The sequence below is a fragment of the Neovison vison genome, chromosome 12 (assembly GCF_020171115.1).
Source record: "Neovison vison isolate M4711 chromosome 12, ASM_NN_V1, whole genome shotgun sequence".
NCBI lineage: Eukaryota > Metazoa > Chordata > Mammalia > Carnivora > Mustelidae > Neogale > Neogale vison.
In genome coordinates, this window is record NC_058102.1 from 63,079,025 (window position 1) to 63,596,404 (window position 517,380).

Here is a 517,380-nt window from a genome sequence, read left to right on the forward strand (position 1 = left end):
TCTGAATGTAGTTTTACATAAACACTTTGCTCCCTTTGTTTCAGACTGTCACAGGTTATGATGAACTGCAATGATAAAACATAGAAAGTTTTATGCGTTTGAAGTCTAATCAATATCCAAAAGTGGCAGGTTAGTTTGCTAAAAATAATCTCTAATTAAACACACAATATTATTATAAATTCTTTTCAGTGATGCTGTAACTGTGAAAGGAAAAGAAAGATAGTTCAATTTGCTTTGCCTTGTTTCTAAAACTTTGTATTCTGTTATTAGATGCAGGCAGTAATATATCAGATGTTTTCTGGAAAGTATGTTTTAAAAAAATAAATGTCTTAAATTAGAGTCGATGAACAGTAACTTATTCAGTAAGAGTAGCTTAGTTAAAAGCTTTGTGAACTTCAGAAGGAAAGCACAGGCTATACTTGGACACACTTACTGAGAAAAAATAATTCTTCTCATAGGAAGCAGCTTACCATGACTCACAGTTTTGCGTCCATGAGAAAGGAGGAAGAGGCTGATGGTGAAATCAGTACTAAATAAATTTATATTATAGACGCGTGGGAGATTTCCTTCAGTGTGATGAATAATTAGTCGTTTCTAGATTCAGTGAGCAGCAAGTTCACCTTTAACCCCTCTCACTGTGCTGTTTTTTAATATAGGCATTTGGCCAAGTAAGATCAAGCTGCTGTGTTAAAATCACGAAGTATGAAGTACTGCTTTTAGAACTTACAAGTAGAATACTTCTATTTAAGTAAACTGTATAGATGGTGTTTATTTGTACTACTATAAAACAAACCCTTGAGAGGCTCTCACTTTTGAAAGTGACCTAGTATGATGCAGAATATGTTTATAAATAAGCCCAAGGAACAAATAAAGTAAATAAGCATATTCCAAAAAATCAGTGGCAACTTTCTGGAAAGTTTTTGTTTGTTTGTTTGTTTTGTTTTGTTTTCCCTGAGTATCTAAGGCTGTGGTAAGATAGACTTGACATATAAATATTATACCTTTCCAGCATCATTTTCCAATGCCTGTGAACATTGCCTTTAAGGGCAGCTCCCTCTTGGCCACATCGAGCTGTACTTTGAATTTCTTGCTTTGATGCATTCCTGATTTTATTGGTGCTTAAAGGCAAAGTTTGGGTTTTATTTATTTTAAATGCATTAGAGAAATATTTTCAGAATGACTGGATTTATAATAAATGCCTCTAACAAACAGATCCGTTAATAAACCAAGAAAACTGTACCCTTACAGATTCACTTAGAAAATGGATACACTTGCTCAGTTGATGATTCTTAAACATGGAATATTTTTTTGAAGCTGTTATAAAGTATAGTGGTTTTTTACACAAGGACAATCAAGTTTAAAATACGTGCCACTGTTCTGTTAGATTTCAACAAACGTAACCTTAGAAACATGTTTAAATAGACAGCACCAAATGAAAGCCGGAAAGATATAGGCTGTCGCTTTGCGGGGCCAAAATAAGCAATTACAAGGGGGAAGAATTCAGTGTATATACCTGTGGCCTACATTATGACGGGCAATTGTTGGACCTCGGTTTTCAACTAAATTGATATGAGGATTCAACTTAGAATCTTTCCTTTGGCTACCCCCAACTTTCTGAGTGTCCCCTTGCCCCCAAAGCCATGCTCAAAGTCAGCTTTCTCCATGAGGTCTTTGCAACTAATTAAAATGACCTCGATTCTTCTCCCCAATTAAAAAAAAAAATCAGCATCATGAATTTTTCACTCATCTACATACTATGCTGTATTCGTTTCAAGGTGTGCACATGTGTGCATGCCCGCACGTGTGTGTGTATGTGTGTGTGTGTGTGTGTGTTTCTGTGCATGTATAAATCTTGTCTCCCATGCAGGAGTTTGCACTTCACCATGTGAGAAGCATGGCCTCGTGCCTTTTTCCTTCCCACAATGCCTAGTGTAGGACATGTTATTCAGCATGAAATGGTTCCACTGTAAAACTCCAGGCTGCCGCAGCCAGAGGGGTTTTTAATGGGGTGCACAGGAATTATACCAGAATCCATATTTTTGCCTGGCGGGGGATTCATTTTCATCTTGGACCCACGCTGGAATTTATTCTCCTGGCCAAAAGCAGTCGAATATACACCCAGTCCTTGTAAGTGCTCAGCGCTGGCAGGACACAGACGTGGCAGACAAAGAGCACTCAGAGAAGACAGAACGTTGCCCAACTGCTCAAAGAGAGACAGAAGCCAGTCCCTGTATGATAAATATGAGCAGTGGCCAGTTAGCTGACAGCAAGGAGTGAAACAGCCTGCAGATTAAAACTACATATTGTTTGCAGAGACGCTGGATTGAAATATGAAAAGCAAGCAGAGATAGAAACTAGGAGATCGCTACTGTTCCTAATAAGGGATTTGATACAATGAGGTGATAAACCAGTATCCAAGAGCAAGGAGTATAAAGAAAATATGAATGATAAATTGACAACAGATAAAAGAAAATTCGTATGTGTTCTACCTGAATAGAGAGAGAGAGAGAGAGAGACTTGGCTAATCCCACTGAGCTAATAATACAGAATTGGAAAAAGAATTTGCAAAGGCTACTCAATATTTCTAGTTTGTTATGTATACATATCCTTAATGGAGGATCTATCACTATTCTTATTTAATGCTTTTCTTCCCAGAGCCTTGCAATAAAGCAACCCTCTAGGTATCATTAATGGTAGAAATCTGAACCTAGCTTCTCAGACACGAGATTCTGGCCCCTCCGTGGAACATACCAGGGCAGCACCCTTCCCAGAAGATCACTGTAGGAAAACTCATTCTTACCGGGATACAATACATGAACACCTGGCTGGGCAAGGGTATTTGTTCACTAATTATTTGTGAATTTGCTTAAAAATCTCAAATATTGTGAATATAGAAATTTCTTCTTGTGAGCTCTTCTCTAAAGTGAAACAACAGAATAAAGCTACCCAATAATCTTTACACATTTAAAAGAAAAAGACAGGGCAGCGTTGGGTGCTTAATAACCTTGGAATTAAGAGAGAAAAACAGCTGACTGTTAATGAGCCTCAGAAGTGGTATTTACCTTGCTCAGTTTACCTAGGCTCAGAGTTGGACACCCCAGCCAAATAAGCTTGTCAGTCACCCAGAGACTGTGAGTGTCAGGATGGCTAACTGGCCCTTTCTAAACTCTCAAGAGTCTGAAAAATGCCAACTTTGTTAATGTATGAGGTTACAACTTAGAACTCTTGGTTACAAGTGTTATGTGATTCAAACATTATGTGTGGCAACCTGTTGTGTTATCTTCACATGGATTGCATGTTGTTAGCGGATCTAGACGTTAGTGGGCCTAGGTGCCACCCCTGTTAACCAGCTAGAATGAAATTCTAGCTGGTTAAGCAAACTCAATTTTACATCCAAGGCAGCCAGTTTCCAGCAGAGATTCATTTTAGAACACTAACACAAAACTCTACTGTTGCTCTGTTAAACTTCAGTGGGTTCTACCCACTGGCACATTGCCTAGAACATGGTACTCAATTATTATTATTCCTCTTTCATTTTCTTGAAAATGATGACTATTTACTAAGTGTGTGACCTTAGGCAAATCCTTTACTCTTTCTGGATCTCAAATTTATCAGTGGCAAATGAGACTATCCTTTCCATATGAGACTATCTTTTCCATAGTCTCTCTGACATTTTCTCACTAAAAGAGGTCATTAAATGGTCTCGTTTATTTTACATATCGTATATATTCATGTTCTACTTTGCCAGGTTAGTGCATTGTAACAAATCAACTCCAAATCTCTGTGCCTTGGAGAAAGAGAGGTTTATTTCTTACACCTGCTACATGCCAGCTGGCTCTCTCCTCCAAGGATCATTCTCATTCAAGAACAGGCTAGAGGGGGGTGCCTGGATGACTCAGGGGGGTGCCTGGATGACTCAGGGTTAAGGCCTCTGCTTTTGGCTCAAGTCATGGTCCCACGGTCCTGGGATGGAGCCCCACATCGGGCTCTCCGCTCATCAGGGAGCCTGCTTCCCCCTTTCTCTCTCTGCCTGCCTCTCTCTGCCTACTTGTGATCTCTCTCTCTCTGTCAAATAAATAAATAAATAAAAAGAACAGGCTGGAGGGAGCAGTGACTCTCCAGGAAATGTCAGTTGGATGGCAAAGGAAAGGTACTGGTAGAACCCATGCCCTGTATAGGTCACTTCTGCTCACATTCTGTTGACCAAAGCAAGTCAACATGTGACCAGGGAAGTGTTAATGTGGTAGGAAATGAGCCAGTCTCAGAAGAGAAAGTAGATGACTGAGGGGCTGAGATACATAATTCTGTCATAAGAAAGGATGACTCGGAGGAAACAATAAAATCTAGAGGGGTACTCACTGCCCAGGTACTTTAAAACTTAAATGATGTTGCCTAATAGTACATTATGTTGTCTGATTTTTCTTTGGTAAAATAATAAGACCCTTAAAAAATATACTGCAGCATTTTATAGCTACATTTACAGCAAACTCAGTAGAGAAGCTGAGAATATGGGTCTGTTCCGAGAAAAAAGAATGTCAATAAGAACCAAATTTTTTCGATGCAAACTCATTATCAGCTGTGGTTCTTTGCAATTTAGGACATGTTGGGGTGGTAACTAAACCCATGGCAAGGGAAAAATAAAAAGGAGTCTTAGGTTTGTGACTTGATCTTTACTCTGACTTATTTCAAAATCTGAGCTTGGGTGACACAAGTGATTATTCCTCAACAAAGTACTTTCTGCAAGATTTTCGAGGACTTAGCACATGTAAACATTATATGAAATTGCAGTATTGATGTGGACGTGAGTTCTCTTTCCCCCCAAGTGTTCCTGTGACAGCAAAGTCAGTGTAATGCAACCGTTCTCAAAGTGTGGTCCGGGAGAGGGCAGAATCAGCAGTATCTGGGAATTTGTGAGAAATTTGGGAGTGCCTGGGTAGCTCAGATGGTTAAGCGTCTGCCTTCAGCTCAGGTCGCGATCTGAGGGTCCTGGGATGGAGCCCCACATCAGGCTCCCTGCTCAGCGGGGAACTTCCCTCTCCCTCTACTACTTCCCTTGCTTGTGCTCTGTCCCTCTCTGTCAAATAAATAAATAAAATCTTTAAAAAATACAAATATGGGGGCCTGTCTTTGTACCCAGTGAATTAGAAGTCGGGAGCTGAGATCCTGCCAAGTTGTCCAGTTGGTCCTGAAGTTGACTAGTTTGGAAGCCATTAGTCAAGGATATGCTGAAGCCTCTGGGACTTCAAAACTGCGGAGGTGGTAGCCTTGTTCTTGAGAGGCTAATGCCCATCAGCCCCTTTCCTTGCATCTAACAGAGTCCAGTGCCATTTACAGTCTCCCCCTGAAACAACACCTACACAGCCTGGTGTTCTGAAACTTCAGCTAGATCGCTGACATGGATTAGTGTGAGAAATATTTCTATATCACCGCATATTTGCTTTAAAAATATGTTTTAGCTGTTTGCCTCAGTATGCCACTTTGACCAATGTTATGTGATCTTGAAATAAAAAACCTTGTCTTATTTTAGGGTCTGCTTTGCCAAAAATATTTATGGCTTTCCCAGCTTTGCCAGGGTAGGAAACTGCGGGGGTTTGGTTTATTGCAAACCGGCTTGTGTAGGTCAAGGAGGCCTGTGGAAAAATCTGAACTGTGCCTCTTTCCCAAACCAAATTCAGGCCATGGTCCAAGAAAAAAGAAGTAAACACTCAGGTGAAGAATTGTTCATTTCTTCTGGAATATCTAAAAGATCTTTCCTAAGAAGGCTTGATTTAGGATCAGAGAAATAGGATTAAAAATAAAACGTTAGTGGCAATTAGTGAGTTTAATATTTCGGATTGATAGAGAATGCTTTGTTTCTAGCATGTTTGAAATCTTCAGATCATTTTGGGGTAATTCCTCTCTGGCAAAGTAGAGTCCTTTACTTACTTTAGCACAGTTATGTACGGACTAAACCTACCATTGTTATTCTGATGAATATTTCTTCAAGTAATTTGAGTAATTCTGTAAATTTCTTTTTAAAAAAACTTCTATTTTGGAAGTCATGTTACTTTAAAAAAAGTTTGACTTCTATAACTGAAAATTTTCTGCTAAGTCTTATGCATTCTACCTTGCAATGTTTACAATTTATGCATTTAGGTGCTTGCCTGACATTTCTACATAGTCATTGTTAGTATTTTATTCAATTTCTTCCTTTGGAGGCAGGTACTAACTGGGGGCTGGGTGGACAGGACATAAAGATTTGGCAATATGCTGATAGTTAAAATGGAAGTGAAATAAAGGTAAAGGAAACCTTTTAAAGTTCATTATTTATAATCTGGCTTTCCCAGGATACATGGGCCTGGAAGCCTCAATGAATACAGGGCAAAATAATTACCATAAAAATGTACTTCCTAGCAACTGTGGTAGCAACTGCCTCATCTCATTTCTGTCTGTCTTGCTCGGTGCGTCACAACTCCCATGTGGACAGTCCCCTGTTGACATCACTCATGCCATGACACAGCCTCACCTTGATTTCAGTTTCCATGGTACTTGGAGTAAGAGAAAGAGAAGCACCTTCTCACGATTCAACTGTACAGACGTGTTCCTTCTTCTTTCACAGTAGCATTTCCCCCCCTCTATTTGATTTACTGATTTAGTCTCTTACAGCCTCCTTTCCCTCAAGAGTCTGGCACTGGTTTCCTAAGCACTGTTCCAGAAGACAATTTGTGTGACATATTATTTTGCTTCTCTCTTCCCCTCTCGTTCCCAGTGTATTCCAACTGAAATTCAAAAACAGTCCTACCAGGCGTGAGCTTGCTTTCTTTTTCAAATTTACATAGTCCCTGAGAGGTAAAGAGTGCACCATTTTTGCCTAAATGCTGTTAAAAAATGAAATTTAGGAACCCAGTGCATTCTGCCATTGCCAGTCTTATAAGGTAGATTACGCCTTTCAAAAGTACAATCCTAGCCAGTCCTCCTCCAGGGTAGCTGGAGATGACGAAATCTGTGGTAAACTTAGGCCCTTCCACTGTAACTCTGAGAACATATAGAAATAAAGTTTTTTTGGTTTCAAAAATATCATTTATATAATTTCAACAGTCATTATCTAGGTCAGCCTTTCTGGGGCCCAGAGAAGAGTGTTGCTGAGTTAGCATGGGAGTAAAAGAGTCACAAGGCTGTGTTGGCAACCTCTCATTTGATTATTGGTGCCTTTTATGGACTAAATATGTGTGTTTCCCCAAAATTCATATGTGGAATCCTGACTCCCGATGTGATAGCATTAGGAGGCAGGACCTTCAGGAGGGTGGAGTGCTCATAAATGGGACCCCAGAGAGACTGTAGGGAGCTGCCTTCACTCTGTGCGTGAGGACACGGGGAGAAGGCAGTTATCCGCCACCAGGAAGTAGGTTCTCGCCGGATACCAAATCATCTGGTATTTTGATTTTGGACTTCCAGCCTCCAGAGCTGTGAGAAATAGATGCTTGTCATCTCAACCATCCAGTCTGTGGTATTTTTGCTGCTGAAACCCAAGTGAAGATAGTACCCAGCAATGGGGGGAGTCAGGTGACCAAATGGCCAAATGTTATAAGAAGATCAAGATCCAAAATAGCAGGTAAAATATTTTATTGACTGAAGCACCGCAGTGGGGAAGGAGCAAAGATGGAAGCGTTGATTGAAGAATGGAACCAGCAGACGTAAAGGAGTCCGACGGGGTCCAAGAGAGATTCAGAAGCACAGAGGTCTACAAGCACGCAAGGATTGTCTATGACCGTGGGCTTCTTATGACAAGATGTCTTTAGCAGCTCTAATAACTGTCTTTAACAGCTATTCCAGACCTACACAAACTATATAAGCAGTATTTTACTATCCTTTCCACTATTTAGAGATTAGGCGCTTCCTTAGACTTGACTTTGGGTGTAAACTGCTCTGTCCATTGAATTCAGCTTGGATCAACACTGAATCAACCCTTCATTCCTTTATTTTAACCTTTCTTTCATCTGCCGGATGCTTCTCTCTGTGTTGCATTTATGTGCGAACTTCAGCCCCACTTTCTACCTCTTGCATTTCCTGGTTCACTGGTAGATCTAAGTGATTGTCCTCCTCTGAAACACCTCTAGTGAAGGAACATTACTAATTCCCAAAAGTGGTTAATCATTTCATTTTCTAATGGTTTTAATTGTTAGAAATTTCTCCCCTCTGTAGCCAGATCACAAAAGCATGTACTTCACAGTATGGTTCTGAAATAATATGTAGTGTTTTGTCTTTGTCTTTTTAAGATTTTTATTTATTTGACAGAGAGAGTGAGAGAGGGAACACAGCATCGGGAGCAAGAGAGGGAGAAGCAGGCTCCAGACACTGAGCAGGGAGCCTGACGCAGGACTCGATCCCAGGATCCTGGGATCATGACCTGAGCTGAAGGCAGATGCTTAATGACTGAGCCACCAGGTGCCCCAATAATATGTAGTTTATTTACTATACCAACAGCTGCATTGGAGTCAGTAATACCTGCCCACTACACGCATGTGTGCACGTGCACACATACACACATTCCAGAAAGTGTGGACACTGTAGACTTACCAATGGATGATAGTTCTGTCTCTTTCCATTCAAAGCAGAATATTGATTATTTCCGAATTTCACCTCCCTTTCATGGGTGGTTTTAACAAAACATTTTTTTTTCCCTAGGTCACTTTAGTCTTTCAGGTTTTGCTCCTGCTGCTTTGTTCTCCCAACATGGTATCTGAGGATATGAAGCCAGCTTACTACATTTTCCTGTCATCAGGGAAGAAGGTGCCTCCTATTTGCATGGTATCCTCCAGATTACCTGGTCTCTAATGTGGAAGTGCCACCTGGTCTACCTGTTGGCCTTGAGAATTTTGAGGGATAAACGGTCCCATATAGTATTTCAGGCAAATATGAAAGCACTCAACACGCAGCCCACAGGCCTGGCCATTTTCTCCCCATTGTGGAACAACCCACCATGGCAACCTCTTTAATTTAATGTCAGGTCTCTGGTCATCTAGCGATGCTGTTAGCACAGCTGCAGCCTCTCACTGGGGCACATGGGAACCCGTGGGGGCTCTAAACACAAAATACAGGCCAAGGGAAACCAGGAAAATGGCCTCCACTTGGCAGATATCCCCAATATCCACAAGGGCCTCTAGAATATCTTTTCTAAGCAATGTTTGGTATGACTCTAAGGTGAAGCTTGTCACCTTCTTTGGGACCTGAAGCTCCCCGTTGCTACATGGGGGAGCCTGAAGCTTCCCTATCACTGACATTCATGTTCATTCTCAGTCCATTTTAAAGCTCAGCCAGAGGGGCGTCTGGGTGGCTCAGTGAGTTAAGCCGCTGCCTTCGGCTCAGGTCATGATCTCAGGGTCCTGGGATCGAGTCCCGCATTGGGCTCTCTGCTCAGCAGGGAGCCTGCTTCCCTCTCTCTCTCTGCCTGCCTCTCTGTCTACTTGTGATCTCTCTCTGTCAAATAAATAAATAAAATCTAAAAAAAAAATAAAAATAAAAAAAATAAAGCTCAGGCAGAAATTGAGAAGAAGAATAGAACCCTGTGTCTGACCGTCTTGCTCTACTTTGTCTCCTTTCTCCCACAATCCCTGGAATGAGACTTTTTCTTTACCTAGTTTCTGTCCAAGTTAGCAAGCCTGACGGCCAGTGGTGTGCTGACAAATGTTTAACAGCTGGCAGTTTGCAGGAAGAAAACGGATTTGTAGTGTTTGCAGATTTTCATGGGGTAAGTCCTCCTACACAGCCAATTTCTAGCTATCGACACGATGTCTCTAAATGAGCTAGGAGTGCTGCACATCACCGGCTCCTGGAAGCCGGTACCAGCCTGCTCCAGCGCACAGCTGCTTGAGGCCTGGCCATCAGGCCCAAGCAGCAGATTTGCTATGCTGTTGTCTACAACCTGAACCCTTTAGTTGTCCTTGGTTGGTAGACTAATAAAATTTTTTCTCCCTTTTTAGTCCAGTTTAACTGCAACGAAAGTGCATAGTCAGGGAACATTATGGTCCGTTTCATGTATTTATCAAATTTTCCATCATTTCAAGAAACTGCTTCATGCTCTTTGAGCAGCCAATAAATCACCCCTTGTCAGACTGTTGATTCATGACCCTGGGAATTCCTGGGTAGTGTTTGAGACTGACCCTTACAAACAGGGGGCAAGGAGGAACGGAAGAAAGAGGCAGACCACTCCAGACTGGTAGGTGGGTTCAGTAAGCAGGAGGGGACTTATGTACAAGGCTTGTGGGGAGTCACCGCAGAACACATAGAGGACGGCACCTGCCCACTCAGAATCTTGAGTTTATATGTAGGACCTAACTGGGTTCAGTCCTGTGTCCCGTCCAGATGGTCTCCGTAACATAGTACTCTCTCAAGGCTTCATTCTTTAAGTGGCTCGTAGTGTGGGAACTGTGGGCAGAACGTACATTCTGAGGACAGAGGAGAGATGGGGAACCTCTACGTACCTGGGCCCAGCTCACAGGCCCACTGTGAGAACATTTACATTGTACTCTCTTGACACATTTTAATTATACAACTTAGTATTATATCATCCTGAGTTATCATATTATACATGAGATCCTCAAAACATATTCATCTTGTAACTGCAAGTTTATACCCTTGACCAGGCTACCCCTATTTTCCACGTACTCCCGCCCCTTGGCAAGATTCATTCTCCCCTCTGTTTCTGAGTTCAGCATTTCTTTTTTGTAGATACCCCATACAAGTGATACCACAATGTATTTGTTTTTCTCTTATTTCACTTCATATTCATCCATGTTGTTGCAAATGACAAAATTTTCATCTTAAGACTGAAAAAGTCTCCTCTGCGTGTGTCTGGGTGTGACATTTCCCTTATTTATTCTTCTTGACAATAGACATTTTGGTTGTTCCCATACCTTGGCTATTATGAATGAGAGCCACAAATAAGCTGCAGAATTCTTTTTCCAAAAAGACAAATGTTACAATAAACATGAGTACATATCTCTTTGAGATAATGGTTTCATTTCCTTTGGATAGATCATCAGAAATGGAATTCCTGAATCATAAGGTAGTTCTATTTTTAATTTCTTGAGAAGACTTCATTCCATTTTCTGTAATGTCTGTACCAGCTTACAGTCCCATCAACAGTGCACAGGCGTTCCCTTTTCGCCATGGTCTTGCCAGCGATTTGTTATCTTGTCTTCTTAATAGTAGCCACCATAACAGGTTTGAGATATCTCCTTTTTATTAAAACTGGGAGATTATAAATTATCTAGGTGGGTAGGTGATATTATTTTTTAAAAAATATTTTATTTTTTTATTTGACGAGAGAGAGAGATCACAAGTAGGCAGACAGGAAGGTAGAGCGGGGGAAGCAGGCTCCCCGCTGAGCAGAGATCCTGATGTGGGCTTTTTCCCAGGACCCTGAGATCATGACCTGAGCTAAAAGCAGAGCCTTAACCCATCGAGACACCCACGTGCCCCGGGTAGGTGACATTATTAATGAATTTTATTTTAGTACAGTAAAAGTGACTGTTTTAGGTTAGGATCCGTAAGAAGCGGACCGTGAGCAAGGATTTGAATGCACACAGTTTATTTGAGAAGCCATCCCCAGGATGCACTGGTGAGAGAGTATGGAAGTGAAACAAAAGAGGAGGGGGAGGAGAGCAGGTGGATTTAAAAGCAGGTTAGCCTCAGTGAGCCCCCAGTGTAAGGTCTCTTTGGAAGCTTCTGTGAGCAGGTGCAGAGCACCATCTCTCAACTATGCCACCTGAGGTAGAGGAAGCTAGAGTGGTAATTGATCCATTTCCATTTGTCATTGACTGGGGGCTACTCGCTGGGACTCTGGCTGCCTAGCACTTCTGGCCTGTTTCAAGTGTGGATCAAGCATGTATCTGGGGCTAAAGAAAGACCCCAGGCAGAGGGACACAACGTGAATACAAAGAGGTGTTTGTAGGCAATTTTAGGGCAAGTGCTGATAAGTGGGACACTAACAATGTCTGCTCCAGGCCACCCCTAACACATCCCACATCCACTCATGCCCTGCTTGGAATTAATCTATTTTGTTAGTGATTCTCCAAAGTGCTGGCAATTCTCTCTCTCTATCTCACACACACACAATTTCTGAAGCAAACTACTTCTATTACCCATTTTAGAATCTCCTCATTTCAGGCTAGCCCTTGTACTGGCGTAAGCCTCCCGCTTGGTAAGGGAATGCGGACCTAGACCTGTGAGGGTTCTGAGCCATGTGCCTCATCTTGATCATGTCAGATTGTCCCCTGAGATGGAAAGCACCAAGAGGAGCCTCGGTGAATTTCACGAGTTTCATCCATGTTCCTCCATGCTCCCATTACAAGGCACAACCCTGTCAGCTCATGAAAATCAGTATTGTAGCTTCCCTGCCTGCTCAGCTGTTGGCATGGGATGCCCATGTTGGGTCCCCCAATAATGGGTCCATGATTAAAGGAGCGAGACTGATACAAAGTGAAGGTCAAACAAAGCTTTATTTTGCGCCAAGCATCAAGAATCAAACCGACCGTCAAACAGACCGGTCAGGGCCGCCCCTTACAGAGAGGGCGACCTCTCTCTGTTTCACAGACTAACTTTTATAGAGCAAAGGCCGTGTGGTTGGGCCTGGCCACACACAGGTGGCCAATGAAATTGTAACACACAGAGAAAGCTGCACAGTCATGCTAGGTGACCAAATGAATTACAGTTTACCCTAGTAGACATTTCAACCAGCCTATCACCTTGGTCAGAATTGGTGCCCAAAATGTGCCCAAAGGGCGGGACCCATACTTCTTGATAGCTAGGAGAGAGTACGCGCCCCCACTGATTGAATGTCTCCACCTGGCCTGACCCACCCTTTTTACTTGGACTTTGTTACTTGGGACTGGTTTCTGGGACGTGTTTTTAAGTAAGTTCCCCTGGGGCTGGGGCGGGGGTGGGGGTCATTTTAAGTTTTACAACAAAATGGCAGTTCAACCGGGATGGGGTGGCTCTGGCTGAATAGGCCCTTACACCCTATATGTCTGGGCAGCAGTCAAAGATCCAAGTGTCTGAAATCCTGTCTGTGTCCCCTCCCACCCCTGCCCCTTCCCCTGTTGTCTACATCCTTGTGAAGTCATTCTCCATTCTTTTCAACTAGTATCTCCTGGCCTACCGCAGCGGGTGAGATAGGCCCTCTTCTGCAACCAGTAAGAATCAGCATCTGCTACGCTGATGCTAGGAAGTATTTGTTAGAAAAGGGGACTGCAATCTGAGATTTCTTATCTTATAATAGAAAGATGCATTTGTTCTCAAACAGAACTCCTGAAACTCCTGGAACTTTCAAAATGAAGAGGACTATAAATGTGTCTTTTTTTATGTTAATGAGGTGACTTGTGGAAAGCCCCTCAGAGTGGGGCTGGTGGCTGCGAGAGAACCTACCAGGTGCTTAGTGGGTTGGAGCTTTCAGACCCATCCCTCACCTCTGGGGAGCAGAGAGGGTCTGGGGGTTGAATTAATCACCAAAGGTCAATGATTTAATGAATCATGCCTTTGTAAAAAAGATGCCACAGAAACTCAAAAGGAGAGGGTTTGGAGAGCTTCCAGGTTGGTGAACACATGGAGGTTCAGGGAGAGTGGCGAGCTCAGAGAGAACTTGGGAGCTCTGCCCCCTTTCCCCATACCTTGCCCTAGGCATCTCTGCCATCCGGCTGTTCCTGTGTTATGTTCTTTTACAGCGAACTGGTGACCTAATAAGTAGTGCTTTCCTGAGTTCTGTGGGCTGCTCCAGCAAACTAATTGAACTCGAGGAGGGGATCATTGGAACCTCTAATCTATATCTGATGGGCTAGAAGCGCAGGTGACAAGCTGGGCTTCCAACTGTTGTCTGAAGGCTGGGGGAAGAGGGAACTTACAAGACTCAGCCCTTAGCCTGTGGGATCTGATGCTATCTCTGGCTGGAGAGTCTCAGAATTGAGTTGAACTGTAGACACCCATCTGGAGTCTGAGAACAGCCTCCTTGGTTGTATGGGGAAAAAAAAACTCACACTGGAGGGGCATTAGATAGGAGGGGAAAACTGCTGGCTATGCTAGGAAGATACATTTAGGTACATAATTGCATCTTGATAGCTGGACAATAGATCTTTTATCACTCAAAGTATCCCTTATTTTATTTTATCCTTTATTTTATATTAGCATTTGGGCATCAAAGATCTTTACATAAGGAAGGCCTGGGGACAGAGAAAAGGGAATAAAGCAAAACAAACATAACCCATGTCCTCTAATTTTCAGGACCTCATCCATAAGGACAGAGAATGACGACTGTACAAGAGAGCTGGACTTGAAGTACTCAGTCACTGAGTACAACGTGTGAGTTTTCCGCAGTCAAGTGGTAACAGAGAGTAGTCTGTTCAGACCCCACTTAGTTCTGCTGCTTGGGTGCAAGAGGGAACTTATTTTAGCCGTCGGCCCAAATATACTGGTTAAATTATTACCATTTTAATTTAGAGGCAGCTGAGAAAATACATGGCCATTACTCCCAGTGACCGCTAGATTCAAGATGTCTTTTCATTCATTAATTATTAAGGATTGGGCTTTTGTAAGAGGAGGTGATGGTGACCTCTCCTCTCCCTCTCCCTCACCCTCCTCTCTCCCATTTAACACCTCCTTCATAGAGGTGCCCTGAGGATTTCTGCCTGTGTGGTAATGAAGTTCAGTAGCCTGCTTTGAATTTGTCAGTGGAAAAGGTGTTATAAAATTTTAAAGTAAAAAATATACTACTCCTAATAAGGATGTTGATCTTGAAATGCAATATGAAAACCAGAGACTGGAAATTTAAAATTTGTAATGAATTGCTCTAAAGCTCTGATCTCTTCAGACCTCAGGAGCTCAGCAGGGGTGGGCCCAGGGAAGACTTGGATGGAAGACGCTGCAGGATGTGGTGGCCGTGATTCAGTAGGTGGCCCTCTTCCATCCCAAGGTGGTCGGCAGCCAGCTCCCAGCCCTGGGTTACGGAGCCCTGTGCTGCAGAAGAATCATCCGTTGGATGGGTTGGAAGACCGAGGTTCTGACCACTTCTGCTCATTAAAAATTCCAGGGCACTTTTATAAGGTTAAGGATGTATCCTTGTGTTCGACAATCTTAGGAAAGTCTAGAAAAAAGAAGATGCGGAAATTTTGGGAGATTGATTAACATTCCTAAAGGAGAAAATCCAGACAGATTGACTCCAAATTTTACCCTGAACTCTCATTTTACAGAGTAGCAATACAGAACACCTGTTTGAATCACTTTCTCATTGAGGTGTCAATGCGTTTGTAGATAAGAGATAGATCCCCTTTCTTGATACGTTTATATGAGAAGGGCTAATTTAAGGAACCACTCCAGTATTTGTATAAGGTGATGAAATGACTTGTATTTTGAGGTATTTTCTGGGCTTTTTTTCAGTCCCTTGAATAACTGTTATTTGGAATAGTGAGTGGAAAAAGATATGTCATGAATGGTAACTGTTTTGATTTAGAATAATCTGAAAGCTTTTCCTGACCTTGTTTAGCTCTGTGTCATCTTTAACTCCCAGAACTCTTAACTATGTGTCACCTATAACTTTATATGTAATACATTAATTATGATTACAAAAATCAGAGCAAGAATGTCAAATTTATTCTTAATAAGAAATGGACTAAGGTAAAAAGAAAAAAAGAAAGAAATCGATACAAAGATTAGGTCAAAAGGAGAGTGATTATCAGAGGGAATTTATACATTCCTAGATTTATTTAGTGTCTCCCGTTTTTGGAATGGGATGAGAACCACATTGCTTTCTTCCATGCATCACTTACTATTCCTTTGAGCTCAAAATACCCTGTTTCTAGATTTTGGTTAAAGAAAATCATTGAGCCTAAGCTCCGTATGTAATTTGCCATTTCTGTGGAAAGTTACCATAGCGTTGTGGTTCCAGTAGAATGAAAAACATGCCTCACCGTTTCAGGCAGACATCAACTCAGATTAACTAATACGGCACTTCCCTCGTGGCCTCTGAATGTGAGATATTGATTATGTTGAGAAGCCCAGATGTTTTATTTTCTGAACTCCATATTAAGGGAAGAAATAGTAGAAGAGCATATTGCTTTCTTTCCTTAAGTCTCTTTGTGAGTAAATAATAGTCATCTCTGCACGCTGATTACTCCTTTCCTATAGTTTCTACAGGTAGTTCTTTTTAAATGCTGTATTTTTACACTTTTTTCTGCTACACTTCTTGTGTGAGAGCCAACCAGACATGCTGTCATCATAAATGGGATTGCCCATTGGGGCTAATGCTTTGAGGGGTACAAAAATATAAGAGATAGTGTAATACAATAATAAATAGCCCTAGATTCTGTAGGATCCAGTGCAGCTACAAACACAAATAACACGTAAATGTGAAGAGTGTAGGAGAACCGGTCAAGTGCCAGTGCTCTTCCGCTACATTTACTTGGAGTTGCCAAATATACAAATTGCTGGATCATGGCATCAACAGACCAGGAATCCAGACCGAATTGTGGGGCACCTTAATCAAAGCACCTGAAATATCTGTGTCTCTCTTTATGTTTACTCGGTTAGGATGCTATTATCCTCTCCACCCATTTCAGATATTTCGTGTGAGCAATGTTAATCAATCATCTTCGGAAGCAAAGACTGAAACTATATTTAAATACAAGTGTCCCCTGAAGTTCGTGATACACCACTTTGTTTCTCCAAAAGACCCACACAAGTCCCTGTTTTCACTAATTGAATGACACCCGCAGAGGATTTTCATCTTTATGAAAAAGAAAGAAGTGCAAATAACGTTCAGTGTCTGTGTCTGTGAGCCAAGCTGTTAACAGAGGTAGTGAGTGCCCAGAGCAGGGAGCAGCACTGCTGAGCTCCTTCCTGCCGACTCTGTTTAGTGTCTCAGCATTAAGCCACCACAACCTTGACCTGTGTCTGGGAGCATATGTACTTTATCTCAATGTATTCGTCCATCCGTTAGTGAAATGTTTCTGAAGGTATTAGAAAAGCATAAGAGATGTGATTTTGAAGATCTGGGAGTATTCAGAATTTTTCCAGTAGATCAATGATAAGTGCTTCGTTGCTTTACTCCATTTTGGCTTACAAAATTTTTGATAGATATACTCTCCCTTCAGATTGCAGTAGAAACCTGAGCTTTCTTTTTAGGATAAACTGCTTTATAATGGCCAAAGATGAAATCTTTGTATTTTTAATTTTTTAAATTTCGCTTACATATTATTGAGCAATTATTTCATAACAAATTAGCCAAATATCCAAAGAATTTCAGTGTGTGAACAGTACAGAGAAAACCAGCACATTTGTAAAAACAGCATGCCATGGGGTGCCTGGGTGGCTCAGTCCATTAAGCATCTGACATGACTCTAGACTTCAGGTTAGGTCGTGATTTCAGGGGTGCTGTATGGAGTCTAACATTGGGCTCTCTGCTGGGTGTGGAAGCTGCTTAAGATTCTCTTCCTCTGCCTCTGTCTGCTCATGTTCTCTCTCTCTCTCTCTCAAATGAATGAATCTTTAAAAAGAAAAAAAGACACACCTAAGTATAGGCAGAAGTAACAATGATTCTTTTTTTTAGTAGTATCAGAGACCATGCAAAATATAATTTTTTCTTTTTCTTTTTTTAAATTTTTAGAAGATTTTATTTATTCATTTGACAGAGAGAGGGACCACAAGCAGGGGGAAGAGCAGAGGGAGAGGGAGAAGTGGGCTCCTCATTGAGCAAGGAGCCCCATGTGGAGACTGGATCCCAGGCCACTGGGATCATGACCCGAACCAAAGACAGATGCTTAACCAACTGAGCCACGAAGGCACTCCTAATTTTTTTCTTCTTATATCATAGATTCAAATGTAGTTGTGAGAAATAATTTAGAAATTCACATACCCTTTACCCAGTTTCCCCCAATGATAACATCTTGAAAAACTATAGTACAATCTCACAAGCAGGATATAAGCATTGATATAATCAAGATACAAAACAGATTCAGCAACACCATGATTGGGCCAGCTGAACGTTTATAGCGTACATATTTCCTAACCATTCAACCCCCACCTGACATCTGCCAATCATTAAGGGCATACTTTTTTTTTTTTTTTTAATTTTAAGAATGTTATATAAGTGGGATCATACAATATGTAACATTTGGCTGTTGGCTTTTTTGGCTCAGCACAAGTTCCTGGAGATTAATCTAAGTTTTTGTATGTATCAATAGTTTGTTGTTTTTAATTACTGAGTAGTATTCTGAGAAATATCCTTTTTAAGCTCTAAACACACCTCACTGGGAATGCTGCTTTACCTACGGAACTCTTGTTTTTGAGTAAAGTGCACAGTGGAAGAATTAATAACACATAATGAGAGGGCTATTTCTTGCTGCAATTTACTTTTGAAATTCTGGTAGTTTAAATGAACTATAAGCAATAACAAGATGAATATAGCTGGAAAACACAGTTGACATATTTTTAAGTTATAGTCATATAAACACATGTATCTCTGATCATGAGAAGTAATACAAATGTTTTGTTCTCTTCTTTATCAGCAAAATCTGGCCTAGAGCATTCCAGAATGCTGCTGATAAGCAGGTATGAAGACTATGGAAATAGGGCACCTGGGTGGCTCAGTGGGTTAAGCCACTGCCTTCGGCTCAGGTCATGATCTCAGGGTCCTGGGATCGAGTCCCATATCGGGCTCTCTGCTCAGCAGGGAGCCTGCTTCCCTCTCTCTCTCTCTGCCTGCCTCTCCATCTACTTGTGGTTTCTCTCTGTCAAATAAATAAATAAAATCTTAAAAAAAAAAAAAAAAAAAAGAAGACTATGGAAATATTGGAGGGCCAAAATCCATGTTGTCCAATAAATAGTTCTACAAATGGGGAATTTCTTTCTTGAGGGAAATAAGGCTTCATAAAGATTTCAAATATTTTGAATGCTGCTATGTATGGAAACTAACAAAGTCTTATTTTATATTTCTTCTAAAGCAGAACTGGGAAATACATTTGAGAAGAGGCAGATTTTACATCAATGAAAGGGGAAGCTTCCCTCCACCCCAGTTTTATTGAGATATAATATGTATAGACATTTGGCTGATTATGATTTCCTCCAAAATGATAAGGAAGTGCAAAAACACTTTACTAACCTTTCAACACACTAATAGGTTTCATACAAAAGGGGATTAAATTTATAGACCAAAGCTGTTTCTGGGCTATGCACAATTTTTCCCTGGCATCTTGCTAGGACATGCACAAAAAAGTTTGGGTGCTGTTGTAACTTAGTAAAAAAATAACTTTAAAATTCAGTGGTGTTGGAATATCAAAAGAAATAGTCTATACCTATATATATATATTTTCTATCAAGTAACCAATGAATTTTTCCCTGTAAGTATGCTCTAATTGAAAACACAAATGATCCTAAAAATTCCAACATTTTAAAATGCTCTGTACATCAGTAGCAGCGGTAGAATGGTGGTATTTGTTCAGGAGGCAGTGTTTGTCTCAGTCTCAGACAATTTATTGATAATTTATTTGGTGGGCACTGTACTTTCTTCTGCTTCTTCCACCACAGTAGATTTTTTTTTCATGCTATCATGTATTCCTTTTAAATTTTGGTGAAATTCATTTCTCTTTATAAAAGTACTTGAGGTGTCCCTTTAATAGAGAAGCCCGTTATCGCAGACTTTAGTAAATATGGATTGCAATTTGTTCATTAAGTTGATGTTACTGAAAATCCCTGCAATTCTTCCCCTCTTACGTGCCCTCTACCCACCTTTGTCCCAACAACAAAATATTTAGTTTCTTTGATTGCCTTATATCTTATATTTTGTGGCTTTATCCGGATTCCCCTGGAAGAGAATTTTCGCTTTGTTTTGAAATTAAAGTGAATGGTCTTGAAGAATAAGGCACAAGAGTAAATCCTTACTACTTCCAGACTTTAGCCAACGTACTGCATGTATTTTGAGATCAGGGTTATTTCTAAAGTAATTATTACCGAACAGAAATTAGTTCACTCTCAGTCCAACCCCCGTTTTTCTACTACCATTTACTTCTCCAGACACAACTGAAAATTACTATTCATAATGATGGGTCTGAGAAACTACAAGATTTTGAATCATCCCAGAAAGATTCAGTTAAGACTGTCACGTGGATGGTGTGAAAGCAGAGAAGTGGAACAATTTATTAAAACAAAAACAAAAACTTCTTTAAAATAGTAATATAAGCAGTTTTAAAGCTCTTACTACTCATACTCTTTATAGTATTTTTCTTTTTCTTTTTTTTTTTTTTAAAGATTTTATTTGTTTATTTGACAGACAGAGATCACAAGTAGGCAGAGAGGCAGGCAGAGAAAGGAGGAAGCAGGCTCCCTGCTGAGCAGAGAGCCCAATGTGGGGCTCGATCCCAGAACCCTGGGATCATGATCTGAGCCGAAGGCAGAGGCTTTAACCCACTGAGCCACCCAGGTGCCCCATCTTTATAGTATTTTTCTATTTGTATAGAAATAGATGTACAATAGACGCATTCACAGCTCTTCTATTTGACTCAGTTACTCTGCCCTGCTCTCATGACTTGTGATTTTCTTCCTCCTTAATACCCTTGTCCCCTGAGGTTGAGACATGGATGGTATCAAGAATTCAAGAAAGGAAAGTGATTAGTCTTCACTTCTATACAGAGCATCACCTTTAGATGTTTATGTATATGAGACTCTTAAGTGAAAAGCAGGCTGATTTCACATACACAAAACAATTTGTCATTATTTGGGAGACTAACAAAATATATATTTGTATCCTTACATAATCACTTTTTGAAGAATTACAGGTCTAGAGGAGTTACTGAACTTACTGGTCTTACTGATGTGTTACTAATGTTATCAATGAGAAGAACTGATGTGATGGGGGGCACATCACTGTATGGGAGGAAAGATTTGGATTCTAGGCCTGGCCAGGATCATATCTATTCTTTTTTTTTTTTTTAATATTTTATTTATTTATTTGACAGACAGAGATCACAAGTAGGCAGAGAGGCAGGCAGAGAGGGAGAAGGGGAAGGAGGCTCCCTGCTGAACAGAGAACCTAACGAGGGGCTTGATCCCAGGACCCGAGATCATGACCTGAGCTGAAGGCAGAGGTTTAACCCATTGAGCCACCCAGGCGCCCCAGGATCATATCTATTCTACAAATCATACCTAATATGTCTCATTTCCAAATTTTAGAACTAGATAAAAAAATCATGCATTATGTCCACAATAGCCAAACTACGGAAAGAACCTAAACGTCCATCAACAGATGAATGGATAAAGAAGAGGTGGTATATATACAATGGAATACTATGCAGCCATCAAAAGAAATGAAATCTTGCCATTTGCAATGACATGGATGGAACTAGAGGGTATTATGCTTAGTGAAATAAGTCAATTAGAGAAAGACAACTATCATATAATCTCCCTGATATGAGGAAGTGGAGAGGCAATGTGGGGGGTTTGGGGGGTAGGAAAAGAATAAATGAAACAAGATGGGATCGGGAGGGAGAAAATCATAAGAGACTCTTAATCTCACAAAACAAACTGAGAATTGCTGGGGGGAGGGGGGTCAAGAGAGAGTGGTGGGGTTATGGACATGGGGAGGGTATGTGCTATGGTGAGTGTTATGAAGTGTGTAAACCTGGCGATTCATAGACCTGTACCCCTGGGGATAAAAATACATTATATGTTTATAAAAAATTTTTTAAAAAAATTAAAAAAAAATCATGCATTTGTGTTGGAGACCAACTGAGGGAAATTATGGGGAAATGAGTGGAAGGAAGGGCTAAGAAAGATGAGTATGGTAGTCAGCAAGCTACTGAGACCTTGAGATTCATCCAGTGTTTACTGTAACAGCCTTCAGAAGAATGAGTTATATTTTATTAGTGAATCAGGTACTAGCTGTTTCAAAAATTCCCGGATAAAGTGCCACTGGCTGGAGCTGTGCTGTGTCTGAGATTATGATCTCCTCAGGCCCTGTGCCTGAAGCCTTTGTCTACAAAAGGCTTTGTCCCTTAAATCCATTGTGACAAATATTATCATTTTCTGCATGTGCCACAAAGTGAACAAGGTTGGGCAGCACTTTGATTTCCTTGGCAATTTGTTTAGAAAAGGTGGGGCCAGGAATTAACAGCACCCAAAGCGTGTTGTAGGAAACACCGACTCTGTGTCAGACCACGTGGATCTAGAGGGCATGGAAAGTAAAGGCAGCTGTCCTGGTGATTTGTACAGTGGACAGTCTGATGTTCTGTTAGTAACAGTTGTGTCGGGGCTATCTGTTCTCACCCCTTGCTTTTTTTCTTATAAAGTTTCTTTCCTTTCCTTTTTTTTTTTTTTTTAAAGATTTTATTTATGTGTTGGAGAGAGAGAGAAAGCAGGAGCTGCAGGGAGGGACAGGGGGAGAAGGAGAAGCAGGCTCCCTGCTCAGCAGGGAGCCCAGTGCAGGACTGGATCCTAGGACGCTGGAATCAGGACCTGAGCTGAAGGCAGACCCTTAACTGACTGAGCCACCCAGGCCCCATCTTATCTTTCTATGCAAGTTCGCAATTGTATTTCCAAAGCTGTTACTTAAATTCTTTGGAAATTAAACAGGGGCAACACTCCATAGAAGGAGGGGGATGTTACATTAACAGATATAAGCTTTCTATGCTTTTTTTTTTCCCCCTGACTAGGTGTGGGATAATGAGGTTTAGTAAGGTCTATCTTGGCAAAATGTTTAATTTTTTAGATTGATTTCAACTCCTAAAGTAGTGTTAATTGGAAGAGTGGGAGATATGCCATAAATCATGATGTAAGATATGACTCTTTAGTAATTTTTAGATATCCCCTAATCCTCCTTTCTCAGCTGAAATTTGCTACCCAAATGCATATGGTTAAATTTTTTTTTTTTTTTTTTACACTCTGTTCCTACCAGAAAAACTGCTGTGGATTATGGATATTTCCTCTGAGAATCCATACAAAGTTTTCAAAACCTTGATTATTACCTATTTCTCTTATAAATGAGTAACTTATGTAATTTTTTTTTTTTTAGAGCAACATTCCATAAAAAGTGTTGTTGCATGATTCTGCCTATCAGTCCAGTCTAGGCTGCAGAATCTTCAGTGAAGATTTTGAGGTATCTGTTTACTTGTGTAATTAGTTGTATAAACATACGAAGTTTGTCTTTAACTTAGGACTTCATAAGATGATAAGATCTCTGTTCCTTTTATTCTCTCATCCTTTATTCATTGACTTTGTCATTCATCAAGACTGTATTCAGCAAGTATGCATGGAGCTCCTGCCACGTGCTGGGCACACTCCTGGTCATTGGTGGTACACAGCAAAGAAGACAAAGACATTTGTGGCCTTTGTTCACATAACACTTACACCCTAGTGAAGAGAGATGCTTGATAAACAAGAAAACAAATAACTGAGCAAGACCATTTTGTATAGTGGTAAGTGCTATAAATAGAATGCAACAGGGTTGTGTGGTGGTGAATGACAAAATGTGTGTATGCACATAGAGATCCAAGACTTTTTGATAAGATGTTTAGGAGAAAAGCCTTCCTAAAATGATAATGTTTAAGATGAGAACTGATGGAGCAGAAAGAGGCAGCTAAGTGAAGTTTGTCAATATTATGACTTATGGTCCTAAGTAGGATTTTCAATTTGACATGATAAAGAACAGAACGATGGCTTGAGGGGCAAGAGATGGACCCCCCATGAGAAGTCACTAGCCACGCAAGGCTATTAAATTTTAAATTAATTAAAAAGGTATGGACATTGGGGAGGGTATGTGCTATGGTGAGTGCTGTGAAGTGTGTAAACCTAGTGATTCACAGACCTGTACCCCTGGGGATAAAAATATATTATATTTTTATAAAAAATAGAAAAAAATAAAAAATTAAAAAAATTTTAAAAAATGCATTAACAAAAAAAAGGTATAAAAACTCAGTTCTTCTGTGGAACTGTGTTTCAAGCACTCAAAAGCCTCCTGTGACTAGTGGCTACCATATTGGACAGAGTATATTCTCTGCACTGAAGAACGTTCTGATGGACAGGGTTGCACTAGTGAAGCAGGTGAATTAGAACAGGAGAGGGCACAGAAGCGTGGTTTGCAAAGATCATGAAGGTCCCTATAGGTGGCTATGAGAACTGCAAGTTCAATGAGAAGTCTCTGGATGGTTTTAAACAGGGAGTGGCATCATTTGACTTAACATTTTAAAATTCCTACTCTGGCTGCTATGTCCTGGCCAGAGATGTCTAGATTAAAAAAAAAAAAAATGCATTTAATCAAATGTCTTTGGTTGGTTATTATGAGATGGTGAAAAGCAGATAATAGATTCAAGATATATTTTAGAGGCAGAATCAAAAAGACTTGCTAATAGATTGGGAGTAAAGTAAGGTAAATAAAAGAAGGAATTGAGGGCAGTGCCCTCTTGGGGCCCAAGCAACTAGATAGGTGGTTATGCTTTTTCCTGTGGGTGGGAGGACTGAGGAGTAATAGTTCGGGTACTTGGGGCTTGGTAGAAGGGCAGGGATGGAGTAGGATGGTAAGAATTTTGTTCTGGATATACTATATTCCAGATACCCATTTGATGTATATGCAGAGAGGTCAGGTAGGTAGTAGGGAATGGGTAAACCCCTGCTACAGAGGATAAACTTTCAAAATTTAACAGAATTCCCTTGAGCATAACTATATTTGGCAAATGATATACAATGGGGTTGACTTCTAGATCCTCTTCAAAAAGTAGTAATGGAAACACTGTTGCTAGATTCGGCTAAGTAGAGAGCTTTACCAAGTCAAACTTGAATTTTTCTTTCCATTTTCTGGGAAGTGAAATTATTATATAAGGATACAAATACATATGTGTGTATATGTATATTTCATTAGTCTCCCAAATAATGATAAATTGTTTTGCATATGTGGAATCCGCATGCTTTTCACTTAGGAGTCTTCATATACATAGAGTTACTGATATTATCAATAAGAAAAACTGATGTGATAAAGAACACACCAACATATGGTCAGAAAGACTTGGATGCTAATTTCCTGTGTGTGCTTTTTTTTTTTTTTGAATGTGTGTGCTTTTTTTTTTTTTTTTTCATCCTTTGGCTGCATTGTCACTTTCTTGAATTAGGATTCATTGCTGGGTATAGAAAATGGGCAGTTTTATTTCTTGGTGAGTACTCAATGTCCACGTTATATATTGGGTCTTCATTTAATATAATCTGCATGATCTTTGTCACTTCTTTCACTATGGTGCTGTAGCTTTCTGCATCTCTCTTTTAATAAGAGTATTTGTTATTTTCGATCATCTGCTTCCAGGGTCTGGATAGCAGTGATGGTGAAGGGAGTGATTGCATCTACCTTCTTTCCTTTGTGTGGGAAAAATAGCATTCTGGTTGTGGTTTTTGTTGAGAATGGGGAGAAAGCCAGATGCCAGGACATCACCTCTGTGACACCACTGAACACCTCAAGAGTGTCCGTTTAACAGCAGACCTAGTATTCTTGCTTTACTGCGTGAACAAATGCTATTATTTTTTCCTGTTGACAATTTTGTAAAAAATCTACATTCCATCTTTTACATATTCAGTTTTTATGATGATTTATTATTTTTCTTTCTGAAGAACTGAGATTATTGTGGGGGTAAGGGATAAAGTAGAAATATTCTAATATTCCCCTCACTATGCCTTTCTTTCCAACCTTGATACATGCCATAGTTTTTATTTTAAGATGCTATTTTTTGATGCTGACAGATAGTAGCGTGATTTTCCAATCCGGGTTTTTCACTCTGAACTGTTCCAGGTAGGCTCTGGCATATGAATCATATATCTAAAAAGGAAACTCAGAAAAGTATGTGTGCATGCTAGGGGGCTCATTTGTCTTTGGCAAAGACACTGCTGCTTCTCCTTCCTTAATTATTAAACAGATGGTGCCCAGCGCCATTGACTGCCTGCCCAACTTGTGCTCCCTGTGATAGTACAGTTTGGACATCTGATGGAGAGTTGTATCATCATGGCTCCTCATATCCATTTGTATCATAAATTAATATTAATACCTGCCTCTAAGGAGAGCAGGCTGTTTCCCATGAAGCTAAGTTTAAGGCTTCAGCCATCTTCCCCCATGCCCCCACAAATTAATTTTATCTCAAATATCTCCTTTGGCTTTTCTTTATATTACTTCATCTCTACACACAAAATACCATGGCATACTGAACCAATTATCCAAATACTCCAGGCTAGAAACACACTTTAACCTGGAATGTCAAGATAATTAAGACAAAATTGGATTATTAATAATATTATTAGTGAAAGTAAATGACTTCTACAGTACCCGTATTAAACATGTGTGAGAGTGGACTGTCATACTCTTATGTTCTAAGTGAAAAAAGGAACTAGCTCGCAACATTGATGGATTTTTAAAAGCCCATTGAACAGATATGGAATTATTTTTCGTCTGCCAAAAAAAAAAAAGTTTTAAAATTTTTTCTTTAGTTTCTCAGATACTACATTACTACAGTGCATGGATGGTGCATCTTGTAAACATTCCTAACTATGGTCCTGATTTTTTTCTCACAAGCTTTTTTTTAGAGTAGACGCACTATTTCACAACGGGACAGGGCTTCTCAGTGCTTTCCTCGTGTTAACCCACCGGGCCTCACTTCCCCCTTGATATTTAATTCCTTTCTGACTGGCTATTTAGGCTTAATCTGGTAAACCTTCTTGAGGTAGGGTCACTTAATCTCCGTGTATTTACCATCCACTCCCAACAGCTGTTACCTAATAACTCTCAGACCCTAGACTTTTAAAGTAACTATTTGTAAACGAGGAATGCTCCCCCAGCCTTATTTTATAATGCTATTAGGGTTTTGGTAACTTGTTGAGATTTTTTCCAGCATTTCGAACAATGGGAAAGTCTTGTGTTCTCTGTTTCAAACAGACCTTCCAGTAGGAGCGGCCAAAGCATTACAGTGGCACCTAAAATTGGTTTGCTTTTCTAACTGACTTGGGAGCTAAGAAGCATCTTTGAATTGTGGCTGTCATTTTTAATGACAGGAGGAAGTATGTCGGTTTCCACCACCTGCCATGTAGCCAAGGACAGTGTTTTTTCCTAGCGTCCTAGGAGCTCAGCCTGAGGTTCAGCCACAGGCCCCCGCGACCCCAGGCTTCGGGAAGCTGGGCAGAGGACCGGCCTCCCCAAACCTTTCTCCCGCGAGCTGGAAGCGCGGGACCCGATCTCGGGAATGGAGCAAGGAGCTGAGAGCAGCGCCTCCTCCGGGGCGGGAGCTGGGCTGGGAAAGCTTTCCTAGGGAGTTGCCTTAAAGAAAGCAAGCAAGCGGAATTGCGGATCACTCCAGTTGCCTGCTTCTTTAGAGTTTTAAGCTGTCCTCTCCACTCGTTTCCCTGTTGCAAAACTGCAAATCACCACCTACGTCGCACCAAAAAGAAGGGGGAAAAAGTAATTCCCATTCTCCCTTCTCACCCTCCTCTCCTCTCACCCTCCCCTCCTCTCCAGCTCGCTCGCCCTCCCTCCCTCCTAGCGGCTGCCGCTAGCCTCTCCGACCGTGCCTCTTTCCGACGGGACTTAGCAACTTCTCGGTGATTTCTCAGCCCAATTCCCATTTTGTTTCCACCCTTTGCCATGAGCTGGACTGACAGACGCAGGGGAGGCTTTGCTGTCTGCCCCGGGGAATGGCGGCTGGCTTCCTGGGCCCGTGCCGGGGAGGATCGGCTGAGGAGAGAGAAAGAGTGATAGAGAAAGCGCCGCAGGAAGGAAGAGAAGGGGCACCGCCGTCGGCCGCGGCCCGGCGCGCGGCAGCGCAGCGCCAGCGGCGCCCGACATGGCCCCGAGCTCGCCCTGCGCCCCCGGCTCCTCCGGCGTCAGCAGCCCCCGGGCGCCCGGCGCGCGGGGCAAGCTTTAACATCCTGAAGTAGGCAGAGACCCCGGAGGATAGAAATCGGGGGTGGGGGTGGAGCACAATTTTTAAGAGTTTTACCAAGAGCGAAAAGGAGGAAGTCTGATCGTTTCTGCTTGTGCTAGCTTTTAACTTGAAGGCGTCTCTTTGGAGCATCCAGCATTCTCCAGGAGTTACTGGAAAGCTGACACTCGCGGTGGCTCGGTGGCCAGAGGAGAAGGAGGGGGTCCGACGGGGGATTAGGCCGAGGGTGCGCGCGGGCACGTGTCGGGGTGGGGGCGTCCAGAGAACCCGGGGGATTCCGCGAGGAGGGCTCACAATGGCAGCGCTCCGCGACGCCGCGCGGGTCGGGGACCAGCCCGGCCGCGGTGGGGAGCCCCGAGTCCCCGCGGTGGGCCCGGACAGTCCCGCTGGTGGCACCGGCCCCGCACGGTCGCGGGACTCCGGCCGCCGCTGGGGAGACCTGGTGCTGCGGCCGCTCGGGCGCTCCCGGAAACTTTCCTCGGCGCTGTGCGCGGGCTCCCTGTCCTTTCTGCTGGCCCTGCTGGTGAGGCTGGCGCGCGGAGAGATCAGCCGCGAGCCGGCGCGCAGGGAGGCGGCGGAGGAAGCGGCCCCGGGCGCAGAAGGGGGCGTCGTCCCGGGGCTGCGGGGAGGTGCTCCTGGGGGCGGCGCGCCGCTCAGCCCCTGGCTGCAGCCCTCGGCGCTGCTCTTCAGTCTCGTGTGTGCCTTCTTCTGGATGGGCTTGTGCCTCCTGCGCGCCGGGGTGCGCCTGCCTCTGGCCGTCGCCCTGCTGGCCGCCTGCTGCGGGGGGGAAGCGCTCGTCCAGATTGGGCTGGGCGTCGGGGAGGATCACTTACTGTCGCTGCCGGCCGCGGGGGTGGTGCTCAGCTGCTTGGCCGCCGCGACATGGCTGGTGCTGAGGCTGAGGCTGGGCGTCCTCATGATCGCCTGGACTAGCGCGGTCAGGACCGTGTCCCTCATTTCCTTAGAGAGGTTCAAGGTCGCCTGGAGACCTTACCTGGCATACTTGGCCGGCGTGCTGGGGCTGCTCCTGGCCAGGTACGTGGAGCAAATCTTGCCGCAGTCCGCGGGGGCGGCTCCGAGGGAGCATTTCGGGTCCCAGCTCATTGCTGGGACCAGGGAAGATACCCCAGTGTTTAAGAGGAGGAGACGGTCCAGCTCCGTGGTGTCCGCGGAGATGTCCGGCTGCAGCAGCAAGTCGCATCGTAGGACCTCCCTGCCCTGCATACCGAGGGAACAGGTAAGCCCCGCTGGCAAGCTTCTCGAACTCGCCTCTCGGGAGGATTTGAACCGCTGGGTGTTCGCCACAAAGTGGAGGGAATCCGAATGCTGGGAACTGAAGGGAAGATAGTCTAAAAAAAGTGGTGTAACTTCAGACTTAGTAGTAAATGAGAGACTTAATCTCCCCGTCTCGCACAGTATTTTCTAATCTGAACAACAGGAACAATAATAAGGAACAAAACTAGAGGGCATTTGCAGGGTCTTCCACACCTGGGCCCACTTTTTAGATCTGCTACACCTGGCGTAGGACCTTCCCTACGCTTGGGTCCCCTCCTAGTCTTCTTAAGCAGAAATCCTCCAGTTTAGATTTTTTATTTATTTATTTTTAAGCAGTGGGTGATGTTTCAACACGTGGATTTTACTCCATTTCTTTAATACTTTTGATAAACTTTCTTCTAAAGTGACAGGTCAGCGTTTATGGAAGTCATTAAAAAGATTCGGAAGTAAAAGGAAGGAATGCTTGCAGGTGAGGGCTTGATACACACTTTCTGGAAGAGGCTGCATTTGGTGGTGCCCAGTTTGTTTTGGGGGACATAGGTTATTACATGCTAATGTGTCCTGTATCCTGATAATCAGCTTCTATTTGGGGAACAATATGTCTGAACTGCAGAATTTGTCAAAGTCTTGAACTGCGCTGTTGGTGTCAGCTAAAAAAAAAAAAAAATTCTTTTGAGTGCATAAGTGAATGTTGAGAAATTTAGTGGATTTCTACAGATTACACAGGAAATATTAATTCAGGAGAATAATTCCAACATTGCTGGTGCTGTGAATCTCTCAGGAAGGAGAGGAGGAATCTAGAATTATGAGTGAAGTTGTCCTAGAAAAAAGTTTAATGAATTTTGGGGATGAATCTCCTTATTATAAGTAAGCGTTTTAATGCCATGGAATATAGTTGCTATAAAGGGCATAAAAGAACAAATCCCAATTTTAAATACAAATTGTTTCTGAAAAGGTGTACTTAAGTGTCTGCTCTCTACTCCAAACAGATGTGACACTTGCGGGTGGGGGTTGTAGAGAGCTGATTATGTTCAGCAAGTGGAAATTTACACTTTTCCCACTTAAATTTATGCCTACCTGTGGCCCTATTATGACAACTTTAATGAGTGGGAGAATGTCCTAAGATGTAGTAAGCTTTTTTTTTTTTTAATAGGTTATTCTGTGGAGAATCCTTTAGATAGCAGTCACCATATGGTGTGGTGGTTAGTTTGTTTTTGAAATGGAGTTGATTACACAGAATGTAGTTGTTTGACATTATTTAGCAGAATGACAGCATCGTGGTCTCTATGTTTGTTTTAAAACTAATGTACTTATTTAGCTTTTTGTTTAGATAAAGCAAATATTTCTTGGGTATAAGCTTACTTACTCTAAGTGAAGTTAAAAACAGGACACTGAGTTTTGTTAGAAGTTTGGAAATCACTATAATAAAGATATCTATTGAAGGGTAAACTGATAAGGGGGAAAACACAGTTTAACTTCTTTTCAAAGTGTCAGGAGAGGATGTCTTTTTAAATGAAAACATTGCTAGTTTAATTATGTTTAGACAACTTTTCTTTAACTTAAAAGAGGAATGTCATGTGATCACTACAGAATTGAACCATAATTTGTAAGGCAAATCTGTGATTTAATCATAAATAACTTCAAATTCATGTCATTTAGCCTCTTAAATTTCTGAAATACCATGTAACATTTAGAAGAAGTTAAAGGTGGATTTAAGATAAGGTGATTTAGGTGAGTTAACCAGCAGTGTTAATTAATCTGCAGATTTTTATTGGTTTTCTCCGGTTTGGATTGATAAATGGAGAATTAAGATAATCTGCAGATTTATAAGAAAATAACTGAGCATTGCATTTTTAAATGTTTTGCTGATTAATGCTTTTGGAACTGGACATTTGTAATCTATTTTGGTCATTTTCTTTGGTCACTTTTTTTTAAAGGCTGTGTTTATAAAGAATGTTCTAAAGTGAGAGACTGTATCTCTTATGGTTGATGGAAAAACAAGGTTGCATTTAGCAGAAATTTAGATCCTTGAAGTTTTAATGAGGGCCCCGGTTAGTGTGTGTGTGTGTGTGTGTGTGTGTTACTCAAGACTGGTTTTTTATATGTGGCCCATTAAAATTGTTGCTGAGTGTAATTGCGTGGGGGGTGGGTGGGAAGTAACTTGGAATAGTCTCTTGTAAGATAGGGCAATGTCTCATACGTTAGCCTAACTGTGTGAACAGTTCAGGAGCTATATAGTAAATGTCTTATCTGTTTTATCATAAGGAAGCAAACTTCTGGTTAAGAGTGCAAAGTATACACTGTCATCTGCAGACTTTATGAAGTCAAGAATCAAAATACTTATAAAACACATCTATAACCCTGCCCTGAATGCTACCTGATTAGAAATTCTTTTATGAAAGAATGACTACTTTTTTTTTTTTTTTAAGATTTTATTTATTTATTTGTCAGAGAGAGAGGGAGAGAGAGCGAGCACAAGCAGACAGAGAGGCAGGCAGAGGCAGAGGGAGAAGCAGGCTCCCCGCCCAGCAAGGAGCCCGATGTGGGACCCGATCCCAGGACGCTGGGATCATGACCTGAGCCAAAGGCAGCTGCTCAACCAACTGAGCCACCCACTTTCAATTCAAGACAATACTCAGGCAACAAGTGAATTTTAAATAGAGGTATAAAGACATAGAGCACAGAAAGTCTGGGAAAGGCCCCTTGAGAACTTATTTGGATCTTGCTCATTGTGAGGTTTAAAGGTGACAGAATTTCAGCGTTTTCTTCTCTGTGTGAACGGTAGTGGCCACTTATGAACTACCTCTCCTCAATGACTCCATTCTAAAAGGTTAAAGGAGAATGGGTGATAAAATTCTCATGAGAGAAAGCAACTGACAGAGATATTTGCCTCCCTTTTTGCCTTCCTTCCTAAACCACAGTTAAGTCTCTGGATTGGATATTGCATATGAAATGAATTTTGTAGTGTGGATGGCAAGGATGGCTTTCAGCAAAGAAACGAGAAATAGGTCTAGTCTTCAGTCACAGAATTCATCTGATGCTGGGTCTGTCTGTGAATATAAGTGAACGTATCTTCGCTCTCAGGAAAGAAAAGTTTGTAGCATTTGTAGGCTTTTAGTTGAGTAGTACCGGTCCAATATTCTCAAGACTCAGGCTGATTTTGTAGATCAGTGTGTCAAACTGTACTTTTTTGGTTGACAGACTTGTCCATTACTGTACCATCTTAACAGTGCACTATACAGAGCTACTTAAAGTTTCTTGAATTATTAGATATTTTGTATGACTAATAGATACATTATTTTTTAACTCAATATTTTAATTATGCAGTTTTTACCATTTGGATATCGTATTTGAAGGGATATCTCTATTCTCTTTGTACATTGAGGAGTGCGATTGGCTCATTATTCCTCACTAATTACTGTGAACCACCTTGCACATTCATCTTTGAAACATTCCAGACCAATGCCATTTTACTTTAATTACATGCTAAGAATGTAATAGTTTTGTCTATGGTTTCACATGAAGTAAACACAAGGTATAGGTCTCTCTCCATTAATGTGTTTGTCGCATTTCATGACAAAATTCTTTCTGACGGACACAATATCTGTCAGAACTATATAGCTATATGCTTTTTCTTGTGTAATTAAAAATCAAAATGTTTTCCATGAGTATTTCCCTAACGCTTTTAATTAAACATCTTTAGCAACAATAGATTTTTGTAGGAATGTAAAGGAGTCTGATGGTTGGTTATCAAAAATAGAATCAAATTTTTCATCATTGATGTAAGAAAGATACTTTCAAATGAGAAAACAAATAACACTAAAACAAAAATATGAAAAATAGAAATGCCTTTTGATGGTAGACACATGACAGGGCTTGTTATGTCTTCTATCTGAATAACTATAACTTATATTTATACCATGAATATAAAATACAGAAGTATTTCTTTTGCAAATAATCTGTTGTCCTTTAAGTTCCTAAATACATTTCAGTATAACCTACTGTATTTCTCAAATTGAATGCATTTCAAAAACAATTACAGATTTTTAATTCTATCACATTTTAGTAGTATAACTCCGTTTAGGGTGATACAAAGGATAATATTGATTATATATGACTGGCTAACAGAATTAAAATGAATTAATATCAACTTCTGAAAACATTAAGAAGAAAAATTTTTCTTATCCCTTGGGAATGGTAAGAGAAAATAATTTTTTTGTGTGTGGGGGGACAAAATTGTGATTTTTTTACTTTGTATATATAGATTTTTAAAGCATACTGAAAAACTGTTTTAACTGACAGAAATAGTCAGTGAATCTATATAAATTTACAGAGGTTGGAAAGAGTCAAACAGTAATTTTACTCTTTCTGTATTGAGTCTAAAGTGTAAAAAGTTAAAACTGTAGAACTGAAAGAAATGCTGTGTATGCTGGGCTGTCATGTTAATTAAATAAACAACCAGAACAGTGACTCTGTGTATGAAATACATTTTGAAAATCCTGGGCAGGGGGTGCGGGCAGGCTAGGGTGAGTGACACTGGCATGAAAAAGCATTCATTGTATCTGTGGTGACATTTGTGTGAATTTGTTGTATTCTATTAGGAAATAAAACTCTTGAGAAGAATAATCTTTGCAGGACTCTGGTTGAATAAAGGCTTTGCCAAATTTAATTTCACTTCTCACTTAAATAGGATGGAAGCGGGTTGTTTATGAACCTCTGAGTTAGAAATACTTATGTATATTATAAGATTTCAGTTAATAGGGTTGGTGCCAATAACATCCCCACAGAGTCTGCATAGACTTCATCGAAAGCTTGTATTACACAATCTATTGAAAGAATGAGTTTATCTTGGATTTAGGGCAGGGGTTATATTAGGGCAGGGGAAATATTGCTGTTGTGAGGTGTAATCTCATGGATGTATGAGGGTGATCAATGCAACTGTTGTAACATGTGGTCTCCTAAGAGATTTTGACATGTGGACGCAGGGCCTTTGCATAGCACACGTTTCTTTGGCTTCTTGAAATGACGCATAACCCTACCTGTTTGCGGTGAATTGTTTCTTTAGCTGGCCTTCTGTCTTTATCCCAACAGAGTCTTCTTCCTCCTCTTTCTCTTCTGTGTGATAGTTTTAGTTGCACCCTCTAAATAGCCCTCAAGGTACATGAGATTGACAACTCAATTTATATTTGCTTTTTACATTCGTGTTTTTAATGAAGCTCTATTAAGGAGTTCAGAATGAACTCAGACGGTTCAGACATGTCCATATTCTTATACCTAAAGATGTGCTCTGTTAATATTCAAATGAACGTTATCTCCTTGATGTGGGAATTTAAATTCTTTTAGTAATTACTTATATATACTTTTACTCTTGGTAGTATTTTTTTTCCAATTTATTTATTTTCAGAAAAACAGTATTCATTATTTTTTCACCACACCCAGTGCTCCATGCAAGCCATGCCCTCTATAATACCCACCACCTGGCACCCCAACCTCCCACCCCCCCGCCACTTCAAACCCCTCAGATTGTTTTTCAGAGTCCATAGTCTCTCATGGTTCACCTCCCTTGGTAGTATTTTTTTAAAGGAGCCCCTTCTCCCCCCTCTACCCAAAGGTTCCTGGGGAGTTGTCTTTAACTTGAATCTCGGAATATGTTTGTGCTGTTGTCAACATTAAATACATAGCTTTGCTCTTTGGAAGAAAAATATCTTGAGGACGTGTATAAGTTGTAGTTCAGAGAAAGATCTATTGGATAATAATTGTCAAAAATATTAGTTGGCCATATGTGTTCATCATTAAAGTATACTACTGTCTTCTTAAAACGATGCTACACTTAACTAATGTTATCCATAAAGGTCTTTGGTCAGTGAAACTATTAAATGTCATATGGACACATTTTATCTATGTATTAGGCCTCATGCTAAAAATGATGCAGATAGAAGATAGCTTTCATCTTTCCAGAGCTTGAAGCTAGTTAGGGTGTTGAGAGGTCAGCATGAAGAAAGGGGAAATCAGTAAAATAGCTTAAATGGCCTCTTAGATAATAGTTGAGAGCTTAGAGTAGGTTTTAAATCTAGATCCAGAACATTCATTTCTTCATCTGTTCATTTTTCTGGGGTAAAAGTCTTTAGTTTCATAGATTTTAATAACTTCCTCAACACATACTAGTTAAAATAAATGTTTTTAGATTTTGAGCCGCTTTACATTTTGGTGACAGAATTTCTTATTTGAAATGGAAATAAAGGTTAATATACCTATATAGTACTTCTGAAATACAGGTAAAAAATTGCAGGATTGAGGAAGTTATATACTTCAATATAATAGTACAATGATTGTTTTCACATCCTGAGGTAGTTTCTGGCTTCAAGTAACTGGTAACAGAGAGATCTCAGAATGTTCAATTCTGTGCAGGCTGTAGTTAAGAGACTAAAATTAGTCTGATTTTAGAGAGAAGGAAACTGAGGGAGACTCACCAAAATGTATGTAGCCGGCCTGAGGCAAAATGTTGGCTTTTATCCATTTTTCTCTTGGACCTGAATATGCTGCTGGGGAAGGAGAGTAGGAAAGGAGTCAGGTTGGTGGTTTTAAGCCTGAGAATCTTTTGTGGTTTTACACATGAAACTGACTCTAAATTCTCGTTCAGAATTAGAAAACTGAGTAAAACCTGTTGAATGGACAGATAACGCAAAACTCTTCTGAGCCCTTACAATGAATTTTCTGGTTATCAAATAGTAGTACCAGGCAGCCTCTGGAATGTATCATTTAGGACTTTGCCCCGTGAATGAATATCAATTGCATTGCAAAGTCTAACTTTGTGGAGTCTTTATCTCATTAAAGAAGTGTGCTTTGGTGGCTTGACTATTGATTTTTGTTTTCGTTTTAGTTTTTAATCTTTTTCAAAATGTTCAGGCTTTCAAAATTCAAGGCAAAAAGTAATCTGCACATCAGTAAAGCATTTCTTTGTTAGCAAAAACAGCTGGTGGTTTTTGTTCACCTAAGTTATTTTGCATGGTTTCCTCAGGAATCCATTAAAATGTAAGTAAATAGGATGTAATATTAGAGGAGGTCATGAAGAACATTACCATTTATAAGGTGGGAAGCTAGCTGGGAAAACTCACAAACTAAACAACTTCTCCCTGTTTAATTTGATTAGAGCTGTCCTTTGTTATCAAGGAATCAGAATGACCATTAAAGATTTTTAAGTATAGCTGACCTGCTTAGATAGTAATAAAATTAGTTAAATGCATTCATGTTCTTCCAACCTGAGATAGTAATAAAGTTACTTGAATGTACTTGTTTTTTATCTTAAGAAAGTTTCATCCTGTGAATAGTTTTAAAGAGTACATTATGTCTATTGGTGTGTGTGTGTGTACACACGTGTGCACATGTGTGAGAGCCTGTGTATGTGAGATTTTTTTCCTCTGCCAGGAAATTGCTTTGGTTGTATCAGTTTAGTGGAGAAACAGTGTCACCCAGTGGCTTTGATGAAAACAGGCCTGTAAACATTATAGATAAGCACTGCCCAATAGAAACCTAACATGAGCCCCGTACTTAATTTTCCATTTTCTAATAGCCACATTAGAATAAATGAAGAATAAAAAGAAACAGGTGAAATCCACGATAGTTATATTTAAAGTAATCCATGATGGCATAAGAGCATAAAGTCAATATAAAAAGAAAGCAAGGTATTTTGCCTGCTGTTTTTTTGTTATAATTTGAAATATTTGGTGTATGTTTTACACTCACAGCCCTTCTCAATTTGATGTAGCCACATTTCAAGTACTCAGTTCAAACCTGTGACTAACGGGCACCTCTTTGGACAGCACAGCTATTATTTTTAAAGAGATGAAACACTTGAATATTAATGTCAGCTCTTTAATTATAATGGCAAACCCATGTAGATTTAAGGATGGCACTTGATATACAATTGTTCAAATTTATATGTGACCATTGGTAACTCTTTTGTGTACCCCTGACTACTACGCTTATAGTTGGCAAGTCTGTTTTACCCCTTTTCTTCATTTCACGTTATTGCACATATTTAAAAATATTATTTTAATTGGAAGGGTGGTTTCACAGACTTCATGAGTAATGAACCTTTACGTTAACCTGATTTATAACATAGTATCAAGATAGCCACTTAGTTTTGATTTTGCTGTTCAGAGTTTAATTGGTAATAGGGATTGTGTATGTGTATGGTGTGAACACGTGATTAGTCACGTTCCTGGTGATTAGTGTATAATTGGGTTATCTAATGTTTCTTTAGAAATGAGAGTGTTTATGTTTATAGTGCCGGTTGTTATCTTGGTAACTTAGGAAACTCAAGTGACAGACCTGTCTGGAGTTTTAATGGATGAAAAGTGTAACAGTGTCTGGAAAGGGCTGATGACTTCTCACCAGGGCGAATGTAAGCACCACTTTCATGGAGTATACAAAATGAGATGAAAACAGTTCCATTAATGTGTATAGAAAGGGTTGGGGATTTTGGTAGTATGGAATTTCGAGACTAGGAATTGAGAGGAGTTGGCTTTGGAGTTCTGTGTGATGTCAAGCTGCAGGGTGAACTCCGAAGATACAGATTTTGAGAAAGACTGATTTTTGAATGTCACCTTTCTTCTTTTTCCTCTCCCCTAACGCCGGAAGTTCATTAACTCTAGGCATTGTTCCACTATTACATTGAGAATTAATGAGAAAATTATCTTTTCTATAAGGCACGTACGTTCCTTTATATATACTTAGATACATATAAGGGTTTTTTTTTTAAGAGAATGCATTTATTTAATGTATAATGGTTCATATCTGTGTTTGATGTTTGTAGTGACCTTTGCTTTATAAATTCCCCCATCTTTTAAAAAAAATTTTTTTAAAGATTTTATTTATTTATTTGACAGACAGAGATCACAAGTAGGCAGAGAGGCAGGCAGAGAGAGAGAGAGAGAGAGAGAAGCAGGCTCCCTGCTGAGCAAAGAGCCTGATGCAGGGCTTGATCCTAGGACTCTGGGATCATGACCTGAGCCAAAGGCAGAGGCTTTAACCCACTGAGTCAACCAGGTGCCCCAAATTTCCCCATCTTTAAATGCCCATTATTTATCTTTGCATTCCAGAATAAAATAATGAGATACATAGATTTTTCACATATTGCTTAGGAAATCTAAAAAAGAACAGAAGACAGTAGAATCATGATAAACAAAGAAGCACATTTAGCTACAATAAAATAATGTGGACTCGGGCTTACTCCTGGTGAAGTTGGCTAAATTTAGCCTTCTTGAAGTAGCTAGCAGGAGAATAAATGCCATAATAATCATAACTGTTACTTGAAAGAGTTTGTATTTGAATGTAACTAGTCATTTGCCCAGGCTAATTTTGAAATTGCTTTAAACTAATGTAGAAGTTGGTCTTGTCAATTTTTTTTTTTTTTTGGCCAGTCCTCTTTTCTGTCAGTGTGTGTGTATATATGTGTGTTTGTATGTATATATATAGTTTTTCAAAGAAATACCTTTTATTTCATGTGTTTTTAACCTAGCAGATTCTTCTCCCTCAAAGTGTGTTGAAAATTTACAGAATGCCTTTCTATCCCATACCCCACTGTACCTTGCCAGAATTTTGAAATAATTTTGTGCAAGAAGTTTGTGGTTTTGATTTAATAGGATTTTAATAAAAAATTTCCATCTTCTGAAGTAAGTTTAAATAACTGAATGTTTATGCTATGTCTGTGGCAAGTGTTTCCCCCTCTCCAGGTATAATCCACTTAAATCAACCTAATGGAAGTTTGAAGTCATTAGAAATATTATTTGCAGGGGGTGGGGAAGTGATGCTTCATTTTGTGGCTGCTCATGTGGAGTCAGCATTGTTAGGACATTGTTCAACTAGCCTGAATGCAAATACAAGAAATAGGTCTTTTTAAACTAAGTGTTCCATATGATCAAGTTAACAGGTCCACATAGGGCATGCTTCTCAAGGAGGCAGTGGGATTTAAAGCATCCTCTTGTTGGGAGGTTTGTATTTTGCGGTCCTGACCCCGCAGCAGTCTCTTGGGAAGTTTGGAAATCAAGAATCTGTTGAGTTGCCGAGGCTGCCTTCAAAATGTGCTTTCTAGGCTGAGGAACTAAAGTCAAATCCTGATCACAACAGTTTTCATTATAAAAGAATCACACTTGTAAGCCTGCTCTTCTCAGCCATAAAAGACTCCCTTTAGAAAATTCTGGCCCAGTGCCTTGCTCATTGTGGGTGCTGGCTGGCAGAGAAATAAATGACTTTAAATCTGAAATACTTATCTCCCTAATCTGCTGAGATGGAGCTGGTGATTGAACTGGTTTAAGTGAATTTTTATGGCGAGAAGAAAAGAAAGATTTCATCAGCTAGTCTGCGATCTTAGATTTTTTTTTTAATGTATTCGTATTTTTATTCTTCTAAAAAATATTCTCTTGCATGTGTCAGATAAGGGGCTGAATTCGCCTGTGCACTTACTGGGAGGAAATCCCACTTTCAGCCTGAGTCCTAGATATTTATTTTTAGCTCATTCCTAACTGAAAATAACCAAAGCTGCCACCAAGATCATTGCAGTGTAAAGTTTAAAATGAGCTTTGAAATTAGGTGCATTTTTTAGAAAAATAACAATTGAAGTCTCTTTCATGTTCACCCTACAAAGTAATTGAGAAAAAATCAACGTTGACTTTATTTGTTCCCATCACTTTCTGCCCAGGTGTTCTTCCGCCTCCCTTTTACACTAGTAGTCTGTATTTTGTTAGTGTCCTATCAAATAGCCGTATATACTGAAATGGCTAATGTAAAGTAAATCTATCTCTATTTTATCTTTTAATTGTGCTCCATTACAGAATCTGTTTCGAGCCCGTTGCTTCCAGACATGGCTTTATGAAATAAGCTTATTTAAAATATCACCCAACTGCAGTGCTCATCCAATTGTGCTAAAGAATCTAGAAGTTTGGTAGCGTAATTTTGGAGTCCAGATGAACTGAAAAATCTGCACAAGGGTCTTACGGAAACAAGTTTTCGATTATTCATTCAAGTGTTTGATAGAACTTGACTTGCTAAAATAGAAAGTTTTAAGACAAATAAGAATATTTCGTTGCTGTAGTTTTAATGCTTAATATAGAGATATTGTCAAAGCCTTTCACTAAAAAAAAAGAAGCCTCTCTTTTGACTAAGGTAGGCAGGTTATCATGCCTTTAGATAAACTAGAAGTACAAGGTTTAGGGGGAAAAAAGTTATTACCAACTATATTTTATAGAGGCAAGTTTCTTTACTTTGTGGATGTCCAATGGTCTCACAGTAGGTTTTTTTTTTTTAAGCTGCTGTTACTGAAAACTATCAGAGTTTGAGATTTCTTTGAGTATGTTATTTCTTAAAAATCTAAACATTTCCATTTGAAAAACATGACAAACTAAGAATTTAGTTATAAATTAATTCATATTTTGAAATAAATATTTTTGTAAACAAGCCATTTTAAATTTGACATATTAATAAAAAATTTGGAAACAGGTCTTTTAACTATATTTTCATTTTGGAACAGGAAGCTAGCTGTGTGTGTCTGTACCATCTTGAAGAGTGTCTGTTTATACTCTTCATGATTTGTTTTTGCTGTAATTGGAATTGCTTTTGTCAGATAAACAGGGCCTAAATTATAGCACAGTTTTGAAGGCAGTAGCCTCATTTTGTCTGTTTCTCTTTATTTATTTATTTTTTACTTTAATAATTGGATCAGTTCTTCTTAACCCCTTTGGAGAATGACAACTAGAGCTATTAAATGTTTTCAGTGGAACTTCTGTAAGGAATTAAGTAGTCCTAAATGAAAAGTGTGAGAATTTGGTTGGAAATGTTGGGTACGGATATAAATGAACACCGATTAAGTAAGTTATCTAAAAAATAAAGTGCCACTCAGAAGTGGCACTGAATGAGTACGGTGACTGAGTGGAAGAAATTAAGGCTAGCATTTGAGCAGAAAGAAGTTTGGATCAAAATCAAAACAATAATTCTTCAGCTAAAAAAGATATTATTGTCTTCTGGGGACATAACACTGGTGTACTGAAAATCTAGAACTTCTCGTGCATTGGAAAGAGGAGAAGACCCCGAGAAAGTCACTCCTGGACACTGGGCAGGTAGTCCAGCCATGCATTGGCTTGGAATCTGTCTCTAGACCAGAAACACTTAGATTATTTTTCAGAAGCCCTAATGCTGTTCATGAACTTTCCTGACATTATTACCTTTTGAAACATCTCTTTTCTTCTTCAGTGCATTTATCTCTGTGACTTACAAATGTACCCTTATGGCAATCTTGTGTGAATTTTTACCTCTTACGTGACCAGATTGATTAAAAAGGTCAGCAAACAAGTGTATTTTATTGAACATCCAGGCCTCTCTTTATTTCACATTGATTATTTGTTACATTCTAGGTATCTCAAGAAGCCTAGATTCTTAGCTTCTCTTTCTCTGGTGTTAATTACTTTCATAGAATTATAATGCCATGTTAATGACTACTTTATGAATTCCAACCTTCCATGTTTCTGATTCATAGATTTTTAGGGTTCCTTCAGATGCCTTAAAAATCTGTGAGGAGATGGCCTAACCTCCCCATCATCTGGTACTTTCTAAATCTAGCTGCATGTTATAGTTCTCAAATTTCGTGTGAATAAAAATTAGCTGAGAAGCCTACTAAAATGATAAGTCCTAGGTCCCATGGTCAGATACTCTGATTTAGTTATGTATAGAGCAGGGTCCAGAAACCTAAGGTTTTAAGGTGCACTCTAGTTACCTCAGTGGAGAGACATGGGACTATAAATTTATGTCTCCTAAAACTAGACAGAAAGTCCTGACTTTTGCAGTCTGACTAAACAGATAGTTAAAAAGTGATTGATTTAGCATTGTGGGAAAACCTTTGTCTATACATAACATGCAGATTATAGTTCATGAACCCATGACATTCGTAAAACTTTCATTTTGATTTCCCATTGAGGATACCTCAGGAATTATTTGACCACTCTACATATCAATTTCTTCTTCTATAAGATAGGAATAACAAATTTTCTATCTGTTTCATGTGACTGTTATAAAGCTGAAATAAAAATCAGTTTCTGTAAAAATGTTTGGTAGAAAGAGTATATGCACCAAGACAAGCCAAGGCTTTGTAGTGTGTACAAGTTTCTTCAACTTTCTGAACTTTAATAATCCTATCATACGATGGGAATAATACAGCCTATTTTTTAAGGTATGAAGATAAAATTAGTGGAAATAATGGACATTGGTTCTTGTCTGATAGCCCTCCCAACTGAACAAGATCGGTGTCTGTTCCTACCTACCTATTAGGACTGTGTCATTGAAGGTTGTGGGCTTATATCAGGAAATATAAGTTTACATTTGATTAAAAAAACAGATTTGTAAGTCTTATGAAACATGGAGGTTTTTTGGAAGTTAATTAAAATATGAGACTTGCTTATATCATGATCACAGCCATCAACAAATGAAGAGCCTGCGGAGCCAGACATATTAACAGCGGAAAGAGGAAAATCTGACAAAGATGGTGACAGGTGCTTCCGAAGAACATGATTTGAATGAAAAAGATGAAGGGAGATATTTAGGAAAATTGGTCTTTTTGGTCATGTTGGCAAAAATGGCTGATGATTCTGTTGAGTATCAAACTTGGGATCACGTGTCTTATAATTGCATCAGAAACTTGTCCACTAGCTGCTGTCTTAACCTGTATTTTGTTATGAAAAACAGATTTCTCAGAATTTATTGCTTCATTTTTTCATGGTAGAATTCCAGTCATACTTTTCCTTTCTCCCATAACTTACCAAGGGTACTATTATTCTCAACAGGGACTTCCTGCCTATAATCTCTGCAAAGTAGCTAGGACAGTGCAGGCTCAGCAATGGCCCTTGGTGGAAGGTACCAGTTGTTTACTTTATCACTTGAAAATAATCCTCTAGATGCTGTCTCTTTTTACCAGCTCCTGCAGGACTCAACTCTGGGCCTTAATACTCAGACCACTTTTCTTCCAGATTTTCTCACATATTGAATGATCTTTCAATCTAGTCTGAGATGTTTATTTTTGTTTGACCTTGGTAAGAGCAAGGGTCCCACATCATCTTACTGTACCATCATTGGCTTCAATTCAGAAATTCTTTGTGTTGGTAGTCATTTCTTCCCCCCAACTTGGTCACTGAACATTCTCTGGTTTTCTCTTCCGTGGTGGAGGAGGAGATGTCAGAGAGGAGATGGGAGAGGGCCAGTGGATCAGTAGGCCATGGGGAGTCCTTACAAAGCTGTTGGTCCAAGCAGAGTGGGAAGTCAATGAAAGGCCTTCAGTAGAGAAAGGATGTAATCAGATCTATGGATGAATAGGATCTCTCAGGCTTTCTGTGTTGAGTGTGAATAGGTTTTAGGATAGAAGAAGGGAGAAGGCTATTGCAATAATCCAGGTAGGACTGGGAATTAGACCAACAGGTAGTGTTAGTGGGAAATGTATATTGAAGGCAATACCACCAAGATTGGTATTGACTGGCTGAACTTCTCTTTGAGGGTAGGAAGAGAGTTCCTTTAATGTTTTTCTTTTGTATTCAACAGCCTAATATTAAGGGAATATTTATCTATCTAGCTATCTAGCTATCTATTTATCTTCATTTCTCTTTAAAAAATCTGATTGGTTCGATTTTTTTCCTTCCCCAGTTTACGTTCTGTCCTTGCTTTTCAGAGGATGTACAAATCATAAATCCAACATTAAGGAAAACTGTCAGATTTCTTTACATTGAACAAATTCCAATCAAGTATCTTGATCTCTTCAAAAGTTATTAGTTGGTTAGGGTGTTATAACATTCAGTATGATAAAGTTTGGTTTTGAAATTTTACTCTTCTATAAATGTCTTTTTATTGTAAAATAAATTTTTAATAACGCATCCTTCTCATGCTCTCTCTCCTAAACAGCTGTGTTTGTGGATGCCTTAACATCTTAACCTCTAATAGAACAAAAACATTGGACTGTTTAAAGAAAATTCAAGTCTTTCTCTTCTTATTAGTCTTTGGATACTGTGGCAGATCCCATCTTATCTAAAGGCATGTTGCCAATTCATCCCACACCTTCCTATAGAGGAAATACTTCTATTTTGTTTTCATATTAACTCAGACTATTTGTCAACCTCCAGAGCACTTCAGTGATAGGTGCTATATAAATATTTAAGTTATGATAGCCTGATTGCCCTGCAACTTTTCAGAGTTTGCTAACTCTACACTGTGATTAATATCTGATTATGAAATATTTTACATACTGCTTGGGAGCAATAAAAGATGGGAATTGTAAAATAACATGCGAAATGGAGCGTTTTAATCACATGGAAACATATTTTGATGAGTAGAGAGGGAAACTGGGAAACAAAACTGAGGTGTGGCATGCTATCCCTTGTACTTTCTGCATAACAGAAAGGATGGGTGTCAAAGTAGTTATTGTTGTTTGCATGAGGGTATCCTGGGTGATTTTTATTTATTTTTCTGTTTTCTGTATTTTTTTAAGTCTTTAACCCTGAACACTATTTTACAATCAGAAAAACAAAACTCTGTAAAGAAATGTAGTCATTTGACATCGTTCCTCTCCATGTGATCACAGACCATTTTAGGGGCCACTTGCCTATTAGTTGTTGGACTTGCAGGAAAATAAGAACTCCAAATGCTTTACTGAGTGGTCATGTGGCCTTTAATAAAACTGCGAAGTGCAACTTTACATTCCTGATTCTTGACCCAGATGGCTGAAGAAACTGAAGTTTTCTTAGAAGACTGGATGTTCAGGGGGTCTGTGGTCCCCCACAGTGGGTCCCTGAAGCTCTAGATTGACATATACATAATTTTTGTAACTTGGCCTGGAAGTATAGTTTTCTGGAAAAATATACATGTGCACTGAAATATGCGTATATATTTGGAAATGGGCTTCATTTTTTACAAAGGCCTATTTTAGGGTAAAAGGTGGCAAGAAAACTAATTCTGTATATGTTGAGATGAACATGAGAACAAATCGTGTTCTACTAAGGAGGAAAAATTCTTTGTAAAACATACATAAGGACAGTACTGAGCCTACTTCGTTATCAGGCCAATACAGTTGCAAATAAAAATCAACTTCATATGATTGTTTTTCAAAGTAATGAACCTTAAAAAAAAAGTTTGCCTGAAAGAATTCCATGTACCAAAGTGTTTATTAAATACACAGTATAATTTTACTGGTAGTTTATGTATAGTCTATAAATATAAGCCTTTTTATTTTATAATACTTAAAACTTGTATTCATCACTTGTATGCAGAAATGTTTTTTTTTTTTTTTAAAGATTTTATTTATTTATTTGACAGAGAGAGATTACAAGTAGGCAGAGAGGCAGGCAGAGAGAGAGAGGAGGAAGCAGACTCCCTGCTGAGCAGAGAGCCCGATGCGGGACTCGATCCCAGGACCCTGAGATCATGACCTGAGCCGAAGGCAGCGGCTTAACCCACTGAGCCACCCAGGCACCCCTGCAGAAATGTTTTTATACTTTGCTTTTTCTGCCTCTGAGTTACACTGTGTATAATATTGATTAATTTCAATTTTGCTTATCGGGATTTTGTTGACTATTCTTTGCAGTTCCTGCATACGACAAGGGAACTTTATATATTTTCATTTGTTATTATTTGCTTAAATAAATGAAGAAAGGGGGAAAAGCAGTGTGTATGTAATATTTTAAAAATTACTTCCACCACTTGGATTATTACCAGGCTTTCTCATTTGAAGAACTGTAAATTTATGTGAAACTAAGCTTAGGAATATTAAACCAGTTTTATAACTACCTTAAAAAACACAGTGTGGTCTCAGACCGCTGTCCACCTCCAAAAAAAATCTGCAGAAGTAAATATGATAGAGTCAGAGATGGTGTTTACACAGAAAAAGAAAAAAAAAAGAAAAAGAAAAGAAAAAGGGCAAAAAACCTGACTCAAGCATTCCATCTTCTTTTTAATGTTCTATCCAAAGAGAGTAAGGAGATTAGCATGAGCTGACTATATTTGAGATGGCTGAGTTAAGGTGACAGAGACTGGTCCTGTGTGTGTGTGTGTGTGTGTGTGTGTTAAGGGTGGGGGAAGGGGTGTTGGTTTTGGCACTGAGGTTAGCATTTGGCTAGAATCCAGATATCAGCCTTGTGGGGCAGAGATGCCCTTTTTCTATAGAACCAGAGGTTATTCACTGCTAAGGCACACTAATAAAATTATAGCTCATGAATCAGGATGTCAGGTTATTAATTTATATGGGAGAATTTAATTGTAAGGGAGATCAGAATACTAGTACTTACTGGTGAAGTAAGGAAGCTTCATGTTCCTTCTGGGAAAGTCACCTTTAGCCTAGTTAGTTCCTAGACTGTAACTATGGATCCCTGGCTGGTGCAGATTTTCCTTGGAAAACTTAACCCTGGTCATGGTATTTTTTTTAATTTTTAAAAAAATTTTTAAAAATTAAAAAATTTTTAAAAAGATTTTGGAATGTTTGAGGAGTGCCCAGAACATGCCAGAGAGGGTGGAAGTTTCAGAGAGGACCACCCTTGCCACCCCTGCCACATATAGTGAGGATACAACAGTAAGAAAGGATTGCAGTGCAAAGTGATGCATACTTTGAAATACACAAAGTCATGAGAACGTTGCACTGCCGAAAGGTCAGAGCTAAATTTAATGCTCAAATACCATCACCTTCTTAACATGGATTTCTGGTAAAATTCTGTCTTCCCTTCCTCTCTTGATTACTCTTCTGGATTTATTTTCCACCTTTTCTAGTGTTCATAGGAATAAAAAGCTGATTGGCGTCAACTCTTGTATAATGTAAAGAAGGTATCTAAAAAAGAAGGGAAAAGCCCAGCGTATCATTACAGGAATGTCACTGCAGGGCTGTTTCACTGTATCTCCCCTGTGGACATGAAATCCAGAGTGAAGGAGGGCGAGAAAAGGCAGCACTTGTGAGACTGGAGGCCAGGTGTGGAGTGAGGTTGCTTTCTGGAAATGATAGAACAGATAGCCTGCAACAACCCTCAGTTTGTTTCCTGAGATTAAGAGTCTCTTAAGATTTGTCTCTCTCTGGTTTCATTTTTCCCTCTTTTCCCCTTCGATCCTCTGCCTTGGTTGCTGGAGCCGGGGGTGGGTGGGTGGGGGAAGTACGGGAGGGACGGACTGGCTGGGTGATGGACACTGGGGAGGGTATATGCTATGGTGCATGCTGTGGATTGTTTAAGACTGAGGAATCACAGACCTGTACCCCTGAAACAAATAATATATTTTATGTTCATAAAAAAAAAATAGAAAAAAGAAAAAAATTAAATTAAAAAAAAAACCAAACAAACAGATAGCCTAGCCTTTGCTGATGGAGGAGTGGTCGGATGGTGGGAAATTTCTAAGAGATAAGATAGAGAGGGATGGAGATAGGGGAATGAATAATGGAGTGTTTCGAGATTAGGCCAACGAATAGGAACATTATTTTGTCTGCCCTGAAAGTTATTAAGTTTTTTTTTAACCAGAGAGTGTTGCCAATGGATGAAACACAGTTTCGATGGCAGTGGATCAGATGACAGATAAACTGACGTTTTTGGGGAGACATGTGAGAGGCTATTGTACGAGTTATGGTTAGGGACAGTGGGGCTTATTAGAAGAGCTGTGATTGGGAAGGAGAGGTGGCTTAAGAAAAAAACAAAGGATTGGCAGGATTAGTCAGTGATTGTTGGTGGAAATTGTAACAGGGTACATGAAAGATCCTTTAGTTTGTGGATCTGGGAAACTGGAAATACTGTGATGCCCTTTTTGGGGAGAAGAAGCATCGGAAGGTTGACGTGTGTTTGTTTTTACATTCAGAGCGAGGAAGGGAAAATGAGTGTGTGTGTGTGTGTGTGTGTGTGAGAGAGAGAGAGAGAGAGAGAGAGAGGAGAGATTTAGACATAATGGATGTAGGTTACTTTTGCAACCTCATGTGCCCTTGTTTGTTTGAAGGGGCCCCATTTCATTTGTTCACAAAAGCTATTTTAATATCTGAGTTACATTTGCTCACTGTGTTCCCTTGCCCAGTATGTACACACTTTTTAAAAGAACCAGAAGCCTCTTGTGTCCAGTCTATAACTGCAAACACAGAAAGGTTATAGGCTTTGGTCATTGTAAGAAGTACAATGACGATCACTGTGTTTAAGATTAGTTTTTAAATTGGTCCTAAATCTTGCAGGGCAGACAACATTGTACTCTTGGTGTTGATTTTACCGATGAGTCAATACAGACTGTAGCTCTAGTGCAATTCTCTGAGATTCTTGGGTGATTTACGCGCTAACCCCCGATTGCACTCTAAAAGTACATGGTCAAGCTTCTTATCCTCAAATGCCCGGTGGTGTAATTAGTTAAAAATTATCTTGCCAATTGAGATAATCTAGGTAGTCTAGAGCTGTTAACCTTGGAAAATTAGGTTGAGTTCCACTTTGGTATTTTTCTTGTATTTTTTGGTATTTCTAAATGCTTACAGTGATTTGTCTTTAGATAAATGCTTTGTCTTTGTAAATATATATTACATGTATGTAGAACATATTAGGCGATGCACTGTAGGTCAAGTTTCTTAAGTGCAGGGTGACTTCTATTCGTTGTCCACTTAGTAAACTTCCTCACCTGGTAAAACACTTCATTGCTCTCGGTGTTTCTTCTGAACTGGTTTTTATGTATCATAGTGGATTTTTGGAGATCTTTTTTCCTGTTCGTGTATGTGTTCCTTTTCCTAGAAAGCGTCACTACTGTTATATCCTTGAGTTGGAGGGAAATTAAAAGGAGAGCCAAATTTCTAAAATTCCTAACAAATTATCCTCTTGAAGCTTTTGCTTGATCGCTACCATGGTGGGGAACCAAGTTCCCTTCCGTAGCATTTCTGCTCTTCCTCTCCCTGCCCTCTGTTTGTCTTTTTGAAAATCGTGGTCGTTTGAAATTGAGAAGTCTGGAACTTGGTACAATAGTTTAAATGTGGTCTAATTGGAACAAAGCACTGTGTGGCTGTCTCCTTTTTCATATCAAAATAATCTAGACCTTTGTTTAACACATATTTGCCCAAGCACCAATCCTAGACCTCAACTGTATCAAAATATGGGTGGATAGCTAAGAAGATGTGTGATCTGTAACATGCCCAAAACAAACCACTCATCTCAAGAGAAAGATCTTTAATATATACCAAGACTAAATTTGCCTTTTTTTTTTTTTAAAGACTTTATTTATTTATTTATTTGTCAGAGAGAGAGAGAGAACGAGAACACAAGCAGGCAGAGCGACAGGCAGAGGCAGAGAGAGAAGCAGGCTCCCCGATGAGCAAGGAGCCCCATGTGGGACTCCATCCCAGGACCCTGGGATCATGACCTGAGCTGAAGGCAGCAGCCCAACCAACTGAGCCACCCAGGCATCCCTATATTTGATTTTTTTTTTTTGGTTAGCAAAATAATCTACAGATGTGTGTCTAATTTTTAGTCAGCTAAAACTTCAAAGACCTTCACCTGGGTTAACACTAAACTCCGTATTGTGTCTTTGGTACTTTGGACTTTCTGCTCTTGTTTGATTCAGATGAAAAGAGGAAGATGGTCAAGGTTTCTGCCATATTGAGTATTTTCTGGTGATTTATGTGTGGTTAGAATAATGAAAAGTGAGAGGAAGTAACACTGTGTATGTGAAACTTGGCCAAGTTTTAGGGATTTAAAATAATTGCATTTACCTGCTTTCTCTTCATTCAGAGCAGACCTTTAACATGATAGAGATCTGAAGCAAGTTTAATAATGCCCTAGGTTCTCATTGGTTCGGAGCCAGTATGGAAATACGACATTTTGTCCACGATTTTTTACATTGTACTTAATATAGTTGTTTAAAAAAGCTTGACAAATTTATCATGCTATATAGATCTAAAATGTAGCATGAGCTTTGATGCACCAAATTATGGGTGCCCTTGGAAATATTATCAGCATAAGATGGCACTTTGAATGGCAAAATGGACTTTTTATCCTAGGTGGAGCTCTTTGAGATGGCAATAACAATGCCTCTTGGTCTCCTGTGAAGGTGATGATCACATAGTAGGCTTTTCAAACTCTGACCTGCCCTTGACTATGTATGACATGTTCTCTCTAGGGAGACACCACCCCCTGCCATGTCATAGACATCAGGTATGTGGAAATGAGGGGGGGGCAAGCTTGCAAATCATAGCTCTATAAATTTGATCCAGGAAGCGCATGAACCTAATTTGTGGACCAAGTTAGCATTTACTTTCCTGTACAAAGTTCCTGTAAGGAGGTATTTACATAAATAGAGTTTAGAGGAAGGGCCTTTTCAGGAGTTTCATTTGACATCAGTGAAATAGTCTTGCAAGAGTCTATATTTGTCTCCATTTTTATAGGTTATTTAGATTTTACTTTTGATTTTAATTACTGATTTTCTAAACTTGGATGGCAAACTGTTTCATGTTTTTTTTTTTTTCCCATAAGGTTATGCTTCATCATTTATTTTCTATAGCTTATGAGTTCATGCTTGTAACTTACAGGGAAATCATAGAAAATGAGGCATAGCTTGGGCATTGCAAGTTTTCTTTTCTTTTTTTTTTTTTTTTAATAAAGATGAGCTATTTTGGGCGCCTGTGTGGCTCAGTGGGTTAAGCTGCTGCCTTCGGCTCAGGTCATGATCCCAGGATCCTGGGATCGAGTCCCGCATCGGGCTCTCTGCTCAGCAGGGAGCCTGCTTCCTCCTCTCTCTCTCTGCCTGCCTCTCTGCCTGCTTGTGATCTCTCTCTGTCAAATAAATCAATAAAACAATTAAAAAAAAAAGATGAGCTATTTTTAAAAAAATATTTTTAAAATTTATTTGAGAGAGACAGAGAATAGGAGCAGGGAGAGTGGTATGCAGAGGGAGAGGGAGAAGCAGACTCCCCCCTGATCACAAAGCCCGACATGGGACTGGATCCCAGGACCTGGAGAGCATAACCTGAGCCAAAGGCTGATGCCTAATGACTAGGTCACTTAGGTGTACTCTGAGTACTAGAAGTTCTAAAAAGGCATCTCTTCTTTAAAGGTCGTATGAATTACTTTTTCCGGAGTTGAGATAAATAAAAACCTCTTTGTAGCACCTTGGACAGTTAGTGGTTTACTTTATTTAATGTTGAGTGACGCAGACTGCTAAACTAAAGGATTGTATCTGAAATGTTTTTATCTAATTTAAATGTTTATTTGTATAACACATTAGGTATCAGAAAAACATTGTAATTGTGTAGAACTCCACATATTCTTCTAGAAGTGCCGAATTCTATAATTGTAATCTTCATAGAACATTCGACATTAAAATGTAAATGTATCAGAACTTGAGTTAGTTATTCTTATTCTTTGTTTCTAAAGTTGTAGAGTATTGCATTGCTTATCAACTGCAGTCCCAGTTTTTACCCCCAGGGTACGTTTGGCAAAAATCAAAAATACTTTCAGTTATAGGGTTTGAGGGGTGACACCAACATGCATCTCGTAGGTAGAAGCCAGGAATGCTGTTAAACATGCTGTAACTGCATAGGGCATCCCCCTAAAGAACGATCTGCCAAAAAAGGTCAGTAGTGTACTAAGACTGAGAAACATTTTAGAATATTGTGAGTTTATTTTTATTACTCTCTATGGACAGGAAGGTGAAGTAAATGGAAATTGAATTATTTTTTATTCTAAGTGTGAAAATAGCAGGAGCAGGATCTATTGACAGAGGAATTCAAGTAGTGCAGTAATTAAGATATAGTTTTTGTTATCAGCTTGGGTTCTGATCTTTATGCCAGTCGTTCATTAGCTGTCTGGCCTTGGGTAAAGTGATTAATCCCTCTGGGACTGAATATATCCATTTACATAGGTGGCGAGTAAATACTACCTTATAGGCTTGTTTTCATAAGTTAAATGATGTTTGCAACCTAGAAAGTCTTACACGTTCAATAAATGGTAGCTACTGTTATTTTAGAATGCAATTTGGGATTGGTAGTGTAGGATGTATATGGTTATATAGGGAATGAGATGGTAGAAATGTTATCAGTAGAGGTGAATTTCTTGAATGAATCATAAGGATTTTTCTGTAATTTAAGGAAGCATGTTATTCTTAAGGAAGCAATGAGGTTTGTTAAAAAGGTATTTTTTTAAATTTTTTTTTGCTAATTTTCTGGTCTTCTCTATTATTTAAATGTTTTTCAAAAAATATATTCCTTTTGCAATAGAAAAAAAACAGATTGTACAACAACAGACCCTCATAGTTTCTCAGTGTGTTGAGGATTATAACACATGTTAAACCATCCATTTTCTAATTTATAGTTAGCCTTTTGCTAACTCCATTAGTTGGAGTTGGTTTATCTCCATTAGTTGGTTTCCCTCTTTAGTCACCTTTCTGGAAGTGGTTAAGCTGTGGACCCATTAAAATTTTACTGGCATGATAAAGCTGGTCATATGGATGCCTTTATCTTCCAGTTGGCATGTGGTGCTGTCACTGAAGCCACCGAAATTGGGTTTGGGTAGGGAGTGAAGAAGAACACAGGAGAATTTATAACTTGAATCTCCAAAGTCAGGACACTTTGCTTGCTTAGCTTCTCTTCAGGAGCTTACTAAATACTTGAATAAAAGCATAGGGAGCCTAATTATTAAATGTCCACATGCCAACGGGCACCTGGATGGCTTACTCGGTCCTTTGGCTCAGGTCATGATTACAGGGGCCAGGAATTGAGCCTCACATGGGGTCTCCCTGCTCAGTGGGGAGTCTGCTTTTCCCTCTGCCCCTCCCCTGCTGTCCTGCTCCTTCTTCCTCCCTCTCTCAATAAATAAAATCTTTCAAAAAAAAAGTCTGCCTGTCAAAAACTGGAAGGCATAGATAATTGGATGATTAGAATAAAAATTTCATTGTGTATAGACTTGAACAGTGGGCAAAGACTAAGGATGTTAAGTTTAATGGGAGAAAATGTAAATTCTGTAAGTTTTGTTTTAGAAATGATTGTATAATTTCATGATTTGAGAATTTGGAGACTTAATCTACTTGCTGTTTAAGCAAAGAATAAATACTGAGGATTGGATGGATACGAGTTCAGTGAGTTGATTCCCTCCTATTAGCTGTGTTATTAGAGTTGGTTTGGGCAGCATAATTTCCAGAATTCTACTCCTGGGTTTGTAGCTTTGTGACCAGTTCTGCTTGCCATATATATATATTTAAAGATTTTATTTATTTATTTGACAGACAGAGATCACAAGTAGGCAGAGAGGCAGGCAGAGAGAGAGGAAGGGAAACAGGCTCCCTGCTGAGCAGAGAGCCCGATGTGGGTGGGACTCGATCCCAGGACCCTGAGATCATGACCTGAGCCCAAGGCAGCGGCTTAACCCACTGAGGCACCCAGGCACCCCTGCTTGCTGTATTTTAAAGGGAATATTGACCACTATAAAATGGTCAGAAAGCCTAGAATTAGTCAAATCCCCGCTTTGTCGTGTGTTAACTCTGTGTGGCCTTAAGTAAATTATAATGTGATTAGGCCTTAGAAATTAATCTAAAATTTAGGTTTTGTTATGTAATTTTTTTTAAGTATCCCATAGAGATGTTTTAGGGGCTGACTAAAATGATGATGATGATGCTAATAACTATTATTGAACCTATGTATTGCTTACTCTAAGCCAGGCTAAATTCTAAGAACTTTCAAGAACTTGAAATCTATGAATGCTTTTTAAATTTTTACACCTTTTGCACCCCCTTCTCTTCTGACTCCCCATCTTTTTCCTGCCTCTGAGAAGCACCAGTCTGTTCTGTGTCTCTAGGAGGTTTTTCTCTTTGTTTCTTTTTTTTCTCTTTCCCCATTTTTTCTTTTCTCTTTTTTCTCTTCTCTCTCCTCTGTTTTCTCTTTTCTTTTCCTTTTTCTTTCCTATTCTATTTCACATATAAGTGATATTGTAGGATAGTTGTCTTTTTAATTTTTTTAAAGATTTTTTTTATTTATTTGACAGAGATCACAAGCAGGCAGAGAGGCGGGCAGAGAGAGAGGGGGTAGCAGGCTCCCCGCTAAGCAGAGAGCCCAATATGGGGCCTGATCCCAGGACTCTGAGATCATGACCTGAGCCACCCAGGCGCCCCAAGATTTCATTCTTTTTTATAGCTCAGTGTGTGTATTCTGTGTGTGTATTTGTGTGTAAATAGATGCCACATTTTCTTTCTTTTATTTTATTTTATTTTATTTTATTCATTTATTTGTCAGAGAGAGAGGGAGAGAGAGTGAGCACAGGCAGACAGAGAGGCAGTCAGAGGCAGAGGGAGAAGCAGGCTCCCTGCCGAGCAAGGAGCCCGATGTGGGACTCGATCCCAGGACGCTGAGATCATGACCTGAGCCGAAGGCAGCTGCTTAACCAACTGAGCCACCCAGGCGTCCCGATGCCACATTTTCTTTATCCACTTAGCTATTGATGAAGAGTTAGGTTGTTTCCATATGTTGGCTATTGTAAGCAGTGCTGCAATGGACATGGGGTGCATATGTATCTTTTATTATGTTTTTGTTTTCTTCAGATAAATACCCAGAAGTAGAATCTATAGTTCCATTTTTAATTTTTGGAGGATCTTCTGTATTGTTTTCCATAGTGGCTGTACCAAGTTACAGATCCACCAGCAGTTCACAATGTTCCCCCTTCTCAGCTTCCTTCCCAACGCTTGCAATTTTTTGACTTTTTGTATTGGCCACTGGGTGTGAGGTGATACCTCACTGTGGTTTTGATTTGCAGTCCCTTGATGATTACTGACATTGGGCATCTTTTCTTGTACCTGTTGGCTGTTTGTGTGTCTTCTTTGGAAAAATGTCTATTCAAAGCTGCTGGCCATTTTTAAATGGGATGTTTTGAATTTTTTTGTTTGTTTTGTTATTGAGTCGTAGGAGTACTTTGTATATTTTAGATATGAACCCTTATCAGATATGTAATTTGCAAACATTTTCTTCCATTCAGTAAATTTCCTTTATATTTTGTTGATGGTTTCCTTGGCTGTGCAAAAGCCTTTTAGTTTGATTTAGTTCCACTTGTTTGGTTTCACTTTTGTTGCTTTAACTTTGGTGTCAGATTAAAAAAATCATTGCCAAGACCTATGCTTTCTTCTAGGAATTCTGTGGTTTCAGGTCTTATATCTTTTAATGCTCAGCAGTACTCTTTGAGGTTGGTATCATTATTCACATTTTAAAGCTGTGGAAACTGAGGCACAGCAAAATTAATGTCCCTGTGTATTCTGCCAGCTTCAGATTTTACACATCTACAGTGCCAAGCATGTGACACACGTCATGACAGTGTCATGTGTTTTATATTCCTTTGTGGCCTTTCTTCACTTAGCATCTGGTCTTCAAGGTTCATCTGTGCTGTAGCGTCAGAATTCCTTCTTTAAGGCTACACAGTATTTCACTGTGTACCTCACATTTTGTTTATCTATTGAAGGATACTTGGGTGGCTTTCACTTTTTGCCCGTTATGAAAAATGCTGCTGTGAAGACACATGCACAAATAAGATTTTTGTATTACTTAACAATGGAAGTAATAGAAACTTTTTATATAAAACCATGAAGTCAAAAAGGAGCTGTTGCAAATGTGGGTAAATTGGCTGCATTTATTAACAAGGTGACTTTTCCCCAAACTGATTCTAAACAACTATATCCTCATAGAAAGGTGAAGGATTATAGGAAGAGATTAAACGGCCCGTGTGAGACAGTTTGGGCAAACATTAATTAGGACCTGTTGTAAATTTCGGGTTAAAATGGAAATTTGATTGCTTGGCTGGTCATTACATTTAGAATTCAGATTATTGAATGGATTAGAAAAGCTGAAAAATACTATGATTTTAGTTATTTTCTTGTGGAGTCGTCTAGCAGAGATACCTCTCAACAAATAACCAAACTAGGGACAGAAATAAATTGAAGAGCATTCAATTTTTTTTTTTAAGATTTTATTTATATATTTATTTGACAGACAGAGATCACAAGTAGGCAGAGAGGCAGACAGAGAGAGAGGAGGAAGCAGGCTCCCCGCTGAGCAGAGAGCCCGATGCGGGGCTCGATCCCAGGACCCTGGGATCATGACCTGAGCCGAAGGCAGAGGCTTTAACCCACTGAGCCACCCAGGCACCCCGCATTCAATGTTTTGATTTTCACTTTTTTTTTTTCAACAAGGAAAATGTTATTTTTTTCACCAGTAGAACAAGTATACCAGTATTCTGAGTTCATAATTATTGTAAGGATAATTGAAGCATATTCAGTAAATCTTTTACAGATTTTTTTGAAGATTTTATTTATTTGATAGAGAGTGCACTTAAGCAAAAGAGGGAGAGGGTGAAGCAGATGCCCCTGCTGAGCAGGGAGCCTGACATGGGGCTCAATCCCAGGATGCTGAGATCATGACCTGAGCTGAAGACAGACACTTAATGGTCTGAGCCACCTGGGCGCCCCTTTTACAAATTTTTCTGAATATCATTTTAAACACTCCGTTGTATATTCATATTAATTTTCAACTTAGTCATTCCAAATGGAGCAAAATTTTGTTTAGGAATGACTGAATTGGACAGAGGGAAGGGCACATTCATCTTTCCAGCTTAGCAGCTTTGTCAGGTCCTCTGCTTACAATGTCTGTACAGCCCTCCCTCAGTCCTGTCGTGTCCACTGCTGCTTTGAGCTATTCCTGACTAGATGCTTTTCCCAAGCCCGTATGAGGTCGGAGCCAGGGCTCCAGGTGTCTTTCACCTTCTGGTGGTCTGTTCCTGTGTTCGGGTGCACATCCGACTGAGCTCTATTTTTAAAATAAGGAGTTGCTACCTGAAGCCAGAGAGCTGCTGGAGAGTGAACAGCCTTGAGACTCCTGTTGTCTGAAGGGGCGACACAGCCCGACGCTGCTGAATGTGGAGTATCATAGCTGAGTTCTTTGTTATAAAAGCCCATTTGACTCCTTCACATTGTTAATATTTTTATTCCTCTTGCTAGTTGGCTCTTTTCCCCATTACTAATTTTTCCTCAATATGTTGAGCATTTTCCATCCCAGCTAATTCTCCTGACGACCTGAACTGTACGTGTCATTGGTGTCTGAAGCTCGGGGAGGATCAGTTACCCAAGATCTCCTTGTTTATCCGAGGTAGAGCCTGGATTTGAGTCCAGGTGTACCTGGCTCTGAAGGCTTCCCGTCCCCATTGCACTGGACGGCAAAAGCATTGCTGGAATTCACAGGATGTAACTTTCTTCAAAGTGATAATCATTAAGTCAGGTTCTTCCCTTCCTTTTCTGCTCTTACTGTCCCAGTTTATGGCCTAGTCACATGATGCTTGAGTGGACTATAAGCATACCTCAGAGTATTTCGGGTTTGGTTCCAGGCACTGCCATAAAGCGAGTGTCTCAATAAAATGAGTCAAGTAAATGTTTTGGTTTCCTAGTGCATATAAAAGTTACGTGTACACTATACTGGTCTGTTAAGTGCATAGTAGCATTATGTTTAAAAAAATACAATGTACATACCTTCATTAAAAATTACTGCTAAAAAATGCTAGGCATTATCTGAACTTTTAGCAGGTCATAATCTCTTTTTTGCTGGTAGAGGGTCTTGCCTCCAGGTGGATGGCCACTGACTAATCAGGGTGATGGTTGCTGAAGGTCATCTGTGGCCATTACTTAGAATAAGACAGTAGTGAAGTTTGCCACATCAATTGACGTGTCCTCTTATGAGTAATTTCTCTGTAGCATGCAAATGCTGCTTGATGTATTGTGCCCAAAGAAGAACTTCTTTCAAAATTGGTGTCAATCCTCTCAAGGTCTGTGGCTGCTTTATCAACGAAGTTGATGTAATATTCTAAATCCTTTTCCCACAGTCTTCATAGCAGCTTCACCAGGAATTGATTCTATCCCAAGAAGCCACTTTCTTTGCTCATCCATAAGAAGCAGCTTCTCATTTATTGAAGTTCTAACAAGAGATGGCAGCAATTCAGTCCCATCTTCAGGCTCCACTTCTAATTCTGGTTTTCTTGCCGTTTCCACATCTGTAGTTACTTCCTCCACTCAAGTCTTGAACCTTCAAAGTGATCCCTGAGGGTTGGAATCAACTTCTTCCAAACTCCTGTTCATGTTGATATTTTGATCTTTGCCCATGTATCACTAATGTTCTTAAATGGCATCTGGAATGGTGAATCCTTTCCAAAAATCCTTTATTTGCCCATATCCACCTATGGCAGCCTTACAAAATGTGTTTTTTAAGTAATACGACTTGAAAGTTGAATTACTCCTTGATCTTTTGAATTCCTTCAAGAATGTTTGCTTTGCTTTCACAACTTAGCTGTTTGGTACAAAATGGCCTACTTTTGGCCTGTCTCAGCTTTTGACATGCCTTACTTACTAAGTTTAATTATTTCTAGCTTTCGGTTTAAAGGGAGAGATGTGTGACTCTTCCTTTTACTTGAACACTTAAGAGGCCATTGTAGGGTTATTAATTGGCCTAAGTTCAATATTGTTGTGTCTCAGGGAATAGGGAGGCCTTACGAGAGGGGGAGACATGGGGCAATGGCTAGTTGGAGGAACACTCAGGATACACACAACATTTATCTGTTAAGTTCAGTATTTTATTTGGGCAAGGTTCATGGTACCCCAAAATGATGACAAAAATAACAACATTAAGAATCACTGATCACAGATGACTGTAACAAATACAATAATGAAAAAAATTAGAAATGTGATGATCACCAAAATGGGACACAGAGCTATGAAGTAAGCAAAGGCTGTTGGAAAAATGGTGCCCATAGACTTGCTTGACATGGGGTTGCTATGAACCTTCACTTAAAAACAACAACAACACAGTATCTGTGCAGTAAAGTTAAGCACAGTACAGCAATGTGTGTCTGTATTGTGTGGTGGTTTCCCAGCTGATCTTCCTGTGCTCATGGTTTCTGAATATTAACTCACCCCTTGAACTACTACATTATACCTTCCTGAACAAGTATAATCATGACCGTTTTGTTGAACCCTAATAGAACATCTTGTCAATGCCTTGATAAAAAGTACTTTGTAGTTCTCAGTTGCCTTTCAAATAAATGAATACCTCTTAATTTGGGATTCTTGACCCTCTCATTTGCACTTCCTACCCTCCAGCCTCTTCAAACTTCTTCCCTTGTTCGTTAATTTTCTAGCTAGTTTGAATGGCTTATAGTGCGCTTGCTCTCTTGCTTGGACTTGTCTAAGCAAGAGAGCAAAGACGCGTTTGTGCTCCCTGCTGTCTCTGTCCCTCCACGTACCCTCTCCCCCCATTAGGTAGCTAGGTCTGTATATAAACCTTGCTTCCTGTGTCTGTTGCATGTATTGTCTCCTGCCTCTAATGCTCATCTCTATATCCTGATATCTAACAAATGTAAATGAAATCCTTTACCCATCTTCCACCTGCTTTATGATGCACTTTCTGATCATCCAAACTGGCATCCTTCCTCTGAATCTCCATAGTGCTCTATTATTTCCTTATGGCACTTATATTTCTCACTGTAGTTGGTGAATTATTATTTTTTTAAAAGATTTTATTTATTTGACAGAGATCACAAGTAGGCAGAGAGGCAAGCAGAGAGAGAGGGGGAAGCAGGCTCCCCACGGAGCAGAGAGCCCAATGTGGGGCTCGATCCTAGGACCCCAGGATCATGACCTGAGCGGAAGGCAGAGGCTTTAACCCACTGAGCCACCCAGGCACCCTGTGAATTATTTTTAATAGAAGTAAGAGAGAGGTCTTTGATGGGGAGGGGCGTCTGTGTATATTTGGCCTACATTTCCCATATACCATATTGTCTTTTTTTAGTGCTATGGAGATGGTCAACAAATGTTTTTGAGTAAATGAGGTATTATAGTAATTTACATATAGACAGTGCTTGGAAATTCAGAGAATATCTTTTTTTTTTTAAGATTATTTATTTATTTATTTGTCAGAGAGAGAGGGAGAGAGAGCGAGCACAGGCAGACAGAGAGGCAGTCAGAGGCAGAGGGAGAAGCAGGCTCCCTGCCGAGCAAGGAGCCCGATGTGGGACTCGATCCCAGGACGCTGAGATCATGACCTGAGCCGAAGGCAGCTGCTTAACCAACTGAGCCACCCAGGCGTCCCAAGAATATCTTAAGTGTACATTTCCTCGTGAAATTGGGACAACAATAGGATTGCATACTTTTCTCTATTTTGTGGATAGCATTTTCAGGTTTATGGAGATGGGGTCAGGAAATGGCTGGAGTTTTGCAGGCAGTTCTGCTCTTGGGAGAATGGCCAGATGGGACTCCAAATTAAGCAGTATGGAGCTTAAAGGACCTCCAGGGCATTTAAGGGTTTTGAACCCTGTTTGTACCTTGGACTCGTCTTCTGGTAAGTGATTTTGCATTTGGACTCATCTTCGGGGATATTAAAAGCAAAATCACTTACCAAACCTCCCTCCCTCCCCACCCCACCTCACCAAAGATTCTGATCCACTGGTCTGAAGTGGGACCCAGATATTGGTATTTTTTAATAAAGATTTTTATTTGAGAGATATAGTGAGAGCAAGAGTGCAGGTAGGGGGAAGTACAGAGGTAGAGGGAGAGTGAGAATCCCAAGTAGACTCCCTGCTGAACATGAGCCCCACATGGGGCTTGATCCCACAACCCTGAGATCTTGAGCTGAGCTGAAACCAAAAATCAGCCATTTGACCAACTGAGCCACCCAGGCACCTCCATACATTGGTATTTTTTTTTTTAATATTTTTTATTTATTTATTTGACAGAGAGAGATCACAAATAGGCAGAGAGGCAGGCAGAGAGAGAGAGGAGGAAGCAGGCTCCCTGCTCAGCAGGGAGCCCGATGTGGGACTTGATCCCAGGACCCTGAGATCATGACCTGAGCCGAAGGCAGCGGCTTAACCCACTGAGCCACCCAGGCGCCCCATACATTGGTATTTTTAAGTGTAGTGATTTTGAAAAATATTTTATTGTTCCAAATGTATAGAAGAAATTTATTAAGAGATTTATGATTTCTATTATAAACACATTAAAATATTTTGAGCCGATCATTCACAGACTTTTTTTTAATAAAATGGAAATTCGATTTTTTCCTTTATTTCTGTAGTCTAAATGACTTTCTGATTCTGGTTTGAAAAGTCGGTCTCTGTCCTAATTGTAAGAGAATAACTTTTCAGAGGCACAGGTTTATGTTCATATGGTCTAAATGACTAAATGTCTAAATGACTTTCTGATTCTGGTTTGAAAAGTTGGTCTCTGTCGTAATTGTAAGAGAATAACTTTTCAGAGGCACAGGTTTATGTTCATATGGTCCTCACTGGGCTGTCAGAGTTAAATGCTTTCTGATGTGGCACTCTGGGTCAGCAGCAGGTTTCCAGTGACGCAACTTTGGATGCCAGTAAAGATTATATTTTAAAAAAAAGTCTTAATGAGAATTATTTGTTGAAAGAATGTTGTAACAGAATAAAAATGTGTATAACTCCTCCTTGTCTTCTTTTTCTCTCTTCTTAAGGAATGCCATCACATGGATTTTTATTGTTGCTGTTCAATTGGTAACTGAATTTCTTTCTCCTTTTTTTTTTTTAAGTGTGTGGGTGTATTCATAGTGCACACTGATTTTAATTAATTTTTTTTTTACTAGTTCAAGGTCTTCATTATCAACTTGAATTATTTTAAAATACAACAGTACAATAACATCTTCAGAGACCGTTAAAATGTTTAGAGATATTTTCCTGATGCTGAATGGCTCATCAGTCCATGCTTCTGCATTATAATGTGTGCCTCTTTAAACTTCTTTTCCCTCCTTTATAGTTAGCTGTCCAAAGTGTCTAGCAGATACCTTTGATTCTGCATGTAAGGAAGAATTGTAAGCTTGCATAGTTAGTAGTCCTATTTATTCACAGATTTTTTTTTGTTTTTGTTTTTGTTTTTTAAAGATTTTATTTATTTACTTGACAGAGAGAGATCACAAGTAGGCAGAGAGGCAGGCAGAGAGAGAGAGGAGGAAGCTGGCTCCCCACCAAGGAGAGAGCCTGATGCGGGGCTCGATCCCAGGACCCTCGGATCATGACCTGAGCCGAAGGCAGAGGCTTTAACCCTCTGAGCCACCCAGGCACCCCTTATTCACAGTTTTTGTCTGTGAGCTGTAGGGGGAGGCTTGAGGGTGACCGCACATCTTTTCTTTGTGGCACAGAATTTAGGATTTGTGACCACAATTATATTTATCATTTAGGGTCTAGATTTACAACTGTGTTCTGAATGGAAGAGTTGGAATTTGCTTCTTAAAGGAAGTGACACTTAACATCAGAATGCTCACAATGGTAGTCTGTGATGGAGAGGGAGATTTAGAAGTATGATATCCTAAACTTTTGTCTTTTTTATAAGACAAAAAGTATCACTTGTCAATTTTTTTTTTAAGTTTTTATTTATTTGAGAGAGAGCAGACAAGCAGGGAGGAGGTGCAGAGGGAGAAGCAGGCTTCCTGCTGAGCAGCGGGTCCGCTGAGGGGCTCTATCCCAGGACCCTGAGATCATGTCCTGAGCTGAAGAGAGCTGCTTAAGGGACTGAGACGCCCAGGCGTCCCATCAGTTTTATTTTAAAGCTATTTCAAATCTGAGTGTTAAATAACAAAATATGAGGACTATCTTTTTTAATATTTCAGAGCAATTAAGTTTAGTTTCACTTATGTATACATATATGTGACTATATGTAGTTCTATCTAGATATCTAGATACAACTATTTCAAGGGAGAATGTATGCATGATAAGCATTCTTATTTTTATTTTAATTTTCTAACTCTGAAACTTAACAATTTGGTTAAAGTTCAGTCTTTAGCTTTCTACTTGAACTTCCTAATGAATTATATCCTTTCAAAGGCTTTTCCTGGAATTTCTCTTTTTGGCAGGTAAGTTTGCATATCTAAAGTGACATCATTTGGCCAGATTCCTGAAAAAGAATAATTCAAAAGACAGAAGAATGTAGGTTGGGTTTGAACATTCTAATGTTAGAATTTGGAAGAAACTGAAATACAGAAATCATATACTGTGTTAATAGTAATGTGTTATTTTTTTAAACTTCATCAATATTTTAATATGATTCTTTTGTTTAATAAGTTCATTAGGTTTATAACCTTATTTCAGGGGAAATATTACTTTTCCATCTTTTTACTGAGTTAAGTTTTGGCAAAAGTTACTTAGTTATAATTTTGGAGCTATATCCTGCTAGAAACTAATTGGGTCTTGGACTTAATAAAATCACACTTATATAGAAAGCCATATAATTGTAGGTATGGAAAAGGAACAAGATAACTTTGGTAATTTCGAAGTTAGAAATATAATACTGTAAGTTCTTTGAGGTAGGAACCATGTCTCTTAATTTTTTCCTTACCCTGAATTGAACCTAACAAAATGTTATGTACATGATGGACACTTACCAAAAAATTTGTAACTGATTTATTGGTTACCAGATAAAGATATTGAATAGTACTAGCCATTCTAACTCAGTTTGGTTTTATCTAATATTTTTCTTATGGAAATAGCCATTCCTAGAAGCTTTTACTAGTTTTGCTCTTATAATTAGGCTTTATCTAATATTTCTATTATGGAAGTAGCCATTCCTTAATGGTTTAACTCTTCAACCTGTCAACCTCAGATCACCTTATTTGTGTATATTCAAATTATTTTCTTGATGAGCCATGATTTTTATTTCTCGAGCTGTTGGTTCCTTGCTAAACATCATTGCTCATCTGCATTGGAAGTGGGGTAGGAACTAGCCCAGATCCTTTTTTCAAATACACGTTTATCTACTGACATTAGCTAAGAAGCGCTAATGGTTCCCTACTGCTTGGTGATTCAAATACGGAGTTTTCTGTTGGCTTCCTTTTTCTCCTCCCCAGTTTTTATTCTGACAAACAGTTTTATTCAGAGAATGAATCTGCTTTTCTGTGTCAAGCTTTGAATTTGGTGTGAAAGAAAGAGAAGTGACAGAGCAAAAGGGGGAAGTGGGAAGTGTGACCCATGGTATTTAACCACTACTCAATTCTTTAGGCTCCCCTCAGCAATTTTCTCTCCATCTGTGTTAATATGTATTTTGTTGATTCTGTTATGTGAGGGTCTACTTCTAGGATTGTCCAGCTCTCTTACGGTTTCTTTGTGCACACCCCTTTGTACTCTGATGAGTACAACTCCATTTCCTGTCAGTCCCCAGGTTCCTTGCCACCTTCTCTTCCAGTCCTGCGTGACCGCATTTCTCTTCTGCAATTTACTAGAATTCTATTTCATGCACTGTTTCCAGACCCATTCTTTGACAAAACCTTTGAAACTTGTGCAGCTCTTTCTCATTTATTTGAAATCCCCTACATAGCTCCTCACAGTTTGGCATCTCCTTACTCTTTGTATGGTCTTACTTCCATGACCACATTATAGACCTTCTATCTTGAATGGCTTCTCAGCCATTCATTCATTCATTCGAGGGAGACAGTGAGAGAGAGCAGGCACACGCGTGGTGGGAGGGACAGAGGGAGAGAGAGAGAATCTTAAGTAGGCTTCATAACTAGTCTGGAATTCAGTTTCACAACCCTGGGATCATGACTTGAGCCAAAATCAGAGTCAGATGAACTCCACATCACCGCCCCCAACCCCCTACCCCCGGTGCTCTGCTTCTTCTCAGCCTCATTGAATCAGGATTTGTAGTGGTATAACACACAGTTTGGGATCAATGCAGATGTTGACTGCCAGCTGTGTGACTTACAGGAAGTTAGCATCTCTGAGACTTTTTCTTCATCTGTTTAATGGGGATAACATTTGCTACCTCTTAAGGTTATTGCTTAATTTACAGATAATTTGTTCACGGCATTACCGAAGTGCCAGGTACATACCAGCTCCTCAGTATTATGTCCTTTGCCTCATACTTACACAGTTGGGTTAAGGATAGGTATTCGCTAAAAACTTTTTTCAAATAAGCAGTTATACTATATTTGAATGGCTGAATTTTTAGAAAGGCAGGAGATAGAATTAGTTTATCATGTCTTTCATGTACCTATTCTTTCTCCCAAAAGGTGGTAGCTCTAAATCTAGGAGCATGAGATCTGTTGTTACAATGTCACTGGTTACCAAGGTTCCCAAATAAGGAAAGGGATTGGTGGTGGTAGTGAGCCTAATTTGTTAGATGGAACAGATGGAGGAAGATAGAGTAGTATGCCCCAATTCCTTACAATTCAAAGATTCTGTTGCTTGGAATTAAAATTTTGATTGATTTTAGAGTACTTAGGTTTAGAGTTTCAAGTTAGTTTTTGTAAACTTATAATTGTTTAAAAATTACTTTCAGTGGCCTTCCCATGTGTTCAGCATTATATCCATATTCTTAAAATAATTGTATGATGAAAAGCAAGTACTGTATGTGAAAATTATTTTTATTTTTTGTGGAATTTCATTGCTTTAGATGACTTGTACTGAGTTATGGTAAAAAATATTTTCTTATAAGTAAAACTATCTTATAAATGTCACATATATAACTTAATATTTTAGAAATCTTAGAGTATGAATGAAGTTAAAAATTTAAACCTGTATCTATCCCCCTTCATAAAATTGGTATAGGACCTACTTATCTTAAATGAAAACTGATGTGATAGTTAACAGATTTATATTCTTAATGATGTTGTATTATTCTGGCCTTCTGTTGGCTCTACAGATGTGAGAAAACACTCATTATTAAAGGCAACATTTTTCTTTGTAGAAAATTGGCTCATACTGACATTAATTTGCAGATAGCTTTCATTAAGAGTTTCTTTTCATAAGGGTCATTCTTCTTATTTCAAAGATTAAATGAAGTTATAAATATTTTAATGTAACATCTGTTCTTATTTTTCCCTATTCATATTTTTCTTCTGAAATATTCCATGTTTGTGTTCTGTAAGCTATACAAATGGAGTTTCAAAGAAAAATATAATTCTGAATTATTATGTAATTTATTGCCATTCTCTTATAGTTTTCTTTTTATTAAACACATTTCTCAAGTTTTTCAAAAGACTTTTCTAAATGCCATGAAAAATTTAAATCTATAGGACATTAATTATGTATGTATGTGTATTCTTTCTGCTGCATAGTTTCTCAGAGTGTAATGGTGGAATCCATTGAGCATGAAGGGTCTGGAAAGCTCCAGAAGAGTGAGATGTATTTTCCTTCCTCTCCCTTCCATTCCTCCCTCCTGTTTCTCCTTCTTCCTCAGATGGAACATTTGTTTCTTGTGTGAAATTCTGTGCAAATCCCATGAATGGACGGATGAAAACAAACCAGCTTAATCCAAGCCCTTGAAGGCAGTGGAAGTGGGCCCAGAGCACCAGCCTTTCCCCATCATCTCCACCTCAATTCCTCCTCCCCTCCCTGCCTAGGTTCTCAGGCTAGTGTGCCTGAAATCTGGAGCTTAAAAGTAATATTTACTATATCATCTGAAGTCCTAATGGTTGTTACGTTTTATAAGTTAGTGACCCAGTTTGAAGCCACAAGCAACATTCTGCTTTGAATAGTTTGTACTTCTATTTTTAAAAAGAAAAATTTATTTATTTATTTGAGAGAGAGAGAGAAGATGTGTGAGCAGGTGGTGGGGGAGTCAAGAGACTCCTTGCTGAGTGTGGAGACCCACTGCCAGGCTCCATCCTAGGACCCTGAGATCATGACCTAAGCCGAAATCAAGAGTCTGGCACTCAATTGACTGAGCCACTCAGGCGCCCCTAGTTTGTACTTTTAAAAACTCTTTCAGGGCGCCTGGGTGGCTCAGTGGGTTGGGCCGCTGCCTTCGGCTCAGGTCATGATCTCGGGGTCCTGGGATCGAGTCCCGCATCGGGCTCTCTGCTCAGCAGGGAGCCTGCTTCCCTCTCTCTCTCTCTCTCTCTCTCTGCCTGCCTCTCCATCTGCTTGTGATTTCTCTCTGTCAAATAAATAAATAAAATTAAAAAAAAAAAAACAAAAAAAAACCTCTTTCAGCTATTTCACTAACTGTGGTCACTGCTACAACTTTCCCTAGAAAACAGTGTTTCTTAGATTTTAATATATTTACTATTGTTAGCTTTCTTCTTTAAAGATGAACCAGATCTCTTTTCCTTAAAAAACAACAATAAGTTTAATGCAACAGATGGAGAGCATTTTCTTTTTTAGAAGTTACCAGGATTGGGATTGGGATGTCCAGGTGGCTCAGTCCATTAAGTGTCCGGTCAGCAGGGAGTCTGTTTGAAGTTCTCTCCCTCTCCCTCTGCCCCTCCCACTGCTCTTACATGCACACATTCTCTCTCTCTCTCAAGTACGTAAATCGTAAAAAAGTTATCAGGATGGCAAAACCTTTAGTAGTTGGGAAAAATATTCATTTTTGCTTCTAATGAATGCTTTCAAAAGTTACGAAGTATTACAATTTAGACATCAGAGAGGTGAGATAAGGTTCCCACCCAAACAGTAATTATTCCTACAGTATTTCTGTAACAAATATTTCTTTAGCCACTACTTGAATACCTCAAATGAAATCTAGCACACCACATTACAAAACCAATACAAAGCAGTGGTGTATTTGAAACAGAAGGGAGGGGTGCCAGGGGGGCTCAGTCTGTTGAGCTTCTGACTCCAAGCTTCCAAGCTTCTGCTGGAGTCATGATCTCAGGGTTGTGAGATCCATTGCAGCGTTGGGCTCTGCACTGAGCACAGAGTCTGCTTGAGATTCTCTCTCTCCCCTTCCCTCTACCCTTCCCCCAGCTCATATTTATTTTGTTTAATGTAATGAATTTAAATAGTGACCATTTTCTTTTCTTTTTTTTTTTTAAAGATTTTATTTATTTATTTGGCACAGATCACAAGTAGGCAGAGAGGCAGGCAGAGAGAGAGGGGGGGGGGGAAGCAGGCTCCCTGCTGAGCAGAGAGCCCAATGTGGGGCTCGATCCCAGGACCCTGAGATCACCACCCAAGCCGAACGCAGAGGCTTAACCCACTGAGCCACCCAGGCACCCCTAAATAGTGACCATTTTCATTTGCCTCTTAGGAATCTTATGTCTTCTCCCCTGGCTAAAGATGTCCCTTTAATTTAGTTGTTCTTCTTTTTGACTTGATTTTCGTACCTTAGCAACTTGCCTCTTTTCCTGGCATGGAGATGTGTTCCATTGGGGGTTTTGGGCTATACTTACTGTTTACACACTTGCTTGGCTTGATCCTGTTACCACTGTACTAGATTGAACTCAAGATGAGCAGTGAAATTCTGATCCGAAATTTGGTATTAGGCCCAAGTGTGAGTTTAGGTCAGTCTTTTCCAAAATATAAAAGTACCTTTCTGAACCCATGTGGGGCTAAGGAGCAGAGAAAGTCAATTTGCAGAAAGAATGAAGCAGATACAGGGAGTAGGGGAAAAGGGAGAGGGATCTTCATTGCCTCAGGGCTTTTAGGACTTCAGTTCTGCTTCTTCCCTGAGGCTGCACTGTATTCCTGTCCCTCATTCTATGAAAAAGCCTGCCGTAAGCTATATCAAGTTAGTCTCTGTTTTTACCACTGTTTCTTTTCCATCAAAAGATGCTCTTCCTCTTTTGACTGAAATAATTCAGAGATATCAAAATGTGGGGGAAAATTATGTTAAACATAACAATATATTCTAAAAATATCTCTGTTAAAATCTGGAGTTCAATGTTGAACAAGATGATGGACTCCCCCATTCCCCCACCCCAAATGGTGACACTAAAATAAAAGCCAGCATATTTCCTGTTCTATCCACAGAGCCCTTATCTGTTGTCTCCAGCTGCCTGTGACATCCATTTAGATGTTCCTATCAAATAAGTTTGACAGTTGACACTCTTCTTCTCTGTCAGGCTGGATCCCCTGTTACAATATTCCCTCCTCTTCTAAGCTAGTGGTCTAAGAGTGGTTTGGAATTCTTTTCTCATTCTTCCTTTAATTCCATTTTGACATGAAGTTTTGGCATTTAAAAAGAATTGTTTTAAACTGTGGTATAATGGAACATGGAACTTACCATCTTAACAACCATGTTTGAATGTACACTTGAGTGATACTGAGTCTATTCACATTGTTGGACAACCATTAACACCATCTCATCTCCAGCTCTTTCCATCTTGGAAGCTGATATGTTACACCAATTAAACAAGAATTATCCTCACTGCCCCCCCACCGCATTCCCCCCCTTGTCCTGGCCCCTGGTAACCACCATTCTACTTTCTGTATCTATGAAATTGACTCCTTCTAAGTACCTCATGTAAGTGGAGTTGTACACTTGTCCTTTTGTGGCTGGCTTATTTCAATTAGCATAATGTCAATGTAATGTCCTTAAGTTCATCTGCACTGTAGCATGTGTCAGAATTTTTGGCATTTCTTATATTAACATGCATTATTCTATGCGTTCTATTCTCTGTATCCCTTCTTTGACAGTCAAGGTTCTAAACCTTTATCACTGTACCTGAATTACTGAAATAATGTCTTAATGTAAGTTCTCTGAAGAGTCTCTCCTTACTTATAGCTGTAGTCTGTAATGCATAAGTGATCTTTATTTCATTTTTTAGAGATTTTACTTATTTGAGAGAGAAAAAACATGGGTGGGGGAGGGGCAGAGGGAGAGGGAGAAACCATCTTTCCACTGAGCAGGCGGCCAGATGCGGGGCTCAATCCCAGGACCCTAGGATCATGACCTGAGCTGAAGGCAGACACTTGACCAGCTGAGCCACCCAGGTGCCCCAGTGAGTGATCTTTAAAAACATGGCTTTCATCTAGTTATAGACTGCAGGACTACCATAAACAGAGCTTCATGGGTGGTTGGAACTCCATGGGTGGTTGGAACATGGAGGCTCCGAATGGCCTCTTCTTGCTAAAAACTATACACTTTCCCACTTGATTGTCCCAATCTGCCTCATTTATGAGACCTTCAAAATCTAGATTTTCTTGCAATTATCTCATTGCCCTATGTGTTTATTTGTATACCCCATTATCAGCCAAATGCTTTCATTTCAATCACATACTCAGATACATTATCTCATATCCCATATGTGGTTAAAGCAGTTAATAGTTCAGTTTAGTTCCATAGGAATGCATTGAAACACCAGTAGGGTCCTCTACTAGGAATACAATGATGAACAAGGTAACATTATTCTGCTTTTGTGGATTTTACTGTAGTAGGTCTATATTAAGTAATTACAAGAATATGAATATGATTAAAAGGGTATAGAATATTCATTGCTGTGGAGAGAATAGCAGGGGAATTTTTTTTTGCCTGTGGGGTTGGTGAAAGGCTTTGATAAAGTGTTTTTTATATACATTATTTATTATGTGTCCGGTAAACCTATAAGACCTCCAAGGAAGGGTTCAGGAAATAATGGGGGTGTAGGCTGTAGCTGAGACCAGAAACCTGGGATAGAGGTACACATTTTGAAATCCTCTCTCTACAGATGGCCAGTAAGGTCTTGGGAGCAGACACAGTTTCTTGGGAGTTTGTAGAAAAGAAACACTGTTGAGAACACAAATTTCTAGCAGGAGAGCAGAAGTAAATTTAGGACTGACGACTACAGATATAAAATCATACAACTAGAAATACCTGCACTTCATCTAACCTGACTTAGTCAGAATAAAGATGAGTCAAATGAAGTTCTGGTAGAGTCAGTAATTTTCTGTAAGACATGGCATGGAAAGTCTCCAAAGTTTACCTTTTTACTCTAGGTTTTATTTTAATCTAATTTAGTCTTTTATTGGCATTTTAACTGCATTAAATTATAAATTGTGGGGGTACAAGAATTTTTTTCCCTATGTTTATCCTTTGGTGGTAGCAAGATTTAAGATATCTTTCATGTAATTACATTTAAATACCTGAATTGCCCCTGCTTATAAAAAATTATCAAATAAGATAATTCCTTGGACATTGCCTCTAGGTTGTTTTCCTTGTTGCTCAACTTGTCATTTCTCTGTGCTTAGAAGATCATGTACTTCCTCCCATAATCTTTATTGGTCTCTTGGACTAGACTCTGGGTTCCCTGTAGGCAGCTTCTGTTTTCTGTCTAATGATTCATTCAATCCAGAGAAACCTAGTGCCAGGCAAAAATACAGATATTTGCTGAATGAATGAGAGCAGATTTCTGAGACTATAAATTCTCTAAAGATGGAGACTCACTTTTTTTTTTTTCTTCTGGGCAAGTATTTACACATAATAGAAACACAATTATGTTGACTTACTGTTACTTCTTGCTGATAACTGTCTTTTCTTTTGGTTTGAACTGAGGGCAGTAATTGACAGTTCTAAGAGTAAAAGGTGGACTTTTAAAAAAATTGAGTCTCACAAGAAATATTAACCTATTAGACATAAAAATATGTCAAATGTGATAAAATCCTGTTCATAAAATACTCATTACATTTTGATCTAAAGATCAAATTACACAGGATTGCTGATAAGGTTAATTGCATATATATATATATTTTAAACCTCCAAAATATCTTTTATTTAAGGACCTTTTTAAACCACAGAATGTAGAGATAGTTATGTTCTATTTATTGCTAATTTCTCTGTTGCTATTTTTTTCCTTTCGTTTTGTATCATACCCATAGCAGCTGTTTCCCTAACCCTTACCCCAACCCACAGCCTTTCCCACGCTCCTTTTTGGGCTCTCATTTGGCATTGATCCTTAATTTGACAGATTAAGCACGTGTCTGAATTGTATTTATGGCCACACTATAATCCATCGTGTTTCCCACAGGGGTGATTATGCTTATTTTACTCCCAAACTAGGTAATCATTTTATGGTAAAGTATTCAGTTCACTCTGAATAAGTCTTCAGGCTCCTCATTTAATTCCTCATCCCTTATGCTAACAGATGACTCCTAGGTTTTGCAATTCAGTGTCCACAAAGCTCATGGGATAGTCGTGTTGGGAACACAAAGAAGCAGAATGGGCTTCAGTTTATTTTTTAATTTTCTTTTTTTTTTTTTTTGAAGATTTTATTTGACAGAGAGAGAGAGAGAGAAATCACAAGTAGGCAGAGAGGCAGGCAGAGAGAAAGGGGGAACCAGGCTCCCCGCCAAGCAGAGAGCCTGATGTGGGGTTCCATCCCAGGATGCTGAGATCATGACCTGAGCCGAAGGCAGAGGCTTACTTAACCCACTGAGCCACCAGGCACACCGGGCTTCAGTTTAGACAGAAATGGGGTTTTGTCCAAACTCAGACAACTAGTTTGTAACCCCACATGTGTGACATTTAATTTCTATGGGTTTTAACCTCCACGCATATAAAATTATGTAATAACTACCTGCTTTTTGCAGCTCTGACTCCAAAGGTGTCATTTTGGTAGATTTGAAGCTAACACATGATGGGCCCTGTTGCTCTTTCATTCAGAGTTATAAAACCAAGGTTGCTCATTATAAGAGAGGCGGCTGGGGCTCAGTGATACCCACAGTGCCATAGGAACTTCTGTGCCAGGGATCTTTCCCAAGTTGATGTGTGGGCGTACATGAAATCGTGGGCGGACAGGGAAGCAATAAAGGACTTAAAACAGACTAAAATCCTTACTTGTGAACATTAGCGATCTTGAGTTAAAGGATCTGGTAGCCAGTGGTCTGAATTATATTAAAAAAATAAGCTACCTTTAGGCCCATTTTTCTGTACAGGATAATTGGCCACTAGATTAGTTGCTTTCTTAGGAGCTATCTTTATGGTCCTTGTTTCCGAGAGCTACTTACTGCATTTTAGGTATTAAAGGAAGACTAAGTAATGGGTCAATGAATAAATAAGAAATGACTTTTAAGGCCTCCATTAAATGCATAAATTTAAGACAAATGCAAACAACTCACCTTTTTGTAAGTGCATATATGCATGCGCACACGTGTGTGTGTCTACGTGGTCACAGTTTAAAATATGGCCAGCATTAAACATTCAAAAGAACATTTATTAAGCAGCCACTGTGTACCAGGAATGGTAGAATAAATAAAAGTCACAGGTTTTCCTCCAAACTTAGGAGTCCTCTTGGCACACTATATGAAACAACTGGATTCTCTCTTGGTGTGTTAATTGCATGATTATTAGTCTCTCTCTAATGCCTTCCTCACTTCTTCCAAGCCCTCAAGAAATGATGAAAGAATCAGAAGAGACATCTGATTTCTAAATTTAAATTTTCTAGACAATTTTTTTAGATCATACAAAATTTCTTTTTTCAGGTGCCTCATACATATAGGGTATGAATATACAACTGTGGGCTATTCTTAGTCACTTTTATTTTGGAAAGTGCACTTCTTTAGGAATAGATATGTTTTTTGGAGCTATTAAAGAGTTTAAATTCATATCTCTACCCTCTTAATTTTATATACAGAGTATTTAAGGTAAACCATTATGATTTTTCCCTTATAAATGTACCTTATTAAGGGAATATGGTTTTATTTATTTATTTAAGATTTTATTTATTTGACAGAAAGAGATCACAAGTAGGCAGAGAGGCAGACAGAGAGAGAGGGGGAAGCAGGCTCCACACTGAGCTGAGAGCCCGATGCAGGGCTCGATCCCAGAACAGAGTATTTAAGGTAAACCATTATGATTTTTTCCCTTATAAATGTACCTTATTAAGGGAATATGGTTTTATTTATTTATTTAAGATTTTATTTATTTGACAGAAAGACATCACAAGTAGGCAGAGAGGCAGACAAAGAGAGAGGGGGAAGCAGGCTCCCCACTGAGCAGAGAGCCCGATGTGGGGCTCGAGCCCAGAACCCTGAGAATATGACCTGAGCTCAAGGCAGAGGCTTAACCCACTGAGCCACCCAGACACCTCGGGAATATGGTTATTTTTATTAAAAGAAATATAAATTTTACAAATGATAGCGGGAACTTTCACCAGAGTGTACATAATATGGATACAAGATGAGGAACTTTGTTTCTGCGACCAGAATTTGTGGTAGAAATGGACTTTGATACTCTAGGAGTAAATACATTTAGTTTAATCTTTCCCCTGTACTTGATATGTCATTGGCTATCAGTTATTTATGAGACATTTATGTGGCAGTCCTTAATTTTTAGAACCAGTTGACTTTTTCAAAAAATAAATTGGCAGTACACAGACATTTTAAGTCTGATATTAGAATGATATAATTTATTTTTGGTTTTACTTTAAATTTTAAAAATTGTTTCGTGTGGAAACTAATAAATCACAGATTTTATCTTCAGATACTGATATATTTAAGAATAGTACCAAAAATGCGATGTAATTAGGCTTGAGAAATAAACTTTGACCTTATTTTTAATTTCCTGTGGTAGCAATTCATGAGTGAAGATTCTAGCATTAAGTGCTAACAGTATGGACTTTTGTCTTGCAAAGGTTGTTTAAACTTGAAGAGACGTCCAGAAGGTTCTGTGTCCATCTACCCAGTTGCAGCCGGAACTGCTTTCAAATTGTTATATGGCTCATTTAGGCAATTAAAACATTGTAATCACCGTACTAAAGGTCTGAAAATATACATTTACCTCACAAGTGTCATAAAGAGGAATAATAGTTAAGGTTTATAAAACAATTTACTATGAAAAATGTAGAATAATGAAAGCTGACATTTATAGAATGCTATATTCCAGGCAACTTACCTATATCCTGTCTTATTTTTGTTATAAAGATTAAATGAATTAAGCAAAAATACGTGTATATGCCTTGTGTGTGTCACCTATAATAATTACTTCATTTATTAATTTAAAAAATATAAATTATAAAAAGGTGATAGGTGGTGAGCCCTGATTTAAATTCCTGCCTGACCTCTATGTCCATTCTGCTTTTTGAGCTCTTCTGGTTTTCACATGTAAAGAGTCAGGAAGGTCCAGAAAGGTCCCCAAGGCCTTCCTGTAAGTGATCCTTTACCAACAGACCTTTTCTATGTTTTTCGTTTTCATTTGCTTTTTTAAAGTTTTAAATTTTACTCCCAGTGTAGTTAGCATACAGTGTGACATACTTGTTTCAGGTGTACAGTATAGTGAGTCAGAGGTTCTGTGGACCGCTCAGTGCTCATCCTGAGGAGTGCCCGCCTTAATCCCCTTCACCTACTTCCTGCATCCCCCACCCACCTCCCTTCAGGCAACCGCCAGTTTGTTCTCTGTATTAAGAGTCTTTTTTGGGGCACCTGGGTGGCTCAGTGGGTTAAGCCTCTGCCTTCGGCTCAGGTCATGATCCCGGGGTCCTGGGATCGAGCCTCGAATTGGGCTCTCTGCTCAGCAGGGAGCCTGCTTCCTCCTCTCTCTCTCTCTCTCTCTCTCTCTCTCTCTGCCTGGCTCTCTGTCTACTTGTGATATCTCTCTGTCAAGTAAATAAATAAAATCTTTTTAAAAAAAAAAAGTATTTTTCTCGGCTTGTCCCTCTTTTATCCCCCTTTGTTCGTTTCTTAAATTTCACGTATGAGTGAAATCACATGGTATTTGTCCTTCTCTGACTGACTTTGCTTAGTGTTATATGCTCTAGCTTGGTGTCATTGTAAATGGCAAGATTTCTTTCTTTTTAATGGCTGAGTAATGTTCTGTTGTGTGTGTATGTGTGTGCGCATGTGTGTGTATATACCACAGCTTATTTATCCATTCATCTATTGGTGGACTCTTGGGATGCTTCCATAATTTGACTATTGTAAATAATGCTGCAGTAAACCTAGGGGTGCATATGCCCTTTTGAATTAGTATTTTTATATTTTGGGAGTAAATATTCTGCAGTGGACTTACTGGATCACATGATATTTTTAGATATTTTTAATTTTTTGAGGAAACTCCATAGTATTTTCCGCAGGGGTTGTACCAATTTGCAACCTCTCCAGTAGTGCACGAGGGTTCCTTTTCATCCACAACCTGGTTAACACTTGTTGATTCTTGAATTTTTGATTTTAGCAGTTCTGACAGGTGTGAGGTCATATCTCATTGTAGTTTTGATTTGCATTTCCCTGATGATCAATGATGTTGAGCATCTTTTTGTGTGTCAGTTGGCCATCTCTATATCTTCTTTAGAGAACTGTTTGTGTCAAACCAAACCAAAACAAAAACAAAACCACAGCAGACCTTCAGAATATAGGCTGGCTTATGACCATGTATCAGGCTATCAGACTACCTCTCACCAGCCATTGAGTTTACATCAAACTACCTACACATTCTCAATTTCTTCTCTAAAATGGGGATGATAGCAATACCAACTCTATGTTTGTTAGGAGGATAACATGAGATAATGCATGTAAATTAATGAGCATGGAGCTTGGCATATAAGAGGCACTCAGTAAAGGTTAACTGCTTCTGTTGTGTGAAGGACCATGCATCCTATGCATGATTGCATTGGCTGTTAGTACTCAGCTGTGGCTAATGGGATCAAATTTGGTGGTCTGCTTTGGGAACTAATCTCACTTCACTTCTCACACCTTGGCATTCCTCTTATTTTCTGAGACTCCACCTGCCTCATCCATTTCATCTAAGTTTTCATCTAATTAATTTAATTACATTTTTAAAAAGATTCATTTGCTTAAATTCTTTGTGTAATAAAAAAAATGACTGTTATCATCCTTAATATTTTAGCAATTTCTCCTGTTACTTTTTTCAGTACTTTATAGTTTATATAATCAGGATTATAGTATATATATTGATTTGTTTTCTGTATTTTCTAATTAACAGTATGTTCTAATAATTTCCTACAACATTTAAAGTATGAAAGCTTACTGCTGTATATTTTTATTACTTGTAGACTTCTTACCAGTCTGTGTATGGGTGTGTCCTTTTTAAAAACATTTCTCTCTTGTTGGACTTGTGATTATCTCTGGGTTTTGTCAGTATACATACAGAAGTAAATATATAAATCTTTATTTGCATTTCTCATGATTTCTTCCAGATACATTTCTGTATATGTGATTATGGATTAAGAAACTAAGTATTCTGTACTTGATTGGTTTATAATCTAAAAATTAAAATTGGAAGAAAATTTCTTTTAGAAATTCCAGAGGGTTTTTAAACTGCTTTGTACCTCTTTGGGGTTGCTTTTGAATGAGAAGAACTATACACTGAAGGTTACCTTTTTCATGTCACTTCATTTCTGATAGTAAGTGAAATTTTTTATTTAATAACAAGGTTGCATTTCAAAATATCAGGTTTGAAAAAAAATCACATGTTCTTGTTTCATTTTATTTTATTTTTATTATTTTTATATTATATAAAATTATATATTATTTAATTATATATTATATAATATATTATATATAATATATATTATTTAATTATATATTATATACTTAAATAATATACAATATATTATTGTATATTGTATAAATAATATATTGTATATTATTTAAGTATATATTATATAATTAAATAATATGTAATATATAATAAAATATAATTATAATTATATTATTTTATAATTTTATTTATTTATAATTTATTTATTTTCAGCATAACAGTATTCATTATTTTTGCAACACACCCAGTGCTCCATGCAATCCATGCCCTCTCTAATACCCACCATCTGGTTTCCCCAACCTCCCATCCCCCCACTTCAGACCCCTCAGATTGTTTTTCAAAGTCCATTATTTTTTTCTCTTTGTTTCATTTTAAAATGAGATAAAATTGTATCTATTTTGAGCACATACACTAAATAACATGTTTAATAAGTAATTTGTTTAAAATTACAATATCTGATCAAATTGTGGACTCTGAGAAACAAACCAAGGGCTTTGGAGGGGAGGGGGGTGGGAGATGGTTGAGCCTGGTGGTGGGTATTAAGGAGGGCATGTATTTTATGGAGCACTGGGTGTGGTGCATAAACAATGAGTCTTGCAACACTGAGAAAAAAATAAAATAAAATCACAAAATAAATAAATGCACGACAATACAAAACAATTTAAAAGAATAAAAGAAAAAATAAAATTTAATATTAATATAGAAAGTGGGATGAGGGTGGTTTTAGGAACTTTTTTTTTTTTTTAGTCAGGTGAAGAATATTTTACTGACTTTACAACTATCACCAAAATTTCTGTTAGAAAAAAGTATGGGAAAATATTTAGCTATAGTTGAAGTATGGAGAGAGTATGACACCCTTCTTATTCTACCCATTCCCAACGGGTGTTGGTGTTAGATGAAGCCAGGGCTTCTGAGAGGAGAGAAAATAACTGTGGGACACAGAATATTTTGGAATTTTCTTGGCAAAAATTCCAGTGGGAAAGAGAAAGTCTGGGGTCCTGGATGTTGGCAGTCAACTACAATGTGACTTTTACTTGCCAATCTCCCATCTCTCCATCCTCCAAACTCTGAAGTCTCATCAGTGAATGCTTGCTTGCAAGTTTTACATTATTCTTCACATGGGAGAGGGTCTGAGCTTGATCCCGAGGTTGACATGATACGGACTTAGACAGCCCTGAAATAAACTAGCATCGAATAAGAGTGAAAACTCAGTGATCATTCCAGGTGGCAGGAATTTTGGCCAAGTGTGAAGGCAAGGTTAGGAAACTTAACTGTGGAATTTGAAGGCGCTAGATTTTGCACGTATCCCAAGGGTCAAGGAGGCCTCAGTTTGAAGGCTCGGTTATTGGAGTTTTCAGGACCTTCTGCACAAGCCCTACTCTTCATGTCCTATGGAGCAGAATCCCTGAAGGGTTGATTGACTGACTACACAGTGTGCTAAATCAAGCCCTTACATTGGATAGGCATCGGGTCTTTCTCTAGAAATACAAACTTCTAGATATGTCAGGGTTAAGGTTTGGTCATTTCACTTTGCTGTCAGATTCCAGATAAGTTATCAGGCAATAAAAGGAGGGATGTCTTGCTCTTTATTCATCTGTCCTAAATCTGACAAGCATTTGACTGTACTTTAACAGGAATAGGAGAAGGGCAGGTGTGAGTGATAAACTTCAGTATTGTCCCCTGTAGTAGAATTAGGGCCCCCCATAAATGTATTTTCTGATCATGAGAGGTGTTTGAGTGGAAATACAGTTTGGTGGAGATAAAACAGAGGATGTTAAAATGTTAAAGTCATAATAGTGAGATAAATGAAACAGAATAGTTACAGTAGATAAATCTGTATGTGCCACTAGTCCAGAAATGGTCAGAGTGATGAATTACCCACCTTAAGATATTCTGGTCTTGATTCTTAGGCACATAGATTTGTTTATTTTTCTAGGACTTTTTTTTTTTCTTCTTTCAGATGTTGACTTTTCTGCTATTTATTTTGCCTTTGTGTAAATATAATTTTAATGTTTTGCTCTTTAGGAAACATACTAATAGTAGATCCAATTTTGATGATCAAATTAGTTAATATATTTTTTTAATTAGTTAATATTTTTATACAGGTCTTTATCAGACTTAATTCTGTGTTCACACCAGATAACAAGTGAAGACTGTGAGAATATTCTGTTGCCTATGAGGTTTGTTGCTTTAATTGCAGCCGAGTTAATCTGTAGAATTTAACAATTATACTGCTGTCTATCTTAAGGGTTTATAACGCTGGTATAGAATAAGCAAATAACATAAAACACTTGTACCTGTGTGTACTGCTGAGTTTTATTGGTACCAAAAAAAAAAAAAAAAAAAAAAAAGAAAAGAAAAAAACACATGCGGACTTTTGTGCTTGGGAACAGAATCTGTTTCTAACCTTTGTTATTAGCAGGAAGTGGGAGAGGTGAAATGAGGCCTGGTTTTGTGGCTGGGCCAGAGCACTCTGTGTTCCTGTGAGTGGCATTCCGTTTTGATGTCTGTCTAGCTTCTTGCTCCTTGGAATAGCTGGCCTTTGAAGTCCTGAAAACATAGATTGGTAATGAGCAACATAAAGTCAGGAGTGGGCACATATTGGGAGAACCCAAGCTCTGAGAAGAGCCAGTCTAGGATAATTTGGCTGTATTTTCCTTTCCAACCTGGATTATGACATTTTTCTAATATGATAGTATAAATTTCCCAAATAGCAATAATTGGAAAATCTCAACTTACTTGTATTTTTAGATAGAGCTGTTGTATATTTATTTTTCAGTGTTAGGATAGCACTAACTTGCTGCCTAGTGTATTAAAATGAAAATCCAGCCCCTGAAGTTTTTATAGTTAGAAGTAGAATCAAAAAAAGGAATTCTAATACAAATTTTGGGTTATATATTGAACTAATACCTTTGAATAACAGTTAACCTTTTATTATAATATATACAGTGTCCTGTTTTAGAAAACACTTTCCGTCAGAAAGAAACTCACATAATTAATAAAGACTTACTTCTACCAAGGTCATGTTCTAAAAATATACATTTTTTTTTTTTTTAGAAGACCATGACAGTGGCTCCATCCAGTTTTAGGTAAATACTAGAGAATATCCTGTTTACTAATGCTATACTGTCTCTTCCTGAGAAAATAAAAACTGGCAAATTTTGCTGAGTGGTCCCAAATCAGAAGATACATATGGATATTTTTATATGTTCAGGAATATATTAATTTTAAAAGGCAATCTGAGGGGGCACCTGGGTGGCTCAGTGGGTTAAGCCTCTGCCTTCCTTTCAGGTCATGATCTCAGGGTCCTGGGATCAAGCCCCACATCAGGCTCTCTGCTTGGCGGGGAGCCTGCTTCCCCGCCCCTCTCTGCTTGCCTCTCTGCCTATTTGTGATCTTTCTCTCTCTGTCAAATAAAATAAAAAAATCTTAAAAAAAAGAAAGGCAATCTGAGTTATTAGCTTAGTTTTTTCTTGTCTTGGAGATAGTTCTTAAACCTGAAGATTATTCAGTTCCTGTAGATTTTTGAAATCTGATTTAATATTCTGTTGTTTACCTTTAAAATTTTTTATATTATAGTTGTGACTATCAAACTATAACACATTTTTAGAGAGTCTAATTTTATAATACCGATACCTTTTTCTAATTTGTTATAATGTCACAGTAATAGTTTCAGTTGCATGATAATTAGACTTGGAGTACTGGAAATCACTGGAATGCATAGCCTGGGTTGATTTTAGTTGTTTGGTTTTCTACAAGCAAGTTATAACGCCATTCTCTATATTTATATTAGGTCTCTGGAAAAAAATGTGGCCTTTCATTTATCAAAATGTATTTGTATGTATTTATTACATTTATGGTAAACTATATATACTTAAAAAGTGTGGAGGAAATATATACACGTTCTAAAATAGAGCCCAGTGTTTGTGTCATCATAGATATGAAAATTACAAAGAAGAATGGCAATTAGATAATACATCTCTGTTAGGAGCTCAGATTTTTCCCCGTTTTTTTCCCATAAGCACAGCGCGTGCACTTGCACACGTGTGCTCGTAAGCCCATATCTGCTTCGGTTGACTTCGTTCTTGAGACTTTAATCCTGAAATGTTTCAGAGCACACATACAGCTGAGATTGAAGTGTTCTTTTAGTGCATACTTTTCATAATGCCTTGAACGTGTTTTTCTGTGGCAGAGGGAAACAACCTCATGCACCTGGACAAACAAAGGTGTTCCTTCGAAAACAGACTTTCAGAATCATTAATTTCTGGTTTAGAAGTAATTATGAAGGTTAGGTGGACTCTCATGCATAAGGTGTTAGCGCTAGTGAGTGGCTGATCTGTATTTTGCTTCTTCCTTGTTTACGTCTTCCCTATGCCACCCACGGGACCGTGTCTCCTCTTCACAGTTTGGCTCCCATGGTAGCCAGCCTGCCAGCCTCCTATAGCCTCCTGCTGGGATGCGGGGCACACTCGCTGAGGTAGTAAGTACTTCTGCTCCCACCCATCCTGAGGTGAGGCTCGTGATGGTAAAGGTGGAGGTAGGAGGGAAGGTGGGGGTTTTATTCATTTGGGTGATGAAGAGGTAGAAAGAACAGAGAGTACCTGTAGCAAAAACCAGGTGAGAGAGAAATCAGTAGGGCGTGTGGATCACTCATTTAGTGTCCCTCAGTGAGGTGAAATTCAGTGCGAGATGATACAGAGTAGAAGGTGAAAGTATTGGATTTTTGTCCTTTTTAAAAAAATATAATCAGGGCACCTGGGTGGCTCAGTCAGTTAAGCATCTGCCTTTGGCTCAGGTCACGATCCCAGGATCCAGGGATCGGGTTCCCTGCTCAGCGAGGAGCCTGCTTCTCCCTCTCTCTCTGCCCCTCCTTCCCCCTCCCTGCTGGTGCTCTCTGCTCTCTCTCAAATGAATAAATAAAATCTTTAAAAAGAAAAAGACATAATCGTAAGTTTAAAATGATGAGAAAAGGTGGGGCGCCTGGGTGGCTCAGTGGGTTAAGCTGCTGCCTTCGGCTCAGGTCATGATCGCAGGGTCCTGGGATCGAGCCCCGCATCGGGCTCTCTGCTCAGCCGGGAGCCTGCTTCCTTCTCTCTCTCTGCCTGCCTCTCTGCCTGCTTGTGATCTCTCTCTGTCAAATAAATAAATTAAAAAAAAAATCTTAAAATGATGAGAAAAGAAGTATTAACTGAAGTAAAACTTGTAAAGGATAAATACTTTTTTGCTTGAAATTCTTAGTACTTTTATAGTAATCGCCTTAGTTCTTCCTTGCTCTAATATAGAATGGCTGTAGAATAAGGTAGTCAGGCCTTTGTTGTTAGGACGTGTGGAGATGAGAAAGGAAAAGATAGGGATTAATGGAGACGTGAGCTGGAACAAAGCATATCATCCCTTTGATATTTGGGTTGGGGACTCTGTGTCAGTACAGTAGGCCTATCTTTTTTTTCTTTTTCTCTCACTTCCCTTTCAGTTACTTCTCCTAAATTACAAATTTTTATTTGAGTAGAATAATAATAATTCACTAAGTACAACTAGTTGTAGAGGAGCGTATATGAGCTGACTTTTTTTTTTTTTTCTGACTTTCTTTTTTTAAGATTTTACTTATTTATTTATTTGAAAGAGAAAGTATGAAAGGGGAGAAGGTCAGAGGGAGAAACAGACTCTGCAGAGCTGGGAGCCCAATACGGGACTCGATTCTGGAACCCTGGGATCATGACCTGAGCCAAAGGCAGTTATGTAACCAACTGAGCCACCCAGTCTCCCGTACGTTGACTTTCTGAGCTAAGAATTTGGACATATGCTTGTGAGTTTATTAAAAATCCTGTCGCTGCCAATTATTGACATAAATTCACACATGAATCAACAGTGAAATGCTTCTATCCATGCAAAACAAAAGTTGTTTGGGAGCTGGTGTGGAATGTTTACAGCTACCTTATGGATGATTTACATTAAAACTGCTATGCATCTATATCCAAATATCTATTTATTAGAAAATCATAGAAAAAATAAGCGCGTTTCCTTCACTCACATTGGAGAGCAAACCAAAGAGCCAATCACAAACTTTGATAAGTGTTAATAATTATAATTTAAAAGATACCAACAATAGAATAGCCATCTCAGTATGGTGCGTTGGTATGTAGTGTCAGAATTCTGTGCTTTGTGGCCTTCATGTTCTGCTCTGCTTTCTGGCCCAGCACAGTTCAAAACCAAATGAGACTCCGTGTGCTGGGCAAATTCTAGTGACGAGATGTTTCTGGTTTTCCTAGTCTATAGCTCTCAGTTTTAGGTAAAAATAGTGCTCTGTGAAATGCCCGTGTCATTCATCTGAAAGAATAAGAGAACATGCTTTAGATAACCTTACGTGAGGAAGAACACGCATGGGTTGCCAAAGATATTAATTTTGAGTTCTTTTTTTTTTTTTTAAAGATTTTATTTATTTACTTGACAGAGAGAAATCACAAGTAGACGGAGAGGCAGGCAGAGAGAGAGAGAGAGGGAAGCAGGCTCCCTGCTGAGCAGAGAGCCTGATGCGGGACTCGATCCCAGGACCCTGAGATCATGACCTGAGCCGAAGGCAGCGGCTTAACCCACTGAGCCACCCAGGCGCCCCTAATTTTGAGTTCTTAAAGAGGTCCTGGATGGGTTGGTGACCTGTAATGAGTGGTGGCAGTACGTGAGTGTGAGAGTTTTTATTCTTAATCCCTGACAAGCTGTTGGCATACATGAAGTTAGTGGAGTTTTCCATTAGAAGATGGTTGCTAATGACGTTGTGTAATTTTTTTTTTTCATCATGCAGCATTTCTGATCATCCTGCCCACTTCATTTTTCACTGTTTCTCTTCTATGTTTATGAGAATATTTCACTTTTTAAAACAAAGCCTCATAACGATTTAATTAAAAGGGTTTTTTTGTTTTGTTTTGTTTTGCTGTAAGGAACTATGTAATTTATAAATGAGTTTACATCTATGCATATTTGTATGAAAACATTTATAATATTGATATTTAAAGAGGTAGCACCTGCATTGAGCCAGACATTATTCTAAGCACTTTACAGATGCTAATTTATACAATCTCTTCAATAGCCCTGCCAATGACCTTCATATATTGGATTTAGTATAAAGTTATGGTCACAATGTCTATGACCTATTTCTGTGTTGGCTATCATGATTGTATTTATCTGTTATCTCTTTAATGGAACTAAGACAAGCAGATGGAAGTATAATGTGGATGTTGTATTTTGTTTGTTTTCCAAGTTTCCTGCACAGTACTTCTTTTTCTAAGTATTTAGTTAGGATCGAGAGGCAGCATCATAGTGATTAGAAATCCCAATCTGGTTCTAGACTCCCTTGTTTTTTTTTTTTAAAGATTTTATTTATTTATTTGACAGAGAGAGATTACAAGTAGGCAGAGAGGCAGGTAGAGAGAGAAGGAGGAGGAAGCAGGCTCCCCGCTGAGCAGAGAGCCCGATGCGGGACTCGATCCCAGGACCCCGAGATCATGACCTGAGCCGAAGGCAGCAGCTTAACCCACTGAGCCACCCAGGCGCCCCCTAGACTCCCTTGTTTTGAATCCTGGCTCTGCTGTTTACTGGCTGTGTGATTTAAGGCAAGTTACTTAAATCGTCTGCACTTTAGTTCCTTCGTTTGTTAAATGTGTTTAATAATAGTACCTACTTCATAGCTGTTATCCACATAAAATGAGTTAATATTATGGGTCGCCTAGGTGACCCAGTTGATTAAGCATCAGACTCTTGATTTCTGCTCAGGTGATGATCTCAGGGTTGTGGAATCGAGCCTCATGTGGGGCTCCACAATGAGCGTGGAGCCTGCTTGAAATTCTTTCTCCCTCCCCTCCCCCAAGATGTGCGCACATTCCCCCCCTCAAAAAACAAAGTTCTTAAAGCACTCACAGCAGTGACCAACACGTATTAAATATAACATAAGTAATGATATAAATAAATATGTATTTGAATATTCAAGATTTCCCCAAAGGAAAATTCGTAATTTTGTTGTTGAAATTTTAAGAACTAAGAATGGCAACCAGAAGAAATTTTAATAACAAGATGTAGTGGGTTATCCCAGATACTCATCTCTGCTTTAGGCAGCTACACATGTGAATTCCCTGTTACTGGGGTAAGTGGTTCCTGGCTCCAAGTGTGAACTGAGTATGAAAATTTTCAATTTGTGAAAAACATCTGGAGGTTTTACTTGACTACAAACTTAATATGAGCCAACTGTATGATGCTGCTGCTTAAAAGAAGGATAGGGAAAAAAAGAAAAAGAAAAAAACCAAAAACCTTAAGACTTCCCTAGGCAGTATAAATAGGAATAGTGTCCACATCATGGGAAGTAATATCTTTGACGTACTTAACACTAGGTTGGAATACTGTGTTCTGTCCAAGACCTCATAATTTTAGGCAAGGCATTGACAAACTGGAGTGCCAGGAGTCTGGAAACCATGTCACAGAGGAAGTCGGGCTGTGTAGCCTAGAGAAGAGGAAACTAGCGAGAACTAAAACACCTGTCTCCAATTATTTATAAGGTTGCCATTTAAAAAAAAAAAAAATAAGGCAGGCTTTGGTCCTGCCCTAGAAAGCAAAAGTGGGATCAATGCAATAAAATAACATGCATATTTTAACTCAGTATTAAGGGGAAATTTTTATAACCTTCAGAGGGTCCAGTAATGAATGTGGTTTGTTGTTGTCCTTAATAATGGGTAGCGATGCTGGGTCTTGCAGGAGTTCTGTAAGAATTCCTGAATATGGTCAGAGATCAGATTCTATTATTCACATTTACCAAAATCAGGTTTGTGTGTTTGTATTCTTACTGGGATTGGCTAGTGAAGGTCTCTGGAAAATTCATTAAGATTTTAAGGCTGTTATATGACTGCATGGATGGTTAAGATTAGATTTGATGGTGCTATTGGCTATATTTCCCATAATGAAATTAGTAAAATATGTAATTTGTTCACTTTTATTCAGACTGGTTTTGAAACCTTATTTAAGGTTGGATCAAGGAACACTGATGATACAGTCTTAAATTTAACGAAGTCTTCTGACTTAGGTTTAGTAAGTTATTAAGAATTCATTCTATGGATGTCAATGAAAGTAGTTTGATAAAAAACTAACAATATTGTATGATGTTGGGATCTGACAAGAGACCTTGTCCCTGATCTCTGGACGGGTGGAAATGTTAAGAAGAGTGGTTTGAATTTTATATATGATCAGTATTTAAGGCGCATACTAGTACACTAAAGGTTCTGTTTAAGGATTAAGATGAAAGTATATTACTGGAAAAATAACAGAAGATACCTATGGTGTGACCTTGGGAACTGACTGTATGTTTTGTAGCCATGTTTCTCTTTTGGTATTTCATTCTTGTGTCTTCAGATATATGCTCTTCCTAGGGTTAGGTATGTGCTAGATCTTAGAATTCCTAAACTCATCTTGTTAAAATATTTGCCTTTATTATATTAATAGTGCCAAAAAGCAGACATTAGATTATCTTCAGTTTTAGTGACTTGTTATAATTTCTTTGAAAAAGCAATAAAATAAACCTAGTAATTTATAATTTTCTCATAGAAGACAGATATTTTAAAATTTTATTTAATAAATTTAACCTTATAATTTATGCATATCCACATAGGATGAAATAGTAAAGATTACATAAAGAATTAAAAGCCACATTTGTATTTTTTCCTTTTGTGGTATTAGATAACATGAGTTTGTTATAATCTAGAAGGTACTATCATCCTCCCAAACTATCTAGATTAATAAAGAATCTCTAGGAGCGCCTGGGAGGCTCAGTTGATTAAGCATCTGCCTTCGGCTCAGGTCATGATCCCTGGGTCCCGGTATTGAGCTCCCCATTGGGCTCCCTGTTCAGCGTGTTTGAATGTTTATTTCAATTTTTGATAACATTTAAATATAGATGAGAGGATGAAAAGTATATATAATTGTAATGCTCATGTAACATAATTCTTAAATTTTGGAGGCTTTTTTAGTGTTCCAGAGCGTGGGACAGGGTATATTACTGTGCATCCAAGTGCTCAGGTCGCACATTATTTCCTTAGTTGAATGAATGCCATCAAAAGAGGTTTAATTATTGGAGTATGTTCTTTAAAAAACTCTACATTAGCATAATGTCATCTGTGAAGTGAAATGTCATGTGTAACTGGAATTTGTGGAATATGTTGGCTCTAAATAACGTTGATGTAATGGCGGGGGCCGGTGGGGGGCGGTGCGCCGGGTGGCTCAGTCATTAGGCATCTGCCTTCAGCCAGGTCATTATCCTAGAGTCCTGGGATCAAGCCATGCATCAGGCTATCTGCTCAATGGGAAGCCTGCTTCTCCCTCTCCTACTCCTTGTGCTTGTGTTCCCTCTCTCGCCGTGTCTTTCTCAGTCAAATAAATAAATAAAATCTTTTTTAAAAAAATTGATGTTATGAACCTCTATCTCTTCTGTCCTTTTGTTATAATTCTGCTAAGTAAATTCTCCATTAGGACCTCTGAGGAGAATAATGTTCACTGATAGTGTGCATTAAGCATTTCACTGAATAATGGTTTTGGGTGTAATAAAGTTCTGTTGCTTATTATTGCCTTTGATGAATATAGGCCAGAAAAAGAGCATACATGGGTTTGATTTCTGATTTCTTTCTTTTTTAGCTTTCAAGAAATTACTTTTTTCACTGTTTTCTCTTTTATGATTCTTTTCTCAGATTGTTCCCTGGTAGAGTGCTGCAATGGACAACCCTCTTTTTAAATGGTTAAAAATTGGGGGAAATACAACTATGGGTCTTCTGAGATGAAGAGCATTTTGAATATAAGACTGTTTAGTTATAAACACTGTGTTGGTCACATCTTTGTTTGTGAAGCGTTTTCCCAAGTCGAGAGCAGTTTTCAGCCATCTGACCATGTGGGGAGTGGGAGGACTATCCGAAGTAATGTAATGGGCTCACCTTAAAGGAGGAGATAGGGGTTTCTGAGCACTTTACTGAGCACCTACTATGTGCAGAACTCTTTAGGAGACCAGAATTGTGAAAGAGGAAGTTAATATATTTAGATTTGGCCATTAGAATATACTTACTTTTTTTTTTTATAGTTACCATTGATGTTTTGTTTTTTATCTCCATCATTTTGTTTCAAATACTGAAGCATCTAATCCATGTTGCATCCCTGGAAGCAGATTCTTTGTTTTGCTAGCACTCGAATGCTGGCATTTAATGCATTGTGCCCCATGGTTGTAGGCTTGAACTCCAGAATGTTTTTAAAATTTATTTGTGTACATTTTCAAAATAACCTTCTTTTGAGGTATGAGTTTTATGTGAACTGTAGTTAAACTCCTTTTTTCCATGACTTGTAGCATATGGTATTTAACTGTTTGCTAGTAACAAGTAAACATATTTGTACAGAAGTATTTCAGGAGAGCAGTATGCTTAATAAGAGAACCTTCTCTAAGGTGACCCTACTGATTAAACATGGTTTAAAAATGAAAATGTATGTGGCTTAGCACACTATTTCATTGTATTTCAAGGTTCATTATATCTAATCTTTGGGAATGAATAAGCATTTAAAGTTTTTGAAGCCAAGATAATCTTCCTTACATTTTATCCTGAGATATTTGTCTCTAACAGAAAACCATCAAATCAGTTTACATTGTGGTCAACCAGTATCGACCCTGTACTTTAAAAAAAAACAAACAAAAAACTATTGCCTGTGGTTTGAAAATATAATCAAACATAAATCTAGGATTAGGAATTTTCTGACCTCATAGAGTATAAATTGATTTCCATAAATTGTGCTGTTGGTTCCTTTTTCACTGTGAAAAATCATTGCCTGAATGCTCCCATCTTCTACCTCATCCACATTCTCACAAAGGAAGACCTTTAGTCTTTTTCAATTCTGCCGGCCCTGCAACAACAATCCTGAGATTGGAATACATATTAACTATTCCAATCCTGGCTTCTGCGAATGCAGTCGTGGGAAGCGTTAGGCATGCTAGCTGAATCATAAACACAGCTGCAAACAGTGAGAGGGTGATTATCGATGCCATTTGTAAATCAGAGATGTTCGTCACAGAATAATTGGGAGACTTGCTTCACATCATACAGATAGATAATCAGTGGCCAAGTCATGATCATAGCCCAGCTTTTCTAGTTCTCTGGTCCAGTGCTTTTCCTGAGAAATCTGGTGATCATACCCAGTGTGCAGTAATGAAACAAGTTTGCAAACTCTGATCTTTTTTCCTAAAGTTTTGTTTGTTTGCTTATTATTATTTCTTTATTTTTTAAAATTTTTTTAAAAGATTTTATTTATTCATTTGAGAGAGAGACAGTGAGAGAGAACATGAGTGAGGAGAAGGTCAGAGAGAAGCAGACTCCCCGTGGAGCTGGGAGCCTGATGTGGGACTCGATCCCGTGAGTCTGGGATCATGACCTGAGCCGAAGGCAGTCGTCCAACCAACTGAGCCACCCAGGCGTCCCCTATTTATTTCTTTATTAAAGAGAGAGAGAGAGCACATGCACACATGTGATTGTGGGGGCGGGGGGGTGGGCGGAAGGGAAGGGAGAGGGATGGGGAAAGAGTCTGAGGCAGACTCCCTGTTGAACACAGAGCTTGATGCGAGGGAACATGACCTGAGCTGAAATCAAGAGTCAGATGCTGGGTGGCTCAGTGGGTTAAGCCGCTGCCTTCAGCTCGGGTCGTGGTCCCAGGGTCCTGGGATCGAGCCCCGCATCGGGCTCTCTGCTCGGCCGGGAGCCTGCTTCCTTCTCTCTCTCTGCCTGCCTCTCTGCCTGCTTGTGATCTCTCTCTGCCAAATAAATAAATAAAAAATCTTTAAAAAAAAAAAAAAAAAAGAGTCAGATGCTTAACCGACTGAGCCAACCAGGTGCCCCAAGTCTAATCTTTTCATCAGTTAAAAAGTCTGCACAATTAAAATTCCAAAACTTGGGGAAGCAAATATCAGTAGTAGTAGTATCTATGACTCCAACTTACTGACTAAAATACTCAAGATACTCAAGGATAGCGTTTGTGATTGTGCTTACGTGATAAGTTGCAAAATGGTAGTGTGGTTAGTGTGGATTTTCCTGTGGGTAATTTTAGCAGAGGCAAATATGATCATCAGAACTCCATAGATAATTTATTAGTCTGCCAGCTATTTATTTTTAAGTAGGGTAGCTTTCACCTTCAAGAAAACTGAGGAAACAGAGCAATAAAAATGACTAAAACATTTGGTAGAAGTGATAGCATGACTCATTTTGAAGTTTTTAATACAGCTCCTCGGCCATTACCAAGAATCTGGGTTTTTTCCCTACATGGAAAAATTTATGTACTGTTTTAGAAGTTGATATTTTGCTGGGACACCAGTTCTGTGTCTTCAGTGAAGGGCAGGTACTGACGCTTTGGAAGATGGTGTGAGCATTTAATCTTGCACACAAGATCTGATTTTGAGGCTTGGAAGGGAGAACCTGTTAAATCATTTCAGATACAAAAGTTTTTAAAAAAGCTACTGGGTTAGGAAGTCTGTTTTCTAGATGCTTAGGCATTGCACAGGGTGGGCTACTTAACGATAGAGGAGAAAATTAATATTCCTGTATGTCAGGGTTTTGGTTATTGGTGCTGCCCGTTCCGGCATCACTCTGGATTTCTTCTGTGCACACTTGTATAAGTTATCTCATGCACTTGGCAATATCATCCTGCTTAGTCTGAGAAACCTCCAGAGCTGCCAGGAAACTGTCAGTGAATATCCAGGTGTTCTGAATCCTGGTGAGTGATTTACAGCCTCACTCTCATAGAGACGGGTGCCCCGCAAGTCTCTGTGTCTAAGCTCTAACAAAGAGTAAAGGGCACAGATAGCTCTTGGCCATGCAGGGACATGGTGATCTGCAGGTGCTTTTGAGTCAAGATCCTGGTAGCTTGAGACATCCCATACCCTGCATTCATATTCTTAGGTTGCTTATATTTTCTGTCAGTGGCTCATTTTAATACTGTTGGTCAGGAAACTCGTGTTCCCTGTAGCTCCCTCTAATGGGCCTGGTGGACATTGCAGTCTGTCTCAGACCCGGTAGCAGGGTCTGTTCATCCAAAGGGTGGTTCGCTAGCAAGACACTCTTCATAACCGCTTCTATTTCTTCTTCATGAAAAGAGAAAATTATCTGAAAAGGAGTTTAAAAATGCATATGGATTTAAATTTAAGGGATTCTTAAAATACGAGAGGGTTTGGGAACCCTTCCTTGTCCTGATGCTCATGAAAATAAGCTGAAGGTAAATCCTTTATTGATAAAATTTGGTTAATTTATTACCTTGGGAAAAACTTTTAGAAAAACTACTTTAAAAGATATTGACAGTTTAGATGGTATTTATACCAACTATTAGTGACTAAAGAGAATACAAGTGAAGACTTTCATGACTAAAATTTAAATGTTTCAGTGGGAAGATTCTCTTATGTTTTGTGTTTTTTGCTGCCTCTCTTAATATATCAGAGTTTAAGCACATGTGTGCAGAGACCTCTAGAACGATGTCTATCTTCAATAAAATTTTGAATGAATCCAATGAATGCTTCACCTTGTTTTATTTTGTGCCTTGCCGGTACCTCTTCCAGGGAGGAAGGAAGCCTTCATGGTTCTTGATGTAGCAAATTCACAAACTGTATCCTTGAGGAAGGTATTCTTTTTAAATCAACAAATTTTTTTGCTAATATTCATAATTTGACATAATCCCCTAGTACTTGATAAATGCTATGCCTGAGATTAGTGTCTGTATTTTAACAAGTTTTTCTTTTGTCTGAATGAAACTTGTCCATTTTGTTTTGGGGATGAAGTATCCAGTTTTTTTTTCATTCCTTGTTTTGGGGGGTCTGGTTGCATTACTTTACTACATGAGACCTAAAACAAGGCACTATACTGAAAGGAAGATGTGTAAAACTATGGAAGTGAGCAAAGTTGAAATGGGTGACTGCATAGAAATTCAGCATTTTATTCTAAAGTATGATGCTTGAACAAAAATAGGTCTCTGTCATTATATAGAAGTATTGGCTGCTGTCTGGGTCTCTGGGCACCTACATTCCCTACTTTTAATATGTATAAACACAACTTCACTAAACTTAAAAGAATTGTGCTTTAGTGAGGGTAACATTTATGGCTTTTCTGTTGTTCTGTGGAGAGGGAAATATTTAGTGGGAAAATTACCTTAAATCCACATTCTTGTGCAGGACTGCAGCTGACCTACTCCTCAGCCCCTGGCAAAGCACTTTCTGGGCCACAGTCACTTCCACAATACTTAAATATTCTGGATTCATTGGAAGATTTTTTTCTCCCTAACATCTCTCTTCTGTCCTGTTAGTTCTCAGTAGTAATATCTCCCTTAGATTGTCTCATTAGTGGGAGAAAACATTATCTGCCCACCCTCATTACCCTCGATACAAAGTTTGCATATTTGTTTGTCATTTTGTAATTCTGTCTAAACATGTTGATTTTATGTTTTGAAGGTAAATGATGCAGAATGGGATGAGGCTGAGGAGGGAAATTCTCTGTAGAGCCAAGTCTGGCTCTTGCATGTATTGTAAGGCACCAGGTTCATACAAGCAACAATGAAAGAGCCTAAAATTTTATTATAATTATTGAGCAAAGTTTCTTCATAAAGGTTTATAGTAGGATTGGAGGAACTGTTCTGCCATGTTGGTTTGGAGGAAGAAAAGGTTCTTACCATTTGAAAGGAGAATGCCCTATGTAATGTAATGATAGAGGCGCAAGATTTTATTGGGTTCATGATCTGAAAGTAATTTACTTACCCTTTGGGGGGCACCTGGGATCGCTTCTCGGCCTTTTGGCTAAGATCAAGTGTGGGGGGCACCTGGGAGGCTCAGTCAGGCCACTGACTCTTGATTTTGGTTCAGGTCATGATTTTGGGGTCCTGGGATTGAGCCTCTCATTGGGCTCCATGCTCAGTGGGAAGCCTGCTTGAGGATTCTTTCTCCCAAGTTCCTTTCCTTGCATGTGCTCTCTCTCTCAAATAACTATATCTTTAGAAAAAGTACTTACCTCTTGTGAAACTATTTCTTTATGCTTAAGACAAGGACATTGGAATATCTGTGAGGATTATTTTAAATCAGTTGGGTTAAGGGACTCTGTGCCTGTCAGAAGTGACTGGTAAGGGAACAACAAAAGAAATCATCATGGCTATTTGATCATACATGTAGGTATAATATGTCTAGATTTTCCGTATTAGGTTATATTTCAATTCTTTGAAGTTCAGTGTAAGAGCATAAAAGAAACTGATAGAAATCACGAAATCAAAGATAATTTGTGTGCCTTATCTTTTTGGTTGTTTACAAACCTTTTGAAAGAAAATGTGTTCATTTCGTACATTAAATTAATAATACATGACACAAATGCTCTAAAGTTCCTGAGTTTCTATTTGCTAAGAGTTTAAGTTCTAAGACAAATGAAATTGATTGGCCTGGTTATTTGACTTCAAGTATTCTGTAAGCACTTTTGAAATGCACAGTCAGTTAGGAACATGATTTCCTTCTTTTAAACAAATCTTTTGCAAAAAGCGGTGATAATATGCCAGTATTGATGAAACATTTGAATTAGAAAAGATGTTTTTATTTACAGGTGAATAAGCTAAGACATAAGGTGTAAGGTGGTTAAATGATTTGTCCAAAGTCACATGGACATGGTTCTATCCAGTTTTCCAGTTCAGTAGATACTTAGGTACTCTTCTCAATGATAAAAATGAAGAATTTACTCTCCACACATGTATCAAATTTTCACTATGTTTCTGGGATTATTTGTGATGCTTGGAAATTTCTTAAAGTAAGTTATTTTTTTCTTCTTCCCTTTTGGTATATCATTTTAAAAAATCCAGAAAGTCAAAGAATATTTGCTGGGCAGTTAGCATCTTAGCATCAGAATCTATAATGACTCCAAGAGTTAAGGAGAGATTTTTTAAAAAATTTTATTTATTTATTTATTTGACAGAGAGAGAGAGCACAAGAAGGCGGGAGCAGAGGGAGCCTGAGCCACCCGGGTGCCCCTAAGGAGAAATTTCTAATACCCTAAGCCAGGGGTCAGTCATATTTTTAGCACGTATGGGAAGAGAATCTCCTACCCTGAGATAAAAAGTCATCCAAAATGCCTTACTAAGATGGGGGCTGCTGGTGAGTTCTCATAGTTACTGGGGGCAGATCTGGTCTAGATAATCATGGGAATGTGGGAGTTGCAAATGTATGAAGATTCACGTAAATAAATGTGTCTGAGTATGTACTTCTAAGGGGGGAGGGGTTGATCATAATTTGCAGTGACATTGGGAAAAGAAGTGAAATGGGTCACAAGAAGGACCAGGGCGTCTCTTGCAACATGACCAATACAGCAGTATGAAAGGTACCCCCCCTCCCCCCCGCTTAGCTGTGGCCTGGGAGGTACAAATGAGGGCCTTTTCTTTCTAGGCCAGTATCAGAATAAAGAAATGAAAAAGAAGGAGAGAAAGGGTTTCTTGGTGAGTTAAATAATGAAGTCTTGATCTGGCGTCTTGGGAGGAAACCGTATACTTCAATTCAGATACTTGTTTTCCTCATCAGTGTGATTCGGAGGTTCTGGTGTCTGTAGAGGACCAGCTACAGGTGGACCCTTCTTGAGTTGTGAGATGTGTATTCATGCTCAATACCTTCTACTTTTGCAACAGTATCAATAATCAGGAGCACTTGGTAAAGTCCTTTCCATTGAGACCGCGGGGTGGTCTTCCTTTGACGATGCCTCCACAATACCCAGTCACCAGGCTCTAGGCTGTCCTTGAATTGGGATCTGGGAAAGCTTCTTTATTTAATCTGCTGATGATATGCTTAAGGATGAGACGATAAAGACTTCTAGTAGCTGATTATACTAGCATGAGACAACAAGGCACCAACAGAAGGTGTGTACCAATAGACACTGATCTCCTGGAGACTACTTCATGTAGAGTGAGTTTAGGTTTCCCAGAGTGGGTACTATAAATAGTCCATGAGACCAAAGACTCCCTTGGGCAAGGGAGTCCAGTGTGGTTCAAGAAGTTTAGAGATTTTAGATTTTGAGGATCCCATCTTGACCTTGTGTGATGACTGAGGCTGTTAGGGACAGAAATAATTCCAAGAGGTTTTCAGGATTTTCACTAAGGCCTATATGATTTGCCCACAGAAGTGGGTGCCTTGATCACTGGAGATTATGGAAGTTGATATCCAGGTATACTACTGTGAGGGACATCAGCCTCAAAGCAGGGGAAGGCTTCAGTCCCTCCAGAAACCATACAGACAGTAACAAGAACATATTGCTAACCCGTTCTAAATGGCGGTTGAATCAAGTCCAGCTACAGGTGTTCAAAGGATCCAGAGGGAAGAGTTCTGAAGCCCCTGGGGACAAGTAGTGTCTTTCCAGGTTTCTGTGCTAGGTGGGTCAGACATTGCTGATAGACTTTTGTCACGATTTTATAGGCATCTGCCCACCAAGGCGGGTTCATAATTTGAGTGGTCGTAAGTGTGCCATGTTTAGTGAAGGAACGCAAAAATGAAAAAAAATGAAGTTTTCCAGGGAGCCAGGAAGAACCAACTGGCTACTTTAGGTTTCCCATGCCTCCAACTCTTCGTTTAATTTACAGCCATTGTTTATGTATCTAAATTCCCCCCAATTCAGGAGCAGACTGAATTAGTGTTACAAGGATATCAGGATGGCAAAAATCTGATAGTCAGGGGTCATTTTCTTATAGGCACAGAATGGACTTCATACACATGTGACCCAACCTTTATAGATTTCTGTTACTTACTACCTTGCCTGAAAGTCAACTGGGGCAGTTGCCTGATACTGTCGTTTCATCCTTCTAGTGTCCCTCACTTCTGATGGCAGCAGTAACAGCAAAGAGGTTGTTTACTTGTTGCCCATTTTTGATTGGGGTCCCAGAGGACGGCAGAAAATCCCTTTGCTTCCATATCATCCCGGAATTGTAGGTGACCCCAGAGGCATGCTGGCTGTTGGCATCAGCTTAAGCAGCTGGTCTGAGAAGCGCATGCTGGGATGTAAGTATTAACCATTTGCCTTTTTGATAAATGGACAAGCTCCGCTGAGGGCGTGGGGGTCTGCTTTTTGGGTGGGTTGGCCTCGTGGGAGGCCTCTTCTTTTCAGTAGGTCACAGGGGTGTAATGGTATAATCAGCTCGGATGTTCCGTTTTTCTACATTTCTACAGTATGACCCATCAAGCAAACAAGATTAGATCAGAATTAGTTGAAGGAGTGTCTTGTAAATTGGGACTGGTGTCACAAAGTGGAACATTATTACCTCACCGTCATGTTTGCCTTTGTCAGGCCAGGGTAGTAAATTCGCAGAATTAAGGACATTGTGACATTTAAGATTAAGGACATTTCAACATTAAGATGATGTGTTGAGAGCAAAAGGGTTTCCTAGGAAGTGAGTCTACTTGCAGAGAAATGCTGAGGCAGTTCAGAGTTGAAGAGACTTTGGACTGGGCGTGGGGTCTGCAAATCAATGTCATTTCCTAGGGTCACATCTTCTGAAGCTTCCATTAAGGTTGCAACCGAGGCTATAACCTTAGGAGGGGAGGGATAGGCACAAGCAACTAAATCAAGTCCTATGCCATCACAGGCAGTAGGCCTGCGTTTATGACCATGGTTTTGCATGAGCTTGATTGCAGGGCTTCTTTCTTACCCCTTCCGTGCACTGAGAAAGAGAAAGGCTGTGGATAGTTAGGCAGCCCTCGGGCGAGCGGTTCTTGCCGTGTTTGCGTTAGCCTTCCAAAAGTGTGCCTGTGCTTGTCTTCCAAAGAAGAATTCAGAGGCATGGAAATCAATCTATCTATCTATCTATCTATCTTTCTTTCTTTCTTTCTCTCTCTCTCTCTCTCTCTCTCTCTCTCTCCCTCCCTTCCTTCCTTCCTTCCTTCCTTCCTTCCTTTCTTTTTTTCTTTCACAGAGAGATCACTAGTAGGCACAGAGGCGGGGTGGGGGTGGTGACGTGGGAATCAGACTCCCTGCTGAGCAGAGAGCCTGATGGGGGGCTTGATCCCAGGACATGAGCCAGAGGCAGAGGTTTAACCCACTGAGCTACCCAGGTGCCCCGAGACACGGAAATCTTAAGTAATAAGTCCATAGAGTGGGGAAGCTAATAGAGAAAAGTTGGGAACCCACAGTCTGCAATAACCAGTCAAGCCTAGAAATCCATAAGGCTGTTGCTTCGTGGTGGGAGAAGGCAATTTTTGGATTAGCTTAATTCTTTTTGGAAACAGCTGAATTTCTTCAGCGTTTAGATCATGACCCAGGTAATTAACAGTGTCTAGAGATAATTATAATTTTTCCTTAGAGACTTTGTGTCCCTTTTCAGCTAACTGTTGTAGCAAATAAATGGAATCTTTTATGAACTCCTCTGGTAACTGAGCATAGCTAAAGGTCATCTACATAGTGCAGAAGGGTCATTTTTCTAGGAAACTGGAGGGTTTTAAAATCTCAGTGAAGTACTGGAGAGAAATAAGAAGGGGTCCCAGTGAACCCTGGAGGTATGACTCAGCAGGTATAATGTCAATTGTTCCAAATAAAGGTAAATAGATATTGTGTATTGGGACCTACGGGGTTGAAAAAGACTAAACCAGGGTCTGCAACAGTGAACCATTTTGAGTTGGGTAGGCCCTGTGACAGAAACATGTTCAGGTTCAGAATGACTGGGAAATGGGGGATAACTCTTTTCTTAATAGCTTTCAAATTCTGGACAATCACCATCCGGTTCATTAGGTTTCTGGACTGACAAGATCAGCTTGTTACAGAGATGAGAATAGGGAATAATTCGCCCGGGGCAATTAAGTCTTCTCCCTTGGGCTTGAGACTTTTGCATGGCCTCAGGCTTGAGTGGATATTGATGTAATTTAGGTTTAGTTATATCTGTCTGAGTCTTTATTCTTCTAATGTCAGCATTAGAAATAGTCCACAGGGGCGCCTGGGTGGCTCAGTGGGTTAAGCCGCTGCCTTCGGCTCAGGTCATGATCTCAGGGTCCTGGGATCGAGTCCCACATCGGGCTCTCTGCTCAGCAGGGGGCCTGCTTCCCTTCCTCTCTATCTGCCTGCTTCTCTGCCTACCTGGGATCTCTGTCTGTCAAATAAATAAATAAAATCTTTAAAAAAAAAAAAAAAGAAAGAAATAGTCCACAGGTGTTTGGGTACCTTGATAAAATTAGGGCACTTTTGTTGAAGTTTTCCTTTTTCTGTAAGGAAAAAGAAAAGGAAGACTGTAAGGAACATATGAGATGAGGTTTGGGTTGGTCAGAAACTCTGAGGTGAGGTCTCCATTGTAGCAAAATGTATTAGCCCTTTTAATTTAGAAAGGCAATCTTTACCTGATTGACTGGTTGGGGCTGAATCACATACCAAAAAACGAATGTGTTTTAATAAAATTTCCCAGGGGTTTTTGTGCTGATTGAGATAAAAATTCTGAGCTTTATGAGATACCCCTACTATGGAAACTTCCTTTTTGCTCCAAGATTTTTGTTGTCCTGTGAAGGTGAGGTTTAAGGGAGAAAATGCAGCTCCAGTAAAATATGGCAAGGTTCCCCATTAATTTTAATTTTAGTTTCTCCATGGCTGTTTAAGGAAATTATTGATAATTGTTTACTGAAGAACCCTTTGGAGTTCTGTCAACTGTAGGAAAGGCCCAGATGGGGTTCCCTTCTTTGGAGGTATGAGGGCATTTGAGAAGAATTTGCATAGGACATTTGAGGACAACCTCTTTTTCTGTGTCCCAGTTGATTACAGCTGAGACATTCATCTTTGGACCTCCATTTTGATGATGGACTCCTAGGGGGTGCAGTGTGTAAGACCTAGGTGTTGTTTTGGGTCTCTGGCTTTGTAGCCTTTATAGTTGTAAAGCTAAGAGCTTGGCACGTCTTTGTTTGCAGTCTTGTTCCAAGGTCCTTTCAAAATGCTCAGGAATTAGGGCACATGGGTGGCTCAGTTGGCTAAGCATCCAACTCTCGATTTTGGTTCAAGTCATGATCTCAGAGTTGTGAGATATAGCCGTTTGCTGGGCTCTACTCAGTGGGGAGTCTTGAGTTTCTCCTTCTCTCTTTCCCTCTGCCCCTTCCTCCATTTACTCTCTCCCAAATAAATAGATAAATCTAAAAAACAAAAAACAAAACCCAAAACAAAATGCTCAGGTATAGTCATGTGTCCAGTCTAGGTAGTGGCCTCCCAGCCTATTCTTTTTTTTTTTTTTTTTTAAGATTTTATTTATTTATTTGAGAGAGAGCATGAGAGGGGAGAAGGTCAGAGGGAGAAATAGGCTCCTCATGGAGCTGGGAGCCTGATCTGGACTGGATTCCAGGATCCTGGGATCATGACCTGAGGCAAAGGCAGTCACCCAACCAACGGAGCCACCCGGGCACCCCCTGAGCCTATTCTAAGGCTTTCTTTCAGTTCACTGGTCTCAGGAGATAATCCATTTACAAAGAAGGCAGCTGGAGCCAGGCTGGGTGACCTTATTTATTGTATGGATCCATGAATGCCTGTGGAAAATGGGCTTCCATACGAGCTTTAAATTCTGCCAGATTAATCATCTGTTTGTTTGTTGACAAGTCTGTATAATGGACTAATCATTCCAAGCAGGAAATACTATAGGAATAGTTTGTAAAAGTTCAGCTGCTATTTCGCAAGCTTTCTTTTTTCTAGTCCCTGAGATGTTGAAGACCGAGGAGCTTAAAATACCATCCTCAGGGTTTTGCCATCTTGCTTCTTGCTTCCATTTTGGGGCGTCAGCAGGTCCCACCGATGTGTGTACAAGCTGGTAGAGATCTGGCAGCCTGGGTCATAAGCTCCAGTCATGACTAAATTTTTCACAGCACTTTTTGGTTCCTCCCTAGATTTAGGAAATTCTTTTAACTAGGATCCTGAGTTCAGTCCTTGACCAAGGGGTGATGGACGCATGAGGAGGTTCACCTGCAACATTGGGTAGCTTTATTTTGAAAGGTGATTGCCTAATAGTGTTTTCAGAGTGGAACAGCAGTTCAGACTGAGAATTAGTAAAGCATGGGTACTCAAGAAGGATAGAGGGGAGCAATAGGAGTTCTGTCAGTTCTGTTGTCTTTGGGTTAGGTACCTCTTGTGTCTTTAATTTCTCATTTGCCTTTTATAACAATGCTTTTAATGAAGGAATTTTAGAGTCTTGAAGCTTAGAATCTTGAAGCTTGAATCTTGAAGTTTCCGCATACAAATTAAAGTAGCCATCCTATTCTGTTTGTTCAACTTGGGATCTTTTGCTTTCAAGTGCATTTCTTAAATGAGCCGTCTTGTCTAATTGGAAAATTCCCCGTAATGGCCATTGTAATTGTAGGTTATTTTTAGTAATATTATGCCATTTAACATGGCTTGGTATCTGTAGTTTCTGGGACTAAGGTTCTTGAACATAAAAAAAGCATGTGTGCCAGAAGGTACCCCAACCAAACCTTTGGATATAAAAGATCTCATTTCTTTTGCCAGAGCTTGGGGTTTCCCAGAGCTAAACTGATACCTAGAAGGGCCTATCCCAGTAGTCTTGAGACGGTGAGCACTCAACCGCTGTTAAATGCCTGATATCTTCCCACCAATGTGTATGGCTTTTTTCACTGCCAAGATTCCCATTATCAACTAGCTAATATTATTTCATATTTACCTAAGGTCTCCCATGAGATCCCACCCAGCCCAGTTTAATTCCAGACATAGTATGGCTTTTAAGTTGGACCAGGTGCTACTCTGGCAGGTAACCACCATCAATTCCTTAGGTGGAATCTGGGGATTGGAGAAAGGTTTGAACCAGCAGAACCCCCCACCCCAAATGGGGACTGCAGACTCATTTCCAAACTAATGAGGGAACCTGTGGATGGAGCTAAGGGGTGGGGTCTCCAAACAGGTGAGGGAACTGGAAAGCTGATCATATCCGGAGCTGGACAGAAAGAAAGCAGAGCTCAGGACTGGGAGGAACTTACCTGTAGTCCTTGGAAATGCTGAGAAAGAACTCAGAGGGTTTAAAGCCACCACATTTGTGTTTCTCATTGTCCCCAAAGCTGCCAGAAGTCTCCTTCAGTCCCGCTGCCGCCATCAAATCTGTTGAAGAACAAAAATTCAACCAAGTACATTTGAAGATCTAGTTGCTTTTATTCAGTGTTTGGCAAGCTGGACAGCATCTCATCTAACACACAGAAGGTGCTCCAAGGAGGTGTACAAAATGGAAAGCTTTTATAGGCAGATATGGGTGTGGACAGGAAGTTAGTAGCAAAAGAAAAGAAAGGATGGTTTGAGGCTGGGTTGCATTCCTTTAGGGGATCTTGTCACACAGATTGCTTTTAGGCAGGGGTCTTGTCATGCAGACTGCCTTGCTCACTGGTGATCAGGAAATTCCTAGAGAGGCTGGACCTGCAGTTAGGTTAGGGATTAAGTCTTGGTGGAGCTTAACCTAAGTGACTCCATTTTGGATGTTGTTTCCTTTTAACAAAAGCAATGAGGGTATTACTTTTAAACCAAAATTATTGGTATCACAGGCTTTAACATTTATTACATTGTAGATTGTTATAATCAAGCTTTCATTTTTATTTGTTTAAAAAAAATAGGGAACATCTTCTGAATACCACGCATTTTTCTGGGTTCTGGGGTACTGCAGCAAACAAAACGGAAATGGCCAGGGATTCTTGGACTTACACTCCAGAAAGAGCTTCTCTCTGAGGATAACTCAGAAAGGCAGGTGGTAATTCTCAATTTTCACTCTGCCATGGGGAGTCCTTGTTGCATTGGCATCTCTGTGAGGTTCTTGACTATGAGCATTTTCACTCAGTTACCAATATTGATGAACTGTGATGAGCATTTATATTCAGGTTGATCAAAAATCTCTCCCCACTGTTGAATCAAGTATTGAGGATCTTAATTCTTTTCTTCTATCCAGCAGAATTTAGGTTTTTCTTCCAGGTTAAAACATTCAGTTAGGAGGCAGCGTAATTTGAAATAGTGAACCCCAGACAACCCCATAGGACATTGATAGTCCTTTTTTTGGTTTGTTATACAACTGTGGGGACAATAAGGCCATAAATACCAAAGAAAACATGTCTGGGAGGTAGAAGAAGATGGATGATGTGGAAGACACTCTTTTTTTTTTTAAAGATTTTATTTATTTATTTGACAGAGCACAAGTAGGCAGAGAGGCAGGTAGTGGGGTGTGGTGGTGGTGGGAAGCAGGCTCACTGCTGAGCAGAGAACCCAGTGTGGGGCTCCATCCCAGGACCCTGAGACTGTGACCAGAGCTGAAGGCGGAGGCTTAACCCACTGAGCCACCCAGGTGCCCCGGAAGACACTCTTATAGTGGGTAGACTCTAGACTTGGAATTTGGGGTTGGGGGCGTGTTACAAATATTGAGCATGATTCCTGAATATGATTCTCATGAGTTATGATATACCATGAGTAAGTCGCTTAACTTATTTTTTTAAAGATTTATTTATTTGTTATTTTTTACAGATTTTTATTTATTTATTTGACAGAGATCACAGGTAGGCAGAGAAGCAGGCAGAGAGAAAGGAAGGGAAGCAGGCTCCCTGCTGAGCAGAGAGCCTGATGCAGGGCTTGATTCGGACCCTGGGATCATGACCTGAGCCAAAGGCAGAGGCTTTAACCCACTGAGCCACCCAGGTGCCCCCTATTTATTTATTTTAGAGAGAGAGTACATGTGAGAGCATGGGGAGGGCCAGGGGGAGAGAAGCAGAGACTCCCCACTGAAGCAGAGCCCAGTGCGGGGCTGACTGTAGAACCCTGAGATCATGACCTGAGCCGAAGTCAAGAGTTGGACGCTTAACAGACTAAGCCACCGAGGTGCCTTGTAAATTGTTAAACTTGATCAATCTGTTTTCTCCTTTTCTGAAATAGTAATTATATCTGTTCTGTTCAGCTCACAGCTGTTTTTAAGGATTATATGAGAAATGCACACATGCTTTTATATCGTAGTATACATACAAAGCTAAAATGGTCAGACTTTAGTCTATAACTGTGCTCTAACCACTTTGGGACAATACAGTGTTGGATCTGTACAAGCAAATAAAATAAGGAAACTGGCAGTTTTCTCCCACCCTGTGAGCATGTGTGTACTGTCTGGTATTGGGCAAGTTTGAGGTTTTTGGTGCTGAGGAGTTTTGGTCATACCCTTCAAATTAAATGACCTAGAAAGATAAAGGTGGATTAGATCCTTCTTCCCTAAGTAAGTTCATTGGTCTGCAGCATCAGTATTACCTGGGAGCTGCTAGGAATGCAGACTCTCAGGCTCCACTGTAGATCACTGAATTGAAATCTGCATTTTACCAAATCCCCAGGTGATCATATGCAAATTTTCTTAAGCACTAGGGTTGACAGATTGCTAAATCTATCCTGATCCTTCAGAAGGCTCTTAGGATGTTTCACATACTCTGACAGCAGCTGCTAGATGTTTAGCACCACCTGGGAGAATGGGGGGTGCAGAGGGGTTGTACTAAAAAATATACTGCATTCTGTTCCCAAGGAACCATTCAGGGGCAAAAGGTTCATATTCCATGATCAGTCCCCTGAGCCCACCAGTGTTCAAAAATGTTTTTTTCCCAAGACTTTTCTGGTGCTTAAGTCAGACTTTTCATATTGGAATAACAGACCAAAAAATGACTGACAGTTCTAGTGTCTGGGATTAGAGAGGGAAGTATTTAGAAGAACTGGGAATTTATCCGGAGTATGTATGATGGCATCTCTAGGATTCTGGTTTCTAGTCACCTCTGCTCTTGGAGGATGGTGAGTAAATGCTGCTTTACTCTGTTCTGAGTTCTATGAGACACACATTCTCAGGGGCTCAAGATATTCTGTGGGGGAAAAAAAAATCCATCTATCTATCTATCTGTATCTACACATATATATGTGTCTATATATATATACCTAAACCTTTTCCATATGATTGCAAATTAACCCTCACTTCCAGCTTCAGCAAGGTTTAGGATTAAATAAAATTGAACTGATTTCCCCCTTAAAATGGCGCTTTTTTTTTTTTTTTGCAGGTTAGAAAAAATCATTTTTAAATCTTCCATCCTCTGTAATTGTAATAGTTGGAACTTGGCTTCCCCCCCACCCCCCTTCCTTTCCCTTCTGCCCGGGGTGCAGGGTCCCGGCAAAATTGAAGATCTTTTCTGAGCCACAAGCTATGTGATTCCTTTGGGAGTATTGATTCCACATCTGGACTGTGTAAACACAAATTGAGAGGGTTGGGTGAGATGGGGTCAATCAGCTTTAATACTAGAGATTAGTAGATGGTTCATGACAAAATTTCAGGCCTTATTTTTCCAATTTTGCTACAGATTCATGAAGTTCTGTCACAACCAGCATTTGGGCACCAAGATTATACCTGACTCAGCCTTCATTTATTTATTCAACGATCTCTACTTTATGCCAGTCATACCGTGGATGATAGGCCGCCCACAGGAAGGAGAGCCCTGTTCTCACTCTCACAACTTACAGTTAGTTGTGAGAGATACCCTCTGGAGCCCGTAGTTCCAGAATTTGAAAGGAAATGAATTTAGGTTAGCACCGTGTTGCTCATCTTAGAGCCCCCGAAACCCCCGCAGTTTTAGCTAACCTTTTTATATTAAAAAAAAAAAAGTAATTTTTTGTTGCAATAGAATGAACACTCAAAGCAGGTATTGATTTCCTCATAACTGTCTTCCATAGCAGACCCATGCCTGTGTATTGCTAACATTAAGACTTTTCTGGAGTTCTCCTGTAGCGGATTCTCTCTTGTAAAGAAGGCTTCCCATTCTCGGATGCAGAGAACGTTGCTAGAAAGAATTACTTCCATTTTCTCCCCAGTTCACCAAGTTCCTCCTTTTTCTCTTTTAAGGAAGCTCCTAACAATCCCCAGGTGTTCAGCCTCCTAAAATTTCAATTTATCTTCAGCCCCTCCAGCTTTTGAGTGTTTGCTCTAAGGCTTTAACCACAGAGTCCTTCCTCCCTTAAAGAAGTCTGCTGTGTATATCATGTTAAGGCGGAGTTGTCATGGCTGTTATGCTGTGTCTTAAGCCAAATACATTTCTCAGCATTCCAAGGTTATGTGAATACACAGAAATAATTATTTTCAGATGTTGACATTGCACTTAATGCTTTAGTTATGTAAGAAAATATGGTTCAAAAGTCATTCATCTAAAAAGCAATGCAAAGTATAGTACAGATAAATATTCTGTACATTCAGGCACAGACTGTAATGTGGAAATGTTGGAATAATTTAGCTTTCTGTCATAATCTCTTCAAAACAGAGGATAGGAACTGTGCTGCGTTCTGAGTGAGCGTGTTTCCTACAGTGCATCGGGAGATGGTGTGCCTTGCTTCCAGTCCAGTAACTGCTTCTAATCATTGAGCCAGACCCCTGGGTCTTGGATTCTCTTGGCATTTAGTATGTCCTGTCTTTAAGTCAGCTTCAAAACTTAAAAAATTGAAATCTTAGTTTCAAAATACAGTTTTTCTGTAATCGTCCATAGAATGACAACAGGACTTTTAAAAGCCACATCTGTCCTCAGGTTCTTTTGGAAGGAAGGGGTTGATGGCAGTAAGATTTAAATGTTGGAGAGACCAAGACAAAGTTGGAAAACACTCTAAGTTTATTTTTGTGTCAACATACATGTAAGATGTCCAGTATGAATTGCATCTATTTATATCAGTTTGTCTTCTAGTCCATTGAAAAAGGAGAAGCATGAATGAGGTTTTAGGATATCCACGGTTTTGATTCTTTACATTCATGAAAGGGAAAATTTTCATCACCTCATAATAACCATTAAATGTTTATAGTAACATTGGAAGAAAAAATCTCTTTGATACATGAAATATTGGCCTTGAAAATGTTCTGATCACTATTGTTGTATTTGTATTGTTGACTGCTTATCTTGCAAAGGGAAGTATTTTGACTTGATAGGATTGGAAATGCTGTGGGCAAAAGGGCATCTGCTGAGTTTTTCCTTTCAGATGCTCATTTCTGTCTTTACCTTGTAGACTCGCAATACATAATTCAAAGTGTTTGCAAAGTACAAGAAGTTTACTGTATTATTTAACTATCTGTTTCGAATTATAACTTTAAAAAGAAAATGGGACTCTCTTCCTGCCCCCCACCCTAGAGACAGATTTTCCATGACAGAATAGTTTGAAACATCAGGATGTTGCATAAGTCTGTCTGGAAAAAATAGGGACAGACAGCTAGCACTATCTAAGAGAGCTTTGCTTTGTGACAACAGTTTTTGTTCAACGAACCATGCATAAGTTATAATTTTCCTACCTATTTGGACAAGCTTTCAAAATTAATAATTTTCTGCTTATGTTGTTTCCAATTGTCCTTATTTGGGCACTCAGTACAAATAAGAAAAAAGATTTAATAATCATAGTGTGGTGTAAGAGCCAAAGAAAATTAAGCTTTTACTCTGAGGTTGAGAGAAAGCCTGCACAAGAAACGTTTGAAAGAGTTACAATAATTTGTAGTGAGGTGTGAAAAGTTAAAGTCATGATACTGCCTGGCTTTTATGTTTTATAAGGACTTGTTAGGATTTAATATTTAAAAAAGACTTAAATGCCAAAGTAATTTATAATGGGAAATAAGTTGGTGGGATGGCTCCCTTATCCTGTAGGTTACTCGGGGCTGGCTCAAATGTACTTCATGGAGTAGAGATTAAAGGCAGAGTCTGTTTCAGGAAAGTTGTAATCAGGGTGGGAAGCAAGAGCTGTTCCTAAGTCCCTTTGAAATTTATGGGATCACTTAACCACGAGGCCTGCACCAGCCTTATTTTTCAGGTTGCAGTGATGAGACTTACTGGGCTGATTGCTTTTCAAGTACAGATCTGTTTCTCAGTAAGTCCCACTGTTTACACACTTCTTGCATGCTTGTTTATTACAGAGGAGACAAAGGGGTATCAAGGAACACTACGTTTATTTTTTTGGTGGAATCTGGCAGAAAAACTGTATTTCAATAGCTGGTTGTTTACAAGGATTCCTATCTGCCTGGTGACATCTTTATGGCTATGGGAGGGAAGAATGCTATCTGACCAGTTGTGGAAGATTAACTTTCTTCCCTTTTGGGCTTCTGGAATATAAGGCCGGGGTGGGGAGAGGGAGGGTGTTTCCTATCAGGGATTGTAAATTTTCTCTTAAGACTTGTCATTGACATGCCGTGCAATTTTAGAATAGGTACTTAACCTGTCTAATCTCTGATTATTTATAAGTAAAAGGAAGGAGAAAATTACCAGTTTTGTGAAATAGTTGTTGTTTCTGAACTTTATGAACAAAACTTATATATATTATACTAAGAAATTTAATCAGGTTATATGTTAGAATTAGATCTAATTCTCTAAATTCTTTAACAGTGAGGATCAGTACATGTAAGCCATGACAGCTAAGTACTGTTGGAAATATACATGGATGGATAAGAAGTAATACTGGCCAAAGGAAAATAGAATTGGAAAAAAAAAAAAAAAACCACACTTTATTTATCTTTTATCTAGCAGATAATTTGTAATTAAGTGCCAGGAAGCAGTTAGAAAATATGTCATAGTTCAGAATTGGAAGAGATGATTTTCTGGGGGCATTCAGAACAGTCTTCATGGAGTACAATGGTATGAGCTGGATTCTGAAGGGTGAGTTGAATTTGGGTGGGTGGAGCCCAAGAAAAAGACACAGTCAAAGGCAGCATCATTAGTAGAGGAAGAATGAAAAAATAGGGTACTGAGGGAAATGGCCTACTTATGTTATGGGTAATAAAATGCAGTAGGTTAGTTAATCTTTACTCAAAGCCAGGCACTTGCTAAACTAAGTATTTTACATATTTTATCTTATTTAAATCTTTATGATGAGCCACTGAAGTGTAAATTCATGGATAAAGAAATCAGAACATGATGTAATAACTAGTACGTGACTGAAGTTGAACTTGAAGTCAGAGACTGGGGCTTTGCCCGCTAGCCTCTCTTCCCTGAGGTTGGAGGACCTTTGGTAAAAGAACATGATGTACATTTCCTTCCGGAAGCTCCAGTCACTCTTGGGGTATGTTTGAGCTAGATGAGTAATGTGTTCCTCTCAGTTTGCCTCCTCTCACCCTCCTGTTACCACCCACTCCTCTCTTTGACCCTGCATTCAGATTATAGACAAAAACTTTGACTTTCGACTTGAAGATCTGATCTTACAGTGTTCTGAGGTCTGTATCTTAGGTTTCCTGAAACTTCCCATGTGTCCAGTGCCCTACCAGTCCCTGTACCTTCATTTGGAATTAATTTCCATTTTCTGAAATCTCCTTGTATTCTCTTTCCTCTACTTTTCCTAGGTTCGTACCTCTACATGAAGGACCCTTTCTCAGCTGTGGACCGCCCCCCCCATCCTTTTGTACTATTCTCATTTATTGTTAAATACTGAACCACTTAACCCTTGAGCTCATATAAAATTTGAAAACCAATTTCCGTACATGCATCAAAATGAAATTTAACCATTGTCATTACATATTTCATAGGAAATGGCCTTTACAATTATTTAATGTAGGATTGCCCTCCCCCCCACCCAAATCTAGTGTCCCAGAGAATCACAAACCAGTATGTGTAGTAGTCAGAATAGGCTAAGTTAGGTTGCAGTAACAACCACCACAAGTGTCCTAATGACTTATAACAAAAAGTATTTCCCTCTTACTTCTGTGTGTTTTGGCAGGAGGAACGTGCTTATCACACACTTCCAGAGGAAGCTGCACTTGGCCACTTTGCTTCCCAGTCACCTGGTCAGGGGTTGAGAACACCATAAATCACACACTGGCTCTTAGCACTTCTGCCTGGTAGTGATGCTTGCCACTTGTGAAGACATTGCACTGATTTCGCATGGCCTCACTAAATGTCAAGGAGACAGGGAAGTGCAGTTGTCCCATATGGTGGAAAGTAGGGGACAAATGGAAATATTTAGTCAACAATACTGCAGAGTGTGAAAGGTTAGAAATTGGAAGCCAGTTCTTTTGAAATGTATGCTTATTAGCAGTTTGTAAAAATGTGGTCAAATCCAGCAGTTTGGAAACTCTAACAAAAAATCCTTAAGACGTGATGATGGGTCTTGTGAAATCATTGTCGGTTTAAAACATTGAATTTGTGGTATGTGCTTAAACTTAACTCGGGAAATGTAAGTACTTCATGGCTGGGGCACAAAGACATGTGTTAAAGTCATCTTGGTCTCTAATAGCATGGAAGAAAAATACAGTGTCCTAGCAAGTAGGGTGAGTTATCCTTGGATATATATTGTGCTTGAAGGATGCTTTTTTGCGGGGAGAGAAGCCATGGTCGTCATGTAGAATTTATCAAAAGCAGTGAGCAGAGTTTGGATGAATCAAAATTTCACATTGAAATGCTTCTCTGTAGGTGTTTGGAGCTTTATAAAAATACATAATCAGGGACACCTGGGTGGCTCAGTTGGTTAAGCAGCTGCCTTCTGCTCAGGTCATGATCCCAGCGTCCTGGGATCGAGTCCCACATCAGGCTCCTTGCTTGGCAGGGAGCCTGCTTCTCCCTCTGCCTTTGCCTGCCATTCTGTCTGCCTGTGCTTGGTCTCTCTCCCTCTCTCTCGCTAATAAATAAATAAAAATCTTAAAAAAAAATAAAAATAAAAATACATAATCATTTTCTTACTATATATTCTTTTTTGGTTTATTTTCATTTGTCAGTACTAATTAACAACCAGCACTTGTCAACACTGATTGCTGTGTTTTAATTGCCTTTTGCAAAGAGAAGTTATATAGAAGTTGACTTCAGGGACATTTAATATAAATGTAGCGTTGGAGAGAAATCTTAGTCTATTCTATGTGTGGACATTGCTAAACCATATCACAGGTCCTCACTCCTAATTTGAATATAGGAGCTTGACTACCTACGTAGGTATGTCTGAGGATATGGGAGGGAAGGAGAAATGAAGAAAATACTTACCCTAGAATTACTTGCTTGTAAAGCTTCTTAGGAAATACCTCATTTTTTGGAATGAATAATGACTGTCAGTATGATCAAGTATACAGACACAAAAAGAGGAAGTCTAAAAGCAGTATCTGTCTGATCCAAAAAACTTAACCAGTAATTGCTTTTTCCTGTGTTTTGTTTTTATTGCACAAGAGCATCTCCTTCCGTTTCTTATATGTAAGTTAAACATGTCTGAGTAGATCTCTTAGCCTGCTTTTGCCTCACAGCAGTTGTGCTAAAAATTATCTAGAGATGTATTAGCATAAATTAAAGATTAAATACGGAAATCATAAACTAGTCCATGAAAATAATTTTTTTAAAAAAAAGAGAAATAAGGATTAATTGTTGGTCTTCTTTTTATATTTAGCAATTTTTCTTAGGGAACATTATTCTCCTGCCTCTCAGTGTGCTCAGTGGCTCAGAAGTCCCCCCCATTCCCAGGGTTTGTATTTCCATAACCTACCAAAAGGAGAGCTGATCTGCATATGCCAGGCCTACTTCCATTGGAGGGCAAGATCATGCAGTTAGCTTCTTTGTGGCAGTGTGTGAGAAGGAAAAGGAGGAGGGAGAACCTCATGGTATTGGTGTATGTAGCAGAAAGTTAAAGGAGAAGAGAGCTTTAAAATTTGGAGCACTCGAACATTAAATTCTGTTCTCAGTGGTGCGGTGCATGTAGATGAGATTTTAAAGATGATACATCCCATAATTCCTTTCGCTTCTATTGTATAGTCCACCTGCAGGTGTTTACCAAGTATTTCTTAGCTTAAGGTACTAAACTATGGCTGAGTTTTTATTTCTATCCTTCTCTTCCTGTCCCCTCCCTCCCAACCTGTCAGAAATACAGGGTTTTCATGGACTTTCATTTTGTCTGTTCTCTAATAGACCTTCACCCTGCCCACTTTTCCTCCCTGGCACCGAATTCCTGTGAACAGTGGATAGCAATACCTCTTAAACTTACAAGCTAATGCAAAAAACAGAACAAACAAAATGAGTTGGTTGTGTTGGTTTTGATCACTCCATGTCACTCTGAGGAATCTCGTCAGTCAGATCAAGTTTATTATTCTGTCTAAACTCACGGACTTTGTCCATTGGTCAGTTTTACATATGTAGCACTGGGTTGAAGGATATCATTCACTTGACAACAAAATACCGTTACAAGCTCGCATATTGCCTTGTGAGTTTTCACAATTAAAGAACTAAAGCCTTGATTCTCTTGATGTGAACAATTTGAGATGCGCCTCACCCCCTTTATAGGTCAGGCTGTGAACGACGTGAATGTGATGACTGTGTGCTTGGTGAATTAAAACCAAACGTGATTTCAGCAAATGATGGAAAAGAGTGAAGCATGCCTTAAATTATCTGCCTCAGAAATGATGAGAAGACTTGGCTAAGGAAGGAAATGGGAAGTGTTTATGTTTTGAACCTTCTGTTACTTTACTCATAATAAGTCAGTTTGTGTTCTATGATGGAGTCCCAGGCTCCACGTTGGAGCCCATGTGGATCAGTAAATTGTGCACTAGGAAAGACCTCATCTCTAGCCTTAGGAAACACCTCATACTTGGACCAGTTGTGGGCAAACCCATCCCCGTGGCTAGCAAAATAACTTCAAAAACAAAGCAAGCCGGCAGAAATCACCCAGATACGTGGGTGACGGAAGCAAGATGGGGGACCCTCACACCATCATTTTCATTGCGCCGCACACTATACTGCTTACATTAGAAACAAGCAGAAGTCTAGAGGTAAAGCCTGGTATTAAATTCTCCAGTGATGCAGGAATAAGTGTTAACAGCTGTGCCTGGGTGCTTTCCCTTGCTTTGCCCTGGAAGTATATCACCATTTAAGAGAAACTGACTACATACCTTTGGAAAAATGTTTCTCTACCATCTTGTGCAAATCCGTGTAAATCTTCTCATTTCTTCCCCCTTTTCAGAGTTAAGTCACACAAGTATCTGTAAGGCTTTTCCAAATACTTTGTTAAGCCTGAAAAACTTTTCCCCCAAATGCATAGCGTGTCCAAACGGCTGCAGATTATAGCCAAATGTGAGTATGTGTGCACATATGGAGTGAAGCGAGTTTTTAGAATGTGGGTGGCAGTGTCTTTAAACTCAGACTCGGGATGCTTTACACAGTAGTAGGAAACATCAAGGATCAACTTGACATTCTTTCAAAAGCAATCAGAGTTCTGGAGAGCAGCGGAAAAATGGGAATGTGGCCTCACCTTTTACTCCTCAGTAAGGACATAAACGAATTCCCTGCTGTGTTGTTGATTGTTTTTTCCAGACGATCTTCGCATACTGAGTCCTCGGAGTATGGAGTCATTCCCCCGGACTCATTTTTTCCTTCCTGGAGGTATAAATAGACTGCTGACGCCCTTGCTTTCTGCAGCCTGTGCATCATTCATACCATGCATCTCCTTTCGAGGTCACAAAGCTTTTAAAAAAATCAGCAGTGGTAGCAGCATGTGAGAAGATGAGCCCGTGACCCCCTCTCTCACCTCAAAGCCATGCTTTTGAGAGCATCCAGACATCAGCACGTGGAAACATGACATTTGGGTGCTTCAAGAATATCGGAGGGAAGAATAGCCATTCTTACAAATAGTTCAAAAATAGCATCGTCTGAGCATTTTTTCCCTCCGCCCTTTCTCCCCTACACGCCTGAAAGGAAGCTCTTCCCGTCCGAGGCACAACAAGGAATTTGTGTCTTGTGAGAATTTGAGGAGCCTGCCTCTCCGGCTGCAATGTCTGCTGCCTTCTCCCCTTGTCCAATCAAATCAGCTCAGATCCTGAGAAAATGTCCTTTCCCTTTTTCCTCTCTCCTCTCCAGTAAAGTAAAAATGGTCCCACTTCCAGACAAGTCATTTATTATTGAGTGGCTCCCGAGGGAGGGACAGCGGATCAAGTTTTGAAAGGGGACGAAGCGGGGAATGTTACTCTCTGTTCTCCTCCAGCCTCTTGGCTTTGCTGGTTGTCGGTGATCTCGAATTCCGTCCTTCCACAGAGGGCTAATGGCCAGAGATCATCTCATATTTGGGTAAGGCTGGAGCAAGGTGTGTGAGAAACCGAGGCAACGCCTTTGTAGTTGTCACTGAATTTGGGCCCCGGACTCCAGTTCATTCATCTCATCGTTCTCTTCTCTGTCTGTCCGTAGCTTTCAGGCACTGTTAATTCTCTGAGTAAATATCGGAGTGCCTACTCTGTGCCAGTCTGTTATAAGCCTTTAGAATACCGGTTAACAGTTAGCTACATCTGTTCTCTTTAAATTTCATTCTAATTGATAATATCTCAGCTGGAATAAGTGCTGTCAAGAGAAATCAAGCAGGCTGGGTGCTACCAATACGTAGGTATGGAGCGACGCGTTGCGTTTTATGTAGGTGGGCTGAGGAAGATTTAACTGATACAGGAGCAGTATCAGAGTATACTCTGGGGAGTAGGTGACATGCATTCGCTGGGGGAAATGGCATTCCACACAGGGAAGAGGGCAAGTGGCACTCTCACAGCTGAGGGCACAGCGGATGAGCAAAGGCAAGGGTAGTATGTGACGAGTGGTCATAGAGGGAGCAGTGGGACGCACCACGGAGGCCCTCACAAGCCGTGCTGGGGCCTGGGCGGCGAAGAGATGACATTTCCAAAGAGTGGCACCATCTGATCTGCTCTGCAGAAGAGTCATGGGGGGTAGAGATGAGACAGGCACGTGCGGGCTTCTGCTTATGTTTTGATGAATACATCAAATGTACTTTTATTTAGAGGAAGATGCATGTCAAAATTTTGAGCTGATGAGGTCTTGATAGGGGATAAGAAGTGTGTATCTGAGAACATGTTCAAGGTAGTCGACAGTTTTTAACAGAGTCTGAGGGATGAGCTGGTGAAAAGACCAGTGACGTGCAGAAAGGGGTTTTGTGTTTATGAAGCTTGCTGTTTCAATCTAGTACTTTTTTATTTTTAAAGATTTTATTTATTTATTTGACAGAGATCACAAGTAGGCAGAGGGGCAGGCAGAGAGAGAAGGGAAAGCAGGCTCCCTGCTGAGCAGAGAGCCCGATGGGTGACTACCCCGGGACCCTGGGATCATGACCTAAGCCGGAGAAAGACGCTTGACTGACTGAGCCACCCAGGTACCCTTAGTGCACGGTTGTTTAACTACTTAACTAGTTAACTTAGTAAACTTTGAAGCTAGTTTCATCCCCTCATCTTGTGTGTGACACATGCACCTATTAAATTTCTTTTTGTTACATTGCTCTGACCTGACTTGACTCACCAGGCCTTTCTGAATCTACCTTGTTCCTCTGTCTAAACAATCTGATCTCCCTCTCATCACCTGCTTAATATGCGCTGTTCCTTTAAGTCTCAGCTCAGATGTTACTTCCTCTTGGAATGCTTCCCGCATCCCCAGCCTCTAGTGTTGGTGCTCCTGAATCGTGGCTCTTCTCTGTGCACATCAGACTTCTTCTATCTCACGCTGAGTTGTAGTGACTCACTTAAACGAAGTTGTGCAAAGGCAAGAATGATCTCTCTGTTGTTTGGTATTCTTGTTCTTGGTGTCTGCGTTAGTACACGGAACATAGCGGTCAATAAATGCCTCTGGATAGAATGGCATCAAAATACGTACATTTCTTTAAATTTGGAAGTTGGGATGCCTGGGTGGCTCAGTCAGTTAAGCATCTGACTCTTGGTTTTGGTTCAGGTCATGATCTTGAGGTAGTGAGATAGAGCCCTACCTGGGCTCCCGAGCTCAGGTCACTGTCTCTTGGGGTTCTCTCTCTCCCTCTCCCTCCACCCTTCCCACTGCTCGCCTGCTCTCTTTCTCTCAAATAAATAAATAAATAATAAATAAAATCTTTATAAGAAATGGAACTCAGCTCTCTTTTTTTTTTTTTAATTTTTTATAAACATATATTTTTATCCCCAGGGGGAACTCAGCTCTCTTAATGTATAAGTTCCCCCCTTCCTGGTCATCAGTGTTAGAACTGAAGTCGTCTTTGACATTTACCTCTTCCTCACCCATTGGTGAAATCATTCACCAACTTTTGACAGGTTTGCTTCTCACTGTGTCACCAAAAGGTTGTCATCTTCTCATTGTCCTAACTAAGGTCCTGTTTTCTTTGCTGGTGGGTAAAATAAATTTGGGAAATGCTAGTTAAATAGTTAGTGGTTTGATCACCACAGGACTTGACAAAACCTTTAGAGAAGGAGCACTGTAAACATTCCCAGGAGAAATCTAGGCTAGAACATTCCCTGTGTTTATTTGGTCAGAGAATCCTTTTGGTCTCAGAGCAGCTGATGTGGTTAATGATCTGTAGAACTCACCTGGGAAAATGCTGGCAGAGATGGGGCACTAGCTGCCCTCTCTTCACGGGCTGAAGATCATTTGGTTTTAACCTCATGACAAGCCATAGGCAGCCAACACATGTCAGGGAAGCATGCCAGACCCTTGCCACTGGGTGACCTCTGACTACCATGCCCTTTTCACAATTTGGCACCATTTTACTCTAAGTGATGGGGCTCTGAATGGGGAAATGCACACCTTATTCACCTGCCAGAGATGCTGTTTCTTCTTACCGTGCTGCAGATTGCCTGTTTTCCTTGATGCTGTATTAATAAGATTTTAAAGAGTTGATGGCCTCTGTCTTGGGGCACCTTCAGAAAAAACATTGTAGTACTCTTAATTTAATGCCTGTCCACATGGTTTGAATCAATAGGTTCAAGAGATTTCATAGCCAACCTCATGCATGTTTGGTGGCAGGCTTATGGACTTTTGTTTTCCAGATTTGTGGGGGGTGTGTGTGTGTGAGAGAAATGGTAAAGGTGTATCGGCAGCAAAACTATGGAAAAAGAAAATTATAATTTGTCAAAGAATCAAGAAATAAGTAAAATAGAAAGTTCAACTTTTTGGTCAAAGAGGCCAGAGAGGAAAGCCTGTAAAATGTTAGATGCTTTTTGCCCTTGTTTTGAATTTAAATAGAGATGATATTCAGGAGATCATGTTGTAGACACATTGATTATCCCATTCCACTTCTCCAGTTACGTAAGGCACAGATTATCCTTCCAGATCTGTTACCGTCACATCCCATATTTGATTGATCTGTACATCCATATTTGATTGATTAAGCTTCAGAATATGTCCAGCGTCTCACTGCTTCCCACCTACATAGTTTCTGTCCCAGTCTTGGTCACCATCGTCTGTCACTCGTATGATTGCACTAGGCTTCGCAAGTTCTGCTTCTGCCCTTGAGTCACTATAGTTTGCTTATCACACAGCACTAGTGCTGGTCCTTTGAATGTTGAGTCAGATGCTGTCATTTCTCTACAACCTGGTGATTGTTTCACCTCTCCTTCAGAATAAAATTTAAAATTCCTAACATAGCCCATGAGCCCAGCTGTGACCTGTTCACCTGCTATGTTTTTGCCTTCATTTTCTAACATGTTCCCTATTACTCCTTTGGTCACATCAGCTCATTGCTCTTGTGTGAACCTGCGAAGTGTGTCCTTGTCTCAGGGATTTTGCACGTACTGTTTCCTCTTCCTGGAATGTACTTCCGTTCCATACCCATGTGGTTTCTTCTCTCATTTGCTTACAGTCTCTTGGTCCAGTTTTCCTCGTCAGTCAGTGGTGTCATTTAAGGTTACTGTCATGATAGCACTTCGTTTACTCTACTCTGTCTTCACCTGACTGTATTTTTCTGCATTGTCTGTATCACCGCATGGCATGCGTTATTTCTTACTGTTCAACTCCAACTGGAGCGCGAGCTTGAGCTCGAGGACTTGCCGTATCTTGTTCACTGCTAAGAACAGTGCTTGTAACAGAGCTCCTGGCACATAGTAGGCATGTGACCGCTGCTTGCTAAATACACGGAAGTGAAAGCATCCATGGGCAAGCTTTTTTGTGCATTGTGGCAGTCAACATTCATGAAGAAATGGTAAGCTGCTTTGCATTCTGTCTCTGTCATCTCTGTGTGTTTATGCTAAAATTGGTAAGCTTTCTAATTATCAACATAGAGGTAAACACCTCACGAATTGTTGCTCTCCTGTTTCTCTCTTTTGTGGCATATGGGGCAGGCGGACATTAAAGAGTGTAGCAATCTTGGGAAAAGGTCAAAGCAATAGGAAGTAGAATAATCCATTTGGATAATAGCTCTTGAATCTGCCTGAGCACATTTTAGGGACTGTAGCTTTAGCGAAAGCTTTTCTAAAGCAGAACATCAGAGATCCCTTAATATTTCTGTCAGTGTAACATTTTCGAGAGTAAAAAAATTGGCACTTGACCACAAAGTACAGTATTTTTCCTGTGATGGAAAATGCATGAAGGAAAATACCAAAAATTATGGGTTAAAAATGAACTGCCTGTGTAAAGTTATGTGCAGGACATCTTGACAAACTGTTTTGGTTCCCATGTGAAGGGATCGTTATCCTCTGTAGCAGCACGCCAGTAGAGAGAGAGAGAGAGTGCGCACGCGTGAGTGAGCACGCACCCACCTTCCAGAACAGGGAGAATTAGAGGCATTTACTGTGGAGAATTGAAGGCATTTATTGTGTTCTGCCCCGTAAAAATTTGCTAAGTGATGGAGGGCGATGTAATTTGTTTCCTAAAGTACAGAAACAGGTAGACTTTTAAAACACTGGATTTTGTAGTGTGTTCTCTGACAGTGTGTTTGCTCATGGAGCATATCACAGCCCCAAAGAAGAGACATATATAAATCTGGGTGAGGATTTAATAAAATAAATAGGAATATTTCACCTTTGAACCATATATTTATATCTTAGAGCTGACTTCTTAGAAGCTTGTATTTCCAAAAGCGTTGATGAAAACATGTATCTGTTTGTGTTGTCCGGTGGCCCAAACCCTTCATAACCTAAATTGATAGCTATGAAGCTAAATTTATAAATAACAGGAGCAATTAAAAATATGGCAAAGTAGGCCAATACTGTTGATATACTGATAAAAAGAATCCTTACCAAAAATTTGCTGGAAATCCAATTCAACGTTTGTGTGTTCATAGTTCAACCACAAGGCCAAGCATTACCTCGTAGTTGAACAACTAGTGATTTGGTTATTTCAGTTAATTTTAACTTTTTTTATTTTTTTTTATTTTTTATTTTTTTAAAAGATTTTATTTATTTATTTGACAGAGAGAGATCACAAGTAGGCAGAGAGGCAGGCAGAGAGAGAGAGGAAGAAGCAGGCTCCCTGCTGAGCAGAGAGCCCGATGCGGGACTCGATCCCAGGACCCTGAGATCATGACCTGAGCCGAAGGCAGCGGCTTAACCCACTGAGCCACCCAGGTGCCCAATTTTTACTTTTTTATTAACATATAGTGTAGTATTTGTTTCTGGGGTACAGGACTGTGATTCTTCAGTCTTGGACAATTCACAGCATTCACCATAGCACATATCCTCCCTAGTGTCCATCACCCAGCCACCCCGTCCCTCTGACCCCCTCCATTCCAGCAGCCCTCAGTTTGTTTCCTGAGATTAAGAGTCTCTTATGGTTTGTCTCCCTCTCTGGTTTCCTCTTGTTTCATTTTTGGTTATTTCAGTTTATTAATATAAAGCTCTAATAATCTTTTTATAGTTCCCTTTTTTCTTTATGGAGTAGCACTTAGTCATTGCTAGAAAGAATTAAGGCTCTGACTTTACCCACCAGATTTGAGTGAAGAGCTTATGCTTTTTGGTTTGTTTTCCAGCTGAGGACCTTTCTGAGAATAACTATTCTCACTCTGTGAGCATGGAGACTCTTTTGTCAGTTTACCTTAATTTTTGCTTTGCCTGACTTATGTCAAAGCCTCCTTCCCAGCACATCCTTTAATTCCCTTTTATTCAAGGCTAATCAGTAATTTCATTCCCAGGGTTGTGTCTCTTGACAACAAAAGACAAAACAAAACAAAACAAAACAGAACAAAAAAACCTCAAAAACCCAACAACAAAACCCACATAAAACAGAAAAACAAACCTGAAAATTCACATAAAGATAAAATCTCAGGCAAATTCTGAGAAAGGACTTGATGGGGAAAGTAATCACCCTCCTAATAGGAAGAACCCTAAAAAGAAAGGATTCTAAATTTTTTTTAAATAAAATCTTTTTATTTTAAGATTTTATTTATTTATTTGACAGATAGAGATCACAAGTAGGCAGAAAGGGAGGCAGAGAGAGAGAGGGAAGCAGGCTCCCCACTGAGCAGAGAGCCCGATGCGAGCCTTGATCCCAGGACCCTGGGATCATGACCTGAGCCGAAGGCAGAGGCTTAACCCACTGAGCCACCCAGGTGCCCCAGGATTCTAAATTTTAATTCTAGGCAGGGAACATTTTTTTTATTCCTTTGGTTCTGTTTGTTTGTTTGTTTATTTATTTATTTGAAAGAGAGCACAAGCAGGGTGAGTGGGAGAGGGAGAAGCGGGCTCCCCAGTGAGCAGAGAGCCCGATGCGGGACTCAATCCCAGGATTCTGGTATTGTGACCTGAGCTGAAGGCAGACACTTAACCGACTGAGCCACCCAGGCAGTTTGTTCTGTTTTTGCTAACAAATTTATACTTAGACCTCAGATTTATATAGCTATACTCAATTTTTATAGGACTCCCAATAGTATTATATTTACATTATTTCACTTATGGCTAAAACATGGCATGTATGAATTAAGGGTATGTGTGTGTATATAAGTATGAATCTGTGTATATACATGAAGACACACAACACATGTGTCAAGAATGTATATACATACCTTAACTCATGTGCTTTGTTTTTGTGTATATGAATAACGTAATTCTGTATATATGTTTTACATATAAATTACTATATAATATTGTCCTCTGTAGTAAGTGATAGATCCAGACTAGAATACAGTATTTTCTTCTGTAGTAAGTGGTAGATCCAGAATAGAATATTGGTTCCATAAAGTATGAAGTCACGTGTTAGGAAAGGATACAATGTCTCTATTCAAAGGTATTCTAAGGGTTAATCCACTTTTGGGAGTTAGATGTTGGAGTGTTTCTTATCTGAGTTGTTATGTCTGTTAAAGAATAACTTGCAATATAATTGTCATAGTTGGTATATGGCAATGTTGTAAAATTAAAAAAAAACCCTTGTAAACAATGTCCTGATAAAATTAATAAACATGTCAGATAAATTGCCATTTAGAAAAGCTATTCTCATTTACCTAAAATTGCTGTATCTTGAGCCTATCTTTATACAGGTTTTCATGATGTTCTTTGGTTAGTTATTATGGTTATTCTGGTAGTTCCATTAGATATTAACTTTCCTAACTAACGGATGTGATCTTTGACATTTTTGCTTCAAAAATATTTCCAGATTCTTTTTTCTCCTGGATTTCAGGAGCTTGGACACTTTAATCTACTAGTGAGTTTTCATCTGTATGTGCTCATCTTCCCATGGATTTATTATTTATAAACGAGTTAGCTGTGCTGTCACAAAAGTAGGAAGGACAGTGCCTGGTTAATAGGTTTCCTAACTGTCCTTCTATTGGTTATTTCTCATGGGGAGATGCCAGTTTCCATGTCCATTTCTTTTCAGAATAATATTGAATTTGTTGTCACTGTTTTTATTTTTTTACTTTGTCACTTATATTCTGAATTTCATCAGTTTATATAAATATTAACTCAAAAACCTATTTTGGAATACCTCATTTTTTTTAAGATTTATCTACTTATTAGAGAGCAAGATCACATGAGTTAAGAAGGAGAGGGAGAGAGAGAATCTCAGGCAGACTGTATGCTGAGTGGGGAGCCTGACTCCAGGTTCAAGCTCTTGACCATGAGATCACGACCTAAGTCAAATCACCAGTCAGATGCTTAATTACCTGGGCCACCCAGATAGGTGTCCCTGGAATGCCTGTTATGTTGGGAGAATCTCTTTGTATTGGTTTAAGAGTGGACTGAGATTTAGTTTAGAAGTGGCATGTAGTCAGTCTCTCTCTCTTCCTTCCCTGCTGGTGTGCCCTTAGGAACAAAGGAGGAGATGTGTGCGGGAGACAGGTTGACATTCAGCCCATTGCCTAGATGTTTTTCCTCACTGCAAGGGAGCTAGAACTAGAATGAAACTTGGAGTCAGTCCCCTTGGCTTTGCTGCACTTAAATAGGAAGACAAGCTCTTGTTCCCAAGATTCATGCCGCAGAAAAGAAAGACAGATGTTAGGATGCTGTCCATTTTATGGTGTGGATGCAGCCTTTTGAGACCATCAAAATGTTTTTCATTTATAATAGTTAAATCGTATGGTATTCACAGTGTTTCAGAGAGTGTTTGAAAAATGCTTATGGTGAAATCTTAAGGAAAAAACAGTGACTTTTTTAAACAAGTGTGTAAGGGAATAAAAAAATACGCAAATAAAAGTGCATAGTTAAACAGTGAAGGAAGTAAGACGTGAACAGTGCTTCCTTGTCAGATGGAGGAATTGGGGGTGATGTTTTCCCCTAATTAATGTTTCTTTATACTTCTCAACTTTTATAGTAAGCTTTTGTTATTTGTGACTTTTTGACTTTGAGTATGTATCAGGGTGCTAAATATATTTATTTTTATTTATTTTTAAATATTTATTTGTGAGAGAGAACGAGTGAGCATGAGCAAGTGGGGAGAGAGGCAGTAGGTAAGGGAGAGAGAGAATCTCAAGTGGACTTCCCATTGAGGATGGAGACCTACACGGGGTTCATTCTCACGACCCTGAGATCATGACTTGAGCCAAAACCAAGAGTGGGCTGCTTGATGGACTTTACTGCTCAGGTGCACCAAGTTGCTATTTAAACAAAAGACAATAGGTGGAAAGGATAAGGGTGCCTCACTTTTAGCATATGTAATCTCATGTAAAATTCTCAACAGTCTTGTGATGTAGGCTTTTATCAACATTATGTGATTAAGAAATGTTTGGAAAACAAACAAACAAAAAGAAATGGTCAAACTGAGGTAAAAGCGCAATCTGTCTGACCCCAAACACTGGGCTCTTAATGTCACACTCTGTTATAAACAAAATCATCCTGATAAGAAAGCTTCAAAGGTAGAAAATATACTAACAGGTACTTACAGCTGGGTGATATGTAAGACTGAGGAATCACAGACCTGTACCATTCAACAAATAATTTATGTTAATTAAAAAAAAAAAGAAAACATTTAGGGGTGCCTGGGTGCCTTAGTCGTTAAGCATCTGCCTTCAGCTTGGGTCATGATCCCAGGGTCCTGGGATTGAGCCCTACATTGGGCTCCCTTCTCAGTAGAGGGTCTGCTTCTCCCTCTCCCACTCCCCTTGCTTGTGCATGCGCTCTCTCTCTCTCTCTCTCAAATAAATAAATAAATAAAATCTTAAAAAAATATTTAAAAAATTTTTTGAAATAAGCATTATTTCTGTCTTTTTAAAATTTGTGTAGCTTTCCATATGTTTTCTTATTAGTAACATAATAAAAAAGAAATATAAATATAAAATATAAAAATCTATTCATAAATATAAAATATAAAAAAGAAAAAAGAAAAAAACAGGTATAATTTGACCATCAAGATTTCAACATTTGAAAGTACCTTGCTCATATTTGTGTTGGGTGTGTATAACATGTATATACGCTATATCTTTATATATATTCAAAGATTTTGCAGCATTAACATGAAATATATACATCAGAACTTTCAATTAAATGCGAGGAATGGCAGGAAGAGAAGGTGTTTTTGAGTTATATTGATTTTATTGCATGGCAGTACACATTCAGAAAGGTGGAACTCGTTTTAATATAAGCAGCAAGAGATTGAATGAAGGGAAGCAATTACAAAGGTAACAGAAGGACTGTTGGTGTCAGAAGGAAAAAGAATTACTGCCCCCCAAATCAGAATGCTGTTCACCCCCCCAGGGTGGGAGGCCAGGAACATGTATTTGATGCTGAGCTCCTGGAAGGAAGGAAGGGCCACTGCTTCTGTTGCTGCTGGTGAAACAATCCTGAGTCCTTGGCTCCCAGAGGCCAGCACTGCTAGTATTTCTGAGATTGAGAGGCTGGATGCCAGACACTAGCAGTGGTTCCCAGGAACCTGCTGCTGGTGCTGTTCCTATTAAAGACAGAAAAAAAAAAAATAACTTTTTCTTTTACCACCTGCAAATTTCTAACCGGTGCCTCCATTGGCAGAATAATTTATGAAAGCATAGTGTCGCTAGGAAATGAATGGCTGCCGTCTTGGGGTTCTTGCACGAAAGATACATGGACTTTTCTGTAGCACCTCATACATAGTTTATAAGAAGAATGTAGTAGAAAAAATCTAAATCCTGGTAAATGACAGAGATCATTAAGCTTTTGGAATAACATGAAAATTGTTTATGTTAGTGTTGTGGTAGAAGTCACATAATTGATTTGTTACAACGAAGAATACTGTTTTATCCATATGTGTATAATTTTAATAGTCTTTTTAGGATTATTATCAATACTTCTTTAAAACATTTGCTACTTAAAAGATGGCAGGGCGCCTGAGTTGCTAAGTTGGTTAAGCAACTGCCTTAGGCTCAGGTCATAATCCCAGGGTCCTGGGATCAAGCCCCATGTCAGGTTCCTTACTCAATGGGGAGCCTGCTTCTCATTTTCCCTCTGCCTGCTACCCTGCCAGCTTGCGCGCTCTCTCTCTCTTTCTGTGTCAAGTAACTAAATTAAAAAAATCCAAAAAATGAGAAAAAAAAAGATGGCTTTGGCTCAGTTATTGTAAAGGCTGTATCAGTTTAAGTAGGCACATGGGGGTTGAGCTCCAAGGTGCTCTTTACTTTCTCCCTGTTGTTTCAGCTCTCTGCTCCCATTCACATAGTCAGACACTGCCCTTCCTGTTACTCAGGAATAGGTCAATGCTATTCATCAAATAGCATCAATAGCATTAATGTTAATTCATCAACAGGTGAATGCTATTTTGTTTTTAGTTTAGCCACCATAATTCTTTTTATTTTTCAAATGAAAAGAATTTATTTATCTAAGAGAAAGAGCACACATGAGTAAGGGGGAGGGGCAGAGAGGGAAACAGACTTCCCACTGAGCAGGGAGCCAGACGTAGGGCTCGATCCTGGGACCGTGGGATCATGACCTGAGCTGAAGGCAGTTGTTTAACCAACTAAGCCACCCAGGCGCCCCTTAACCACCATCATTCTTGATAAAATACAACTTTAACTGTTCATGTGAATAATATGTGCCTAGTATGTACTATAGTATTTCTAAAATGTGGAGTCCATATTAGTAGTAGTAGTAAAGATTGTTTTGTATGCAACCAGAAATGCTTGTGGGTCATATATGTGTTTAATATATATTGATTGCTTTTCAGTTCTGTTCTAATCTTTCTGATTAAACAGAAAGGATCAGGTCTCAACAGGGTGATAGTTTGCCTTTGCATCCTTCCAATACTTAACTGATCTCCCTTTGTGAAAAAGAGAGCAAGCCTTGGTCTCAAGAGTGTTTGTCAAGAAGTAGTATTGTGTTAGGTTATAATGGCACGGCAGTGCTTCTCACTGAATTTAATTTTATGGCAACTTTCCACTTACATGAAGTGTTACTGAGTTTTAATTTAAGTAGTAATATAAAGTTTAAAAAGATAAATTCATTGAAGAAAATTCCAATTTAAGTGGACTATACTGTGGGTGGTTAGTGCATAATATGGTAAAATCACGAAGATGATAGCTATGTGAATAAATTTTGGAAACAGTGCGATATAGTACATTTACGTCCATCTTTTCCTTCTTTCTAGTTACTTTGGCCATAAAGATATTAAGCATAAAAGGAAAGACTTATCTGGAAGTTAGATTAAAATGATCATTTTTATCTGCTTTCTTCCCTGAGTAATCTATATTAAACTTTGGGTTTAACGCAGCAGTTAAAAGGGAGGATGATCATTAATTACTGATTTTTTAAAACCACAATTTCTCTTAAGATAACTTTATAGCAAATATTAGCATTTTGACTGCTTGGTTCACCAAATGAACAAAAGACAGACACCTATCAGAATGTCAGTTTGCAAGTTTCTGATATCCGGTCCTATTCCAAAAATGGTGTATCTACCTACAGTATAATAGAGGTATAGATAGTATCCAAAGATTTTTTAAAGATAGCAATTAGAATGGGAATAAAAAAGAATGTTATAGTCAGGGCGGCGCCAGACTGGCTCTGTCAGTTAAGCATCTAAGTCTTGATTTTGGCTCAGGTTGTCAGCTGAGGGTCATGAAATGGGCTCTGTGATCTGCAGAGATTCTGCTTTTCTCCTCCTACTTCTGCCCCTTCTCCTGTTCTCCTGTGCACACGCTGTCTCTCAAATCAATAAATAAATCTTAACAACAACAACAAAAGAACGTTAGACACAAGAAAAGTGAGGAAATACTTCTTTTGCCCCTTCAAAAGGGGCTTCTCTCCTGTGGGTGCTGCCTCTATGTGGGTGGTCCATGTACCAAACAAGGGTTACTGCCAGTCGTGGATCTCACCTGTAACTTCTCATTCTAGGTTAAAAAAAATATATATATATATGCTGTAAGTAATACTATCTTTGACAAGTACTTAACCCCAAAATTTTCATATCAATTTTCAATATAGGGAAGATGAACAGGTAAATAACAGTGTAGTTTATGAAGAATGAGGTTACAATTGACTAGATTTCTTTTCAGAATTGGGCCTTCTCCTCCAGGTTGCCCTAGACAACATCCTGATTTGTTTGGTTCATTATTAAATTTGTTTGGATTTAAAAAAAAAAAAGTACTTTCAATATTCTAAATTTCCTTTCATTTTTGATTTACAGTAGTAAAACATTTCCTCCAAGCTTCAAGCTTGCAGTTGGTATTATTTAGGTTAAAAGCTCTGGTAAGGGATCAACACACTTTAAGAGAATACCATCTATATCTTGATCATGCCCAAGATCACTTCCTTGAGCTATGGACGTTGCTGGTGTCCATCTGGAAATTTGAGTTAAGAGTTACTCTTGGGGCCTGGGTGGCTCAGTGGGTTAAAGCCTCTGCCTTCAGCTCAGGTCATGATCCCAGGGTACTGGGATCGAGCCCCACATTGGGCTCTCTGCTCACTGGGGAGCCTGCTTCCCTTCCTCTCTGTCTCTGCCTGCCTCTCTGCCTACTTGTGATCTCTCTCTTTCTGTTTAAAAAAAAAAAAAAAAAAAAAGAGTTGCTCTTGCCTTCAGTCGGAACTTTGGAGAATATGTATGAACTTGCCTTCAGTCGGAACTTTGGAGAATATGTATGAACATATTTTGTGAGTAATTTAAGTTGCAGGCATTAAATTGTTACAGTAGGAAGAGCAATAGACCAGGAGTCAGAAGACTTTTAGGTGATCAGTGGCAGAGCTGGAGATAAATGTCAGATCTGCCCACACCTCCGTTTCTTCATCTACAAAATGAAAATAATTATCTTTCCCTTTTTTATGTTGGTGTGCTTCTTGCAGTATCAGGTATGTTGATAAGTAATTTGTATGTATTTTTAAAACTCCACATAATTTTATCTCTTGCTCAATCAGATCTTTTCCTAATGCTACATTCCTTCTATCTAAGCATGCTGTAATTTGTTCCTAGATAAGAATCAGCTAAGCCTGTGATTCGTATATCCAGAGGGCAGTATTTCTTTTATATCATTGTATCTACAGAGATACACAGTTAAGGAATGGGAAACACCACGTATTCTGAAAGATTTCTAGCTTTACTCTTGCTTTTACTTTCACCGTTGTTTCGCTGTTCACCCAGAGTATTTTGGAATACTGTAATTTCTAATTACAAAAGTAGTACATCTTCACTGAGGACAGTGCAGAAAAGCATCGTGAAGGGGACAAGGCATCATGTTTCATGCCGCTCCCAGGCCTGGATACTGTTAATATTCTGTCATAATTCCTTCCATCTTGTTTGTTGTGTGTCTATTTGTGTATGCATGAACATGTGTGTAGTTTTTGTTTGAGGCATTTTGGATTTTATAAAATGTAGACCGTACTACATAAAGAGTATATACATTTGTATATGAGTTTCCCTTTTTTTTTCCTGAAAATTAGAACGATTTTAAATTTGTTTCTGCCCAGTTTAGATGTTAATGATTTCACCCCTGCTGTTTTATGTTCATTGGTTATTTGATGTCATTGTCATCGTTCTGCACTTGCCACTAGATGGCTCTATTCTTGGAGTGACTATTTACTAAAAGCCTGCCCTGTGTTAATTAGTGTAAATGATGAAAAATTTTTTGGCTTTACTGGCATTATATTAAAAATACATAAATATAATTGCATAATAATTTATTGAAGTAAGGCTTGTGATATTTTAAATATTTTTTTGGTAGAGCCACAAATTTAATATACATCCTTCAGATAGGGATTATAGGTACTTAAGAGGGCAATGCATTCACCTAACAGAGTTCACTGCCAGTTGATAAACCAATACATGAAATGTATTTTCAAGTTTTGCTTTTTAAGTCTGTAACTATAATATGGAAGTATATTATTGTTTTGTCTATTAATCAGCTAATTTTTATAATAATTTTCCCTTCTGTACCTTATCATAGTGACAGTGTGTAATTCTGGGTGCATGAGATATACCATATATATGTAAGATGTTATTTTGATCGTTTATGACGGTAATATGTTTTACCATGAGTTGAATCATAATTATTTTCAAAGCTCACTTGTTTTTGTACAGGCCCTAAGCCCATGGCATGATAGTGTATGATGCAAATTTTCTTTCTCCTTGAACGTTGACAGCAGGGCTAGAAATGACTGATCAGTTGAATGAAATGAGGCTTATGGGCACAGAAATTAGCTTCTTAGTGAATAAGTTCTAGTCTTTGGAAGTTATCCAAAGCTCTCCAGACATACCTCACTAATCACTATCAAACCTTATCTTACAGAGAAGAAATAAAATATTTTAAGGGAAACAGTGTTGCCATGTTAGCAATGCATTAAATATCATACTTGGTACCACTAAGCAAATCTCATTTTTATGAATTAAGAAGCAGCTAATAACATGTAAGAAGTATAAAACAGCCCTAAAGGAAATCAGAACCTTATCCATGACATAGAGGTTTGTTGTACGAAACTGTTACTTTTGTGTTTTTAGGTTCATGATACCCTATTTATTTATTTTTATTTTCTAGAAATTTGAAGTTAGATAAAACTTGTGAAAATACTGGGTGTTTTTCTTAGTTCATCAAACCTTCCTTTCTGTGGATAAAAGTCAGTGAAATTGGAGATTGCTCTTTGGTTTCTTCTCTTTATTAATGTGACATTTTCTGTTTCTGCAGTGTGTGTATTCCAAGAACAGAGTAGCCCTTATTCTAGGTCATTAAGTTGTAGCCTTACACATGCCTACAACTCTCATGTGATTCCCTTGTTGATTCTTGGCTAGAACCAGCTCTCCAAGCAGAGTAACTTGCAGGTTCTAGAATGTTAAATATTTTAAGTACTTTTATTTATAATTTTTAAAAACGACAATGTGTCCTGCATAAAATTAAAAAAAAATGTTGAAAGTCCCGGAGATGGATAAAATAGGGCAAGCAGATAGGACAAATGGTTCTTACTTCTTAGAATTTGAGAGACTATATCTAGAGGAATGTTCCAGAAGAAGAAAGTATTATAAATAACATAAACATGTGCCAAAAATATTACTCATTTTAGGTCTCTCTTTTTGAGATTTTGAATCAGTAGGAAATTGTGTTTAAATGGAAGCTGTTGGAGAGGCCATGGCTGAGCGTGAAGAGCCAATGAACTAAGTCAGCAGGTTAAAACCTGACCCTCTGGCCCATTTATTTTTCTCTTTTCTGCCTCTTGAAAAGCATGCTCCCTGGAGATCTGTCCAAATAGTCACTGGGAGTCCTGAGGCCCCACCCTTTGTCCAGTACTCTGAACTGTGTTATGCAACGTGAAAATTGTTCCCATTCCAATTCCTGACAGCCGTACTCTTAGAAGTTTGCAAAGACACAGGATGCTTCTGTGAGGCACCAACACTTTTTACGGACAGCTAGGATCTATGAATGAAACCTTTTTTTATGAGATGAACAAGTGAGTTTTTCTTCTTTTTTAGCTTAAATATTATAAAGCATATCAACCCTTCCTCCCCCTTCAAACTCTAATAAATTAAGAATTCTGAGTAGAAAGAAGAATTCTCCTGTGTTTAATAAGATGAAGAGTTTGGAAGACATGAACAGGTGCCTATTGGTGAATCATCTAGGGAATCCTGAGTTGTATTTAGATGATTTTTGTGTGATGTAATTAATAGCCATGGGTCATAATTTAAATCTGAGTGCTTTTTAAAGGCATTTCAGGCTAGCCTTAAAGAAATTACTTTAAGACTACATTATGACTAATACATTATTTTAAAATGTCTCATCGTAAGACATTTACTCAGTTTTTATGTTTCTAGCTTTGTTATTGTGTAAAGTTCTAGACACATCCAATCTGAATATAGAAATCACTTAATCTGTTAGTAATTGCCTGATTGTGGCCATGTGTGTGACAGATGAAGTTTGAATTTCAAGGTAGAAGATTTCTTCCTCTTTCTCGTCCTTAACCACAACTGAGTGCTCCAGTCTTCCAGGGACTTGTCTTTCCCTATCACCAATTTTTAGTTTGAATGGTAAAATGAGATCTTATACATGTGCTTACCATCTTACAGTTAGAAGGGCACAAAATAGTCCTTTGAACTCTAGAGTTGAGTTCAAAATTTGCAGAAATAGCACAAATTTTATTAGCTTTTTGGAGACTTTTTTTGTTTTTCTCATTGTTGGGTGGGTAGCCTTGGTTAAATATGCCTTCCAAAGTCTTTTCTTTGTTGAGGAACTACTTGGTCTGTGTATTATTTTAATAAGTACACTCAATTTTTATCTAATTAGGAGTAAAAGAAGACAGCTGTGAAGCATAAATTCTAAGTTATTGGTTGTTTTCATCTTCTAGAAAAATTTGATTTGAGAAATAGCAGAGAGACTTGGATACAACAACAGATGATAAATATGTGAAGTATCTGGAAGAGATTCTTTAAGGAGGAAGGATAAATGGAAGGAGACCAGCGTGATGCCACCCTTGTTTTTGTATCTAAGAATCCTTAATTTTGAAATAAATTATAAAAATAGCTTAGTCCAGCCCCTTTGTCAATTAGCAAAGATGCCCGGGCCCCCAAAGCTTTGCATGATGCTTTCATGTGTCCCTGCCTGGCAGTCTTATCATTACCCTGTAGCCCTGGATGTTTCAGCATTAGATGCTTCATAAAAACGAGTCATTACTCTTGGTTATATAAAAGAAAGTTTAAAACATCGCGCTCTTTTAAAAATTACCTCTTCTGTGTATGTGATACTTTTTTAAAAACGTTGAAAATACATTTTCTGGCATCTCTTACTAGGTTTTAGACGTTATTCCATTATGTATTATTAGGGCATCCACTTTAATTTGAATATTTGAGCTAATTAAACAATGCAATGTTGATCGGTGGGTATGAACTTTTCTTGAAACACTCATTTAATTTAATAGCAAGACTACCTTTTATGGTCAGCTTTGTGATTTTATCCTTTAAGTGCAAGCAAAGTATATTTTATTGTTTAGATTTTAAAATAGCAACATTGTTCTACCAGGATTGAGCTCTGTTCATAAATTCATTATGGTATTTATTTTTCCATTTGCAAGTGGTTTCTGAGTATTCTCTTTTATACTCTGTCTGAGCTGTTGCAGAATCTTTATTTTAGTAACATTTTGCATTTTATGTGTTTTGCATTTATATCTGTTGCTTCTTATCATTAGTATTTTGTCTGCAAGTGGCAAAGGCAGATGGTTAAGTTCTGTACTAGCCTTTGGTCTGGAGCAAGTTATTTAATTCTTTAGATCTAATTTTGTCATCTGTAAAATTGCCCTGATAGTATGGATCTATGCTAATGATTGCAAATGTGGAGTGGAAAGCCTGGCATGGTGTCAGAAACTTAGGAAATTTGCCCTAACAGTAGTTAAGGTAAAGGAGGAAGAGGCAAGTCTGATTATACGGACAGCAAAATCTGCCTGATGTGTCAGATTACACTGATAATCTTGCCCTGTATTTCCCCTTGAACCCTCACGCAGCTTCAAGTATGCCAGATTTAAGAGAATTACTTCACTGTTGTTGTTATGACTTTTAACCCAACTACCATCGAGAGGAATTAGAAACTAGTACTTAAGGAGAGTTTGTTCACTGCATGTTAATGGTGGATTGGCCAGCACCGTAATTAGATTTTGTAGGACTTCTTTACACAAAGGATGGATGAACCATGAAGCACCCTTTCAGAGTTTCAGATGTCTTTCCTGGCAGGAGTTATTTTGTTACGTGACCTTAGGGAAGAGGTTACCTAAGCTTATTTTGCACACTGTGAGCCTGCCACTTTGTCAACAAGTGTATCGTTAAGGTCCTCCAATTATTGGAGCCCTTGCAGTTCCACACTGGACTAGGAAGTCAAGTTCAAAGCCCTGGAGCTCATTGGCACTCCTCTGCCTTTCAGAACCCAGGAATGGTAACCTTGAAAATGATTAATCATGAAGTAGGAGAAGGCAGAGATCACTACATACCATTCTCATTGTTACTTATTTTTTGGCAGATTTTGAGATCTATTTGTTCATGCTTAACTTTGAAAGACATCCAAGCCATTCTTAAGCCTCAGAGTGACTGGAATGTCATCTTTCTAGCTACCCCAACAATCTAAGTATCCTTCTCGTTGCCTGGGTGTGGCATCCAGAATCCATGTTTTGCCTGCCCTCCAAACTTTATTTCTTCCTTTCAATATGTTGTAATGCTGATCTGTGGAAGTTGATAAATAAAAAGGTGAGACGTCCTGTTGATTTTCTAAGTGCCAACTCCTCTCCATTCCTGCAACCTTGGCCGATCTTCGTCATCTCCCACCCAGCCATCTGTCACGGTCTTCTGTTTCTAGCCTCTCACCCCCAGAGTCTGTTTTCCACATTGCCTTACGGTCACTTCCCTGAAGCATACATCTGCAGCGTTCTTACTCACCACAGAAAATGATGGACGCTTTCTGAATTTGATAAATTAGTTCAAGTGCTATGTTGTTGATGATAATTACTTAGGAACTACTTTAGTTTAAAAACACTTAAAACTGTCTTCCAGCAAACACAGGTGCTTCTGTATGTCTTTATCAAACATCACATATTGAATAATAGCTAGAGAAGCATAATCTTTTTAGGCACAACACAGGTTTTGATGACATGTGAAATATTACATGAGAGGAGTAGAGAAATTATAGGTTATTTGGGAAGTTAAAAACAGTAAATTATTTAACACAGGTTATCAGCAGTATTGTAATTCTAAGTAACATGTAAATTCTGAAGTTAAAGTTCAGTGTGGAGAATTAAGGCAGACAAGATAGAAATCCCTGTGGCAGAAATTGTCTTTTATGGGCTTTTAGGGAACTCTAAATGACACTCTTTGCCAGAAATGACTGAAAAGTTGTGTCCTCTTCTAAATTTCCTTCCCTTTCCACCTCTTGGAAATCCTATCTTGAATTTAATCTCTTTCTCTTGCCAATGAGTTTTTGGATATGACACCAAAAGCACAGGTAAAAATAAAAAAAGTGGGTCTATATAAGACAAAAAAGCTTCTTTGTAGCAAAAGAAAACATAAAAGCAATATGTGGCATTAGAGAAAAAACCTGACAAGGGCTGATATCCAAAATATATAAAGAACTCTCATAGCAAGAAAATTCCCAACCAAAGAATACAATTAAAAAAGTAGCAGATGGACTGAGTAGACATTTTTCCAAAGGAGACATGTAGGTGGTGAACAGGTACATGGAGAAATGCTCAACATCACTCACCATCAGGGAAATGCAAATCAAAACCTAAGGCGATACCAACTTCACACCTGTGAACTATGGCTGTCATCAAAGGAAAAAAGAAGTTGGGAAAACTGGGGAGAAAAGGGCACAGTTTACTTTTGGGAATCTAAATTGGTAAAGCTACTAGGGGAGATGGTATGGAAGTTATTCAGATATTTAAAAATAGAACTACCATCCGATTCACCAATAACATTTCTGTGTACATCCAAAGGAAGTAAATCAGGGTCTTGAAGAGAGATCTGCACTCCTGTGTTCATTGCAATTGCAGCATTATTCCCGATATCCAAACCATGTGGGGTGTGTGTGTGGGTACACATGTACATGGTGGAATATTCAGTCAAGAAAGGGAGGGTGTCCTGCGGTTTGTGACAGCATGGTTGTATTTAGGATGTTATGCTCAGTAAAGTAAGTCATACAGAGAAAGACAAATGCTATATGGTATCATTTGTATATGGTCTCTACAGTTCAACTCAGAGAATAGCATGGTGGGGGCCTGGAGAGTGGGTGAATTGGGGAGATGTTGGTCAAATGATACAAAATTCCAGTTCTAAGATGAGTAAGATCTGGGGACCTCATGTACAGCATGGTGATTATCGTTAACAGGACCGTATTACAAATACTTGAAAGTTGCTAAGAGGGCAGATCTGTATGTTTTCAACACACAAAAAAGAAAAAATATTTACATGAGGCAATGGAGGTGTTAACTAATGCTAATCATTTCACAGTTTATATGCATCAAATCAACATGTTGTATATCTTAAACTCACAAAATATTATGCGTCAGTTATATATCAACACTGCAGAAAAATCTCTTTTCTGGTTTTGTTTCTGCTACGTATGTTAAGAAAACTTAGATTGTGTTTTCTGGCTGGCATAACAGTAATCATTCAGTATGATGAAAATCATTCATTATTTTTCTTAACCTTTGTGTTAGCCTTTTAAGAAAAAAGTATACTGAGGCTTTGTCTAATGAAGGAAATATGTTCATGGGCCTTCTGGGATAAGATGGAAGTTTTTAGAGTAGGGATGGAAAACAGGTTTCATCTTGAGTTGAATACTGTGTTAAGAATGGCTCTGAGGTGGGGCGCCTGGGTGGCTCAGTGGGTTAAGCCTCTGCCTTCGGCTCAGGTCATGATCTCAGGGTCCTGGGATTGAGCCCCACATCGGGCTTTCGGCTCAGCGGGGAGCCTGCTTCCCCCTCTCCCTCTGCCTGCCTCTCTGCCTACTTATGATCTCTGTCTGTCAAATAAACAAATAAAATCTTAAAAAAAAAAGAATGGCTCTGAGGCTTAATAAGAATGAATGATGTCTGAGTTGCCACATGTTTAGGGAGGGAGTGGTATCCTACAGGCCTTCTCTGTAGGTCTGTCTCTGTACAGGTCTATCGCGTATGACCACTGTTATTAGGGGTTTGAACCTAGAGTCATCTGATTACAAAGCTCAAATTATTAAATAGCTAATCTGTATTGCTTCTTACAACAGTATATAAGGAAGTAGGAAAGTATAGTCTAATTTATAATACTTTTTCACTGAAGGTATTTTAAGATAGGAGTTGGGGACAATGTAGGTATGTGAATATGGAAGAGGTAGAGAGGGGTCTCCTTTCTCCTTAAGTCAAACAATAATGTCTGATTTCTGCATCTGTAGGTGTGAGCCTTAGCTGGTTATCACAGTAATTCTGAAACTTTGGAAATCCAGTTCTGTGGATTGAATTCTCCCCACCCCCGACCCCAACAAATTGATATGTTGAAGCCTTAACCTCCCAAATGAGGCCTTTGGAAAGTAGGGTTAGAGAACAGAATGAGGGTACCCCTCCCCCGAGTGTGTAAGGACAGCCATCTGCAACCAAAGGAAAACCTCTCACCAGAAACCAACCGTGCTGATGACCTTGGTGTTGGATTTCTAGTTTCCAAAAACTATGAGACATTGTTTAGGCCCTCCCGTCTATTATTACGGCAGCCTAAAGGAACATGCAGCTAAAGGAGAGAACCACTGGTTTAGATTAATGCCCTTGTCCTCTGTGTTTCCACTCTGTGAATTCCAGTTTCTGGGGCTAGAGTCTGATCATCTGTCTCTTCTCCCTGGGTTCTCCCCTTCCACGTTCAGAGCCTCATTGCCATTATTTTATAAGTGGCAAATCCACAGTTTCAAAACCCCTCTTTTTTTAATGCCTCAAGTTTATTACCACTTAAAATCCCAGGATCAGGATGGAACAAGTAGAAAGCATGTGTACTTTCTAGGTTTATGGATCCTGAGTGCATTGTATCATTTATCCAAAAGTACACATTTCAAAGAAGTAACAAATTGTAGATTTTATGCCAAAATAATATTTGATATGTGATACTTGTTCCTTTTAAGTCCATTTTTCTGATCGTCTCATTCAAAAAATATTTGCAGAATATCTTCTACATGTCTGTCAGCATGTATATTTGGCACTTGACATGTAAGGGAGAAGGTAACATTTAGAATATATATATTTTTACCAGTGTAGCCCTGACATGACTGGTCAGAAAGGATGTAATCCCTAAATAGCACTTCATTCAGACTAGGGAATATTGGCCCCATATGTAAACTTAAAGAAAAAGACATCTCTACTACCTTGAGAGAGTTGCTGTTTCTTGTAGAGCTACATTTGAGTGTAACTGATGTTTGGGTATCACCTCAGAGACTCTGGTTCTGTAGATCAGAATTGGGGTTCAGGAATCAGCATGTTTAACATATTTCCTGGGAGAATAAATAAGAAAGACAACTGGGAAGGGATTCTTTAGTTGTTGCATAAAGCAATTCAGCATCTAACAAAGCTCGTGCTGTGTTGCTCTTTTCTCAGGGTCTTAAGTGGAAAATCTCTGCCTCCTGAGAGTTGGCATCTTTGGGGCCAGTTTTAGGGAGAGTTCTAGTTTCTGCCCTTTGCAGCAGCTTCAGTTCTTCCCTTCGTGCCCACTGGAAATAGGCAGTAGGAAATTCTGGAAACTGGAAGAGAGAGGGACCACCTTTTTTTTTTTTTTTTTTTTTTTAATTCCCCTTTCTCCTCAAGTTGCAACTGTTCAGTTAGATAGAAAATTATACCCTCTTCAGTTGTTAAATCTCTCTCTCAATCTAGTCATCCCTCTGGGGCTTGATTAATCAAAATGACCACATTACCACAGCTGCAACTCATCTTAAGAACTAGGTCTGAAAAAAACCAGTAAGTAGCTAGCCGTCTCTTCATCCTGAGAAAAATAAAGATGAGTTTAATGTCTAAATCTTATCAGGGTTTCCTCTGAAAGTCTTAAGATGTTGGAATGTGTAGTTTTTAATCTTGCTTGAAGGAATTTTTGAATTTGGCTTGGATTAAAGGGCAGAGTTTTAGGGCATATAAGCAGCTTACTATCTAAAGATATTAAAGAGTATATTTTCAGATTTACGTTTTTAATAAATTAAGATGATTAGGTACCAACATGGTAAATCTTTTAAGTGTGTTGCAGCTAACATATTTTATTTTATTTTTTTATATATTTTATTTATTTATTTGAGAGAGAGAGACAGAGAGAGGGAAGTCAGAGGGAGAAGCAGACTCCCCATGGAGCTGGGAGCCCAATGTAGGACTTGATCCCAGGGCTCCGAGATCATGACCTGAGCTGGAGGCAGTTGCTTAACCAACTGAGCCACCCAGGTGCCCCACAGCTAACATTTTAAGTGACACTCAGTGCAAGCCTGTTATATGTGATCTTACATGTAAGACCTATAACTTTTTCAACAATCAGTAATGAATAATTCAAATAGGAAGGTGGATCTTAGAAGTACCTACTTTGTTATTATGACAGTCCTGGAAAGTTGTATCATTGAACTTTTGTAGGTGAACACTTTTAATTATGTATATTAATTGTGTATATGGAATGAGTCTATGTGCTGTATGTAACAGTAGACAGTCTTCCTTAGCGAACTGTAGATAGAACAACATATTCTAGGTGTTCTGCATACTAACAAATCTGGTGAGTATGAAGTGAAGTTGATTGTGGTTTTTTAAATTATAGTGTTAATGATTGCTAGTGAAGTTGACTCTCTTTTCCTATATTTAGGAGTCATCCGTGAAGTGCCCTCTGGTGGTTTTTGCCCATTTTGTTATTAAGGGTTTATGCTCTTGTTATTTCATAAGAATTCTTTATATATTTTGGATACATATCTTTTGTCAATTATATACATTGTGGGTATCTTTTCTCTTAGTATTTTCTTGAATTTTCATTCTCTTTAAGATGATTTTGGTGACAAAACTTTTTATAATTTAATGGAGGTATATTCATTTCCTTTTGCTTCTAAAAACAAATTATCACAAACTCAGGGGCTTAAAACAACACACATTTATTCTTCCATGATCCTGAAGGTCAGAAGTATGAAATCAGTTTCAGTGGTGCAAAGTCAAGGTTCCAGCAGGCCCTGCTCCCTCCAGAGATTCTAGGCGAAAATTCTTTTTCTTTCCTTTTCCAGCTTCTAGATTTGCATTCTTTGTATTCCTTGGCTCTTGGCCTCTTCCTCCCTCCCCAAAGCCAGCCCCTTAGTGTCTTGTTTTAGCCCTCATATTGCTTTTGCCTCTGTTGTTTTTAGATTTTTTCTCTGACTCCTTCTTATAAGGATCTTTGTGATGACATTAAGGCTGCTGTCTCTTACTTTCTTTGTCTTTCTTTCTTTCTGGGGTAGATGGAGGGTGCTATGATTATTAAATCTTCACAGGTCAAAATAGCTGAATGATTTGTTAATCACTTTAGATCATTTTGATAAAAAATGAATGACAAAACAGTCTGTCCTATAATGATGAGAGGAGGTTCCCCTTTCCGTATCACTTACCTTTTATGCTAAATGTAGGGAAAACTATATAATGTAGATCTATGTGTATGACACAGGCATACCTCAGAGGTATTTTGAGTTCAGTTCCAAAGCAAATATCACAGTAAAGCAAGTCAAATGAATTTTTGAGGTTTTCTAGTACATACAAAAGTTATGTTTATGGTATGCTGTAGGCTGTTAAGTGTGCAATACCATTATGTCTAAAAAAGTACATACCTTAATTAAAAATATTTCATTGCTAAAAAATGCTATCATCTGACTTTCAGTGAGTTATAATTACTGATCAAAGATCACCATAACAAATATAATATTAGTAAAGATGTTTGAAATACTGTGAGAATTATGAAAATGTGACATGGAGACTCCAAGTGAGCAAAGGCTGTTGGAAAAATAGTACAGATAGACTTGCTTGATGCACAGCTACCACCAACCTTCAGTTTGTAAAAAATACAACTATCTGTGTAGCACAGTAAAGCAAAGTGCAGTAAAATGAGTATGCCTGCTTATCTTTTCAAATTATTGGGCTCCTCTTCTTTTTCCTAAGCTGAAATCAGTAAATGTCCAAAATCTTGGGCTCAGTGTCCTTAGTGAGCTCATACTTTTGCATATGAGTTCTGTCCTATGGTAAGATCTAAAGAGTGAGAAAAAGGATGCAGCCTCTGTGCTTAGTTAAATGATTTATTAATTTTATGCTTGGTTGGTATATAATGAACAAAAGAAATGATTTTGGTTTTGTGTATCTGGAAATGAGAACCTAAGTGGGCTGAAGATACAGGCTAAACTAATAAAGGAAGAAACTGAAAAGCAGGTGTTTTTTGGAAATTATCGTGGGATACAAGAGGCTGGTACTAGATGAAGGTGGAAGTAGAAACCGGCGTGGAGTGAGTCACAGCCAATAAGAATTGTTTCAGTGATTCGGTTTATATTTTAGTTCATGCTAGAAGTTATGGAGTTTAAAATCAGGTAGCTTTCTTTTTTTTTTTTTTTTTTTTTAAAGATTTTATTTATTTATTTGAGAGAGAGACAGTGAGAAAGAGCATGAGCGAGGAGAGGGTCAGAGAGTGAAGCAGACTCCCCATGAAGCTGGGAGCCTGATGTGGGACTCGATCCTGGGACTCCAGGATCACGCCCTGAGCCGAAGGCAGTCGTCCAACCAACTGCGCCACCCAGGCGTCCCTCAGGTAGCTTTCTTAAGTCTTTTTTGCACTAATCACTTACATTTTATATAGCTTATTATTTTTTGAGATATAAACTAAAGATCTTATTCTTGTTCTTCTGACTTCTTATTTTGAAGATTGATTGTGGAAATATTTAGAAAAATAGTAGCATAGCATTGCTATTATTGACAAGTAAAATACTAATGTCACAAACTTATAATCAATCTATAATATCCTTAGACTCGGAAAAATCAGTACCTTGGTAATATCTATGCCACGTGGTAAAGGGAAAATGACACATATATTTTGTGTTACATAATATTTGATTTTATGATATTTGAGTTTTGTGAGATGGATTTTTTTTCCTATTTTTAAAATTAACATATAATGTATTATTAGCCCAGGAGTACAGGACTGTGAATTGCCAGGGTTACATACTTCACAGCACTCACCATAGCACATACCCTCTCCTCAATGTCCATAACCCCACCACCCTCTCCACACCCCGCCCCTGCAACCCTCAGTTTGTTTTGTGAGATTAAGAGTCTCTTATGAGAAACCCTAAGCCCAGCAGGAGAAGAGAAATCATAAAGATCAGAGCAGAAATCAATGAAATAGAAACCAAAAAAACAATAGAACAAATCAACGAAACTAGGAGCTGGTTCTTTGAAAGAATTAATAAAATTGATAAACCCCTGGCCAGACTTATCAAAAAGAAAAGAGAAAGGACCCAAATAAATAAAATCATGAATAAAAGAGGAGAGATCACAACCAACACCAAAGAAATACAAACTATTATAAGAACATACTATGAGCAACTCTACGCCAACAAATTTGACAATTTGGAAGAAATGGATGCATTCCTAGAAACATATAAACTACCACAACTGAACCAGGAAGAAATAGAAAGCCTGAACAGACCCATAACCAGTAAGGAGATTGAAACAGTCATTAAAAATCTCCAAACAAACAAAAGCCCAGGGCCAGACGGCTTCCCGGGGGAATTCTACCAAACATTTAAAGAAGAACTAATTCCTATTCTCCTGAAACTGTTCCAAAAAATAGAAAGGGAAGGAAAACTTCCAAACTCATTTTATGAGGCCAACATCACCTTGATCCCAAAACCAGACAAGGATCCCATCAAAAAAGAGAGCTATAGACCAATATCCTTGATGAACACAGAAGCGAAAATTCTCACCAAAATACTAGCCAATAGGATGCAACAGTACATTAAAAGGATTATTCACCACGACCAAGTGGGATTTATTCCAGGGCTGCAAGGTTGGTTCAACATCCGCAAATCAGTCAATGTGATAACAACACATCAATAAAAGGAAGAACAAGAACCCTATGATACTCTCAATAGATGCTGAAAAAGCATTTGACAAAGTACAGCATCCCTTCCTGATCAAAACTCTTCAAAGTGTAGGGATAGAGGGCACATACCTCAATATCATCAAAGCCATCTATGAAAAACCCACCGCAAATACCATTCTCAATGGAGAAAAACTGAAAGCTTTTCCGCTAAGGTCAGGAACACGGCAGGTATGTCCATTATCACCACTGCTATTCAACATAGTACTAGAAGTCGTAGCCTCAGCAATCAGACAACAAAAGGAAATTAAAGGCATCCAAATCGGCAAAGAAGAAGTCAAACTATCACTCTTCGCAGATGATATGATACTATATGTGGAAAACCCAAAAGACTCCACTCCAAAACTGCTAAAACTTGTACAGGAATTCAGTAAAGTGTCAGGATATAAAATCAATGCACAGAAATCAGTTGCATTTCTCTACACCACCAACAAGACAGAAAAAAAGAGAAATTAAGGAGTCAATCCCATTTATAATTGCACCCCAAACCATAAGATACCTAGGAATAAACCTAACCAAAGATGATAAGAATCTATACTCAGAAAACTATAAAGTACTCATGAAAGAAATTGAGGAAGATATAAAGAAATGGAAAAATGTTCCATGCTCCTGGATTGGAAGAATAAATATTGTGAAAATGTCTATGCTACCTAAAGCAGTCTACACATTTAATGCAATTCCTATCAAAGTACCATCCATCTTTTTCAAAGAAATGGAACAAATAATCCTAAAATTTATATGGAACCAGAAAAGACCTCGAATAGCCAAAGGAATATTGAAAAAGAAAGCCAAAGTTGGTGGCATCACAATTCCAGACTTCAAGCTCTATTACAAAGCTGTCATCATCAGGACAGCATGGTATTGGCACAAAAACAGACACATAGATCAATGGAACAGAATAGAGAGCCCAGAAATAGACCCTCAACTCTATGGTCAACTAATCTTCGACAAAGCAGGAAAGGATGTCCAATGGAAAAAAGACAGCCTCTTCAATAAATGGTGTTAGGAAAATTGGACAGCCACATGCAGAAAAATGAAATTGGACCATTTCCTTACACCACACACGAAAATAGACTGAAAATGGATGAAGGACCTCAATGTGAGAAAGGAATCCATCAAAATCCTTGAGGAGAACACAGGCAGCAACCTCTTTGACCTCAGCCGCAGCAACATCTTCCTAGGAACATCGCCAAAGGCAAGGGAAGCAAGGGCAAAAATGAACTATTGGGATTACATCAAGATCAAAAGCTTTTGCACAGCAAAGGAAACAGTTAACAAAACCAAAAAAGACAACTGACAGAATGGGAGAGGATATTTGCAAACGACATATCAGATAAAGGACTAGTGTCCAAAATCTATAAAGAACTTAGCAAACTCAACACCCAAAGAACAAATAATCCAATCAAGAAATGGGCAGAGGACATGAACAGACGTTTCTGCAGAGAAGACATCCAGATGGCCAACAGACACATGAAAAAGTGCTCCATATCACTCGGCATCAGGGAAATACAAATCAAAACCACAATGAGATATCACCTCACACCAGTCAGAATGGCTAAAATCAACAGGTCAAGAAATGACAGATGCTGGCGAGGATGCGGAGAAAGGGGAACCCTCCTACACTGTCGGTGGGAATGCAAGCTGGTGCAACCACTCTGGAAAACAGCATGGAGTTTCCTCAAAATGTTGGAAATAGAACTGCCCTATGACCCAGCAATTGCACTACTGGGTATTTACCCTAAAGATACAAACATAGTGATCTGAGGGGGCATATGCACCCAAATGTTTATAGCAGCAATGTCCACAATAGCCAAACTATGGAAAGAATCTAGATGTCCATCAACAGATGAATGGATAAAGAAGAAGTGGTATATATACACAATGGAATACTATGCAGCCATCAAAAGAAATGAAATCTTGCCATTTGCGACAACATGGATGGAACTAGAGCATATCATTCTCAGCGAAATAAGTCAAGCGGAGAAAGACAACTATCATATGATCTCCCTGATATGAGGAAGTGGTGATGCAACATGGGGGCTTAAGTGGGTAGGAGAAGAATAAATGAAACAAGATATGGATGGGAGGGAGACAAACCATAAGTGACTCTTAATCTTACAAAACAAACTGAGGGTTGCTGGGGGGAGGGGGGTTGGGAGAAGGGGGGTGGGGTTATGGACATTGGGGAGGGTATGTGCTTTGGTGAGTGCTGTGAAGTGTGTAAACCTGGTGATTCACAGACCTGTACCCCTGGGGATAAAAATATATGTTTATAAAAAATAAAAAAATTAAAAAAAAAAAAGAGTCTCTTATGGTTTGTTTCCCTCCCGATCCCATCTTGTTTAATTTATTCTTTTCCTGACCCCCAAACCCCCACGTTGCATCTCCACTTCCTCATATCAGGGAGATCATGTGATAGCTGTCTTTCTGTGAGATGGATTTGATATTGTGATCCTTATAAGTATAAGTGATCCTTATAAGTATATTGTGATCCTTGTAAGATTGTCAACTCTTCTGTGATTGGAGTATAAAAATCACTCAAGGATACAAGGATGGTTCAGCATCTGTAAATCCTCTATGTGGAAGAGCAGGAAAAGCATTTGACAAAACTCAGCATCTGTTTGTGATAAAAACTCTTAATAAAGTGGGAATAGAGGAAGCATACCTCAACATTCTAAAAGCCATATGTAGTAAGTCCACCTCTAACATTTAGACTGAGTGGTGAAAAACTTTCCTCTAAGATCAGAATAAGACAAGGATGCCCAGTCTTGCCACTCTTTTTCAGCATAGTATTTGGAGTCTTTGATCAATTATTTAGGAAAAAAAAAAAAAAGGCATCCAAATTGAAAAGGAGGAACTAAAACTGTCACTGTTTGTGGATAGTATATTATATATAGAAAATCCTAAAGAGCCCATCAAAAAACTGTTACAGCTAATAAAGTTGGTAAAGTTACATGATATAAAATCAGAGCACAAAAATCTGTTGCATATCTTTGCACTACTAATGAACTATCAGAGAAATAAAATGCATTTACAGCTGCACCAAAAAGAATAAAATACATAGGAATAAATTTAACAAAGGAGATAAAGATCTGTATACTGAAAATCACCAGACATTAATGAAAGAAATTAAAGAAGACACAAATGGAAAGATGTTCTGTGCTTGTGTTTTAGAAGAATCATTGTTGTTAAAATATCCAAACATTCAGAGCAATCTGTAGAATTACTTTAATTCCCCATAAAGATGTCTCTGAATAGAAATAACTGATAATTCTAAAATATGCATGGAATCATATACACACACAAAATAGACAAAGTAATCTTGAGAAAGAACAAAACTGGAGTCATCATGGCCCCTGATCTCAAACTACATTACAAAAGTATAGTAATTAAAACAGTATAGTATTGACATATAAACAGATACATAGATCAATGGAACAGAATAGAGAGCCCAAAAGTAAACCCATGCATATATGGTCAGATAACTTACAATAGAGGAACAAAGATTACACAGTGGGGAAAGGACAGTGCCTTTGATAAATGGTGTTGGGAAAACTTAACAGCCACCTGCCAAAAGAGACTTGACCACTATCTTATATCATACACAAAAACTAACTCAAAATGGATTAAAAACTTAGGTCTGAAACCATAAAACTAGAAGAAAACAGAGGAAATAAACTTCTCGACATGGATCTTGGTGATGATTTTTTTAATCTGATAAAAAGCAAGAGCAGCAAAAGCAAAAATAAATGGGACTGTATCGTACTAAAAAGCCTCTGAACAGCAAAAGAAACCAGCAAAATGTAAAGGCAACCTACTGAAGGGTAGAAAATATTTGCAAACTATAAATCTACTAAGGGGTTAATATTCCCAATATATAAAGAACTGATACAACTCAATAACAAGAAGCAAAATCAATTCATTTTAAAAATGGGCAGAAAGTCTGATTATATATTTTTTTCAAAGAAGATTTACAGGTGGCCAACAGGTACATAAAAAGAAGTTCATTTTTAATTATCAGGGAAATGTAAATCAAAACCACAACGAGATACTTCCTCACACCTGTTAGAATGACAATTATAGAAAAGGCAAGAAATTGTGTTTATGAAGATACAGACAAAATGGAACTTTTGTGTGTAGTTGGTGGGAATGTAAACTGCTGTAACCATTATGGAAAACAGTATGGAGATTCCTCAAAATACTAAAAATTTTAGGACTACCGTAGGATCCAGCAGTTCTACTTCTGGTTATTTATCTGAAGAAAATGAAAACACTAGCTTAAAAAGATATCTGTGCCATCTGTGTTCACTGCAGTACTAGTTACAATAGCCAGGGTATGGAAACAACTCAAGTGTCTACCAATAGATGAATGGATGAAGAAGTTGTATATATGTACAAAGGAATATTATTCTGCCATAAAAGGAATGAAATCTTGCCATTTTTGACAACATGGATGGACCCAGAGGGCTTATGCCAAGTGAAATAAGTCAGACAGAGAAAGACAAATACAATATGATCTCATATGTGGAATCCAAAGGAACACAGAAAGACTCATGGAACAAATTTGTGGTTGCCAGAGGCAAGGGGTTGTGGAGGGTGGGTAAGGAATAAAATTAAGTAAAAGCAATCTAGCTGTATCTTTGACCCATCATATAGTACATATTTATATAAAGCTTGAATTTACTTATTTGTATTCATTGTTAAGTTTTCAAGGTCTACCTAGGAGGTTCCCAGCAGTGAGTTAAGCATTGTACAGTATAAGGAACAATGACAAAGGCTGAATCTTAGAGGGCTTAGGGAAGATGTGCGCTAATAAAACAAATCAAAACAACCAGAAGTTGGCTAAGGATACAAAAGTTAGGGAAAAATCAACAAAAATAATCTTCAAGAACCCATTAACTCTTCGAGGGCAGCCTGGGTGGTTCAGTTAGTTAAGCGTCTACCTTTGGCTCAGATCATGATCCCAGGGTCCTGGGATCCAGACCCACATCAGGCTTCCACTCATTGGGGGTCTGTTTCTCCCTCTTCTGTGCTTTTACTCTTTATCTCAAGTAAATAAATAAAAATCTTAAAAAAAAATCAGTTGACTCTTCAAAATCTAAAACACAAAGTTGGTGGGTTCATATATACCAGTAATATTATTTTTTACAAATTTTGTTCTGTATATCCATATCGTGTTATACTAAACACACATACCCCTTCCCTCTGGAGAATCCATTGTTAAAACATTTGCAACTGTATTATATATGTGAAATATATAATAAGGCAATATGTAAGTTTAAAGTATGTGTTAAAGCAAAAGAAGAGGCGTAAAAGTGGGGCTGGAAGTGATACTTGTAAACAATAACAACATTAACAAATATTATCAAAGTCTTCTAATTTCCTGGTGGGTAGACTAAATTTGCTCTAGATTTCCTGGTAGCTATGAGGAGAAACAAGACCCAGTGGATGATTGATTCTTAATGTTTGATTCATAATGTTTGTTAAATGAAAGCAAACTGATTACTTAGGAGAAACTACTTTTGATCCTGTATGTGTTTGTAGGGGCTTGGGTAAAACAAAAACAAAAACATAGGAAACTTTCAAAAAGCATTCAGGGAAACCTGAGTATAGGGAATCAGTCATTCAATAGTATCTCTGCCCTAATGATGAGAACTTAAAGCAAATTTCCTGCCTCTAGTCTGTCTTGATCATTGCTTGTCCTGTTCCACCTTGTGGCATCATAGATCATGTGAACCTACTATAGGAGAGTATAGTTGACACTGAAGGATATTTCATTCCATGTGATTATCTAAATCATCCAAGAAGAATAGACTGTGAGTCTCTTGAACATATGGTTGGGTCTGTGGGGATTCAAACCAATGCTTCAGGGTTTAGATGAAAAGTCCTTCCCTAAAGAGCAGAAAGATATGTCAACAAAATTATAACCCTTGGCAAATTCCATCAAATTGTTTTGAATCTGTGGGCTAAAAATGTCAGTACTTATTAAAGTACACACTGAAAATTATCAAGACTATAATTGCTGAATGTTCCATATTCCTTTCTGCCATTAGCAATGAAGTGACAGCTGAGGTTTTTGTTTGTTTTTGTTTTGTTTGTTTGTTTTTTGGATGTAATAGGGTCGCCATTAGTTATGAGTAAAAAATAAAAGCAAACAAACAAAAAACAGAAAAATTGCCTTATTTCCAACTAATATTGTCAGATAATTTAGTACAGGTGAGTCAGACCTTTATTCCATGCATATAGTCCCTGCTGCTAAGCTACATGTTGAAGATATTCTTCTCTCTAGTGAAGACTTAGTGAGTATTAATCACTAGTAGAGTTCAAAAAGGAAAAACAGATTCCTGACATTTTCAAGAATTTCAAAGTCTATGGGAAATCTTTTGGAGCAAAGAAATACTATACGTTTGATTAGGGATTGCCTGTGAAATTTGTGGCTGCTACCAAAAATGTATGAATTACATATTTTACCGTCAGTATCTCTTTTCTCCATTTTAAAAAGTACCATATCAAAAAAACTCCATAAAAAAGCAATTAAAATAAGAAAACTATGTGCCAGCAAATTTATAACCTTAATTATCATGCAGTTTGCAAGTAGGGCATTACAGTCTTCTAGTTTCTGATCAGAAGTAATGTACTCATGCTCCATTGTTAAACAAATACTTTATTTTTACCAAGTCATAAGGAACAGCACTTTTAGCTGATAACGCCACAAGTCAAAAGGAATAATTTCGTATCTAGCTAGATAAATGGTGAAAAGAAAGGAACTCGAGTTTCTGCTAAAATCTCAGTCATTAAACAAGGGAGGATATTTACCTGCTGACTTAGGTGTGGAGGTGGAGGAGTAGGGCAGACGACCGTGGAGGCATGATTTTGAGAGTTATAGACACAGACCTTCCTAAAAGTTAAAACATCATATACAAAGATTCACCGTATAACACATTCTTTCCAGTGCCATCAATTATTGGTCCGTTCTTCAACACACTGAAATTTAAGATGGAGGAAATTTCCTGACTGACATAGTATATTACATAATCAGGAGAAAAAAAAAATCACTGATTTCATGTGTGTGATTCATTAGCCAGACAACTCAAGCTTCCTGTTTTTTTGGTTAAAATTCACTTATCTTAGCATCTTCCAATCATTATTTTTGATTCAGAGAAGAAAGCTGTTAAATTTCTCCTCACCATCCCCCTTATCTGGAATTGAATTTTGGAATTTCTTAAGATTCAGAGGTTTCAGTGAGGCATGCTGGGTACTTTTTCCCCAACTTTGTATACAGAGAAGGCCAAACATGCTTAAAAGCTGAAAGAAATATACATTGAACACCTATGTATATACCAGCTAGATTCTACCATTAACATTTTATACCATTTTAAAAATTTTATTTCTTCAGTGTTCCAAGCCATTGTTTATGCACCACACCCAGTTCTCCATGCAATACGTGTCCTCCTTAATACCCACCACCAGGCTCACCCATCCCCCCATCCCTTTCCCTTCTAAACCCCTCAGTTTGTCAGAGTCCACTCCACAGTCTCTCATGGTTCATCTCCCCCTCCAATTTCCCCCAATTCACTTTTCCTTTCCTTCTCCTAATATCCTCCTCGTTATTCCTTATGCTCCACAAGTAAGTGAAACCATGTGATAATTGACTGTCTCTGCTTGACTTACTCCACTCAGCATAATCTCCTCCAGGCCCCTCCATGTTGATGCAAAAGTTGGGTATTCATCCTTTCTGATGGCTGCTTAATATTTATACTATTTTCTTAATCAACTATTTGTCCATCTCTCCAACACTTTATCAGTCTACCAGTGCATTTGAGTTTTTTGATATATTTCAAAGTATGTTGCAAACAGGGGTACATGTCTCTGAAATCTATCAGTATGCATATCATTAAGCAGAATTCAGTGTGTGTTTATTGGTAGTTATGTCTTAAACTTAACTAGTCCCAAAGCCGTTTGGCTAACAAGAGTACTTACAGGGAGAAAAAGCTGCCAAAAAATAGAAGCAGTTGAGGTTTGGCCAGAAAGGGGCAGTTTTTATCTTGAATTAATCAGAGCTTTCAATGATTTTTATCACGCTAAGTGCCTTAAATATGCTATTTAATTTGATACAACAACCTTGTAAATTTGTTTTGTTACCTTTGTGTTCCTCATTAAGGAAATGGAGTTTTGCAGAGGTTAAATCGTTGCCCCAGGTACACAGCAAGGCTGGAATTCTTATCTATGAGTGCTGAACTTTGACTTGTGGGGTTTTTGTTTGTTTGTTTGTTTTAAAGATTTCATTTATCCATTTGACAGAGATCACAAGTAGGCAGAGAGGCAGGAGAGAGAGAGAGGAAGAGAAGCAGGCTTCCGGCTGAGCAGAGAGCCCGATGTGGGACTCAATCCCAGGACCCTGGAATCACGACCTGAGCCGAAGGCAGAGGCTTTAACCCACTGAGCCACCCAGGTGCCCCGAGTTGTGGGTTTTTTTAAAATGTAGGTAGAAACAGTGCTGTTTTCAAGTTTGCACCCATTTCTTTTATTTGTAGATACTAAAGCATTTGATATTAAGTAAAAGTTATCATCTATAATGTTAAAACTTGATGATCATCTCTTAAAAGGCTTATTTCTAGTATAAAATGTATTCAGAATTATACTCATTTCTAATATCTTAATGTTCCCTCTTGATTTGGTATATATATGAATGAGTAAAGATATTAGTTATGTCTGTTTTTGGAAACTGTTCAAAATCTGAGGTTAGGATTGATGAGTTAAATTATTATAACTATTAAGTTTATATCCTTTTTTTTAGCCATAAATACTCCTAAGGGAAACACTGTTTATAAACTGGAGAAAGAATAGTGCCTCTTTTTAAGATCATTAAATTTTGTTGCCAGCATTTTTTTTATTTGACACTGAGGTTCAAGCAGAGGAGGAACAGTGTAATTTCCACCAAGGGAATTCATTTCATGTGTAAGCACGTAAGCTTTGTTTCATTGAATTCTAGCAAAGAGGCTTCCGAAACCGTTTGAAGCCTTTTTCTTTTTTTTGTCTAGTTCTTAATATATGATATATAGTTTATTACGATTGTTGAGCTTGTGTTTCTTGAGCGTGTTATGGGCTAAGGTGCCAAATAGAGTCATAGCACCTAAATCCTACCCAAAAAGATGCCATACTCCATTGAGTGAACCAGAAGCCTCATTTAAAAACATTTTGCCAAGAACGAACAGGCACGGAGAGTACTTTTTGTAGGGAATGTATATTTCTTCATGCTCAAGCCTGCTCCACCTTCAAACCTATATACCCATCATGATTTATAGACCTATAGAGAATCATGTATCTTTCCATATGGAACTCAGCATGCTAGAGTTTTAAAGAGGGTGAATGGTACATTTTAAAGGAATTAAAATAGTTTCAATTTTAAGAAATACCATTCTGTACACGAAGAAATCTGGTAAGATTTCTTTTGCTCTGTCATTAAGTATTTTAGCGTTGGGTGTGAGACCCTTAAACAGCAACCAAATCCTTTCTGAAAAACATGTTAGTGCCCCCCCTCCCTTTTCCTTCATAACAACCAAAAATGGAGCTTCAAAAGTCTCTTCGTGATTCATAGGCTCCAACAGCTTGCCTTTCTCCTTTGCCACCAGAGTAAGCAGTGCTCTCCAGATCGAAGCTTCTGCCAGAAGCCACAAATTTGGCTTCTTGAAATCTCGGAAGTACTTGTTTCTCAAATAATTAATTAAAAACAAATAAATAAAATGTGTAAGGCTTTAAGGTTCTGTAGATGACTCATATTCTTCCAAAATAGTCTGTTAGCGATTGTAATGCTCATACTAATAACTGTGAGAGAGGGATGATTAACTTTAGGAGTTGTTCTGTAAATTTTTATTTTAAAGTGCTCTTAGGAATAAGAATGGTTTATTCCCATTGACAGCCCAGTCCTTGTGGAATAAACAGGGAAGCCATGCTGGGAGGGACCCTCTAAATTTAAAGGAGCAAAGATTCCAAAGAGGATACTTTGAAAAGAAATATTGTGGTAGCTATAATCAGACAAACCCCCTAGGGAACCATTTGTAATTTATACACCTTCATCAGATGACGCTTGTGAAAACACTTAACTTATGTCACATAATTAAGAAGTGCTGGGTTCAGAGCCCCTAAGTCTACCCACTATGCATATTACCTTCTGTGAGCCCCTGATGACTGTTACTTTTTTTTTTTTTAATCTTTAGTGCCTAACACAGTGCTTGACACTTAATATGAGCTCAATAAATATTACTGTAATCCACAAAACTAAGAATTGCCTGTAAATGTAATTATATAAATATGTATTGTAACTGAAAAATTTCCAGGAAGTAATACTTTTTTAAAAAAATTTTTATTTATTTGACAAAGAGAGAGATCACAAGTAGTCAGAGAGGCAGGCGGGGTTCGATCCCAGGACTCTGAGATCATGACCTGAGCCGAAGGCAGAGGCTTAACCCACTGAGCCACCCAGAGGCCCCCAGGAAGTAATACTTTTCATCCAAATGGACTACCTCTTTTAAAACTATGATTTAAATGACATTTCTTTTCCTTTGTAATCAGAACAAATTTTAGTGGAATAATTTTATATATATGTAATTTTTTTTCCCAAAATCCTTATAAACACGAGAAAAATGCCAGGATTTTATGGAACACAGTGCAACATTATTAATACTAATGTAAAAAATGCCTGTTTTGCTATGATTCTGAAATTATTTTGAGGTCAGTATTTTGGCATATGCATTTTTGCCTAGATTTTGGGACAGTTGCAAGTCTTCTAGCCTTCTGAATTTTCTCATACATTTTCCTCTCCATCTTAATAAGAGAATTGAAGTTAAGTACACTAATTTGAAAATGTTTATATGTGGCATCTTCAACATTTATTGAACCAGTTTCTTAAGGCTGGGTTTGTGAGCTAGACTTTTGCTTAGACAAACAGCAGTTAGTTGGGACTGACTGACGATTTTTCAGGTTGTGCCGTGTTACTTCTCAGGAGTTAACAGCTGCCTTATGGTATCTGTCACTTCGAAATACTCTTCCCTCTCATAGTGCTTTTAGTCACTCTCAAAAGATAAGCGACCTAGTTGATAGAAGTTGAAAAACAGTGAATAAATCACTTGTCCTTTATATGAGGTATCTCAAATGGATACTAAGGGACTCCTCTCTCTTTGTGGGTATAATGTGATCATATTGTCACCAGGAGACCTTTTCACCACTCTTCCTTATTGATCAGTGCCAAAGTTCATATGTCTCTCTACATAAATTCCTTTTGGTTTATTCTCCTGTGATCTATGTACCATGACATATCCTGCATTTCTGTTGCTGAGGGCCAGAATTTAAAAATTACCCTGAGTTCAGAGTTAAAAGAACGTTAAGGAAAAAGAGTCTCACTGCAGAAAAATATTTTAGTTCATAATATTATCCAAATCTTGGTCCTTTGAGCTTATGGTCGAACACGAGCACATTTATAAAATACTTTCTTTCCTGGGGCCAGCATGGCAACAACTGTGGCTGCAAAGGGATTCAAATTACACTGAGGACACTTGGATTAGAGACTTCTGCAACTTGAATTGCTTAGAAGTTTCTCACCATTACTTGCAATCTTTTTGCGTGTTACTAGTTGAGCATTGTATAATAAAATCTTCAGCCGACTTGAAGTGGACCAGAGATGCTGCAGCCAGAGGTCGGCTGGTGTACAAGAGATCAAAAACTGAGTAGGTAGACGATCTAAGCCTCAAGTTCCTAAATGATCACCAGGCTTAGTCTGTCAAGATTTGTTCATCATTTTCTTTGTCCTTTTCATCACTGTTGACAAAAGCAAGTATCTGAGGAGACTTTGTCTCCTGGCTATGGGGATGGCAATGAAGAGGAGTTCATTGGTCCATAAGTTCTTACTCTTGCCTGCTGGCCTTATTTAATAGCAGTGAGGCCAAGTTCCCCACTATCTCTAAAGAGAATGTACAAAGTTTGTGTCCTCTTGGGGGGGTGTGTTCATGGCCAAGGAATAGGAGGGATTTAGCAGTTAGTGTCACTGCTACAAAAATGACACAATTATAAAAAATTACAGGGTAAAATTCCAAGTCAAAGCGATAGAGTTTCTTCCTGCTTGTATGATGATTGTTGGCTCCATAGCAGAGGCCCTCTGCCTTCAAGGTGTTTTTAATTATTTTCTTTATCAGTCACATAGAATAGCATACATGATTTAAAAATTATTCTGATTATGGATGAGCCACTATATGTACTAGGTGTTGTATAATTTAATATGATCAGTTACATCTGAAAATGTTATTTTTCAAAGAAGTAAGAGAATTTGCAAAATGAAGAGAGATCTTATTAAAGAAATGCCTTGATTAATTGCAAGTGTATTAGGGGTAAATTTCCTTTACATAATCTATTGGTGATTTTCATCTCATGGAAATAAGTTTTCCTTTAATGTTTGCTTTGGATTAGATAACCTCCCCTCCTTTTTTTTTTTTTTTTTTAACAGTCATTTGCCCAGAAGCTATTTCATTTAGCTTAAAACCATAGGAGGACAGTAAAGAGAAAAATACATGTGAATAGCATTTTCACTATGTTCTCATAAAGATAAATTATAGAGGGAGAAACTAAACAAACAAAACTAACCAAACAAAATTAGCACTGACAGTGAAGGCAGAGTGCCATTAAAATTCTGAAATGAAACCATAGGAGAAATTGTCTTCACTGAATCCGCTATTTTTTTTTTTTTTTATTTAAGTGTAGCTAACATGAAGTGCTGTATTAGTTTCAGGTGTACAATATAGTGATTTAACAGTTCTATAGCTTACTCCGTGCTCTTCATGATAAGTGTCCTCTTAATCCCCATTATCTGTTTTACCTATCTCCCTATCCACCTCCCTTCTGGCAACTACCAGTTTGTTCCCTGTACTTATGAGCCTGTTTTTAGTCTGTCTATTTTCTTTTGTTTTGCTTGTTAAAGTCCACATGTGAGTGAAATCGTATGGTATTTGTCTTTCTCTGACTTATTTCACTTAGCATCATACCTCTAGATCCATCCATGTTCTTAAAAAATGTAAAGATCTCTCTCTCTCTCTCTCTCTTTTTGGTGGCTGAGTTATATTTCATTTATACACACACACACACACACACACACACACCAGCTTCATCTGTGGATGAACATTGGGATTACTTCTGTATCTTGGCTATTAAAAATAATGTGCAATATGCATAGGGGTGTTTGAACTATTGTTTTTAATTTCTTTGGATAAATACTGAGTAGTGGAATTGTAGGATCATATGACAATTCTATTTTTAATTTTTTGAGGAATCTCCATACTGTTTTCCGCAGTGGCTGCACCTGTTTGCATTCCTACTAACATTGCATGAGTGTTCCTGTTTCCTTTACATCCCCACCAGCACATGTTCTCTCTTGCATTTTTTATTTTAGCCATTTTGACACATATGCGGTAGTATCTCATTGTAGGTTTGATTTGCGTTTTTTGATGATGAATTGCATTGAGCATCTTTTCATGTGTCTATAGGCCATAGGCATGTCTTCTTTGAAAAAAGTGTCTCTTTAGGTGCTTCCCCCATTTTCAAATTAGATTATCTGCGGTTTTTTGGTGTTGAATTATATAAATTCTTTATATATTTTGAATATCAACTCCTTATTAGGTATATTATTGGCAAATATCTTATCCCACTCAGTAGGTTGCCTTTTTGCTTTTTTGTTGATTTCCTTTGCTGTGCAAAAGCTTTTTATTTAGGTGTAGTCCCAGTAGTTTATTTTTGCTTTTCTTTCCCTTGCCAGAGGTTACATATCTAGGGAAGTATTCTGTGTTTGGTGTTAACTGACTTCCTCCTAAGCAGCTTACTTAAGTGACCAGTGCTTCCAGTCTCTACTGAAAATACTAACTGGTGTTTGTCAGTTGTATTTGTTCTGAAACTTACATATACTTCTTCATCAATTGTATTTGTTCCCACTTATTACTATAACCATTAAAGTTAATTTATTTAGATATGTTTAATTTAAATATCTGCTGATTTAAATATATACAGAAAGCAAATGTTTCTGTTTTATGGAAACTTGGTTAAATGCTTTTCTTCGGGAGACTTGACGAAGGCCAAGTGTATTTAACATATGTTAAATTACCTGTAGGTATTATAATTGTGAAATATTTGGAGAACTGTCAAGATCAATGACCTTGCTGTATTACAGATGTTTAGGTTATCTTTCCTTTAAAAGTGACATGGAATACCATGTAGGAGACCTTGTAGGGTCTTGTCCTTCCTAGAAAGATTGGTGAATGAATGAGTGGATGATGAGTATCTCAAGTTAAAATGAAATACTTATCATATGAATACATTTTTTTAATTAAAAAAATTTTTTTTTAAATTTATTTGACAGACAGAGATCACAAGTAGGCAGAGAGGCAGGCAGAGAGAGAGGAAGGAAAGCAGGCTCCCTGGATCATGACCTGAGCTGAAAGCAGAGGCTTTAACCCACTGAGCCACCCAGGCGCCCCAACATATGAATACATTTAATTTAGTTAAATGGTTCTCTGCTTTACATGACTCAGTTGCATTTACTAATTTTTTGTTAACCAACTATCAGTCCTGGATAAGAAGACTTATCCAGGATAAGTCTAGATAAGAAGACTTTTGCCATAGTAAATCTAAGTGTTACCAAATCTGGTACATCCTGGGACCTAATCTGTGAAGTGCATATGAAGAAATGCCATGAAGCAGCCCCCTGCCCCAAATAAATACAAGAAGCGTTTTAAGTATTACTTGTATCTTTTTAAGACCTTAAAATAAATCCCACTTACTGCTTGCAGCATCTCTTCTCAAGTCCCTAAAACTCTACCCAGCCTCTTGGCTTCCAAAATTCATGTAGAATCTGCAGGGAGTGATCTGGTAAATATATATTTTTAATAAGCTTCCCAAATGACTTTTCTCTGGCAAGTATGAAAAGCACAACATTATTTCTTTTTGTTGTTGACCCTTAAGGCTACATAATTCATCATTTAACTGGATGGTGAAAAATATTTTGTTAATTTCATGACTAAAAATATACATTGCAAACCTACCTTCTTTTTCCTGCACTCCCCCCCCCCCAAAAAAAAAGAAAGAAAGAAAGAAAAGAAAAAGAAAAAGAAAAAAAAACTGGTATAGAAGAATATTTCTCATCTATACAGAAACACAAATGTTTCTGTTCTAAAAGAACTTAAAAGAACTGACCAGAAATATGTGGCATAGAGAAATTATATTTCTTTAGGTATGTATCTTCTTACATGACCAGATACTCGGGAAGCAGCCTGTGGGAAAGAAGAAACCAAGCACAACGTGAGGACGAGAAAATGGAGTTCTAGGAGAAGCGAAGCAGATTCTGGCCCACAAAGTTGGCAAATGCAAATCATTAGAGCCCAGTACTACATCCTCAAGCTGGCCTGGATATAATACACATTAAAATAAAAGTTGTTTCTCAAAGGACATAGAATTGGAGCTCAGAGGGTCTGATTGTTGTAGGGATAAGGGCTTCTCCACTTGGAGGGTAAGAGGAGAAGCGGGTATTTATGTCAAAGAATCTGCGTAAAAACCATATGGAGCTGTCCCTAATAACTATCCATTTAATCAAATGTCACTATGTTTTTTAATGTGTTGTAGTTTGATGTAGAGAATTTACTTTTATTTCTTCAACAGCTGCTTCTTTTAAATGGGTGCAGCTGTATTACAGATTTAATTGGGCAACAATTGCTTAATTTTTAGTCCATTGCTTCCAGTCTTTCAAAAGCAATGCTTCATGTTCTGTGGACAGGAAAGGCTTGATTTATTTTTCCTAGAAAGTGCAAAGTACAGTATGAAGGAGGAATTAGGCAAATAAAATTTTCTGCCTGAGGTTTTGTGTTTTTGTTTTGTTCTGTGTTGTTGTTATTTCTTATCTTTCCAGCACTGCTTTTCGTAGATGTCCTTTTCAGATTACAGGAACAGAGACTGCCCGCCCTGTCATCAGTCTTCATGTCAAAACTCCCCAAACATTGTAAGCTAGAACAGATTCTGGCAAATGACCTGAAAATGAGGGGGAAAATGACACCCATTAATTTTAAATGTTATCTGCTTTGAAATAACCCAGTATCATGTATTTGTTGCTTGCATTAGAAATGCGACTTTTCAGTACACACAGATAGTTGCATCTTGTTGTGTTCGATGGGATTAAAATGGGAAGCACACATCTTCCTCTATTTTCTTGTATTACTCTTTCTGTTTCTACTATAATATTGAAAAATTCTTCTGACTCCGTGGCTATGGAGAATTCATCCTTTTGTATACAATTCAATCTCGTTTCAAACCTGGAAAAAATTTTGGAGGAAAGGTATTAGTGTTACAGTGCCTACTGTTCGAGTTTCAACATCTTTTACTTCTCAAAGCCTTTCATCTTCCCAATAGCACTGTGAGTGCGGAGTATTGGATAGATATGAAAAACTGGATTTCCAAAATGTGTGAGGCTGAATCTTTCATGTAGGTCTTATCTAGAGAGCTCTGAATGTATAAGTCTGTTGAATAAAACCTCCTTGGTTATCTGTTTCTTCACTTTTACATATCCACTTGACTCCTAGTTTAGCTCTAAGTCTGGCTAGTTACGCCTTCTTTACGGAGTGTTTCCCAAGATCTCTTTGTGTGTGTTCGAGTCTTATAAAATGTTGTCTAGGTACTTCTTAATTTCTTTATATAGTAAACAATGCAGCCAGAATTCTGCAGTAAATGTGAATTTGTCCTCCCCTACCCCGCACTCTTAGTTATCTAGTTATTGCCCAGACCTAAATCAACGACCTGCTGGTTACTGTGATTACCTGGAAGCTTTGTATCTCTCCGAAGTGTCCTGTGCTTAATGGAAGTGGCCTACTTTAGAACTCAGTAGCCAAGTCTGTTCTAATTTTTATATCATATTATATTGAAAATTTTTTCTTATTAAGCAACAGCCTGGTCATAATAAAACGAGGTATAGCCTTATACATTCCCCCAAATTCATGAAGCTTTTCTTTGTAGTTTCTAATCTTTCAGGGTGAGGGAAAATTTTTTAGCTTACCTCTGATCTCTGTAAGAAAGGGGTTTCTCTGTGTAATTCACTGTGCTTGTTCTTTCTCACTTTAATATTATTATCTATTAATGGATAATGAACTCCATTAAGTTCAATAAACATTTCAGAAAGCTTTTGATTTAATTTTGTTTTAACTCTTTGCCTTATCTTTAACCTTTGGTTCCTTATGCCATTGTCCCATTTTTATTTTTTGTATCTAAGATAAAACATAAATTTTGAAATATTTTTGATATTTAGAAGAAGGCAGTGAAACGTGAGACAACTGGTATAATTGAACATCAGTAATAATTGGTGTATGGTGACCAGGATAGTCAATTAGAATTTGTATTTTATTATTATTATTTTTTTTGTTTGTTTGTTTTAAATTTTTTTATTTTCTATAAACATATATTTTTATCCCCAGGGGTACAGGTCTGTGAATCGCCAGGTTTACACACTTCACAGCACTCACCAAAGTAGAATTTGTATTTTAAAAATTACTGTAATGGGGCTCCTGGGTGGCTCAGTTGGTTAAGCACCTGCCTTTGTTTCAGGTCATAATCCCCAGGTCCTGGGATCAAGTTCCACAATGGGAATCCTTGCTCAGTGGAAAGTCTGCTTCTCCTTCTGCCTGCCCCTCCCGCTGCTTGTGCTCTCTCTGTCAAATAAATAAAGACAAAATAAAATTAAACTACTGTGCTGCTTTCAAAAAGTTCTTTCTTAATTTTTGCTCTTTTTCCTGCTCTGTGTGTGTGTGTTGATAGAGGGTGGGTTGAAGGGAATGAGTAAAGAAAATATCTTGGTCAGTCTGATTAAGGAATAGCAAAGATTCAGCATATTATATTGAGATAATAAGTAGCATTTGAGATTAGATGATGAAATGTCAATTCTTGGATGAATTTGCTGGGACTGCTGTCACAAATTACCACAGACTGAATGGCTTAAACGACAGTGTATACTCTCACAGTTCTTTTTTTTCCTTTTCTAAGATTTATGTTTTTGAGAAAAAGTGTGTTCATGCATATGTGAGGAGGGGCAGAGAGAGAGGATCTCCAGCAGATTTCCCTGCTAGGCACAGAGCCCAGTGTGGGGCTTGATCTCATCACATGGAGATCATGACCTGAGCCGGAACCAAGAGTCGGTCACGTGACCGACTGGGCCCCCCCTGGCACTCCTCTCTCACAGTCCTGGAGGGTAGAAGTCTGAGGTCAAGAAAACTTCTGAGTTTTCAAGGAAGGATCTGTTTTGTGCTGGTCTCCTAGGTTCTGGTGGCCTTAAGACATTCCTTGGCTTGTAGATGGCATTCTCCTTGTGTCTTCACATCATCTTTGCTCTGTACATGTCTGTCTCTGTGTCCAAATTTCTCTTTTTTATAATGATGTAATCATACAGGATTAGGGCCCATACTAATGACCTCGTCTTAAACGACCCTTTTTTTCAAATAAGGTCACATTCACAGGGACTGGGCATTAGGACATCCATATCTTATGGGGGAGGAGACACACAATTCAACCCATGACAGTTCTTGAAACAGTGGCTTGTTCCTTTGTGATTAATTTTTAATATGTTTTCAGAGTATGTTTTATTTTTGTTCTGAATGCTCAGAATGAGACAAAAAGTCTATTCAAATATATTGACTTTTACTTAGTAAAAAAATGGGTAGATATTTCATAGTGATACATAGTGGAGTCCATTCAAATATATTGATTGATTTATTTAGTAAAAAATGGGTAGATATTTCAAAGTGATACACAGTGGAGTCATCTATTTTCTGTCATCTATGTGTTGATACTGTTGTTAGGTGAATCCTTACATTAGTTTTTACATATCTACATTTGCAGTGAAATTAGTGTTTTTATAACCTGTGGTATTTTCCTCCCTTAATGAACTTACTTACTTTGCCTTTAAGTATTATTACTTATTACCATAGTAATTTCAGGACAGGTATTCTGTTATGATGTGGCAGACTACAGACTCAAAGATTTATTTTTCTTTCTAGGTTAGCAAAGCACTTTCAAGGAATTTAGATGCACACGTTGATAAAGCTGAGGAGATTGTGGCTTGAATAACTCGACTGAGTAATACCTCACTAATGCTCAGACACTACTGCTGTCGGTTTTATTGATATTTCAGTGTTTCCTCATCAATTTAAAAATGAGAATAGGATTGCTATGGTATTTTGGAAACTGGCTCTTTGGGGCACCTGGGTAGCTCTGTGTGTTAAGCATCTGACTCATTGATTTAAGCTCACGTCACAATCTCAGGGTTGAAAGATTGAGCCCAGGTCTGGCTCTGCCCTCAGCACAGAGTCTGCTTAAGATTCTCTCCTTAATGCATAATATCCTTAAGGTCCATCCATGTTGTCTCCCAATGGCAAAAAAAAAAAAAAAAAAAAAAGGATTTCAGGAGGAAAATTTGGAAGCAAGTAAGGGGCACCTGGGTGGCTCAGTGGGTTAAGCATCTGCCTTCAGCTCAGGTCATGATTCCAGGGTCCTGGGATGGAGTCCCACATCAGGCTCCCTGCTAAGTGGGGAGCCTGCTTCTCCCTCTGCCTGGTACTCCCCCTGCTTGTGCACATTCTCTCTCTCTTTCTGTTAAGTAAGTGAATAGAATCTTAAAAAAAAAAAAAAAAAAAAAAATTCCATCACTCTCCCTCTGCCCGCCCCCCTCTCCTGCTCATATGCACACTTTCTCAAAACAAAAACAAAAACAAAAAAACTTGCTCCTTTTGAGTGGTTTACCTGATGACAGCTTTTAAAAATGTGTGTGTTTGGGAGTTTGATATATGTGTAGAAACTCTCATAGGATTATTTTAGCCTTTTTTTTAAGTAATCTTCCTAAGTATTGAAGTAACTCATGATTATTAAACGAATTTCAGAAAATGCAGAGCAGTATAGGGGAAAAAGTACTTTCAGTCCAGCTACAGTTATAATTTTAAATCTCACTGATTTTTGTATCTGTCCATAAGCATGTGTGTGTGCACATACCTATGTGTATAGCTCAAAGTTTTTTTTTTTTTTTTTTTTTTAAGAAAAGTAAGTCATTGGGCACCTGGGTGACTCAGTCAGTTAAGTGTGTACCATGTACCTTCGGCTCAGGTCATGATCCCAGGGTCCTGAGATGGAGCCCCGCATGTGGAGAATCTGCTTCTCCTTCTACCTCTGCCCCTCTCCTCTGCTTGTGCTTTCTGTGTCTCTCAGATAAATAAATAAAATCTTTAAGTCATAACTCATACAAGTATAAAAATGAGTATAAATATTTATTTATTTAACTGATTAATAAATGAACTGATGTTACAACTGATTCAAAAGAAATCAAAGTAATCACACTTTTATAGTCAGGTAGGGAATGATAAAATGAATTTTAGAAAGATGCAAGAATCAGTTGCATTCCCATGGACGGGGCATGTGTTTACGAGTCTCAGTGTTCTGACAGTAATTTGCATTGCTATCAGTTCTTTGTTACTTATGGACTTGTAAAATGGCTCAAGGACTTTAAAAGCCAGAGATAACTGGGAAGTGTGAGCCGGTGAGTCCACCCACCCATTTAGTCTGTTTGGCTTGCTTTTGCCCATTTCAAAGTCTTTCACAAATTTTCCATGTAGCTTATGTTAATATTTACATTTTCACCAACTGGAATTGTGTTTTTATTTTTTCACCCAAAACAAATATAATTGACGTCATTACTATCTGCGCAGTTACTTGTAATCATTATGACGTGCATAAAAACACTTAAAAACAAGGAAGCAAAAATGAAACAAAACACTCCTACCTTACTCTATCTTTACTCTGAGAGGGGGCACTATATCACTCCTTCACTTCCCTCTTCTAGTCATCCTTTCATATATACACTCTGCTTCTCCTCCCCTGCCAACACACACACACACACACACACACACACACACACACCCCCCCCCTCCACCCACCCACCCACCCACCACTCCTGCCTACCTACTTACCTGGTCAGTCCAATCCTGATGCTGGAGCCTGAAGTTTTTCTTGCTTCAGGTGGTAGTACCAGTCATACTGCCTGAGATATGAATGCAAGAGTGTTGTTCAGTGTTGGTGAGCAAGAATTCTTAACATTTTCCTTTAAAGCTTCTATTTAACTGCTAGTTGAAGAGGTTTGCCAAAGTAGTCTGATCTTCACTTGCCTTTTGGAAAATCCATCTTCCTTGTTATTCCCATGTGACATGCCTCTTTCTCAATGAGCAGACTTTTAAGAGAAATAGCTTCTTTAGCACTGAGTGCAAAATGTTATTCCCAGTGCTTCACATTAATTTGTTCAAAGTATCTAGGGTTCAGGTGATATGATATTTTATATTTTGGTAAACTTTTAACTACTTCTTCAGGAACTAATCAGTTCTTTGGGAGCCACCAAAGATGATCTTGTCCAAATACAGTATCCCAAATTCTCTGAATGTGGCTGTCTAAACAGGAACTCATTTTCTATTTGCCCTAAGAACAGATTATTTCTTTTGGTCATTTCTTTCCTTTATTAAGGACTTTTGTATTTCATTTTCATTTGAGTGCCCAGGGAAGAGAGGATAAAAATGCATTCATTTATGTCTTTTTTAGAAATGGGTATAGAAAAATTTTACTGATAATTTCATCTGGCTGTAACTTACAGAGTCCGAGTATACAGCTGCAGGCTTGGTAGTCAGCCACTCACAGTGTGAGCAAGCCTGCATGTGGGTGTGAGAAATGATGGCCGTCCTTGTGCCAGAGACTTATTACCATCTTGATCCATCTTGTTATTTTAGGCATAAGTAAACTCCTGTAGCTATGAAAATAAGGCAATCATTTGTTTTGTCCTATGTGTACTCCATATAATTATATGCAAGATTGATAAGTTAGTGTATAGCTCTCTACCAATTGCTGTAGATGAAGGGAAATGATTTGTACCTAACTCGATTAATGTTTAACTCAACTGTTACATATAAAATTGTATGTGATCATAAAATGTAGCATTTGTTTACCATTTGTAGTTAATTCTCATTCTTCCCTTACCTCAGAGTAAATAGTTTTTATTGTAGCAAAAGCAAGTCTGAAAACAGTGTTCACTGATTTAGATGTTGATGACAGATGGGTTAGTCTATGGCTTGGAGACATTGATTGTTAACATTTACGCTCCAATAATGAATGACCTGGATTTTTCCCACATGTTTGAGGTCTTGACGTCACAGGGGCTGAAGGACTTGTGGCCGTGGGTGTATTTAGTGTTGGCAGTCATTCATTAGTAAATCCTTGTTAGGAGAGTTGCATATGAATGACATCTGGAGGCTTTTTATACCTGGAGGTTGGGGAATTTGGAGTTTGCTGGGGTTTTTTGTTTTTGTGTTTGTTTTCCCTCCCGGTAAGCTAGATTTGGCTCTTAGGAAATACCACATGTGCAACTGATTAGTTTTTTTCACATGGAGAGGGACTGAAAGATTCAAAGAATCGAAGGAGAAAGACCAGGCTTTTATGACTTTTTCCATTGAATGGAATTGGTTAATTTGATATTAGGTGCTAATATAAAATACTGCCTGAGGTATATGGCTGTCAGGGATATAGATCTGTTAGCAATTACTACTTAAAAGTGAAGATTGAAATTTTCTTTTTAACTATCAGAAAATGATAGCAGTTATCCTTGAATATTTGGAAAGGGTGCATTCCAAAGTGTCTAGCAGTGAGGGAAAATTGTTAATATTGAATTCTGTTTCCTCCTAGAGTCTGTTATACTGTGGGAAACCGTGAGCATTGGAGAAGTAGTGTAGAAATGTTGTGTTTGCAGTATGGAAAAAGGAAATGTAAGGCTTGTCTGCATCGTGACTGAGCAAAGCAATGCAGGCGTAATGAGGTTGGGGTGTAGCTTAGACCCAGTTCCCCCTAAGATATTGCTTCTATAGTTTGATCATCCAGATTTGATGAAATGTGAACCATACTTACTCTACTGTGCAACAGTATTGTCCCAAAGGAAACTATCAAATTCTGTCTTTATTAAACTCTGCAGTATGTTGTTGTCAGTATAATATTAGGTGCTTTTCTTTTGGTTCTCAACCCATTGGAAGAACTAATACCCAATATCTCTTTGGCACATTGTCAACAATAGGAGGAATAATAACTTTGTAATTCTTTACTATTTTCCTATCCAAGGATTTTTTTTTTTAATCCAGGAGTATCAATATACAGCACTTTGTCCAGACCTTTATGTTAGAATATGATTATCCATAATGTATAGGAAAGCCTCATGGTTAAAATTTTAAAATAAAGAGACACCTGGCTTAGTGGGTTAAGCATCAGTCTTCAGGTCACAATAGCAGTGTCTGGAATCGAGTCCTTTGTTGCTTCTTGTTCTGAATGCCACGCCCCTGTTTGTACTCTCTCTCTCTTTCTGACAAATAAATGAATAAAATCTTAAAAACAATTTAAAAATAAAATGGGTTGTCTGTCCCAAGAGGGTAGACCAAATTTCTTTAAGGGAGTAGTCAGTAATAGTAAGTGCTATCAATGCCCATTGTTACCAGCTCTCTATTGAATATATAATACTTCATTGCATTTTTTAAAGTCATTTATTTATTTTAAAGCAAGTGAGCTAGTGGCAAGAGGGTCAGAGGGAGAGAATCTCAGACAGCTTCCCTGCTGAGCACAGAGCCTGACACAGTGCTGGATCCCATGACCCTGAGATCAGAACCTGAGCTGAAACCAAGGGTTGGACGCTTAACCAACTGAGCCATCCAGGCAGCCCCTTCATTGAATTTTTATTAGAAAAAATATGAAATTTGAATATTGTACAACTATAAAATATAGAAGTTTAATTTTCTTCCTATAATTCTACTTCCCAGATAAAATTCCTATCAGCAATTTAGGGCATGGTCTTTCAGTACAGAAAAACCCCCACATATACCTGCAAAGTGAGGAGGTTGTATTACATGGTGGGCTGAGAGATCGCATAGATTCTAGAACAAGACAATGGTTCTGAGTCCTGTCTTTGCTTCTGTACCAGTCAGGGTCCTGGCAGCAAATAGATGACCCAATCAAAGGAGTCACTGAATACTTTGAGTTATGGAGATGTGAAGGGAAACAAGGAATGGTAAGGCAGCTGCATTAGCAAGAGAGGAAAGCAGTCCTCACCTTCAGGCCCAAAGGCATGAGAAGGGGAGCTGTTACCCGACACCCGGTGAGAGTAGTAGTCAATGGAAAGGGGTTACTGGACAGAAGCTGTGGTTGTGGCTAGAGAGATGCAGCCACCATTGGATGACTGCATGCTTGTGAGCTGGGGAGGGGAGGGCAACCGGGAGTGGTTATAAACACCCCCACTTCAACTGCCTTTCTCTGCCCATCCCCATCCTCTGAGAGCCCCTCCCACCATCTGAATCCAAAGAGAATCCTTGGACTCAGGAATCCAGGTGGTAGAACTGGTAGAAATCAGCCTCTTTAGTGCAGAGGAGCAGGAATAGATGGGGCAGAGTTTCCTTATCCGTTCAGTGGGGAGAATAATAGAATCAGTAATACAGAGTTATTATGAGAGTTAAATGAGTTGCTGTGTGCCATGTGTGTAGGTGAATACCCCTGTGTGGGAATTAGTCAGCAGATATTAATAGTATCACTATTACTTTATGAATTCATTTTACAAGCATTGTTCAAAAATGTGATTTTTTTTTTAACTTTAGCCATATATCTCATTCATCTCTTCTGTCTCTCTCTGTACAACCCCCCCCACGCACACTTATATACATGCAATATACTACACAAGCATACACAAATGCACACCCGCTTCTCTCTCTCTACACACACACACACACACACACACACGCACGTACACACACGTACACACACACAGACGTTATTGGCTTCAGGGTATTCCACTGGTATGGGTATGGATAGTCCATGATATATTTAAACTTTTCTGTTCAGATGGAGATTTGGACTATTTGAATATTTCACTATTAATGTACAATTCTGTAGTAGCATTTCACCTTGTAACCCCTAATTTTGCATTTGAGAGACTAAGTTTTTTATACTTTGAATCATGTAGATTAAGTCATCTTCAGGCCACTCTCTGATGAGAAGCAATGTACATGATTGACATTAGTACAACTCTTCAGGAAGTGGCTGAAGCCTTTTATTTCTGTAGTTCCTAACCCCATCAATTTTATAGAGAAAGAAAAGGTTTATAGATTTTTTTTTCCACGATCTTTCATTTTATTGAAGAATAGCTTTTAAAGTATATGTTTTCTTGATAATATAATATTCTGTGCACTTAGATTTTAGGTATTTTATCAAAATACTAATAATTTTGTAAACAAACTCAGGGACAAAGTTTTGAACTAGTTGATTTCATTGTAACGAGGTCAGAGAAAAGCACAATTAGGAGTGACTGATGGGAATCCTGTGCTGTGTTTGTAAATTTTTTAATGCAATAATATGTCTTGTGAGCATGTTTGATTTTGTGTATATTGTTTTGGCCTGGAGCTTTTTTTCCTTACATGACAAATTATGAAAGAAATTTTCTCTTTACTATGGAGTACATTTTATAAAATTCAGTTGACCGAGGATGAGAAAAAGTGACATTTGTTGACTTCTTCATCTGGTGAGAATTATGGTGGATAGCAATATATATGTCATTCTGCCTTGAAATAGTTACGAATTTTACTGTACAGGAGAATCAAGACTGAGCAAAGGAAAGGTTCCCCCAAGTGTTTATTAAAGATAAATGGAAAAGAATTGGAACAAGTAACATTTTTGACAGTACTGTAATAAAACTGTGTTTTGCTGGCATTGGGGCAGTGATGTCCTAGATATAATGCTAATTGGTTTCATCAAATAAATGATTTAGCACAGTTGAGATTATTGTAAAGAAACTAATTCTACAGCATTACTTATTGATTTTAACACACCTCCGGTCTAAGAGAATTAATTTTGAGAATTATTCCATGTGGACCGCAGAAAAGAGGACATTTCATGAATTTCCATGTGGTACCTTTTGTCCAGACTCTTCTGTCTGGAAAGGGTTCATTCTGTGCCTTCTGGCAATTCTGCTGTCTTCTCCATGGATCCCCTGCCCATTTTGTCATTCATCTTGTGGTCTTTAACACATGCTCTGGTAATCTTTGTCTCCAGGTTCGGTCTTGAGACTTTATCTGTAACGTCCAACTAAATTTGAAATGCTTTCAGAATATCAGATTTTGGACTTCTGAATTTTATAAACACAGGCTCAGAGTTTCGAGAGTTAGGATAATACAAAGCAGAAAAGAAAAAAAACACAAGGTCATGTCTCTGAGGTCAGCAGTTCATGTTTTTTGTATCTTCATCATTTATACATTTTACTTGAATTCAGCACTGCAGTGTATTTAATCTTGAATATTCCTTTTAAACATGTCAATTTTACAAGCATTTTTAAAATGTATTTGAGTACTTGTAAAAGTGCTCAAAAACTTTTTTTTTTTTTTAAGTGGCCATGTGCCAATTTAGTCTATGGCTATGATATAACTTACTCTCTTTTTAGACATTTGGGTTGTTTCCTAATATTCTTTATCACAAATAACAAGATTTTTAAAATTTTGTATTAAAAAAAATCTCAAGTTGCAGATCTTCTTATGAAATATTCCTAGAAGAGGATTTAGTGGGCCAAGTAGTACGAATACTTGAGAACTTCCCGTACATATTGCCAAGTGCTTTCCAAGGAGGTTGTACCAATTTGCACTTTCACCAGCAGTGTAGGAGAGTGCCTGGTAAGTATTTAATTGGCTTTCTTTGATAAGAAGCCAAACAGGCAGCATTGAGCTGGTCATTAAAACAAAGATGAGAGCATAACTCTGTAGACATTTTGCTGTCAAGATGAAAGCTTTGGTCTGCTGGATTTCTGCTGTGCACTCAAAGAATCCTGCATGTTTAATTATATCGCTTTTACCCTCTTTATATTCTTTTTATGCTCATAATACTTTGAATTTGCTTTGTGTTTCCCCCTCTTGGCACTCTTATTGTCAGTATCAATAAGTAGAGGTTAAAGATACTGTGCCAGGGTTCTGACCCCTTTTCTTTGGACCGGGGTCAGTGGAGAGAAGTGGGAAGTGATTCTGATTTGGTCACTGAAGAGCATGTGCTGGGCTGACCCGCATTGACTGGACTTGTCAAGTGGGAAGAGAGGGAATAGCGGAAGGCCCAACAGTAAGTACTCAGTATATTTAATGGATAGATAGATGCATGCATTAGAGGATGAGTAAGTGAGTCATGATGTGATAAACACACCAGCCTGCTGACATTTAAAACACAGATTAAAAAAAAAGAAAAAAAATCTGCCTTTGGCTCAAGTCATGATCCTGGGGTCCTGGGATCAAGTCCCATGGCTGAGACTGCTTCTCCCTCTGCTTGCCGATGCCCTGACCCCTTGTGCACGTGTGTGCGTGCTCTCTTTCTCTGACAAATAAATAAAATCTTAAAAACCAAATCAAATCAAACCCAGAGCCATCTTTTGTCATTTGTGGTGTAGTCAGGCAAACCTCTCTACCCCCAAATGAAGGCATGTTTGGCCAGTTAAGATAATGCTTAGTGAAACCTCTTGGCCTTCCAGGTCACTGTAATGGAACCACTTCCCGACCCCAAAAAACAAGCAAGCAAGCAGAACAAATCTTCAGAGATCTTTAGGTGCTTGCCACATTATTTCTGTACCACCTTATGGACCGAAGTGCTTTTAGAGCCATACAAAGAATTTATTTTGGTTCTTCTCAATCAGAACTTTACTTTTGGATGTTGGAATTTATCCAGAATTAAGTGCCTGACTTAAAGGAGATACTTCTTTAGAGATTTTGATTTGCTTTTGCTACACTGAACTAAAGAGGTATTCGTTCTGAACGTCTGTCACTTCACTGAGTTGGGCTGCATACTCAAGGAGAAGTCTTCAACCAGACCTGCTGGACTTCTTAAACATAGGACACGCATACATGAAAGCAAGAGGTTAGAAGGGTTCCAGAAGAGAATCATTCATGTTGCTGGCTATGCCACCGAACCATGCTTGCCACATACAAGGGGATGGGCCCAGGATACATAAGAGAAGTCCTGTGAAGAAGCACTGTGCTTGGATTCTGCTGGCATATTTGAATGTTTCAGTTTTACCATGGTGCTTTATGCTGGGTATGAAGATGGGCATTTCTTCTGTAATAGAAACTAGCTATTGGCTCCTTCTTCTCAAAAGGTCTGTCAACTTACGATAATGAAAACTGCCATTAGTAGTTCCCTAAAAAAGCTGCACTTATTTAGGAAACATCCGTGTAAGATTAAAAAAAAATTAATGTGATACTGATACAATTGCTGGAGTATTTTATACCTGCTGGTTCTGGAAGTGTAAGTTGTCTCTATTGAAAAAAAAAAAATATATATATATATAATATATATATTCTGTCAATGGAAAATTTATCCTAACCTTAAAATAATTTAAAATTCTAATTCTCTTAGATGTAGGACAGTGTGTTTCATGAACATATTTAAATCAAAATGGGATCCAGTAGATAAAGGACATTAAAGAGTTTTCCTGCAAATGAAGGAAGCTTTTGAAAGTAGAAACCATATTATACACACACATTATGTATATATATATATATATATATATATATATATATAAAACCATATTATATATGTGTATGTTTATGTATATATGTGTGTGTGTATAGTGAAAAGCATCATGAGCAAAATATTCTAATTAGAATTCAGTGCATTTTGATTTGGAATTTGTCCTTTTTGACTGGCATTTTGATAAATACCAAACTATTTTTTATATGTTGTTTAAAAGAAGAAAATTGTTAATCTTTCTATCTTGAAAAGAGTGTTTACCTATTTTGCTGAAAAAGGATCTATAATCTATACTTGGTCCTTTAATATGTATGTAGATTTTAAATATTTTCTGTGTGCTATGATCTAAAATTCTTTTTTTCTCTTCTTTCAAAATTTTTTTTTCTTATTTGTTATTTGGACTGTTCTTCAGCCAGTGTGCTCAGCAGAAAAATATAATGGAGTTATTTGTTTAAATGAATTTCTTCATGTTCTTTTAAAAATATGTAAATTATATATAAGAGGGATTGCTTTCTTTAATTTTTTTAAAGTGACTGAAGCAGAAAAGGCTTTGGTTGTTTTACTGTAGGGAATTTACAAGTGTTACAGGTAAAAGAGAAAATATTAGCATGGAATTAAGGTTCAAGCATAGGAATTCTGTCCTTCATGCTGTGTTCTGACAATTCTTTGAGAAAGAAATAGGCGCTAATTTTTCTCTGCCTTTGGATTTATGTACATCCTGAAGCAGTAAGCTAAGATAATTAAATCAGCAAAGAGAAGCTATTCATTGAGTCAAAGGTAGTATTTTCTTTATTCAAAGGTGTCTACAATACTGTAATCAGTATATCCTCAGTGCCAAGTCAGTTTGTTCATTGCCTGGAAAGTCCTAAGTAAATATCTCTAAAATTAAATCAATGAAGAAATAAATCCTTAAGCCTTTTAACCAGTTATGAACAATATTTACTACTCTAAATAAATATAAAATTATTCCTACAACCTGTTTCCATCAACTTTTTCAATTGTTTAAATGAAGCAAGAGTTTCTGTTTAGTTCAGTAGAAGTGATTTGAAATTATTCATAGAATGAAGTAGATAAATTCTGTTATCCTTTTTTTTCCTAGAAAATTATACCACAAGAGTTGCTTTTTGTTCCTCTAATGAGCACTTATAAAAATGAAGCTATTTTGTAGTGATCTTAAATATTCTAAGTGATCACTCCAGACTGTTTTACAAGATTCAAGTTTGTTTGATGCCGTGGTAATAAAATTGAAAAAGGAAGCTAGATTTTGAGAGCATAATGGCAATAGAAATGACTACATTATTGCTTTTGATGTGTCAAATTTAGCACATTAAGCTGTCATCCCAGTTTTATGCTAAATAATTCACCTAACTTGTTGCAGCTCATCCTCTTATAGGATTATGCCCTCTATTCTGACTTCAATAAACTCTGTACTTGTTAAACATTCTGACCTTTCTGGACTGACTTTCTAAAAACACTGGGGAATACAAATAATTGTTCATCCATTTGCAGATGATACTTCATAAAATAATATTAATCTGAAAGATTATCCTCTCTTACATTTTGTAAGGATGTATGTGAGGCAGATACCCCATATATTTTTTGTAGGAACTATTATTACCAGTTTGGTATTTTCTACTGAATCACATGACTTTCTTCATTCTCAAATATTAAGTTTTCAGTTCGTAGCTGAAAGGATCCAGGAAACAGTAAGGAAAAGCTGAATGGTTCTAAACACTTCCAATTAAAAAAAAAAAAAAGTCATTTTAAATTTATTATTTTAAATGTAAGTCTAGCAATCATACAGGGGAAAAAAAAAAAAAAAAGCATTTAGTCAGAAGAATGCCCAGCACAGTTAGACTTTAATGAGCCATTAGAAAGAGTCTTCCCAGCTGGAAAGCCTTTTTCCTAGGATATGCTTATGACTTAAGTTCTCATTTTGTTTAGGTCACAATTCAGAAATCTCCTACCAGAAATACCTTCCCTGAGGTCGCATGCCCAAAGAATGTTTATCTTACTAGAGGAATTGAGATAAGACAGGATCTTTTTCTGCTGTTTGATATGCTCATTACCTAAAGCAGTTCTGGCCAATAGAAGGTGTTTGGCATAAATCTGTGGAATATCTGAGTGAAAAAATGAATGAATTATAGAACTAAGAAGACCTTTTGAGATCCTCTTATCTTTCTGATTTATGTAATGGGAATAAAGCCCAAGTTTGGTTCATTGATTTCCTCAATTGAGGAAATACCAGAACTCCTATTCAGAACTTCTGTCTGTGACCTTTACCCCTGTCCAAGTGAGGCAGTATAGGAAAGGGGAAGGACTGATGTTACAGACCTGGCCATGGTCCAAGTTTGAGTCCTAACTCTACCATGTACTAGCTGTGTGACCTTGTGAAAGTTACTTTAATCCGTGTAAGTCATTTTCATCAACTGTGAGTGGAGATGATATGTATCTCTTTGGATTATCCTGGAGATTAAATGAGACAGTGTAGCACAGAACCTGTCATGAAGGAAGCTACTGTGGCTGTTGTCATCATTCTTGCCATTTAGTCATTATCATGTAAATCACATAGGTAGTTAGTCTATTCCTTCCTATATTATTACTGCAGTATTTTTTCCGAACTTAATCTATGTTGGGCTTGTTAGTTCATCATTACCTGAGGCGATATATGAAGTTTACTAGGTTAATAACACTTGTTCAGAATACTAAGTGATATTACTGTGAAGTATAGTTTATGTATTAGTTTATGATGCTGATTAATTTTAAATATTTAACAATCTGGTGTTTCTGATTTCTGGGGCTGTAACAGGTATTCCACAGAAAGATTATTCTCTTACCAGCAGTAGACTTTAGACGTAAGTAGGATGTAAATCTAGTTATAGAGGTTGAAACTCTGTGAAAAAAACTATCTTTGATTTTTTTCTTGTCAGTATCCTATTTAAAATAGAACAATTTCTGTCAGTCAGGAACCAATCAAGAGAAGGCATGGGGAGTGTTCCAGACAGGGGTAAGTTATGTAGATACATATTGATCATTCTTTCTCTTAATATGTTAGAGTCTAATTTGAAAAATTTTTTAAGCTTTTATTTATTTGAGAAAAAGAAGGAGAATGCAAGGGAGAGGAAGAGAAACCCAAGACTCCACACTGAGTGTGGAACCTGATGCAGAGCTCAGTCTTAAGACCCTGAGATCATGACCTGAGTTGACACCCAGAGTGAGATGCTTAACTGACTGAACTGCCCAGGCACCCCTGAAATTCTGTTTTTTGAACCTTGAATCATGTAGAATAATTGATACTATCAAGAAACTAATTTTTAGATGATATTTTTAATGGGTCAAAATTATTTTATTAATAAATTTCTGTGTGGTGAGTTTGCTTATTTCAGATTCTAACTTTGAAATAGACGTCATGTTTGATATTCATTAGAAGAATAGACCATTCTGGGATTTACTGTCTTTAGAGTTCAGTTTTTCAGATGTACGGGGATCTGTGATAATTTATTGTTACCATTAGAAAATATGAAGCGGTTCCTTAACTTGAGAACTTTTGTTCAAAAGGAGCATAGCATGGCAGGTGATTGTCTTCAGAATGATCTGGGGTTGACTGATCATACTTGAAACTTAAGGACTTTGGGTACCAGAATCATAGGAGACTTCAAGTTGCTTCTATTTTATGAAGCTAAAGAAATGTGAGTTGGATCTGAGAAAGTGGATACTAAACTTTCTGAATGTCCAATTGAACTAGTTTCCTCATTTGTGTGGTTATTTTAAGATGACTTCTGAAATCCTTCCTTCTGCTGAGTTACTCTGTTGACCTTCCACATGCAGATAAACATTTGTGTTCCCACAGACCCATGTACATATAAGTTAGTTCATTACGTGGAAAAATGATTCACTCCTGACTGCAAAATGGGCATCTTAGTTTTCATTCAGTCCCAGCTCCTGGAGCCTTGCATAGCTTAAATGTACAGTAAATGTTTCTTGACTGACTTTTGAGATCCTTCTCCATTTATAAAGAAAACATGTCATAATGTGAGTGTACAAATTTTCAATTGTTGCTGTAACCAGTTATCAGAAACATAATGGCATTAACCCACATTTGTTATTTTTTAGTTCTGTAGGTCAGATATCTCACATGGATCACACTGGGCTAAATCAAGGTGTTGGCAGGGCTGCATTCCTTTAGGCTCTGGGTAAGATCCACTTTTGTGCTTTTTTCTAGCTTCTAGAAGCTGTCCAGTTTTCTTGGCTTGTGGCTCTCTTTTTCTACTTTCCAAAGCTAGCGAAGATCACATCCCTCTTATATCACATTTTTTACCACCTTTTCCGTGTTCACATGTCCTACGACTTACTCTTCTGCCTTTCTTTTATTAGGATCTGTGTTTACAATGACAGTAATCCAGGATAATTTCTCTCCAAGTCCTTAATCACATCTACAAAGTTGCTTTTGCCATGTAGAAGGTAACATCCTCACAGCTTCTGGAAATCAGGACGGGGACATCTCTGGGTCCCTTCTGTCCATCCACTGAGGGTCTGCCAGTGGCTGAAGCATCAGAGGTCTTTTCCTTGTAGCTACCCAGGGAAGTTACTTCTTGGTTAGCAAGTGTAAGTGCTTGAAACTGTCTGAGGTTTTAGCTTAAAAAGCTCTATCCTTTAGGTTTAGATTTCAAGTGTGTAGTCAGCAATTATTCTCTGTAGCCTTCTATGGTCTATCACTTAAGTTCCAGTAAGTTCACAGTAAATTCAGAACACATTAGTTCATCATACAGGAACAGGGTTGTATGTGGTGCATGGTAATTTCCATTGAGCTGGACTGAGGAGAATCCTCTTCTCTGGTTGCTAGCTTTGCAACCCCATGTGAATAATTTTTTGTCACTGCACTTCATTTGCTTATGTAGAAACTGCATATGATAGCTAAATCTCTGACTCATCTTCCAGGATGAGTGAGATCTCAATGAAAAATATTCTGCGAAGCCCAGAGCTCTCTTTCCTATATATAGTATTTCTCTAGGTTTTACTAAAGGGCTCTTCTGTACCAAAACATTTTATTTGCTTTGATGTAAACATCCACTATGGTGAATCTTAGCACATTACTGAAAATAACTCAACATTTTGTAAAACTACTCTTTACCGCTGCTTCGAATGTTAAGCTTTCTGGTAAATTATACAAAGCAGATTTATTTTGCCTGGTTTCTTTGGGAAAAGTAATGTTAATCCAAGTGTCTGTTGATGGTTACATTTTTTTTTTTTTTCTGTAGTGCTCTTACATGAATGTGAAACTTTGATGCCTCAGTAAGTCTAAATATATTTTTAATTAAAAAAACCTCTAGGACAGTGGTTTCCCAAGTGATTTTGTAAGCAGCAGAAGCCTCTTTGCTGTCGAATATCACATGGAGCTGCCAGTTACAAAGCCAATGCATGTGGAGTTGCTCTGGTTGGTTGGTGTCCTCATGAATACAAGTTCCCGTGTCTGCTCAGGAGCTCTGGTGGGCTGTAGTGAACAGTGGTCATGTACTTGTATTCGGTAACCTCCAGAGTGTATAGGAGAATATATACTAGGTACAGGTCAAGAAGCTATGGGATCTCTGTGTGTGTCTGTGTATGTGTGTGGAGAGCAGCTCAAATAAATCAGTTCTCCACAAAGTTTACTTTGTAAATGCTAATGCTAAGTCAATGTTTGTTCTCTGAGTTAACCTACTATAAAACCATAACCCATGTGAATATTTACATTTCAAATTATTTTCTTGGAAGTTACATTTTAAATTAATAATATATATATATACATATATATTGTTTATAGTATAATATGCTACTGTGCTGTGTGTGTGTGTATATATATATATATGATTTTAAAATATTACATCTGTATAATTTTAAAAATTCAATTTCTGCATCTGCCCATCATGAACAGAGAGAATAGAGGTTATGATGCTACAGCTCAGGGTCTTGGAGATTTAATATATATATGAGTACATGAAACATTTTCATTAATCATTTTACCAGAGGAAATTTAGAAGCTGTTTTTGTCAGAGAAGCATGTTTAGTCTGTAGTAAGGTTCTGTTTGTTTCTCTTTTTGTTTTTTTATAGTTGGGTTTGTAATCTTACAGTAGAATTTCTAATTTGGCTTGTAAACATCATCTGAAATGGTGTCTGCTACTCTTAACTAGCTAATTGAGAAGATCTATATCTTCTGTATCTGAATATTCTTAAGTAAGTTAATTTTTAAGTATTTTAAAAGTATGAAACAAGTAATAGATATGAAATTTTTAAAGCCAAGTGACTGGGAAGAGAAAGAATTTTACTGTTTTTCTTTGAAAAATATGTATCAGGGGCATGTGAGTGGCTTGGTTGGTTAAACATCTGACTCTTGGATTTGGCTCGGGTTCTGATCTCGTGGCTTGTGAGATCAAGCCTCACGCAGGGCTGCCTGCTCAGCAGGCGTCTACTTGGATGTTCTCTCCCTCTGTTCCTTCCCCTGCTTACTCACTCTTGCTCCTGAGCTCTCAGAAAATTAAGAAATCTTAAAAAAAAAAAAAAGTATCAAATGAATAAGGCATTATTTTTGCTTTCTGTTTTGGAGAAATAGGTTATTTAATGTTCCACATATGTGTATGCAAATTTTTTTTTTAAGATTTTATTTATTTATTTAACAGAGAGAAATCACAAGTAGACGGAGAGGCAGGCAGAGAGAGAGAGGAGAGAGGGAAGCAGGCTCCCTGCTGAGCAGAGATGCGGGACTCGATCCCAGGACCCTGAGATCATGACCTGAGCGGAAGGCAGTGGCTTAACCCACTGAGCCACCCAGGCGCCCATGTCTATGCAATTTGTCTCACATTGTTCCCTCAAAATAAAGTAAGTAACTTGTGAGAAACAGGTGATTTTTCAAGAAGACAGTTTACTTAAGCAACAAAACTAAAATGTTTTCAAATCTTTTGATTCAAATCCTAAAAGACTAAATTTCCATTCATTGTAAACAATTATTAAACTCAATTTTTAAACTTACTTCACATCATTGAGGGCATTCATTATACTAGGTCTATTGTTCTTCATCCGCTTTTTGGATTCCTTTTTTAATTTATCACAGCCAGAATATGAGCTCCATTTCTATTTGTATTGGGCCCTTGAGAGGTTATATAGCTAATGGAAAAGCCTACATATGAGTCCAAGATCTGCCTATTCCAAAATTCATTGCCATAAGGAAAGCTGGTTAGCCTCAGGGAATTTCTTAGATGTTCTCAATTTAATTTACTAGCCTGTAAAATGGTCCAGTCTGAAAAATAGGGGAGTTACAAGAATTAAATGACATAAGGCATGTGAGAGTTTACGGTGTAAGGCATGGCCTATGTTAAGTGATCAACGGGTGCTTTGCTTCTCTTGTTCTTTCAACTAGAAATTCACTTTCAGACTGATGACTTCTAAATTCATGACTCCTGCTTGGACCCCTCTTTTGAAATCCAGACTCCTATAGCCAGCTGCAATAAATGACCTCTTGACTTTGACACCTGACACATCTGACTCCATGTGTCCCAAGTGGAACCTCCATCCATTGCCTTCAGACCTGCCCAGATGCAGCCTTCCTCATCTCAGCTGAGGGCAACTAGGGCCTTCAAGGTGCTCTGTCAAAGATCCTGGGAGCATCTTAGACTTCTCTTGTTCTCATCGATTACACCCAATCTACCAGCAAGTCTAGTTTGTTCTCCTTGCGGAATCCTCTGGAATCTGACTACTTGTCACCACCTCTGCTGTTACCAGTGTAGTAGACCTAATACCGTGCCTCATTTGAGCACTACAGAAACCTCTCTGCAATTCTCTCTGCTTCCTCACTTACTGTCTGTTCACAGCAGAATGGCCTGAGTGACTTAAGACTATATATCCCTCAGTAATGTTTTGAAACCATCCGTGGACTCGTCACATCAGAGTAAAAGTCAGAGACTTGATGACCCTACAGGGCCCTATGTAATTGAGCTCCTTTATCTTTGCCATTACCTTATCTCTTACCACCTTTTTCTTCGTTAACTCTGCTTGGGCTACGCTTATCTGTCCTCCGCTTTGTACATGCCCAGTGAACTCACTGTGGACAGTTTGCCCTGGCCGTCCTCTCAGGCTGGAGCACTTTCTTGTTGAATATCCTCAAAGCTCAATTTCCTCTGCATCTGTGTTTTTAAGCCTTAAACTGATGTTGCCTTTCCATTGGGGTTTCTCCTGACATCCCCCAGCCTCCACTTCACATTGAAGCCTTGCCCCCTGTACTACCAATACTTACTATCTTATTCTTCTTTCAGGAGCACCTGTCACCTTTTGATACATAGTAGAATTTATTGGTTGCATTCCTTATTTACTCTCTTGTCTTCTCTAGCATTTCAGCTCCACAGTGATGAAGCAACTTTTGTGGTTGTTGGCTGTTTTCTTTACAGACATTAGCCAAGCATTTAAAAGCAGTGTCTGGCACATAGTAAATGCTCAATAAATACTGACAGAATGAATGAGGTGAACAGATCAGAAAAATGCATTCCTAGAGTTTTTTACATTTCATGCCCTTCTATTTATTTAAAAGGAAGCTGTTTAGATAGAAGAGCAGTTGGATAGCCAGTTTGCAGTTTGGGAAATAACTGGGAAGCAGACAGAGATTCAGCAGTGAAGATACGGTAGGAGCTTTGCATTTGGGCTACCTGGGATTGATTCCTGCCTTGGCCACATAAAAAACTCATTGGGATCATCAGCTTCCTGATTCTTTTGTCAACATGAATAATTGAAAATACTTAGCTATGGAGTTGGTAACAAAAATAAAATCTTTTTTTTTTTTTTTAAATTTTTTACCCCACCACTTGTTTTTCTTAAGCATCCCAAATCTGATAATGAGGACATTTATTTTATTTTTCTGAAGAAGGCATTTGTTCATAATAAGGAATTAGGTCTCCAAATCAAAACATAAAACCCTATCATAATTTATATATATCTTCTTCTCATAATACCCTGTGTTTTCCATCCATTTCATGTTAATACACATGCATTAGGTCACCAGATCTTAAACTACCTTTCTTACGTTGGATTTGTGACATTGTGCGTCACCAAGAGCTGTTCTCCAAAACACAGATTCAATTACATCCAACAAACAGGCCAAATATCTAATCTGCCACCGTTAAAGCTCTATTAACCTGCTTTTATCTAGTTGGGGCTTGAATAACAGAGCAAGACCACATCTGTGTCCACAGCTGCTTCCTTTTAGTCAAGAGCTGTGGCATAATATTCTGGGCAAAGGCCCTTTTGAAGAGACTATACACAAAACACAATTTTAGGTATCACTCAAGCCTGTCTTCAGTGTCCTGGGCCTCTGCTGTACCATCTGTTTCCCCCCTTACAGTGTCCATTTTGTCTTTTTGTCTTTTGGGGGGTACCTACTGCATTACTTTCTGTTTCTCTCATTAAAATCTCCTTGCTAGAAGCAGTCTGTCATGTATGTCTTAGTGTGAACTATTTATCCTGAAAGTGTTTGCTTTTATAGCTTAATTTTCAACTAAATAAAGTCTTTTTTCCATTAAAAATGGGTGTGTATCGTCAGTAGGAAAAGTATTTCAAGAGGGCTTTTTTGGCACCAGAACAATATATAGATATTTCTGCCCACTTCATTATTTTATAATGCCTGAACTTAGGACTTTATGTCTCCTGATTATTTTGTTAATAGATGGCACTTAATGTTTCCCTTCTGATGGTTAAATGTCTTTTGTTCTACTTAGTGCAGCTTTGAAAATCCAGAAATGAATAGAATGGAAAATAAGAATCGTATGTATGTTTGCTCCTTTCTACAAACCATTACTTTATTGCTGGTCTTAATTCACATTTACTATAATTGGGAGATATATTTGAGTTACTTAATAACTGAATAGGTGAAAAAAGAATATTTCATTTACTTAATTCACTATATATATATTTTTTACTTATGAAGCTGAGCATTTTGTTTATTAGCCATTTGTATTTTCTCTCATGAATTATTGTCTCATTAACATTTTAAATATTAACATTTGCTTATTTTATGTGATGATAAAGCATTTCGAATGTGTTGTTTGCCTTATACATTTATTTATATTTGACATGCAAATTATCATTTTACATTTGGAGATTATCTTTCTATTTAAACTTTTTTTTTAAATAGCCTTCCCACATTCAGACAGCAACAACTTTCATCAGCATTTTCTTCAAACTCGTTGGTTTAAGTGATTTAAAATGTAGTTCTTGAATACTTTGGGATTTAGTTATATGAATGGTAGTTTGCATGTAGATAAGCAGATTGTGTATATATTTTAAGTTGCTGTATACATTTGTCAGCAGGTTTAGTTGAGTAATGTGTATGATTTTTTCTGTTGGCTTATAATATGTTAGATCAATTAAAATAAATTGTAGAGAATTCACTGGAATTAGCTAGTTAGGTAGAAGTTAGATTTCATTAGTGATAGAAGCCAGGTAATAGTGGGTGAGAAGTAGATGCGAGGTGAGGATGTGGAAAAAAAAATTTTAAAGATTTTATTTGTTTATTTTAAAGAGAGCATGCATGCAGTGGGGGGAGGTGCCCAGGGAAAGGGAGAAGGAGAAAGAGGATCTCAAGTGGACTCTGAGCTGAGCTCAGAGCCAGGGGTGGGGCTCCATTTCGGGATCCAGAGATCATGACCCAAAATCAAGAGTCAGTTGCCTGAGCCACTCAGGTGCCCTGGACATGGAAAAATTTAATTTAGATTATATTTTCAAGGTGCTGGGCCACTAAGAGAAACAGAAAACGAGAAAAATAGCTAGAAAGTGCTTTGGGGATAAAAATCTACATTTGTGAAAGGTCTGGAGAGCCTCAAGTGTGTACGTGTGATGCATGTACATTTGTAGGAAGGGGCGCCTAAACTGGAGGCAGTTTTCATGATTTCTACAAAACAAGAAGGAAAGGATGCTGCTCTGAAAGGGAAGAGAAAGATAATAGATGTCATTTATGTCTGAATTTCTTCGTACATTCATTCAACAAATACTCATTGAATGTTGCCATATGTCAAGCCCTGTGTTAGGACAGGAAGAGTGACTGAAAATGAAGTGTGCAGGGAAGTCTGTCAGATCACTCCAGTCATGAGTCAGTCAGAAAGTCTCACAGAGTTGGTGCCTGGATGCCTCCCTTGGCTAACTTCCTGCCTTCGGCTCAGGTCACAATCTCAGTGTCCTGGGATCGAGACCCAAGTGGGGCTCTGTGCTCAGTGGTGAGTCTGCTTCTCCCTCTGCTCCACTCCCTTGCGCCTCTCTCCCTTGCTTGTGCGTGCTCTGCCTCTCTCTCCCTGTGTCTTATTCTCAAACAAATAAATAAATGAAATCTTTATGAAATCTTTAAAAGAGAGTCAGACGGGGAGAAGGACTGTATGAACTCTGCACTGCAACATCCAAAGTACCATCTGTTCCAGATGCAGTCTCCTTACCTGGGCATGGTCAGTTTGGGGAGAGGATATTTTCAGTTTGGTTAATGACATAGAAATAAAACAAGGCTTAATATGGATACAGATAGATACATATGGAAGTATTTATCATTATGTGTATAGTTCAGGGTTAGGAACAGTACTTCCTTGGTCTGTCTATGGGGAGGGCCTGGGAGTGACAATGCCCTACTAGCAGAGTCTGGTTTCTGATACCATCTCCAATAAGGAATGGGGTTTCCTTACAGAAGTGTTTATCCTAGGACTTGGGTAAGGAATATACAATACAAGCCTAGAGTGTCTTTCAGCCCTCCCTCCACACGTGTACACAGGGATACTTGGGAAATGACAATCAGACATTGGAATCTACCAAAAGAACACTAATGGCTAAAGCTGGAACAATCTGAGAAACAAAACAAGTAACATGGTGTTGGATTATTACCTAAAGCCTATGATAAATATTCTTGAGCTCACACTGATCTAAATGATTGATTACATAAATAGGTTGCATAGGTGAATCTCCCAATGCAAAAGGATTCCAAATAATTTATGTAGATATTTCTCTTTCAAGGACGTAGAACACAACTTCCCTCTGCTTAAGTGTGGGCAGCACTAAGGGATTCCTTCGAAAGCATATAGTATGGGAAGTGGAGAAAAGGGTGACTTCACAGTGGAGCAGCCTTGAAAACTGCCTCAGCCAGATGATCAAGGTTAATTTAACATCAACAGCAATGTCATGCTGGTAGTGTGTACCCATAATATGATGTGAGAATACATTTACTTATGTGATCTTCCTCCTTAAAACCTTTAACTCCCGTCTAATTATGTGATAAACATCAGACAGATGACAATGGAGGGAGAGTCTACAAATGCATGACTAGTTCCAAAAGTGTCACAGTCAAAAGGAAATTCAGAGGGGCACCTGGGTGGCTCAGTGGGTTAAAACCTCTGCCTTTAGCTCAGGTCATGATCCCAGGGTCCTGGAATTGAGCCCCTTCATCAGGCTCTCTGCTCAGCTTCCCCCCCTCTCTCTGCCTGCCTCTCTGCCTACTTGTGATCTCTGTCTGTCAAATAAATAAATTTTAAAAATCTTAAAAAAAAAAAAAAAAGGAAATTCAGAAAAACTGTCATAGCCAAGAAGAATTTAAGGCGATACGACAACTCAATGCACAGTGGTATACTGGAGGGAATCCTGGAACAGAAAAAAACACATTAAAAAAATAACTGGGGACGCCTGGGTGGCTCAGTTGGTTGGACGACTGCCTTCGGCTCAGGGCGTGATCCTGGAGTCCCAGGATCAAGTCCCACATCAGGCTCCCAGCTCCATGGGGAGTCTGCTTCGCTCTCTGACCTTCTCCTCGCTCATGCTCTCTCTCACTGTCTCTCTCTCAAATAAATAAATAAAATCTTTAAAAAAAAAATAACTGAAAAAAAAAATAACTGAATATATCTGAGTAATATATTGGCTGTAGTTATTAATAATGGATCAATATTGGTTCATTAATTTCGTGAATGTACCATACTATGTAAGATGTTAATGATGGCGAAGAAGTGTGTTTGTGGGGGTGTTTGTGGCATTCGACTCTTTTTTTTTTTAAGATTTTATTTATTTGACAGAGATCACAAGTAGGCAGAGAGGAGGAAGCAGGCTCCCTGCTGAGCAGAGAACTCCATGGTTGCGGGGCTCCATCCAAGGACCCTGGGATCATGATCTGAGCTGAAGGCAGAAGCTTTAACCCACTGAGCCACCCAGGCGCCCCTAACTCTGTGCTTTCCTTACAAATTTTCTGTAAATCAAAAGCTATTCTAAAATGAAATTTGTTTTAAACTTTCTTTAAAGCCACACTACAAACCATATACTCTTTGGTAATTATGAAACCATTCTTATATCAAAAGCTAAAGGCAAATCCTATTCGTGCTAACTTGATTTTTTGAGTGAATCCTTTTGTCAACAGCCCAGTGTGCGGATGGAGTGCAGTCTAGTGTTTCTTTCTTATCTTTCAACAGAGGAAACAAATGAAGTCGTTGATACTTGACAACATTAGTTTTGGGGTTTAGGGAGTTTCCTCTCCCAGAAAGTTTCGGTGAGTTTAACTCCAGTACATTGAGCAGTGACTTGGTACCCTAAGAGTGATGACAGATTTGGAAGTGTCACATTCCAAGGAAACTATTCCCTGGGAGAAAAAACTCTGTGTAGAGCATATTTGTTTATCATTATTTTGGAAGCATCTATCATGATATAAATATATTCATTTATTAATGTTGCATTATTCACAGTAGGAGGCACCAGATTTTTATTCGTCCTTAGTCCTTTGGGCTTTTTAAAAAAATAAATATGTTTTGTTCTTTTTGCAGAATTAATTACATAGAGTCATTTCCACCTTACCAAAGGCTGTTGCTGAAGGATGTTGCTGTTCCTCTCCTGCCTATTAATTTCCCCCTTAACAAGACAGATACTCTTGGGCAGTGATTCTTGTTCTTTCATGTTTTACATCATACCACTTAATGTATTGAAAAATGTGGGTCCTGGTGTCGTAACATCAAACCATGTTTATAGTCTTCAAATGCATATATATTTTAATTTATATTTATAGCACAAATTGATGCAATTTCAGCAGTAAACTAAACACAGTATGTTAGGAATACTTAAGGGAAGTGAATCAGACTGGAGAAAATAGGTTGATCTGGTACCAGCAGCGTGAATTAAAATTGCATCTAATATGTGTTTGGAAAGATTGGCAAAAGAAAGTACAAAGCATGAGGACTGAGAGAAAAATCTGAGTAATAGTTATGAAAATTCTTTGTCTCTCACTCTGCTACCCCAGTGTCTCTCTGATGGTATGAATATTATTGGGGAAGATTCTAGGATACCATTTTCAATTTACTAGTTGTTTCCAGGAGTTACTTAGTAATGACACACAAGAGACTACACTAGCAGCATCTTGATGTTAAGAGATATATTTGTAGATAGTTTTTCTTTCTGAATTTTGGTGCAGAGTATCTAGACAGGAGTCTGAAAGGGATGTAGCCATATAATCTTTGCCTTATTTAAAAGTATTTTCTGTGCTTACGTATTTAGTTGAGCTGAACTCAGACATAGGGACCGGATGTTGAAAATTTATAATAAATTTTTTTTTCTTTTTTAGTAAAGTTTATATCCCACCCTCTGGAGCCCCTGTATCTAAACAAGACTTCCCACATGTTAGCTAATTCTTACACATTGTCTCCATTAGCGTGATACAGTGGGTGAGTGTGACACTTTTCCAGGATCTCCAGACATTAGGACACTGCAGATTATGTTATGACAGAGGGAGACAGAGTTAACATGGCCCCAAGGGCAAAGCTGTGAATGTATACTTTTGTACATTATGGGTGAATGCAAATTGTCTGATTTTCTTCTCTGATAGGGATAGGAAAACTCCTTTGTTCAACCAGAGGCCCGGTGTTGTGTACCTGTGTACCTTAGGTGATATTAATCAAAGATACAACATCTGGCATGGACACTGCTAGTTGACAGACAACTGGGGAAACGGCCTGTAGTCTGCTGTCATCCTCAGGATTCTTCTGGTTTGTGGAGGAGCCAGATCGTGGAATTAAATGGGGACGTAATGAGAACCATTCTTTAGATCCTGAGGGAGGCACCAATTTATGCGCTATTAGAGGTTTTGAAATGTGACCTCAAGGAACTTGCAGCTCCACAAGGGGTGCCATGCCTAAGCAGGCCATTATAGATAATTTTTTATAGCACAGTAATAAAAGGGAGTACATGGTGTTTGAGCCTTGAAATAGGGGAGGCCCTAGAAGGCTGTTTTAAGGAAGTGAAAGTGATAATGCTTTGAACTGTGTTTTTAAAAAAGTAGCCAGGAGGGTGGAGGTTTGGGATGGAGAGGAGGAACAAGAAAATACTCAAGGCTGAGAGAGCAAGAAGCAAGGAATAATGACAATGCAGGAAAATTGCTCTCTGTTTTTTCTGTGGCATTCATGTGATGGGAAGTGAGGCTGCAGAAGAAAACAGGACAAGATTGTGTAGGGTCTTGGTTATCATGTTCAGGATCTTTTATCCTACTGGGGAGAAGTAGGCTACACCAACGTCAAGATTGCATTTCTCATCTAATAGATCATTTTGGCTCTCTCACCAGTGAGGACCACAAATTTGAGGTGGAGAGTTTGGAGACAGGAAAATCTGTTGGAACATAATTGACAAAGCACATGGGACTAATGGTGGGAGAGGCTTCTGGAGTGGAGTGGGGGTAGAATTACTGAGTCCAGATGAAGTGACTAGTGTTGGAGCTGTAGAAAGGATCCGACTTGTGTACTTAGGGATTGGATGGTTAAGAGGGAAGTGCAAGAAACAATACAGAAGGGAAAAGTTTGATGGGAGTGGTTATAGAAGCATATGGACATGGTGGATTTATTTTGAACCTTAGCTTAAAGTTAGGAGGGGCATTTGGCTAAAGACATCCAACAACAAATCTGAAGCTTAAAATGGAGGATGAGAATCTTCTAGCTTTAGAAAGTAATTTAAAATGTTGAGGATAATATCAACTTTCTTGGAAAAGTTTTGGAGTTTTTCTTTAGCCCATCCTTGTATGAGGTCAATTGCTTTGGTCTGTTGGCTGAGTTAGTAAAAATGTTCAAAGAGTTGATTTTTGTAGTTTAATTTCTATCAGCTAGAAACCTAGAAAGGAAATCTGAAATGATACCTGACTTTATTTTTCTAGTAATCATATAGTTAAAATGTTAAATAGTCATGATATATATACATTTTGTTATTTATTCGCACTAAAACATAATTATAGACTCTAGAGACCATTTTTCATGTGTTAAAGTATAATTTTCACAAAGGTAAAATCATGGTACATAGAAACACAAAATGAACATAATGCAGATATTTTATTTAATTAATGAAGGAACCTATAAAATGTTAAACCCAGTACAAATGAGAATTTAGACTTTCATAAATTTATATTCTCAGCCAGACAAAATTAGTCTGTGTTATCATGAACAGGAATCATTTGCATTGCTGTGAACAGAAAATCTTTGCACTGTTACCAGTTTTCCCTAATTTAAGGACTATTCCTAGAGTTGTAAAATAGCTTAGTCAAAAGCAGTTAGAGATATCCATACACATTTTTTTTTTAATCCCTAGAGGAATCTTTAGAAATTCCTAACATTCCGTTGAAAAGACAGTAATCTTTTTTTTATTAAGGGCCTAATACACTGTCTAGTGCATAGTAGATACCCAGGAAAGGATTGTTGATAATAATTTTGATAGACCTGTCTACCAACATGTTAAATGTGCTTCTGAATGCATGGCCTCAGAATATGTGTCAAATTTTTATGAACCCAAAGTGTTATTTTTACATGTATGGAAAATTACTGGTTTATACTGAATCAATTATTTCAGCATATGAGATTCTCAATTTATTTGTTTTAAGTTTTCTTTAAACTTTTTAAGTTGTCTTCATCGTGATTAATAGTAAAGATGTTTACAAAATCGTATTTTTTTATTTTTGAAATTGTCACTTTTGCTTCACATAGTTAAGCTAAATGAATTTTTTTAAAAATAGCCAAGGCAAATTACATCAAGATAAATTTTATTCAAAAAAATTTCACTGAAAGGAGAATTTATTTTATTATGCAAAGCTGCAAGCTATAGCTAGGATGGGGAACCCTTTACTTCTAATACAAATTATAGAATTTCAAAACCAGAAAATCATCTTATCTCACCCGTCTCTTTATAGATGGGAAATAGAGCCCCAGAGAGAGCACATGATCCGCTCAGTGTCTCATCTCAGTAAATTGCGAAGGTGTGAGTTTGGCCACAGCAATGACAAGGAAATGGAATGGAAAGGATAAGTGATTCTGAAAGTTGTTCAGTGTCCTTCAGAGTATCAGGTGCCATTTATTGGTCTTGTTATCACTGGTGCAAGCATGCATCCACCCACTCAACAAGGTTTAATTTACCAGCGGAAGTAATCCAAGAATAAGACAGGACAAGACATGGTTAGCAAAACAAGACATGGCCCCGCTTCCTGGCCAACTGGTACAATGAAGAAGGGGTTGAAGGCTGTGGGTTACAGTGGCTCATTGAACTGTGAGGCAGGGGTAAGCTTTCCCTGGGAATATGTTTGGATCCTTTGGTTTTCAAATGTTGTGTGACTACAAGAGCTCGTATTTGGAATGCTTTTCTTAATTTTATAATAGGTGCCACAATGACATAAATCAGCTTTTTTTTTTTAAGATTTTAATTATTTATTTGACAGACATCACAAGTAGGCAGAGAGGCAGGCAGAGAGAGAGAGGAGGAAGCAGGCTCCCTGCTGAGCAGAGAGCCCGATGTGGGACTCGATCCCAGGACCCTGAGATCATGACCTGAGCCGAAGGCAGCAGCTTAACCCACTGAGCCACCCAGGCACCCCTAAATCAGCTTTTTTACTGCTTTTCTGCTGTGTTTCATATAGCTCCCTCATGCAGCAAATTGTGTATTGGTGGCACCCTAATTATACGGATATCTTTATGAATATTTTTATGTTTTATATATATACATATATATGCATTTATATATGTTGTGTATATAAGTATAGCATGTCTTATGTATATTTAAAATATATATGGTATGTGATCTGTATGATTAATATAGAATATAAGGTTAGAATTATAGTATTTATATATAACATTTATATATTAGTATAATTAATATTTTGTTTATATATAATATATATAGAATATATTCTATAAATGTATTTATATATAATGCAATATATATTATATATGTATTTATACTATGATATATATGTATACATGTACATATTATTTATACACACACATACATACATACATATATATATATATAATATATAAGATTCAGTAGAATGGAATCGCAGGACTCGTTGAAACCTTTGCAGTTTCTGAAATACCAGGATCTGCTCCTTTCCAGCTTAGTAATACTGTTAGGGATATATAATACAGGGTCCTTTTCCCTTGGGCCTTGGCATTAGCACTGTGACAGTGGCTGTCAAACTGGAGTGTGTACACCAACCTCTTGCTCACTTGTCAGATACTGAGTTCCTGGCCCCAGCCTTCGGGTTATGACTTAATAAACCTGGATTCTAACATGGGTGATCCAAGACCCTATTTTGAGAAGCTCTGACTCTGCCATATTCTTTTCTGAAGACAGGCAGGAGTTTATCTTATCTCTTTCTCCTTGGATGGACAATTCCTATACACTATTTGAGCATCTAAATATTTGTCTCCCTTAAGAATTGGTAATGGCAGTCCATTTGCCTTATAAGGGGTAAATTCCGGACAGAATTCTTCAGTGTTTCAGATCTCATAAAGGACCGGTTGTTCATTCATTAAAGACTGCTTAGAGAGAGCAGTCTTGTCGATATTCAAAAGCAATAGAGAGCATGAATAGAGGACTGCTTTTAAAAAAAATTTTAGCAACTCTTCTTTAATCAAGAAAAATCTAGTACTGGATTGGACTGTTTCCATGTTTGTAAACCAAGATTAACAGATGTTTAAAACACGAAGGGTTTTTTTTTTTCTTCCAGCTCCCTCTTCCCCTTTTTCATATAAAGGATAATGGTGGCCAATTCTTTTTTGGTAACAACCAATAACCCAGTTAATAATTGATTACATGAACAGAAAGGCGTAGCCAGATTTTTAAAAAACAGATTTTCATTCTAATTCTCTAGATGCAACACAATTCAGTAGAATTTCCTGTGATGACTGAGATGTTCTATGTCTGCGTTGCCTAGTCTGGAAGCCACTAACTCCATGTGGCTACTGAACGCATGAAATGTAGCCAGTACAACTTAGGAATTGAATTTTTATTTTAATATTGGTTAATTTAATGTATTTATATTGGACTGTGTCACTCTAGAAGAAAGTATATGGTTTTTCTTAACTCTAGGAGTAGTAATTCTTTTTGAAGGTAGAAAGCTATATGTATGTTTAGCACTGTAACTTGTAAAGGTGGCTTCTAATGGAGCAGTCCTATGACTTTCTCAGACTTGAAGAAATGGTTATTATTTCTCTCCCTGCTTTTATTTTGAAAGTCCTTCCTTTATTTCCCTTAAATTTATTTTTAAATTTTATTTCTTTAAATTTTATTTTTTATTTAAATTCTAATTAGCTAACATACAGTGTAGTATTGGTTTCAGGTGTAGAATTCAGTAATTCATCCCTTACATACAGCACTCAGTGCACATCATAATGCGTGCCTTCCTTAATACCCATCACCCATTCAGCCCACCCCCTCCTCCTCCTCCCTCCATCAACCCTCAGTTTGTTCTCTGTCTGTAAGGGTCTCTTATGGTTTGTTCCCTCTCTCTTTTTTCTCCCTCCCTCATATGTTGGTGTGTTCTGTTTCTTAAATTCCACATATATGTGAAATCATATGGTATTTTTCGTTCTCTGACTTATTTCATTTAGCATAATACATTCTAGCTCCATCCACGTCATTGCAAGTGGCAAGATTTCATTCTTTCATTCTTTTTGATGGCTGTGTAATATTCCTGTGTCTGTGTGTTTGTGCGCACGCACACACACCACATCTTCTTTATCCATTTATCAGTAGATGGGCACTGGGCCCTTTCCATTGTTCAGCTGCTATTGATAATGCTGCTATAAACATCATGGTGCATGTACCCCTTCATATCTGTATTTTTGTATCCTTTGGGTAAATACCTAGTAGTGCAATTACTGGATTGTAGGGTAGTTCTTCTTTATAAGAAAATTTATTTATTTGAGTGAGAGAGAAAGAGAGAGGGAGCATGTGTGTGTACATGAGAGCAGAGTGGTGGGGAGGAGGCAGAGGAAGAGAGAATCTTTAAGCAGATTCCATGCTGAGGGTGGATCCTGACATGGGGCTTGATTTCATCACCCAAACTGGAGCCAAGAGTTGTTCATTCAACTGACTGTGCCACCCAGGTGATCTAAGAGTAGTTCTATTTTTAACTTTCTGAGGAACCTCCGTACTGTTTTTCAGAGTAGATATACCAGTTTGCATTTCCACCAACAGTGTAATTAGTTTCCCGTCTCCACATCCTTGACAATACATGTTGTTTTTTGTGTCAAGTTCAGCCATTCTGACAGGTGTTCAGTGGTATCTCATTATGGTTTTGACTTGTATTTCTTTGATGTTGGATAATGTCGAGCATCTTTTCATGTGTCTGTTGGCTGTTTGTATGTGTTCTTTAGAAAAATGTCTGTTCATGTCTTCTGCCCATTTCTTGAGTGGATTGTTTGTTTTTGGGGGTGTTGAGTTTGATAAGTTCTTTATAGATTTTTGGATACTTACCCTTTATCAGATATGTCCTTTGAAAATATCTTCCCCCATTCCATAGGCTGCCTTTTAGTTTTATTGATTATTCCCTTCACTGCAGAAGGTTTTTTTTAATCTCGGTGAAGTCCCAATATTTCTTTTTTGCTTTTCATTGCCCTTGCCTCGGGATGTGTCTAGTAAGATGTTGCTCTGACCAAGATCAAAGGGGGTTACTGCTTGTGTTCTACTCTGGAATTTTGATGGTCTCCTGCCTCACATTCAGGTTTTTTACCCATTTTGAATTTATTTTTGTGTATGGTGTAAGATAGTGGTCCAGTTTCATTCTTCTGCATGTTGCTGTTGAGTTTTCTCAACACCATTTGTTGAAGAAACTATCTTTTTTTCCCATTGGATATTGTTTCTTGCTTTGTCAAAGATTGATTGACCCTAGAGTTGTGGGTTTGTTTCTGGGTTTTCTATTCTGTTCCATTGATCTATGTTTCTGTTTTTGTGCCAGTACCATACTTTCTTGATGATTACAGCTTTGTAACATAGTTTGAAATCCGGAATCAGAATCCTCCAACTTGGTTTTCAGGATTTCTTTGGCTATTCAGGGTCTTTTGTGGTTCCGTACAAATTTTAGCATTGTCTGTTCTAGCTCTGTAAAAAATGCTTGTGGCATTTTGATATGGATGGCATCAAACCTGACCTGTAGATTGCTTTGTGTAGCATAGACATTTTAACAGTGTTCTTCCAATCCATGAGCATGGAATGTTTTTCCATTTCTTTGTGTCCTCTTGAATTTCTTTCATAAGTGGTTTTCAGAGTATAGATCTTTTAACCTCTTTGTTTAGCTTTATTCCTAGGCTTCTTATGGTTTTTTGGTGCAGTTGTAAATGGGATAGATTCTGGGATCGATTCCTTGATTTCTTTTTCTGCTGCTTCATCATTAGTATATAGAAATGCAACAGATTTCTGTATGTTGATTTTATATCCTGTGACTTTGCTGAATTCATATATTAGTTCTGGCAGATTTTTGGTGGGGTCTTTTGGGTTTTCTATATAAAGGATCATATCTGCAAATAGTGAAAATTTGACTTCTTCCTTGCCATTGTGGATGCTTTTTATTTCTTCTTGTTGACATTGCTAAGGCTGGACTTGCAGTCCTATGTTAAATAGTCCTATGTTAAATGGTGAGAGTGGACATCCCTGTCTTGTCCCTGACCATAGAGGGAAAGCTCTCAGTTTTTCCCCATTGAGGATGATATTCACTGTGAATCTTTCATATATGGCATAAATATATATGTGTGTATATATATATATATATATATATATATGCATATTCCATCTATCCCTACTTTGTTGAGGTTTTTATCAAGAAAGGATGCTATGTTCTGTCAGATGCTTTTTCTGCATCTATGGAGAAGATCATATGGTTCTTATCCTTTCTTTTATTTATGTGCTGTATCCCATTGATTTATTTGTGATTATTGCACCACCTCTTCAGACCAGAAATAAACCCCACTTGATCAGGGTGGATGATTCTTTTACTGTACTCTTGGATTTGATTTGCTAGTATCTTGTTGAGAATTTTTGCATCCATCCTTATCAGGGATATTGGCCTGTAATTCTCCTTTATACTAGGATCTTTCTCTGGTTTTGGAATCAAGGTAGTGCCTTGTGGAAGGACTTTGGAAATTTTTCATCCATTTCTGTTTTTTGGAACAGTTGAGAAGAATAGGTATTAACTCTTCTTTAAATATCTGGTGGAGGGGTGCCTGGGTGGCTCAGTTGGTTAAGCGGCTGCCTTTGGCTCAGGTAATGATTCCAGGGTCCTGGGATTGAGCCCTGTATCGGGCTCCCTGCTCAGCGGAGAGCCTGCATCTCTCTCTCCCTCTGCCTGCTGTTCTGCTTACTTGTGCTTTCTATCTCTCTGTCAAATAAATAAATACAATCTTTAAAATAAATAAATAAATATCTGGTAGAATTCCCCTGGGAAGCCGTCTGACTCTGGACTTCGAATGTCCTTCTTTAAAGAAGGACAAGCAAGCAGATGTTATAGAGTGAGTCAGGAAATCCATTACACAAGGCGGCCCCTGGAACTGTGTATGCAGCATCCCTAGCTGCCCTGTAAATCTCAAGGGAATTCCTTTTTTTCCCCTTTTTTAAAGATTTATTTATTACTGCTCGAGGGAATTTTTATTCTTTTTTTAAATCTACCATGTTTAGGATGCAGTCAATTCATGATAAATCTTTGTCCCGGTAAAATAGCAATGATTATCTCAATTTGAAATGTCTACAGTAATGAAGGATACTAATTTTACTATGTAAAAATCGTCTTTGTGCTCAGAGAACCCATTGTGTGAATTTCCCTTTTGATCTCTATATTTGTTGATTTGTCCTACATGTGTAGAGTCCTTACTTTGTAGCATGTCTTAATTTAAGTGTTTGGAGTTCCAAGATAATTTAGACACAGTATGTGTCTTTCTGAATCTACTACTGATTAGTGAAGATGGGAAGGAAATGTGCTGCATTATAAAAAAACAAACTAATAGTTGATGCATGTGCATGGCATAGTTTTGAATACCAAAGGAAAAAGTGATTTTTGTCTGGCTGAGAGCTAAATGGAGGGGATGAAGGTAGAAGAGGCTGCACCGAAAAATTGACTTTGTTGGCAGGTTTTAAAAGTTTAATGGGAGCAGGCGTAGGGATGAGTAAGGAAGATAAGGCCTGCTGTGGTCCAGGGACTTCACTAAGAGCTTGAGAAATACTATCTCACTTCAGTTCTCTCCATGCTTCTCCAAGGGAGGTGTCCTTATCCTTATTTTAGTGACAATGCAGCTAAGATTCAGAATTTAAGAAACTTGCCCAAGGTAACCTTATTTCTAGGGCAGATGCCAACCTTTGGCACCTAGCTCTGTCCCAACACCAAAGCCCATTCATGGCGTTGGGCTTAAGAAATCACTAGTGTCAGTAATGAACAACCCAGCATGTTTGGGAAAATTGAGGAGTAGTATTCCTGAAATAGAGGATACAAAGAGGAGTGACTTAAGAGCCAGAGTAAATGCATGAGATCATGAAAAACCATTGATGCTGTGGTAAGTACATTGGAATTTTTTTCTGTGAGTTATATGGAGACTTGGATGGGTTAGTTTTAGACTAGGCAATGACATCATGATTCCTAAGGAAATTCAGGAGCTAAGATCAACAGCAGACTTGGCTAATTGTTTGACTTGAATTTCTTTTTTGAATTGGCTTTATTATTTCCTGAATGCACAGTTGCTGAGAAGTGGTCGAGTCCTACTCTAGTGCTTGCTGGCTATCAGCCTACAGAGAAGTAAAACTTCACCATGAATAGTCAGCCAAGAGACACATGTGGATACTTAAGAAATAATTACAATTGCTTTTCACACGTCTGCCAGTGGAATGGAAAGCTTTTGTGCTATTGTGCTTTTTGATTGTTGGTTTGTTTTAATGTATGTTTTGGGAAATGTAAAGTAACAGGACAACAGATAGCTGATCGAGTTGCCAAATCATTTTTAGGATTTGGCCCAAGGTTTGAGGATCCCTCTGCTGTTTCCTGGCTTCATGTGCTCATAAGCACCCACCATCAGCTCTCAGCCCCGTGGCAAAAGTGAGGAATGGGGTCAGAGTCAGGCAAGCAGAAACCAGAGCCAAGAGTTGCTCCAAGAGGTTTTAGCATCGGTTTTGTGCAGTGAGGAGTTCTCTGCTTTGTACTCCGCAACCCACATGAGACTCAAGCTGAAAAGGGGGCCAGTGATCTGAGATTGAGGGGAGGAACTGGTGAGGAGACTTTGAATCATGGCATGTCCCCTTCCCCACCTCCCTGATGGAACATTCTTCATGTCCACCACAACTTAGACTAAAGCATGGCCCCTGTTCCTCCAGCAGATGAAAACATACTTTGTTCCTCATGTAGTGGTATGTTTTTCCTTTCCTTTCTGTTTGTTATATTCCTTCTGCTTCAAATATATTCTTTGCCCAACTCCTGGCTGTCTCTCTAGGATCTTTCTTTTTTCCTTGGGCTTATAAACATCAGATTAAGCTGTAGGTGTCTAGAAACAGACTGGCTGGACAGGAAGGAAACAGGCATAGTTTTTAAATTTGAACACAGCTTTTGGAGCCAGGAACTGTGGCACAGTCTAGCTGCTGTGGGATAAGAATTTATATTAGTAAAGAAGAGTGATGATGTCATAGGGAAATTTTTTTTAAAAGTCTAGAAAACCATAGATGATAGGAATGCAATCAGGTATTTTAGCTAATCATTTTGAGATGTGAGTTTAAATACACTGAGTATTCCGTTGCGAACTAATGATCATTGAACACATATCACTGCCTTGATGATCAGTGCATTTCATTTCATACTGATTGGTAATACCCAGATTTCCAGCTTGATGAGTAGCCTATTTAAAAGTGATGTATGTGTGTGTTTATACTACATTTTGTTCTTAAGAATATTTTGGTATCAGTTGTTTAGAATCTGATGCCCATGGAAATGCCTAATACATTCAATGGAGTTTCCTCCATAATTAATCATCCATTTGCTCATTCAAGTCATTGCGTATCATCCATGTGTGACAGGCAGGTGCCCTCCCACGTGCTGGGGATATGGTGGTGACCTCTCTCATGAGATGTTGTGGCTCCATTCATAACTTTGTGTTCTTCCAGTTTGTCTTGTTCTTCCCACGACATGCAGAGCTCTTATATTTGAAAGGCTGGAAGGGCATGGACTTCGAAAGTGTCTTGTTTTCGTTCTGTTTTAATAAGCTGTATAAAGCTTGTGAATGAATAATTTTCTTAAAAAAAAAAAAAAAAAAAAAAAAAGACAGCAGCCCTGCTCTTGAGGAGCTTTTATACTCTAAGGCAAGGTCTTTTAAGGTGTGATCCCCAGACCTGTAGTATCAGCACTACTGGGAATTTTAAGAAGTGCAGACTATCAAGCCCCAGTTGGACCTACTGAATCTGAAACCCAAAGGGTGATGTCCAGACATCTGTCTTTCCAAAAAGCCTTTTTGAGGACTGGAAGGATTTGACAACTACTGCAGAAGACAAATAAAGGATTCAATGCACCAGGAAATGCTGAGTCGAATGAAGAAAATGAAGGAGGGAAAGGAGATAGGGTGCCACAAGGTGAGGTTTTACATAGCCAGGTCAGAGGTGGTCTCTTTGAAGGCCTCTTATTTGAATGATGTGAGAAAGCAAGTGGAAATATTTGGGGGACAGTCTTTGTAGTAATCTAGGTTAGAGATGTTAGTGATTTTGTGTGTGGTTGGGATTGGGATGTATTTTGAAGATAGCGACTCCAGAGTTTGCCGTTGAATAAATTGGAAATGTGGTCAGAGTGTGCAGGTGACTCTAAAGTTGTTGGCCTAAGTGGCTGATGATTGGCTAACAATACCTTATAGTAAGATGGGACACCACAAAATGGGGAGGGGCGGGGTAAAGCAGGTTTGGGGGGAAGAATAACACATTAGATTTTAGAAATGTTACCTTTGGAAAACCTGTTGGTCATCTGTGAGGTTATCTATGAGCCTGCCCTTAAGGGAGAAGGTTGGGGCTGGAAATATTCACTGGGGATTCATCATCCTAAACGTGTTAAAGAAAGGAGCTACAGTGAGATTGCCAAGGGAATGAATGTAGAGGAGGAGAGTTGTCTGACTGATGACTAGGTACTGGGGTGTACAAACAATGGAGGAGAGGGCTAGGTCAAAGATAGTGAAAGGTAATGAAGGCAAAATGATATCTTGCTATACTTATTTTGACATTTATATGTTAAAGTAGCAGCATCCCTCCTCACTCCTAAGTTTTATGCTTTTCTTGGATTTGCCACTTTTCTTGTTGGGTCTCCTTGGTGCCACAGTATCCCTCTTGACTCACAGGCCAAGCCTTCTTGTCCTAAGGACAGATGATATGTACCTTCCCAGCTGGTGGGGGGCAGTAGTTTCCTCAGCTGTCCATTGCAGGCCCCTCTTGAAACTTAGGGATCGTACATACAGCATATAAAACCCTGCTTAAGAGAAAAAACTGCCCCTTTTCCTTTTTCTCAGTTGCCATCTTCAATCTTCTTTCTCCAGTTTTGCCTTTCTTGATGATCACCAGGAAAATTCTTTGGTCCAGACAGCTAGAAAAAATTAAGTTTTTGGTTTGTGGTGGTGTTGATGTTTTTGGTGGGTTAATGGTACCTAGATCATTTTAGAAATTTGCTTATTTAGTACTACCCTAACAGAGGCTTTTCTTAATGTTGAAATAAAATACTGATTTTTGGCATTCTAGAACTTGATGTTTTCTGGTGTGATTATTTGAATGCCTTGAGTTACTGATCTAAGCAACGATGAAATTTATAATTTCCATGTGGGCCTAGGATTCTTGGGGTTTCCTTTAGAAAACAATACCTCGGGCACCTGGGTGGCTCAGTGAGTTAAGCCGCTGCCTTCGGCTCAGGTCATGATTCCAGGGTCCTGGGATCGAGTCCCGCATCGGGCTCTCTGCTCAGCAGGGAGCCTGGTTCCCTCTCTCTCTCTCTGCCTGCTTCTCTGCCTACTTGTGATCTCTCTGTCAAATAAATAAATAAAATCTTTAAAAAAAAAAAATTAAAAAAAAATAAAAAAAAAAAAAGAAAACAATACCTCTACAGTGGAGGGGCAGAGGGTATTGGTTAAAACGAAAAGTATCTTTAAAATCTGAGTTATGAAAGAAAATCAGTATATGATTCGATTTGTAGAAAAGTTCTTTGACCTTACCTAAGATCTCTTATTTCTTTTTTATTTTTATTTTTATTTATTTATTTGAGGGAGAATGAGTGAGAGAGAGCATGAGAAAGGAGGAGGTCAGAGGGAGAAGCAGACTCCCCAAGGAGCTGGGAGCCCGATGTGGGACTTGATCCCGGAAGTCCAGAATCATGACCTGAGCCGAAGGCAGCCGCTCAACCAACTGAGCCACACAGGCGCCCCAAGATCTCTTATTTCTTTAGTGGGGAATTAAATCTTGAACCTGGGTCTTTCAGTAGCAAGCTCGTTTGTGGAACTACCCATCACCGCCCCAGGGTGTCCCTTAGAAAGAGTGGAGGGGGTACCGTAGGAAACATACTCACTAAAATGAATCTTCATCAGTGCTCCTGATTTAACATATTCCTGGGCTGCTCACGGTGTTTAGATTTGAGTGACAAGTTTTCTTAGCAATTGTGGTTTCACTCAAATCTGTACAGCCCTAAAATTCCAAAGCCGTATTTTAATGATGTTCATTCTAATTTTTTTTTTCTTTTGAGTGAGGAAATCATGGCCTTTTCTTAGAAGAGGAGGAGATTTTCAAGGACCTTTAGAATATGACCCCAAATCACCAAAATCATAATATATGTTCACTAAAAGATGGTAATGTTTATTGTCTACATCTCAAACCTAGTCAGGATGCCAGTTGTGCCAGCTTGAGAACATTCTTATAAGAGCTGTTTTCTTTAGATTTTAAATTGTGAGGGGCGCCTGGGTGGCTCAGTGGGTTAAAGCCTCTGCCTTCGGCTCAGGTCATGATCCCAGGGTCCTGGGATCGAGCCCCGCATCGGGCTCTCTGCTCAGCAGGGAGCCTGCTTCCTCCTCTCTCTCTGCCTACCTCTCTAACTACTTGTGATCTTGGTCTGTCAAAATAAATAAAATCTTTAAAAAAAAATTGTGAAATATATCATTAAAAGCATATGTAACATATATTTTTAATATATTTTGTTATTTTAAAATATACATTGCTTTAACTATATATCTAAAACTATATATGTATATATATAGCTAAAATAATAAGAAAATTAATAAAGTATAAAACAGACACACATGGGCTAGTCACTGAGCATAAGAAACAAACATTCTAGAATCTTGGAGTGTCCCTATGGATTCCTGATCTATCTTATCCCCTTCCTTTTTTCTCAAGGTAACAACGTGTGGTGTAGGTTAGGAGTATGAAACTACATAGATGCCCTATTTTTTTTTTTTTTTAAGTTCTTTATTTATTTGAGGGAGTTGCTCAGAGGGAGAGAATCTTCAAGCAGACTCTCTGCTGAGCATGGAGCCCAGTTTAGGGCTCAGTCCCATGACCCATGAGGTCATGTTCTGAGCCAAAACCAAGAGTTGGATCCTTAACCAACTGAATGACCCAGACACCTCTGCCCTGGAGCTTTGGGCATGTCAGTAACATCTTTGTGTCTTGGTTTCCCCTTCGTATTGTATAAAGTGAATAATAATATTATACATCTCAGAGGGTCAGTGTGAGGACTAAATGAGTTCGCCCACGTAGCCTGCTTAGAAAATATGCTGTGCAGCAGACATTATTTGTTTACTATTTTTGTTATTATTGTTATGTTGAATTTTATGTCTGAGAGACTTAATGTTGCCAAGAAGATGGAATGTAAAAGTCTAATGGTTGGTTTTAAGAGTAATAATTTTATTATCCTTTTTAAAAAATCTTTCAGACTGGAAACATCCTGATTTCTCTTGGGCCTTTTTGATATCATTTTTCACTTTATTACTGTGTGTTTTCAAAATACTTTTCTAAGACGCTTCCATTCAGACAACACAGAAGTTTACTTAAGCAAAGACTTCTTAATTTGAGAGTCACTATTTCAGAATATAACCCCAGTGACTGGCCCTAAGATTTTGTCTTCGCAGGATCTTGCCATTCTGTTGTGTAACAGTGCTGATTGCATTTGGATACAGGGAAGGGGGATATTAAAATTTGACAGACTTTGCAGAATACCTCTTTGGGTTTTTTTTGGGTTTGGGCCCTCTGCTGAATTTACTAAAGTACTTCTAAAAGTATGAGACGATAAGGGATGAAAAGAGAGACAAGAGGAGAGAGTTGGCAAAAGAGAGCTATAAAACAAGAAAACGAGTTACTAAGAATTGCTATCTTATCAGTATTGAGAGCCAAAGAAAAATTTCCCACTTGGAGATTTTTGCTTTTCCTCTGAGTATTTACAAATAGGATTGAAAAACAATATATTTTACAAGTAAGAGAAAATACCTTCTACTCTAGGACTTTGTTTCGAAGTTGCTGAGGCTTTGAATGCTAATATAAAATTTACTAGTAAGGTATTTGCAAAGTCTTGATGTCACTTTTCCTGTTCGTCTCAGTTCATGCAAAAGTTATTCTCTGAGCACTTTATTGGGACAGGAACATTTTTGGTGATTGATACATACCTGTATTGCCTTTACACATTGGTGTAGGTACCCTATAAAATTTCTTATCCTCTGTTCAGTTGGTGCTGTTTCCCCCCATAAAATTATTTCCCCCCGATGATACATTTTCAAGTTGACTTCTCGTCAACTCTGTAGGCACTTGTCTCTTGGGTTTTAGGTTCTGTATTGTAAGGGGCCAGTAAGACTTTCTTTTTATTGAGATTGCATTGTACTGTTTTTAAATGAAACTCATTTACTTGGGATGACATTTTAAAAATGTATCCAGGATCTAAAAATTCACTTGGAAATTTGCTTTCCTATCAAATTTGCTAAAGAAGAAAAATGTTGCAATTAAAGCAGGTCAGCATAGGAAAAGAAGATACTATGAGCAGATATAACATGCCTTCTAAACCTCTATGCATCTGACAGCAGAGATCTGTTTCAGGAATGATCTACAAATCTATGTAATGGTTGCTAACCAAGTATGTGGTTTTCGCAATAGCAGAGGCGATAACCAAAAGCTGTCACTCATTTACTTCTGAAAACATTTAATGACAGTCTTAAACTTACTTTTTTTCTTGCCAAATCTCATGTCAACATGGGTTTATACTGAATATACAGGTGATGTATCCATGCCCCTCGGTGAAGTAAATTATGCACCTAATAAGATTTTCATGTTTTAGGGCCATTAGGAAATCTTTTTTTTTTCTTTGTATTTTTTAACATGAAGAGTACACTGGCTGCAGCAACTTCATAAAATAGCTACTGAACATCTGAAAAGATGAATCCATCTGCCCTTTCTAAATGAGATGGTGAAGAGAGAGTTAAACATTTCTAATCTTATATTTGATGATAATGTTTATACAGCCTGATCGTTGCCCCCTTTCCTCTCTTTTGCTTCCCTAATAATAAAAGCCTTGCTTCTGACATTCAGTGAGTGCAAAATAAATAGAAAGGCCCTGAGCTGGATGCGCCTTTTCCTTTCTTTTTTTCCTGGCTCTTCCTCCCCTCCCAGGCTACATTTCTTGGCATCTTTCCGCTCTCTGTTTGTTAGAGCTCTGACTCTGACGTAAAGAACTCACAGCGAGTGACCCCCGTGGCAAACCTGTAAAACATTATACAACATGAATAAGAACTTTCTTATTAGATCTGCAGCTGGCTGGGTGCAGACATATGGCAGGAAGAATGTTTTGGAAGAAAGGCATTGCTTGACAAAGAACCCAGTCTCTTGAATAAAGGTTTACACTGGCGCTCCTTGATGTTTACAATACCTGATGCCAGGGGCAAGACTCCCCCCCCTCCCATTATATTGTTATTTTACTGTTTAAACCCCATGGTTTCATATGTTGAGGTGACTAAAATGTAGAAGCAGACATTTTATGTGTGTCTGTATAACTTTAAAAAAAAAAAAAAAGCAAACCCCACAGAACTTTCTCAGGCTTTTCCTGTCCAGCTGGGAGTGCTCCATTCTCTGAGGACCAGGCTCCAATGGAAAGTGAGGGAGTTTGTCAGAACCCAAGTCTGCTGAGTGGGGTTAAAAAATGACCATCAAAGGGTCGTCTGGCTGGCTCAGTCAGTAGAGCATGTGGCCTTTTTTTTTTTTTTTTTTTTAAAGATTTTTATTTATTTATCTGATAGAGAAAGAACACCCAGACTCCCCGCTGAGCAGGGAGCCCAATGCGGGGCTCCATCCCAGGACTCCAGGATCACGACCTGAGCCAAAGGCAGATGCTTAACTGATTGAGTCGCCCAGGCACCCTGGCAGGCAACTCTTGATCTCAGGGTTGTGAGTTTGAGCTCCATGTTGGATGTAGAGATTACTTTAAAAAAAAAAAAAAAAAAAAAAAAAAAAAAGGGACCATCCATCAAAGGGCACACAGACTTTGAAGGCCCTGGCAACCTTGATAGTTTCCTCTGGTCACTGCTGTTGAGAGTAGTTACTCTCAATTGCTAAAAAATGAGGTCAGGCATGATTGGCAGCCCAGGAGGTTGTCGCATGGGTTTTCATTTGACTTGCTGTTTCTCAGTCTTTTCCTTGCCGCCCTGCTCGCATTTCATTCCCTCTCGGAAATCCTGGCTACTCGCATTATGAAGAGCACCGTCGTGTTTTGTGATCTAAACAAGCACCCTGGCCTTGAATAATGTATTGAGAAGTTTTTGGATCGTGACAGATGTGCTGTTGCCCCAGGAGGCGTGATGACACTTTGAATTACACTTACAGGGACAGACAAGCTGCATCTAGCAGCTAGCCAAGGTAAATGGATGAGAGCGTCTGCTTCTCCTAGGATTCTTGATCTCCTTTGATGACTGATTCTTTGTAACTTTGATGGCATTTATCATGCTCAGAATCTTTGATGTGGTCATTAGCTTCCTAGTCCTTATTGCATCTGTACTAATTTAGTAACAAGCTAAGGTGAGGCATGCTCGCTATATTCACCTGATAATGTTTTTATATGAATATCCCCTCTTGACAGCTGAGAAAACTGAGGCGGGGAGAGGCCTGTGATCTTCCCAGAGCATGCATTATAGCAGAAGCAGACTGAGCTGGGAGTGTAAACCTAGCAAATAGGGCTTGTTGACACTTCTGACTTAGCAAAGTGAGCACATGTTAAGAAGTACACATTGGGGGTGCCTGGGTGGCTCATCGTTAAGTGTCTGCCTTCAGCTTGGGTCGTGATCCCAGGATCCTGGTGATGAAGTTCTCGAACCTAGGTGAGGTTCAGTGGGATCAAGCCAGGCATTGGGCTCCCTGCACAGCAGGGAATCTGCTTCTCCCTTGCCCACTGCTTGTGTTCCCTCTCTCACTCTCTCTCTCTCTGTGTCAAATAAATAAAATCTTTTTAAAAAAGTACATATTTACAGAAGCAATATAATGGATGCAGAGAATGGACTCTAGTTTAAGGATATTGAACATTAGAAAAGGTGTCAATAAGAATAATATTGGAAGTGCTCTGAGTTACGAGAATGATTTTTTTCCTTATTTTTAGGTTTTCAGGTTAAAAATCCTTGGACAAGATAGATATGTTTGTCTTATTTTTGTTGATTTCACCTATAGAGTAAGAAATATAGGTTTAAAAACTGCTCTGAAATGGAAAAGTCCAGCTAGAAAGGTCTGGGAGATCTTCTAATCCACGAGTCCTCAATCTCTAAATCAGATCTACCAGATGAACCATATGGTCAGTCACTAAACGTAGGTGAACCTACTCAGGGTTTTCTAGAAAGTGCAGAAGTTAGTACAGCACTTAGCAGGACCTTTTATTCAACAGGTGCTGTCAATACCACTCCTGAAGTAGATTTTTTATTTTCCAAAAAAAAAAAAAAAAAAAAGTTTGCTTCATCCTTAAATGATTGAGAGGCCCAGTAGGTAGTCTGTCTACTAACTACATTTGAGAAGACTAAGACCCATGTGTTATGGATTGAATTGTGTATCCTGAAAAAAGATGTTGACATCCTAACCCCCAGTACCTCTGAATGGATCCTCATTTGGAAATAGGGTCTTCAGAGGGGTAATCAAGTTAAAATGAGGTCTTTAGGGGAGCCCTTATCCAGTATGGCATAGATCCTTATTAAAGAGAAATTGGGAATTTGGCCACAGAGACAGGCACACAGAGAGGAAAGATAATTGTATAAAAATGGAGGGTTTTCATGTTCTTTTCATGGTCCATCTGGAAGCCAAGAAACATGAAAAATTGCTAGGAAAACACCAGAACTAGGAAGAAAGAGGGAAGGATTTCTCCCATTATTGGTTTCAAGGGGAGGATGGCGCTGCTGATTTCAGACTTCTTGCCCTCAGAACTCCGAGATAGCACATTTCTGCTGTTGAAAGCCGCTGAGTTTGTGGTACGCTGTTGCCATGGGCTTGATAAACAAATGCATCATTAGAGATTACTGGTCATAGTCTCATAGGGAATTAATTAACGAGGTGATCAAGTCTGTAGCCCAGTCTGTCTGAGTCCATAGTGCTCAGAGCCTACCTCTAGAAATAAACAGTTTCATTTCTTTCCTGTGAAGGTAAATGGGTCCTATTTAATGAATTGTTGTAAGGGACTGCCATTTTACTGTTACCTGTTTTCAGTTATCTTTGTCCCCAAATTGTTTCCTTTATTGGTTCCTGAGAGCTAATACATTATTTCTGGTTCAGATTTCATTTATTGAAATTGGAGAATTGAACTTGAGGAGGTAAAAGTTCTTCAGCCATTTCTTTTATGTCTCACAGTCGATCAATGAAATCTGAACACCCTGATTACTGTTCCTTTTCTTTCACTTAGTGTGAACACTGAAATGGTGGTTTACAAAATGTGTCACAACCGATAGTAGTCAAGGAGTTAGGGTCAGCTAAAGTTGACCGTACTACATCTCATGGGCACACCCTTCTACGGAAAGTGGAAATAAGACTCAGAGGATGTATTTCATGACCTAAATCCAATGTGAGCACCAAAGAATAGGTTCAGCTTTAATTTTTCAAGGATTGAATATAAGTCTACAAATCAAGATTAATGACTGTAAAATACATTTTGTTAAGAATTAGCATCATGGAGAAATCCTATTTAAAAACCCACACTTTCTTTTCAAGTTAAAATTAATTAGTAAATTAAAAAGAAATGTGCAATCCTTACTAAGCTCAACAAATTAAAAAATGGAACATGGATCTATCCAGCCCTCCCCTAGGCCTTCTCATCTGTGTGCATTAGTTGGAGTAATGCTTTGTTCATTTTCTATGATGGGACTGTGTTTTTAAATACCTCATTCAATGCAAATTTTGACTGGGTTTAATTAAAACTTTATAGTAAATCAGAATTAGAAATCCTGAGCATGAAAAGAGATCTTTTGTTGTCTGGTTCAGATTTCAGCCAAGAAAAGCACTCTCATGATAATCTAGAGGTCTAATCCTTCGAAATGTCACCCAAAATGAAGTTCCCAGAGGCTAATGGGGTTTTCCTTATCAGGACATATTCCTGATCCCCCACACAACTCTCCTCTTAGCTTCTTCTTATTAGACCCGTTTCTATTTATTTTGACATTCCAAAACAAAATTGTTCCATTATTTGTTCTACTAACCTCAGCAAAAGCAGTGCTCCTTGTGTTAAAAAAAGAAGAAGGAAAAGACCTTTGTCTATGTGAGTGCATTTCCCATACTTGTTCTTGCAGGTTAGTTTATAACACATCATAAACAATTACCTTTTTTACCCATCGTTACACAGCAAAATCATGTTTATTTGATGTGAAGAGGAATAATCTTAAAGATAATTCTGTATTTCCCGATGCTTGACCACATGTTACATTTACAAAATTCATAATCAGTAGTTTTAGGAATAGCTTCACAGAGTTAAATAGATTTCTCCTACTCACAATCATTACATCAAATAAAAAAGCACTTTTTTGTCCATTGTCTCATTTGTTCCATCATAAAATCCCTATGAGATGAGTATGACAAGTAGTGTCTCCATTGACTTAGAAACTGAAGCTTATACATTTAGAAACTGAAGTCAGATACATTTCTGAAGGTCGCTTACATAATAGAGCTTAAGATTAAACCTTAGCGTGAAATTTGCTCTGTTGAGAAAAACATTGCCCTCTAACGATGTATTTGAACTTTGAATGGTGTATCCTTATTAGGGAATTTTTACCAATTAAGATATCAGGCCATTATTAAATAAATGATACCACTATTTTGACGAGAGTAGTACTTCCTAAAATACCTAAGTTACTTGGACCTCAGACTATTATAAGATTTGTTTTATATGGAAAAATTCTGCATGATCTTTAAGTTGTTTATTCTGTGTCTTAGGCTTCTATTTTTTATTCTGTTTTAGCATTTGTGAAATAAGAGCTTTCTTTTTTTTTTTTTTTTTTTTTTAAAGATTTTATTTGTTTATTTGACAGAGATCACAAGTAGGCAGAGAGGCCAGCAGAGAGAGAGAGGAGGAGGAAGCAGGCTCTCTGCTGAGCAGAGAACCCGATGCGGGACTTGATCCCAGGACCCTGAGATCATGACCTGAGCCGAAGGCAGAGGCTTTAACCCACTTCTTTAAAAAAAAAAAAAAAAAAAAAAAAAAAAGACTATGTCCTGATCTCAGGTCTGATATCTCTGTTAAAAATCTTGCTAAATGAATAGAGTTATTCCTTTAAGTTCCCACCTCTACTGCCCTCAGAGATACAAGTAAGTAGCAAACAGTGAAATATGAAGCAAATACATTGGAAATGTTAAGGAATTTTGTTTTTAATGAGTTTATCCTTATTGACAAGTCTATTCTCTGAATGCAAGTTAATTATGACATCTGGAGTCCATCTTTAACAAAGCTATAGAGAAAAGTATATACATAGAAAGAAAAGCTATTAATAAAAGTAATGATAGATGCTTTTGACAAAAGGGTAAATTCTGGCAAAATCTGTAGGATGGATAATGAAGATCGGAATGCTTGGCATTTGTCACACTTGTATTTAGTACAGTACAGCTAGTCGGTGGACAGTATGGATATTTGAAAATTCTTTTGAATTTTATTTTGGAAATTATTTTAAATAGCCGTAGTCAGCATTTATTAAGAGCTAATAGTGCTATTTGGGTATAAAATGAATTAAGTCAGTCTTTAGTCTTGATTTTTACAAATTAAGATTGACAGCGTTGATATAAGTTGGATGTGACAGTCAGACGACTTGCATTTAATGTGAACATTAGCAGTACTGACAGGAGACAAACATTTGGGCTGAGCAGGCACCTGGTATCAGGTTTCTGTGTAATAGTTTCTTTAGGAGAGCTTATTCAAATCAGTCTACAAGAATGTATCAAGGGTCCTGTGCTGTTATTGAGGAAACTTGCAAACATAACACCACTAAGGTATTAACTGGATATTAGAATTCAAGCTGCACTGTTGTTTTCTCTGGATTATTGCCCTTTATCCATGTCCTATTATTATGTTAATATGGCCGCATTTAAGTAATCAAACTGTTAGTTGTGGAGCATCTCAGCGGGCAGAGACACTCAGTGTTAGGCTCAGCTCTTGGCCAATAGGCCTGCACTTAAGGAATTTGCCTTTTTTAAGATAAATTTCTGTGGTACAGTATGAAAAGTACGTGGATTGTTAAGATTTGCTTATCTCCGAAGCTGCTTTTATTTTGTCGTCTTTGAGTCAATAGAACTCTCCCTCAGGAATCTCTCTTCCCGTCCCTCCATCTCCTTCCATTCCTGCTGTCTCTGCCTTGGCCCAGTTGCCCCTTGTCTCTTGCTCAGATTACAGAATTGTTTCTCAACTGGTCTTCACACAGGCTCCCACCTTCACCTGACCCCAGTCTATTATACAGTCTTAGATGATACCTTTCTAAAGAATAAATCTGGACAAACAGTGTCTGAATTAGCCCATGGTGTAAATAGTCCAAGTCCTTAGCTGGCCTTACCAAACTCTCCAAAATGTGCCACCCGTTTTTAGTGCATCCTAAATAGAGCCCATCAATGAATTAGTCTTCTTTTCCTGAACGAATGATTCATGTGCTTTCAAATTCTGAGCATTTGCCAGTGACCCATCCTCCAGGGATGAACCTTTAAATCCCTTGTCCTCCTTCTCTTTCTTTCTTTTTGTCACAGCCTCCTTCAGCCTTCCAAGCACATCTTTAATGGTTTCTGCAACCTTTCTTGTCTTTGAGTAACAGCTATTTTAAGGTTTGTAATAGTATATTTTAATTCTTCATTTGTGTGTTTTCTTCTCCTCTAGAAAATGAGGGTTTCCTCAAGTCAGACTCTGAGCTTTTTTTTTTTAAGATTTTATTTATTTATTTGACAGAGAGAAATCACAAGTAGGCAGAGAGGCAGGCAGAGAGAGAGAGAGGGAAGCAGGCTCCCTGCTGAGCAGAGAGCCCGATGCGGGACTCGATCCCAGGACTCTGAGATCATGACCTGAGCCGAAGGCAGCGGCTTAACCCACTGAGCCACCCAGGCGCCCCAGACTCTGAGCTTTTGATCTCTCTGGTAGAACTCAGCATCGGGCAGTTAGTACATGCTCAGTAAGTGTTCAATTAGTGAATAGTAAATATGTATTCATCGAAGCATGTGTATCCTTGCCTTTCTGAAGGCTTCCATTTTTTGCTCTTCTCTGGTCTACTAACCCTTTTGGTCTCTCCAGTGATAAGTTATAATCTACTTAAATGGGTAATACATGTCATTAACTTTTTAGAATCTTCTTATTCAAATTTACATTTATATTTTAAGTGTGGTGTCCTGGATGGAACAAACCCTTATACTGACTGATATTTGTAATTAAAGAAATGGAAATCCGAGTGCTTATCAACCACTCTAGACCTTTTGATGTATTTTTCTGGCTCAAGGACCCTTTTCATGTGCTTAGCTGTGGTTGCTTTGAATTACCTATTTAAAGGAAGAATAGTGTAAGATTCTCCCCCTACTTTTCTTCCGAGTTGTTAATTCTCTATTTCCTTTTGTTGGGTCTCTAATTTATTAAGCTTCAGTTTTCTTTGTTCAATTATACCTGTTGATACAGTTACAACCTCAGATGAAAACACTGATGGGATCCTGAGTATTTTATGGCCTTAGTCTTTGAATGTGAAAGGATGCAGTGCTCATATTTCAATTCAAATGTATCTTGAATTGATTAGACATTTCCTTGTGGGAATAAGAGGATGAGTATGAACTTTAATTTCAAAATGTTATATTAATTCCATGTTCAGTAGGGTCTTCTAGGAGATCTTGCCATCAGTCTTCTTCCCACAAGTTGCCCTATCACTCACACAGTCTGCAACTACATTTATAGATGTGTAAGCACAAATAAGTTCATATAATTCTTGAACGTGTGTTATGTTTCCTTTTGCCTTTAATATATATTATGAACCCTTTCACCCTATGTACAAGGATCTCTGTATCTTGACCCCAACCTACCTAAAATTCTATACATAGCTTAAAAAACAATCCATAAGTCACCTCCTCTCTTTAGCTCAGCCCGCATGGTTGCCCCCTATGTCTCAGGGAGGAGTTCGTTGCTTCCATATTTGGGATTAATTCATGATATGTAGGGAGTACAATGTAGAGGGTAAGAGCTAGTGTTTCAAAGGCAGACCTTCCTGTGTATGCATGCTGGCTATGGGACCTTTGGCAGAATCCACGTAATAAAGAGCTCTCTGTATGTCCCAGTTCTATTGTTTATGAGAGGGGAAATGATACTACTCCAGAGGGACTATTTTGAGGAGTTTTGAAATAATGCATAGAAGATACATAACGCGAGCCTGGCACACAGTAAGGACTCAACCACAAGTGGGAAAAAACAAGGGTGTGCTTACGCTTGTGTTTCTCTCTCCTCTATTAGAACGAGATGGCCAGAATTCCATCCATCTTCATTGTACACAAAGTATCCAACAGTTCTTGGCATATGATATCGGCCTTTGTGGTTATTTATATTAATATATATGGAAGGTAGTGGTCAAAACATGAATTGTTTGGAGAAGAATTAAAAGATTATTAAAGTGTTTTGAATATCTATATTAATGTTATAATTGACACTCAAATATTTAGAGAGAGGTTTTGCTCACGGAGAAAAGGAAAACGAAAGCTACTGTGTGAACCGCAGTTTAAAATAACAAGTCCCAAAATGTCAGATATTGTATCTCTTCAGTGGAGAATTACTCCTGGAGCCAATTTAGAAATAAAAACACTGTAAGTACTTACAAAATCTCCCTCTGCTTCAAGCTCTGCAGGTAGAACTAGTATAAGTGGAAAGTTTCCTAAATGTTTCCAGAGTAGCTGTTAATAGGAATAATAATACCATGCATACACATAACCATTTTCTATCAGAAATAAGACATATTTACTTATATTTACTGTTCAATACAGGTAAAATATCTTACACACCAGGAACTTAACTAAACTTCTCTACTCTGTTCCACAGTTTTTAGCAGCAAATGTCAAGTTTAAATGGAGATGATTAAAGCTTATGATTTTTCTTTAAGGAGCTTCTTCAGTTTGGAATATGTATGCTTATTAAGAAACTTTTATTAATATATTATTCACATACCATAAAATGTACCCACTTAAAGTATGTAATTCATTGGTTTTTAAATATTCATGGGAGATGTACAACCATCACCACTATCTAACCACAAACATTTTCATCATCCCCCCACCAAAGAAATCCCATATCCCAGATGCTAGGGTGGCTCAATTGCTTAAGCATCTGCCTTCATTCAGCTCAATCATGATCCCAGGGTCCTGGGATCAAGTCCTGCATAGGGCTCTCTGCTCAGTGGGCAGCCTCTTCTCTCTCTGCCTGCCACTTCCCTTGCTTGTGCTCTCTCTCTCTCTAACAAATAAAATCTTTGGGGTGTGGAGGGTAAGAAATCCCATATCCATCAGTAGTCACTTCCCATTTCTGTTTCTTTGGCTACTGCCTTCAGCCCCAGCCAACTACTAATTTATTTTCCATCTCTATGAATTTGATTTGCTTATTCTAGACTTTTCTTATAAAAGGAATCAATTATTTTTGGTCTTTGGTGATTGATCTCTTTCACTTAGCATAATGTCTTAAAGGTTCATCCACGTAGTAGCATATATCAGAACTTGTCTCCTTTTTATTGACAGACAGAATTGCATCGTGGAGCTCCTGGGTGGTTCAGTTGGTTAAGCATCTGACTCTTGGTTTAGGCCCAGGTCATGATCTCAGGGTTCTGAGACCCAAGTCCAAGTAGGGCTCCATGCTCAGGGCAGAGTCTGCTTGCGATTCATTCCCCCACCTTCCTATCTCTTCCCCTCTGTTCTTCCCCTGCTCACTCATGTGCTCTCTCTCACTCTATAAAGTCTTTTAAAAAAGTACATCATGACTATCCCGCATTTTGTTCATTGATTAATGGACATTTGCATTATTTCCACTTTCAGCTATTATGAATAATGTTCATTCATATTCAAATTTTTGTGTGGATCTAGGTTATCATTTCTCTTGGGTATGTACCTAGGAGCTAAAGTGCTGGGTCATACGATAACTACATGTTTAACATTTGGAGAAACTGCCAATGGTTTTTCAAAGTGGCTGCACCGTTTTACATTTTCACCAGAGTCTGAGGGTTCTCATTTCTTCACAACTTCCCCAATACTTATTGTATCCTCTGTGGGTATATTAAATATTATAGCTATCCTAGTGGGTGTAATGCGGTATCTCATTGTTGTTTTGATTTGTGTTTCCCCAGAAGCTAAGGATGTTGAACATCTTCCTAATGTGTTTGCTGGACATTTGGGTAACTTCTTTGAAGTAACGTCTGTTGAATTTTTGCCCACTTTTTAGTTGGGTTAATATTTTTTTGTAGTTCTGTATTCTGTATACAAATACTTTAGATACGAATTCCCTATCAGATTTATGATTGGCAAATATTTTCTTCCATCCTTTGAATTGTCTTTTCACTTCTTGATGCAAGTATTGAGCATGGGTTTTTGTTTTTGTTTTTTTTTAAAGAATTATTTATTTATTTATTTGACAGACAGAGATCACAGTAGGCAGAGAGGCAGGCAGAGAGAGAGAGGGAGAAGCAGGCTCCCCGCTGAGCAGAGAGCCCGATGCGGGGCTCGATCCCAGGACCCTGGAATCATGACCCGAGCTGAAGGCAGAGGCTTTTACCCACTGAGCCACCCAGGTGCCCTGAGCATGTTTATGTTTTAAAAACAAAAATCAGACAAATGACTCTAAAAGCTGGATTTTAAAGTTAATATTCATTTTCATGACTCATCTAGAAGTACTTGTTCTTCTCTGAAATTCTTAGCTTTTTTAATTGAAACTATAAACTTTTGAAGAACAAAATTCTTCATTTCATTGTTTCACAAACTGTGCTCTAATGGTACATAAGATGCTACATGAGAAATGAGTTCAGTTTCTGAGGTGAAACATATTTGGGAAATTGAAAATATTGAGAAATTCATTGATTTCTCAGAGGTCGTAATATTAAATGACATGTGAAGTTCTTTATTAAAAATAACATGTGTCTAGCCCACTATTTCTAAAATCTGTTTTAATTATTTTTTTTTAATTTGAAACAACTGTTAACAGCATGTTCTGCAAAACATACTCTAAAAACATTGTTTTAATCTGGTCTCCAAACTGGATTTTGCAAGGTTCTCAGCATTATGGGCATTTCTCTGTCTCTCTCTCTGTCTCTCTTTTTTAAAGTAGTGATAGTCTTTTTTTATTCGAGATCCAGGTGTATGGCAACAAAGAGAACAAAGAGAACTGAGACACCCACAAGTTACTTCTACTGTGTTTGTTTAATTCATAAAGTTGCTTTTGATATATGTGTCATATCCATAATGAAAATCAAACTAACGACATCAGTTATTTCCCTGTGTACCTATCTTATAGTTGGCATGTTATGATTTTGCCTTGGAGTAAATCCAAATGTTAATGTGTGTGGATCTGTTTCTTTTCCATTTCCAAGGCCTTTTTTGGTATATATTGATTGCCTTTCACTTTTGCTGCTCCTCCATGAGAGCTGGAGGTGGGGGAGAGAGAGAGAAAGAGAAAGAAGGAGAGAGGAGGGTTGCATTTGTATGTGTTTGCTCAAATAGGACTCAATAATGACATTTTCATGGCTTCAGGTTGTTGGGGGCAGAAGCAATTATTTTTTCCTCATGGTCATTTTGTGTCAGATGATGATTGCTTCATTTCCAGAATCCTATACCCCCACTAGGAGGAAGAATGGGAAGACAGAAGAGCAGAAGAGACAAGCTAGCCAAGTCTTTTCTTTTAAAGAATTTTCTTGGAAGTTTCACACAGTGACTTCTGCTTGTATCTCATTGGCCGAGACTGTCCCATGGCTGCCCAATGTGTAGAGGAGAGGAGGTCAGGAAATGTAGTTTTTAAGTGGGGTGCATTGCCATCCATATGAAAATTGGGGTTCTGTGAAGAAGGAAAAAGAATACAATGTATATGATATGAGCAACTAGAGGGCTTTGGTCACATAAGGCAAGTGACGAAAGACCAGATTCTGGGCAACTCAATCAGTCATTCTTTAAAGAAATATTTATTAAGTCCCCGAAGCAGTACCAGACCCAGGACACATAGAAAATGAGACCAAAAGTTTTTGCTATCCTCAAACTCACTTTCTACAACAGGAGACAGACAGTAAACAAGTAATGATATCAAGCCTGACCGAGAGCAGGTGCTCAAAATCTATATTTATTGATGTTGGATGAATGGGTGGAGGGAGGAAAAGGGATGGAGAGATGAAATGGGAAAATTCATTCTAGGCATGGAAAATAATATTCAAGCCTTGAGGTTATAGCAGTGAGTTTAGATTTAATTCTAAAGTGAGTGAGAAGCCAGTTGCATGGTTTTGTACCGACTACCCCATCTTCATAAAAATAATGTGAAGTTGGTAATACTATCCTCTCCATTTTACAAACGAAGAAACTAGAACTAGAAATGATAAAATAATTTACTCAGATTGATGAAACTAGGAAAAATGAAATAGGGATTTCATTTCAAGAAATTTGACTCCAGAGTTTAGCCTTCCAAGGAGACTGTCGTGGGCATCTTGTGCATACCCTGCAGCCAGAAACATCAGGGGAACAGTCATTCCCTAATGACCACTTCCCAAAAAGAAGAAACATAGGCTAACAGAAAAATCACCCTAATATTCCCATAAATGACAATAATTTTCAATTTTCAAGTATGACTTTCTGATAATTTTTGAATCCCACAATTCTAATCCTTGAATTTCTCAACAAAGGATTAGAAACTAAAGAATTTTCTGTGGCAATTTCATTAAAGAAGGTTGGCTCTGACGTAGCAGTGATGTACAAATATTTTGTCAAATTCCATCCCTCCCCATGTTTCTAAATCACAATTTATATTGAAACATGTTTGTTGGTAAAATCTTTAGTACTCCCAGTTATGGTTGGAAGCAAAGAAAATGTGTTTAATAAAATAAAAATATTATATACTTCCTTCAAGATGTCTCCTTCTCCCCCCAAAAAATATCCAGGGAGTTTTCAATTTACATAAGGAGTCTAAAGCGCCAGCATCTCATCTGTTGTATATTACTGATTCAAATTGACAAGGTCAGTGGTAAATTGATACAACAATCAGAATCGGTCTTCTACAACCCAGAATGATTTTTTTTTTAATTGCCATTGTTAGCTGTGTATCTATTTCCTTGTATTTCTTCCTTCCAAATTAACTTTTTTAGTTCTTCCTTTTTTTTATGTTTTGCCTTTAACACAGGCTCTGGCATATAGTAACGCTTAGAAAGAAAGAAAGAAAGAAGGCAAGTTTTCTCTACCCTAGGACTTGAAGTAAAAACTGAGAGAAGAGCATGGCCAGTCTTTTTGCACCTGTAATACTATCCACCTCATACAATACAAAGTGTTTATTAAGTTTGTAATCGAAAGTTCATAAAGTTTGAAATTCAAAGAGTTCATTGCAACAAAGAACTTTAGATAGTACTATATTCCTACTTTTTTTCTTCCTCCCTTCCCTTTTTCTTGCCACAACATCTTATATTCCAATTTCTTTTCCCTCATCCCTAGTGACCCATATAATATGTCCCTAAAGGGAATAAATTTCCAAGAAAACTTTTTTTAATGAAAGGAACTTTGCTTGCAGTATAAACAAACAGATGAAATGACTTTCAACGTATCAAATGGTTCTTGGAACCATAAAGAAGAATTGAGGGGCTCAGTCAAATTTGGGGATGTGGATATATATTCTGCCTTAAGCTTGAGCTAAGAGAGTATCTTCTGACCTTATAATAAATTATTTCCAACAACATTTAAGGATTTGAGGACGTAATGGACATGTTTTGTTCAAACTTACTAATTGTAGAAAGTTGAACTAAAGTTCTTTTGGCAATACCAAGCTCAGAGGAAAAGAAGAACCCCAAGGGACATGTAATACATGTAATGGAGTTGGCATATATTGTTGCCCGCCACTTAAGTGAATCTTTTCTTACCAGGCCCAAAGTGAAGCTGTTTGATGAGGAGGAAGTAGCCTGGAAAATGTTGAGAATGATGTCATTTTGCTTAAGTTTTTTTGGCGCTAATGAGAAACATGGCTTAGCATTGAATGAGACTTAAAAATTCACAAAAAGCATTTTTGGAAAAATGTAACTTTCACATTGAGAAGAAATTGTAAAAAACTAATTCAGTATTTTATGTCCTTTATGAGACTTAAAATGAGCTCAGTCTTTTAAGCAACATGAATTGTTGAGATTTATTTTGAAAAGTCATGCTATTGACTTTTAAGACCATTTCTAAGAGAGATGGTTTAAGTGGAAAATTTTCCTCAGATTTAGTTTGTTTTGTTGATACGTAAGGCCTTAACAACTAAATAGTAATATATCTATATATTTATAGGTTCACAAATGTTAAACTATTTGGAGATCAAAGTAATTTTCCCACTTTTCGGCATACTGTTAATTTTAATGCTTTTACATTAAAGAAATTATAGGTTGTTTACACCACATACAATACATAAGAATATCTGATTAAGAAAAAGGGAGAAAAATCTTAGAGCTATCCAAATGAATCTTGAGTTGCAGCTTTTGCCACAATTAAGACTTTTTCTGGATTTTACTATTTTCCCTGGGATTTCCAAATTTTTCTTCTAAGATCAGTTTTATAGATTAGTTTCATGAAGTTGTCCTGGTGGATTTGACTGAGTTTTAATAATTTTTGGGCGGGGGGGATATTCTTGAATGAGTCCTTTCAGGAGGCATTATATAAATGGAATCTGAATATATATAGGGGAAACTGAGAAATTGTAACATGATCTTGTCTAAAAATAACATGTAAAGAGCTGGAAATAATAAACGAGATCCCCATTTTCAAAGATTTTTACTTGGTTACACAAATTGGCAGAAATAATACGAACTGTAAAGTACAGATTTATAGTCACATTCAAGGCTACTCAGAGATTAGCATTTCACTTCAAGTAGAGTTGATAGAGTTAATCACTTGAAGCTGGAATGCTTGTTTACTATTTTACAAGAAAAATGCATTTGTTTTGTAGCTAAGAACGTAAAAGCTTTTTTACTGTGATCATTTTAGAAATACTTGCATGGATTTTTGGGGTTTGTTTTTGCTTGTCATTCCCCTTTCCCCCTAGGCATTAACTATCATTTGCATTGGAAATTTGGTTGTGTTTCCAACTAATAGATGGTACACCTGAAGGTGGGAGTTTTTTCCAAATTGGAAAAACATAATATGGCTTTTGCCTAGCGGATCTTTTCAAGCCTTTGCTATTTGTGGTTCTCAGCATTTGCCACTCTTTATGCATCAAGAAGAGTGAGCTGTCCCAGTCGTCATTACTGCTTGCATCACCAAGGGACCTAGTAAAATAGCAGTGTCACAGTTTGGGTTTTCCAGCTGTTACACAGAAAATAATCGGAATTGGATGCAGTAAATGCAGTAGACTCCATGGTCATGCACATGTGTTATATTACTGTGAGTGATGGTACACAAAGTTTCATTTTACTCATGAATTTGATGGGATTTTATAAATTGTAGGTTGGCATGGGTATCTTCCATTCTACTTTAATAGAAAGCAGCCATATAGATCATCATCATGTACACTTTTTAAAAGGAATCAGAGTGTAATAACACCTAAATAATATTACATAATTGTTAATGGTGATAGAAATAATAACATTTAATGAGTGGTACTTCCTTCATACCAAGTACACACTAAGCCTTACACACACTAAGCCTTCTTGATGTAATGAGTCATTTAGTACTCCCCTAAACCACATGAATTATTATTCATGAATTATGTTATTATCTGAATTCTAATGATAGGAAACTAAGGCACAGAAACTTAGACTAAATTTTCCAAGATCATGTGTCTAGTAAGACTGTCATGTCAGATGGGAGATTTGAACCAGCCATGCAGCCCCCTAGAACCTATGTGCTTAACCCCTGTGCTGCTCTTTATCAAGATCCTGTGATGCCTCTGGGTTGGCAATATCAACATTTGTTGTGTTTACTTAGAGCACGGGGCTTTAGATTTATTGGGGCTACCTGTTAAATATTTGTTGGAAGGGTGTAGAATGAATAAATGAGTGTGTGAATGCAGCAATGAGTTACATGTACTAAAGAGATGTGGTAGAATTTGGTATAACTTAACTTCTGACATATAATTTACTATACATTTTGAGGTCATTCTATAGCCAACTTTAAAAAATATGATTAATATCCATCACCCATCGAGCACTGGGTGTTCTGTGTAAGTGATCAATCACTAAATTCTACTCCTGAAACCAATATTATACTATATGTTAACTAAAATTTAAATAAAAATTTGAAAAAAAATAAAAGTATGATTAATTTATAGTATTTTCATAGGGTTGTCTGAAAAATTCAGTTTTCCTCTTGTTCCACAGTTTTTAAATGAGGTGGAGACGACAGAGTGGAAAAATGGATGTTAGAGAAATAAATCTATCACATTAACTACCACCGTGAATTCCATGAAGACAAATCAACTCCCATGTCTTTTTCATTTTCCTTACCAGTAAACTTCATTGCTCAGGATGTGATATTTGGTTTGGACTCAGTAATTTCTTATTGTTAAAAGTAATATAGTAGGAAAAAATTGTGGGATTATATGTGAGTATGTAAATTGTATGAAAAAAATGTATAAGAAAAGCACTTAGAAAGCTGTAAAAAATAGTTTCTCAGAATGTGTTTCAAGGGAAAATTTTAACCCCTTTGGAAACAAAGGTGTTCTATGATCAAATACTAATGGAAATGTTTAGTTGAATTATGTTCCTTTGTTTAAGACTTCCTCAAACTTTAACAGTGCTAGTATATATTGAGACTATCTCAGAATTCTATTTTGCAGGATTTCACAAGCTTATTTTACTTTATTGCTATTTCGTCATGAACTGTTGTACTTTTTAAGCGTAAGACTGATGTGATTGCATTATTAATAGTAGTACCAAAAATGGAAATTAGCAGTAAAAGTGCCAAAATCGATGTCATCAAGATTGTCAGGATCTAATACATAAAAATAATGGAAGGTTTGATTCATCAGTGGCCACACATAGGTTTAGGGCAATGATTATCATTCTGAGAACGGAGACAGAAATAGAATTATGGAAACACTCTTAATCAGAGTGTGGGAATATCATCATAATTACCAGAAATAGATGAAGGATTTGCAGGAGAGAGGCTGGGATTTCAAACTCCAGAATATTTGGATTTCTTTCTATTTGAAGTCTTCTCATTCCCTCATGTTTCTGATGTTTATACTAGGTTGGAACACTGAGAGTAAGGATCGGGGATTTATTCTGTGCCAAGTGGATGGAATTTAGGTAGTTATTACCGACTGTGAAAAAAAAAAATCCCTTAATTTCAGTCATTTAGGGCTTTACTGTTTCCAGGCTCTCAATGCTAAGGGGCCTAAAGAATTTTTTTTTTTTTTTCCTGCTAATTTGTCTGAAGATTCAAGATGGGGAGAATAGGAGAAAGCTGAATTACTCTGGGAAAACAAAACAAAACAAAACCAGAAACATATTTAGATCCTGAGAAAGATCCTTAAGATCCTTGAAGCATGAAAGCCTAGGACTAGGAAGCTAAAAAAGACTCACTGCTCTTGTCCCCCCACTAAGAGTAAAGGGCAAGCCATAGTGACAGCTGCCCCCCCCAATAATTTATGATGCTCTTGGATGTATCTGATGAATAATTTTGTGGCTCTTTGCAGTATTCTGTGTAATGTAACCATGTCCTGCCTCCCACTAAAATCTTTGGTATTATTTCCAACAGTCCTATCTGGTTTACCAGAAGGAGGCTGAGTGAGTCTCCTCCCAGTTTGTCCGTTTAATTATAAAGGAGGGTAAATCTTTGTGTCACCTGCATTAGGATTTTCTGTGCCCCATACCCTAGGGAAGAGCCCCCGCAGGGCTGGGAATAGTATGTGGGAGCCTCGGGGATTCTCTTAACACCCTTGGCCTAAGGCCAAGTATACGTAAGTATATACAGTGTACAAGATTTTGGTGTCCCTTTCCCGCAGAGTACGCTGTCATGGTGAACTTCTTAGTCCACCGATAACAGGAGGAGAAGGAAAGGAACATGAAGGACTGAGAGCGGTTCCCCTAAAAGGACTAGACAGGGGTTGAGCCTGTGTAGACCTCCCAGGCTGGGCACTGCCATCTGGTAGACTCTGCAGATGGGGGAATCAGCAGTCCAGGTCCATCTTCCCACCTAGAATCTGGGAGAGAGAAAGCCTAAGTAAGTAGTAAAGAGATTATGAAAAGAGTTTGCCAAGGGAAGAATCCAAAGGGAACATGCGAATGGTAAAGACAAGCTTTAATTTGTTTATCAATGAACGTTCCAGTGCCTCTCATAGTAAATGGAGTTAAAGGCAGCCCTGCTCTTTATGTATCTTATGACTCTTGGAAAAACATGTAGATGAACGACAAATTTATGCCATGTGATATGGCTAATCAATGCCTTTGTGGAGTGTAGGATCTGTTCCATAAATTCATGTTGAATTTGAATAAAATTGAGGAAGAGTTTGGGGAAGGGAGAATCCCTGGGCCCTTATTGCTCTACAGAATGTACTTTGCAATTTTTAAAAAGTAGAGCGAATGATTAACTTTTAGATAATTCCATGCCAGAGAAAGGGAGTAAATACCAGATATATACCCATGGTTAAAAAGATCCAGTCCTTTAAAAAAATTTTAGCTTAAGAGCACCGTACTCCTCTTCAAATTAACCACTTCTGCTCCTGTCTCAAAACCTTGGTATGTTCTATTTCCTCCATCTGGAGAGCCTGTCCCCCAGATATCTGTGTGTACATCTCTCATTTTTACAGTTCTCTCATTTAAAAAAAAAAAAAAAAGTCACTTTTTCAGAAGGACTTCCCTGACCTCTGCTTACCTGAAAGCAGCTCTATTCCAGCCCCTACGGGCCATTAGCCACAGATTCTCCATCCTTGACTCTCAACTTCTGCAAAGCTTTCTCATCACCTGGTATGTTTATTTATTTATGTTCCATCTCCTTTCGTTAGGATTGTAAGAGCCAGGTGAGGAGAGATGTATCTTAGTTTGTTCATGGATGGGTAGGTTATGCCTAGAATAGTTTCTTGACCATAACAGGCATACAATAAATATGTGGTCAGGATTTGTGTAATGACTAAATGATGCAATGCAAAGGGGATTATGTAGTAACATTGTCATCCTTATCTACACCATACATAGTACATGTAAGTATATACAGTGAACATTTATGTAATAGTGCATACAACAGTGTATATATATTGTTTTTATGTTTTCAAAAATATGCTTTAGTAAATTTTCAACAAGTGAAACAGAAGAATGGTTTTCTGGAGAGGAAGGGGAAGATGACAGTGTTACTGTTGCTCTCCATTGTTACCTTTTCTCCAGTCTAAAACTCTCCCCTCTTTAAGGACATGCAGAGAATTTGTCTTTACACTTCTCTTGGTTCTCATGCAGCTTTCATCTCTTTTCAGTTCATAGCTATGGTGAAATTTTTCTTCCCGTGAATCCCTTAAAAGGCATTCTTTTTTACATTAACTAACGGAAAGTAATAGATTATAGCTCAGGGAAAAACTTAGAAATGAGAAAGGAAAGTCTGTTACCTACAGAAATACACTTTGAACTATCTGCATTTCTCAGGCTATTATTAAAAAATACCTCTGCTTAGATAGAACCATTTTGTTTCCATGCTGACTTCTCCTTTGCTTTCTCCTGTGAACTTTTTAAATTCAGTGTTTGGCAGCAGTTTTGTTTTCCTTGGAACTAAGTACTGTGTAACATACTGTTAGCTGAAGACTGTGATGTAGAAATGTATTATTAAAGAGAGAGAGAGAGAGAGAGAGAGAGAAAAGAATTTATTCCATAAGGATGAAAATGACTCAATGTCAGGGAAGTTAGGATTTTCAAAATGCTTTAAATAATTGTGTTTCTTTTAAAGGAAGTATGCTTTGTTTCCTAGAAGTAAATTTTTAAGGGTCTCTACTTTGCCTATCTTGGTGAATGAAAGCTGGAAAAGAAGAAAGATGGTCTTTTTTTTTTTTTTTTTTTTTTTTTTAAGAGCATGCCTTCCTCAGATGGAAAGATTTTTGTTCAGCTTATGTGGTCATAACCTTGGTAACCTCTATATTCCCAAACCATCTTATTAAAATGCCTTTTCCCAGAGGAGTAATCATAGTCAAATAGCTCACAAGGTAGTTTTTATATGTGAGAGACATTCCTTTTTCTTCCTGAATTAAGCAGCCATGTATTCTTTATCAACTGGAATATATTTGAATATCCTTTTTTTTTTTCATTTTTCTAGTCTTAGTATCTGTCTCTCTCTTACATTTCTAGAAACTTTATATAACTAATAATAAAATTATAAACATTCCTTCTCCAGAAAGAATATTATATCATGTTAATGGACTTTCTGTCTCTTTTCCCAGAATTATCTAGGTATCATGCTACTATTCATTTGTCTTGAAAGTTTAACCCAGATGAATTCAATTGCAACAAGAAAAATTGTGCTGTTTCTACTTCTGTTCCTCATGGTCCATGACCCATTTCTGTTATCTAAGCCCATGAAAATGTCAAAATACCTACCCTTGTCATCTGCAACTTAATACCAATCCTACCTGTTTGAGTCAAAGGATGTTTTGACTTTCTCACTGATATCTCATCAACATCAGTTTGCACTTAATTGTGAAATAAACTGACTTTATTGTGCAAGCTCTCCTTTTCATTATTTATCATAGCTAAGCAAGTTTTTTGGTTTTTTTCCTAATCATTAGTCAAGAGAGTGAGGCTACTGAGGTGTCTCGGTACTTCCTAAAACATTTAGCCCTCTCTTTCTGCCATAACAGGAAACCTATGGCCCAATGCTTCATTTTAATTTAAATAATCTGTAAGATTAAGTCAGGCAGTTTATCACACAATGGATGATTTTTTTTTTTTTTTTTAGGTTAGTGAAAACCTTGTGGTTATTTCAGTCGTTGGTCCATAATCTAAGGACTATGCTATTATGACTGTAAAATGAATTCTATGTGCAAATGAGACAAATATTCATGTGCTATCATGTGCTTATCTTCCCCACTCCCCAGGTCACCCTCATCAGCTCCAGGTACACTGTAATTGCAGAGACAGGAGGGCCCTTCCATGCGGGACAGCAGCCCCACCTCTTTCTCTGCACATAAAAAACAAATTACAGGGGCGCCTGGGTGGCTCAGTGGGTTAAGCCGCTGCCTTCGGCTCAGGTCAGGATCTCAGGGTCCTGGGATCGAGTCCCACATCGGGCTCTCTGCTCAGCAGGGGGCCTGCTTCCCTTCCTCTCTCTCTGCCTGCCTCTCTGCCTACTTGTGATCTCTCTCTGTCAAATAAATAAATAAAATCTTAAAAAAAAATTACAGAGAATATTATAACAAACCTCAGACCTTCAGCACTAAAATCATTAATGTTGATGTTTGATTCAGATTATTTTAATTAAAAACAAAACCTTTGTATGATTTCCTCAAGTCCAAAGGGGAAAAAATCTTGTTGAATTTCCTTGAATGGAGAACATTACAGTCTCTTGTTTATCATTTCAGTTTATTGCTTCTTAGATTGTATTTTCCTTAGCATGTAGATTTCTAGAACTCTTCAATACTTTGAGAAAGCTAGTAATAGTATTTAAAAACACATTTTGACATATTAACACATAACTGATCGACTCAGATTTTAAATAGAATAATGATAATATATAATGGAAATATGTAATAATAGACTAAAATAGAATGCTTTTACGCTTTTAAAAAAATTTATATATTTGGCAGAGAAACACAGCAAGAGTGGGAGATAGGAGAGGGAGAAGCAGGCTTCCTGCTGATCAGGGAGCCCTGCATGGGGCTCAGTCGCAGCGGGGGTCACAACCTGAGCTGAAAGCACAGGCTTAGCTACTGAGCCACCCAGGTGCCCCTGCCTTTATGCTTAATTTCTCTTAGTAGTCTGTTGTATAATGCTAGGAAATAACTCTCTGATATATAATCCATGTGGCTGATTTTACTATGGTATGTTTCAAAATTAAAGGTCAGATTTAGTGAACTTGTGGAGGTTTGTAAGTTCTGGCTTATAATGATCAAGTTTATCTTCTTGTTCTGTACTAAGTGATGCCCCAACTGAGACTACCTTTTGAAAATTTTTGCTCTTAGACTAAAAAAAAAAAAAAAAAAATCATCTTTTTTTTTTTTTTTTTTTTTAAACATAGGTAATGATAGAAGGCAGTGAAATCTGTGCTTTTCTTATTTTAGTTCTGATCTTGGAGAAATGTTATCTTTTTAATTTACTACCTGTCATTATCAAATATTCCAAGTCAATATATTGTGGATTATAACTTGTGTTTGTGGTTTATTGACCTCTTTTTTTTTTTTTTTAAAGATTTTATTTATTTATTTGACAGGCAGAGATCACAAGCAGGCAGAGAGAGAGGAGGAAGCAGGCTCCCCGCCGAGCAGAGATTCCCCATGCAGGGCTCTATCCCAGGACTCTGGGACCATGACCCCAGCGGAAGGCAGAGGCTTTAACCCACTGAGCCACTCAGGCTCCCCATATTGACCTCTTTTTTTACTGTGATACTCGTGATAGTAGAATTTACTCAGTTATCCTATTAGTTGAAATTCATTAGCAAGAGAATAATAGGCATAACAGTCTTCTTAAAGTGTTATTTTTCCCAAGACTTAGATAAAACAGTGAGGGAAAAGAGAAAATAACCCTTCTGCTTATAAATTATTTTACTCTAGACTGATGAATCAATGGTCTGTACCTTTGAAACCAATAAATTGTTGTATGTTAATTAATTGAATTTAAACTTAAAAATATTAAATTATTTTACTCTAACAGCATAGTACTCAAGTTTATCATCTGTTTAAAGTTGCCAAAACAAGCTTCCTGTCTTCCTGTTATTTTTTTCTTCCTGTTATTGACAAAAAGGTATTCCCAAGGTCTCACTAAGGCAGGTGATTGAAATGTGTCAAGATGGTTTTCAATAGTTCTAGTGAAAAACTGATTAAAGGGTCTTAATTTATTTGTTACTAAATCAGACTATTTCATTAGTTGATTAGTATTTAACTTTTATATAATCAACTGTTAATGAGTATTAATGAATATTTACTAGTAGATGTAATGCCATTAAATACAGAAATTTTTAAAAAAGCATTAAAGAAATACCAGCCATCTAAGCAGTTTTATATGATGATTACCTGGGCTAGCCAATTTATAGTTAAATAATTTCACTAATTCCAAGGCTTAAAATAACTGATCATCTTATTAAAGATGAGTAATTTAAAATTACTTTGTTATATTTTTCATTTATTATACCATGAAGATTTCGTATGTAATTTTGTAAAAAAAGGCCCTAAAAACCAAATTTGAAATGCTATATTATATTCTTTTTATACTCTAATTTAGCAGATAGTTCCCCTTTTATTGGATAACACAGAGATTGATACATTGTAATTATTGAGTTTTAACATTTTTATTTTCTAGTTGAAAGGGTATGAATTTTTAAGAGTATGCAATATGTATTAAAATTGATATATATATATAATGTATGTGTGTCTGTATATTTATAAATGTGTAAATATATACATGTGTGTATCTGTACACTACATGCTAGCAATATATATGCATACTTAGCTTTTTGACTTCTAACCAGTATTCAGCATGATCAGGGTGCTAATTTAATGGGTAATAGTCATCTCTTGGGGCGCCTGGGTGGCTCAGTGGGTTAAGCCGCTGCCTTCGGCTCAGGTCATGATCTCAGGGTCCTGGGATCGAGGCCCACGTCGGGCTCTCTGCTCAGCAGGGAGCCTGCTTCCTCCTCTCTCTCTGCCTGCCTCTCTGCCTGCTTGTGATCTCGCTCTGTCGAATAGATAAATAAAATCTTAAAAAAAAAAAAAAAAGTCATCTCTTGTTACTACTGTTTCTACTGAACTTTTTCACTTCAGATAAAATTGTTACTCAATATTGATTGTTGATATTAATTTTGTGAACTGTCTTTATCCACTCCTCTAATTATTTGCAGGAGTTACATTACTTTTAGATTTGTAGAGCTCTTAATGTACTGAAGATATTATTTTTTACCTGGCATTTAACAGATATTTTGCCACTGTGACGTTTGCACAGACATTTGAAGTTTTATGTAGCTGGATCATAATCCTCTGTGTGTGTTTTGTTTTGTTTAGTTTGGAAAATCTCTTTATATTTCAAGGTAGTCTAAATATTTGCCTGGATTTTATTTTATACTTACTATTTCAGCTTTTTAAATTTGTCTTTTTATCTACAATTTATATTTGTGTATAAGGTTCAGCTCTCGTTTTTTCCGAAGAATCTGTTTCTCTCTCTCTCTATCTCGCTCTCTTTTTTCCCCTCCACTTGGGGACTAATTCATTAGATACTCATTGATTTTTTTAATTTTCTTTTTCATATTTTGACATTTCACACTTGTCTATTATGTATCATTCATTTACATTTTGAGTGTTAAATCATTGTCCTATAATTTGGGTTAAATGTTATAATGTTTTAATAATTTTAATAACCCACTAGGGTATTACTCTCCTAGTATTTTCTGATTCTTATCAGTTTATTTTCTCAGATAAAATGTATGTAGTTGTGTTTTTCAGTTTCCTAAACAAATATGGGTGGCTTTTGATTGAGATTGGGTTAAACCTGTACATTTTTGTGGGTAAAACTGAACACTTGATAATTCTATAGAATTCGGTCTTCTTGATCAGGAACATTGTATGGCCATCAATAAGGTCTTACCATTTTGCACATGGTTAAAAATATTTCTTGGTAATGTTGTTCAAACACATACTAGTTTTTTATTGTCTCTACTAAGGTGTCATTGCTGTTGTATAGAAAAGCCAATGAGGTATATTCATATGTTGAATAGTCCTGTTCATGTGCTAACTTATAGTGATGGGCAGTTCTTCCATTGGTACACATGAGTAGCAAGCGTACTGGACAGATGAATGGAATTTTATTCCTCTCAGTCAATATCTTGTATTTTCTTAGTGTTCTAGTTCCATGTTATTTTCAATAATTAAATATCATGCTTTGTGAGCAAGTAGCTCAGGGCAACTATGGGATTAGCTTGATAATGTTTTATAAGGTTCTTTTTTTTTTATGAAAATCTGTATTTTGTGACCTTGGGGGCATATTTTGCTTTAAATCATTTCACTCTTTAGAACTCTCCTATTTTTGTGATATTGTCAAAACAGGACTAAAAATGATTGAAATATTTTGGCCTTCTCATTTTTATCATTCATGACAGTAAATTAAGCTATAGTAATGATTTGTTTGGCATTTTTTTTTTAAGATTTTGTTTATTTGTTTGACAGAGAGACAGATCACAAGTAGGCAGAGAGGCAGGCAGAGAGAGTGAGGGAAGCAGGTGTCCACTGAACAGAGAGCCTGATGCGGGACCCGATCCCAGGACCCTGGGATCATGACCTGAGCCGAAGGCAGAGGCTTTAACCCACTGAGCCACCAAGGTGCCCCTAGCATATCTTCTTAATAAGCTAGAAGCTTAATGGCATGTGAAAAGTTTTACCTGGGTTAACATCTTTCTAGGATTTTCCTGACAAAGAACCATAAACCTGTAGATTAGTAGACTCTATCACATAGTGATATTAAAACATCTTCAAAACAACTGCCAGTTGAAATGTTAGCTATCAAACCAGAAATTATTATTACTTTAAGCATGTTAATTTATTTGTGATAGCTGCTTAATACATTCATATTAAAACATAGATTTCAAAAATGTAATTATTCTTTAGAAAAAGTAAAAATATTCTCCATATAAAATAAGTATCATTGAATTTACGGTAATTGTTATATTATATTACAGCTCATGGGGCATTCAGAATGGGACCACAAACGAGGGCCAAGAGGATCACAGGTAAGTTCATTTTCCTTTCCTTATTTTTGCATTTTGTTTCTTAACGTTCTGAGCTGTGAGTCTTGTAAAACTCAAGCAATAACAAGTAGAGGAAGAGGCAAATAATCATGCCATTTGTTTTTATTTAAGTTAGCTGTGATTAAAGTCTGGTTTCAGATCCCAAAGGCAGATGCCTGTGTATTCTTCCTGAGAGCTTTTTGGTATCCCAGATTGGTTGTGTTTATATGAATGTAGATTTTATATTCATCTTGTCTCTGCACAATACATTTTGATCAGCAACCCACTCTCTTGGTTTTATTCACTTCCTTTGATAATTTTTCTATGTATTTTCTTTCTTTTTCTACCTTCCTGTTTTTGGTTAAATATTTTGAAATATAATCAAAGTAAACCCTGAACTAATTACAGATTCTGTCTCCAAATTAACTGTCTTCGTCTTAGGGAAATAGAAAGATGAAAGGACCTATTATTTTTGAAAAGAAACAAATTCTGAACCTTTCTATATTACCAGATTGTTTTCATTGTCTTACTTTATGTCTTAGGCAAGGGGAAAAACTTCCATGACGCATTTATGCTTTTTAATGACCTAATTAGACAATGTGGATTTGTTTTGCTTCCATAATTATTTTGCCTGACAGAATGAGGGCTGAGTTTTACACGAAGAAAATTCCCTCTCCTCCTGCGGTATTTTGTGAAGAAAGATGAAAAATCCTTTATCTCTTAGCAGACTGTGTGTTTATGTGATTGTAGATGGCCAAGTAAAAATTGTTTGGGACATTTTTACCTCTCCTGCTCACACTTTCTATTTGCTCCTAAAAAAATATGGCTAAAAGAAAGCAAGTTGAATATGCAATACTGTGTATGAGAACTCATTTTCAAATGGGAGATTCTCCCAGTTTTTTTACAAAGCTGATATGGACCTGTGCTATCATTAAGTTTGCCTGGTAGTTATTTAATTTATTTCACTGGGAGAATAAGACCCAGTCAGTCATTTGTTTTGAGATTTTAATAGCCGTGGTTTTATTTTCATCCATTATCAACTTGATTAGTAAATAATATAAACCAGTCCAATGAAGTTAGTTATCCAAAAGAATTTACGTCTTGTCTTCCTTCACTCTTATTTCCCTTCTCTGTTTTCTCTGTCAGCTCTCCTTCTATTCACACCGGTAATATTTTAAATCAGAATTTGCTGCAAGAGTGGGAATGAAACGATGAATGTATGGTAAATGCCATGTGATTCCAAACCAATTAAAAATTAAACATGAGCACAAGTAAGGAATTCAATAGTTCCCAGTTATTGCCACCAAAAACATTTTGCTATTCAAAATGTGCCGAGTAACTTCATGACTACGAAGTAAGGTAGTGCTATATAGGTTTGTTTAAAATAAGTATTATTTACTCATACGACCTATTTGGTTTTTTTTCAAGTTTTTATTTGAATTCCAGTTAATTAACATACAGAGTAATACTGCTTTCAGGGGTAGAGGATAGTGATTCAGCACTTCCATACGACGGCTGGTGGGTGCTCATCACAGCGAGTGCCCCCCTCAGTCTCCATCACCCATTTCACCCATTCCCCCCCCCACACCACTTGCCGACAACCCCCAACCCTGGACCTGCCATCTCCCCTCTGGTAACCATCAGTTTGTTCTCTAGAGTTAAGAGTCTGTTTCTTGGTTTGCCTCCCTTTCTTTCCCCACCCTCCTTTGCTTGTTTGTTTTGTTTCTTAAATTCCATATATAAATGAAATCATATATTTGTCTTTCTCAAACCAACTTATTTCCCTTAGCATAATACTCTCTAGCTCCATCCATGCCATTATATACACATATAATATGTATTATATATATGTAAATACATACATACACACATGCTTACATAAATAAATACATACACAGAATGGAATATTACTTAGCCATAAAAAAGAATGAAATCTTGCCATTGTAACCCATATGACCTACTTGAGTATATGTATTTTTGGATTTGGATTGGTCACTCTGTCATTATAAATTAGGAAAAAAATGTCATAAAAGCTCAATATTGCTTGTGTTAAACATAAAAAACCCAGAGTGAAAATTTTTGAATTCCAGATACTGCACATAGCTAGAAAACTTCAAAATTCCACATGCACAAAATATATTCATAAAGTTTGATCACATTTGAAAGCCTGAGATGGTTTTTGAAAGGCAAATGCATTAGAACATTCTTGCATGAACTACCATTATCAACATCAAGGTCTGTCTGAGACCTTTCAGCTAGCTAAGTATATTCAATGCTTATGCCTTTGTCTCACTTTGATTCCTTAACTCATAAAAATGAGTTGATTCCTCAACTCATAAAAATTGTCAAAGTAAAAAGTAAAAACATAACCCCAAAACTAAAAACAGTAACTATAACAAAAACCATGGAAATTTCAGATAAGTGTTAGGAATAACTTCTTATCTAATTTTAATTGCCTACTGGGGGCGAAAAGACACTGTATGTTTTAGATCATTGATCCCTTATCTTGCTGTTATTTCCTTGAATATGTCTAAAGCCTTTTAGACATTTCAAAGGAACTTCAAACAGACTGTGTCCGAATACAGATTTCTTAATAATTACTGATCCTCAAACCCCATCTCAGTTTAGTTTAATTGAAGACAATTAAGTTTTTAAGTACTTACTATGGATACAGCATTTTAGTAGATATAAGTTCGCAGAGAAACTGAGTTGACGAGGTTACTGCATTCCAAGAACTCACAAGTTATGTTTGGGTGGGGCAATACTTGAATATGTCATCTGAATATAAGGTAGGTCTAGTAAGTATAAAATTAAGTGTATAAACAAAATGTGATTGGAGTTTGGGTGGGACAGAGCATCCTTAGTAGAACTACTTCCTGGAGTTGCTATCTGGGGTGAACCTTCAACATTGGTGAGGTTTGTGGGTTTTTTTTTTTAATTAAAAAAAATTTTTTTAAAGATTTTATTTATTGGAGAGAGAGAGTGAGAGGAGAGAGAGAGTGTGAACAGGGAAGAGGCCAAGGGAGAAGCAGAGTCGCTGCTGAGCAGGACTCCAGAAGCAGGGCTCCTTAGCAGGACTCTGGGATCGTGACCTGACCCTGAAGGCAGATGCTTAACTGACTGAGCCCCCCAGGAACCCCGGGTAAGGTTTTAGAAGTGCAGTGGGAGGAAAAGGGAAGAACTGGAGTAAGAGTCTAAACTGGCAGAGTGTAGGATATATTTGGATATGTGAATTTTCTTTATAACTGCTTTGTCCAAACACATTGGCTAAGGATTGTTATAGGAACTACTGCAAAGGAAGGATTCTGAGAATGTCATTGATGTTATTGATTAGACATGGCAAAGAAGTAAGGAGGGTTAAAATTTTGAAATTCAGTACTTTGAGGAATGATTCATGCCATTCACAGACTAGTTTACAGAGAAGACAGTGAATTCAGTGTTAACAGTGTTAGGTGAGAAGTGACAATGACAGTCCTGAAAGGAAATTTCAGACAGGTACTTGAGTACTGTTCTGGTGCTCTGTGGCTAGATTAGAGCCAGACTGAGTTCTGTAGTCAATTGGGAATGCTAATCTTACATATCACAATTGAATTACATCAGGAGATAGATTATAGAAGAATATTATAAGGAAAAAACAGAAGAAAGACTGATTCTTGGGGAAGGCTCATTGGAAGGGCTGGGAGGAGCCTGGGGAGAGAATTAAAGCATGCCATGCCCGTGTCCTCACTTGGAGACCAGTTAAAGGAGAAATGATGCAGAATCAAAAGAGTATATATCCAGTTATACTAGGAAGATGATTGAGACCACAAACAAAGGTTCAAGAAAATGAAAAACATGGGAAATGCATTTTGATATAGTAATAAGCAGGACATTAGTGAACTTTGAGAATGCCATTTTGATCAAGAAGTGATAGAAAGCAGAATACAGAAGTTAAATGACTAGTATAGGGTAGTAGAATGTTCTCTTGGAGGAGTTTTGCTTTAGAAGAGAGATGGCAGCAGAAATGAGTGAAATATCTTTTTATGCTGACGTGAGGTGTGTGTCTTAATAATTATTAATCGCAAAGAAAAAAAGGATCAGTGTAGAGAAGAAATCACCAAAAATTCTCAACACAGGCTTCATTTAAGGGATGAAAAAATGGTATGGTTCAGGGAAGGGAATGTACTTTCTTCCAAAGTGGCCCTTTTGGCATCTGTCTGTTCTTCTCACGTGCCACCAATCCTCACCCCAAATCCTACCATTCACCCTAGTCAGGAAAATTGATGGTGTTCTCAAGTGAGATTCACCAAAAAGCACAAATGAAGAAGATTTGGAAAGAAAGTAGAGATATCTAGAATAAGGGATAAGAAATAGAGACAGTATAAAATAAAAGAAGTACTGTGAGCTTAATGACTTCAGTTCTCTTAGTAGAGAAAAGGCAAAAAGTTGGTGATTAATAGTTGAAGATTTTGAATGGAGGGAAAAAATGGAGTAAATTCCTTTTGGATATCTAAAAAGGGGGACTGGCTTGATGTTTGAGCATCAGAAATGCCTAATAAAAGCAGAAGTCTATCACCTTCTCTGAGTGGGTAACTGGCAAGACAAATTTTAACCTCTTTTCTATTGAATCAAAAAAATACCAATATATGTCAGGTACTTTTTTAAGCCTCTAAGGGGTCAAAAATGAACTAAATAACTCTGGTCTGCAAGAAGCATACAGTTTTACTTAAAGTCAGCCTTAGGTAGAGAATAAAAAATAATCAACTAGTACTGAGAGCGTTAATCATTGTAAGATAGAGTTAAGCTTCTCCTGGCCTTCCCTCCACATGCTTACTAAGAGATTTTCTCAGATTTGATGTGGTCCTCCAAACGACATCATGTGTACACTGCCACAGATTATAAAGAGGTATGCCCTTCCAATATTTATCAGATGGAAAAATGTGTATATTGCTTCAAGTGAATTACACCACTTAATTGCATACAACTTTGCAAACTCGACAATAATTTAATTTAAATTGATTTATTACTCACAATAATTGTGTGATGTAATTTGTCAGCCGACTCAAAGCTTTCTGGTGTATTTTTCTTCTCCTTCTTATTCTTTTTCACCTCCTTCTCCTCCTTCCACTCCCTCTCCTCCTCTTGGTTGTTTTTTAAGTATATATTCTCAAATGGTAGATCATCCAAATTAGGAAATATGCTAAATGATGGACTTCCAGCAGCAGCAGCAGAACTCTTACTTGGCAGCATTCCCAGTAATACCGAACGAAGGGATGAAATTCTCAGAAGGCAGTTGGTTTTTTATTTTTCTTTAAATTCTTAAAGAAAAGTTTTCCAGTGGGAAGTGAAGAAGGGCAATAGATAATCACTCTCCTTTGAGAAGGTTAAAAATGATTGGAGTGGATTCCAAGGAGCCTTGTGGGAAAAGATTCCTTCCATTCGTGAATTTGTGAACTTGCTAAGATTTTAATGTACTCGGAACCAGCAGGCTCCTTTTAATACATAGTTAGAGACTAGCAGTTTCTTTAGTTATTTAGTGTATTATTGATGACTTACAGATTACCAGCCAGCCTTTACCAAATAGACTTAAGACCACTTATTGGCTTATCTAGTTCTGTAGACAATGGAATTCTGGTTTGTATGTTCCTAAATAAGTGAAGTACTGTATGTTCAATACAAGAAGATAGTGGAATATTCTGATAGGAAAAATAAGTTATCAGATATACTAAGCTATTGTTTTGCCTAAAAATAAAACAAATATAGGTATGTAACATACCAAAATTTATGAGATGCTGCAAAAGCAGTTTTAGGAGGAAAGTTCATAAAGATAGAATCTATCTCAAGAAATAAGAAAAGTCTCAAACAATCTAACTTTAAACCTCAAGAAAATAAAGAAAGAAAAAACAAAGCCCAAGGTTAGTAGAAGAAAATTACAAATTTCAGAGAAGAAATAAATGAGATAGAGTCTAAGAAGAAAATTAAATTAGAAGCCAGATCTTTGAAAAGGTAAACAAAACCGATAAACAAAACAACCTTTAGTTAGATTCACCAAGCAAAGAAAGAGGACTCAAATAGGTAAAATCAGAGATGAAAGAGGAGATATTAGAACTGATGCCACAGAAATACAAAGGATCATAAGAGACTGCTGTGAACAATTATATGCCAATAAATTGGACAACCCAAAAAGTGGATAAATTCCCGTAAACATACAGCCTACCAAGGCTGAATCATGATGAAATCGAAAATCTGAATAGACCAATTACTAGCAGGGAGATTAAGTCAGTAATCAGAAAAGTTTCAGCAAACAAAAGCCTGGGATGAGACAGTTTCACTGGGGAATTCTACCAAATATTCAAAGAAGAATTTCTTCTCCTCAAACTCTTTAAAGAAATAAAAGAGGGGAAACTCTTCCAAACACATTTTATGAGGCCAGCATTACCCTGATAACAAAACCATGCAAGGATGACATACAAAAGGAAAACTAAAGGACAATATCTCTAATGAACGTAGATGTAAAAATCCTCAGCACAATATTAGCAAATCAAAATCAACAATACATTAAAAGGATCATACACTGTGATTAAGTGGAATTTATTCCAGGGATGCAAGGATGGTCCAACATTGACAAATCAGTCAATGTGGTATACCACATGAACATAAAGGATAAAAATCATATAGTTATCTCAGTAGAGGAGATAAAGTGACAAAATTCAGCATCCATTTATGGTAAAAACTCCCAACAAAGTGTGTATAGAAAGAATGTATCTCAACATAATAAAGGCCATACATGACAAGCCCATTGCTAATATCATATCCAGCAGTGAAAAGTGGAAAACTTTTCCTCTAGGATTAAGAATCTGTTCACGCTTACCACTTTTATTCAGCAGAGTATTGGAAGTCTTAGCCAGCAAAAGCAAAAGAAAAAAAATACAAGGCATCTAAAGGAAGAACCAAATCACCATTTGCAGATGTCTTGAAATTAAATATAGAAAATCCTGAAGACTCCATTAAAAAAACTCTTAGCACTAATAAATGGATTCAGTAAAGTTGTGGGGTATAATTTCAACATGCAAAAATCTGCTATATTTCTTTACACTAATAATGAATTATCAGAAAGAAATTAAGAAAACAATTCTATTTATAATTGCACCAAAAATAATACAATACCTAAGAATCAATTTAATGAAGAAAGCAAAAGTCCTGCCTATTGCAAACTAGAAGGCATTAATGAAAGAACTTGAAGACACAAATAAATGGAAAGATATTCTGTGCTGATGGATTCAAAGAATTAATATTGTTAAAATATGCATACTACCCAAAGCAATACAGTGTAATCCATATCAAAATTCCAATAGCATTTTTCACAGCAGTAGAATAATCCTAAAATTTTCATAGACTATCTCTCTCTCTCTCACACACACAAACACACACACACCCACAGCCAAAGCAATGCTGAGAAAGAGCAAAGTTGGAGGCATCGGACTCACTGATTTCAAACTGTATTACAAAGTTACAGTAATTAAAGCAGTATGGTTTTTGTATAAAAACAGACACATGGATCACTGAGACAGAATGGAAAGTCCAGAAATAAACCTACGCATATGTGGCCAATTAATTTATGACAAAAGAGCCAAGAATATACAGTGGGGAAAGGACAGACAACCTCTCTTTAATAAGTGGTGTTGGGAAAATTGGACGGCCACACGCAAAAGAAACTGGATTACTGTCTTACACCATACACAAGAAATAACTTTAAGTAGATCAAAGATTTGAATGTAACAACTGAAACCATAAAACTCCTGGTAGAAACTTAGGCAGTAAGCTCCTTGACATGGTATTGGCAGTAATCTTTTTTTTCTTTTTTTAAATCTGACAACCAAAGCAAAGAGAAAAAATCAAAGCAAAAATACACACCAAACTGAAAAGCTTCTAAGTATCAATAAAATGAAAAGGCAACCTATTGAATGAGAGATAATAATTGCAAGTCATACATTGACAAATATCCAAGACATATACAGAACTCATACAACTCAATAGCAAAATCATAATTGATTAAAAAAGGGGCAGAGGATCTGAGTAGACATATTTCCAAAGAAGATATATAGATGGCTCACAAGTATGTGAAAAGATGCTCAACATCCGTAATTATCAGGGAAATACAAATCAAGCTCATGCCTGTCAGGGTGTTTAGTATCCAAAAGACAAGAAATAAGTGTTGGTGAATGTATGGAGCAAAGAGAACTCATTCATCATTGATAAGAATGTAAATTGGTGCATTAGTGTGGAAAACAGTAGGAAGATTCCTCAAAAAATTAAAAAATAAAACTATCATATGATCCAGCAACTCTATTTCTGGCTGAAGAAACTGAAACACCAGTTTGAGAGGATATATGCACCCCCATCTTCATTGTTGCAATAACCAACATACGGAAACAAACTAAGTGTCCATTGATAGATGAAGGGATAAAGAAATTCATACATGTATTAAATATACACACCCGCACATACTTACAGTGGAATATTATTCAGCCATAAATAAGAATGAAATCATGATGGACCCCTAGGGCATAATCTAAGTGAAATAAGTCATACAGAGTACCACATGATCTCTCTTTTGTGTAGAATCTTTAAAAAAAAAAAAAGGCTCATAAATACAGAGAAACCTTGATGGTTTCAAGAATAGGGGGTAGGAGAAGTAGGTGAACTGTTTTTTGTATTTTGTGTTTTATTGGTTTCTTAAATTTAGTTTAAATAAATTGAATAAAATTTTAAAAATAAATGCTAAATTATCTATGTCGTATTTAGTAGCATAGCTTTAAGTCTGTCACAGACTGGAGGCTCCAAACAGTGAAACTTCTAGAGTAAGATCGTGTACCCATATAAACTAGCTTCTGCAGCACTCTCTTAAGTCTTAGGATGAATTTTAATGGCAAATTACTATACTTCAGTGTTCTGTCCACTTGGGTCGTCAAGAAAATGATCTGTTAGTAACAGCTACTAAAGTTGATAAACATAAGCTTTTGCCTCCTAGGGATCTAATTCAGTGACAAATCAGTTCTTTTCTGGATTAATTTGTGTTTTGATAAGAGTGTAAAGAGTAATTTAAATGCTATCCCAGACTTATCTGGAATAATGCCATATGACTTTATTAAAGTTAATTCCATTTAGTATATTTAAAAAGACAACCCTCCAGATTTTTCAGGAATGTATTCCAAGGGATCAATGTGAGCAGATTGGGAGTCCATTATTACATTGTCCAAACTGCTGATGTGTCACTAAGGAATAATTCATGCCCGAGGAGAAGCTGCCTGTCAGTATTACTTTTTCTGCAAATACAGTGTTTTTTACTTGCACTTTCTTCTCCTTTTTTACTTTTCCATGTATTTAAACATTTATTTTTAAAGATTTTATTTATTTACTTGACAGAGATCTCAAGGCGGCAGAGAGGCAGGCAGAGAAAGAGAGGAGGAAGCAGGCTCCCTGCTGAGCAAAGAGCCCAATGTGGGGCTTGACCCCAAGACCCTGGGACATGACCTGAGCTGAAAGCAGAGGCTTTAACCCACTGAGCCACCCAGGCGCCCCTCCATGTATTTATATAACAACTGTTATCATTTTTTTTGGGCAATTCTCCAAGGGAATTTTTGTTGTTGTTGTTGTATTATGAATTTGTTTGAATTTTGTTTGTATGGAACGAAATGACAAATATTTATATTTGCCTAAGCCCTACACGTTTTGGGAGTAGCCTTGTCATCTCATACAATGGTGGCAAGAAAGAACCTGACTGTTTAATACTAATGACCTCTTATCTTGGGGCTGTGGACATCATTTACATGAGATGTACACCACCTTTACTTTGTTAAATTAGAACTTTTTGGTGTATTTAAAAGATGAAACCAAGATAGGTGTTTCATACTCATCTTGTTTATGAAATCCCCCTCTGTTTTAAATATTATCCATTAGTCAGATCTAAACTTTTAGACAGTCTCTCCCTTACATTCTGGAAATTGCTTTAATTTAGTTTTGTTTTACTGTTATGTCTTTAATTTACATCGGCAAGCTTTATAAGGTACAGTCTTAGACATTTGCCCTGATAGGGACATTTTTTAAAATGTCTGCAGCATTCAAAGAGGATTTTTATTCTGAGAAAGGAAAATGGTGTTTCTTTTTAACAACGGAACCCAGTGGTATGTTACTTCTCCAGCATCTCTGGTCTCTGTTCCAGTAGGGACCAGTAGTGAACTCACCCATCCACAGTTCATGTGATAGTGAAAAATGTGTCCAGACATGGTCAGGGAGGCAAGGTTGCTTCTGGTTGTGAACCAGCAAGAGTGCAACAGCATCATCTCTTTGCCATGCATATAGATGATAATAAATATTTATCTCATATAGGAAAATTGGAAAATAACTTGTTAGGTGTACAGCCTTTCAAGCTTTCAGGTTCCATCTTTAAGTCTACTCAGCAGTTTTGAAGAGCATATTCATTTTATGGTGAGGTAGTTACAGGAGAATCATTCCTAGAATGGAAAGTGCACCCTTTCTACATTTCAGCATTCACGAGATTCCAAGGAGCAGCCTCAGACAGAATGTGGCTCTGTCCATGTGGTGGTTGCATGGAACGTGTTTCTGGTGAACCAACGCATAACCTTGAGTAAATCACTCTTTATTGAACTCCCTGGTCTCTCTAAAAAGGTATCGATGAACAGGAATTAAACAAGTCCACAGAAATAAAAGAGAAAATTGCCTCTGGCATTTATGCTCTCCCGCTTCCATGTTTATAGATCAGTAGACCTGTTGTTTAATGCTTATTGAATGACCCTCTTATTTGGGGGCTGTGGACAATATTCACATGACACATGTACTGCCTTATGTTTGTTTCAGGAAACACAATGGAGACATGAAATAAGCAGCTATAGATGACAGGTGTTTTATCTGCAGGAGCTTAAATAGCTTAAGCAAAATCCCATTTACTAAGTCACAAAAGCATACTTCGAAGAAAATAAAAACAGTAATACTTCCCTCCACTCGCTGGAATAATAGAAGAAAGATGTGCTATCTGGAGAGCTGTTCCTTTTGTCTTTGAATCACAATACCCAATCAGGGGAAGTCATTTTTATTGCAGACTGAGTGATTTTATGCCATCTCTGGCATAGAGTAAGCTCTTGTTCTCCATTAATTATGCAACATACTCTAAAAGTTTTAGGGGTTGATTTTTAAAAATTTTTACCTATTTGATAAAACTGATGGAAAAAAGATTGAGCTGAGCATCTTTAGATTTTCATGGGAAATAAAAATCTAAGACTAGGGTGTATTGACCTGAACAAACCACCCTCGAGAGTAGGAGGTGAAGGTGAGGGGAAGTGCAGAAAGTCAGAAGAGAGAAGGTCAGTTAACTAAAAGGTGTGAATTAAGGCAACAGAGATTAAGAAATAAGTAAACATGGACATCTCTTTTAGTGCACTAACAACAACAAATCCACCAAGATGCAGGTGTAATTTATAGAAATTTGGAGAGAGTGAGTGTTTTTATTTAACTTCTTAGTAATGCATCTAGGTTATATGCAAAAATATATATTTCAATCTTATTCATGGTATAGGAGTTTTCAGTCTTATTCATGGTATAGGAGTTTTTCTTTACTTCCATTGTAGGGGATGAACTAAAACTTTGTTTAAGAGTGCTGACCCAGGGACGCCTGGGTGGCTCACTTGGTTGGGCAGCTGCCTTCGGCTCGGGTCATGATCCCAGCATCCTGGGATCGAGTCCCACATCGGGCTCCTTGCTCAGCAGGGAGCCTGCTTCTCCCTCTGCCTCTGCCTGCCATTCTGTCTGCCTGTGTTTGTGCTCTCTCTCTCTCTCTGACAAATAAATAAAATCTTTAAAAAAAAAAAATGAAGAGTGCTTCCCCATGATTTTATATTGTCATCAAAGCTGCTGATGTTTTTTAATAAGATTTTACACTGGTGAATGGAGGTTGCTCGACAATTCTGTTCTCAGTTTAAGTAATTGTCCCATTTTGTGTAGAAGGCAGCCATTGTGTAAAATTAAGTAAATCCAAGGAACTCGTGCTAATAATTACAAAGCAAAATCCTGGCACAACATTAGAAATATTAGTGAACTGAAATTATCTCAAAATTTGCAAAAATGAAGGTTCTTGTCAAGTTTGATTTTTCCAGATCAGAGGGTGTTTTGTTTTGTTCTGTTTATTATTTTGTTTTTGTTTTGTTTTTGTGATGATGCCTTATGCAATGACCCATTCCTGGAAAACTCTTAGTATTACAATCAAAGCTTATTCTTACTAGGAATCTGCAGGTTTTCAAACTTGAATCAAAATAGTTTGCTTCCTGAATTTTGTGCCCCAATGATTAAATACTTCTGGGTGACTGTTCACCCTTGGATCTCTATAGTGATTTCCATTTAGAATTTTGAAACCATGCTTCTTTTCAAATCATTTTAATCCCAGATGTACAGAAAGTTGCTTACACAGCATCAGTGATATACACTTCAGTGAGCAATTAAAAATAAAGGTTTGGGAGAAAAACTCTCAGAAACAGATGGAATAGAAATCTCAAAAGCTAAGCTAGTGTGATCATCAGAAGATAAAGAAATATAAAAGCTCTATTTGTCCAAGGATTGAAGCAAAGGAATGGAAAGAAGCTATCAGAAATGATGCAAAAGACACCCAAGGGAAAAAGGGTTAGTAAATAGAGGAACGATCACTCATGAGTTGAGACAAGGCTATGACCATTGCAGCTGCGTGGAGAAGGAGAACATGCATAAAAACATGCATAAGAGCCCTTTGATCCCGGGCATCATGATTTGTGATGGCAGTGGGGGGTGAGTTTGGCAGGTCTTAAACCCATTTTTATTACTCATCATCACTGGTTAGGATTACGGTGACTCACTGCCCTAACTTGTTGGCAGTTCTCTCGTGCTTCAAGAATGCAGCAATGTGATATGTATTTGTTGAGTTTTTAGGCCTTGTATGGTTTTAAAAAAAAAAAAAATCTCAACACATCAAGTCAATTTGTGAACTCTAGTCCTAGAATAATTTTGTTTTCTTTTTGACATAGAAATACAGCATGACTTTAAATAAGCTTTGGTAAATACTGTAGTATCGTCCCAGCAGTCAGGTTTATCTTATGCTGAGTATGGCAACCCAACACCCCAAATAGTAGATTTTTAATGAATATTTCCAAAATAAGTTAACCTTATTAGAATTTATGAACTTAAGTTTCATCTGTTCAAGTAGATTTTCTTAAACCAGGGTGCTTTGAAGAAATCTCTATTAATTCATAATAAAATAGAGCAACCCCCTAGGATTTATTGAAATGATTTCTAAAGCATAAATCCTAAGACCAAAAAACCTTTTGTTTTACTTATGCTATTCCTCTGCCTTCCAGCTTCTCTAGTTCAAAGCATCCAGGTAAGTTAAGATTCCCTCATTTTAATATCCGTGATGCATGTTTTAGGGTGTTATTTTATTACTTGAACTGTAAACGGCCATTATGACCTGAGGGAAATTTGTCATGTTGATTTTAATTGAGGAGAAGATAGAATTTAAATATATCCTTTCCCTTGGGACGCCTGGGTGGCTCAGTTGGTTAAGCAGCTGCCTTAGGCTCAGGTCATGATCCCAGCGTCGAGTCCCACATCAGGCTCCTTGCTCTGCAGGGAGCCTGCTTCTCCCTCTGACTCTGCCTGTCACTCTGTCTGCCTGTGCTTGCTCTCCCTCTCTCTCTCTCTCTCTGACAAATAAATAAATAAAATCTTAAAAAAAAAAAAAACTCTCTCTAAAAAAATTATATATATGTGTATATATACATATATATACATGTATATATATATATATATCCTTTCCCATATAGAAACATGTGTTCCTGTCCTTCTCAAGCCCCTCCCCGCTTCTCCCTTTGCTCTCATGACATGGACTTTGTGAGAGCAGGCGTGCTCGTGTCTCATGAAGCAGAGATCTGAAATTTACATAAGGACTTTAATAGAAACTTGTGACACATGATATGACCAGGCTTTTCATTATTTTTTGCCATTTATTTGGCTTTAAACCAATGGAACAAACTGAACTTGGCATTGCTATTTCTGTTCAAAAAGAAGAAAAATATATAATTTTACTATTTCTTATGTTTTGGTCTTGGCACTGTGGCTTTTGTTTATGGAAAAAGACAGGAGAGGAAAGTGCATTATTTTAACTTCACATGATAAATAATCTTACCAAACTAAAATTTCCTTAAAAAGCATTTGTTCTTTTTTTTAAATCATCATTATTGCAGTGCACACTGTTACTTAGTCAGTGCAAGCTTGAAAAGAGAAATAATATTAATAACATCTTTAAATAAACATAGGTTTAAATACATCAGTAAGATTATATTATATGTGTCCCATTAGATTTCAGCTAGTTTCTGTGCCTCTGTGAAAGGGAAACATCTCATCTTATTATGTATATTAATTCCTTTTCATAAATTTTTATAGTAAAAAGGAAAAGCATTTAGATTTACTTTTATTAAAAATGATAATGCACACTTATTGTCAAGATGCACATGTTTAGCTACTTTAAAACATTAATTATTTTTATCTGAAGTAAATTTATTCCAAAAATACTATTAATGGAAAATAGGAATAAAAGTAATCTCTGACTTCCAGTGTTTAAAGGAAATTCTGTTTTCATCATTTTATGCCCTCGTGATCATGAAAATTTTAATTGGTAGATGCAGTATAGGAAGTAAACAATCTTCCCAGAATGAACAATGTACATGTACATAGCACATAGGAGATGCTGTATTACTTTGAATAACAAGGAGTTGAAGACTTTCTCCCTTTTTCTGTATTATATCTCAAACGTGCAGCAAAGTACAGTGAACAGTGTACAAGAAACAAATGCTCACCATTTAAACTTAATAAACATTAACATTATGCTATATCTGAAATATTTTATTCATTGATGATTGCTTAGAAGTAGTCTCATTAAGCTTTTTCATAATGTGTACTTTTTTTTCTCATTAATAGATCTGTATTTCATTAAATTTATTTTGCTATACTTGACCATGTGGAAATTTACAGGATTTGGGAAAAATTAGTTTGGAGAATATGGAAAAGAATTACAGAATATGGAAAAGATTAGTTTTTTAAGAAGATAAGCAAGATGCTGGGGTTTTTCGCATGTAAGCAGAGTACTTTAATAAATATGTATACAAATACTATCTACTTTAACACCATTTAGAACAAGCTGGTGGTGTATAACCAACCTAGTAACAAAGATGTATCCAGAAACAGGTTAACAGGTAAATGCATGAGTGCAGTCATAAGCATGCCCTATATTAAAAATAAAATCATCTCTTTGGAGATATTAAGAAAAGAATATAAGAAATTTTATTAACATTAAATATTTTCTTCTAGGGGCGCCTGGGTGGCTCAGTGGGTTAAGCCGCTGCCTTCGGCTCAGGTCATGATCTCAGGGTCCTGGGATCGAGTCCCGTCCCACATCGGGCCCTCTGCTCAGCAGGGAGCCTGCTTCCCTCTCTCTCTCTGCCTGCCTCTCCATCTACTTGTGATTTCTCTCTGTCAAATAAATACATAAAATCTTTTTTAAAATAAATAAATAAATAAATAAATATTTTCTTCTAAATAGTTTTGCTAATTACACTTAAAATTTCTTTAAATCATATATTAGAAAGTCATCCCTGTGTGGATCCATCAGACCAGCTTTTTTTTTTTTTAAAATTAAAGATTTTATTTATTTATTTGACAGAGATCACAAGCAGGCAGAGAGGCAGGCAGAGAGAGAGAGGAGGAAGCAGACTCCCCGCGGAGCAGAGATCCCGATGTGGGGCTTGATCCCAGGACCCTGGGATCATGACCTGAGCTGAAGGCAGAGGCTTTAACCCACTGAGCCACCCAGGCACCCCCATCAGACCAGCTTCTTAAAATCAACTTTATGGAAAGTAACTATAAAATTGGAAGTGAATGTTATTATCTATCTCTGAAATGTCATCTAAAAGTCTTACTTTCTGTGCCTTGTATATAAATATTTAATGGCTATTTTAATGGCTTAAAAGATGAAGATGTTTTATATATTTTTATCTTAAAAGTGTGTTTATTTTTGTTGGAGTTATTTAGAAATACTATATTCATCTCTTTCTTCAAAACCTTACAAGGGCTGTCCTATTTGCATATACAGTAAATAGTTTTTGCAGAACAGGGTCAAAAAATAAAAGAATTATAAAATCCTTTAAGACACTACCCTACTTAAAATTTTTATCAGTGATAACATAGACAAAAAATGAATACATATTTTGGTGTTACAAATAATAGCTAATATGTGAATGACAGAGTACATTTTCATTAAACTCCAGTTAAAATACTAAAGTAATAGGGGTATCTGGGTTGCTCAGTCAGTTAAGATTCTGATCTGATTTCTGTTCAGGTCATAATCAGGTTTGTGAGACTGAGCCCTGCCTTGGGCTCTGTGCCAGGCTTGGAGCCTGCTTAAGTTTCTCTCTCCTTCTCCCTCTACACTGCTCTCCCCACCATAAGTAAATAAATAAAATAAAATACTAAACTAATGAGATTAAATTGAAGAGGAGGAAATAAAATTTTGCACTTAAAATTTTTAATAAAATTCTAATATGGAAAGTGCCTGCATCTTTTTATAAAGAAATGAAGAAATAGAAAATAAGACGTCAAGATCTGGGTAATTTCAAGCCCAAACCATGGCTTTTCTAACAGGAAGTGCTACCTTGGGTTTTATTAGCAGTGGTTAGCAACAGCATACAGAGCAGGGTTAATCTAACAAAATCTGCACTGGCCAGATGCAGTGTTGCATTCAATTCCAAATGCCAGATTTCAGGAAGGGGATTGAAAAGCTGATCCACTCACACAGAAGATCATCATGTTTAGACAATGTGGGAGAAAAGAGCTTTCCTGGCTCATCAGAAGTGTTAGGATATTGAAGGGGAGTACAAGTGCATTCAGATTCTGATTGAAACTGAGGAGGACATCTCTGGCTTAGAAATTGACTTAGACTCAAATCAACTTAGAAATAGTATCAGGTAATAAATAGTGTCCTTGAATATGAAGGTGTTGATTGTTATGGAGGATGGTTTCTATTAGAATCCTTGAGTTGACTTCATCAGTGTGTCCTGATTGTTTCTGATCAGTGATGAATAGTCCGAGATACTGAAATCTCAACCTCCTAAATTAGTGTGCCTCAGAAAAGAGTCCTGTTATTATGCTCTTCATTTGATGGAAATTTCCAAATCTAGGCAGACCATATAAGTTTTGAGCTCAGATCTGCTGGACTGTATTCTGAACAGAGTACATACATACAATGATCAGTTCCCCTTGGGGAGCAGTTTGAAAGCTGTCATTTCCCAGAATTAGTGATATCCATTCAGGGTCGCCTAGGGAGTTTATCACAGATTCTGACTGATGAGGTTTTAGATGGAGCTAGGAAACCTTCCTTTTAGATGTTTCCCAGGTGATGTGAAGAGTGCCCATGTATTCCATTGTTGACTTAAAGGAGATATAGTCGATGGTGAATGGATTTCAGTGCCAAAGCTAATCTTTGTCTCATTCCTGCCTGAAATTCTAGAGTTAGAGTGACATTTCTTACTGTTCCCTCCTGGTTGATCTATAAACTGTGAAAGCTTAAATTTTGTAGTGATATCGGTCATTTATTCATTAGTATGAATGAATTGTAACGGAAGTGTTTGATGAGGGAAGGTATAAAGGCAAAGAAATGAAGGCACCGGATACTGGAGTTGAAAGACAGAAACAACACGGATGACTGACAGTGGTTTCTCTTTCCCCAACATAAGGTACCAGGACAATAATTTGACAGTTCCAAGAAGAATTGTTCGTGGTGTAATCTACATGAGTGATGCCCACCCCCCTCCGAGCTGTGCACTGTACAGCATGAACAGCTGTGTATATGGCCCTTAATGCCTGTTAAGTCTATTTCTACACTCATAACCAAATGATTATTTTAAAACCTAAACTTGATTGTGTCCTTTCAATTAACTTTCAGGAAAAGGACAACAAGGCCTATTACTTTCTGAATCCTAGTTTTCCACTAACATCTTTGCTCTTTCTCTAAAATAGGTCAGATTTCCTAAATCCTTGAATGGCGTTGTTATTTCACTTCTCTCTGCTTTTATAAGTGTATTTTCTCTGCCTGTAATAAGTGCTTCCCCCTCTCTCTCTCTTTTTTGTCTTCTTAAATCCTCCTTCAGTACAGTTGAAACATTGAGTACCAACATTTGTTTAAGCATTAACTTTGCTCCCACAAGACATTTTCATCCATCATGCAGTTGTCATAGAACTTAGAATATTATGCACAATTTCCCACCAAACGAAAACTTCTCATTTTCAGGAACTAGGTCTGGTTTGAATTTCCCGTGGTGACTGCCACTCAGAAGTTGTTCAAAGAATGTTGAGTCATGAAGGAGTCAATGGGGCAAACAGCGTGAAATCATCTGAGCATGTAGAACTGTCATTTAACCTGCGTCATGATTTGTCTCCAGTGTGGCCTTGCTTTGATTTGAAGGAGAACTGGAGTCTTAGTTAGTACTCAGGAAAAGCATATTTTGAAGAAATGAGAATTGTTCTAACAGTTTCTGAACTTTAAAAAGTATCTTATTACCAATCATGGGTGGTGCCAATATTTACCAAATTGTAGAGCTCCTACTCCTTAAAGGTCTGAATAGCTTTTTTATTCTGTAAGGGTTTTCAATAGAAGTTGCAGTAGAGAAGAACTGAAAAACTTTTAAGAAGGAATACAGAAAGTATTGGAAATCAAATTTATGTTGAATGTGTTCAACTTGTTTCTTAAGTATATTATTAGGCTGATTTTAATGTTAATTTTTTAAACAAATATATAACCTGGAACCAGAAAACAAACAAACAAAAAACCTTCACAGCCAAAGTTCTAGAATGATTTATAAACTGTTACAAAACTATCTTAGAATGTTAGAGTATTTTATTAGCTTAGAACTCTTCAGTAACATCCCAAATAGAAGCCCAATCTCTCTACCCAAAAGTAAAAGATTAAAGTGTTGTATAATCTTTATCCAGTGTTCTACATTTACCTAAAGGTGGATAATGTCTTTTCTTCTGCCCATTTTCCCTGTTTTCTTTCTGCGTTGATTGCATATTTAGAATTTTTAAGGTTTCAATGTTAACATTTATGGAAGAATATAAAAATGGAAGAACATAATAATACCCTGTCACCATAGCAGGGAGTAATAAATATCTCTTGAAAGAATAACTATTTAAGTAGATAGGTTATTTAAATATAAGAGATACAGGTGATTTTAGTGTTTCTGGCAGGATTATTCACCTCTGTGACTGTCCAACTCCAGTTCTATAGTTCAGACATATTTCATGCTTTACTTAGAAGTTACCTTTGTAAGATGTATGAAATGCAAACTCAGAAAGCATCAATATAGAATGTCTTTCCCCCATATTGTATTGGTTTATCTTGGACTAACATACTGAATTGGAGATTCCTCCTGCCTTTCCTTTTCATTAACTTCGATGGGAGTGTTTTCCTATTTAGAAAATAGTTTCTCATTGCTTCATGTGACAAAAGAGAAACGATTTGAAATAAAAGATTAAAAACATATCATGAGGGGCGCCTGGGTGGCTCGGTGGGTTAAGCCACTGCCTTCGGCTCAGGTCATGATCTCAGAGCCCTGGGATCGAGTCCCGCATCGGGCTCTCTGCTCAGCAGGGAGCCTGCTTCCCTCTCTCTCTCTCTGCCTGCCTCTCTGCCTACTTGTGATTTCTCTCTGTCAAATAAATAAATAAAAAATCTTTAAAAAAAAAATAAAAACATATCATGAGTTAACTGCAGGAAAAAGAAACTAGTATTTGTTGGATATGTACTTTTGTACTTTTCTTTTCTTTTCTTTTTTTTTTTTTGCCTGATTGGGCAAGGTACTTAATTCCCATGATGTATTTTAATCGATAAAGTAATTCTGGAAGGCCACAGTTAACTTAGTGATTTAGCGATGGTTTTAGAGCACCTTCTGTGTGTGGGTTTAGTGCTAGTGGGGAGGCAGTTCCATGGAAATAGGGCAGATGCATTTTGCCCCTTAGGAAGCTCACATTCAAGAATTCTTGATTAAATTACACATGTACTCCTGAAGAGAAAGACTTAAACAGTTTATATGACTGGCCAGAAGTCACAGAGCTAGAAAGGTGTGAGGTTGTGTTCAAACTCAAGTCTGAACAGAGTGCTGCTTTTGACTCTACTCTGCTGTGTTGCCTTTTCACCGAGATATATTTGATACCTGATTTTACAGTTTACAGATAAGGTAAAAACACTTTACAGATAAGGTAAAAAAAAAAAAAAGATTGGTTTTTCATACCACTGCTAATGACCATCTTTTAAAATAAACTTGTTTTTATTGAATGAATTGTGAAACCTTAATTTTAATTACAAGCAGAGCCCTGTGTTGCGATGGAGGTTATAAATTGAGAGTCTCAGAAATTTAAATAACTGCACGGTCAATCTCTGAGCACTGGGTTTTCCAAACAACCTTGTAAATGTGCAGGAAATAAACATTTCAGAGTGCTTTTCTGACAAAAAAAAAAGGTGGTTTGAGGCAACAACAAATACACTACTGCATTTCCTGCTGCCAAGCCTGCCTTGTATAAATTAGATTTATTACGTACAGTGCATGAAGAAGTTTTGCTCCAAACCTGTGCCGCTCTCGTACCTTTCCATCTTACCACGTGTGCAGCAGGACTGTGAAAGAGCTTAGTTTGTTTATGATTGACTAGAAATTACCTCTAAATAGGAACTTTGGAAGACCTCTCAAAGTGCTACAATTTTTAATTTACCCACGGAGGTAAAATTTACTATACCTCCTCTTCTTAAACCTGCACATCCACCAAAGCAAAGGGTTGTCATTAAATTTCCTTGGCATTTTATGAAACTACACATTTTAGAGTAGTAGAGTCCTGCAGAATTCCACACTAACTGAAATGAAAAACAGGTTGGTGTGGTGGTATGGAGAATGATCTTTGAAGTAATAAAGATCCCAACTCCACCATTAAACACGTATGTCATCTTAATACAATATTTAGCTTCTGGAAGTCATAATTTTCTCATCTGGAAAATGAGATAATATCTACTTTGTAGGGTTGTTCTGTGGATACAGTATATTATAAAGCATTAAATCAAAAAGAGTATCTGGAATAAATATGCTCATTTAAATGGTAGTTTGAAACATCTCACCAGCATCTGCTACTCCCCCCACCTTTATCTTTTGTTGTTCAAGCATGATGTATGGCATGAAGGACCCAGGCCTCCCATCCCATCTGATCTCTCACAACATATACTACTCATTTTCCCTTGGGCCTCAGAGAACGAACTCATACAGGGTCACATTTGTCAAAATGCCCTGACCATATCTATTAAGCATTTTTCTTTACTTGTGTTTCTTTCCCAAAGTCAGCAGGATCTCTCATGAACCATTCCACTGAAAAGCTGATTAGCTCAAGCTTATTATTACACAGATTTCTTTGGTATATGAGAAATGGTATTATAATCAAGCTCCAAAATGGAGTGATCTTCCTTCCAAATTTCTATAAATGTCATTTAACATATTATTTATTGTATTACCACTGATGACAGCGGTAAGATCAATGAACTCTTACTTGGAATGCCCACTTCTCAGGTAATTTATGAGGATGAATTATATCATCATTCATAAAGTATTTCACAGGTATTTTCAATGAGAGTGTTAATTTTTATGTTCTATGCTTTGCAAAACAAATTTAAGGCTAAATTATCCTCATTAAACTTGGATTTTAACTTTTTAAATTAATATTTTTGTTTACTTAGAATGTGAAGCAAAATACAAGCTTACATTAAGTAAGTTTCAACTTTCTTAAAAGTTACCTAACCATTTCATTAGGGCTAATATATTATTTAAGATTAAGTTATAAAACTAATTAAGATTAAGCTGTAAAAAAATGATTCAAAGCCAGAAAGGAGAAGAAAGTTCTGATAAATAACTACAAAAACTGATTTTTAACCTAACCATAGGAAGAGTTGTTTTATTTTGTTTTTGTTTTTGTTTTTTTGACCATATAAAGCATTTGGATAGCCCTGCCAGTTTGTTTGTTTGTTTTTTAAGATTTTTATTTATTTATTTGACAGAGATCACAAGTAGGCAGAGAGGCAGGCAGAGAGAGAGAGGGGGGAGCAGGCTCCCTGCTAAGCAGAGAGCCCAAGGTGGGGCTTGAACCTAGGACTCTAAGGCCATGATCTGAGCTGAAGGCAGAGGCTTAACCCACTGAGCCACCCAGGCACTGCTGCCAGTTGGTTTTGATGTGTACTTTGGTTATTAGCTGATTAAGCAACTTTAAAAATCACCTGATGCTGTTCACTGGTAATAATGTGGCCTCATAGATGGGAAGCGTTTGGGAATTTTATCTCTCTATATAAAACTTATTAGATAATTTAATATATAACTTATTAAGCTCTATGATTGTTTGGTATCATCTTCAGACCTCCATTCACATAAAATTCTTTTTCTGCTTTATTCTGAATTATATCATATTACAAGATTGTGTTAAAATTAGCAGTTTATGCAATTTTCACTCAGAGGCTGTTTCTTTCACTTTGTATCTTTTTAAAGCCCAGAGTACTTGAATTTACCTGATAAACAAGCTCTAAGTACAAATTGCAATGACAGTACCATATAGTTTCTTACACACATGATGACTGAAAAGATCTTTTTTAAATGTACAAGTACACTCAAATGCATAAAACTAATAGAAATTAGGTCAACATTTGCATATATTCACAAGTCAAAGAATTTATACTTGAAAACTATTGCCACATCTTAATTTGAACTTTTTATTATGATAAACTAATCTCTTAACTGACTAGTTACTGAGAGAATTGCTTAAATTTTAGCATTACTGATCTGTAAGTTTTCTAAATGTGGTTTGGGGGTAAAATAGCTTACCATTCTGAGGCAGGAATTTGAGGACAAAATTAGTTTGAAATATATATTGAGTTGTGAGCAATATTTCATATGTTTTAATCTTTACGTTGTCCACTGAGTGTCAGATTAGCAGGAAAATTGCAAAAATGACAAAAATAAAGATGTGAACATCCTGAAATAAAGACAGACTATATCAAACTAATTAAAAACAGAGGGATGAGTAGCTTGGGAAGTATTAAGATATCTGGAAAACAGAAAATAAGGATTGCTTTGGCTTTAGCATAATGTGAAAGGACTAAATCCTCTACCAGCAATAAAAACCAAAGAGGAGCTGACTCTGAGCAATAAACACTCATTTATCAGTGGAAATAAGATTAGACAGTTTTCATTTTAAATATGTTCAATTTTTGGAAATTTAAAAATATATAATTTGTCTAGTAGAAAACAGTTTTCTTGTCAGTTACCTAAAAACATTGATAATGAAAATATTACATGTCCTTCTTAAGTCATATGCTTTTATAGGCACAGATGGACTTTCTAATTTTTCAAATGGAATATGTCCAGTTGTTAGAATATAAGATTCAGCAGTTACATGAAATTACACAGAGGAGTAAAAAGTAAAGGATAAATTGATAAAAATGAAATGAAAGTCTGTTTCCCAGTTTCTACTTTTAGAACTTTAAGCTTCAGAATCGCACAGAAGTTTACAGTTATTTGTAATTTTTGTTAGGCTTGTCTTTTACATTACAATTATGGCACACAACTATATATTGTTCCAGTAAGTGTTCATTGAGAGGATATTTTCTTTTTTTAAAGATTTTATTTATTTGAGAGAGAGAGAGAGAACACAAGCAGGGAGAGGGATGGAGGGAAAAGCAGATTCACCACTGAACATGGAACCTGACATGGGACTCGATTCCAGGACTCTGGGATCATGAACTGAGCCACCCAGGTGGCACCCAGGTGCCCAAGAAAATATTGAGTATATATTTGGTATTAAGTGCTATAAATGTGAGAATAATTAAGCATGATTCTTGTATACCTGAAAGAAAAAAAAAAAACACAGCTACACCTCATCCATCAATTCAGTAAATCATTCATTGAATGTAGTGTCTCTTTTGAGTGGCAGACACTGTCTTAGGCATTAGAGATAGGAGTACAAACACAAAACTTCCCTGGTCTTGATCTAATGGATAGAACAGAGACAAGGGGGTGTGGTTGGTCCTGTGTTGGCAGTATGGTCTGAGAACGGTAGAGCCAGTAAGAAAGACATAAATACACTAGATAGGGCATACCTGAGAGAAAGGAGGGGACCTTTAAGTTGACTCTTGAGAGTTGTTTAGGAGTTGGACAGGGAAGGGGTATGGAGGACTTCTTATGCAAATAAAGGTATATAAAAGCTTAGCAGATAGTTACCTCAGTAAAATAGAGCCAATCATGCTGGTTGGGAAGTGGCTTAAGACCAACAGAGGCCACATCTTGCTGGTCCTTGCTTTTTTCTTTTTTCTTTTTTTTTATTCAAGTGTAATTAACATACAGTGTTATGTTAGTTTCAGGTGCACAGTATAGTGACTCAGCAATTCTGTATATTACTCAGTGCTTATAAGGATAAATGTACTCTTAATTCCCATCACGTGTTTCATCCATCCTTCACCACCTCTGGTAACCATCTGTTTGTTCTCTATAGTTAAGAGTCTGTTCTTATTTTTAAGTTAGTCTCCTTTTTCTCTCCCTTTTGTTTGTTTTGTATCTTTAGGGTAAATTCCCAGTAGTGCAATTGCTGGGTCATAGGGCAGTTCTATTTTCAACATTTTGAGGAACCTCCATGCTGTTTTCCAGAGTGGTTGCACCAGCTTACATTCCCACCAACAGTGTAGGAGGGTTCCCCTTTCTCCGCATCCTCGCCAGCATCTGTCATTTCCTGACTTGTTGATTTTAGCCATTCTGACTGGTGTGAGGTGATATCTCATTGTGGTTTTGATTTGTATTTCCCTGATGCCAAGTGATATGGAGCACTTTTTCATGTGTCTGTTGGCCATCTGGATGTCTTCTTTGCAGAAACGTCTGTTCATGTCCTCTGCCCATTTCTTGATTGGATTATTTGTTCTTTGGGTGTTGAGTTTGTTAAGTTCTTTATAGATTTTGGACCCTAGTCCTTTATCTGATATGTCGTTTGCAAATATCTTCTCCCATTCTGTCAGTTGTCTTTTGGTTTTGTTAACTGTTTCCTTTGCTGTGCAAAAGCTTTTGATTTTGATGAAATCCCAAAAGTTCATTTTTGCCCTTGCTTCCCTTGCCTTTGGCGATGTTCCTAGGAAGATGTTGCTGCGGCTGAGGTCGTTTAGCATTATACTCTCTAGATCCATCCATGTTGTTGCAAATGGCAGAATTTCCTTCTTTTTATGGCTGAATAATATTTCATTACACATACACACATACATACCACACCTTCTTTGTCCATTCATCTGTCAGTGGACATTTGAGCTGTTTCCATAATTTAGCTATTGTAAGTAATGCTACAATCAATTTGGGGGCATGTGGTTTTTGATTTTAGCCATTCTGTCAAGTATAGCATGATATCTGATTATGGTTTAAATTTGCATTTCCCTGATGATTAGTGATTTATATGACTGTCAGCCATCTGTATGTCTTCTTTAGAAAAAATGTCTACTCAAGTCCACTGCCCACTTTTTAAATTAGATTATTATTATTATTATTTTGGTTTTAAGTTGTAGAAGTTCTTTAGGCACTTTGGATTCTAACCCCTTATGAGATGTATCATTTGCAAAAACCTTTCCCGTTCAATAGATTGTTTTTTTGCCTTGTTTTTGATCTCCCTCACTGTACAAAAGCTTTTTATTTTGGTATAGTCCCCATAGTTTAATTTTGCTTTTGTTTCCCTTGTCAGAGGAGACAATATCTAGAAAGAGTTTCTATGTCCAGTGTCAGAGAAATTACTGCCTGTGTTTTTCCTCTAAGAGTATCCTGGTTTCAGGTCTCACATTTAGGTCTTCAATCCATTTTGAGTTTATTTTTGTGTATGGTATAAGAAAGGGGTCATTTGGTCTTTTTGCATGGAGGTGTCCCATCTTCCCAATACTATTTGTTAAAGAGGCTGTTGTTTTTTTTTCCCCCTATGGTATGCTTTTGCCTCCTTTGTTGTAGATTAATTGACCATACAAGCATGGGTTTATTTCTGGTGTCTCTATTCTGTTCTACTGATCTGTGTGTCTTTTTTTGTGCTAGTACCATACTGTTTTGAATACTGTAGTTGTGTAGTATATCTTGAGATCTGGGATTGTAGTACCTCCAGTTTTCTTCTTTTTCAAGCTTCCTTAGTCTAGTCGGGATCTCTTGTGGTTCCATACAAATTTTAGGATTATTTGTTCCAGTTCTGTGAAAAATGTTGTTGGTATTTTGACAGAGATTGTATTCAATCTGTAGCCTGCTTTGGGTGTTACGGACATTTTAATAATATTGTATTTTTAGATGATACTTTACTTTTGAAGGACTTTGGACTAGGGACTAACATGATTAGATCTGTAATTTAGAGAGGTTATTCTGATAACAGCATAGATAGGAGACAGATTGATCAACACTTTGCAAAGTCATTCTGTTAACACTTAGGTAACAGATGAATTGAAAGTAAGAGATTTGAGCCAGGACACAAGTTAGGACACTCTGATGGTAATAAAGATAAAATACAAGCTAGACAATGTTATTGTTGAGTTTTAGGGGAAGGTTATGTCATATCATTTGTCATGTCCTGTCCTCAGGCTTTCTTTTACAACCTCCTCTAAATTAGGTATTCCCTTAACTATTTTTCACTATTATTTACTAGCACAGCCTTCTCTTTCCTTTATAATATTTACTATAATTTATAATACTTTAAAAAAAAACTCATTTATTTCACTACTAGACTATAACTTATAAACAGGCTGAACACATGAATGCTTTGTTTGCAGTTGTGTTCCCAATACCTCAGAAAAATATTTGGTACATAGTAGCTGTTTGATAGTTATCAGTGTATGTGAAGAACAAACAAGGGATGTCTTCTTCTTCTTTTTTTTTTTAACTTGGGCATCTAGGTATATGGCATAACCAGTCATTGAGAGAAGAAATGCAGGAGGAGAAGCAAATTTGGAGGAGGAAGAATATGGATTTAATTTTGTACCTGTAGAGATGGTTTCCTTTAGAAGAGATCATCACTTAAGATGCGATTGTGCAGGGCGCCTGGGTGGCTCAGTGGGTTAAGCTGCTGCCTTCGGCTCAGGTCATGATCTCAGGGTCCTGGGATCGAGTCCCGTCCCACATCGGGCTCTCTGCTCGGCAGGGGGCCTGCTTCCCTTCCTCCCTTTCTGCCTACTTGTGATCTCTCTCGGTCAAATAAATAAATAAAATCTTAAAAAAAAAAAAAGATGCAATTGTGCATATGCTTGTGAAATTCATGAGAAAGGAACAGATTAGAATTGTAGATTTGAAATTTTTTCTTAAGATTTGGAAATTTATGAACTAAAGCAGATGAGGTTGCCCAAAGAGAGTGAGAAAGAATTAGGAGATGGCCTTCCTGTGGTACAACATGGCTGCCGTAAGTGCAGGAGAATTGCTAATAGGCATTAGAGGAGGAAAGTATTAAATCTTCCCAAGGTACCAAGCAGAAACTGGGACAAGGACTACCCAAACAAAGAATCATAGAAGTGGTTTTCCATTCTAAATAGCTAGATGAAGCAAATTACATGAGGGGACATGAAACTCCAGTGCTTTGAGAGCCCAGTGAGTAATAGGTCAGCATGGTGCAGCAGCCTTCTAGGGCATGTGATCCCTGTGGTCTAGTGGTGGGAAAGGTGGGTGAGGGAGGAACCACTGAACCACTGTGACACACCTTGTTTGCCCTACTAAGGAGTTTGGAATTTAACCAGTAGGTAATTAAGAATCATTGAAGGATTTTAAGGAAGGAGGGTTTGCTACATTAAGTTGCCCCTCCTCCCCCAATGTCATTGCATTCTGTGTTTTTCAGATCAGTGCGTATTCACGTTTGTGCGTGTTTTTGTGTAACTTCCATGAGGCTGGAAATCCGAATGTGACCTTGGATTCTAACTGCCTTAGCTCCTAACTACTACCATGACTTGGGACCTTAAATATCTTCTTTGTGTTCCAGCCTTGTTAATTTAAAAAAATCATGAAGTTTGCTGGATTAACTCTAACATCACTTCTCGCTTTATAATTTTGTGGTGGTGTTATGTGCTCTGGAAATGGAATTTGAAATATACTGAAAATGTCCAGTCATTTTATTTGCCAAAAATAAGGGGGGAAAAAAAGTCTTTGGTTCCTTTTATGTTCATGAGAAAGCTACTGAAAAAAATGTAAAGATCACTGAAGTAGTCATTTTCAAAACATGGGACAAAAGTGAAGAGGTGAAGTTAGAAACTAGTAACAGATTCAGGTTTGAAAAGTGTATCAGAGTGGGAGAGGAGCTGTTCTGTGAAAATTCTACCCATCTCTTTACTTGTTCTAGGGAGAAACTGGGTAGCTGAGGGTTAAGGGACTCAGAAGAAATTGTCGAAGATTATTTGTGCCTTGGGTTCCACTTCCTCTCTGGGAGTTTCACACTATTCCAGAGGACAGGGTCAAAGAAGGCTTCATAAATAGGCTATATTTCTTATGATTTTATTTTTCATTTAAGGACCATATCAGTCAGGATAGACAAGCTGGTACTGAAGTAGGAAACAGGCCTCGACTCAAGACCGTAAGGTTTATTTCTTGTTCCGTCATTCATTGTCCATCATGCTTTGGCTTGGAGCTGTGTCCGTATTACCCCTCCTTCAAGACAGAGGTGGTGGAGCAGCTGCCATCGCATTGCCAGTCAGAGGCAGGGAAAGGGTGTTCTTTCTTGGGCAGTTAAATGCCATGCCCTGACAGTAGCATTTCAGGCTTCTCCTTAAACTTGTTAACCATAGCTAGGGGGCATGGCTCCACTCAAGCAGAGGAAGCAGGCAGTTGTTTGCCCTCCAGCGTGTCCAAAAGAGAGGGGAGTTGGGAATATTTTACAAACACCACCTTTGTTTGCCTATCTAGTTATCACTAGGTAAGAGAAAATATTTTCCCCAGAGTTTAAAAAAAAAAAAATTACACACACACACACACACACACACACACCCATACATACATACATACATACACACTATGTCCTTCTCAAGGGAGACAGCCAAAAAGTTTCATCCAGTTAGTGTCCTGTGATCTATTCTTACCTCATTAGGGAGTGTATTAGTTCACCAAGGCTGACATGACAAAGTGGTTTAACTTGAGTGACTTAAACAGAAGAAATTTATGGTCTCACAGTTCTGGAGTACAAGATCAGAACATCCACAGGGTTGGTTCCTTTTGAGAACTGAGAGAGTCCCGTTTGTTCCAGGCCTCTTACCTAGACTCTCGTGGTTGGTGGGCCATCTCTGGTGTTCCTTACCTTGAAAAAGCATCTCTCCAGTCTCTGCTTTTGTCTTTACATGGCATTCGCCATTTTGTGTGTGTGTGTGTCTGTGTATGTGTGTGTGTGTGTCTGTCTGTCTTCAAATTCTCCTTTACAAAGCTAACAGTCATATTGTATGAGGGTCACGCTAAAGGTCTCATCTCCAAATGTCACACTCTGGGGTCCCAGGAATATTTCAACTTATAAATTTTGGGGAACACAATTTAACCCATTAAGAGGGAGTGATGTACAGGGATTTCTGTATCAGATGTGGATGTGGCTCTATTGATCCAGAGACCTCTAAGTGTAAAAGACAGGTAAATAGCCACTTCACTCTACACTTCACGCTCACCTGTTGTGCACAGGTGGAAGATGGACAGAATCAGCATCATAAACACTCAATTGGAAAGGAATGAAAACAACTCACGCAACATCACTAGTCTGGAATAGTTCCAAAATCTTATTAGGAAACCCTTATCTTGGGATAGTGTACGTTTTTTAATTAGATCTTGGTTCTGCTTCCTGGGAGAAGGCCCCTGTGTCCCTGGCTCCAACCTCAGAGGCTCTCCTGGGCTGATTATACTCTGGGACCACTGTAAATTGGGCATTGGGAAGCATGCCCTTCTTTGAGTTCGGACACCTTTATTTGATCACTTCCTACCCACAGAGTGTTAGGAGCTGAAGGGTTATGTTAAGTCCTGAAAAATCATTCTTTTGCCAGCATCACCCTGTCAGAAACATAGCTCCTTTTAAAACTGATTGCAGTAAGGTTTGTATTGTTAGTTACAGCTACAGTTGGTTTCTGCATACATGTCTTAGATGCGCTGTGTCTCTCTCTCCTTTAGACTGTATGCTTCTCACTCCCAATTTCGATGTTGATAATATGAGACTATCAGACTTTATTGGGAGACCCTACCAAAAAAGCATCTTAAGTCTCTTTTCTCGGAGTTATTTTATCATACTGGAAGGATATGTAGAGTACTGCAGCTTAATTTGGCTTTCTTCTAAGACAACCTGGTCCATCCAGTGGTTTCAGCAATGGCTGTGATGCCCCTGTTCTGGAGTGATTCTTCGCAATGCTGAGTGATCCTTCTCGACAGGCATCTTTAGCTCAGGGTCCTTCTTTTATTTATTTATTTTTTTTCTTTTGCCATTTGTGAATGGAAAGCAGTTACCTCTCCTTTCTTGCAAGTGAGACCAGTTTTTTCTGAGCTCCTCCCTTTCTTGTCCTATTTATCAAATACAGCTCACAGTCACCATGCATGCTGCATCCTGTTTTTCAGTCTCTTTGCTGGAGCTACAAGCTCTTTCGGTGCATCTTCTACCTTCCGGAGGTCCTGGAGGCAGCTGTCCTCCCGTATGTTCCTTTCCTGCATCGCATGGACTGCCTCTTCCCAGCCTCTAAGGGCAGGTTTCTCACCATCTGCCACCGGGTCCCTAACCTATTGCCTCATGTATTAGTGATTTTCTTTTTTTTTTCCTTTTACAGCAAGCAACATCCCACTTTTATCTGCCAGTTTCTGAATGACTTTTTATTTTGCCATCAGCAGTGTATGTCATGATTTAGACTGGTACCTTAGGTGATGCTTTGTTAAAAATCAAACTAAAGATCTTAGACTCATTCTATAATGTAGAGAAGGGAATTGAAGAGCCAATTAGAATTGAAGTGGGTGAAGGTATTTTTGACCAGAAGTAAAAACACATGCTTAAAAAAAGATTGGCTTAGAGTGGTGCCTGGGTGGCTAGCCGGTGAAGCCTCTGATTCTTGTTGGTGTCGGCTCAGGTCATGATCTCAGAGTCATGAGGTGCAGCCCTGCCTCGGGCTCCACGCTCAGTGAGGAATCTGCCTGAGGGTCTCCCTCCACCCACGTTTAGGCCCATGTGTGCATACACTCTCTCAGTCTCTCAAATAAACACTTTTTTTTTTTTTTTTAAGGTTGGCTTAGAGTTGATTCATTCATAGAAGAAATTATAAAAGCTTTAAGAAACACGTTACTGTTGAGGATGGAGTGGTGGGGCCATGCATATTAGATCAAAATTTAATACAAAAGCAAAATATAGCCAGTTAAAATTGTGTTGTTAGTGCTAAAGAGCTGTCTCTTCAATCAGATTAAGTCACTAACAGCCACGTTCTATTTACCATGTAATAAGCCACTTTGGGGGGGCTTCTGTTCCACTTTTAGTGAGTTCATGATGTGGAGGGAGGGGATTCTGGGGAAGGAGCAAAGAGATCCTGAGTGATTACTGGGATTCAAAAACAGACTCCTTTCTTCAGAATTTAAAATCTGAATTACAGCAGTGAGGTACATGTAAAAGTTGAGAAAACAACTTGATGTTTTAATGGTGTAATATTGGCCATAGTGGGTGAACATTGGAGCAGAGGAAAATTGGTATAGACTGAAGTCTTCAGGGTTAATTTCACAGAAGCTGTTGGCATTGAAGAATAAATGATGATTGGGGTGGGAGCGAAGAAAGGGTCATTTCAGAATTCAACTTTGTAACCACACTGGTAATATTAAAAATATTCTAAGGTCCAAAAGCATTTAGTCAAGTTCGTGCTATGATTTTAGCCCTCAGTGAACTAGTGTGCATTTTGACAGGCAATGGCCTTCTGATTCTTTTCTGTTTCTATTTCTATTGATCACAGAGCTAGGCAGATTACTGCAAATTATATTTTGCTGTTCATTTTTCGTGACACCAAGAGCAATAGTGTGTGCTAAGTCAGAGGCATAAATGCACAGCCTGGTATTAAAGTAATGCTCCTCCACCCCTCTCCACATACCCACATTGCTTTCCTGACACACATGCAAATATGCAGGCATTTCCTAAAAGTGACAGCTAATGGTATAAATTAACCTCCTGAATCTGATTCTGTCATTTTCAAAAGTACTGTAGCACATAAAAGATAGTGGTGAAATATGAATAATAAATGGGAGGAAGAATGGCATGCCCTCCCACTGCTTTCAGAAGCAAATGGAGGGTTCCACTATCAAGAAAATTATAGCCTCTAGGTTGGTTTATTACTGAGATTTTCAAACAACCTTTCTTACAATGAACTAATTTAGGCTTGGGAAAAAAATAACAGAGGACGGTTCTTTCTAAATTTCCTTTTAAAATTATGAAAGGCACGCTGAATATTGAACTTCATCAGTGGCAGAATAAAGGCAAACTAGCAATCGTTTATCACCATGACAAGTGCATTCCATTTAATTAGAAGAGCAGGTAAAAATATAATGCCAAATGGAATGCTTTTTGCCTGGTATTTTCAGGCTCTTCGGACTTTGAGGTAAAATTCTAGTTTGTTTTATTTTACTAAGGAATCATTGAGCAACAGGTGACTAATATTGATACAGATCATTGTATGAGAGAGAGATGAAGAACTAAGGAGAACATATTCATAGCTCAGAGCAGTTATGTCCACTACCACTTCACCTATTGCCTTCCCAATCATGTTAGACTTTATTGCTAAACTAGTTAAATAGGCACACTCATAGACATTGCAAACAGAGGAACATACTAGAACTTGCAATATTTTTCTTACTGTGGAATTGAGCATGTGGTAGATCCATGCATTTTTCTAAATGTAAAATATGTAGAGAAATTGTGAAATACAAGAATTTTACAATTGGGTGCAGCTCTATTGACTAATAGGATTAAAGAGAGATGCTCCTTTGATTTCATTTTACATTCTAAAAATTTTTTCTTCGTATTATTTGGTTTGGTGAATTTTTATTTTTTATACTCTTAGCAAGTCTCTGTTCTCTGATTCAGAAACTTCTAGACACACCTTTTTACAAAAAGACATTGCCCTCTAAATTCAGACCTAATGGAAATATCATTCTCTGATCTGTTGCTTTAAAAATGGGTATAAAAGAAAATTATTTTGTTGGAAAGAATTAAATTCATTTTGTAAATAATCAGAAATATTCCTAGTTGTTAAATTGTTTAAAATACTTCAGAATACCAAAGTCATGGAATTAGAGTGATACAGATATATACATTATATCATAAATGATTACACTTAGAATGGTTTATCACTGATCTATAGTACGAGACCTAAATCTGATACAGTAGTCATTGCAAATGCATATATTGATATTATGTGATATTGTGCATTACAGCAATAAGTTTGGGATTGTTGACTCTTTTTTTTTTCCATTTTTGAGTTTGCTCTTACCTGTCTGTAAGTGGGGATATTTACTCTGATATAATTCCCATTTACACCTGAGAACAAGTGCACTGTTGTAGAGTGAAGTCAGGATAGAATATAGAGGTGATAGAATAAAAGGAAGTACATTTAGAAATAATATTCTCCCACAATCTTAATATGCAGAGGGGAAAAAAAAGACAATTTTAGTAACTACTAAGACTATTCTTAAAAAACTTACCCCCAAGGAACTCTTGAATTCTGCAGAACCATTTCAAAATTGCAGACCTATTCCCTATTCATGCCCTTTTCTCCTCCCCCCTCATTGTCTGGAAACTGCTTTTTGCTTGTAACCTACTCAGATTTTAACAAGTCAAGCCTCTGCCAGAATGCTGGAATTATCTCTCCAATCCAAAAGAACTCAGATTCTGAAATACTCTCCTTACCCCACCTTGTCTCATGCATGGTGTAAATTCTTGAATATAGAAGATATTTTTTAATCTCCCACATTTTCTGTAATTTTGGTAAATGATTGTAAATTTAGGAAGCACTAAGTATAGATATGTAATTTTTCTAGTGATTTCTAGATTGTCCTCAAGGAGATGCTTTATTTGCCTTACCATCACTCCCATGGGTAACTTCACCTGGAATGAAAGGATTGGTAACAATCTCTTTAAGCTGGATTTCACTAAGAAAATCTGTACAGAGAGGATAATGGCAAAGAGAGCATTATGGAACGAACCAAAGACTGCCTGGCATCACCCCTTGCCCCATCACTCACTATACATGTGCCCTTGAGCAGGTTATGTTAACTCTACAAGCTCCTCTGTAAAGTGTGTATAATGTTAGTATCTTCTTGCCAGGGTGATAGGAGGACTTCAATGGCATAATTTATATTGAGTGTTAAATTAGTCCCTGGCATAAAATAAGTCCTCAGTAAGTGCTGATTTTTATTCAATTTCCCTGTGTTATTTTTGTTTGCCTTTTTTCAAATTGATCAATGAAACTATTTTAAGAAGCTCTTAAAAATCAGCTCTCATTTTTATAGTCTCCAAGTAGGAGAAAACGCAGACGGAATGAGATATGCATTAATTTTAGTATAATATAGAACAGGAAAGCCACTTAGTTTCTGTGGAGAGCTGCGAATACAAAAAGGTGTTGGACCGATGGGGACAGAACAAGGGCTGACTAGCAAGGGCCAGTCTCAGCCCAGGTTCAAAAAAGTCCTCTAATAACTCCAGCCTTCCAGTGTGAAACGAGCCTGCTTTGTGAAGTGAGGAAGTCCTTGTTGCTTTCAGCAGAAGAGGATCCCAAGAAAGACCGGTTGCTCCTGCTTAGCAAAGTCACACAGATGGGTGCAGTGTCCTGTGTCCAAAGTATGACTTTCAATGTTACAGGTTCTGGAATTTCTTTTTGTGAGGTAACTATAAAATCAAACTCTGGAATAGTAAGTCATTAGAGATTCACATATGAGCGGGATAAAATGTTATCAACTCAAAGTCACATAATAATGTGGTCAGGAGATGATCAATTTTGGTCAGTTGCCCAAGAAACTATATTAGATAGTGCATGACGTGAATCCCTAATTTTGGTTAAAGGAAGTGGAACATAAAATTATTGCCACCTGAATGTGATGTCCTTAAATTTCTTCTATCTCTAGAACGTTCCCATCTCTATAAGGTTTAGTGGCATCATTGCCCAATACCAGGACCTCTCACTTCACCTTGACAGGCTTCACACATACTGATTGTTCCTTGGTAGCAGCCAGTATTACACTTGATCTTAGCCAAAAGGCCGAGAAGCGATGGTAGCAAGCCAGTATTCCTAACTTGATGTGATAATGCAAGACTCTTGATGAAAATATTCTTTTTTAAAACCGATTATGAGACTGTTGTGCAAGTTCTCTTATCCTTTCATACGTTACAATCCTGGGAATGACTCCCAAATGAAGATGAGATGTTTTATGTTGACTCAAACTGAGGCTAGGTCTTAGACAAGACAAAGCTTGTTCTGTCTAATGGATCTGTCTCAAGTGTGCTATTAAAATTTTGAATATCTTTTTCTGGTGATTTTTATTTTTTGTGTCCTTGCTTTCCATACTCTTTAAACGTGTTAACTGTTTTCTGGACAGTTTTAGAGTCTGTTCTCTTGTTTTCTCTGCTATTTTATTAGAAGAAAAGTAGTTTTCACTTAAAGGCAGTTATGATCAGGTGAGGCACACAGAAACTTCTTTGCTTCTGTATTTTATTTACTACTTTCTAGAAAGCGTATTAGACCTTTTCCCCATTATTAAAAGCCTAAAGGTACAAATCTAATTGTTCCTTGATCTTATTCTTTCTCCATTTACTAAATTGATATTGTCCTTTGCCTGATTCTGCCAGGACCTCCTGAGTTTCTTATTTTCCATCGTTAAACCAATACACACAGCTCATAAAAAACAATAGTTACCAAGTGACGGGTGCTTTTGAAAAACTTGCTTAGTTTATATGTTCAGTGAAGATGTTAACTCTAAATCAGCAGCTGCTAATGACCTTTTGTTCCAGGGAGCTGTGAGAAATCCAGATGGAGTCTTGGAACTGAAGCACAGTTTAGGCTTAGTCCTGAGCTGGTATTTTTCAAATGTACCTTGTTGAGTTTTATCTTGTGCCCTCATGGACTTATTCTTAGACTTTTCAAGATTCACTTCGACTTTAATAATAGGGTATTTATTTCCTTGCCTTCTCTTTTCTGTTACCCCTTCTGTCTTCAGCAAAGCAACAGAAGGTATTAAATACCTCGTAAAGCCTACAGTGTCCACAGGCGTGCATTCCATTTGGCTACCACTGTTTGCCCATTGAGGGGCCTTTAGGAGTTCACAAAATCTCTCTGCATCTGATTCTTTTTATGAAAATGGTAGTAACAATTCCCACTTAATCAGGTTTTTGTTTTCTTACTAAACAGGATAATGTGTAAAAAATATCAGCACGTTACCAGGCACATAATAAATGTTCAATACATCCTAGGTGTTTTTCTCCAGCTATAAAAAAGTTATCTTCTGGATTTTTTTTTCTTTGTTGTGCTTGTCTTGCCTTCTTTCCTTTCTTTTACTCCTTCCATAGCCATCCAGTGAACACTTAATACTTGCTAGGCACTAGGACACAAAGGGGAATAAGGCTCCCCCTACTTTACTGAGGTTCTAACTCTCATGGACATTGGACAAGCACCATCAAATGTGGAAAATAAAATGAGGATGTGTGCAAAGGGCCTTTGTAGAGCACAGCAGACATGGGTCAGCAAAGGCCTTGTGGAGGACCAGACTTGCTGGACTAAAAGCTGAAAAGATAAGTAGGAGACTTGACGAGAGATAGGTCTTCTGTATAGGGCAAACAACATAATCCAGAGGCACAAGGCAGCCTGTTGAGAACAAACCACATATATTTTATAAAAAGAAAAAGAATGGCAAGAAAACTGATGGGTACAGAAGAGCTCAGTTCTTCAAGGCCTCAGTTTGGATATGCCACACTCCCTTTTAGAGTTAGGGGGAGCATGTTTTCAAAATCTACATCCCTACCAGTATTTCTTCTCTGCTAACCTCAAATGCCATGTGTCCCTTACTGACTTTGCTCTTTCTACTCATGCGATGGTATCTTATTCCTCAAGTGAGTAGAAACAGGGTAAAAGTTTAGTACATAAGAGGCCTAGAACATTCATAGTCCTCCTATCTGTACTTCACAATCACTCACCTAAGTTACAGGTTGAATGGATTTTCATGAGAAATTATAATTGGAAAAATGATGCTAAAAGTTCTTTTCAGTAGTAGATGTTTAATTTTTTTAAAAAAACTAACAAGTGAAAGTTTTAGGAAAGGTAAAGTATTAGGTTGACAGTAATATATCTAAGCAAACCAAGACTGGTTAATCTTACTTAATGGACTTATCCTTAAAATATAAAATTGTTTTTCCAAAATCTTTTACATTTGGTATAGGTCTGCCTACGTAAGTAGTATATATCCGTGATACAGATAAAAGTACCTGAGTCAGATGTGTATGCTTTTACCTTCAAAGACATGTATTTGGAACCTGAAAAGGGCTGATTAATTGGCTTTTAATGAGACCAGTTTACTCTTTATAGTTAATGGTGTTTGCCCATTTCTGGGAACAGACTAGGTATTGTGAGTATCCAACTTCTCCCCTGTAAACAAAAAAGCCATAATAGGTGATAATAATTTAAAATGTCTATCTTCTTTTATACTATGTATAAATATGAGTGTTTTTTTAAAATTTTGTTTTAATTAGGGCTTCTGGAAGGGATTTGTGTTGGAGGGTGTTTCTTCTATAATTGTGTTTCTTTGACGAGGTACAAATATTTATTTCACTTACTTGCTTTTTGTTCGATAATTTAGAAAAATTTGTTTTCCGTGGAGTTCTCTCTAGGGCAAAATAGCTTGGTAACTGTATCATGTGATTTCTAACACTGAAAGAGAACTCTGTCCATCTAAGCTTCTAGTGAACTATTAAAAGATGTATGCAGACATGTAAGACCTCAAGCCAGTGTGTATTGAGCCTGGGCTGCCGAGGTATTCTCCGTGTGACCCTGGGTGTTTATTTACAGGGAGCCCAGAGCGCATGTGTGGAATCAGAAGTCAGATTCATAGTTTTTCCTTAACACCTCTAGCCTCGGAATAAATGTACTTCAAGTCCTAAAACACACATAGGAAACACACATTTCATTAAAATGTCTCTTTAATGAAAGGATGCTCTCACTGGAATTTGGAGAGCTGGGGCCAAATACCACTGCCGTTCTGATGATAGAGCTGGTTCTTGAAATGGGCAGACGAGAAATAGAGCAAATCTTTTAAAATGGCTACTTTGCCCCTCTCCTTCTCCACTACTAAAAGTTGGAGCTTTTTGCCAGGGAGGAGGGGAGAACAACGTTGGGGGTGGAAGGGAATGATGAAGAAGGCAGTGGGGGCAGCTGTTTTTCTGTGCCTGCTGACGTCAACGACATTGCCAGATGGCATTTGAATGTTTTGCAAAAAGACAGGAGCCTTTTATTACAGCTGTCACATGGGGTTTCATTCATTTGCATTCCCAGAAGTGGTCCAAAGCTTTCCCTAACTGTAGGAGTAATGAGGGCTCTGTACCTTCCGAGACGCAGAGAGCCTTTTGTAGATGTTGTTACCCTAAGTGGCTCTGATAAGGGACCCATGCTCGGAGAATGGTGTATTTCACTGTCCGCTTCAGAAGGCCATGAACTACTCAGCTTCAATTAGGGCTATAATGTGATCATTCAAAAATCTTCTCTGCAGAAGGTCTTTTGTGGGTCCTGACAGCTTTGGAAACACACTCAGTAGCACCTGAAGGATTTAAAATGGGGACAGTGAGCTCTAGAGGAAAACACAGATTCTGCATATTTATCCCAGAACTGCAAAATACCTCGTGTATAACAGACCTGCGCATGCGCACAGACAGCGTGGCTGTCGCCATCTTGCCCCATGTTGCCTGTCAGCCCCACACCACTGGGAGGGACAAGGGAAAAAATGAACTGGTAGGAAAATCTGTGGTCCAGTCATAGAAGAAGGAAGGGAGCTTGGAAATGCCACGGGCCACTCTCAGGAATGGACTCCAGGTCACACTCTTGAACCAGGCTGACCTGCCCCGGTCATACTCAATGCTTCCCACTACCAGAAATGTTCATGTTTTACTAAATGGAAAGGACTGGAATTTCTCAAAAATTTAACCCACTGGGTTATCAAGTACATTTTTAAATACTTCCATCTGGGGCAGGTAATTGGATGAACTGATTTCCATAGCTACTTTGAGAATGATGAAAGGGATAAGGTACTTATACCAGAGAAGGTCTTTGTCATCATTCCTGTAACTCACATTACTTGTTACCACAAATACCAAAATGATTTGCTCTTTTAGCATTGAGTGTGTTTCCCTGGTCACTTCTTCCTCCTTACCTGAAGGTAATGGTGTGATAGAATGTTTGGGTGGTAGTGGGTCTGTGTGCTGTGCTGAACTGAAGAGCATCTAGTATTTCAAGAGAATTGGAGACGAGCAACCAGAAAGGCTTGAGGCTAGCCTATATTCCCTGGTGTCAGTCTCCTGCCTACACTGGCAGTGATACTAGAGTACTTAGAGTGGACTGATCATCTCAGTTTGGTCAAAAATCTTTGGCCCTGTTGTCAGTGGCAACACATGGTGTGTGGACATGAAGACTGCTGGCTTGAGTGAGGGCCAAACAAAGCCATTCCCTGTGTGTCCTGTTGTGCAGCCAATGAAACCAGTAAGGTTGCTGTTTCTGTTCATTGCTCCAAATGCATATCCAGGCTCAGCCATGAAATAGCTTTCAAATAGGAACAGTAAGAGTGCAGTTGTGGGGAGTGTGTTCATCTTATTTTAATTTCACTTTCTGGTTCTGCCTTAGGGTCTAGGGAGATTTAGGAGATGATGATGAAGAGTTTGAAGGTTTCACGTAGCGCCTTTCAGGTTCCTCTGATTCCTTTCCCCCTCTCATCCGCCACAGGCCCATGTGGTGGCAGGATGGGTGTCTTGTATTCCCAAGCAGATCCAGAGCTGAGTGGTGGCATGAGGTCAGGAGCAGGGAACATAAAACCTACGTCAAAGCATACCTCTTAGGAGAAAGATGGTATCAAGGAACACAATCAAAATGGGCAGGATGATGAGAATCAAAAAGAGAGGGGATATAGGGACGCCTGGGTGGCGCAGTTGGTTGGACGACTGCCTTCGGCTCAGGGCGTGATCCTGGAGTCCCGGGATCGAGTCCCACATCAGGCTCCCAGCTCCATGGGGAGTCTGCTTCGCTCTCTGACCTTCTCCTCGCTCATGCTCTCTCTCACTGTCTCTCTCTCTCAAATAAATAAATAAAATCTTTAAAAAAAAAAAAAAAAGAGAGGGGATATAACTATAAATCACCAGCCCCCACCCCAGGCAGTACCTGGGTGTTTTGCAGAGAGAATCAAGATTAGAAATTATTCACAAATACGTATTTCACACAAAGTATACTCAGGCCTGGATCTTCAGGGCACACAAGCTCTGGTAGATTTATTACGCACTGTGTTCATGTTTCCCCAAGAAGAAGCCTTTAGGAAGGCTGGAGTGCTAATAACAGTGTTGTATTTTGCATGTCCGAGCTCCGCGTCCTGTCTGAAAGTGCGGAGCACTTGTATCAGGTACAAGTACTGCCATTGTTGATACCACAATGGCCCTTATTCGCTGTTACCTATTGAACTTGCTGGAGTTTGCGTGAGCATTACCAGAATTGAAAGAATATGTTCCTGAATACCACTCCAGTGGATAGTCATTTTTGCAGTATTGTACTTGTCCCCAGAGTCTTGAATTGGCAAGCCTGTGATTCATTCATTTCTCAGCTATAGAAACACAATGTTCTGTTAACTTATCTCCCCTTATCATGAAATAAGTTTTCAATGGGGCCATAATGTGCTATGTGGTATATATTGGGTGGTGCTGTCATTCAAAAGTAATATAAAACCGGGGCACCTGGGTGGCTCAGTGGGTTAAAGCCTCTGCTTTCCGCTCAGGTCATGGTCCCAGGGTCCTGGGATCGAGCCCCGCATCGGGCTCTCTGCTCAGCAGGGAGCCTGCTTCCCTTCCTCTCTCTGCCTGCCTCTCTGCCTACTTGTGATCTATCTGTCAAATAAATAAATAAAATCTTAAAAAAAAAAGTAATATAAAACCATACATAGATGTCACTGTTTTGAAGGTAGTGTCATAGCAAACAAAATGTCATAGCAAAATTGCATGGCCAATTACTGAGCTACCTTTGAGTCAAACCACCATCTCATCTTTCTTTAGTAACATCATCTCTCAATCGCGGACAGTTAGTATACAGTTTTTAGGGCCTGGTATCTCATTCCTCCTGCTGTAACCCGAAACACAGTTCCACGTTAAGAGGAAGCAGGAGCATCTTCACTCTGACACACAGATACAACCTTCCCGTGCCTGAGGCAAATGGCCCAGATCTGTGGCTTGCTAGGGATTAGAGAAATATAATTGCCAAGTAGATCATAACATGGTGGCTGTTCTGTATTCTGCTTGCAGACTAGGGAAATCTACCTGGGCAAATAAGGCAGTGAATAATAAATACATTTCTTAATTTGGTAAGCAGTTTGTATGTACCTCCTAGGTGACACATGCTGGGATAAAGCACTAGAAATAAAAGAGTTAAGGAAGGGAAAGCCTGGTGGTATAGACAGATAAACCAACAAAGCATTCCAGTTTCAGGGCAATGACTGATATATAATTAGGGTGTTAAAGGAGTACAGATGATGGGTATCTACACCAGTCTGATGTAGAATAGGGAGTCAGAACCATGTTTTTGGAAGAATTAAGTAGCAGCGAGATAGTAAGAATAAACCAAAGGAAGGTAGTGGTGAGAAATGGAAGACAGGGAGTACTGAGGAAGGTAACTATCTTCACCAATGTATGATTAAAAAATAGCATGTGGAAAACATGGGTAATTAAGTGTTTGGGGAGCATTAACACACAGTGAATACTCTTTTTAACAGTGAAATACAGTAGTAAGCTAGGTAGCAGGTCAACACTATGCCAGTGCTTAATGAAAGTGAGGAAGAGGAGTTAGTTAAGGCTTTGTAGGTAAGAGTAGATAATTGGTGGGAATTGAGGCAGTGAGGGAGGCTCTAGAGTCAGACAAGTAGTTGGGAAAGCACTACGGTGAGGTGTGGGTGCTGTGCTCTGAGGGGCCATGATGCACAACTCCCTGGAGTCCAGTAACAGTGGAGGCTCTGGGCAGAGAGGTTTGGATAAGAGATGGTTGAAGGCTTGTTAGCTGATGATACAGGTCTTGTGAGAGGGTGTGGACAGATTTAGAGAGCATCTGTAGAATGAGAAGAGCAGTAGGCTAAGAGGGGAGAGCTACAGAAATAGTTTTCAGAAGGTTGAGGGATCTGGGGTGCCTAGGTGGCTCAGTCATTTCTACTACATCTTTCTACATCTGACTCTTGATTTTGGCTTAGGTTGTGACCTCTGGGTTCTGGGGTCAAGCCCCACCTCAGGTTCCCCACTCAGTGGGGAGTTCGCTTGAGGTTTTCCCTCCCTTTGCCCCTCCCTCCTCACTAAAATAAATAATCTTTAAAAAAAATATTGAGGGATGGGGAATGAAGGGGGAAGACAGAAGATTGTTCAGAGATGTAGGAAAAGACAGCCAGAAGGGCATGGTATCTTGGGAGTTGAAGGAAATGAGGTTTTCAATAAATGCTTGTCACCAATACTGTAAACTTCTATGAAGAAGTCCAATAATGCAGGGCCAGAAAAATATCCTTTGAATTTAGTGTTTAAAACCCACTATGGGGAATAAAAAACCCCACTGGGTTAGCAAGAGCAGTTATAGTCTTTGTTCTAGAAGCCCGGCTTACTGGATTGGGATCTGAATGAAAAGTAGGAAAATGAAGACTGTGAATACTAACCGTTCTTTCAAAAAGTTTGGTAGAAAAATTGCTAGTTAAAAGGGGGTGTGGAGATTAGGAGAAGAATATGGGTTTAAAGAAGAGTAAGAGGTGTTCTAGCAAGGGAGAGACTGGAATGTTTCCAAAAAGAAGTCAATATAGGCTGAGAAGGCATTGGTTTCAGAAGTTGGCCTAGGAAGTATACTTTCAGAGTAGAGAGACAAATAATCCTATTGTTGACTCTCCTCTTGCCATCAGCTTCATGTGTCCTTCTCAATGTCAGGGCTTTTTCTGCCAGCTTCTTTTGAAAACTTGTTGGTCAGTTAGGGATATTTGAGTTGCATTAGAACCATCTCTTGCTTCCCAGCTGCTGCTGTCTAATATTCCCTATTGTAGCTCATCAGCAAAAATATTTACCACAATAAATTCTTCATGACCAACATAATTTTCAATATAGTATTTAAAGTTTATGGCCACAATCTCAGCACAGATACCAGTATGTCTCTGAAGCAGAAAGGCAATCATTGACAATCTTAGGTAGGTCAGATTGTGGAAAGGTGGTAAATCTTATTATTTAAAGATTTGGCTGAAGAGACTTTAAAAAAAAAAAAACTTTCTGAGTCTGAAGGAATAAAGAGTATCATCTTCAAAGAGCATATGGGATGATATGTGTTGATTATAGTGGAAGGCTCTCAAAAGTTAGTATTAGTTTTGAGAAAGTGGATGGATTAACTGTAGATCTCCAGAATTCCCTCTTGGGAGGGACAGGGGATTAACCCGCACTAAATAAAGAAATTTAAACATTGTATATAGTCGTATACAGTTGATAGTACCAAACTACTATTTCAGCAATGCTTCAAAATCCTTTCACTCTTATTCTTTCTCTTCTGTGTTCTCGTATTTCCCAATAATGTGTATGTGTCATTACAACAAAGAAAGCCACTTCCGGTCACGTGTGCATGTATGCTGGAGTGCTAGTCATAAAAAGAGACCCTGAAGACAAGCAGTAGGTCCCATCGTCAAGGACTGAAACAAATCAGCAGGAGCGTCCAAAGGGAATTCGAATATGCTGCCTCCCCTTTCTTCAACACCCCCTTTCTGTTTCTGGCTCCTGAGAACCTGTGGTTGCCAGTCAGTTGAGTGTGTCTGTTACAGGGAATTAGTTGTCATAAGCAACTTGATACTTGGTAGGCGGTTGTGAGAACTTGAAGGGGATGGTTTTGGCTATAAGGACCAGGTGAAGGCTCAATTTTTGGACTGAATAGTATGATGGAGAGTCTACAAACTTTTAAGAACTATTTGTAAGAATAAAAGATTGTGCTAGGAGGCAGAATTCATGTAATAATTAGGTTTTGAGAGTTCTTACCATAAGCTGGGTTCCTAGGTTATAAACAAGGATAAAAATCATTCTTGCCCTCGAATCCACAGTCTGGCAAGAAATATATTCACAGACAATTAGCAATAGCGCAATATGATAGTAGATGTTGGGACAGAATACTAGTGTGGCTTTGAGGCTGAAGTGATTAATTTGGCATCAGTTTGGGAATGGGCCTGAAGTGTTTTGTGTTTTAAAGTTGGGTCTGGATCATTAATACCAGGATATCAGAGAAATGAAGTTGTAGACAGAAGTAACACCATAAGCAAAGCATGCGGTTGTGCTAGCATATTGAGGAGATCATCTAGGACAGCTAAGGAGGAGACATGTTAGTGGGATATGTGAGATATTTTAGTTAAGCTATTGATTGTACTTGATAGTGGATTTATCAGAGACATAAATCAGATTGCCATGAATAGAAGATTCAGTGTCCTAAAAAGAGAGAGAGAGAGATCTTTAAAAATATATATATCTTTAAATACTTAAAAAAAAAAAAAGATTAAAATCTCTTTAAATGAGGTGCCTGGGTGATTCAGTCGGTTAAACCTCTGCCTTCAACTCATGTCATGGTCTCAGGGTCCTGGGATCAAGCCCCACCTCGGGTTCCCTGTTCAGCGGGGGCGTCTGCTTCTCTCTCTCCCTCTAGCACTCCCCCTGCTTGTGCTCTTCCTCTCTCTCAAATAATCTTTAAAAAAAATAAGTAAAAAGGATGTTAAGAGAGAGCAGAGCTCTCTTTCCAGAGATTTAAATAGATTAGAATTTAAAAGGAATAAATAGCATCTTAGATGGGGTCAAAGAACAATTTTGTTAACAGGAGAAATGCTAACAATGTTCTTAGATTGAGAAGAAGGAAAGGAGAAGAAAAAAAGAGTGAATAAAAAAAAGCACAAAAGGAGAAACACAATCTCCATGTTAGAAGAATGAGATTACAATTACAGAGGTGAGGAACTGGCACTGGAAAGAAAATATTTCACTGAAACAATAGGGAGGAAATTAAAAATTACACATATCTCCTTATATTTAGAAATTTGTGGAAAGCTAAATTAGAAATTTCAATGAAGGATTGGATAAATTTTGTATATTTTCTGCCCAGAAGAACTGGAGTAAGGTAATTCCTTTAAAGTAATTAGGCATCTTTTTGCTGAGTATGCTTAAAGTTACTGAGGGAGTAGAAACTAAATATAAAATGAGTCTTACCTTCAAGAAGATCACGAAATCCACACATGATAGTAGAGTACATTTGCACAGGAAGAGTTTACAAATGGCATTTTGATTATTGCAAATCATGTTGAAGATCCATGAATTACAAATATGGCAATTTGCAATTAAGACACCCATGTGGCTAGTGTGGTGGGTGCTGGTGTTAAAAGTGAGTCACTTAGCGAGAGTAAAAGTAGTCATTACTCTGCTCTCATAGCTCCCAACAGGCTATCAGGGTTTGCGGAACCTCTGATAATCATATTTTTATTGCCTCATAATATTCTGAATATAGTAACTGAAATTTCAGTTCTTTAAAGTAATTAACTTTGTACATAATGCTGCTATAACATGTTTATGCTATAACCATGTTTATGCATCCAGTGTTTCCAGCAGCATTATCTACAATAGTCAAATCATGGAAACAGCCCAGTGTCCATCAACTGATGAATGGATAAAAAAGAGGTGATCATATATATATATATATATATATATATATATATATATATGGAAACACACAATAAAATATTACTCAGCCATAAAAAAATGAAATCTTGCCATTTGCAATGATATGGATGGAGCTAGGGAGTATGATGCTAAGTGAAATTAGTCAGAGAAAGACGAATACCATATGATTCACTTACGGAATTGAAGAAGCTAACAAGCAAAGGGAAAAGGAGAGAGAAATATAAACAGACAAACCAAGAAACAGACTCTTACCTCTAGAGAACAAACTGATGGTTACTAGAAAGAAGGTGGGTGTGGGGATGGATGAAATAGGTGATGGGGATTAAGGGGGGCACTTGTGATGCACTGGGCTTTGTATGTAAGTGTTCAATCGCTATATTGTACACCTGAAATTAGTATTACACTGTATGTTAACTAACTGGGATTTGAATAAGACCTTTTTTTTTTTTTAATAGGTAAAGACCTCTTTTTTTTAAATTTTATTTATTTATTTGACAGAGAGAAATCACAAGTAGACGGAGAGGCAGGCAGAGAGAGAGAGAGGGAAGCAGGCTCCCTGCTGAGCAGAGAGCCCGATGTGGGACTCGATCCCAGGACCCTGAGATCATGACCTGAGCCGAAGGCAGCGGCTTAACCCACTGAGCCACCCAGGCGCCCCTGAATAAGACCTTTTTTTAAAAAAATATTTTATTTATTGAGTTACCAGAAGGATAGCACAAGCAGAGGAGTGGGAGAGGGAGAAGCAGGCTCCCCACTGAGCAGGTAGCCAGATACAGGGCTTTGTCCCAGGACCCTGGGATCATGACCTGAGCCAAAGGCAGATGCTTAATCGACTGAGGCACCCAGGTACCCCTTGAATAAACACTTAAACAAAAAGAAATTAGGAGCACCTGGATGGCTCAGTGGGTTAAGCATCTGCCTTCGGCCAAGGTCGTGATCTCAGGGTCCTGGAATCAGGAACTCTCTGCTCAGCAGGGAGCCTGCTTCCGCCTCTCTCTCTGCCTCCCTTTCTGCCTATGTGTGATCTGTCTCTCTGTCAAATAAATAAATAAAACCTTTAAAAAAATTAGTGGTAGCACATAATTTGAAATGGGCTTATTATGTTATCTCTTATAATAAGAAGGCTCTAGGAAAGAAGGCTTTAGGGTTAGTGAATTCATGACTTAATAACATTGTAACAGACATAGGTTCTTTATTCTCTCTACCTGGCTACAACACACACTGTTAGCTTCATCCTAAAGCTGAGTCCACCACTTGTGAACCATAGATGGCTGCTGGTAGCAGCATTGCTTCCTTCTGGGAGGGTGAAGAATTTTTTCCTAGAAGCACTAAGCAAAGTTCCCCTCGTGTCTCATTGAAACACAGTGACTAAGAACTACCCATCCTTGACCAAATTCCTGCCCTTAGGGGTGGAATCACCATGATTCGTGTAGAGAGTCAGTCACAACCTCCACTGTGTATAGTTTGAAGAGAGTTGAGAGCTGGAGCACGTCTCTGGACCTATTTGCTTCAGTAAAATGCTGCAGTGGTAACAATCAAGTCTTTTGACTGATCAGCAGCTCCAAGACCCCCTTGGTGGGCATCTTAAAATTTGTTTGATCTTTTGGGCCAATGTAAAGGGTGGCTAATGATAGAGATGTGATAGTAAGATTAGATTCTTTGTTAGAAATATTGAAACCAGCAGGAAAGACGATTTGAAGCTATTTTTAGTTAGATCTCCCTCTATATTAATTTTAGTCTTTAGTTTTGCCATCAGAATCACCATGTGAAAACATTCATTGCTTCTGTTCTGTGTTTGTTTTAATCATGCTTTACTTATTTTTTTTTCCTATGGGATATTTTAATTAGGTTCTTGTATTATAGTTGCATTCATATCTTCTTTTTTTAAAAAAAAGAGTCTATTTACTTGAGAGAGAGCACAAGCAGGGTAGAGGGAGAGGGAGAAACAGGCTCCCCGCTAAGTAGAGAGCCCAATGTGGGGCTCAGTCCCAGGACCCTGAGATCATGACCTGAGCTAAAGGCAAATGCTTAACTGATTGAGGCACCCAGGCACCCCCCCCCCATTCATATCTTCTTATTTTAAGATGAAACTAAAATAGACTGAAATGATAGCTAAAGAGAAAATCACTACCAGCTTTTCCCTGGATCCTTCCTTTTGATCCCCGGTGGTGGGGGGGAAGGAGAGGGAACCCTCTTTTTTACTAATCTCATAAGATTAGTAAAAATACTAATCTTAGAAGATAATTTCTTTTTTTTAAAGATTTTATTTGTTTATTTGACAGACAGAGATCACAAGTAGACAGAGAGGCAGGCAGAGAGAGAGAGAGAGAGGGAAGCAGGCTCCCTGCTGAGCAGAGAGCCCGATGTGGGACTCGATCCCAGGACCCTGAGATCATGACCTGAGCCGAAGGCAGCGGCTTAATCCACTGAACCACCCAGATGCCCAGAAGATAATTTCTGAAGTCACTTTATCTTCTTTGCAGTTATCTACAACCTTTGTCTTTAGAACCCTATGCTGAATCTCAAGAAATTGTTGGCCATTTGTATTCCTTCAGTATTCCTATTACTGTTATACTAACAGCATATTGGAGCATTGACGAGCCTAACAATTATGTCCACAAGGAAGAAAACAAAACTGTGACATAAATGTGGAATGACTCATCATTATGACCAAATGACTTCTTTTCTTGCCTGATTTCCTCTTCACTCAGCAACACATTGTTGCTAAACATGAGGGTTAGGGTATCATTTTGAAATGCTTTTTGTACAGAAGCTTTATAATCCCGCTCCATGTCTGCCTGTTAGATATCTTGGTGAGTTACCGGGGTCTCTTGACCTGCAGATGATCATATTTATTATGTGAGTGTCTCATAACATTATGAATATAATAAGATTATAACTGAAACCAGTTTCTTAAACTGAAGTAATTAAACCAGTCTTGTAGACAGATGCATTATAAAGTTTTATTTTCATTACCACCTAAAAGGAAAACGAAAAGGAAAAAGACAGATGCTTTTCTTTTAGCAACAGAAGTCTCTACAAGAGCCACCAGTTTTTCCTTCTAGGAGCAAATATTGTATGTGATCTGACTGAAGGATGGGAAATAGGGAGAAAAAAATAAATGGGATTTTTCTGGATAGAGAAACAGTAGTAGTGGGTACTTCCCTAGAAATTAGTTTGATATTCAAAAGCAATGTAAAGGAAGGGAGTATAACATGAATTCTCAGAGTATACTGATGATGTTAGTAAGTTCCCCTTGATAAGGAGAGCCCAAATTGATAAAGATTAACTGAAGGAAGAGTTTTCAAAGCTAATAGTAAGTATGTGGCAAATTGACAAAGCTATTTTATTTCCTCAAAGGAAAGTGACCAGACATAGGAACAGTCACCCTAAAATACTGACAGTTCAGTGCTGTGATTAATAGTGTAGGTCCAGACTGCCTGGGTTGGAGTTCCACCTCTGCGGCTTACTATCTGTGTAATATTGGACGAGTTATTTAACCTTTTGTGCCTTAGTTTCAAATTTTGAAAGTCCGTCCCTTTATAATTTGTAGAGCTGTGAGTTGCCTTCTGGAAAATCAAGAAAGGATATTACTAACTTTTAATATTTTACTCACATCTTCTCTGCATGCAAAATGGTTCACAGATCAGCTTCCCTCATTCCTTAAAACCAGTTGGGAAGAAGCAGACAGAGCCTAATGTGCTCTGGGAGGCCAGGGACTGTCAAGTTCCCTACTGTTTACTGAGGGAATGGGACACTGGAGAGCCTTGAAATCCAAGTTTCAAAGCTCAGACTTGTCGTTGGAGCTTTGAGAAGTCTAAGGGCTGAAGATTTTGAAGGAAACATCAAGAAACCAGACATTTCTATATTTGAATCATGCTTATCTTTGCATCCAGTCCCTCTCCCTTCTCATGCTTCTCTTCCCTGAAGAGTTGATTTTTATTTTCATCCTACTTGGAGGGGAGGTATGGATGATAATAGTGACTCAATTCATGGCAGCCATTTTCAAAGTCTGCCAGAGGTAGGTGTTTGGAGACTTGCATTTTGAGATACAACTTCCTTCCTTCCTTGTAACCAGAGGTGGCCGTGATTCATCACAGGGTCCCCCTAGTTTCCTCTTTAGTCCTCTGATCCCTTTTAGTCCCCTGAGCATCTTCCACTAGGCTGCAGGCTTCTTGTGGGCAACCAGACTCCTCCTTCTCCATAGCCCTAGGGTGCAGACAGTGCCTGGTACCCAGTAGATGCTTAGTTAATATTTGTTGAGTCAGTGGTGCAGAAATGGATGTTTCCCAGTGTCTGCGTATTCCTTTTTGAACCACACCATTGATAAAATGTGTTTTGTCTTAAAAAATCGCACTGTAATGAATATAGGGTACATTTGCAATGTAGACCAAAAAAATGCTATTGTACTTATTAAGTGGTTGTATAAGCTTTTGTGAGCTGGCCTAGGAATTTCATCACTGTTTATGTATTCGTTTTCTAGAAAAATTCATTCTAAGTCCCCCTCAAAATTTTTGCTCTGAAAGCATTTTAAATTTTGATCTATGTACCCGTTTGGAAACCTTGTTACATAATTTATGGTATTTTTCCTTAGTTGTAGAAACTGGAGTTTACTGAGTTTTAAAAAATACATTTGTGAAGTATTGGGTGTTGCATTAAAACAGCTTGGGGCTATTAAGAGTATCCATTCACCCCCTGTGTTTACACTGTGGAGGGCTACTACCTTGATCAAAAAGGAACATTTTCTGAGTTGCTGAGACCCAGTGTGGATCTTATACACCAACAAGTGAGCTCTCCACATTTTATTTTGTGAAGGCAGGAGCACTTGAAGAGATTTTCAAGAGAAGGAACTGGGAATTTTGTGGACAAAGTAAAAGAGGGTTACTGCAGGAATAAATACATTGTTTTGGGGTTGGTTTGTTTGTTTCCATGCCTCAGGACTGAATCACTTTGCAAGTGCAGTTGAGGGTCCTTACTGTTACTTTGACTCTTCACTCCCTGGTCATTCATGCTGCAAGAATCCTAGTTTCCCACATTTCTTGTTGTGGCAGCCGTAGTCAAATCTGTCATCTTCTCTCCACACCTTTGTGTTCCTCAGGCACTGTACACTGTTCGATGACATCATTTTCCTTCTCAGTCATCTTTCATCACTCAGTTACTGACTGATAGAACTAGAAAACTTTGTCCTCATTCATGGGCATCTGATATTCCTTTTCAACCTTACTTTCTGCTAATAAGAAGCAGAAATGCTTCATGCCTGAGAGACTGGTCTACTAATAGATTCCTGTGTTTGTTTTTCTTGTGCAGACACCCATCCCTGCCTTCTGACTCCATACCTCCTCCAGCTTGACTGCTCTGTTTCCTGCCTGCTCTTCCACTTCCTCAGGGTCTTGGGTCCAATGGTTCAGTCTTCTCTCTTTCCTATCTGGCAGACCCCTCCTGTTTTCACTTTGTTGCCTTTTTGTGTAAAATTTCATGCCGAGTACCACTGGAGGGCACGCAGATGACATACTGGAGCTGAAGTCTCTAACCTCGGCTGGATAGGCAGTGTTGCCAGAGAATCTAGCCAGCTATTTCTTGCTTTTCTTTCAATGTTCTTCATTCTCCTCTGTACTTTTTTAAAAAATTATTTTTATTTATCTATCTGAGAAAGAGAGCAGCAGCGGAGGGAGAAGCAGGCTCCCCAGTGAGCCAGGAACCCGATGCAGGACTCTATTCCAGGACCCAGGATCATGACCTGAGCCAAACGCAGTCACTTAACCCACTGAGCCACTTAGGCGACCTGTCCTCTCTACTTCCAACCTAACATTACCTCCATCACTTTCTCAACAGTGGGCTCAAGGCTGATCTTCAGAGTTAGATAAAAGCCAAAGTATAGGAACTCCAACTTCTTGCCTGCAAATCTAAGCTTTTTTCCTCACTGTTAACCATGGGAAAGTTACCCTCATTGTGAAGGGTTAGTCATGCTCTACTTTCCTCTCTTGGACATTGATCTCTTTTTCACTCCCACTGGTTTTGCTGCATTTGAAAGCCCTCATACTCGCGGTATCTCCCCCTTCAACATTTACGCTTGCTCACTTGCTCGCCAGCTCTTTAGAGCCTGTTCTGTGGATATGGACATATCTTGAGCTTCTACTTTACAGCTCGTTTTCAGGAAAGAGTTGTCTCCATTATCTCCATTTTCATACCTTCTTTTCTTTGCTCAGTTTATTGCAGTGTGACTTAAAAGCCTTAGCATGTCTCTAAAATTGTTCCCTTTAGTGTTACCAGCGACCTGCCAGATACTAAACTAACAGATATTTTTCAGAATTTATTAATCTCTTAGATCTCACCGGTTGCCACTGGCTACTCCTTTCCTCTTGACAAAAGCATTTTCTTGACCCATTCGACCCTACACGCTTAATTTTCAGGTGTCCTTTCTCGTTTTCCTTTGCGAATTGCTCTTCTTCCTGACGCTTGCAAATTGGTATTGATCATGGCCCTGCCTTCGGTCCACTCTTCCTTCTCTTTATACGCATCCATCTACAGTGTTACTGAAATGACCATATCTGTGTCCATGATACCCGGATGTGTATCCTCAGTTCCGATGTCTCTCTTGATGTGCAGGTTTGAGCCATCCTGCGAATAGCACATATTTACTCAGAGATGAATAGCTCAGCATCCACATCAAAACTCATTCCTTCTCCTGTGGTAGCTAATTTAGGGAAGGGTTCTTAGCTCTCCAGTCTGCCCAAGACATAAGCCTGAAAGTCAGCCCGACTCCTTCCTCCACATGTACTGATGATGTCACTACACTGCAGGGGTTTCTCATTACTCAGAGTAATCAAAGCTCTTGCATTTGGCTCATGTTCCTGTCATGATGTATTCCCTCAAACCTCTCCAGATACATCCTTTTCTTCTAATTCTGTTTTTAAATTTGAATATAATTGACACACGACATTGTATTAGTTGCTGGTGTCCGACATAGTGATTCGATATATATACATATATTGCAAAACGAGCACCACAGTAAGTCTCGTTAACATCCATCACCATCGTTACCGATTTTTTTCTCGTGATGAAAACTTTCAAGATCTACTCTCCTGGCAACTCTCAAATATATACTACAAGTATTATTAACTGTAATCACTGTGCTATACACAGACACATCCTTTTCAACCTGGAGCACTCTCTCCTTCATGTGAGAAAGAAAGGCCATTCTTTCTCTACCTCCAGGCCTTTTAACTCTTTTCCCCCAAAATACTCATCTGTGTACCCGAGTCCTCTGCTTGCTCTTCCCATATACACACCAGATTATAGAAAAAGGCATAGAGTCACTTTCTTTGATCAGCACTGTTTTCCCCAGCAGTTTCACTGTTTTCTGCCTAGTAGTTATTCCAGAATCAGTTTGTTAAATACCAATTTTAGTTATGACTCCAGTATTTTAGTGTAACAAATCTCAATATTTTTATTTAAGTTAAAATCAGAACATGAAATTTTGCTAGAAGGTTAAATGTTTTAGGATGGCTTCCAGAAAATTCAGTTACTTGTTTTTAGGTAATACCTTGGATACTGTAATGTGTCTGTCCTTTCAGAGTCTTCAAGGCATAGCACTGGGAGAGAGGAAATGTACTTCTCTGAAGGTTCAGAATATGCTCCTTATGACTTCACTCATTTTTAGTATCACTGAGTGCCTAACAATGACCCTAACCCTAACCTAGGGTCTGGGGTTAAGCTGGTGAATGAAAACTAGCACTGCCTTTGTCCTCTAACACTCTGAGCCTCAAAGAGGGAGACAGACTTTTATTAAGATCACACATCAGAAGTTGGATTGAAAATTGTCACAAGTGCTTATGACTGAGATGTTCTAAGGATATGTGAGCGCTGGTCAGTGATGCAAGATTCTTCTGAAGTTACAGCTTCCAGCATTTTTCATTTGTTTGTTTTTGGTTTTGGTGCTTCTGCAGATGAAGTCCAGGCTCTCATGTGGTGAGCAGGCAGTATGCTACTGCAGGAATCAGAGGGGAGGTCCCGCTGGTTAGGCAGCATTAGGAGCAAATCAGTAGCAGAGCTGAGTGTGTGCCCAGGAGGCAGGAGAATCTGGTGACAGATAACACAGGGCAGATAAAGTAAACGTGTTAGAATGCATCTTTTGATTTTTGTTTTGTTTTGTTTTATGGATATTTTCATCACAATGGAAAATTACATGTGGGAAAAAATTTAAATCAAATTGCATCTGAAAATGAATCATCTTTACATTATTTACCTTATGAAAATGGGAAAGAGTAACGGAACTGAAATGCTCATAATTGAGAAGAATTAGTAATGGTACAATTATAGTTTCACTTTAACAATGGTCCTGAGAAATAAAAGACAATTTATAATTTTGTGTTACTTTCTACAAATAGTTTTATGGAAGTTGGGTTTTTTTTTAAGGTTTTTTTATTTTTTAGGTTTTTTTGTTTTCTGTTTTTTTCCTGTGAGAAAAGAAACTTAACTCTGCTGGTTAATGAGGGAGCAGCACTCATTCAAAAAGATCTTCCAACAATTAGGGTTACTTAAAAAGGCGGAATACTGCCATCTGTTGTTCACTGAAATTGTTTTTAGGCTTAGCAAACAGAACCTCAGGTTCAAGTTTAAGAGCATTTCTCAATCTAACAGATCAAGGACCATCAAAATTCATCAGCTTTTATAAGTACATACTCATTTCAGAGATTTTTAATTTTTTTATATTCTAAACTCATGCTCAGTCAGAAAACCCAGTTTCTTTGACGAACAGAAATAATAATGCTTTCTAATTACATAGCAATTTATACTCTCCAAGTCTTCCTGCCTTTATTTCCATGAGCAATCACAAGAACAGCACCTTACCTGAATTCCTCATACTTTGACCAGCCGCCTCATCTTTTTCTAATTAGAAGAAACAGAATCAGCCTGGAAGTCAAAGGCAGCTAAGGTTATCTTAGCAATATGGGCGCTTACTAGAGTAAGTGATTTAATAAGTATGTTTTATTTCCTAAATACAAAAACAATATTCTGTGTTAATTGTTATTTTTGAAGCTCTTGAGCAAATTTGCTAGCGTCTGGAAGATACTTAGAAAACAGAGGGACTGCTTTAACAATTTTTGGCTTAATTACAGATAGAGTATAGGGAAATCTCTAAGGCCACATGGCCACATACTATATCCTGTTTGGTAACATGGAGTGCTCTTTGAAGGTCAAATGAGAAGGAAGTTAAGAATTCTCATAACTGCTGCATTTTGCTGTGCCTTACCTCTCACATAAGGGCGGCCCACGGAGATGTTGGAAATCAGTTTGGTGAAAGGCCCTGTATGTTTCCCTCCTACTGTACGCATGTATTATCTTAAGGGGAAAATCCAAATGTAAACTCATATTCCCTACCAGAAAATTAAAATAAGCAAACATCTGCTTCCTTAGGATGGCATTTAGCCAGAGTTCAGCCTACAATGAGTTACTGCAAAATTTTCACATGATTTCATTTTTAAAAAATTTCCCAACCAACTTGAAGTCTAAAATTATAAATGGATCCTATGAAAGTATAAACACATATGCAATTTTGCTGGCTTGGAGGTCAGAACCAGTAATACACCAAAGAACCATTTATCAATCCAGCTCACCTTCTAAGTGAATTTAGTACATTGGAGACCAAGCTGCTACTCCCTGGTACCACAGCCAGCCTCCCAGAGAAATATGTGGAGCGTTGGGGTGGCAAAGTGTGCTTTAGGGATGTGGGAGACCCCTCCCAAAAACCCAGCAGGCATCTTTTCCCAGCATTGAGGACCAAAGTTGGGTAAGAACCGGCCCAGTGACTTGTTCCTTTTATGTGTCATCCCTTACACTGTTTATTCCTCTCTTCTCCCAACTCCCTCTTCACCCTGAGAATATTCTTCCCATGCTATGTTTGCCTCCCAGGGTGCCTCCCAGGATGACTAAATAGAAAGGAAGGGATGGGGGAGGACAACTTCCAACAATGGAGCTAAGATGCCTGCTTTTAGAATTCCTTTCACATACTGTGTTGTAAATTATACCAGTGCAATCAACCATATTAACTGAAACCAGGACTTTTGTACAATTACTTTCTGAGAGCCAAAAATTAATCTCAGAAGTCTTATGAGTATATGGGAGGAGGGAGTGCGAGCTTTAGCTTTACCTAGAATAAGAAGTGAAAGTATTTGGGTTTGTGTTGTGGTGATTTGGTTTTGTTGATGAAGAAATGCTGTGTTTATGATGCATTCATTTGTGAACAAACTCCTGGCCCAGTATATAAGGAAGACAAACACACGTGCATGTGCAGCCTTTACCACACCGTTTTTTTCAGTGCAGTAATAATAATGGTGGTAATATATAATATTTATCAAACATGCCCTGTGGGCCAAGCACCTCTGCTGAGGTCTTTATGTGCTGGATTTCATTTACTCATCAACAATACTATACAGTCAATATTATTATTACCCCTTGCTCAGAGATAAGAAAATGAATAAGGAAGATATATGAATTTTTTGAAAATCTCAGCAGATCCAACATTTGGATACAGGCAGACCAACTCTAGATCCTCTGCTCTCAAAGGCACCACGTACTAATTCATAAAATAAATATTTGGTATTGATGAATGAGTACAACTTCCTCTCTTTTTATCCCAGGTCTTTGTAACTTTGCTTTCCAACTTCTCCTATAGACAGACTTCTGTATTACATACACGATGAAGAAAGGCACATGTTCATTTTCGCACCCTGTGTGCTAATTCATAAACCAAACTTTATTTTCTCCTCTGGATTCAGGGGTGGTAATGAATAGCTATGATGTAACTATTTATTATAAATGGTTCCTTTCACTGAAGGACTTTCAAGTGAAGGGTGTTGGGTTTAAAATGGTGTGGAGCTCTCTTAACAGAACCAGGGCTGTTGTTGGTCTCTTCATTTTTTTAAAAGTTTTAAAGCAGAGAATTATACAACTTCGGCCTGTATTTTACCTCTCATAATATATCTTAACTTACTACATAGAAATATGCAGGCTTTCACAAATCTTTTGGATGAGGAGCCAAGAATGTTTCTCTTTGAGCACGTGTTCACCATATCAGTTGGAATGTTCTCTTTCTTCTATGTACCACATGGTACTTCATTGTACACAACTGCCAGTTTCAAATTATTTCTCGCTGGAAGTGACTTAGGTACTTGAAAGCATTTTGAGTTCAAATCTTTCAGATAGGTTATCATTTTCCTTTTGCATGTTTACAGTCATACCTCCCCTACCTAATTTAACAGAAATCGATATTAGGACCTCACTTTGATGAAATATATTTATGAAGTCTTAAATATTCAACTTTGTCTTTAAAGCAACTTTTTGGTTTTTTACTCATGTTATCATTGGTTTATGGATATTATATTAGCATAGGTAATTTACAGTGACAAAATACAACTGGCCTGAACAGATGCGGGACCAAAGGAAACTGATATTTGGCAAATGTACAGCTCAACTCTTGGGAGAAGAATTATGTAAAAGTTCCAGGGAATAGCCTCTACCCCCCCCCGCCGCCCCCCACCGAGTGCTCAATGCATTTTAATGTAGAAAAGAGACAGCATCAGTGACTCAATCATAAGTTAAAGGTAGCAATGTGAAACAAAGAATTTTCTGTCTACATAATACTTTTTAAATTGTCTTTAAAAATTTTAAATGCTGCTAATGCCAGGAAATAAGTTCTAAAATCATTTCCTTCCCTCTTCTTTGATGTATATGTTTATGTGTAGATGCAAAATGCTTTAGATTTATAGAATTGAAAAGGATCTTAGGAAGGTCTAACCCATTTCTCTGATTTTGCAAGTGGGAGGAGCCTGTGTACCCCCAATGGATACAATATTGCCTAGAGTAAACCTTTGATTAGTTTTGGAAACCATGCTGAGTTAAAATATTAAACAACGTGGCGGTCTGATTCAAGGCATACAGCATCTCAACTAGGTTATGTAGGTAATTGCCTTGAGTCTGGTTCTTTGGCATTTGTAACCTATCTTTGGGTTTCATGTAGAGTTATGAAGAGAGATTTTTATACTGCTTCTAATTCTTTTTTTTTTCCCCAGTCAGAACAAATTAATCTCCAAAGCAAATGACTCATCAGATGATTCACTAATTCACTGACTCAGAAGACTTGAGAGTTATTATGTATCTTCCACTTCTAAGCAAGGATGTATGCTTAGTTACAGGGATGAAATTTGATTAAGTTATCAGTTTAATTTGATTAAGTTATCAGTTTAATCTTTGCTTCAAAATATGTAGGAGGAAGAACTATTAACTTCTATACCTTCTGTTGGAGGGAGTTGGTGCTGCCTCCAACAGAATTCATCAGGAATTAGATGCATTACAGTAGCCCCATTTCCTATACCAGATAGCCGCCCTGATCATTTTGAACAGCAAATTGTTGTTGACCTCAGTTTTCCCAGTCCCTTTCTGATTTTTCCCGTGGGCAGCTTCTCATTCTTTAAATGAAATGGTGTTTGCTGGCTTCTTTGTTTTCATTCACCTTGTTCCTATGGTTATTTCCTAAAACTGTTCAACAATTATTCCTTTTAGAAATTCCCCATTTCTGAATAATATTTTTACAGAAACCCAAACACAGTGCTACACTAAATAATCTGGTATGCTACTTAAAGATATATAATTTTATTTTACATACATGCTGTGAGTTATTTGATCACATGAATTTATTTGTTGGAATTTTTCAAAATTTGCCTCTTAGGGTAATTTTAGAAACTTGGGTGCCCTGCATGGAGGGCATATCCTTTGTGACTGCTGTAAATATGCAGAGCCTTCCCTTTTATCATGCTAATAGTGTGATTTCAGAGTTTTAGTGCAGCAGTTGTAAGAGTGAAAACAAATTTCCTATAATTGAATTGTTAATACATGCCTATTCTAGGAGTTATGTTTAATGGTGTGTTTGTTGTTGTTTCTTTAACTTCTTATGTGTAATTCCAGATTTTCCTGGCCTTTGGTTTATGATGCGTAAAGTAACTTTGAAGCAATTAGATCATATTATATACCAAAGCATCTATGTATTCACATCCTGGAGTAGAGTAAAGTAAAGTGGAGTAAAGTAGACTGGATGGAGATAACAGGGAGAAGGGAAAATATTTTAAAAACTGGGTGCTTTGAAAAGTGGTGGATTTACCAGGAAAATCAGCTATTTTTAGTTTAACATATAAAACCACACTTTCCTCAGCTGTTTATCAGACTTAAATTCTGGATTTTCTTTTTAAAGGTGGTGATCCAAATCTAGTTGTCATTTAAATAATGTCCAGGGAATTACACTTGCATCTTCTTAAATGTTATATATAACTATTCCTATCATAAGGAGAACTTGGAGAGTAGAATGTCTGATATTGCTTGGTCACTTAAAAAAAAAATTGTTTTATCTCTACCATAAAAAGACTCAACTGGTTTTATACTTCAGTATAGTTCCCTACTGCTCTCAAAGATGATTTCAGGCTGTTAACTTAAGACTTTCCTCTTAAAGTAGCTTTCATATAAACTTAACCTTTACTATTTATTAACACGAAGATTTCACCAGTTAAATGGAATATTTCTGAGTATTTATTGGTATACCTAGAAATTTAGTTACATTATTTTCAAAGTTGGATAGGGTATGGCAATACCCTCTGTGTGAGTCACTCTTTTTCATATTTTGTATCATCGGACGAAAAAACTACCATCAACCAAAGCCCTTCTCTCCTAAAATTCCTTAATAGTTATTCCTTGGACTCTTCCGTGTCTTTATAACTTGCCTTCTGCTTATTGAAAGAGAGGCCCATCTGTCATGTGTGGTTAGTCTTGGCAATTTTGTGGCAAGCAAATCTGATTGTTGGTTTTAGATTTTATGCCTCATTGAAACCTTTAGTTACTTGAGCGAAAAAGTGGTGGTAACTTCTATGTGTGATGCAACTTTTGACTGTTGTACAGTTCTATTTTTGAATCAGAAAACTGGTGTAGCAAAGACCTGATTTCATTCCTGTATTAAGTATACTTCATTAAAGTATACTTTTTCAATAGTAAAAATGACCACTTTGGTTTCGTAGCCAATTCCAGCGTTTATCATTTACTTCTCACTGGCATCAATATTGCTTTGTTTTTGCTTGAAGACCTTTGCTTTGACCAAAGCTATGGCATAAAAGGCATTAAAGTACATAATGAATGTCTTTTCTAAATTCTTACCTAACGCTAACAATGGCTTAGGAGAATGAGTTCAGTTCTATTTGCGTTTTAAAATTACTTTAGAATTTTTAAGTTTTTTTTAGTATATCAGAAATGTATCTAGTACTTAAAAAGAAAATACATTACTAAAAAGTCATAAAATTAGAGAATTATAAAAAAAAACTTATTCTCTCACCAATAGTTCATTAAAAATTATAATTCGAGTTACCAGTGAACATGCTCTACTTTTTCTTCAGGTTTGTAAATTTTGTTTAGTGAGAACATTTTGAGAAAAGCTCTTTAATTATTAATTACTGGAACATAAACTGTTAATTTCACTGTCAGAAAGTCTGAAAATATTATGTCCTAAAACAGTTTGACTTAAATTTTCATTTTTTAAAGGGAAATAGTGTAGTGACTTTTGATTTTAACATTATTAGAAAAGCATGGATAGGTATAAATATTATTCTTTCAGAAGGTCATTCTGAGTGAGTTTTTTAGAAGCATCATAATTAGGGGTACAGTTGAAAATACGTGTTTCTGAAAGGGAATGTTAATTTAGTTTGGTGGCATATCTTATGAATGTTTTTGAAGTTGGCAGTGTAGGTGCATATGTGAAGGATGCATGATTGTGTATCCTAAAACTATTAACATTACTCTTGAATTTTTATGTTGGTCCATCATGTGTATTTAGGCATCCAAACAGAAGAGCATGGCACAGTGAGTACCTAAAGCATTAAATAATTACAGATATATTTAGGAACATCAGGTTAAAAAGTTCAACATATATTTTGGAGTACTGGTTTAGCTCCTAAGCTCTAGAACCAGAGTATTTGTTTACAGTCTGATGTTGCATGTCCCAGCTATCTGATCAGGGTTCTGACAAGTTCTCTTTTACTAATAAAAATGAAGTTAGTAAATGAAGTACTTTGCAGACTTGTGTTAAGCAAATGTAACCTGCCACTATGATTATGATGGTTACTATTATTATTCCATGGTAAAAGACATAACTGCTCTATGTCATAAATTTATCCATTATTTATAGTTGGTCCAGGATAACATCTTCATGTATGTTGTATGTTTTCATAATTTTTATATTTTTCTGATTATAAAAAATAATACATATTCACTTTTTTGATGACATATTTTTCCCCACCAGTGAATAATGATGTATTTTTTTCAAGTAACTATTTGTAGATCTACCCAAATCTTATAAAAAACTATATACCACCTCATTGTTATACTACAACTTTATTTGTATCATTTTTTTCTATCAATGTGCATTTATGGCTGCATTCTCTGGTTGTTGTTAGAGAGATATTGTATCACTTTATCCCTTTGTCCTCATATTTTTACATCTTTGCAGTTTTTCTTTAGACGTCTGTCAACCTTGTTTTCCTGGATCATAAAATACATACATTTAAGTGACAAATTGATAGAGTCAGCAAAATGCCCTTCCACAAACAATGGGTTGTTTTGACTCACTGTTCACTTGCCCAAACTATAACTAATACTCGGTGCTCTCAGTCCTTTGTTATTTTGTCACTTCGATGAGTAAAGTTTTCATTATGTTAATTTGTATTTTTAATATTAGGTAGACAAGTACATTTATACATTTGATTATTTACATTGTGTTTGTGTTATTTGGTTATTCCTTTTACCGAAATTTGTCTTTTATTGATTTTTTTTTTTTAGAAGCTCTTCATTTGGATATGTTTTGTCTTCTCTGTGTGGCAAATACTTTCTCATTGCTTTTTCTGTTTACTTATGGTATATTTGCTTACATAGAAGCTTATGTCTTTAGATCTGCCAAACTGTCATATATTTCACCGACAGTTTATGAATTCATATTTTTTAAAATTTAATTTTTTTTAGTGTTCCAAGATTCATTGTTTATGCACAATACCTAGTGCTCCATGCAGTACATACCTTCCTTAATACCCACCACCAGACTTATCCTTCCCCCGAACCCCTCCCCTCCAAAACTCTTAGTTTTTCTCAGAGTCCACAATCTTTCATGGTTTGTCTCCCCCTCCGATTCTCCCCAACTCACTTCTCCTCATGTCCCTCACGTTATTCCTTATGCACCACAAGTAAGTGAAACCATATGATAACTGACTTTCTCTGCTTGACTTATTTTGCTCACATAATCTCATCCAGTCCTGTCCATGTTGATACAAAAGTTGGGTAGTCATTCTTTCTGATGTAGGTGTAATATTCCATGGTATATATAAACCATATCTTCTTTTTTTTTTTTTTAAGATTTTTATTTATTTATGTGAGAGAGGCATCGCAAGTAGGCAGAGAGGCAGGTAGAGAGGGGGAAGCGGGCTCTAGGATACGAACACTTGTTCCATTCCCCAGATTAGGGAAATTTTTATTCAGAATTTGTTCAACTATATCTTCTAGTCTCCTTTTTTTCCTCTGCCCCCTCAGAGATTCCAATAATTCTGATGTGGGAACATTTCATGGCATCATTTATTTCACTAATTCTGTTTTCATGGCTTCTAAGCAGTTTGTTCCAGGCCTCTGCCTGATCCTTATTTTCTATGAGTCTGTCTTCTAGATCACTAATTTGATCTTCTGCCTCGGTTATCCTAACTGTTGAGAGTATTTAGATTAGATTGGATCTCACTGATAGCATTTTTTAGTACTGCCAGATCAGCCCTCACTTCTACCCTTAGAGAGTCTATGTTGCTCTTAGTGGTCTTCTTCAACCTAGCCATTGCCTGGATAATTGTTACCCTGAATTCCCTTTCCGACATACTGTTTGTGTCCATATCCAATACTTCTGTGGCAGAGAGCACAGTCTCTGAATTTTTCCTTTGTTGGGTGTTCCTCCTCGTAGTCATTTTGGTGAGAGGTGGTTGAGGGGATATATAGCTGAATATGTCAACCACGATCTAAGCAAGGTGCTCCCTTTTGAATGTATACAGCATTGCATTTGGTCCTTCCAGCAAGTCCACGAAGTAATATTGGTGTTATTTTCTCAGGAAAAAAAAGACAAAGAACTGGGCATAAGAAAATCAAATAGTCATCAAATAATCAGGATCTGTTTGAGAGAATCTTCCTGAGACAGTGAGGAGACCCTCAAGTTCGAATTTACATTATTTTTTAACATTCCAGCATTATAACTTAGGCCCTGCTCTTTCTTTTAATAAACTTATATATGTTTAAATTTTCATCTCTCTGAAGTTTATCTTTAAGTCTGTTGTGAGAAAATGACTAAATTTTTCTTCCAAATACATAGCCAAGCTTTTAACAGTCTTTTATTGAAAAACTCCAGAATTACAATTTTTATACTATTATCAGTATTGAGCACTTAAAGTTGCCAGCACAGTATTGAGTGCTTTACATTTATTATCCCTGTTCTTAGAATTACCTTCTGAAGCTGGTGCTATGACTGTATCTACTTTATAGATGCAGAAATCACAGCACGGGATCTTAGTGACTTGCTGGAGATCATGCAGCTGGAAAGTGGTAGGGTTAGGAGTCAGAATTTAGACGTAAGTGGCCTAGCTCCAGAATTTGCACCCTGATTGCTAACTGCATTGTGGCGTTATGTGGGTTCCTTGTGCCTCTTCCTGTGGCAACTTCCAGTATTCATGGTCTTCTGTATGCTGTCTTGAAGCTTCATCTACCTTCTTGGCCTTGTCTCTGCCCATACTCTCCCTTGCTGTCATGCCTTCCTGCTGGCATTCTGGTCCAAGCAGTAGAGTGGGGAACAATCCTGCCCTCTGTTTTTTGTGCTTTCCTTTCTTCAGCAAAGAGAGTGTAAGGACTCTTGGTCTGATAGGCATTTTAGAAAATATGATAGAGGTGCCACAGAATACCAGAACTAAAATTACTGTTCTTACAAACAACAAGAAGAGGGATAACGTGTGAATCTGATCAAAAGCCAAAGGCTTTTTGGGCCTATCTGTTACATTAATTAAGTAACTACCATGGGGCACCTGGGTGCCTCAGTCAGTTAAGCATCTGCCTTTGGCTCAAGTAATGATATCAGGGTCTTGGGACCAAGCCCCACATTGGGCTACCTGCTCAGCAGGGAGTCTGCTTCTCCCTCTCCTTCTGCCCCTCCCCTCTTCGTGTGTGTGTGCGCTTGCTCTCTCTCTCAGGTGAATAAATAAAATCTTAAAAAAAAAAAATTTACCATATACCAGGCTTAACTGTCACATTAAAATATTACTAAAATTAAAAGTTTGCAGTATACTAATGTTATTTTTAGAATGAAATTTCTAAATAACATGCATTAAAATACTGAGCTCTTTACAAGGAATGGCTGATAGGAAGTTTTTTCCAATTCACTGAAACTTCTTGCCTTTTTTTTCTTTTTTTAAGATTTATTTATTTTAGAAGGAAGGAGGGGGAGAGAGTGAGGGGTGGGAGGAGCAGAGGGAGAGGGAGCGAGAATCTCAAGCAGACTCCCTGCTGAACACAGAGCCAAATGCAGGGCTGGATCTCAGGACCCTGAGATCACAACCTGAGCTGAAACCAAGAGTCGGAAGCTTAACCGACTGAGCTGCCCAGGCATCTCAACTTTTTGCCTTTTAAAAGCTAGTGTTTATCTTTTTAATTTCTTCAAATATGCCCCGCCCCTCCCAAAGTTACAACATTAAAAAACGCTGTGACTGCCAAAATGGCAAAAGCCATGGCAAATTTTGGCAAAATTAGAAACAGAAATGGGACTTGAATGTTCCTTTACTGCAACTTGAAAGAGTCAGTCAGCCCATTTTTTTGGAAAAAGCCCCCTTTTAGTGTGTGCACCTTCAACTTCAGGCCTTTTCTCACTTGAGTGTTAATCTGTTTGGTGTCTCAGTCCTCAGGGACCAGTATTACTGTGGATATTGCCGTGATGGGGGAGGCTCACGGCCTCATTACCGACCTCCTGGCAGACCCTTCACTGCCCCCCAACGTGTGCACGTCCTTGAGGGCAGTGAGCAACCTGCTCAGCACCCAGCTCACCTTCCAGGCGATTCACAAGCCCCGCATGAATCCTGCTGTTTCCTTCAGTGACAATTACACCTGTTCTGATTCTGAGGAAAGCTCTGAAAAAGACAAGCTGGCTATCCCCAAGGTAAGTGTGAATAACCTATCACTAGAAAGGTTAAACGTCTTCTTTTGCCTTCTAGGTCTGTTTCTTGTCATCCCCAGATCCAGATTCATGTCAGTGACTCAGTGAAGATGTGTTGATTGTGGACATCAATGTAATAAAAACTTAAACATAAAGACTTGTGTCCTGATACCTTATAGCTTGCTATAAATGAAAGTTTTACTTTTTTTTTTTTTTTTAAATTCAGACTCTGAAGAAGTTTTTACTTCCATATGCCAGACTCTATTTTGTGAGACAGGAATGTAGCCTTGAGGGGTGGAGACAGGCAAAAGTCTCTGCTTCCTCTCATGTTGTTCTATTTAAAATCCCTCACCCTCGAAAACCCCGAGATCGGCTGCTCATGATTTCTTTGTGTGATACTGTTCACAGTATCCTCCTGGGTTTCCCAAATCCAAGAAGTTTTGAACGCAGTTTTAATTGATTTTGAATGACTTCAAGTAAAAGATGGCCTTAGTGATTTGTAAATCCCTTTTTTTAATGTGTAAGATGTAAGAGTATTACACATGTAAGCTGTAGGAAATGGGATCCTACAACCAGCTTAGACCTTGCGTTAGTTGAAAATGGGTTATTTTAAAGACTAAAAAAATCAGAATTTAAGTCCTTTCCAGCATGTCTTGCATGGTTATATGTTTGGTAAAGAGGCATCTGTCCTCTCAGGCTGGTGGTCAGTCAGGAACACCCATGACTTAGCTTTTGTGAGTCTCTTGTCTCAGGAATGTGTGTTGCACACAATTTAGTCAATTAGGTATTTACATAATTTTCTTGGAACATCTTCTCTGGGAAAGGTATGGCTAAGTATGATGTGACAGTCAAGGAATAGAGATTAACTGATTTCTTTCAGTATCAGAATAGACATGAAGTTAGTGGGATTTTTAGGCATCAGTCCTGGTATTTACAGGGCTTGACCTTTTCTCTTCCTATTGAATTACCTTCAAAGATGCATATTCAGATCTTTAAGCAATATGGGAAACTAGTCTCTGAGCTATTCTTGAATCTCAAGGTGCCATATACCTCTCAAAGGCTTTTGTTACCTTCAGGAAACCAGGATTCATCTTTGAAAAGAATGGCTCAACGATTGGTCTCTTGGGGGTAACTAGTAACAAATAAAAATGGGTCAAGCTTCTACCTATTAGTACTATATTGTTGTAGTTGTATTAGAAGACTACCTTCCTTTTAATTTTTAAGTTGAAGGCCCTCTTCAGAGTGCTGGTACTCATCCTGGTAAGCTCAGACTCTTGCCTCCCTGCCATTGATGCCACATACCCTGTTTAGGATATCACAGGAGAAGAAGTAGTTATGAGAGGGTTGCAGGTCAACTGACAGACTCTTCTGTTGGTACTGATGGTATTACCCTTATGCCTGATGTCTAAGCCATGCTAGTCCCAAGAAAAGTGGTGCGTTTTGTGAGTTATGCTCTTACCTTCAGCTCCGGGTTTTTCTAAGTCATGAAATTAATAAACACTTTGGTGTGGAGACTGTCTTGCTAGAAGGTAAAAATTAATCCATGCCTCAAACAAGCGACTTTTGAGAAAAAGGCTTTTGCCCATGATAACTAATATAATATATGATAAGTGTGTATATCCTATTGCACTGAGGTAACTATAAAGTTTTCCCAAAGGTAAATGACTCTCATTCCTATAATTCCACATTATAATCATCATTTAAATGAAGATCCCCAAACGATAATTTTATAATATTCATTCTTTTATTGAATTCCTGAGCTCCCAGTTTTTAGATGGGTAACATTCAGCCACTGTAGTTTAATAAATCACTTCCAATTAAAAACCCATTTTCTCCCATTGTATTATATAGAAGTCAGTGATCAAAAATATGCTTGGTAATAAAATCACTCCTTCTTTCTAGCGCCTGAGGAGGAGTTTGCCTCCCGGTTTGTTGAGACGAGTTTCGTCGACTTGGACAACCACCACCTCAGCCACAGGCCTCCCCACTTTGGAGCCTGCGCCTGTACGGAGGGACCGAAGTGCTAGCATCAAACTGCAGGAAGCATCTCCATCAAGGTTAGGCAATGCTCCTGTTGGTTTCACATCTCTTAGAGAAGTTATGTAAATAAATTCCTTTATAAAGGAATTACATACATAAATTCCTTTATAAAGGAATTATATACATAAATATACATATTTATATACATAAATCCCTTTTACATAAATCCCTTTATAAAGGGATTGTAAATTACAGAGGAAAAGTGGCCCAACAATTTATGTTTGGCTGGAGGCCAGCTTTGAAAATGAAGGTATATGGTTTAAATGCAAAGGACTCTACAGATTAACATCAGATAATAGGCTTAAATTGTATTGCTTGGTCTTAAATATAAATGGGAACAGTGACTTGAGGTAATGCCTGCCAGTGTGACAGGAAGGGAAGAGGTGAGCAAGCTCAGAGTAGTGGTAAGCTAGATTTTGCCTAGACTGAGATTGATACTGAGATTCTGAAATGGGAAGCATCCAACCTGACATTTGTAAATTGTTGTTAGAGTTTCCCCAGCCCACCAGACCTGTTATCCTAGCATTATATGAAAGGCAAAAGATCAGATCAGAAGGTAGATCATTATCCTAAGAGCACCTGTATGTTCAAACATTTGGTAATCTAAAGTTTATTTAGACAGAGCACAAACTGGTAGCTGCCAGAAACAGGTGGGGGAGGGGGTTGGAGTGTGCCAGATGGGTGAAGGGGATTAAAAGGTACAAACTTTCAGCTTTAAATAATTATCATGGGGATATAACATCAGCATGGTAACTATAGTTAATAATATAATAATAATAATAATACAGCATTATTACTATATTATCACCATGCTGTATCGCACATTTGAAAGTTGCTAAGAGTAATCTTAAAAGTCCCCATCACCAGAAAAAAATTTTTGTTAACTGTGGGGTGATGAATGCTAACTAGACTTATTTTGTGATTACTTCATAATATGTACAAATATCGAATCCCTATATTGTACACCTGAAACTAACATATCAATTATATCTCCATTTAAAAATAGAACAAACTTTATTTAGCATATTAATTTCAATTTTACAAAATGATTTCAAAGCCAGAATTACCAAAGCTAAAGGAAAGGTAGTGTTAAGATCTAGAAAGAATTTTGAAGAAAACAACATTGTGTTTGTCCTTTTCTATTTAGAATAAAAAGAGCATGCTTTATATGAATTTTAAGAACATTTCCCATATGATTTTAGGTTTTTGAAACGTTTGCATCAGTTTTATTAATGACCCAATGACTGAAAAATAAACCATATCTTTGTTGAACTCCATGATGGCAATATTACAAGTGGTTTTCTCCTGAACTTGGACTTGAATAGAAATAAAGCACCATTTGAGATTGATTTAAACTCAAAGCATGTGTTTAATGACTGCTAACTTTTCTTTGTCATTTAAAAATATGTATAACTGGTGTCTTCCATAATAACACTGATAGTCTAATGAACCTCTAGAATCAGAAGGAAACTCAAATGATTCTTTCTTTAACATATTAGTGTAATTCCACGCCATCTGATTACTTGGGTTTTCGTAAAACTTCAAATGCTACCACAGGAGGAGGTTACCTAATTTGTTTTGTGCACATTTCCTGAAGGTCAAATTATAGGTCCTTAGTGATATTTTCCTCTGAAAATATTGGCTATTGTCAATGTCTACAGCAGTGAATACTTAGAGGTGATAGTGGATCCTCATTACATGTGTGTTCCTTAAGAAAATGAATTTTGTTCTCAGTATATATCTTTAGAGAGGCTGTTTTACCAACACACCTTGCCAAGATTTCTGTCATAGAATAGTTAGTGCTCCATGATTTTCTTAAAATACAGTGACTCTGCCAAAAAATCCATTTGTGCATAAATGTCTCCTTTCTTTCTGTAATGGTTTGTTACTTCTGGTCAAATTTCATTTCTCATACTTTTTTCTTCTTAGTTAAATGACATTAGGGACTGTAATAGAAATTATCATGAGGAGAGTTTCAAGAACTTTTATGAGCTTAACTCCCAGGGATCCTGTCATCCTGCTTGATGAAATAAATACTCATAATCAAATATTTTCAAAATAGATATGGAAGAGAATCTAACCCCACTCATTTTCTTTGTCCAAGAAATACAGCTGTCTTGCCTGAGTATACATTTTTCCCCTGATTTAACTATTCCCTTATCTCATAGTCCTATAAATGTCCTAGCTATAAAATCTGAAAATGATGCAAATTTTCAGCATTATGAAGAAATGAAATTCATTCTGAAGAGATTTGGAGGGAAAACCATATGTAAGTGGCAATAGTACCACCATTAAATACAGCTGGTTTTGGTTGACTCCTTAATCATGGGGAAAACAGTGGAAAGGTAGCCACAGATTGTCTCCAGCCCTGAGTGTGTAAAACAAAGTTAAAACTTAGGAGACTGATTGGTAACACTATTAATTGATTTCAAAACTGATTAGAGGTTTAGCTCTTGTAGTTTCTTTCCCCTTCCACCCTTTTGTTTCTTTCTTTCGTCCTGTGTGTCTTTCTGTTGAGGACTTTGAGGACTGCAGTGATCAAAAGAACAAGAGTGGGAATTGAAAATTAGGCACATTCCTCAGCTTACGTGCCCTTTAGTATTTAGCTGGCTGATTGACTCCTGGGTAGTTTTAACTACAGCCACGTAGAAAGGACACTGGACTAAGGATCAGAAGGACCTTGGCCCTGCCATTCGGAGATGTATGTCCTGAGAAGCAGGTCCTTGTCTGAGCCTCCGAACCCACAGCAAGGAATCTTTAGGAGAAGGGAACTGTGGCACAGTGGAGAGGTAGAAGCATACCAGTGGGTGCTTCAAAAAAAAAAAAAAATGGGCTTGAGATAAATCAAAAAGTCTGAAATAAGTCATAATCTAGTCATTCCAACTCAGCTTTGGAACTGAGCCCTTTCTCTGTATAATAGGCAGAAAGGAAGCTGTAAACTTGGTTGAAAAACAAACATCAACAACCAAAAACTTCGGGGATCCGGTAAGACTTTTCAGACATAGGATGAAGTTGTTACCAGTAGAACTAAGATTATCATATCTACTTTTGTGGAAGGGGATTGAGATCTTCCATAGCAGATACATAGAAAATTTTCCCTTTTTCAGAATGAGGTGACCAAGTAAAGGTTTCCCTAAGCTACTTTTGGCTATAAACCTGAATTATTACATACATATTCATGAGATCTAAACAGGAATCCAAAAGGTGAAGGTCAATACAAAGCGGAAAACTGTTGCAATGATCACAGAAAGCAGTATATTGTAAAATGCCAGGAAATTATAATGCACATATACATAATAAATAATAATAAATAGTAAAGAGTATAAAAGGAGCATCATGGCATTCATAACTAATGTAGGTTCCCTGCATCTTAACTAATACAATTATCAATGTTTAGAAGATCTAAGAGGAACATGATTACAGTAGTACAGTAAGAAGGGCCTGGTTCCTACTAACTGGATAAGTAGGAAAGTTCTTTCCTCTTTTATCAACCCAGTATGTTTGATGCCTCAGTGTTGTCTCCCTGCAGCAGAAACTGAGCTCAGATAATGTATTATTTCATTTGGAAGTAAAGTGGTCCTGTCACTGAACCTAGACCATGACTCAGATTGGCAAGCCAATTATGGAAATGGTGACTGCATTCTAGCAAGATCTGTCCCGGTAATTGACGAATAATTTCTTCATTTTTCTTTCTGCTCTGTCTTCATAGTGCTGTTAGTCCCGATTCTTGGAATACCCCAGTGATGATGACCCTCACCAAAAGCAGATCCTTCACTTCAACCTATGCTGTTTCTGCAGCTAACCATGTAAACTCAAAAAAGCCAAATCGACCAGGTTAGTATTCTGTTGGGAGAAGGGTTCATACTCACTGAGTGTGCAGTCATGGAGTTAACTCTTAAGTGGTGAAACAAGATTCTGAGGGTGCATACCCAGATGTGTTCGGTTTGGCTGTTCTAAAGAGACAAAGCCTCAGTAACCAATTAGCTCTTTAAATTTCCACTTGATGGGATGATACAGATTCTTTCCAGGTTGCCATGCTAGATATCCTGTCTTGAACTTACTGGATGAGTAGGAAATTGGTGTCACCATGGAGGATAATCTCTGGAAGCATCATCTTATAATGTAAAAGCTAATGATGTACTTCCCAAATTTCAGTTTTATTTTTAGTGTTTACTAAAATTATTTTTCAGGACTATGGTATTTATTGGCATTCAAAGGAATGCTTCATTTACTTTAGGTTTTATAATCTTTTCAAAGAAACTCTTTATGTCACACACACACACACACACACACACATTTAAAGGAAAAGGTATTTAAATTTGGAGAAAATACAGGTCAGAATCTTTGAGAGCCCTTTGGAAGAGCCCACAAGTCAACAACCAAAAGACCCACCAGTACAGTGGGCAGGAGGTTTTCTTTCCCCTAAAGGCTGTTACAGAATGAAATTGGAGGTGATTTCTCCCATCTGGGATCTGGAGTCTGACTACTACATGGAGTTTTCTACCTCAGTGTCAGTGCTGCCCATATACTTCTAAGCATCAGCTTCTCTCTTCCCTCTAGCATCCTTTATTCAACAAATATTTGTGAAGCAATCACTATCTCAGACCCTGAACTAGTTTTGGGAATATGGCAGTGATTAAGCCAGACCCACTTCCTCCTTTCACAGAATCCTCACTTAACTCTAGTGGGAAATGCGAACAGGTTGGCGGCCATTACCATAAAGTATGTTAAAGACTGTGATGAGGAAGAGAGGAAAGACTTTTAAATAATGAAAGAGAAGAAAAGAGATACAAGATCAGGCAAACTGAGAGAAAGTTTAAGGAACTTTAGATTTTAGGTGAGTGGCAAAATTGGCAAGCATAAAGGGAGATGGAAACAGATACACAGGTGAGGCCCAGAGATCTATGACAAAGAGTTTAGCTATCAAGATTAAGAGCAGGGGGCCTGCATGGCTCAGTGGGTTAAAGCCTCTGCCTTCGGCTCAGGTCATGATCCCAGGGTCCCGGGCTTGAGACCCACACTGGTCTCTCTGCTCAGCAGGGAACCTGCTTCCCTTCTTTCTCTCTCTGCCTGCCTCTCTGCCTACTTGTGATCTCTGTCTGTCAAATGAATACATAAAATCTTAAAAAAAAAAAAAAAAAAAAAAAAAAGATTGAGAGCAGTGAAGTTTCAGGTAGGAAAGTGAATGATTAAGATAAAGAATACTCCATTTAATCAGAATCTGTACTGACTCAAAACTGGAATATAGTTTTCGTCAGATTCTGTTTCCAGATTGCCCCCTCCTAGAATCTCACTTGAGAGTCTGGGGTATTTATTATGACTTCTTCTTCTTGGAATGTTCTGACTTGAAATTTTCATCTCTGATCTCTGTAGAAAACGCTAAAGAGATTTCCAGTAGCTTCCTGCTTATGTTCTTAATCTTCTGCCTTTATAGCAGCTTAAGAATTTTCCAAATGGCTCCAGGGAAAAAGCACCCACTTCTCACTGGGCTGTTAGATATTCATGTTCTGGTGCCATGGCGGCATTCCCAAACTCCAGTTTTCATGTCATTAGCCTCGTGACATTGCTAAACATTCTGCTGACTTTCTTCCCTAATAGCTGCATCCTTTGCCTAGATTCTTAACCTTTTGCTCCATGCTAATGGTCAGTAAATAATGCTGTGAAGGGAAGAATAGTTCCTAGGACTTTGGCTCACCCTTCTGGGGGTATCTTCTTTCTGCTCTCTCTGGGAACCTAGTCCCTTTTGTTTTGCCTTGAAAACTTTTTTTTTCCTTTTAAATTCAATTTTTCTTTTTCTTCTTGAAGAAGCATGGATTTATTACAAACTACCACATCACAGCCAGAAACTCATCGCCTCAAAATGGCGACGAGTCTATGAGGGTTAGAGAAGTGGTACTGATATTCATTCCACTGATATTTCAGGACATCACCTTAAAATATAAACTTTTTATTTTAAAAGAGGCACAACTCTTCTGTTGTTTCTCACATCTAAAAAAATTCAGTACTTTCCTTTCCCTTTGATCATCGACTTTATGTTGGTGACTGTTTCTTTGAGTAATTTAAGTGCTAACTTTGCTTAAATCTCTGTTTAGTGTGGGAAGACACTTCCTCCAGAAAGTATGATATTGTTAGGGTTGCATCATTGACAGACACCGTTAAAAATAATTTGGTTTGGGCGCCTGGGTGGCTCAGTGGGTTAAGCCTCTGCCTTCAGCTCAGGTCATGATCTCAGGATCCTGCGATGGAGTCCCGCATCAGGCTCTCTGCTCGACAGGGAGGCTGCTTCCTCCTCTCTCTCTCTCTGCCTATTTGTGATTTCGCTCTGTCGCCTGGGTGGCTCAGTGGGTTAAGCCGCTGCCTTCGGCTCAGGTCATGATCTCAGGGTCCTGGGATCGAGTCCCGCGTCGGGCTCTCTGCTCAGCAGGGGCCTGCTTCCCTTCCCCTCTCTCTGCCTGCCTCTCTGCCTACTGTGATCTCTTTCTGTCAAATAAATAAGTAAAATCTTTAAAAAAAAAAAAAAAAATAAATAAATAAATAAAATCTTTAAAAAATAATAATAATTTGGTTTTCCAAAGACCTATCTGGTCTTCTCTGCTCTTTGGTGATTTTCCTTAAGCCTTATAACTTAGAAGTTACTAATGACCAGAGAAGTAGGACTGTGCTTTCAGTCAGGGTCAAGAACAGTACAATGTGTGCAAATACATGTGTGAAGCCCTGAGGGCAAATGCAGGTTACCTCAGTAATTTGGAGGCTCATCTGAGACTCCACTGAGGTGGAGGAAATGAATTTGAGCATTCCACATTAAATGTGAGACTTTAAAGGGTCACTAATGTGGTCCTAGGTCAGTAGGTCAGTAGAACCCTTATCTCTCTACAAAAAATACATGCAAATAATTTTGGAAGAAAGCATCACCAGTTAAGGGCCATGAGACTTTATATCAAGTTCGAACAAACTGGAGCGTGCAAGCAACATCACTAAACACACAAACTACCATGAGTTAGAACCAAACAACAAACAAAAGCAACTTTACAGATCTCTAAAAGGGTTGAGATATTTAAATGCCAAAATATTTGCATATTTTAATTTTAAAATATGCAAATATTTAAAGAAAAATATGAGGTCATAAAAAGTAACAGCAATGAGAAAAGAAATGATTGCAGAGCAGCTAAATATAACTTTTGGAAATGTAATCAAGGAAATAGGATAGGTTAAATGGAATAATGGACTCCTAGAGGGAGGAATAGTAAACTGGGGAAGCAGAGAATGTGAAGAAATTATCCAGGATGTGGCATACATGAGAAACAGGAAGATGTAAAAGATTTTTAAAAATAGAAGACTATAAGAAAGATCCAATGTAACATAATTATGTTTTAGTAGAGGATAGAGTATATAAACTCTGAGGAGAAACATAGTAAAGGGAAAAAAAAAAAAGAATTTACACATAGACACAAAATAGCAAAACTACACAATACCTAATATTATACATATATATAATATATATGTATATATATTATATATATAACATATATATGTATAAATATAATATATATTATATTATATTACAGTCAGCCAAAGATAAAGGAAATTTCAGGGAACACAGGTCATTCTGAGAGCAGAACTGTCTAAAGGGCATCAGAGCACACTAGAATCACTTTCTCAAAGTTCTGAGAGAATATAACAGACTAAAATAGTATATATAGCACAATTATTTCACAATAATATGGGAATGAACTAAGACATTTTCAGAAAATCAAAACTTTACCACCTGCCAAATCTTAACTGAAGGAGTTTATGATGGATATATTTGAGAAAAAAAAGTAGTAGCAGAGAAGAGGTCTGTGACCTAGTATAAATTTGAAAACCATGAGTTTATCAGAAAAACATTATATGCATAAAGCATAGTATTTCTGTATTTGTAGGTATTTTTTTAATTTTTGCTTTTTACTTTTTTTATTTAAAAAATTTTTTTTTCCTTTTTTTTTTTTAGAGAGAAAGAGAGTATGAGCAGGGGAGGGGCAGAGAGAGAGAGAGAGAGGGAGAGAATCTTAATCATACCCAGTGTGGTAGACCCCAGTGTGGGGCTCAATCTCATGACCCTGAGATCATGACCTGAGCCGAAAGCAAGAGTCAGACGCTAAACTGACTGAGCCATCTAGGTGCCCTGGTATTTTTTTTTTTAATTTTTAAGGGCAGAATTAAAATATTAGACAAAAATAATATGTAACTCAAGGGATGAAATATGAATTTAAATTTTCTATGTTCTTGTGTAGCTTGGGAAAAGGATTCAGTTGAGGAAACTGGCATAGAAAGTAACTTGCCCAAGCTCACGCAGTTAGTCCTGAATCCTTTCTTTTGTTCGAATGATTTTATCTAGAAAAAACTGAGGACAACAAACTGAAGTAACTTAAAATTAAGATTTTTATTGGTCCTTTCCTTGGGCAAGTACATGATACTGGAAGGTTTTGGTTTTGTGTCTCTCAGTTTCTTCATTTAAGTAAGAAAATTTAAATTATTAAAATAATCAACATGGTAAAGTCAAGAAGCTGAAAATGTGCTTGTTGTGGCAGCACGTATACTAAAATCCGTGTGCAAATGTTTTATCACTGTATACCTAAAAGTACCATGCCATGTCAATTACGTGTCAATTTAGAAAAAAAATCTGAAAATTATAGTTAGTGCATTCCCTGGAAATAACAGAGCAAGTGATGGAACAAGTATGAAGAATAACCTCATTTTTCTGTGTCGTACTCTTCAATTCATAAACTGTAGCCAAGAAGAAGGAACGAACTCTAAAAGAAAAAAAAAATGTCTGTGTAACATACTCCAAGGTCAGATGATAGAAATTAGAATAGGCATGGTGAGAGCCTCACTCCATCCTTACCATTAAGTACATAAGGTATCCCCATCATGATTACTGGGGAGGGGATTTTGCATTGTGACCTATTTAGAGTGCTGTCACAGGAGAACTAAATGTTTATAAAATAACCTATACCCTATGCATGCTGAATTCAACTAAGCAACTCCCTGAAAGTCTGCTGAAAGGGAAAAAAAGCCCATAAAGAATCAAAGAGTAGAAATTCTTATTTATTTGATAAAGAGACAAAAAGGGAGAGACATGTAGGCAGAGTAGAGGCAGAGGGAGAAGCAGGTTCCCTGCTGAGCAGAGACACACCCTGCCCTCCCACTCCCAGGTAAGCCTTGATCCCAGGACTCTGGGATCATGACCTGAGCTGAAGGCAGATGCTTAACCCACTGAGCCACCCAGGTGCCCTGAAAAGAGCTGAAAGTCAGTTACAGTTCTTCTTGATCAGATGGGCACTGCTGTTTTGAAATCTTGGTTTTTCCTGCAGTGACGGTGTGTTGATGTTGATTGGGCTAAGTAAGTGTGCTGTGTCTTACGAGTTCACTGTGCTGCCTCTGTGGAGGGGGCCAGGGAAAGTCCCTTTAAGTGGCAAAGAGTATAAGGAAGCTGAACCTAAATAAAGTGTGAAGGGAATTGGAGGAGGCGAAAGAAGCGATAGGCAAAAGAGGTAGGGGGATGCAAGCATGGAGAATAAACATTGAGAGGTAAATGACCTGTTTCCAGAAGGAGCTCATGAACTCTGTTCTTTGCACAAGTCAAGTAAAACAGTGTATCTTCTAGTTCAGTCAGCATTAATTTAAATTGTTGAAATAAACCCAATTATTATGCAATTGTAAATATAAAATATTGGGTAAAATCATGTAGGAGTCCTTTGATTAAAGCATAAAAACAGGATATTTAAATATAATTTACATTTTTAATCTTGCCTTTTTATTATGAGCCCCTGACAACGCAGAACTGCCTTTGTAATTCTGCTTTTACAATTCCTTCAGTTCGGGGCGCCTGGGTGGCTCAGTGGGTTAAGCCGCTGCCTTCGGCTCAGGTCATGATCCCGGGGTCCTGGGATCGAGTCCCACATCGGGCTCTCTGCTCAGCGGGGAGCCTGCTTCCTCCCCTCTCTCTCTGCTTGCCTCTCTACCTACTTGTGATCTCTCTGTCAAATAAAAAAATATATATATTTAAAATTCCTTCAGTTCACACTTACTGCATTTGCTGTAGACCCTTCCCAGATTCTTTTAATTTTTATATCATTCTTACAGTCCTCTTACAGTGAGTACAGATCTCTCTACACCTACAAGTTAGACTGGGTTTTTCCTGCAGAAAATTTGAAATGAGAGAGAACTTCAGTTATGGCACAGTGTATGTATGGGGGATGTTTTGCATTTTGCATACGTAGATACATTGTCTGTTTTGGAAAAATATTAGGGCTGTCCATTTTACTGAGGGCATAGAAAAGAGACATGTACTTATTACACATGCTGGTTCCTTTTTTCTTCAGTTAAAATTAAGCTGAGAGAGTTTTACAGAACAAAACAGATGGATTCACTTAAATAATTTTCCTCCAGTATTGTTTATCATCTCCCTTTAATCGTCCAAAATTCCTAGTCTCTTGACACATTTTCTCATGCTCTCAAAAGCAAGGAATTAAAGACTGAATTATTCAAAGGATTTGGTATTTTAGATTTTTAAAGTTACATTTTAAATTTTTTAAATTTTTAAATGCTTTAAGTATTTTACATTAGGGCAGTTTGAGTCATTCAAAGATTTATATTTCACAAGCTATGTCTTTTTCCTAGAGTCTCTTAAAATTACTCAGATATAAAGTGATAAATAAAATTGAGAGAATATGTATTTATTTGAATCCTCCCCACCACGTGTGCATGTGTAAATGTGTGAATGTGCAACATGAAATCGGATGAGACTCCAAAGCTCATAAAGTTAATCCTTCTAACTTTATACATGATTACATTTAAAACAACCTAGAATATGACTTGTTCTTGGAGGCTTGCTAAGAAGGCACTTCTCCCATTTCCTTGGAATATCCTTTTCCTGCTTCTGAGATCATTTTATTTGTAGTGTATCCTTTCTAGAAATAGAGTATTTGGTTATTTTCAGCACTTAAATCTCTCTTTCTACTTGAAGACTAACAACGTAAATATGTACCCATTTTCTGTAGCATTCCTAACACTTTCTCACTTAAAAACCTTTTTTCTTTTAAAGATTTTATTTATTTATTTGACACAGAGAGAGAGAGAGAGAGAGATATCACAAGCAGGCAGAAAGGCAGGCAGAGAGATAGGGGGAAGCAGGCTCCCTGCTCAGCAGAGAGCCCGCTGTGGGGCTGGATCCCAGGACCCTGAGATCATGACCTGAGCCGAAGGCAGAGGCTTAACCCACTGAGCCACCAGGCGCCCCTCTCATTTAAAAACTTTAAGATAATGTACACTGTAGTTTGGCTTGGGAAAAAGAGAATTTATATGCTTAGACCTTTATATTCTCACCTACAGTATAAAAATATCCCTGCTTCTTCCCCCCAGTTTTATTGAGAAATGATTGACATACATCACTATAGAAGTTTAAGGCATACCACAAGATGGTTTGACTTACATATATTGTGAAATTATTACCACCATATGTTGAAACAACATCCATCTTCTCGTTATAGATACAATGAAAAGAAAGACAAGAAAAAAGAAAAAATGTTCTTCTTGTGATTGGAACTCACACAGTTTACACTCTCAACAAATCTTCTTTATATCGTACAACAGTGTTAGCTACAGTCATCATGTTGGACATATATCCCTAATTGTTATTTATCTTATAACTGAAAGTTGGTGTCTTTTGATTCCTTTCCTCTGATTCCCTGTCTTCCCACCCCCTGCCTCTGGTAACCACAAGTCGGATCTGTTTTTCTGTGAGTCTGGTGTTTTGTTTTTGTTTTAAAGCTTTACATATAAGTGAGAACACACAGTGTTTGTCTCTTATTTCACTTAGCATATGCGTTCAAGGTCTAACCATGTTGCTGCCATTGCTAGGATTTCCTTCTTTTTTATGGCTGACTGATATTTCATTATATAGATGTGTGTGTATATACAACATCTATGTGTGCATATAAAACAACTTATTTATCTAGTCATCCATTAATGGTCACTTAGGTTGTTTCCATGTCTTGGCTGTTGTAAATAATACTGCAGCGAATATGTGGCATTTTTTTTTTTAAGTTAATGTTTTCATTTCCTTCAGCTATATTTCCAGAAGTAGAATTGCCGGATATTATGGAAGTTCTATTTTTAATTTTTTAAGGATCCCCCATACTGTTTTCCACAGTGGCTACACCAGTTTACATTCTCATCAACAGTGCGCTAGAGTTCCCTTTTCTCCACATCTATGCCAGCACTTCTTTCTTGTCTTTTTGATGGTGGCCATTCTAACAGGCATGGGGTGGTTATCTCATCGTGGTTTGAATTGCATTTCCCTGATGCCTAGTGATGTTGAACATGTTTTCATGTACCCATTGATCTTTCATATATCTTCTTTGCTAAAATGTTTATTCAAATACCCATTTCTTAATTGAGTTGTTTGTTTGCTAATGAGTTATAGGATTCCCTCATATATTTTGGATATAACCTCTTAGTAGATGTATGGTTTGCAAATATTTTTTCCCATTCCATAGTTTCTCTTTTCACTTTATTGATTGCTTCTTTTGCTATGCAGAAGCTTTTTAGTTTCTAGCTCCACTTATTTATGTTTTGATCGTATTGCTTATACTTTAAATGTCCTGTTCAACAAATCATTACCAAAACCCGTGTAACTTTTCAGAGAACCAGCTCTGTTTGATTAATCTTTTCTGTAGTTTTCCTTTTCTCTACTTGATTTGTTTCTGCTCTGTATTATTTCCTTTATTTTGCTAAGTTTGAGTTCCGTTTGTTCTTTATCTAGTTCCTAAGATGTAGATTTAACTTTTTTATTTGGGATTTTTCTTAATGTAGGCATTTGTGCTGTGAACTTGCCCATCAGAACTGCTTTTGCTGTAGTCCACAATTTCTGTTCTGTTGTGTTTCCTTTTGTCCAAAGAAACTTTTTTTATTTTCTTTCTCATTTTTTTCTTTGATCCATTGGTTGTTCAGGAAGCTATTGTTTAATCGTCCTGCGTTTGTGAATTTTCCAGTTTTCCTCTTGTTACTGATTTCTAGGTTTGTGTCCTTGTGGTCAGAGAAGATATTTGGTACGATTTCAGTCTTCTTGAATTTGCCAAGACTCATTTTGTGGCCTCGCATGGTCTGTCCTAGAAAATGTTCTCTGTGTGCTTGAGATGAATGTGTATTCTGCTGTTGTTGGGTAGACTATTCTGTATATGTCTCTTGGGTCCGTTTGTCCTGTAGTGTTGTGCAAATTTGTTGTGTCCATATTGATTCTCTCTCTGGATCATCTATCTATTGTGGACAGTGGGGAATTAAGTCCCCAGCTATCACTGCATTACCTTTTATTTCTTCTTACAGCTCTGTTAGTTTTTTGCTTTAAGTATGTAGGCGTTCCACTGTGGGGTGCATAAATATTCATAATTGTTATATCTTCTTGCTGTAATGATCCTTTTCTCATTGTAGATATTCTTTGTTCTTTTTATCATTTTTAGTTTAAATTCTATTTTGTCTCATAGAAGTATTCCTACTCTTGTTTTTTCTGGGTTAACATTTCCTTGAAATGTCTTTTTTCTTCCCTTTCAGTCTATTGTGTCTTTCAGGCTAAAGTGAGTCTCTTTATTTATTTTTTAAAATTTATTTATTTGACAGACAAAGATCACAGATAGACAGAGAGGCAGATGGAGGGGGGCAGGCTCCCCACCGAGCAGAGAGCCCAATGTGGGGCTCAATCCCAGGACCTGAGATCATGACCTGAGCCGAAGGCAGAGGCTTTAATCCACTGAGCCACCCAGGTGCCCCTAAAGTGAGTCTCTTTAAGACAGCATGTTGTTGGATCTTTTTTTTTTTTTTTTTTTAAATCCTCTCAGCCATTCTGTGTCTTTTAATTGGAGATTTTAATCTGTTTACATTTAAAGCATTTATTGAGAGGTGGGCACTTACTCATGACATTTTTGTTCATTGCTTTCTGGTTGGTCTGTAGATGTGTTGTTCCTGCTGGTGGTATCATATTTACCTGATTCTTTTGTGATCTTGATATCTTATGTTGGTATCTACGCATCTGAGTAACCAGGTTTCTGTTCCAGACTTTGCAGAGACCGTTCTAACCCCAGTCAGCTCAGTTTGTTTCTGCGCGTGCCTCCTCATAATGTCCTTAGGCAGGAGGGCCCACCCTTGTGTCTATTTTTGCGTGAGGCAAATGGTCGAACTCTGAGGATGGAGTGAGGAGATGTGCCACTGGCTGAGAACAGTTGGACGGGACTGCTGGCTTGGTTCCCTACCCAAGTGAAACTGTAGGGTGGGCTCCGCGGTGCCTTGATTCTCTGGTCAGGCTTACCAGATGGTCAGGACTGGTACTGTATTCAGTAATAGCAGGGTTATGAATCCATCCCTGCTCTGGCAGGGACCCAAGACCTGTGCAGCTTCTTGTTTAGGGACCTGAATCAGGCTGGAGTGTGCATTGAATTCTCTGGTTCTCTGAGGCCATCAGTTTTGCTCTGAAGATGAGAGAACCCACAGGCTGTGCTCTCTGTTCACATGCCGTTGCACAAAAGGCTATTGATGGGTGATGCAGCTTTCCCAGTGCTCTGGTCAATCAAACTATAGGTTGTGTCAGGACTGAGCAGGGCTCCAAATTAGATTCCCTGCCTGAGCACAGCAGGAGAAGCAGCCGGAAAGCCAACAGAGCTTGTTGTTTGTTGTCTTAATTCAAGCTGTCCCCCATCCCAAGCTCTGGGACCAAACCGGGCTTTGTTCTGAAAGCCGTCAGTTGCACCTGCCCATCGTTCAGCTCCAGTGCTGCTAGACCACGCAGCTTCTGGGAGCTGGTCAGTTGGGGCTAGAAGACAGTCTGCTCTGGGCAGGGTTCTGTCTCTGCTCCCTGCTTAGGGAGGAGAAGGGGTCACTCCAGCTACTTTGAGTTTCCCAGATAGGTTCTCCAGTTGACAGGGGCTGGGAGCTACCCTCAGCCTTCGCTATGAATGAATCCCCCTGCTAGTGTATAGCATTGGGACACTCCACACCCCATACTGGCTTTGTTCCGGGGTGTTCCATGCTGCCACCCACCACTTGGCTCAAGGGCCCCTGGACCTCACTGCTTCTGGGAATTGTCACCAGTCCTTTTGGTCAGATGGAGCTGGGAGACACTCTCCGCAGTGGGTGAGGCTATGATTTACCTCCTTGCCTGGGCAAGGACATATAGGGCTGACGAAACTCCTCGCTTAAGAATCTGAATCACACAGATCTGTACCGACCAAGTTCACTGATCAGTGTGTGCCTCCAGCTTGGTTCTGCAGATGAGCAATGCTGCTGGTTGAGATTACTATTTGGGCATTGCAGGTGTGAACTTGATCTGCCAAGATCTGTGTCCTGGTTGCTGCAAGCCCCTACCCCTTTATCCATCACGGTCAGATTCCCAGTGGTGGAGCCTCACAAATGTCCCTGTAATCCCCATGGCACAGATCACAATAGAGGCTCCTACAAAGCAACCCACAGTTCTGCAGGGGGTGAAGGGGGTGCTGGTTATCCTCTTGGGTTCTCTTTTCCTGCTGGAGAAACCAGAGGCTCAGGGGAGACTTCCCCACACAGTGTTGTGCTGGCTGGGGGTACAGGAGTGTGGTCAAGTTGAGTCTCTTCTCTTACCCTTCTAATGCAATTGGTCTTGGTCTCTGTGGTGCAGGGGCTTCAGCCTCACGCCCACGTTCAGGACTCTCTCCGTATGTCTTGTTCTTGAGTAGTTGTTCTTTGTTCCTCTGAGGGAGAGCTAAGCCGAGCACATCCTTTGTTGCCATCTTGGTGATTGAGAGCACATACCCCTCTTTTTATAGCTGTTGCCAACACTCGCGCTGTTAAAAGTGTTCAAAATAGTAGACGAACAGTATTACAGAAGCAAAGTGCTTTTCCTCCGTTACAAGGTTTATTTTAACTTTCATCCCAGGCACTAAGTTTGGAGTCTTAAGGTCTGCTATTTGTTTAAATTTAGTTAATCCATGAGTTCCAAGAACTCTAATCATCGAGGGGATTTTTAAATTTGTATTTAAGGGTGAATTGCTTTTCTCTGAGAATATCAGCTGGCAGCTATGAAGAATTTGCAATGAAAAAAAATCACTCCTCTCATAAATTGCCTTTAGAAAATATGTTGTGTTAAGACAGATACAGGTACTGTTCTCATAGGTTTTGCTATATTAAAAAGGTGGTAGAAAACTTCAAAAAATTCAGTCAGCTATCAAAGTAATTAAAGAATTGCCTAAAGCAATGCCTATCAGAAGTTTCTTTTTCAAAATAAACAACAATTAAAGTCTTGCCTTGGCCTATCCGCGTTCTACAGCCTTGTCCAGCAGCTTCTCTGGCCACATTCCCTGCCCCTCTCTTTCCCCTTTGCTAAGCTGCACCCACACTGACCTCCTGACTAACCCTCTAACACCCCCCAGGTAGGTCCCTCTTTCTGGAACATGCTTCCTCCAATACTTGTCTAAATGTCTTTCTTACTTCCCCAGGCCTCTGCTCAAATTTTACCCCTAGAGCCTCTCTGTTTCTCTGTTCTATATTCTCTACATTTTTTTCTTTAGATCACTTATAACTACCTGGGTTTCTTTTCTTTCTTTTTTATTTGTAATTTATATTCAATTAGCCAACATATAGTACATCCTTAGTTTCAGATGTAGTGTTCAGTACTTCATTGATTGCGTATAACATCCAGTGCTCATCACATCCCATGCCCTCCTTAAGGCCCATCACCCGGTTACCGCATCCCCCACCCACCTCCCTTTTCACAACCCTCCGTTTGTTTCCTGGAGTCCAGAGTCTCTCATGGGTTTCATGGGTTGTCTCGGTTTCTGATATCTTCCCATTCAGTTCTCCCTGCCTTCCCCTATGGCCCTCTGCACTATTCCTTATGTTCCACATATGAATGAGACCATAAGGTAATTGTCCTTCTCTGCCTGACCTATTTCACTCAGCATAATCCCTTCCAGTTCCATCCAGGTCCATGCAAATGGTGGGCATTCATCCTTTCTGAAGGCTGAGGTATATTCCGTTGGACATCTTTCTTTTTATCCTTCCTTGTCCTTCTTTCTCTTTTTTCTTCCTTTTCCTCCTCTTACACCTCTTTTTAAAATTTCTGACTCCTCCAAGAGAGTTGAAGCTCCATGATTTCAGGGAATGTGTTGCTGTTCTTCACTACGCCGTCCTTAGTCTCTGGAAGGGCACACAATCAGTGTTTGTTGAGCAAACCGATCATTACTCTGTGCAGATACTTTCTTTATACCACATCGCACCCCCGACCTACTCCTTAATGTTTATTCTGCTTTCCTAAGATTATCTGAAAATTCAGTTGGCCATAATCTAACAAACAGTCTGAATTTAACTAGCCCTTTCCAACCTTTTTCCATCAGAGCATGTTGTGTTACTTGTGAAATGATATGTATGACTGCAATAATGTTACAGGGCAGTGGAGAGATGGGAAGGGATTTAGAGCTTGATGAAAATTTTATTTCCTTCATTTTGTAAAATTATAAAATCTCATCATAAAATATTAGAAATAATATTTAAAATTAAATTTATTCTGAAGCTTCCAAATAAAATATTTATTCAAAAGAAGTTATAACCATTAGTACTTCACAGGACACCTGTAACCCACTTTGTTACACACAATAATAGGTTCTTTGGAAAACTGAGTTTAGAATTTAGTGGGATTTTGTTTGTTTTGCTTTGGGGGCTTTTTTGGGGGAGCTGTTTAGGACATTATGTACTATGCAGGTTTGTCAGTATCTTTGGTAAAAGAGCTAAATCTTTTCAATAGAAATAGAAATTTTTAAAAAACCACTAGCTGTGTCATTATAAAGTGCAGTACAAATGCTGCCTAACAGATGATAGAATCCTCTTTCTCCTTGGACAGTCTCTGAGAGCAGTATGGCCTAAAACAACTTTCACTAAGAACAGCTGGGCTCACTCCATATTCTCCCACTTATTAGCGCTGTGACCCTGGGAAGGTTCTTTAACCTGTCTGCGTCTGAGTCGTTTCCTTTACCAGTGAAGGGAAGGGATTGGTCTTGCCATGGGGAATCAACAATACACATACTGAGCAAAAAGGAGTAGGAGGGCTGCCGACCTCCAGACTTCTCAAAGGAAGAGCAGGGTTTCTCATCTGGTGCAACAAAACGAAAGAAAGTAGGGTGTCAGCAAGAAATGTAAAAATTGCAAAAGCCCTTCAGCAAGCTTCATATTCCTTTCCGTGGACCAGAAAATCTTTGGGTGTCACAAATAAAACTTGTGAGAGAACTGGACGTTGGAAGCAAACCCAGCTGCCTGTTCCCCACACGGATCATCCAGTGATGGGGGAGCTGCTGGCTATGCGTTTGCCCCGGCAAGAAACAGAAAACAAGGAATGATTTCATTCCATTTGCCTTACAGTAGGTTGTTGGGCACCCCCGCAGTGCTGAAAAACTGTGAGCAGATGGCTATTCTGAAGATAGGGCTCTCCTCAGTTTTAAGGCGGGCTGCCTTGTGTGTTTGGGAGAGTGGAACTTCAGAAGATCGCGTCCTTGTACTCAAGTATCGGCATTTTGAAATCTAAGCCAGTTTTCTGTAAAATTTTCACAATCGAGAGTAAACACAGTTTGGCACAGACACCAACACTTAAAATTTGGGCTTGAGACCTATTGTTTAATCGGAAACGGATCGTCTTATGTTTTTCAATGTTTTCTTCAGGAATGACTCTGATCAGAGTCCTGATCCACACAAATAAGGTAGTTTTACTGAAAATGTCGATGGCTCATAAAGTTAATTGCCTCTCCAAAAAATCTGTCTTCTTTGTGTATTTTAAACATCAAATACCTGCCGAAGTCGGCTCCAGATAAGTTAATGTTTAAAACAATAGCAGATCCTGTGACTGCTAAAAATTTCACAACCTAGGAGAAGACAAACACATGAAGAAATTTTAATTATTATCATTAGGTCAGAATGACAAGAAGAACCAAAAATGGGAGGAGAAAATAATATCCTTCTGTCCTGAAGTTATTCCAGGACACCAAGGCTTCAACTGGATTTGCCAACATTGCCACTGATTTTTTAATGATGATTCATTCTTTGCCTTTCACACGGTGGAGACGCCCCACTGTACACCTTGTCTCCAGATGGGCTCAGAGAGGGCCAGCTCCCCAGTCTGAGTGCTCACGTGATCCTGGTGGAGTCACTGGGGGTATGAGGTGAAGTTTAAGAGTTGTGATTTTTAATTTCAAAAAAAAATTTTGATTTCGGGATTTAAAGACTCTTTTTCTTTCTAGGTGCCCTAGCTAAAATTTCACCTCTTTCATCGCCCTGTTCCTCACCTCCCCAAGGGACTCCTGCCAGCAGCCCAGTCAGCAAAATTTCTGCAGTGCGGTTTCCAGAATCTGCCAACACAACTGCCAGACTGGGCCTGGGTTCTCACAGGGCATTAACTTATACTCAGAGTGCCCCCGACCTGTCTCCTCAGATCCTCCCTCCACCTGTTATATGTAGCAGGTAAGGCTTTTACATTGTTAACTAGATGTTCACCCGTCCGAAAACTCTTATTAGTGTTCCTCACCAGTCCACACAGTTCTATGTAGGTTTGCCAAAGAAGTTGACATGAGAGTAAGTATAGGTTAATGTTTCTGTTGAACAGAAACTTGATTTTTCCGTGGTTTCCTGTGAATAGAAATAGAGTCCCTAGAGTCCATACAGCTAACCTTGGAGGTGATAGAAAATAAGTAGTTGTGTATTTCCTCTGCCTACTAATGGAGAATGCATAAAGCATATAATTAAAAAATCGTATCAAGTGATTTAATATGATATATTATGTTGGAATATTTTTTACTTGCTCTTCAAGGAGGATTTTATCTCCATTTAAAGGGTATATTCGGTTTGCAATCCCCACTTTAAAAATGTGCAGATAGGGGTGCCTGGCTGGCTCAGTCAGAAAAGCATGCAACTCTTGATCTCAGAGTTGTGAGTTTGAGCCCCATGTTGGGTGTAGAGATTACTTAAAAATCTTAAAATAAATAAGTAAATAAATGAATACGTAAATAAAAATGCTCAGCAAACACATGGCACATTATGGTTGGACTGAAATGGGTCTCTGAAGGCAGTTAAACAATTGGCTTGTACTGCTCTATCATTTTTTTTTTAAGATTTTATTTATTTATTTGTCAGAGAGAAAGAGAAAGAGAGCGAGCGAGCACAGGCAGACAGAGTGGCAGAGGGAGAAGCAGGCTCCCTGCGGAGCAAGGAGCCCGATGTGGAACTCGATCCCAGGGATCATGACCTGAGCCGAAGGCAGCCGCTTAACCAACTGAGCCACCCAGGCGTCCCTGCTCTATCATTTTTAAATAGAATTGGAAATAGGAAGCATTGTCTTTTCACAGATGATAAGAAAAAAAAGCTTCACATAGCAAGAATAATTATTTTGACAACATGGTCATGAAGAAGGAATTACCTCCTCTTACTGATTACTGTATTGTTGTTCTCTGGTAATAGCTTCATCTTGAAGGATGGAATTACACTAGTATTACAATAATACTAGTACATAATAATTACTAGTAATATAACTAGTAATAATAATTACAATAATATAATACTATTACACTATTCTTTTAACTCGAAGAGTTAAGTGCTTTTATGCTAAGTGTAGTCATGAGAGTGCCTTGAACAAAATGCTATTTCTTTGCTGAGGTTAATGAGGATAACCATTTGGAGTAATGAGTTTACATACTGGTCATCTAATATCACCTCTTAGTTCTCAGACCTAGATTTGATTACTATATTCAGTTTTACGCTTCACAGATTTCATTTTCAGATCATTTAGTCATAAACTCTAAATCAATGCTCTTTTTTCTAATCTTTATATATACTTGTTTTCTCTTTACAGATATTTTAAAAGCGGAAATCATTTTTGTTAGTTTATTTGTCTAGGGCCAGAGTAGAAAATTAATTTACCATCCTGATGTTACTCTGTGACCCTCTCTATGAGACTTTTTTTTAATAAAATAATTTCTGTGGAATATTAATCCCATCTCCCCCTTCCCCACACATACACAAACCATGATCTGCTATAAAACACATACCATATTTCCCTTGGTGATTCACAGCATACATCACTTTATTAAAAGCTCTGAGAAGTCCTGCAAAAAGCAAACCTCTTGGTTTTTGGCTCAGGTAGCCTTTTCTGAATTTATCTGACCACAGAACCAATTTATTTAGGTTAACACACAGTAATTGCCCATGGAGCTAGTCTATGGTGGACCATCCTTAGGAAACATGTTTTTGTGCTATGCATTGCAAGCCAAGATGTAGCTCAATGGGGTAATTGACATCAAGGACATCTGCTCCCAGCATTTCTAGGGAGACTCTCCCACTGTGGGCTCCAAACATGTGGGAAATAAGTCGCCTAAAGAAAGCAGAGATGTTCCAAAAAGATCTATCACTTGCATAGCTTTTCTCCTCATGGTCTATTTTTTGTACTCTTAGAGAATGTAATGGATTTTTATAAAAGAAGTTTTGGAGAAAAACAAGAGAATTTCACTGCCGACTTGTTCAGTAATGTTTATAAATCCAGTAGTGTGTCTTTTATTTGTTTGGGCTTTATAAATCTGTAATTCAAACCACGTTCTATTATTGCCTTCAAGGCAGCCACCCATGTAGGCACAGAGAGCTCCAGAAACACACGACTAATTATTGTGGTTTCCCTTGCTGAACTCGAAGGGTTTGGCATTGAATCCCAGTCTTTTGGCTGCTGTAATGTCTATGCAACAAGCTGTTTTTTTGGCATAAGATGTAGTATATTTGAGCTACTAATTTAAGTGCTCCTTTTAAGTATTATCTTGCAATGAAAATTCTTAAAACTAATAAACCCTCCATTTACCAAGTGTCACCCAAGAATGTAAGCCCATCATTTGTATCTGCTTTCTTTTTTCTTTGGTCTGTCATTTTCTTTTGATTCCCTAAATCAAAGTGATAGGGTCTCATAATTAGAAATATTTTGCATGGGATGCTTCCCTATTTATGTTTAAGGCTTGAAAATAAATTTGCTTAGGATGAAAATAATCTCTAACTGGCAGATGCTTAGATCTACAACACACATATATAAGCACAATTGAGGGAAAATAAAAGTGATGAGACCTTTAGTAAATTATAAACCATTCCTCTTTTCCTTTTAGAGTGAGTCCTTGTGGTTAAATAACAAACAAAAACCCTCTGAGACCGTTTGTAATATTAGGCAGAAGAAAAGAACCCTGAAGCAAAAGGCAGAATTAAAATCTAACCATGGAGTTTCTGAACAAGATAAGTGAGAGAAGAAACTTGCCAGGCTATTTGTGGGGTTACTTTTTAATTTTTAAAGCAGTCAAAACTGTTGAGAAAACAAAAGTATCCCACCTTCTCCAATGTCCTCTGTTAAAGAGCCAGGACTATGCGGATGCTCATTTTTCTAGATTACTCACAGTGTACACCCTTGGCCCGTTTTTCTCAGCTAGCATTTGTGCAGCCAATTTTCCACTCCCTCTCTATCACAATGTACCTCTACTTTGTTCCTTTCCTTTGGGCTTTAGCAGGTGACTGATTGGTCTTGAAAAAGGAATTAATTTTTATTTTGCGGCAGAAAAGAAAATTAGCATACTGTCTTTCTATCTCCACATATGCAGTCTTGAAGGGCTCTTTGGGCATAAAATGTCTTAACCCATAGAAATAAATCTACTAATGAGACTTTTAGGCAGGTGCAAAGGGTATGCATTGGGGAAGATATTTTTGACTAAATATGCCTCAGCACCTCCAAAGTCACTACTATGAGCAGGTAGCAGATTGTCCTAGGATTCTCTAAGTAATGTAACAAAAGTGGTTTCAAATGTGGTCTAGACTGTGGAGGAGGATGGGTGATGAGTGAAGCTTCTGATCCTTTAGAATGATTACACTCTTGCTAAAAAGAAAACAGTCTATCAGCATCTATGTGTAAAGCAAAGCAATTTTTTTAATCAAATAAGTGGAAAGTAGAAATATTTGGTCATTATCTGCCTTCATGTGTATGTAGACGGTGTGTGCCTGTGATTTTTTGAAAAGAGAGAATAAACTTAGAGCTGTTGCACTGTTTCTCAGCTGTGGCAGACCGTATCCCCAAGGGAATCCTGCAGACGGGCCCCTGGAGGGGAGCAGTGGAGCCATTCGGACACCAAGCAGAACAGGTAATTCTGTTTGCATTCTGTTCCTCAACATGGAAATCACTTGTGTTTTTACCCCTCTGATCTAAAAGGTAACATATGTTTCTGATTTTTTTATTTATTTTTAAAGATTTTATTTATTTATTTGAGAGAGAGAGAGAATGTGAGAGAGAGAATGAGAGGATCAGAGGGAGAGACTCCCCGCTGAGCAGGGAGCCCCATGTGGGACTCAGTCCCAGGACTCCAGGATCATGACCTGAGCCAAAGGCTGACGCCCAACTGACTGAGCCACCCAGGGTGCCCCTGTTTCTGAGTTTTTAGATGACAAGTGTAAAAAGACAGTGAAGGAAAGCAAAATCATCCCTAATCCTACTACTTAAGTTCAGCATGGATATGATTTTGTTCAAAATTGTTTTGAATACCTATCCACAAATATATATATATATATATATATATATATATATATTTCAATATATATATATTTCAATATATATATATTTCAATATATATATATATTTCAATTAGATGTCATTTTATATAATACATAGAACTATATGGTTCTACTCTATTCATAGAACTATATAGAACTATTATCTTGGACCCTGGAAGCTTGTCCATTCTAGGATACTCTGGAGGTCTCTGTTGCAGACTGAGAAAATACCCTGTTGAGATCACTATAAGTATACAAAAATGCTGTTTCTTGAGGCAGTATCATGGTGAGGTTAAGAACACAGGCAATGGATCCTGGTTTTATCCTATTCAGCTGCCTACTACTTTATAATCTCTGTGCCTCAGTTCCTGCATACGTAGATGGGGATAATAATAGCACCTCCCTAACAGGATTATTGTAAGAGCTAAATTATTTGGAACATGTAACAAAAACACCAATTCTGAAAGATAGATGTACTTATATGTTTACTGCAGCATTATTTACTAGAGCCGAGATAATGGAAGATACCTAATATATGATGGAATATTACTCAACCATTAAAAAGAATCAAATCTTGCCATCTGTGACAACATGGATGGGCCTAGAGGGCATTACGCTATGTGAAATAAGTCAGACAGAGAAAGAGGAATACCCTATCATTTCATCTATACATGAAGGCAAGAAAACAAACAAACAGGAACAAACTTGTAAAAGTGCAGTTAGGGGAAGGGAATTAAGAAGTACAGGCTTACAGTTCTAAATAAGTAAGTCATGAGGATGAAAGGAAGAGCAGAGGGAATATAGTCAGTAGTATTGTAATAACTATATGTTAGCTGCCCTTACCGGAAGTATTACATAATATATATAATTGTTGAATCACTATGTTGTATGCCTGAAATTAACATAATATTGTATGTCAACTGTACTGCAATTTTTAAAAATCACTTAAGGACTTATAGTATCTAGGTCACTGTAAATAGTTCATGTTTGCTGCCATTACTATAACGATTAGTGTTTTATTTTTATTGATGCAACTGTAGGGACTTTATTTTGTTAATGCTGAAAGATTACAAGGTAGGAAAAACCTGGCCTCTCTGGACTGTAGACTTGAGGGTGATAAAGCTATGTAAGAATGATTCTTAATTATCTACTTCAGCGTCTATTGACCTATACTCAATAAATTTTGATTATTTGCCTATGAAAATGGCAGTGTACAAAGGTCAGGAGACATAGGCAAGGAAGACTCAAAAGGAACATTTTTTCTGATATTGTAGCCTTCTGAAGACTCAGAATATTCCCTTCCTTATGTCCCTGATCATCTTTGAATCTTCTGAGTTGGATACAATAGGGGGAGAATTTCTTTATCACCTTTGTTGTTTCACATGGAACTATGGCCTTGGAGTGTTCGTCACTTTTTTTTCCTACAAATTCGGGGATTGAAACTTGGCAAGTTCATCTTCATACTGTGTCTCATTCTTATATAGAACAAGTTGCACGAGAAAGTTGGAAGAAAAAGGGGTCTTTGGAAAAGTTCTATGAGATACTTTTGATGGCACTAGGCTACATAACAAAAGACATTATTCACTAGCAACTTAAGAAAAATTAGATAGTCAATGTATGAGGACATACAATAGTCCTAGAAATACCCAGAGCAACTGAGAAAGAAGAACAAAGTTAGAGGAAATCTATTACCTGACTTCAAGACTTCAGCTGTAGTAATCAAGATAGTGTGGTGCAAGCTTGAGGATCAGGAGATAGAGCCAATAGAATAGAATGGAAAGCCCCAAATTAAAAAGCCCCATTAAATTTTCAACAGAGATGCCAGAGCATTCCAGTAGAGTTGGAAAAAATGAATTTCACCCCCTACTTAACACCATATGAAGCATCATCCTTGATGGAGCATAGACCTAAATGTAAAAGCTAAAACAGTAAAGCTTCTGAAAGCAAATAGGTTTGTGCTTTAGGGGAAGGCAAAGATTGCATAGGAATCCTAGTGAAAACCCTATAGGAAAAAAAAAAAAGCTTGACTTTATCAAAAGTAAAGAATGTAGGAACTAGAGTCCTATTTCGTGAGTTCAAACTCATGTGGCAAAATTTACTAGCTGTATGCCCTCAACAATTTACTTATCTTTTCTGTGCCTCAGTTTCCTTTCTGCACGTGAGCACATCAGAAATGTGGTGATGTGCAATAATAACCAGCCTCATAGGATTGTGTACTTTTAAATGGGTTAGCACAAATGAAGCGCTTTCGGTGGTATCCAGCACATGGCATTCCCCTACTGAACCATTTGGGCACTTACTCAGTCATGAGAAACTTCTTTTGAGGTCATTGCCCCAAAAGCCTGTTCTACAGACACTTGATAGTATCTGACTGGGTCTCTAGTTAGCGTAGTTTAATGCTGACTGAAATGGGAGACAATGGAAGACGTAGGTAAGGAAGAAAGCCACAGATTCCTAGGGATCAAGATTGGATACAGGGGATCTCCTAGGCCCTTAAGTACATGCTAGCTAATATGCCATGTCCTGCAGACCACTTAGTGCTTGGGTGTCTACTTCTTCTTCCATGTGCCCATTCTAGACTTAGCTATTCGGTGGCTTTGTGTGTTGGGTGAATGCAAAAAGGAAAAAGAAATACAAAGTTATGGAATTTTTAACAAGTATAAACTGCTGCTGATCTAAGCATTGTTATGGAGGAATTATTGAATGTCCTAAAATCACAGATCATAATTCTCTCTATTTCATTGGGTTACAAAATGTTTACCTTTTCTGGGCACCTGGGTGGCTCAGTTGGTTGAGCATCTGTTTTTTCAGCTCAGGTCATGATCATGGATTCCTTGGATTGAACCCCACATTGGGCTCCTTGCTTGGAGGGGAGCCTACTTCTCCCTTTCCTTCTGCTAATAAATAATTTTTTTTAAGTACATTTTCCCAGCTTATGATCTTACATTCTTGGTGTGTAAGCTCATGAAAGCAATGTCCCTAAGCATGGTATTTGCCATATGCATTTTAGGAATATTCACTCAAATGGGACCCCTGTGTCCATTTGCAAGTTTCCTAATAAGCTGCTCTCTTTCCATTACAGATGACACTACTCAAGTTACCTCTGATTATGAAACCAACAACAACAGTGACAGCAGTGATATTGTACAGAATGAAGACGAGACTGAGTGCCTGAGAGAGCCTAGGAGGAAAGCTTCTGCTTGTGCTCCCTACGCGCCTGAGGCCATGATATTCCTGGTAGCCCCATATCACTTTGCTCATTCCTTTAACTTAAGAAATTGCATGTCTTCTATGACATGTTTTCTATGACAGAATTGACTTCGAAACAAATTTACAAATCTCTCTCTTTTGGAACATACATGCCTTGTAACCATACCCCTGTGTATCAATATAATTTTTCCTTATCCAAGTTTTCTTGATCTCTTTATGGTTCTCTTATTTAATGATTAAAAAATGCAAGCATTCATCTCCAGAAGTGATTACAGGTGTTTCTTAATCCTAGAATCTGAACATGTTGTAGGTATGTCTAGGAAGAACTTATTTCATCCAGGGAAGCAATATTTTATAAGTATCAATCAACAAAACTGACAAAAGTTGTCTTAGGGCATCTGCAATCATTTTTTCTAGTACCTCCTTCATTTAGAAAGTGTGCCAGTACTTATATTCCTTATTATATTAAACTAGGTTTATACTGACACACTACCCATTAAATGAGAACTGACTTTGTGTGTTTATAGAGATCAATTTGAATGGATGAAAGTGTATATTTATGTCAGGTTAATTTCAGGGATATAGCAAACAAAATAGTTGGCTATCATGTAATTATCAATTGCTGCCATTATCATTTTTCATTTATCTGACTTACCATTTATACTTTTAAAGAGATTGCCAGATAAATTTGTATGTTTCCTAATCCTCATTATCTTTATTTATTTATTTATTTTTGTAAAGGTACTCTTAAGAATGTCCTCATGTTGGACCAATTAGAAAATGTCTTTACATTAATATAGTACATGATTCTTTGGGAACCATACATCACATGAATTAAATTAAAATCTAAGTTAAATGTGGCAGTTATCATCCCACAGGATCAATGCTGATTTTGAAGCAATAATATAAATTTAGCCAAGTAAAGTCGGGAGTGATTAACTCCTTCTCCCCACTCATGGGTTTCTTTTGAGAGTTCAGTGTAAGCCAGGAACCCTCCCAGAAAAATTTATGTAAACGCATAAAGAGATAAATTTACATAAGATTTCAGAGTGTCCTGAAGTCCTTGAATCTTTATTTAGGAACTCCACAGTAGGTAAATAGCAGATACATAAACTTACGAAAGAAACATCCTTTTTTTTTTTTTTTTTTTTTTTTTTTTGTAGCATATATGAACCAGCAATGGACAGGCACCTAATATGCAAAAGCCATGATAGGAAACAGCATTAGGCCCTTTCCTCCTTATGGTGCAATCAGTGTCTTGTTCATCTTGGTTTGTTTGTTTGTTTGTTTGTTTTAAGGATCACTCATTTACCCTGAAGTTTTAAGTCATTTATTTTTGTAACCTCAGTTGTTGAGTTGAACTTATCAAAGCACAAATTGCTTTGTAGAAAAACTGCTTGTTCTTAAAATATTTTCATGTTCATCACAGGACAAGCCAATTCTTGCTCCTGAACCTCTTGTCATGGATAACTTGGACTCAATTATGGAGCAGCTAAATACTTGGAATTTTCCAATTTTCGATTTGGTGGAAAAAATAGGAAGAAAATGTGGCCGTATTCTTAGTCAGGTAAGGAATCTATTCATATGTTTGACTCTATTCATATGTTTGATTTTATGTATTTATTAGTGAGCGAGAGAGAGAGCACAAGCAGAGGGAACAGCAAGGGGAGAGAGAAAGCAGACTCTGCACTGAGCAAGGAGCCCCCCACAGAACTCCATCCCAGGATGTGGGATCATGACCTGAGCCAAAGGCTGACACTTAATGGACAGAGCCACCCAGGCACCCCAATATGTTTGACTTGAAATGTAGGAAAAAACATCCCTTGGTTGGTTAAAGCTGTGTCCATGCTTGACACTGATGTGGGTACTGGGTGGAGAAAGGTTATTTTAAGTACCCAGTGTTCTCCAGATTCCTTCGTGTTGGGTTAACAAAGAAAATTGGGGCACCTGGGTGGCTCAGTGGGTTAAGCCGCTGCCTTCAGCTCAGGTCATGATCTCAGGATCCTGGGATCGAGTCCCACATCGGGCTCTCTGCTCAGCAGGGAGCCTGCTTCCTCCTCTCTCTCTCTCTGCCTGCTTCTCTGCCTACTTGTGATCTCTCTCTGTCAAATAAATAAATAAAATCTTTAAAAAAAAAAAAAAGAAAATTGGAACTGGAAGTGAGTGGAATACCATAGTATGCAATTAAAATATGTAGTTTTTAAGACAAACTGGAAGAGAGCAGGGATACACCAGTAAGATGGAGAAATACATCTGAAATTTATAGAATTCAGCAAAAGCAAAGCTGATACAAGCCCTCAAAAGAAGAAAGTTGCCAAATCATATGCAGCAATTTCTTATGTGTAATTTTTTCCAATGACTATTTTTAAAAACTTTTTTGGGGGGGCGGAGGACCAAAAGAGAGGCAGAGAGGATCTTTTTTTTTTTTTTAAAGATTTTATTTATTTATTTGAGAGAGAGACAGTGAGAGAGAACATGAGCGAGGAGAAGGTCAGAGGGAGAAGCAGACTCCCCATGGAGCTGAAAGCCTGATGTAGGACTCGATCCTGGGACTCCAGGATCATGACCTGAGCCGAAGGCAGTCGTCCAACAACTGAGCCACTCAGGCGCCCCAAGGCTGAGAGAATCTTAACCAGGCTCCATGCCCAGTTCAGAGCCCAAGGTGGGACTCCATCTCATAACCTTGAGATCATGACATTTGCCAGATCAGGAGTGAGACACTTAACCAACTGAGCCACCCAGGCACCTTTAAAACTTTTGAATATTATGGTGCTTAGGTCTTCCCAAAAGTAAGATGCTGTGCAGAAATACATTTCCTTCTATTGCTGTGAGAAACATATCAAATAGAGTTCTCTGTGTTTTAATGTAGAAAATACCTTTTTGTATCACAAGAAATACAGAATGGAAACTATTGCTACTCAAGGAGACTTTTTGTATTTTTTCCTTCAGCTAAACTACTTTCAAGGCTTCCCACACTTAAACTGTCTCCCTGAGAGAGAGAGAAAACACAGAAATTAAAAATTTGAACATGTTTGTTCTCAATAAACAAAACACTGGATTTGCTCTATCATCAGACATCTATCAGAATACACACTCATGTGGGAAGATGCAGTAATATCAGCTTATGTAAAGATGTTTCAGGAGTGTTTTCATAGATGGAATAAATATCATTGCAGAGTAGCTGAAGACTGCCAAACTAACATAAGATTTAGGTGAGAATTCAAGACCCAGATTTATTGGAGCCACGAACGCTTCCCTGGAAAACACTAGAAGAGAAATCACTGTTACACTGATTTCTACTCCGTGCATCAGAGATAGGCTTTCTTCAGACGTTCCAGCAAGTATTTAAGTTTAGGGCTTCAGGGTGAGGATTCCTGATCCGTGAAGGTTTGGAGGAGGAAGATGGAGGGGGCTTTTCCTCTGTTTCTCATTTGCACAAAGTGTTAGTCTAACCTTCAAGAAGAAAAGTATATCCCTCTGCCTGAAAGAGACTAATAGAGAAATTAAATACAGGTCAAAATAATGACAATTCAACTTGCTACCTACAAAAGCAGTGTGCTAAAATGATTGATAGATTATGAAGCTCAAAATAATTACAAAGTCTGTATAACATGTAGTTGCCTCTTCTAGACTCTCCTGACCATGAATACCTAAAGGACTAGGATGACAACGCTTGCACTTTTACTGAAGTTAATGATCCCATTTTTCCTCTTTCCTTATCCTTGGTGCTAAGCAGCACCTTTTATGCTAGGTGACCTTTTTAAGTACTTCTTAATATTTAAGACTTATTTATTTATTTTAGAGCAGGTGAGTGGGCATGGGGGGGAGGGACAGGGGCAGAGGGAGAGAGAAACTCAAGCAGACTGTATGCTGAGCTTGTAGGACCTGAGCCAAGAGCAAGAGTTGGACACTTAACCGACTGTACCACCCAGGGACCCTAGGTGATCTTGAAGACAGGTGTAAGTGCCAGGGAATGGCCAGCAGTCCCTGTACCTGTGGCTGAAAGACTACTTCAAAACTTCGCTGTGAAAGAGAGGAGAAGGCAAAGGCGTCAATGCTCAGAGATGAGGACCCTTTGCCTTTCTTTGCTCCCACTTTTATTGGTCCTTCAGGATAATCACAAATCCTCATTACTGTTTCTCAGGCCTGTGCTATGTGAGAAGTCTTCTTACTGAAACTGGGAAGATCTGTCTACGGAAAAGATAGGATATGCTAATCTGCATGTTCTGTGAGTTCTGCTAAACACAGCCTAAGGGACGATGCGTACATCTCTCAGATCTCAGAGAGGCTGTTTGGGCTGAGAAAGCTTCAGAAAGGCAACTCCCTGTGGCTTTCCAACAGCAGGGGGTTCCTGTAGGCCTTGGCATTCCGAAGGCCCATGCCCTTCCCGAAACCTTCCGTCCCCTCCAGGGGCCTCTCTTATATTTTAGCGAGACAGGTATTATGGCTGATTTCGTGCTCTACATTAACTCCGACATCTAAGGACAGCTGTTTTTATCCAGTCCACCTTAGCCTTAGATACAAAACCTTCCGGTTTTGTATCCCACTTTCTGAAAACACATGCAGGCTGTATCTCTGAGGGAGTGATTTTACCTGGAAATACTCCTGTAATGGTGCCTGGAAAAGAGGTGACAGACCCCTGGGGAAGCCTTTTTTTTCCTCCACTGCAGAGTGTGGCTCCTAGGAGAAAAAGTTCACATTGTTTTGTATCAGATATGTATGTCACACACTCCCGGAAACCCTACAACTTGCTTCTCAGGAACTTTGATGCAGATAGTTTAATCTCCACTTTGCAGAAGAGGAAACTGAGGCTTAAAAGAGCATATGCCTTTCATCTGAAGTGGTAGAGTAAATATCGGAGCCATGATTTGAATGCAGACATAGCCATATTGAAAATCCATACTTTCGTCCTTCATTTACCCTCAGCTCTTTCTCCACTCCCCCCTGCCCCGCCCCCGTAAAACATATTCCTGATTCTGTCTTCAAACACTGGGAAGGTAGTTACTGTAGCAGTCAGTCTTTTAGCCCTAGTGACAGTGTAGTGAATACTGTTCCTCTACCAGCCTCCCCTTGAAGTTCTGGGAGCTGGGGGGTGTGGGCTTGTGAAACTTGATGGGCTGTTTGGCAAAATGTTTTCTAAGAGTCCTGGACCTGAGTACACAAGGGAAAGATTAGATATAATGAACAATTAAGTTGCAGTAAAATGCTCTAATGTGTTTTTCTTCCAGTCACCTTCCAAAAAAGAAATACATAACTATATGAGACTTAGTCATTCACTGTTTATCTTTCCAGTTTACAAAACATTGAACTTTGAGAAAATGCAGTTTTATTTGTCTTGCTGAGTAAAACTTTATGGGCTTTTCTCTTTGATTTGAGTTTATAAGCACAAAGTCATATTTTTACTGGGTGAAAGGCATATTTTTTTCACCTTAGTAAGACTTTGGGACAGCTGAGATGAATTAACTTGAACATTCCGAGAAATCACCTTCTGGCTGAAACTACACAGAAAAAGTCTCACTTCAAAAGATTTTTAAAGAGACATATGTGCAATGGAAATGACTTTTCAGTCTCAGTATACTGACTGCCTTTTTGATGATTATCATGTTTATTTTAACAAATTTAAAAGGACATGGTTCAGATTTCAGAATAGTGCTTGCTTTTTCTGGTTACCAATATTTACCTGGTTAATGGTATCTTTATTTGTGAGTTTAAATTATTGGTGGTTGATTTTTTTTTTTTTAACAGCATGTTGGTAAAAGTACTCCTGTTTTAAAATCATACTCTAAAATATTCTGTCGTCTTAATTTTTCCATTTATCTGTCATATGTTTAAGAGAATAGTAAGAAACTTAGGTCATTTGCAATCCTAATAACATTGTTTTTCAAATAACTGTGGTAGGATTTGAAGTAGTTTAGAGTACAAAATCTGAAGCCAAAGGCTTGGCTTGAATTCTGGTTCTGATAATGTTTGTTGTGTGATCTTGGACAAGTCACTGAAGTTACAAGTATAGTTAAATCCATTAGGTATTTATAAACAAGAATTCAAATATAGATCAAAGCAGTAGTAAAGAGGAAATAACCCCCCCAAATAGCTTAAAATATTACAAAAACCATAAGCTTCACTTTCTGTTGCCTCCCCCCACTTTTTTTTGAGAGAGAGAGCAAACAGGGGAAGTTGTGGAGGAGAGGGAGAGGGAAAGAGAGAGAACCTTAAGCTGGCTCCATGCCCAGCATGAGCCCAATGTTGGGCTCGGTCTCATAACCCTGAGATCATGACCTGAGCCAAAATCAAGAGTCAGACGCTTAATCAGCTGACTCACCCAGGTGCCCCTGTTGCATTTTTAAAGAGAGGATATGGGAATGGTATGTTAGACACAAAGAGGGTGAAACTTGTCATTCAGAATGGAGAAAAGTATACAGAAGTCGATGTACATAGTATATAATCTGTTCCCAACCTAGCAGCTCTGGTGATCCTTTTAAAACATAAGTCAAATAAGGGCATCTGGGTGGTACAGTAGGAAAGCATCTGACTTCGGCTCAGGTCATGACCCTAGGGCCTAGTGATGGAGCCCTGCATTGGGCTCCATGCTCAGCTGGGCATCTGCTTCTCCCTCTTCCTCTGCCCCTCCCTCCACTTAGGCTCCCTTTCTCTCTCTGTCTTTCAAATAAATAAATAAAATCTTAAAAAGAAAAAAAGTAAGATAAAGTTACTTCCCTATTCCCATATCTTCAGCATCTTCCTACCTACTTAGAGTAAAAGTCTTACAATGATCAATTTGGCTGTCAGATTCCAAGATTGCACCCTGCCCCATCCCACTGTGTTATTGCAAACTTAAATTCTACTCCTGTACTCATTCATTCTGTTTTAGCTACACTGGCCTTCTTGCTATTTCTTGAGTATAGCAGACATACCTCAGGGCCTTTGCATAGGCCTTTTTCTCCATATGGAAAACCTCTTTTCTCAGATAGCCATGTACCTCAATCTACATCTCCTTCAGTTCTTTGCTCAGATATCACCTGGATATGCCTACTCTATCCACCAAACTTAAAAAAAAAAAAAAAAAGCAAATTCTATAGCTTCCCTGTGTTCCCAGTCCTCTAGTCTGTTCTCCTTTTTCTTCTTCTATAGTACTTACTACTCCTTTTATAGTATATACCTTACTTATTACATCTGTTATGTACTGCCCTCCCCTGCTAGACTCTAAGCTCCCTGAAGGAAGAGATCTTTGTTTTGTTCCCCTGTATATATGACTCATACAGAGCAGTGTCTGGAACGTGGTAGGCACTTAGAAGTTGTATGCTGAATGAGTAACTCTCCTTTGTAGTTATGTCAGCCTAAATAGGTATAATGAGGCAAACTCAAACTTGTAAAAAGATGAGTTTATTCAGGAATAGCAGAACTGCAGTTTAGGATGTGCAAACTATGGTGACTCTCTTGAGGGTTTGGGTTTGGCTATAATTATGGGCAGGGAATGTAAAGAGGGGATAGTTCAGTTAGAGTCTGTTAAAGTCAAAACCCAATGGAGACCAGGTTTGAAATTCCCTGAGCAGACAAAACCAGAAAAAAAGCTCAAGTCCACTTAGTTTGGAAGACCAGCCCAATCTGGATGGTTTCTTGTTCATGCCTCTGGAAACCGTGTAAATACGACTTCCCAAGGTTGATATAAGGCAACTCCTCTTCAACCCCCTATCATTTAAAGAAAATTCCAATGTTATCACTTCTCTAAAAATCAGTCATTTACAGGAAATCAGTCTCTTGGTCCTTGAGCTTTATTTTTCTGAGGACACATGGGTGAGATTATTTTGTTTTATATCCTCTGATTTCATTTTAGATAGAAATTCCATTATAGTTCTCTATATAGGTGTATAAATATTTACATGTATATATAGATATAATATACGTGATAAACACTGAGTACATAATTAAAGGAATATCACTGAATTTAAATAGATTCAAAGTCAGTAACAAAAGATAGGAATTTAGCTATGAAATGGCAGATCAAAGATGGAGAGGAAATATTTCAAGACAACCTTAAGAAGAGATGCAGATAATAAAAATGATGACTAATTCTTAAAGTTTCCTGAGGTATAGCCAACACTGTGCCTTTGTGACATGGTGCTATACTCTGTTCTGACATGTGAATAAGCATTTCTCTTATTCACATGTCTTACCTTCTTCTGTGCCTTTATCAGTTTTTTCTCCATCATTTGCACATCAAATATGCCAATCATAGGTGTAGGTGTTCACTGGATTTGGGTCACCAGAGGTGTGAATGCAATTGGATGAGAATGTATACTTGGAGGAGAAAGAGAAGACAAGCTAGGAAAAAAATAATTTAAGATGTTGTTATTTATACTGCATTAGAATAAATCAGTTTTCTCTATATAGTTAGTCGAAGTAACTGTTTTTCTCTCTTTCATAATTCTTTCCCTTTACGCTTCATTCAGTAAGGTACAACTCTGAATCCTTTATCCTCTTCTTTTTTCTTTAATGAAAATTGGACCAAACTAAGGCTTTTTCCTTATTTATTAGTGCTTGTAGTATGCGCTATACAAGGAGGAATTAAGAAGGATTCTCTAGCAGTTGATAGCACACAGTGGAGTGCCTTGATATGTTTCTGTAGTGTATACTGTTGTTTGGGTTGTTTTCTTGGTTGAATGTCTACACCTTTAAAAGCAGATTAAATACCCCTTGAGGTCAGGGGCTACAGGAACTAGACACACAGAGTTCTTCAGTACTTACTTGACTTACTGTTCCCTGTAAGTTTTCTGCTGGCCAGGAGTTATTTGTTTTAATTTTTTTTTTTTCCTTTTGTGTCTGATACATACTGAGGGATGTTTTTTATAAAGCTTTGTCTTTCTCTTTATAGGTATCATACAGACTTTTTGAAGACATGGGCCTTTTTGAAGCTTTCAAAATTCCAGTTAGGGAATTTATGAATTATTTTCATGCTTTGGAGATTGGATACAGGGAAATTCCTTGTAAGTATAAGTTATATGTGAAATAATACTTTTCGAATCTGCTAAAATTGCTCTGGGTAATGGGATATTGAACCACTGGCAGATAGCAGAGAACTATACATGGTAAACACTGGATATGACCTCAACCAGGAGATTACAGCCTGTTTCAGAGTTCCGGTCCCTTCACCTCTCAGCTGTCACAGACTGTGGGTCTTACTTCACCTCTGTATGCCTCATTTCTTAATCTGTAAAATGGGGATCATAATATCTTTGAGGATTGTAATAGCTTTGTAGGATTGTTATGAGGATAACATGAGGTTATAAATCTGAAGGAGTGATAATAGTTCCTTCACAGTAAGCCAGTTTAAGTGTGTGGTCCATAAATAATTAAATGTTAAATTTATTCCTCATTTTATAATACACTCCTTTTATTGGATGAGTTCAACCTTTCTTCTGGCATCTGGAGAGTTAATTCATGAACTCTTGGAAGTTTTTTCAGTATAAGAAAGACCTGGCTGGGGATGGAGGGATGGGAGGGTGATGGTCTAATTAACAGAAAAGAAAAAAAGAGACACCTCAAAGGGGGTTGCAAAGAAATTATTAGAAGCATTTTAAAAGTCAGATAAATGTGAAGACCAAAGGAAGAGACACAAACAAGTATTCAAATTAGTGAACTTAAAAGATTGTGAAGGTAATTTTGTCGTTTATGATATAAAATTGGAACAGAGAGGAGATGTTGAATTTTCAATATGGAGCATTTCTGGTATCACCTGAACACGTGAGTAGAATCATCCTACATGCAAAAATCCAGTCAGGAAAGTTGTGAGAATGTGCAGAAATCATGTGGTACTTTTAGAAAATAAATGCATAGCAAAAGAAGTAGTCAGACATACATTGGTTGAAGCATACCTTAGAAATGCGTTGTTCAAATCATGCTTTAACTTGTAAGTTTTAAATTTGCTTTTATACACCTTAGACTTCAAAACCCCATGTCTTTTTCTAATAGTAAACAGCTGATGTTAAATGAAAATTCTGTGGAGACACATAAAGTAGAGGTATTTCCAGAAAGAGGTAGTATATTAAACTAATGATCCATTATTAACATACTGTTTTTCAAAACACCATCCATCTGCTACATTGGAATGAAAATACACAGCTGATGGCATGTGATAGGAGAAGATAATGAAGAATTGGATCTAGAAATGAAATTTGTTGGAGACTATGGGACCAAAATGCAGACAAGACAAGAGGGTGGGTGTAGACAAGAGAGAAACTTAAGAACACTGGGTCCCTTGGGAAAGTCTGGGCAGTAGGGCCATGGAAATAGAGAGACAGACAGAGACAAAAAAGGGGCAGTTTGAAAGAATCTCAAGATAAGCCTTGCTTTCTTAGTACCATTTTCCCAGGGCACACCCTGGTTAGATGCCAGTGATTGATGTAAGTGTTACTGAGTTTTCAACAGCTAGTCATTAGACTAAATTTACAAATTGTTCTATTTCCAAATGTATTTTAGTGACATAATCAGCTATAGCCAAGTCTATTAAGTACCAGTTGATGTAACTACTAACTTTTCTCTAGGCAGTATGTCATAAAATCTTAGGGAAAGTCGACCAGTATTTAAGTGTAAAACGAAGTTTCCAGATTCTAAATTTTATTTTATTAATTTTATTATTTTATTACTTATGTTTATATTTTCTCATTTTACAACTGAATAGATGTTTCATTTTCTGAAATAGTGGCTTCTTCATTTCATATGAAAATAATTTAACAAATTCTTTTTTATTTTTTATTTTTATTATAGCATAATAAACTTGTTCTATTATAACATAATAAGCTTGTTCTATTAGGAACCGTACACATTTTTGGTAAAGGGAATTCATTTACAGAAGTTTTAGCTTGACTGGTGATCCCTTTTATTTTATTTTTAAAGATTTTATTTATTTATTTGACAGAGAGATGACAAGTAGGCAGAGAGAGGAGGAAGCAGGCCTCCCACTAAGCAGAGAGCCTGATGTGAGGCTTGATCCCAGGACCTTGGGATCATGACCAGAGCCAAAAGCAGAGGCTTTAACCACTGAGCCACCCAGGTGCCCCTGGTGATCCCTTTTAAATAGTAATTCCTTGCATGTGGTAGTATTATAAATTTAGACTAATATAGGTATTTATTAAAAGCATTATTTATCATTAACTTTAATTATCATACACAAATATTTCTTATATGTCTCCTTAATTTAGTATCTACTCCTAGAGGATAATATTTCTAATAGCTCTATCTAAATAAACCCATATGTAAATGAAAATCCCAAGAGCATCTAAAATGGGATTAGATTAACTTTAATATGACAATGACCTAAAATATTAGAAACTAAATTTTATTATACTTCTAAGCACACTTTTAACAATTTTTAAGAGATGAAGACTTTTAAATTTGTACCCAGAGCCCTTACTAAAATTTGAGGAATCTAGATTTAAAAATGGACACAGGTAGGTAGGTAGATATTTCATGGAGTAGCAGTGGATGAAGTATAAATATAGGCAACTCACTGATAGAACTATGATGCTGAATGTATATTTGTTCAATAAAGGTTAAGATAAATTAAGGTATACTTGATCCTCAGTTGCACAGAGAAATAAATAATGTTCATTATTGTTCACAGTCCCTTTTAGTTGGGCATACTGGCAAGTAAAGAAGAGAAATTGTTAGGTCCTATCCATTCGTGAATTCAAAGTTAGTTTTGAGTGTGCTTTTTCCATTTTCAGAGACCTTCATCGCTGAAGTATGTTCTTCCTAACACCTCTCATTCTTGTTACTGAAGCTGGAGAAGTGGGTAGAATGGAGGCAGTGAGAAGAATCTTGGTCCGTCTGTGTGTAGTTCAGTTCAGTTAAGCTGTGTGTCACGTGCCCACCAGTGTGAAAGCTAGATACTGAGGGGGCATGGGACAAGCTGGAAGGGTACAACTATGACAGTATTTGCTATAAGCCAAAGGGAAAAAAATATTTAAATTGTCACTTTTCTTCTTTAACACTTTCCTAAAGAAGCATAGAAAGAATTTTCAATCGAAAGTCTATAGGTCTAAAAATCTATACATTTTCCATATAACTCCCACCCTCCAAGCCAGCTCACTTCAATTCTGTGCTTGAGGGATAGGGAGAAAGTTGAGAAAAACAAGTGTATCGAGACAGAGGTGGGGAGCTGGGCAGGCTATGGGAATGAGACAGGGCATGAATGAGTGATGGTAATTACTTGCACACAGTAATTTTCCCAGCTTGCTGCAAAGGAGGAGGAAAGACCTCAACTCAGAAGCTCTCTCCCAGCCTATCCCCTAATGGTGGCAGTGGGGGCATTTTCTTCCTCTAGCAGGTCATCTCTGCCTTCTCCCTCCCCCAGGGGTTTAGCATATCTTTTATTTTAGCTCTTCAATTCTTAACAAATCCAGCATTGATCTTGGAAGAAAACCAGTGATCTGTGCTAACTCACTGTCTTGTCCAAAAACAATTTTTTTTAAGATTTTATTTATTTATTTGAGAGAGAGAGCGAGCAGTCACATGCTTGAGCATGAAAGGGAGGGAGCGGCAGAGGGGAGAGGGAGAAGCAGGCTTCCTGCTGAGCAGAGAGCTTTGCACAGAGCTGGACCCCAGGACCCCTGGGATCATGACCTGAGCCCAAGGCAGATAGTTAACCAAGTGAGTCACCCAGGCGACCCAGCAGTCATGCATTTTACGTGAATTATATTTACATTAGTTGCAAGCTTACTCTGTGTCAGGAATTTAAAAATATGTTTTCTTCTGTAATTCTTACAAATGTACTGTGAAATAAGGCCCTACTTTTTAATATGCCTTTATTTTTAAAATTACAAGATGAATTGTGAGCAGCTCACTCGAGCTCACACGGGTAATAGATCTTAGAACAGAGACAAATTCAGATCTGTCCTAAATCCAGACACTTAGCATGACGAGTTTGGTAATGGCACAGGTATGGATCTAAAATGTTTGGTCTTGGATGACTTGAGATAGTCTATACACAGAGATAACAGACTCCAATTTCAATGAAATTGTTCTTTGGATGACTAGGTAATATCAGTATTCTCCTCTGGCAATGACAGAGGGCATGGGGTTTGCCATTTCCTCCTTTGGAGTCTTGGATGTCTGTTATAAGCACATCCTCTCAAGTCCTTACAAGGCCCCTCTGCTGAAATGCTGGGGGATTACATAAAATTTAGCTACATATCATCACTTAAAGATTGACTCTTAAGAGTTCCTGGAGATGTAGGGAAATAAGCACCATCTACCTACATCCCCCTGTATGCCATGAACACCAAAAATGTTAGTTTTTTCTGGGGCACCTGGGTGGCTCAGTTACGTGTCTGCCTTCTCAGGTCATGATCCTGGGATCCTGGGATCAAGTCCTGCTCCAGGTTCCCTGCTCAGCAAGGAGTCTGCTTTTCCCTCTCCCTCTGCCCCTCCACCAACTTGGGTTCCTGAGAGGGCTCTCTCTCTCTCTCTTTCTCAAATAAATAAATAAAATATTTAAAAGAAAAAGAAGGGAAAGAAAAAAATAAAAGAAAAAATGTTCATTTTTTTCTTTCTTCCCTGACCAGGGTCCGGATGTTTTCCCCAATTCCCATTATCATTCTTACTGTTCTCTTCTCTTTTCTCTTTTATCTGTTGAGTATTATTCAGAGATGTGATCTACTATATTGGATGTGACTGTATTATGGTTGGTCATTAGAAATAGAGTATGTGAAGTTAGCATACTTAGGATAATGTATAGCAATCAATGAAATATTCTGAAGGGCCAGTAAACAAGAGAAGAACTTGGAAGAATTGCACCAGAAAAAGGTGAGCTGAGAGCACACCATGCCTTTGGTCTTGGTTTAGTAGATGCCAAATTGCATGTATAGAATATACCCCCTTCCCATGGTAATGACCTTTAACTAGAGGATTTGGTTTTCTTGTAAATTTTGCTCTTCTAAATGACTCAACTTTCTACATTTATGTACAAAAAAGTTTTTATTTTTCTCTTCAGGTATTTCTTAGAGCTGTGTTCCCAAATTAGAATTTTTAGATCAGAGAATATCATTGATTGTGGTTTTCAGTTTTGCTTTGTGAATTTAACCTATATTCAGAAGATATATTGTTAATTTTTACCAGTGTTTTAAATTTGATGCAAAAGAATCCTACTTTGTTTTATTCAGATTATATTTGTATGCTATTTAGCAGAGATGCATATTAGGTGGTACAGACCATTGGTCTGACCTAATTAAAGAATGTCATGCATCTTTCTGGTCCTCTGCATAATCTTATATAGGAGCATGGAAATAAATATGAGGGTAAACATTGCAGTGATTGCACTTAGTGAGCGTTCTATAGATGTTCGGTTTCTTCCAGACACAGATTTTTCCACTTCAGACATCTGCATGCATAATCAATGTAATGTGTGCTTCCCCCCAACCCTCATTGCTATAGCTATTATGGAGTCTTGGAAGAGTAATCGAAGAGTATTTGTCCTAGAACATTTGGCTGCCTTTCACTGGGGTATTCAAATGTTAAAACTAAACTGTTTAACCAGTAGGTGGCACTCTTAGTCCTTGGACCCCAAAGTTCACCAATGAATGACTTTTCTTCCTTTGCACTGGTTACAGATCATAACAGAATCCATGCCACTGATGTGTTACATGCTGTGTGGTACCTTACTACCCAGCCAATTCCAGGCCACTCCACTGTAATTAATGATCCCGGGTCAGCAAGTGATTCAGGTGCGTATTAAGTGCATCTGTGCTCCCTTGTTGGGGGTGGGGAGTGGAGAGAAGCTTTTCTTAATAAAGGAAGTCAAGACAGATAGTACCAGTTTAATACTTTTTAAAATTTTCTATTACTATCATTTTCTCTTCTCAGATTCTGACAGTGGATTTACTCATGGACATATGGGATATGTCTTCTCAAAAATGTATAACGTGCCTGATGATAAATATGGATGTCTGTCTGGGAATATCCCTGCCTTAGAGTTAATGGCATTGTATGTGGCTGCAGCCATGCATGATTATGATCACCCAGGAAGGACAAACGCTTTCCTGGTTGCAACTAGTGCTCCTCAGGTAAATCTTTCCATTTTGATGTGAAGAAATAATTTGCTTGAGAGATTTTTCCAAAGGTAATTAATTTTATAAGTTTGACTTATAATAGGGAACAGATGAATATGAGCCCAACTATATTTAGCCCTAGGATAGAATTTGTGGAGACCAAGCTAATTTTGAAAAGATATCGTATTTGTTCCAAGATATTAATGGCAAGCTTGCAACTTTATTACCCGTGGGAATCCCATCCCATATTCTAAAGAAGAAAAACTAGTTAAATCCATATTAATGAACCTTCTCAACAAAGAAAATCCAACCTATACAAAAGTCTCTTTTTGAAAAGATTGGAGAACCAGATCTTTCTTGGACTTTTAATTATGTAAGTCATCATTGTATATAAAACCCATTCCTTTGAAATACATTTATTATAACAACTGTGATACTTAACGACATTTGGTTAGTAGGATTTAAACATCAACTTATTTCATTCATTTGAGGGATTTTTTTTTTAACCTGAACATAGTATTCCAAAAACAATAACTTTAAAGAAGTCTATTTTCATATATACTTAAATTTAGGTCAAAAATTAATCACTGAGTATCCTGGCATCTCCACCTATGTAATCAAACCCAGTAAGTTTCTCTTTGATTTAATTAGCTGTGTCTCTGTTACTAAGTATTCTGAGATCCTGTTTTTCTTTCTAGAGGATCTAGAAGCCAATCTGGTCTCATACTTACTTATTTTCTTATTTGCTTTTTGTCTTTACTAAACTCCCATCCATTTCCACCTGTCTTATAGACTAGACTAGAATTTTCCTCTAATCTATATACAATAAAAGAATCCTGAATTTTTTCCCCAACTACCTACTTTAACTTATTTCAGCATGTCCTTGGTACTCCAGAATTATTTTTCTTAAAGGTGAGCAAATCCTTTTGCCAGCACCCTTTAGCATTCATATTTTCCTTCACATGTATGCATTTTTACTTAGTACAATTGAAATTTTCATGTGCTTTGTTTTTCCTTTTTATCCTTATGCCTTCTTTTTTCCTGTATTTTCTGTCTACCACACTAGTGTTCAAGCAGTGTTTAGGTAACTTCTTTTATAGTGTCCCTCAGCATTATTAGAGAATTCCTGCAAATAGATATTTATTGTACACCTTTAGTTCCTAGTTGGAGGGTGATATCTTCTATGGCTGTTTGTGGGATGAGAATTTTTAAATTATGAGCCTCTCAGGGAATCCATTCCTATTTATTAGTTATACATGCTTAAGGAAAGGTAATTCTTATTCTAGATGCAGAAATTAACTGAGTCACCTCAGAGGGATTTTAATATATTTGGATTTTTTTAATAGTTAAATTTCTGTACAAACAAATCTGATAAAAGCTAACTCTAAGCCCCTCATTTGCAAGAATTTGGAATAAAGTTTCAAGGAAATGAAATTCACCTTACAAAGAAAGGAAATTTTAACCAAGAAAAGTAATCAACAGCCAATGTAATTACGTTATGGAATTCTTAATAACCAACAGTCACAAGATTACATTTCTATGTCCTGTGAAAAAAGAGGATCCTGAAAGCTTTGCCTATTATGTATTTTTATGATTTGGGGTTTTTGTTTTTTGTTTTTTGTTTTTAATTTAAAAGTTGAGCCATTCAGTCTTCGCCCTCTTTGCCTAGGCGGTGCTCTATAACGATCGTTCCGTTTTGGAGAATCATCACGCAGCTGCTGCATGGAATCTTTTCATGTCCCGGCCAGAGTACAACTTCTTAGTTAACCTTGACCATGTGGAATTTAAGCATTTTCGTTTTCTTGTCATTGAAGCAATTCTGGCCACTGACCTGAAGAAACACTTTGATTTTGTAGCCAAATTTAATGCCAAGGTAACTAGATTTGTACCAGTCTTCATTTTATGACCATATTGAAAGATGTCATGGAATCAAAGTGTGGAACAAAACTTACTGCTCTCACCTCTTATATGTCAACTGTGAAAATTAAATGCAATAAAATGTTTAACCAGAAACAGATATACGGGGCTTGGTCCCAATCTAGAAATCTGAGATGTTGAGGTGCTACCTATATATTATACTTTGTGCTGCAAAGAAGTAAAATTCTCTCTGTCACCGGGTTTTTTGTTTGATTTTTATTTGCTCTCATCTCTGTGGTATACTAACACAAATTGTCTAGAAGTAGAAAAGGTCAAAACCCTGAAACAAAATTTCATACATCAAACATAAATACCCAAATGTTAACTTAAGAAAATTTCTTATCATTTGTAGCTGTATTTATTTACTAATCATTGGTAATAAATGCTAATTTTAAATAGCATTTATTTTCAGTTCCATAATTAACAATTACTTTATGCATCATTTAAAATTTTATTTTTCTGATGAGCTGTTTTACTATTATGTAAGCCGTAGCATTTTAAATAGCTAAGAAGTTCCTCCTTTCTTGGTATTCTGATCTCTACATGTTAATATAATAAATATTGTATTGTTTATTCTGTCCAACTTTTGCTTTCATTGAGGCAAACCACATTTTACCTTTGCCCCTCAAACAGGTGAATGATGATGTTGGAATAGATTGGACCAATGAAAATGATCGCCTCCTGGTTTGCCAAATGTGTATAAAGTTGGCTGATATCAATGGGCCAGCTAAATGCAAAGAGCTCCATCTTCAGTGGACAGAGGGTATTGTCAATGAATTTTATGAACAGGTAACCATCTGTTTATCTTAATTTATAATAGGCTGCTCATGAATTCACAAAAGGTTGCAAAAGCTGTAAAAGTGTTATCAGTCTCTTTTATATTCATACTAACATCAGAAAACTAAAAACTCTAAGATAAAGTTATTTGCAAGTATTACAGGGAGCGGAGGTGAGGGCAGAAGAAGATGTTGAAATAATGAAATGACCTGACACATTCGGAAGATCATTGACATATTGTTTCTTTTTTAAAAATAAATTTATTACAATTGAAGCTCATTTACATTTATATACATGAATGTACATCAGATTAAGTTCATTGACTTTTAATATTCAATAACAGCAGTGTCTGAAAAATCTTTATTTTATTTGAGATGATAATGTGAGAGTAAACACTCTATCGAAGAATCTTCCACAGAAACACTGATCAGATTATATATGAAGCATTGTTTTGAGTACTGTGATCTGTTCTCTTAAGAGGATTCCGGAGGTGGTGGAGCATGGGTAAAGGACAGGAATCAGTAGCATAAATTGACATGATGAGGGTTACTGGAGGGGTGTTGGGTGGGGGGATGGGCTAAATGGGTGATGGGCATTAAGGAGGACACTTGTGTAATGAGCACTGGGTGTTATATGCAACTGATGAATTATGAAATTCTCCCCCTGAAACTAATAATACAGTATATGTTAACTAAATTGTATTTAAATAAAATTTTTTTTTTTAAAAAGTGAAGATCATTTCCCTGTGTGGTGGGGAAAATGGAGGTGTTACATTACCTGTCTTCAGATACTTTAAAGACTGACATACAAATTTAGGATTAAGTGCATCATATGTTGCAGAGATAAAAGTAAATGTCACTTAGCATAGGATTTGATTTATAAGAAACATTAGATTTCTTTCTGCTTCCCTAAAAAGGGTATAAATATAACCAGTCTATACAAGTTATAGAAGGATTGATTTCAAGACAATGTGAGAAAGAAATATGTATTATAAAGGCATCCAGAAATAAGATGAGGTGACTTTTTAAATAATAATTTGACTATCACTGGATATACTTGAAGAGGGATTAGAAAGAACTTTTGTGGGTTTTATAGATAGGACTCATACATAGGTTAAAAGGTTTGTACTTCCTAGAAAACAATATATTGCCTTTTCTAGAAATGATATTAACTCATAATCAATCCCCAAGTACTGAAATACCAAAAAAAAAAAAAAAAAAGTGGGGGGCACACCTGGGTGGCTTAGTCAGTTAAGTGTCTGCTTTCGGCTCAGGTCATGATCCCAGGGTCTTGGGATTCAGTCCATGTTGGGCTCCCTGCTCAGTGGGGAGCCCACTTCTCCCTCTCCCTCTGCCCCTCCTCCCATTGTTTTTTTTTTTTCTCTCTCTCTCTAATAAATAAATAAATACAAATCTTAAAATAAAAAAAAAGAAAATTTAAAAATGCAAAAAAAAATAAAGGAAAAGGATAACCCAGTTATAATAATTCTACTACATAGACATAACCATTGTTGGTATTTCAGTATATTTCCTTTGTTAATTTTGCTAGGTGACTACTGGTTTACAGTCTGTTATTTTTTTCCAGAAAGATTTGAAGTATTTCAAAATAAAAACACTTACACAGTAGTACTGTTAAACATGTTGACAAGTCAGAATATCAGAAATCATGTGATCACAGAAGATAAAATTCAACGAAAAGCTGAGATAAGGTGGCATCTTTAATTGAGCAATAAATTATTCTAAGCTTTACTGGCAGCCAAGGTAAAAGGAAAAAAAGTGATAGATTATGTATTTTTTTCATAATTATTTCCAGCATTGCATTTTGAGTACATTTATAGCCTAATAGAGCAAGGCGTGACATGATAAGAAATACCATCTACTAAGACATTAGACCATTTCTTCTGTTGCCCCTTGATCAAAAGCCAAAACCTCAAGATCACAAAAGTGGTAAATGGCAACAAAACATTTCTACAGGGATCTCAGCAATTTGGGTAGAATCCTTTAGCAGTCAAGTAAAAGAGGGAGTTCACTCATGAGTGTCTGGGTTCTTACGTAATTGCAGATTTTAGGTGCCAAGTGAATGCTGACTCTACTAGTATTTTAAACTTTCCATGTCATGTATCTTTTTGGTTGACCCTTCATGATAAATTCCTATTTCTAGGGTGATGAAGAGGCCAGCCTTGGGTTACCAATAAGCCCCTTCATGGACCGTTCTGCTCCTCAGTTGGCCAATCTTCAGGAATCCTTCATCTCTCACATTGTGGGTCCTCTGTGCAACTCCTATGATTCAGCAGGACTAATGCCAGGGAAATGGGTGGAAGATAGTGATGAGTCAGGAGATACTGATGACCCAGAAGAAGAAGAGGAGGAGGAAGCACCAAACGAAGAGGAAACCTGTGAAAATAATGAATCTCCAAGTAAGTTTTATGAAATCTATTTCTAGTGTGTTTTTTCTAAGTTTCTTTTTTTTAACATAGGTTCAGATAAGTCTTGAGCTTCTCGAGAAGTACATAGTTTGTGTCCAGATACCATCTTCATCTGATTGTGTATAACCTCCCTTCCCTAATATAATAACAGAAATTATAGACTATGGAATCTATTATAATACCGCATTCATATAAAGATACAGCCTCTGTTATGAAGTAAAAAGAAATTAAACAGTTGGAGCCTGTCCTTCAGAGTATCTTAATGATTTAGAGATGAGAGGAGTTTCAGATATCCTATAAAGCAACCAATGCTTGTGTTGGTTTAGTTGGAGGAAGGCCGTGTGAAGTGGGAAGAGGTAGCTATCACTCATTCATGTAACAAATACTTATTAAGCATCTACTTTGTGCCAGGCATTCTTCCAAGTACTGAAGATAGAGCCATGAGCAGATCAGACAAAATATAAATAAATTGTTGCCCATTTAAATGACTCTTTTAGTGGAGTACGTAGACACTAAGCAAGACCAATTGGTAAGTCTCTGACATGTGAGGTACTGATAAATGCTAGAGCTTTAAAAAAAAAAAATGGAAGAGGGATATGAAATATTGCAGAGAAAGGTTAAAATTTTAGATAAGGTAGCCACAGATGGGCTAAATAAAAAAGAGATTAAAAAAAAAAAAGACTGAAAGATTTGGGGGAATGATCCATGGAAGTATAGGGAAAAGTGTGCCGAGAAAGAGAGAAAAGCAAACTGTGTAAAGGTCATGAGGTGGGCGTTGGCTGGGTGTTGAAGAAGCATGGGCTGGGCTGGGGTGGCTGAGAGGAAAGGTAGTGAGGGAGCAGCAGGAGAGAGGTGGTGGGGAGCCAGAGGATGTAGGGCATGAGGGTGGGGCTCTGTAGGGCACTGTATGGAGTTTGGCTCTTAACTCTGAGTAAGATGGGAAGCTGTCCGTGATTTTGTGCAGAAGAGTTAGCTGATTCAGCTTACATTTTAAATGGGTTACCTCAGCTGCTGTACTGAGAATACCTTGAGTTTAGGGTAGAGCAAGGATAATAAGTTAAGAGGCTATTGAAATTATCCAAGTGAGAAAGGAATGTGGCTTTGAACAGGACAGAGCAGTAGTGTTAATGATGATGAAAAGTGTTTCCATCTGGTCTCTCATTTGGAGCACATGATGTAGCCAGTTTACATGATGGCTACATGAGTTTATCTGACTGTAAAAAGAGATTTTTTTTTCTTCTCATCTTGAAATATTCTTTGATATTTCTCCTGTCATAGGGAGGAGACCCAAACAGCGTAATTAGTAAAACCCATAACTCTTACAGTGCTATTGCACAAATACTGTTCTTGCATTCACGAAAACATAGTATGTGATTTATATGTGCCTTCAGAAAGAATGTGCAGTCATATTTTTTCGAAGTGCTTATCCAAAATATTACCAAAGAGAGATATTCTGATCATCTGTTTCTATTTTTTAGCACAGTCAGGAAAATTCATGACTCAATTCATCTCAGCCATCCAGTAAATACAGTTTAACATGGGTGGTGACCCATTTGCCCTCATATAAGTACTCTGCTGTAAGCTTACCAAGATAGGGAGATCTTTATAAACTGATAAAAAAAAAGTATAAACTGATGAGGGTTTTGCAGTTTTGATTCTAGGTCAAATTTTTGCCCAAGTTCTTTGGTACAGAATAAGGAAAAAGTCAAAAGTTGTTTTCCTTCAATATCCTATTATTGAAGTAATTATATTTTATTTCTCTGGTGCTTATAAAAAAGGTTTCCATTAGCAATTTGGGGCTAGTCCTGAGATTCAGAGGTTGGAACCAAGATTGGGATTCATGGCTTATTTTTTCATTTGCTTATTTAATAAACATGTATTGGTTTTCTTTTTCCCTTTTTCCCTTTTTTTTTTTTTTTTAACTTGTTTTCATTTCAGAGACCTGTAGTTTGCTGTTTAAGGAAAGGACAGGGTTTTTTGGGTTTGGGTTTGGGTTTTTTTTTTTTCTTTTTTTTTTGAATGAGTGACATTAGAAAGTGTTGTCAGCTTAGCCTCTTGGAAAAGCCTTGTTCCCATGGGCACTCAATGATTGCTATTTGAACTCAAACACATCGAAAAAGCACACACATAATACAGGCATCAGGAATCAAAGGACACAGGCCAAGAGATTTTACAGGCTCAACTTGTCAACATTGGCTTTAGCAACAAACTCGACAACCAGATATTCAATTACTTTTCCATTCTGTGGGGTTCAGTTGCCATACTGACTTCCAGATTCTGCTCTCCAGACCAAGCCCTCCAAACTCTACTGCTGTAGAATCCTAGTAATTTTAATTCTGTAATCATATTGACTGAGATGGTTAACTTGATTTAGCCTGAAACTTAGGTTTCAGAAAAAATTTAGATTAAATATGCACTGATAATTTCAGCAATTTGCAAAACTTGGAGATCTCCCAGGAAACACAGAATTAAATGTTTCAATATGGTATCCTAGGGAAAGAAGGCTTTTTCCCAACCTCATAATTAAATCTGAAAGATTCCTACAGCGAACTAAGAGGTTTCTAATGAAGTACTAAGCTGCATTTAGAATTTGAGCAATGAAAGGCTCTTTGTTCTCATTTCAAAAGGTTCCAGTGCTGAACAATTTGGCTCCCAATACAGGCATGCTTTAGACCACCTGCAGACTCTAATCTACGCAAATTTATTTGGTACAAACTTTCTTCTACGTCACCTTATTCAGTTTAATTCCAGAGAGGTTTATTGCTAACGTTTAACAGCATTAATAAGAGAACAGCTGTTCTCATGGGGGCTGCCCTGAAAGGAAAAGGAGAAAAATTGAGCATTTGTTACCTCTTCCCTATGAATACAATGCGTGAATGTGTACAACAGTCAGATGGAGTGACCACCTTGGGCAGTAGCGTTTATCATATCACTGTGATTCAGATCTATCCTTCAGCCAGTGCTCACGTGTAACTCTCTTGATTCAAAGCAATAGATTAAAAACTACATTAACATTTAAAAATTTCTCAACAGAAACTGATTTGTACCTGACTCCAATAAAAACAAAGTAGAAATAAGCAAGTAGATGGCTTTGGTAGAAGAGTAATTTTATAAATGTGCTTTTAAAAATCTAATGTAGGGGTGCCTGGGTGACTCATTTGGTTGAGCACCTGACTCTTGATTTTAGCACAGGCCATGAATTCAGGGTCGTGGGATCGAGCCCCGATTCCCTCTCTCCCTCTGCCCCTCCTTCCCTCTCTTTAATAGTTAAAAAAAAAAAAAAAATCTAAAACAACCTAATGTAGTAGTAATATATCTTACTGATTTTTATAGGAATAACTCAGATTTCTTTAAATTTAGTGTATGCATGTATGTGTGTATGTATATGCTTATTAAGAAACTTTCAAATGAAGAAATTGATGTCATGCTCCAGGACCCTATGACCTTCTGCCATATGCATGCCCTTCACTCTGCCTGGAATGCTGCCCACACCGTTTTCACCTACTGTATTTAATTTTCAAAATTTACATCTCACCTCAAGTGTCCTATCCTTTGAAAAAATCTTACCTGTTCCCTCACAGATTGAGTCATGTGTGTTGCCGTGGTTTGATGTGTCAGAGAGAAATTGCACTGCGCACTTATTAAAAGTGTCAGAAAAGACTTTATTCAAGATTATTGCAATAAGGAAGAGAGATTAAATTCAACTCCATTGAAACTAAGGCAGGAGGCTATTTAAGCACTAGTGTGAGTTTGTGAAAATCCAGTATAGGACCTTAGAGGGATGTTGGTCAATGTGATCGAGCCATCTGTGTTTGCTAATTGGTACTGCTGAAGTTGGACACTTCTCCTCCCATGGAGACTGGAATTAGGGACCCTGTTTTTTTCAATGATTTCATTTCAAAGGAATCACACCCAGGTACGTGGGAGACATGTTCTTGGATTGTAAAACTAGCTAGAAGCTGGGAGAAGATTTATATTACAAAGGAGCAGAGAAGGTATTTGCACTTTCAACTCTTAGCAAGTAAATGCTATAAGAAAAGGGAAGTCAGAGACCTATAATCTGGAAGAAACCAATCTAAAGTTTAGTCAAGCTGAGGGGAACATTAAGCCCATCTTGATCACATGCGTACATTGTCATAAAACACAAATACAACATGTGTGTTTCATTTTTTGTCTTCTTTGCCCTCTCCCCTATAAACTGGAAGCTCCCTTAAGGCAAGCTCTGGACTAATCAGTCTTTGTGTCCATAGCATCCAGAAAATTGCTTGCCAATTAATGAGTGGTCGATATAAGTTTGATTGGCGGGTTTATCTCATAAATAAAATAATGAATACAGTAAATTGTTTTTTAAATTTTTGCTTATGACTCTGTTTGTATCCCTTCCCCCTGGCATTATTTCAGCTTAATAATTTTGTTTTGTGTCTGCATGGTTCAAAAGTAATTCAATATAATTTAATTTAAGGTCCTTTTATTTGATCTGTATTTTTAAATCAATCTTATCCTGTAAAATGCAAGAAATTTTTGTGGTATATTAAAATAAAGCTGTTGAAGGAATCACTAGTACTTCCACAAAAATGTTGCTGGATGGCCTCCGAGAGATCTAGTTCCTTTGGTACACCGCATAGCAAATGGATTTTTTTTTTCCTATCGTTACTCTTTTTTTCCTTCTATTATTTCTTCTTCTCCCCCTCCCCCTGATTATACATTGTGAATCATTGCTACTTTATTAAGTAAGCCCACATATCCCTGCTGACCATCCTGGAAACTTGTACTATTACTGTTACCTCTTAACATAGTCTCTACTAGATCAGATATCCTTTTCATATCATGGTCATTTTTATGACTTACCAATGCTTCATCATTTACTTGGAACTGTGGAGCAGAAGCTAGGGAGAACATGAGTCATCTAGTAAACTCTTACTACTGAGTACTTACTAACATCTGGAGGTTTGTGAATATACACAAAAAGAGGATACAGGTTTCTGCCCATAGGAAATTTTATAGCCTAACAGGGGATCTTAGCCTACTTTCTAAATTCTTGGCCTAAGTCTACAATGGTCACTCAGATAAAGGTACCAAGAGATACATTGTGCCTGTGAACAGACCCTCTTCAAAGCTCAAGATGAGCTGCCAACTTTACCTCTGCCCTGGAAGGTCTCCCAGACTTTACATGTTCAGCATCCCCCTCAAATCTCAAGATTTGCCTTTCTCACTATATCTTAATACTACTCAACGGCTCAGGCCAGACAGCTCAGGTTTGTTTTTTTTGGTTTTGTTTTGGTTTTGTTTTGGTTTGATTTGATTTTTCTTAGTTTCAGAGGTAGAATTTAGTGATCCATCAGTGGAATATAACACCCAGCACTCGTTACCTCACATGCCATCTTTAATGCCAGTGCCCAGTTACACCATTGCCCCCACTGACCTCTCCAGCAACCCTCAGTTTGTTTCCTAGAGTTCAGCATCTTTTACGGTTTGTCTTTCTCTCATTTTTCATCATATTTTTTCCTCCCTTCCCCTATGTTCATCTGTTTTGTTTCCTAAATTCCACATAAGAGTGAAATCTTGCAATATTTGTCTTTTTCTGACTGACTGACTCTGCTTAGTGTAATAAATACCCTCTAGTTCCATCCACATCATTGCACATGTTAGGACTTCATTCCTTATGATGGCTGAGTGAGTACATGAGTGAGTATATGAGTACATGTACACCACATCTTTATCCATTCCTCTGTCCCTGGACATTCAGGCTCTTTCCATATTTTGGCTATTGTGGACATTGCTACTATAAACAGTGGGGTGCATGTGCCCCTTCAAATCACAATGTTTGTATCCTTTGGGTAAATACCACTGGCTTGGTCGTAGGGTAGCTCTGTTTTTTAACTTGGTTCATCCCTCTTCTTTTTTCTCTACATCTAATCAGTTGCCAAAGTTCTGTTGATGAAACCTCACAAATATATCTCACACTTACTGACTTCTTTTCATTTCCATTACCTTCACTCTATCCCCAGACACCATCATCATGTTGTATCCTCCCATCTGAGTCCTTTTTCTCTCTTTGTGCCACCTTTAAAAGATCTTGTAAGTCTCAGTGTGATTGCACTTGATTTTCCACTTTCTACCTACTAGAGTAAAAACTCCATGCTGGCAAGCATTATGTCTATCAGTGAGCGACCAGAATCTGGCCTACTTGGTACATATTAGGTGCTTAATAAGTAGATAAGGAAGTGGAAGACTAAACAGTGAATTATGGTATCAATTCAAATTCTTTAAAATATCTTATGTTTCTTCTGTTGAAATTGATTTTACTACACTTCCCCAATCAAGAGATGTGATTTGTACTTCAGTACAAATCTTCAGTACTTCTTTGTTGAAAACATAAATGTTTGGGTCACCAAGATAATGTAATTTGTTTACTTATTAAATACATATTTGCTGAGCCTGCTTCTGCTTGAGGTATTTATGGGTCTTTACAAGGCTTCCTCAAAGAAGCTATAGTCTAATAGAGGGGCTAATGCCTAGAATATAGGAGAACAAGATAAATGTCCTAAAGGATGCACATTATTGAGGACGATGTTTTAGTTACAAGTGACAAGACTCCAATCAAGTGAGCATATGCAAAAAGGAAAATGATTGGTTTAGGTAAACCTGATGTTGTCTAGTATCCATGCTTACTTGCATCTGCCCTTGTCTCGGAGTCTCCTTCCTGATAGCCTGATCTTCATCTTTGCTTTTTTCATGAGACTGGACTATAGCCAGCTCTGTGTTTTCTTCATTCCAGATAAACAAACAGAGGAGAAAAGATCCCCAATTCCCAGTCCCTGACTCATTTTCATTCTGTGCCATTGGAAAAAAAATCCTAGGGAAGGACACCAACTGACCTGATTTGGGTCACGTGTGTACCCTTTGACCCGTCACTGAGACATAGCTATTTTTTTTTTTAAGATTTTATTTATTTGACAGACAGAGATCACAAGTAGGCAGAGAGGCAGAGAGAGAGGAAGGGAAGCAGGCTCCCCGCTGAGCAGAGAGCCTGATGTGGGACTTGATCCCAGGACCCTGAGATCATGACCCGAGCTGAAGGCAGCGGCTTAACCCACTGAGCCACCCAGGCGCCCCGAGACATAGCTATTTTGTCAGAAGTTTGGGGGGTGGGGAGTAGAATTTGAAAACCTTTTCTAGAACTACATAATTTAAAAAGGGATGAGAGTTTCCACTCAATGGCTTTGGTGATCAGAAAAAGAGATAATGATAATGAGAAAGGGGGGAAAAAAAGGAAAGCAATCTGGATATAAAAAAAGGAAAGCATATATGAAGTAAAATGAGAGTTGAGAAGAGAGGGAGGAGGAGAGATTGTTTCTTAGAGGAGGAATTCAGTGAAATCTGATTTGAGTCTTAAAATAATAAATGGGTGTGAACTTTCAGTGACTGAGAAGAGCATTTGAGAAAGAGGGCAGTACCAGCTTGAAAGCAGAAGATTTCACTGTATGTACAGGAGAGAGAACAGTGAAGTAGAGACAGAAGCCAGGCTGTAGAAGAAGGAAGACTACAAACGTGGGCTCGTGCTACCTTGTGGGAGAACTTTGAGAGGAGTTTGACGTGAATTTTTTAGTCCCCATGAAGCAGAACAGTAACACTGAAACCAGCTTTAAAGAAACCAGTCTTGTAGACTTGTGCGTGTTGAATTAGTTGACAAGGTAAAGGAAGACATAACAAGCAGTTCTTCCAGTAGGCTAAGGTGAACAGTCTCGAGGATGTGACTGGAGAATAATGCCAAGATGCAAGCAAAACTGTGTGGGGCATTACAGAATATTAAAATGCTGTTTACTATATGTCTCGATGATTTATGACTGATTGTTGCCATCTTCCTCTTCCTTCCCCACTCTCACCGGCAATGTCACTGTGATAAACAAATCCAGGGACACGTATGCATTTGGTACTTAGCTCCTATTAATAATGTGAAAAGAGATAACTGAGCACACAAATAAGTAATTTGGTGTTTTCTCAGGAAAGAAAACTTTCAAAAGGAGGAAGATCTACTGCCAAATAACTCAGCACCTCCTGCAGAACCACAAGATGTGGAAGAGAGTCATTGAAGAGGAGCAGCGGTTGGCGGGCATAGAGAACCCGTCCCTGGACCCGTCCGCCCAGCCGCCTCCCTCAGAACAGATCCAGGCCATCAGGGAAGAAGAGGAAGAGAAAGGGAAGCCCAGAGGAGAGGAGATCCCGGCTCCGGAGCAAAACCAGTGACAGTGGATACAATGAGCTGTGTTTCCCAGCAGAGTGACTTGTCACAGACTCTTTTCAAGCCAGCACAACACTTAGACACAACACTGTAGAAATACGAGAAGATGGGCAAACAGCTATTGCATTTTGGGATTCTTCGCGTTTTATGGGTTTATTTTTACAGTGAGGTACATTGTTAAAAACTCTTGCTCAGAGAAGCTTTCACATTTGCAACACCAGCTTCTAAGGATTTTTTTTAAGGAAGACATATATATGTGTGTGTGTATATAAGCTCGCACGTAGATACATGTAAAACATATTCACACACATACACGCACACGCACATGCACACTGAAAGCCAGGCTTCCTGGCACCACCATTTAGTAACATTCATGTTAAGATATATAGTGCTCACTGTGATATAATAAGTTATAAAGGAAAAAAATAAAGGAAAACAAATCACAAAGGAAATGGTGCGGCTTAGCAGGGAAACAGTGCAGGGAATGTCAGTTCCCAACTAAGGAGCTTTGGCTCTTAGTAATGACGGATGAAAGTTCCAGAGCATTATTTGAGTTCTTACACATCCTGCCAACACCGTGTGTGTGTGTGTGTGTGTGTGTGTGAGTGTGAGAGAGAGAGAGAGAGGAGTGAAAGTGTGCCTGTGTGTGTGTATGTGTGTATGTACCAGAGATTCTTTTGGTTTTAGTAGCTCGTAGAGTAGCTGCAGCAAATGACTCTGCGCATCTGAACAAAGAGAAGGTGGTTCACTCTGGAGTGTCTTTGAGAGACAGTCGTGCCAAATGCCTTCCTCCATGTAGCTCCAGTACAACTCCTCCCCAGAGGGAGGGTAGTCACAGGCTGGCGAGCGGGCCACGTGACTGGTACTACTGCCCAGGCTCCGCTTGGAGGCACTCCATTGCCAGCCTTAAACCTGGAAGACAGGCATTTTCCAATCTCCTTGCCTAATGAATGTATAGGAGCTGTTTGTGAGTAGGTCACTCACGGAAGATCGAATCACCTTTGTAAGGGGATGGCCTTCTTTATACGTAAACACTTAAGAAGGAGCTGGAGACAGATCTTTTCATGAGGTTAGCATTCTAAAACATTGCCAGAGAAGACCTGGGGAATTGCTCTAATACAATCGATCTCCCGGGGTCTTAATGTGCTGCAAAATGTGTGATAGAAGAGGAAGGAAGAAAAGCAAGAACAAAAGCAAAAGAAGAGCCTGCTATGGGAGGATATATAGTGAGAGGCGAAGGGGGGGAATTTCAACTTGGGGTTTGGTGTGTGTGGACAGAGTGAGAGACCGATTCTTGGCAATTGAAGATTGGCTTTGGGTGGCCAAGTTTCCACTGAGGGCCTGTTGTGGTGGTCCACGTGCTGTGGGATGGGGTGGCTTCGATCTGCAGTCTGGCCCCTTGTCATGTTCCTTTGGGCAGGGAAGATTATGGAAGGATTTGGGGGGACTGGGCCTATTATTGGAAGTCTTTTTTTTTTTTTAATTTGTTTATCTACACTTGTTTATGCTGTGAGCCAAACCTCTATTTAAAAAGTTGATACTCACTTTCAATATTTTATTTCATATTATTATATTTGTCATGAATAGTTATCTTGATGTAAATATAAAGATTTGTTTCTGTAGATAGTAAACTCTTTTTTTAAAAAAAAAAAGGAAAAGGGAAACGTTTTTATAAAGTTATATTTTAATCACCATTTGTATACATTGTATCTATCTCTAAGCCCCGTAAGAGAATGATGATTCATTTGCACGGAGGTCTATGGACAGCCACTTACCTGCCTATCCTAATTTAAATGATAACCTGATATAGTTACTTTGTGCCAATTAAATGAGGATGCCACAAAAAAGTGTTTTTTTTTTTTTCACTAGGAACTTTTACTACCTGTTGGGAAATTTTGGGGTCCATGTCTCCCAAACGGAAGGACTTTCTTAACCAATACCGAATTTTTATGATTGGTGTCCATTTCTTGTCAACACTTTTTGATCATAACTCCTTCAATACTATGTATGGAACTGCTCACCAATGAAACGATCTTAGTTTCTAAATAGACCTTGATGGTGATTTCTAACTTTTATTTCCTCTGACATAATAGAAAAGAGTGTTTGCATTTTAAAGATTCCTTTGCTTCTCATAAATGAATATTCTTCCCTCCCAAAGCAATGATTGTACATTAACCATGGCATTTTCCAAACAAGGCAAAGATAATTCAATCAAAAACAAACACTGTTTCAAAGCAAGTTTCCCATTAAGTAAGAAAATATGAAAAGACTCAAGTAGATTGCAGACTCTACTTAAATAATGAGAATAATTTCCTGTTTTTTGACTTAACACTTGAGATCTTCATTATTCAGGATGTACTGAGTTGTGTTCCATTTTCTTAGTGTTTCAACTACATGTCTCATGTTTGCAAAAATTACTGTGAGTCAGATGCATTTACTTCCTCAGTTACTTTAACTGTTCTCCTGCCCTTACCCAATAAGAGAGGAGGAAAAAAAATTATGCACATATACCTCTTGCATTTAATTCCTTAACAAAACGAATCTTTTCCCTTTCTCCTAATGGCATACATATCTAAAACACTCATTAAGTCAAGGAAAAATGGGAGTGTGGAGCAAGTGCGATGATAGCCTAGCAGTTAAGAGTCTAGAAGCCTACGAGGGTAGCTTGGTCAAAGCTGGGAGGCCTCAATTAGGGGCCAGCCTGGCTGTCAGAGTAGAGGTCTTAGCAAACTACCTAGTTTCATTTATTTTGTTTTAAAGTACATGAAGTACTGGTGGCCATAGCACTTAGAACCTCTTCATTCCAGAATTATGTTCATCAGTCCAGGCAGATTGACCATTTTTTCTTCAAAAATAAATTGCCAGTCTATTAAAACTAAAAGTCCATCAAAATGGAATGAAGATCAAGTATGAGGCTTTCATACACATTCATTACATCCCAAAGGAAGCCTAGGGGCATAAAAAGACGGTTTCTGCCGATGATACTCTCCCCTGCCTTGGTGACAGCAATATTTCCATGTTCACTTCCAACTCTGGAGCTTACTCCCTGTGGTGCCAGCATATTTGTGGCCATTTACTACATTTTTATATGAGCCTGTTTATAGGTGCCATTAGATAAACTCAGGTCTTTCAAATGAAGGAGTTTCTAGACCATTTAGGAAAAAGAATGGTTGTATAGATAGCCATAAAACCAATGGTGGGAAAATTGGGAACTGGTGACCTTGATGCTAAGGGTTGGTTTCTGTTAAGGAAAAGACCAGGTATCCTGTGAGCATCACTGGTGTCATCTCCAGCATGCTCATAGAATGTCTTTTCAGACATTCTTGTCTTTTAGTCCATCTAAGCCAACCTTTATCCTTGGTGAAAACACCACTTTGGTTTTTTTTTCTAAGTGATAAAATTGTATTTTTTTGTCTTTTGTATAAGACTTGGTTTTGCTCTCAGTAGAAGATGAAGACAGCTTTGGATAGATCTGTGTTGGTCTTCATCTGACAAGTGAAGGAATGTCCTCATATTTAAGAAAATACTCATTTTCTAAAAGCAGAATACCCAATTCTGTCTGTTCCATTTTGATGGAATTCCGAACAAACCCTAACCATGGCAATCCCAGTAAAACTAAAGGAAAGGGATTGTAGAACATGCAGACTGTTCATATTATATGTATGTATTGTGATTTCCTCATGTCCTCTGCCTCTCTTGATTTGCAATTTCCCAGTATCCCCTGTCACGTGCCCAGAGAACTTTCTTTGACGGTAAAAGCTGTGCAAAAGGCATGAGACTCAGGCCTATTCTTTGTTTAAATGGTGGAAAAATATAAGTTATTTTCTAAGTAATAAAGATATGAAAATTATCATTGTAAATAAAGTCTAAAGTTTGAAATGACTGTTTTACAAAAGCGAGCTATTTGTGTGATGAGCAACTGCTGAGTAATGAGAAGTGAATAATCAAAAACTCATTTCTGTCCTACTTTGGCAGGTATTTTTTGGTGGTTCTCTGTCAGTATGGGGATCTCCACTCTCCTCGCCTTTTAAAATACTTGTAAAATAAGAATGAAAACCAAAGTAAGGATCTTACTATCCTCTCTTCCATCCTAACGCTGAGTCCCCACTTGATGCCTTTCCTAGCTCATATGCCGCTTTGGAAATAAACTGTTTTCTTTTCAAACTGGCAGAAGACTCCAGTAAAACAGAGTTTTGTAAAATTTCATAGTCGGTAAGTCAAGATTCCCCTCATTCTAGAGAGTATCAGCTACTGCATATGGAAAGAAAATGTCAATAAAATTTCAAATGCCAATAGCTCAACTACAAACCACCGAGAGCTAAAATATCTATATAGTTTGAAACCAAACTGAGTTTCCTTTATTCACCTTTTCTCCTAATAAGCAACAAAGTACTTTATGATCATTGTTCTAGGTCATTCCTTTCTCTCGTGCTTGTTCTGAAAGGAAACTGAATTTGCTGATGTTGTTAGTCGGTTCAATGGAATTCCACCTGAAGATTAGGAAACCAAGTAACCATTTTAGGTGAAGAGCGTTCCAAAATAAAATCACTCACAGAACATCTACTCAAAGCAAATTATGCAAGTTTTAGGTCCTATATTCATATTAGGTTGTTTCTCTAGAATACCCAAATTCTTACAGCAAGTTTGGGATGAATTAACTAGACTATAGCCTTGAGTTAATGAAACTGGAAACAGTGCATTGAATCACTTAACCTGAGGTTTGCTGGTATTTACCGTGTTCAGCACTGATGACCCATGGTCAGAGACAAGAACAGGGTTTTCAGTCTCCATGATACACTATGGATGGTAGGCCATTTGTGTATCACCAACACATTTCATTTGTTAAAATGATGCTGCTTTTACCTTACCTAATGGCGCTTTTATCTCACCTGAAGTGATCTTTATGTTCATACTACGAAATCATTCTAACAGCAGGTTAACAATGATGACCCAGAAGAATTGGGTATTTTGTTGCAAAATACATTTGGAGATCCAAAACTGACCATTAAAGCTTTATAATTTGGTGGAACTCAGTGTTCACATCTGGAGATTCAAAAATACTGATCCACTATAAATTATTCAAGTATAATAAGATTATACATGGAATTATGTAAAGATGGAAAACAAAATTAGTTTTTGGCATATGCTTCAAGCTCTAAAAAGAGCTGAATTTCCTATCTAAGGGCAGCTAGTTCTTCATATTATACTTCTGACGTTGATTGCTTTGACAGGCATTGGTATTCAAGGATTTCTGCTTCCCTGAGGAGTGGTGGAACAGAGAAGAGAAGTCAAGCCACCGCCTTCTTGATAAATACTGAACATGTCCCTGTTCAGAAAGGTTTCCTCATTACTTCACATCAGTTTGGTCATGCAAATAATTCAATCAAAAACTGCTTCAAAGAGATGTAATATTAAATCATCCTATGTAAGTACTATCAAGAATATTTAAATTTGATTAAGCATTTGAACCAAAGCTGTTTAAAAAATTGTGTTTTTTTAATTTAACTAAAAACTCACAAAATGACATTCCATGATATAGAGATGCTAAATACATTAGTATAATCAGAACTACTATTGTGTAACAGAAAACTGGAAAGAATATTTAATTCTTTATGTCTTGCCTCAGGGAGGCAAATGCTTTATGGAGGGTCCAAGAAATACATGAAATAGATAAAAATAAATTTATTCCCAATAGTTTAATTAGATTAAGTGTACAAATTATAGGCCTGAGTTGTTCTGGGTTTTCCCAAGGAAAAATAATGTATTATTATCCAGCAATTTATCTTGGATTAGGTTGTTTTTAGAATAAGAGGTCTATTAATGTAGATTACATTTTGCTAAGTTATAACACAGTGAAAATGCCAAATACTTACCTTCGTTACTAAGAAAAACTACATCTTATTAATCTTGACTTTCACAGATGAAGCACTGACCAGGCAATAATCCACACCCACTGCTTCATCTACCGAGACTGATCAAATGGTAGGTTGGAATTTGTAATTCATTAATAGAAAAGTAATTAAAAAACTATTTTAAAATTTTACTGCCTTAACTAAAATTTCAGTGTCAATAGAAGTGCTTCTTTCAGATGAAAAAAACTGTAGCAGGAAATCCTCCCTTCCCTCTTACAAACAAAACAAAACAAAACAAAAAGTCAAACTCATAGGAGAAAAGTGAGGATTCTCTTCAATTTTACTTCCCATGCTCAAAGTAGTAAAGCAAAAAGAATCAACTTCTCCTCTGCCATAATGAGGAGAAAAAATGCTTTTCACCCCAAGTTCTAACTTGCCAAGCCTGGTTTCATTGTACAGCCCATGGTACTAAAAAGCAAAAACAAAAACGGAGCTATAGATTGGGAGTGAACACTACATAAAATGTGAAGGATCACCCTGGGACACCCCTTCATCTTTGTGACAAACCAATTTAGTTATTTATCAGTTACTCTGGAATAAAGGGACTGAATGGATCCATAGTTCAACCCTGAAATCCCTTGCAACAGTCAGCACTTACACGTGCTCTGGAACACAAATTCGCCTTTGGAGCTTGGAAACTGCTGCTTGACTACCTTTTGAAGGGAAGGATTTTTTTTTAATCTAGTAATTTTACTCCCTATATTATAGCAAAATATTTGGATGATTTCATGCAAAATTAAAAGTAATTGTTTAAAGATGTTTTATTTGTGTATATAACTTGTTGGTTGTTAGAATTTTCCATCAAGCTTCTTTTAAAAGTTAACTGATTTTTACAGCTCAAGCCACTACTACCACATATTTTGTTTTAGCTAGTAATAAGCATAATCAGTACCATAGTGTTGCTATCTTTAAATAATAACCCAGCACATCTACGTATTTACCTGTTAGTGAAGTTTATTGGCCTTTTAGTATATATTTGTTCCTTAGTTTTTTTTAAAAAAAATCAGTTTTTTAATACTCTGAAATATTTGCTTGGGATTTTCACCATATTATGTTTGCTTAACTGGTGGATTTGTTTTGTTTTTGTTTTCCATTTATGAGTATCACTTTACTTCTTGATACATTCTCACAGAAGTACACATACCATTTTTGTTCCAACAAGGAGAGTTTGTTAGTTAATGGGCACTAGAAATAACTATCACTGAACCCACCCACTCCCTGATATTTTTTCCAAAGATGTTTATCATGCAAATCACAAAATGAAAATTGGTGCTTTTATAAATGTTCTGAAATTTTCAGTGCAAAATAATGAAAATGCGATTCTTCCTAGCTTTCTATAATGCTATTAAGATGTGCAACTGAAAGAACTTTAATTTGAATCTAGAGTATTTTTGGTTGGGGTTGATTTGGTTAATTTGATTTGGTTTTTAGTGTTAAAATTGGTTTGTTATTCCTGATGGAGTAGTTGTTCTGATTGTCATTATTTCTCCCATTTCCTCCAATTATAGTATATGTGCTGCCGAAGCGAGCACTATTTCTCCCATTTCCTGACCAATAAACCCAAGAAACAAAAAAACTGCCATTGGAAATTTCAAATTAGCATGTCCCAAATGTTTAACTTCTTAGAGTACTTGTGAACCAGACAGTATGAACTTCATTTAGTATTCCTAGAAAGCAATATTTTCAAAGAAGTACCAACCAAAACAACAGTATAGGGGATGTCTTTTGCACATGACAGTTTTTAACAAGGTAATTCTTACCACTTTCAGCTGAATATGTTTATTAATAACCCCCCAAATTTATCAACTTTTAGAAACCCAAGAGTGAAGCATTGAACTTAAGTGATCATTTTGCAATGAAATCTTGTCCTTTCATCTGTACCTTGCACTTAATATACATAACAATACTTAATATCTTCCTTTCATAATTATTTGTTAAGTAATTTAGTTAATGTGCTGATAAGTATTTTGTAAAAAGTAAAATCTGTACAGAAAAAAATAATAAATTGTACTTATTTTTATTGTTCTTTAGCTTAGACACTACAATGATGTTCCTTGTTTGCCAGAATTCCTGGAAGTGCCTCTTGATTTTATAGATTATATATATATATACATAAATATACATATATTTATGTATATTTTATATACATAAAAATATTATAGTAACCATATACTCAAAATCATAAGAATTGTGTCACAGGTGATCAGTGTGGATGTTACAATGTGAAAACAGTGTATGATATAAATATAACTCTGTGGTATTATGTTTGATGTAGTTATTTGTACAATCCAAGTCCCCCATCCAGTTTTGAAGGCACCCTTTCCTCACATTTCCAAATGCAGTGACTTGTGCCAGGACTATGCACACTGTAGCAAGCCATTCTTTACAATTCCTAATGACTCCTGGGGGCCTCTATTCCCACGGTCACATTCCCTTCCCTGTCACCAATGAATTCTTATCTGTGTTAATCTTCATCTCGCTGTAGCTAAGCTGTGTTCTTTCTCTAAACAAATAGTCAACACCATAACCAAGATCCCAGGATTTCTGGCATTTAGCTTCAGAGTCCTATAAAATAAGAGGTTCTGATCTTTATCCCATAAATACTACAATTTGTCCTATAAAGATTGTCTGCTGATGCCCAATACATGGGATATTTGATTGTAAAGACTCAGAATTATTTTTGTTCTGCGTATTTGAAAGCTTTCAAGGACTCTGAAGGATTCAGGGCATTCAGAGTGTTTTAATTGACTCAAATATATAGTCCTCAGAAACCAAAGCAAAATGTGATTTCTACCCAAAGTTCTCAAGGAATTAATTCTTTAAGCTACATGTACAGATTTCCGCATTACCTAGACAAAAATCCCTGCTCCTAAGTTTGGTGTATTCATATCTTTCTTCACTCTGGTCCAAAACTATCCCCCACCGAAATAAATAACCATTTATCATTTATATTTCTATGTCTTGGGCAAAGTATATCAGTGGAGTATTTACACACACTGTATACTTGTATTTTCTTTCTTCCTTTGTGTACATACACCCTCTTCCAACCACAGACAGCACAAAGGAGCAAGACTGCCAATATCTTCTCAAGATGTGACTCTTATGTGATGTGACACCCAAGATGTGACACCCAGGGCTATCCTCTTACAGTGATGCTATGGTCCTCAGTGGAAGGGAGGCCATATCTGGCTGTTTCCACCTGAACCTTCATCTCCTTCCTGCAATTAGGTGCTGTCAAACTTGTTTTAGGTAAGGAAAAGTGAATTCCCATGGTACAGTAAGAGAGGTGATGATGTGTATCTTCTAATGGATCCCGAGATCCAGGCCACTGCAAAGGGATGGCCACAGCCACTGGCAGGAATAGAAAGCCTCAAAGATCAGTTCAGTGTGTGTCCTGGGTCAGCTCTACACATCTCCCCTACGCTCGTTGAACTGCATGAGGTGAGGCTTGGGATATGGATATACCCTAACCAATGAAAAGAAGAAAGAAAATCCATTCTTAAATCATTAGAAAATCTTCTGCTTGTTGGGACAGATTTAAGCTTCTTTAATCCTGAAGATACTTCATGTCCTGATCATTTTTTCTGATACCATTGCTGGCTTAAGAAAGGAGCTCCACTTCCACTTCTGCTGAAATCTGTCAGATTTGAGGAATTGTCTCGGATCATTTGGCCTCCTGGGACCAGTCAGAGCTGGGTGGGCTGGGCCAGGGATGGTGGTACACATTGCTTCATACTTAGTCATTAGCACTCAGTACAGTGGATCCTTGCTCTATTGTCAGTCTGACTGATTTTCCCTGCCAGATGCAAAGGTGAATTCATAGAAGGCCTGGTCTTCAGAGACTTCAAAGTAGCTAGTGATTATGTATTTGTTTTCTATTTCTGCTGTAATAAATTAGCACAAATTTTGTGACTTCAAACAGTTCAAACTTATTAGCTCACAACTTCTGCTCTCTCACAAGATTAAAATCCAGTGTTTGCCAGCCTGGCTCTTCCCTGAAGTATCTAAAATCCACTTCTGAACACACTTGGGTTGTTGGCAAAATGCAGTTCCTTGTGTTACAGGGCTGAGGCCCCCATTCCTTGCCAGCTGATCCCTGGGAACCTCTCTCAGTCTCTTTGGGCCATTTCCTTTCTCCAGGCATTGCTTTTCTCACCAGCCCCATCTTCAAACCAGCAACATTACAGGATTCCTTCTTACACTTTAAAACGTTCTCACTTCTGCTGCATCCTTTCCATCTCCAGCTAGAGAGCGTTCTCTGCTTTTAAGGACTCGGGTGATTATATTGGGCCCAGAGAATCCAAGATGATCTCCCTACTTTAAGACCTTAAATTACATTTGAAAAGGCTCTTTTGCCATGTAACTTAACATATTTACGATTTTCTGGGGATGATGGGGCAGACATCTTTGGGGGCTATAATTCTATCTTCTACAAATTATGAATAGGATAAGGAACAGGGTGGAGATAAAGAAGGTGTATGGGCCACACAGTTATTCTACATAATGGAAACTCATGCCTACAATGAAATTGAAGGGAAGGTGTAGAGATTTCCCATATACCCCCTGCTCCCATACACCCAACGTCCCCCAGTATCGATATTCCTATCAGAATGGTATAGTTGTTACCATTAATGAACTATTTATGAACACGTTATAAATCACCCAAAGTCCATTATTTAGGGTTTACTTTTGGTGGTGTACATTCTAAGGGTTTGGACAAATGTATAATGACATGTATTCATCATTATAATATCACATGGGGTATTTTCACTGCTTAAAAATCCTCTGTATTCTGCCTATTCCTCACCCACAGCCCTAACCTTGACCACCACTGGTCTTTCACTGTCTCTATAGTTTTATCTTTTCCAGAATGTCTTAGAGTTGGAATCATACCGTATGTATCCTTTTCAGATTAGTTTTTCTCACTTAGTAATTTGCATTTAAAGCTCCTCCAAGTCAGCGTGCCTGGGTGACACAATTATTAAACATCTGACTCTGGCTTCAGCTCCGGTCATGATCTCAGGGTCCTGGGATCCAGCCCTGCATCAGGCTCTGCACTCAGTGAGGAGTCTGCTTGAGATTCTTTCTCCCTCTCCTTCTGCCCCTCTCCCAGTTGGGCTCTCTCTCTGTGTCTAAAATAAATAAACAAATGTTTTAAAAAATAATAAATTTCCTTCATGTCTTTTCATGGCTGGGTAGGATGGGACCAACATTTATTTATTTAGTTACTGACTGAAGGACATTGCAGTTCCTTCCAAGTTTCAGCACTTACAAATAAAGCTGTCATAAACATCTATGTGCAGGTTTCTGAGTAGACATAAGTTTTCAACTCCTTTGGGTAAATACCAAGAAGTGTGATTACTGGATCATATGAGAAGAATATGCTCAGTTTTATGAGAAACCACCAAACCCTCTTCCAAAATGTGTGTACCATTTTACATTCCCACCAGCGTGAGTTTTTAGACCTTTTCAGTGCAGAGATCTGGCATATGTACTATTCAGACTGAAAACTCCTAGTTCCAACACGGGACTGCAAAGTTTTTCTTAACCTCATTCATCTTAAATTATAAATGACACTTTAAGTGATGAGCCTGGGTGAGGTCATAAGGGAGTAAGTGTAGATAAAGCAAAGAAGATATTCTAAGGACTGAACTGTGCAGTGTTTTGGCAATGAATGTTAATGGAAAATGACCACTGAGGCAGGAGGAAAACCAAAAGAGTGTGGGGTTCTAAAAACTGGGTTTAAAAAAAGGATCAAAGGAAAGGGCACAATCAGTGGTATACAATTCTGCTAATCAATTAAAATGAAGCCTGGAAATTGATCTCTGGATTTATTAATGTGAAGGTCTTTGATGTTATTGATGAAAGTAGCTATGGTAAAGTGGTAGAAGCAAAAAAAAAGAACAGGCGGTACAAGAAATATAGAAGAGGAATTTTAGATAAGGAGCATAGATGATAGTGTATGCTTAGCAACATGAACCATACATCCATAGGAATAGAAAGAAGACAAATAATATGAATACACATACAGGGGGGGAGTAAATGTGGCGAGGGCAGAAAACAGTATTTCTCTCCTGATTTAAAAAATTTCATCAGTGAGTTCCCAAGCAAGATCATTGGCTGATAATGAAAGTTGGGGGAAAACCAAAGTTTGGGAGAAGTCATTCAGGAGAAAGGAAAACTGATTAGGTTATAAAAAGATACGTTTAACAGTGCCTCTGAGACCCAGTGAGGTTAGTGGTCATGATTAAAGATGAGCCCTGAGGGCATGGTAATGAGTTTTCTTCAACTATTTAAAATAGTGTGGGTGTAAACACAGAGTGGATGGGAAGTTGAATTTAACTCAGCTGTGGTTTGCCAAGGAAGAGCAACAAACTGACCAATGGACAAGGGAATGCACCATCGTACTGTGCAAGTGAGTGATTTGAACAGTTGTATGAAACTCAACTCAGATAAGGAGGGAAATGACAATGTGAATATTATGGGTTAAATTGTGCCGCCCGCCCCCAAATATGTTGAAATTCTAGCCTCCAGTATCATTGAATGTGACCTTATTTGGAAGTAGGGTCTTTGCAGATTGATCAAGCTAAGATGAGGTCACTGAAATGGCACTATGACTGGTGTCCTTTCAAGAACAGGAGAAGACAGAGACACAGAAGAGAAGATGGTCATGTGACAATAGAGGCAGAGATGGAAGCAGTAAATCCACAAGCCAAGCAGTGCCCACAGTTGTCAGTCACCAATGAAGGAGGAAGAGTAAGGAAGGATCTCTGCAGGTTTCAGAGGGAGCAGGGCTCTGCTGACACCTCGAGTTTGGACTTCTGGCATCCAGAACTGAGATAATAAAGTTCCTCTGCTTTAAGCCACCCAGGTTGTGGTACTCTGTAATTGCAGCACTGGGAAACTCATTCATTGATGGTTAATTTCACAACACAGTGGCAAAGTCGAGTTGTTTTGATAGAGATTATATGGCCTGCAAAACCTAAAGGACTTACTCTTTGACTCTTTGCAGGAAAATTTTGCTGACGCCGGGTCTATAGTATGGAAGTAGGATACAGTCCAATGCAAGACTCTATACATGAGAAGCTCTGAATATTATGTAAAGTAAGCATTATGGACATTCAGAACTGTAACATGAACTGTGGACTCAAGCGGTCAGGAGAGGAACCATGGTAGAGAGTGAACTTGAGCAAATTGGGGATAGGCCAAATTATATTCTCAAGGGAGAACTGCATTTCTCAATGAGGATAGTAAACACTGTTTTCCCCTAAATGCACCAGTGGCCACCTGTTAGATGCATTGAAAAGTCTAAGACCTATGGCAATGCTTGCTCACTAGCAAAGGCTGTTTTGATTGCTAAAATAAAATATGTGGTCTTCAGAGTCTGAATGCACCGTTGCTTCACTATAAGATCTATTATTTTATATTTAATAATATTAAATATTATTATATTTTTCTTGTATCCCTTCTTCCCTTTGGTAGGAAAAGGTGCTTATAATCATATTTGATTATTGGTTAATGATCCTTACCATTGTGCGAACTGAAATTATACGTGTAATGTTGATAATTTCCAGTCACTTAGTGCTTTGTTATTTGAGACATACTTTTGACTACATCGTATCATTAAATCCTTAAAACAGCCCTATGAATGTGTTTTGTTTTCTCTAATAAGAATTGTGCTTTATGGAGAGGAAGTTGAGATTCAGTAAAGTTTGGTGACCAGGCCAGAGTCATAGCCGTTTAAGAATATGCTGGATCTCGGGTAGTACCAGTAGCAGATTCGTTTATTGCTATAAACGAAACGCAAGCCAGTACTACTCAGAATCTCCTAAAATGGTACTCTTGGAAAAAGAATTTATCATAATTTTAGAATTTTTCAGTGCAAGGAGTTCTCTCTCCTTGGAATTTAGATAGAATAAACAAGTGGCTGCCAAAATTTCAGTGTTTTTCTTTTTTTCTATCAGACCCTTATAAATTGGATGCGAGCAACTGATCATGTGTCTGAGAATTGGCCCTTTCTAGAGAGAGCTCTCAGCAGAGCCTTGATCCTGACCTGGTATGTGGTCCCTAAGATTCTCAAATCCCAACCGGGAAAAGAACCCATACAAAGATTTAGCTTATGAGCCCTTTTTTTTTTCTTATTTTTTTTTTCTTTTTTCTCAGAAGGATCCCAGTGATGTCCTCAAGGAGCAGCTGGCTTAAAAACTTCTTGGAAGGAGAAGGAGGGATCTTTGTTAGAAACTTCCGCCCCTCCTCCTGCTTCTGTTCCTTTCCCCTCTGCCCCCTGCAGAGTTGTGTTTCTGGGAATCAGCAAGTAAGATCACAAGTAGTCTTTTCTCTTTTCACTCTCTCTCTCATACAGAAAGCTTTATCACGTGTGGCCTTAAACTTGCAGCAAACTGCAAAGAAATGGCTCCAAAGCTTCAGCTCTTTCTGTGCCCTGGGAGCTGAGATGCAAGTCAGTGGCTTTGCCAGCGTGGCCTGTTCTTTGCAGACTGCCAGAGAAAAGAGGCCAGGAGGAAAGAGGGAAGAGTCGAAATTGCCCAGGGGTGAGACCATGCCCTTCATCTTTTCTTTTCCCTAATTTGCTCTGTCTGTGTCCATCCAGGCTCTCCCCACCTGGCACAACTGCTCAGAGCTGCTGTAGAATTCACCCCAGTTTCCTCTCTCAGCCTGTGAAGTGGGGTCCAGCCTCTCCCTGAGCACGCTGAGAGGAGCTGGCCATCTTTGATCTCCACCTCCAGGTAAGATTTAGTTCTCTACTTTCCTGCTTTGTGGCTCTCACGTCTGATTCTCATAGAGGCTAATCAGCCTTCAGTTCTGCACTACCAGCGTCTGACCCACATCCACCATCAAAGTTGTTGGGGCCCTTGTTAGGTTGATAGAAATAGCAAAAGGACACTGGTTAAAGTCAGGTCACCTCAGATCTGGGTTCAGATTTTGACTCTGAGAACTTATTAGTTGGGTAGTTCTTGACCACTGAATGGCTCTGAGTTGTATCATTTTCTGTAAAATGGGTATTCTGATGCTTACCTTGTTGAGTTGTTTTTAGGATTAGCAAAAAGTCTGTCATTCACCTGGCACAACTTCAATCTGAATCTGACACGAACACTTATCTGTATGGGGGTTGGGGGAGATCAGCCTTCTTAACACACACTCCTTGTTGCAAGTACCGTGAGATTACTTGGTGCCCAGAAGACCAGCTAGTCCAGAGGATTTCCTCGTGTGGGGTGACTAGGAGAAGAGGGTGGCTCTTTCTGACTTGCTCTCTGGCAGTCTTTAGGGTTTGACGGTGGATGGAGTTTATGTCACAGGATCACAGCACGGAGGTTCTGGGCATGACGCCGTCATAACATGCCAAGGCTGTCTGTGCTCTTTAAAAACTGCGAGATTGATTTTCAAGCCCATGTGAACAGAGAATTCCTTTTTTGAAAAAAGAGGAATAGAGATTTTCTATTGTTTTAAATCTATTAATATATTATTTTATATCTATTAATAATAATCTATTCTGCTATCTATGGTTGGCTTCTTTTTCTTTGGCCCCCCAAATAAGATACGCTCCAACCCAGGTTGGATAAAAACTTTGCCATGACTCTTTTTCTGGTGGAATCTGTTCAAGAGGAGGGAGGACAATTAGGGATTTGCCAAATGCAAATCCTTCTCAATAACTGTGTTCTTGCTCTACTTCTGCGACTGCAAATGAATGGAAAGAGAGAGAATTTGGAGGATCTTTCTGTTCAGGTCCTTGACCTTGCCTTCCGTTTCTTTTCACAGAGGGATGAAAAGCTCAATGTTCATAAACATAGCCTCCTTGAAACATACTATCCTTGAGATGATATGCAAATTAGCCATCAAGATGAAATTATATTTTCTGTAACAATATGCAGTATCAGTGTTTTATATTATTTTGCCCTAACACCACATCGTCTAGGATGACCATAGTTCTCTTGTTTTTATTATCACTTCTGGATTCTAGTTAGAGTGATTTTTGTGTCATCACCTCCCAAGTTTAACAAGACAGTGTGTTTTGGTGTCTCAAGTTTTTAATATAATTTTCAACATGATTGTTTTTCTCTTTAGCATTAGCATTCTGGATTAGTGTAGTGATAGTATATTTAATTATTAAAGGATTAATTTGCCTGTTCTTGTCCACTGGCTTTATTATGACTGGTCAGAAATAATATATTGAACCCCTGAAATAGGTCAATTTGAATGATATTAAATTTTTTCTGGTGTGTATTTCTTGCTTGGTGATATGTTTATACTTATAATATCTAAAATTATATGTTCATTATAGAAAAATTAGAAAATATAGACACACAAAGCATTTTTGAAAACATTATCTGCATTGTCCCCAACCAGAAATAATGTGTTAACCTGTTCTTTAAAGATTTTCTCAAACTTTGTTGTTTCATATACACATGTGAAAATGAGTGCTTCTTCTGTAAAATAGAGTATTATATATATTGTTTTTCAGTATGGATTTTTAAAATCAGTTCTCTAATAAACATATTCTATATAGTTATCTTTACTTCTTATACTAATTTTTAATGGGTTCAAAAGATTTCACTGTATGAATAGACCATAATTTTTTGGACATTTAGGTCATTTAGTTGTTTTGACTTTTTATTATTATTTATTATTATCAAATTGTTATTATTAATAGCTGTGTGTCTCTGGCAGTTTAATTAAAGGTACTCAGTAGTCTTTTAGTGTGAAACCTATCTAATATTGCATAACCAGTGTTTTTCAAACTCCTTTTCATTGTTCTGACAAAATGTTGTTCTGGACAACTAGTTTCGTTGACTCTGAATGTACAAAGTTGGCCATTGGTATCAGATAGATGGTAAAGAAGAATTTCTATGTCCTTAGTTTCTTAGAATTTGGGTTTTTTATAAATCAGGAATGTATGTTGTATTTTATCACCTGATGTTTTGCATCTACTGAGATTTTATTATTTTTTACTTTGAATTGCTTTTTTTCCCAGCTTTACTGAGATGTGTTTGACAAAAATTGTATAAATGCATGGCATACAATGCGATGTTTTGATATACCTATATAACATACTGAATTTTTAATGTGATGATTTAGGTGAATAAAGTTCTAATATTAATTGTTACATTTTTAAACTAGATCTTAATTAAAGAATATAAATTCATTTGGATTTGCTAATATTTTATTTAAAATTTTAACATCTCTAAATTTCAGATGAAGTGTTTTTTTTTCTTGTACTATCTTAATGAGATTTTATTATCAAAATAATTATGTCTTTTTAAAATGAATAGAGATTTTTATTATCTATTTCAGTTACATACTATTTTCTCCTTGAAGGCTATTCCTTGATAAAGCACTCCTGTTACATCATCTATCCTTATTAGTTTTGGTTAGGGGATAGTTTTAGAGTATTTTTGGTCGTGTCTTCCTTGGCTCTTTTTCTTTTCTGGTTTATATTAATACAGGTAATTCTTGTTAGAAAATTATCTATTTGGTCAAGACTTTAAAGTTATTTCTATATATTATGCATAATTTTTATGTTTTATACTTTTGAACATCTTTGTTTAGAACTCACTAATATTGTATTCTCATGTCCTTATCTTTTGATCTTGCTTAGCATTTTCTGTTCTTTGTTTACTTTAGTTCTTTGGTTTTTATCTTTTTTCTGTCTCATTCGACTTTCCTTTGCCCATTTTTTTTTCCCCAAAGAGAGAGAGGAGGAAACAGGCTCTCTGCTGAGCAGAGAGGCCGATGTGGGGCTCTATCCCAAGACCCTGGGAACATGACCTGAGTTGAAGGCAGAGGCTTTAACCCACTGAGCCCCCCAGGTGCCCCTGCCCATTTTTTAAAAGTTAACTTTAGGGCTTCCTGGGTGGCTCAGTGGGTTAAGCAGCTGCCTTCAGCTCAGGTCATGGTCCTGGAGTCCTGGCATTGAATCCCGCATTGGGCTCCCTGCTCAGCAGGGAGTCTGCTTCTCCCACTGACCTCTCTCCTCTCATGCTCTCTCTCTCTCTCTCTCATTCTTTGTCTCTCTCTCTCATAAATAAATAAAATCTTTTTTAAGTTAAATTTATGCATCAAATAATCTAAAAATCAATTTTTTTTTTTTAAACAGGCCTTTGATATACCCTTCTCAACTCATTTGCTACTCCTCCACTTCTAATTGTGTCAGGTCTTTCTTTTCATATTTAGTTACATATTTCAAAATAAAATTTATATTTCAGTTTTGAGAAGTTATCAAACTTCAAACTGTGAAGGATGAGGTTTAGTAAACACAGAATAAGAATTACATAAAGTCAAGGTAATATACTCATAGACAGAATAAGCCTCAGTTATTACCACAGTACATTTAATTTTACTCGTTATCTTATTTCTTTAATTAGTGTGATGAATATACAGATTTCTGTTAACGTATAAATGCATCATCTAATAAATATTAGGGTGATCTAGAAGTTATTTTGTTTTCTAATATCTTCAGATACATTACTTTTACAGGCAAGCATTGAGCCATACAAAATTCTAAAGTAAGGCATGGGACATATAAATACTGATATGAATAGGGAGAAAATAGGTTCAGAGTATATGGATCTCTCTAGGGCTTGGTAAGGATGGGTGGATGGGAAATTAAGCATAGGAAGGGAGGACATCTTTCTTACTTCAAGGCAGGCTAAAGTAATTTTTGCCTGAATTAAAGGTAAGCCTAAAGCACAAATCATGCTGCTTCCTTGTCTGTCAAAGTAAAATGATACATAAATGGTCCTCTTCTTTTTTTGCCATATTTTATACCTTTCTTCGGATGCTACAGACCTATAGGACTTGCAGTGTGCCATAGGGAACTACAGTGAGCATCAGTATTTTCTACCCATTCTGTTAAGATAGATTTAAAGGCGTTAAAGACTTAATTTTCATGAATCAATATTCAGATGGTTGAATTCCTCTTCCTTTTCTGCTTGCTTCTAGTTTAAGCTGGCAAGACCACAAAGTTAGCAAAATTCTGCCTCATTATTTATTCCAAAGGCAACATTTAAATTTCTTCTTTGCCATAATGGGGCTTAAGATGAAGGGATTGGGAAAGAATGCTGGCTAGAGAGTCCCGATAGCTGGATTAGTTCATCAAATATACTGGTTAATTTTAATTGAAAAACTTTGCCAGCTGACTGTGGTAAAGCAAGGTAGCTTCATATCAAATCACGTCCCCTGCATTGTGATCTACTGTGAAATAAAAACATTATTTAATAAATGGTGGAGTTGAATTAATTTTTGTTTCGTTTTTTGTTTTTTTTGTTTGTTTTGTTTGTTTGTCTGTTTGGTTGGTTGGTTGGTTTTTTACTATTGAAATCTACTTTAACAGGATCAGAGTCAAGGAATATTTTCATAATGGACACTTCATCCAAAGAAAATATCCAGTTGTTCTGTAAAAGTTCAGTGCAACCTGTTGGGCGACCTTCCTTTAAAACAGAATACTCTTCCTCAAAGGAGAAGCAAGAATGCTGTGGCAAACTGAAGGTAACAAACAATTAAATGGTAAACAAACAACCGTAGGTAGTGAACAAAAGAGTAACAAAGAATTAGGTGGGAGAAAAAAGCCCACAGATTAGGTGGAGTCTATGTTGTTGACTCTCCATTCAGATGTGTGCTATGCAATTTCATAATTGATATTTCTGTACAATTACATATTTCCCATACGTAACTAGAAGCGAGAATTTTTTTCCCTTTTTGAAAAGTGTACTTAGGTGCAATTTATTAAAACACACTCTACCAGGCAGTGAACGCCATCTCTTCCTACCATGTAGATTAAATTACTAAATATTACTTTCTGGGTTCATTTGAATGCCCCTACTAAACGAAGTAAGAGAGAAAAGAAACTAACATTTATTTAGTTTCAACCATGTTCCAGATATTATACTAAGTATAGTCATAATATTTAATCTATAAAACATCCATATCATTCCCATTTTATAAAGGAAAATTTTGATTTTCCTCGCCACACAACAAGGAGCAGGGAAACTTTTTAAATGGGGCCTAGTGTGACTCCCAAGTTCCTGTTTTTTGTACCCAACATTCACTCAGCAAATACATGTGCTTTTTCTTTTTTTATATAATGTTTTATTTTTTATTAACATATAATGTATTATTAGCCCCAGGGGTACAGGTGTGTGAATTGCCAGGTTTATAGCACAGCACTCACCATAGCACATACCTTCCCCAATGTCCATAACCCCAGCACCCTCTATATGTGCTTTTTCACATAAATGCTAACCTCCTTTATGGATATTCCATTAGGGACTCAAGTCTAGCAAAATATATAAGCCAGCTATTTAAAAAATTTCATATTCAAATGCATGAATTTACCTTGAATATGAACTTAAACACGAGGATAGTAGTTTTTTTGGTCTGTTGTGTCTCCTGCTGGTGCATGCGTCACCACTGTGAAACCCAAGTCATGAGTACGAGACTTATGATAAAATATTAAAGCTTTGGGGGCGCCTGGGTGGCTTAGTGAGTTAAGCCTCTGCCTTAGGGTCAGGTCATGATCTCAGGCTCCTGGAATTGAGCCCCACATCAGGCTCTCTGCTCAGCGGGAAGCCTGCTTCCACCTCTCTCTGCCTGCCTATGATCTCTCTCTCTCCTTTTCTCTCTGTGTCAAATAAATAAAATCTATTAAAAAACTGTCTGTATTGAAATATAATCAGACTTTTAAAAAATATATATTAAAGCTTTGAATTATGGTTCTTCTTTTGTTTTCTTACCTGTGACTGGCTCCTTCCACTCTTGGCTTCACCATACAGTGGATTTTCCTTAAAAAGCCAAGACTCCTTCAGATGTCCTTTGGAGGAAGGGAAAAGAAGGGAAAGAACAGAATTCAACATAAATTCTGAACAAAATCTGCTTCAGAATTTGTATTTTTAGCAATCTACCTGAGCTTGAGGCTGAAGGAAGCCTGTACCCATGCTTGAGAGAAATCTTCAGTGATAGTCTTGTTACATTGTTCTTGGTTTGCATTTTGTTTGTCTATTTATTGAGTTAAGTTTCCAGTTGTGTGTCAAGCTGGAGTCAGACTAAGTGTGATTTGTCCTAATTTCCAGGTATTTTTGGGTGCCCTGTCTTTCGTCTACTTTGCTAAAGCACTGGCAGAAGGCTATCTGAAGAGCACCATCACTCAGATAGAGAGAAGATTTGATATCCCTTCTTCACTGGTGGGAGTTATTGATGGTAGTTTTGAAATTGGTAAGTATTGCAGAAGCCTGGTTTTACTTGTACATGTCCTCTAGGCATGACTAAATGACATCCTCACTGCATTCTCTTATCTGCTAGACTCTATCTGTAAATTCCTGTTGAGACAGAATTTGCTAGGACCTTATGTTACAGTAGAGGCAATTTGTTCTTTCTAAGCAACCGACAATAAATTTCCTGCCCCAGGTGTTCACTACTTTATGATTCACACAATTTAGAGTTTCCAACCAGAGTGAGAGATTTCTTGGAGGAGAGGGTAAGGTTCTATTAGGATTTTAAGTTTGAAGTATTTGGGAGGTATTTTTTACAAAAAGAGTCCTATATCCCAACAGCCCTGTGGATCAAAATTTGGAAGAATTCAAATGGGCTCTACAAAAATTTATTGTAATGATTTAAGAAGTGAACAGTAAAAGGGGTTTCTGCCCAGAGGTCTACACAGAGGATAAAGGAAGCCTATTAATGAGAACGATAGAGCAAGGCAGGCAAGAAAAATTCTGCTCTCATGTGTCTTTGGGTAGCATTTGACTATAGACTTCTTCTTGGCACTTGAAAAAAACCAAGTGATTTTAGTTATTGTTTTGGAAGTACTTTGAGGAGTATAATCCCAGGTAGAGCTTCCTGAAATAATAAACTACAAGGTTTTAATTCTTCATTGAAGTAAACAGAATGATAGCTCTGGGGTCCTTACTCCCTGTTGGGATTCAAATGTATGCTTTACTTTATATAGAAAAATCTCTAATGGCTCCAGATTTGGCTCACTTAAACTTTCAGAAAAGTGAAGAAATATTTTTAAACTCTGCAACAATGACTTTTTTAGTTCGTACTGTATGTTTCAGTTCTTACCCTGAATATCACAGAAAGAATAAAAAGAATAAATAGGCAACATTTTACCTTTAGGGTTTTCTTCCCAAATCTGTCTGTCATCATCCTACCAGAATGAGATTATGTAGCTCAGTACTAATCAATAGTTAATGTGCCTACAAATAACTGGGAAGTCTTGTAAAAATGCAGATGCTCATTCTTTAGGAAGGGGAATAGAGCTGCCTTTCTACAGGCTCTCATATGGTGTGATGCTGTTGAGTCAATGGGCCATACTTTGTGTAGCAAATTTCTAAAGCATGATCATTTGACTCCCTTGTGTAAATTCCTTAGATATGCCTTGATAGTTGATGTATTCCTTAATGCCTGTCCTATAGACCATAGACCTAAACTGAGTGAAAGTAAACTAAATCAAGGTAAGAGTGACACACTGAATCATAGGAAGAAACCAGTATGAAGAGGCAGTTGTTACAGATGGAAAGATTAAATCACACAGAAAGAACAAGAAATGAGCAGATAGAAAATTATATATCAACTATTAACTATTGCCGATTCTAGATTATAGTATAGAAACATTTTAGAGCCAAAGAGACTTACAATATGGTCCAAATTTCTCTTGCGTCCCCAGGTCCTGATGCAACTTGAGAGATTCTGTATTTGATAGAGAGTACCAGTGTTTCACAGGAAGTAACAGAGGATCCTGAGAATAAGTTCCTAGTAATTCTTCCAGACCATTCTAAGGATGGAATTTATTTATTGAATTAGATACAATAAAATGTCTTAAGATTCTCTCACTTACACTGCAAACCTTTATTCCAAGCATCACCAGGTATGCTCTAGATATTTGCAATCCATAATTTTTCAGGAAGGTGGGTTTCCTGACCATGAGCTTAATCTACTCCTCTTGCATCTCTCCACATTCCTCCCTTCCAGGATTCTGGACCCACTCCCACCTTTGTCACTAGCTCTCATTTCTTCTTATTTATAGAAAAATTTCATTTATCCTCTGACATCATTTGGCATTATTATCTCATGTCCACATACTGGACACCCCATTTTTCCCATGTATTTTTTCATAATGAAGTCATTCTCCAACAACAACAGAGCTGCCCAGAAAATTTTTAAAAAAATGTTTTCTATATCATGACCTCCTAATATTTCCAAATATTCTCTTTCAAATATTTTCCCACATATTCTTATAAATATTGAAAAGTTTAGCTTTTCATATTTTAGTATTTAATCATCTTCAGATAGATTTTATAAAATTTTTGTTATTTAGAGTAGTTTTGGGTTCACAGCAAAATTGAGTGGAAGTTACAGAGATTTTTCATATATACCCTGTTCCCACAAATGCAAAGCCTCTCTCGTTATCAACATCCCCCACCAGAGTGGGACATTTGTTACAGATGATGGACCTACAATACATTATTGTCTTTCAGGGTCCATAGTTAACATTAAGGTTCTCTCTTTGTGTTGTATATTCTATGGGATTGAACAAATATGTAATGGTTTGTATCCACTACTCCAGTATCATGCATTCTACTTTCACTGACCTAAAAGTCCCTCTGCTCTGCCTATTCACCCAAACTTTGCCTTACCCCTGGCATCCACTGATATTTTTAATATCTCCATAGTTTTGCCTTTTTCAGAATGCCACGTAGTTGGAATCATACAGTATGTAGCCTTTTCAGTTTGGCTTCTTTCACTTAGTAATATGCATCTGGGATTCCTCCATGTCTTTTCATAGCTGGATAGCTCATTTCTTTTTATGCCAGAAAATAATCCATTTTCTGGATAGGCCTTCATTTACTTATCCACTCACCCACTGAAGGACATCTTGATTGTTTCAGAGTGTTGGCCATTATGGAAAAAACTGCAGTAAACATCCCTGTTCAGGTTTTTGTGTGGACATATTTTCATTTTCAGCTCATTTGGGTAAATACCAAGGGGCATAAATGCTGGATCATGTGGGAAGAATAGGTTTAGTTTTGTGAGAAACTGCCAAATTGTTTCCTGAAGAGTTTGTACCATTTTACATTCCCATTAACAATGAATGAGTATTCGTTTTGCTCTGTGCCCTCACCAGCATTCAGTATGTTGGATTTTGACCATTGTAATAAGTGTGTAGTGGTGTCTCATTGTCATTTCAGTTTCCGGTTCAGTTTCCGTGTAATGTCGATCATTTTTTCATATGCTTATCTGCCATCTGTATATCGTTTTTGGTGACCTATCTGTTATTTGGCCTATTTTTAAATCTCATTGTTTGTGTTCTTATCGTTGAGGTCTTTTTTTTAAGATTTTATCTATTTATTGACAGACAGAGATCACAAATAGGCAGAGAGACAGGCAGAGAGGGGGAAGCAGGCTCCCCGCTGAGCAGAGAGCCTGATGCGGGGCTCGATCCCAGGACCCTGGGATCATGACCTGAGCCGAAGGCAGAGACTTTAACCACTGAGCCACCCAGGCGCCCCCTTATCATTGAGTTTGAAGTGTTCTTTGTATAATACTGATAACTGTCCTTTATCTGATGTAGCTTTCTTTTCATCCTTTTGACATTATCTGTCTTTACTTTTGTGAAGAGTATAAGGACTGTGTCTAAATTCATCTTTTTTGCATGTGGATGTCCAGTTGTCCCAGGACCGTTTGTTGGAAAGATTATGTTTGCTCTATCTCGTTATATTTGCTCCTTCGTTGATGAGCAGTTAACTATATTTATGGAGGTGTGTTTCTGGACTTTATATGTTATTCCACTGATGTATTTGTCTATTCTTTCACCACCGTTACCCTGATTATTGTGGCTTTACAGTATGTCTTGAAGTTCAGTAGTGTCTTTCCTTTAACTTTGTTCTTCTTCATTATTGTGTTGGTTATTCTCAGTCTTTTGGCTCTCCATTTTGTCAGCTTAGAAACCGTTTTATCAGTATCTACAAAATAACTCCCTGTGATTTTGGCTGAGATTTGAATTGAATCTACAGATCAAGTTCGGTAGAACTGGCATCTTGATAATACTGAGTCTTCCTAGTCATGAACATGGGGTGTATCTCCATTTATATAGTTTTTCTTTTACTTCTTTCATCAGAGCTTTATGGGTTTTTTTTTCATGTAGATCTTGTACATACTTTATTAGATTTATACCTAAGTATTTTATTTTGGGGGTGATAAAGTAAATGCTTTTTCAATCCCATTTGTCCATTGCTGGCCTATAGAAAAGCAGTTTACTTTTGTATATTAGCCTTGCATCTTACAACCCTACTATAATCATTTATTAGTTTCGGGAGTTCCCTTGTCAGTTCTTTTGGATTTTCTAGGTAGATGATCATATCTTCTGGGAGCAAAGACAGTTTTATTTTTTCTTTCCCAGTCTGCATACCTTTACTTGTTTTTCTTGTCCCATTATATTTTTTTTCACTTTTAAAGATTTTATTTCTTTATTTGACAAGAGAGAGATCATAAGTAGGCAGAGAGGCAAGAAGAGAGAAAGGGAAAAGCAGACTCCCCACTGAGCAGAGAGCCTGATGCAGGCCTCGATTCCAGGATCCTGAGATCATAAGCTGAGCCAAAGACAGAGACTTAACCCTCTGAGCCACCCAAGTGCCCCCTTGTCCTATTGTATTTGGTAGGATTCCCAGTACAATAATGTAAAGTAATGCTGAGAAGGGACATTCTTGCTTTGTACCTGATTTAGTGGGAAGCTTTGAGTTTTTCGTCATTAAGTATGATGTTAATTCTATGTTTTTGTAGAGGTTCTTTATCAAGTTGAGGAAATTTGTCTCTCCTGCATTTGCCGAGTTTTATCATGAATGGTTTTTGGATTTTTGTCAAATGCTTTTTCTACATCTATTGATATGAGCATGTGATTTTTCTTGTTTAGCCTGTTGATGTGCTAGATAATATTATTTGGTTTTCTAACTAGCCTGCATGCCTGGGATAAATCCCACTTGGTCACATATTCTATCTACTGTTGAATATGACTTGCTAATATTTTGTTGAGGATTTTTATACCTATGTTCATGAGAGATATAGATTTGTAGGGTTTTTTTTTTTTTTTTTTTTTTTGGTCTGGTTTTGGTCTTAGGGTAATGCTGACCCCATAGAAATGATTAGGAAATTTCTCCTTTGTTTCTATTTTTCAAAAGAGATTATAGAGAATTGGTATAATTTCTTCATTAACTGCTGGGTAAAATTTGCCAGTGAATCTTTCTGGGCCTGGTGCTTTCTCTATTAGAAGGTTATTAGATTATTGGTTCAATCTTTATAATAGATGCAGACCTGTTCATATTGCCTGTTAATTCTTAGGGATATTTGGCAGATTGTGTCTTTTAAGTAGTTGGTCCATTTTATTTAGATTATAGTATTTGTAAGTATAGAGTTGTTCATAGTACTCTATTATTATTCTTTTAATGTCCATAAAATTTATAGTGATGTCTCCCCTTTCATTTCTGATATTAGTATTAGTATCTTCTCTTTCTCTCTCTCTCTCTCTCTCTCTCTTTTTCTTGGTGAGCATGACTAGAGGCTTACTGATTTCATTTATCTTTTTGAAGAATCATCTTTTGGTTTTGCTGATTTTCTCTTCTGAGTTTCTGTTTTCAATTTCATTTATTTCTGCCATTTTGATTTTTGCCATTCTAACCGGGATAAGGTGATATCTCATTGTGGTTTTGATTTGCATTTCCCTGATTAGTGATTTGAGCGTGTTTTCATGTGTCTGTTGGCCATCTGTATGTCTTCTTTGGAAAATGTCTATTCAGGTCCTCTGCCCATTTTTATTATTTTTTTTCCATTTTATTTTATTTTATTTCTTTTCAGTGTTCCAGCATTCATTGTTTATGCACCATTTTTAAATCAGATTGTTTGCTTTGGTGTTGAATTATAGAAGTTCCTTATATATTTTAGATATTAACCCTTATCAGGTAATATCATTTGCAAATACTTTCTCCCAGTCAGCAGGTTTTCTTTTTGTTTCACTAATAGTTTCCTTTGCTGTGCAAAAGCTTTTTACTTTGATATAGTCCCAATAGTTTATTTTAGCTTTTGTTTTCCTTGTGTGAGGAGACATAGCTAGAAAAATCTTGCTACAGCCAATGTCAAAGAAATTATTACCTGTGCTCTCTTCTAGGACTTTTATGGTTTCAGATCTCATGTTTAGGTCTTTAATCAATTTGGGGTATATGGAAATTTTGGATATATAGAAAAACTGATTTCTGGATATTAATTTTGTATCCTGCCACTTTACTAAATTTGTTTATTACTTCTAGTAGTTTTTTTGTGCAGTCTCTAGTATTTTCTATGTATTAGCGTAAATGTTAATTTTAATTGATTATCAATTTTAATTGATTATAGATGCTGTAGAGTTTTCTGAATAGACAATCATATTGTCTGAAACAAAGGCAATTTTATATTATTCTTTCCAATTCTAGATCTGTTATTTCTTGTTCTTGCCATATTGCATTGCCCTCAGTACTATGTTAAGTAGAAGCGGTGACAATGGGTGTTCTTTTCTCATATCTGACCTTAATGAAAATGCTTTTACAATTTCATAATTAAGTAATGTGTGCTCTATAGTTTGGTAGATATGCTTAAATGTTAATTGGCTAGCTGAGATAATAAGAAAGAACTTAAAAAAAAAGTTAATTTGCTTAAATATTTTTCTTCTCACAAGTGGGTGGTTAATTATATTGGATGTTTTTACTACATCTATTAAGATAACCATGGATTTTTTTCTCCTTTTATCATTTAAGACAATGATTAAGTTCAGTTATTTTCCTCTTATTTGGTGATACCCTTGCACTTTTGGAACAAATTGCATTTGGTCTTTTCTTTCATTGTCCTTCTCTAGTTTTTGTTTTCAAGGTATATAAGTCATAGAAGATGAGTTGGGTGGCTTTCTTTTCTGTTATCTAAATTATGTGTGGGGAGAGAGAGAGGAAGAAAGAGAAGGGGGGAGAATCGGTTACTTAAAAGTTTGGTAAAACAGTTTTAAAGCACTGTGGTTGTATTGTCTTTTCCAGAGACTAGTGATAATAGAAGTGACTTTTGATATCCAATTTAATTTTTTAAAGCTCATCACCGTTAATTTACTATGTGTATCTTCTGAGAACTCAGAAGAGATACTAAGTAAAGAAAGCAAAAACTCTGTAGATATCACAGACACTGAAGTGGTATTATGTGGTCTTTGGCATACCCACTAATGTAACACAGAAACAGCCTGAAACATAAGTCCTTTATTGTGAGGTTTTGATGGTTTGGGAGGTGGGGAGGGTAGGTGATATTGGTTGCAGGGATACGTTATCTATAAACTAAAGGTCAGCTTTCACTGTACTTTAGTTTATTAACTGTGACACATTAACTAAAGTATAGACATAATTATCACTGGAATATGACACAAAATTACTTCTACTAAATGCTTAAATATCAAATGAGAAATCTCATATTCAAGGGTTTTTTTTTTTTCCTATGAAAAAAGAAGCTTACTTCTTTCTGGAGCCATAAAACTTAGAGCCACTGTGCATGCTAATTTTCTCACTGTCATTATTGTCCTCAAGGCTATAAAAATTGCTGCTCTTTTTGCACTTGACTAAAGCTGGCAATGTGAACAAACAGTAGTAAATTAGATGATTGCTTACAGATGTAAGCAAACATATTCTTGCTAGAAAATTGGAAACATTGAAGGCAGAGCTTCAAAGCAACACTACCCATCAGCCATCACAATCAATTGCTGGGGAGTTGCTAAGTTATTACTCTATCTAGCACTGCAGTTTTTAAAAAAACTATTCCAAGTGCAAAGAGCTGAAACTTTAAAAGCTCTTTGAAATCTAAGATCCTAAACAGTGTTTATCAAAGCATGTTCCTGGAACCATCTCCATCAGCACATTTGAGCGATATTAAAATGCAGATTTCTTGGCCTACCCCTAGATCCATGAAATAAGAAACTGTTGGGAGCTTCCAAGATTTTACATTTTTAAGGTTTCTGTTTCCCTTACCACCTCCTTGTAGTATTCTTCTATATAGCAAAATATTTTCCCTAAAGCATATTTAGTAACTCATCACCATCATCAACTAAAACTAATTTATTCTATGCTTCTCTAGAAACTTTTTATGAAAGCATAATTTCCACCTTCAAAAAATTTTGTCAATTATTTTTTTTAAAAAGATGGGTACATTTTATGGAAATTTTGTATTTCATGAAATTTGGATTATAAGTAAACATTGAGATTATATAACTGGTATATTCCTGAAGTTTGCTTATGTGAAGTAATTTTTACCTCTGTTTTGAGTCTTTTTGTAAAAAGCACATAGCAAATTGTAAAGTATCTTAGTATTAACATGAATTTTGTAATTTGATTTAACAAAGTGAGGTACAGTTGTTTTGTTTTACTTTTCTATGAGGAATATCTGCTAAAATAAGAATATGTAATGTATGTTTCAAGAGCAAGTGGGAAACTGATAAAAGCTTTAATAGAAAATGAATGAAGAAATAGTAATAAAGTTCACTTCAAAATCACTAAGGAAAAGTTAAGAGAGCAATAAAGGAATGCTTTTACAATTTGATTTACTCATAAAACATTTTAAAAGGACAAATAATTAGGGTGGATAAAATTGAGGTAGTAGTATTCATAATTAAAGTATTTTGATAAATGGATGAGATAATTGAAGTAATGAGTTTGCAGGCAATTTCAACAGTCATCTTAGATTAAAGCAAAGAAAGACAAAGGATGGGAAAGATGGTGGGGAGATAGTTCAGTTAAAACAAAACATTGCCAGACCTGCTAAGGACATTCATTCATTTAGTTATATTCACTTAGTTATGCTGGTGACTTTTTCTAAGTTAACTAACTGATAAACATTTTATTCTTTGCCCCAAGGGAATCTCTTAGTTATAACATTCGTAAGCTACTTTGGAGCCAAACTTCACAGACCAAAAATAATCGGAACAGGGTGTCTAATCATGGGAGTTGGAACATTGCTTATTGCACTGCCTCAGTTCTTCATGCAGCAGTAAGTCTAAAGCAATTATCTTTTTCTTGTTTTTACCAATTGTATCCCTCTTTTTTTATAATTGCAATTAATTATTTAAATTTAAGAAAATGACACACAGCTTAAAGTGTAATAATTATATCTCATTTTTGCTATATCTTCTTTGGGAAAAATTACAGAATATTTACACTTTTATTTATAATTCAATAATCTATAAAAACTTGTTTTGATAGACTACTGTCGATTAGTGTCATCAAAAATTAAAGGGACATTTTAATTAGATGTCTTCATTCAAATAATTTATCTGTGGTGGTAAAATAAGTAAGAAATTAGCATATTGTGATAAATGTCAAATGGCTGTCAAATGGGTAATGAATGAATGCTGCTGACCATGTGCTGGATAACTTGACTGGCAGATCATTGACTTAAGGATATATTATCAATTCAAATAACTATTTAGTGTCCAAATATCATCTCATAGCATTTTCTCAATAGAAGTAGGATATGTGTATTCTTTAACCCTAAAGTCTACTTTTGGTACTTTCGCTAATACTTTTGTTAGCATTTGCGTACAACTTCGGTAGTTCCGAAGGTTATCATCAGTATTATATCGTCTTACCTTTACCTGTGAGGTAGAAGAGCATACTTTTCATTTAAGGATCTGACTTTCTCAAGGTTAGGTGCCTTGTAATGATAGAACTGGAAACAGATATTCTGACTTATTCATGCATATCCATGTTGCCTTCCTTGTCCATGGTTACCTTTGCCAACTTAGAGAAATGACTACCTAGAGGCTTTGAAGCAGGATAATTATAAAAGTTATATATCAAATCATACTTCGATTATTACCCACTCTAGATCATTATATCATGACATTTTAGAGTTGAAGAGACTTAGGTATGATACAGTCCAAACTTCTTGGAATCCCAAGTTACTTATATAGTCAGATTTTTACCTTTGTGATCAGTCTATAAAAGTAGTACACAGAGGGCGCCTGGGTGGCTCAGTGGGTTAAGCCGCTGCCTTTGGCTCAGGTCATGATCTCAGGGTCCTGGGATTGAGTCCCACATCGGGCTCTCTGCTCAGCAGGGAGACTGCTTCCCTCTCTCTCTCTCTGCCTGCTTCTCCATCTACTTGTGATTTCTCTCTGTCAAATAAATACATAAAATCTTTAAAAAAAAAAAAAAGTAGTACACAGAATCCTGTGTGGGATTTTTTCTACCTATTAGGATGGTTCCCCGGAGATGGTTACTTGGAGAGAGACTTAGAACTTCTGTCTGCTGTTTGGATGCCTGTCCAACCTCCTTTCCACAGGGCAAAGGTTTTCCTTAGATCGCTGAGGCTCTGCAAAGGTTCTAGACAGAGCCAATGGATAAGGAGGAGCAAAGGAGAAGGCTAAGGCAATGGGTCTTCACTCTGCCTCATCCCTGCTTGATCAATAGCTGTGCCACTATTATCCGTTCTAGTCCCTGAGCCCTCATGCAACAGTTTGCCCAGGGGGTTAAAAGAATTCCATTACTAAAACTACTAAAATCTGAAAGTAGTTGCAGAGGATAAATAAATCCTTGACTCTTGATATAACTCATTCTGCAGTGGATCAGTAGCTTTCCTGTATGACTTTGGGCATGTTGCCTAACCTCTCTAGGCCTCAGTTGATGCATCCTAAAAATAGGTATTATAGATATTAAAAATAATACCTAGCTTATAATAGCATTGCAGATATTAGATGACACAGCTATAACGCTTATAAAGTTTCCTGATATAACTAGTAGTTTTGCCATTATTGTTAAGTTTTGCTATCAGTCCTCCTTAGATAATTAAGCCACCTGGTTTTAACCAGATACCAGCAATAGTTTGTCTTAAAGGTGTTGGTTTCAGATTAGTAGTTTTGTTACTTCAAGGTAATGATAAATATAAAATGCTGGTACAAGAAAATCAAAAGACCAGACAGGTAGCCAGGTTAGGGCTGTCAAAGGATGCCAGAGAGTCAAATACAGATTCTTATATACTATCTTTATATATGTTTAAAGTTATATTTGTTATATTTGTTCATTCATTATTTAGTGTCTGCCATTTTCCTGGCACTGCACCATGTAATGGGGCTACCTCGTGGGAAAGAAATGAAATAAATATATATGCAAGTTCTTTACCTATTAAGTTTTCTGTCTGATGAAGGTTATTATAATAACTTCTTTTCAACTTTCCACAGCATGAATTGGGTACTTGTCCAAAATATCATTTTTGATCTCTGTAAGACAACTATACTCTGTCTGCCTAGGAGAAATACCTTTGATGTCCAACAAAACATGATATGGATATCAATTATTGAGGGCCTAACCCCAACCAACTTTATATGTATTAGCTCACCTGATTCATGAATTTAACAAATACGTAGTGGGCCATTGTTTTAGGTAATGGGGATAGAGTAGAGACCTGGATCCTAAGATCTCATGGATCTTAAGAGGAGGAGAGAAATCATAAATAAATAATGATATAGTATGCCAAATAATGTTAAATGCTGTAGAGAAAATTAACTTCCTGAAGACACATAAGGAGTATGTTGTGGGGAAGGAAGTTTGCAGTTTCAAGTAGGGTTGTCAGAGGGTGGCTCACCAAGATGACAACACTTGGGAACGACTGAGGAGATGAAGGGGAAACCCTGCAGATACCTGGGGAAGAGAGATTTTGTGCTGAGTGATGAATGTAAAGTTCCTGCAGCAAGAGGGAGTCTAGCATGTGGTTGAGTTGCAGGAAGGCCAAGCCTCTGTAGCAAGGGGAGAAAGAGGACGAGTAAGGGGAAAATGGAAAGGGGAAAAGGAAAATCCATCAAGGTTGTTTCTCAAGCTTTGATGACATTTGTGTCACCTGAGGCTCTCTGTAGACTGTAGATTTTGATTTAGTAGCTCTCGCATAGGGTTTGGTTTCAGCTGATGCTGCTAGTCTGTAGACTTCACTTTGAGTGGTAAAGTTGCAAACAATTACGATGACTTCAGCTTCTTTTTGGAATGAGGTGGGAAGCCAGTGGAGAGCTTTGAACAGAATGGCATGACCTCAATTACATTTTTTTAAATGTCATTCAGACTGCTGCTTGGAAAAATAAGTCTGATGGAGGAAACTTGGAAGGAGGGAGACTATTTTGGAGGCTATTGTATCAGAGTCAAGATTGTGTCTGAGTTTGAATCAGGTCAGATCTAAAACCCCTGATTTAAAAGCATTTAAACCACTGGTCCCCTGTTCAGCTACTTCTCTGTGTCCTTATCCAACAGAGCCTAAAGAGGCACAGACTACATGGATACCCTCATTTTACCACTATGAAGATTGAAAGTTGAAGAAGTTGGTTGATTTTTCTAGAGTATCATATATAGTAATTAGTGACAAAGGAGACACTTGCATAAAATTCCATTTTATTTATTTATTTATTCAAAATCTAAATAATGGTTATGTTTACACAGTTGCATTTTGATAGAATGAATTTAGAAAGCTCAAATAATTTTAAATTTTCACAATACTGTTTAATCATTATGGATACTAATTTTAAGAGTTTTGAGGCATTATAACAATCTGGTATCTCTGGAATTATTAAAGAAAGAAAATTATGTTTATTATGATTTACATGTTCTCCTGTATAGCTAAGAATTGAAAAACAGTTATCCTCACTAAGTGGTTCTTAACCTATTTTGGTCAGAGAACCATTTGATAAATGTAACAAAAACTATAAACTTCTTTCCTTAAATACTAACATACTACAAAAATGTTCTTTTTTGGGAACTTCTTGGAATCGTTGAGGTATAGACTATACAAAACTGATATAAGGTGACCCATCTATCAGACTGAATATTTTAATAATTCAGTATATCTCTTCCTTACATGGTTGAGTAGGTTGTTAATATTTAAAAATATTATTCTGATTACTAGTCTTTTGTCACATGGTACCTGAACAAAAGGAAAATCAAGATGATGTTGTGATTTCCTCTTACTAGGCACCTCTTCCCTGAGGGTGCAGTAGAGCAGAAAAGTTGGCTCATGAAGGATAATTTGAGAGGCAGTGTGGCTTGGGAACTGAGATTGAATTATCAGAGTGCTACTATTCAGCATTTGCTCTTCTGTCCAGCTGTTGTTATAAGCTTACATGCAGAGGAAAGGGTGGAATTAGAAATAACTAAGAGTCAGATCAATAAACTGTAGAAGAAAACAATGCCATCCAGATAAATGGTCCCAAACCCCCACATGTCAGAGAAGAAGAAAATGGAGGCAGAGTAGGAAGACCCTAGGCTTGCCTATTCCCATGAGTACAACTTGATAACTATCAAATCATCCTAACTACTCTAGAAATTGACCTGAAGACTGAAAGAACAAACTCCACAGCTAAAGGGAGGGAAAAGTCACACTGAAGAAGGTAGGACGTGTAGAGACTTGGTTTAGGGAAGAGACAAATCAAATTGCAGGTGTGGCAGAGGAGAGGGGCTATAGTCCCAGAGAAGAGCACGAGAAAAAGAATCACAGAGTGGGGAAACACAAGAAGAACATTTCCCCAAAGCCATTGGCTTGGAAAATGAGAGAGGCTGAACTTCATGAGTTCTTGCAACCAGTGGGGCATAAAGTTTGGAGTTTTAAAGGTTAACAGGCTTCACTGGGATAGAACCCAGAAGGTACTGTGCTGCTCCTGGAGAGAAGGCAGGCAAACAATCCAGGGGCATACAGCATGGAAACAGTGATCTGAAGAATGCCTAGGGCACACAACAGGGACATTATTTGCTCTTCTTGGAGCATGTCTCTGAGAAAGAGCACTCACAGAGACACCTCTGAAACAAAGGAGCTGACTGGCCATTCCCCACCCCCATGTCCCTTAGCATAAACACAGAGCAACCTACAGACACTGGCTACCTAAATTGCATATACCAAGCCCCACTCTGGCAGGACTGCTCTTCTCAGTTAAGCTTGCCTCAGAGTCCCAGTGCAGTGGGCCCCTACCTCAGAAAGACTAGCACAAACCCCTGCTCATACCATATCTCCCAAGCAGAGAATTCTACAGGGCCTGAGTTCTGGTGGAAGTGGTGTCAAGTCTCATTTCATAAGCAGACCAAAGCACACCTGGTTAAAACTCACCGTATTCAAGCCAGGGATAAAACACTATCCACTGAAGGCAAGGAGAGCCTCTGAGGATGACTGGCATGAAGGATAGCTTAGATAAAAGACAACACCAGAACACATGCAGCATATACGTGAGATACTCCCTGAAACCAGGACCTGGGCACTACATGATCTCTTATTCATGAGGCCATTACTTTCAGGAGCAGAAAATATAATTGGCTTTTCTAACACAGAAAAGAAGGCAGAGACTTAGAAAAATTCAAAGAAGGAAGCATTTATTGCAAATGAAAGAACAAGATAAGACCATAGCCAGAGATCTAAGTAAAACAGATATAAGTAATATACCTGATGGAGAATGTAAAAAAAGAATCATAAGGATACTCACTGGACTTGAGAAAAGAATAGAAGACATCAGTAAGACCCTTACAACAGAGATTAAAGAGTTAAAAAAGAATCGTAGATGAAGAATACAATAAACAAAATTGGAAACGGGCTTCATGCGATGAACAGCAGGTTGTAAGAAACAGAGGAACAGATTAGTGACCTAGAAGACAGTGGAAAATAATGAAGTGGAACAAAAGAGAGAAAGAATAATGGAACATGAGAATATGCTTAGGGAACTTGGGGACCCCATCAAACATAACATTCATATTATAAGAGTCTCTGAAGAAGAGGAGAGAGAAAGGGGGCAGAAAATTTATTTGAGGAAATAATAACTGAAAACTTCCCTAATCTGCAGAAGGAAACAGATATCTAGATCCAGGAGGCACAGAGAATGCCCATCAAAATCAACAAAAGCAGGCCAACACCGAGACTTATTGCAATTAAATTTGCAAAATACAGTGATAAAGAAAAAAAAAGGCAGAAAGACAAAATAAGTCTTTAACTTACAAGGGAAGATCCATAAGGCTAGTTGCAGATTTATCAACAGAAACTTGGCAAGCCAGAAGAGAGTGGCATGATACATTCAAAGTGCTGAATGGGAAAAATCTATAGCCAAGAGTACTCTAACCAGCAATGCCATCATTCAGAATAGAAGGTGAGATAAAGTTTCCCAGATAAATAAGAACTGAAAGAATTCATGACCATTAAACCAGCCCTTCAAGGAATATTAGGGACTCTTTTAGTGCAAAGGAGACCAAAAGTAACAAAGACAAGAAAAGATCAAAGAAATGTCTGGAAACAATGACAAAACAAGGATAAAATGACAATAAACAGATATCTGTCAATGATTACTGTCAATAATTACTTTGAATGTAAGTGTACTAAGCAATAAAAATACATAGGGTGTCAGAATATATTAAAAAATCCACCTATATGCTGCCTCTAGTAGATTCATTTTAGACCTATAGACACAGATTGAAAAGTGAGGGATAGAGAAACATTTATCATGCAAATTGATATAAAAAGAAAGCCAGAGTATCAATACTTATATCAGACAAACTAGACTTTAAAATGAAGACTATAACAAATAACAAAAAAAGGATACTATCTCATAATAAAGGGGACAATCCAACAAGAAGATCTAATAATTGTAAAAATTTATGTGCTCAACATGAAGCATCCAAATACATAAAACAGTAACAAACATAAAGGAATTGATGATAATACAATAAGAGTAGGGGACTTTGACATTCCACTTACATCAATGGACAGATCATCTAAACAGAAAATAAATACAGAAACAATGACTTTGAATGACACACTGAACCAGATGCACTTAACAAATACATTCAGAACATTTGATTCTAAAACAAAAAAATACACATTCTTTTCAAGTGCAAATAGAACATTTTTCAGAATAGATCACATAATTCGTTACAAATTAGGCCTCAACAAATACAAAAAGATTGAAATCATTCCATGCACCTTTTCTGACCACAACACTATGAAATTAGAGGTCAACCACAAGAAAAAATCTGGAAAGACCAAAAATACATGGAGGTTAAATGACATACGACTAAACAATGAATGGGTCAACCAGAAAACCAAAACAGTAATGAAAAAATGCACCAAAAGAAATGAAAACGAAAACAAAATTGTCCAAAACTTTTGGGGTGTGGCAAAAGTTATTCTAAGATGGAAGTATAGAGCAGTAAAGGCCTACCTCAAGAAGCAAGAAAAATCTCAAACAACCTAACCTTATACCTAAAGGAGCTAGAAAAAGAACAATAAATGAAGCCTAATGCCAGAAGAATGAGGGAAATAATGAACATCAGAAATAAATGATACAGAAACTAAAAAAAGAAAAGAAACCCAATACAACAGATCAATGAAATCAGGAGCTGGCTCTTTGGCAAAATTAATTAATATTAATAAACCTCTAGCCAGACTTCTCAAAGTAGAAAAGAGAAAGGACCCAAATAAATAAAATCACAAAGGAGAGGGCCACCTGTGTGGCTCAGTTGGTGAAGTGGGTAAGTGTCTGCCTTTGGCTCAGGTCATGACTTTAGGGTCCTAGGAACGAGCCCTGCATCGGGCTCCCTCGTCAGTAAGAAGTCTGGTTCTTCCTCTCCCTCTCCCTCTCACTTGTGTGTGAACTCTCTCTCTCTCTAATAAATAAAATCTTTTTTTTAAAAAAAATCACAAAAGAGAGGGGAGAAATAACCAACAGCACAGAAATATAAACAATTACAAGAGAATATTATGAAAAACTGTATGCCACAAATTGAACAATCTAGAAGTAGATAAATTCCTAGAAACATATAAATCACCAAAACTGAAACAATAAGAAATGGAAAACTTGAATAGACCTATGATCAGTTAAGATACTGAATCAGTAATCAAAAACCACTAAACAAACAAAAATCCAGGGCCAAATGGTTTCACAGGGGATTTCTAAGGAACATTTAAAGAAGAGTTAATACCTATTCTTCTCAAACTGTTCCAAAAAACAGAAAAGGAAGGAAAACGTCCAAATTCATTCTATTAGGCTAGCATTTCCCTGATATCAAACCAGATCAAAACTTCACTAAGAAAGAGAACTACTGGCCAATAACTCTAATGAACATGGATGCAAAAATTCTCAATAGAATACTAGCAAAGAGAATCCAACAATACATTAAAAAAATTATTCACCACAATCAGGTGGGATTTATTCCTGGCTTTCAAGAGTGATTCAGTATTCAGAAATCAATCAGTGTGATACACCACATTAATAAAAGAAGGGATAAAAACCAAGCAGATGCAAAAAAAAGCATTTGTCAAAGTGTAACACCCATTCATGATAAAAATCCTCAACAAAGTAGGTTTAGAGGGGACATACCTCAACATAATAAAGGCCATCTGTGAAAAATCCACAGCTTATATAATCCTCAGTGGAGAAAAACTGAGGGCTTTTCCTCTATGGTCATGAACAAGACAGGGATATCCTTTCCCACCACTTTTATTCACTATGGTACTAGGACTCCTAGCCACATCAATCAGACAATGACAACAATAATAAAAATAAAAAGCATGCAACTCATCAAGGAGGAATTCAAACTTCTGCTGTTTGCAGATGACACGACACTCCAAATGGAAAGCCTGAAAGACTCCACACACACACACACACACACACACACACACCAAACAAACAAACAAAACCCTACTAGAACCAATAAATGAATAAACAAAAAGTGGCAGGATAAAAAATGTACAGAAATCTGTTGTATTTCTGTTCATCAATAATAAAATGGCAGTTAGAGAGTTTAAGGAATCAATCCCATGTACAATTGCACCAAAAATAGTAAGATATGCAGGAATAAACCTAACCAAAGAGGTGAAAGACCTATACTCTAAAAACTATAAAACACTGATGAAAGAAATTAAATATGACACAAATAAATGGAAAGAGATTACATCCTCATAGATTAGAAGAACAAATTGTTAAAAATATCTATACTGCCCAAAGCTATCTACACATTTAATGCAGTCCCTATCAAAATACCACCAGCAATTTTCACAGAGCAAGAATAAACAATCCTAAAATTTGAAGGGACCACAAATGACCCCAAAGAGTCAGTTATTCATATATATATGTGCGTATATATGTATACACCTATGTATACATATATATATATATATATATATATATAACAAAACTATAGTGATCAAGATAGTATTGTTACCAGCACAAAAATAGACACATAGATCAATGAAACAGAATTGAAAACCCAGAAATGAACCCACAACTATATGGCCAACTAATGTTTGACAAAGCAGAAAGGAATATCCAATGGGAAAAAGACAATGTCTTCAGTAAATGGTGTTGGGAAAACTGGACAGCAACAAGCAAACGAAAGAAACTGGATGACTTACACCACACACAAAAATAAACTCAAAATGGATGAAAGACCTAAATGTGAGATCTAAAACCAGAAAAATCCTAGAGGAGAACACAGGTGATGGGATTAAGGAGTGCACTTGTGATAATCACCTGATGTTTCAGTAAGTGTGGAATCACTATATTGTATACTTGAAACTAAAATTATACTGCATATTAACTAACTGGGATTTAAATAAAAACTTAAATCCCCAAACCCCACATATCATCATCAATTCTCTAGTATCAGCAATGCAGTTGTTCTACTAAATTTACAACTCTAAAACCACTATGCAAGACCATAGTTCTTAAATTATTCCTTTTATGCTGACTTAGAGATAATCATAATTTTATCAAGCATTGGATATTTTTTTCATCAGGATTGTACAGGTGATTTAGGATCATTATTTTTACATTAAAAGAAACCCTTGTAAATGATTCTTCTTTTATTTTCTTTTACCACACCGGGTAATTGGTTTGGATCTAGTTGAAATACCCAGTGAACCAGACTTCCCGGCAGAGTTTCTGGCTATCTCTTCAGGTCATTGCTGTTAATTGCTGTTTCAGTTTTAGTGATTCAGATTCAGGGGTAGCTGCAAACTCAAACAGGTGCCCTAATAAGTCATATAGTATCCATATAATATTTTTAACATGATGTTAAGTGAATCTGTAGTAAAGAAAACATTCTTTTTGTACAGGTACAGATATGAAAAGTATTCTCCTTTCTCTAATTCTACTCTCAGCCTCTCTCCATGTCTCTTGGAGTCAGACAGTCAATTACCTCTCTCGGTTATAGAAAAACCACAATCCAAAAGAAATGATGGTAAGATGATATATTTTTTTTTTACTTGACTAAGAAAGCTAAAAAAAAAAAAAGACTTTATGTGTGCTTTAGGATGGACAAAAACTTCTGTGATTTTTTTTCTGTTAAAAGCTTTACCATTTAAATCGTGATATTATAGTGCCATAAAAATTCCTAGAATATAAGGCAGAATATGATGAGATCCTAAAAGAATATGCAGAGATTCAAATCTTATGGAAAGGGCCATTAATTATCAGTGATTGAGAAAAGCTCATTAGGAACGATTAGTTCCTAATAAGGTGGGCCATCAAATCAGGATAAAACTAACTTGGCATATGACAGATCTCAGTCCATCGCTCCACTACGAAAGAAATATATTTTTTCCACCAGATCTCAATAGAAAATCTGTGTGCAGCCCCTTTTCATCAGAATGACAAAAATTTAATCTCAATTTGTCCCTAACCTTCAACCTTTTTCCCAGGAGTGGCTTACATTCTGGGGAGCTTACATAATAGCAAAGGGGTGGTCATGGGAGGGGCCTCTTGGTGTTATCAGTCCCTTGTCAACTTAGATATTTAAAATCCCTCCGGCTACAGTATGTTGTCATACATGTCACATTAGTGCCACCCCGTGTCTACCTTTATGTCCTTTTTAGCACAACTCTCTCTGATGCAGAGGCGACTGTCATAGAAACTCCGAAATAGTTCTATTTTCCACACAAGACAGGATGCGGGGAATTTTGTTAGAATGTCTAGAGTTCCATATGGCTGACACATATTCTATAGCAATGCATTCTGTGAGCCCCCCATGGGAACATGGGAATCATCCAGAAACCCTCTGAGGAGTCCAAAGCAGGAGTGTTTAGCCACAATGTACAACTGTCTCATCTTTGGGGCCTTGATACCTTCCTGGGCTCTAGATGCCCATGGTAGCACAGGTTCTCCCTGCTCATGGAGTCCACACCATCTACCCACAGGTGTCTGCCCTGTGTCTAGGATGCTAATGAGGCAGGAGCTCAAATGTTCTCTCTCTGCTGCCCTTCAGCACTGACATGCTCTATGCTTCCTCTTCATCAATCCCATCTCCTTCCCTGCGCCTAGCCTCTGGATTGATTTCTGTATAGGCAGCCTGGAAGTTTCTCTTTTATCTACCTGCTAATCATGCAAATCTTTTATCTATAGCATAAAACCTTTTGTTTCTCCTGACCAGTGCTTTCTTTTTAGATGTGTTTTTCCTGAGCACTGAACACTTGAGGTCTTGTTATTTGAATGAAGGGAAGGGCCAGAGAATTAAAGAAAATCTAGAAATTTGAGGGGACAAAGTATAGAAGATGTAATCATGAAAAAGTTTACCCCATCCTGCTGTATGAAAAGAAGCAGAAAAGCACACTGGAAGAAGAGGAGAGTATAGGAAATATTTAAACCTTTACTGTTAAGAGAAACAGGGTTAAAGGCGAGAATTAAAATGTTTTTAATGGGAAGAGAGACAAGTTATTAGACAGGTATATAATATAAGACTCACAACTCAATCTCTTTCTTTCCTTTAAATGAGGTCTTGCTCCCTTAAAGCCATAGACCTATGTGGACATCAGACATAGTGGACACAAAGTTCATCCTAAAAATGATAGTGGGGTAAATATAGGGCTCTTCTCAAAAATGCTCCACCTACAACTCCCATCTCCCCAGAATACTGGAAAGTAGAGCTGTCTGACAGAACTCTCTGCAACGGTGGAAACGTTCTGTATCTACGCTGTTCGATACAGCAGCCATTAGCCACATGTCATTATTGAGTACTGTAATACAGCTAGTGTGACTGAAGAGCAGAATTTTTAACTTTCTATAACTTTAATTAATTTATACTTCAGTAGCCACCTGTGCTGTGTGGTTACTATACTGGAAAGCATAGATCTAAGATGTCTTCCCCTATCTATAAGACTTCCCTACAAACAAGCTTCTTGGGATCACAAAAATGTTAGGGGTAGAATTGAATGAGGATCAGTTTTTCCGGAAAAGGAATTCACATTATATTTGGGGGGTGGGTAGACTGGAAATCCACAGAAGATTAAAGAAGAAATGCTTCATCACTTGGCTAAATTTTCAGAAGAGACAGAGTTAGAAGCAACAAAACTACACAGTAGTTTTATCGGTCACACAATCTGACTCATCTGCACGAAAGGATTCACCTCAGTTCTATATAACCATATTTTACTTTCAAAATTTACTTTAAGGGCTACTGAAGAGTGGAAATAACTCTCACCTCATAGGATTATAGGAGAATTTAACTTTAAAAATGCCTGCCAATCACTTAGCCCAGTGTCTGACAGAAAAATAGCACTCAGAAGTGGTGATTGTCAGAGATAGAAAGTATTATCTCTTTTATTAAAGTGATTAAACTCTTCAAAGTGTATTTCATTTGTGATATGGGACTTAATTCTCCAGCTTCACATGATTATATCAAGACATGACTTCTATAAAAGCACTTAAAAGTTGTTAGCTTTGAATTTCATTCTAAGTATACTGATGAAAGGTTCTTTATGTTGGAATAGTTACTAAAGCATATAAGGTTTTAAAATTTTATGTGAATTTTATTTCCTAAACCTGAGCCCTAAAAATCGTTATTTGTTGTCAAGCAGTTGTGATGCTGCCTGAAGTTGAAGTATTACCCATATAAAATTTTGAATTGCAGGTACAAGTTGGTCAGCAGTAACATTGCAAGTGATTTCTGTTGAAAAATAGAAAAGTTTAAAGATTAAGAGAAAACCCTTCATTCAAAATTGTGTGTTTTGTCCCAGACAGGATATTGAATGTTATAGTAGCATAGGAATTCAAAGAACTCAGTGTAAATAAAAATAAGAAAGAGAAGAGAAAATTAGAAACAAGGCGTCAGAAAGAAAAATCAAAGGAGTTCCTTGATCAAAATCTCTGAGGGATTTACCCTACCTAAAACATTGAAGCTTAAATATTTTCCGATCTTGGTTTGACTCCTATCAAATTATGTCTGTTGAAAATTTCACTTTTATATCCTAATCCAATTTTACTACAGCTTGTAGAAATGCAGAATAAATATTTAACTTCAATACTGATCTAATTTCATTCCTCTTGTTTGCTTTCCTTTCAAGAATGTGAAATGGATGCCAGCTCTTCCATGTGGGTTTATGTTTTCCTGGGGAACCTTCTTCGTGGAATTGGGGAAACTCCGATTCAGCCTCTAGGCATCGCCTACCTTGATGATTTTGCCAGTGAAGACAATTCTGCTTTCTATATTGGTAATACCTACCTCATTTATCTTCTGAGGACGCAGAGTACCCAGTTTTCTTGACTCCACTCCAAACTAAATAGGGCGTGGAAGGTTTTATCCTTCAGATTCTGTTCCTTTACTGAGTTCACATGTTCAGAGGTCCACACTGAGGATTTGGATGATGAAGAAACTCAAATTAGAAGGACCAATTGCATTAGTGAAAGAACATCAGATTAAAAAGAAATAACTGGAAGATGGACTGCCATGATGTGTGACTTCATGCAAATATTTTCATGAACTTCAGATTTCATAGATTCTTTTTTACTGGGTTAACTGTACTACTGAACCACCTAGGTATCATTTATATTCATTTTTTATTTTGTTTCCAGAGCCCTAGGAACTACTTCCCATCTTTTAAACCCTATTTAAAGCATTTTCTTCCTATGAGGAATGGGCAAGGAATTTTGAGATCTCAATAGCAGGCATGAATGGATAAAAACACAGGAAGGATGAGAGCAAGGCCTGAGGCGAACCCATGCCTGGAACAGGTACCAGTAGATAGACTAGCAGCTAAAATCACACACACACATGCACACACACACATGCACACACACACAATACAGTAAACTCTAATTCCAAGGCCAGGTGCATCTAAGCAGCATTTATTGAGTGCCTCTTATGTCTTGGAAACTAAATTTTTCTCCATTTCACATATCAGCCTTGATTTCTTGGGGTTCTAATCTTTTGAGGTCCTGGCCTTCAAGGCATAGAGGACAAGATTTAAATTCCCTGAGAGGGGCTGCGACCAGCCCTACAGTATAGTTCTGCCCTGGCCATGTGTGCAGAACTCCAGAGGGCTCTCCTTACAGTCAGGGGAGCTGTAATTAAAAACAGGTTACCTGGGACGCCTGGGTGGCTCAGTTGGTTGGACGACTGCCTTCGGCTCAGGGCGTGATCCCGGAGTCCCGGGATCGAGTCCCACATCAGGCTCCCAGCTCCATGGGGGAGTCTGCTTCGCTCTCTGACCTTCTCCTCGCTCATGCTCTCTCTCACTGTCTCTCTCTCTCTCAAATAAATAAATAAAATCTTTAAAAAAACAAACAAACAAACAAACAAACAAACAAAAAAAAAAAACAGGTTACCTGCCCTAATAGAACACTGCAGTGTAAGTCAGGACCTGGCACAGAAGCTCCATCACATGAGCTAGACAGTTACTCTGGGGACTGGAAGAAAAATTGCAAGCCAAGAGATGCATGCAGGTGTCCGGGTGTCCCTTCCTTGCTCTCTCTCTCTTCATTCTTCTCTTCTCTTCTGGAAAGGATCTGTTCATTGCCATTGACTCTTTTTCTTAAATTAATCTGCCAGGGATACGTGTGCGAGAAGTTCTGTGGTGACATGAAAGGCAGATGGGACATACTTTGCCGGGAAGAGCTACCTTTCTGGTAACCAGAAATGGTGTTTTCAAGTAATCTGCTCTCATCTCATATTAATGCAGCCCAGGCTGGTTATGATTGTTCCAAAGAGCACCCCTCTGCACTCCCAGGTCTGACTGGTTGTGTTCACGGATCTGCTCCCACAGACGGTCCCACAGACTCTCTGAATGCATGCACTTTTGCACTAAGGTGGGAAAAATCAATTTTAATGTTAAAAGGACTCAGCACTTAACCAACCATAGAAAGTTTTTGAAAGACTGTCAAAATAGTATAATTCTGATTTTTTTTTTTAAACCAGTAGGGGAAATCTAATTCTAGGGAGTAAAGTTTTCTCTAAGTGAAGAGTTGATGAGATATTTTCAGCTACTAACTGGATCTCACTCCTATTTCTTGTTTAAAAAATTATTAATTTACAAAAGTGGAAAATGCCACTTCTTTTTCTTTTTTCTTTTCTTTCTTTTTCTTTTCTTTTTTTTTTTTTTTTTTGGATGCAGGGTGTGTGCAGACGGTTGCAATTATAGGACCGATCTTTGGCTTCCTGCTAGGCTCACTATGTGCCAAACTGTATGTTGACATTGGCTTTGTAAACCTAGGTAAGGTAGTTTATTTTTATTTATTTATTTATTTTAGTCACTGAACATTTTTAATGGGGATGGTGTAGAAAATATCAAATTCCCTTTTTATAAAGTGACAGGATGGCAATCTTTCATAAAACGAAAATAATCTACTGAAAATTGGTCATTGATATAATCACTGCATGCATTAATAAATGGAATATGAAAAATAGGCAGTGGTTAGAACTGGATGACCCATGGTTTGTTATTCAGATGTATCCCTTTCCACTTCTGGTTTGCCACTTCAAGTAAATTCCAGCATAGTTAAGACTAAAAACTGTGGCCTCTTGTTGGTTCAGGTGTAGCAACATGACAGTCACATCAGTTGATAATGTATTTTGTAGATTTGCCAGGCAGACCAAGAATTGAAAGTCTTCTGGCAACCAAAATAATGTTTTTTACTGTACAGATCTTTTTCAGATGGAGACAGATTAGAGTAAGGCTACCTTTTTCTCTGGGAGAGTGCTTGTGGAGGGAACAAATGGGGGACCTCATCTTTCCATGTGTTTCTTTCTTGTGAGATGTACCTCCTAGATGTGGACATCATTTTTCTTTCTTTTTTAAGAAGTTCAAGAAAGCAGAAACAAGAAAACGGGTTTCATTTTTTTAAAATTCTGAAACTGCATTTTGAGGTCCACATGTGTTAAAGTTAAATGCAAAACTCTTGCGCCAGTTTTTCTTTTTTATCAAAGAAACTGCAAGACACATTCCAAAAATTTTATTTATTCATTCATTTATTTATTCATTAACCTCATTAATTTTGCATCTATTCTATCCCAGGTGCTGTTCTACCACAAAATGGTGAATACAATAGTAGTTGAGTGCTTGACTTCCTGAGGTTTTAAAATCCACTCATGGAGGTTGATTCAGATAAGAAAGCATAGGTGTGATGAGTGGTGCAGAGGGAAGTTGTTAAGGGGAAGAAATGAAGATGTGACGATGAGCCAGTGTGAACATTTTACCAAGTATAATGTGGCAATTGAGCCTAGTCATCATAAGACATGTGTTTAGTTCATTGTTCTCACGGAGTGTAGTGGAGGCAGATCTATCATAAGTTTTATGGTTCTTATATAGAAAAGAAAAAAAACCCACTTGATTTGGTTAAAAAAAAAAACTTCATCACCACTTACCTTTTTGTCAAATAAGAAATGGTATCAAAAATAAAGTTTTGCTGATGAATAAGATATTGACATTTTATTTATATATACAAATCTTGCCTCCAGACCTAGAGTATCTCTGGAGTATTACAGTCATTTAGTGAGTAACACTGAGTGTTTAGACTAGACTGGCACCAGTCTTTCTTGGAGAAAAACCTTGGACAGACATTCAATATGTGGACCAGAGCAAAGGGTTGCTGTTGGGGGGGTAGCTGGCAGAAGGCTTGGAGCCCCCATAATTCTCCCTCTTAGGGTGCTTGCTTCCTGTCATGGACCAGGGGTTTTCTCTGCAAAACCCCAGAGTAAGACCCCCTCCCCCAGGATTTAGGCTCTATATTTTAAATCTAAGGAACAAATAAAGAAAAGCATCATGCTCCAGAAATAAAGCAGCATGTTTCCTTCAAAAAGCAAGAAGATGATAATGTTCAGACTAGAAAGTTATCATGCATGAATTATTAGGTATTCTTATGATGTGATAGAGCTAATGCTAGGATTTAAAAAAGAAGAGGCTTATTTCAACTCACTGGCTTTGCTGTATATGCAATTTAGCCATCCTCTCTGTCTTTCAGATCACATAACCATTACTCCAAAGGATCCCCAGTGGGTAGGAGCCTGGTGGCTAGGTTACCTAATAGCAGGAATTGTAAGTCTTCTCGCAGCTCTGCCTTTCTGGTGTTTACCAAAAAGTCTTCCGAGACACCGAAGTAAAGAGGATTCCAATTCCGCCTCTGAGAAATCCAAGTTTATTATGGACGATCATGCAGACTACCAAACGTCCCTTGGAGAGAAGTCAAAAATAATGGAAATGGCAAGAGGTGAGCCAGACTCCCCTTGATTTTGAAGCACTTTCAGTTTTCCTGTTGAGACTCTGTGGGGGATCTGTATATAATACCCTTCTCTCCCCATCGTTTGTTCAGAAAATTTTAGAAACTATACAGGACACAGAATTGAAGATTACAAAGTCAACTTTATTTCTGGAGCATAGATTAAAGAACATGACCCAAAGTTTGTGTAACCTTCATTGCTGACATTCCCACCCTTATAGTACTTCAGGTTAGACCTAGCAATGGATCCCCTATCCGGATTGCTGCTTCCCATCAGTCTGGGTGGACAGAAGAGAGTGAATCTTCAGATCTTGTGGCCTTTTAACAGATGAGATTCAGTCATCTGACAAATGTGTCAGTGCCCGTTTCCCACCCTTGACCGAAGGAGTGAGTGTGATGGGGGGGACACAAGGCCAGACATGTTCACGTGAATTCCTTCCACATGGAAAAAGAGTGACCAAGAGAGTGACCAAGGGTCCTCCTCAGTTGGGCCCAGCAAACAGTATTTACAGAAAATCTCCACATTTCAAACTTTTCAGCTACATCATAGGAAGAAGGGAGAATGCTAAAGCTCATTTCTTAGATCAAGTTCATTAAATGAAATGGAGATAAGGTTCATGTTTCTTTGTGGCCATGATGCAAATTTAAAGAGGAGAGACCAGAAAACTGAAGTTCTTGATGTCCAGCCAATGGCTTTCAGCTCTGTGGGGAGGAAGTATTCTTGTTTCTCTTTCCTTCTACCCATGTCATTGGGAGTAACGTGTTCCTGTCTGACTTCTACCTCTAACTGTAATCTAAATATAATTTAGATTACAGTAAATTATAATAAAATAATAATAATTTAATTTTAATTAAATTATAACTATATTGATTAATTATAATAAAATTTTCATTATAATAAAAATAAAATAAAATAAAAAAATAAAAAGTAATTATAATAAAAATATAATTTAGATTATATGCCCGTAGAAGCAAGTGCTTTCGTCTCCATATGAACCCGACAGATCTCAGCCTTGACTTATGCCAGTGCTTCATATCCATAGTGTCTGTATGCACTGTGCTAGAACCGCTCCTTCTAACTGTGGCAGTGGGACCCGGCCAGCCCGGGTGGCAAGACTGTGTCTTCTGCTGAGTGTGACACGGTCTTTAATTACTCCCACGTTATTTTTGTCTTACAGACTTTCTTCCATCACTGAAGAATCTCTTTGGAAATCCACTGTACCTGCTGTATTTGTGTGCCAGCACGGTTCAGTTCAATTCTTTGTTTGGAATGGTGACCTATAAACCCAAGTACATTGAACAGCAGTATGGGCAGTCATCCTCCAAAGCCAACTTTGTTATCGGTATGCTCATCTGTCCTTCCCACTCACCAGTAGGCACCGTCAGCTGCATCTTGTTAACCCTTAGGTATTTTTTTTTTAAGATTTTATTTATTTATTTGACAGAGAGAGATCACAAGTAGGCAGAGAGGCAAGCAGAGAGAGAGAGAGCACGAAGCAGGCTCCCTGCTGAGCAGAGAGCCCGATGTGGGACTCTGTCCCCGGACCCTGAGATCATGACCCGAGCCGAAGGCAGCAGCTTAACCCACTGTGCCACCCAGACGCCCAACCCTTAGGTATTTTAGAGAAAGCTCTTCTCCTGTTTAGTCTGAAGATGATTTATGGCATTTTAGATATGAAGTCAAAAAGTGAGTGAAAACGAATCTATCAGAATGAAAAAAATCCAGTTAAAATACTGAGGTTGTCGGTGGTACAACTTTGCAGCAAGAATTATTCACAACTGTAAGTGAGTGACCTTAAGAATATTACATAAACTGAACATGCATTTTATTAGGAGATTGTGATACTGGGTATGTGTCTTTCAAGTGTAGCCAAAACTTCCTAACAGTGGCCATTTAACCTGAACCGTTTCTAGGGATTATAAAAAAGTGAGTATTCAGAGAGGTTAAAAGGTGCTCGTTGCAAAACAAAGTTTGTTTTTGCTCAGAGTTAAAGGACTTTTCTGAGTCCTGGCATTCAGGTTATTTTTAAGGGCTGTGTTTCTAGCAGAGCAGGTCAGTCAATGATGAAAAAGCTATTGAAGGGCAAAGAAAAGCATGAGGAAATGAAGGAAGAAGAACCAGAATGTGCAAATACATGAACATCATGCTCCTAGTAATTGGATACTTTTAAAACCTGGATTAGCTCTCTTAGTCCATGAGGACATCATTTGATGGTTCTGTTTCAAGGCATAAATATATCTTATTCCTTTGGGCAAATTCCTTAGTAGTAGAACTCCAATGATTTAAAAACTTTTCTTCTTCATAAAATCTTTTTAAAATTTTCTATGTATCTATCTCTGAAAGAGGCCTCTGAGCTTATTTCAGAATATGTAATTATCCTGTAACAATCCTGGTAATGGGCACTTAACAGATGCTAATTTAATTGACTGTTCAGACTACTCTTCTCAATTATAAATATTAAAGCTATACCACTCAACTTTTGCTTTCACCACTGATTGGTTCAAATTAAGTTAATTGTGTGATTTAATGGTGGAGCTGAAAAAACATTTTAGGTTTTATTCCCCCCAAAACCCCCTCTGTGCCAGTCGGTACTTTATACTGACTTTAACAAGAATAGAAGAGAAATAAAAGCTTAGGAGACATTTTTAAAAATTTATTTCAAAATCTCCTTTGTGTTTATTGAGCTATAACTTACAAGCACTAGTTAACTCTGCAGCCCCTAAATGTGTAGCTCGGCTGGATAAATGTTTACACCAAAACCTGTGTAGTGACTGTCAGCTAGAATGTGGAGCTCCTTTCAGAATCACGAGGGCTCTCTCAAACCTCGTCCTACTCCATATACTTTCCCAGAGCTAATAATTACCCTGAACCCTGCCTGAACCCTGTCATCATAGATGGTTTTTGAACTTATACAAATGGGATCGTATGTTATGTAGTCTTTTGTGTCTGGCTTATTTCAGTCAAAGTGAAATCTATGAGACTCCTTCATGTTGTGTATAACAGTTTGATCTTTTTCATTGCTGTGTCCTATCCTATCACATGAATATACCACAGTTTGTTCATTTTATTGTTGGTAGGTATTAGGGGTGTTTTCTGGTGTTAACTAGTATCAGTAACACTGCCTGATCCTTCAGTATGTATTTTAGTGGGTGTATACACAATGTTTTTCTTGGCTGTAACTTGGAGCAGAATTGTTGGTCATGGAAAGTAGATATGTTTAGACCCATTAAATATAACCAAAACATTTACAATAGGGTTGTGTAAATTTATACTCACACTAGAAGTATAAAAACATTCCAGTTTCTCTTATCCCTGTCGTACTCACTATTGTCAGTGTTTTTCATTGTAACCATTCTTACAGGTGTGGAGGTATCTTATTATAAGTTATTTGCATGTAAATGGTAAGTGATGATGTTGAGCACCTTTTTGCAAGCTTGTAAGTCATTCCAACATTCTCTTTTTGTCGATAATGTTCAAATTGTTTGCCTGTTTCTCTTGAGCTGTCTGTCTCTTATTGATTTGTACAGATAGGTACTTTTTCTTGATACAAGTTCTTTCCTGAATATATATATTATAACTATTTTCTCACTTTCTCACTGTTTCTCACTTCAGTTCTTTTTACTCTCCTAGTGGTGAGCTTCATATTTTTTTTATTAACATATAATGTATTACTGAACTTTGTTCTCAGTGAGGGCAAGCGGCTCATCATCGCTATTAGCTCCAGGGGTACAGGTCTGTGAATCGCCAGGTTTACACACGTCACATCACTCACCATAACACGTACCCTCCCCAATGTCCATAAGCCAACCACCCTCTCCCTAACCCCCTATACCTGGCAACCCGTTTCATATTTTTAAACAAGTCCATTTTCCTGTCTTTTTCTTCTCATTAGTGCTATTTTTAGCCTGTTTTAAGAAATTCTCAAACCTGAAGGCCATGAAAATGTTTTTCTAAATTTCTACTAGTAGCCTAAGTGTTTTAATTTTCACATTCAGGTTATAATACATTTCAGATAGTGGATTGTTTTTAAAGATTTTATTTATTTATATATTTGAGAGAGAGAGAGAGAGAACACAAGCAGGGGTACAGGCAGAGGGAGAGGGAGAAGCAGATTCCCCGCTGAGCAGGGAGCCAGATGTGGGGTTTGATCCCAACACCCTGGGATCATGACCCCAGTGGAAGGCAGATGCTTAACTGATTGAGCTACCCAGGTGCTGCTGGTTATAATACATTTCAATTTTTTTAATATAATGTGAAAAAGGTCAAGGTTATTTTATAAAAATGAAAAAGCCATCTTTTCCCCAATAATTGCAATAAAGTGGCACATCTTTAAGTGTATGTTCATTTCTTATTATTTAACATGTGCATAACACTTAAAGTTTCAGGGCATTTGATTTTGGTGTCACTAGAATGATAAATTCATTTTTTATTTCAAATTAAAAACATTTATTTCATAAAGGAAAATTAAGAGCATTGTTTGGGAAAAGATATTTATAATAGAAATTGAGATTATATGTAACCTCTTTCCTTTATTGGGTAGATAATAAATGAAATACTTTTGCTATAAAATTATTCTTAAGAAAAATTAGCACAGATGAAAGAACTTAAAATTCTGAGAGATTCAATGGTCTACCTAATTGCATACATACCTTATAATGTATCCAGGAATAAAATTATTTCCCTTGAGTTATATTTCTTCTCTGGACATAATCATTTTTGGAAAACTGAAAAGAAGAATCTAATAATTGTTTTTTAAGTTGTAGATAGTTGATTTATTTCAGCCATAATCCTCTGTACACTCATATGGTCCCTGAGATCCAAGCTCATCATCAGAATTTTTTAACTCATCTATCAAAGTTTACCTAAGATTCTGATTCTTCATAGTTTCCATCATGTCATGTCTATGGATTATTCAAGTACTTTATGAGAGATAACTAATAGTGTCTAATGATTTCCATCTTTATAGCTAGGATTCTTCTCTGAATGTATCTGGGTTTCACATTAAGTATAGAAAAAAAGCAGAGTAAGGGTAAGTGGGAAAATGAGTCAACATCCATAATACTTATTTTGATGATCTTTAGAATGGTGAAAATAGATGCTTCATTAGGTTAAAAGAGAGATTAAATAAGACCCAGAAAATGCATTGTACATGTATATAGCTGTCATTCAGTAAATACTGTTCTCTCACTTCTTTCTCTTCTTCTATCATACTTCTCTTTCCTCCTTCATTTTTTTGGGGGGGTGTGCTGGGGGAAATTATAAAGAATGATCCTTTCTGTGATGAAATAAGGGAGAAGCACAAAGAAAGCACATTTCCTCTCTGCTCTCAGAGAAGGCATTTGACATGACATGGCAGAAAGAATAAACAGAGATTTTCCTAGTGTTCAAGGGCCAGTTGTTACAATGTTGATTTATTTTTGCTGTATGTGTTTTTCCATGTTGGCCATACTTCTAAAGTTTAGATCAATATTTTCTCATGTTAACTACGTATTAAAATATAATTTTAATTATTAAAATTATTATTAAAATTTAATTTTACCGAGAAAATTAATGAAAAATAAGCAACAAAAATGTTTCAGATTCAGGGTCTAGGAGGCATATGGCAAAATGATCTTGCTTTTTCAAGTGTGTGGGTTTTTTTTTTTCCCCCATTGCAGTTTCCACTGGAAGAAGTTTAGATAGATAGCTTAATTTTTCTCCTCTTTTCAAAGCTTCTATCACTGTTAAGTTACGTGAAAATGATCTTAAATTTTGTTTTCCTTCTTCATACACAGATTGCAATTTATTAGCCATTTTTCTTAATTTCTTGGAGTTTTTTTAAATTAAATAAAATAATACCTAGTGGACATGATACTGCCATTGACATTGATTCTCAATGACAGCAGGATCCATTCTCCATTCTTGAAGATGATACACAGACAAATAAGGGAAAGTTATGAAAATTATTTTGGCAAAGTTGCTTATAATAGAAAACATTAATTTTTTGTAGCTAAACTAGCATAGCAAATTAAATATGTGTTATGATATGTTCTAAAATTAGGTCAGGTTATATTAAAAATCTGAGAAATAATGGAAAACAATCTTAGTTTGTAAGGAAAAAAATTACTATTTTTATACCCAAGAAAGATGGCTAATTTTACTTCTTTGTCTACACCAAATTGGCTACATGAGTGTGAAAAGTTCCATATATTTAAATCTTCTAACAGTGTAACATTGTGAAGGTCCATTATATATTACAGAATTTTACTTTGCTGGGAGAAAAGCTCTAAAACATCCCAAAGTACTATTATTACTATAAGCTATTACCGTTTTATTTTAATGGCTAAGGCTATTGTACATTTGTATGGGAATCAGAGTTCCCAAATTATATTATAACTGTGCTGTTGATCTTAAAATATTTATATTTAATATATATAAATATTTATATTTAATAACTCTTGTCTTGAACAATAACAAAGAATAAGGTCTTCAGCTTGAATGAGTATATGAAAGTAACAACAACATATTCATTCTTAAATTTCTCTTAGCTTTCCTGTTATTTGAGTAAATATATTAAATTCAAAAGACATACATAAATTAAATTGAAACAAATTGTGGATGCTGGTGTAAATTACAGCTGGTATTTCCATTTGGAGTATTTAAATGGTAAACATTTTAAAATCAGCACATTTTATGGTGTGAGTGAAAAGAAGTGTGTAATGAAGAAATCAGTGACATTTCTACTTCATTAGCGGACTTAAAATGCTTTAGATGAAAGAGGAGAAGCTTTTGGAGGCAAGCAGCACATCTCATTTGATGTTTAGGAAATCTGCTATCAACTCAACTTGGCCCAGCATAGATAGCTTACAGATCCTAGAGAAATTGAAAGGGAGAATCAAGCTGACAGTATATTTGAAATGTACTGCTACTGTTTTTATGGAATCATGTTATAATTCATTTCTTAAAATAGGAAAGTAAAATATCCAAGAGAAATGTTGTATATGGATAAACTAAAGTTTAGCCATTTGGCACATTTTTATGGAAAACTACAAGGAGCTCAGGATATGATGGTGAGCACAGTTTTTGCTTTGAAGGTGCTATTGGAAGGTGAGGGGTGCAAACCAGATAAGCTAGCCAGTAATTGTGACAAGGACCAAGACTGATGCCTATGGGACCCTGTACAAGGGCCAGAGGCAGAGGGAGGAAGGGGGCTTCTGATGACCCAATTTGTGCACCCTGATATCAGAGATGTCTCTGGAGGCACCATACGGCTGGTGGAGGCTGTGAGAAGTCTCTGGAAGTAGTCTAGAGAACTCTGGGAGAATAAGCCTTATCTTGGAGTCAGAAGAAAATCCTCTAGGAAGAGATATCAATACCTAAATTAAAAGCAAAAGTATAAGGGGGTGTTAAAACATGAAAATGTGGAAACTAGGGTGGTGTATTGAAAGAATGTTGATCAGGTGAAGCAAATATCTTGCCTACAAAGGACTGGAGGCAAGAGAGTACAGGAAACTTTCTGGAAGTTTTAGGAGAACACAGGCTCTAAGAGGAGATCAGTCAGGAGAGGATGTTTCTGATTTTTAACATTCTGTACTGAGGGAGCAATGCCCTTAGAATCACCCCATTTTGATTCTCAAGATCTTCTAGGCCAGATCAGGGTGGGGAAAAGTTAGGGAAACCCACACAGCATGAACCTACAAAAAGTATCAAAGGGTATCCTTTGTGCTATGACTCCTTATGTCCCAAGTTTGGATTGATATTTTACAAAATAAATGAAATTCTAAGCACACTCTCTCAAGGTTTCGATATAGAGGCTAGTTTTCCGAAGATGTGTTTTTTATAAATTGCTTTTGGGAGATAGAATTGAAAGAGAGAATAGGACTCTGCCCTTTTTGTGTAAGTCTTGGGTCTGTGAGAGGGGGATTTGAAGTCAAGTAGTGTGAATATGTGTATGTAAAAATAGGGTCTTAAATGGCACACATCAACTCCATGGCAATGCTTAATTCTTGAGAAGGAAGATGGAATCTGGAACAGAGAAGGAATCTGTTTTATAGATCTCCATATTTAAAAATCAGAAAAATTGGGAGAATATATTAGCATTTATTAACTTGGGTCATGAGAAACCAAGTTTGTTATATTATTTTCCATTATATCCTCTCTTTGGAAAAATAAATAATAATCAGTTTCCTCATAGTTGACCTTTGGCTCTTAAGGGGTCCAGGATACATTTATCTCTACTGCTTGCTATAGCCACAGACCTCAGCTTAGTTGGGGAAGAAAAAACTAGCACCTCTTTTTTTTTTTTTTCCCCCAACTGTTTTGCGATCTTGCCTCCTTCAAGTTGGGATGATCTCTAATATGATCATTTTAATTTAACATTTACCAATTTAAAATCTAAACAAGTCACCAAAGAACCTCTTTTCCCACCTTTTCTAACACAGAAATGTTCCACTCCATGCACCTATCCCAATATTTTCATCTTTGTGACCCTAATAGATTGAAATGCAAGTAACAACTTAATTGAATGATATTTATGTGCCATATATTGTGCTAGGAACTTTTCATGTTAACACCTCAGTACTGCTTTTGCTCCATATTATAGATAAGGTGACAGGTTTATAGAAGTTCAGAGAAATCACCTGCCATTGCAAAGCCATGAAAGTATGGGGCTGAGAGCCAAACCAGGCAGTTAAGTCCCCAGAGTCCAAGCTCTCAACCACTTTGTTGGATCTCTTCTTAGTGCTGTTTTAAAATCACATTTATTTTATTACTAGTGAGATTGCACATCTGTTTATCGAGAATCCTGAGTCCCAAACTGTCTGGAGGAGAGATGGTATAATGTAGTGACTGAAAACATGAGATTTGACATCAGACTCTGTATTGTTGAAACTGGTTTTAACACTTACTAACCATGACCATGAATAAATTGCTGTCGGAAGTGAAAATAACAATACGGCTATCTACTAAGGTTGTGGTAAAGAATAAATGTGAGAGATACATCAAATGCTTACTCAAGTGGCTGGTACATTACAAGCAAATAATAAATATAAAAGTCATCAACTAATACATTGTTTTGTTGTTGTGGTTGTTAGGGTGGATACCAAACTAAGCAACTAAGAGTCTAAATAAAATAAATTTGGTTTGGGCCAGAAAAAAAGAACCAAAACTGTGTTTTTGTTCCCTGAATTCCATGTACCTATTATTCTCTTATGCACAAATTTAAAGAACATTAATTTTCATCTAGATGCCCCTTGATTGTACCTGTTAATCCTGGGATTAGACCAGAAAGACATTGACTCATTGATTAATTCAGTGTTTATTGATTTTAAACTCTGCGCTAGATATTGTGTTAGGCAGGCTTCTGAGACTCTCAGTTGTGCTATCTTTAATCTATAACCTAGACACTCAAAAATCTCTTGATATGTCAGTGAATAATAGTAAATGAATATTTCTATAACTTAAAATGACCAACCAGTCTAACAAGTTGTCAGGAATTGACAACTTCCTGTCAGCTATATAATATAATATATTATATAGCTTTTTATAATCTCTCAGAAAGTTTATGTCAGCACACTCAAATTTCTTTTAGATATTCACAAAATTTTATATATATATAATATATATATATATTTTTTGTTTGTTTGTTTGTTTGTTCTTCAGGACTCATCAACATACCTGCAGTGGCCCTTGGAATATTCTCTGGGGGGATAGTTATGAAAAAGTTCAGGATCAGTGTGTATGGAGCTGCAAAACTCTACTTGGGATCATCTGTTCTTGGGTACCTCCTATTCCTTTCCCTGTTTGCACTGGGCTGTGAAAATTCTGATGTGGCAGGAATAACTGTCTCCTACCAAGGGTAGGTTCACTTACTAAGTAATCTGAGGAGATTGGCTTGTTTAATCAGATTAATTATAGATAGAGCTTCAAAATAAGATAATTTTATTGTAAACATCATAAATATGAGAAAGGAATTATAGTTTTATCATGGAATAGCCGACAGTATGTTGACATGGGAGATCTTATTGTCATCAAAATTTGTCATCTCCTTTGAATTTGGTTGCCTAAGAGAAATTATTAAAAATATTAAATCTACATCTTCCTGTATAGGTCAGCCTGACAATGGAAAACACAGACCTTGAATCTCACCTCTGTTCATCATTAGTGAAGTGACATTGCTAGGTCATTTAATCTAATCAAACCTCAAATTTTTCATTATAGTTTTTAAATTTTTAAAAAAGATTTTATTTATTTATTTGACAGAGAGAGAGAGAGAGCTCACAAGTAGACAGAGAGGCAGGCAGAGAGAGAGAGGAAGGGAAGCAGGCTCCCTGCTGAGCAGAGAGCCCAATGCAAGTCTCCATCCCAGGACTCTGGGATCATGACCTGAGCTGAAGACAGAGGCTTTAACTGACTGAGCCACCCAGGTGCCCCAAATTTTTCCATTAAAAAAAAAAGAAGAAGAATACTAACTACCTTATAAAATTTTATAAGATTTAAGCAAGATAATATACGTGGAAATGATTAGTACTTGCCTGGCACAAAAGAGATGTGCCATTTGTAAATAATTGTATTTTTTTCTTTGAACACTTGGATAACTGAAAAGTTCTCTGTGCTACTTTTTGTAGTCTCTGTTGTACTCAAATTATGTGACGTTTCAGAAGAGAATGCTATTTCTCAACCTGGTGAACCACACAACAGCTCTGTTTAGCTCTTAGCAGTTGGTCAAGAGAATATTTATTGATGTTTTCAGACCTGTGCCATCTCGTATGGGAGGGATGACTACTTTTCTTAGTTTCCAGGGTCTGTCAGTCTTAATACGAAGCTGCGTCTTGAAGGAACTATCCTGTCTTTTCCTTTGAAGAGTCCTTGCCTTCACTCTACCTCTGAACATGAGTTCCCAGATACAGCTGTCTTCATTCTTCCACACAAATATATATTATCTGTTTAAATTGAACATTGAGCCATTATGGTATGCCAGGCCTACCACCCTGACTGTACTACCTCACTGCCCAAACTCTGCCTGTGCCTCAAAGGCCAGTGCTCCTGATCTAATGATCTGTCTTCTGTTAGTTCAGCTGCTGTTTATTTACTGCTTGCTTTCCAGGCTTCTTCCCGTGCTTCCTTCCATGCTTACCTGTCTGTCTTGTCTCCATAGTCCAGTCTCCATCACCCTCATTAATCTGGTTTCTCCTGCTCTTAAGTGAATATCAGTTATACTTTTCACAATCTAAAAAGTCCAAGAAAACTAGTGACTGTGAAGTTTATATACTGTTGCTTCTGGGAGTTACCAGAGTGATGTTAGACTTAACTGAGTGTAGTAGCTTTGCCTTGCTAACAGTCAGCAATATAGAATAAGGACGTTAGCTGTAAACAGGAATTGCAAGAAGATTCTGGAGAGAGTAGAAGCCCTACACTGTCTTCAACTGTCCCTATGATCCTAATGGTAGATGGACAGTGGTAAACTTCTTTGTATTTTGCAATTTACAAAACACCATGACTTTCATTATCTCACTTGTATCCTCAAAGCATCTTTATAAGGTAAGTTTTGTTACCCTCTTTTAAAAGAAACTGAATTTAGAAAGGTCAATTATCTCTTCAAAGTATAATATTCTTTGTACAACATCATGGCATTTCTAAGCCAAAAGTAAGCGCATAAACAGGAAAACAGTGGCAATGTTTTGAGGCTCACGTTAAAAGTATACTCACACAATAAATGATTAGATATTTTTAAACAAATAAAAGATAGCGTATTCATTGCATGAGTACTAGCCCTCGAAGTACTAGCTCTTGAAACAATTGCCTTAAAAGACTACAATCGCATTACAATAATGCTATCATTGTCTAAAACATTCTAAATCTCCTCTTTTAAAATTGCTTTCCAGTGCTCGCTTGGGCAGCAAATATACTAAAATTGCCTTCCATGTTTTTCAGAATATTCCCAACAATGGCAAAGATTTAACCATTAAGAGTAGCTTTGCTATTGGAAGCAGCCAAAGAAATGGCAACATCCCTGGAAAAAACTCTTGTATCCCAACATGATTCTTTTGAAAGCAGATCCCATTTGAATATAAATATTCTGATATATTTAACAAAAGTTATCTTAAAACTTTAAATAATTCTTTCAACACATCCTTTGTAAAACATGCATGCAATTAATTTCTGCTTCAAGATAGTCATAGATGATAAATTTAACTTACTTTTAGTAATATAAAATAATTGGCTTTATAGAATACAACATGCTCCCCAGGGATTATCCTGAGTTGTTTTGTTCTACAAGACTGTTTTGATTCTGGACATTTAACAGGAACCCTGTAAACAGCTTTAGATATGGTAGTGGAAGAAACCTTTCTTCTGCAATAATGAGAGTAAGTTTGATGTGAGACAAGAATTTAGAATCCAAAGGCCTGGAAGAATTCTCATTTTGAAGTTTGTCTCTAATAAACATTGTGACTTTGAGCCAGTAATTTGCCCACTTTGGATATGACTTTCCTGATCTGCCAAATGAGAAGTTGGCCTAGATCTCCCCCCAAATTCTTTCCGCACCAACTTTCTGAGATCTCAGTCCTACACTACCCATAGTGGCCTGATTCTAGGCTTTCAAAGCCTTATTTATACTTTCAGATACTACCAAATAGTTTCAGTTAATTTACCAAATAATGCCTTATGGAAGAGAACAGGATGAAATATTCCTATATGACTTCCCAGAAGGCCTAGTTATACCCTTTTATTCTGTCTGGAGACATCTCAGGGGCTGTTTTTGTTGTTGTTGTTTTGTTTTTGTTTTTATTTTTTATGTTTGCAGTAACCAAATGCATGGCAGTTCTACTAGATGGAATATTCCATCAATTAAGAAATTATAATTGCAGTCATTATGGGCTTACCTCTTAGAAGGAGGGGCCAAAATGACATTTATTTCCCTCCAAAATAGAATAGCATTTTACTTTGATAGACTTACCAGAAATCGTGTTTCTTAACCTAGTATGTCCCAGATTGTTCTTGCTGCTGGAGATACAGGAGTGAATAAAAGAAACTGTTCTGCCCTTACTCAGTGTACATGACAGTGCCCTTGGGGGTTTTGTTGTTGTTTGGTTTTAAGGCTCTCAAACACTTTTGTTAAAAAAAAAAAAAGAGGGGAATAAATAAATTCAAAATAATGGAAAAAAAAAAACAAAAAGAATGATGGAGTGCTAACGGATGAAAAATAAGTTGCAAGTAGAAGAGAAATATCATTGCACAAGTACCTCCTAGAAGAATACAGGAATATGAAAAGAACAAGGAGAATACAAGAAGAAAAATGAGGTCATTCAGTTGAGGGGAAGAAATAGAGGTGAAAGAGGAGGGATTCTGGGAGAGGTAAGGGGAGAAGGTAAGACAGAATAACAGGGAGAGAAAAGAGAGAAGATATCAAAATTATGTCAAGTTAGAACAAAAAGATAGCTCCTTAAGGGCAAATATCATCTCATTCATATTTGTAACTATCTTCTCTCCTCCCAAAGCTAGCACTTAGAAGTCTTCCACAAAATTTTGAACACATGAACAAATGAATGGGTAAGTGATTGAAAAGCATGTACAAGAGAACCGGAAAGAATGACATAAGATATGGAAGAGCTATGTAGAATAGGAGATTATGAGAGAGAGAAAAATTAGATGAACTGCCAGCGCTTTTTTTAGTAAGACACTCACATAGGATGTGTAGTTCTTCCAAACTGAAGTCTGTTGACATAATGCTGACTGCTTGACTGTTTTTTTCTTTTACTGCACCATCGGCAATGCCCATTTTATTGATGCTGGGACAGTTGTGAAGGAAATTGACAGAAAAGCACACACACGCATGCACACACTGCCTGCAATGCATTTAAGAAATGTCATTAGTTGCTCTAGAAGTTTACTCTATCTTGCTGCTTTGTTAGCCATTTTCCTCCATCTTTGCACGGAAATACATTAGAAGATGCTAGAGAATGTCGATTTTTATAGAAACCATAAACCAAGAACTGGTTATTATGTGAATGTGTAAACCTCTAAAGATAACTTTCAAGAGAAAGCTTTTTAATAGTAGACTCACATTTAATAATCAGAAACCAGCATTCCTGATGACCATTGTGTTTTCAAAAGGCAAGCTCCATTGGCAGTGCCACTTATATACTCAAGAACACTGATTTTTGAAGATTTTAGGGTGCTGCCTGCTAAGAGGTAATATTTTATACTGTTACATTTCTTTTCAGAACCAAACCTGTCTCTTATCATGAACGAGCTCTCTTTTCAGATTGCAACTCAAGATGCAAATGTTCAGAGACAAAATGGGAACCTATGTGTGGTGAAAATGGAATCACATATGCATCGGCATGTCTTGCTGGTTGTCAAACCTCCACCAGGAGTGGAAAAACTCTTGTAAGAAATCCCTAATGTGGGGGCGCCTGGGTGGCTCAGTTGGTTAAGCAGCTGCCTTCGGCTCAGGTCATGATCCCAGCGTTCTGGGATCGAGTCCCACATCGGGCTCCTTGCTCGGCAGGGAGCCTGCTTCTCCCTCTGCTTCTGCCTGCCTCTCTGTCTGCCTGTGCTCGCTCGCTCTCTCTCCCTCTATCCCTGACAAATAAATAAATAAAATCTTAAAAAAAAAATCCCTAATGTGTGCACCTGTGGTGCCTTCTACATAAACCACATGCTCTGTGGGAGCTCAGGGACCAACCCAGAAGCAGACCACACTGGTCACCGCTCTGGATCTTGCTCTACCCTTGTTCTTTTCCGTGGAGAGCTAGTGGACTAGACTTGTTGAAAGAACTAGGGTAAGAAAAAGAATCATGAAACAGGCTAGAAGAGCCTCATGGTGATGTAGTTCTCTCATTTTGCTTGTGAGGAATATTAGCCTCAACTGAGAAAATCTCAGTGATAAGATCTGCATTGGGATCCAACTCTTCTGGCCCCAAGGCCAGTGGTAGTTGGAGGTTTTAGGGACAGGACAAATAGAGGCCAGTGTTGGAAAGTCTAGCCTGAGAGGTCTAAAACCAGGGATCACAAACTTGATTTTGAGGAGATTGATAGCATGAGACATTCTGCCTGGGAAATCAAGCCCATGTGTGAAAAGAGTAGATGCTGGAATGAAGGAGCTCTGTAGATTGGATTATGGAGATGAGGTTAGAAATAAAGGTAAGAAATTTAGTTCTGAAGGATATTGTGTACTTTAATCATTAAAAGACTCATTTCTGTAGTCACACCTTTACATTTCTGTCGCAAACATAGACTCTCTCTTGTACTCTCTGTTTATATGGCTAGAAGTCAAACTGCTGTCTATTTGTGGTGATGAAATCTGCCTGTATTAGACAGTCCTGGGGGGCTGAAAATTAACCCACACATCTATTTACATGTACTTATCAACTAGATAAGAATGCTTAGGCAAAGGCTTATGTTGATGTAGAGTAACATGTTGATTTTCTCTGTTTATTGTTACTTGGATTTTTTATTCAGAGTAGGAAGGGTTAGACTCCAGCAACCATGAACTGGACTACCTACCCAAATGAAACTGAGTTTTGCCCTCCATTCCCCTTTCCCTCTCCTCTCCCCCTCCCCGTTTCCCTCTTCCCTCCTTCCTTTCTTCTCTCCCTTTCCTTTCCTCCCTCCCTCCCTGCCTCTTTTTTCCCTGCTTCTTTTCTCCCTTCCTTCCTTCCTTTTTTCTTCTCTTTTCATTTCTTTTCTTTCCTCTTCTTTTTCTTTCTTTTCTTTTCCTTTCTCCCTTTATCCCTCTTTCTTTCTTTTCCCCTTCCCTTCCCTTCCCTTTCCTTCCCTTCTTCCCCCCCACTTCCATTTCCCTTCCTTTCCCTTCCTCCTGCTCCTTTCTTTTCTTCTAGCCTCTACTCTTTTCTCCAAACTGCTTGAAAGTTTTTCTTACCTAGAACTTCCACTTACAGAAAACATTCATACCAGGAACTAAGAGAGGTGCTTTTAAAAAAATGGGATTTAAATATCATGATCTTCGAGTAATTGGGTATTACTTATCTTATTTTTCTCATGTGAGAACTGAGGCACTGAGGTGCCTAAACTCATGTATCTAGTAAGAGGCAAGGTCAAGGTTCAAAGTTTTTACCTGACAGTTAAAAAAACAACAACATTTCTACTCTTCCTTGGAAAGGAAATGCCAGCTTTATTTCACTGTTTAACTAAAAATTCTCAAGCTCTTTTGTGAAATTTATAAAAATAATGAGGGATTATCAAAGTTGCCTCTCCAAGATTGAGGTTTATTAGTCAGGACTTTTCCCCCCAGTTACCATTAAAAAGTCACATCCTCAATTTATGCCCATTTATTTAACAGATTTTTTGTTGAATGCCTAAAAAGAGGACCCTTTTTAGGCTCTACATATGTGATGAGAAAGTAGATGGTTTCTGCTAGAGGTTTCATTCTAGTGGGATATATAGTTTAAAAACAAATATATAGTATTCTAATGATAAGCACTGTAAGGAAAAGATGAGTTAGGATAAAGGATGGAGAGATGGGGGTATTTTTTTTTTTTGCATGGATGGTCATGGAAGCCCTCTTTAATGAACTAAGCAGAGACCTGGGGTACATGCACCAGCCTTCCTACTATCTAGAAGAGCTACCCAGCAGAGAGAACAGCGAGGCTGTGAGGCATGGGTAAACTCACCATGTTCGAAGATTGGCAAGGGCGCAGTGGAAACCCATGTGTGCCGCTGAAACAGAAGGAGAGAGGGAAGATCACCGAGCTGTGAGATCAGAGGGGAATCCAGGAGCTCCATTAGAGTCTGTATGCCTCTGTAAGGATTTTGGATTTTATACAACCATAAGAAGAAGCTACTGGAAGGCTGAGAATAGTGACTGCCATTTTTAAAGGCTCACTTTGGTTACTGTGTGGGTAACAAATGATAGCTGGATAAGAGCGGAAATAAGTTGAGCGTAAAGAGATCACTGCAATAACCAAGGCAAGGAATAATGGTTGCTTAGACTTGGAAATGGCAGAGAAGAAGATGAAGTATGTTTGGATGCACTAGGATTTACTGAGAGATTATTTGGTAGGGTCAGTAGTTTGAACAGCTGCTGTTTGGATGAAAAAAGCATGATCTGTATAGATTTCACTTTGCTCACTATAGCTTAACACAGAGAAATAAAAGAATATTTACCTTATCGTTTATATAATGCATGTGTACTATATTGTGAAGTCTATTTAAAGATATATATATTTTCAATTTTACTTAAATGTTATCTCAATAATTGGACTTTGTTCTGTTGTGTTACAGATATTTTATAACTGCACCTGTGTGGGGATTGCAGCCTCAAAGTCAGGAAATTCCTCAGGCATGGTGGGCAGGTGTCAAAAAGATAATGGATGTCCCAAAATGTTTCTGTATTTCCTTGTCATTTCAGTCATCACGTCCTATACTTTATCTCTAGGTGGCATACCTGGATACATACTGCTTCTGAGGTGAGCACTGATTCTCCCTGACCCAGTTTTAATAAAAGACATACTACAATCGTTTGGAACATTGATTTCAAAATCTGTTCCATAGGATTGTGATTCCTTATTGCTCTCTCAGGGGTTTTGACCCATATCCTTGTTCTAGTTTTTAGACTCTTCCCATTTTGGGTTTTTATGCAAAAATATGGTTGAAAAGAAGTTTTTCCAGTTAAAAATTTTCTGGAAATCATTGGTCTAGAGAGCCTACACCACTATAGTACCTACATCTCTGTAGCCACTCAAAAAATACACTACGCTATTTCTAGATAATATAATAATTATCATATTATTATTATCAATAATAATATGCTATTTCTGGATAATATTATCCAGTGTAGACTAAATGTGTTTTTATTATTTTTTAAGATATTAATTTTTAGTAATCTCTACACCCAACATGGGACTCAAACTTACAACCCAGAGATCACGTGTCACATGCTCTACCAACTGAGCTAGCCAGGTGCCCCTAGGTTGTGTTTTAGATTAAGCATGGTTTCACCAAATTATGGATGATAAAATTTTAAGATAGTTTTAAAGATTCATCTAATATCACAATGTTTCACATTTATTATTTTAATATATAGGTTATTTTTCTTGTTCTGACTAGAATTATCTATATATATGGGTGTGGGGGGTATTCATAACTTTGAATCAATTGCATTTTCTAATCTATGAATATGTTAATGATTCCAAGTGTGTTTGCTTAAAAACTCTAAAAGAATTTTTAAAACTGTGTACCCCTTTTGCATATTGTTAAGTGAACATCTAAAAATTTAAGTTTAATAGTAAGTAAACATTGATTTCCAGTACCTTATAAATATTTACATTTAAAAATATAATAATTTTAGATCACTCTTTTAAATGTAATCAGTGAGAATGTAGAAAACAGATTAGGTAACCAATATTACTTAATTTAAAATTACACACAAAAAAATCTTTTACAGTGAGTATGTTACATATTTCTTTCTTTTTGTGCTTATATCTTAATTCAACTTTCTTATAGGCTTCTCTTCTATTGTAATATAATTTATGTTTGAACATTACTTATTGACTCTCCTATCATAGATCTCTATAAAAAAGTATATAAATTAAAACTTTAAAATAGTAGTTTTATAACTATATATATATATAGTTTAACTATATATAGCTATATATAACTATATTCAAATGGTATTGGATAATTGTCAGTGATAAAATTTTCTTCCTAATGAGGGGCACCTGGATGGCTCAGTAGGTTGAGTCTCTGCCTTCAGCTCAGATTATGATCTCAGGGTCCTGGGATCAAGCCCCACATCGGTTCTCTGCTTGGGAGAGAGGGGGAGCCTGCTTCCCCCTCTCCCTCTGCCTGCCTCTCTTTCTGCTTATGGTCTCTCTCTCTCTCTGTCAAATAAATAATAAATAAAATCTTTTTAAAAATTGTCTTCCTAATGGAACTAGCCATGCAAATATTACTATTATACAATTGATAAAAGAATCTAAACATATTACAAATTTTGGTAAAGTTATTAAGCATAAATAGTCAAATTTTATCAGAAACCCATCTTTTATGAGATGATTAGTTGATTTTTAACTTGATGTACATACTGAAGGATGAATATAACATTATTCTACAATGAAACTCATCAAAAGTATATATCTATGATTTCCCACAGTATATTAAGGAAATTGATCAGGAAAGATAAACAGAAAATTGGACCTAACATCCACAAATACATTTTTCACGAAAAAGCTTAAGGAAAACATGCGATACTGTGTTTTCAAATGAGAGCATGATATGGAGAGCATTGCACCAGAGTTCTCAAACCAGAATTGTTCTTCATGGATGGGTGTTTCTTCTACAACTTATACTGGGTCAAGTGCTTAATCAGGCTCCTAAGGAAGAGTTATCTTCACCACCAGCCTTTCAGATGAACCACGCTGTGTTTTGATGGCAGAAGGAGATGTCCCTGGATTAAAGGAGAAAAGTTGTGATTTTTAGCTCCTTTAAAGTAGAGATTAAGTGATATTATACATACAAAGAAATTGGTACCATGCTTAACATTCAATAGTTATTATAATATCATCATGATTATTATCATTAAAATTGACAGGCCAATTAGTTAAAGCTATACAGTCATATTAAGGATGCTCTTGTTATTTAGGTATCTTATACTTGGCTGCAAGATTCGGGTCCCCACTATTTAACAGAAACACTTAGCATGCCACAGCAATGGTGACTGTACCAACTCGGATCAATATAGTCCTGTGCTTTTAGAGCAAGAGCCACAAAAATTAGTTATAGGTTATTGATCCCTTATTGCCTCAAATTTCTTAGAATTTTTGTCTGTAGGTCTTTGTTGTTTTACTGATTAAACTGACAATTTTACTTTATCCAATACCATTTGAATATATCACGGAGAGGGGATTTACATTTTGGAAATTGTAACTGTAAACTCTCTGACGCATTGCATCTAATAGCACATGGAGTTACATAATTTGCCCACGCTATGCTATGCTCGGACACTATGGGTTCTCCATAAATACTACTTGAATTCTAAGATTATTTTATTTATGTTAAGCAGATTATCACTAATATTACTATTTGCTTTAATGGGCTACATTTTCTTTATAGTGCTTTTGTTGTTTTTAGGTGCATTAAGCCACAACTTAAGTCTTTTGCCCTGGGTATCTACACCTTAGCAGTAAGAGTTCTTGGTAAGTATAATGTATGTTTTAATTATGGTAGCCATGTCAAATGTGCTTTGAATGCTTTTCTAAATATTTTTTTACAGAATTGCCATGCATAACTAAGTAATATAGTTGGTTAGGTCCCTATTTATTTTATTTCTTCCCTTATTTCTTTATTCCTTCCCTCCGACTCTCAACTTCTCCCTTCCTTTGTTTTAGAAACTGAGAGCCCATGCTGTGCTTGTGGTATAATAAAGTGATGTTGTGAGAATAGGGACATTTTTTTGTTTAACAATCTTGTCTCTTCCAGCATTGGTCTATTGTCAAAAAGTTTATTCTTGTTATGAAAGAGCCCTCTGGGAAGAAAGCAAGAAATGAATCAGTAAGAAACGCTGAAGCCTTAATATAATTTTTTCAGTTGTTAAAATGGAAAGAATTCTTTTGACCTAGTCTCAATGCTGGGATATATCATTTTGTAGAAAGATCATCTCTTTCATACAATCAAAACAGTATGGCTTTGAACTGACAATTTTTAAATGCAATTGGAATGGTTCTTTTATGACTAATAAATTTTTCAGTATGCATTAGTTAAAACCCATAGAAAATAGAGTTAATGAATCAGGTAAGTTTTCTGTTTGTGCAAAGTTTATATTCTAAGGGAGAAAGCAAAACAATCACACATGTTCTTCTGTAATTTAACAGAAAAGAACTGCAGGGAGAAAAACAAACTCAGATCTTTAAAAAGTCTGAAAATAAATAAATCTCGATATAAAATGGGTATATATGAAGATATGGTATAATCCCAGTGAAACTGGGGAAGCAGCAAATATGGAAGTTTATCCCATTATGGCTGAATCTAATTCTACAACAGAGCTTACCTAGAAAAACATAGATTTTTGAGCCTGAAGGAGATCTCTGACTAGATTTGGTTTCTATATCTACTCCTTTTGGAGATAAAAATATAATCTACACTGTGAAAAAGATTTCAAAGAAAAGAAATGTTTCACTGGGGCACCTGGCTGGTTCTATCAGTAGAACACATAACTCTTTATCTCAGGGTTGTGAGTTCAAGCCCCATCTTGGGCATGGAGCCCATTTTAAAAATGAAAAATAAAGTATTAAAAATTTCATAAAATTGATTCCATAAAAGTAAAAATATACTTGAAAATGGTAAAAATATCATAAGCAAGTCAAAAGGCAAATGATAAACTGGGAACAATTATTTTTTTGCAAATTATGTAACAGACTATTTATAATATCCCTATTACAAAGAGAGCCCCTAAGTATTGAGAACAAAAAGACCAACACCCATATGGAAAAATGGGTAAAAGATAAGAATAGCCATCTCATGGAAAAAAAATATAAATGGCTCTTAATATATGAAAAGATAGTCAAACTCATAATAAAGAGAGCACAAATTAAAATTATACTGAATGTTTTTTGCTATCAGATTTGCAAACTACCAAATGTTGTTCCCAACGCATGGAAGAATAGATATGCTTACATATTGCTGTTGAAAAAATGGTGCCATTTCCCCATGGTTATGTGACAGTAATGAACAAAACTATGTATAGATTTTTCTTTTGATCTAGTAATCCCACTTGTAGAAGTTGATACCAAAAGTTTGCTAGCAAAACTATGAAATAAGTAAAATTTTATGGATGTCTAATTATTGTGGCATTACATATAATAGCAAGACAATAAACAATCTAGTTGTCCATCAATATGACATATTTGAATAAACTAAAGTTAACCCACATACTGGAATCCTATGCAGCTATAAGGAAGAATGGGGGAAAAAAAAATCTCCCTGTAATGTTAACAAATTCATTAGTCAGCTCTGGCTGCCATAACAAAATACCACAGACTGAAAGACTTAACAAAAATTTGTAGTCTCACAGTTCTGAAGGCTGGGAAGTCCCAAGATCAAGGTACCAACAGGCCTGGTATCTGGCGAGATCCCTGAGACCCTTTTTCCTGGTTTGTAGACTGCTGCCTTCTCACTGTGTCCTTACAAGGATTTCCCCTGTGGACACATGGAGAGAAAGGGAGCTTTGGTATCTTTTACTCCTCTGATTAGGATACCAGTCCTAGTAAATTAAGCCCCTTAGGACTTCACTTAATCTTGATAATCTCCTTAATAACTCTGTGTCCAAGGGCAGTCATATTAGGGTTAGGGCTCCAGCATATGAATTTCAGAGGGACACAGCAGTCTATACTACCAAGGGATCTCCAGCCTATACCCTTAAGTGAAGTAAAATGTAGAACAATGTTCATACTATGATACATTTGGTGTAAGAAGTATGGAACGGTAGAATTATTATAAATATATGCAAAGGTATTTGCTAACATTTAAAAAAGAAACAACAGAAGTATAAACTAAAAACATCATGATGATCATGATGATCATGATGATAGTAATGGTAGTGGTTGTGGTTGGTTACTATAAGGGAAGGTAGGAAAAAAGAAATAGAGGACAGACCGGAAAGTAGAGTTTGTAAATGTAACTCTGGTTTAATTTTTAATTTGAAATCATGCATAGTTTTTTCAGGTCTTGATCTCAGGGTCCTGGGATGGAGCCCCATGTGGGGCTCTGTGCACAGTAGAGAGTCTGCTGAAGATTCTCCTCCTCTCTCTCTGCCCCTGCCCCCTCCCGCACACTCCCCTGCCACCACTCATGGACCCCCTGTGTGCTCTGTCTCCTCTATCTCTCTTAAATACATAAGTAAATTTTTTTTAAAGATTTTATTTATTTATTTGACAGAGAGAAATCACAAGTAGTCAGAGAGGCAGGCAGAGAGAGAGAGAGAGGGAAGCAGGCTCCCTGCTGAGCAGAGAGCCCGATGCGGGACTCGATCCCAGGACCCTGAGACCATGACCTGAGCCGAAGGCAGCGGCTTAACCCACTGAGCCACCCAGTAAATTTTTTTAATGAAATTATGTGGGGTGCCTGGGTGGCTCAGTGGGTTAAGCCTCTGACTTTGGCTCAGGTCATGATCTTAGGGTCCTGGGATCGAGCCCCGCATCGTCCTCTCTGCTCAACGGGGAGCCTGCTTCCTCCTCTCTCTCTGCCTGCCTCTCTGCCTACTTGTGATCTCTCTCTCTGTGTCTAATAAATAAATAAAATCTTTAAAAAAATACTGGGAGAAGACATTTTTAAAAAATGAAATTATGCAAAGTTTTTATGTAATTGAAAACAACAACTAAAAAACTAAGACATTTTTGAAACAAACTGAAATTTGTTGTGTATCAAATAAGAGGCATAACCATAAAGAAAAACAGGTTTAAAAGGACAGAATCATTACCAAAGCCACATAACTTCACTACATTTTGTAGTCTTATCTTTAATACTAACATTGGTGTCATTATGTTGAAACTATTATGTATTTTAAAATAAAGCAAATGAGAGATTATGTTAATATCATTAGAAGTGAGTATTATCTGCCCAATAGAAAAGTGTAACATAAAATAAGTAAAACCCATTCTTAAATAATGGGAAGGTGACCAGTAAAAGTAAGGTAAACAAGGGTTAGATTTGTTAGGGAGATTTGGGTGGGTTCCTTCTCCTTTGATTAAAGCCTCTTGGGATTAGGAATCCTCCTCTTCTGGGTACAGAGATGTAGACACCCTTACAAATAGAGATCTCCGTTATAAATGTTGTTTCCCTTACAAAAAGGAAACTTCTGCTCTGTCTTAGGGGTTTCTGTGCCTTCTGTTGCTCAAAATAACCTTTATGCCAGAGAAATACAATGAGGTGGTGTATTCTGGTCTTCTACAGGTACCCATTTCCCCCAAAGCAGTTTTTTTCTTTTTAGTTTGAAAGTAAGTGGTTCTGAGACTCATTCATTATAGGGTAATCAAAAGATGGGCATATATTTTTAGTAGCAATTGTGTGTTTTTCTCACAGCAGGAATCCCAGCTCCTGTGTATTTTGGAATTTTGATTGACACTTCATGCCTCAAATGGGGATTTAAAAGATGTGGAAGTAGAGGCTCCTGTAGATTATATGATTCAAATGCTTTCAGGTACCGTATTAGACTCATTACTCCATCTCCCCACTACAACATTCCAGGTTTGAAGAATGAAATGAGCAATAATCATTCCTTATGGAGTTTCACTGTACAAGGATCATCAAGCCAAGAAGCATATTCTATTTTATAGAATAATTTTATTGCTATTTATTTGGCTAGACCTTTCAGCTTTTCCCCATTCCTAATCTTGACTCCCATTTTAAAAGAGTAATCTTTTTTTAAATAAATTTCTCAAAAGATTCCAGAATATAGTAGAATTTTTGCAAGTTGATGCACACAAGGGGGTAATTCTCTGAAGCGCAGAAGCATTTAAATTTAGGTCACATTTTGGGTTTAATTCTATTCTTTTTCAAACCGAGCCAAACTGTCCCATTTACGTCAGATATAATCCCCCTGGGCAAGAGTTGGATTTGGCTCTAAATCTGTCGAGCTTTTGTTGCCAAACTGATGTTCAATTATTCCAGTACTTGAGATGCATAAAAGTAAAAGGTTTTTTCTGTGTGTATGAGTGTGCATGGGGTTGAGGGGCATGGGTTTTTTACTGTGGTATCATTCAGTTCAGTTCTTCAAACTTTAGGCCCCTTATTGCTGAAAGCAATGCTTCAATGGCTTAAAAGCAGGAAGGATTTTTTTTTTTTTTTTTTTTTTTTAGATTTACAATCTGAGCATTTTTTGGAGGAATAAGCTTGGTACTAAACTGTGTAAGTTGGAAGTTGGATGTGAATTGAGCCAACCATCTCAAATAAGTTTGTTTGATTAACAGGCTTTGATGTTATGTGAGAAATTTATTTTGGTCTTTGAAAGGGACTTGACCTTTCAGTAGAATTTGTGCTTTGCTCACATTTGCTAAGGCGGCATTTCCTTTAATGTAAAGACAATGTATTTCAATCAGAGACTGATTATGTGTACAAGGTGACCAGAATAAATCATTCAACCTGCCCTTCCATACCTTCTTGTTTTATGATAGAATGAAGAACTAAAGCCTTCTTATTGAAGAAGGTGATTTAAACCTTTGGCTAATTCTTAAGTCATTCTGCTCTACTAAGAGCTTTGATTCTCCCTTAACATTCCTTCTTGCAGCTTTTTTTTTTTTTTTTTTTTTTTTGTAGAAGTGCATCTGGGCAAGTTTCAAGGGTAGGATAACCACATAATTTATCATTCAACCTGGACACTTTTGAGAGTGAAAAGGGGTACTATTAAAAAGTACACTGGGACAACACCAGCATAAGCTAGGAACTGTTCTGGGCAAATAGACATATGGTCACCTGGTCTAAGGGAATAATTTACAGAGAGGATGGAACTGATTATGTAATTAGTAGCAACTAAAAATTATGGCACCTCTAAGAAGTCGCTTTATATTAGCATACTGCCTTCAATAGTCTGCCAGATGTTCATAGAAAGGTCTTTTGTAGCCACTGAATTTGCATTCTTAAGAAAAAACATCCTTGTGACAGTTTCATTGATAGATTGGTTTTCTTGGTATTGCTATCTACTGAATGATACTGTTACCTTCCTTGCCCATTTTAAAGTTGGATAGTTGCAATAATTATGACTGAGTTTCTCTCTTCTTTTAGACATATATATCTGGGCCTTACTGTGATGCTGGGCACAGTGTCCATTTTCCTAAGTATTGCAGTACTTTTCACTTTAAAGAAAAATTGTGTTTCAAAACATAGAAGCTTCAGAACCAAGACAGAAGGAACAATGGTGTCTACAAGAATCAGGAAGGAAAATTGTACTACAAGTGATCATTTGCTACAACCCAGCTGCTGGCCAGGCAAGGAAACACAGCTTTAGAAAAATGACTTGAAGCCATGTTTTCTAATTTCTGGAAATTCTGCAAACAAATAGATTTTAATCAAAGGAGTTTTTAATGTGTCATTTTTTTTCTCCTTTCAAAATATGTCTTTGACTCTAAGTATGAGATAATGTACCTAATAACAAATAAAATTAAACATATTACAAAAAATACAGATAATAAAGCTAAGCCAAACCTTTTATTTCTTCCTTATATTATTTATATAAATTCCATATATTATTTACTCATTCTGCTTAATTTTGTCTTGCGCCCATTATCTATTAGCTGTATTGCTAGGACAATTGTTCTGATAGTCTAATAGCTATACATAGAGTAATTTTTAAACTGAAATACTTGTCAAGGGGAAGAGAGTCCTGTTAAAAATTAAATTATATCTTGGCCTCCTTCAAACATGACCTTAATGAATATGTTGGAATAGAGCCAGAATATGTAGAGAAAGATTTCACTTAAGCGCTTCCTTTCTTTTGGACTTTAGTAATTGGCACAGAAATATATAGTGGCAAATGATCTTGGAGGATTCAAATTTTGGATTATTAGCTCTTCAGCTATCCATTATATGTGCATTGTGTGTGACACCTGAAGTGACCATGATGGTAAAGTATAAAATTATTATTAGCATGCTTCATTGTCTGACCAAAATTAATAAGACAGTAAACAACAAGTGTTGGAGAGGATGTGGAGAAAGGGGAACCCTCTTACACTGTTGTTAGGAATGCAAGTTGTTACAGCCACTTTGGAAAACAGTGTGAAGATTCCTTAAGAAATTAAAAATAGAGCTACCCTATGACCCTGCAATTGCACTACTGGGTGTTTACCCCAAAGATACAGATATAGTAAGAAGAAGGGCCATCTGTACCCCAATGTTCATAGCAATGGCCATAATTGCCAAACTGTGGAAAGAGCCAAGATGCCATTCAATAGACAAATGGATAAAGAAGACATGGCCCATATATACAATGGAGTATTATGCCTCCATCAGAAAGGATGAATACCCAACTTTTGTATCAACATGGATGGAACTGGAAGAGATTATGCTGAGTGAAATAAGTCACACAGAGAGAGTCAATTATCATATGGTTTCACTTACTTGTGGAGCATAAAGAATAACACGGAGGACATGGGGAGATGGAGAGGAGAAGTGAGTTGGGGAAAATCAGAAACCATGAGAGAATGTGGACTCTGAGAAACAAACTGAGGGTTTTGGAGGGGAGGGGATTTGGGGGAGGGATGAGCCTGGTGGTGGGTATTAAGGAGAGCACGTACTGCATGGAACACTGGTTGTGGTGCAGAAACAATGAATCTTGGAATACTGAAAAAAATAAAATAATTTTTTTTTTAAAAAAATGCTTCATTGCCCTTCCATTAATTCAGTGGATTAAGAAGTACAGTTAATTCTGCCCATTTTTTAATGTATGTAAGCTCCTTCAGATGTACACACATGATGTGTTCCTAAAATGCAGTTGAAAGTTGAATTTCTGAAAGTCTACAGTAAGCTTAGATGGTTGGTGTAAGAGGAATGTGGAGGTGATGGGTTGAGTGATGGTGTGGTTCTTGGGTGCTTTATCTGGCACTCATCATGGGGTCTAAGGGCTTCTGGGCAGGGGGCTGTAGCTTGCCAGATAGCTCTTTCGTTTGGGACATTTCTTCTCTGCTGGCTTCCTGGAGCTTCTCTGAGGAGATATAGTAGCTTCACGAGGCCTCCATCATCAGCTCTATTACTTCCTATATGTTTCTTCCTCCACCAGCTGTGTGAGAGGAGCCTGGGCCTCCTAAGAAAGCAGACTTAAAGTAGAGGCCACTGCAGTGGAGTCTTGAAATTGTACCATGATTCTTAGCAGCCTTTACAACAAATAGAGCATGCAATCAGAACGCTCCTAGCAAGAAGTTTGTTTGAGGAGTTTCTAGGAGCCTAAGTCCAACAAGAAGGCCCAGTTCAAAAATGCAATAGTCAAAAAAAACCCAAAAACAAAAACAAAAAACAAAAAACAAAAACAAAAACAAAAAACCAACCAACCAAACAAACAAACAAAAACCAATAGTCTTCAACAGTGGAAGGATCAAATAGTCCAAACAAAATAGTTTGCTGTTTTTTCCTTTTTCCATTACATACCAATCCTGTAAATACGAATGAAATAAAAACGAGATGGAAAGTTTGGGGGTGGAGAGCAGAGGACTTTTTCCTTTAAATGTATGTTAACGTTATCATTTCATTTGAATTAGTGATGTGAGATCATCTCATATTGTACTATTTTTGAAAATGAAAATAGACATGTTTTGTTTCCAGCAGGCCTCCATCAGACCTGCTGCTGCTGTGCTAACTTGAGAGCAGGAATTCTTTTTGTCGTCTCAGTATCAGTCTTACCCAGAACAAATATTTGCCGAGTTGGTGAGTGACTACGCTTGTCAAGAATTTTTTTTGTAGGGATGAAATTAAAATTCATCGTCCTCATCCTGTCTCCCACATCCTCTTTATTTTTCAAACCTTTCTGTAACAAAACTCTGAAAAGTAACTCTTTTGCAAGTAAATTTGTAAATGGAATCCTATCCAATTTACTCTTGAGTAACTTGAAAAATAAGTAAAAATTGGCATGAAGGCTGATTGAATGATCTTTTTTCATAAAAGTACTGGATGTTGGTGAAAAGAAAGCATTTTTTATGCATAACCATTGATTTGACAGTGGAATTATAAAAACTAAACTCACTAATATGGCACACGAAGGTATCATTTAGTGGGGAATTGAATTTACTAAATGGGACCCTGATATTTTGGATGAGTAAATTCATCTGACAGAAGTAAGCAGGCTATTTATGCCTCAGAAAGCATATGATTAACTTTTTTTTTTCCTAACAAGCCAGACTTCATTTCAAGGTCAAAAAAATTCCCTGAGCTCCCGGGACTGACATTTAGAGGTAAGGCCTTGACCAACACGTGGGACTCCACAATTGCTCCACATTCAGTGGTCCACTTTCTTCTCTTGTTCCACAGCCATAGCCTCTAGAACTGACCAGCACCTCAAATGACCATCTGATTCCCTGTAACTTTCAGACAGGTTAATCTCTAGCAATGTCATTTTATAAATGGAGTGAGTTTAATTGGATAAATTGATTTAGCCAAGGTGGAGGGGGGCAAACTAGTGCTGGCTCCTTCTCTTCCATCATGAGGCCTCTGAAGCAGGTAATAAAAACAAGCCCTCTGAAACTCTGAAAAACAACTAGAAGAACTTTTATGACCGTTAGCATTTAAGAAATCTCCACTTATATATGACAGATTTATACAATCATACATAAATGGAGATTGATAGAATACAGTGACTGTAACATATTCTTGAGAATAATAATCATTTTTAATAATTTTATAACATCTAGTAAGTATAATAATATTAAGTATTCTCCATATGTGTGCTGAGTGCTTTAGAGACATTTCCTCAATTTCAAATATCAAAATAACATTATGTCCTGGGTATAATTAGTGATATCTTTAGAGGAAGAAACCTAGATTTAGAGAGTTTAGCAACTTATTCAAAGCTAACAAGTCTCAGTAATTGGTTGAGCCAAGATTTAAATTGAGTTTTATCAGATTTGGATAGCCACATTATGACTATATTAATCTATACCCTAAATTATTATCTCCCAGTAATTTTGCTAAAAATAAATTTTGGACATCTACTTTGGAAAAGTTTTAACATACCAAAATATGCACATGGTTAAAGAAAATCAAATGATGCAGAATGATTTAAAATGGAAAGTAACAGTCCTGCACCCTAACTTCACTTCTGTTCCTCAAAGGCAATTACTTCTTGCAAGTTTGGGTTGTTGGTTTTTCTGATGGTCGCTTCCCTGTTTTTAAATAACATACAGGGACGCCTCGGTGGCTCAGTGGGTTAAGCTGCTGCCTTCGGCTCAGGTCATGATCTCAGGGTCCTGGGATCCAGTCCAGCATCAGGCTCTTTGCTCAGCGGGGAGCCTGCTTCCCCTTCTCTCTCTGCCTGCCTCTCTGCCTACTTGTGATCTCTCTCTCTCTCTCTGTAAAATGGATAAATGAAATCTTAAAAAAATAAAAAATAAAAATAAAAAAATAATAAATAACATACAAATACTGTTTATGGACTCATCGACTTTGGGCAACATCTATTGACTGTCCACTCTGATAGATTAGGAGTAACGCCTCTCCTCTCCTGTAATTAGTATATAGTGAGGTCACTATTCTGAGTTCTTCAAACGTCACCCTACTACCTCCATTTCTCATTTAAGAAACACAAACCATATTGTGTTTCCCCACCCTGCAAAATGAAGACCCTAGAGCTTCCTCCCTCTACTTGATGTTTCCAAACTCTCATCTCCTTTCTGTTCCCTGTGCCTTTACTTTAACATTGTCGAGAATAACACATGTGGTCAGCTCTGTGAACATTCCATCAGGAAAAGCCTAAATGATTATGATAAGATCGATGCCATCTACTGGTGAAGCCATGAAATCTCACAATTAGGAAAAAAGAAAAAGGAATAAAAACATGTATTGAGGACCTCCTATGAATCAAGCATTAAAGGCACATTAACACATTTAAATATTAATGAGTATAATTAAAAGTTTTATGCTTCAATAATTTTAGAATATACTGAGTTAATGATAACTCACACAAGTGCAGGATCTCTAATGTGATGATGTACGCTGCTGATCTCTTCAAAAGATGAGTAACTTTATTTGGCAGGCTTATTTGGCATTAAATTCACTTTGTATTAAAAAGTCTTAGACCTAGGTAATTTTAATTGCAGTGTATTAGGAAAATACAATTTTATCCTCCTCCTTTATACATTTTTGTTATCCTACATGTCAGCTTCTGGTATCAAGCTTACGCAGTTTTGTAAAATTAACTAGAAAACTATTTCATTTTTAAAGTTCTGGAACAGATTTTATAGCATAGGAAGTATCTGTCTCTTTTACATTTGAAAGAATGTTTTAGCCTTTTAAAGAAATAATACTTTGAAAAGTTTTTGATTGGTTATTTTAACTTTTTAAAAATATCTGCTTAGTGATTCAACTTTGAAAATTTGTGTTTTTTCCTAGAAAAATCTTCTAGTTTCTTTAAAGATTTTTTAATTTTATAAAATTAGAGCAAGTAAGCTTAGATTATATTCTTTTCTCATTCCTAGTTTTATACTTGGGTTTTTCATTTTTGTGGATTTTGCTTGACAGAGACTTTGCTGAAATTTTTGGAGAAATGGCTTTTGGATTCTGTTTCTCAGCTGCCTATTGAATATTTATTTATTTTTAATTAATATTTATTTTTTACTTTCCTTCTTTCTTTAGGCATGCTTAAAAAAATCTTTACCTAAATTCTTGACTTATAATCTTACAATTATATGCTCTAGCTTAATAATAAAACATTAATATCTCTTAATGTAAAAATTTGTATATAATTAAAAGGTTTGCCATGCTGCAGTACCAATGATATTTTCCAAACTGTTTACAAATACACTCTGGATTTTCTATTAGATTCAAATATCCTATTTGCTCTGAAAGGAAAATGATTTAAAATTTCTCTGTTTGGATATTTTAATTTAAATTTGTCTTTTATTTTTCAGATTAATCACATTTATAGTTAGGGAATGTAGCTTATTCAATTTATCCTTTTGGAAATTAATTGAGGATTTAAACCAAAGAAATCAGTTTATGAATATTAAGTACAGGTTTTGAAAATAAAGTACATTCATTGATTGTAAGACTATATTAAATATATATTTACCAAATCAGACCAATTAATTATGCCATTCACATCTTTTGACACTTATTTTCTTTACTGTTTTTTAAAGCTTGAGAGTAATCGTATATTAAAATCTTTTCATATGATTAAATGAGTTTTGTGAATTGCTTCCATTTTTTCCAAAGTTTTCATTTGTAGAATTTAATGTGTTTTATAGCTATTATGTATTTATGATATATAGACTTGATTTTTAAAAATGTAGTTAATATTTTTTTGAATTTTATTATAATAATATTGCCACTTCTGCTGTCTATATTGGTTATGTTTACTTGATATATTTTTGGCCCTGCCTTTATTTTTTTAAATTTTTTTGTGTTCTGTTTAAGGTTAGAAATTTATTAACAGGATAAAATTGGATTTTTTCTGTACTTTATCTAAAATTTTTTCTATTAGCAAATATATTTGTCATACCTGATGTTTCGTTCCAATTTTTTAGTATATGTGCTGCCGAAGCGAGCACTGTCATACCTGATGTTTGATTTTCCTTCTTTTACATTATTTATTCCATTTTGTTTTATGTTTTCTTCCTTGTGTTTTCCTTTATTCTTCTGTATGCTATCTGTGCTATATTTTTGCTTTCTTTTTTTTTTTTTTTTTAAGATTTTGTTTATTTGTCAGAGAGAAAGAGAGAGCACAAGCAGGGGGAGAACCAGGTAGAGGGAGAAGCAGGCTCCCTCTCAGGACCCTGGGATCATGACCTGAGTTGAATGCAAACTTTTAACCAACTGAGCCACCCAGGCATCCCTATATTTTTGCTTTTTGTTCTTAATAACAACATGGAAGTTATAACCACTCCTTTAGCAATTTGAAAAATATTTTACAATTGGTTATCCTAAAGTTATCCCCAAATTATATAAATATGCATTAATACTATTTTTCTCTTCTTAAAAATACAAAACATCAAGTAATGCTTTCCATTGACTCTTTGAGGTTAAACATTTAAAATGTTAAACGTCTTGAATGTAAGACCTGAAACCATAAAACTACTAGAAGAAAACATAAGAGGAGAGCTCCTTGGCACTAGTCTTTTTTTTTTTTCTTCCAAAGATTTTATTTATTTATTTGACAGAGAGAGATTACAGGCAGGCAGAGAGGCAGGCAGAGAGAGGGAGGGAAGCAGGCTTCCTGCCAAGCGGAGAGCCTGATGCGGGGCTTGATCCCAGGACCCTAAGATCATGACCTGAGCCGAAGGCAGAGGCTCAACCCACTGAGCCACCCAGGTGCCCTGACAGTAGTCTCGACAGTAATTTTTTGGATTTGACACCAAAAGCAAAGGCAACTTAAGCAAAGATAAGCAAGTGGGATGACATCAAACTAGAACGCTTCTGCACAGCAAAAGAAAAACACAACAAAATGAACAGGAAACCTATAAAATGGGAGAATGTATTTGTAAATCATATATCTGATAAAGGGATTAATGGTCAAAATATATAATGAATTCATACAACTCACAGCAACAAAATAAACAATCCAATCAAAAAATGGGCAGAAGAACTGAGTAGAAATTTTACCAAGGAAGACATACAGATTTCCATCAAGAAAGTGAAAAGGTGTTCAATATCACTAATCATCAGGAAAATGATAATCAAATCCACAATGAGATCTCTCTTCACACTTTGTTAGCATGGCTATCATCAAAAGGCAAGAGGTAACGGGCATGACAGGGATGTGGAGAAAAGGAAACTCTTGTAAACTATTGGTGAGAATATAAATATATGCAGCCATGACAGAAAACAGTGTGGAGGTTCCTCAAACATTTTGAAATACAACCACCATATGATTCAGCAGTTCCACGTCTGGTATATATTCAAAGGAAATGAAAACAGGATATTGAAAAGATACCTCCATTTCCATATTCATGTTCATCACAACATTATTCATATAGATAAGATTTGGAAGCAACCCAAGTGTCCATCAGTGGATGAATGGATTAAGAAGATGTGGTATACACCTACTATATATGATGGGATATAATTCAGCCATGAGAAAGAAGGGGACCTTGCCATGTGTGACACCTTGGATGGACTTTGAGGGCATTACGCTAAGTGACATAAGCCAAAGAGAGAAAGACAAATACTATATGGTATCACTTATGTGTGAAACCTGAACAAATAAAAAATTAAATTCATAGAATCAGAGAGTAGAAGAATAGTTGCCAGGGGTTAGAGGGTGGGGAAGATTGAGAGAGGTTGGTAAAAGGGTACAGATTTTAAAAGGGTAAGAAGAAAGATCTGAGGATCTAATATAAAATGTGGTGATTATTATCGATACTGTATTGTATAATTGAAATTGCTAAGAGAATAGAACTTAAGTGTTCTCACACACAAAAATGAGGTTATGGTTGTGTTAATTAAGTGGATGAGGGATTCTTTAGATATATATCAAACAATCACCATTATGTATATTTGGGATATCTTACTATTTTATATGTCAATTTTACCTCAGTAGACCTACCACTTGTTTCAATTTAAAAAATAAAACTACAAAAAATTGTCTTTACTTTCTATCTCCTCTCCCCATCACAATTCCAAGATTGTTTTACTAATGTAATCAAAGATGTAAGATGTAAATTATTAATAAATTACTTTTGTGTGTCTTGTCTTTGCTATATAAACAAATCCACAAGGAAAATTTAAAGCGTACACCCTTTTGCCTGTATTTATATCTTTAAAATAGATTCCTAGAGATAGAGGGTTTTAAATATACTAACCAGTGGCATTCCAAAAGGGAAAGACAATAGAACGTCACACAAACTGCATTTGAAAAATTAGCTGTTTTAAACGTGCCTAATTTGTCAATTTTATACATTAAAAATGGCATATCAGTGTTTTGATTTTTATTCTTTTTGCTAGTGTGTTAAAACTCGTATGTCTACTGGTCACATCTCTTATAGGTTGTGTTCACAGCCTTGAATATTATTTATCTTGGTAGTTATGAATACTAACTGTGAGTGTGTTCCGTGTGTAATGTTTTTTCTAATTTGGGGGTGGAATTAGTTTGCTAGAGCTGCCACAATAAAATACCGCCGACTGCGTGGCTTAAACAACGGACATTTATCTCCCCACAGTCCTGGGAACTGGAAGTCCCTTATCAAACTGTTGTCAGGTTTGCTTTCTCTAGAGGGCTCCCATTTAGCTTGCAGAGAGCTGCCTTCTCCAGGTCTTCGTGTGGTCTTTTTTTGTGCACATGTGTATCCCTGGTGTCTCTTCCTCTATCCTAATATCCTGCTCTTATAAGGATATCAGCCAGATTAGATTTGGGCCCACCCTAATGGCCTCATTTTAACTTAGTCACCTCTTGGAAGGTTCTATCTCCAAGTACTGTCACATTCTGGGATACTGGGGTTAGAGCTTCACGTACTGCAGAGAACTTGTTATGGTAGTAGGGCTGACCAAGGAAAGCAGAATACGCACTACCATCATAATCAGAGTGCCGGCAATCTGGGTGGTTTCAGAAGTCATCAGTTAACAGATAGGAGGGTAGGACCACGGAAGCAAAAGCTCTCGTGGTCCACAAAGTCAGGTTACCTACTAACTGTGGGGGGTTGCTAGGCAGGCGCCCTGACTCACCGCCAGTACCTGTCATTGGCCAACCTGAGTTGAGATTCAAGGCCTCTGAAGTTCAAGGTAGACTAACCTAGGATAAAAACTGGTGTGAGAAACTCTGATAACTTTATGAATAGAGCACCTGCACTGATCCAACATATAATTTTTGGCTATATATATATATATATATATATAATTTTTTTTTTAATGTGACCACGGCCTTCCCAGACCTTACATAACTTAAACACAGCTACCTCTCACTCTCGTTTCCTCCTCTCTTCCCCTCTCACTCTGCTCCACTCAGGCCTCCCTCATGTTCTTCCAGCACATCAAGCAGCCTCTATATCAGGGTCTCTGCATTTCCTGAGCCCTCTCTGGAAGATTTTGCCCCTATGACTTGACCCCTCACTCTCTCTTTGTTCAAACATTGGCCCTTAGAGAACTTCCATGAAAACCCTATTTAGAATAGGATGTGTGACCCCTTTCTATTCCATGAATCTTACTTATGTCTCTTTACAGCAGTTATTCCTCCTTAATATATAAATATATATCCTCTTGCTAACTTATTTATTGCCTGCAAGTTCCACAATGTGTCAAGAAGTAGTTGTCCCCCACTGTAACTGTCTTGGCACAGAATGGGTACCCAGTGACTGAAAGAATGAAACATCCCAGATTTGAGAGAAGTGTCTGGAGGTTAGAATAGAAGTCTTCTTCTCCATTAAATAACAAAACAAAAACAAAAACAAAAAAACATTTTGTCCATTAAAAAAAATGTGTAAATAAATATCACATACCGGAAGCTAACAAACTCTCAAACCAAAGTTTGACATGAATTTTTACAGAATTAAGGTATTATTTACAACTAATTGGGCTTTACTACTGAGGTTATTCGGTCGTACCTACACTTAAGACCCTCTAACAGATTGCATTTTCTAACATTCAGCCTCCCACATCTTGACGGCCCAATCTCAGGTTATGCAGTGCTTAAAGCCAGGTCTGGCTTGGATTAAATCCACGTTTTAAAAATTCAGGCACTGATTTATTTCATGCCTAAGGCCGGTGTGATTGGAACATACTCCATGCTTCATAAGCAAAATCCAGAGTAGTAAAATATTCCAATTCCAAGACAGAAAAGTATTCAGGAGGCTAACAAGTGCATCTGTTTTGCCTTATTCAGAAATGCATATTAAAAACAACAACAATAACAAAAACAACAAACCCGCCAGAACCCTGGCCATTTTGAAAGGATTTCTCCTCCTGCAATTCTTCATGTGATGAGTGTTTATTGTACATTTGTAAACAGAGTCTTTGCCATTAGGTATCTGGGTCTGGATTGCCTGGGAGCTGGCAAAATGCCATGTCTGTACATGGACATCACCTCACCTACTCTCCTGTCCACCCCACCATACTTGAGGGAATGCAGTCCCTCTCATGTCAGGGGCGCCCTGCTTCTTTGCCTTCATCAGAACATTCTACAGTCCCTAGGAATTTGTCATAGAGCCACAGGCATCAGTACCCGCTCTTATGGCCCTGTTCCTGAATGCTTCCTCCTGCAGGTTATTTCTGGGCTTCCGATTCCTCCAACTTGGAGGAACAAGATAGCTAAAGCACTTGACTTCTGTACATAGGATGCTTATTAAAGACCTGTGTCTGAAATAAAGTTCTGCTTCAGTATCCAGCTTTTTTTTTTTCTTATATTGCCTTCCCACTAGATGGTGAGTTCCTTTTTCTCAAGCTATTAAAGGAAAAAAAAAATGGGAGAAAGAGAACAACTCCTTCTTGATCTTACAGCTCCCTCTAGTTACTATTTTATCCTTCTTTTATTATACCCTAGTTCCCAAAAATATTCTGTAGAATATTAAGTTATTTTTCATCAATCGCTAAGTATAGGCATTGTGTTCCTATAAACATATACCTTCAATTAATGATCTGAACAATCAAGATACGTAAATAATGATTCCTGTGTTAAAGATGAGAGGGACACTGAGGCTTAAAGAGGTTAACTAATTTTCACAAAGTCATAAGAGTCTACAGAGCCAACCCTGGGTTCAAATCTAACTTCTGGTTGCTTTCTTAAAATTACATGACATTCCTATCTTCCTTTCCTATACAGCCACCAGTCCTATTGGATTAGCACCCCATCCTTATGACCTCATTTAACCTTTATTACTTCCTAAGAACATAATCTCCAAAAGCAGCTATACTGAGTGTTTGGGACAACACAGTTTAGTTTAGCACCTCTTTTTAATGTAAAAGTAAATGACCAGACACACTGACCATAATAATAATTTAAAGTAACAGCAGCACAATGTGCCCACATTGTTTTTTAAATTGGGATAAAATTTACATACCATAAAATTCATCATTTTAAAGTGTTCAATTCAGTGGGTTTTTAAATATATTGAAAGAACCATGCAAACATCATCACTGTTCATTTTAGAACATTATCCCCCCCAAAAAAAAACCACTCATTAGCAGTCACCCCTCACTCTTTCTCTCTCCTGCTGCTGCCCCTGTCAACCACTAATCTATTTTTTTGTCTTGATGAATTTGTCTATTCTGACCTTTCACATAACTGGAAATATAAAAAAATATGAACTTTTGTGGCCACAATTGTTTTAAAAAATACTTTAAATATTTCTTGTGTTTAATCTTCCTAACAACCTATAAGGCAGGCATTATTATTATTTAACAGATAAGAAAAAGTGAGATATGGTTTAGGAACTTAACTGGGTCCCAGTGTTCCTAAGTGGAAGAGCTGGACTTGAAGCCTAGGTAATCTGTATTCAGTCTGTGTGCTCAAAGGTAATATGAGTTTCTCCTTCAAGGAGCTTCATCAAAATTTATCTCCAGAGTGATTAAGAATGGACAGAATAGGGGCGCCTGGGTGGCTCAGTGGGTTAGGCCACTGCCTTCGGCTCAGGTCATGATCTCGGGGTCCTGGGATGGAGTCCCGCATCGGGCCCTCTGCTCGGCAGGGAGTCTGCTTCCTCCTCTCTCTCTCTCTGCCTCTCTGCTTACTTGTGATTTCTCTCTGTCAAATGAATAAATAACATCTTAAAAAAAAAAAAAAAAGAATGGACAGAATATCAGTTGGAGTCTGGGGGGGGAAATAGAATATCTATGGTCGAGTGAATGATATTTAAGGTGGCATGACCAATATGGATTAGGGTCTCAATCTGAGGTGAGAGTGGAAGCAGATTCAACTTCTTGGAAGAGAATGGGCTTTTGGAACTATGGTCAATAGTGTAGACAATGGTATAGACTAGGATCATTTCTAAAGTGGAGCATGATAAAGAAGAGGAATGAGATTATGTTCAAGATTCACATGTATTTGAAGGAAATAACAAAATAAGACTAATTATTAATTAATAAGACTAATAAGAAGGCAGTTACCACCTGTGTTCTTTTCTTATTGCTACTATACAAAGTATCACAGATTAGTGGTTTGCCCTAGCACAAATTTATTCTCTTCTGGCTGTTGAAGTCCCAAGTCTGAAATCAGTTTCACTGGGATAAAGTCAAGGTATTGGCAGGGCTGGCTCCTTTGGAGACTCTGAGAGTAGAGTCTGTTTTCTGGATTTTCTCAGCTTCTAGTAACTTGTATTCTGAGGCTTCTGGCCTCTTTCTCCATGTCAAAATGTGTTGCTGCAGTCTGTGCTACCACCGCATCACCTTCTTCTCTGAGTGTGACTACACTACACTACACTACAACCTGGCTCTACTCCCTTCTTAAAGAACACTTTCAATTGCAATTAGAACCAACCCAAATTGTCCAGGACACCCTCCCTATGTTAAGATTCTTAATCACATTTGCACAGTCTCTTTTGCCACATAAGTGAACATTTACAGGTTCCAGTGATGAGGACTGGATATCTTTAGGGGCCACCATTGAGTTTCCCATGTCATCATTCTCCACTGCCTTTCAAATTTCTTTTATATATTACATAAATTCCACAAGGGGCATTGCTCAGATAGCAAATCCCAAGACACCATTTGAACTTCTATTTAATCACTCACTGTTTATTCAACAGATATTTGATGGATATCTACTAGGTATCCAGAACCGTGTTAGCCCACCATAGATATAGTCTGGCCTCCGTGGAACTCACAGGTCACATTATCCCCTTTATTAAATAATGTACACCCTTCCCCTTACTCCTTTTCTTGCTTCTGTGAGTTTGCCCTTCATTATCCAGTCTTGCCTTCCTTACCCTAAACCAGGTAGCCCGACTTTGTCAGAGGATGGGGCAAGAGTAGAATTCATTTAAACACATAACATGAATAGCATGATTCGTTTATTAGCGTTAGACACCTCAGATGGAGTTTTCTTCTTCAGTTATTACTTTTACTTCACCTAACCTGAAGGTTACATGGAAATTTTATATCCTAGGCATGGGTTAAATTCGGGACGGCCCCTAATCTCCTTTGAATAGGGATTAGCGACTGTATAAATATTGCCCAAGAAAGAGCTGATCTTTGGAGAATGATGGCTGCTTTTACCACAAACGGCTAAATGAGTACTTGGCTGTGTGAACTGTTGATAGTATTCATCTTTACAGATAGGGGTCTGCTTCCATCTACTGGCTGGAGAATTTCACAATCAGGACCACACAGGTAATTTCTACTTGGATTTTTGTATTTCTTTCTGAGTTAAAGGCATAATGTCTGCTCCTGCCTACTAGGCCTTCTTTACTCCCAAACTAACCAGCTCTTTCTGGTCCTGCCTTCCAGAGTGGGTGATTACACTAACAAGTGTGCTGTCTTATGAAAATTGTTAGGTAGCTACAGAGAACCAAGTATCTCAGAGGACATCTGAATCCAGAAGGAAGTCTGTGGAATACAGAACACACTTAGAGGAACCTGAGGAAAAGGAGCAAGATGATCAAAGGAGGTAAGGGCATGACTGGAATTTCAGGGGGCCGAGGTTAGCCATTACTGAGGACAGGAGAATTTTGTTGCTCCAAAGACAGTCTTGGGGATTGTAACCAGCCTTTGTTATGTCATGTGAGAGCAAACAGCTTGAAACTTCTCTAGGAAAGTTGTGATTTCCAGAACAAAATATTTATTTTACTGTCAGAAATGTTAAGAATCTTTTAGAAAACAGGGTTTGTTAGGATTTCTATTACAGAAAACCGAATGTTATACTTGTGCTATTCTAGAGAACACATCCTTTTGCCATTTGAGTGTGAAAAATATTATTCTGAGTTTGAGGGGAATATTTGAATCATTTGAAATATATTAGAGGACTCTGTCACAAAGTCTTACAGAATTAGCATGAACATAGTCTATGATCAAATAAGTACAAAAATGAAACAGTGGGATTTCATTTTGCAATTAATTGTCCAAGATTGAAGGAATATATGATTGATGGGTAAGAATTAAGAGGTGCAATGTATTTGGAGGCACTGTTACTAATCCTTTTAGAAGGCAATTTTAAAAAGTGAACTTTGGAAAAGTCTATATTCTGATTTAGTCATTTTGATTCTAGGCTATACACTGTAGAAATAATCATGGATATGTTTAAATATTTACATAAAAATATATTCCTTACAGTATTGTTTAACCAGAAAAGGTCTATTATAATAGTTACCATATATTCAGTAGTTGCAATGTTTTTGACATTGTGCTTGATCCTTGATCTTGAGAGAGAGCAGGGAAATAAAGGAAGAGAAAAGAGAAGGAAAAGAGAGGAATACTATAAGAAAAGAGAAATTTAAAAAAATAAAATAAAATAAAAAGAAAACAGAAGTAATAGGGTATTCATTGCCTATTCCCTATGTTTCCTAACAACCTATAATTTGGTATTTCAGGCCTTAGAAAGAGTTAGATTAAAGGTGGAAGCCTTAAAAATGGTGTAAGATTCTGTGACACTCATAGGAAAAGGGCATTTTTCTCTTTGCTGCACTTCAGCCATGATACAGACTGATAATCCTGAAGTTATGCTGCCCAATAAGACAGACCCTGTAGTTACATGTGGCTACTTACATCTAAATTAAAGAAAATAAGAAATTCAGTTGTTCGGTCACACAAGCCACATTTGAAGTGTTCCCTAACCACATACAACTAGTTGCTACCACATTTGGGAGTACACTTATAGAACATTTGCATCATCATAGGAAGTGTTGTTACATAGCACTGCTCTGAAGGCTCAACACAAATAAATAACTGTGAGTTCTATGCCTTGTTGAGCTGTGGGAAAGATCTATTCCATTTCATGTCAGTCACCCCATCTTGTACCTGGTATTTATTATCACTGGGAAATTGCTTCAAAATAATAAAATTAGATTTCTACTCCCCCCCCATCATCTCATTCCCTCACTTACTCTCCATATACCCTTCTTCCTGCCTCATGGGCTTTTAATTTATTGGTCCCTCTATTTTCTCCTTATCCACTGGTACATTGATGTCCAATAAACATATAATGAACTATGATGATTATATAGGTACTCTGACAATCTGCATTACTTTAAAGAAATTCTAGTCATGGTTTGCTAAGTTTTTATAATGAGTAATGAAGAATTTTATCAAATGCATTTTTGTACCTTTTAAAATGATAATATAAATTTAGAGGATTTTTCCTCTTTATTCTATCAATGCAGTCAATTACCTTGATTGACATTTGAATGTTAAGCTATTAGTAATTTTAAAATCTCAGAAAACTAGAAATAGAAGGGAGCCTTTTCAGCCTGTGTATACAGAAACCTACAGCTAGCATCATTCTTTTAAAAAAAATTATTTATTTATTTATTATTCTTTATTTATTTAGAGAACAGGGGGAGAGACAGAGGGAAAAGGAGAAGGAACATTTCAAGCAGATTCTGCATTCACTACAGAACCCAAAGTGGGACTCAATCTCACCACCCTGAGATCATGACCTGATCCAAAATCAAGAGTTGGACACTTGACCAACTGAGTCACACAGGTGCCTGCTAGCATGATAATTTTTTATTAACATATAATGTATTATTTGCTTCAGGGGTATAGGTCTGTAAATCATCAGTCTTAACACAGTTCACAGCACTCAAAATAGCACATATCCTCCCCAATGTCCATAACCCAGATACCCTATCCTTCCCTATGCCCCCACACCCCAGCAAGCTTCAGTTTGTTTCCTGAGATTAAAAGTCTCTTCTAGTTTGTCTCCTTCCCAATTCCATCTTGTTTCATTTTTTTCCCTCTCTATCCCCCACAACCCCCTGCTCTGCCTCTCAAATTCCTCATATCAGAGAAATCATATGATAATTGTCTTTCTCCTATGGACTTATTTTGCTTAGCATAATACCCTCTAGTTCCATCCACGTCATTGAAAATGACAAGATTTCAGGGTTTTTTTGATGGCTGCAAAGTATTCCATTGTATATATATACACCACTTCTTCTTTATCCTTTCATCTGTTGATGGACATCTAGGCTTTCCATAGTTTGGCTATTGTGGACATTGCTGCTATAAACATTTGCACGTGCCTCCTTCAGATCACTACATTTGTATCTTTAGGGTAAATATCCAGTAGTGCAATTTCTGGGTTATAGGGCAGTTCTATTTTCAACTTTTTGAGGAATCTCCATACTGTTTTCCAGAGTGGCTGCACCAGTTTGCATTCCCACAAGTGGTGTAGGAGAGTGCCCCTTTCTCTGCATCCTGACCAACATCTGTTGTTTCCTGACTTGTTAATTTTAGCTATTCTGACTGGTGTGAGATGGTATCTCACTGTGGTTTTGGTTTGTATTTCCCTGATGCTGAGTGATGTTGAGCACTTTTTCATGTGTCTGTTAGCCATTTGGATGTCTTCTTTGTGGAAATGTCTGTTCATGTCTTCTGCCCGTTTCTTGATTGGATTATTTGTCCTTGGGTGTTGAGTTTCATAAGTTCTTTATACATTTTGGATACTAATCCTTTATCTGATATGTCATTTGAAAATATCTTCTCTCATCCTGTCACTTGTCTTTTGGTTTTGTTGACTGTTTCCTTTGCTGTGCAAAAGCTTTTGATCTTGATGAAGTTCCAATAGTTCTTTTTTGCCCTTGCTTCCCTTGCCTTTGGCAATGTTTCTAGGAAGAAGTTGCTGCGGCTAATGTCGAAGAGGTTGCTGGCTGTGTTCTCCTCGAGGATTTTGATGGGTTCCTTTCTCACATTGAGTTCTTTCATCCATTTGGAGTCTGTTTTTGTGTGTGGTATAAGGAAATGGTCCAGTTTCATTCTTCTGCATGTGGCTGTCCAAGTTTCCCAACACCATTTGTTGAAGAGACTGTCTTTCTTCCATTGGACATTCTTTCCCGCTTTGTCAAAGATTAGTTGACAATAGAGTTGAGGGTTCATTTCTAGGCTCCCTATTCTGTTCCATTGATCTATGTGTCCATTTTTGTGCCAATACCATACTGTCTTGATGATTACAGCTTTATGAAAGGACTTGAAGTCTGCAATTGTGATGCCACTGACTTTGGTTTTCTTTTTCAATGTTCCTCTTGCTATTCAGGGTCTTTTCTGGTTTCATATAAATTTTAGGATTATTTGTTCCATTTCTTTGAAAAAAAAAAGATGGTATTTTGATAGGGATTGCATTAACCATGTAGATTGCTTTAGGTAGCATAGACATTTTCACAATATTTGTTCTTCCAATCCATGAGAATGGAACGTTTTTCCATTTCTTTGTGTCTTCCTCAATTTCTTTCATGAGTACTTTATAGTTTTCTGAGTATAGATTCTTTGTCTCTTTGGTTAGGTTTATTCCTAGGTAGCTTATGGTTTGGGGTGCAATTTTAAATGGGATCGACTCTAATTTCTCTTTCTTCTGTCTTGCTGTTGGTATATAGAAATGCAACTGATTTCTGTGCATTGATTTTATGTACTGAATACTGAATTCCTGTATGAGTTCTAGCAGTTTTGGAGTAGAGTCTTTTGAATTTTCCACATAAAGTATCATATCATCTACAAAGAGTGAGAGTTGGACTTCTTTGTTGATTAGGATGCCTTTAATTTCTTTTTGTTGCCTGATTGCTGAGGTTAGGCCTTCTAGTACTATACTGAATAGCAGTGATAATAGTGGAGAGCCCTGCCGTGTTCCTGATCATAGGGGAAAAACATAGGGGAAAAACTCCCAGTTTTTCCCCATTGAAAATTATATCCTCTGTGTGTTTTTCATAGATGGCTTTTATGGTATTGAGATATGTACCCTCTGTCCCTACACTGTGAAGAGTTTTGATCAAGGAAGGATGCTGTACTTTGTCAAATGTTTTTTCAGCATCTATTCAGAGTATCATATGGTTCCTGTTCTTTCTTTTATTACTGTATTGTGTCACATTGGTTGATTTGCAGATGTTGAAGCAACCTTGCCGCCCAGGAATAAATCCCACTTGGTCATGGTGAATAATCCTTTTAATGTACTGTTGGATACTATTGGCTAGTATTTTTGTGAGAATTTTTGCATCCATGTTCATCAAGGATATTGGTCTCTAATTCTTTTTGAGGGGTCATTGTCTGGTTTTGGGATCAAGGTAATGCTAGCCTCATAAGATGAGTTTGGAAGTTTTCCTTCCATTTTTCTTTTTTACAACAGTTTCAGGAGAATAGAAAGAATTAATTCTTCTTTAAATGTTTGGTAGAATTCCTCTGGGAAGCCATCTGGCCCTGGGCTCTTTGTTTTTTGGGAGATTTTTGATTATGGCTTCAATCACCTTACTGGTTATGTGTTTGCTCAGGTTTTCTATTTATTTCTGGTTCAGTTTTGATAGTTTATGTCTTTAGGAATGCATCCCTTCCAGATTGTCAAATTTGCTGGTGTATGGTTGTTCATAATATGTTCTTATAATTCTGTGTATTTCTATGGTGTTGGTTGTGATCTCTCCTCTTTCATTCATGATTTTATTTTTTGAGGTCCTTTCTTTTTTCTTTTTGGTAAGTCTGGCCAGGGGTTTATCAATCTTATTAATTCTTTCAAAGAACCAGCTCCTAGTTTTGTTGATTTGTTCTATCGTTTTTTTGTTGTTGTTTTTTTTTTTTTGTTTTTTTTTTTTTGGTTTCTATTTCATTGATTTCTGCTCTGACCTTTATTATTTCTCTTCTCCTGCTGGGTTTAGGCTTTCTTTGCTGTTCTTTCTCCTGCTCCTTTAGGTGTAGGGTTAGGTTGTGTACTTGAGACTTTTCTTGTTTCTTGAGAAAGGCTTGTACTGCTCGATGCTTTCCTCTCAGGACCACCTTTACTATGTCCCAAAGATTCTGAACAGTTGTGTTTTCATTTTCATTTGTTTCCATAATTTTTTTCAATTCTTCTTTAATTTCCTGGTTGACCCCTTCATTCTTTAGTTGGATGCTCTTTAGCCTCCATTATTTGAGTTCCTTCCGACTTTCCTCTTGTGGTTGAGTTCTAGTTTCAAAGCGCTGTTGTCTGAAAATATGCAGGGAATGATCCCAATCTTTTGACACTGGTTGAGACCTGATTTGTGACCCAGGATGTGATCTGTTCTGGAGAATGTTCCATGTGCATTAGAGAGAAATGTGTATTCTGTTGCTTTGGGATGGGATGTTCTGACTATATCTGGGATGTCCATCTGGTCCAGTGTGTCATTTAAAGCATTTATTTCCTTGTTGATCTTTTACTTAGATGATCTGTCCTTTTCAGTGAGGGAGGTTGTTAAAGTCCCCTACTATTATTGTATTATTGTCAATGTGTTTCTTTGATTTTGTTATTAATTGGTTTATTTAACTGGCTGCTCCCATGTTAGGGGCATAAATATTTAAAATTGTTAGATCTTCTTGTTGGACAGACCCTTGGAATATGATATAGTATCCTTCCCCGTTTCTTAGTATAGTCTTTGGCTTAAAATCTAATTTATCTGATAGAACAATCACCACCCCAGCTTTCTTTTGATGTCCATTAGCATGGTAAATTGTTTTCCACCACATCACGTTCAATCTGGAGGTATCTTTGGGTCTAAAATGAGTTTCTTGCAGAGAGCATTTCAATGGGTCTTTTTTTTTTAATCCATTCTGATGCTCTGGTCCTTTGACTGGAGCATTGAGCCCATTTACATTCAGAATAACTATTGAAAGATATGAATTTAGTGCCATTGTACTCCCTGTAAGGTGAGTGTTACTGTATACTGTCTCTGTTCCTTTCTGGTCTACTACTTTTAGGCTTTCTCTTTGCTTAGAGGACCCCTTTCCATATTTCCTGTAGGGTTGGTTTGGTATTCACAAAATCTTTTAATTTTTGTTTGTCCTGGAAGCTTTTTCTCTCTCCTTCTATTTTCAATGACAGCCTAGCTGGATATAGTATTCTTGGCTGCATATTTTTCTTGTTTAATGCTCTAAATATATCATGCCAGTCCTTTCTGGCCTGCCAGGTCTCTGCAGATAGGTCTGCTCCCAATCTAATATTTCTACTATTGTATGTTACAGATCTCTTGTCCAGGCTGCTTTCAGGATTTTTTCTTTGTTACTGAGACTTTTAAGTTTTACTGTTAGATGATGGGGTATTGACCCATTTTTATTGATTTTGAGGGGGGTCTGTGCTTCCTGGATTTTGATGCTGTTCCCTTCACCAAATTAGGGAAATTCTCTGCTATAATTTGCTCCAATATACCTTCTGCCCCTGTGTCTCTTTCTTCTTCTTCTGGGATCCCAATTATTCTAATATTGTTTCATCTTATGGTATCACTTATCTCTCAAATTCTCCCCTCATGGTCCAGTAGTTGTTTGTCTCTGTTTCTCAGCTTCTTTATTCTCCATCCTTTGGTCTTCTGTATCACTAATTCTCTCTTCTGCCTCATTTATCCTAACAGTAATAGCCTCCATTAATGAGGTGTAATAACACCTCATTAATAGCTTTTTTGACTTCAGCTTGGTTAGATTTTAGTGATAAGTAAATAAAAGTAAATAATAAGTAATAAAGAAGTAAATAAAACTTATCACTTAGTGATAAGTTCTTTTATTTCTCCAGAAAGGAATTTTATTTCTCCAGGAAGGGATTCTCTAGTATCTCCCATGCTTTTTTTGAGCCTAGCTAGCACCTTGATAATCATCATTCTGAGCTCTAGTTCTGACACTTTACTAATGTATGTATTGATTAGTTACCTAGCCATCGGTGTTGCCTTTTGTTCTTTTTCTTCTGAGCTGAGTTTTTCAACCTTGTCATTTTATCCAGATAAGGATAGATGAATTAGAGAACAAAATACTAAAAATGTAGCAATGACCCCAGAAAAAAATACACTAACCAAATTGGAAGAGAACTAAAACCAGGGGAAGAAGAAAGGGGGGGGGTAAAATATATACATACATATATATCCACATATCTATATAAATATATAGATATCTGGTGAATAGAATAGAGCCACACATTTGATTTTGGGTGTATTTTGGTCTATTAGAAGAAACTGCCTCCCAAAATTTTAAAGAAAGAAAAACTTACATATATACAAAGGTGAGGGTAAACATGATGAAGGGATGAAATATGACTGTAAAGGTGAAAATTTAAAAAGATTCTTAAAAAGGAATTGATAAGAAGTTGGTTGAAAAGAAAGAAAAAAAAAAGAGTAAAGAATGATCAGGCTGGAGATTAGAACATAGCCATGCATGATATTTAGGATATATTTTGATCTGTTAGAAAAAACTATATCCCCAAATTTTATTTATTTTTTTATTTATTTAAGGATTTAATTTATTTATTTGACAGACAGAGATCACAAGTAGGCAGAGAGGCAGGTGGGGCAGGGGGAGGTGGGGTGGGAAGCAGGCTCCCTGCTGAGCAGAGAGCCTAAAGTGGGGCTCGATCCCAGGACCCTGAGATCATGACCTGAGCCGAAGGCAGATGCTTTAGCCCACTGAGTCATCCAGGCACCCCATATCCCTAAATTTAAAAAAAAGAAAACCTATATGTATACCAAAAATAAGGTTAAATACAATGAAGGATAGAATATGATTATAACAATAAAAATTTTAAAAGATTTTTTTAAAAGGTATTGGTAAGATTAAATAGTTTAAAAAGATTAAAAGAGAAAAGAGTAAACATTTTAAAAATAGAATAAGAAATAAAATTTAAAAAATTAACTTTGAAAAACTAAAGAATCATTGGAAAAAAGCCATGAATTTTGTGTTGCCTTCCCCTAGCTCTGAAGTTCTACGGTTCTTATTGATTTGTGAACTTAGTATTGGCTGGATGCTCTAGCTGATATTCTGGGGGAAGGGACTATTGCCATGATTCTCAAATATCTTTGCCGAAGGCAGAATTGCACTGCCCTTGCCAGGGGCCATGGTAGGCAGTCTGCTTGGTTTTGGTCTTGGGAGTTTTGTTCCCTGAATGCTTTCCATAGAGCTTTGGAGGACAGGAATGAAGATGATGGCCTCCCAGTCTCTGGCCCATAGGAATCCAGAGCTCAGGGCCCTGCTCCTCAGGGCACCCTTAGAGAAAAACAGTCAGTCCCTCCTGTTCCTCTGACTCCAGCCACACTCTGTGCTCACCCGGACTGTGATTGAGCATTTCTATCTCTGGCACACAGCCCTTTTTGGAGTCTCCAAACCCAGCAGATTCCTGCAGTGCTCCCCTGCAGCTCCTCTCAGGAGAGGAAGAAGAGGATCTCCCTGGATCTGCCACTTGTGGGGTCCCTGCTCCATGAACAGTGGTCCGACTGTGCCTCGGATCATGGTTTAAGGTAACCCTGAGCTGAGAACTGACTCCTTGGCTCTGTCTGTCGAGCCAGCTTCCCTTCTCCAATACCTGGGAGCTCTGCTGCACTCAGACATCTGTGGTCTTTCTGTGACCCAACAGGTCCTGAGACCACACTGTCCCCATGACTTCTCCACCCACCTCTTAGCCTCTGGAGCGACATCCCTCAGTGGAGCAGACTTCCTAAAGTTCTAATTTTGTGCTCTGCTGCTCCACTGCTTTCCAGGAGCTGGCCCTGCCCCCCACAGTCTATCTTCCCATATATCGCCTCAGATTCATTTCTCTGCATGTCCTATCTTCCATAAAATAGTCACTTTTCTGTTCATAGAATTGCTGCTCTCCTTCTCCTCCTGCTATCATGATTCTTAATTGTGAAAGGTTGAAAACTTTCCCCACTAATATTGGGAATAAGGCAAGGCCCTGCTGTCATCTTTCCTTTTTTGTGATATGATAGTATAGAGAGAACCCTGCAGGTTTTAGTACAGTAAGGACAGGGAAAAGGTATCCAAATTAGAAAGGAAGAAGTTCAGCTGTCTTTGCATACAACGTAGTAATCTACACTAAAAATTCTAAGAAATAAGGGGAGCCTGGTGGTTCAGTCAGTTAAGTGTTTGTTTCTTGATTTTGGCTCAGGTCAAGATCTCAGGGTCATGAAATCAAGCCCCTCACTGGGCTCTGCTCTGAGCATGGAGCCTGCATAAGATTCTCTCTTCCTCTGCCCCTGCCTCTCCTCATGTTCTCTCTCTCAATCTCAATAATAATATAATAATAATAATAATGCTAAGAAATATGTTTTTTTAAAATACAGTAGAACTACCAAGTGAGTTTAGTAAGATTACAAGATATAAGTTCAATATGCATACAAATGTTTTATTTTTACATACTAACATTAAGCAATCAGAAATAGAAATGAAAATAATATAATTTGTAATAGTATAAAAATAGTAAATGCTTAATAAATTTGACAAAATATGTGACAAAACTGTGCTATGAGAAATTAAAGAAAACTTAAGCAAAGGGGAGATATAGTGTATGTGTGGATTGTATGACTCATTATTGCTCAGATGACAATTCTACCATAACTGATCTATAGTGTCATTGCAATCCCTACCAAAATTTCAGCAGAGCCTTTTTTTCAGAAATTGACAGGTATATTCAAAAATATATATGGAAGTGTCAAGGATGTAGAATAGCCACAACATTCTTGAAAAAAAGTGCAAAGTAGGAAGACTTATATTATCTGATTTCAAGATTTATTATGAAGTGATAGCAAACAAGATAGTATGGTATTGATAAAAAGACACACCTATTGATCAATGACCCAGAATAAACAGTCTAGAAATAGACCCACATATTTATATTTAACCAATATTTTACAAAGATTCCAGTCTAAGTTAGTAGGGAAGTAACAATCTTTTAAAACAAATATTCCTAAATAAATTGGTTAATAATAGGCAAAATAATAAATCTTGATCCTTGTCTCATACCTTATACCAACAGTAATTCAGTAATGCAGTATAGACTTAAATGTAATATCTAAAAGCACATGAACTCTAGAAAAAGATGAGAAAATATTATTGACTCTGATTTTGGTAAAGTTTTCTCACATAGAACACCAAAAGCACAAAGGTAAAAAATTCATAAATTAGACTTCATCAAATTTGAAAGTTCTAACTTGAAAATCTTTGTAAACATATATCCAACTCAGATCTTGTTTGAAGACATCTAAATAACTCTTACAACTCACTGATAAGAAGACAAACCTTCCAGTAAACATTGAGCAAAATGTTTGAGCAGACATATTTCCAAAAAGGGTGTGGGGGGGCAGGTGGCAAATAAGGACATGACAAGAAACTCAACATCATTAGTCATGAAGTAAATGCAAATTTTAAAATCAGAATTATATACCACTACATATCTATTAGAAGGAATAAAATTAAAAAGACTATTCATACCAATGGTTGGTGAAGAGGTTGAGGAACAAAACTCTTATGCACTATTGAAGAGAATGTAAAATGATATAATTATGTTAGGAAACAGTATAGCAATTCCTTAAAAACTTAAATACACTCTTCCCTTATGATGCAGGCATTCCTACTGAGGCATTTTTCAAGGGAATTGAAAGCATATGTTTACATAAAAACTTATAAACAAATGTTCACAACACTTTTATTTGTAATAGCCAAAAACTGGAAACAACAGAAATTCCTATAAACAGTTGAGTAAAGAAATTGTGAAATATTTATTTCTCTAAGATTTTATTTATTCATTTGAGAAAGAGTGAGAGTAAGAGAGATCACAGAGAGATAGGGAGAAGGAGAAGGACTCACCAATGCACAGAGAGCCAGGTGCAGGACTTGATTTCAGGGCCCTGAGATCATGACCCGAACTGAATGCAGATGCTTAGCCAACTGAGCCACCCAGGCACCCCTGTAATATATTTATATAATGGAATACTCATCAGCATAAAAAAGGAATAAACTATTGATATACATAACAATATGGTTGAATTTCACAATAATTATCTTGAATAAAAGAAGTCAGACAAAAGGTATCATTTGTGTGGGTACTAAAAGTTGGTGATGGAGCAAGCTATGCAGATATCTAGAGAAAAATAGGAAGAATGGAAAGTACAAATACTCTGAATATGGGGTCTATATTTTATAAACCTTAAGGCCATTCTTTGGACTTTATGATAAGTGTTAAAGGAAGTCATTGGGGGGACTTGGGCAGAAAAGTATCATGATATGACCTATTTTTACATGATTATTCTAACTTGGTGGTGAAGTTTACACAGGGGAGTGGAGTTGGTAAGTTTAAGGAGATAGCTAAGATACAAATTAGAGAGTGTCACAATAATTCGAGACTGGAGTGGTATTCATGGTGGTGGTGAGAAACAGATTCTAGGTATATTTTGAAATTAAAGCTTGATATATTTTGAGTAAGAGAGGAGTCATGAATGATTCCAATATTGTGTGGGTGTGGGTGTGTGTATGGGTGTGTGCATACATGCATGCATGCAAACACAGCTGGATGGATAGAATTACAATGGACTGAAATATAGAATGTCATAGGAGGAGAGATTTGGGAAGGGAAGATGAGGAGAAGAGCTTTAAAAATTTTAAGTATCAGAAGCCTATTATCTATCTAAAAGGATATGGTGAGCAGGCAATGGAAAAAATGTAAAGTCCTGAGGAAAAATCTCAGGAGTAAAGTCTTGACCAAAGGTAAAAATTTTAGAATTATCAACATATAGAGAACATCAAAGATAGGAGAATAGATGAGATCATGAAAATACAATGATTGAATCCCGAGGTGGTCATGGAAAAACTGGGAATGACTCATAAAACTGTCATGGAATAAGTGGGAATTAAATCCTTAAATTCCCATTAAGAGACCAAAGATATATAAAATATTTAATAAATGAGGTGGAAATGGAATAACCAATGAGTTAAGAGGAAAACCACAAAGGATAGAAACTTATTTCCACGAGAAGGGAATATTCCGCTATGAAAAATGGCTAATAGGTCAAATCAGATAAAGGCCATTACACTACCACACTTAGGTAATTTATGACAGGCGAAAGTAGTTTGAATGGAGTTGGGTGTATAAACTTGATAGAATGTACTCAAAGAATATGAGAAAATGAATAGAAAACAATATTATAGATAAGAGTTTTGGGAGTTTTTTTTTTAATTGTATAGAAATAGGACAGTACTTAGAATGTTATCAAAAGAGGGATTTTTGAAGGTGAGAAAGTGAGAACATGCTTATAAAGCTGATGGGAACATTTCTTTAGAGAAGGAAAATTGATATCCTTGGGAACACAGGGTGAGAGACAGCCTTGTGGACAAATGGAGGATGGTCTAAGCTTCTGCATGAACAGTTCATCAAGGTGAAATATGTGGTCTGATGCTATAGAAAGATAAATGAGATGGAAGGAGATTTTGGAATTTTTTTTTCCAATTTATTTATTTTCAGAAAAACAGTATTCATTATTTTTTCACCACACCCAGTGCTTTTGGAATTTTTAATAGGAGAGGATATGTTAGAGTTTTGAAGAGAGATATGAAGTTATAAAATAGAAAACAAGGTGACATGAATTAGGAAAATACAGCATACCTACATAAAATGAAAGGCCCATTTGAGTTTCTTAATCATAAAGTTAACATGTTGAGGGTTTTTCTTCAACCCTATTCAGTAGCATGGATGAATGGACAGGGTTGTCTGAGAGTTGGGCTTCATCAAGGTTGTAGTTTCATCAAGCAATTAAAACACAAAAATTACTAATAACTTGAATATATGTGGAAAAAGATGATTAGCATGACCACTAAATTTAAGCCAGATATGCAGGAAAATGAGGACAGGAAAAAAAGAGCAGTGAAATCTGTGGTAGAATCAACCAGTGGATTATATAGATCCTGATTATTATATATATATTACAAATATATATATATTACTGGAAAGATATATATATGCTGGAAAGATAGTGTAATTGATTAGCTTTGTACTTTATAGATGAGAATATTGATGCTTAGAAAATGGAAATAACTTTAAGTTCATACTGTTAACAAGTAGCAGAGACAAACTGGCATTAAAATTTATTGGATTTCAAGGACCATGATATGTCATCAGAACTGTACCGATTATCTCTTAAATAAATATCACGAGATTATTTTAGTAAATTTTTACAATTTTCATGACCCATGGATGTTGCCATAATATGGATCTTGAAAGAACTGTTGTAATATTTTTCTTCTGACCACCTTATTTCTCCACAAGGTTCACAAAAATAGTCTAATTAGTATTTAAATTGTCATGCAGAAGGAAGAACACAGAGAATGCTCTTTGACCTCTGGAAACAATTCCAGATTTCACCAGAAGGCTTTGGTTTAGGGATTAGAAATGTTCTTACTTAATTTGTTCTGTTTTACCTTCATTCTTTTTATATAGCTGTCGCAAAATAAAGTTTTGGGAGGAACCTTGGGTGGAATGGAAATTTGAAGAGAAAATCACTAACATGGGACAACCTAAACTATATTTCCACTCTGAATGATAGGGAAATCCATAATGTCCTCAAAGTGTTCTCTTGTTCTGCTATAATGTTTCTCAAAATCTAGTGTTAAATAAAAAATTAACCAAAGTGCTTATTAAAAAAAAAAAAGAAGAAGAAGAAACCACATAATTTTTATTCCGGTGAATCAGAACTTCCTGTGGGGAGATTTGATGAGGGGTGGGGGTGTGTGTCGGGGATGCACGCTGGCCTGCTATAGATTCTGATTCAGCAGAAAATTATATGGGAGCCCAGGTCTTAATTTTCTTTGCCCTAGGTCTACATTTCCCAGTTCCACTTCCTTAGGAAATTAGAATTTCCCAACCCCTTCTACTTCTCCATAGTCTGGTTCTTCTCATGATTCTAGTACTTCCAAGAATAAACAAGGTCAGAACTAATATATCAAATAAGAGAGAAATAGAACTTAAATACATATTGCTGTAGTGTACAAACAGTTGTTCTCCAGAAGGGAATAAGGCTGGGGCACCTGGGTGGCTCATTCAGTTAAAGTGTCAGACTCTTGATTTCAGCTCAGGTCATGATCTTGGGGAAGGGGGGAACGGTCATGAGACTGAGCCCAGCCTCGGGCTCTGTGCTCAGTATGAAGCCTACTTAAGATTGTCTCCCTCTCCCTGTCCTCCCCCAACTCATACACACATGCATCCTCTCCCTTTCTCAAAATAAATAAATAAATAAATGGATAAATAAATAAAACTTTTAAAAAAGAAGTGATTAAGGGGTAATGTTTTCATATATGCCTCCTCACATTATTGTATATGCATGTGTGTGTATGTATATATATATACATAGACACACACACATACAGTGCTATGTAATAGCTAGTATTCATCAATATCATATTAGAATTGCACCAAACTATCAAGTAAAAAAAAAACATATATTTTTTAAAGATTTATTTATTTATTTGAGAGAGAGCACAAGCAGTGGGAGCAGCAGAGGGAGAGGGAGAATCAGGCTCCTGGCTCAGCCGGGAGCCTAGACTCAGGGATCTGAGCAGAAGGCAGACGCTTAACTGACTGAGCCCCCCAGGTGCCTCCCGAAAGAACATATTTTATCTTAAATGCTAAAGGAACCAGTAGACACATTTTAAAAACTAGTTTTGAATTATTTTCTATTTGGAGGAGTTTTAACTATCTTGGATAATCCATTATAATTTTGAATAAAAAATATTATGCAACCAACACAACTAAATATGTTATTCTCAGAAACAAAGCTTAATAATTAAACTTCTATGTAAAAATAATTTATAAATTCTGAGAAATTATTAATATAATATAGTGTAAAGTCTGATTTTTTTTTTCTTTTCTGTAATTGAATTGTCTGGCTTAAACTTTGATTACCAAAGCATTCATTTCAAAGAGGCATCCACTTCAAAGAGAGCTATCTCAAATAAACACACTGCCAGCCACCAACTAGGTGAAGAGCTAGGCCACTGTCCCCAGCACTGAGGCATCTTTGTTTTAGCAATCTTGGTTGACTTCAGTAACTGACCTTTTGGGTCATTTTTGTTTTTCTTTTCCTGAGTTTTATGCTTTCACTCTTACATTTGAAATTCACCAATGAGAGGGAGCTGGCTAAGGCCCTAATCTCAACCCCAATAAAAGCAGAGCCCCAGGCTTTGAACTCTCTCCTTCTACCCATGACCTTGCTCTGTGGCCCCATGTGTGCTGTGTAAATTCCAGGTCCTATAAGAAATAAACCTTTATTTTTTCAAAGTTCCCTGATGGTTATTGCTGAGGGGTATCCTGAAATCATAATGAGAACCAGCCAGAGGGGTCCAACTGTAACATTGGTTGTTAATAGACTGAGACTGGCACAAAATATATAACTTTAAAAATACCAGAATCTGGAACAGACTGCTAGGATAGCTAGTTAATTTTCTTTTATCTGCCTAGGACAATGACCTAGTAAGATGGTTAATCATCATTGAACTGATAAAAAAAAAAAGCTAACTATTTAAAGAGAGGCTTTAACAACAGATAAAGGATGAACTTGTAGCTGCCGCTGTAAGATTCTAAGTCCAGGTAAGAACTTTTGACGTTCTGTAATTTCAGGGTTTCTTCTATGTGGGAAACTGCCACAGATTTCAAGGGAAAAAATTTTCAGATGGAAATGATAAGTATTAAACATTTTATGCTTTCTGTCTTCTACACACTTATGTTTAAGCCCTTAAAGCTCATTAAGTATTCCTTTTGGAGATAGGTGAATCTCAGGTTTATATAATCTTAAAGATAAAATACAGAAAATAAGACATTTGTAATTTAAAAATAAAGTTTGAAACCCTGTTCCTATTACATTCTAGATAAGTGGAACTTCAAGTTTAAAAATGGATCTCTGGTTACCTTTTCAAAATATACCACAAGGCAATTATTTTCACTAACTACATGGAATAATTAGATTTATTCCCTATTTTTTTGAGTCCATCTTAACTGGATAGTATGGGGCAGAGTGTTAGCTAGCAAACATTAAGAAATGGGATGTGTCTCAAAGTCATTTACCCACCTCTACATTCCTGTTTCAACTTGTTTGACTGATTCAAGGTGAGAAAAAAGAAGTTTTCTAGATAATTTTGTCTTTGATCGAATGAGAAAAAAAAATTGCTCAGCGTGGTTTCTGGCAAAAACTAAGAATTTAATAAATATTATTTCCCTTCTCCAATTCAGGAAGGTGGCTACCTTATAAGACAGTTGTTATTGTCAAAGGAGGTAGAAAATGGGGAAAGTCCACCCATAAAATGTCAGAAAGTTAGTAAATTTGTTTTTCTTTTTTTTCCTCCTCGGTTCCACGGATGCATAGTACAAACTGGGTCACGTGGCTTGTACTATTTTTCAGTGGCTTTCAAACAGTAAAATCTTGATGCAGGTAAGGAGAGGCTGGTGAGATCCAGCTTCCTCTCCAGTGCAATCAAACTAAGCAGAAGGGGGCTGTTCTGTTGAAGGAAGAATTGCAGTGCCGGTCTCAATGCCTGTGGTCCTGTTTTATAAACATATCATTTCTCCCAGATTTATTTAAATGTCAGTTTTGGGGGACTCTAAGGAAAAAAATGTGTCCAGAGAAAAATAAGTTAAATTCTCCTAGTCAGGCTTAAAATGTCATGATGAAGTAGAAAGTAGGGTTTTAAAGCCAAACCTAAATGGATATTCCAACTTTGTAATTACTCTGGAGTTACCTACTATAATTTAGCTGTTCTCAGAAACGAAAGTGCCTACATTTCCCACTTTTTGTCAACATAATTTTTTCTCAACTATCTAGGAGAGAGGTATGGAATATTGACCTGTCTGGGTAAGTGGTGGAAATAATAGGGAAAATTAATGACTATGTTACATGTTATATCCTCTAGTGGAGCAACAGTGTGGAGAGGTGTTTTTCAGCTGGGAGTAACTGGAGAAATACTGGAAGGAAGAGTGATCTGGGGCAGGATTACAACCAAGAGATGAAGAAGAGCATTACAGGTTAAGAAGGAATATAGAAGGGCAAGGTATTCCAGGGACAGGTGGTTCCACAAGGCTGAAGGAGCTTATGGGTGTCTTGGGAAATAAGACTAAAAACAAGGGCTGTGTTTATTCATAAATAACCTCAAATAGGAAATGTGAGTTTTATTCTATACACTCTAGGAGACCTCTGAAAGATTCTGAAGGGGGATATGGTAGTTATAAAACAGGAAGAAGGCTGAAAGGATAATCAGCATTTAATCAGTTACAGTAAACAGGACTAGACTGGTCAGGTAATGGTCTTCAAGAATTCTTGTTCAGTAGCTAAAAAACCCACCCAACCAAGCAAGCAAAACTAAAGCTAAAGAGCATATACACACCTTGTCAATGATTCAGAGAGAGAGATCTGTAATAATAGAATTAAGTGGTAAAAAATGACTTTCTAACATTTAAATTCTGGGGAAGGATACCAAAGGAGGTATTCATGAAAAAAACAAACAAACATGAAACTTATCAAAGGACTGCTTATGATGTTGGGACCACCCAACTAATAATTTATTCCTCACTCCACTCCATTCAGTAACTGAATAGGTACAGGCACGTTTGGAACACATGAAAAAAGTGGAATAACTAGGATTTACTTAGATGTACATAGATATAGATTTTTGCATTGATGCATATGTTTATATACACAAGTGATAATATCTTTAGATATTTATCATTTCTATATCCTGCATTGTACATTAAATTGGTATTATATATATTCATCGTCTTTATATATTTATAAAATAGGGACTCAATGAATCCTTATTGAATAAATTGACACATAAAATATATAGTTAACTCTCATTATTCATGGATTCAGTATTTGTGAAGTTGCTTTCACATTAAAATTTATTTTTAACCCACCAATCAATGTTGCTCTTTTGTGGTCATTTATATGCCTGACAGAGTGACAAAAAATCAGAATTGTCCAACATACATAGTCCCCACGGAGGTCAGCTCCCAAGAGTACTGTAAAGAGCTGGTCGGTGTGCGTAAGTGTAAGAAGAACGTAATGCACATGATGGAAAGAATATATGAGTACTAGAAGCTTACTTCAGGCATGAGATATAGTGCTGTTGGCCACAAATTTAAAATTAATGGATCAACAATATATTTTAATTAGATGTCTTTAAACAGAAGCACACAGAAACAAGGTTGTAAATTGTTTGATAAAAATGCTGTGACCAAAGATATACAGGAACCTAACCCTATGAGAAATAGGGTTAGTTTCCCTATAGGGAACAAACAGTGTTCAGGTTTCACTGTTTGCAGCAACTTTATAGAACACGGGTACTACAAATAATAAGAATCAATGTAATTATGCAGCCTTATTAATTATCTGTCTATGCTTATTTGTGTTTCTATATATAAATATCTTAGATATAGAAGTATGTATTATTCAGATATGTATGAATGTGAATACATTTTCTAAACCTCAGTGAAGAACCCACTATTAAAGAACAAATCTAAGGAACAAATTGCTCATTTTACTTCTCTTTAATATAGAGGCTTAATGAAATAAGTCAGTCAGAGAAAGCAAATACCATATGATTTCACTCCTGTGTGGGATTTAGGAAACAAAACAAATGAGCAAAGGGCAAAAAGAGAGACAGGCAAACCAAGCAACAGATTCTTTACCAAAGAGAACAAACTGATGATTTATTTGGAGGTGGATGGGGGATGGGTTAACTAGGCGACAGGGATTAAGGAGTGTCCTTGTGATGAGCACTGGGTTGTTGTATGGAAATGTTAAATCACTTTGTTGTACACCTGATACTAATAGCACACTGTATGTTAACTAACTCTACTTTGAATAAATTTAAAAAAATAAAAATTAAAAATTAAATAGAGGCTTAATAACTTACAAAATTACCTCTTGCATTTTGACCTCAAAATTCCACTTGTAAGAATTTGTCCTACAGATATTATCATACATATTAAGAAAATGTCCTAATGTGAAATACTTAGATACAACTTAAATGTTTTCAATACGTAACTAGCTAGATATATTATGGATAATGGGATAATCTGCAACCATAAGAAAACTAAGGAAGTCATTTATTAATATAAAGTATATAAGTAGCATAAAAAGGTTGAGAGCAGTGTTAATGGTATGCTGCCATTTGTGTTAAAAAGGAAGCCATTATGTATTTAATTAAAAATAAATATCATATTTCTAGATCATATTCACTGAAAACTGACATTAGTCTTCAGAATAAGAAACTAGATTCTGGTGGATAAGGGCCAGAGGAAGAATCTTTAATATATATCTTTTTGATATTTTGTACTTTCAACTACATATATTTTACATATATTCAACTGCATACATTTTCTCTTCAAAAATAAATGAACAAAATTAAAATAAAGTAGGATCGTGATGGTGGTAAGGTCAGGCATGGCTAGAGTCTGTCTGGGAGGTACTTAGAGCGTGCTTTGTACTTAGAGCATGCTTTGCTTTCTATAACAAATCCAATCTGCATTTCAAACCTGGTGCTTGAGGTATCCCTTCCTTGAAAACTTCTGGGCTCAGCCACTGTAATTACAGTTCATTACATGATTTTTCTACCCATTTTGACTGTCCACTATGTGCAAGACACTCTTTGGCACTTTGTAAAACTATAAAGATGAATTAAACTTGTATTTGCCTTCCTAAATTTTATAATGTAGGTAGGTAAAACATATTTAAAATTTTTGTGGTTTAAAATTTTTATCTCATCTAGTGTGTGACTCTATACTATTTACTTGTTTCAAGTTCTCTTTATAAATCTATCTTCCCAATTAAAATATAATCCCCCTAAAGCTAGTACTCTGTGTGTGTGTTTACCCTCCCTTTGTGTTTAGCATTTACCTAGTCTAGTGCTCGTGACATTAAAGACCCTGAATGAGTATTAGTGGGTTTATTGATTGAGGTCAACCTTGCAGCTTTTCTTATTTTTGAATCCTATATTGTTAAAGTGAAATAAGTTCTCCTTTTTCCTCCCTGAATAGGTGATCATTTCAAACCAAGCAGCAAGGACAGTTGGAAACACTCACATGCCATCAGTAGTTCCATGATGGACTCAAATCAACATTTGAAAAAGACAGTGGAAGAAACACCTTCCAAGGAAAGGGAAACTAGATGCTGCAATGGATTCAAGGTAGGAATAGTTTCATGCTTCCAAACTAAAATAAGTGGGGGGTTTGTTGTTATTGTTTAAGCCAGTTTTGGAAAAGAACATTGTATTTCAAATTAGAGTTTCCAACTAAAGCATATCTTAAAATATTAACAGAATGATCTATATCTTGATTTAAATAAGTCTTTAAATTTGAAAAAGGAATTTCTTCGATGATAACTTTGGCTGAAAGTTTACTAATGTTAAAAAAATTTAGAAATCTTTTGATATCTTCTCTTTGGTTTTTGATGGACCAAAAGATATTTATAAATTTCATTAAAGTAAGTCACTGTATAATGAATAGTATATAAAATGAATTCTTGGAACTGACTTATAAAGAGAGCAGATTCATTAGTTTTATGAATCACTTTGTGGTCTTGACCTACTGATTATTTTTTCTTTTGAAGAACAGCATTTTTTATTCTAATAATTTAAATAATAGAGGCTGGTAGAAAAGAGATTTGTAATAACAATCAAAAAACATGAACCAAATACCTAACTACTGTCTTCGGAAAGCCATTTAATTTTTTCATATGCAAGTTAATAAAAGTAATAATGTTGTGTCTTGATTTTGTCTGATAACTGTAAGACATTAGAGGATATAGACTGTATCAGGATTTTCATTGACAGAAAAAAGTATTCCCTGAGTACAATGTTGAAGAAACCAAGACTCAGGGAAATAGAGAAGTTTGCCTAATGTCATCCAGCTTGTAACTGAAAACCCTTAAACCCAAGTCAAAACCTTTCAACCCCCATAGGGAAGTTTTGAAGAAATTTAAAAAATTAAAAAAAAAAAAAGTCTGTCTTTTACCAGTATTTTAAGTGTTTTCCTCAAAGTTGTAGTCTTAGTTGCTGAATAAGGACCACAGGAATCACACTCAATTGCAATATTGTTATATAAGGTCCCTTTTTAACTTTGTCCAGAGAACATGTTTGTTTGTTTTCAGAGATTACAGATAAGGTCTATTCTGATGAAAGATTTGAGTAATATTTAAGCAGAATAGCAGTCACAAGAAAAGGTAATGGTGAATGCAAGTCTAAGGGTAATATGGTATGCTGGGTTCTTTCTGCTTTTAAACATTGAGGGCTACAATGATCTCGTTTGTGCATCTATCTGGCTAAAACAATTAAAATTGCCAGAATGGTCCTTGGTAGCATATTTTCAAGTTAATATGTACAAAGTATGTTAATTGCAGTCTAATGATCTGGACCAGAGAGCTAGAATAACAATAGAAGCTAACATTTATTGAGCACTTATTGTATGTCAGACTCTGCTCTAGCCATGCTTTAGTGGTTTTGTTCCTTACCATGATTCCACCGCCAGATGCTAGTATCTCTCCTTTACAGATGAAAAAACTGAGACACAGAGAGGGTAAATGAATTCTTCTTGGTCCCAAAGCTGTTAAGTACTGGAGCCAAGGTCTGAACTGAAACAGTCTGATTCCAAATCCCATGCTCTCAACTCTACTCCACATTGCTATAGTAACTATGGTTTTCTATATTAGTACCCTCCAGATGTTCTGGTAGGTAGGGATTCAGTGATCTTCCTCGTTCTGTGTTTTTAAAAAAAAAAAAAAAAAAATTCACTTTCAGACCAAGTAATTCAGTATCAAGCAACCACAGGATTCTTAAACCTGTTTAGGTGCATGGGCACACACATGTACACATGATATTATTAACATGTGTAAACTCAGAAATGTATCAGAGTGTAAATAGATAATAGACCTCTTAAAATAACAACAGCATAATATGTTAATTAATTAAATTTAAATAAAATAAAAATTGAAAAGCTAAATAAATAACAATAGCATAGTTTGATTTTTTTCCTTACCACTTTCCCTCAAGTTTTGGACTAAACCAACGACATCACATAAACTCTGCTGATACATTCTTCATCTTTACATGTGTCATTTCTGGCTTCAGATTTCTTGTACCATTATGTTGTAACAAAAATTATTAAGGCAATGGTAATGTATTATTATCAAAAAACATAAATAATAAGGTGGAAGTAAAAGTCCTCCCTTTTTGCCTTCATTGCACGCCCCCTTCAAAAACAATCAGAATAACCACCCCTTATGTAACCATCAGTAATATTCATTTTCTGCTGGTTTCCTCTGACTCACTTTCCATATTAGCCATCAGCCATATTAGACTTTTGCTAATTTGTCAAAATGTTGAGCAAACTTCTGACTTAAAGAAGTTTCTACTTGCTATTTTCCCTTCTGAATGTTCTACTTCCAGATACCTTGCTCCTTCATTTCATTCACATTTCTGTTTAAACATTACCTCATCCCTGACTACCCCATATGAAATACCCTTTCCTACTCATAACTCATTGATCAAATTTATTTTTTTCATAGCATTTATCACCAGCGGACACTGACATACAAACTCAGATATGTATATGTGTGTGCGCACATGTGTGCCTTTAATGGCACAAAAAACTAATTTATTAGAGTTCTGTAATAATCTTAGAGTCCTGAAGTTCAGAAGTCCAAAATGGGTCACAGTGTACTACAATCAAGGTGTTGGCAAGGCTGTGTTCCTTTCTGGAGGCTCTAGGAAACAGTCCATTTCCTTGCCTTTTCCTGCTTCTGGAGGCTGCCCAAAGTCTGTGGCTTAAGGCTTTCTTTCATATGCAGAGCTGGTGGTCAGTCCAAAAGTCTGAAACTGCATCAGGTGAACACTAACTCTTATGCTTCCCTCTTCCACATTTAAAGGACCCTTGTGATCCCATTGGGTTAACCAGGATAATTCAGGATAATCTCTTTAGGTCATCTGATTAGCAACTCCATTTGCAACCTTAATACCTCCTTGCCATTTACCTAATAAATTCACAGATAGGCAGAATAGCAGCCCTCAAAGGGAGATGTCCAGGTCCTAATCTCCAAAACTTGTGAAAAAATATACTATGCGTATAAATATGTATATATACACACTTTGTATATTACATATATTTTATATATTTTGTCTTGGTATGTTTTTAGTAATTTATCCATTTCTATTAAGTTATCCAGTTTGTTGGTGTAGTAGTCTCTAAAAAGTGGTCTTTCACAGTAGTCTCTAATGATCCTTTTTATTTTTTCTTTCTTTTTCTTGTCTTTCTTTTTTTCTTTTTTCTTTTCTTTCTTTTTTTTTTTTTGAGAGCGAGAGAAAGAAAGAGCGCATGCATGTCGGAAGGGTGGAGGGAGAGAATCTTAAGTTGACTCCTGGCTGAGCCCGACTTTGGGCTCATCTCACAACCCTGAGATCATGACCTGAGCCATAACCAAGAGTCAGATGCATAATCAACTGAGTCCAATCCTTTTTATTTCTGTGGCATCAATTATAATGTCTCTTTTTAAAAACTCATTTAAATATGTTATCTTTTTTCTTAGTCTAAAGATTTATCAATTTTTTAATCTTTTCAAGTAACCAACTTTTAGTTTTATTGGTTTTTCCTATTGTTTTTCTATTTTATTTGTTATTTCTGCTCTGACTTTTGTTATTTCCTTCCTTCTGCTAATTTTGGTCTTAGTTTTTTTCTTTTTCTACCTCACTGACATGTAAAGTTAGATGTTTTATTTGAGAGCTTTATTTTTTAATGTAGGTGCTATGAAGTTCTCTCAATATTGTTTTTTCTGCATTCCATAACTTTTTATAGGTTGTGTTTTCATTTTTGTCTTGAGGTATTTTCTAATTATTTCCTTGAATTCTTCTTTGACCCATTGTTGTTGAAGGATGTGTTGTTTAGTTTTCACATGTTGTAAATTTTCTAGTTTTCCTTTTTCTGTTGACTTCTGGTTTCATTCTATCATGGGGAGAAAAGGTACTCAGTATGATTTCAATCCTCCCTAGTTTGTTAAGATTTTATTTTGTGACCTAACATCAGATATATCTTGAAGAAGGATATGTGTACCTTTAAGAGCAATGTATATTTTGCTATTGTTAGGTAAATGTTCTATATATATATTATTAGGTTTGTTTGCTTTATATAGTAATGTTCAAGTTCTCTATTTTTTTTTAATTGAAATTCCATCTGGATGTTCTATCCATTATTTAAAATGAGGTATTAAAGATTCCTATTGTATTGCCATAGATACTTTCTGTTTTGTCAATGTTGACTATATATTTAGGCACTCTGATGTTGGATATACACATGTAATATATATTTATAATTTTTCTATCTTACTGGTCAATTGATGCTTTTATTGTTATATAATTTCCTTTTTTGTTTCTTGTGATGTTTTAACGTAAATTCTATTTTGTCTAATATCGGTGCAACCACTCCTGTTCTCCTTTGGTTACCAATTGCATCAAATATCTTTTTCCATCATTTCACTTTCAGCCTATGTGTGTCCTTAAATCTAAAGTGACTTTCTTGTAGACAGGGCATAGTTGAGTCTTCTTTTTCTTTTTTTTTTTTTATCTGTTCAACCATTTTATGTCTTTTGATGGGGGAGTTTAATTTATTTACATTTAAAGTAATTATTGATAGAGAAGACTTACTATTGCTACAGTGTTGTTTTCTGTTAGTCTTGTAGAAGTATACCTCAGAGATATTTTGGGTTTGGTTTCAGACCACCATAACAAAGCAAACACTGCAGCAAAGGGAGTCAAATAATTTTTTATTTGTTTCTCAGTGCATACAAAAGTTATACTTCACTATGATGTAGTTTGTTAAGTGTGCAATAACATTATGCCTAAAACAATGTACATAACTTAATTTTTAAAAATATTGCTAAAAAATGCTAACCATCATCTGAGCTTTCAGAAATTGATAGTCATTTGGCTAGTGGAGAGTCTTGCCTCAAAGTTCATGACTGCTGACTGATCAGGGTGGTGGTTGCTGAAGTTTGGCAATGTCATCGGGCTCTCTGCTCAGCGGGGAGCCTGCTTCCTCCTCTCTCTGCCTGCCTCTCTGCCTGCTTGTGATCTCTCTCTGTCAAATAAATAAATAAAATCTTTAAAAAAAAAAATAATAAGACAGCCATGAAGTTGGCCACACCAGTCAGCTCTTCCTTTCATAGCTATCTGTTTGATAGCATTTCACCCACAGTAGAATTTCTTTCAAAATTGGAGTCAATCCTCTCAACCCCTATGGCTGCATTAAGCTAAGTTGATGTAATATTCTAAATGCTTTATTGTCATTTTACATTCTTCATAGCATCTTCACCAGGAGTAGATTCCATCTCAAGAAACATTTTCTTTGTTTGTCCATAAGAAACAACTCCTCTTCCATTAAAGTTTTATCAGGAGATTGCCGCAATAGAGTCAAATCTTTAGGTTTCATTTCTAATTCCAGTTCTCTTCCTGTTTCTACCACATCCACAGTTACCTTCTCCATTCACAAAGCATTCTAACTAGAAATTCTTCTGAGCAACAGTACTATATGAAGATGAGAAAAAAAATCAGTTTATTTCAGTAAAGCAAATAGCATAATAAATTTACATGACAAATATTAGTGAATTAAGATTAATTTAAAAACCTTATACCTTGTTACTAAAAGGCAGGAAAAACATTAGGTATAGTTTTCAAGAGATATCTGAAAGCAAAAAAAAAGATCAAATAATAATTTGTAGTATTCAACTATGAAAACTTTGCATTTCAGTAAAACAAGCTAAAACAGTGCCCCATGTCATTATATTAACATGAAAAATAAGTTTTTTTAAAAATAAGAGCTCTAAGAATAAAAATGGAAACAGAACTATTTCCATTTTTTTTTCCATTTTTATTCTTAATTTAAATTCCAACATTTAATTAGTAATTAATATACTCACATTAAATTCCAGCAAACATGTAATTAGTGTATACTCACCCTACTTTCCAATTTTGCCTGACTTTTGCCTTACTTCTTATCATCCCAGCTGCACACCACCCCCCACAACCTCCCCCCAACCCTGCTGCCTTTCTCTGGACCTCTCCTTTATAAGAGTCTCCCCCTGCAAATTTTAGGTGGCTATGGTTAACCTAAACTCCTCTTTTTCATTTTTTGGGCTAAAAGGACTACAGGGATTTTGTTTTTGCCCCTACCCCCACGCCCCTGGGAGAGAAAACGCATGTGCACAAATTCAGGGAGCAAGAACAGAGGGAGAAGGAGACAGAGGACCCTAAGCAGGCTTGATCTCAAGACCTGGAGTTCATGACCTGAGTGAAAGAGTAGTTCACTCAATGGACAAGCCACCCAGTTGCCCTAGAGTTTTAGCTTTGAAGGTGCTGTGGCCTCACCTCAAAGCGGTAAGAATGAGAAACTAATTCTACACCTTTTCTTCTAAGTGTCGACTCCCAACCAGAGTCTGACTGCTTTTGTTTGCTGTGTTCCCGTGTCTTCCTCCAGGTGGTTTTGGGTTTCCCCTTAGACTTTATAATTGTTATTTGCTGGAGGATCTGTTTCGTGGGAACTTACTGAGCTCTTTTGGAGGTGGAAATGGTTATACGTATTTCAAGATCACCCTGGCTACAATGACAGTTGATGAGCTTTCCCAGAAGGGGTGTGTAGAGTAAAAAGAGAAGAGAGTCTGAAACAAAACGCTGAAGAAAAAAAAAAAAGAAAAGCGAAAATAACATAAGCCTGCTCAGGATACTTGAGTGATGGAAAAAAATAGGGTTTGATTCATGCAAATATAAACAACTTACTGGAAAGGACAGGAAAGAGAGTTATGGAAAAATGAGGGGCAGTGGGGCAGGAGATTTTTTTAATAGAATAAATTTGAAAATTGATGAACTATAAAGCCATTCCCTATTGCCTCCAGACAAAACTCTCTCTTGAGCACCAAGCCTGCCATCTGTGTCTACTTGATGCATGTTTATTTTTAGGAATCTCACACTTGACTTTTGAAAAGGTGATTTCATTGTTTTTAACCCCAAGACTTCTCTTCTCATCTCAAATAATAATGTTAGTACATTTGCTTATCCAAATTAGAAACTTAGAAAATAAATCAGAAAACTCATTACCCTTATTCCCCCATCTTGTTGATTTTCCTCTTAAACTTCTCCAAAGTGTGTCTGTGATCTTTTGTTTCCTTCTTTCCAGCTATTAGGTGTTTTTTTTTTTTTTTTTCTCAGATCAGCTTGCTTTCTTCTTTGTTTTCTTTCCTTCTTTTCAAATGTTCTTTTTTCTTTCTCTCTCTCTTCCTTACTTTCTCTCTTTCTTTCAAGATTTTATTTATTTATTTGTCAGAAGGAGAGAGAGAGAGTGAGCGAGAGCAAGCACACAAGTGGGGCGGGGAGCAGCAGAGAGAGAGAGAGGGAGAAGCAGCCTCCTCACTGAGCAGGGAGCCTGATCTGGGGTTTGATCCCAGGACCCTGGCATCATGACCTGAACAGAGGCTTATCCATCTGAGCCACCCAGATGCCCCTGAAATCAGCTTTCTAACAAATTTCTTTGTTACCAATCCATATTTTACATAGATACTGGATTCAACCCTCTAAAATTTAATTTCCTTATGCTACATTTAAAAATACAATTGCATCTCCCAATGTTTGGTATATTTCTATCCTTCTGTTCCACCTACACAGATAATCTTTCTGTTTTTCAGATTATCTCTGTTCTTTTACTACTTGGGCTTTTCCTGTATTTCCTATTTTGTTTTAAATGTTTATTTCTTCTTCAATTTCTGAGTTTCTATTATCTCTTAAAGACATAGTTCAGATGTCTCCACACCTATAGAAAATTTAACTAGGATAGATAGAATTAATCATCTTTCCTATGTACTCATGACTTTATAAATTTATAATATTCATTACATTATTATGCTGGCATTATTTATTGCTTTTGCCCCAGGAAGTTATTAATACTTTAAGGGCATTTATTATGTCTAGCTTTATTGCCCTTCTTACTCTGCACCTGTCTCAACTCCAAGATGTAGCAGAGTAATTGCTAGATTGGAATTGCTCAATAAATGTTGCAGAGTAATTGCTAGATTGGAATTGGTTTGCTGAGTAAATGAATTGAGGTTCAAATGAGTTAACCTAGTTAATCATGGCTGTACCTCTGGCAAAATAGAAACTTGGAACTGTCTCCTGACTTCAATCCCAGAACTCTTGCCAAAAAATATAATGAACTAACTTGCCATGATTGCAGGTAAATATAGACTTTATCTCTTAGCTGAATACCAGTAACACCTACTACCTGTGATACTTTAATATCCATTTGATAATTGTGAACACTTGTATCTCTGTTTGGAACTCTTTCAGCCTTAAATTCTCTCCCTCATGGCATTTCCTTTTAATGTTTTTCACTAAAGATTTTGGTGTTCTTATTCCTTTTGATTTTTTTTAAGTTCTGAGAAAAATCATCATATCATTCTTTCTCTGCACTTCAGTCTTACATTAGGAATAGGGTTAAAAATGCCCATCTTATAGGGTTATAGTTAGATTAAAAGAAAGCACATTTATAAATCTATCTATATTAACTCATTTCATATCCTTCTACAATCCCAGTTCATTGGAGAGATTCTTTGGTGGCTATGTGTTTACATCTATTACCTTTTTCCTTTTTAAATTTTAATTTATTTTTATTTTAATTAATTTAAATTCAATTAATTAGCATATAGTGTACTATTGGTTTCAGAGGCGGAATTTAATGAACATTTTCCTTTCTTTAAAGAAGTTGAGAATTGTACTATGAGAGTTCCACTTTTTTGAATCTCTTATCTTAAGCTAATTTGCCTTTTAAGATTGCATATATGAACTGTGGAAAAACTTTCTCTGAACTTTCAGAAATTTCCTCTCATATAGATCAGGGTTTATATTCGATTGTATTTATATCTGCTTTAATGAAATATTCTGTTACTTTCTGAAATTTTCTCCTCTTTGACTTCACAAATGAGTGCTTTGGTGGTCAGCATTTAGATGAGTTCACTCTTCTATTTCTATAGAAATTTTCAATAATCAATAATCAATATATCATATTGTCAATATGCTCATTACTGATTCTGCATTGTCTATAATAGTATATGGCATAAAATTGTGTTTAGCTAAATGATCATAAGTCCAGTTTTGCTCTGAATGAACCTAAAGTTAAAAACTGGATGATTCCTCTTTGGAGAACAGTGTGGAGATTCCTCAAGAAATTAAAAATAGAGCTTCCCTATGACCCTGCAATTGCACTCCTGGGTATTTACCCCAAAGATACAGATGTCGTGAAAAGAAGGGCCATCTGTACCCCAATGTTTATAGCAGCAATGGCCACAGTCGCCAAACTATGGAAAGAACCAAGATGCCCTTCAACGGATGAATGGATAAGGAAGATGTGGTCCATATACACTATGGAGTATTATGCCTCCATCAGAAAGGATGAATACCCAACTTTTGTAGCAACATGGACGGGACTGGAAGAGATTATGCTGAGTGAAATAAGTCAAGCAGAGAGAGTCAATTATCATATGGTTTCACTTATTTGTGGAGCATAACAAATAGCATGGAGGACAAGGGGCGTTAGAGAGGAGTAGGGAATCTGGGTAAATTGGAAGGGGAGGTGAACCATGAGAGACTATGGACTCTGAAAAACAGTCTGAGGGGTTTGAAGTGGCGGGGGGGTGGGAGGTTGGGGTACCAGGTGGTGGGTATTATAGAGGGCACGGCTTGCATGGAGCACTGGGTGTGGTGAAAAAATAATGAATACTGTTTTTCTGAAAATAAATAAATTGGAAAAAAAAAAGAAATATATTGAGCATATAAAAAAAAAACTGGATGATTGGTATCTCATAAGCAATAAAAATACATTTATCTGTGCTTACTGTATGGCTAGCACTATGCCAAGAATTTTATATATTTTATTTAAATTAATCCACCTAACAACTTTACTAAAACTATCTCCATCTGAAAACTGAGAAAACTAAAAAATGAGAGGTTTAACTACATGTTGACTCTGTACCAGATTTACAATCTGATTTGGTGGAATAATAATTTATCCAACAATCCATAAACATTTATTGAGTCTTTCCTCATTATAAGTCAGGCATCTGAGTTTGATGGAGAGCCTGATAACATTTTCTCTATTTATTTATTAGAAGAGAGTCAAAACTCCAAGCCTTCCAATTCTTCATAGCAGACTGAGCATAAGGCAGAAGCCACATCTTCCTCCCTCCAATTTTTTTTTTTTTAGGATTTTATTTATTTGTCAAGAGAGAGAGGGAGAGAGAGCGAGCACAGGCAGACAGAATGGCAGGCAGAGGCAGAGGGAGAAGCAGGCTCCCTGCTGAGCAAGGAGCCCGATGTGGGACTCGATCCCAAGATGCTGGGATCATGACCAGAGCCGAAGGCAGCTGCTTAATCAACTGAGCCACCCAGGCGTCCCAGTCCTCCCTCCAATTTTAATAAATAATCTAAAAGGTATTAAAAGCAACTCATAACTCTGTTAGAAAACAAGGAGGGATATATTCTGTAAATCAGAAACCAGAGGATTTTCTGAAAGGTAAATACTAAAAAGGACTAGAAAGAGATTCTAGCCCAAGACAAGTACAAGAGAAGAAAACTATAAAGCACAGAAGTGGCTCCAAGTGTGTATCCAAGGCAAAGACACTGATAACAGGAGGTAGAGAGGTCCCAGGGAAAACTGACAGGAGGTTGGTTGGGTATCCCACTCATTCAGTAAGTGAAAACAATCATCTTTCCTTGTTTAACAGGCCTCTCCTGATCATCTACATACCCCCACTTAGTAATGTGAACATTTTAACTTTGCGTAGCATGGACATTTTAACAATATTTTATCTTATAATCTACTAGCACAGTTGTCTTTCCATTTATTTGATCTTCTTTGATTTCTTTAACAATGTTTCATAGTATTTAAGATACAAGTCTTTCACCTCATTATTCTTAAATATTTTATTCCTTCAATGCTATAATAAACAGGAATCTTTTTTAAATTTCCTTTTCAGATTGCTTATTTTCAATGTATAGAAACAACTGATTTTTGACTGTTAACTTATTTATCCTGTATCTTTGCTGTACTTGTTTAGTAGTTCTAATAGCTTTTTATATGTGGAATCCTTACAGATTTCTATGACTAAGATCATGTCATCCATAAACAAATAATAATAATAACATAAAGTAAAAATAAATAATATAGTAAAAATATAGTTTTGCTTCTTTTCCAGTTTGTATGCTTTGAATTTTTTTTTCTTGTCTAATTACTCTGGCTGGAACTTCCAGTACTGTGTTGAGTAGTAGTGGCTACAGTGGGCATGCTTACCTTGTTCCTGATCTTAGAGGAAAAGTTTTCAATATTTTCCCATTGAGTATGATATTAGATATAGGCTTTTTACATGTGGCCTTTATCATGTTGAGGTAGTTTTGTTCTTTTTTTTTTTTTTAAGATTTAACTTATTTATTTGACAGAGAGAAAGATCACAAGTAGGCGGAGAGGCAGGCAGAGAAAGGGGGGAAGCAGGCTCCCCTCCGAGCAGAGAGCCCAATGTGGGGCTCAATCCCAGAACCCTGAAATCATGACCTGAGCTGAAGGCAGAGACTTAACCCACTGAGCCACCCACGTTCCCTGAGATAGTTTCCTTCTATTCCTAGTTTGCTGAGTGCTTCTAAGATAAGACTGTTGAATTTTATGAAATGTTTTTTTTTTTTGCATCTGTTGAGATAATTATGTGGTCTTATTCTCCATTTTGTTAATATGATGTATTACACTGATTGATTTTCATATGTTAGATTTTCAGCAATCTGACTTGCATTCCACTTATAAATTCCACTTGGTTATGATGTGTGATCCTTTTTATGCACTGTTAATTACTGTTGGCTGGTATTTTGTTGAGAATGTTTATAACAGTAGTAATCAGGGATTCTAGACTGTAGTTCCTTGTGATATCTTTGTGTGGTTTTGATATTAGATCATGTGGCCTCATTTAATGAATTTGGGAGTATCATCTCCTCTTCAATTCTTTCCAAGTTCAAGTTTGAGAAGGATTAGCATTAATTATTTAAATGTTTGGTAGAATTCTCCAGTGTACCCATTCTATCCTGGGCTTTCTTTGTTGGGAAGTTTCTTACTACAGCTTCAATCTCCTCACTAGATACAGGTCTGTTCAGAGTTTTAATTTCTTCATTACTCAATCCTGGCAGGTTGTTTCATTCTAATCATTTATCCATTTCTTTTAGGTTATCCAATTTTTTGGCATATAATTGTTCATAGTAGTGTCATAACTTATTTTGTTTCCATGACATTATTTGTAATGTCTCCTCTTTCATTTCTAACTTTAGCTATTTGTGTCTCCTCTCTTTTTCTCAGTTAATCTAAGTGTTTATCAATTTTGTTGATTTCTTCAAAACCTAACTCTTAGTTTCATTGATTTTTTCTATTGTTTTTCTATCCTTTTTTCATTGATCTCTACTCTAAAATCCTTATTATTTACTTACTTCTGATAACTTTGGGTTGAGTTTTTTCTTCTTTTTCTAGACCCTTGAGGTATAAGGATAGGTTGTTGATTTGAGATCTATTTTTCTAATGTTATCTATCACTACACATTTTTAATAGTGCTTTTACGAGACCCATATGTTTTGGTATGTTGTGTTTTCATTTTCATTTGTCTCCAGATAGTTTCTAAATTCTCTTGTGATTTCTTCTTTGATTTATTAGTTGTATTGTTTAATTTCCACATATTTGTGGATTTTTCTGTGGTCAGTGAGAATGAATATATTGTAAGATTTCAGTTTTATTTAATTTGCTAGGAACTGTTTTGTGACATAACATATGGTCTGTTTTGGAAAAGGTTTCATGTATACTTGAGAACAGTGTATATTCTGCTGATAGATGGAGTATTCTACAAATGTCTGGGTCCAAGTGGGTTTAATTGGTTTACTGTGTTGTTCAAATCTTCTGTTTCCCTATTGATTTCCTATCTGGTTGTTCTATTCACTGTTATAAGTGGGGGTATTGGATCTCTTATTCTTTTTTTTTTTTTAAAGATTTTATTTATTTGACAGGCAGAGATCACAAGTGTCCTAGATCTAAAGTGAATCTCTTGTACACAGCATATGGTTGAAACTTATTTTTTTAACTCAACTCAGAAAATCCATGCCTTTTAAATAATGTACTTAATCAAGTTACATTTAAAGTAATTATGAATAGCAAAGAACAATTATCATATTTTCATTTGTTTTCTTTCTGTCTTAAAATTTTTTGTTCTCTTTTCCTCTCTTGATGTTTCTCTTCATGTTTATATTTTTTGTAATGATGTATTTTTTCATTTCCCTTTAATAAATTGTATTATTATATTGTATTTTATATTTCCTTTACTAGGGAATTTTATATTTGGTATGGTTTTGTGTTGCTACTCATCATCCTTTCACTTCAACTTGTAGAAACTTCAGTGTTTCTTATAAGGCAGATCCAGTGGTTATGACTTCCCTCAGCTTTGACTTATCTGAGAAAATCTTGATTTCTTATTCTTTTTTTCCCCTTAATTTTTATTTATTTATTTATTTAAAGATTTTATTTATTCATTTGACAGACAGAAATCACAAGTAGGCAGAGAGGCAGGCAGAGAGAAAGGGGGAAGCAGGCTCCCCTCTGAGCAGAGAGCCCTATACGGGGTTCAATCCCAGGATCCTGGGATCATGGCCTGAGCTGAAGGCAGAGGCTTTAACCCACTGAGCCTCCCAGGCACTGCTAGTTTGCAAGGTTTTTTGCTGAAAAATCTGATGATAATTTAATGGGAATTCCCTTGTATGTGATGAATCATTTTTCTCCTACTGCTTTTAAGATTTTCATTTTGTCTGTGACTTCTGACAATTTAATTATAATGTATTTGGTGTCATTCTCATTACATTTATCCTAGACTTGCTTCTTTGAATTTATCAAATGTGCACGTACATTTCTTTACTTAGATTTGGGAAATTTGGAGCTATAGTCTTTGAACAATTTTTCTGCCCCTTTCTCTTTCTTATTCTGGTATTCTCATAATGCAAATACTGTTTTGCTTGATGGTGGTGTTACATAGGTCCTTACATTCTTCATTATTATTCAATCATTTTTCCCCCCTCTTGAATCAGTCTTTGAGTTTGTTGATTCTTTTTCTGTCTGGTTAAGTTTAATTTTGAGCTCCTCTGGTGAAGTTTTCAATTCAGGTAATGTTTTCTTCAGTTCCAGAATTTCTGTTTGATTCGTCTTCCAAGTTTCTGTTGCATCATTAATAATCTCACTTAGTTTATGTATTGTTTTCCTGATTTCATTTAGAGGTATATCTATTCTGTGTTTTAATTCATTGAATATCCTTATGATGATAATTTTGAATTCCTTTTCCAGCAATTCATGTATCTCCATTTCTTTAGGGTCAGTTTTGGAGGTTTAATTTCTTCCTTTGAGTGTGTTATGGTTTTCTGTTTCTTTGTACATCTTACTAGTTTTGTTGTTGGAAATTTGGCATTTGAAGGATCAGCCATTTCTCTCAGACTGTGTGGTTTTGTACAGGATGAGTTTCAATATGTAGCCAGGCTAGAGATTGTTTAGACCTCTCGAGTTTTTTCTGGGTGTTTGTTCTCCTTGGGCTATTAGAGAAGTTTGCTGGTGTCGACTTAGGACTTCTGCCCAGTGTCTAAGATACTGCACCCTCCCTGATTTAGTAAATTACAATACTGGTGCTCTGCCTAGTGTCTGTCCTTGGTACTACAGATTCTGGTTCATTGTTCATTGTCTATTTTGAGCTTCTCAAATCTGGCCATACACTTTTGTCAGTACTTGAATACAAACTGGTCCCTCATGCTGCCTCCTTACAAGCCAGAACACTGGATATAAGTTCTATTCCTTTCTCTCCCCAGACAGAATATGGGAGTCGGGGGTTTTGTCCCAGTCACGTCAGTGATGCTTGGTTGGAGGAAGGCCCTGGCAAGAAAGTTGAGAGTGTCACAGATTTTCCTACTGAACTTGTGCAGTTGGCTTCACACTGTGTGGGATGCAGAATTATTTCAAATAATTTGTGGATTTCTCACAGAGATATTCAGTTTGTTAATGTTAAGCTTATATATCCATGGGGTAAAGAAGATTGAGGATTCCTATTTTGTCATCTTGTGGACATCATTCCCATCTCCTAATTTCTGGTGTCAATAACATGATTCTTCTGAAATGATTAAAACTGGAAATTTTTCCTTTCTGTTTTATAAAGATAATAAATGATATTATAATATGCCAAAATTGGCTTTCCATGAAGAAAATATTGATAATTTTTTCTAACCTCTCTGGACAAATTTATTATTTTTGTCCTGTGAGCCTTGTTGTTCCCTTTACCAACTTAGCAAAACTGACTTTGATACCCTTCCACCTTTGGTGTTTCATTCTTAGATGACTTCCTATATTTTATATAAGAATTCTTAGTTATTTCTAATAAGTTGTAATATTTACAACTTTTCTCGAGCTCTTTCAACTTCACTGCAAGTTCCATATACAAGAAGGAAAGTATACACATTTTTCCAGCCATGAAAGGGCTGTATTGGACATTTTATCTCCTTCTCCAAGCACCTCATGTAGGACACATAGTAAGTTCTAGTTAGACAAAGTTTAGCATGCTTTTTAGCATCTTTGTAGCAGACACTGTTCTAAGCCCTGGGGATAGGGGAACCGGGTGGCTCAGTGAGTTAAAGCCTCTGCCTTCAGCTCAGGTCATGATCCCAGGGCCCTGGGATCGAGCCCCGCATTGTGCTCTCTGCTCAGCGGGGAGCCAGCTTCCTCCTCTCTCTCTGCCTCCCTCTCTGCCTATTTCTGATCTCTGTCTGTCAAATAAATAAATAAATAAAATCTTTTTTAAAAATTCTAAGCCCTGGGAATATAGCAGTGAATAAAACAGACAAAAAAATAAAATCCTTCACTGATGAAAGTTATAGTGAGGGCAATGTATATTACATACATACATAAAATACCGTGAGGGGAATGTAGTATAATTTTAAATAGGATGGATAAGGGAAGCCTCACTCTGAAAGTTATATTGAGGAAAATCCTCAAGGATGTGAAGGAGTGAGTGATAGGGGAATAACTATGGGGAAGAGCTTTCCCTGCAAGAAGAAAAGCAAGGACAAAGAACCTGTGGCAAAATAATAAGCCTGGAATGCTCAAGGTAAAACAAGAAGGCTCTTGTGGATGGAGAGCAAAGAGCAAGAATAGAGTAACAGAAAATGAGATCAGAAAGGTAAAATGGAATATTTTTAGGGAAGGAATAATCAGGGGAGGACAGATTATTTAGAACCTTGTTGGCTATTGGAAAGACTAGATATTACTAAGAGTGATATGGGAAAACAGGGAGCAGTGGCATAATCTAGTTTTTATTTTGAAATAATTTTTGTAGTTACTGTGTTAGAAGAGACTGTAGCAGGGATGAGAGGAGAAGGAGAAAGATCTAATAAGAGGCCAATGTGATGATCCAGGTTAGACATGATGATGGCTACCACTGGTGGTACAGGAGGTAATGAGAAAGGTCAGTTTGGGATGCTATAAGAAAATACCACATACTTGGTTGCTTAAACAGAAATTTACTTCTCGTGGTTCTGGGGGCTGGAAGTCTTGAGATCTGAGCACCAGCATAGTTGAGTTCTGGTGAGAACATTCTTCCTCATTTTCAGATAGCTATCTTCTTGTGTCTTCACAGAGCAGGGAGAGAGAAATAAGCCTTTCTAAGGACAGTAATCCTATCATGAGGGCTCTACCTTTATGACCTAATTCCCAAAGGACCTATTTCCAAATATCATCACATTAGGGATTAGGGTTTCAACATGTGTATTTGGTGGGAACACAAACATACAGTCCATAGCAGAATAATATTTTAATGTTAGATATAAAAGGAATTTACTTATGGGTATAAATGTGGGCTTAAAAAAGATGAATCAACACATTTTGTTAAAATGAGTTTGAAAATAAAATATCTATAACCACTAAAGTTAAAGGGGTTTTTTTTTTGTTTTGTTTTTTTTAGAATGTTGAATATACTGCTTTGTTGTTTTCATTTTTATTTGGACATCTCCAGTAATAGTGAGGTTTTGTTCTGTTTTGTTTTGTTCTGTTTTTATTTTTTAAAGATTTTATTTATTTCTTTGAGAGAGATAAAGAGTGAGAGCAAGCGAGCATGAGAGGGGGGAAAGTCAGAGGGAGGAGCAGACCCGCTGCTAAGCAGGAAGCCCAGTTCAGGACTCGATCCTGGAACTCCAGGATCATGATCTGAGCTGAAGACAGTCGCTCAACCAACTGAGCCACCCAGGTGCCCAATAGCGAGGTTTTATAAATTTTTTAAAAAGTTCCATTTTCCAGCGGACTTCTTGGAAATGCCATCTTTGAGAATGTCTAGCCACTCCCTGCACAACCTATATGATCCTGGGAGGGGATAAAGAATAGCTTATCATCACCACCATCTCAGGTCATTATCTAGCTTCTCAGAAATCAATTAGTAATGTAAAATGAGGGCGCCTGGGTGGCTCAGTGGGTTAAGCTGCTGCCTTCGGCTCAGGTCATGATCTCAGGGTCCTGGGATCGAGTCCCGCCTCGGGCTCTCTGCTCAGCAGGGAGCCTGCTTCCCTCTCTCTCTCTCTCTCTGCCTGCCTCTCCGTCTACTTGTGATTTCTCTCTGTCAAATAAATAAATAAAATCTTAAAAAAAAAATGAAAAATAACAGCCTTGACTGCTCTGCTCTAATTATCTCATGTTGTAACCAAATTTGAAAATGATGCTTTATTCATATAGTGATGATAACCTTAAAAGGACTAGGACTAGGAAGTACCAATCGGTATAGAGGAAAGTTGAGTATGATTTTAATGATAAAAATAATCTTTTTAAGTAAAGAAGATAAGTTATTTTTAATTTGATGCATATATAAGCGTTATAGTCTTTTTAGTAATCATTTTCTCTTTTCTTTCTGCTTTTTCTTAGATGTTTTTAGTGGCCCTGTCATTCAGCTTTATGTGTAAGGCACTAGGTGGAATCGTTATGAAAAGTTCCATCACTCAAATTGAAAGGAGATTTGACATATCATCTTCAGTTGTTGGCTTAATTGATGGAAGCTTTGAAATCGGTAATTTTTATTTCTGTTTTTATTATTAGCAACAAGATCTACAGAGGTAAAAACTGTTCATACAGCTCTACAGCGCTGATTTTCAATCAGGAGTAAATTTGCCCCCCAGGGACAATTTGATGATATCTGATATTATTTTTGATGGTCATAACTGAAGGGAGAGAAATTGTTATAGGCATCTTATAGTGGAGGCTGGGGGTGCCACTAAACATCCTACAGTGCATAGGATAACACCCATGACAAAAAATTATCTGGCCCAGAATGTCAATAATGCAGAGGTTGAGAAACCTTGATCTATACCAACTTATTGCTTGCAAACTAATACTTTGCAGGGCTGTACCTTCCCTCTCTCAAGATGTCCTAGTACAAAAAAAAAAAAAAAAAAAGAGGTTGGAGAGAGGATTATGATTCTGATGGTTTGAGGGGAGAGGAACAGCTTTGAAGCAACCTCTGTTATGTTTGTATTGTTTAACTGGGTATAAAATTTGGGATGAAAAGTGTTTTGTTTTGTTTTTTAGAACATTGAATATATTGCTTTGTTGTCTTTAATCTGGATTTCTCTAATAACAGTGAGGTTTTATGTAATTATTGGATATTATTTTTCTCTTATTTTATGAAATGTTAGCTCATTACCTTGCCATCTCCCCTGCATAGATTTTTTAAAATTTTTAAAAAATATTCAAGTTTATTAAATAAATTTTTAAAAGTATTATAAAATGTTTAACTTTCACCAGCTTCAAGGTTTATGTTGCTCCCAAACTTTGTATATAACTGAGTCTGCTAATACCCCCTGAATTAATTTCACTCTGGATTCTCTGACATCAATTTCTTCTTACAAATTTTTCACTGTTTCTTTTAACATTTCCTATATTTCTTCTTGAGAATGACTAATGAAAACATCATCAATTTTGTCAGGTATCTTTAAGCAGTCATTATCTGCAAGCATGACGTCCTCATAAGCATCTTCTAAATTTTAGAGTTGGTTTTTTTTTTCACTTCTTTCTTCCTTCAGCTCTGTTTGTGTTCAGTGCAAATTTGTTTTTCTTTTGTTGATCTTCAAAAATAACATTGATATCTTCTCAGCCTCCTTCTTCATGACGGCTGCCATCTTAGGCCCTTTTTAGACTCCTCAGTGATTCAAAGGGACTCAAAATTATATCTGTTGTATTAATTACAAATGAGTTTGCTGTTCATTTAACTTATTTTAAAACAGATTAGCTATTGAATATTTTAAAAAATAATTGTATAAAGGAAGACCCATTTATTTTTTTATAATGAATTCTGTCTTTTTATGACTAAGAGGTTATTACTCCCTGTATGTCCTTTATTCTTCTACCTCTGAGATTTAATGAAATCACCTAAAGTTTTAGTTTTGAACTATTAATTAGTTTTAAATTCTAATTCCATATGTGTCTCTTTTTATTGAGGAACAGATTCTTTATTTTTGTTAAACTTTGTGCTATTTAACAGCAATTATGTGGGCATGGCTTTAGGTTTTACTAGTTTCTTTGCTTACCACTGTTAACTGAATCTTATAACTTAAGATCTCAAGTTATAAGAGTTTTAGTTTTTGTTTTTTTTTTAACTTAGTTTTTAGGTTTTTTTTAGTTTTTGTGAAGTGTATCTTCAAGTAGTTATTTTTTGCATGGGAAGAATTGAAAAAACATATTTTCCAAGCCCTTGCTTGTTGGAAAATGTATTTACTTTACCATTATATTCAATTAATAACTTGTCTGATTATGGAATTAAAATTTTAAAATCTTTTTTCCTCAGAACATTTAAAACATTAACCTGGTTTATAATATTCAGTGTTACATATAAGAAATAATTATCTATGTCATTGTCACACACCTCCTCTTTATCCCTGAATTTCAGAAATTATACCAACATAGATCAGGTTTTTTATTTTACATTACTTAATGCTGGAGAAATATAGAAGTTTGTATCTGAAGACTTAGGTCTTTCTTTAACTAATGGAATTATTTTTCTATTATTAAATTTGTTCCCCCCCCCTATTTTTTTATGTGTTTTCTTCTGAAGCATATATAAGATGAATATTAAATTTCCTAACAATTTTGTTCCTTTAACTTTTTCTGTCTAAAATCCTACTTTTTTGCTTATGTTCATTCCATCAGTCTTCTCTGATACCATCTTCCATCTTATCCAGTCCCAAAATGTACATGGTTTAATAGTGTTTTTAATTTACAGAAGTTCTTTATTGCTCTTTTATTTCTTGTCTGCCAATTCTTATTTTATAGATGTAACCTACCCTTTTACCTCTAGAGAGACTAACTAGCTTCTTTTCAGGTTCTTCTCTTTTTAGTTTTTTTATTTAATGGTTTCTCCATGGGTTACTTTATCTGCCAGTTCATTTTGGTGCTGTTATTACATGATTTTTTCCCTCTATCAAATGTTCAGTAATTCTTGGTTGTTGTTTATTTGTTATTATACATGTAGCTCCAGGTGAGTCAGGTTGGTCATTACTTCTTGACTTGGAATGCTCTTCTTCTCCTTTTTAATCTAAATAACTTATGTCTACATTACATCTCAAGTGGCCTCTCCTCCAGGAAACTTTATTGTAACCCCTACCTTTTCCTTTCTGTTGACCAGTAGCACCTCTGTTCATCTACTTATTTTTATCACTGGTATGTAAGTTTCTGGAGGACAAATACTATGGTTTATTCCCTTCTTTATATTTCTAGCTCCTAGCTCTATGGCAGGTACTTACTAGGAATTTAAAGAATGGTAGGAGTGAGTTAATAAATGTTTGAGTGAACACCTTTCTCTCAGGTCAGGAAGATTTTCTGCTTTTCTTATTTCCAGTCAAAAACAATTCAGTCAACTCCCAATTCTTTAATAAAATTTTGCTTCATTAATAAGACCAAGTTATTCAGGTGCTTTATTTCCTATCTAAATTTCATTCTTCTTCTTCTTAACATCATATAAATTTACAGTGAGTAGTTTAATGTAAGTACTTTCATCTTCTGAATTAAATTACATGATCTTTGGGGAAAAGCACCATGTCTTGTGCTCTATTCATATTCATTCTGGGGCTTTCCATTCTTTTGGACGCAAAATTGTACTGGCATTGTTTGTGATAGTGAATCATATCAAAATAATTTAATTCTCTTTTTAGGAAATTTGCTTGTGATTGTATTTGTGAGTTACTTTGGATCCAAACTACACAGACCAAAGATAATTGGAATTGGTTGCTTCATTATGGGAACTGGAAGTATTTTGACTGCTTTACCACATTTCTTTATGGGATAGTAAGTGTTAAACAGCTCTATGTCATTAATTATCATTTACTTGTAAATTAAGCAATCATCTTCTGAGAAGAATACCCACTAAGCATGTGTAGAAATGAAGTATATTTTCTGTGTTATAATTAACTATTGCTTTGTCAGCCATAGCTTTTGTTGATTTTGAAATATGAATAGCACAAAGGAAGATATACAGTTTCCTAGGAAATAAATGCATTTTTGTGACTTTTTGGTATAACATATACTTCATGTCTTTGTCTATAAGATTTTATTTATACTCAATAAAAGTTCATTACCAGGTACCTGGGTGGCTCATCGGGTTAAAGCCTTTGCCTTCGGCTCAGGTCATGATCCCAGAGTCCTGGAATCGAACCCCGCATTGGGCTCTCTGCTCCGCGGGGAGTCTGCTTCCTCCTGTCTCTCTCTCTGCCTCTCTGCCTACCTGTGATCTCTGTCTGTTAAATAAATAAATAAAATCTTTTAAAAATAATAAAAAAATAAAAGTTTATCACCCTACCCACTATCATTTCTGTTGAGAGTATTGTTCTTAAGGTCATGGTTTATTTACGATTAGAGTCAGATACTAATGACAGAAAACCTAAAATGGTGATGGCTTAAATAAGATAGAAGCTTATTTTCTACATAAAAAAGTAATGTAGCCAGACCAGGCATGATAGGTTCCTGCTTCTTTTTATTGTATTGCTCTGCCTTGCATGCCCTCAACCTCATGTTCCAAATTGTGACGATGTTATTTCATGCAACAAGATAAAAGAAGGGAAGAAGAACAAGAAGAAACAGTGCATGCTGGCTGGTGCTTAAGAAGTATTTTCAGTATTTCAGAAGTACTGCTAACTTCACATTGACCAGAACTTTGTTACATCTCACATTCAAATATCAAGACAATGGAATAACTAGACTTTATTCCAGATTGCCATGCTCCTAGCTAAAAATCCAAACTTCTATTACAATGGAAGGAGAGAAGAATGGATATTGAGAGACAATGAACTGTTTCTGCTAAAAATATTAATTACTTACTCATTGCCAAAGCCAACAGTCAAATCTTTTGATTACCATAGTAATTCCCTCCCCACCCCCCTTTATTTGACCCTCATAAGTACTTTCTTCTTCCTGGTACTGCTTCTTTTTATTTTCATTGTATTATGTTTCTTGATTTATTTCCTATATTTGTGGCTTTGTCATGCCCACTGTTTTATTCTGCTGCTAACACCATAATGTCAGTATCGCCTAAGCTCTCTCTTCAACCTTCTTCATTTTTCATTCTAGATTATTTGTATGAAGTATGTGCATTAAATGTAGCAATCACATATATTGACTTTTTCTTATACTCAGGTCTATATAATCAGTCACCTCATGGGTATATCTTGCCTAACATCCAATAAGAATTTCCTATCTATATATTTAAAACCAAATTCATCACTGTGCCAAAACTGGCTCAGATTTTTCACTCTTTCAAAAATGACTCATTTAGTCACAAGGAACTGAAACCAAAATCAAGGGGGCTCATTGTAGATTCTTTCATTATTTTAATACACATGGCAAGTGGTCACCAAATATTGCTTATTCTACCTCCTATCTGTCAAAGTTGTTTCCTTCTTTCATCCCTATTGTTCCTAACTTTGTTGAAGCTTCCCACATCTCTGGTCTTGATTTTTTTGCCTTTAGTCTCAACTCCATTCTAACTCATATTCTATACTAAAATATTCATTTTAAAACACAAATCTAATTATTTTACTCCTGCTTAAAACTCCCAATTTCCTATAGCAATGTTTTTCAAGTGTCAGATTCTGAACTGTGAGTGGACCAAAAAATCAATTCAGATTATCAAAATCAACGATTTTTGAGAGTAGAGGATAGAATAAAATAGAAGAGTATACAATGTGAGAACAGACATTGTTCTGCAAAACTTTTATTTTGATTGTACATATATTTGTGAGTGTGTGTGCATATGTGTGCATATGCTGTGGTTGTGATGAAAAATGTATTTCTTACTGTTGGTCACAGTTGAAAATATTGAATGCCTCTTGCCTATGGAGTAATGTCTAAACCCATTTACATATGTTTTCACTGTCTTTCTAGCTTCATCTAACTCTGCTCTCCACAGTGGAGAACCACACTCTAGGTTTGCGGTTTTCCAAATGTTTCATAATATGTTATATTTTTGCACATGGTGTTTCTATAACCTTGGATAATTTTCCTCCTTTGTCTACCTAACTCCTATCCATTCTTTTTTTTTGCTCTTATCCATTACTAAGATTTATTTCACATGTCATCCTCATCATGAATTCTATAATCCACCGCCTCTCCCACCTCCAAGGAAAGCTAATCATGCCCTTTGCCTTTGTGACAACTCAGGACTTGTTATATTAAACTTACCACATGTTTTATTATATATGTTTATTTTATAGAGTAAAAATACTCTGAGTACAAAAGCTGTGTGTTTTATTTCTAGTTCTCTGGAGCTGAGCATAATGCCTGACCCGCAGTAGGTTGCCCTTGAGGGTCACAGGACACCTCAGCATCTTTGGATCAACATTTGTCCCTATTCTAGCTCCATCCTGTTGTTATTAAGTTCTTCCTCATCAAACTGAACAAAAATTTTTTAAAACTGAGTTTTGTAGACTCAGAAAGTTGAGTGTATTTGAGAAGGAGGAGGGCATGAATATCTATGAAAGAAGACCAAACAGGTTATTGATTTAAAAAAATGTAGATGAGGGGTGCCTGGAGGCTCAGTCTGTTAAGCATCTGCCTTTGGCTCAGGTTATGATCCCAGGGGCCTGGGATTAAGCACCCCCTCCCCAGTCAGGCTCCTTGCTAGTGGCGAGTCCACTTCTCCCTCTCCCTCTGCCACTCCCCTACTCTCCCCCACCCCTGCTTGTGCTCTCTTATGTGCTTTCTCTCTCTCAAAAAAATACATAAATAAAATCTTTTTAAAAATGTAGATGAGTTGGTATGTTTGTAGATTGACTTGTAAAATGCCATTCTAAAATTTACTAAGTGTTAACAGAAAGTTAATCACTTTTGAAAATAATTCAAATGGATGGATAGACACAGCGGGGTTGTTTTTTGTTTTGTTTTGTTTTTTAAACAAAACCTGAAATCAAGGTATTTCATATCTTGAACAGATTATAAGCACTCCTAGAATGATAATCCTGGGAAGTATTGAATAATATGTCTTAGTGGGCATTCCCATTTCATTTTTACCCATCACTTCCCCTAAAATTCAGGCTGGGAAATTGACAAAAAGGATTCTGATAATTTAGAGAAGAAAATTGTACAATTAAAGTGAGAAAATTCCTCTGTATGTCTGGGAAAGTGTAACTATTCAGTAGATAAGCAAAATTTTAAATCTGGTGATATTTTACAGTTACAGGTATTCTAAAGAAACTCTTATTCATCCATCAGAAAATTTAACATCAAGCTTATCAAGTTGTTCATTTGATCAGAATTTGTTACTCAATAGAACATCACCTGAGGTAGCAGAAAAAGGTAAGAGTTGATAGTGTCACTAATAAATATTTGAAAACTGGTCAACTTAATTATATCTGTAAAAATGATTATGATATTTATAAGCAAAAGTGATTAAAAATAGGAAAAACATTTGCATCTTATGTATATAAGAAAAAACAATGTTAACATATAAAGAGCTTTTAAGAAGTAATAAGAAAAGAATATTTCAGTAGGAAATTGGCAAAGAATATATGCATTTAAATTAGGGGAGTGGTATAAATATGTAAAAAATATAATTTTATGAAAAACACTAGTTATTATACCAATTAAATATTTTTTTACCTATTGAGATACAAATTATGATCATAATTTTTTTACCTTTAGATGTTTCTATTAGAAAAACGTTAAATATAAAAAAATTTTCTACCTATTTTTATCAAAAATAAAAAGGAATGACATAGAGGGAAAGACATCTTATGCATTGCTGGGAGTGTATAGGTTTCTAACTCTTTGAAAGTTAATTTTCAATATAGTAAAGAGTAAAAATATGCAATATGCTTAAATCAGCAATTCTACTTTTATTGACTTAGGAAAATAATCAAGAATGTACACAAGGACTTATTTATAATTATAGCCATGGTGTTCCTGTTTAACAAAATGGAAACTTAGAAATGTTTCATTAGGGGTGCCTGGATGGTTCAGTCAGTTAAACTTCTGCCTTCAGCTCAGGCCATGATCCTGGAGTCCCTAGAATCTAGCCCCTCCTCAGGGTCCCTGCTCAGCAGGAAGTCAGCTTTTTCTGCCCCTTATCCCACTCATGCTTGCTCTCTTTCTATCAAATAATAAATAAGATCTTAAAAATATTTAATGAGTAAAAAGTAAGGGATTGATTAAATAAATTAGAAAAATTTATTCAACATACTGCCATACAGTGTTTAAAATTCTGGTATAAAAGAAATCTTCAAACATGGGAAAATTGACATAATATGGTGTTAAGTATAAAAAAGTACATTATAATATGAGCTGGACTTTTAAGTATATAATGTACATAAATATTATGTACATACAAAATACATAAATATTTATATGTGAACTAAAAATGTGGAGGATATAACAAACACAAGGAACAACTCTTTGTGTTTGGTGGGGTTATAGATAATTTTATTTTTACTTGTTTACTTTTTGCTTTTCTATATTTTCAAACTTTTTAACATGAATATGAATCATTCTTACAATTAGAAAAAAGCAAAAAATCTTAAATCAAATAATAAAGGCATTAAAGTAGTTGAGTTACTAATAAGAATGCTAAAATTAATATTTAAAATAAAACACTATCTCATCTACATAGGTTGTGAAAAGGAATCTGGGTCATATATATGGATATATGTACTCCTGGGTAATATGCTCCGTGGAATTGGGGAAACCCCCATAGCACCCTTGGGGATTTCTTACATTGATGATTTTGCTGAAGAAGGACATTCTTCTTTTTATTTAGGTAATGTACAGAAAATACTAGACTTTATGACTACTTTCCCTGTGTCTACCCTTGAAATAATCGTGTTCCTAACTTCATTCTTTTACTTACTAAAAAAATATTTTTAGACACGTATAAGGTTACTTTCAAAAACATATTGAAAAAGAACCATGTATTCTTGGCATCTGATAAAATTGTCTTATAATATTTTCAGGTACCTTGCATGCGCTATCAATGGTTGGTCCAATCATTGGTTTTATACAGGGATCTCTGTTTGCTAAAATGTATGTGGATATTGGATATGTAGATCTCAGTAAGTATAATCAGAACAAGGTAACATAATAATGTTCTTCAAGTACAGGACACCATTCTTCCAAATATTGGATTCACTTTTTCAATAGCCCTTTGCCGACTATTTGTGTATGAAGTGTGAGCAAAATAAAAAAAAAAGCATCTCTGAATTGATGTAATATAGTTTACTTTTTTCACCTCTGAAGGACAACAATCATTTGCATTGCAAAATGATTTTTTGCCTGGCTGCTTCTAATTCTTTATTCTAGGCAATATCAGAATAACTCCTAAGGACTCTCGTTGGGTTGGTGCTTGGTGGCTTGGTTTCCTTGTGGCTGGAACATTATCTATTATGTCTTCTATACCATTCTTCTTCCTGCCCAAAAATCTGGATAAATCACAGAAAGAAACATCTTTGGACTTGCTCAAAACAAATGAAGAAAGGACTCAAATGGCTAACGTGACCAATCATGGGCAGAATGTTAGTGAAAATATTACTGGTAAGTATTTCACATTTATAATCAATTTGGAATTATTAATTTCAGTGAAAGTAGTTGAAACTATTTCTTAGTTGCCATTGGATAGAAAGCTTAGTTCTGACAACATCTGATGGAAACCTTTAGAGATCTATAGAGAGAGGTGTTTCGAAGTCCGTATCATCCCTCTCTAAATAACTACATCTGGTTCTGTCTTGCTAGACTCTGATACTACTATTTTTTCTAAAAAATTCCTCCAACTTTTAACTTCTATTAAGTTGGTTAACCTTCTGATTACAGACCCAGATAACAAAATTCTTACCACAAACAGAAATTATAATTTCTTACACACCTGTTTGTAGGCACAAGTTGTTGTACTATTATTGTCATAATGTCACCTGAAATGCAACATTATTATTCTCTTCCTCTTCTTGCACCATAAGAAAAGTGATTTATAATACTACCAGATTTACTGATATAGTATTTTATAGTAGAAAAGCTCTCTACTAGGAATCAGATCTGAGTCCTGGTACTAAATTGAACTTTATAATTTTTTTAACTTTAGTCTTCTCGTTTTTGTGAACTTTAAATTATGCTGTCTTTAAGGTAAATTTTTACTTAATAAATTTATTATTAGCATAACAATATTAAGTGCTAACAAATAAGAGACATTGTATGTCTATTCACCTGGTTTCTTGAGCATCTAGCATATTGCCTGGGACCCAGTTGAAAACCAAATATTTGTTAAATGAAGGAATAAATGAATTAATGAAATATGCTGTTGTATGGTAGAGTGCTAAGAATAAATATGAAGTGACCTGAGCAAGTTGTAAAACAGCATGCATGATTTCATTTTGGGGTAAAATAAATTGAGTAGATATTAATGTACATATGGGAAAATGAAGGAAAATATAAAAAATGGTTGACAGTTAGGAATGTAGAGTAATCTGACTTTCTATGTTACATGTTTAGGTAATTTTCAATCTTTTATAACTTTTATTACATTTATAAAATTAATATATTAACCTATATTTAAGCTGTATTATAATATCTTATTTTTATATTTTATAGGTTTTTTCCAGTCCTTGAAAAGCATCCTTACCAACCCTCTGTATGTTATAGTACAGTTTTTGTCATTACTGCTAGCCAGTAGCCATATTGGTGCTATTACTTATGTCTTCAAATATATAGAGCAACAGTATGGTCAGTCAGCATCTGAGGCTAACATTTTACTTGGTAAGACGCATTATTTATATTCACTTGATAAGCTAAATACTACCAAGTAATTGAGATTCAAGTGACATTTCTTTGTGAAGGTAATTTTTTATTTTAGCAAATATAATTTCTAATTATTTTTTTGCAAGTTTTATCAAATCTGTTGATCTCGTAACATCATCATTTCTCCGCATTTGGGGCTGCCTCTCATGTTATTTTTTAGAAGATGAATTCCTAAAAGAAAGTTGTGTGTGAGTGGAACATTTAGCTATAGCATCTGCATAACTGATTTTATAAGGTTGAAATCCCGAGACAATTCCTTTTGTAATTTAATCATTATAATTTCATAATTCAGGCACTTTGAATCAGGACTCAGCTACATACAAAAAAATGGGACAAAAGAAAAATCAACTTAAACACATCATTGATGTCTATATAATTCAAATAAGTATCATATTTTAGGAGTTATTTTGTTATAATATCTATTTCCAATGACATATAAGAAAAGGTTTTGTTATATCATTCTTTCCTCACCCCCAGTATGAGATTCTTGGGAGAGCAGTACGTTACCCTGTACAGTACTCAACACATGATAGAAACTCAATAAATATTTGATAAATTGAACTGAATTTATCAAGTGGTATGTGAATAGGTCATTAGTAAGCAAGAAAATAATAATTTTGTTGGATACTTTTATTGAGCTTTAGATAAAAATTTAAACTGTGAGAGTTAAGTTTGACTCCCAGGTCATGTTCCCAGCCTGAATTTGTTGTTGCTGTTTGAGGAGATGTAAAGGGTTTTATTTTTTTATTTTTTTACTATGTTCAATTACCCAACATATAGTACATCACTAGTTTTTGATATAGTGTTCAGCGTGTAAAGGATTTTAGATGGTAGGATGCAAGACTTACAGGCAGGAAGATGATAATTTTGTTGTTGTTTTCCAGGGGGGAAAAAAGTCCCTCATAAAAACCATTGATTAATACATTCAAATATCCTAGTCACTTTTGCTATTGGGGAACCCAGATCCTCAGCATTGGCATCAAGAAATTATTCCTCTTTCTCCCATGCAGTACACTGGTCTCCTACCTCCATCCAGGGCTATCAGCTTTCTACTTACGGAATAAGATGGGATGAATTTGGTTGATGCACTCTGTGTTTCCTTTATAAAGATATTTCAGAATAACTGTATTTATATAATCACAATCTTTTTCTCTTCCTTTATTTCTAGGAACCATAACCTTACCAACTGTTGCAACTGGAATATTTATAGGAGGATATATTATTAAAAAATTCAAACTTACCTTGCTTGGAATTGCCAAATTTTCATTTTGTACCAGTGTATTGGCTTTCACATTTCAACTATTAAATTTTGCATTAATTTGTGAAAACAGATCAGTTGCTGGCCTAACTTTGACCTATGATGGGTTTGTATATATCAATATATTAGTTGCAAAATGTATAAACTATCCAATGTAAAAGACTATAAGGAAAAGAGTGCAGATAGCAATCTTAGCTAAACTTTCTTTTGAGAGAAATTTCAATTTACAAAATCTTAAAATGTCCACTTCCTAAGATCTCAAAAAATTTTCCTTTTATTTCTAGAAGAAAACCTACAAAAGTTGTAATAATGATAGTTATCCTTTATGGGGTGCTATAATGAAGATAGGTACTTTTTTTTAAATTTTTATTTATTTATTTGACAGAGAGTGAGAGAGAGCACAAGCAGGCAGAACAGCAGGCAGAGGGAGAGGGAGAAGCAGGCACCTCGCCAAGCAAGGAGCCAGACATGGGGTTTGATCCTAGGACCCTGGGATCATGACCCGAGCCGAAGGCAGTTGCCTAACCAACTGAGCCACCAAGGCACCCCTGAAGATAGGTACTTTTACCCCCGTTTCATAGGTAGGGAGAACAGAGCTTAGAGAGAACACAGATTACCTAACTAACAGTGTTAAGATTCTTAGTTAAATCGGGGAGTTTAGACTACAAAACTTTAAGTCTTAACTACTACAATTTTGGCTGCATCGTAAGAGGAATATAAATAACATTTCCCAAAAAGTGACTGAGCAATTTTTATCTAACATTAATTTTAATGGTTAATAACTACCTTTATAAGAAAGCACTTCCTTATATTGTACTGAATTCTCCTTTCCTGCAAGCTAATACTATTTATTCTGGTAATATTGCTATTAGCAGTAGAGTCAACAAATATCCTATACATAATTGTATGTCAGACCATATAAAACCTTTACTTTGTGTTATTATCATGTTTTTGAAGTATTCCTAGTACTGTAGTTCTACCCCATATTAGGGGTAGGAGTCTGGTATAGATTGTCACCTCTTGAATATAGCCAATAATTTAAGCTTAGGAAGGTTCACATTCAGACAACAAGGAAAGATCTTTGGATAACAGTTGAGTAACTATAATTGCTGCTTATTTTTGGCTCTGAGCATTTATACTCTGGATCTTATGAGATGTCAGTTTGAACTTGTCAATTTTCCTTACATTTCTTTACCTTAACACCATCCTATTCTTGGAGATCTGTCAAACTAGTCTTGAATTATCTCTCAGCTTCCTTCTAATCCACCATTATCCACTCCAGCGAATACACAGTACTTTAGAACATTGAACTTTTGAGGTAAAAGAACCTTAAAGATCATGACGCCCCAAACCTCTTATATCCTCTTCATTTATTAGTTGAGAACCAGGGGAACTGACTTACTTGAAGTCATACATTGTCTCCAAACTGATGCTGCATCACATCAGTAGTTTCAAGGGCTCCCAAGCTGTCAGACATGCTTTAGAGTGGCTTTAGAGCCAGTTGCCTAAAAATAAGTCTAGTAACCAGGCCATCTCTTCAAAAGAAAGCAAATAGAGTTGTGTGGGATTCTCTCCATTCAATAAAATTTTACCAAGTGCCTCATTAAAGGTCAAAAAGATTTATAATAAGATCACTGCCTCCATGAAACTCATAGTTTAATGATAGCAAATTACAGAATTGATATATTTAATATTTATGAAGTACTAGTAACAGGAGTAAGTTTTTTAGTACAGAGGTTCTCAGAATGTGATCTGAGGGTCTATAGGGGTTCCTAAGACCTTACTGAAGCACATTCTAATTTTATTTTTAATAATAATCTAATCTATTTTTATAATAATACCAGGATGGTATTTGCCTTTTTCATTCTTTTTTTCTCATGAGTGTATAGTGATATTTTCTAATGATGTGTGCTTGTGTATTCTCATGTATTTTCTTTTAAAGATTTTATTTATTTGACAGACAGATCACACGTAGGTAGAGGCAAGCAGAGAGGCGCGGGGGTGGGGGGGTGGGTGAAGCAGGCTCCCTGCTGAGCAGAGAGCCCGATGTGAGGCTTGATCCTAGGACCCTGGGATCATGACCTGAGCTGAAGGCAGAGACTTTAACCCACTGAGCTACCCAGGCATCCCGTATTCTCATGTATCAAAAGAATTTTTTTTTTTGAGAGAGAGAGAGAGAAAGAGAGAGAGAGGGCTTGACCGGGGTAGGGAGGGGCAGAGACAGAGAGAGAATCTCAAGCAGACTCCCTCTGAGCTCAGAGCCCAACATGCAGCTCAATCTCTCAACCCGGAGATCATGACCCGAGATGGAATCAAGAGTTGGACACTTAAATGAGTGCACCACCTAGACACCTCCTGTATTAAAATTTTTTAGAATTTACTTCTGATTATATAGCTATCAGTGTCAATATGTAGAACCCACTTGGACAAAAAACCTTTGAGGTCCCCAATAATTTTAAGAGTATGAAGAGCTACTGAGAACAAAAGGTTTGAGAACTGCCATATGAATTTTCCCCCCAATATCCCAAGTGGCTGGTGTTATTATCTATGACTTACAAATGGTAAAGCTGATTTTAGGAATAGTAGTCACAACACCCTGAAGTGGCAGAACTAATATGAGCTCAGGAATATCTCATGGCAATGTCTGGATTTGGTCATTAATCATTATGTTTTATTTTTTTTAAGATTTTATTTATTTATTTGACAGACAGAGATCACAAGTAGGCAGAGAGGCAGGCAGAGAGAGAGGGAGGAAGCAGGCTCTCTGCTGAGAGGCTCGATCCCAGGACCCCAGGATCATGACCTGAGCTGAAGGCAGAGGCTTAACACACTGAGTCACCCAGGCTCCCCAAACATTATGTTTAACATCTCCCAGTTGTATGTTCCCAAACAGAATTAGGTATTAGATGCATTTTAGTAAAATTATTGGTAATAGACTTTATGAATTTCTGAATCTCCTTCTTCATGTAAATTACTTCCTTATTCAAAGATAATTTATCAATTTCTCAATTATATCAAAATTTTTATGAATTTTTATGAATTTTAATCTATAATCAGAAAATTAATTATATAAATAATTCATTTTTTAAACTTTAGCTTTATTATAAGATTATATTTTACAAATAACCGTGTTTTACAGATAATCATTATGTTGTCATTTCATTTAAAAAGTGTATAGAGTTTTTCTAGTCTTTCCCAAATCATTTTATTATTCTTGATTTTTTAAAAAATTGATCCTTAGGGGTTCTGAAATTCTTATGTAGTTGAAATATAGATTTTAAAATTTGAAATAAATAACACAGATTCATGAGACTTTACAGTTAGCTGGGAAGAACTTTAGTCTATCACCTTATTGAAGAGAAAACTGAGTCTCAGAGAAATGAAGTGACTTGTTTAATGAGTAATTTCTCAGTAGAATCACAAAGACCTCTCATATAAATTTTATGGAACTTCTTTATGTCTGGGTAGGATAGGAGGTGTTAAGTTAATAAATAGTATATAAAAATGCCTTTTTGACATCATCACTCATCAAATTTCACGGTCTCATTAAAGTCCAATTGTTTTCTTTGTTTCTCACCTTCCATCCTTCCTCCCTCTTCCTCTCTCTCTTCCTAATGCCCTTCTCCTTTTCCTCCTTTCTCTTGGCTTTCCTTTCCCATCCTCTCTTTCTCTCTTCTCCTCTCTTCCCTCCTTCTTCTTTCTCTCTCTCTCTTTTTGGTATGTGTCTACCTTATATTTCCAGAAATAATCCAGTGGCATCTCATACAAATGTACCACTTTCTAATTGCAACTCAGACTGCAATTGTGATGAAAGTCACTGGGAACCAGTCTGTGGAGACAATGGAATAACTTACATGTCACCTTGTCTAGCAGGATGCAAATCTTCAAGTGGCTATAAAAATTCTATGGTGAGTATTTGTTTTTACTCTCTCTTCTCTCCTTGATCAACATCGCAGATTTGATTTAACAATTACTTATCAAATCTATAAGTAAGGTCTCTAGTAAAAAGAGAATAGACAAAGACTCCTAATATTGTCTGTCATTGTGATGGCTGTGCTGTTGGTAAATGAAAGCCTCACATAAAATCCTGCTCGAAACACAGATAGGTTTTCCTGTTGCTTAAATCTCATTTGAGATTATTCCCACTTTCCCTCCTTGAGTTTATGAGAACATGACCTTCTGGAATTTAAATGCATTTAGGACACCTAGGAAGCACCTCATTTTACTAATTAGATTAAATTAGAGGTACTTTATCCTTCGGAAATTAGGGGAAAGTTCTGATCCAACCACTTGTTAGTACTCCCTTCCTTTCCAGAACAAAAATCTATATGCCATTTTGCATGTAGTTCTGACAAGTTTATCTTTAGGCTCACTACACTTTCACTTTTCAAAAACTTAATCAAGACTTCATGCTCACTTTGTCCAATTCTTGGCTTCGAATTTTGATTTCTCCAAGGGTGGCACTTCTATCCTAGATAATTTGGGCTTTTGCCTACCTATTCCTAACATTTTCAACAGAAATGTCATTTCCTTCTTCACTCAAAATATTTCCTTCCATGAAAACTATGGGCTCTTCCTAATTCCCTGAATTTATTTCCAGTAATTGGGGATTGGGTATCATGTTCTCTATTCCACTTCCAATCTACTGAGTATCTCACAAAATTGAGGAGCCATATCCTGGGCCATTTTCTTATCACCAACATTAGTATAATCAGCTATGATCATTGCTCTCTACCACACAGTTCTGTCTTTGATTTTTAAACTTTTTCTATCTTTTTCTTGTCCGTAATGCTACTAATTGTATTGTTGAAGGGCACTGAGAACTTTGAAGAATAAAGCACCCGGATTCTTTGAAGCCAGGCACAAATTTGCACAAATGTGACCAAAGGACCATACTTAAAAACTCATATCTTGGGGCACCTGGGTGGCTCAGTGGGCTAAAGCCTCTGCCTTTGGCTCAGGTCATAATTTCAGGGTCCTGGGCTTGGACCCATTCTAATGGGTAGCTCTATTGTTAGATTTTGCTCCCCACAAAACTATAGTTTCTGGATTTTTTTAGTAATCCTTCCCTTCCCTTCTCTTCCTGCTCCTGACACTTAGTAGCATTGTTAAGAACAGTACCTAGGTGTTTTATAGAAAGTATAAATGAGAGGGAGAAAAATTTATTTAAAGAAACATATATTAATGAGAAATTATATACAGTGTTTCAAACATTAATTTTTTTCTATCTTTTCCTAATTTTTAATTTAGGTATAAATTAAATGTTAATAGCAAATTGAATATTTTGTTGTTGTTGTTTAGAGAGGAATCCAGGAACTTTTTGCCTTTCAACTATTAAACAACTGTATTTTCAGAATACTTTCTTTAAGCATTGTAAATAATTTAGCTTGAATAGATGAGACTTCTTTAAATATAATGAAATGTATTTATAGCCCAGCCATATCTTCTAAATATATTCTGCAATATTTCAAAAACTATTTTTTAGGTGTTTTATAACTGTAGTTGTGTGGAAGTAACTGGTGTTCAGAACAAAAATAATTCAGTGACTTTGGGTGAATGCCCAAGAGACAGTCAATGTACAAAAAAATTTTATATCTATTTATTGGTGCAAGTCGTGAATTATTTTTTCTCTTCATTGGGAAGCACCCCTACTATCATGCTGATTTTTAAGTAAGTATGACATTTTAAAAACATTTTTATTTATATTAGACTATCAATACACCTAATAATGTACATATTTTCCATAATATATTTGGAACACAAATTTGTATTTTGTTCTTTATCTTAGTAAGTCTTAGCTTTTCAATTTAGGATCTCTTGCAGGGTAAAGAGGGTTTTACAGATCATTGTTTCATTAATGTCATTTATATATATATTTACTTTTTTATTTTTTATAAACATATAGTATATTTTTATCCCCCAGGGTACAGGTATGTGAATCACCAGGTTTACACACTTCACAGCACTCACCATAGCACATACCCTCCCCAATGTCCATAACCCCACCCCTCTTCCTCAAGCCCCCTCCCCCCAGTAACCCTCAGCTTGTTTTGTGAGATTAAGAGTCACATATGGTTTGTCTCCCTCCCAATCCCATCTTGTTTCAAATATTTATTTTTAATGACATTATACACTTATAATTTATGTTTATGTTTTAGAGATCATTGTTTCATTAATATCTTTTATAATGTCATTAATTAGGTTACGTTAAACATTACCCTTGTCAAAAACATATACTAATCTCTCACCAGCCTTTGATTTTATTGAAGAAAACTTCTGTGAAGCAGACTGTAGAATAAAAATATAAACCTCAGCCTATTAATAATTTTCCAATGCTTATATCATAAGGCTGTTATTAAAATTAGACTAAGCATTAGTGATAATAGTCACTGATTCAATCTATTCTTTTTGTGTGTCAGGCACAATTATAGGTGCTAAGGACAGAACTGTGTGAGCAAAGTAATGAAGTTCTTGCTTTCACGGGTGGTGAGGGATGAGGGACTGGTCAGGGTAGAAGGGAAGAAACAATAAATAAATAAGCAAGTAAGTGTGTAAAATAGAAGTGTTAAGAATTAGGAAGAAAAATAAATCAGCTTAAGAATATAAGGGGGGGGCAAATAAATGGTACTAATTGAGATATTGAGCATTGGAAGTCATTTGATAAGAGACCTGAAAAAAAATGAGTGTGCGAGCAATGTTGACTTGGGGACAGGTGAAGAGCATGGTCCAGAAAATACACATCCTGTGGGGCACAGTAACAACTTTGGAGTTTATTCTAATTGTACTGAGAAGCCAACAGAGATATTTGAGCATTAGAATTATACAACTGACTTATCCAATTAGAAGATCACTCTGGCTTTGGAGTGGAGAAGAAGTTTTTGGTATGCAAGAATGGAAACAGGGAGGAGAGAATGCTATGATAGTTCTTCAGAGGATGGCAGTTTGCTTGAGGACTGTGATGGTAAAGGAAATAGAAAGTGTTATGAATCTCAGTCTTTGTTCTGTTTTTAAGGCAATGTCAATAGGATTTGCTAATGGATTGAGTGTGGCAGGTAAGAAAGAAAGTTTAAGGATGATCCCAAGGTTTTAGCCCTACTTTGAGAAGATGGTAGTACTGTTGAACAAACTAGTGAGACTAGGGAAGTGTAGTTTGGAGAAAGTGGAGAAGTAAGACTTTGTTCTATCCCTGTAAATCTGAGATGCCTATTAGAGGTGGAGACATAAATTTTGGAATCAGGAACATACAAAAGCTGTTTAAATTTATGGCACTTTTAAGATCTTCTAAGGACTGAGTAAAGATAGAAACAAGATTTCAGAATCCAGGTCCAGGCACTCCATCTCCAGAAACCGAGAAGAGGAGGAGAATCTATTGAAGAAAACTGAGAAGGAGGTCCCATGAGGTTGGAGAAAAACCAAGAGCGCGAGTCATGCAAGTTAAGGGTTAGGAAGACATCACTGGATTTCATTTTGTGCTTGTCACTGATAGCCTTAAAAAAAATAATGCATAGGGGCGCCTGGGTGGCTCAGTGGGTTAAAGCCTCTGCCTTGGCTCAGGTCATGATCTCAGGGTCCTGGGATCGAGCCCCGCATCGGGCTTTCAGCTCCTCGGAGAGCCTGCTTCCTCCTCTCTCTCTGCCTGCCTCTCTGCCTACTTGTGGTCTCTGTCTGTCAAATGAATAAATAAAATCTTTAAAAAAAAATGCATAAAGATGGGGGTGGGGGGGGAGAAAGCTACTTTGCAAAGGATCTAGAGAAAATGCAAGAAGGGGAAGTGTAGATAACCAATAAGAAAATTATTTTTATGAGTAGTGTTATAAAAAGAAGTAGAGAAAATGAATGGTAAGTTAGCAGGGGTGTGACCTCAAGATTTCTGTTTATACTAGATATTATAGCATGCTTATGCACTGATGAGAATTATCCCATAGAGAGGAAGGTGAGTGATAGTGTAGAAAAGAGAGGGAACAATTAAAGGCAGAACAATTAAAAGGGATATAACAAGTACACAGAGTTTACTCTGTAATAGAAAGGAGTATCTTGGCACCTGGGTAGCTCAGTGGGTTAAGCCTCCTCTCTTTCTCCTGCCTCTCTGCCTCCTTGTGATCTCTCTGTCAAATAGATAAATAAAATCTTAAAAAAAAAAAATAGGAAGGGGATGTCTTCTATGTGGTAAAAATAAAATGATTGACATGTAGATTTAGTCAAGCAAAGCTATTGAAATTTTGTTCTGATTGCTTCTAATTTTTCTGTTAAATAAAAAGCAAGGCAATCAGCTAAGAGGAAAGAGGAATAAGAAGCTTAAGAGGATATCAGGAAATGGGAACTAGTCATCTTAAAGGCTGGGAGAATAAACTGGAAAGATGAACTAGTAAAATACAGTAGGTTTGTACTAGAGGCCCTGAGGTTTTGTGTTTCAAATGAGCATAGAGTATTTGAATGATTTCCTCCAGCCAGCAGTTCTCTAGGTATAGGTGCAGAAAAGGTGGGGGTTGGATGAAAGCATTTTTGCTCGCCTGAGACAGTAAGGCTTGGGAAGGATAGGAAAGTCCAGGGCCTATGAAAGGAATGATTATATCTCGGAGAGAGCATGGTGAGAAAACTGAGGACATGAAAATGGAGATGACCTGGCACTAAGTAGGAGGTGGCAAGGGCCTGAAGAGCCCTGTGGGCCTGAGGCTTCTTGGAGAGAGTGAGTTTAAAAGTTGAGAGGTATGCTGAGTGAAATAAGTCAAGCAGAGAGAGTCAATTATCATATGGTTTCACTTATTTGTGGAGCATAACAAATAGCATGGAGGACAAGGGGCGTTAGAGAGGAGAAGGGAATTTGGGTAAATTGGAAGGGGAGGTGAACCATGAGAGACTATGGACTCTGAAAAACAATCTGAGGAGTTTGAAGTGGCGGGGGGGTGGGAGGTTGGGGTACCAGGTGGTGGGTAATATAGAGGGCACGGCTTGCATGGAGCACTGGGTGTGGTGAAAAAATAATGAATAATGTTTTTCTGAAAATAAATAAATTGGGGAAAAAAAAGTTGAGAGGTGCTTCTAGTGAGGGTGTGTTCAAAACTGAGAATTAGGGAAGGTGTATTGATTAGCATGACCATGGGGTAGGTGAGGTAAGACCAAAGGAGTGAAGAGGTCAAGAAACCCAGAGGCCAGATCATTGGAGGATGGTCTACATGGATTATTATAATTAGGAAAAGTGGCAGCTGTAGTTTCGGAAAAAAATGACAGAGAGCCTAGTACTAAAATCTCCAAAGAATGATCACAAGAAACGTGATGAAGATACTAGTATCTGTAGTTACAGAGTCTATAGGCAGGAGGAGGTTAGGGAATGATACATTAGGATAGCACACCACTTGAGGGGAGTTAGAAGTTTTTCAGAGGGGGCACTAGGGTCTGGAGGTGTTTAAAAGAAAAAGAGCAAGAAGGACATCTACACTGAGGCCCAGTAAGATTGCAGAGAAAACCAGCCCTTTAAGAGTTGTATGGAAAGAGCACCATCGGGGGCAGCCAGGCTTCATTAGAATAAGAAAGCGAACGGGTTCTTAAGAACTCAGGATCTAAGGATTTTGCGGGTAATGGGGAGCACAAGGGAAGTTTGAGTGATATAAAAGGAGCAGAGACTGAGTGTGATTAAAGTATGATCTAAATCATGTGTGTGTGGGGGGGAGAGCCCAGCAACCCAGGAATATGAAAACCAGTGCCCGTGCTAAAAGAGGTTACGTAACTTCTCCAAGTAACTCAGTCAATGTGAAACACCATTTATCTCTTTATTCAAGAAGAACTAGCATGGAATATCTCAGGGGGCGATTGGCAAATCGACTACATCTACTTTTTTCTGTGAACAAGTAGAGTCATCCAAACAGCTCAAGAAAAAACAACCATCACCTTTGTATCACTTAATCAAATATTTCAAAAGAGATAAGGTTTTTGAGCTTCCCCCTATCCTGCCACTGCTGCTGGATAATTCGTTTCATATGAAGTGTTTCAAGCTATCACAGGAATATCACAGAATGACATGGTAGTGTCATCATCTTATTGAACACAGAACGTGGAATTATGGAAACAAATTTCCAAATGCAAGTGAGTTAATTTCTAAGAGAGGATACAAATGTGCTTGCTCCCTTTTAAATGACTTTAAATACACTAGACACTAGAATACAAGTAACTTTTTTGACCCTCCTGGTTATATCACATAGTTCATGAATCATATTAGTGAACTTTGTTGTTAGTAGCAATGGCAGAAATAAGACGGTAAAAATGTTCTCATTCCAAGATCTTAATAAAGGGATCGCTGTAGAATATGGCCTGTGTCAATTGAATGGGTCACATGAGAACTGTTTCTTCATAAGCATAATAAAGTCTGTTCCCACCACACACTTACAGAATTTCAAAGGATCAAGTGTGAAAATGTAAAACTGTCTTGAAATCTCAACATGCTGAATAAATAAAAGAATAATAATTATTACTCAGCTCTTTGCCTTTTAAAACAACTGAAAATAAAACTTGAAATAATGTCAGCCATTCACTTGAAGGTTTTCATCTGATCGTGAAAAACAATGCCACTGAGAAATGTTTTCATACTGAACTTGGTTTGGTATTTTGGAGATGTTTAATGTGCCTTTGCCTTTATCTTATTTCAGAACTGTTCAACCTGAACTGAAATCCCTTGCAGTGGGTTTCCATTCACTAATTATACGAGCATTAGGTATGTTAAATATACAGATTAAAAATTTAAGATATACATTTTCGTATCAAAGCTCACAACTGGATGCAATTAATTTCCAGTCACAAGAAATTTTTAAAGGTGTAATTTAAAATAATTGTTATTTTTGGTGATAAAAAATAATGAGACAGAGGAAATCTAAGTAACTTAAAAGAGACGTTGATCATTAATTCTAGTCCAAGTCTATCTTTAACTAGAACAAAAAGTCATAATATTTGTTTTACACTCCTTCTAACACCAAGATAGGTGTTTTTCAAAGTTTTTCTACTTTCAGACTTAGGAATATTACTTCCCATAGGCAGAGTGGAGGGCCTTCCACATAAGGAGGGTAATGCCCAAAACAGCTTGGAAGCCTGGGAACCCAGTCATGCCGAGATTGCATGATTTAAGAGAACTTTTTGTTGCTCTGCTTCCCACTGCCCACTTCTCTAAGTCTGGGGAAGTTGATCTTTATCAGAAGTTAAAAATGCAAGAGGAAATGGGAACTAAATTTGTAGGTAGGACTGAGCACCTTGGACTAAGGGAGTGCTCTGAATGAAAGCAAGCCCAGGATATTGTGCTTTTTATTGTTTAAGAGTATGCCTTAGACTTCAGAGGTAAGAATTCTATTTCTAAATATTCAAATGAGGTGATTAACACAAGATTTAGGAAATCATCCTTTTCCCCTTACCCCTATGAACTTGCCATTTACACCACAGAGATTTCTGTTGTTAGCTCTACAATTTCTGACCTCACTCCTGTGTGTGCCCCTTTAAGACGTATTAACAATAATATGCTTGCTCCTGAGAAGTAGAAAAAGAGCCCCATTCATCTAGGGGTTGGGATTGAAGACTGACCATGGCCTGGAGGCAAACACGGATGGCAGAAGGAAAAGGAAGTGGGAGGGGTCAGTCCCTGGGATCCTTGCAAGCAAAAGAAAGAAGCAGAACTCTGGCTAAGTGCAATGGAGAAGTTGTCCAAGAAGTATATTTGGGGAGAAGGCCATAGATCCTCAGAGGTCAAAAGAGGAAATATAAAGGTCTTGGAGAGAAGAAGATGGAGGTGCTGCAGGATTACCCTCTAGTTCTCATCCCAGCCTTCTGTTCTATCCTTCTCTGCTCTTGCATTTCTGTCTGTCCTGGCAGCTTCCTGCCTCCAAATACAATGGAGATACCTCTCTTCAATGGAGAATGTTGGAATCTAGGACTCCCCTTTAGATGAAGAAATAAGATGAGCCTAGTGGAAATTCTTCTAGTGACGTAAAAGAGAACAAAGGGAATTTTGCAATCCTAAATGGGAGCTTACTGTTTTGGTATGTCCAATATAGGGCACAGTAGAACCTAACTACTTTTTGGAAAAAATACTTCCTGAGTAGTAGTCTTCAATTCACAAAAAGCTGTCTTTAATACAACACATGTGTAAGTTGTGGGAGATCTATAGAGCATATTAAACTGAAAAGGATATTTGGAAAATAGATTATTTGAAGTTTCAAAATTCCAGTAATGATTAAGACCAAGCTGGCTACCTAAAACATTTAATGAAAAGTTTGGCATTAAAACCAGTGGCATTATATGGGAGAAATAAATTATTGACATGTATTTTTCATTTTTAAAATGGTGGCTGTTTGTAGAAAGATATAAATTTCTTACACATTTTCTTAGTACCAGTTTTTCTCAGATATGTTTGGTCCGAGGCACCAGTCTTTTGTCATCCCAGATTTCTCTTTCTTAGAAAAATGAGATTTAGAAATAAATGGAATCAATACAACTTTGAAATATGAATCACTACCATTTTTATGTAACAAAATAAAAATTGAAAGTCACTCATCAAAATACAAAAAGAACAAAGTAAAATCATGACCACTTCAGATATACCATATGGAATATAGATCTCTACCAGCATGTCTCTAAAATTTGGGTCAAATTAGCAATACTTAGAACTAGGAGTGTATCTCAGAATTTATTAAAACAGCCGTAAGCAGATGAGTGCTTCTGCTGTAAGACAACATCTGTGTTTCTAAAAAAGCCCTGCATTCTGAAAAATCATTCACTACAGATAAAAATTAGCTTAGGCACAGACACCAGACACCCAGGTACTGTGATCAGAACATTAACAGAAATGAAATTCAGCCACAGGCCCTAACTTGGCCAGCCTATACTGCTTTGGTGAAGTATTAAAAATGCATACAATTAATGGAGAGAAAATGCAAGATTGTGACAAAGTGGAGCTCTGAGCCAAGAAAGAAGGACATGTCAAGAGCCCAGTATACTATGAAACTGGGCCTGTACTTCTCAAGAGGGGGAAGTGCTAGCTTTCTTAAAACTGGGGTTGAAAACTCTCCTGACTTTGCAATAGTTGCGCTGAGAGGTCTTTCCTTTCTCTGAGAAGGTACAATTCTACTCCCACACTTTTCAGCTCTCCTTGCCTAGGAAAATTATATATGAACCAACATAACTTCTGTGCTGACAACATTCTCCCTCTCTCCAGTTAGGCTTAAGTTAATTGGTAATAATAAGAGGAGCAGAGCATATAGGCATTTAATGTTCCCTCTTCTCTTCCCTCTGTGTGTTGGCAGGGTGAGGGAGATAGCAGATATCTGTGCTATTATATGTGATTTGAGACTTTGAGATTTCCAACAGTCTCAATCCTTGAGTAAATTTACATCAAAACAATGGAAGCATGCTCCAAAATTTTCAACTTTTACTGAATCTAAAATGTATCAATGAAAAATATCACCCAGTTATGTTTGAAACCATTCCTTGGATTGGCCTTTTCTCATCTCACATTGCAGGAGGAATTCCAGCTCCTATATATTTTGGGGCTCTGATTGATAGAGCATGTATGAAGTGGTCAACCAGCAGCTGTGGGAAGCGAGGGTCTTGCAGGATATATGATTCCACATTATATGGGTAAGTTGTCATAAATATTTTTATTAATTGATTTTTCCTTTGATTATATTAATTCCCAAACAATGAAAGGTCATTTTCATTATAATAATAATTATAGCCACCCTTTAATGAATTTTGCCTTCAGTATTTTATCAGGCAACATGGTATCTCATTTTAATAGTTGGAAACTGCAGGAGATGAATGTTTTTCTCCGTTTTCCTTAAATATGAAGAAACAAAGACTCAAAGAGAATGAGTAACTTGTTCAAAATCATACAGCTAATAAGAGAAAGGTCTGGGATTTGTACTAAAATTTGTTTTGTTGTTTCTAAAATCCCTCCTAATACTAAAAAAACCTATATTCAATGATCTTCTGGCTTTTCTAAGAAGAAACAAACTGATGCTGGGGCTCTGGTAATATGTCAATGGGAAGAAAAGAAAAAAAAAGTTTCTATATTGTTCTGTTCATAGGGAAATAACTGGATCGAGAAAAGAAATAGTCGCAGAAGTACCTTAGCCTTAAAAAATTAATTAGAGATTATTCAAACACATGAATTTATAATATGAAACTATGAGTATTAAAAAAATTGTGGTAGAAATATATTTAATTATCTAGGAAGTAGGAATGTGTTTCTCAGTAAGACCCACACCCCTAAAACCACAATAGAAAAAAAATGATTAAATATTTTTAAAACTCTTGTGTCACAAAACTTAAGCAAATTTCGAAGACAAAAGATAAACTGGAAAAAGAACTTGTAACTTACAACCAGACACAAGGCAAATGTTCTGAATATATAAAGAGCTCTTAAAAAGAATAAACATTACCAACGCTGGCAAGGATGTGGAACAACAGGAAATCATATTCAGTGCTGGTGGGAATGCAAAATGATTTAGTCACTTTGGAAGAGTCTGAGTTTGTTATAAAGCTAGACATAGGCTTGTTATATGGTCAAGTAATTGTGCTCTTGGTGTTTACCCAAATAAGCTGAAAACATGCCCACTCAAAAATCTGCACATGAATGTTTATAGCAGCTTTTTTCATCATTGTAAAAAAAAAAAAATGAAGCAACCAAGATGGTCTTCCATGGTAAATGGAAAAAGAAACTGTGATATATTCATACAACAGAATACTCTTCAGCAATAAAAAGAAATGAGTATCAAGCTACAGAAAGATAAGGCAGAATCCAAATGCACATTGCTATGTAAAAGAAGGCAGTCTGAAAAAGCTATATATTGTATGATTCCAACTAGGTGATTTTCTGTCATAAAGTTGGCACCATTCCAACCAGCTACAAATAACTAACACTCCTAGAACTCTTAATACTTTGAAGTTCTCTTATGTCCCTTATCACGTTCCTTTTGGTCAATTGTGTTCATTGCCTAAAGTACTTTACAAGTAATTACCTAAAAATCATCTGAAGTGGAATTTTTAAAAACAGCCGTGTATTCCCCAATGAAGAAACAGCGAAAATGTTAGTCACTTTATGATTTTTTTTATTTAATATTTGTGATAACCAGATAGCTGTTCATTAATTTTATCTAACAAAGACAAATAATAATAAATTCCTACTGCAAGGAATTGAAACCTACATTATGACATCAATCTTAAATCTAAACCCACTTTATTCAAGTTTTCTCAGCTACAGTCACATAACTAAAAGTGCATAGTAATTTTTCTATTTTCAATGGACACTCTGAAAAGTTTAACATTGGGGTAGAACTACTTGACATAACCCCAAATTGAGACAAATGTATTTGATATTTTAAAATATTTCTTTTGTTATTTTTGGTACACTACAACATTATATTGTCATTTTAAAAGATTTAAGCCTAAACAATTCAAAATTATATAATCCCATTTACCTTCAGTTAAACCTAATAATTTTTCAAGGTTTTTGTGCCTAAAGCTTTTCTACATTTAATTAACAATGTCATTAGGCCAGTGAATGCTTCTTAAGCTACTAGGTCAGTAGTTATCAATCTTTCTTGTTCTTTATAATCACCTGAAGAGCCTTAAAAAATACAAATTTCTGTGTCCATCTTCAGAAATTTTTATTTATTGGTCAAGGGCTGTGTGCCCTGGGCATGGGATTTCTAAAATCTCCTTGGATGATTTTAATGTGCAATCTAAGCTAAGGATCACAAGACTTGACCATGTGTGCTAGGTAATTTAATATAGTTTCACTAGAACTTCCAGTAGTCCATGTGACAGCTGCTGTGGACTGTATTTAGCCTATAAACTAAATTTTGGTTCCTATCTAAATGGATTCACTTTGGTGATCTCACAGTCAATTCCTTTATAATCAACATGAACTAATCTGCCTTTGAGAAAGTTAAACATCCGAAATACACCTTACTTTTATGGAAAGCATTTGGGTAGATTGTTAATCACCCTTAGTTTCTGTGGCTTAATATTCCTTTTAAAATAATTTAAAATTTAAAATAATTTAAAATTTCTATCAATAAAAAAAATCACTAGAATTTCTGCCTTAGTATCGTTATGTATAATTTCAAACATCATTTTTTTTTCTTTTAAGGTCTTCTGCATACTGGAGAGAAACACTATAAATTGTTCTAAATACTTCAACATAAAAATTGACTTTTTTCTCTTTTCACAGAAATACCTTCATGGGCTTGATGGAGAGCTTAAGATTCTTAGCACTTATTTTATTTGCTGTATTAATTTCCACTATGAAGAAAATATATCAAGGAAAAGATACCAAGGCATCAGAAAATGGAAGAAAAGATACAAATGAAGTAAACTTAGAATCCTTAAATAATGATGGATATTTTGTACCTTCTTCCAGAGCAGACAATGAAACACATATGTAAGGGGAGAGAAAAAAAATTAGGTGGTTGTATTTCAAACAACATTGTGTGAATTTAATAGCATGGTATTTTGAGCAGTTCTTGGTCTTTCACTAATAGTTCTCCCACCCTTATGATGGTACAGTGAATCACCTGTGAATTTGTAATAATAAACAGACTGTAAATGAAAAGGAATGAGAGCACGCATTGCTTAGGATATAGTTGTGCATTTGAGGTGAAGATTAGGACACATGTTCCATATAAATTTAAAGTGAGAAGTATGGTCAGTATATAATAAAATTAAAAAAATTTGCTCTGGTAATTATAACTCAATAAAACCAGTGATTAAAAAATGGAGAGGAAAAGGGAGGAGAGAAATCAATAAACTAAATTAGGAGAGAAGCCCAATACCTTTTTTTAAGCCAGTTTGGCCCCCATAACTCAAGCATGAAGTTAGTATGATAGAGCCACTAAACTATCATGACATCTCTCATTCATGTATTAAGTCATATATTTCACAGACCTTATTAATTTATAATTTGAAATTGCATTCAGCCAGGAGCCCATGATGCATTTTCTTCCAACCTTCCATTAAAATACTGCTGGAGAAATAGAGATATTTTAGAATTTGCAAGCTATGATTGCCGAACAACATATTACGGAATGTGTTAAGTTTCTTTTAGGACCATGGAAGTGGATTAAGGAAACACATTTACTTGAGAAAGCAAAGCCCATTTAAAAGATGTGTCTTCATTTCATTTGTCTGTTCCTGGAAGACATGGAGTCTGTACCAGATAATTTACCAGCTGTTTCTCAGTTGCATATTTGTGTGTCTGTGTGTGTTTGTTTTTGGTTCACCAAGAGACAGCTTTCACATCCCCAAAATTAGGACAAGAGGAGAGTGGATGAGAACAAATACTTGAATATTCTATTTGTTAGATGACAACAGCTTTATACTGAATACTAAAACTTGTAGTTTTTATACTTAGTAGGCTAAAAGACACTTTCTGGCATTAGAATAACCTGTGAAACTTCTTTTTTTTTAATTAAACAGATTTTTTTTTATTTATTTGACCAAGAGATCACAAGTAGGCAGAGAGGCAGGCAGAGAGAGAGAGAGGAGGAAGCAGGCTCCCTGCAGAGCAGAGAGCCTGATGCAGGACTCAATCCCAGGACCCTGAGATCACGACTTGAGCTGAAGGCAGAGGCTTAACCCACTGAGCCACCCAAGTGCCCAAAACTCCTTGTTTTAGAAGAAACCAATTGTGCGCCCAACCAGAAATTCTCATTCAAAACATTTGTCATACAGCCTGAACATCTCCTTAAAAAAAAAAAAAAAAAAATGTATAGAGTCCCTGGTAAAGAAATACAGAAAAGAAAGCCACAAGATAGAAGATAGTCCTGAGTATAGTAAAGTCACAAAAAATGAATGCCTGCTAGAATCTGAGAATTAGCCTAGAAGTTATATATATTGAACTGTTCTCAAGCTGTAGCCCTGAGAAAGGATTCTTTACTCCCACAAACAGAGATTTGGAAAAGCCACCAACATACTAGGTTACTGTGTTACAAGTCTGATGGGATCTTATCTCAAAAAAGAGAGGAAATTATGAAGCTGTTTTTTAAAACATTGCAAAAAAAAATAAAGGCAACATCTTGAATATTTATATCTTCAACAGTTATTGAATATCAAATATCTTTTAGGCAAAATGAAATATAGTAAATAAAACAAAGGACATTATCTCATAGAGCTTATACTTTAAAGGAAAAGAACATTAAATTAAATTATTAAATGTTATAAAATGATATAATTTAAAAGAATAAATTTATATTTATAAATATATATGTACATTGAAGGAAAAAAACATTTAAAAATATATCTCATATAATCTGATCTACTTCAGAATCCAAGAATCCAGGGAGAATATTAATCCTTAATTCAATGGCATTTATTAAACAGGAATACATATCCTAGGGGGAAACAAGAAGGGGTGGTGATTCAACAAACTTATGAATAAGAGAAAGAAAGTTTGCAAGGATGCAAAATAATATAAGAATGTAGTTAAAACACACATTGGATAGGGTTAAAACAAGACAGTGGCCAAAAAACCAAATCAATGATAAAGAAGTTACCCTTAAAAATCTGAAAATGTGGGGAGAAACAATAAAGAACCAAATTGTGAAGGAAAAAAAAAAGACAATTTAAAGGACAAACTAAAGCATCTACCTAGGAAATCTGATGGTTTGAGGATGGAATCAGATTTAGAAAAGAAGCATTAAAGATTTAGTTGCAGAATGTTTTCTTGCTATGAAGAAACCCTTGAGTATACAGACTGAAAACTCTTTATTTGCACCATATCTTCATGTTCCCATCCATTTTCATGCAGTGGGCCTTTGACTATGATTTTCCTTCCTCCTGAAGTGCTCTTTTTCCCCACTGAATTAACTGATTTTTGGCATTAGATACAGGCTCAATCACCATTCCTTCAATGTCTCTGACTTCTTCACTGCTTAAGAATCCTCCGGTTATATTTGTAGCAGCATAGCACTTAGCAAAAGAGTAATTTTACATTTATTTGTGATTATTTGTTAACTCTTAGTCTCCCCCACCAGTTATAAGCTCCAGGAAGGTAGGAATTGAACATATTTTACCTATGTATTTTATTTCCTGCATTCAGCTTGGTGGCTGACACAGAGCAAATGTTTTATCAATTATTTTTGAGTGAATGAATGAGTAAACTCCCAAAATTCCAGTCATAAAAAATGAATGTTATAAATAAGAGCTAAAAACAACATGCATGCAAAAATTTTAAAGGCTGCATCAAAGTAATTGGATAGGGAGTGAGGGCTTCAGATGGTTTGAAGGTTTTCTTTAGTATTTTAAAATGAAAAAATATATTTTAAAATGTTAAAAAGTGTCCTTTGACTGCCATCTGTGTGCTAAACACAGGAAATTAAAGTGTTTACAAAAACTGAGGTTGCCCCAATTAGAAGTTTATTCTTTTGGAATAAGACTTGGTCTCCTTTCAAATTGGAAGAGATTATGTTATTTTACAGTGTGAGTGGAATTCCAATCTTTTTTAAGAAGCAGGTTTTTGATCGTGGAAATGAAGAACATGAGGATATTCAGAGAATAAGAGAAAAGGTCACAGAAAAGCAAGATTATAAATACCAAAATATATTTTGTCTCTGTGTAGGATTGATATTAATAATGTTTCTATATATTTAAACCTTATGCAAAAATTTTCCTTTGAGTCACATTCATTTAAAAATGTCTTCTTTTTATTTAAGGGAAAGAGAGAGAGAGAGCAAGCGAGCGAGCAGGGGGAGGAGCAGAGGGAAAGGAGACAGAGAGAGAGGGAAAGGGGAGAGAGAGAGAGAGAGAATTCCAAGCAGACTCCTTACTGAGCATGGAGCCAGAAGCGGGGTTTGATCTCAGGACCCTGAGATCATGACCTGAGCCAAAATAAAGAGTAGGATGCTTAACTGACTGAACCACCCAGGTGCCCCTAAAATATGTCTTCATTAGTTTAAAATCCTCTCTAATCATTTGTCTAAGAATCTATTTAATATCTGAGCTTGATTCTGAGCTTGATTTGTCTACTCAGACTGTGTTTTGTTTGGTTTTGTTGTGTGTCATAATTTGTTGTTGAAGGCCATAAATGTAATATAGGACATTGGGAGATGGAGAGGAGAAGGGAGTTGGGGGAAATCAGAGGGGGGGACAAACCATGAGAGACTGTGGACTCTGAGAAACAAACTGAGGGTTTAGAGGTGAGGAGGGCCGGGGGTCGGGTGAGCCTGGTGGTGGGTATTACGGAGGGCACGTATTGCATGGAGCACTGGGTGTGGTTCATAAACAATGAATTTTGGAACACTGAAAAAAAAGCAATTTTTAAAAAATGTAAAATAGGACAGTCAATACTGAGGTAAATATTTTCTACACTTGTAAATGAATTCTTTCCTTCCACTAGGACTGTAGTATGGGGTTTATATAAAGAGTAGAGCTGGGTTTGAAGTTTTTTGTTGCTATAGTTACCCTCCATGTACAAAGGGCTTCAAATTCCTCTAGGGGAACCTTGTGTTTAGTGTTCTCATTGTATGGATTTGGTTCTTCCGTTTGCCCTGTTACCCAGAAACAATCAGTCTCTTGTAGTTCTCCCAACTATATTCCACTCTTTCTTTTACCAGATGCTTGTTACTATGGCAAGGGTATAGAGGAGAGAGACTGAGGCAGGTTCTATGAAACATGAGTCTTGGGGATGACCACAGGAGTGAAACTCTTCTTTCTTGCTTCCCTTCCCAACTGCAGGAGTTTTCATCAGTATCCCTAAGCTACACTTTTGTTGCACTTCCCCACTGGAGAGAAAGGCTGTTGTTACTTAGGGCAAAAGGGGGATACTGGTCTGAATAGAATTTGAGTAGTGGCTGCTGTGCTTCTCCCCCAAGCCAACACCAACAGTGCTTTTTCAAGATTCTCTCTAAGCTTCCTGAGACTGCCTGGTGGGGTTGATGAAAAAATCACCTGCAAGAAGTATAAACCCCCTTCTGTCTGCCACCTTCAGGGACCTTGCATGCCAACCCACATTTGATCTTTAGCTACTCATTAAACACCTCTACCATTTTACTAACTTACATGGGATTGAGTGGCTTCTGCCCCAAGTGAGTAAGTATTCCAATTCTCTTCCTACCTGAAGGAGCCTCTCCTTCTCCAGGTTTCCAGTTAGCTGCTTGCCCATTGTATTGGTTGACGGATGGGGCATTTTCTTATTGTGATGTTGTGGGTACAACACCTTTCCTGCTCTGTGCATGCCTGAACTGAAGTTGAAAGTCTCACTTTTATTCCTTTGATATAAAAGGAAATGTGTTTCAATTAACTATGAATTTTCAAGACCACTTTGATTTATTTGAGAATATTTCTCTTCCTTTTCTTCATGTGCTTCTAGTCAAAGGATTCTCCAATAAATAGTAACTTATCTATTTGGTAAACAATTCTCAGCACATCTACCATCCTGAGATACATCTTTTCTAAAGTAATTCATTCCAGCTTAAGTCATCAGGCAACAAGACTTTATTTTGTTTCTACTGAGTTCCTTCTATCTTCTCAGTTCATTTTTTTTTCTTTAAAGACTGGAATTTAAAAAAAAATAGGACCTAATTTTATTTTATTTTATTTTATTTTTTTAAAAGATTTTATGTATTTATTTGACAGAGAGAAATCACAAGTAGATGGAGAGGCAGGCAGAGAGAGAGAGGGGGGGAAGCAGGCTCCCCGCTGAGCAGAGAGCCCAATGTGGGACTTGATCCCAGGACCCTGAGATCATGACCTGAGCCAAAGGCAGAGGCTTTAACCCACTGAGCCACCCAGGCGCCCCAGAACCCAATTTTATTAATTCAAATATTTATCTTAGCACTTATGCATAAAGAGTTCTAGTAAGGTTGTCCTAGCAATATTCTCATATTCTTAATATGGTCTTTTCTTTAATATGAGATTTCTAAACAATTGATAAGGAAAATAACAAAGAGTGCCATTAAGGATGAAAGTGGAAGAAAAGGGGTAATCTTGCAAATACATCTGATATTTTGAAAGACTGCACAAACATATCCTACGTGGTGAACTTGGTAGAAGTTATTAGGTGAATGCTGCACGAGGCCTGCAAGTGATTTTTCTTTCATGTCTTAAAGAGACATGCAGAATTATGAAAACAATGAGATTTTCCACTCATGTGAAAACCACCTAAGTATCTTTTCCACATATTAACCTATTCTAAGAAACTTAGAACAAGAGGTGTATCTTTACTGATAGGAAGAATGTATCTCTTACCCTCCAACCCCCCCCCCACAACCCACTGCCATCCTTTCCTCCTTGTCAAGTAAATTATGTCACTGTTATTAATTATCAAAAATGATATTGATGGAAGAATTTTGAATTTACCAAACTTGACATGTCACTGGGATCAGTTAAATTATAATTTTATTTGGAAGTTGACTTTGACAGGAACTATACACATCTCAGTTTTATAAGAGTCTTTTTCTTTTATTTTGTTTTTAAGTAATATTTGTTTAAATTTTTCTAAGGGCCAATTGCAAAAAGAATTCATACTTAGCTTTTATCACACTTTACCTCAATAGCACTGTTTCTTTTATTTATTTATTTATTTATTTATTTTATTCCTTTTCAGTGTAACAGTATTCATTGTTTTTGCACCACACCCAGTGCTCCATGCAATAGTGCCCTCCTTAATACCCACCACCTGGCTCCCCCAACCTCCCACCCCCGCCCCTTCAAAACCCTCAGGTTGTTTTTCAGATTCCATAGTCTCTCATGGTTCACCTCCCCTTCCAATTTCCCTCAACTCCCTTCTCTCCATCTCCCCATGTCCTCCATGTTATTTGTTATGCTCTGCTAATAAGTGAAACCATATGATAATAGACTCTCTCTGCTTGACTTATTTCACTCAGCATAATCTCTTCCAGTCCCATCCATGTTGCTACAAAAGTTGGGTATTCATCCTTTCTGATGGAGGCATAATACTCCATGGTGTATATGGACCACATCTTCCTTATCCATTCGTCCACTGAAGGGCATCTTGGTTCTTTCCACAGTTTGGAGACCATGGCCATTGCTGCTATAAATATTGGGATACAGATGGCCCTTCTTTTCACTACATCTGTATCCTTGGGGTAAATACCCAGTAGAATAGCACTGTTTCTAACAGAGCTATGGGCACTACTTGGGCTATTTCTATAATTTGTGTCTTATATGAGTTGTGTATGTACGTATGTTAACCAAGCTTTAACATTGAGAAAAAGTAGAAGTAAGGTAAATGCATTGTTTAAAAACAAAAATAATCTATTCAGACAGTTGTTTGTTAGAACCACAAATCTCTTGAGTAATAAATTTAAAAATTAGATATGCAAATCATAAATTTTTAAATCACTTCCAGGATTTCCTGCATTTGCTATATGGTTGAACAAAGTGAAAAACATTTTCAATATTTAGTCAATAAAATAAACTTTTTGTTTCCATCTAGAGCAGGAGATAATATGAAATCAACTTGTTTTAAGGTCATAATATTAATAAATAGCATTTATTAATCTAACCCTAGACATATATAAACTTAGTGTGAAAATATAATTGGCAATATCCATCTACTCTCTAGATATATGTTATTCCAATATAATATTCACTTTCCAAAATTTATTAAATTTTCAATTGTGTTTTTTTTCCCCTTCCTTTCCTTTCCCTTCTCTTTTATTTTCTTCCCTTAGTCTTGTCTTTTTTCTAACTGAATAATTTGATCCTGAGACATTAGATGGGGAAAAGCAAGTAGATATGTAGGTAGATGGGAGAAACGGTTAGCTATTAAGGGGTACTACAAGGGACTGGGTAGCATGTGAAAGTCCAAGACATCAAACAGTATTAGAAGAGTGTTCATAAGAGGGATAGATCAGCATGGCTGCCAGAATCCAAGGAAGGTTTATTGGTCAGGATTCTCCAGATGAACAAAATCAGTAGAATATGCACAGATATTAGGCAAGCAATTTTTAAAAAAAGATTTTATTTATCTGGCAGACAGAGATCACAAGTAGGCAGAGAGGCAGGCAGAGAGAGAGGGCGAAGCAGGCTCCCTGCTGAGCAGAGAGTCCAATGTGGGGCTTGATCCCAGGACTCTGAGATCATGACCTGAGCTGAAGGCAGAGGCTTAGCCACTGAGCCACCCAGGCACCCCTAGGCAAGCAATTTTGAGACCCAGGGAAGATTTTCTTCTGCCGTTTGAGTCCAGAGACCGTTTGCTGGTGGAATATCCTCTTCTAAAAATTGGCTAAAAGTTTAATCTAAACTAAAAAGAGTTTAGTCTTTTTCTATTAAAGCCTTCAACTGGTAGGTTGAGGCTCACCCACATTATGGAAGAAAATCTACTTTACTTAAAGTCTACTGGTTTATATGTTAATCTCATCTAAAAAAATAACTTCACAGAAACATCTAGAATAATGTTTGGCCAGATATGTGGATACTATGGCCTAGCCAAATTGCCATATAACATTAACCATCACAGGGATAAAGAGGGCAATAACACACGGGCATTCTGGCATGGGTGTCAGAACCTGAACAGGGAGAGGAAGACATCTCTGTGGATGGAAGCAGGACAGAGGTCTGATATGAGCTATTGGAACTTCAGAAGGGTTTCCAATTAGGAGAGCAATCCAGTACATAGTGTTGTATTCTGAATGAAGGAAGCATCTGCAAGGGAGAGAAAGTGGCACCAGCAGGAACCAGGAAGAGTGAGAGGCACCTAGGATGAGAGATTGGTGACCAATGATATGAGGCCTTAATTAATTAAGTTTTATAGATTTTAATCTCTGGTGGGGGACTTCTCCATCTTCGTTCTTCTTCAACTGCATTGGCCCTTTATACTTTGATGTATAGGTCAAAAAACCTTGGCAATTCCCTGGGTTACAAGGATGGTTCAATAGTCGCAAATCAATCAATGTGATAGAACAAATCAATAAGAGAAGAGAGAAGAACCACATGGTCCTCTCAATTGATGCAGAAAAAGCATTTGACAAAATCCAGCATCCGGTTTTTATTAAAACGCTTCAAAGTATAGGGATAGAGGGAACATTCCTGAACTTCATCAAATCTATCTATGAAAGACCCACAGCAAATATCATCCTCAATGGGAAAAAGCTTGCAGCCTTCCCGTTGAGATCAGGAACACGACTAGGATGCCCACTCTCACCACTCTTGTTCAGCATAGTATTAGAAGTCCTAGCAACAGCAATCAGACAACAAAGAGAAATAAAAGGTATCCAAATTGGCAATGAAGAAGTCAAACTCTCTCTCTTCACAGATGACGTGATTCTTTATATGGAAAACGCAAAAGACTCCACCCCCTAACTACTAGAACTCATACAGCAATTCAGTAACATGGCAGGATACAAAGTCAATGTATAGAAATCAGTGGCTTTCTTATACACTAACAGTGAAAATACAGAAAGGGAAATTAGAGAATTGATTCCATTTATTATAGCACCAAGAACCATAAGATACCTGGGAATAAACGTAACCAAAGAGATAAAGGATCTGTACTCGAGGAACTACAGAACACTCATGAAAGAAATTGAAGAAGACACAAAAAGATGGAAGACCATTCCATGCACATTGTTAAAATGTCTATACTGCCTAGAGCAATCTATACTTTTAATGCCATTCCGATCAAAATTCCACCAGTATTTTTCAAGGAGCTGGAGCAAATAATCCTAAAATTTGTGTGGAATCAGAAGAGACCCCGAATTGCTAAGGAAATGTTGAAAAACAAAAATAAAGCTGGCAGCATCACGTTACCTGATTTCAAGCTTTACTACAAAGCTGTGATCACCAAGACAGCATGGTACTGGCATAAAAACAGACACATAGACCAGTGGAACAGAATACAGAGCCCAGATATGGCCCCTCAACTCTATGGTCAAATAACCTTCTACAAAACAGGAAAAAATATGCAGTGGAAAAAAGACAGTCTCTTCAATAAATGGTGCTGGGTAAACTGGACAGCTATATGTAGAAGAATGAAACTCGACCATTCTCTTACATTGTACACAAAGATAAACTCGAAATGGATAAAAGACCTCAATGTGAGACAGGAATCCATCAGAATCCTAGAGAAGAACATAGGCAGTAACCTCTTTGATATCAGCCACAGCAACTTCTTTCAAGATATGTTTCCAAAGGCAAAGGAAACAAAAGTGAAAATGAACTTTTGGTACTTCATCAAGATCAAAAGCTTCTGCACAGCAAAGGAAACAGTCAACAAAACAAAGAGGCAACCCACGGAATGGGAGAAGATATTTGCAAATGACAGTACAGACAAAAGGCTGATATCCAGGATCTATAAAGAACTCCTCAAACTCAAACTCAAACTTCTCAAACTCACACAAAACAGATAATCATATAAAAAAATGGGCAGAAGATATGAACAAACAACTTCTTCAATGAAAACATACAAATGGCTATCAGACACATGAAAAAATGTTCATCATCACTAGCCATCAGGGAGAGTCAAATTAAAACCACATTGAGATACCACCTTATACCACTTAGAATGGCCAAAATTAGCAAGACAGGAAACAACCAATGTTGGAGAGGATGTGGAGAAAGGGGAACCCTCTTACACTGTTGGTGGAAATGCAAGTTGGTGCAGCCACTTTGGAGAACAGTGTGGAGATTCCTGAAGAAATTAAAAATAGAGCTTCCCTATGAGCCTGCAATTGCACTACTGGGTATTTACCCCAAAGATACAGATGTCGTGAAAAGAAGGGCCATCTGTATCCCAATGTTTATAGCAGCAATGGCCACCAACCAAGATGCCCTTCAGTGGACGAATGGATAAGGAAGATGTGGTCCATATACACCATGGAGTATTATGCCTCCATCAGAAAGGATGAATACCCAACTTTTATAGCAACATGGATGGGACTGGAAGAGATTATGCTGAGTAAATAAGTCAAGCAGAGAGAGTCCATTATCATATGGTTTCACTTATTAGCAGAGCATAACAAATAACATGGAGGACATGGGGAGATGGAGAGAAGGGAGTTGAGGGAAATTGGAAGGGGAGGTGAACCATGAGAGACTACGGAATCTGAAAAACAACCTGAGGGTTTTGAAGGGGCGGGGGTGGGAGGTTGGGGGAGCCAGGTGGTGGGTATTAAGGAGGGCACTATTGCATGGAGCACTGGGTGTGGTGCAAAAACAATGAATACTGTCACGCTGAACAGAAATTAAAAAAAAAAATTCAGCATGATGTGATGGACCAAGTCAGAGCATATAAATTCAGGGTATATCAGAAATTATTGATTATAAGAATAAGAATTTCATTTTAGAAATTGTTTTTGTCATTCCTTACATAAGGAAAAAAATCAATTCATATGTTGCCAAATTGGAATATCTTAAAGGAAAGACTAGATGAGATAAAAAGGAAATGAATAATATCATTAAATGTAAGAGTTTCCATTGTTGCATATTATATCACAGGTATTATTAAAAATACTTATGTTTATTAAAAAAAAAAAAAACCTTGGCAATGTCCTCATTTCAAAAAGTGCTGGGATTTTGTCGGAGATTTCACTGAATCTGTAGATAAATTTCAGAAGAGCTGACATCCTTACAATATTAACTCTTTTATCCAATAAGCATGCTATAAGTTTTAATTTCTCTGGATATTCTTGCATAGTTTCGAGGGTAGAGGTCCTTAATACTTGCTGTTAGATTTATTCCTAGGATTTGAATGTGGGGTTTTTGGATGCTTTCCTACATAGTTTACTTTACTAATACCATTTCCCAACTGCAAATGATATATGAAAAACTGCATTTGATTTTGTGTATCCAGAGATTTGTTAAAATTCATTAATTTGGACAGTTTATCTGTAGTAACTTTTGGATTTGTCACTGTCACAACTTATCACTGATGATATTATTTTTTCTTTTCTTAACCTTATACATTTTTATTCTTTTTTCCCCCTCCTATTTCCCTGACAAGGACATTGGGTATAATATTGAATAGAAATGATGATAACAAGCGTTATCTTCTTACTCCCAACCTCATCAGGAAAGCTTTTAATATTCCTTATTTAACTATAATGTTTGCAATAGGGTTTTTTTTTTTCTCATGATGTGCCCTAAGGTGTATCACATTGAATTTGTTGTAGGTTTTTTTTCATTCTAAATATCCCCTTTTAGCCTCATTTCATATTCATTATTTTGAATTTTTTTCTTATATGAGCTCTTCATTCAAGTTTTAAAAGCTTAATACTCCACAAAACTAGCCTTGACCCTGCTTGTGCAGGTGTTCAGGACTACATCAGGTAGTAGCCAGGCTCTAGCTATCTTTCTGTTCCACCTTCTTTCCTCAAATATTGTCTTCAATACTATGCCTGTTTTCTCTTGGTTGAAAGAAGGCTGCTGCTTCTCAAGATCTAATATCCACAGTTCAGGAAGGAAAGAAAAAAGAGCAAAATATCTATTCTCAGAAAACTTTTTCTCTTCTCTTCTCTTCTCATCTCCCCTCTTCTCTCCTCTTTTCTCCTCTCCTTTCTTGCCTTGCCTTTCTTTTTTTTTTCTTTTTTTTTTTTGTTGTTGGAAAGAGATTACTAATTAACAAGCTTCTGACAATATATCTGTAGTTAGCGGTAAAGGACATATTCTTAACATTTGTTTGCTTCTATTCTTCCTTAAGTAGGACTGAGTTTTTTTCTTTTCCTGTCTCTTTTTAAAATATTTTATTTATTTATTTGACAGAGTGAGAAAGAGATAGTGAACGAGAGAGAGAGCACAAGGTGGTGGGTGCGGTAGTGGCAGGCAGCGGGAGAGGGAGAAGCAAGGTCCCTGCTGAACAAGGAGCCCATTGCTGAACTCTATCCCAAGACTCCGGGATCATGGCCTGAGTCAAAGGCATATGCTTAAGGACTGAGCCACTCAGGTGCCCTAAGATTGTTTCTTTCACTATATTTTGCAAATTTAATTACAATACATCTCAGTGTTCGTCTGCTTTTGTTGATTTTGTTGGGACTTCTCTGTGCCTCATTGACGTGGATGCCTGTTTCATTCCCCAGATTAGGGAAGTTTTCAGCTATTATTTCATCAAATAAATTTCCTGTCTTCTTTTCTCTCTCTTCTCCTGGGATTTCTATACTATGAATGTTTGTTGGAGTCCCTGAGTTCTCTAAGTGTATTCTCGTGTTCCATAATTCTTCTTTCTCTCTTTTGTTCAACTTCATATTTTCCATTATTTTGTCCTCCAAATCACTAATTCATTCCTGTTTCCTCCAGCCTGCTGTTGATTGCATCAAGCCTTTTTCCAATCTTGTCTATTACATTCTTCATCTCTGATTGACTCTTTTTAAACTGTTTTATCTCTGTTGTAAGGGTCTTACTGATGTCTTCTGTTTTTTTCTCTAGCCAATTGATTATCCTTATGATTATTTCTTTGTATTCTCCATAAGGCTCATTACTTATATCTGTTTCACTTAGATCTCTGACCATGGCCTTATCTTGTTCTTTCATTTGGGATAAAATCTTTTGTCTTTGCATTTTGTCTAAGTCTCTGCCTTATTCTTTGCATTTGAAAAGCCAATTATGTCTCCTAATTCTGAAAGTAATGGCCTCATGAAGAGGTCATGAGGTTACCAGAACCTGGTGCCTTGGGAAGTGTCTCAGGTATGTGCTGCATATGCTCTGCTCTTGTGTTTTGGCTGCTCTATCCTTCCAGCCATTTTGCAGAGGATCTCTTTCCTTGTTGTGGGCCATTTTTGGTCCCTTGCCAGAATGTGGCCAGTTTTAACTAGGTATGCTCTGGTCTGCTTGTGAAATGTGACCTGAACTAACTCCACCAGAACTGGGGCCTTGCAGAATTCTGGTCAGGAGACATGATGTGAGCATGATTTTGTGCTTATCTTCTCGGGGTTGGGAGGGCTGCTGCTCCAGGACTGAGGCAAGCTTGACTGAGAAGGGCAATCCTGTCAGAGTGCAGGGGGGTGGGGCTTGATGTTAACGCATGCAGCAGTCAATGTTCCTGCTATAACGACATAGGTGGTTCTGTGTTTATGCTGAGGGGTGGGGGAAGGAAATGGTGCCAGTCAGCACCTTCGTTCCCAGAGAGGCAACTCCATGAATGTTGCCTCTCAGGGACAGCCTCTGAGAAGAGTAAATCATCTTCCTGCTGTGTACAACAGGTGCTCTTTGGATCACTGTTTCTGCACTGTCTGCCCAAGTACTGTTTTCCTACCTCCTTTCTAGGAGCAGTGCAGTGCCCTCAGGGCTCTATCCCAGCCAAACCCATTGACCTTTAAAGCTCCAGTTGTCAAGCCCTGCTGGTTGCAAAAAATCAGAAAATTTAGCCTCATTTTCCAAGCCAATGACTTTGGGAAAACATTTTCCTTGTGCAACCATCCCCCTGTTCATTCCTCTCAATCTTGCCCTTCTCTGAGATGATGGCTCCTTATCCCTCTGCAGCAACTGGCATCTGTTTCTTCCCTGAACTCCATCTTTGCACTTTCTACTGTCTTTAATGTGGCCTCTTCTCTCCCTTTAGTTGTGGAGTTTGTTCTGTTTGTGTTCAGGCCAATTTCTGGGTTATTTAGGATGAATTGATAGTTATCTAGCTGTGTTCATGGGATAAGATGGGCCAAAGGTTTTCTCTTCTGCCACCATCTTCTTCTCCCCCCAAAAGCTTCTTATGTAGTGCTATTTCCTTTTTCTCACAAGTCTCTGGAAATAGGGTAAGTCCTTGTTCCTTCTTTTAGCTTCCAGGTGATTCTTCCCACTTCCTCCCTTCCAACTCCAGATTTCCTGTCATCAGACTCTAACACTCAACTATAAACACTGAACTATACCTCCCTGCTGCAATCATACCTACCCTGATTGACATTCCTCATTTCCAATGATTATCTCTTCTCACTTGTTTCAACAATACTCCTTCCTGTCTTGAGTCATGGTTATTTTTAGTATAACCAGAAATGAAATCTCAAACTCCATAAGTCCAAAACTTAACTCTTATAGACTGCCTTACCCAGTCTTTCTCCTCTCAATTTCTTTCTTCTCATATGACACATCTAATCATTCAGGAAATTACATTAGTCTTCAAAACATCTTTAGGCAGCCTTTCAATTAACTGGTCTATTTTCTGTGCAACTACCAATTTTTCTGGTGGCATTTGAACTTGAAACTCAGAGGTTCCTACCTACATCCCAGGCTCCTTGTGACTGCATTCTAGATTACACCCTCTTCCACTCTTCTATCCCTGGAGGAAGTCACATTCCCTTCATATTATACTATATATAAACATAGCATATTGCTATCCATTTATCCCACCCTCCCTTCCTGTAATCTCCTCACCATTATGGATTTATATAATTATTTATGTATTGAATATTATTTGAGTGGGATGGAAATAAGGAGATAAAATAAGAATTAGATAAATATGGTTCCTTATTCTACTCTCTTGAACCAGAAACCCCATATCATCAATAGGGCCTCTTGTGTTTTAAAAGTCTTTAATCTTTAATGGACACATGAAAAAGTATTCATCATCATTAGTCATCAGGGAAATCC

General features: G+C 37.4%; 3 protein-coding genes and 1 pseudogene across 7 annotated transcripts; 3 read left to right on the forward strand and 1 right to left on the reverse strand.

Annotated features, from left to right (window-relative positions):
- Positions 1–28,212: 28,212 nt before the first annotated feature.
- PDE3A (phosphodiesterase 3A) lies at positions 28,213–352,254 on the forward strand. 3 transcript variants are annotated; one of them, XM_044229305.1, is made up of 16 exons: positions 28,213–29,154; positions 225,794–225,844; positions 290,868–291,125; positions 293,025–293,179; positions 296,872–296,996; positions 312,446–312,665; positions 316,269–316,354; positions 319,843–319,997; positions 321,400–321,537; positions 328,840–328,951; positions 334,574–334,687; positions 334,827–335,026; positions 336,681–336,884; positions 337,562–337,717; positions 339,866–340,121; positions 348,136–352,254. In XM_044229305.1, the coding sequence occupies exons 1-16, from the start codon at positions 28,213–28,215 to the stop codon at positions 348,375–348,377; spliced, it is 3,414 nt and encodes a 1,137-aa protein (XP_044085240.1). In that variant the 3' UTR covers positions 348,378–352,254. The 3 variants fall into 3 exon arrangements, with proteins under 3 accessions (XP_044085240.1, XP_044085242.1, XP_044085241.1); XM_044229307.1 differs by lacking the exon at positions 28,213–29,154 and adding an exon at positions 117,218–117,256; XM_044229306.1 differs by lacking the exon at positions 28,213–29,154 and adding an exon at positions 126,514–126,728.
- A 10,721-nt stretch (positions 352,255–362,975) lies between these two features.
- Positions 362,976–421,868, forward strand: SLCO1C1 (solute carrier organic anion transporter family member 1C1). Of its 3 annotated transcripts, XM_044228174.1 has the most exons (15): positions 362,976–363,028; positions 367,630–367,784; positions 369,365–369,506; positions 378,197–378,329; positions 388,401–388,525; positions 391,623–391,769; positions 393,669–393,767; positions 395,515–395,760; positions 396,948–397,112; positions 405,410–405,605; positions 409,972–410,137; positions 412,994–413,178; positions 415,841–415,905; positions 419,786–419,903; positions 421,484–421,868. In XM_044228174.1, the coding sequence occupies exons 2-15, from the start codon at positions 367,656–367,658 to the stop codon at positions 421,704–421,706; spliced, it is 2,139 nt and encodes a 712-aa protein (XP_044084109.1). In that variant the 5' UTR covers positions 362,976–363,028; positions 367,630–367,655; the 3' UTR covers positions 421,707–421,868. The 3 variants fall into 3 exon arrangements, with proteins under 3 accessions (XP_044084109.1, XP_044084110.1, XP_044084111.1); XM_044228175.1 differs by lacking the exon at positions 393,669–393,767; XM_044228176.1 differs by lacking the exons at positions 393,669–393,767; positions 395,515–395,760.
- A 52,359-nt stretch (positions 421,869–474,227) lies between these two features.
- On the forward strand, positions 474,228–502,298 carry SLCO1B3 (solute carrier organic anion transporter family member 1B3). Its single transcript, XM_044226703.1, has 13 exons — positions 474,228–474,369; positions 477,506–477,638; positions 481,018–481,139; positions 482,449–482,595; positions 482,789–482,887; positions 483,135–483,365; positions 484,413–484,577; positions 485,788–485,983; positions 489,620–489,785; positions 491,363–491,547; positions 496,518–496,582; positions 499,371–499,488; positions 502,085–502,298. Exons 1-13 carry the CDS (start codon positions 474,228–474,230, stop codon positions 502,296–502,298), a joined length of 1,983 nt encoding a protein of 660 aa, XP_044082638.1.
- Positions 475,090–475,477, reverse strand: LOC122891206 (annotated as a pseudogene).
- Positions 502,299–517,380: the final 15,082 nt, after the last annotated feature.

Excerpts from the sequence above, each read along its gene's own strand:
- PDE3A (XM_044229305.1), top strand. The coding sequence starts at position 28,213 with ATGGCAGCGCTCCGCGACGCCGCGCGGGTCGGGGACCAGCCCGGCCGC. Across the intron at positions 321,538-328,839 it reads GTGGCCGTATTCTTAGTCAG|GTATCATACAGACTTTTTGA; the intron begins GTAAGGAATCTA and ends TTCTCTTTATAG. Across the intron at positions 336,885-337,561 it reads TAGCCAAATTTAATGCCAAG|GTGAATGATGATGTTGGAAT; the intron begins GTAACTAGATTT and ends CCCCTCAAACAG.
- SLCO1C1 (XM_044228174.1), top strand. The coding sequence starts at position 367,656 with ATGGACACTTCATCCAAAGAAAATATCCAGTTGTTCTGTAAAAGTTCA. Across the intron at positions 369,507-378,196 it reads TGATGGTAGTTTTGAAATTG|GGAATCTCTTAGTTATAACA; the intron begins GTAAGTATTGCA and ends CTTTGCCCCAAG. Across the intron at positions 419,904-421,483 it reads TATGATTCAAATGCTTTCAG|ACATATATATCTGGGCCTTA; the intron begins GTACCGTATTAG and ends CTCTTCTTTTAG.
- SLCO1B3 (XM_044226703.1), top strand. The coding sequence starts at position 474,228 with ATGTTTTTAGTGGCCCTGTCATTCAGCTTTATGTGTAAGGCACTAGGT. Across the intron at positions 484,578-485,787 it reads TGAGGCTAACATTTTACTTG|GAACCATAACCTTACCAACT; the intron begins GTAAGACGCATT and ends CTTTATTTCTAG. Across the intron at positions 491,548-496,517 it reads ACTATCATGCTGATTTTTAA|AACTGTTCAACCTGAACTGA; the intron begins GTAAGTATGACA and ends ATCTTATTTCAG.